The sequence below is a fragment of the Nelumbo nucifera genome, chromosome 2, assembly GCF_055504915.1.
Source record: "Nelumbo nucifera cultivar China Antique chromosome 2, China Antique-T2T, whole genome shotgun sequence".
Lineage (NCBI taxonomy): Eukaryota > Viridiplantae > Streptophyta > Magnoliopsida > Proteales > Nelumbonaceae > Nelumbo > Nelumbo nucifera.
In genome coordinates, this window is record NC_142650.1 from 103,948,265 (window position 1) to 104,524,980 (window position 576,716).

The 576,716-nt window shown below is 35.5% G+C and overlaps 11 protein-coding genes, 1 long non-coding RNA gene, 58 other non-coding genes and 1 pseudogene across 82 annotated transcripts in view; 63 read left to right on the forward strand and 8 right to left on the reverse strand.

Moving 5' to 3' along the window:
• Window positions 1-20,591: 20,591 nt before the first annotated feature.
• LOC104603552 (actin) lies at window positions 20,592-23,310 on the forward strand. Of its 2 annotated transcripts, none has more exons than XM_010267616.3 (5): window positions 20,592-20,735; window positions 21,438-21,507; window positions 21,637-22,030; window positions 22,253-22,866; window positions 22,955-23,310. In XM_010267616.3, the coding sequence occupies exons 2-5, from the start codon at window positions 21,448-21,450 to the stop codon at window positions 23,018-23,020; spliced, it is 1,134 nt and encodes a 377-aa protein (XP_010265918.1). In that variant the 5' UTR covers window positions 20,592-20,735; window positions 21,438-21,447; the 3' UTR covers window positions 23,021-23,310. The 2 variants fall into 2 exon arrangements, with proteins under 2 accessions (XP_010265918.1, XP_010265919.1); XM_010267617.3 differs by having other exon boundaries at window positions 20,606-20,735; window positions 21,435-21,507.
• Window positions 23,311-28,704: 5,394 nt separating this feature from the next.
• Window positions 28,705-37,495, reverse strand: LOC104603551 (Protein phosphatase 2C family protein). Its single transcript, XM_010267615.3, has 4 exons — window positions 36,812-37,495; window positions 33,823-34,187; window positions 29,395-29,631; window positions 28,705-29,308 (listed from the first exon to the last, which is right to left on the reverse strand). The coding sequence occupies exons 1-4, from the start codon at window positions 37,104-37,106 to the stop codon at window positions 29,060-29,062; spliced, it is 1,146 nt and encodes a 381-aa protein (XP_010265917.1). The 5' UTR covers window positions 37,107-37,495; the 3' UTR covers window positions 28,705-29,059.
• Window positions 37,496-75,551: 38,056 nt separating this feature from the next.
• On the reverse strand, window positions 75,552-122,763 carry LOC104603549 (callose synthase 3). 2 transcript variants are annotated; one of them, XM_019198773.2, is made up of 45 exons: window positions 122,653-122,763; window positions 122,444-122,524; window positions 122,277-122,320; window positions 121,838-122,061; window positions 117,738-117,838; window positions 116,551-116,675; window positions 116,362-116,455; window positions 115,959-116,069; window positions 115,709-115,825; window positions 115,455-115,547; window positions 115,261-115,352; window positions 114,982-115,108; window positions 106,281-106,418; window positions 106,088-106,164; window positions 105,907-106,006; window positions 101,097-101,219; window positions 100,903-101,020; window positions 99,288-99,622; window positions 99,117-99,169; window positions 98,931-98,991; window positions 97,954-98,035; window positions 97,823-97,872; window positions 97,643-97,729; window positions 95,506-95,643; window positions 94,918-95,012; window positions 94,675-94,759; window positions 94,441-94,601; window positions 94,211-94,334; window positions 93,690-93,784; window positions 93,476-93,605; window positions 92,610-92,761; window positions 89,570-89,679; window positions 89,345-89,470; window positions 89,125-89,193; window positions 88,824-89,013; window positions 88,591-88,741; window positions 87,537-87,656; window positions 87,338-87,456; window positions 87,097-87,180; window positions 83,569-83,681; window positions 83,238-83,467; window positions 82,357-83,154; window positions 82,184-82,234; window positions 76,296-76,481; window positions 75,552-76,162 (listed from the first exon to the last, which is right to left on the reverse strand). In XM_019198773.2, the coding sequence occupies exons 4-45, from the start codon at window positions 122,019-122,021 to the stop codon at window positions 75,914-75,916; spliced, it is 5,844 nt and encodes a 1,947-aa protein (XP_019054318.1). In that variant the 5' UTR covers window positions 122,022-122,061; window positions 122,277-122,320; window positions 122,444-122,524; window positions 122,653-122,763; the 3' UTR covers window positions 75,552-75,913. The 2 variants fall into 2 exon arrangements, with proteins under 2 accessions (XP_019054318.1, XP_010265915.1); XM_010267613.3 differs by lacking the exon at window positions 122,653-122,763 and having other exon boundaries at window positions 122,444-122,648.
• Window positions 109,015-110,281, forward strand: LOC148802647 (uncharacterized; annotated as a pseudogene).
• A 16,314-nt stretch (window positions 122,764-139,077) lies between the features above and the next one.
• Window positions 139,078-140,152, reverse strand: LOC104603548 (uncharacterized). The gene is made up of 2 exons (XR_016082268.1): window positions 139,690-140,152; window positions 139,078-139,586 (listed from the first exon to the last, which is right to left on the reverse strand). It is a non-coding gene; the product is annotated as an uncharacterized LOC104603548 (transcript).
• Window positions 140,153-165,376: 25,224 nt separating this feature from the next.
• On the reverse strand, window positions 165,377-189,777 carry LOC104603607 (putative E3 ubiquitin-protein ligase LIN-1). 4 transcript variants are annotated; one of them, XM_010267669.3, is made up of 9 exons: window positions 186,688-189,777; window positions 186,006-186,254; window positions 185,854-185,881; window positions 185,113-185,761; window positions 183,547-183,691; window positions 181,714-181,974; window positions 180,670-180,727; window positions 180,418-180,582; window positions 165,377-165,708 (listed from the first exon to the last, which is right to left on the reverse strand). In XM_010267669.3, the coding sequence occupies exons 1-9, from the start codon at window positions 188,452-188,454 to the stop codon at window positions 165,584-165,586; spliced, it is 3,447 nt and encodes a 1,148-aa protein (XP_010265971.1). In that variant the 5' UTR covers window positions 188,455-189,777; the 3' UTR covers window positions 165,377-165,583. The 4 variants fall into 4 exon arrangements, with proteins under 4 accessions (XP_010265971.1, XP_088755342.1, XP_088755343.1 ...); XM_088899216.1 differs by having other exon boundaries at window positions 180,481-180,727; XM_088899217.1 differs by having other exon boundaries at window positions 165,377-165,701; window positions 180,418-180,727.
• Window positions 165,704-174,097, forward strand: LOC148802648 (uncharacterized). The gene is made up of 2 exons (XR_016083027.1): window positions 165,704-170,879; window positions 171,117-174,097. It is a non-coding gene; the product is annotated as an uncharacterized LOC148802648 (long non-coding RNA).
• A 131-nt stretch (window positions 189,778-189,908) lies between the features above and the next one.
• Window positions 189,909-212,736, reverse strand: LOC104603547 (uncharacterized). Its single transcript, XM_010267611.3, has 3 exons — window positions 212,423-212,736; window positions 190,401-190,508; window positions 189,909-190,280 (listed from the first exon to the last, which is right to left on the reverse strand). Exons 1-3 carry the CDS (start codon window positions 212,483-212,485, stop codon window positions 190,056-190,058), a joined length of 396 nt encoding a protein of 131 aa, XP_010265913.1. The 5' UTR covers window positions 212,486-212,736; the 3' UTR covers window positions 189,909-190,055.
• A 3,704-nt stretch (window positions 212,737-216,440) lies between these two features.
• On the forward strand, window positions 216,441-216,513 carry TRNAA-AGC (transfer RNA alanine (anticodon AGC)). The gene has a single exon. It is a non-coding gene; the product is annotated as a tRNA-Ala (tRNA).
• A 5,336-nt stretch (window positions 216,514-221,849) lies between these two features.
• TRNAA-AGC (transfer RNA alanine (anticodon AGC)) lies at window positions 221,850-221,922 on the forward strand. The gene has a single exon. It is a non-coding gene; the product is annotated as a tRNA-Ala (tRNA).
• A 131-nt stretch (window positions 221,923-222,053) lies between these two features.
• On the forward strand, window positions 222,054-222,126 carry TRNAA-UGC (transfer RNA alanine (anticodon UGC)). The gene has a single exon. It is a non-coding gene; the product is annotated as a tRNA-Ala (tRNA).
• A 10,430-nt stretch (window positions 222,127-232,556) lies between these two features.
• On the forward strand, window positions 232,557-232,629 carry TRNAA-UGC (transfer RNA alanine (anticodon UGC)). The gene has a single exon. It is a non-coding gene; the product is annotated as a tRNA-Ala (tRNA).
• Window positions 232,630-240,682: 8,053 nt separating this feature from the next.
• TRNAA-AGC (transfer RNA alanine (anticodon AGC)) lies at window positions 240,683-240,755 on the forward strand. The gene has a single exon. It is a non-coding gene; the product is annotated as a tRNA-Ala (tRNA).
• A 5,706-nt stretch (window positions 240,756-246,461) lies between these two features.
• TRNAA-UGC (transfer RNA alanine (anticodon UGC)) lies at window positions 246,462-246,534 on the forward strand. The gene has a single exon. It is a non-coding gene; the product is annotated as a tRNA-Ala (tRNA).
• A 4,678-nt stretch (window positions 246,535-251,212) lies between these two features.
• TRNAA-UGC (transfer RNA alanine (anticodon UGC)) lies at window positions 251,213-251,285 on the forward strand. Its single transcript has one exon. It is a non-coding gene; the product is annotated as a tRNA-Ala (tRNA).
• Window positions 251,286-254,002: 2,717 nt separating this feature from the next.
• On the forward strand, window positions 254,003-254,075 carry TRNAA-UGC (transfer RNA alanine (anticodon UGC)). Its single transcript has one exon. It is a non-coding gene; the product is annotated as a tRNA-Ala (tRNA).
• A 4,212-nt stretch (window positions 254,076-258,287) lies between these two features.
• TRNAA-AGC (transfer RNA alanine (anticodon AGC)) lies at window positions 258,288-258,360 on the forward strand. The gene has a single exon. It is a non-coding gene; the product is annotated as a tRNA-Ala (tRNA).
• A 131-nt stretch (window positions 258,361-258,491) lies between these two features.
• Window positions 258,492-258,564, forward strand: TRNAA-UGC (transfer RNA alanine (anticodon UGC)). Its single transcript has one exon. It is a non-coding gene; the product is annotated as a tRNA-Ala (tRNA).
• A 2,510-nt stretch (window positions 258,565-261,074) lies between these two features.
• Window positions 261,075-261,147, forward strand: TRNAA-AGC (transfer RNA alanine (anticodon AGC)). The gene has a single exon. It is a non-coding gene; the product is annotated as a tRNA-Ala (tRNA).
• A 131-nt stretch (window positions 261,148-261,278) lies between these two features.
• TRNAA-UGC (transfer RNA alanine (anticodon UGC)) lies at window positions 261,279-261,351 on the forward strand. The gene has a single exon. It is a non-coding gene; the product is annotated as a tRNA-Ala (tRNA).
• A 2,510-nt stretch (window positions 261,352-263,861) lies between these two features.
• On the forward strand, window positions 263,862-263,934 carry TRNAA-AGC (transfer RNA alanine (anticodon AGC)). The gene has a single exon. It is a non-coding gene; the product is annotated as a tRNA-Ala (tRNA).
• A 131-nt stretch (window positions 263,935-264,065) lies between these two features.
• TRNAA-UGC (transfer RNA alanine (anticodon UGC)) lies at window positions 264,066-264,138 on the forward strand. Its single transcript has one exon. It is a non-coding gene; the product is annotated as a tRNA-Ala (tRNA).
• Window positions 264,139-266,647: 2,509 nt separating this feature from the next.
• Window positions 266,648-266,720, forward strand: TRNAA-AGC (transfer RNA alanine (anticodon AGC)). Its single transcript has one exon. It is a non-coding gene; the product is annotated as a tRNA-Ala (tRNA).
• Window positions 266,721-266,851: 131 nt separating this feature from the next.
• TRNAA-UGC (transfer RNA alanine (anticodon UGC)) lies at window positions 266,852-266,924 on the forward strand. The gene has a single exon. It is a non-coding gene; the product is annotated as a tRNA-Ala (tRNA).
• Window positions 266,925-269,433: 2,509 nt separating this feature from the next.
• TRNAA-AGC (transfer RNA alanine (anticodon AGC)) lies at window positions 269,434-269,506 on the forward strand. The gene has a single exon. It is a non-coding gene; the product is annotated as a tRNA-Ala (tRNA).
• Window positions 269,507-269,637: 131 nt separating this feature from the next.
• TRNAA-UGC (transfer RNA alanine (anticodon UGC)) lies at window positions 269,638-269,710 on the forward strand. The gene has a single exon. It is a non-coding gene; the product is annotated as a tRNA-Ala (tRNA).
• Window positions 269,711-272,219: 2,509 nt separating this feature from the next.
• TRNAA-AGC (transfer RNA alanine (anticodon AGC)) lies at window positions 272,220-272,292 on the forward strand. Its single transcript has one exon. It is a non-coding gene; the product is annotated as a tRNA-Ala (tRNA).
• A 131-nt stretch (window positions 272,293-272,423) lies between these two features.
• On the forward strand, window positions 272,424-272,496 carry TRNAA-UGC (transfer RNA alanine (anticodon UGC)). The gene has a single exon. It is a non-coding gene; the product is annotated as a tRNA-Ala (tRNA).
• Window positions 272,497-275,005: 2,509 nt separating this feature from the next.
• On the forward strand, window positions 275,006-275,078 carry TRNAA-AGC (transfer RNA alanine (anticodon AGC)). The gene has a single exon. It is a non-coding gene; the product is annotated as a tRNA-Ala (tRNA).
• A 131-nt stretch (window positions 275,079-275,209) lies between these two features.
• Window positions 275,210-275,282, forward strand: TRNAA-UGC (transfer RNA alanine (anticodon UGC)). Its single transcript has one exon. It is a non-coding gene; the product is annotated as a tRNA-Ala (tRNA).
• A 2,510-nt stretch (window positions 275,283-277,792) lies between these two features.
• TRNAA-AGC (transfer RNA alanine (anticodon AGC)) lies at window positions 277,793-277,865 on the forward strand. Its single transcript has one exon. It is a non-coding gene; the product is annotated as a tRNA-Ala (tRNA).
• Window positions 277,866-277,996: 131 nt separating this feature from the next.
• TRNAA-UGC (transfer RNA alanine (anticodon UGC)) lies at window positions 277,997-278,069 on the forward strand. The gene has a single exon. It is a non-coding gene; the product is annotated as a tRNA-Ala (tRNA).
• Window positions 278,070-280,578: 2,509 nt separating this feature from the next.
• Window positions 280,579-280,651, forward strand: TRNAA-AGC (transfer RNA alanine (anticodon AGC)). The gene has a single exon. It is a non-coding gene; the product is annotated as a tRNA-Ala (tRNA).
• A 131-nt stretch (window positions 280,652-280,782) lies between these two features.
• Window positions 280,783-280,855, forward strand: TRNAA-UGC (transfer RNA alanine (anticodon UGC)). The gene has a single exon. It is a non-coding gene; the product is annotated as a tRNA-Ala (tRNA).
• Window positions 280,856-283,364: 2,509 nt separating this feature from the next.
• Window positions 283,365-283,437, forward strand: TRNAA-AGC (transfer RNA alanine (anticodon AGC)). The gene has a single exon. It is a non-coding gene; the product is annotated as a tRNA-Ala (tRNA).
• A 131-nt stretch (window positions 283,438-283,568) lies between these two features.
• Window positions 283,569-283,641, forward strand: TRNAA-UGC (transfer RNA alanine (anticodon UGC)). Its single transcript has one exon. It is a non-coding gene; the product is annotated as a tRNA-Ala (tRNA).
• Window positions 283,642-286,355: 2,714 nt separating this feature from the next.
• On the forward strand, window positions 286,356-286,428 carry TRNAA-UGC (transfer RNA alanine (anticodon UGC)). Its single transcript has one exon. It is a non-coding gene; the product is annotated as a tRNA-Ala (tRNA).
• A 2,509-nt stretch (window positions 286,429-288,937) lies between these two features.
• On the forward strand, window positions 288,938-289,010 carry TRNAA-AGC (transfer RNA alanine (anticodon AGC)). Its single transcript has one exon. It is a non-coding gene; the product is annotated as a tRNA-Ala (tRNA).
• Window positions 289,011-289,141: 131 nt separating this feature from the next.
• TRNAA-UGC (transfer RNA alanine (anticodon UGC)) lies at window positions 289,142-289,214 on the forward strand. Its single transcript has one exon. It is a non-coding gene; the product is annotated as a tRNA-Ala (tRNA).
• A 2,714-nt stretch (window positions 289,215-291,928) lies between these two features.
• Window positions 291,929-292,001, forward strand: TRNAA-UGC (transfer RNA alanine (anticodon UGC)). The gene has a single exon. It is a non-coding gene; the product is annotated as a tRNA-Ala (tRNA).
• A 2,509-nt stretch (window positions 292,002-294,510) lies between these two features.
• TRNAA-AGC (transfer RNA alanine (anticodon AGC)) lies at window positions 294,511-294,583 on the forward strand. The gene has a single exon. It is a non-coding gene; the product is annotated as a tRNA-Ala (tRNA).
• Window positions 294,584-294,714: 131 nt separating this feature from the next.
• On the forward strand, window positions 294,715-294,787 carry TRNAA-UGC (transfer RNA alanine (anticodon UGC)). Its single transcript has one exon. It is a non-coding gene; the product is annotated as a tRNA-Ala (tRNA).
• Window positions 294,788-297,297: 2,510 nt separating this feature from the next.
• TRNAA-AGC (transfer RNA alanine (anticodon AGC)) lies at window positions 297,298-297,370 on the forward strand. Its single transcript has one exon. It is a non-coding gene; the product is annotated as a tRNA-Ala (tRNA).
• Window positions 297,371-297,501: 131 nt separating this feature from the next.
• Window positions 297,502-297,574, forward strand: TRNAA-UGC (transfer RNA alanine (anticodon UGC)). The gene has a single exon. It is a non-coding gene; the product is annotated as a tRNA-Ala (tRNA).
• A 2,510-nt stretch (window positions 297,575-300,084) lies between these two features.
• On the forward strand, window positions 300,085-300,157 carry TRNAA-AGC (transfer RNA alanine (anticodon AGC)). The gene has a single exon. It is a non-coding gene; the product is annotated as a tRNA-Ala (tRNA).
• Window positions 300,158-300,288: 131 nt separating this feature from the next.
• Window positions 300,289-300,361, forward strand: TRNAA-UGC (transfer RNA alanine (anticodon UGC)). The gene has a single exon. It is a non-coding gene; the product is annotated as a tRNA-Ala (tRNA).
• A 3,764-nt stretch (window positions 300,362-304,125) lies between these two features.
• On the forward strand, window positions 304,126-304,198 carry TRNAA-AGC (transfer RNA alanine (anticodon AGC)). Its single transcript has one exon. It is a non-coding gene; the product is annotated as a tRNA-Ala (tRNA).
• Window positions 304,199-304,329: 131 nt separating this feature from the next.
• On the forward strand, window positions 304,330-304,402 carry TRNAA-UGC (transfer RNA alanine (anticodon UGC)). Its single transcript has one exon. It is a non-coding gene; the product is annotated as a tRNA-Ala (tRNA).
• Window positions 304,403-306,911: 2,509 nt separating this feature from the next.
• On the forward strand, window positions 306,912-306,984 carry TRNAA-AGC (transfer RNA alanine (anticodon AGC)). The gene has a single exon. It is a non-coding gene; the product is annotated as a tRNA-Ala (tRNA).
• Window positions 306,985-307,115: 131 nt separating this feature from the next.
• On the forward strand, window positions 307,116-307,188 carry TRNAA-UGC (transfer RNA alanine (anticodon UGC)). The gene has a single exon. It is a non-coding gene; the product is annotated as a tRNA-Ala (tRNA).
• Window positions 307,189-314,952: 7,764 nt separating this feature from the next.
• TRNAA-AGC (transfer RNA alanine (anticodon AGC)) lies at window positions 314,953-315,025 on the forward strand. Its single transcript has one exon. It is a non-coding gene; the product is annotated as a tRNA-Ala (tRNA).
• Window positions 315,026-315,156: 131 nt separating this feature from the next.
• Window positions 315,157-315,229, forward strand: TRNAA-UGC (transfer RNA alanine (anticodon UGC)). The gene has a single exon. It is a non-coding gene; the product is annotated as a tRNA-Ala (tRNA).
• A 2,709-nt stretch (window positions 315,230-317,938) lies between these two features.
• TRNAA-UGC (transfer RNA alanine (anticodon UGC)) lies at window positions 317,939-318,011 on the forward strand. Its single transcript has one exon. It is a non-coding gene; the product is annotated as a tRNA-Ala (tRNA).
• Window positions 318,012-320,454: 2,443 nt separating this feature from the next.
• TRNAA-AGC (transfer RNA alanine (anticodon AGC)) lies at window positions 320,455-320,527 on the forward strand. The gene has a single exon. It is a non-coding gene; the product is annotated as a tRNA-Ala (tRNA).
• A 2,684-nt stretch (window positions 320,528-323,211) lies between these two features.
• On the forward strand, window positions 323,212-323,284 carry TRNAA-AGC (transfer RNA alanine (anticodon AGC)). The gene has a single exon. It is a non-coding gene; the product is annotated as a tRNA-Ala (tRNA).
• A 131-nt stretch (window positions 323,285-323,415) lies between these two features.
• TRNAA-UGC (transfer RNA alanine (anticodon UGC)) lies at window positions 323,416-323,488 on the forward strand. Its single transcript has one exon. It is a non-coding gene; the product is annotated as a tRNA-Ala (tRNA).
• Window positions 323,489-326,185: 2,697 nt separating this feature from the next.
• On the forward strand, window positions 326,186-326,258 carry TRNAA-AGC (transfer RNA alanine (anticodon AGC)). Its single transcript has one exon. It is a non-coding gene; the product is annotated as a tRNA-Ala (tRNA).
• A 131-nt stretch (window positions 326,259-326,389) lies between these two features.
• Window positions 326,390-326,462, forward strand: TRNAA-UGC (transfer RNA alanine (anticodon UGC)). Its single transcript has one exon. It is a non-coding gene; the product is annotated as a tRNA-Ala (tRNA).
• A 2,018-nt stretch (window positions 326,463-328,480) lies between these two features.
• On the forward strand, window positions 328,481-328,553 carry TRNAA-UGC (transfer RNA alanine (anticodon UGC)). Its single transcript has one exon. It is a non-coding gene; the product is annotated as a tRNA-Ala (tRNA).
• Window positions 328,554-332,154: 3,601 nt separating this feature from the next.
• Window positions 332,155-332,227, forward strand: TRNAA-AGC (transfer RNA alanine (anticodon AGC)). Its single transcript has one exon. It is a non-coding gene; the product is annotated as a tRNA-Ala (tRNA).
• A 6,123-nt stretch (window positions 332,228-338,350) lies between these two features.
• TRNAA-AGC (transfer RNA alanine (anticodon AGC)) lies at window positions 338,351-338,423 on the forward strand. Its single transcript has one exon. It is a non-coding gene; the product is annotated as a tRNA-Ala (tRNA).
• Window positions 338,424-338,554: 131 nt separating this feature from the next.
• Window positions 338,555-338,627, forward strand: TRNAA-UGC (transfer RNA alanine (anticodon UGC)). Its single transcript has one exon. It is a non-coding gene; the product is annotated as a tRNA-Ala (tRNA).
• Window positions 338,628-343,479: 4,852 nt separating this feature from the next.
• Window positions 343,480-343,552, forward strand: TRNAA-UGC (transfer RNA alanine (anticodon UGC)). The gene has a single exon. It is a non-coding gene; the product is annotated as a tRNA-Ala (tRNA).
• An 8,486-nt stretch (window positions 343,553-352,038) lies between these two features.
• On the forward strand, window positions 352,039-352,111 carry TRNAA-CGC (transfer RNA alanine (anticodon CGC)). Its single transcript has one exon. It is a non-coding gene; the product is annotated as a tRNA-Ala (tRNA).
• Window positions 352,112-361,610: 9,499 nt separating this feature from the next.
• Window positions 361,611-361,683, forward strand: TRNAA-CGC (transfer RNA alanine (anticodon CGC)). Its single transcript has one exon. It is a non-coding gene; the product is annotated as a tRNA-Ala (tRNA).
• A 48,864-nt stretch (window positions 361,684-410,547) lies between these two features.
• ATCS (Citrate synthase family protein) lies at window positions 410,548-466,884 on the reverse strand. Of its 2 annotated transcripts, none has more exons than XM_010267609.3 (20): window positions 466,298-466,884; window positions 465,908-465,974; window positions 465,647-465,703; window positions 464,434-464,475; window positions 463,844-463,909; window positions 463,593-463,658; window positions 463,338-463,451; window positions 456,982-457,045; window positions 425,728-425,810; window positions 424,971-425,020; window positions 424,807-424,884; window positions 421,068-421,196; window positions 420,896-420,938; window positions 420,555-420,641; window positions 418,474-418,575; window positions 415,441-415,548; window positions 415,278-415,328; window positions 414,725-414,798; window positions 411,012-411,063; window positions 410,548-410,932 (listed from the first exon to the last, which is right to left on the reverse strand). In XM_010267609.3, the coding sequence occupies exons 2-20, from the start codon at window positions 465,956-465,958 to the stop codon at window positions 410,840-410,842; spliced, it is 1,410 nt and encodes a 469-aa protein (XP_010265911.1). In that variant the 5' UTR covers window positions 465,959-465,974; window positions 466,298-466,884; the 3' UTR covers window positions 410,548-410,839. The 2 variants fall into 2 exon arrangements, with proteins under 2 accessions (XP_010265911.1, XP_088753516.1); XM_088897390.1 differs by lacking the exon at window positions 466,298-466,884 and adding an exon at window positions 466,158-466,192.
• A 3,997-nt stretch (window positions 466,885-470,881) lies between these two features.
• On the forward strand, window positions 470,882-471,562 carry LOC148802700 (uncharacterized). Its single transcript, XM_088897957.1, has 3 exons — window positions 470,882-471,067; window positions 471,169-471,210; window positions 471,293-471,562. Exons 1-3 carry the CDS (start codon window positions 470,882-470,884, stop codon window positions 471,560-471,562), a joined length of 498 nt encoding a protein of 165 aa, XP_088754083.1.
• A 22,343-nt stretch (window positions 471,563-493,905) lies between these two features.
• Window positions 493,906-513,923, forward strand: CNX2 (cofactor of nitrate reductase and xanthine dehydrogenase 2). Of its 6 annotated transcripts, none has more exons than XR_002023007.2 (8): window positions 493,906-494,065; window positions 494,323-494,396; window positions 495,886-496,524; window positions 496,728-496,895; window positions 496,998-497,189; window positions 498,567-498,635; window positions 499,018-499,123; window positions 513,649-513,923. XR_002023007.2 is itself a non-coding variant. In XM_010267605.2 (8 exons), the coding sequence occupies exons 2-7, from the start codon at window positions 494,331-494,333 to the stop codon at window positions 499,115-499,117; spliced, it is 1,218 nt and encodes a 405-aa protein (XP_010265907.1). In that variant the 5' UTR covers window positions 493,906-494,065; window positions 494,323-494,330; the 3' UTR covers window positions 499,118-499,123; window positions 513,649-513,923. The 6 variants fall into 6 exon arrangements, 4 of the variants coding, with proteins under 4 accessions (XP_010265907.1, XP_088755203.1, XP_010265909.1 ...); XR_002023008.2 differs by lacking the exon at window positions 513,649-513,923 and adding an exon at window positions 497,506-497,570 and having other exon boundaries at window positions 499,034-499,102; XM_010267605.2 differs by having other exon boundaries at window positions 499,034-499,123.
• A 3,777-nt stretch (window positions 513,924-517,700) lies between these two features.
• On the forward strand, window positions 517,701-536,136 carry LOC104603543 (putative plastid-lipid-associated protein 13, chloroplastic). 2 transcript variants are annotated; one of them, XM_010267604.3, is made up of 7 exons: window positions 517,701-518,155; window positions 518,661-518,782; window positions 518,877-518,960; window positions 519,105-519,201; window positions 519,338-519,554; window positions 534,358-534,410; window positions 535,890-536,136. In XM_010267604.3, the coding sequence occupies exons 1-7, from the start codon at window positions 517,901-517,903 to the stop codon at window positions 535,983-535,985; spliced, it is 924 nt and encodes a 307-aa protein (XP_010265906.1). In that variant the 5' UTR covers window positions 517,701-517,900; the 3' UTR covers window positions 535,986-536,136. The 2 variants fall into 2 exon arrangements, with proteins under 2 accessions (XP_010265906.1, XP_088755583.1); XM_088899457.1 differs by lacking the exon at window positions 535,890-536,136 and adding an exon at window positions 534,485-534,562.
• Window positions 536,137-543,089: 6,953 nt separating this feature from the next.
• Window positions 543,090-544,040, reverse strand: LOC104603542 (VQ motif-containing protein 25-like). Its single transcript, XM_010267603.3, has one exon. The coding sequence runs from the start codon at window positions 543,966-543,968 to the stop codon at window positions 543,471-543,473; it is 498 nt and encodes a 165-aa protein (XP_010265905.1). The 5' UTR covers window positions 543,969-544,040; the 3' UTR covers window positions 543,090-543,470.
• Window positions 544,041-571,541: 27,501 nt separating this feature from the next.
• The window catches only part of LOC104603541 (delta(12)-fatty-acid desaturase FAD2-like), a 6,297-nt gene continuing 1,122 nt past the window's right edge, over window positions 571,542-576,716 (reverse strand). The window contains exon 2 of the mRNA XM_010267602.3: window positions 571,542-572,973. Within this exon, the coding sequence (XP_010265904.1) occupies window positions 571,813-572,961 (1,149 nt within the window). The 5' untranslated portion in view covers window positions 572,962-572,973 and the 3' untranslated portion in view covers window positions 571,542-571,812. The remainder of the gene's footprint in view (window positions 572,974-576,716) is intronic.

The window sequence follows — 576,716 nt, forward strand, 5'->3', positions numbered from 1 at the left end:
ATCCGATCCAAAAATTCAAAAAAGGGATATCCAAATCTGACAAAATAGGACCGAATTTCGGATGTTGCAATCCATTTTGCACAAGCATGGCTTGAAAGTATACTTGAATCAAGTGAAACGATGACAATACTTATGGTTTTCATGTCCACAACACCGGATTTTTGTTTAGAAAGTCATCAATAACAATTTTGGAGTCTAACTTCAATCAATAAGTGCCTACGAACTAACTAGACCATGGGTAGAGCCAAGGGACCCAAGGGAGCCATAGCTCCCTTATGGTCCAGAAATTCCCATTTGTAATATACTCTTCCACGCAAATTTTCCCCCTCCCCCGCTCCCCATCCCAATGGTCTCCCCTCATGGCCCATCAATATGAACAAGATTTCCTACTCACTTTCTCTACCTACCTGTACCCTATCCATATTAAACTTACCCACACATCTCACAATTCAAGATGGCGATGTATGGCTGCAATTCAAGGTAGGTAGAGTGTGGGTAGGAAATCTAGTTTGCATCAATATTTGTTCTCCCCCCTCCCCCCAACAATCAACTTTAGGTTTTGACCCCCTCATAAAAATTCCTAGCTTTGCGTCCCTATTGGCAGAGATGACTTGGAGCTTGATTTTCCAACTAAGTAGCTGATTTGCAAGAAAGACGACGTCAGAGAGCCCAAGTGAATGTCTTGAGCAAGGGTCTCTGGCGCTCAAGTCAATATACCCCAAGCTCTTTGAGATGACAAACAAGTCTACAAGTAGGAATCAAAGTGAATAAGTGGGTATGTGTGCATATATGTGAGTGTACCTTCTGAGGGTGAAGGCTCATCTGTATATAGACCTCGAGGATCGGTTGAGACGTGCTCGACATGTTCGGGCTGCTAATGCCTATCTATTTGTTGCTTCTAGGATATGCCCACACGGCACCACGTGCGGGTGTCCTTATCCACTGCCCCACAAGGCGGGGGTGAGTGGATTTATTACTGCCAGGTAGGCATTGTGTCCATATATGTCTCAAGCCAACTATCTAGTGCAAATGGGGAAGAGAGGGAGTGTGCCATGTAGGTTAGAGGTGTGCTAAGGTCGAAGAGGTCCCTTAGGCCATAGGCTGCCCAGGTCAAGTGAGTAGGTTGGAAAGCACTGTATAGTCAAGTCGAACGTGTGCTCCAGGCTAATAGGACGATTTGCTGAGGTGTCCTTATGTGAGGTTAGATTTCAGTCGGGCTTCATAAGCTGAACTATAGAGATGCATTCAAGCGGGGTCTTACCACATGTGTCACCGAGGTGCTATAAGTGTTTCTGTCGACACATGGTGGAATATAATTGGAGGGAAAAACCAATCATCATTAAGGCCCATTTTCACCAAAACAATCTTTCTTCTAGGGTTCCTGATTATACATGATTGGTTGTAAGCATTTCCAATATCATGTATTCTCACCATCATAAATAGGCTTGTAAACGTTATTCGAAAATCCGAATTCGAATCCGAGATTCGGTTTAATCGAATCGAATAAATATTTGAACCGATTATATATATTATATTATATTATTATATATTATATTATATAAAAGTTAAAAAAATGAAAATGAAAAATAACATAGTTCAAACTCTTTCATTTTACCTCTCAAAACCCTAGAAAACCATAACCCTTCGTCTGTCACTCCCTTCGCCGTCGCCGGTTGCCGCCCGAGCAACCACCATCGGTCCATCACCGGTCACCCCCTCATCGTCTGACCAACCACCAGCCTTTCGTCAGAGTTTGAATGCCATCGTCACTCATCTTGTGTCTCGTCTTTCCTCTTAGGTTTAGAGCAACGCTCGTCGTTGATCTTTCCCCTCATCGTCTGACCAACCACCATCACTGACGACATCGCCAGTGATAGCGGTCGAGCACCGGTCACCAACCACAACTCAAGCTCAAAGCTCAAGATCAACACCGTCTCTTTCGCCTAATAGCCCGTTCGCCATTGTTCAAGCTCAAGCAACCCTCAGGCCTCAACCATCCAACATAGTGGGCTTTGTGTTGCAACCCACGATTGCTGGTGGGAATCCATCGCATTTGCACCGCTGGGAACCCACACTTTCCTCCGTCCCCTCCCTCTTTTCTCAAGGTGATTATAGTCTTATAGGTGGGAACCCAACGGCCATTGCATTCGGTCGAATTCGAATCGAATCAAATATTCGATTCAATAATTGAAATCAAATTCAAATTGATGTATTTGATATCCATCGGATATCGAATCAAATTAAAATATCAGTAGCTATAATCGGTTTCGAATTCTAGTGTAACCTGATTCAATTCGAATTCGATCTGTTTACAAGCCTAATCATAAACTTTTTTTTCTCCTTACAACTAGTCATACTTTTCTAACTTCGTTTTCTATCATTCTAATCCACCCATCCCTAAATTTCTCTTTCCTGCACTAGGATTGGGATATGGGCTTCTAGTTCTACAGCCATCCACGCCCGTCTTGCTATTTGACAATTCATTACTATGTGTAGGGGTGCCAACGGTATTCGAAAATCTGATTTCAAATTCGATATTCGACATAATCGAATCACATTTGTATAATTCGAATATCTAATTAGTCGAATTCGGATATCCTATTCTTACCGATAGTTAATTGGATTCGAATTCGGATATGACCTGATTCGATTCGATAAATATCCAAATTCGACCGATTATTTAATTCTTATATATAATATATAAAATATTTTATATAATATATATAATAATTAAGTTATATAAATAATTTATATATTTATATACTTTGTATCAATAAAATATTTATTTTATATATTTATTAATTATCTAAAATAATTAATTAATCGAATTCAAATCAAATCGAATATTTGAATATTTAATCAAATTCGAATTTAGATGTTAATTTTCAATATCATCAAATATCGAATCGAATTCAGATATCAAATTTTCTAATCGGATTCGAATTCCATCCGTTTACACCCCTAACTATGTGGCTCACAATATTTTAATTGTCAATAGAAGGGCCACTCATGGTATCAATTCATTCATCTATCAAACAATCTTTTCCTTATTGCTAGTTTTCCATAAGAGTATCCATATATAGAAAGGCAGAAAGAACTTTGACTTTTGGGGGACACTCAATAGTTGTTACTTTTCCTTAGATTTTAAGATATTTAAATCATTGATTGTCTCTCCATTTATGCTTAGAAAATAAATTTAACTAAAAACTTTCCTGAAGAATCCTTGCCACATGCCAAATTATCCATAGTGTCATTGGGATGTGAATGGCCTCAATCCCTTTAACAATGTGATCTGGTACTACGTCTTAACTGCGTTTTACTTTTTCGCTCTTGGTTTATCACTTTAGCCACTTCGGTTCCATGTTTTTAGTATTCTAATTTTTATTTTTAATTCTTTTGATAACTAGGGTATCAATGACCCACTTTTCCTTTAGGGCCTCTCCACTTCCAACATAATTCCTTGATTTAGGGCCTCTCCACGCCCATGAGGGTTATTTGGGGATTTTTGCTTTCACTAGATGTTTTTTTCACTTTAATTTGGCTATATTAGCCCCATTTATTAATTCCATTCTCCATATTCCTAACTGACCATTTGATTTGGGCATTTCTATCTTTTTCCATATAGTGTCATAGCTAGTTTATTTTGCCTCATTTAATCCACCTAAAAGAAATTCATTTGCATTTGTCAATTGAAGAGAAGGTGTCTTCTGTAAATAAGTAGTTTCCCCCTCATTGAAAGGGTTTTACTCTTTCAATCCTCGAATTTTTTTTTTTTGAATTTGATCCACGCATTCACTGAATGTGTTTTTATAAACCCTGCCTTGTATATTAATGAGGCACCGAAATATTTTATCATTTTGTTTTTCTTTATTTTTTGATGTTTAATATGGATGTTCTTAAAAAATAATATGATTGGTTTTTGGAAATTATGCGTCTGTCCCTAAGCTTTAACATATTTTCTTTTATTTTATTATGGGTAAGTATCATGATTTTCAAGAAAATCGTGCAATCATTCACAAATTGTCAAATTGGGACAATTAAGCAAATTTTTGGTGATTTTATACCCAAATTATTTTTACTCCATTTTCCATTTCAATTAAAATACGGTTGGTAAGCCTTTAAATAGCAAATAGGAGGGGGGATAGAGGGTCCTTTGTCTGAGGTTCAGAATTCCTTGTAGGGATCCATTTACAAATTTGATATTTTATTGTAGAAATGCATTCCATAACCTAGTCTATCTATTTGCTGCATAACCCGAAATTTTCAAAGCTCTTTCTTATATGGCTCCATTCAATTTTGTCATAAAATTTTTCCATATCGATTTTATATAAGCCGTGAGTCTAACGTTGTCTTTTTCTTTCTCATTGTGTTTATTGGGTCCGAATGTAATAGGCATGTTAGGTAAGCACACTGAGTGAACACATAATAGCTGTGTGACACATATCCCAGTTAATGTGCCTTTCATCCAAACGTTTTTTGCTCTGTTAGATAGAAATTATCTATTATTTTATTATTTTTGTCAAAATAATTAAAAATAAAAACAATGAAAAAGGAAAACCTATACATGTTGGGAGTTGGGACTCATTTACGTTCTCTTTTTTCATTGTTTTTTATTTTTAATTATTTTGACAAATATAATAAATTAATGAATAATTTCTGTCTAACAGAGCAAAAACGTTTGAATGATAAGCATATTAACTGTGACATGTGTCATACAGCTATTATGTGTTCACTCATTGTGTTTACCTAACATGCTTACTACATACAAACCCATGTTTATAATCTCATATGATATCAAAATGTTGTCATGTAGCCCAAAACCACCTTTTTTAGAGACATTGCATCTCTATGACTTTGTTTGTTTACAGTGTGAATTTGAACTAGATACAGTCATGCAGAGTTCAATTTTGCATCCATTTTTTTGTAACTATAATTTGTACTCCTACCTGATGCAAAATTTGTGCTTTTTGTTTCATTTAAACTAGCACTCATATACAATTTTTGTATTCAGAAAACCAATGCAAAATGTGCTCCACCTTTCCTCCTACTTTGATTTTTTTTCTTTTGAAGTAAAATTCAAAGCATCTATTAAGATGGGTGGTCTTTTACAAGAGGATCATGAACACAAAATCTGGTTCAGCAGACATAGTGTAGATACTATGAATTGTTCAATCAAACCATGCTAAGCCATGTGCTACTTCATCTGAAACTTTATTAATTAGTATGATGGAAGGAGCACTGATCGAGGAACGAGATTAAACTCTTGCAATCCTCCACTAACGAGGAGAGATTTCATGGAGGAGTAGAATCCGCTCATATATAGAAGCTTTACTAAGGAAAGACAATCACTCTCAATCTGAATGAGATTTGAAGTTCCCTTGCCAAATGGAGAGCGTGGAGAAGAGCGTAAGTTTCTGCCTCTTCAGGTGATAATGCCGGTAAACGAGGCACCGTCGGTGTTAATCTTTAGGAACCCCGTCAGCAGGGGGTAACCATCGAGACACTCTGGCTTTGGTATGAGCGGAGGAAGTGGTGTGTCCATCCACTGAAGGTAGAGTACTCGAGTTCAACCGAGGAAGAACAAGGTTGAGGTCCCATTGGGTTTATTATTGAGGAGCCGATCAGCCTTAGTCCTCCGGTCAAAGAGTTTTAGATCTCTTACCAAAGAGAGTTTTATTAGTCTTCTTAATAAAGAGAGTTATAGATCTCTTATCAAAAAGAGCTCTAGTCTTCCTACTAAAGATGGACCAGCTACTATACAAAGAGTACTTACTATAGAGACGTCAACAATCAGAATAAAATGAAAACCCTCCTCTTAAGACATTTTCCTACTAGAGTGCTTTCCTTAATTTATTGTTTCTATATTTGTAATTATTTTCCAGTTTATTCATTATTTTGTATATAATCACTCTTCTACAAACACTTAACAATCAATGAAATTCGACCCATTCCTGTAATACTACTGTTTTCATCTTTTCTAACAGGGTCTAGGCGCCTTAAAGGGATCAGTAGAAAATAACGCTCCCTTAAAACTGGGTTTTGATTTTCAGTAATAATTGAAGGTATCAAGTTTGATGGCATACCGGAAAAGTCAGGTGTGGAGGAGGTGGTAAAGCTGAGAGTAAAAGGAGTTAATCTCCGTATGGATCTCATCTTGGTTAATTAGTGGCTGTGAGGTGAAAAAATTTTGAATTTCGATCACCAGCGCTCAACCACTCCTTGGATTGAGTGCCACTAATGGCGTCTTAAAGAAATCAAGATCTGACCTGTGACCACAGTGCTCATATACATGGCTATAGAAATAACAATAATGAGCCAGACGTTCATACTGAAAAGTGAAAACCAACAATAATATAACTTTCTTACTCAACAGGGTATATTCTGTCGATTTAACCAGAGGTCGATTGGTCGAGAAAGAAACTTTAATGAAAATAAACCTGCTCCACCATGCAACTTCATCAGCTATAGCTTCATAAGGATCCCCAACCAGTGCAACGAGTTTCATTGCAACATTCCTTATTGTTGGGCCTTTGTTTGTTTCTTCTTTTCCCTCTTCTTTCTTTTTATTTTTTAATAAATTCTTTTTATTTACCTATAGAAAAAAGTTACTTAAAGCATGATAACATCAATTATACCTTCTACCTTATTCATCACAAACAAACAAAACAAGGTCAAATCTAAACAAAATAAAACCAAAATTTATATTCAACCCATATACACTCCCATGCATTTATATCAATGCAAATTAAATTCAAAGTTTCACATTACAAACAAACAAAGCCAACATGGAAAACAAATTTTAAGTTCATATTGACACTTAAATGACATTTGTGAGTATATATAGCTCACCTTCATGAAATTTATAATTGAAGTCATAGAGCAAAATGATGGACAATGCCCAAAATACCGGAATGACCAACAAACCTCTGTAGTAGCATGACAACACTCCACAAAAGTAACACAAGGCTTATGATCTTGCGATGAGTGTAAAACACCATCCAAGATCTGCGATAAGCACAAAATGCTATTTGGGACCCACGACGAGCACAGAGTACCATCCCAAACCTATGATGAGCATAAAATGACATCACAAACCTACAATGGACCTAATACACAACTAATACCCTGCTATGAGCATTAAATAGAAGTTCACACTGTGATAAACGACGAATAAAGCCAAAGCCGACAATATATATTCACAGGCGACTTATGCTTCATACCTTAATGCAATTCGCTTGATAGCTGACATGAGGATAAAGATCCCCTTTCCTAAAAAAGAACGGTCTTTTGTCCCAACCACTGATGTTTTTCAATGATCTCTCTCTCTCTCTCCTTGCGGCGAATCGCAAGGTTATCTCCCCACTTAAGGAATGACGACTCATAAACAAAGGCCCGATCTTCGCCCCAATATTTGCTACTGCATCAAGAGCGCGAAACCGATCCTTGTGACTGAAGTGCTCCATTCGCCAACTTTGCTCCTTTCATGCTCTATTGATCTCAACATGCTCCAAAGACAACAAAGAACGGCTCATCCCCAAAAGGTAACGAAAACCAACAACAACCCAAAGATGGATTACAAGATGGAGTTCTTGCCGGAAACCCTCCTAAGAATGACGCATTGGGGAAGAGAAAGGCAGGAGTGCTCCCTCTCGAGGTTGGCATGCGAGTCATGTGTCGTTGAAGAGACAGAAAATTCCACCCTATCAAGGTCATTGAATGATGCAAGATGCCTTGCAATGGCCTTTGGTTTGCACTTCGATCACAAGGAGGAATGGTGCATGGTGTCTCATCAATGGTTTTATCGGAGTAGCGACTTTTAAGCAAGCGATGGTTCTTGAACCAATGTATGCAATGCTAGAAAACCAAACATAAAGGGGAGTTACAAAAGGAAAAAGGAAGCAGTGCAGCAGTCAAGAGTCTTGAACGCAAAACCCGATCAATAAACATCACTTTTTCCTTTGAATATTATTCCATTTTGGTTTTGGTTGATATCACAACAAGGAGTTATCAATTAATGATGTCAATTGTTTTTGGTGTAGGACCTCAACATGTGTCAGCACCCGATTTTTGCTCGGTCTTTTGTCTAGACCCCAGCTTACACTTAAACACCGATCAAACCATTCCGACCTTGTCGAAACCCAGAAAATTCAAAGAACCCAAATCACTAAAATCCATCGTTGAACCCACCTAATACCCTTAGAGCCCAAAAATACCCTTTCTCTTCGAATTTCCCAGATGCCTTTGACCGAATTACCAAAATACCCTTCATGTCAAATACCTAAGACTACCCTCTTTTAAGTCATCGAAAAATGCCCCTCAATCCTTAAATTACCCGAAATATCCCTTTCTCTAAATTACCAAAATACCCTAACCAAATTATAAAAATACCCCTGACCAAATTCCCAAAATACCCTTGATTAGATTACCAAAATTACCCTACATTCCAAACTACCAAAAATACCCTCACCAAATTTACCAATAATGCCCCTCATACCCTAGATTTCCAAAAATACCTCTCATTCCCTAAATACCCTTAACCAAATTAACAAAATTACCCTCCTTGTAAATAACCAAAATACCCCCTTTGACCAATTACCTTGACCAAATAACCCTAAATACCCCTTTGACCAAATTACCCAAAATACCCCCTTGACCAAATTACCAAAATACCCCTTATTTCAAATTAGTAAAATACCTTTTTTTAGATCCCTAAAATACCCCACATACCAAATCATTGAAATGCCCTTCATTCAAAAATTACCTAAATGCCTCTTTAAGCCTACCCTTTCATACCACAAATTACCATTTTGCCCTCTGAACCAAAATTACCCAAATCACCCGAATTACATAAATTCCCCTCTACACTTGTATTATCCTCCTCCAAGCCCTAACTTACCAAATCGCCCCCTCTCTTTGATAAAAGTTTATTTGCCTCCCTTTATTCCCCTTATAAGAAGAGGCTTAGGTCAAATGAGAAGGGGGGACTCTCCCTTTATTCCCCTTACAAAGGCAATTTGTAGCCAACTTCATCACATATAGGCTAGTAGTAGAAACTTTCATTTTCATTACCTTTACCTAAATCTTAAGTAGTTTCACACTTAGAACCCAATCATTATATATACCTGCCAATTAACATGGCAACAATGTTAAAGTCGTATTGATCTAAACTGTGGGTTTGATACGGGTACCTAAAATCACCCTTCTTAACGATTGCTTTTGTGAGATCCATGGTTGAATTTGAGTATGATTTCTTTTGTTTATCTCCATGTATCTCTTATTTGGTAATTAGAATACTTGGTATTGTGTTTTCTTTGGGCAGGATAGTCGTAGAGATTAAGATATTTCTCTTAGGGCTTCTTTATAGGAATTATGATGGTTCCCTTGCTTAGGTCCTAGAGCGGCTCAATTTGGATGATTGATTTTCTTTTCATCCTCTTTAACTCCCATTGCTTTCTTTAGATGCTTACTAGTTTGATTTTCTCAATAGCGATGAGCTTATCTAAACAAGCTAATTCAAACGAGTCCCTCATCCTTCGCCTTGTTTTGCCCCTTCATTAATTTACCTTACTTTATAGAGCTACTCAGACATGCGTCTTTGTGAGTAGTTCAAGACAACTACATGTTTGGAGATCAACTTACAACCTTGCCTTGATTGAGATAATTTTCATTCCTATTGAACTCAAACCCTTATTTTCTATTTGAGTACTTAAACCACATATGCCACATTTGATTTTGGCTAAAATGTATATCGTATAATTGATTAAACCAATTTTCATTCCCGTTGTCAGCTTCAATCTGCACAACCCCTGGTCTTGGAAATGTTGCAACTTAAAGGTTTAGTCAAAACAATATGGATTACCCATGACCTCTCTAGTAATTTCATTAGGTAATAGAAAATCAACCTTCATGTTCTGAGAAGTCATGTATTTGTCAAGAGGGTGGAGCTTGGTAGCTTGCATTAAACGATGATATAGGAGTTGAATGGAAAAGGAGGTATTCTTATCTTATTTCCTTATTTCGATGCCAATTGGCTTGTATATCTACTTGGTGCTGCATTGTTTTGATTGACAATTGTCTACTTCATTAATATATGTTAAAGGAAAACATTGACAATTGTCTACTTCATTAATATATGTTAAAGGAAAACTATGTATACAAAAGTACACGTCTACAACCCTGTGCCTTAACCATTATAAACCACACTCAACTGTTACAATCCCATTCTCACCATTCACAATCCGATGTGCAAGTAGCACAAACTGTTAAAGACCCATACTCAACCTTTATATACCATCCACAACTATCATAAGCTGATACTCAAACTTGTGCAGGCCTACATATATTCAAGCATTACAAATACATGAAATTTGAGTCGACATGCTGCAGGCATCCAAATGAAAGAGAGATTCTCCTACTATCAGATTACTTGAAAATGATGAGTGCCTATGTTGGTAGTTCACACTTTACATAAACCATTAAAACATGTGTTTTTAGGTGTGAATGCATGTACTTCTAGATTAAGCTCTATTGATGTAATCTTGATGTTTTGGTCATAAGAATCTTTGAACACCATACCACCACTCCTTTGACAACTCTTTTATTTCTTTGTTTCTTTTAAAACTATAAATTTCTTTGAAAACTCAACTGAGACATTTTAAACGAGAGAGAGAGAGTTTTGAAGTCATAAATATGCTCCACACAACACTGCATAGGGAGCTATTATCCAATTGTTATAAAAGGATTTCACTGAAAAGCTGACTAGAATTCTCCCATGTCCACACTCTTCCATCTTTGAAAGGTTCACTCACAACCCTAAGATTTATTTTTGAACACGGAAGGGTGGGTTTGAATCATATTCTACAATTTAGTGTTCAAAGGAGAAAAATCTAAACCCAGGATTCAAGGTATATAAAAAACCGAAATTCATTGTAAATAAAAATTTCAAGTCTGAGTAAGTAAACAAAATAGAGAGAGAACTTGAAATTCACTTTTGAAACTAGATTTTGAAGTCCAAAATCACACTTTAAATTGAAGTTTCACTTTGATTGGATTTCTCTTTCCTTCTTGGTGGACTTGACTTACAAAGTTCATTTTGCGACTTTTCCTTATAAGTCTTGTAAGTGTAGGACACATGATTTTTTATGACAGAAATTGCTAGAGAAAATTATAGGAGGCAATTAGGCTTATATTGGTTATGTGGTTTGTCAAATTAAAACTTTACATATAAGGATGTTGCATCACTCATTTCATATGCTACTAAACTCTTCTATCAGTCAACTGTCTAGGTCAACCACACTACTTAAAAGGATAGGTTTTGAGAGGGGTAACTATTCTAGGAATATAAAAAACAAAATAAGCCCTATGAATAGTAACACATATTCTCCATAAGATATAGTTTAAAGAGCCTAATAATGCTTGGCCTGTAAATTTTATCCTTTACCCCAACAAGTTTACAATTTTAGAAATCTCCTAGTTGAAATTTGATGCACATTTGAAATAGAATAATATTTTATTGAATATCATTCTTCCTTTTTTTTCTTCTTCCAGCTTTAACTTTAAGATCACTTGACCTTGTCTTATCTTAATTAGAAATCATACCGCATTGGGGTATGAGTAACTTAGCTATAAGACTTCTTCCCCCATAGCTAAAGCCTTTTTTAGTCTTGGATTAACGTGTTTAAGTCCTAGACTAATGTGTGTTCAATCACCGAAGCGAATCAGTTTACAAGTAGGACTTAACCAGTCCTGTTTTTCATTAGGGAACTGATATTCATATATGAATCCACTTGGTGGCAGTAAACAATAGTTAGAAAACCTTCTCATTTAGTTCATCTTGGATGATAGGTATTAGGTGTTAGTCTTTTGAACCTTAGTGGGCTACCCACCTCCACCCCTTCTTTTACAATATCCTATAGATCAAGTGACCAACTTACATGTCTATAAAAGCTGGTGAAACGATGATAATAGAAAAGGTGCCCCACTAGTAGAATTCAGATGCTTGTAGTTGTCAAACAAAATAAATCGGATCAAAAAATGTTTTGAGCATGATAAAGGGAACTCAGGGGATATTATGTTGAGGTTATCAGTTAGCAAAATCTATGAGGTACCGTGTGAGAGCTATCATAACATAAATAATAACAATAATAAATAAAATTCTGGTACTCATATTCCAGATTATGTTACTTCTATACTAACTAACCCCACTTTTTGGTGCGTTTCAACTTATAGTCATTCGAATCCGAAGCTCTAGATGTGCAAGTTCGGTTCTTTGCAAGGAGGATTGTTTTTGCAAAATCAAAAATAATTTGGAAACAAGATTAGGCATTTTAGAAAACAATTATTTTTTTTTCCAAAATCATTTTCAAAACACACCATTATGGCATGATATTTCTTGCCAAACTGTTATTTTCAAAACATACTTTTAGCACTGCCTCATAATACATATCATCTCTTGATTGTAGAATCATGTTTCATCATCGTTTCTCAAAAACATGTTTTCAAAACAATAGAGTCCTCATTACTTTATGAAGAACGAATTATTCCAAATTAATGAATTTTAGAGTGGATTTTAAGAAAAAATTTACCCATTCATAACATATCCTACACCTTGCTAACATGTTTCTTGCAACATTGATCACATAGAAGTCTTAAGCTGTAGCACTAATCTACAACGCAACTTATTGATTATAGTCCTATCTACCAGACATGGGCATCACCTCCGGAATGACACCTTGGTTGTAATAAGCCATGGCAACCCCAGGAACTTGTTGCAATTTCCTGTTAACCCTAGGAAGGCCCTAACAACCCCATGAGTTTGTTGCAATTCCTTGGCAATCCCAGGAAGGCCCTAGCAACCCCAGGCGCACATATCAGTTCCCTGGAAACCCCAGGAGCGGTCTTACATACCCTGGCAACCCTAAGAAGGCCTTGACAACCCCATGAGTGATCTTACATACCTTGGCAACCCCAAGAAGGCCTTAACAACCCTAGGAGCGATCTTACATACCCTAAAAACCCTAGGAAGGCTCGAGCAACCCCAGGAGTGATCTTACATACCTTGGCAACCCCAGGAGCGATCTCACATACCCTAGAAACCCTAGAGCGATCTCACATACCCTAGCAACCCTAGGAGAGATTACATACCCTAGGAATCCTAGGAGTAGTCTTACATACCCTAGCAATCCCAAGAGGGCCTTGGAAACCCCCGGGAGCGATCTTACATACCTTGGCCACCCCAGAAGTGATCTCACATACCCTAGCAACCCCAAGAAGGCTTGGAAACCCTAGGAGTGATATCACATACCTTGGCAACCCCAGGATGGCCCTGGCAACCTCAAGTGCGATCTCTTAATTCCCTAGAAACTCTACGCACACATCTTAATTCCCTAGAAACTCCAGGTGCACATCTTAATTCCTTGGCAACCCCAGGCACACATCTTTGTTCCTTGGTAACCCTAGGAAGGCTCTAGCAACCTCAAGCGTGCATCATCATTCCCTGGTAGCCCCATGCATTGCACATTACTTATGAAGCTTTGGCACTAGCAATCTACCTTATTGCAAATAGACACAAATATAGCAGACTGCAAAACTTACTATAATCAAACAGTTACACAAGAACTCAACATTAGTGAGCTCTAATATCGTCCATCTCATGCCAAAACTAGTAGATAAAGTGTTCTTTCAGTTGATCGTTAATCTTTCAGCACATTGACCAAACTACATATCCCACGCTCAGTACAAATAAAACTACATACATGTATCATGGTTTGCAATATTATCGTTACAAGAATATCAATATGCTATAAGAAATATATCACAACAAATTTCTCAAATCACATCACAAGAGTAATATTATATTGCAAAATTTTGCACTCTAAATGGGGTGCTTCCTTATCACCTTTATGCCATATTAATTTCCCCCCACCTGATACTTCACTCACCAAAATGCAAGAGTCCTAACACTTTAAACTATCTTTGGACCTTTTCTATTTTCAAAAACCCACCAGCGACTCTGCCAACAACACATCAATTAGCTGCGCAATATATACTTATTCGACAACGATGTTCAATCATCTAGGTGCTTAAATTACTTCAGGCACATATCTATACCACTCAACAAAACATTCTCAACACAACCCAGAAGAATTTAATTGGGGGGCTGCAAACCTGACCCGACCTCTCTCCTTTCTCAAATGTTTCTAAACAGAATGCCTTCCATCAAGAAATAGGTGGTTGAAATTTCAACCTCACCTCTTACCTGCCTCGAATGTTTCTCAATAGAATGCCTTCCATTAAGAAATAGAGGGGGCTGAAATTTCGATCTAATCTCTCTCATGCTTCTTGACAAAATGTCTTATATCAAGAAGCAAGGGACAAAAAACTGAGTAGAAATTTGAAGATCACTAGATCCATTCACTAAGCACCAAGAGCAAGAATTTATAGAAAATCCATTGATTAAGCACTAAAAGTAGAAAATTACAAAATCACCAGATCCATCCATCGTAGCTCAGAGGATACATAGAAAAAAAGATAACTATTGCTTATTGACAAGAATACTCTTATTAATAAGTAGGGGGGTTAAATGTAAGTACATACAACTCACCTTCAGGGAATTTACGATTGAAGCCACGGAGCAAGATGACAGACAATGCCTAGAATACTGGAATGGCCAACAAACCTTTGTAGTAGCACGATAACACTCCACAAAAGTAACACAAGGCTTACGAACTTGAGGTGAGCATAAAACACCATCCAAGATCTGCGATAAGCACAAAATGCTATCTGGGAACTGTGATGAGCACAAAGTACTATTCCAAACCTATGATGAACATAAAATGACATTGCAAACCTACCACAGACCTAATACGCTACTAGTACCCTGTGATGAGCATAAAATAGTAGTTCATGTTGTGATAAACGACAAATAAATCCAAAGCCGACAATATATATTCACAGGTGACTCGTACTCCGTATGGCTATGGCTTGCTGCAACAAAGCATCCCAAAGATGACTTACGGAGACATTTAGACACATTAGTCGATTGAAAGTCCCAACATGTGGCCACAAGAGAACCCATGAAGGGGTGCAGCCAACATGTGTTATGCGAGAATCCTTAGGGAAACAAAACTCTACTCCTAGAAAGTCTCGCCAGGCATGCAGTGAAACCTTAATGGAATTCGCTTGGTAGCTGACATGAGGATAAAAATCCCCTTTCCTAATAAAAAATGGTATCTTTTAGGATCTTCTCCTAACAGCCTCAGGATCCCATTTATAAAAGGAGAGACAGCCCTAGAACTCTAATGCTATGGTTTCTTAGAGCATCTTTCTCTCTCCTTCTCCTCTCATGACCACTGTTGTCTTTAAAGATTCTTCTCCATCTTCTCTTCACTGCCATTCTCTCTAGACCGTTGGAGGCCAGACCAACCGACTAAAGTCCATGATAATTACAACATTCATCATATACATCAACTATTCTTTTGTGTAAATTAAGTATGGTGAAGAAGAAAATTGTTACATCATTTGCACCATCTAGTCCAAAAGACCACACACATCTCTATGGGTTGCACATCAGGGTATCCGATTTAAAGAATTTGCATTGCATTGGGTGACCCATCTCACCCAAATTGTATTCCTACTCATTGTTAGGGGTGCAAGTTGGGCTGGCTTGGCTAGGTTTAAGCTTAACCAAGGCCCAACCCAAGGAATAATTGGGCCCAAGGCCTAAGCTTAAGTCAAGTCCAAACTAAAATTTTATGCACTCGGATTGGATTCAAGCCCAGGCGAGGCTCTGGTTGGTCAATCAACCCACAATAAAATTTAATTTAAATGTATGTATGGTTTATCAGAAAAATAATACATACATAGGTGGCTTGGTCTCAAGTTAGGATAGGGTAGGCTCGAGCTATCTAAGAACTAGGCCCAATTTCAACCCAAAAAGTAAAAAAAGCCTAAACTTTTGAATCCAAACCCAATTTGAGACCTAAAATCCAAGCCCAACCCGTGAAAAATTGCAAACTGGATCGATGCGGGCTTTGGTTGTTTGCACCTCTACTCATTGTAGACCCTCCGGGCCTCGGTTGTAAAACAAATAAAGGTCGACACCTCTTTTGATACGATAAAAGTTGTAGGCCTCAATGCCCAATGCCAGCCACGAGGCTCTGCATCCGCTTTCATGATCCAACCACCCAAAATACGAGTACAAATCTTTCATTACTGAATCTCAACCACTGCACTCAAGTAGTTTTGCTTGAGCTTTTAGCCAAGAGATTGAGAAGAATTAAAATATCATAGGATATTCCTGACATGGGGGGCTGTCAAGGGGTCGGGTCTGAGTTGTGAGTCTTGTGACAGGTGGTCCCAGTTCTGAACAGGAAATCCAATTATATTGAAAATTATATTTATTTATTTAAATTTTAAATTTTGATAATATAGCCTTAATAAAATGATAGAAAATACTAATTTATTTACATATTAATAAATTAAACATTTTTAAATAATATTATCCATCAAAATTACCATTTCAAATATAAAATATGATAAAAATTATCAGAAAACTAAGAAAATACTTATATTTAATAAAATAATTTGTTTCAAGCCTGAATCGATTTCAGAAAGGCAACAAGAACTAAAATAGAAATAGAGATCTAATTATTAATTGAGACAAAATTATAGAAATAAAATCGTTATAATATATTCGGTCAGTTCGGTTCCGTCAGATAGCTAAACCTATTGACAACCCTAATTTTATCAATGTCCATAAGTCACAGAGACCACATAATGGAAAGGTTTTGAGGGTTTTGAATATTTGGGATTAGAGGTGCAACTTGGATGGAATAGGATTGCGGTTCTGTTAAAATTTTAAATGGAGCTGACCCGAAATCCCAAACAGTCTAAAATGTTAACTCAGGGCCAACCCATGAAAACTGACCACAGAGGAGCTAGGATCCAGGTTTTATATAGGCGGGCCCACTTAGCTAGCCATAAATTGATGTCTATTAAAGCCTAAATAATCATAACGGATTAAAGTGGCTGAATTAAATGGATTATTGTTTTTTGTCTTTTTGTGAATTGGGTTAATTAATTAATCCTTAAATATTTTATTATATAACTATTTTTTGTTCCTTAAAAATAGAATCTTACAAATCAACGGTTAAATATTCAATAATCTTTGCTTCTATGATATCTATTAGTGGGCTTAGGCTTAGGGCAATTTGCAGTGATAATGATGGTGTTGTTAGTGCTATAAACTGGTCCAATGGCTTATAACTTATAAACGATATAAAGTTGAGTGCAGGGATGGCAATGGGTCGGGTATGATACAGGTTTGCCTCAACCCAATCCGATCCAATTAAATAAAAAGGGGTTAGTGTCGTCAATGAATCAGGTCTATCTATAAGAGCTAATTATTTCAGTCTTGGTTTGTGGTTTTGTCCCGATTAATAATTGGCTCAATATTGGTTATTGCTAAGTAGACTAATTCATGGTCGAGTTGGACTTTGCCTTTTTATCAATAGGGAATATGCAGGCCCGAACTTGAGCCTGAGTCTGAGCCAAGCCTGACCATTGGACCTAGATCTTGAGCCCAAGCCCGACCCTTATATAAAGCCCAAAATTTAAGATCGAGCTCGAAATCCAACTTTTACACAAAATGTCTTATTTTCACTATACGTTTATAAACTAATATTATATTAATAGTATCGGGCTCAGGCCTGGGTTGGGCTTATTTGGGAAAGCCCGAGCCTGGTCCAAAAATTGATTGGGCCAAGTCTTTAAAGCATGAGCCCGAGCCCGCGGGTCTGAAGTTTTGTCCAAGCTTGAAAAATAATGGGTCAGGCCGTTAGGCAATCTGGCCCATGAATAGGTCTATTGCTAAGTGTGTCATCGTGATGAATCGAATTGAGTTTTGGGTGGTTTGAGCTCAAGTTTGACTTAGAAATTCAAAGCTTGAAACTCGAGCGAGTTTTGAGTTTCATATTTGAACTCGATTTGAGTCAATATCTGTAAGCTACTTGAGCTCGATTAGGCTAAGGCCAATAATAAATAATTTTTTTATTAAAATTTATAAATAAATTAATATTTAATATATTATAAAATTAAATATATTAAAAAACACAATTATATATTAAAAATATAAATACAAATATATTATGAAACTTGATTATAAATTTATTTGTTTATATTATAAATTAAAAATAATAATTTATTAGAAGCTTGATTAGGCTCATGAGCTATTTGAGCCATGTATTACGAAGCTCAAACTGACTAACTACTCGACTTGAGTCTAGTTTGACTTGACTCAATAATCTTCGAGCCAAGTATAAGCATTTAGCGAGCTCAGCCCGAGTAGCTCGCGAGTTGGCTCAGGTCACTTACACCCCTAGTTCTTGCTATTTTGAACCAATTAAGACCCAAACCGATTATATAATTAATAACACATAAAAAAGGGTTTGCTTTTTTTTATATAATTTTTATTATATCTTATATCTAAATGGGTAAATTTCATAGAAAGTAATAAGCTAATTTTGGTTATTAAAATTGCGCAATATATCAGTCCTATTGGCTGATCGTATTGCATCAATAAATCATTGATGCGTTAAATATGAGTTTATTGGGGTTTTTGACCCATTTAAGGGGTTAGGCACTAGGCAGGCCACCATTTTCAGTTGTCGATTGAGTCATTGGAATCATCATTTCGGTCAGGATCTTAAGGTTATAACTTTATGGTTGGATGTCTGATTGAGATGATTTTTTTTTGAGTAATTTTTTGAAATATATGCATTTCAAGGAGTAGAAAGACGCCTTGCCATGCACACACATGTGTTTATATGGCACAACCTGACCCATTCAACCCAGAGGATTGAACCAGTGACTTGCACCCCTAAGGCAAAAATGGTTCAACATCTATCTTGTTTTTAAAACATTGAGGCTAGGGATGGCACTGTCCACCTTACCTGGAAGGTACTCGCCCCAACGGGGTGGGTTGCTTGAAGGATAGGTTTTGGGTAGGGGTGTAAATTGGACTATATTTGGTCCAATCCGATCCAGTCTAATGTGAGTCTATTATAAATGGACCAAGTCCAATTCAATGAATATTTTGGACCAGTCCAATTCAATGCTTGGAGTGTCCAATTTGTTCAAATTCATTTTGATTTAGATTGATTTCAACCCAAACCCGGTCCATTGACACCTATATTCTTATCTTATATCAATTGACCAAATATTGGCTTAACCCAACCCAATCCAATATAAAATTATTACAGACGAACCAGGTCCAATCCAATTTAATAAATATTTTGGATTGGATTGATCCAATCCAATATGTCTTGTTAGTCCATCCAATCCATCCAAATTGATTTTGGACTGGATGGGGTCCAATCCAAAATTGGTCCATCGACACCCTTAGTTTTGGGATTGTACAACATGTATGAGTACTGTATTAGGCTAAACCCAACCCTCCACCACCCACATTGTTGGAAAGCATGCAAACTTTATGTATTAGGTGTTGAATTTAATAATATTTTGAATTTTATGTGAAGGATAGTTGATAGTTTATGTGTTTTTTACATGTTCTAATAGGAAATTAGATATATGGGTTCTAAATCCAACCCGTCCTACCTATTGAGGAGGAGGAGGATTCTCAAAATCCAACCTGCTAGGGGTTTTGGGGTAAGGGTGTCGATTGGACTAGATTTGGTCCAATCCGATCCAGTCCAATGTGAATCCATTACAAATGGACTAGGTCCAACCTATTCCAATGAATAATTTGGACCATTTTGGACCGATCCAATTTAATGTCCGGACCATCCAATTTGTTCAAATTCATTTTAATTTAGATTGGTTTCAACCCAAACCCGGTCCATTGACACCTATATTCTTATCTTATATCAATGGATCGGATATTGACTTAATCCAACCAAATCTAGTATAAATTTATTATGGACGGACTGAGTCTAGTCCCATCTAATAAATATTTTGGATCGGATTGGTCCAGTCCACTATATCTTTTTGGTCCGTCCAATCCATCCAAATTGATTTTGAATTGGATGGGGTCCAGTTGGTCCATTGACACTCTTATTTTGGGGTGGGTATGGATTGGGAGGTTTATGTAGGTGGATAGGATATAGAATTTACAAAACCCTCCCTAAACCTGCCATGTTGTCATCCCTAATGGACCTTATACTGCGATTGAAATATCCTAACCCGATACACCCATACAATGATTGAATAGGGTCGGCAGGAGGATTCACTAAAACCCGACCCGACTGAAAACCCTTGTCCCCAATCGAGTGAGGTGTGTGACCGATTCCTTGGGTGGATGGCTGGACAATCATGGGCGCACGTGTCAGCGGCATGATCTCCAGGCTGTTGGAAACGGATTGCTGAGTTGGCAGCCTGCCTGCTTTTGACGAGGGAGAGGGAGAGGGGCGACCCGAAATAATGAGCTCAACCCACGAAAAAGCGAAAAAGAGGCTTCCTCTATTTAGAAAAATAGCCTGTCTCATCTCTCCAACCAGCTGTTTCCACCGCTATGCTCCCGCCTCATCCTGACCGTCCATCTCTTTTCTAACTGGCCCTCTTTCCATTTTAAATACGAGGGCGTGTAGCTGAGATCAGAGACGTCGTTGTGACTTGCGCCTGCGCGAGAGACATATAGAGAGAGAGAGAGAAAAAGAGAAGAAGAAGCAGAAGGCTTCATTAGAGTCTCTCACCAACAGGAAATCCAGTCTTTCACAAAGGTAATTAATTTAATCTGGAGGGGTTTTACCGTTTTTTTAGTATTCGATCGGGATCGATCGTTAGCCGGGCTTCCTGATCGATTGCCATTGTTGATCTCTGGACTGTGTGTTGTCCTTGTCGTCATCGGAGTGGAGTCATCCATGTGGGGAGGTTAAAATGGTTTTAAAATTCATCATCTGCTCAGATGTGCCTGAATTTGTATCTTATTTTTTTTCTTTCAATGGGATATGAATGCAGGAATGTAGGGCTTTTAGTATGCTTTATCGATGATCGGCTCCTGTTTTTGATCTTCTGTTTTTAGCTGCATTGGCTCACACAATGTAACAATCAAGAAGGTTTACATTGGTTGTCGTTTTGGGTCTGCATTGGCTGATCTGTTTGTGCGTTTTCATTTCCAGTCGGCTTGTTTTCTGAAAGTGGTTTCAAGATTTTCCATTCTTCTAATTACTTATTAAATCCCAGCTAAAATTAGTTATTTTACCCCCTTTCTCGTTTACTTTTATTACCCCCGGTTTTTTTTTTTCTTTTTGAAATGACTGAACTTCGATTACTTTTATTCCCCCCTTGATCTTCTATAAGATTTTAGAAAGGCCTGGTAATTCAATCAAATATGTTGTATGGCCGTGACAGCCAAAACCCGTTGTCTTTGTCTTTAATTATTTTGGTTTGAATTTGACTGTCTTTCACTGACCGATCAGCAGGTAATAGAAGATGGCAGACAACGAGGATATTCAGCCCCTTGTTTGCGACAATGGAACAGGAATGGTCAAGGTACTGAATCAAGATTTCTTGTAAATTCAAGTATCCAGATTTAAAATTTCCACTTTGGTTTTTATTTTTTCTTTTCTGGATTTTGGAGCCAAAACCTTGGTTGTTCTAATTGATTCTGTTGATCTTCAGGCTGGGTTTGCTGGAGATGATGCCCCAAGGGCCGTGTTCCCTAGCATTGTAGGACGCCCTCGCCACACTGGTGTGATGGTTGGTATGGGCCAGAAGGATGCCTATGTTGGGGATGAGGCTCAGTCCAAGCGTGGTATTTTAACTTTGAAATACCCGATTGAGCACGGCATTGTGAACAATTGGGATGACATGGAGAAGATCTGGCATCACACCTTCTACAATGAGCTCCGTGTGGCCCCTGAAGAGCACCCAGTTCTCCTCACTGAAGCACCCCTCAACCCCAAGGCTAACCGTGAGAAGATGACCCAAATCATGTTTGAGACCTTCAACACTCCTGCAATGTATGTTGCTATTCAGGCCGTTCTTTCCCTTTATGCCAGTGGTCGTACAACTGGTAAGCAGCTCCATTGGGTTTCATTTTCTGGGCTACTGGAATTGAATTTTGGTGATCAATGAATCAATGATGTTACAGAGAATAGGATGTGGATTCTCAGAGTGACTATAACTCTGTAACAATTTGAAATCTAAACCTTTTGTTTGGTTTTTCCATCCTATCATTTTCTCCTGTGATATCTGATATGGTGACAAACATGTGAATGGTTGTTCACTTTTGTAGGTATTGTCCTGGACTCTGGGGATGGTGTCAGTCACACTGTTCCCATATACGAAGGGTATGCTCTCCCACATGCCATCCTGCGTCTTGACCTTGCAGGGCGTGATCTCACAGATGCCCTGATGAAGATCCTGACCGAGCGTGGCTACTCTTTCACCACCACTGCTGAGCGGGAAATTGTGAGGGACATGAAGGAGAAGCTTGCTTACATTGCTCTTGATTATGAGCAGGAACTAGAGACAGCCAAGACCAGCTCATCTGTGGAGAAGAGCTATGAACTGCCTGATGGGCAAGTGATCACCATCGGCGCTGAACGATTCCGATGCCCAGAAGTTCTGTTCCAGCCATCCATGATAGGAATGGAAGCTGCTGGCATTCACGAGACTACATACAACTCCATCATGAAGTGCGATGTGGACATCAGGAAGGATTTGTATGGCAACATCGTCCTCAGTGGTGGCTCAACCATGTTCCCAGGCATTGCTGACAGGATGAGCAAGGAAATAACAGCACTAGCACCCAGCAGCATGAAGATCAAGGTGGTGGCTCCTCCTGAGAGGAAGTACAGTGTGTGGATTGGGGGATCCATCTTGGCTTCTCTTAGCACTTTCCAACAGGTATTTGGCTTCTCTTAGCTGGGGCACTTTAGCAGTCAGATTGGGTAGTTAACTGATGATTTGATTATGTGTTTGTTGCTTGCTGCAGATGTGGATTGCAAAGGCGGAGTATGACGAGTCTGGGCCATCGATTGTGCACAGGAAATGCTTCTGATCATGCACGAGCGAGGGGGAGATGCTTCCCAACGTGCATGCCTGGAAATGCCTTCTTTGTTTTTCTCTTCTTTTTATTCCATTTCTTGTTTCTTTCTCTCGATTCAATGTTGGGACAGTGATCTTGAAGGGGTTTGAAATCCAATTTTTTTCCTTCTTCCATTATTATTCTTATTAGAAGTTGTGCATTAATATTGCCTTGATCTGGTTGAAGCGGAGGTCGGCTTTACTTTTTAGGTGTTTTGATTAATTAAGACCAATAAATACAATATATCTTCCATTTGTGATCAAGGATTTTTGTCCCATTTTTTCTTTAGATTCTCTTTGTTCTTGCTACCATGTGAATGTGAAATGAAATTATTTTATTTCCCATTTCTGAGTGTTCTAAATTCTACTTTTTCTTGTCAAAGAAAGAATGGGAATGCCGACATTCATTTCTTTGAATTCTGATTTCATTCCGATCTTGGAATCCTGTCCCAGTCAGTGCCTTTGCTAGGATGACACAGGTCATGAATTTAAGGGGCAGCTGCCTGAGCCTGAGAATATCAGTTAAGAAGGCATCCTGGACAGCTGAAGTGGCTGAACTGAATGGTACGTCCTTGAATCGTTAAAAAGGGCATAGATAATATGATAAATTGATAATCAACTCAACAAGTCTTCTTAATGGCTTATTCTCACCACAAGTCATTCAGTTCATCAATTCAGTCGTTATTAAATGGCCCCCTGATTAAATGCATCACTGGTACCAATGGTTTGAGATTTGGGACCTACCATGGTTTGGTTCTATTAGTAAAGCCAAAAATGTCAGCATGAACAACATAATTAGTATGGCCAATTCTTGTGGGATATTAGGTAGGTCCTGAGCCTTGAAACATGGGGCAAGTAGTAATAGCGAGTTATGGCTTATGGAGCCCTAAACCAGTTAAGGCGTCCTACAGTCCTATTCCCCCATATTGCCATGGCACACTGATACGGCTGATACAACTGGCCTACTAGGCTGACTAAGGATGGAGAATGATCTTAAGCCGACCTGTCAATTGTGAAGGAACCGAGTCAGGATCTCCTGCCAATAAAATACATTCCAACACCCTACTAACATGATCTGACACTTCACATCTTCGCAGGCATCACTTTTTTGGTGGAGTTCATTCTCATGGTGAGATGTAGTGTCAGATGATGTTGGTAGGGTGTTGAAGCGTGTTTTGTGGGCAGGAGATCCCTTGTGGTCTAGATAAGTACTGCCCACATGATAACTTTAGAAGCATTTTAGGCCAATGTTCAAAGTATCGGAAATGCTATACATATTGGAAAGGCAAATTTAAGAGACGTCTTGGATATGCATGGATACGGACGAAAAATTAAGATACACATGGAAACACATGAAAATGTTATAAATACTCTAATAAATCATAAATGAACATCAATATCACTAAATATAAGACATAAACGAGTTATTTATGCATAAAAATAACACATTTTAGTGGGTTTTATGAAAAAACATATTATAATCAATAAATAGGAAGTTGGGAATAGAAACATACTATCTAATTATGGACATAATAGATCAAGTAATTATTTTGCATGTTTTATTCTAATTTTCTAAAAACAAAATAATTATTTATTTTTATTCAAATAATTATTTTGCATGTTTTATTTTAAAAATTAAATTAAAATTAAGAAAAGTAAATATGTAACAAAAAATTGAATGGGTTTATGGACATAATAGATGAAATAATTATTTTACATATTTTATTCTAACAAAAAATATCAATGTTTTAAAACACATAGGCATTCCACTACCTAGAGGCATAAAGCATAGTTCAAAATGCAAGAGGCACAAGCTTACTTAAGAGGAGGAAGGAGGAAGGGGGGATTTCATTTTCTAACATTTTCTAACAGTCGAAGCGGTAGGGGGCAAACCACATTCTTTCCCCTTATCTTTTCTAACATTGGCTAAAAATGTAAAAGAAATTTGAAAAAACATATTTAGTTTCACTCCTTTTTTCACAACCTTTAAAAACTTATTGAATCTTGCAAATTTATAGATGTTTTGACAAATTTTTACAAGATTTGAGTCTTTAAAAATGTTAAAAAGCTTTTTGAAGGTTTTGGGAAAGAAAGAGGGCTTCTGAAATGGGTTTAGAAGCTCTCTTTCAAAGGGAGTTTTATTTGCTATTTTTGCCATAGTAAAATCGTACTGTATCGGTCGATAAGCTACCGTATCGATAGCGTATTGGCCGATATAGTGTTGAAACGCACCGATACTCAACGATACGGCCTCGATACAACAAATAGATACGCCACATTCAATTTGGTACCATGTACTGTGCCGAAAATTTGCTGGAATGATTATCGGTCGATACGTAACGAAATTTTGAACCTTGTTTCAGGGGAAGGAGTACAAATACAAATATGTAGAGTACAAAAAACCTTGTATTTTGTATTATTTTGCATTAGACATATTTATATTATTTTGTATGTATTTGCACAAAACATATTTGTATCTGTACAATTTTCCAAACTGAGCCTCAGGCTGGGGTGACTATATTAGGTCTGATTTATAACTGATGTTTCTAGGGATGCCAATGGGTCGATGCAATTCCAACCTGAATCCGACCCGACCAAGAAGAGAAAGAATATTGAACCCATCCCACATACATCACATTAGTTCTAAATCCAAACCCAAACCGGACCCAAAACTCAGGTAAGCTCAACCCGACCCTAACATGATAGGGTCAGGTCAGCGTGGATCTACTATTTAACCCGGCCCACTGAACCCAAGGTGTTTCATCTGGAAGAATAGGATCCACAAAATGTGTCATATTGAGAGCCTTTACGTTTGATTTTATTTCATTCAAGATACCAAAGTTCAGTTTGGATAAGCTTCAAGTTGTATGCTTTTAAAGCCCAAAAGCAAAAGGGCCCAATTTTTAGCTTTGTATTTTGGGCTTAAGATTATTTTAGCTTTAAATTATTATATTTTTAAAGACAATTCTTACCAAACACTCACAACAGTTTTTGGCTCATTTTTGTTTCATACAAACTCAAACCCTCAAAAGCAAAATCTAATCCAAACAAAACTTAAATTAATTTTTTTTTTGTGATTAGGAAAAACATACAATTTTATAACTACAGTGGAATTCCCACTACTGTACATACATTGATATATTTTGTTTTGAATTAAAATTTATTTACGCCCTTTTAATATTAGTTTGTAAGGCATAATCAACCTTCCATGGTGTATTGCAACTCTAACTATTAACACATAGAATATAGCAAGAAAGAAACTAATGTAGTCAGGTCTTGTACAACACAAGAATGAAATAAGGAGGTGGAGACCTGGTTTAGAAGGTAATTTTAAGTCATTTTCTCAGTTTGGAAGGAGTACAAATATAAGTATACGTAGAGTGCAAAACCTTTTATTTTGTAAGTATTTACACGATGCATATTTGTAGTTGTACTCTTTCCAAACTGAACCATAATATCAAAGTTTCTTTATTAATAGTATAAAGTATTCTGCATTTCTGATCATTTTTTAGTTTAATTTATTAATGGAATAATATGGCAATCAATATCAGAATCTGATCCAAGTCTGACCTTAATTTAATGGACACGAATATTAATATATTGGATTTGGGTCTAGAAATGTTTTGTTCAAATTCGATTCGTAATTCCCTTTACACCACCATGACCGGTTAGGGCTAACAGCTCATTTTATACCAAGGTTTTAAAAATTGATCCGGAACCAAAATCAATTTGGCCATTGGTTTTCAGGTCAGTGATTTGATTGTCTGATTGGAATGGACAGCTCATTTTAACTTAAGAATAGAAAATAATTAAAATTAAAAAAACTCAAAACTATTATCCGAGTTGAATTGATCCTGGTCAATGGGTCACTGACAAAGTAAATGGTTTTGGGCCAAAGACTGAGTTAAGGGTGAAATGGAACCAATTGCCTGGATGGTTCCTGGGCTACATGGTCCGACTGTTTGGGTCAATAACAGTTTGAAAACACTATTTTATACAATATAGGAATATGGCACGAGGTGCATAGAATTTCTTAGACTCATCAGCCATTTTATATCCATGTGATTATATTTAAAAAGCTATTTTCCATAGTGTTAAAAAAATAGGAATTTTACTGATTCTCTAGAACCAACAAAATGAGAATGTCCTTCAAAACGAGATTATGTTTCCTGCGACCATCGTAAGACAAACCCGAGACCCCTGTGATTTTTTAACATGCAAGTGTTGGTTAAAAAAGACAAAATATTACATCAGACTGGCGTAAATTTGATTAAAACACTGGACTGTTCAAAAATTACTTTTTTTTTAGGGGGGTGGGGTGTTGTTCACCGGTTTGTCGCAAGACATGTGAATCTCCTTTCAGAACACTGGCTGTGTTTGTAAGCCAGATGGAGCAGAGCACAAAATGTAACCAACCCTGAACTGAACACCCCCTTCACGGGATTCTAGAGCAGACGTGTTTCCTGCACATCCCACAGTGGTTCCCTTTAGTCTTGCCGTTCACACATGCACTCATGTCGTGCTAGTAAATAATTGCAGATGCTAGCATCTCTTCTCAGTGGTTGAGTTGAGACATCTTGTGCTTCTTGCCTCCTCGCCTCGCTCTGCAATTATTTGCTCCAAGTGAAGGCAAAGGAATATCAGCTCCAGCTCCAGGGCCAGGGGTTCAACTGGTCCAGAACGTCTCCAACTTGTGGTGATCACTTGAAGGGCGTACTACTAGATATTCCCACACATGCTGGTAGAGCACGAAATTAATGAAAACCAAGCTAATGCCACGCACAACGTTCTAGGCATTAAAAATTTAGCACGCTAGAACCTACAATTCTATTCTGTTCACACTTGCTATTTATGAATTGAATTTGTAACCCAGAAACTGGAACTTTGTCCACCAAAACCACACCCGGCCGCATTGGGCCATTTCCACGAGAGAATGAGAGGATTCAATTCACGCATGATCTGCAATTCTGAGAATTTTAACTTTATAGAATTCACTCTTTTGGTCTGTCTTACTATATGTAATAACTAGACCTGTTCATGGGCCGGCCCGGTCCCCAAACGGGCTTGAACACGCAATAAATTTGAGCCGAGCTCGAGATTTGCCAAAATAACCTGGCCCAACCTATAGATTAAAGTTAAAAAACCTTAGTCAAACCCCTCTTTCTTTCACCTCTTTCACCTCTTTCCAGCCGAACCTCTCTTCTCTTCAATCTTCACATCCTCCTCAGTCCTCAGTCCTCACACTCTCAGGCAGCCACAACCGGCAAGGCAGTGAACGTTCACCAGCGCAACAACTCCGATGATGAGTCCTCTCCTTCTCTCTCTCTCTCTCAGTCACCGCAAACTCAGCTCCAGCAAACAGTCACCGGGGGTGAATAGGGAAAAATTCCAATTATTTTTATTAGGTCAGGCTCAGGCCCAAGATGTAGGCCCGTTGGTTGGGCCGGGCTCGGGCTCGGGCCTAACAAATTTCTATTCATGGAGTAAAAGCCCGGCCTGGCCCAACCCATGAACAGGTCTAGTAATAACCATGGATCAGATATTAACCACTGGAGTATAATAGAAATTAGTCAAATATGATAGCTAACAACTATGATTTTGTTTTGTAAGCCAACAACTAGTAGGCTTTGGCGCTTTGCCAGCCATCCAACCAAAAGATGCTTAGCAAGAAATGGATTATTGAAATGAAGGATAGAAATATGAAATTCGCAGTTCAATTTACATACCAACAAGTAAACAAAAGATGGCCCACGAAAAAAAAAAAAGAAAAAAAAAACTGAACCTATTCTTGGAAGAATTGCAGTACAGCACCATGGATGAGTACAAGGATAGTCACAGGAGTGGGTACAACTTACAACAAAGGAATCCAATAAAGATCACAAGAATAACCACCAAATGTTTTGCAAAAGGTTTGTGTGCAAACTGAAAGGAGACTAGCTAAACCTGATGTGTGAAGGCATATTGGACCAGTCAAGCGACCCACCAATGTTACGTCAGATAACCGAGGTCGTATTCATGTCATCTCTTCCAAAGCAGAGAAATCGGATGGTCCAACTGCATCAATGAAGCCTCGTACAGACAGGTCTGGTATGGCTGCCCTCTTTCCTAGCAACTCATGGTCTAAGAATAAGACAACAACTGTAATATCATCATGGAAGAATCGCCTGATCCCTTTCTCAACCTTCTTAAGGTCATTGTATCTCATTTCTCTCTTCCTAGCAGCTTCACTTAAAGCTGTCTTGACAAGCCTCTTGGCTATTCCCTGCCATTTTTGGAAGAATGGATGAATGAGTATCCCTGGATAATAAAGGACAAAATAGAATAGAAGCATGGACGAAAGCTACATACTGCTCTCGGGTAATTATGTACGATTTCAGCAGCTTCCTGATTTGTCATGTGTTCCCACAGCCCATCAGATGCAAATATCACAAATTTATCTTGGGGTCTTATGGCTCTTGAATATATAGATGGTTCAGCAGTAAGAACAGGGCGATGAAGGGGTTCTGAAAGCCGAAAACGCGAGATAGATGGATCTATAGTAAACTCTGGCTTCTTCAAGTATGCATCCCCAATAGATCTAGATACCTGTATGTGGAGAGCAAACGATCAGGGATAAGAAAAAAAATGAAACAGAAGAACAGGTTTTATGGTGTTATTAACAAATAAATTCTAACAGTGGTTGAGTTGGGAAATTATACACCTACAATCACAAAAGAAAAGGTAATCATTGGAAAAAAGCACAAAGATTTAATATGATTGCATAAGAGAGTATGCATATAAAAATAAAGTGCATGAGAATCATTGCTAAGGTAACATATATGCTTTCAGGATAAAAAATGCATATAGAAATTTAACTTCAGACCCATCAACAGAGCCAGGCAATTCTAAAATCCATCTTTTTAAAATTCTTGTAAAACCACGTAGTTGAACAATGCACACATCAATTAACCCAGAAACAGGTCAACACATTTGCACAGTATGGAGGTAGTAGGTTGTTTAACCATCAGAGTTGCTTTGCTTATCAAAATAATAGAAAAAAAAAATCAGAGTTGCTTAACCACGAAAAAACAATTTTGTGTGATATCAACTTTTCAAAATTTCCACCCAAAAATGAAAACTTCTCAAAATACATATAATTCTTTAGATTCGTTAAACATGATAATCTTAAAAAGAATAAATAATACATATAGAAGTTGTTTATTTGGTGAAAATGTACAATAAATTATACAACCAGTGGAGAGCATAGAGAACTCTCTCCCCACTTTATAATCAAATTACAAAACCGCCCAGAATAATTGATTCCTAAGTCTCCCTTGATTTTCTGATGTACCATGTTGTTGGATGATATCTGAACCCATTGAACCTGCACTTGCATATCCCAGGTTATACACTGGAACCTTTTTTTTTTTTTTTGTAAATGAGCCTTTTCATTTCGGTAGGTCTATTATGTTTCCTTTCTATTCTGTAAGCATCTCACCACCATTTTTTAATTGCCCTCCAAAATCAACTTATTGATATTTAACACTTTTGCCTTTTGGACTCCAAACAATGCAGCCATGGATTCTGCTCTTAGAAAATCCCCTTTTCTGGTTGGCTCTGAAAACAATGCTCTCATAACACCTCCTTCATCCCTAAATACTTCCCCCACTCCTGAAAGCCCTAGATTGCCCATGCTACTACTCCCATCAAAATTTAATCTTACACAACCTTCTCCAGACCACCAATATTTTGGTATTGTTTCTCTCTTGAAGATCCCGTCACTTCCCTCCATTTCCTAAAAATCCCATCAGTGGAAAAGGTCCATTATTTAGATCCAGTGTCCTACCCTAACTGTAAACCAACTCAATTACTGCTCTTATTCTCAACTTCTTTCTTCTCTTTCTCTATCATCTCTTCCAAGAGATTACAGCATACATAGCCATTAAAGTCCAGGAGAAAAACTATACAAACAGCGTTAATTGAAGGTAGAAATTAAGTCCATACAACCAATCCTACCAAGCACAGCTCCTTAACTCAGTCTATCATATACTGCACCTTCAAACCTTGGGGAAGACAGGTTTTATCCAACAGACTGCCAGTAGATTTTAGGTATGAAATTGATCAAGAAATCCTGAAGCCAAATACCTTCCAAATCCAGAAAAAAAAATCTGTTTTTAGTTACTCGTGAGTCTGGTAGTGCCATCACACATGGCACACTGCATAAGAATAAGAATAATCAGAAACGGTAATGCAGCAAAAGGGAAGACAATTTGTCCATAACTTGAAACTGGTATAGGTACAAGACATCGGACTTATGAAGCTCAGAGAAATAGGATTATTGAACTTGGCAGGAAAATTTTGATTTTTACTTTTTATCTGTTATTTTATCTTTTTCTTTTATCAGTAACAGTGAAATTTTATTAATGATAAAAACAATATTACAACGGGATGGAGCTAAAAGGTCTTAACTCCAGTTACCCAACAACTTTCTGATCTTGTAGTGATTACAAAACAGCCCAGAATAATGTTTCTCTATTTACCCCTTGCCTAGCTAGACCATCAGCCAATGCATTTGCACTTCTCTTTATCCAATTACATTGAATTTCCATGTTAACCATTTATATTTCCTCTTTTCATTGCTGTATTTCCACATCATAGCACTGTCCTCTGTTAGCCATTTCACCACCGTTGCAGAATCACCTTCTATAACCACCTTTTTAATCTTCATTTCCTTGACCCTTTGAATTCCTTCAATAGCTCCAAGAATCTCCCACCCCAATCGGCCTAGAGTACATGGCTAACACGTTCCCTGTTCCATCCCTTATCACACCTCCAATTCCAGAAGGCCCTGGGTTGCCTATGCTGCTACCATCAAAATTCAGTTTGGTGAATCCAATAGGTGGAGGACTACTCCAGCAAGCTTTTAATAACTTTCTACATAGGCCTGAATCTGCAATCTCCTTCCAATTCCTTAACAACTCATCAACTGAAAACACTTTGAACAGCTCCAGTGTTCTCACCATTGTGTTATTCTAATGTGAATGCTCTCTATAATTTCTTCCATACCTCTCTCTTTACTTGAGAAGATCCTTGAGTTCCTCTCCTCCCACACTGTCCAACATACTGCAGCTCTACCACACCTCCACCTGATTTTAGCCCTTTTAGTTGGCCAATTAGGCATGGAAGAAAACAAGCTTTGAACATTCAAAGGAGGGGGGGGGGGGTCCACCTGCATCCAAACGAAAAAGTAAACCATACCCAAATAACTTTAACAAACTGACAAGAAATTAGCAAGTGATATCCGGACTCACTGTCAGACTTACAGAGAACACACCAATGAGACAAACAGCTGTTGGGTCTTTTCCTTTGGAGTAGATCCCCTGTATTAATTCTTCCCAAGAAGGCTTCCCAACAAAAACTCCCAACCTTAGGAGGTATAGGTTGACACCACACTTCTTTAACAGGAAAAGAAAAGCCAACGAGATGAGAGGGTACTAGTGCTTTGAAAAAGGAGGCACAAGTATAAGAGCTCGAGGGAGTGAGTGTCCAGATTCTGCAATCTGCTTTAGATGGATCAATAAAGACCCCTTCAAGGATAGAAAGTAAGGCTTTGGTACAGGCAATCTCTGTGTCCCTAACACCTTTTCTCAAGCTTAGGTTCCAACCAAACCTAGAGGGTGGATTAGAAGGAGCAATAAAAGAAGAAATTGGTTCATTCTTGAGGGAGGACAAAGCAAAAAGGCCTGGAAATTGATCTTTCAGAGGCAAGTCCCCAACCTAGACTTGTTCCCAGAATTTGATAAGGGTACCGGAATGCAAGTCATACCTGATCCATGGAGAGAATAAAGGCAAGATGGCATGAATGGCTCTCCAAGGAGAAGCTCTTGTGGCCCTTGCTAGGATTCCTGAATCCCAACCATTATCTGCCAGTCCATGTATACTTCCCACCACCTTAACCCACAACCTATTTTTCTCCAATGAGAATCTCCATAACCATTTTCCTAGTAGTGCCAGGTTCCTAGTCCTAATATTACCAATACCCAACCCTCCCTCATCTTTAGCTCTACGAACCACCTCCCATTTGACCCTATGGTCCCTCTTCTCTTCCCCCGACTCCCACAGGAAATCTCTCGTTAGCTTTTCCAACCTATTAGCCACCTTCACCGGTATCCTAAAAACGGACAGAAAATATACAGGAAGGTTAGCCAACGTAGACCTAATTAGGGTAATTCTCCCTCCGAGGGACAAATAATTTCTTTTCCAGTTGGCCAGCCTCTTTTCAAATCTCTCCACAACAGGGGCCCAGAAATCATCTCTCTGAAGATTTGTCTCCCAAAGGTAAACCCAGGTAGTTTAACGGCCAATTAGACACTGCACATCTCAAAATATCTGCAAACTCCCCCATCTCCCCTTCCCCCATATTGACTCCAACCATACAACTTTTTTTCAAAATTCACCTTTCAAAGAGCTATATAGAGAATTTCAAATTTTTAATCCAATTGACATCCCCACCTTCGCAAAACAGAATCATATCATTTGCAAGTTCTATTTTTCAATAAACTATTATCTATTTTACATGCTGATAAAAAATATATATTCACTATTTTACATAAGGAGTGGAACATATTTGTTGGAAAATGGATAGCATTAAACCTAGAAGCATAAATTAATACAGACAACAATAAACAATTAAAACAACACCATAATGAACTGTTAATGATAATACCACATTTGAATATACAAAGTTGGAGATTGGATACATGGAAAGACAAGAGTTGTAGCTCAAAGGGTGCAAACCTGGATAATGCCTTTGATACGCCATACTCCATGCTTCATAACTACAATATGTGAATCATCTGGATGCAAGGATTTAAGTTCCTGTCTGACCTCTTCCATGCATGCATTATGATCCGTAGTCAATTGCTCTGCAATGATGTTACTTGACCTACCTAAACAACCTACTACAGCTCTAGAATCACCCAAGTTAGCAACATATAATGTTCCTCTCCAGATAACTCCAACCAAACAACAAGATCCAATTGCAGCAATTAATGGTTTAATTTCCCATGTTCTTCGCACAAGAGTAAGAAATCCTTCCTCTGTAGCAGAAAATGCATTTCTTAGAACATCTTCAGATATAGTTCCATTTTCTCGAGCAAGCCCTGAAAAAATAGGAAAAGGATGTGTAGTATAGAACCTTTAGTACCGGCAAACACAAATTGAAAATATAATGCACAAGTGAGAATTCAATGGCAAGCAGCTTATCATAAATGGAAATCATGCAACATTGTCAATCGGGGGGAAGTTACAAAAGAAACCCAAAGTAATAGTGATGTCTGAGGAATGTCTAGATAAATGTTTTAAAACACCTCCAAGCAAGGCATTAGGAAAACACTTGGAGGCACACAATGGGAGCACAAAAATGCTTGAGGCGTATGAGCACACACCTAAATGCTCTTATAGTGTAAGCTAGTTTTTTTTTTTTTAAATAAAGATGTTATAAATAAAAATAGGGAACCATTTTATCATATTCCCCATTATATATTATACCAAGGATGAAAGCCTCCAAATTTGTTTATTGTAACATCATTAATAAAATGTTGTAAAGAGAAGTAGGGGCACCATAGCTTTGACTTCTTTTAATATGAGATAACACATTTGTTTATGTTAATGTTGTGCAATTTATGGGAATTGTTAATTCTGAAATTTTGATTTGCAACTCTGCAAGTGATATATTGATGGCGGCTGGTACTCCTATAATTATGGATGATGATAGTTAATACGGTGCTACTTCAATTCTATATTGGAATATGATGGTTATATTATTAGAAATTGCAAATAGGAAGTTTTCTAATTTCTCATAAAATTTCCAATTTTTATAGGATATTTACTATATTTTTATTTATTTCATCTTATTTTAATTATTTATTAATTAAAAAAATCCATGTTTGAGAGGCTTACACCTCTATTGCATTCTGGTTTAAGCCTCACTCCTTGGGATGGTAGAACACCTTGCATCACACGTCCACATTTTAAAGCATTGGTCTATATGCATTAAGTAGCATTAAATGTAGAACGGCTACATACTCGTATTACATTTGTTGTTTTTCCTTTCACTTTACATCATTAGTATATAGAGCATCATCTCCATCATAGTCATTATTCAACAGTTCCTGCTCTTGCTGGCTTGCTGCTGGTTTTACCCATTGAGCTACTGATGCTATTAGTAATCACCAATAAAGCACAAAAAAGGTTGAAATTACAAAGAACAAAGAAATCACAAGAAGCCACCTTCCTTGTAGGATTTCAAGTAAGAATAATTCCATAGTTACGTATAGAGAAAAATAGGAATTAACAGGTCATTTTGCAATGGAGATTAGGTGGTTTCATGGTTCAAAGTATCAATACTCCCAATACACAAAATGTGTATCAAGAGTTTCATTCAGTTGAAATTCGACCCTCTTTTTATTTATTTGTCAGTACATAATGTCTTATCATGTAATAATACATAAAGCCAACAAAATCAATTAACACTTAAGATTGAGCATATCGGTGGCCCTTAGACACGATATGAGGCACCCGTATCGGATGTATTGTATCAAATATCAATACTTTGAATCTTGGATGGTTTAGCTGTAATATTTCTCCTTATGAGACTATCAAATCCCAAAGCTCAAAACAAATGACATTGTTTAACGATATTGGGATCAGATCTATGACACAAACTACACCAATCAGGTTCAGTGAATCCCAAGTTCCCAACAGCTGGAGGGGAAATGTGAAACATGACACTCATATGCAATCCCAACAGGAGGGGGGAAATGAATTAATACACAAAAACGAAACTTCTAAGAAGTGACCCAGAAGAGTGAAAGAGAGCATGGGAAAAAAAATGTATCATAACTGACGAAAAGAAACCCTTCATACTTTATTGAAGAAAATAAAAAAGCACACACAAATTCCTAGCCTGAAGACAGGAGGAAAAAACAAAGTCAGGTCCAAAATCGCTACTATTTAATACTCTTATATCCTTCACTTCTATCACATAGGTGGACTTTGCCAAATGAGAGCCAACGTAGTAAAGAACATTTTTGCATCTTTATAAGAGAGAAGACACTCTGGTACCAAGAAGATGAACATGCTACCAAGAACCAGCTCTCTTTGTCTTGTATAAAAGCCATTTGAAAATTTGTCTCATGTGCAATATCCAATGGACAATTCCTGCAATCCCCTTAAATCCACAACATAATTGGAAAAGTACAAATGTAATCCTTTACCATATTATATTATAAAAAACTCCCAACCGTTATGATCCTACCATCTGTTCAATAAAATGGTAAAAAGAAGTTGAAACGCATCTTAGTCTTTTGTTATAATTAATAAAATTTCTCTATTATCAATCAAAAAAGGGAAAAAAAAGATGTGATCACATCTTAGATCCTGTACAACTTCCTCAAGATTCTAGAAATTCTCCATTAAGTACAAGTCAAATGGAGCATCACTATAATCAGTCTAACTGCGTCTCATTTTTTAGTATGTAATGGCAATGATGAATGACCATTTCGTGTCACAGGAAGTTGGCTTCAAGTGTCTGACCATGATTCAGATTCATGAATACAGGAGACTAATCGATCGATCAAATATGAACTAATTAAACACAACCAAAAGCCCAATTAGCAATACATACAGCTTTATGCATCAGCCATTATTATCGGATAAAAGTAAAATCGAAGCAAATCTTGATTGAGGTAATTACCGCCAAAAAAGGAAGAAGAAAGTAACTTACTCATTAGATGACGGAATAGGTGTTCGCGAACAAAACGGGAAGCTTCAGGACCACCGTGACCATCATAAACGCCGACAAATGTGGCATGCGGACCCGTCTCAACCTGGCTGTGATCCTCAATGATCTCGTTAGCTTGGACAACAGCGATCGAGAACTCGCCTAAAGAATGCCGGTCGAGGTCTCTGCACCAAAGAAGCGCATCGTCGGTCCCGTCCTCATCATCCTTGCTCATACGGGCGTACCGCCGGACCGGGCGCCAGCATGCCGACGCTAATCTTGCCAACCACGAAAACATCCCTCATTTCCTCAAAAGAAGAAACCCTAAAGTGCTTCAGAGGTCGCAAAGACCAGTGGCAGATCACACCAGGGAGAATTCAATATACTATGAACCAAGAAGGCAAAAAGGAAGAGAACCAATGACTAAGAGGTCGTTCAGTGAACAAAGGAGAATGGCGAAGGAGAGATCTCTCTGGTGAGATTCGGAGTGAATCGCAATCGGAAGAATGGCGGATTAGGGTTTCGATGATGTAGAGAAGAAGAAAAGAAGAGATTGGAATTCTGGAGTGAAAAAAGGGTAAAAAATATTAAAAAAAAAAAAAAAGGACGAAAAGAGAGAAGGTGTTGAAGCGGTTTTTATTTTGCTGCAGTGCAACTGCTGAAAATGGGAAAGTTGACGAGGCGTGTGAGCAAGTTTTCTGTGCTTCGCTTTATAGGATCCTGTTTTACAGAAATGCCAGTTTTATGGCTTATATTTACAAGATTGCCATCTCACTGTAACATTTCACATTTGTGTCAGCGACTGAGTGAGTGACGACTGCGAACTGCCGAACTCGATCGAGGTCGAAACATGCGGGAGACGCAGCACCACGTAAGCACGCAACGCAACTCAACTCAGCGTAATGTAACGTAACGTTTCGGAATCAACAATTTGGCGAGAAAAATGAAAAATATCGGCCACGAGGACGGAGGGAGCAACGGAGGCGTCTTCCGAGATTTCGCCCTAGATTCCGATCCCTCGACTGACACTCGCCCACAAAACGACCGAAAGCCATTTACAGTGTAGAGCTTTCTGACGTGAAGAGAATGATAAGCCACGTGGTAAAAGATGATACCTACACGTGTCAGTGTATTAACAGTTGGCAATACATGGTGCTCCAGTGCTATTACCGTTGTATTAGGGCTCCTATGCAAATTTCAGCAGCAGGGGACGGGACCCACCATGTGGCATGGTTGATAGTTGATGCACAGACTTGTGGTAGAGATGGCCATGTTCCACATGAGAGTGATCAGATTCAGTTTGTGGATTGTTTGATAAATATAAGGAAATTGAATTGATTGTGAGTGAGAGAGTTCAAATGGTCCCGCCTTTATTTCTTTTATTTTTTATAGATAGATTAAAAAAAAAAAAAAAAAAAAACAGGACTAGGACTAGCTAAGCAGCGTGGTGGAAGAATTCATCTATATGACTATAGGAACCCGTGCGATGTACGGAATTTATTTAACAATAGGGTAGAGTCATTTTTAGTCCAATTAAAGCCTTAATAAGGGCATTATAGTTATAAGTTAATTAAATTGATTTAGTGTGCAATATACAGAAATTTTTTTATTATATTATGTGAATAATATTCTTTTTTCGTTATTTATTATTATTTAACAAGTAGCGGGGGCTGCTTTGAAGGTGGGCTGATGAAGGGAGTTAGTTGAAGATGCCAGATAGTTTGGGATGGGAAGAATTTAAAGGAATGGATAAAATTTTCAGAATTATCCATAACAAATAAGAAAAGAACAAAATTATACCTTTTAATTAAATAAAACACATAAAGTTAAAGGTTCAAAAATAGGCATATAGAAATTTCAATTGGTGTAGAGCGTTTTTTGGTAAAAAAAGAAATTTATTGATAATTAAGGAGGATACATCATTTGGTAATCATTTCTCAGAATTTCGATTGACCAACCAACTTGGAATGGGATTCCCATGTGATTAAGGGTGTTAATGATATTCGAAAATCTGATTTTAAATTCGAGATTCAACATAATTGGATTGAATTCGGATAATTCGAATATTTAATTGGTCAAATTTGGATATCCTATTCATACCGAATAGTCAATTGGATTCGTATTTCGATATGACCTGATTCGATTCGATAAATATCTGAATTCAATCAATTATTTAATTCTTATATATAATATATAAAATATTTAAATGTCTTATACAATTTATATATATATATATAATAATTAAATTATATAAATAATTTATATATTTATATACTTTATATAAATAAAATATTTATTTTATATATTTATTAATTACCTAAAATAATTAATTAGTCGAATTTGAATCAAATCTAATATTCAAATATTTAATCGGATTTGAATTTGAATATTAATTTTTAATATTTGTCGGATATCAAATCAAATTCAGATATTGAATTTTCTAGTATTGATCTGATTTGAATTCGATCCCTTTACACCCCTACCTGTGATACAAATACAACCGATGTTAAAACATGTTGAATTAAAGAGTGGGCTACCTGGTTTTGAGTTCTCCGAAAATGCGAGACTGACAAGGACACAAAGCTTTCCTTGAGATGATATATATATAGAGAGAGAGGTGGGTTTAATCCAAACGTGGAGAGAGAGAAAGGGAGAGAACAGGCAGAAAAATGAAAACCAAACAATTGGGTTTAATCCAAACCTGCAAAACCAAAGATATAGAGAAATGAAACATTTCTCCCATAAGACAATATTTTTGAACTTAAAACAATAAATACAGATAAAAAAGCTAAAAACAACGAGAAGAGAGAGGTGGGTTAGAAAAAGAACTGTCATATTTTGAATGAATACACCTGAGTTGAGCGAAGGAAAATTGGTATACCAACCTCTTAGGGACTTTAAAAGCTAACATGCAAGACCGGATCACCTGTTTACGAGAACTCTGTTCACGCCTAACTACAATACACTACCCCGTGAATTGGGAACATCTCCCCCTGCATAATACTATGCAGAGGATGAGATGTTCTCCATGTGTTATTCCGATAAACGTGGAAAGAATTCTCGTGGGCAGGAGATTTGGACTCCTAATATGCACCCATTACTAACAAGAAAGAGAGACTAACTAAAATTGAAAAACCGACTTATTAAGAGATTTTTAAAAACTACCATTAAACCGTTACTAATACTAAGCAAAGCCTAACTAAGTAGAGTGTACCAAATGGGAAAAGAGGGGTAAAAGGAGATGCAGTGGAGAGAGCTGTGGTGAGAGGCCTATGTGTGAATGGAGATGCCTATGTGTGAGAGCTGTGGTGAGAGGATTGCACACATGCAAATGTTGAGAATGGAGATGCCTATGTGTGAGAGTTGTGGTGAGAGGCCTTGGCCCTCTACACATTCCTCTTTATATTATTGATATAGATAGATAGATGTGTTTTACAATTTACATTCCTCTGAATTCCTTCTTACTTGCAGTTACCTGGTCTCTCTCTAAGCTGTTTTTGAGTGTATGTTGAGGTTTTTGATTTTCATCAATTAATCAAGGCTCAAAAGTTTATCACGTATTAACTCGAATTTTAACATGTTTTAAAGGATACATCAAATATAAATGTTCTGGTATTTTGACCTATTTCAAGGGATAAAAGAAGCCTTAGATCGACTAAATAGGTGTGAAAACAAACTGAAAAAAAAAGCAAGAGCATGGGGTTGAAACATCCAATATGCCCCATTTGGCGTAATGGTATGTATCTATATTTTGAACCTTGCTTCACTACTTGTAATGTAAAGTTTGATGCCAATGGGCTTGGTATCGGTTTGCCCCAACTCAACAACACATACCCAAAGGGGGTGGGGTGCAGGAGGGATATCGAACCAAGGTTCAAAATTTCATCATGTATTGAAGCGTATTGGACATATCATGTTATATTGGTTTGGTCCTTGATGATGTGCGATCTGTACTCTCCTAGCTGGAAGGTAGTTTGGACGTCAGACTAACACATGGCCGGTTGAACTGCAAGAAGAACAATATTAGAGGTCCTGGGGTGCTTTACTTGGTGTGGGCACTCCAATACTTAAGTTAGCAAAGAGTGTTGTAGCGAGCTGGTTTGCTTGTAAATATGAGAGTATGAGAGTTAAATCGCACGTACCTTCTGAGGCTGGAGGTATTGCCCTTATATAGGCGAGCTGTCATAGGCCTCACGAAACATATCCGAGATCTCTAGCCCATGTAACCAGGAGTCCGTTTTGCACCTGAGATATAGACTTCATGTGAGATGATAAGGCTTAGCGAGTCCCTCTAATTGGGGCGGGATAAGGATAAGGCTCGTTGATGTGCGGTGTGATCCCGAAGAGATTGGAGACCTGTCTAGCATCTAGGTGAGGGCTATGTAGCACCTCGATAGGTCGGGACACCACAAGCTACTCGAACCTCAGCCTTAGCCGAGGTGTCCAAGCTGACCTGGCCTACTGAGGTTTTCTAATGTACAATACTTGATTTTCTTATTAACTTTTTTAAGACGAGGTTCCAAGGTTAGGTAAGATAGGAGTAGGGGTGGCCATAAGCCGAGCCTTTCATGTGCTATTCGAGCTCGGCTCAGTTTAAACCGAACTTTGAACCGAATTTGAGCCCAATATATATAGGCTTGTTTGCTAATCGAGCCAAGATCGATCCCAATGAAGCTTGGCTCATGAGGCTTATGAGCCTAGTATTAAATAAATCATTTTTATTATATATAGATACATATATACATACATACATACATACACACATACATATATATATATATATATTATAATAGTAAATAATTTTTATAATTCTTAACTTTTTTGTCTAAAAAAAATAATGTTATACATATAATTTTTAATTTACAAAAAAAACTTGGCTTATAGTTGAGCTCAAGTCTCTAGCTCGAATTGAGCTCAAGCTCGAGCCCTAATACTATCTATGCAAACTAAGCTCGAATAGCCAAATATTCGACTTGGATCAAATCCACCCCTAAATGGGAGTTCTAATGATTATATATAGAAACCCCTCTAAATTCCTTTAAATGGTGTTGGGTTCAAAGTCAATATATATATATATGATACATTGGATATGTATGAAATTCTCTTTTTCTTTTTATAAACAATTAGTTGAAATAAATTGATGATTTACGCACTTTTTATCTTTATTTTCCTTTACTAATAAGGATGCATTTGTATAAGTTAAAATATTAAAATGGGTGGATTAGGTTGGGTTGTTAGCCTTCAACCCTCATTCAACCCATCCATTTGCCTTATGCATATAGTAATTATTGTATCGCACACACCACACCCAATACAGTCTTCTTTTTTATTAGGTAAAGGATGGCCACAACACAAACACGAAATCCAAACTCCTTGAGGACCGGAATGTGGTAAGCGGTAACAATATCTAAATCAATAACAGCCAATGATAATAGCATTATGGCCAGTTATGCCTTACTTTCTTATGCCGACCAAGTGCTGATGCTATTCATGCATTGGCTCAGTTTGGAAGGAGCATAAATACAAATATGTAGAGTATAAAACCTGGTATTTTGTATCTATTTGCAATATATATTTGTATTTATACTCTATCCAAATTGAGCCTAATACAGATACAATACAAAAATTAACAATTAACATAGTGGAAAGCCCTTCAAAGTATTGTAGTTCATCTCACATACCATGCTTTACTCTTCAAAAGACACCCCATTTTGTTGTCAAATTGATCAATTAGGGTATGCTAATACAATAATATGAAGAACTTTAAGGCACAAAGGGAACCAAGGCTCCTTAGAATCCACTCCTCCCTCCACCTCTGTTAAGACCTTTGAAAATAACTTTTCACAAATCGTAAACCCCTTCCTCTACCCATTTAATTAGTTTCTTAAATGTAAAATATAATGTCACATTCAAGGTTATAATAATAAGAAACATCACCTCTGATTTGGTTTTTTTTTTTCTTTTATAAAAAAAAAAAGTTATGGTCAATTGAGCTGTTAGAACGAAGTTTCAATATATATGACACATTTATTGTCTTTGCTTATTTCCATATGACACCGCAACCATGGATAAAATGAACATGTGTTGTATGGAAAACTAAAAGAAAAATCTATGGGCAGCAACCAGGTTGAGATACCATCCATATTTGGTTCATATTTTCAATTTTAATAGGTTTGGGCATTGCCAATAAGAAGACTATAGATTTTTTTTTCGGCCACATAACTTTTGTAAATGGTTACACTCAATTTGAAAGGGATGATTTTTTGCTATTTAACAATAAAACAATGCCACGGATGTGTTTACACCACACCACGCCTTAGACTCAGTTCAGCAAGCATGTTGTGTGAAAAGGAACCTGGACCAACTAATTTGCATACTTCTCTTCTATATTAAATAGAGCCCGGATCTTCTGCCCATAATAACTTTGTTCACGTCTACCCACATAATATAACAGTCACACATGAGTAACATCTCATCCTCCTACATAGTATGTATTATGTAGTATTATGTACGGGGAGATATTCCCAATTCATGGAGGCAGTGTGTTGTGGGTAGACGTGGATAGAGTTTTTGTGGGTAGAGAGAGATTCAGAGTCCATTAAATATTGAGCATAATTTATTGAAGAAAAAAATATTTTTGAGCCATGAAATATGTATATAAAAGTTCTTTCTTCTAAGGCTAGGGAAACTATAAAGACTATTGGTCTATTATATCTATACTATGTATAGAAGTGTGAATGCTATGTGAAACATTTTTTTTGGACTAAAATTTTTCTCTATTTTTTTGTTTGAGAAAGGGTATAAAAGTTATTTATTATAGTTTTAATGCCAACTTTAATGGCTTCTATAACGGCCATACTTGTGTATTTAATTCATCTCTAGTTGTAAGGGTTGAAAATATAACTTCAATTATTACCTTCCACCTCATTTAATCTCCTCTCATTAAGTCTTATACTTAAGGTATTAAATCTCATTTTCTCTTATTAAATCTTATATTTTTTAAGTTTTTTCTCACTAATAAGTTCACTTATTAGATTTATGTCAATACTTTTAACAATATAAACTCATATATTTTAAAGCAAACTCAAAAACAAAACCATTCTTTATCCAAGTGGTGGCTAAACAATTCAACCATCCAAATCAAATTGATCAACCTATGAAGTCATATTTAGGAAATAAAACTTTTAAGTTAGAAATAAATATAGAAATTTACAAAAATGTAAAAAAATTAGACACATTTATGATACTTTTATTAATCAAATTAGAAAAAATAGGTGTAATAAACAAGAATTATTTTTATTTATAATGAAAATGAAATACATAATTTAGAGCTTGCCAAAAATTAATAATAAAAAGTTCAACTTTTGGGTCAAATGTATTAACCTTTTAATGTCATAAATAAACAATAAAAATTAATAAAATATAAAAATACATAAATTTTGCAAAAAAAAAAGCATTTAGGCACATGTATAATATCATGTATTTATCATATTAAACAAAAAGTAAGTGTGGCATATCATAATTATTTTTACACACAAAAATACAAAAAAGTATAGAAAAAATAGAACACATCTATAATTTCATATTTACACTACTATTAAAAATATGAATAAGATTGTGGAAATTTCTTTTGACTAAAATCAAGGTTTCAAAAACTGACTCAGAAACATAATCGCTTTGGCTACTGATTTTCGGGTCAGGGGTTGAACTGTTCAATTTGAGAGGGTCAAATCAATAAGATGTAAAATATAATGTAGCTTATTATTTTGACCGTTAGATTAAGATAAGGTTAAAGTCCACTGTATATATAAACTATTATGAGAGGGGAGCATAAAACTCTAAGAAGGAGGAGGCTGCTTAAAGATGAGAAGTTAAAGAAGAAGAAGAAGAAGTCGACGGCTATCAGTGTTCATCATCACTGCTACTACAACACCATTTGCCCTCTTCTTACATCTCTCTCATCTCTATCATTTGCTTCAGTGGTGATTTGGTGTATCTTAGATTTTAATATAAGACCGGTATTTAATCTCTCATCTCTTGCATCGAATTTTTGATTTTTTCATTGGAGTTGTATTTTTTTGCTATTACAACTTAAAAAGAATTATAAAAATGAGAAAACTCAAAATCAAAATAAAAAAACTTAAAGCCCTAACTACATGTATAAAAGAGCATAGGCTTGCAAATTGCCATATTACTAGTTGACCTGACTTAAACCCAGACTGAGTTGGTCCACTCCAACTTAATTGAGACAACAAGCCAAGCCACTTGGTCAAAACCTTTTGCACCAACCCAGCACTAAGAAAATTATAGAACATTAATGAAAGGATAAATAATATAAATAGGGATGCCATACTCAATTGGGAGATCCAAAACCTAAATCCTACCCCCTCTCTCTCTCTCTTAGAATTTCTCATAGAATTTCCTATGCTCTCTCTCCATCACCTGCTTATTGGGAACCATGGGAGGCCTGATCCCTTGCCGGAGAGGGAACATAGTGCAGCCCCTCTCAAGGTTTGGCCATTTCTTAATTTCCCCAGTCCTCTTCCCTCAGATTTTCAGAATGAACTATTGAACAATAAAAGAATGCCACACACATGACACATGTACACCACATGACATCACAACTCACCTCGAGTTGGCTTGGCACGAGCATGTGTGAAAAGCAACCTGGACCCAACCCCTTTACTTATATACTCACTTCGATTTGGTCTTCTGTCCAATGTAAGACAAATGCTTTTCATTACAAATAAAAGAACTTTCAAAGTTTTGGAAGGATATAAAAACATATAAAGCAAGCATTCAATAGAAGAATTGGTTCAAAAGTCAAAATATTGAATCCCAAAATACTATCATGTGTTCTTTCTTTTTACATTTGTTTCCATTTCAATCAAATATTCATATTCATTTTACTCCAAGGGTTTAACGTCATTGCCAATTAAAAGGGTCATCTATACGAAACCATGCAACAAGAAAGTTGTAGACCAATAAGATTCAATGCAAGTAGATGGCAGAAATGTTTTTTTTTTTTTTTTTTTTGTATGGAACTTGGTGGAATGTGTATTCATATTATTTATCAAAAGAAAAAGGAGTGTGAAACCTATGGTGTAAGCTATGTTTCAAGGACAGAATGAACTTTGCAGCCAACAAAGCTTAGTAGCTGGTATTTTGGCTCTGATTGCAGTTTTTTTTTTTTTTTTTTGAACTCATGATTATGCATAAAAAATAACAAAAAGAGAAGCTAGAAAATAAGAAATTGTAAAGAGGGAACCTATTTCGGGACTAGTACAAAGTATATATTAAGAGCCATTTGATAAAATAATCAATAAAATACTTGAGGGTATAATAATCGAGTCCGGATCTCCTGTTCACATCTACCCACATAACATTGCAGCCACACATGGGGAATATCTCATCCTCGACAGTTTTATGCACGGGGAGATGTTCCCAATGCACGAAGGTAGTGTTATGTTAGTAGACGTGGGCAGGAGATTCAGAGTCATAATAATCTACCAAACTTCAGTTTCAACCATTTAAACCTCCAAATCTCTTTAAAAACTAGGTTAGTTTGCTTGGAGTGCAATTTTCATTTGCATTAACAAAATTGTATGGGAGTGCAAATAGGTTTGTTCAAGTTCTAATTTATTTTTGTGCACTTCAAATTTGCCTTTGTCTTATTTGTTTGTGAGAAATAAAAATAAGAAGTAAGATGAATTGTCCTCACCTTATATGCAAGAGAATAAAGATAAGGGTGTTATTTGTTTAGGAGGTAGGTGCCGGGCTCCCGGCTTCATATGACAGAGAATTGAGGTAGGTGGAAGGTGGTGCAAATGTTAGTGCACTGTGAATGAATGTAAATGACGATTATAAATAAATAGAAGCAAAATTGAATCAGGTGAGAAATTTGTATTTGAATCATATTTGCATTGCAAACAAATAGAGCCTTATTTATTAAAGGACAAAGCAATAAGTTTATTAATTCAACCCACTTCAACTGTTATCAAACGGCCCCTAATTAGTAAGAAAAAAATAGAGGCCATTGCCCCTTAGTCATGCACATGCTTGAACGGTTCAGATGTTAATCGAGTAAAAATATGGTTTTTGAGGTCAATTAGCATTTTAACAACAAGAAGCTGAATAAATATTTCGAAAAAGTATGGATAGGCCCGATGCAAATTTCTGATTTCCATTGCAGAAATATAAACATTTAAAATGTCAACAATCCACACTCTATGCACCAACGTCTGCCTGTGAATTGGCATCAATTCTGAGCTGGCACCTGCCCCAACAGTACTTTAGGCCTACAAATTCTGACCCTGGGCTGAACCGTCATTCCCCCTAAATATTTCCATATATAACACATTATAAAATCTATGATCATGCTGGAAAGACATAATACTAGAAAAGCTTTGGTCAACTAAAACATCCTGAATTTCAATGAAAACCCATTTGATTGGTTATCACTTTTATGGTACTAGTTGATTTATTATAAGATTTTTCGGGTATCATGTATTTCCAGCATCATAGTAGAACCGTTCACAACCATCCACGAAACAACTCCCTGCATTTCTTTGATTCCTCCAAGTTTTACATGTTTTTTTACTTTTTGAAGTTAAAAACATTAAACATGTGGCCATTTAAAATGATCTACAACTGCCTCTTTATTAGAAAACTTTAGTCTAATTATAACCTACCTATCACGTTATAGAAAGAATGAAATGTGAGACTATACTTTCTTCGTCTTTTGTTTCATTGCTTTTCAAATCCTTTTTATTCCGTTTGTTTAAGTTTAACTATTGGTTGAATTTTAAGTTTTTATTAGAACTGTCCTTTATTCCATTCAATATCAGAAAACCAATAAAATTTTATGGAATAGGGCGAAGTAAAGATTTGTTTAGAAAAAAATGATGTGTTACAAGTTGAAGAATTAAAACTTAAGGGTGAATCGAAAAGGATTTAAGGGAAAGTAATAAGAAATTATTTAAGTACCCGTACTTTAATATTGAAAAGAACGAATAGAATGACAAAACAGGATTATGCTGCTGACCAGGCCCAATCCCATAAGATGATGATTATGTGTGTGTTTTGTTCTGTGGGCGTTTGGTGATAAACATTTATCAAAACACCGTTATATATGTTATTGTCAAATTAGCATTTAGCCCATCATGATGATTCATACACATAGATACTCACAAAAGTTAACATTGATTTATGTCCTCATCTATTATTGGGGGAAGTTTTATTTTAATGCTTCTCACAATGGTTAAGTGTTTATTCATTGTTCTGCTAATATAGTGCCTAGTGGCACCTACTTGTCATAAACGATTGACATTATTACTTATTCAGTTTTGAAAATAAATCAAATACAGACATTTAGTTAATAAATGGAAGCTCTACCAAACACATATTATATTGAGAGAGAGATTAATATGGTGGTGCATAGTGTGTACTTCTATGGGAAGTGAGTTCATGAATAAATAATCAAAATGATAGTTTTTTGTACCCAGTTAAGTAATTCAACCAAAATAAAGGAAAATTATCAAATTGAAGAGAGACAAGATTGTCAAATTAAAGTGTGGCAGTTGGCTATCTTTAGCCAATATCAATCCAATCAAGATTAGCCATGCCATCCACGTTTTTAGCTAAATTTTCATAGATGATGTGTCTATCATTGATTGGCCAATGTAGCTAGGCTGCAACTAAAGTTAACACTAATAGTAGTAGACCACAAAACCTGAATTCACTGTTGAATGACAAGGGGCCGTTTCATAACAGCTGAAGATCTGAATTGGAAAACTTATTGCTTATAGACTTATGGTGAATAAGTCTTTAAGGAGGTTATTGGCTCCTTAATGGCTAAAACAGAAGTTGGGTGGATCACTGTACCTTTGAAAATTTTATTATTTTATTATTTAAAAATAAAACAATAAAATTTTCAGTTTAACAACTTCAACCATTAACAGTGTTATTGGTAGAATTGCTAGAAGTATTGGCTTATTGAAGCGCTAAATACAGGGAATATATTGGAACATCAATCTGACAACTTTTAAAGGTTAATGCCCCTCCTAAAGATGTCCTGATTCAATTCTTGAGCCCTAATTAATTTTTTATTCATGTATATTGTTTATTTGAAATGCCTGATACACAATTTTTGTGTACTCTTTGAGCCATGGCAGCTAGGGCATTGTCCCAATAAATTCTATCAGTGATATGAATCAATGTTTTAAAATTTGACCTAAAACTAGAATTGCTTTGGCCATTGATTTCTGAGTTAGCAGTCCGACCATTTGTTCTAAATAAATCACCTCGTGACAATTTAAAAAATAAATAAAATAAAAACAGCCAAAAACTGTTATCCAAATCGAACAGATTGATAATTCAACTGTCCAAATCAACGGATCACTCATCAAATCGACTTTTTTTTTTCTTTTTTAATAAAAAAAATAGTTTGAGGGTGAAACAGAACTACTATCATTGGTTTTAAAATCGAACGGTCTGATCATCCGAATCAACAACAGTTCAAAAACCATGATAGAAACATCGTAATCAAATAGAAGTGACAACCGTGATCTTGGCCGCAGTTGAAGCTGTTTTTGACTTTGGAGGTCAAAAAAATTGGCTTATCGAAACACTAAATATACAGGGAATATTGAGACATCTGACCACTTCTAGATTAGAGATTAATATCCCTCCCATTGGAATGCTGATTCAATTCTTGAGCCCTAATTAATTTTTGGTCCAAGTACATTGTTCATTGAAAATGTCCCACATGCAATTTTTGACACCTTGAAGGCTTGAACCATGGCAGCTAGCGCAATAAGTGTGATCTTGGCCCCAACTGAAGCTGTTTTTTACTTTGGAGGACAAGAAAGTTGAGTGCAAGGATATATAGGTTTCTAATAATAAAAATTATATTATCAAAAGTAGGGAATGAATTAAACATGTTTCTCATGGCACTCACATAATCACATTAATGTGGAAAATGTGGAATTGAGTTAGCATTCAAGAATAAGGTTACATGTTATTTTTTTTCCTATTAATTTGTTATTGACCATAAAAGTAGGTGTCAACAATATTTGAAAATTCAATTTGGAATTCGAAATTCAACATAATCGAATCAAATTCAGATAATTTAAATATCTAATCGGTCAGATTCTGATATTTTATTCATACCAAATAGTTAATCGGATTTTAATTCGAATATGACCTGAATCGATTTGATAAATATCCAAATTTGATCTATTATTTAATTCTTATGTATAATATATAAAATTTTTAAATATTTTATATAATTTATGTATATAATAATTAAATTATATAAATAATTTATATATTTATTATACTTTATATAAATAAAATATTTATTTTATATATTTATTAATTACCTAAAATAGTTAATTAGTCGAATTCGAATTTGAATCGAATATTCGAATATTTAATCAGATTCGAATTCGGATATTGCCTAACCCGATTCAAATTCGATCTATTTACACCCCTACATAAAAGGAGACGTTGTAGACATTAGGTTGTGTTTGGTTTATGAAAAGACAATCTCTATGATGCCACAAGGGGTATAAATACTAGAAATAAGGTGCTAACTAGCTAGTTGATAAGGTCTCTTGCTAGTTGTAGTGGAGGCTTGTGATCGACTGCCATGCATAAGTAGTGTCGGGGGTTATGGGTTATCCCTGTTTTGTAGTCCTATGGAGCAAAACAAAAATGTATAAATACTAGAAGAACTTTGACTACTCAGAACCACCATCTATAAATTTTGATGAACCAATTGATTGGTTGTAGTGCACTAGTACAAATGCATGGGATTGCAAATGTAAAAAATGGAAATTCTTATTTAATTTTGTTTTGGAATTTACTTTATTCTGTTTCATGTCTTAATTTACTTCATTTGTACTGTAATCAAACAAAATAAGGTAAAGTTTGAAACATAAATAGGTCAAAATTTACACTCAAATCATTTGCGTTGCCATGGTTTGCATCAGTGTAAATTTGTTTGCATTGCAACCAAATACAGCTTAAATCTCTTATCCACTTTTTGTTTCTTTTTTTCTTGTTTTCCAATTAACCAAACAAAGCCCAAGGATTCTCCATATAAAAGATAAAAGATTTTTTTTTTCTTACACAGCCATTGTAAAAAGAGTTCAACTTTCATGCATTCACTAATTTTGGCTGCATGTTAAATCCAAATCTCCACCAATCATGTTAAAATCTGCTTACTCTTTATTGGTTCATGTTATAAAAAGTGTGATTTCATGTTTAACAAGGTGTAATTACCATTATGTTCAACCAATCTCATCTTTTACTGCACAAATGTGCCATAGATTTTTCCTTATTTTAATCAATGTTTTAAAAGGCTAAAGGCACAGTTGAGACATAATGTCCTCAAAAGGGGAGGCATGAGCCTCAAAGCATAAGAAAAAAATAATAATAACCAATTTAAAAGAAGGAAATATATGAAGAGTCATCCATATAATTGATATTAGATTTATAATCATCTAATAGTTTAGGAGAAAGGGAACAAATTAGTTGATTTGATTTATGCAACAACATCAATAAAAATAAATAAAAAAAAAACAAAAAACATTAAGAAAAGAAATGAAAAATTAATAAGTTTGAGATATTATATATATTTAGAATAATAAGAAAAAAACTCACTTTATTTATCCAAGAGATGTTAATAACTTGATTGGTTCACTTTACATTAAATCACTAATGATTTCATTTATGACAAAATATGTATTGAGGACTTGCACCTCGTGCCTCAAAGCTTAAGCCTTTTAAAATAATGATTTTAATTTTTAAAAACAAATTCATGCAAATTGACAAACAAGTTCACATTTGATGTTGACTTTTGACCCCTCAATAACACATGGACACACTAGTAAGTGTTTTAGAATTCAAAACATGGAGTGATATGTTTTTTTATTCGAATGGTGACGTGTCTAATTTCTTTTATTGGAGGTTACAAGAAAGTGATGTGACTATTGTTGCAAAAAGATGTGATTTCTAACCGATACTTATCCTACGCGTATCCATACACACCGATACGATAGAGTATTATTGATCCGATATTAGAGCTTACAAGAAACTGGATACTTATCCTGTCAGTCATGTGTATTGGTCCGATATAATTCGATACGCACCAATACAACAGAGTATCGTGCATCTGCATCCATTAGTCCAATGAGTCTATGCCTTCATCTGACAACTATAAACCGCGTCTCACTTAAAAAAATTGAGGCTAGTGATTCATAAAGACCAAGAGCATATGTCTCTTCAACCACCAAGCCACTTACCACTTTTTTATAATAAAAGAAATACATTAACCTTTATTACATTAAAGTCTAGTAGTCTACATACAACCCAAATAAATAATATGTATTAATATTCAATAACTCCAACTATAAATTAAAAAGAATAATTTTTTATATTAGTATTTTATGAACAATGGAATAAATAATTTATCAAATCTACATATATACCAAAAATTGATTTTTAATTTCAAGAAGTTTATACAAATAAAACTATTAGTAATAGAATAATTATTTTAATACTTAAAATTTATAAATTTGCACATTATATGTATATTCAAATTTTTATTAATTAATATTTTAATTTGCATTAAATAATAATATCTTTACTATTTAAAAAGTAAAAATATTATTTACAAAATATTTGAGAATATAACATAAATTGAATTGGTCAATTCCACTAATCTACATTTATATAAAAATAAAATAATTATGTATTTTAAAAATTTTATAAAATAAAATATTAATAATGGAATAATTATTTTAGTAATTAAAATTTATGAATTTTCATATGATATATATCTTTAAAATTTTAATAGATTTGATTTATTTTAAGTTGAGATTATATATTTTTATAAATTATTAATTAATACTTTATTTTACATTTTATAATAACATATTTTATTCTTTTAAAATGAAAATAACATATTTATTTGAGAATTGATTTTTTGTTAATGTTAAAAAATAAAAATAGTAAAATAGAATGATTCATATAGTAATTCAAATAGAATAGTTGCATATGTTTTATGCATTGGACTTTAATAGAAAATAAAATAATAATGGCCTTGTGCATGTATTAATTTCTAAGAATCTATATAATATGTCTTAGATTCTTGATTGATGCACTATCAATAAAATTGCATAATATCGACGCATCTCGTTATATTAGTTGTAATATATTTCTTCATATATACCATTAAAATATAAAAACTCCTATGTATTTATATATTATTTATAGTTATTTTGACATTAAACTTAATATTATTAATATATTTATGGAATTTCTGTGCATTTTCCTAGAGTATCCAAATGTTTCTATATTTTTCATCTGTATCCATGCATTTTTTAAGCGTATCCGTATCCATATTCATATTCAAATTGTTCGATACGATACCTGATACCAATACTTTAATCCTTGCCTCTAACAACAATATAAGTGCTTTTCTTTTTTCTTGTTCATGTTACGAATGTGAGTCAGGATCTGCTCCTTACACTGACCTCACAGTATGTTTCAGTCGCACATCAGGAACATCTTGCAAATTTGTATGTATTATTTAAGCCTTGTTTGATTATAATATTGAAAAGATTTGATATCTGAAAATTTCTTGACCAATCAACTAGTATCATAAACATGGTAACCAATGAGGTGTTATTTATCAAAATTCATGGATGTGAATTTTGATTGGCCAAAACTCTTATGATACCATGTCTTTCCCGCATCATAGATTTTCCCTATTATTTATGAAGATGTTCTTAATACACTATGCAATGTAGCTTTGAGGAGCATATCCCAATTCTACAGATGCATCATAGAACACATATCTGGAACACTGTGACCTCACAAGTACCATGTTCCAGATTTATGGTGTATGATGCAGCATTTGTATCCGTGCAATTTGGAACCACCTGCATTGACACGGCGAGCATGCAACAATTCCGATACTCGGGTTCCGGTATCGGACGAAATGCGTTTCAATTTCTTTTTTGTCGGGAATGAATTTAAATTACAAGAATACCCTTAAGCCATCGAGTAATTAAAAACCGCTGGGTTTTTGGTTTTTTTCGGTGCTGACGCACGCTGCCTCGAAGTCAATAACGAATACTTCCTATTGCTTGTGAAACAAGTGGGATGTGGGGCCCACCTGACACCTGCCAAAGTTTTCAAAAGTTGTTGGAATCTGCTGTTCCACTTGGGTCGGACAGGACAGTTTAGGCAGGCAGGGCAGGGACCTATTCTGACTTCTGAGTGTAAGTGAGTGAGCGAGCATCCAACGCTAGGCCAGAGGTATTACAGTAATTTTAACTTGCGATGCTCCTGAGTCGGTGAGTCCTGACGCTTCCTTCGCTAATCGCTCGGTCAATGTCGGTGGGTCGGGTTAAGGGATAATTCCGCACTGACCCAATTCCTAATCGAATTTGACCCTGGCGAATCCCGTATTAAACCCGACCCGTTGTTGGCATCCCTAGTCGAGAGTCCATGTCTCCGGCCAAAAAAACAGAAAAAAGTTCTAAATTTCCAATGATATGACAGTAAGTGCTCACGGTTCAGTTAACGATCCGTAGGCTTATTTTTCAAATCGAATTGGTATCACCTATTTTTTTAAAATATGAATTGAAATTGAATCAAAGCCAATTAGTTTGATTTATCGACTTTTTGATTTTTTATATTTAAAATATATAAATATATTATTAATGTAAAATATATATTATATTAGGCTCGGCTTGATCCCATGGCAGGCCTGCAAGGCTGCAAGGCTGCAAGCCTGCAACTACAAATTTTTAAGGTCGGGCGACGGGCCTGGGCCTAATACTTTAAGCCAAGCCCGACCCAACCCGACCCACATATTTTAAATTTATATATATGATTATATGTTATTTTATATGTGATTTAATATATATATATATAACCTAAAAGCAAATATTTACCAAAAGGATTTTTTTTTATATAATCTAAATGAAATCTTATAATCTTTCCCCTTGCTTTTGACCATTATTATTATAAATTTAATTAAGTACAATGATGCCAATGGATAAAACAAAAAAAAATCATAGTTTGTCATTTCTCTTTTTTCTCTTTCATATTTGATACTAAACATGTAATTATTTACAATGGTGTCACTACTAACTATTTACAATGATATTACTAAATTTCTACCTTTTTTTCATATTTGTTAAAAATTATCTTTATCTCTCATTTTATTTACAATCGGGTCGTGTCATACGGATCGTGCTTCCCTCCCCTGGGATATTTTAGGGGGTCGACTCAACACAATCCTCGGCCCGAGCCCACACGGCCGCATGGGCCTGTGTCATGTTGTGAGACAAGCTAGTCCACGGGCCAAGTCTTAGGCCAGGCCAGGCCACAAACCAAGCTAATCCATGTTTTTAAAAATTTTGGGAAAATAATGAAAAAGTTTACATAAACTAAAATAAATTAATTATTTAAAAAAAATCTTAAAATTTTATTTTGTGTATTTTGATGTATACAATTGTCTATATATGCAATAATAAAATGAAATAACATAGTCAAATTGAAAATAAAATTATATATTATATAATTATTGTATATAATATACAACTTGAACCCATGCAGGCCCGTGCCATGTCACAGGCCAAGTCTTAGGTTAGGCCGGACCATGAATCGGGCTAAGCCATGTTTTTCAAAAATTTTGAAAAAAATAATGAAACATTTAACATAAATTAAAACAAATAGATAAAAATTAAAAAAGATCTTAAAATTTTATTTTATATGAATTTTGATGTGTACAATTGTTTATATATGCAATAATAAAATGAAATGATATAATAAAATTGAAAAAAAATTATATAATTAATATATTATATAATTATTGTAAATAATATACGACCCGAACTTGCGCGGGCCCATGCCATGCCACAGGCTAGGCTGGTCCGCAGGCCAAGTCTTAGGCCAGGCCAGGCCACGAACATGGCTCGAGCCATGTTTTTAAAAATTTTTGAAAAAAAAAATAATGAAAATTTAACATAAATTAAAAAATAAACAATAAAATAAAAAAAGATCTTAAAATTTTATTTTGGCTTGAGCGCACATGGGCCTGTGTTGTGCCATGAGTCGGGTTGGTCCGCATGCCAAGTCTTAGACCAAGTTGGGCCATGAACCAAGCTAAGCCATGTTTTTTAAAAATTTTGAAGAAAAAATAAGGAAAATTTTAACATAAATTAAAAAATATACAACAAAGATAAAAAATATCTTAAAAGTTTATTTTAGCCCAAGCCCACATGGGCCTATGCCGTGCCGCTGGCCGGACTGGTTTGCAAGCCAAGTCTTAGGCCATGTTGGGCCAAGAACTAGGCTAAGCTTGTTCATGGGCTCGGTAGCCTGATAATTCAGCCCGACCCATTAACAATGCTAAATTAATTAATTAATTAATTTGAGATAGCCTTTACCAATCTTGTTTTGATAATACATAAAGCTTTATTTATATATTTATTTTACTAAATTATTTAATTAGTTAATAATTTAATAATCTAACAAATTATTATTGCTAGGAAAGTAAGACATAGAATCGCATATATATTTATAAATTTACTCTCTCACTTGATTGTCTATTTATCTCATTTATTTTACTAAATTTATTTATTTATTAAAGTAAATTAATTATTATTCAACTATTTACAATTATTCCACTATATAAAACAAAAATACAATGACAAAAGTCATCTCTCCCTCTTTCATTCTATTGCTCGATGGTCATGATTATTTATTTATTATTTTATTTTATTAAATTAAATATACTATTATCCATAAATTTTATTTATTTAAAATAGATCTTTTTTCCAATAAAATTTTAATTAAAAAATTACCTTTCACAAAATTTTTTTCCTATATAATAATTTACCTTTGATAAGTCACTTACCATCATGTTTTGCCCCTCCACTAGTTATTATTATTATTATTATTATTATTATTATTATTATCATCGAGGTTATTCTCAGGCAGAGCTTCAGCATTTGTGGGATGATGAGGGGACCCCTTTGAAATCTTAAAAATTGACTCTATACACTATGCTGTTGCTATCATGCCCATGATTCCTCCTGCACCGATTTCTCCACAATCCGAAACTGAAAGGCTTTCGTCACACACACCCACAGACTACTGGCTGCAGGCTGCAGGCTGCAGGCTGCTGCAGCAGCAGTAGTGACGACTGACGACATGGACTGGGGGAAGGAAGAACTAACAAGAGTGGAAGCTACGCAACCATGACGCCTTGCCTAGTTGCCTTCCTTAACAAAGACGACACAACCATCTCTGTCAGCAAAAAGAGCTAGGCCGGCCCGTGACCAGAATCTGTTTGCAGCAGCTGAGCCCTGAAAAGTTCAGCATCATTTGCAACACTCCAATTTCTCTCCTCCATCTCCATGTGGCAGAGAGTCCCACTATCGAAGGCAAATCCATGGAGCAAAATTGCATCTCTAAGACAGTCAATGCCAAAAGTGGAGACTATGTACTGGGATTGGACACCCAGATCTAATTTGGTTCAGTATTGAACCCAGTTGAAATGAACTTTGACAAAATCAGTGGATTGGTGGGTTTGTTGGCACATTACTTCCACGCATCCCCAACTGGAAGGAGAATTTCATTTCATTTGTCCCTTTGGGGAGCTTTTCTAAATGGTCTAACAAGTAACAATCTTTTGCTTCACTACTTGGGTAGTGTGTCTCACAATTTTTCGTCCTCACACAGTTCTCACAACCCTTCAAACATCTTCCCATGAATAAAAATATACATAGTAAATGTCGTGAGGACTGTGTTAGAACTAATTTTGTGAGGATAGAATCCGATCTCCGCTATTTTAGGGGTGTTAGTAGATTTCAACATTTTTATAAATTAAAATGTAATGATGCAAGACCCCAAAAAAGCAAGCCACCAAACTACTGGGATCCAATGGTTGAAACTTCTCCATATCTTTATAAAATTTCGGGCTTAGGTTGGCCCCACCTATATTATACCCCTAATATTTGACATAAACCGTGGGGTTGAACATATGGCAAATCCAATCAGATATCCCATTTTGAAAAATGGTCTGAATTGGCAACAACTTTCCTTGACATAGAATAGAAAACAAATGGCTAATTGGTTTGAAGTTGAAAGTGAAAGTGATCTCATATCTTGTCTCTATCCTCTATTAGTGGTCCAAATTTGAATATATAGAAAAGCATTCCGTGTTGTCAAAGTAAAACCTACAAAGTTTGGACACGTGTTACATATAAAATATTGAAACTTTCAATTCCATTGTTACTTGTAGAAAGCACTATCAAAAGGTGGAACACTCAACACTGGGTTGGTTACTAATTTTTGCTTGGTGGGTGGTCAGAGTTAACCATGTCATCCATTCACTTGGTAAAAATATGAGGTAGTCCATGTACCACAAGCTCTAAGTGTCTGTTTGGGAGGAATTCAGATCAGCAACATTGGTAGTGTTGTGGTTGTATTGTGGTGACTGATATTCTCAATGTATGGATGGATGAACATGGCTAGCAATGTGTTGTGATCGAAAAATTATATGTTTAATAAAACTCAGAAAATCGAAAATGGACCGCAAAATCTAATTTTTAGACAAATAACTTTTCCAAAGCGGTTCAGTCAACACATGATCAGGAACCCTCCAAAACAGACTCTAAACAACCTTTATCCCTATCAGGTCGATTCATATGCTTTTATAGATGAACTACTAGTTTTTAATCATCATTAGGATTAGGGCTAAAGAGTTCTGGAATTCCTCTGCCTAACCTTTATTCATGGAAATGGTCATGGCATGAACTTCTTTAACAGAAGCTTAAATAAAGCCTTTTCCTCTCTGATAGATGATATTTGTTTAGTTGGAGTTCTTACATTGAATTATACTTAGAAGATATAAAACTTCAAAATAAATAGGTAAATACAATTAAAGATGGTATGAACTGTGAACACTCTTAATTGTCTGTTCTGTCAAGTAATCTCTCTCTCTCTCTTTCTACACTTTTTTCCCTTCATGAATCATTTTCCATGTGCATTCACGTGCCCACCGCAGGTGTGCGTGTACAAGGTGTGGATCTAGTAGTTGGTTGTCCAGAGAAGAAGGTTGAATGACTAAAAAATCTTTAATGTGGAAAATTGGTTCGGCAGAGTGGCCCCACGTCCCGCTTAATTTAAGTCCTCGAACCCTTTTCAAGGCAAGAATCTTCATGTGGTCAGAAAGAATAAATCTCACTTTTCTGGGGCCCCACAGGTTACTCTGCCAAGAGGCCGATCCAGAGCTTGAGTTGTCAATGGGTCGGGTCTGGATCAGGGTAGGACCCTTACGCCTAGACCTGACCCAACAAATAAATTTGCAGAGCCAGTTCCAATGCAGACCTATTCTGTCATGACCCATTTGACAGCCCTATCCAAGGGTCCCCTACCTAGTGGAGGGACAATTTGGATTAGCTCATCATTCCTCCGCAAGGAAGAAAAAGGGTAGGTAGCTTTCCCATAGTTCCTAGTTTCTACCATGGGATCCCATGGTGAATCTGAACTGTCAAGCCAAATGTATAACCCATATCAACATTTTGTAGTTTTAGCCAATTGTTCATATTTCTAGCTAAGGTTTAAAGTATAATATCACAGTTTGTATTGCCCCAGCATCAGAACCGTTTTGTCTATCGGTTTTTGGGTTGATGGTTCGATTATCTGATTTGAACCGATAATCTGTTTTAACAAAAAATTAAAAATAAAAAGCAATCAAAACCATTAAACGGATCGGACAGTTCAACCACCCAAGTCAATAAATCATTTACCAAATCAACGTTTTTTGGCCAGAGACCAAATTTGAAGTAAAACAGAACCATGGACGGTACCCTTCTGATCCAGGATTTCTTATATGAACAATGTGACAGAGAGTTCCCAAGTGGAAGTTTCCTAGACTATGCAAAGAAGCACACTGAATGATCCAACCAGAAGATGCAATATAATATGTTTTAAGCCAATCTGGAGAATAGAAAAGAGGAAAGAAAGAAAGAAACAAGTCTGCATTAATATTTCTGTCATAGGTTCCCCAGAACTACAACCATGTCTCTACCTTGTAAAGACTCATCACATGCTCTAGTCCCAATCCAAAACTTTTATTTTATCGTTGAGAAAACAACTTCCAGTTCAATGTGTTAATGACTTATGAGGAGGCCTTCATGAACTTCCTGAGTACATGCGGTGACCTTTATCTAAAAGGAAAAGGATCAAGTGATAGCAGCTCTGCATTCACGAGTAACAGCAATCCAATGAGACCAGACGCATCAAAAGAGCTACTTTGGAGGCTTTTTCCATCTTTTCATTAAAGGCATTGAAGAGATGAGAACTTGAAAAGGACTATTCAATAGACTAAAGCTGGGATCCAGGGACTGTCCACCCTTCTCATGTTTTGACTTTTGAAGATCATAACTCTCTGGTTATTCAGTGTAGAGAAGCTTCTTTTCAAGTTAAAACAGAGAGGAATTTGCAAAAGATGCTCCACTTCGGTAAAAGCTTATCTGATTAAACTGATCCCTCTGAGTAGCCATTGTTATTTTACTTGTGGCCCAAATCTAGTCAGTGTTTGGTTTGGTCCCCATTCTAGAAAAATGAAAGAGGTGGACACGTTCTCTTCAAGCCCTCTACAGGATCAGATGGATCCGACAAACTCTCTAACAAAAACTTATATATTTTGGTCAACTCAGATGCATCTTTCAATCCAGACTCAAACGAAGTTGATAGGAAAATGGGGACCCAAGTGAAAAGAACTACTGAATAACAAGAACTTGAGTCAACGGAATTATTTGGGGACCCCGTTTCTTCATTAGGCCATTATTTTGAGCCGATCCCAGAAACCAAACCATCTTAAGATGTCAGTCAAATCAGACCCGTAGTTTGGGGGACGCCATTGATCTGCGAGCGGGGGAGGGTCTCACTTCTCAGCCACAATTTACTTACAACCGAGGAGCCATGAAAATGATGTAAGCCACAGGGCTGTTAATGGGACAAGAAAGTTGGCTCAGTTTGGAAGGAGTAAAAATACAAATATCTAGAGTGCAAAATCTTGCATTTTCCATTATTTTGTATGTTTTTGTACTGTATGTATCTGTACTCGTATTCCTTCCAAACTGAGCCACAAAAACAGAAAGGGTTCAACCTGCAAAGAACAAATGAACAATTATATAAAAGACGCATACCCATGGAAGGAGAAAAAGGAAACATGATCCTCTGAAAACAATTAAACAAGCAAATTATAAATTAGGAAATATTGCAGAGCACATATATGTCAAGGAATAGCTTGGAATGTTAGGGTGCAAACGGCTTGTGGGAATACCAATTCGATCCTATTAATGATTTATAATCCATCCATTTATAATTCAATCAAATTTGGATCCACCGTCATCCAATCCCAATAAAATCAAATTAGATTTTTTTAACACAAAAAATATTCGATTTAAAATATAACATTAAAGTCATTTAGTAAATCACTGATTGTAGATTTAATCAAATTTCTTGTGAAAGGAAAGAGGAGGAAGATAAAAATTTCAGTAGTAGAGAAGAAAAGAGAAGGAGAAAAGAGTAGGAAGTCAATAAGGATTCTTTAATTTACCCTAGCCGTCAACCCCTCATTATATTTATACTTAACTAAAAGGATAAGATATTACAAGCATGCCCTTAGTAGGGCGATTACTAATGTAACTGAACAGTCATAACTTAAAAGTATAAACTAATGGGCCTAAAGCCCAACAACTTCCGAACTAAATAACTTAAAATAAGAATATAAAACAACTAGGCCCAACTCAACACTCCCCCTCAAGTTGGGAGTAAATGTCACACATTCCCAATTTGCATAGATCATGCTCCAGCTTGTTCTTTGCAACACCTTTTGTGAGAACATCAGCGAGCTGCAGATCAGAAGCAATGTATGGAAGACAAACATCTCAAGAAGTTATCCTTTCTCTGATAAAACATCTATCCACTTCAATGTGCTTAGTCCGGTCATACTAGATGCTCCAACTTGTTCTTTGCAACACCTTTTGTGAGAACATCAGCAAGCTGCAGATCAGAAGCAATGTATGGAAGACAAACATCTCAAGAAGTTATCCTTTCTCTGATAAAACATCTATCCACTTCAATGTGCTTAGTCCGGCCATACTGGACTAGGTTATGGGCAATGTTAATTGCTGCCTGCTTATCACAGTATAACATCATAGGTTCTTCTGCCTCTACACCAATTTCTTCTAATAGGGAACGGATCCAAAGACGTTCTAAAACTCCATGTGCCATGGCCCTGTATTCAGTTTCAGCACTTGATCTTGCCACCACTGTTTGTTTCTTATTCTTCCACGAGACAAGGTTACCCCCAACAAGAGTGCACACTCCTAAAGTTGATCTCCTGTCATCAAGTTATCCTGCCCAATCTGCATCTATATAAGCCTCTAATTTCAACTGTCCATGATCAGTAAACAATATGCCTCTGTCCGGGTGTCTCTTCAGATAAGCAAAAATCCTGTCAACTGTCTCTCAATGCTGGACTCGTGGAGCATGCATGTATTGACTTACCACACTTACTGCATAGGAAATGTTTGGTCTTATCATACACAAGTATAGCAGCCGACCCACAAGTCTCTGATATCTCCCAATGTCCTTTACTGATTCACCTTCTGATGCATTGATTCTATGGTTCTGATCAATAGGGGTATTGATTGCCTTCGTTCCAAACTTCCCTGTCTCTTGAAGAATATCCAAGACATACTTCCATTGAGAGATAAAAATTCCATGTTTTGATCTTGCAACTTCAATGCCTAAGAAACATCTAAGTTCTCCAAGATCCTTAATTTCAAATTCTTTATGTAGATTCCTTTTCAGACAATCAATCTCACTTAGGTCATTCTGCGTGACAATAATATCATCCACGTAAACAATTAGGACTGACACCAAATATCCCATTCGCTTCACAAACAAGGTATGATCGGATTGAGTCTGAGTGTAGCAAAAAACAATCAAAGCTTTTCTAAATCTGTCAAACCATGATCTGGGAGATTGTTTCAAGCCATAAAGTGACTTCTTAAGCCCGCATACCTTTCCCTTTTCAGTATCACTGTAAAAGCTAGCAGGAAGATTCATACACATTTCCTCTTGTAGATCCCCATTTAGGAAAGCATTCTTCACATCAAGTTGAAACAATGACAAAGAGTATGAGGCAACAAGAAAAAGAAGTATTCGAACAGAGGTCATCTTTGCAACTAGTGCAAAGGTCTCTAAATAATCAATACCATAACTATGTAAGCACCATTTTGCAACAAGTCTTGCCTTGTACCTTTCTATACTTTCATTTGCCTTATATTTTACTGTGTAAACCCATTTGCATCCAACTGTCTCCTTCCCTTCTGGTAGATCCACAATGTCCCATTTTTTATTCTTAATCAAAACTGTCATCTCTTCCTGCATAGTTGTCTTCCACTCAGGTTTGGAGAGAGCCTCACTAACACTCTTGGATATAGACACTAAGTCAAGAGGGGAAAGAAAAACACGGTAAGAAAGAGAAAGTTCACTGTAGGATAAGTACTGTGAAATATAATGAGCAGTACACTTTCTCCTTCCTTTTCTGAGAGCAATAGGAAGATCAAGGTTATATGTAATAGGGTTAGTAGAATCAATGGGAACTAAAACAGTAGTGGAACCAAAAGGAAGTGATATGAGTTCATCTGCAGTGGAATCAACCTCCTTGGGAAGTCTCTGTCGTAAGTAATGCTAAGAAGCAGGACGCAAAGGAGGTGGTAAGGTAGGTGACACAGGATGGTCAAGCACAAGAGTGGACATAGGGACTGGAAATGAGAGAGGAATAGGCTGCTGACTCACTTCCCCAAAACACTCCCCCTGAGAAGGATTCTTTGAGACGAAGTATGTGGATTCAAAAAAGGTGACACCCATGGTCGCCTGACTGAACCGTACCACCTCGCACACCACTTCGGCACCAAGTCGCCTGACTGAACCGTACATGACGCCCAAAAATCCCGTACACGGAGGCAGGGCACCTGACTGATTAGGGGTCCGACACATGACAGCCGCCCCCCAATGGGCACCTGCCACCGCCATCTCAGACGTGGCAGGGATGGCCCTGACAAGGAATAGTGGAGGTTATGACACCCGAACTGGCAACTGGCAACTGGCAGTGGAGGTTATGACACCCGAACTGGCAACTGGCAATTGGCAGTGGAGGTTATGACACCCGAAATGATCCCCTGATCTGGCAGAAGAAGTGACCCGATCTGGCAGAGGTAATGACACCCGAACTGACAGGGGTTCAGATGTAAGTATACAAGGTGACTATAAAGGTCCCCATCTCATGGGGAAGAAGGTATGTGATTCTTGCGCTTCCTGGTCTTTGAATTTCTCACTTCCCTTGCCTTCTGAAGAGCACTAACTTGAGCTTCGGAGTGTTCCAACCGGGTTCCTCCCCGGAGATCTCCGTTTTCTTCCTTGTTTTAGGCACCTTCAATCTCGTCAGAAGCGAGGTAACCGGCAGCTAGGACCGACCGGATTGTGCACCATCATTTGGCGTCGTCTGTGGAAAGACTTCAAAAAGCCACCCCTAACCTTTAACTCTCTCTCTCTCTCTCTCTCAAAGAAACCTTAGCTTCCATGGCTTCTCCCAGCAGCAGCAGGCACAACGCCGACTTGAATGCTGTAGGGGAACACCCCCAACCCGCCACTGTGTGCATAGGACAGTTCACCGTCCCCCTATCGACGGACGGAATCCCTAGCCTCAACGCACCAAGCATGGTGGCACCTATGAATGTTCCCCTTCCTCTCCCTGTCGAGACAACCTTTGCCGAACCAACTGCTGTCCCCTGGCGACTAGACAAAACCAGTTCGACGACTTGATGCAGTGCATGCGGGCAATGCAAGCCCAAATGCAGCAGTTCCAGCAACATCAGCTCCATCAGTAGCAAGTTCTACACCACATCTCTCAGTATCACTAACAACAGCAGTTCCCCCAACTGCCCCTGAACCAACCACAGCTTCCACCTCGGCACCCCGCTTCGAAGCCGGTTAAGCCCTTCCCTCAGGGCGGACGCCTTCACCGAGGAGAAGCCTCCCAACTTCAGAACCCCTCCAAGAGCCAGGCCTCATCCCCGGACAGGAGGGAAAGACTAATCACCCCCGCCTTGCAGCTCGCCGGAGGATCGGGAACCTCCTTGCCAGCCAAGTCAGCACCTCGGCACTCCAATTTTGAGCTTCCGCTCACAGAGAACCGATTCGGCGTCCTAGCGGCGGACTACCAACAGTCTGGGCCCATCGAGCTCGGCAACACCGAGGCCAGCAGCACCAATACCAGACCCTCTAAGCAGCAACGAAGACGTCGGCGAAGTCGCCGAACTACCACCCGCATCCTGCCCGAGCTCCGAGGTAAGGAAGAGACAAGCTCGGACGAGGTAAAAGCTGTCCCTATTCTCTCAGTCCTTTCCCCTCCCCCTAATCAGAACTCCTTGCAGTCCCCATGCCCAGAGATTTCAAACTCCCCTCTCTAGACAAATATGATGGGTCCTTCGACCCCAACGACCACGTCAATGCCTTCCAGTCCCAAATGCACCTGGCAAGGGCCAGTGAATCTTGCATGTGCGTGGCCTTCACTACCACCTTCAGAGGGGTGGCCTGCACCTGGTACAGGAACCTGGCCCCTGGGTCAATAAGAAGTTGGACCCAATTCGTGCAGGTCTTCACCGCGCACTTTGTTACCAATAAACGGTGCCCCCGAATCGAGGAGAGCATATTCGGAGTAGTCCAGAGAGGAGAGTCCGTCCGGGGCTACATCAAGCGGTTCAATGACGCATGCTTGCAGATACCGCGCCTGGACCCCGTGGTGCAGCTCGCGGCATCCAAGAGAGGAGTGACACACAAGGATTTCAAGTGGCACATGGTAGTTAACCAGCCCGTGACCATAGCTGAATTCCTCAAGCTCGCGGACAAATTCATGAGAATAGAGGAGGAGATCAACCAAAGGACTGAAAGCGGGATCGAGAAAAGGAAGAGGGAAGGTGAGCCCTCCAACCCAGATGATAGAAGAAGGAAAGACCCAGCTCGGGAGACGAAGCCAAGCCAGCCGTTTCGAGCTCCCTTAGCAGCTCGGACGGACTACACACCCTTAAATGCGAAGCGGGCCAAGATCTTAATAACGATTAAAGACGTCCCGTATGTGAAGTGGCCACCTCGTCTGAAGGGAAACCCGAACGAGAGGAATAAAAACTTGTACTGTAGTTTCCATAGGGATCACGGTCATAGCATCGAACATCGTAATAATTTCCGCGACGAGATAGAAGAACTTATCCGTCACAGATATCTACAAAATTTTGTACAACACAATAATAATAATAATAGTAATAAGTCAGGTCAGCAGGGAGAGCACAACAAAGATGCTCCCGAGTCCAGCAGCCGGCCAGCAGAACCACAGAAGCAGCCCCCGGAGGAAAGACTAGTTCGGGGAACAATCCACGTGATCATTGGAGGATCGATCGTGGCAGGGTGCACCTCGGCAACAGCTCACGCGTCAACCCGGGAGGCCGCCAGAGAAGAACGAAATCCCCCGAAGCGGCCTAGGACGACACACTTGTCATAAAGATAAAGATCAACGACTTCGAAGCCTGACGGGTACTCATTGACTCCGGCAGTTCGGCAGACATCCTATTTAAAGCGGCCTTCGACAAGCTCCAGTTCCGAGAGAGTGACTTGAAGCCCGCGAGCACCCCACTGGTCGGCTTCAGCGGAGAAGAGGTCAGACCCCTGGGAAAGGTCACAGTACCTGTGGAAGTCGGCACGTGGCCTAGAACGGTAAGACTCAGTCACGATTTCTTGTTGGTCGCGACCCCCTCCCCCTACAATGCCATAGTAGGTCGGCCGATCACCCACGCTTTAAGAGCTGTGGTGTCCACTTACTATTTGGCCATGAAGTTCCCAATGGACTTCGGCATCGGGGTAGTGCGGGGCGACCAGCTCGAGTCCCGCAAGTGCTACGTTGCCGCCCTCAAGGGAAAGGCCAAGGTAACCAACGACCTCGAACTGGAGCGACCTACGAAACAGAACGAGGAGCGTGCTGCACCAACAGAGGAAACTGTTCCCGTCTCTGTCTCGGCAGAAGACCCCGCCAGATTACTTCAAGTCGGAGCATCCCTGGAAGAACCCCTGCGGTCCGAACTGGTATGCTTCTTACTCAGTAACTTAGATGTTTTCGCTTGGTCCGCAGCAGAAATGCCCAACATAGACCCTATGCTCATAACACACAAGCTCAATACTGACCTTGTAGTCAAACCCATTAGACAGAAGAAACGCAACTTAGCCCCAGAACGCTGGAGGGCGGTCGATGAGGAGGTCGAGAAGCTCATCGTAGCAGACTTCATAAGGGATGTTCATTACCCGAGCTGGGTAGCCAACCCAGTTCTGGTAAAAAAAGCAAACGGAAAGTGGCGCATGTGCGTCGACTACACCAACCTGAACCAAGCTTGCCCGAAAGATTGCTTCCCCCTCCCCAGGATCGACCGCCTAGTGGATGTGACCTTGGGACACGAGTTACTAAGCTTCCTGGATGCCTACTCGGGCTACAACCAAATCAGGATGGACCCGTCCGACGAGGAAAAAACCACCTTCATAACCGAGTTCGGCCTGTACTACTACAAGGTTATGCCCTTCGGACTGAAAAATGTTGGGGCAACCTTCCAAAGACTCGTGAATAAGCTGTTTCAGCCCTTAATTGGCACATAAAATGTTATGTAGACGACATGGTCGTCAAGACACAATTTTTGCATGAATTAATACAAGACTTGCATTCCGTCTTTCAAATTCTGCGTCAATTTAGCATGAAACTAAACCCAAACAAGTGTGTCTTCGGTGTCACCTCGGGCAAGTTCTTAGGGTACATCGTCAACCGGCGCGGTATTGAGGCCAACCCGGACAAAATAAGTCCATCCTAAATATGAGACCACCCCGAAAAGTAAAAGAGGTTCAGAGGCTAAACGACAGGATAGCCACTCTGAGTCGTTTCATGTCTAAATCGGCATACCGTTGCCTACCTTTCTTCAAGGCAATAAAAGGCAAAGGGTTCGAGTGGAACCCGAACTGCCAGCTTGCATTTGACGAGCTCAAGAAATACCTCGCCAGCATCCCGGTGTTGGCCAGGCCGAAGAGGGCGATGTTTTAGAACTTTACCTCTCGGCAAGCGATGAAGTGATCAGTTCAGTACTGATAAAGAAAGCAGATCGGGTCCAACGACCCATCTACTATGTTAGTAAGATATTGCAGGGAGCAGAAACTAGGTATCCAGAGATGGAAAAACTAGCCTATGTGCTGGTCATTGCGGCCCGCAAACTCCGCTCGTATTTCCAAGCTCATACCGTCAGGATCCTCACCGACAAACCCTTGAGGCAAGTATTACTCAGGCCCGAGGTCTCTAGACGATTGACGAAGTGGGCCATCGAACTCAGTGAGTACGATCTCCAGTACAAGCCCCGAACCACTATAAAAGCTCAAGCCTTGGCGGATTTTGTTGCAGAATGCACGTTCAGCTCCGAGGTCCTCAGCCCGGTTGGGCACGAGGCTGCCAGTTCAGGTGAGCTCGGTGCTCCCGAGTCGGTTGAGTCTGAGCCCCGTGAGATCGCACCCAGTTCGGTATCTCTCCTGGTTAGGCCGAGCACGAACTGGATTGAAAAGCCCTGGATCCTTCACATAGATGGCTCCTCAAATCAGCAGGGCAGCGAAGCCGGTGTAGTTCTTTGCGGACCGAGTGGCACGGAACTGGAGTAGGCGCTACGCTTCGAGTTCGTGGCATCCAATAATGAGGCGGAATACGAGGCGTTGATAGCAGGGCTAGCTCTGGCACAGGAGGTAAAGGCAAAACACATAGTTATCTGCAGCGATTCCCAGCTCGTGTTCAACCAAGTTACAGGGGAATACGAAGCCCGCAAGCCAGCTATGATCGCCTACTTGGAAAAGGTAAAAGAGACACTACTTAGCTTACAGTCACACTTCATCAAGCAAATCCCGAGGTCAGAGAACACCGAGGCCGAGGCCCTATCCCGACAGAACCGAGCTGGATTGACCCACTCACAAGCTTCCTGCTACATGGAACCCTCCCCACAGAACGCAACGCCGCCAGGAGGGTAGAGCGTCAGGCAGCCAAGTATGTCATGATAGACGGACGGCTGTACCGAAGATCCTACATGCTCCCCTACCTGCGCTGCTTGCGACCTCCCGAAGCCGAGCTCGTACTCCGCGACATTCATGAAGGCCTATGTGGCGGACACTTGGGGGGCAGGGCCGTCGCTCAAAAGGCACTACGACAGGGGGACTATTGGCCAACAATGAAAACAGACGTTGTTGGGATAATCAGGAAGTGCGAGAAGTGCCAAAAGCATGCCAATATTCACCATCAGCCCGCCGCCGACCTCAAGTACCTCACCAGCCCATGGCCCTTCGCACAATGGGGTATCGACCTACTCGGGCCATTCCCGCCAACAACAGGAGGAAGAAAGTTCCTAGTAGTGGCAGTAGACTACTTCACCAAGTGGGTTGAAGTTGAAACTCTCGTAACCATCACAGCTCGAAATGTCCAGAACTTCTTCTAGAAGAACATAGTGTGCCACTTCGGGCTACCTCGAGTGCTGATATCCGATAACGGCAAACAGTTCGAAAACATCAAATTCCAAGAGTGGTGCCAAGGTATGGGGATCCGATAAAACTTCACATCGGTCGCGCACCCACAAGAAAACGGTCAGGATGAAGTCACGAACAAAGTTATCCTCCGCGAACTAAAAGCCATGCTAGATCAAGCTAAAGGGTTATGGGCAGACGAGCTGCCCAACGTCCTATGGGCATACCGAACTACAGAGAAGACCGCCACTGGAGAAACTCCCTTCAACCTCACCTACGGCATGGAGGCAGTCATCCCAGCCGAAATCGAAGTCCCCTCACTTTGGTTGGAAGCATACATCGACAATGCTAATAACGACGAGCTACGTACCAACCTCGACCTGCTTGACGAGGTGAGGAACCTCGCATACATCAGAACCGCAGCATACCAGCAAAGGGTAGCTAGGTCCTACAACACCAGATTTAAGAAACGAAACTTTCACGTCGGTGACCTGGTTCTCCGCAAAGTCATGGTACCTGAACCCGGCGTTGGAAAACTCGGACCGAACTGGGAAGGACCCTACCGAGTGAAGAGAGTACTCGAGGGAGCATACGAGCTCGAGACCCTGGAAGGTAAACAGATACCCCAGGCATGGAACATCGTCAACTTAAGACAATTTTACCTATAAACTATCAAACTAAGGGCCAGAATCCCGAGCTAGCAAAGACCTCGGCACCCTAAGGCCTGGAATGCCTAGCTAACAAGGACCTCGGCACCGAAAGGGGCAGAATACCGAGCTAAAGATGACCTCGACACCTCATCAACGAAAGCAATCTGCACAAGTATGGAGCCCGAGGTGCATAGCCCAAGGCCCAATTCAGCCTATGTTAACTAACCCGGGCGGAGAATAGATCGGGCACATAGCCTTACTATATTAACTCGCCTCGGGGCTTAAGTCTAGCAGCTCGGGTATATAGTCACTTCGGCAAAAAGGAGAATATTTGCACAACACTTTTGAAGAGAAAAAGTACTTCATTGCTAAATGTTTGCTTTACAACGTTTAAAAAGAAAAAGAAAAAACAAACAAAAAACACAAACAAGCTCACAAGGCCAGAGGTCAATCTTCCCTGAAGGACCCGCTTCGTCTTCGGAATCTACATCGTCATCGGCTGCGGCAGCCATCTCCTGAGTGATGAGCAAAGTGGTTATGGCACTAACATCGAGCTCGGGGTATGTGTTCCTTATCATCCATCGGCTCAACTTGAAACCCCTTCTGTATGAAACCACCATCATGTCGTCAAAGCGCGGCGAAGCAATGTAATCCGCAATGACTTTCACCTTCGCCTCCTCGACGGCCTGAGAAAAGATCTGAGTCTTCTCCCTAATATCTTCCTGAAGGTACTCGACCTGATGCTCCAGGTCCAACTTCAGGTCGGCCATATATCTCACCACCATTCCTAAGGCCTCTTTGTCCCTCTGAGACCTCGATAGCGCGGTCCGCGTAGCACGGGAAGCCGCTTCGGCAGCTTCTGTTCACTTCAAGCCCCTCTCCGCCTGAATGGCCAAGGCATGAATAGAGGAGTTCACCTGCCAGAACGAGGACAAATCAGCTCGGTAAAAAAAAAAAACACTACCCCGACTTACCACCATGGCGTGAGTTGCGACACGAGCGCCTTTGAGATTTGTAGGAAGATCGGCCCACTATGCGACCTCCTCAGGGCAAATGGCCTTCTTTCTTTTTCGGAGAGCGTAGCTCGGCGTCAGCACGCTCCCAACCTCCTCGTGACTTCCCGAGCCCAAAGGCACAGCCCAGGTATAGGCAGTGTCGGCATAGGGAGCCCCGGCATAGGGAGCCTCTGCCGCTTCCCGAATTGAAGGGGGCACCTCGGGCTCCCCAGGAGGCTCCATTCTCGGTGCCTCGGGCTCCGCAACCCGGGAGGGATCAGCGCAGACCCGCTTAGCAACTCGCTTCCTTCTCTTCATGCCAGCGAACAAGTTCGCACCTCGAGTCTTCTCTACCTCCATAACACCTGCAAAAAGGAGCTCGACGTCAGAAGACGGGAATAAAAGCAAAAGCAAGTATCTTCGTCTGAGCAAGAAACCTACCCGAACTCAGACCGGCCTGAATAAGCTTGTCCTCCGTCAGGTAGACTTCGCATTTGAGCCCTTGCCGGGCCCAGTCCTGGAGGCCCTTCACCGTGTCTTTGTCTAATGCTGCACCGGGGTCAGGAGCGGCCAAACCCCACTCAGTAGGAAACGACCACCCCGTAGCACTTCGAACCACGAAGTAGTCCCACTTCCATGCCGGGACCTTGTTTGGAAGGTTGTGTAAGAGCTTAAAGCTCGGGCGAGGTGACAAGTAGTACGCTCTCCTACGCCCGGGCAGGGGACCCGCCTGTTTTTTGAGCATGAGGATAGCTGAAAAGACTTCCAAGTCTAAAGGAAGGCAATGTTCGCAGCACAGAGAGATAGTCCCAACAAGGTTACGAACAGAGTTCGGGTGAAACTGACTTATAGTAACGCCGAAGTGGTTCATGACTTCGACGATAAGAGGATGAAAGGGAAGGCGCAGCCCGTCAACAAGCTGCTTCCAGAATATCACGATCTCATCCAGACCGTGCTCCCAAGGAAAGTCGCCCGAAGGTACGAAGTAAGTATACTCCCCGGGCAGGTTGTACTGGACAATAAGGAACCAAAACCTTTCGAGCGTCATAGTGGAAGGTCCGAACTTATCTGGAAACCGACCTCGGCGGGAGGTGGATGCCAAACTACTCGAGGTGACTCGGTATACGGGCTCGAACTCGAGCTCTTCCTCGAGCTCTACATCGAGCCCCGCCTCAGACTCACTAAGGCTGTCAGGGGCAGCAGCTCAGTTCGTAGAACCAGCATCGGAACCCCCCAGGAGACTACATAAACTACCCGAGCTAGACATCGAAACAAAGAGGGCTGAGGACTCACCAGGAAAAGCTACCGGACTGCGAACGAGTGACACGAGCTCAAGGAACAAACGCTGAAGGATAACAGAGGAAAATGACTAAGGGTCCCCCCACTATTTAAAGCCACTGGACCCGCGCATCAACGACCAAGATCGAAACCATCCAATGGCTCCCTGCAAAGTCAGCTACGCACTCCCCAAAGAAAAGACACTCTGGCGCGCACGTTCGAAAAATTTGAAATTGTTTGGTGCGCACGTTCAAAAGTTTGAAAATTTGAAATCATTTGCGCGCGTGAGCTACACACAGACCAGGACTGACCCCTGGTCAAACCAAGCCAACCCCGGTTGGGCTAGGAACACAAGCGGGTCAGACCAGAGAAGTCCCAGACTGAGGCCAGAGTGTCCCAAGGCAAATCCACCTGTCATCCTGTGAACTCCCCATGCCGGGTCAAGACCCCGAGCATGGGGAGTGGGGGGCAATTGATGGAGGAAGATTTGACCCGACCCCTTAGCCATACGACACGTGGAAGCAATCGAGAGTGACCTGGCAAAAACGCCAGCTCGGCACGACAGCGGGCCCCACAACTCGAGCTCCGAGCAAAAAGTCAGCTCCCCCAAAGGGGAACCTACAACCCGAGCTCGAGCTGAAGAGCCCCGAGCTCCCCAAGGAGGAACCCGAGCTCTCCCTTCAAGGTCTTGAACCTTACAAAAAGCACAAAAGGCAAAGACCCGAACTGCCCACCCAAGGGCAGTTCAGGCCATACTTCTGTCCGTACTCAAGACCACCTCGCACACCACTTCGGCACCAAGTCGCCTAACTGAACCGTACCTGACGCCCAGAAAGCCCGTACACGGAGGCGGCGCACCTGACTGATTAGGGGTCCGACACATGACAGCCGCCCCCAACGGCCACCTGCCACCGCCATCTCAAACGTGGCAGGGACGGCCCTGACAAGGAACAATGGAGGTTATGACACCCGAACAGGCAACTGGCAGTGGAGGTTATGACACCCGATTTGGCAACTGGCAACTGGCAGTAGAGGTTATGACACCCGAAATGACCCCCGATCTAGTAGAAGAAGTGACCCGATCTGGCAGAGGTAATGACACCCGAACTGACAAGGGTTCAGAAGTAAGTATACAAGGTGACTATAAAGGCCCCCATCTCATGGGGAAGAAGGTATGCGATTCTTGCGCTTCCTGATCTTAGAATTTCTCACTTTCCTTGCCTTCTAAAGAGCACTAACTTGAGCTTCGGAGTGTTCCAACCGGGTTCCTCCCCGGAGGTCTCCATTTTCTTCCTTGTTTCAGGCACCTCCGATCTTGTCAGAAATGAGGTAACCGGCAGCTATGACCGACCGGATTGCGCACCATCATTAACCGATAAGCCCTAGTAACATTCTCCCTCTGTGAATTGGTTTCTACAACCTCATCCAATATTTCCTTACCTGTATTTGCCCATAAAAAAATTTTACTTATATGGGGCAACATGGAATTACACAACCAAGTCATCACCATATAATCCTCTAGTACCCATCGGGAGCTGCTAGTTTCGGGTTTCACTTCTTCACCAATGATATACCCTAATTTCCCACGGGCACCAATGGCCATCTTTGAAAATTGTGACCATTCTAATTAATTTGCACCATTCAACCTAACTATAGTAATGGTCCCAGTCCCGAAAAGGTCTCCAACACCTCCTTCCACTCGTCCCATTTCACTCCCAGGCTTATTTTCAACTCTGTGACCCTCCATGCTTCTCAAAAAATGTAAAAAAAAAATAACTGAAATATGCAACAAGATCAAACGAAACACTTCTGGAACCAACAACACCTTTCGGGTGCTCTAGACTATCTTCCCATAAAAGATTCATTTTCTATGGGACGAAAGAAGAGAGAGAAGAGACAACCGCTCTCTCTAGAAGCCTCCAAATCATGCAAGACTTGAACCACCCCTTACAGAAAACTCCAAGGAACCCTAAAAAATTAAGGCGCCACTTCCTAGGTCAAAATTGAAGAGTCCAACAGAAACAGAACTCTTCCTCTTTCTCTAATTTTTCCTGATTTTGATGAGAAACCCTAGACCAGCTACAGGGCACACAGATCCACCAAAAAATCCAAAAACTAGGTTTACCTAAGAACTTCGATCAGCCTCTTAAATCACCATGCAGGCAACCGATCTAGCACTGCATGAGGAAACAACTCAAGGAACCTTCGGCCTGCTCTAATACCAAGTAGAAATCACTGGTTGTAGATTTAGTCGAATTTCTTGTGAACGGAAAGAAGAGGAAGATAAAGATTTCAATAGTAGAGAAGAAAAGATAAGGAGAAAAGAATAGGAGGTCAACCAGGATTCTTTAATTTACCCTAACCGCCAACCCCTCGTTATATTTATACTTAACTTAAATGATGAAATATTACAAGGATGCCCTTAGTAGGGCGGCTACTATTGTAACTGAACAGTCACAACTTAAAAACATAAACTAATGGGCCTAAAGCCCAACAACTTCCTAACTAAATAAATTAAAATAAAAATAAAAAACAACTAGGCGCAACTCAACACATTTTTAGTCTTTTATCACAAAAAATGTCCTTTTGTCTAATTTATTTCAACAATTTAATATGGATTGCCATCCAAGACTTACCACTGAAGATCAGAGGTTTTCCTTTAATACCAAAAAGGGTCCTGTACACATTTGTATTTGCACTCTTTTTTCCCAAACTGAGCTTAATCAAAATTTGGATGTTTGATTCCCTCATATCTGACTCAACCCATTGCAGCACTACTGGAATGCACAGGCCTAAACCCTTGGCATCTCTGGAAATTGCTAGAAGAGCGAGCTATCCAAATTTTGACCATCCAAAAGCGACGTTCAAAATATCGATACTGCTTTTTGTTGTGTTCTGTTTTCCTCATCTGGGGGGCCAGTTTAGGACGACTCCACTCCCTGAACTGGTCAGACCCCGAATACACCCACTGTAGAGGAGTATTGGAAGGGTCCCAGTATGGACGATATAGGCCGATACGTGTCGATACTTTCAACCTTGTCCCAAAGTGAGACAAATACATAGAAAACATTAAGACAACACTCAATGACATGCACCAGGCATATAAATTTTGGATTTTGCCTAGAGATGCTGTTTGGAATAAATTTTAATCACATTTAATTTTCCCAAATGTAGGTCCAATACACAAGTGGAGATGCAAAATCAATACAAAGTCTACTAACCCTTGCAGATTTGAGTTTTAAATTACAATCAAAGGAAAACCAGATATTGTTAGCATCACTAGATCTGGTTTGCGTGGTTGGGGAAGCCATTCTAATTTCCGATAAACATAATACTATCCCATTTCTAATCATAATTTGTAACAAGATAAATTTACAACTTTAGATGTACAAAATCTAAATATGACTGTTAAGATCTGCTGGCTGATTTTTTTGGCAGTTGTAGGACTAACGAGAAGCCTTTCCACTCGCATGAAGAGACAATTCAGAGCATGCTTACTCTTTATTTCGTGATGAACGATCCTTCCTCTGTCCACCAAGAATACGGGATATCTGGAGACCTCTGCTGAACGCTTGGTTGAACAGCATTCGTGTTTGAAATTCTGAAACAAATGGGAACCAAGCCAGAAATGCAACAGGAATGAAAAGAAGCAAACCCATAACAATTTCATAAGCACGAGCAAGTGTTCGAACTGATCCCCAGAAACCAGCATTTTGGACAAGTGGTTTAAGAGCTTGGGCAATCTGTAAAACAATGAAGGAAAATATGTTTAACCAAAAAAGGCAAAGGACGATGAAGGACCACAAGCTTTGGTTACAAGGCAATTCCAACACACAAGCACAAAAAATAAACAGGATGCCGAAATGATTTACGTACCAGAAGCAATCCCCAACCACTTGGCATGAATGCAAGAAAGCAGACTATAATGTCCTTCACGGTCATGTGGGGAAGTGCTATCAATGTGATCAGAACAGAAACAAATGTCAAGAAAATGAGTCCCTTGATTAGCCGAAATACGAGCTGAAAATTTGCACTGAATTTACGCCTTCCAACTGAAACAGTCTGCAAAAAAGACATATCCTTCAAGACCTTGATAAGCATCCATTACATATTAGTGGATAACCATAAAATACAAGAAAAAGTTTCCGGTGCAAAACCAAGGTCATCCAACTAACAGCAACCAAGGTGCAAAGTAATGGAAATGCATAGATGCATATAGATGCATTGAGATGACTCAAGTTTCAAAAGCTTCACCAATAACACTGGACTAGGTCTAAGATCACTATAAAAGAGGTACGTAAATATTAAAAAAAATTAAAAAACACGTACTTTAACAGTTTATGTGGACTACGACCGGCAATTAGAATAACTAAGATGTATATGTGTATCTGAGTTCTGAGAAAAGCAATGTACTTATTGTTTTTGTAGAGTTGTAGAGCAATAATATATTATTTATGTTGCTGTTAGCATATTATTAGTGTCATTAAGTAGGTTATTTCAGTTAGTTTTCAGCTGCTGTTTATTTACGTTAACAGTAGGGGCAATATGTTTTTGACCCACACTCTTTTCTGAATTCTCGTCTCTCTCTCTCTCTCCTATTCCCTGAATTTTTTTCTTACTGAGTTCACATCTAGAGTAGGACTGATTACAGTCTCGACAAATTGGTATCAGAGCCAACCTAGGGTTTCTCATGTGAGTCTAATCAGGCTGATTGCATGAGAACTTCCTAGGGTACGAAATTTTAGGAAGATTGGTCCATCAGCTGATTCTTGGATATTACTGGTAGAGTGCAGCAGTTTTCAAGGAATTGTAGGGCCTTGGAAGGTGTCCGGTGATCAGGAAGAATCTGGGGGAAGGAACGAATTCAAGATTAGTAGGATTCAAACTGAGGATTGGAAGTGATCTGGAAGGAGCAGCTGGGTTTTTTTTCTGATTACTCTGGATTTTTTTAGGGTTTTCCCAAACCCACGATCAGTTCTCTAATTTAAACCCTAGTATTCTGACTGTTATTAGTCTCTGGGTAACAGTTAGATCTGTTTTAGCATTTTAGGTTGATTGATAATAATCTTTGGGAGATTATTAGGTCTGTTTCAACATTTCTGGATGTTTCCTAGACCTTTTTCAGCTTTCCAAGTGGGCTGTTTGCAATTTCTGGGTGATAATTTCTTCAGTTTCAACATAAAGGCTCAAGGGAAAGGTGTTTCGGGGGATGGAAACATGACGGAAAATACTTTTCAAATTACCACTGTCAAATTTGATAGATCAAATTACTTGGAATGGGCTGAGTCAGATATGATGGCTATTGGGGGTAGAGGGAAATTGGGCTATGTGATGGGGGATGTAAAGAAACCCCAAGGAAGACACGTTATATGCCAAATGGGTTCAGGATAAATTTTTTGTCATGACTTGGTTGTGCAATTAGATGCAGCCTCATGCCAGCCGAAATTACTTGCGGGCCAAAACCGATAAGGAAATTTGAGATATCATAAGAGAAATATACTCCCAGCCACTTAATGTTGCTAGGACCTATGAGTTGAAATCTGAAGTCAATAATCTTAAGCAAAGAGAAACCAATCTCAGATTACTTCTGTACTTTGAAATCTTTGTGGCATGAAATTGATCACTTAGAGACAATTGAGTGAGAAAGTCAGAATGATGCACAAGCATACAGAAAACAGGTTAAAACCAATAGGGTTTTTGGATTCCTAGTTGGTCTGAAATCAGAATATGATATTGTGAGGCAACAACCAATCACCAGAGAGAATGTGACCTTGTCTCGGGCCTATTCCTTGGTGCACAATGAAAAAAGCAGGAGAAAGGTTATGTTACAATATCAGCCTATGGAATCAACCCTAACAACAGTGAAACCAAAGTTTGGAGGTGATAAGCAAAGGGATATGAAGAAAGAAGATAGATCTACGGCAAATGGTGTGGGTAGGGTGTGTTGATTACAAGAGAACCACCTCTGGATATTGGGCTTTTGTAGGAGGAAATCTTGTCTCTTATATAAGTAAGAAACAAAATGTTGTTGCTCGTTCCAGTGCTGAAACTGAATATAGATCTATGGCAAATGGTGTGGCCGAAGTATTATGGTTGAAATTCCTATTCGAGGATCTAGGCATTGCTTATGAAAAACCCCCAATACTGTATTGTGATAATCAAGTTGTTATTAACATTGCCCATAATCCACTTCAACATGACAGAACTAAGCATATTGAAGTGTATTTACACTTTATCAGAGAGAGGATTGCACCTCAAGAAGTGTCTTCTATATATTGGGAATGATTGATATGCACATAGTGAATCCACTTCAATAACAGCTTGATTATCACTAAGACAGTCTGGATTGATATGTAAGCCCAAAGACCAAGTTGGAGACAAATTTACGCAAGTTGGGCTGGCTGATCTCTTCACTTAGGCAACACAGAAGCGTGCTGATCTCTTCACTAAGGCAGTCCTAAAGACAAAGTTGGAGACAAATTTACACAAGTTGGGAATGACTGATATGTACACCCAACATTGGATGGTGGCCAAAGCTTGTAAGTTGGGATGAATGATATGCACATAGTGAATTGTCCAATTCCATATAAGATTTTGACAACATTGGATGGTGGCCAAAGCTGTTCTGGATTCTGGTTGCAGATCGATTTTTAAAACATTAGAATATAGTGAGTCAATGGCATACAAGAGAAAAAGAAAGTTAATTAGAGGCAAATTTGAATGTGAATCAATGACTAAAATACAAGAGTTAATGGGAGAGGGCAGTCCAATGCACAAGGCTCCTACCAATGTGGGGTCTGGGGAGGGACAGATGTACACAGTCTTACTGCTGCACATAAAGAGATACTGTTTCCAATATATGAGCAATATTTTAGAACGCAAGAGGCATAAGCCTCCCGAACACAAGGAGGCATAAGCATCCTTAAGAGGAGGGGGGTTAGGAGCAGGATGAAGAGGAAGGGGAGATCTCATTTTATATTTACTTTTAGAAAAGAATAAAGATGCATAACATTAGTTCAAAGGGCGAAGCCCCCCAGCCGAAGGGGCAAGGGGCAAACCACTTTCTTTCCCCTTATCTTTTTCCTTCCCTTCCCTTTACTTTCCTTTTCTCTTTTTTACTTCTCTCTGTTTCTTTCCCATCCCTTTCCTTTTTTTTTGTCTTTTTATATCAGATGTGCATGAGGCGTATGCCTCTAGCACACCTCATGAAAAAAGAGCAAGAGGCGTATGCCTCAGAGGTGTCAGCGCCTCTGGCAATACGCCTCGGGGCGTTTTGGGAGCACCTCACCTGGAGGCGCCTCCAGGCACATGCCTTTTAAAATACTGTACATGAGCGAGAAACAAATTTGAATATGGCGGCCAATATACTAGTAGTATTGGCCCATATTGGCTTATATGGACTGATACAGTGACCAATTGGGTCAATGTTATAGATACGGGTAAATTGAAATGAAGCTTCATCCATTCCACCAGTCTCAAGTGCATGAAGCTCCCAGAATTGATACATATCGGTTGATATGTATAAAACCTAGACTGCAACTATATTGTTGAGTTGTAACCTCAATAGAAATGGTATTCAAAAAGCTCTCAATAGACTGTAAGCTAATTAGGAGTTCACCAAGTCATATGGAATTACATTTACAGACCAAAGAATAATAGAAGTTTGAATTTGGTTTTTAGAAGAGGCTTTGAATAAATCATGCTGCAAAAATGGTTCTGGACATTTCAAGATGAAAGAGAGCCTCTTTGGAGTGTGATAAGCCATAAGTATGGGATTGTTGATAAGATTGGAACAGCAGCAGTGTTTTAGGATTTAGCAATAAGGTGGTGAGTGCACTAGAGCCTAGAGTTCATTTTTGGGAAGGTAAACACCACAAAATTTGAAGATTTTGAGGTGCATCCAAAGCCCTTACGGGCTGAATATCAAAAATGTTAAAATCAAATAATGTCTAAAAATCAAGAACAGGAGTTGATTTTGAACATTATTTGATTTGGTGCCCAAGTATAAGACACAAGATGGTGGAAGGAATGCAATTATTTGCGTTCACATGGAGCACTCTGTTCTCGGAAATATTTGAGGTAGCCAAACTCCACTTAGTATGGAAACTTTTGCTTGGCTAGTTTCTCTTGATATTTGATCGGTGTATATTAATGTACAACAGAATTGATGAAATATGTTAAAACATTTTTTAGGAAATTCTGGAAGTTGAAATCCTTTGTGGTGAAATCTCTAAGTAAGAAAAGAAGGTAAGATTTTCTGGAAGTCTGATCCTTTTTACAGTTAGTTTGGACTTCAGAAAAGAAAGGAATTGAAGAATTTTAAATGGTAAATTTAAAGGCTGTGAAGATTATGTTCAGATAAAGGACTTGGACAAGATTCTAGTGCATCAAGAGCATTCAAGTCTCTGAAGAGCTTCTAGATCATACTTTCAGTCTACTCAATCGATATTGGTAGAATCTTAAATGTTAGATTATATCTGTGTTTTATTGCTTTACCTTTTGGCAGAATCTTGTTTCATGATTTGATTTTGCCATGTCTTCTCTTTTAGAATGCTTTTCCCCTATTCTTTTTTATCAATGTTTCCTCATATTCCGTAACACTCCCCTCTACCTCCACACTAGACCTGGCAATTGGGTTGGGTGGGTCGGGTTCGGGTTGGGTCAAGGTACTTCAGGTTGCATTTCGGGTTGGGTTGTCAAATGCTAGACCCTAACCCTAAATGTTCGGGTTAGGGTCGACCCATGGGTCAATTTGGGTCATCCAAAAAAATAATTGAAATTTAAAAAATAAAGAAAAATTACATGAAAAATGCCAAAATTAAAAGAATTAACCTTAAAATTCCAAATATAAAATAAAAAACTTGAACATTTAACAATTTAAAGAGTAAACAATAAAAAGTAAAGACTAAATAGAAAAAATTAAAGAGTGGAAACTTCTAACAATGCATAAATAATCCCAATTAGACTTGACAGTCGGGTCAGCGGGTTGACCCATGACCCAACCCAGTTTTTTCAGGTTGGGTCGGATTGGGTCATTTTTACATTCGGGTAGCTAAATATGAGACCCTAACCCTGTTTTTTCAGGTTGGGTTGGTCTGGTTTGGAGGTTCGGTCAACTTTTTGCCAGGTCTACTCCACACATTTAGTTAGGACCCTACGGAATAAATAGATTAACGGCACTGCTATGATGAGAAGAAATTAGAAGGAAGTGGCTAGTTCAGCCCCTGCCGAAACCAAGATTAGTCTCATTTGGTCTGCTCCTTGAGCTGAGATCTTGGCAAGATCTCTAATATTGGAGGAACTTTCAGACATGAGGACGGGAAAGTCATTGCTCTATTGTCTGGTACTACTGGTTTAGGTGATTCACCTTGAGCTGAGATCTTGGCAGTGATTGAAGGAATGAAGAAGGCTAAGGAGCTGAACTGTCACAAGCTTATTGTTGAAGGGGACTCAAAACTGGTTATGGGATGGCTGCAAAAAGAAGAGAACGATCTATCGAAGCTTGCTAGTAAGAAAAGAATGTTTAACCAGCTAGCACAAGGTTTAGAAATTGAGCTACAGTGGATAAAAAGAAGCACTAATTCCATTGCGGATACTCTTGCTAAACATGGGATGGGAAGAGAATAATTGTTTTCGGCTATTTTGTAATTTGAGTTATTTTTCTTTTCTAGGGGAGGGGTTAAGAGAGTTTACCCCTCCTCTAGTCTCCTTAGTACTTTATTTATTAATGAATTTTCCTGTTATTGATAAAACAAGGCACTCACCTTCATAACAATCAATATTCCAATGATCACGAGCCATGAAGCGCCATAGACCTGTAAAATTAGAAAGTAAATGAAATTATAACTATATCCCTTCAAAAATAAGAGAACAACTTTTCATTAATTCATATGATGTAACTGTTAAGGTAGCAGAAATCTGACAGAAAAAAACTTACTAATACACTTTTTGTCTTTTTTGTAATATTTAAGTGATATACAAGACCATATTGATAGATGAAAAACCGCAGTGCTAACACAATCTCAGCAATGATGCCACGCTTCCCAGAATGACGAAGATGCTCTTGCTCCTTCTCCCACCATGATTCCCAACTTTTTTCTGGAGGTACACCAATTCCTCCTCGGTTGCTTATCCATTTGTTCCAATCAGTCCAGTCATCAACAATCTTTTGCCACTCAAATCCAGATGGATTGAAGAGAAATGGAGCAAAAAGCCATGTTCCCACCATGAACCACATAGAGATAGTGATCAAGACATATGCAACAGAACTTCTATACGTATGCCCAAAGATTTGGTAAACAACAAGTAGAATTAGCAGTTCAATTCCCTTCACAAAATGGCTTCGGGAGTACAACCTATAATTGTCTGCGAATTTTGCATGAAACACCACAAACCCACGACCTGTGCCTCTATATTCTGCACCACCGTGAAGCAATGTTCTTCCATAGTAGTGGGTTTTTGTTCCAAGTGAAAATGTGAAAAATACAGGGGCCAACTGTAACTGCATTAACACAAAATCACTCAATGCTGTTCTGAATCCTCTTTCTAGTCCAATTTCCATCATCATTGGCAAGGCCATCAAAAACCCAAGTTGCACAAAAGACTGAGATGCAAGAGCCACTTGAAGAGGCTTATTATCCCGAATAGCAGGTTGTGTGCTAAGTCCTTCCTCGAGTCCACTAAGAACGAGATAGAGGCGGCCATACAGAAACACATAAACTGTGAGCACTGTTATCTGTAAGAAGAAAGTCATGAACCAGTCAGAAGGTCACATGACACCATTCTGTCAAGAAGGGAAAAGGTGGTATGTGTACATACCAGGGTGCTGAAATAGAAACCAACAGTGGTGAAATAGCATGACAACATCCGGAAAAAATCAAAGCGGTGTCCAAGCCTATATATGTCACGACTTAGTGTCTGCTCACCATTACCATTAGCAATCTTTGCCTCAAATAGTGAGATCTGGTTAAGACCCACATCTCTCCCCTTGCCAACTTGAATGTACTCATGATGAGTAACATTACCTTCACGAAGGGTAGAATTGAAACCTGCATCTCATAGCCACATGGAATAGTAAATCAATTATAAGCCCCTCTAAAGCCCTGAAAACATTAAAATTCAAACTGGGGAGGCCAGGTATTGGGCATGCCTGCAAATATGTCTTCACTTAAATTGATGATCTTTGATGCCTTACTTACACCCCCCCGCGTAAGGTGAAACAATCTATCAAAAACATCTGGATGCCCATAGTGAAACCGAACCCTTGCTCAACGAAAAGATAAAAAAAAAAATGAAATTCAGTAAAGTGAATATCAAGTAATCACTGGCATCAAAAACAACACAATACAGAGCTTGCTAATTGCCATTTTGTCCTCGAAGAAAAATGCACAATTATTACGAGATTTATGTTAACAAAGAGGTAACCACCAAGCACCCCCTCTGTTTGATGACTTGCAGTTGAGGAAGCAAGGCTACATCCATCATAATCCCATCTTGGGTATTCTTCTTTTTATTTTAACTTGGAACTGGAACATATTCAAAAAAACAAAGAGAACTTTTGGCAATGTGGACTGATAAAGATGAAATTCATCCTGCTGATGGACCGTCAGAATTAGCTATCTGTGGCATCGGTACTGTTACCTAAGCAGCTTAAGGACCTCAATCTGATAATCTTGTCATGAGAACATTCACACCACAGCACAAGGAATAACACACATAGAAGGGAAAACATGACTGGTAGACTTGGATGTATTGTCATTTACACAGTTGCACTAATAAATAAATTATCCAACCTATAGCTTTATCTTCTGAAGCACTTGAGGTGTAAAAGATGTCAATAACTGTTTTGTGGCTAGAACGGGTATTTGCAATGTTTGAGGTATGGCCATCCTATAGGTCTTTGCCATGTTTTGACTCCTATCTGCTGGACATCTGTGATTGATCCAAGCAAAGAGAAGGCGAGTTTTGGTGATTCACGTCAATTGTAGGTCATCTTACTGTTGTAGAGAATCCCAACCTCTTAGAAGAGATGGTCGTTTAACTTGTATAAAGCGAGGCACCCACTAGTTTCCTAACACACTACAAAGATATGGTTGGTGGAAGGCTTCTTATGTGAAAGCCTCCACATCAGTGTTCACAATTTTGACATGATATGTGCCATATCAGGTGTATCATACTGTCAATATGCCTTTTAAGGGTTTTATCAAATCTATCAGTTTTAAATGTTAAACATCATTTAAACTGACCCTTAATCAAAATATGGAAGAAAATAATAAGAAAAAATGGTCTTTTATGGTACCAAAACACCCAATATGCATGTCCATGTGTATTGGGTGTATTGATACTTAGAACCATGCTACGTCATGAAGCTTTCCTTGAAACAAAGGGGCAGACTGGTCTATAAGCTTTGTCAGACAGTGAGCTTGGTAACAAAACACCCAATAACTGATGTTTTCACCATTCACCCTTTCAGTAATAGCACTCCACTTTCTTTTTGAAATTCTTCCTAATTAGCAGTAAGGAAAAATGTAACCCTTTATGGAACAAGGCAACTCTAGAAAGAGAAATGCCACATGAAAATGATGTGGAGAAACAGGAGATCAACGATGGCCAGATTAGCTCCAATGCCTGACCTTCATGTCCTGAATAGCTCCATGTACATGATAAACAACTGGCCCGAGATCAGACCAGCCATAATGGCAGGGCCAATCGTCTTCAGTTCAGCCATTCCGGTCAACACCCAACTAATCAAAAGATGCCTCAGAGGGAAAATATCAAACAAATGAGGTGATGACAAGGAATACAGAATGTGCTAGACAATCAGCTCTGTTTTAATGTACCAAATGCTTTTTGAATTCCTGACACATAAGGATGGTTGGGTACAAAGAAGAAACAACATTAACCTCCATCATGACAAAGACTAGATCAGGACAGTCTACACCAAAAGGGTTTCAACCAACTTAAGATGAAACATTTCAATTTGAAAAAAAAAGCAATTAAAATTATGATGACAGAAAGATCAATTCTATGGTTCAAAAGCACTTGTAAAGCGATCAAACCAAAAAGCAGAGTGAGCCAACCAGGCAATTATTATCTGTAAACCCAGACTACCCGGTGTTTTGAAAGCACAAGGTGCAAGAAAAACACAAGGGATTTTTTTTCTGCCCAAAGAGCAAGGTGCAAAAGAACTGCGAGTCCTTTAGAAGAAAGACATAAATTTGAATAAAAAAATAAACGTAAAAAAACCGTATGGATGAAAAAATGAACTTATATTATATAAGAAATAAAATGTTCTAAAAATCCTATTGGTCAAATTAAGAATTCAAACAGAGAAGGATCATATCTAAGCACTTAAGAATTCAAGACTGAAACTTTCAATATCTCTGTTTTATTGCATTTGCATGACTACTAGTGGTTAATGTGACATTAAACATTTTCCATTCTTAATTCTTTAAGCTGTCTCTATACCAAGCTCCTTGAGGCAATCCCAAACAAAGTCCATAAACCACCTCTAATACCAAGCTCCTTGAGGCCAGCCGAAACAAGCTCCTTGTGTTGTGCCAAATTCAGAAAGCTGATCCTAGGAGTTTTGATCTCCATAGTGGCAACGTATTGGAGAAACACCACACAGGTGAGCAAGGAGGAAAGATCAAGGAACGAAGGGTTTTGAGGAGAGGAGAAGAAAGAAGTAATATAAGGGACGGAGTTTTGATCTCCACCCTTATTCTTATTTCTATATAGCTTTCCATCTTGACTTATGAAATTTAATGTTATTAATATATTTAAAAGAAATCAATATATTTATAAGATTTTTGTGCTTTAGATTGATGATTTGCCACATTTTGAGAGGAAATTTAATGTTATTAATAAAAAGAAATACAATTTTTCACTTAATATGCATGCTAAATGGTATATAAAACTAGGGAACTAGCAAAAAGTTAGTTCTTTACTTTATAAAATACTTGCCACCAAAAAGTCACCTAGGCGCCCAAGTGTCACCCAAAATCACTTGGGCACCTTGACAACTATGCTCTAATCATTTACCCTATTGTTTTGTTGTCAATACAACAGGAACAACACAAACACTTTCCAGTAGGCAAAACTCCTATCTCACTTTCTGTGAAATGTGAATTAAAGATGCCAGTTGCTCTTTACATTAACATAAAATTACATATTCAACTATACTCCAGTCATGTAAACACAAAATCCATATCATCCATAATTATGTAAAGTAACTATACACATTATGTATATGGTTTGCAGAGAAAATGAATAAGAAAAAGTGAAGAACTATAACAAAGGGAGAGGAAGAGCAACATGAGAGAGGAGAAAAAGAACCTGGCGATTGAGAGAAAATCATAATCCTCACAATCGGCCAGGTCATTATATATAACTTATATCATAACTGAAAGCAAAGTTAGAACCATGACCCTGTTTATGAAATTATTGAATTGCCTAAACTAACCCATTTAAGTAATAAAAAGAAACAACATATGTGTCATAATCTAAACAAGAATAATTAAAAAACAACTGAATAATGTTCTTTCAAAAGTAACCAATCAATGAAATAAAAATAGAATTATGGCATAGGATAAAGTTTTTCATGGTGTATTAAATCGTAAACATATCAACAACGACAAGAATGCTATTTCCAATCTCTGAAAACAAGAAATCTTACTTCAAAGGGTTTGCTAATAATCTTTGTCCAATTGTGACAAAACTCGTCTCTTGATTTGACATAAACCATGCTAGAGAAGAAACACTGCATTGAAAAGCAATAAAGAACAATGACACACTATTTAATAATTTAAACAAACAAAAGAATCCTTAAAAAATAAGTACTGCAGCCTAGTTTTTTTTATACATCTATTTTAGTGTAAATCCTATACCAGGTATATAACATTTATGGATGATTTTACCTGCCAGTAAATATATGCTCCCGGAGTCCAAGAATAGTTGGACATCTCACACCGTCGTGTTTCTTAAGAAATTCTTGTAGCAGATTGCGCATTTTCAAGGCTTCTTCCATGTAGTTGTCCTATATAAATAAACACTGTAAGAAGATAGCAGCAAAAAGGCATAATTCTCATGAAGATGAAGAAAATTTTAGTTATGTACCTGGTTCATATCAATGGTTTGCAAACCTTCCCCACGGGTAAAAATAATGGCATGGTTTTGATTTTCAGGCTTTCCTTCCCCCAATATAGCAGGTCCAGGAAGCTTTATCCGGTAAATAACCTATGAACAAAAATTGAAGCAATTATATATAAATCAGCAAATCCTTTGTACCAAGATAAAGTGAAGCTCTAAAATTCTAGAATCACCAAGCAATACAGAAGCAAAGTCATAAACATATGAAGAGTCAAAACAGATCTCCTAATTGCCATCATAGTTGTCGAGACGCCTGTGTCTAGGAGCTTCTTGGGGCTCACCTCACCCAAATGCCCAAATGCAATGACATTTTGATAAGGTATTATTAATAAAAAGAAATAAAAAGTATACAAGTGAATCATTCTTTTCACTTATTGATTTTTTCATAAAATAATACTTTTTTTTAGTTTCTTATTTCCTTAGGGTTCTCTGGTAGCTATTCAATGTTCAAAGACTGAAGAAACGCATGTAGTTTGACGCCTTTGGAGCAAAAACAGGGGCTCCGCCCCTTCTTTTTCTTTTTCCTTTTTTTTTTTGGAATAAAAACAGGAGCTCCTCCCCCATCTTTTTATTATTATTTTTCGAACAAAAACAAGGGTTTTTCACCTTCATTTTCCCTTTTTTTTTAAACAGGGGCTCCACGCCGCCTTCTTTTCCCCTTGAGCAAAAACAGAGGCTCGGCTCCACCCCTACCCCTTCCTTTTCTTCTTCTTCTTCTTCTAGAACAAAAACAGGGCTAAGCCCCTTCTTTTACTAATATTTCGACAACAAAAACAGGGGTTCAGCCCCTTATTTTTCTGTACATTTTTGAACATTAAGCAACGCCTAGGTGACTAGACGACTAAGCACTCTCTGGTAGCCTAGGTTCGCCTTGGCGCCTTAAAAACTACGATTGCCATCATATTCACTCTAACTTCTTGGTTACCTGTTTGAGTAAAACCACCACGATCTCATTAAAAAATGACTACAGCAAATAGCATCAGTAATCCAACCAACTTCCTAAAATATAACAAACAGATACCTGGTCCAAATTTTGAACTGGCTCTGTCGAGTTGATAGACTTTGGTAAGGCAGCCTTCACAAGAGCAGAGTAATAGACTTTTTGACCTGGCTTTTTGGATTTGCTAGTTTCTTCAACCTCATCAATGTAAGCTACACGAAGGGACGGGCATCTATAACAAAATGAAAGCACTGCCTATCACTTACTAGTCGAAACAAGAGATATATGAACAACAAATCAATTCGCGGATATACGTTGTCATAAGCCGTAGAATATCCTGTGCACGAGCATCTCCAGACCGCTTGTGAATGCCATATTGCTGGCAGGACACCACATATGTAAATTTCATATCAGCTACTGCTTGGCATTGTGCAAACAAAGACCTTTCATCCTTTGAGTGCTCATCAGTATTTAATTCAGCAGCCTTATAGCCCTGCAATAGATCTGAACAAAATATACAACAATGATTGCATGCAGAAAATAAATATACTTTTATAGGTGGAATGCCAGTTCTAAACTAAAGTCAAGTGCTTTGAGATTTGAAAGAGAAACTACCATCATCTTTGGCCATATCAAGGAACGCCTGAAGTTCCAAAGCTTTGCGGTAGTACATCATTCCTCTCACTGACATTTGAAAAAATGTCAGTCAATTGCAAACAGACAATATGGAAGGCCTGGAGTATGTTAATTTTCTATGACAAAAAGGACTGAAAGTTCAAATCAAACAGGAATTTCATTATTTAATCTATTGGAAGAAGAAGCACCAGATTTTTACCAGTTCTAGTTAAAGTTTGGCCTCTATATGATGCCCAAAGACGAAGTTCCTCCTCCAGCTCGTCATTTCTTCTAAGTTCTTCTTCACTTTCAACACCCACCCGCTCAAGAAAGTTTGTCCATTCATCTGCATATTATTTATCATTTAATACAAGAAAAAGAAGATAAGTTTTCAAAAGACACATTACTGGCGTGCTTTTATAAATGTAAGAGACCAATAACAGACCTGGAAAGATTTTCTGCAAGTAAAAAAGAATGGATACACCATCTTCGTTCTGCTTTTCCAGGCCATTTATTGAAAAGAGGACATCCTCAGAATAATATGGGGTTAACACACTACAAGGAAAAACAAAAAGTAATAGTTACCCCATACAACACTATATAAACTAAAACCAAGAAAAGGCATGTCAAATTGCAATATAGCATAAAGCCAATTATGATAAAGCCATGATTACACAATGTTGATCCCATCTATCGGGGCATGAAATAAAATTGGTACATCTCCTAAATCATATGTGTGAGCATGCACAATATAAGAACCTGAAGTAGAAAGATCTAAGCATTTAAAGAAAGATTGCCCATCATAACAATTTCACAACTCAACCACTTCAATTACTTCATCATCCAAGCAAAGAGAAACCAAGAATAAGAACCTGAAGTAGAGATATCTAAGCTTTGACAGAAGAATAAGAACAAATTGGACCAAATAACCACTAAAATCCATTCAGTGCACCATCGAAGAAGTAAAAATGCAGAGACATGATTATGTGAACAATGACCAAGATGGACAGGAGATTGGGACACGGTGAATTAAAAGGCATGGCTAGAAAGACAGACAAGGCACAATTTAGAATATGCACCTCACCTAGGTCCCAGGCGCAGCACTTTCAAAAGGCACAGACCCGATGTATCTATGTGTACGCATAGTGCACCTTGCGCTTACGCCCAGCCCAAGCCCCTCAAGGTAAGCCCAAACAAGTCTATATCAATGTCTTAAATTCTTAATCCCTATAAAAAAGGTCTTATAACTTCAAGTGTCTTTTAAAAATATCTTTTATTAGGATAAATGAATAGCAACTTTAGCAAATATGGGGTTTTCGAAGCTTTGGTGAGAAAGCAAAGTGAGCAAACTTTTTTCTTATAATGATTAAGTATTTAAGACCCTGATATGGACTGGTTTGGACTTGCCTTGAGGGGCTTGCTACCAAGGCAGCTCTTAGAATCAGGAATGCATAATGTTTAACATCACATAGGCTATTTGAAGTAATGCAATTGGAACAAAATAAATAGATTAGGAACTTACATGCCAGAATATGTTTTATATGTTATGATTCACTTTTTTTTAACTTTTCATTTTAATTATGTTTTACATGTTTATGTACTTTAATTTGAGATAATAGGTTTTTAAAGCATTTATTTTTAAATTTAAGTATATATTTTAAATTAACATTTTTTTGATAAATTATATTTTAAATTAACAATTTCTTTTGACTTTTATTGCTTTTTTTATTTTTTTGGTCTTTTTTTTACTTTTTTTTGCATTTTGCACGTTGCTTCAAAAAGGTGTGGGCCCCCATCTTGCGCTGTTAAAACACTGGACAAGATCATTCATATAAAGGGGCACAGGCATGGACAAAGTTGCACATCTATCTCCAAGAAGGCAACATCTCTCCCTTTGATTATTCAAACACTATCTCTCACCCTCATATCTCTTTTGATCTTTAGCTTGCCAACATTATCACTAATATCTAGTTATCACTTAGTTGTTTATGTATTATTTTATATCCTAGAGTAATATGATAGCACTGGACAAGATCATTCATATAAAGGGGCACAGGCATGGACAAAGTTGCACATCTATCTCCAAGAAGGCAACATCTCTCCCTTTGATTATTCAAACACTATCTCTCACCCTCATATCTCCTTTGATCTTTAGCTTGCCAACATTATCACTAATATCTAGTTATCACTTAGTTGTTTATGTATTATTTTATACCCTAGAGTAATATGATAGCACTGGACGTGCCATGTTACTTGCTTCTTTATTTTGCAATTATATAACATCTACAGGGCAGTACTGTAATTGTATATAACTATTGCTCTCTGAAATGTCACAATCACCATGACAATGTACGAGTTAGTTATTGGTGAGAATTATCTAGATTTTAAAGATGTTTAATCATAATGTGGGCAGTACTGGATCTATTTCAACTTCCAAGCGGTCACAGGGCTAACATTCACATCACCATGCCAAGGTTTTTATTGGCAACTTCCTAGAATGTCACAATCCAAAAAAGTTTTTCCCTAGAAGATGTGAAAAACTAGGATACCTTGCATGCAAGGAACAGAAACCTAAAGCTGGAACGCTTTACATAGAAATAGGGCAACAGAACTCAATAGTAATATGATTGCTAATAATCCAGTGGTAAGATGATAGTTAACATGTTTGTTTAATACTATACGTGGAAGACTTGCTGATTGTTGCTAGGTGAAGGTCAAGGAACCTTGAAGTCCTTGCTAAGTAAAACAGGAATGTCGGGAAATCGTGGGTCTCATAGAGCAAATATATATAGAAAGTGTTGGAGAGGTTCAACGAGGGTAATCAGTTGATACCCGAATTGTTGCACACTACAAATTGTCTTAAACAACAAAGTCATACTACAGAAGACAAAGAAAAGGAATATGTATTCATGATGTTGTATCCTAACACAATTGGCTACCTTATGTATGTAACAGCATATACTAGACCAAACATGCTCATGGAATATGTATGGGAAGTAAATATAAAGCAAATACAAGGAAAGAGAATTGGAACACACTTGCAGTTGTCAGGTACATAGATTCTGACTATGCAAGGGTTAAGGATAACATAAGATGAACTACAAGATTTCTTAAACTTCTAGCAGGAGGGCTCCTATGCTATAGATAAATGTTATAGTAATAATCTATAGTGGCATTACATCTAACTGAGTTATATAAAAATTTAAGGAGGGACCAAAATGAGCAATTTGAAGAAATGGTTCACTCCAATAATAAAGATTTTCTTATGCTTCTATGTTGCCACAATCAAGTTTGGAGCCCTTCATAGAGGGATTTTTTTTTAATTTCCATCTCTTCTTCCCAATGGAATTTAAACTCATTCCATACAAAAAATTACTAATAAGATAAATAATTCAACTCAATAACATGTGAACAGAACCATAAGCTAATTACAGAACTTAATTATATTAAGAATTCAATGAAATTGAAGCACAAATAGAACTTACGAAAAAGAAAGCATATTGCGAACTTTCGGGGCAGGTGGCATGTCCATAAACAATGAATTTGAGAAAAAAGAAATTCGCCTTCTAGCTTCTAAGTTGGTGGGTACATCCATTGCAGACTCCTTCACAGTAAGCAACAGATGAAGCCTCTTGATCTGCAGACATAAATAACAAAATATGTAACCACAGAATGAACATTTTTCAATGATACACCAAATTATTTTGATCCTGCTACTTTGTTTGTGTAATGTCGGGATTGATGCAGCATGCTTGTACTTTTATATAGTGTCACCATATATGGTGATACTTGAATATGCTTGTTAGTGCAAAACCTTTACTATAATTTTTCACGTAACACATTCACCCAATTAAACTAATAACTAGCCTTTTTGATATTTGGGTAATTTAGGAAATCAACTAGATGTTCCTTTAATTACATCTCTGTTAGAGGGAGAGAAAACCTCTTGATTTTGGCTTAGAAGTACAAGTAATAGACCAAACTAAGTAGAATTTTCCGGCAGAATTTTTCTTTGAAATTTGTGGTATATATTCCCTCTTTGTTTGAGAGAAAACCAACAAAAATAAATAAACAAACTTTTTTATGCATAACAAGCAAATAGGGATCATAAATAGCTAAATTTCATGAATTAGGCTGTAGATAACTTTTAAATAATGGTTTTGTGCATTATCATGGTGTAAGGAACCATAATCCCCTCAACAAAGTAATGATTTTTTAGGTTAATATGGTGTGAGGAACTTCTCACATAAATAACTGTAGGACTTAACAATGCTTTCAATAGTTGAACGAATATAACACCTTACCCCTTCACTCAAAAAAATGATGTACCAACTTTACTAATGAAACTCACCTTCTCCTTCCAGGCTTCTGTCTCTTCAACTGGAAACTTGATTGCTCCTTCTGATGCAAATAACTGATGTTCTAGGGGGGTTGACTCGTCACTTCTTCCATAAGATGCACCATGGCTCGAATCTGGCAAACTACTCAAGAAATATACTGACTTCATAAGAAGTTACCAAAGGCATTGACTCACCTAAAACAAGAATTGCACAACACCACCTTACCCAATCTGACCATCCGCAATGTCTCTGGTAGCAACCTCTAGCATGTCCTGGAAAAGAATTACAACCTTATCCCTGTCTTCTTGTTTGTTGTCCAACTGTCACAATTAAATTTATTCAGTCAGAGGAACTTTGTTAACAACCAGATAAGAAATGTAGAGGGAAAACTTTTGGACTCTTGAGCTGTAGGGCCAATAAATGGGTATGGAGCACCATAACTTGACACTTGACCTAGCACAGATCATTGGAATCCACCACTAAATGTGTTTCATTATGAAGATTATCTGGACAGATAATCAGCTTTAAACTATGTAGGAACTAGTTATTTGCAGCTTTAAACTATTTGCAATTTATAAAAGTTTTCGTTCAGGCAGTATTTAAAGCAAACTTAATGAAACAAAGATCTTGATTCTCTTGAAATGCAAGAGGTCACAAGTTATGTGAGCCCCAGAAAGCAAATACAGCTCCTACATCCAGACCAAAGCCATCCCCAATAAACTATATATCAAAAGTTTAGTGTTTACCAAACATTTGATCAGCTCAACAAATTTATCATAAAGGCTAGGAAGAGCACTCATTTTAAATTCAGTGATAAGCGTCTCCTCACTTATATGCTTGTCAACTTCCTCAAATATATTATTTATAATCCTGGAAATAACAGACAGTAAATAAGCAACACAAGGACATCATAAAGCACAGCAAAAAATAATACTTTCCAGATAAAGCACTACAAAAAAAGAGAAGTATCACTTACTCTTTCTCAGTGTTCCCCTGGACTAAGTAACAAATAATATTTTTAAAAGAAGCATAGCACTCACGAACAGCACAAGACATATAATCATCTGATCTTATTCTCTTCTTCAGTTCACGATCTTTACCATTGGAATCTTTAGCCATATCCAGTGCTATTGGAATCTGCTCAGCAAAAAAAATGACTAAATTAGAATGTTGTTTTCTGTGGTGTCTACGTCAGATAAAAGAAACCAACCTTGCTAGCAAGTAAGAATGGAGGCCACTGGATAAGCTGCAACTCACGATCAGCCCAATAAGGAACAAGCAACAAGTCCTTTTCCCTGATATTTAAACATATTGTTCACAATAAAAATATGTTAGAGAAAGGGGGAAACAGAAATTTTGAAAGCATTTAGCAAGATTACATGAATAAACAATTCAAACGCTGCAACAGCAAGACACTGAATAAACATTTTCCCATTACAATAAAGTTAAATACCTGTTGCTTATTAGATCCTCCTCTCTGAAACTTTCTATTATTTGATTCCATAGCTGAGCAAATTTTGCTCTTTCCTTTTTTCTATCAGGAGGTAACTGAAGAAAAAAAAAAAAAAACATGTCAATGTAAATTTATGGTAAATACTCAATCCATAATGAGGGCAAAAACAAGGGTTCCGAGCTACAAAACTTTTAAATAATCAGACAATCATAACCTTCTATTTGTCCCATAGAAAGAACATTGAAACCCACATTAAAAAGTGTCTCTAAGGTCAAATCATATTAATGGAACATCAAAATCATAAAGCTTGATAGAATTCTCTTGAATCACAGAAAAAAGCACAAGCAAATCTAAAATATCATGCTAAGGCAATTGAAATCATCTTTTTTGCATATTGCTATATCTTAGGTAGGACTCATTTGGGGGTAGCCAGGAGTCTTTGACATGTAGGACATCATTGCCAAAAACATGCAAGAGGTCCTTTGCCAGAGAAACTACTTTCATTAAGAAAAATTCCCAGAGAAAAAGAAAAAAATAAAAAGCAACAAAGAAACTATAACACAAATGGACAAACAAACGAAACTGAACCTGAGAGAACTTTCGAGACAAAGAGGCCTTCAGACCCCTCTTTTTCGTTTCCTCACTTTTCTCCACTGGAATCAAGCAATGATTAAAAGCACCGGGCAATGACTGAAATCTGGACCTTAGCATTCCTAGTGTCCGAATCTGGAAGAAGCAGGACAAGTGGATCAGAAAATCAAAAAGCAAAAGTAACACCGTCTCCCCTAATGATCTATTGTATCGCTAAGCACTGATACCATATATGGAATTACACAATGTAATGCAAAGGGTCAAATGCACATTTGCTTAGGAGCAATTTGGCCACTTTAAAGTGGCCAACCCAGGTGCAGGTGGGATTCGATTCCAAGTCTCTGCTACAACCAGCAGGAGACTTTACCAACCAGCCGATTGGCACCTTGTTATCTTCTCCAATCCTTCTCCAACATTTCTCTTCTATCTTTCTTATTCAGTCATTCATCAACAACTTGAAGCATCTCACTAAGTGTTGACATCAACATACATACAGTCAGCACAGGATCCTCGGATTTAAAAAAACCTGGATTTCCACAGCTTTCATTTTAAATGCTTTCTGATTTCAACAGTTCTCCCATTTGAGCATCATTAGCATTTTTTTTGAATTTCAAATAAAATACCAGAAAAAGACAATTTTCAATTTTTTATAGCAAGTTTACATTTTCTGGACTGTATAGCTGAATGAATTAAGTTTAGCATGATTGGTTTGAAGTGTTTGATTTGTATCAAGTTTCTTGACATACAGGAAGTTGTCCCATGTTTTTGATGGGATAGAAAATTTATAATTTTTTGTTCTACAAAATATTACCACCAGCCTAGATGTTCCTCCTTGGGGGATTTTGTTTAGAAGAGGAAAACTGTGATTCTTTTTTGTAAGACAGTCACTACTCACTAGCAAAGGCTTTACAGGTCATCCAGAGTGTATGTGTGGACAACTGTGTTACTGATTCTTACACTGGCTATATAAGAAACCCTTTGGAAGGCAGTGGCCACCTCTTGGGATTTGTAGGAGCAATATTTGATTCAAATAATGAAGCCAAGGCTTCGGATTTTGAGTCTGAGAAGAAGAGATCCCCATGAGGTGCACCATGAAAAAACAAAACATTCATATTACAAAATAAGGTTGAATGGAGAGGGCTTTCTTTAGTTGTCTCAATGAGCAAAGATGCAACTTATCCAAAGTGGGAGTGGGAGAATCTTATGGTAATATCTAGGTTAGTTCCATAGAACCCTGCATCAGTTATCAGCAGCTCAAGAAATTTGAGTCACAAAAACCTACCCCCAAGGGGTATCAAGGGGAGACCTGTTTTGTGCTATACCTTATAATTGTAATTCAGGCTAGTGTGTATTTATTTGCATAACACTCGGCTCCACAGGGAGGTAACACCTCATGCCTCCTCTTAGTCTGAATATACACCCTTCCATTGATTAATAAAATAGCACTTATTTATCAAAAAAACTACCCAGAATATAGAATACCAGAAGTATTAGTTGAGAAGAACTTTCAGAAACAAGAAAATTTTGCTTCAGCATATTTTTCATCTCTATAAGCTTTTTGGGAGAAAATAGACTATTATAAAGTTCTGGAATGAAAAGACATGGATGACACCATGCAGTATTGTAATCTTATTAACAAGAATTAGGATTTTGACAGCAGATTTCGAGTTGAGATGAAACGTATCTATCTAAAACCTATGCTCTGGAGCAGAGGGTAGAGAGTAAAAGTGACACATTTCACATCTCTTATAGGGAAAAGTTGTAGTGGATGAAAGAGGAAAGATGTCACTATTATCAAAAGCCAACCAAAATTTCTGCATTTTTTCTGTAACTTATTATATTTTACTCTATTTTAAAATAATATTTAATTATGATATCGAAGGTTGAGCATTTGACCTGGACAATTGAATCACAGGACCACCATACAGGCGGAAAAGCACTATAACGGTTTTACAAATACTGCTTGGGAAGGGTGGACTGGATGCAGACATAATATATCAGAGCATAGGTTCACTAATCACTACAAATATGTAGATCTACAGCTTAATTTAATAAGCACAACAGGGCTAACAACATTGTTGATAGTTTGGAATACAAGTGTAGCCACCAGAGGAAAAATGAAAATTCCACTAACCTCCCCAAGACGTCGAAATGCCCCATAGATGCCACCAAATAATGTAGAGAAAATAGCATACCAGATCTGAGCATCCATGAAATATACCTGGACAGAATTGATATATTTATATTAAATGGCTGAGACTTCAATGTAAAGAAGATTAGCAATTCAAGCAATAAAGACAAGAATGGTACATACAAGAATAATAGGAGCCCAGAGTGCAATGACAACACCAATATTGTTCTTGGCTGCAGGTAATATTGACACAGAATACATGAATCTGCAACTTCCTGAGGGATAAAAAGCTAGCTCACAAAGTTTCATGTTACCTCGAGGGAAAAACTCATGCCATTGAAAAGTTCTTATCTGGACATTCATGATGGCTTTTGTTGGACCAACAAGAGGCTTTATCTGCAACCACACCAAGGGGTAAAGAAAGAAAGTTAGACCTCAATGACCAAAGACGAAGAAAGTTGGACAGAACTCACAAAAGGGGTAGCAAAGGCTATAAGATGTACTTATCCTTTTCTTTTAATAAATGAAGTTTCTGCGGTAGATCAATAAGAAAAACTCTACATTGGCTTTAAAACAATACATTTAGCACTACAACAAAAAATCTATCACCTCAAAACTGACAAATCACCCAAAAAAAAGACAACCGGAACAAAGTCATACAAATCTACACCATCGCCAAATCATGGAGACATATCATGTATTTAATGCAGTGAGAGAGTGGTTATCTAGCTGTATACTACAAGGAGAGAATTTTATGCACAGTTATTTATATCCCCTATTAGGTTGAAAACTTTAAATTAGGATGGAGAAAATAAAATTATATTTTTTCAGAATCTAGCAAAGGAAGCACTGTTGCATTTTTCCAATTGACAATAAAATGAAATTTCACTGGGTATATATCCAAGGACGAAACAAACATTGCTTAATTATGCTAAATATCATATTTTCTATTTTTGCTTAATTTGCTTAGTAGATTCCAAACTTTTTGTTTAACATGAGTCTACAAATTCTTAAGTTCACGACACCTTTACCCAACTGGGTCCAAGACATTCCTAAAATCTAGGGATGTCTGATTTATATACAAATAGCTTTTAATATAGATTACACAGGGTGTCTGTTCCTTGCTTCCCTCTACTTTAGACTAGAAGATGAAACTTGTATTCTTTGGGTTTCCTACATGCCATCTCTTGCTATTTTCACCCCTGGCTGGGTTGAATGTGGACGATAAATGCTACACCCTAAATATATATGTCTAAACATAAGCATTTAGGAAGAAATCTAGAAATAATACCTCTATATAATAACTGAAAGCCAACTTCGTAATTATAAGAAGAACCCAGAACATAGTATACCTGAGTGGCAAAGGAATAACAAGCTTGCATGTTAATATATATAGAAGTGATGAAGAGAAAGAGAGATAGTTAAGAAAGAACAGCCAATCTGGTCATTCACTAAACCCCAAAGACAATGTACTGACTTGAAAAGAGAGAACGAACTCTCATGCATTCCCCTTCCAACATAGAGCCGAGGCTGTGAGAAATAGTGGAGATTAAACAGAAAGATGAAGAAAAGCGAAGTAATTACATAACCAAATATAGAAGAACCATAATCACCACTAACAAAGTGGCAAGGACATGTATTTACAAACCTGTGACCACCACATCATAAGCATCACAACTGAATTGTTGGACCTTTCTAGAAACCGCCGAATAAAAGGGAAGAGAAAGAACAATGTGGCAAGCATATTTGGAGACAAATATATAACAACAGCCAAAATATACAAAGAGGGAGAATTTCCACCATTGCCAAACCAACTCTTGATAGTTTTTGCAAACCCAGGAGGATGCTCCCATGTATAAGCATATGTCACAGGTAAAACAATCACCCATGCAGCAGCTGAAACAACCTTTAGGATATATCTTAGCTTAACATGTAATGACATGCTCCGCCTTGCTTTCCAACTCATGATTACATCAAGGATTGCTGCAAAAATGAAGATGTACAATTAACTTATAATAACTTTCATGAACAATGAGATAAAGTCTTAAATATAAGTATATAACTTTCAGAACTTACAAAAGCATTTGAGATTAAATGTAACATCATGTTCATCCATTGCCATAGACAAGGTAAAGTGAAAGCTCAAGTAAAAAATGACAAAAGCTAACAATAAAAAGGACATAACATGATTAAAAGATATGTTTTACAGCAACTAAAATTTGTTAAATGTCAAAAAGTACAAATCATAGGAAAATACAAGGATACAAGGTAATACAACAAAATTGGAAAGCCTAAGGCCACTTCATTTTGAAGGATACTTACTATAATGTATAGTAAGTATCATTGATATTTTCAATGAGTTCTCAGGTCTTTCATTTCAATGGATTTATCATTATTCCTATTTCCAGCATTGAGCAATAAAGCTTTGACTTCTCTATTATTCTCTCTATAGTCATCCAGTACATGGTAGTTTATTTATCTGCTCTGTAAATTCCTCTATTCTTCATTTATATCTTGTATATTGTTCTATAGCTTGCTTGTTAATTCCTCTTATTCTACTTGTTCAGTCTTTGGAAAAATCTTGTAGCATATATTCTCCCCACACACAAATAAAAATTGGATGAAGCAAATATTGAGGATATTTTACATCAAACTCCATCTTGCAAGGCAGTGATTGAAAATGTATTTTAAGTCTAGCGCAAGGCACAAAAAAGGTACAAGGGCCAATTTGCGCCTGAGGCGAGAGGCACAAGGCGAGGCGTGCACCTTTTTGAAGCAAGGTAAAAAATACAAAAAATGTCAGAAAAATCAAAAAATGCAAAAAAAAATTAAAAAAGTATTACACGTAATATTAATAAGAAATATAAACTTAAATTTTAAAATCAGTGGTTTAAAAAACCCATCATCTAAAATTAAAATACATAAACATAACATGTAAAGCATATTCAAATGAAAATTTAAAAATAAAATCAAACATATAAAGCATTTTCAAGCACGTAAAGCCCACAATCTCTTTTTTCACCAATTGCATTACTTCAAGTAGCTAATGTGATGTAAAACATATTACACTCCTGGGCCAAGGTGCAAGGCGCATCAGGCGTGCACCTCTTGAAAGTGCTGCACCTAGGACCTGGACGAGGCGCCTACCCTTTTAAATTACTGAACATGAATAGTAAACAAACATACAAAACTGAAACTCGGGTATATATAAAATAACAATAATAAAGAGAGTACCAACACTGTGATCAGGCATTTCAACTTACCTTGACCAAGCTTCAAGATTGCAGCAGTTATGAAGATACTTAGCACTTTTTTAAAAACATCATTCTCGAATATGCCACTTGGTTGCCCCGATCCATTCCAAGCAACAATAATCATTGCCTAAAGAATTTACATAACGTCAAACATGTAATAATAAAACCAGAGAGAACAACAATATGAAAAGAAAAGCAATTACCTGTAAACACAATATAAAAAAGCTCCACATTCTATCAAAACTTCTAAATACATGCCAGAAAGAACGAATCTCAACAAAATTAATCTTCCCCACCCACCGATCACGGCTGACTACCCTGCTTTCCTATACAACAAAAAAGAAAATGACAACAAGAAAATCCATCAGAAATGACCAATTTTTTTCTCAATCACATTCTTAAGAAACTATCTTGCATATTTCCTTCCAGGCAGAGAACCTATATACACAAAAAAAAAACAGTACCACCAATAGCTAGAAAAGCATCTAGAGCACCTATTAGGAAAAGTAATCTGTATCAATGTCAACAAGAAGGTGCTAGAAGGCTTAGATGATGTTGGATACTTGGATGCAAGATGTAATACTAGGATCAATGAGACATGGATAGACAGATAGTTGGCTTATCTATAGCAGTTAAATGTATCTCAAAAACAATATAGGAGCCAACAGAGGAGTGCTTTTATATCTATCAAAAAAAAAAAAACAGGGGAGTGTTTTTATAAAGTTAAGCACCCACGGAGGTCAACTACTTTTTTATAGCATATCAAAGCCTTCCTCAATTTCAAGAACTTGGCCATCAAATGTTGTTCTTTCATCATTAAATTCTGTTGAAATTATAACATGAAATGGGTGCTTAGATCAGTAAACACTTTCACTGATTTATCCGTAAAACAATGACTATATTTATGGGGTTGTAAATGAAAATGAGAAAGGTGACAGAATGCCAGCCTAAACCAGTGTTTTAATAAAAAAATAAACTTAAGTTTTCAAAACCTATTATCTAAAATTAAAATACACAAATATAATATGTAAAGCATATTCAAATGATAATTTAAAAATGAAATCAAACATATAAAACATTTTCAAGCATATAAAACCCACAATCTCTTTTTTTCTCAAATGCATCAAGTAGCTAATGTGACATATTACATTCCTAATTCTACGAGACGCCTTTGTGCCACGTCCCTCGAGGCAAGCCCAAACAAGTCCATGTTAGGGTCTTAAATTCTTAGTTTTCACATAAAAAATAATAATTTTATAGTTTTAATTGCTTTTAAGAAGATATTTTATTGGGATGAATGAATGGACAACATTACCAAATAGAGGATTCTCAAAGCAATTAAAACTGTAAATTTATTATTATTTGTGTCAGTGATTTAAAAGGCGCATGCTTGGTGCGCCTAGGCGTGTGCCTGGTGCGCCTTGCGCCTTAGCCCAGGTGAGCGCCTTTTGAAAATTTGCCGCTTTTTCCCTTTTTTTGAGTCTGGCCGCTGCCGGAGCTTCAAGAACCCCCTATTTGCTAATGTTGTCCATTCATTCATCTTAATAAAATATCTTCTTAAAAGCAATTTAAACTATAAAATCGTTATTTTTTGTGTGAAATCTAAGAATTTAAGACCCTAACATGGACTTGTTTGGGCTTGCCTCAAGGGGCGTGGCACAAAGGCAGCTCGTAGAATTAGGAATGTAATATATCACATTAGCTACTTGATGCAATTGAGAAAAAAAAAAAAAGAGATTGTGGGTTTTATATGCTTGAAATGGTTTATATGCTTGATTTCATTTTTAAATTCTCATTAGAATATGCTTTACATATTATATTTATGGATTTTAATTTTAGATAATAGGTTTTTTGAAACATTTATTTTAAAACTTAAGTTAATATCTTTATTAATATTATGTTTTATAATTTTTTGCATTTTTTTCAAATTTTTTGCATTTTCTTTAAATTGTGCGCCTTGACTCAAAAAGGTGTTTGCCTCGCCTAACACTAATTTGTGTGCAAACTAAGAATTTAAGACCCTAACATGGACTTGTTTGGGCTTACCTTGAGGGGCGTAGCACGGGGTTTGGGGCGGCGGAGCCCCCGGCCTAGCAGCCAGACTCAAAAAAAGGAAAAAAGCGGCAAAATTTCAAAAGGCGCATGCCTGGGCTAAGGCACAAGGCGCACCAGGCATGCGCCTTTTGAATGGGTTGTGCCTAGGACCTGGGTGAGGCACCTGCCCTAAAATGTGCCTTGCCTATGCGCCTAGGTGTGCCTTTTAAATCACTAGCCTAAACAAGAGTTGTATACTCTTTCTCTTTGCATGTACTCTTAACCTCTTATTACCTCAACAAAGTAATTGTTATCAATCAAAAAATAAATAATTAAATCTTTATTATTGTAAAAGGAACAGGATCAGGAAAGGTACTGCATAGTTGAGATAAGGCTTAATTAAAATGGGTCAAAAAAGCACCTCAAGTATGACAAAAGAAATATCTACATATCCAACAATGTGTTAGTATTGAAACTAGAAGTATGCAATTGATCCATAAAAAATAAGATTATAAAAAATGTGTTGTACAAGGCCACACACATAAAAGATGTGATCATCGACACTCCATGCATTTTTTTAAAGATAAATAAAGAAGAAAATTTATTCATAAAGAAAAAAAGATACAACATCAAGGTGACAAGGAATCACCCAACAACATAACAACCTAATACACCAAAATTCAGCAGCAAAATTTTCTTAACTAAGGCCTTCAAATTCTGGAAGAAGTAAAAACCAGGAGACAATCCTTGAAATTAACACAGCCCCTAACTCTTCAATGCTTTTCATTTTAACTTCGGATTCTCTAATTTTTTCATTCCACACCTCCCAGCACACAGCTAAGGGAATACAACACCAGATAATTTTCCTCTCGCTTTCTGCACTTTTTACCAGCAACCAAATATCTCATCATAATAATAAGGGACCCACCCAACCATGTTAAACAGCTTGAAGTGTAGGCCCATATACTCCTTCCACTCATTGCCGATGTTCATGCAGCTGCATGAAAGCCCTCCAATTCCTCCAACATCAGATCTTTCTTCCTAACCACATGAGGCCCATAAACATTTGGTACAAGAGGCCAACTTTGTTCAGCACCCCTGAATCCCAAATAGAGATCAACACCGCTGACATACTTTCAGAACCCAATGCCACGCAAACCCTATTCCTTGAGAGCCATATTTCACTTAAAATTCTGAAATCAGTCTCCAACCTTGTTTCTTGTAATACTAACATGTCAATTTTATAATTGTAGAAAGATTTGAAAAGAAATTGGCCTCCTGGAAAGCAAAGTTTCTTATGGAGGCAAGTTTACCCTGGTGAAAAGTCTATTATCCTCTCTCCCGATGTATCTGTCATCTTTGTACCCAATTCCGGCAGGAATGGCTGCTATCATCAAAAAAAAGATGACGGACTTCCTCTGGAAAGGCTGGAAAGAGGAGAAGTACCACTTGGTAAACTGGAACAAGGTCTGTCAGCCCAAATCTTTAGAGGGCCCTTGGGGCTTAGAAGGGTGAAAAGCATCAATTCTGCAATGCTAGGGAAGTGATTTTCGAGATTTGGGGAGAGTCAAGCTGGGCTGTGGAAAAGGGTGGTGCAGGCCAAGTATGGTGATAGAAATTTTGGATGGCATCCAAAAGTTTCAAATCGATTGATGGGTGCTCAGCTTGGAAAGGTATTGAAAAGGCCTATCACTTGTTTGCAAAAGGTGTGAAATTCATGGTAGGAAATGGACAGACAGTCAAATTTTGGAAGGATAATTTGGTGTGGGGAAAGGCCTTTGTACAAAATGTTCCCTGCTTTGTTTAAAGTTGCAGTAAACAAAGAAGCCAAGGTTGCTGAAAGCTTGCAAATCCAAGATGGTAGCTTGGTACGGATCCCACAACTGAGGAGGAATCTAAATGATTGGGATGTGGATGAGCGGATGGAACTACTGGAACTCCTTTATAGTACACAGGTGGAGTCAGTGAGGTCTGACAGTAGAACTGGAAGTGGGAGAAGTCTGGAAATTCCACAGTCAAATCTTTTTACAAGGCCTTGGACAGTGCAGAAGGGCAATCAGTCCCAACCCACATCAACAAGTGTAAAAATGTGCCTTCAAAAGTATCTTTTTTGTCTGGGCAGCCTACCACAACAGAATACTTACAAGGGACAACCTCTCTCGGAAAGGTACTGTACTGGATTCAAATAGATGTGTTCTCTGTGAAGGACAACTGGAAACAGTCAATCACCTTTTACCGCACTGCAATTACTCCTCAGAGATTTGGAACAGAATTTCACACTTGTTTGAAGTTCTAAGTTGTTGCCCAGGATCAGTAGAGAGGTTGAACTTAGTAAAGGGTTGGAGGGTGCAAGGTCTCAGTAAAAGAGGAAAATTAATTTGGTATTTAACCCAAGCAGTGTATTTTAGTGTCTATGGCAACAAAGAAACGCTTGGGCCATCAAGAGCAATATAAGTTCTGCTGACTCCACTTTTCCAAAAAATGTGGGGAAGATGTTTTCTTGGTTGTCTGGTGACAATCTGTTTAGTGGTGTAGGTTTTGAATCCTTTTTTTGTATGTGATAAGCTTCTTGTAAAGAAGGATGGGGATCAAGGTTAGAGGAAACAGTTTTTTCTTGTTTCCTTAGTGCATCATCTTGTTGTAAATTTGTTGTTCATATTTAATACAATGATGCTTTACCTTCCCTCAAAAAAAATTATAGTCCCTGACAAAATACAATTGCACCTCCCTTCTCTTTAAAGACTCGTTAATCCTCTTACATTCCAGGTACAAATTATTTGACACCTACTCAACCTCCATTACTGCCTCAATCCTTTCCTGGGCCTTTGATCTCAGTTCCTCCTTTTCCTTTTTTTTCAACCTCCCTGAATGTACTTCAACCAATAGCATGTGATTTTGTAGAGATATTAAAACAAAGAGAAAACAAACACATCCATTATAAGAAAAAATAGCATAAGAACTAATAGGAAAATGGTTTACCTCATGATTTGCACCACTTCTAACTCTACGAACTGGAGGATCACAAAAGAAATCTGCATCAGCACGCATGGGCCATCCCAGCCGGAAACAATCAACAGACCTATAGTTTGTGAAGGGAAAATTGTTGATAAAGAACTACAAGAGAATTCAAAAAATCAATCCAAATGTTAGGAAAAAATACCAAAAGTATTCATTTAAATCATCATAATTCCTCCACTGTGAATGCTTTGACTTCCCCTTTTTGCTTTGTTCGGCTTCCTAGTGCAGAACAGATCGATCAGATACATCAGAAAAACATTATTTTTGGAATTTATTACATCAGAAATGAATTAATACAAAGTTAAGACTCCTAAAGAGCAAAGCATAGGGTGCACCTTTGCAATCACTTCATAAATTGGAGTTACAACTTTTCTCAAGAAAGCCTCTTCTTCACCTCCATAGGCCGGCTTCACATTCTCACCAGTCATAGGACTCACATTCCCAGCTAGCATGCCATAAAGTTCAAAAGCCATCTAAAGACAAAACATAAGCCATAATGACAGAAGAAATCAGAAGAGGAAATACGACAGATACAAGCAATATCCAAAAAGAACGATTTCACAAAAAAAAAATGCATACTAAAAAAGATAGAGAAGAACACAAAGCAATCGCCAAAGCAACATCATTACGAATTTCAGGGGAATAACACAGCACCTAAGGGCCCCAGGATCCATTTATTTAACACCACAAGAGCATGGGGATAGGAGCAGGGATCATTTAATCTTCATTTCATTATAGACTTGTACCGGGTGCCATAAATAGTCTGTTTGATCAGTGATTTAAAAGACACCTAGGCAAACAAGGGAGGTGAATTTTAGGTTATGTGCCTCACCTAGGTCCCAGGGGCAGCACTTTCAAATGTGTTTGTGCCTGGTGCGCCTAGGTGTGTGCCTGTTGTGCTCTATGCTTCAGCCCAAGCGCGCACCTTTTGAAAACCTATGCATTTTACTCTGTTTGTTTGTGTTTGGCAGCTGGACCCCCAACATATGCTAATGGTGTTCATTCGTTCATCCTAAATTAAAGATATTTTTAAAAAACCCTGATATGCACTTCTTTGGGCCTGCCTCAAGGGGCTTCTTGGTACAAGACGGCTCGTAGAATCAAGAATGCATAATTTTTAACATCCCACTAGCCATTTGAAGTAACGCAAATGGGAAAAAAATAAAGAGATTAAGAGATTACATGCTTGAATATGTTTGAAGTATTTGCTTGATATTATATTTAAATTTTTATTTTAAATGTGTTTTACATGTTATGTTTATGTATCTTAATTTGATATAATAGGTTTTTTCAAAGCATTTATTTTAAAATTTAAGTTTATATTTTCAATTAATAATATGTTTAATGTGATTAAGATTTTACATTTTTTTATTTTTTGGCATTTTTTAGATTTTTCTTTGCAATTTCGCGCCTTGCTTCAAAAAGGTGTGTGCCTCGCCTAGCGCCTTGGGCGCAAAATGGCTCCTATGCTTTTAAAATAGTGTTCCATAACAGAAGATGTGGCTACATTGAATGACTTATTGCTTGGATTTTAAGTTGGGAGTGCTCTAAAGAGGGTTGTGTCGGCCCACGAGCAGCACATGGGCTGTCGAACACATGATAAAGTGGGCCATATCAAGCTGACATATACCAATACAGAGAAAGAACAACTCATATTGAAAACAAGTCCACATTACAAGGTTGGAGATCTAGCACACTCCATAAACTCTCTAACAAATCAGATCTGCTGACTTGGAAAATTGAAAACAAGGTTGTAGCTCCTGCCTTGCTTTCTGAAAACTAATGGATCCCAAACAATTGTTGCTCCTCCTGAGAGCCCTACCGCTTTAAGCACCCACCCACTCCCCAAATTTCATTCTTCATTCTTAAATCAACGCTCTCCAACCTTGTTTCTTGCAAGAGAACATCCTCTGATTTGTGGCTTCTAATCAAATTACTTACCAGATCCCTTCTTCTTCCCTCCCTCAGGCCCCTAACATTCCAACTGAGAACCTCCATTCCCATCACTCCACCGTCCTATACCCTCCCAACTTCAAACCCTCCTCACTCATTCTCTTCCAAACCACCCTCCTCTTCCCCCTTCTTCATCCCACCCTTTATTTTTTTTCTAAACTCTCCTTTTTTTCTCTTCTCCCTTCCTTTGTTAAAACTTCTCAAAGATTATCTCTGCAAATCCTTCCCCTACCCAAAATAACAGACCGAGAGAATTTCCTATCCCAACTTCCCTCTCAACCAACTTATTAATTTCCACTTCCTTATTTCGAAATAAATCTATATCCCTATGACCTACCTTTCTTTTTTCTTCAAAATTCTTCTCGTCCTTTATCATTTCCCCTGCTTCTTCCGTTTATTGCTCTCCCCTTCCCTTACCCACTTAGAAATAATTTCTCATCCCCTCCCTCCCACTCAACCCAACCAATGGGATGGTCTCCAAAGAAATAAATGAACTTACCTCTTTGATTCCAAGAACAGATTTTTGGGTGTTATTGTTCACACATTCTTCTAAGCCATCTTTTTTTTCCTCAAGCATAGTTGGCTCTACCTCTACTCATCTGAGACCTGAATGTCTTGAAATTGGTTCAATGCAAGATCTAACTATGGAACACCGAGAGCTAACCGTTGCACCCTCAATCAGATACCCTTCCACCTCAAGCACTTTGTCATTGTCACCTAAGATAGCATCATCCTCCAATCATTTTGTCTTCACTGCACTATCAATCCCCACTTGATTTTCAACCTTTAGGGCTCTCAAAGGAGAAGAAGCAGAACCTTCAAGATGAACCTTGGATCAGTTTCAATCTCGAACCAAAGTCTCATTTGCCACCACCAATTCAAAGATTGGCTCCTTTCCTTCCACAATAAATACTTATTGAAGCACCTTGTGCTTCCTTACTTCAAAAACACCAATCTTCCTTCTGCTCTAGTACTTGGTTATCACCCAAATCCAATCATCTTCCTCATTTTTATCACTTTGTGTCGTCCGCCTAGAAGACATTGAGCCAAAGCCCTCCTTGTTCTTCTCAACATGGGAGTTGTATGGATCCTAATCCTAGATTTGAGGAGTCTATTGTGGGAAGTGGAAGTGGAAGCCAGAGTGAAGTGGGACTCCAGTCACTCCACAATCATTTTCACCACAACCAGTAGGCCCAATGGATCAATTTGTTTCATCTAAGACACGGCAACAGACTTTAAATTCAAAATGGAAAAAAGATCAAAAAAACAAGTTGTTGATAGGGCTATTGGAAGATGCTTTATGCCAATGCATTGTCTTTTAATTTGGAAAATAATCCTTATTTCAAGAGTATGTGTGAGGCAATTGCAAATTTTGGTCCAGGTTATAAGCCCATCCATGCATGATCTTCGCACTAGGATCTTGAAAGAAGAAGTGGAGAGTATAGATAAATTGATGGAGGAGTACAGAAAATCATGGAAGGACAATGGTTGCACAATTATGTCTGATGGATGGACTGATGGAAAAAATAGGTCCATTATCAATTTTCTGGTTAATAGTCCAAGTGGGACAATGTTTTTGAAATCTATTGATGCATCTGATTCAACTAAAGATGGTGAGCTTCTTTTTAAATGTCATGATGATGTTGTTGAGGAAGTGGGAGAGGATAATGCGGTTCAAGTAATCACAGATAATCATTCAAGTTATGTGCTTGTTGGAAAAAAGTTGATGGAAAGGAGGACAAAATTGTATTGGACTCCTTGTGTTGCACATTGTATAGATTTAATGTTAGAGTCCATTGGGAAAATGAAAGTTTTTAATGAAACAATTGAGAAGGCAAAGCAGGTCACAAAATTTATTTACCACCATGGATAGGTTTTAAACTTGATGAGGAGTTTTACAAAAAACGAGAGCTTTTACGTCCAGCAATTACTCGCTTTGCCACTACTTACTTGACATTGCAAAGCATTTATAAACAGAAGCAACCTCTTCAATCGATGTTTGCTTCTGAAAAGTGGAATGAGAGACATTGGAGTAAGCATCCTAAGGCTGTCAAGGCAAAACAAACTATAATGTTTGATAGCAGATTTTGGCCTCATGTGGCATTTTGTGTAAAGACCACTTTGTCAATAGTTGCAATGTTGAGAGAAGTCTATTCTAAAGTAAGACCCTCAATGCCTTATTTATATGAAATGATGGATTCGGCAAAGGAGCAAATTGCATTTGCTTGTGGTGGAATAGAGAAAATACATGCCTATTTAGAATAAGATTGATGAAAGATGGACCCCTCAACTTCATGTCCCTCTTCATGCAGCAAGCTATTATTTAAACCCACAACTACGCTATGAGCCAAATTTTTCGAATGATCGTGAAGTAAGAGAGGGATTATTTGAATTCATGAAAAGGATGATTCCTGATAGGCATGAGTGTGCCCTAGCAAATTGCTAGTTGGATATGTATGATAAAGCACTAGGAGATTTTGGTTGGCATGCCAAACGATACGAGGAAGAGGCAATCTCCTGGTAAGTGATTTATTTGTTTGATAATTAGTATGCAACTATGCATAATTCTTTTTTTTTCTTTGGATATTTTAAAGCTTTACTACTAATGTCTTGTTAAATGATATTTTTGTAGTTGATTGGTGGGCACAGTTTGGAACCCAAACACTAGAGTTAACAAAATTTGCTATTCGAGTTTTGAGTCTTACATGGAGTGTTTCTGGTTGTTAAAGAAACTGGAGCACCTTCGAGCAGGTAATTATTTATTTTCTTATTTACTTTTAAGGTTTTTATGAAATAGTCGTGTTTTTCTTGTTAACGTTTTTAATAATATATATTTTGTCTTTCTACTAGATACACACAAAAAAGATAAACAAATTGGAGCAACAAAGGTTAAATGCTTTAGTTTTTGTGATGTATAATGTGAAGCTGAGGGAAAGAAACATGAAGAGGAGGGCAAGTGCAAGTACTGATCCCAATTTGACACAACATGTGGAGGAGGATGATGAATGGATTACTAAAATTGAGGATCCAGTTCTTCCAACTAATCCTTCTTGGGTGGATAATGATTCTTTGGGCCTTGAAATTGCCGCAGTTGAGGTGGTTCAAGATGCGGATACAAATTTAGTAGAGCCAACAGCCCCTACCAACAAAGAAGGATTAAGTGGAAGAAAGAGGGGCTCAAGTGATGGTGGCAACAATACATTTGACCATAGAAATCAAAAGGCTCAAGCTACTAAATCTCAAAGTAAGTAATAATTAGTGTATATTGATTCTATTCATCTAGTGTCCAATTAATTTTTTAGTTGATGATTATTGAGTGAGGTGATAATTGCAATTGGATTTTGTTTGTAGGGACAAGGAAAGGGAAGAGTGTTGAATTAAATTTGATTGATGAGGATGAAGATGATGAAATAGGGAAAAATGAACCATGTGATGTGGATGCAACTCTTGAAGCAGATGATGATGCCTTTGTTATTCTAGATGAAGATGATTTAGAGTCTTTTGATTGAGTTACAGTCCTTAGAGTTTTGTTTTTTTGTGATCTATGTTTCAACTTTCAAGAATTGTATTTCACATTTTCACTATGCTATATTGCTAGTTGGAGTTGAAACCTTGAGATTTAGAACTGAAATATTGATTGAAATTAAGTCATTTTAGCATTATATATGTTTTTATGCTTAAAATATCTATTTTTTATTAGTATACCCACTGTAATTATAAAAAAGAAAACATACTTGAGGCTTACGCCTTCCTGTGCTTGGGAGGCTTACGCCTCCCGCGTTCTGAACTACGCCTCACGCCTCTAGGTAGTGGAATGCCTCGCGTCACGCCTTCGCATTTTAAAACAATGGTTCAAAGAAAGTAAGGTTCTCCCATATTACACCTCACGCCCTTAGCCTTTTTCCTCTTTTCTGTTTTTTTTCAAATTTATCAATTACCAGTTAAAACGGTGGTCTCCATCCCTTTTATTTTGTAATTCCAAACCAGCTAATGCATGTTCCCCTCCTCTTTTACTCTTCCCCCCAATTGACTCTCGATCTCCCCTAAGTCCAAAATTCTTTCCCTTCACTTGTCTCTTCTCAATTTGAATCTTCAAATCCCCCGTGTTCACATTTGCCTTACTACTCGCAAGGATCCAACTCAGTATTTTCTTCCTCCACTCGTCCTTCCAACTTCCTCTTCTCTTTCGTCTCCTCTCATGCTCTAAATCCCGACCTACCCTCATCTCTCGAATTCCCTGGTTCTTCATCCTTCCTCTGCTCCACTCCAGAAATTTTACCGTCCACCGAAGATGACTCCTCCCACCGAAAAGAGTCATCAGCTCCTATTATTATTCTCAACTAATATCTCCTCCCCGTGTTCACATTTGCCTTACTACTCGCAAAAGGATCCAACTCAGCATTTTCTTCCTCCACTCGTCCTTCCAACTTCCTCTTCTCTTTCGTCTCCTCTCATGCTCTAAATCCCGACCTACCCTCATCTCTCGAATTCCCTGGTTCTTCATCCTTCCTCTGCTCCACTCCAGAAATTTTACCATCCACCGAAGATGACTCCTCCCACCGAAAAGAGTCATCAGCTCCTATTATTATTCTCAACTAATATCTCCTGCAAATTCTAAATTTATCTTTTTTAGAACATCAGCTGGTCTTTAACTTCAACGAGAATCCTTTCCATGTCAAACTTCTCCTAGGATCTGTTTTTGTTGTCCAACCTCAGAAGCCTGCCACATGAAGAAGCAACCTCAAATGTGAGGATACTCCAAGCATGCAGAGGAATCCCCACAACTAAGTGTTTTAAAAGCAAAAGGCGTAAAAAAATGCAAGGGCCATTTTGTTCCCAAGGCGCAAGGCAAGGCACACACCTTTTCGAAAGGAAAGGCGTAAAGCATAACATATAAAGCATATTCAAGCATATAAACTCTTAATCTCTTTATTTTTTTCCCAATTGCATTATTAATGTTAAACATTTTGCATCCCCTCAATGCAAGCCCAAACAAGTCCTTATTAGGCCATTAAGGTCTTAAATTCTTAATCCCTTTACAAAAGAAAGCTTTTATAACTTTAGGTGTCTCTCAAAGAACCATTCAACCTAAAAGCTTAAGCTGTTAAGTGAGGTCCTTGAATAGGTTTTATTCACTAGCATGCCCCCTCACACAAAAGCCCATTGGGCTTGAAGCGTGGATAGCACAAGCCCACACATACCCTGTGCTGAAACTTAATTAATTATAATGGGGTGACGAGAATCAAACACTAGACAACTTGGTCAAAGTGGCTCTGATACCATCTCAAAGAGAACCCTTCAACCTAAAAGCGTAAGCTGTTAAGTGAGGTCCTTGAATTGGTTTTATTCACTAACAGTGTCCTTTAAAGATAACTTTTACTAGGATGAATGAATAAGCAACATTAGCGAATTCGGAGCTTTGGTGAGCAAGCGAATACATAGACTTCCAAAAAAACAGAAAAATGCACAGATTTTCGAAAGGCACACACCTGGGCTGAAGCTCAAGGGCACTAGGTGTGCACCTTTTGAAGATACTCTACTTGGGACCTAAAATGTGCCTCGCCAATGCACCTAGGCTCACCTTTTAAATCACTACCACAACCCCAATCCACATTGTGTATTTCACTCTCCCCGCCTTTTGCTCTCCAGCCACTAGAAACATCAACCCCCACGACTCCAATCTCATGTCAAAATTCCCTCTACTTTGTTTGCTCCACTTCCAATGCCTATTCTGCAAACTCTTTGCTTTGAAACATGAATAGCAACAGCTCCGCATTCAGCTTCCTCACTCCCATCACCTTTTCTCTTCCCCATTCTACCATCGCCCAAGTTTCGAACTCTTTTGTCTCCACCTCTCTATCTACTACTCTTCCCACTAAGCTTGTGTGAAGGGCTTTCATCCTCTCTTCCATCTTACTTGCCTTCCTCACATCCACCACAATTTTCTTCACTTTCATCTTACCTACCTTCTATGTATATATACTCAATAATATTTTATTTTGATCAATTAATAAGATTTTATTAAAGAGAGATCAAGATGACAAGTCAATGCAGGCTACCCGTGGAGAGGCGCGAGTTGCTACCTCCTAAACAACAAAACAGTATTACATCAGACAAAAAAGCAAAAATTGCAAAGCTGCCTAAAATAATTGTTCCCTTAAGGCCCCTTCTTGCTTAGCTAATCCATCCGCTATGGTATTAGTTGTTCTACTCACCCAATGTGAGGTACCAGGCATATTCCTTGGAAACCAATTAACTTTCTTCAAAAGGTCCATGTATCACCAAATAACTGAACTTGGATTTGTCAGCCATACCACAACAACTTAGGAATCTCTACAATCTGAATACCTTGTACAGCCACTAAAAGCTCAGCTCTATCAATGGGGCCTGAGAACAAGGCTAAAATGTTGTTGTCTTTATCCCTCAGCACCCCTTTAGAAGGAGGCACCCACACTGCTAGTGCCCTATTCTTCCCGGTACGGTTGTTAACCACAACTATCCAGTTCCTCCGAATATCATTAAAAGGAGTCCAGAGATCTTAACCAATGGATCGCCCTAGTCAAAATGCATTCCTATACGCATATAGAAATGTATGTATATAAATATATACACACACACATATATATAGATACTTCCATATATAGACTGCATTTACATTCAAACACACATATATGTATATATAGATACTTCCATTACCATATATAGACTGCACTTGCCAAGTCAATAATTTAACCATGCAAGATAAGGAGTTATATAAGCTGTATAAAGAGAATAGGTGAATTAGTGCTACACAATTTTATAAGGTGTAACACACTCCTTACTCCAAAGAATTGAAAGGAACTGTCTAAATAAGGGCAGCCCAGGGCATGAGGCCCCTGCCAATGCAGGGTCTGGGACTGACTGTCTACTTATACAAAATACAACTTCCCATTCAAAGATATTCCTCCACACAAGGGTACATGAAAGGGAGTTCTCACCACTTTCAAGAGACAAAACCGTTATCACATAAGTTCAGCAAAAAGGTACCTTAACCAAACATCTAACAACAACTCAACATCAAGGAAAGTGCTATTGAAGACATACATGATGGTAGATGTAGCAAAGACACTCTGGCATGAATCTCAAGTTTGCAGCTTCTCCCCATATAAGAAGGTAAAGACCCATATATAATAGTTTACGCTGCTGTACTTCCTGTTGTATAGTCGGCAACCTGAAAGGGTACAGGAATTACAAAATGAATAAGAGGAAGCAAAGGAAGAGTAATCAAATCAGGATAAGCAAGTCAACAAGAGAAACAAAAAAGGTACAGCAAAAATTATTCGTAAATGAACACAATAAGCTATAGAACATATGAAGACTCACCAAAGACTACTCTTCCTATTCAAATACTTGCACCACTTCTTATAGTTCTTAAAAAGCTTTTTCATGACATCCGTCAGTGCACGCTCATCCAACTAAGATGAAAAATAAAATCATAACTTGGCAAATGCGAATAAACAGTATTAAAGTAAAAAAAAAGAAAGGACCGTGAGAATATTAATTAGAAAAATAAAAACCTTGGGTTGTTGATCAGGTTTTGGGAACTGCCGTATGTGCACATTCGCAAGCAACAAAATTAGGTGCTCCCTTTGATTAGCCACATTATCCTTCTGCAATAATGAATTGAAGCAAATGAAACAAGCCAAAAGACAAGACATTTAAGTGGCTATTATCAGCCACTCACTACAGAACGGATTTCAAATCCCACAAGCTAACAGGAATCAAATGTTTTGAGGAAGGGTGAGATGACTTCAATACTTGGTAAACTCACCTGGAATCCAAACATTGACTGAAGCCAATCAAGAATGTCCTCATCTACTTTTTTCTTGTAATCCCTAGGCCAAGGCAGGCCCCTGGTGTTACGGAGTGCAAAAACAGCAGCTCGAATCTTCAATTGAAGCAAGGAAACATATTACTTCAACCATACGGGGAAGAAAAGGTGAGATCTAAAGTAACGCATAACAATAACCAGAAAATACAAAAAATGGAAAATAAACAAAACAGGACAGCTGAAAACAAACCTCAGGATATTTCATAATAGCCTGATTTGCACTATCAGGATCAAGAGGAAGAATGTTATAGGGGACATATATCTCAGTTTTTTCAGCAACCTTATTATGAGCTTCCAAAATCTACATAAAAGGTCAACTAATAATTAGCAATCATATATTTGTGATAACAACAACCAACACAGTAGTCTTCACTAAAAGTATATTGTACATACAAGTTAAACCAAGAAGAAAATCAAGCTGAACAAGGTTTGTTTGGCAGGCAAAAGGGCTAGACAATAGGGGGAGGGGGTAGCTCTCCCCCAATTCCTCATGAACGTGGTATTCAATCCCAAGTCTCCACTACAACCAGTTAGAGGCCCTACCAAAAGGACCTTCAAGTCTTCACAAGTCAATAATTATAATCCCACTTTACCTCGTGATCAACTTCAACAGATTGTGTAAGATTAACAGCTTTCAGAACTTCGAAAAGGACAGCAGCAGTTTGGTATGCCTTGGTAAGTTGTGCACTGAGAAAATTAAAAATTAAATATCAACTACAATATCAAAAAGTGCCACACTTTCAAGAGAATCACTAGAGCAGAATCAAAATATGTGAACTCACCGATCAGCTTTATCAGCAGCATTTTGCAATGCCTGGATGTATTTTTTGTAGTAGTGCTGATAAAAGCTCTGCATTTCACGTGCATCACTTTTCTTTACCCTTCCCATTAGAGTTGGATCATTCTCCTGATATTATTAAAGGAACCAATCAAGGAAAGGAAAAAAAAGGTTAACAAAGCAAACAATTACATGATGGAAGGATCTACTTTCAATAAACATCAAGGATCCATTTTAAAGATTGTGGAACTCAACAAAAAAAAAAAAAAAAAATCTATTGGATCTATCAAAAGCGCATGGTGTGATTCAAAGCGTTGGTTGCCACATGCATGGTGGAGAAAAAAGGTAAATTATTTTTAGAATAAGGGGATTGTACAGGTGATAACTACTTGGACAACTGTCAACATCAACAGCCCATGGATACTGCTGTCTGCCAGATGATAAGAGAAAGAAAACAAAAGAAGAGAAGAGAAAAATAATAATATAAGCCAATAATGAGTATGCAGGCACCCCACACTCTTCCTATATCAGTGTTCTAAAAGAGGGATGAAAAGAAAGAAATACCACTGCACCCTGCAACTCAAATTTACAACACTCCTAAAGTGGGCTCAAAAATGCCATACAAGCATTCCAACTAGACAATACTCATTGTAGCATTGTCCTTTCTCTTCCTTATCAAGAATGAAACATAATTAAAAGATAATGATTCCCCCATCCACAGAATTTTTGTGAAGATAAATAAAATATATATATATTAAAAGAAAGAAGAAATATATAGAAAGGTGATAAGCAATCTCCTGGAGAGAATACATCCCAACTACAAAACCCAATACAAACAAACTCCCAATAGTACCCCCTTCATAAACACAAAAAACTGGCCCTTCATCCAAATTACCCTCACAAAAGCAGCCAAACTAGAACAACAAAAACTCAAATGAGAAGGAAAAAAGAAGAAATATCTCCAAAACAGGAAACCAAACAGTTGTCAGTTGTGACAAAAATTGTAATATAGATCAGATTGATTGATGGCACTATTTTTAACTATTTTTCATCAATACATCAAAAATATAAGGGATGAAATTAGCTTGAAAACAAACATACAGACAACCAACCAAAGGACAGATGAGGAACCATAAAGACAAAAGTATATCTAATCAGCAAGCTATCATGTCAAGAAAATTTAAGACTTACCCTTTCTAGACGTTGAAGAAGAGCAGTTTTAAATTGACGAACACCACGCCCACTAGATGTTGGATCCAACCTGTGGGCCTTCTCAAAGGCATAAAACCGACCTATCACAAGTTGCACGATAGACATACTTTAGATTCCACATAACCAGAAAGAATGTTGAAGGATGTAGAAGGTACTACAACATAAGAATCACAGCAAATTAAATAACTAATAAAGCAATAAATAGAACAAAAAACAATAATGCAACTTAACAAGCAAAGGGAACAAATAGAAAAAACACTTCTCTAAGGATTATAGATAAAATCCTATGATACGTAGAGAGAGTCAAAATAATCAAAATCAATCCATCCATCTAGCTTCACGTTCAACTAATTATACACCTCCCCCAATTAATTTTCTTTTTATTCATTTTTTCCTTTTACCCTACTCACCCTTCTGTGTAAGTCAAAAATCCCCTTCTATTCAAAACAACCACCCTCCCATCTTGCGACTCTACCACAAATACTCAAACCACTGCACAGGCATCTGCATATCCAGGAACTTCAAGACCCTCACCACCTACCACCCCTTCAGAATTTTCAGCCACCCCTAAGCTTTGTAACACAAAAAGTGTTTCTTGCAAATTTTCCTTCTAAAAAACACATGCCCAGGAACTTATTAACAAACACTTCTCTTTTCACTTTTTTTGGAAAAAATAATATAATATAGGTCTCATTTAAGTATCTAACAAGTTTTTCTCATTTCCATCTTCTTAGCAAATTCCTCTTTTCCAGAAATCAAATCTTCCAAGTCATCTCCAGGAATAGAGGATACCAACAATGATCTGGTCCTATGTTTTCCTCCTCTTATAAACTTATATATTTTCTGACCAAAATATTTTCAGCCACCATTGAATCCAAACACTGAATTCCTGCCTCCCAATGAACATCAATATGTAAAGGTTTAGACAGAGCCTGTCTAGAACTCGATGATTCATTAAATCATCTCAAGGCTGATCAACCAACCATCAATTCTCAACTAAGAAACCATTTATAACAGGTAAAGTGACTGACCTGAATGACTTATTGATTTGTCTTGTAGGAAGATTAAAGGAGGTTGTCAGCTCCTTAATGGCTCAAGCTGAATTTGGATTAATTACCATGGCCTCTAATATTTTATTATTTAAACATATTATCCATTAAAAAACAAAATAACAAGTCATTCACTTCAGCCATTATCAAACAGCCACTAACATGTCGTCTTCTGACAGATGACAGGGCTTCCTCAACAACTTTCCTACCATATCTTTCAAAATTCAAACCAAGAAATGCCATCCTGCATAAACCCCATGTGAATAAAAACCTTATTTGCAATAACATCTTGATCGTAACTTGCTCAGTCACTACTTAGACACCTGTAACAGTAGCCACCTTATCAACAACAACCAACCCTTGATAGAAATGAGCCTCACAAACCTCATCACAATGAGAAAAACACCCCCTCCATCACCTCACCCAATCTTGTATCTTCCTCAACCAAAATAACATACTTCTCTTCATCAGGCTCACCTTGGAATGGAACCTTTGTTTCTAACATCAATGCATGCACTTCTTAACTGTACAGCTTCGCAAACAAAAAGTTCTCCTTTTAAAAGGATTCTCTTTTTCTACAAAAATTAGATCATTTGATTCTTTAGATGATTGGTGCGATACACTTTGCTCACATCTGTGGTAGAAGACTCCCATCCACCAAATCAATCATCCTCCTAAAAGCTGGCACCTTATCACTATGTAGATGAAGTGTTTGCTGTTAAACTGAGAGAACATAATTGAGACAAAAAAGAAAACAAAACTAAATAATAGCTAGTCAACCTGCAGTAAGTAAGAACACCACCTGGCCATTCAGGATAAAAAACAATAGAATTCCACCCATTACAAATATTGTGAAATTGAAACCACCTATCAAATTCCCCAAAGGTGGATATCCTGTCAATAATGTTTTAAATATGTCAATCAAAACCTTATTCACACACTATGTGCTCTCAAAGATCATGCCATTCTGTTATTTTCAAATGTTCAAGCAAGTGGTGTAGAGAGTTAAAGCCCATAAGATCCCCCCACCCCCATCTTAAAAAAGCCTTTAGAGGGCTAGTGCTCCACCAGATTCCAGATCAAGAGGAATGACTCATTGGTAACCAAAAACCCAGAAGAAATGCCACCAAAATTGACAGAGAGGGGAAAGAGAGAGAGAGAGAGAGAGAGAGAGAGAGAGAGAGAGAGAGAGAGACTGAATAATCAGGTGATAGATAGATTCAAAAAAAATATTAAAAATAACCATGGCCCCTATCACCAGGATATAAAGGGTGTGTACCAAAACCATAGGAAATAGGATAGTCACCCATTAAAGCATCATAAAAGGGGATATCCTCAAAAACAGGCCCCTGGGATGAAAAAAATACAAACTCTATTTTTTATAAATCTGCTATAACTTGCTTATCAGCATTTTTTTTTTTTTGAGTAAAGCTATGAACACATCATATTTCCACTCATCCAGGTTCCTCTGAAACAAAAAAAAAAAAAAAAAAAAAACCAAACAGCCTTACCAGCCACCATACATGGCCAAAAATTTACTGATAAATATAATGTAGCCAAAAGTAGTTGCCCTCTTGTCACTAGCTAGCAAAAAATAGTTGCCCCCCCTCCCAGGAAAAAAAAAAAACAAAAAACAAAACAAAACTTGTGTGGAGTTACTGGATTATGATTCTGTTAACTATAGTTTCTTCTCTTGTGCTTCTTTTTTCAGGTCCTTGCTTCGTTCTATACCACTTCTCCTCCTTTCCCTTTTTTAGTTTGGTGTTAGTTTGTTGCCACAAAAATTGAGGCTTTTTGCTTAGTTTCTCTCTCAGGGATAAGGAAGGTCATATCTTAGCACTGTTTTCAGGCCCTATAGGTTTTGAGGAATCAACAAGGGCCAAACTCCTTGGTGTTCTACACTGAGCACAGAAAGCAAAAGAAATGAACTTGGAGAAGGTAATCATTGAAGGTGATTCTCAGGTGGCAGTGGGTTGGTTAGAAGACAAGAAGAAAGCAGTTTGGACTTTGGACACATAGAGAAGTTACAAAAAATATTAAATTGTTAACAAGAAAAAATTTGGCAAGAGCACAATGGGTACCAAGAGCTGCAAATGGGTTAGCTGATACTTGGAGTAACCAAGGGATTAATAGGGATCAGTTGTATTGCACTCAATTGTTATTAGTTGTATTGGGGAGAGTCCATGGGAAGCTGAAATTGTACATATATTTTTGTTCATATTAATAAAATGTTGTTACTGGTCAAAAAAATAAAAAGAAAAACGTCTGGTGGAAAATATCAACTAATAGTGATAATATTAGTTTCTAATTTGTTAATAGTTCTAAGTAGTTGTTCTATGATGATGGAATGGTCGCTTCTGCATCCTGAAATTGAAAACATGCATTATGCAACTTTTGGTGCTGATTTTTACATATCAGTGTGTTGCTGGATCTTGTATAGTTATGTTTGAAAATAATTAGTGCTCTTGTTATTTCTATTAATTAAACTTTCATCTATTATTATCACATAAAATCGTGCAACCATCATCACTTGTAGAATTTCGATACCATCTTGGAAAAATATAATTTTTTATTAATGAATTCTGGATTGAACAAAATAGGCCTTACCATATGTACCACACTAGGAAAACGTTATATTTAAATGCATGTTAACAGCCTTACTACAAGCACTTTTAAAAATGAGTAACCACAAAGAAGAAATCAGAAAGTCGGGCCTCCTCTTGATTACAACAGGTATTCAGTAACACCAAGACTATTACACAGAACTATGACATTTTAAGATTAAATAACTTGGAACCAAAAAGGGAACTTCGAAGATTAAAGAAACCTGCACAAACAGATGCTAATGTGCACTACAGAAGAAGATTATTCTGCCCAAAAGCATCAATGTAGAATATAAAAATATAAGTTTTGAGAAAAAAATGGCAAACAAAAAGGGTGAGAAGAAAACGAATAACAGCACCAACGAAAAACAACACCTTGACAAAAGAATAACAAAAGTGAAAGTCCACAAATGCAAATGGGACTTACAGAGATAAGCAACCCTGGGATTAGTGGATTCAACCTCGTTGGCAACCCGAAGGATCGGCGCAATCTCAACAAGAGATGATGGTACAATTTCACTATCAAAGGCCGTCTCACCTAGATTTCCAGCGGTCTGAGTCCGCATAATCCGCCTTTGCGGCTGCTGCTCAGACCCCCTTCTAGAAGACATTTTGGAACCCTAAACAACACACCAAAGCGCTCTGTTTTCCCTGTAAGCAGTCCAAGCAAAACAAATAAGAACCTCTTTGAAACCCTAAGCACAACACAGCTATAAAAAAAGAAAAAAAATATAGAACAGAAGAAAGTGAAGCCAAAGCAACACGAAAACACTTCCGCTTCATTTCTCAGAGGAAACAAAATAAAGCAGAGCTGAAGTAGATTTTAAGCTGGAAAACGAGGATAAAGAAGAGATGAAGTAGATTACCAGTAGATGGACTAACTTATCAAGTAAAGCTTTCGAACCCGCATCTTGAACATGCAAGAAGAAAACAATGGTTCGATGATAAATCAGCACAAAATAAGTTCAAATCTCCATTAACGAGATGTTCACAGATCGCTGGCTAAAAAAATAAAGAGGAAAGGGCAACATACCAGTGAAAACAAACTCCCCAACTAAGCACAAGGAGTCAAGGAGAAAGAGAGAGATTGGCTGAAACTTTAAGCTACCTCTGACTACAGAGCAAAGCAATGTACATGCGTAAACCACACCAAATATACCTTGCATACCAGTGTTACCGAAACTCGAGTAGCATCAGACGACATTAGAACTAGGGTTAAAAGTTAAAACTTCAAACACAAACCTCAATCATCCATCAGGCCTTCTCTTTGTTATTGATCGGATTGGACCCCGCCTACTATACAGTGTTGATACTCGAGTTTCTTTATCATTCCTCTGTTATTCATCCGATACGTCGGTAAAGTTACGTGGATCTTGGCGTTCAAAAAGAGACAGTTGTGCTCCAAAATTACGAATGCACCACTGACCCAAAAACGAATGTCGTGTGTTAAACAATTACTAGAATACCCTTCCCGACGTACAAATGTACAATTTCCCTCTAGCCACGGTTACAAATTTACAATTCAGCCTCAGCCGTGCCCGTGACCGACTGAATCCGGTTCTCCTGTCAACAAAATACGTCTCAACCAGTAAAGATCTGCTCCCAACGAACACTCCTAATACTATCCCAAAAGCTGTTGTGGTCGCACATTGGAAACTAGTGAGATGGGGAAGAGAAAGAAAGAATATTCTTTTTACATTTTTCTTTTTCCGCATTTGATCTAGGAGAAATAGTGAGACCTGATGAGAAATTGATTCACAAAAATAGGGATATGGGGTTTCACCAAATAAATGTGACCTTATTGAGAAACGAAAACAGTGAGAACCAAGTGGGAAAACTTTATCGAAGGCGGGCAGTTACTCACCTTCTCAATCAAGCTTCAAACACCCCAACGGTCACAATTCCATCGTCTTCGTCATCATTTCCAACAAATGTAGGTCATTAACACTTTTTTTCTTCTCCTTTCTCTTCTCTTTATGCTTTCTTTTTGTATTTTTTCTTGTCTTGTAATCATTTTTGTTCTTCCCCATTCAAGCTTCACACCTTCAATGGTCATAGCTCTGGCCATCACCTTTTTCGTCACTATAGAAGGTTATACCATTTTACGCCGCCATTTTTTCCATCGGATGAATTTAGTGATGTAGATCTAACATGTTTGTGTTTTTCATATCTGACTCTCAGATCTCATCATCGTAGAGACAGATAAGAGAAAAATAGAAGGCATGGCCACCGGAGGCGACGCTCATTGTCTGTTATTCCTCTTCTTTCTTATTTTCCTCTCCTTCGCCATTATCGCCCAATCGTCTGATGATTGTGTGTACATGGTGTACGTCAGAACAAGATCAATCGTGTTTTTCAGATCTACAACCCCTTGTGCCAGATCTACTAAATTGCAGTGATGTTTTTCATTTTTTAGACTCTTCAAAGCATTATCAGGTATTCCTTCCATCTTGCTTCTTATTTTTTTAGATTTGATAGACCCTTATGTAGATCCATTTGTTGAATTAGTTTTCAACAAATCTATATTTTTTGTATTTTTTGTAAATTGTAATTAAATAGAAGAGTGCACTTTTTGTAATTTTTAATCTGTAATTTCTATAAATGTTCTCATCAACCAAACACTAGGTAGCATATTTGGTAGGATGACCAATCAAAACAACCAAACATAGGGTGACGTGAATGAAAAAATAAATTTTATCTTCTCATCCCATCCTTTCTCATTGCATCCCTTATCATCACATCTTTTCTCAGCAACCAAATGGACTATTAAAGTGTGGTTGTAGTGGCAAGTTGGGAGAGTTTTGTTGAGAGCAGATCCTATGCAACCTCTCTTGTTCTTTTATGGCAAATTGATTCCGATGTATAGCTGCAATGATTGTTGGGACCATGTTGTTGAGACCATATCAGACTACATTTCAACACCCTTGCAACATGATCCAACATCGTTAAATCTCGTACATGGTGGTAAGGTTTTAAAAACTAGATATGACACAAAACCATTTTGAGGACCGTTTATGAGGTTGAACAGTTTGATTAGCTAGTTCGAATGGATGCCCCACCCATTCTAATTAAAAATAATTAAAAACACAAAACAGCCAAAAACCATTGTCCATAGATCAACAGTTCAATTGCCTGGTTAGTGGGTCACTAACTAAATCAATAGTTTTTGGCCCAATAGCGATATTAGGGTGAAACATAATCGATTGCCTAACCAATTCCCAAGTCAACTGGTCCTACTGTCCAATCCAACTCGGCTTTTTCAAAACCATGCATGGTGGTACTCAATTTTATGGTGGATCCCAACCAAGGTTCGAAGTGTTGATACACCTGATATGTTGGTAGGAGTATCAAAGTGTATCGATTTTTTTTTAAATATGGTTTAAAAAGGTCGGTTTAAGGTTCGTTCACCCCCCTTAACTGACTTAGACCCCGAAACACTCCCCATAGGGACATATAAAAAGCCCTTGATACAATATGTATCAACCGATAGGTATTGATACTTTGAACCTTAGTCCCAGGTGCTAATAACATATTTTGTTGGAGCTCAAATTACTTGCAAACAATATATGTTCCCCCCCCCCCCTAAAAAAATGCCATTTTGGTTCACGGGAATAGGGATCTGGAATCAAAATCATAATGGGCTATTCCGATTCCAATTGTTTGATTGGGTGGAATCAGGATTCCATTTCCATTCCTACTAAAATGGCATTCCCCCATTTGAGGAAATGGCCATTCCTTGCCCTTCCCTTAGGAATGAAATCCTATTTCCACTGATTCCAATTTCCATTCCCATTCCTGTCTGAACCAAACATGCTATGGGAATGGACCATTATAATTCTAATTCCAGAGGATTCGAATTTTGATTCCAAATCTGACTACGAACCAAACAGACCCATAGTTTTAAACCGCACATGTCATATTTATACACTGAGGGTACCAATCGAGATGTACATGCATTGACATCAACAAACCGCGCCTAACACTGTCCCAACAAACTATGGCGGCATTTTATTGAGATATTAATAGATGTTCTCAATGTGTGGCTTCAGTGAAACATATAGAGAACGTATTGTTGATAGCATATGTTGATAGTAGATCTGATCTCATGGGTAACGGATCATGGAACTTGCTTTGTTGGCAATAGGGGTGTAAACGGATCGAATTCGAATTGGATAAGGTAATATCCGAATTCGAATCCAATTAAATATTCGAATATTCGATTTGGTTCAAATTTGATTAATTAATTATTTTCGATAATTAATAAATATATAAAATAAATATTTTATTGATATAAAGTATATAAATTAATTATTATATAAAATATTTTATATATTATATAAGAATTAAATAATCGGTCAAATTTGAATATTTATCGAATCGAATTAGGTCATATCCGAATTCGATTAACTATTTGGCAAGAACAAGATATCCGAATTCAACCGATTAGATATTCGAATATCCGAATTCGATTCGATTACGTTAAATATCGAATTTAAAATCAGATTTTCGAATACCATTGACACCCCTAATTAGCAGAGATTCCAACTATGATAAAACAACATCAGTGGTTATCTACATAACTTCATATAGAAATTGACTCGGTGTGATCATTCACGCCATCATAAAGTATGTAAATTTTTGTATCATTACATCAGGATCGTTGATTTGTTTTTTGTATGGAAGCATGAGATTCCAACTTTTTGTCGGATCACAGGAGGGGTACAATACGTGAGATTTGAAAAAAAAAAAATCTATTGTACTTCGCCTTTAGTGAAAATTTAGTCTCCGAATTTTAAAAGATAACAATTTAATACTTGAATTTTCAAAAGGGATAATCCGGTGCCTGCCGTTAACAGACTGTCAACCAGAATAGAAAAAGACATAATTACCCCAAGTATTTTTGAAAATTGAATGATATAATATTTTAAAATGATAAAAATAACCTCAACCATAATAGTTTTTCTTTGCAAGTGAGAACCACTATTTACCACTCTGTGAAACTGTGCCCTAACAGTCCGAAGAGACCAATTCTTCCTTTCGGTGTTGATAAGTAGAATACAACGTTGGAAAAGCTGAAATACCGAAAATTATATCGAAGAGTGTCGTACGAAGTCTTCTCCACTTATTTGGGAAAATATCGTCGGAATATAACGCAGTTGCTACTGTTAGAAGTGTTTTTAATCATATCGTTGCTAGAGAAGACGACCGCTTGTTGCCGGCGCGGGAGAAGACAATCAAGGTTGTCAATGTTTGTAGCGCATTTGCCACTGATCGAATGAAAACTACAATACGGGAGACCGAACCATAATTGAAAAAAAAAACACCCAGGGAAGGAGGCATTTAGTACTCACTCAAGTGTTGTCGATATGTAATTGTAAAAAAAAAAAAACCCAGATTCAAGATTGTGGGTAGTGTCTAGGCCAAGGGTTTTAGGTCGATGGGTTGGGTCGGCACGGCATAAAGTACAACCCATATATATTATTTACATATTATATAAATTATGATTATATAATAATATATAGTATATAATATATTAATAAAATAAATAATTATTTTTAATTTTATTATATTAATTAATTTAATTATTGTATATATAAGCAATTGTATATATCAAAATTCATATAAATAAAATTTTAAGTTTTTTTTTCATTTTTTTTGAATATATAACTTTGGCCTAGCCCAAAATTTGACTCACAGATTAGCCAACATGGCATGGTATGGGCCCGCACCCCAAATTATCTCAAGGAAAGTTGACATGGCTCAATTTACACCTCTAATTATTGCCACCCAACTTCTTCAGAGGGTATATTTTTATTTAAACATTTTATGATCTTTTATTTGTTTAAAAAAGAAGATAAATTGGTCAAAAATATATAAAAGGCAATATTAATATTTTTAATTATTTAATTCGTATATGATATCACATAATGAGGCTGACTGATGATTTGTTTATGGCGTTTTAAAATTTTGGATACTGAATTATCACATTTTTTAAGTTTTAAGCAAAAAATGCAAAGTACCGGTCAATTAAAGACAAAATCCAGTACTCTATGATTGACGGTGTTTAATACCCACTGTTTTTCTGGCTCTTGATGCAATTATTAATACACCACGTCAGCCTGTTAGGTGGGTCCCAAGTGCGTACAGATGACGCGAGTGACGAGTAGGAATGGAGAGCAGGAGAGGATTTAAAGCTTTACCAACCCATTGGCTGACACCTTTTAGCACACCACACCGTGTGCATGGTTATGCTACAAAGGAACAGAATCTGCTCTTCACACGGGGGCGCCTCACAAGCACATCCATTTTAGAATATCTCTGATGAATAATAATTTATAAGTATGAAAGATATTTTCAATGCATGATAGGATGTGACTGCTACAAATCACCTATATGGCAAAAGTAATTTATCTTTTCATGGGTCCCACTTGCCCATATAAAAAGGGTCCAACCCAAGGGTCCCACCTAATTATGGGCCAATTAAGCTAAATGGTCGTGCAGTATAACATAAAAAGCCTGATTCCTTCCGTTACAGGCTGGATTTCGCTTTCTTTTACTCCGTTTCGAATGAAAATCGAATTAGTACATTCATTCTTGCCCTGGTAAAAATGAATTCTAAATACGCTTTGGCCAGGCTAAGGGTATCAAGGTCATTTGGCTAGGATAAAGTAATCGAGGTACTCAATGTAAAAACCATGGCAAATAGATGGGCATTGTTGTTAAATGGTTCAAATTTCAAAAATGCGGAATGTACGGATACATGCGCCCTGCGCCCATATTTATCGGTAACCGGAGACATGTAACCGTTCCCGCCTGTGGAAAATTATGCTAGTGAATAGACAATTTTACCCACCTATGAAAATAATGGGCGTTTGTCTGAAGAAACCATGGGATGCTATTGTCATTTCATCATTCACAAAGTTCCCTCAAGGATCCCCCACTGATGGCAGTTTAGGTAATTTAATCGAATAAACGATGGTAACAGTTCTCACCCCCTGATGTGCAATACTACAGTTGTCGTTTTTGTTTTGTCCAAACCTACTTTTTATCTTTTCTTTTTGCCTTTCCACCCGTGGGGCCCACGCTGCAGTCGACACCAGTCCACAGGATCAAGATCAACGAGCTTTTGACGAGAAAATATGTAAGAAACAGTAGAGAGCTAAGAGCTTTCCCTTTCTGGTCTATCATACTTTTGTTGGGTGGGCGTATTAAATCCGAACCGTCCAAATGTTTTGATTTATCGTTTTACATGCCATAAATCAGGATCCGTTTGGCTTGCAGTGGAATCGGAATCAAAATCTCTTACTTTCACGGAGTTTAAATCATCATTTATAGGACCTGGTCTCTTCAGTTTGGAAGGTGTCGTAAATATAGATATATAGTTATGCACATTGTAAATACAAGGCTTTGCATATTTGTAGTCTGAGTCTTAGCTGCATTTGTCTGTATTTGATTTTAATGTAAATATATAATATAGATCGGTGTAAAACTTCACTTTTAATCTATTTTTCACACATTTGATGTAAACCTCCCTATAAGTTGAGTTTTATACCGATTATTACATTTTAAAAAAGTTCCAACCCTTCACTAATTTTAAATCTATCGGCATTGAATTCTATCAATGTACATTTAAACTAATAAAATTTACATAAAAAACAAACACAATTATAAAAATAGAAATAGAAATAGAATTAGAATTGAAATAAGCTAAACAAGGGTTTCATTCCCATTGAAGGGGATGGAATGAACAGTTACCATTCTAATTCTTATTCTAGACCCTTATTCCCGTGAACCAAATAAGTTTTCAATAACCATTTGACAAAAATTCATGATGCTAGTATTTGACGAGTTCAAATCAACCCCCCACAATGTGTGTAAAGTTCATTTGTAACATTAATGTGAGTTCATTTTTGCTAAAATGTCGCAGCGGAGGGTTAAAATCCAAAATCATGGCCTTCCATGTGGAGCCACTATGATACATAAAAGGTTTTGATTTATTTTTATTTTATATTTTCTTTTGTTGTTGTTTAAACACATCGCTGCAACACTATCCTAGCAAATTGTGCTTTGTACTGATGTGCTCACGTAGGACTAGATTGAAAGGGAATATCTGGATTATTAGTTTAACATCTCCAAACTCATTAAAATGATTAAGTGTCTGTTTGGAATGACTGAAACTTTGATTCAGCTACTTTCATTTAGCCCCTTTTAAGAAACTAATAAATCAAACTTTACAAGCAAGCCAAAAAATTTGATTGAATGACAATGGAACCCACTACGTCGAGCTTATATTTTAAATCCAAAATACACAGCATGAAAGTTCTACTAAATAAGGGATTGTTTGGTAAATATTTTTTTAAAAGATCTTATGCAAGTTCTAACAGTTAAAAGACGATTTGAGCTTTTACATTAATATCTTAATAGCTTGAAGATCGTTTGATTAAGATGTGTTTGTCCGTACGTTTTTTTGTGCGAATATGAGTTGAAAAAATGCGAAAAGCTTCATTTGAAATTTTTCGAAAATAGTCTAAAATTGGCTTCCCATATATTTTCAGAACTACTTTCAATGTCTAAATCTTTTCTCAATCAAATAGAAAAAAGCTAAAACGCGAACAGCCGAATTTCTAAAATACCAACAACCCACACGAAAAAACACACTAAACAAGGACTAAGTCTAATAAGTTTGTATCATACATGCAACTCCACTTACCAAAAAAACTCCGGGGTTAGTGAGATAACTATTATTTTGTGATGAGGGTTACTATAATATGCAAAAATCTAGAACATATGGTTTTTTATATGTTTTTAGTGATCAAATTTTAATGGCTATAGGTGGTTATCTTTCTATATTGGATGGTTGTGAAGGAGCCAAATTTTTGTCAATTTTGCAGTGTTCTCTGCATTTCCCAAAACTTCAATGATAGAAGGTTGGGGCTTTATGCTCGGACTCCTTGAAATTTGGCCTTTAATGGACGAGGGATTAGCATCCTTTGGACTAATTATGTTACTTTGGGTATGATTAGTCGAATTTTGCAAGATTTTAGATGAAAATGTTTTGTAATACCTAAATCCAAAACTATGATTTTCAAAATTGGACTGGATCAGACAATCGGAGTAGAAAAACCTAAAAATTGAACACCTGATTTTGTTTTACCCAAAACTATTTTTTAGGCAAAAAAACGTTGATTTAATTAGCGAACTATTGACCTAGGTGATTAAATCATCGAATTGTTAATCCAAATAACAGTTTTTTGGCCTTATTTATTTATTTTTATTTATGTTCAAGTCAAAATGACCATTTATTCAAATCAATCAATTGGATTGTTAAATCCAAAAAACAGTCTCATAATAATTCCCTATCCGGTCAAGTTTTAAAAACATTGCCCCAAACAATATACAATCAAACGTGAAGTCTGGCTCATAGATATGACCATCAAAGGCACCAGGATTTGATCACAGGTCTCCAACCGACCTAATTGTTTGTTTTCCTAATTTTTAAAAGAAAAGCCCCACTAAACATGCAGGGGAAAGAGAAAAGCAAATTGATGACGGGGATTTACCCCAAAGAAATAAGAAGGGTTTTTTACCTTAGACACGTGGCAAGGTGATGGTTTGAAACTTGCTCAATGGGGATAAACAAAAGTATTATTAGCTGGAATCCATTCAATGGTTGGTACTGTTTCTTAAAAAATGGGACAAGTAACATCGTGGGACATCAGATCATGGTACACATGTCCAATACACTCCAAAACATTTAATATATAAAACTAGCCCCACGTCTTTCAACAAGTATCATTTACCATTAGCTACTGTCCTTGTGTTTTTAGGTTGCAAATGGTATACAACCCCTACATTTTTTAGGCAGTACTTGCTATTGTGGCTTTTACCTTTCGAGAAACATATTTTGTTAAATGAATTTGATTTAGAATAAAGATTTGATTAACTGAATCTAATTGCTATTTTTCTTGGCGGGAACCAATCATATTACTCCATACTAGTCATAACTCGTAACTGCATCAAACCCACAAGTTGATCGGTCCATGGCAGTAGGCATGGTTTTCAAAATCAGGACGGATAGTCGGACTGGAAAAATCGGGAATTGGACTGTTTTTTCTTAAAATTGGATTTTTGCAAAAAAATATTGATTTGATCAATAAATTATTAATTTGAACAGTTGAACCATTCTAATCGTTTAAAGGTTTTGATTATTTTTACAAAACGAGCTGATTGACCGAAAAATCAAACCACTGCTCGATTCATTATCCGGGTCAATTTTAAAAACCTTGACAGTGGAACAGCTATCCTATTCAGCTAATACTTCAATGGAGTGTTGAAGTAATTGTGATGACTAAGATAGTGAGGTGTAACATGCACTTTATCGCCTGTCGGTAAAAAAGTTATCAAATTCAGCTAATCCAATCCCAATTTATGGATTGGGATGTTTAACTAATTGTGAGCATGTTAGGTACTGTGGTGTTTTAACTTACAACTGTAGATTTAAATTATAATATTAAGAATCAAGAAACTGAGATGTTTTGGCACAAAATATATTATAAAATAGTTTATTGTATTCTAAAACATGTAAATTGTCTTTGAATTGGGGAAAAATCAAGACAAAACTATACATATTAGGAAAAAAACTCTTCAATTCACCGTACCAACTTAGAAATAAGTGTTTATTTGAATAAACACTATTTGCATTTGGGACATGAAACAGATAATTCTGTCAATTTAGGTGAATTGAGGTAGAAGTACAAAGTTGGTGTATTGGACAAAACATGAAACCAAAGTGAGAAGGCATATGGGTGATGAGATTGTCAGGCTGAGCTGTTGAGGATGAATTGGTTTGAGTCCAGGAAAGGGGTATGAAAGCAAAAAGGCTAGAGAGCCAGAGAGGGTGGAGAGAGCCAAATAGAACAAACCTTGGGGGAGATGATTTTAAATAGAACTAGGACACATCCCTTGTATGACTTAAGGGAGGAGACCGCCCACCGAGGCCTTCAGATGGCTCCGCTTTCCCTGGTGGGGACATTTATCTATGAGATAAATTACACTTCCTACGAGGTTCTCGTTTGTAGGATTGTCTGTTGACCATGGTGTGTGGTATGCTGATCCGATGATATAGCCCAAATAGGTCAATTGGGCCAGGGACATGGTAGCGTCATGACCCTAACATTTCCTTTCTAACATTTGATAACACCTTTATTATCCCTGTTTGAAATAAGTGCTTTTTTACCAAATGCTCATGAGTGCTTATTAGAATGAACACTTATTTTATCAAATAAGCACTCCCAAACTCCATAGTAATAAATATTTGCATTACTTTTTATTTCTAAAATAATGCCCATGAACATGAAGTTTGGAAGTAAAATAGTGTGGCCCTACCCTATATTCAAGAGACAAATGGAAGTAGGAAGAGGGTTATTTGTTTGGGATGGGGTAGGAAGTATGATGATGTAGTACTGATCCCACTTTATATAAGTAGGAGGAAGGTGGTGTAAATTTTGCATTAGTGAGGTGCAAAATTTATATTGCCAATGAGTACAAATGAAACAAAAAAAAAAAAAATCAAATTTATACTCCATAAAAATGCAAATAACCAATACAAACAAATAAATGAAAAATAGAACCAGGTGCAAAATTTATATCTGGCTCAAATTTGCACCGCAACCAAACGCAGTATAAGGAGTTTCACCAGACCAAACATAAACTAATTATGATTAAAAATTTAGAAGTAGGTGTACCTATACCATTAAACTTTCCTTATTTTCTTTTGAAAATTCGTTATATATACATATATATATATATATATATATATATACATGACAGGTTTGAATTAAAGATGAAGACATATTACTGATTTTAGCTTATCATTTGATTTTTTGATTCGATTTTGATGCCAAAAATACATGATATCGGGAAAACTTACAACCAAACCAACATCATGAAAGTAATAACCAATTAGGTGAATTTTCATCAAAATTCACTTGGGATTGTGATTGGTCAAAACCTTTATGGTATCATGCCTTTCCGGCATTATAGATTTTTTCCTCACTCAAATCCAGACGAAAATATTCTTTCTTTTATTTCAGAAAGAGATTGCCATTGAATCCATATGTGCATGTGATAGATGATTTCTTACTCATGCATGCTCCAACCAGAACCTCGTCCTGATCTATCTAATAAATGCTTGATGAAGAGTGGAAAAGAACAGAAGACCATGCATTAGCCTTATTTCCTTCCATCGCCATTGTATATCATTCATTCATTGGTATATATTATCCGTTTATTATGACTGTTTTCTCAAACCAATAATTGGACTGAAATGTTATTTCATGATCATAAATCCGAAGCAAAATAAGTGGCAGGGATCAAATGAGTTGGAAGTTGTCATTATTCTATATTCCTTTACTTTTCCACAACTAAGGAGGAGAAAACTGATTTTTCATTGGAAGGTGCAAAAAAATAATGTAATTCTTGAATTATAAATGAAACATCTATAGGTCACTTTGTTGGTGGTATCTATAATGCCAGAGTTCAGAAAGTTATGATACCATAAAAACTATGACCTTTCAGATTTCAGACCTCCCTATTTTGATGAATACCTACTGATTGTTTATCACATTTATGAGTGTTTGTTTGGTTATGAGTTTTTATTTTTATCAGAAAAATCCATAATGCCCAAAAGACATGATACTGAAAAGGATTTTGATCAATCAAAACCACCATTTTGATTAAAACCCACATGATTGATTATGAATTTTAGGTACTATGCCTTTTTGGTATTCTTTTCCTTTTTCTTTCTTTCTGGACAAACAATGAGGACCCCACCCCCTCGTTCAGCATATACCCACATGAAGATGTGGCTGTAGGTGCAGGTTCTCTGTTCCAATCCCTGTATCCATACTGACTTCTTATCCACTAATAGGGGTGTGAATGAACCGATTATGGATTGGATCTCTTCTAAACTAAAATCAATTTGGATGGATTGAACGGACTAAGATATATTGAATTGGACCAGTTCAGACTTAATAATCCAAAATATTGATTGGATTGGATTGGAGCTAGTCCATCTATAATGAAATTATATTGGATTAGATTGGATTGAACCAATATCCGATTCATTGATAGATGATACAAATATAGGTATCAATGGAACAGATTTGGGTTAGAAATTAAAAACAAATTTGAACAGATTAAATGGTCCGAACATTTAATTAGACTAACCCAAAATGGTCCATTTGTAATAACTCCTAAGGACCACTAATCCCACTATTCAGATAAAAAAGTTAATAGAAACTGCAATCATACCGAAGATTACCATGACACAAGTCTTTTAATATTCTATAAACTAAATACGCATACAAGTCAAAGAAGAAAGGTTGAAAGGTGAGAAAACGAGAGAGAGAAAGAGAAAAGAAAAAGAAAAGCACCAAATGAATCGGTCACAACTCACAACCATGCATGACCGAAAGTTGTATGAAGAACCGTGTTGCTAACACGCATTTATGGAAGATTCCAATTACGTAGGCTTTAGACAAACGACACATCTCCTACTTTTTGGATGCTTACCTCTTACACAACCTGCCTAGGATCCCATTTTACCCATGAAGATTAAGCCTCACCAACTTTATGGATTAAAAGTTTGGTGGATTCAATTATGAAAAGTACTTTTGAAAAAAAATTATATGTTGTCAACTATGAAAACTACTTTGATAAAGGTTTTTTTTTTTAAGTATTTTTTGCTACAATTATATTATAATTGTACATTAGGAATATAATATTTTAACACTGAAGATATTCCCAATATACAGCTGTAATGTCCTGTGGTAGGTGTGGATAAGAATATCCAAGTTCTAAGTATCACTACACTCTAGGGGTCTGTTTGGTATGTGGATAGAATTGTAATCAGAATTACCTATTCCTCTTACATGGTTCAAATTGGAATCAGAATGAGAATTGAGAAGTGGTTGGAATGTATTCTAATTCCCAGGAGAAGGGGAGGGAATGGTCATTCTTTCATATAGGAAAATGCCATTCTATCAGGAATAAGAATGTAATTCTGATTTCATCTGACCAAACAATTGGAAACGAACTCTGATGAAGGTAGATTTGGCCCTCCATTGACATCATGACACGTGGCATCTTAAAACAATTGGACAACATCCCAACACCACAAGGGTGATGACTTGCCTTAGCCAAAATGATGGAAACCCTTGTCTTGGGCCGACCTGTGGTACTTCATCGTAACCGGTCCAAGGGACTCGACATGAGGAGTGGCCTCCCTCGAGGACTTGTTGACTCGACTAAGGTCCAGGTGGTGTGACCTGCAAGACATGCTTGTCGACCTCTTCTGTGTGTGCATCCCGTCACTCCTGGGTCTTCCGGAAGTCAGCTCCTACATTGAATGTTTCAAAGGAAACCAAATAAGACACAAAGTCTGGTCTACGTGCACCACTACCTCTAAGGACTTCAGACCAGCCAGCCATGTCTTCCCAGAGATCTTGGACGCGTTACATGAATCCTACACCAAGCAATGCCTATATAAATGTCTCATCTCTTCCTTGAGAGAAAAACTCGACCCAGGGGCGGAGCTTGGGGGACCTAGGGGAGCTATGGCGGATCCCCCTATGGTTTAGAAAATCTCCACTTCCTATGTAAATTTTCCCCTCCCCCCACTATCTACATCAATGGTTGGCCCCCCATATGGGTCCATCCATACTTCATTTAGGTTTTAGCCCCCCTTATAAAAAATTTCTGGCTCCGCCCTTGGCTTGAGCTATCCTCTAGCAGGGATCACCAAATCGCACATCATCAAACTATATTACGACAAACCAAATAGACCAGTTTATAATTTATTTAAAATAGAAACATATAATGGTGGCAGCCATATGCTAAAAATGGAATGGTCCAATTAAAATGTGCCACATGGTAGTGGATCACCGTCTTACCTTTATACAATATTTATTTTTCTTTTATTAGGATCTTTAAAATAGGATAGGTTGTTTTTCTAAGGTGGTAGTACCTTTATACAATATTTTTTTTTCTTTTATTAGGATCTTTAAAATAAGATAGATTGTTTTTTAAGTGACAAGCCCCATAGCTTGTCACTTGTCTATTTTCTTTTCAATAATTAATACTAATCATCAAATGGGCTAAATCAATTTGATCATAGGGCCTTTGTATTAAAGTCAACAAAAAAATAAAGACACACCATCCAAAATTTTAACCAACTTTTCCAATACGATTAGTGAGTAATATTGTAACATGTTATTGGAATTTCAATTGTCATTTATTTACACAAAAATCGTAAAATCAAGACTTAGAACCTGGCTTTAACTTTTTCCCTTTTTTTTTGTTTCTTTCTGTGATGCAGTCATTGTGTGCACTTCATTCAGTTGTTATGAGTAATATTGTAACATGTTGTTGGAATTTCAATTGTCATTTATTTACACAAAAATCGTAAAATCAAGACTTAGAACCTGGCTTTAACTTTTTCCTTTTTTTTTTTGTTTCTTTCTGTGATGCAGTCATTGTGTGCACTTCATTCAGTTGTTATGAGGAGGGGTGTTTATAGTTCGGTTCAGTTCAATTTGGACAATATTTAAAATCAAACTAAGAAATTACGGTCCGAGCAATTCATAGAATAAATCAAACTGTTTTAATATAGAAATCAATACAATTTAGTCCACCACTATCACTGACTTAACCCAATTAGAAAATTCAAATAACAGTATAAATAAACAAATATAATTTAAATATCAAATTGAAATATTAATAAGTGCCATATATTAATGTCATACAAATTACATTCACATTTTGAGTACATAAAATTTTGATTTAGGGTTTGGTTTGGTTTCTAAAATTAAAAAGCTGAACCAAAACCATAAATCAAAATTTGATATTATCCCAAACCAAAATGAACCATTTCTAAATCCAAACTAATACAAATCACCAATTTCAGTTTGATTCGATTGGATTTGGTGGTCTGGACCTAACTCATAAATGAACACCCCAACCATGGGTGCACCATTAGACGTGTATAAAAAAACTCACTCATATCAGATCACACATGATTTTTCCCCCTTTTTTTTGGTAATCGATCACACATGAATGAAATGAAAAGAAAGCTCGCTCGTGGACTTGGAGTGCAGGACTATAAATACTAACATAGCAATGACTAATAAGTTGGAAGGTTAACATAAAGGGCATAAGTTCGGTTGCCCGATTTGAGAAACTTCAACCATATCCAGCCCATGTTCGGATTTGAGCCCATTGAAAACTTAACAAATTTTCATCCCAACCCAAGTTGCACAGGTTTCGGCGCCCACAGCCCATCCGAAGCCATGTTTCGAATGCATGCTGAGAGGTGCATGTGGGGCGTGTTCTGTGGGGTGTCAATCTGAATTCGAGATCTCTCCATGGAATATCCGTTTCAACAATTTTTACAGCCTTGCATTGGGAATATCTCTGTACTTGTGTGCTTTATTTCATGGGGAGATATTTCTAATACAAGGCTGTTCAAAGGTTGTGAGCATGAACTTGCATTGAGTGAAGCCAAACTCGCTCAGTGTACCTTAATATAAAGTTAGGTCCTTCCACCAATGTCTCAACCCTATTCATCATATGCAAGGTTTTAAAGCCAGACTAGACACGAAACCATTTTGGTCACTGGTTTCCGCCAGGTTGAATGGTCTGATCATCTGGTTTGAATGGATGGCCTGTTTTGATTTTAAAAAATAAAAATAAAATAAAAAAGGCTAAAAACCGCTATCTGAGTTGAAGGGTGGACGGTTCGACTGCTCGGGTTGGCAAATTGCTAACCAAATCAACAGTTTTTGTCCAAAAACACTTTAGGGTGAAACGAAACTGATTATCTGACTGATTCCTAGGTCAACTGGTCCAATCGTCCGATCTGATCCAGGTTTTTCAAAACCATGATCAGATGTTATCTTTGCAATCCCAATCCCAACCTTCTCACTAGACCTGGCCAATCGGGTTGGGTGGGTTGGGTTCGGGTTGGGGGGTCAAGGTATTTTGGGTCGGGTTGGATTGTCAAATGCTATACCCTAACCCTAAATGTTCGGGTTAGGGTTGACCCATGGGTCAATTCGAATCATCCCAAAAAAATAATTGAAATTAAAAAAAATAAAGAAAAATGTCAAAATTAAAAGAGTTAACCTTAAAATTCCAAATATAAAATAAAAACTTGAACATTTAACAATTCAAAGAGTAAACAATAAAAAGTAAAGACTAAATAGAAAAAATTAAAGAGTAGAAACTTCTAACAATGCATAAATAATCCCAATTAGACTTAACAATCGGGTCAACGGGTTGACCCGTAACCCAACCACCCAACCCAACCCAGTTTTTTTGGATTGGATGGGGTTGGGTCATTTTCACATTCGGGTTGCTAAATATGAGACCCTAACCTTATTTTTTTGGGTTGGGTTGGGTAGGATTCGCGGATTGAGTCAACTTTTTGCCAGGTCTACTTCTCACAATCCCCGTCCCCAAAATCCTCAAAGCAACGGTTGCCAAATAGCATCATTTCCGTTCTAAGGGGTATAGAGAACTCTCCTATGCAACCCAGAAGAATTCCCCTTATCGACTATTATTGCAGTAGGGTACCCAATATAATTAATATCTGATTCAAAACACCAAAAATTGCATCTCTAAATTGACCCACTTCACAGTTTATTTTCGTTTCCTTCAAAGAATACATCATAGGAAAAAAATATAGACGAATGAAAAGAATAACAAATTGACATATCAAAATCAAGCAGAATTAAGGATCCGTTTGGTTTACAGGAATATGGGTGTAGAATCTGAATCAAAATATTGATTGGGCGGAATTGGAATCCCATTCTCATCTTAAATGGAATGGTATTCCTCGTTTGAGGGAATGGCCATTTCTTTCCTCTTCTATTGGAAATAAGAGTCAATTCCAATTCATTCCAATTCTTATATAAATCAAACTGGCCAATGAAATAGACCATTCCAATTCCAATTCCCGTAGATTTTGATTTTAACCGCGAACCAAACAGACCCTACGTAAGAATAGTTCACAAACCAGCGAAGCTGAGCTAAACCATATCGTTTATGAGACGCTTGTGCCGGTTGTAATGCTTCTCTATGAACACCTTCGAAGCACCTTCTATTGTTTTGCGCCATGTCTGCAAATTACATATACAGCTTCCATCCGGTCAGACCCATAACCCGTTTTGCGTCTAATTGATAGTAATCAGTGTAAGAAACAAACAGTCCAAGTTTAGTTACCTTCTCGACTGCTCTCAACAAGGCTTTGTTTCTGATTTCCCTCGCTCTGAGATGCATTCTCCCGATCCCGAGCTGCCGAAGCAGCGCCGGCCTCCGGGTTGCAGCTCGGGGAAGAAGAGATTTGCGTTCCACCAAGCTTGAACTGCTCTTCGATGGGCTGTCACAGCTTGCTCTGTCGCCACTCGCCGGACATGTCTTGCGGCGTTTCGGCACTCGCAATCGCAACTCTTTCTTTCGCGAAGCCTCGTCGTCCAAGTCCGCAAACTTCCTGAGCAATTCGTCCGAAGATGCTTTCTTTACGTGCTGGACTGTCACAGCTTCCATGAGAGCTCGCTTTGCCGCTGCGTGGTTAACCCAGATTAGTGAGAGAAATAAACGCGAACAGATTTGGGACAGTTGGCTGGGTGGTCGATTGGAAGGGATGGACCGCAGAAGAAAGAGACTGTTGATTGATTACGGGGATGTAATGGGGATTGATGCATGAGTTGCCTTATTGAGTGGGAGATGACCGTTGGGAGGTGTGGTCAGTGGTGGGGATTATTTGAATAATTGAGAGTTGAAGGGAAGAAATATAGCCGTTAAGAGGGTGGAAGCGGGCGATAAGTCGGTTTGAGGTCTGAAGACTCTGAAGAGATCCTTGTGATGTGCGTACCTTACGAAATTAAATCGAGATTATTCTGAACTTCTATTTTATTTTTTCTAATTGGCGGGGTGGTCAGAACAGAAAATGCGCTCCCTCACGTTCTTCTCTGGCAAAAGCCGCGAAACGCAGAGTGAGAGTGCTCTGACATCTGGTAGCAGTGCTTGTGCTTTTGCTCCGAATACGTGGGTCCGGTTCCCAACATTTGACCGAGCGTAATTTTCCAACAGGAGAGACCCGTTGGTGTTAAAAAAGAGAGTTGACATCTTCTGCCAACAATACACGTTCCAAGTACCAACCCTCTACCAACTTATATAGCATCGCACGTCTCTCTCGCTATGACCTATGAGAGTGGAATCCATCGTAACCGCTATGTATGAGATTGAGATGTGCAGTGTGAGATTATGTTGGTGGAGGGTTGGAACGTGTTTGGTTGTCATGTAATCTAGACTCTATGACATTATCATCTTATATTATTTTAACTTTGTCTCATATTTAATTTTTGATTTTTTAAAAATTTAAAAAATTATAAAATTTTAAAGGATTCCAATAGAACCTATTAATAATTAGTTCGAGACCGATTTGCATTGTTTGGTTAAAAGCGGAAAATCAAATAAAAAAATTGGTTTCATTTTTGGTTTTCTGAATTAGAAATTCAATTAACTGAAATAAAATTAAATTTAATTATATAGTATAATATAATATAATATAATATAATATATTAATGTATAATATATAATATATGGTATAGTATGTAATATTATAAATTTATACATATATGTATATATATTAATGAAATTTGGTTTTAACCAAAAAATAAAGTGAACATTTCAGTTTTCCTATAATGTGGTTTCAGTTTGTTTTTTTCATCTTTAGTTTCAGATTTTAAAATTTTGGTTTATTTGGTTGGATTTTTAACCAAATAAACCAAATGCTCACCCCTAATTGTAGTTGATAATATATAAAGGTCTCTTGATTTTATTGTAATTTTTGTTATATTTTATATCTAAAAGGATATATTTCATAAACAATGTATAAGACAATTTTGATTAAGAACACTTGTTTTGTAATCATATAAATATTTTATTATTTATTGTTATTTTTATTAAGTTTATACTATCAAAAAATGAAGTTAGGGATGGGGATTGATTTGGCGGAGTGGGGACGAAGATGGGGAATGAAGTCCCCGCCCTGCCCTGACCCCAATTATATATATATTGAATATTATTCATATTAACTATACTATTATATATGATATTATTTATATATCAAAATATATTTAAAATATTATTTATATTTTAAAAGTTTCCTTTATTTAAAGTAAATATATTTTTTCAAACAATATTGTCAATTAAAAAATTTTGGGGATTTGAGTCCTTGCAAGGAACCCATCTTCGTCAAGGATCGGGGATGGAGGATAACTTTTATCCCCGATAGGGATTAAGGTCGAGGATGAGGATTTATTTCAAAATCGGGATTGGAGATGGGGAATATGACCCCCGCCCCGAACCCACCTTGTTGTCATTCCTAGTTCCCAAGTTGTTATTATAGATTAAGTCAAATCAGACCCAATTATCATGAATTCATGATTGACAATTGTCTTTATTAGGTGTGAGTTACTCAAACTCTCAAAGCAACCCTTTTACAAAGGGGACCTCAATGCAATTCTACGCCTAGTTGAAAAGGGAAAAGGCAACCAATTGCTTTCCAGAAGCACCAAAGACTTTCTTGCTCTCATTGAAGATTGCTTGCTAGTTGATCTAGGAGCTCATGGTGTTTACTTCACTTGGTCTAACAGTCGGAGAATGATTCTAATTAGTGAGAGATTGGATTTTCCTTGCTTTTATCAATTGGCATGAGAAATATCCAATGGCTTTGTGTTGAATGAAATCATCTTTGGTTTAGATCACAACCCAATTGTCTTGTCCACAACCCTTGATCCTATCAACAACTACTAATCGGATCAAGCATAGTTGTGCTTTTGAGAGTGTAGAGATGGTGGGCTGATTGGGCATTAGTAGGTAGTGGGCCTATTTTTTTTATTGTCTTTTATTGTTGTCTTTAGTGATGGACGCCCTATGAAGGGCGATAATATAATTGTCCTTATTTTTTATAACAAAAGAATTAAAAGATTATTGGGGACTGAAGAAAGGTTTGAACTCTCTCTCTTCCATCTTCTTCCTCATTTACTTTACTCATTCCCATCTTCTTCTTTTCTTCTATTTTTTCTTTTCTTTATTTTAGATTATTGCAGGTGGGATCTACAACTTAGTATCAAAGTGGCAATCCAACCTTCTCTTCTCTTCTTCTTAATCCCATACATAGGTTGTATGGAGAGTCGATTGGTTAATTGATTAACAAGTATTCAACCTAGTCAGTTGTATATTATGTTATGTCATTAACGTTTGGGTTATATTTCTTTTTCTTCCTTAAGTCTTTTGTTTCGAGATTTGTTTAAGGAAACTAAGGTGTCAAGTTTACATTATGAGTCATTTGAGTTGTCAAAGCAATGTAGAAGTTTTTATTATACAAGTAATAAAAGATCTATAATTCATTTTCATATTATACACTCTAATGTGTGTGTGTGTGTGGGGGGGGGGGGGGGGGGGGGGGCATAACATTTACCTTGCATGGGTGATTATAAAGACTTTGTTCTGTTTATTAATGTGCTTTTCTGTTACACATAGCTTTCCCTTATGCGATTTCATGTTGAAGTGCCCAAACTTGTGAAGTAGTTTCATGAATTTGTGCTTACCCAATTTGATACTCACATCAAGATATTACAATCAAATAATGCTAATGAATATTTTGAGAATGATCTTGTTCATACTTTGAGAGGTTAGGGGTTATACATCAAAGTTCTTGTCTACCTATTCCAAAGCATAATGGGGTTGTAGAGAGAAAGAATTGACATGTTGTTGAAGTAGTCAAGATCATCCCTTTTGTCTCCCATGTTTTGGTGAGATTTTTCTCGAGTCTTAGGGTTTAGACTCCCTTTGTTGTTCTATTCCCTGAGAGTGAAATGTTCCTTATTGCCATGCATGTCTTTGGTTGCACATGTTATGTTCATGTTCCTAGGTCTTAAAGGTATAAGTTTAAACCCAAAGACCCAGGATTGCATTTTCTTAAGGTATGCATCCACACAAAAGTGTTATTTCTGTTTTGATCCTACTAATGGAACTTGTTTTGTCTCCATGGGTGTTATCTTCACGGAGTCACTTCCTTTTTATGGTCATTCTCCTCAAGGGGAGCAATTCATTGAGTTGTTTGCTTTACCACCACTTCCTTTGCTTTCTCTTGTTGATCTTGGGGTTGAGTCATCTATGGTCCTTCTATTTCAGTGGCAGAGCCTTTGTCCCTTAGATCTTTCATTCCCGTTCCTCTTCCTCCTACTAGTCCTCTAGTTTTTACTACTTGTCCTATTCTTCAGATGTGGTACTGGAGACAAAAACTACATCATGAATATGTTGTTCCCTCATCTATAACTAATCCTCAAACACTCTCAACGCCTGAAGAGGGGACAAGTCCCTCATCACTTGCTCCAGATCCTATCTTCCCAGACTTGGACCTACATATTGTTATAAGAAAATGTAAGAGGAATTGCACAACACATTGTATTTCCAAACACTTATCTTACAACTTGTTGTCCTCATCTTATTATTATTTCTTAGCCTTCATTTCTTCTCAGCCTATACCCAAGTTAATTCTAGAGGCTTTGTCTAATCCAAAATGGGGGAGGCTATGAAAACTGGAAAATAAGCACTTTACAAAAATAATACTTGGGATAATATGGATTTGCCTCATAAGAAGGAAACGATGGAATGTAAGTGGGTATTCACTATTAAGTACCACACAAGGTTTTAAAAGGCTAAAGGCGGAGGCAAGGTGGTTGGGTGTGGTAGGGGTGGGCCTAATCCTCAAAGGCGTTTTGAGGCCTAAGCCTCGAACAAAAAAAAGATTAAATTTTATGGATATAATCTATAGGCAATAAGGACATGAGAAAACATAAAATTAAGATTTTATATAATATTGTGTGACTTATTTGATATATTATACATGGATTTGAATCCTACCTGAGTATTTTTGTTTTTTAAAATCTAAACACTATAAGAATTAAGAAAAATACTATATAAATCATGCTTATATATCATTTATAAAGCAAAGAAATATTCTCTTATAGAAATCAAAAGAATGATCTAGATAATGTACCTTAACATTTGGATGTTGTAGAAGGAATTCTATTTTAGTTGAAGGGAACTCCAAGATATGGTATCCTCTTCTTTAGGCAAGGACACATGAAGTTAGAGGCTTATGTAGATGCTGATTGGCTTGATGATAGGAGACCTACATCGGGTTACCATGCCTTGGTTGTAGGGGAACATTGTCTCCTGGAGGAGTAAGAAACAGTCAGTTTTAGTCAGGTCTTTGACTAAGGTAGAGTGCAGGGCAACGACACATGAGATTTCATAGTTGTTATAGCTCAGGTCACTTCTAGAGGAGATGGGCATTATACATGATAAGCCTTTAATGTTTTACTGTGATAATCTGGCTACGATCAACATAGCTCACAACACAATTCAACATGATAGGTCAAAACATATTGAAGATGACTGATATTTTATAAAAGAAAGGGTAATTTCTAGAGAAATGTGCCTTCCTTTTATTGCCTCAAAGCAACAATTATCAAATGACAAAGCAATTAACCATTCAGTTCGGCCATTTAAGCTCTTATCAATTTCGGCAACTTAAAAATTATGAAAAAATAAATAATTGAAATTTCGGCAACTTAAGCTCTTATCAATTTGATAAATTATTCAATGACAAAGCAATAAAACATTCAGTTCGGCCACTTAAGCATTAATCTCTTATCAATTTTGGGAATTGACAAATTAATTCAACACTAAGCTCTTATCAATATGTTTTTAACAAATTATGTATGTTTTTAATTCAGGATTTAGGAATCAGGAATACATTTTAGACTTTCAATTTAAGAATGCCAAATGCATTTCTATTTTCTTGTGTGTACGTACACATGTACACATGTATATACGTACATACGAGAGAGAGAGAGAGAGTGAGAGGGAGTGAGGGAGGGAAGAGCCAACCGCTTCACCAAATGGTTATGATTTATGAATTATGAAAGCAATTAGCAATTCAACACCTCCACAAATCTGCCGCTCCACCCAGCTGAGAGCCTAAGTAAAAAATAAGACAAAAGTGAACAACTAAAACAAAAAAAAATGAGAAGTGACCTGTAGGTCCTATACATACGATTTCGTGAGAACTGAGAAATAAGATAAAAGTGAAGACTGAAGAGGCTAACCTCTATGTGCAGATTTCATAAGAATTGAGAACTGAAAAAGTGAAAAATTCCTTGAGCTACCGATGTGAATTGAGATATGAGAAAAGTTAGAACTTAGAACTGAGATTGAGAGCTTCTTGAGTTCAGTTGATGGAAAGAGATTTGGTTGATGACTCAATGAAACCCTATATTTTGGGGCTTTTACTTTTTTTTTTCCAAAATTATCCATGTTGAAACCACTTTTTTCCCACCCAAAACCCTGTTTACTTAAGGATACTGCATCACAAAATTTGAGGTGCAAGGATAAAGACCTACACCTCTCTAAACCCGAGGCTTGCGCCCCTTGACCTAAAACAAGGGCTACCGAGGCCAGGCAAAATTTGGCCGCATCACCTTGAGGTGTACGCCTCTAGCCTCGCCTTAGACGTCTTTTAAAACTATAGGCATGATTGATATCTATACTCAACTTGAAGGAGAGTGCAGAGATGATGGGCCAAGTGAACCTAGTCGGCATGATTGATATTTTGTGTAAACAAGTTAGGCATGATTGACATTATGTATGCAAGCTGGGCATGATTGATATCTTAGATTATAAGACTTTCCATGCATTGAAAACAATAACCAAGGGGAAGCATTATTACATGAAAGTCAAAATTGATTTGAGTAAGGTGTATGATTGCCTTGAATAATAGCAGTCTTGATCCAACTGGGGTTGAAGTAACACTAATTAGATCTTCTTTAATGTAAGGCCTTAATGGAACTTACCTTCAGAGAGGCCACATAAAAACTGTAGGGTATTTATCAAGGGATCCCCTAGCCCCTTACATCTTCATTTTGGCTGCCCAAGCACTTTCTTGTGCAATCAATAAGGTTATTGATCGAAGTGATATCCAACCTCTTAAAATTCGAAGGTTAATTATGCATATCTCATAACTTTTATTTATATGTGATTGTTTAATTTTTTGAGGTTGATATTCAAAATGCTCTTAATCTTAGAAGAATTCTTGCAGATTACAGTGAAGCCTTAGGTCAACCGATTAATATGGCAAAATCATACTTGATTTTAGTAGCAATACTCTCTCTCACTTCTACTAAGTTATATTCTAAAGTCTTGGTATTAAAGAATCATTTGGAATCTCTAAGTACCTCATGCTCCCTACTCAAATTGGTTGGTGTAAAAAGCAAGACTTTTCTGCCTTGGTGGATTGCACGTATTCGAGTCTAAATGAGTTATGATAGTTGCTGTTGTAATACAATAAATTAAAAATTAAAAATAATAAATAAAAATGAAAGAAAATAAAAATTCCTGAAAAGTTCTAAACACCCTAAAATATTTTGGTGAGTTGTGAGGATTAAAATAATTTGGAAATGCGGTGTATCGATCCCCGTACCCCTTGAATGCAAAGTAAGTGCTCTACCGTACGAGCTACATCCCCATTTGTTAATAATGATAGTAATTGTTGTAATAAATTAAAATTAAAAATTAAAAATAATAAATAAATATTAAAGAAAAAAATAATTTCCAGAAAAAATCAAAACACCTTAACATATACTGGTGAATTGTGAAGATAAAAATAATTTGGAGATGCGGGGTATCGGTCGCTGTACCTCTCGCATGCATAGCGAGCATTCTACCGTTTGAGCTACATCCCCATTTGTTAATAATGAGAGTAATTGTTGTAATAAGTTAAAAATAGTAAATACGTATGAAAGAAAATAAGAAAATCTTGAAAAGATCAAAACACCCTGAAATATATTGATGAGTTGTGAGGATAAAAATAATTCGGAAATGCGGGGTATCGAACTCCGTACCATTAACATGCAAAGCGGGCACTCTACCGTTTGTGCTACATACCCATTTGTTAGCTATGATAGTAATTGTTACAATACAATAAAATTAAAATTAAAAATAATAAATAAATATGAAAGAAAATAAGAAATTCTTGAAAATTATTAAAACACCCTAAATTATATTGCTGAGTTGTGAGGTAAAAATAATTTAGAGATGCGGGGTATTGAACCTCGTACATCTCGCATGCTAAGTGAGCGCTCTACCATTTGAGCTACATCCCCATTTGTTAATTAAGATAGTAATTGTTGTAATAAATTAAAATTTGATAAATTCAAAATAATAAATAAAAATGAAAGAAAATAAGAAATTTCTGAAAATATCAAATCACCCTAAAATATATTGTTCATTTGTGAGGATAAAAATAATTTGGAGATGTGGTGTATTGAAACCCATACCTCTCGCATGCAAAACAAGCGCTCTACCATTTAAGCTATTTCCCCATTTGTAAATTATGATAGTAATTGTTATAATAAATTAAAACTAAAAATAATAAAAATAATAAAGAAAAATAAAAGAAAATAAAAAATTCTTAAAAAGATCAAAACACTGTAAAATATATTGGTGAGTTGGGAGGATAAAAATAACTTTGAGATGCGGGGTATCGAAGATTGAAACTCTCGCATGCAAAGCGAGCGGTCTACTATATGAGCTACGTCCCCAATCGTTAATTATGATAGTGATATTTGTAATAAATTAAAATAAAAAATTAAAAATAATAAAAAAAATGAAAGAAAATAAGAAATTCTTGAAAAGATCAAAACACCCTAAAATATATTGGTGAGTTGAGAGTATAAAAATAATTTTCAGATGTGGGGTAACGAACCTCAAACCTCTTGCATGCAAAGCTAGAGCTCTACTATTTTAGCTACATCCCCAATCGTTAATTATGATTGTAATTTTTGTAATAAATTAAAATTAGAAATTAAAAATAATAAATGAATAAGTAAGAAAATAAGAAATTCCAAAAAAGATCAAAACACCATAAAATATATTGGCGAGTTGTGAGGACAAAAATGATTTGGAAATGCATGTATCGAACCACGTACCTCTAACATGCAAAGCGAGAACTCTACCATTTGAGCTACATCCCCATTTCTTAACTATGATAGTAATCGTTATAATAAACTAAACCTAAAAAAATTAAAAATCAAAAATAAAAATGAAAGAAAATAAGAAATTCCTGAAAAGACCAAAACCCCCTAAAATATATTGGTGACTTGTGAGGATAAAAATAATTTGGAAATACGGTGTATGGATCCCCGTACCTCTTGCAAGCAAAGCAAGCACTCTACCGTTTCATCTATGTCCCCATTTGTTAATTATGATGGTAATTGTTGTAACAAATTAAACCAAAAAAAATTTAAAATAATAAATGTATATGAAAGAAAATAAGAAATTCCTGAAAAGATCAAAACACCTTAAAACAAACTGGTTAGTTGTGAAGATAAAAATAATTTGGAGATATGGGGTATCGATCCACGTACCTCTTGCATGCAGAGCGAGCATTCTACCGTTTGAGCAAAATGCCCATTTGTTAATTGTGATAGAAATTGTTGTAATAAATTAAAAATAATAAATAAATATGAAAGAAAATAAAAAATTCCTGAAAAGATCAAAATACCCTAAAATATATTGATGGCTTATGAGGATAAAAGTAATTTGGAGATGCGGGGTATCGAACCCCGTACCTCTCGCATGCAAAGGGAGCGCTCTACCATTTGAGCTACATCCCCATTTGATTATTATAATAGTAAATGTTGTAAGACATTAAAAATAATAAATAAAAATGAAAGAAAATAAAAAATTCCAGAAAATATCAAAACACCCTAAAATATATTAGTGAGTTGTGAGGATAAAAATAAGTTGGAGATGCGGGGTATTGAACCCCGTACCTCTCGCATGCTAAGCGAGCACTCTACCGTTTGAGCTGCATCCCCATTTGTTAATTAAGATAGTAATTATTGTAATAAATTAAACTTAAAAATTAAAAGTAATAAATAAATATGAAAGAAAATTAGAAATTCCTAAAAAGATCTAACCACTCTAAAATATATTGGTGAGTTGTGAGGATAAAAATAATTTGGAAATGCGGTGTATCAATCCCCGTACCTCTTGCATGCAAAGCAAGTGCTCTACCGTTTGAGCAACATCCCCAATTGTTAATTATGAAAGTAATCGTTAATAATAAATCAAACATAAAACATTAAAATAATAAATAAAAATGAAAGAAAATTAGGATTTCCTGAAATGATCAAAACACCCTAAAATATATTGGTCATTTGTGAAGATAAAAATAATTTGGAGATGCGGTTTATCCATCCCCGTACCTCTTGCATGCAAAGCAAGCGCTATACCGTTTGAGCTACGTCCCCGTTTGTTAATTATGAAAGTAATTGTTTTATTAAATTAAAATTAAAAATTAAAAATAATAAATGAATATGAAAGAAAATAAGAAATTCCTGAAAAGATAAAAACACCTTAAAATATATTGGTGAGTTGTGAGGATAAGATTAATTTGGATCTGAGGTTTATCGAACCCTGTACCTCTAACATGCAAAGCGGGCCCACTTTTGTTTTGCTACATCCCCATTTGTTAGTTATGATAGTTGCTGTTGTAATACAATAAATTAAAAATTAAAAATAATAAATAAAAACGAAAGAAAATAAGAAATTCCTGAAAAGTTCAAAAACGCCCAAAAATATATTGGTGAGTTGTGAGGATAAAAATAATTTGGAAATGCGGTGTATCGATCCCCGTACCCCTTGAATGCAAAATATGCGCTCTACCGTTCGAGCTACATCCCCATTTGTTAATTATGATAGTAATTGTTGTAATAAATTAAAAATAATAAATAAATATTAAAGAAAATAAGAAATTCCAGAAAAGATCAAAAGACTTAACATATATTGGTGAATTGTGAAGATAAAAATAATTTGGAGATGCGGGGTATCGGTCGCTTTACCTCTCGCATGCATAGCGAGCATTCTATCGTTTGAGCTACATCCCCATTTGTTAATAATGAGAGTAATTGTTGTAATAAGTTAAAAATAGTAAATACGTATGAAAGAAAATAAGAAGTTCCTGAAAAGATCAAAACACCCTGAAATATATTGATGAGTTGTGAGGATAAAATTAATTTGGAAAGGCGGGGTATCGAACCCCGTACCATTAACATGCAAAGCGGGCACTCTACCGTTTGTGCTACATACCCATTTGTTAGCTATGATAGTAATTGTTGCAATACAATAAAATTAAAAATTAAAAATAATAAATAAATATGAAAGAAAATAAGAAATTCTTGAAAATTATTAAAACACCCTAAATTATATTGCTGAGTTGTGAGGTAAAAATAATTTAGAGATGCAGGGTATTGAACCTCGTACACCTCGCATGCTAAGCGAGTGCTCTACCATTTGCGCTACATCCCCATTTGTTAATTAAGATAGTAATTGTTGTAATAAATTAAAATTTGATAAATTCAAAATAATAAATAAAAATGAAAGAAAACAAGAAATACCTAAAAATATCAAATCACCCTAAAATATATTATGACATATATTGGTGAATTGTGAAGATAAAAATAATTTGGAGATGCGGGGTATCGGTCGTTGTACCTCTCTCATGCATAGCGAGCATTCTACCGTTTGAGCTACATCCCCATTTGTTAATAATGAGAGTAATTGTTGTAATAAGTTAAAAATAGTAAATACGTATGAAAGAAAATAAGAAATTCCTGAAAAGATCAAAACACCCTGAAATATATTGATGAGTTGTGAGGATAAAATTAATTTGGAAATGCGGGGTATCGAACCTCGTACCATTAACATGCAAAGTGGGCACTCTACCGTTTGTACTACATACCCATTTGTTAGCTATGATAGTAATTGTTGCAATACAATAAAATTAAAAATTAAAAATAATAAATAAATATGAATGAAAATAATAAATTCTTGAAAATTATTAAAACACCCTAAATTATATTGCTGAGTTGTGAGGTAAAAATAATTTAGAGATGCAAGGTATTGAACCTTGTACATCTCGCATGCTAAGCGAGTGCTCTACCATTTGTGCTACATCCCCATTTGTTAATTAAGATAGTAATTGTTGTAATAAATTAAAATTTGATAAATTCAAAATAATAAATAAAAATGAAAGAAAATAAGAAATTCCTGAAAATATCAAATCACCCTAAAATATATTGTTCATTTGAGAGGATAAAAATAATTTGGAGATGCGGTGTACTGAAACCCATACCTCTCGCATGCAAAACAAGCGCTCTACCATTTAATCTACTTCCCCATTTGTTAATTATGATAGTAATTGTTATAATAAATTAAAACTAAAAAAAAAATAAAAAAAAATCAAAGAAAATAAGAAATTCTTAAAAAGATCAAAATACTCTAAAATATATTGGTGAGTTGGGAGGATAAAAATAACTTTGAGATGCGGGGTGTCAAAGATCGAAACTCTCGCATGCAAAGCGAACGGTCTACTATATGAGCTACGCCCCCATTCGTTAATTATGATAGTGATATTTGTAATACATAAAAATTAAAAATAATAAATAAAAATGAAAGAAAATAAGAGATTCCTCAAAAGATCAAAACACCCTAAAATATATTGGTGAGTTGAGAGTATAAAAATAATTTTCAGATGTGGGGTAACGAACCTCGAACCTCTTGCATGCAAAGCTAGAGATCTACTATTTTAGCTACGTCCCCAATCGTTAATTATGATAGTAATTTTTGTAATAAATTAAAATTAAAAATTAAAAATAATAAATGAATAAGTAAGAAAATAAGAAATTCCTGAAAATATCAAAACACCAAAAAATATATTGGCGAGTTGTGAGGACAAAAATGATTTGGAAATGCATGTATCGAACCACATACTTCTTACATGCAAAGCGAGAAGTCTACCATTTGAGCTACATCCCCATTTCTTAACTATGATAATAATCATTATAATAAATTAAACCTAAAAAATATAAAAATAAAAAATAAAAAAGAAAGAAAATAAGAAATTCTTGAAAAGACCAAAACACCCTAAAATTGGTGAGTTGTGAGGATAAAAATAATTTGGAAATGCGGTGTATGGATCCCCGTACCTCTTGCAAGAAAAGCAAGCACTGTACCATTTCAGCAACATCTCGTCATTAGTAATGGCCTTCCGGCTCCTCCGGTGAGCCACGAGATAATCATTTACTCCTTCCCAGTTTTCCACTGGGAACCGGGGGTAAGGACGGGGCTAATGGGGATTGCAGGGAGCCTCCCCCGGCTGAGGGAGCTCGTCTCCCCTAGGGTTAATCCCACTAGCCCCCTCAGGAGGGGGTATCGGAACCTCGGGCGGAGGAGAGGGTAGGACCGGCTCGGCAGTCCCAAACTCAGTGCTTCCCGAAGGAGGGGTCCGGTCGGGGCGTGTCCTCTTCGCATGGCGCCTCTGATTGCTCGAGAGAGGGCGACGTGAATTAGCGCTGGACATGATGGCTGGCAAAAGACCACAAGATATTCGTCCGACAAGAAACAAAATAGATGTGTACACAATATTGTCACAAGGCACCACGCGACCTAAAAGGCCGACCTACCCGGGCTAAAGCCTGCCTGCACGAGCTTCTCCTCGGTCAAGTAGTCCGAGCAAAGGAAGCCCACCGACGCCCAAGACAACATCGTTTTCCGAATTTCAGGGTCCAGCTCGGCCCCGGGGTCTTGGATGGCGCCCCTCCAAGCAGTGGGGAAGGGCCACCCCTCGGGGTTACGGACCATAAAGTAATCCCGCTTCCAGGCGGGAATCTTTTTCGGCAGCTCGTACAAGAGCTTATAGCCGCGGCGGGGAGAGAGGTAATAAAAGCGCCTCTCCGAAGGAACCCCAGGAGCAGCGTTCTTTATACAAAGAATAGAGACAAAAATATCAAGGTCCAAAGGAAGGCAGTACTCGTGACACAGGGATATAGTCCCAACCATGTTTCGAATGGCGTTGGGATGAAGCTGATCGATAGTGACGTTGAAGTGATTTAACACCTCCACTATCAAGGGGTGTAGGGGGAGACGCAAACCAGCATCGAGTTGTTCCTGAAAGATTACTATGTCATTGGGACCATGCTCCCAAGGGAAGTTGCCAGTAGGGAGACTGTAAACCAGGTCCCCAGGGAGGCGAAAGTAGCGGATCAGAGACCTAAGTCTCTCCGCTGTCATTAAGGAAGGGCCAAAGGTATCGGGCTCCCTCCCCCTAGAAGTAGACGCCACGTCGCCAGAGGCCTCCCGAGCCTCCAGGATCTGCTCCCAGGCTCCCCCCGAGCTCGAGGGAGCATCATCATCCTGGCTATTGCCCCTGTGATAGGTATGGTATGGGTAACCAGACATGGCTGACAACGATTGGGACTCACCAGAGTAAACGGAATGGAGCAGACTGAGGAACTCGGGTAGACTAGGTGAAGTGCGTGACTTCAGAATCCAAAGACAACAAGATGGCGTGGAAGAAAATAGGGCCCGAGGGGGCCTCCTATTTATAGTCTCCACCCTCTCAAATTGATGGCCTGGATCAAAACAAAATCCAACGGTCCGCGGGCCCCCTGACCGCACGACTTCTGAAAACCGAAGGCGATTGGCGGGCACATCTTCCATAATTAAGGTAGTCGCCGCCGCACGACGTTCGGAGTTAAAAGCCACCTCGGCACATTTTCGAAATCCGAAAAGTTAGGAAAGTCAGAAAATCTCTTGATTCCCGCAAATGCCTTTAATGAGGGCAGTCAATCAAGTTTGAATTTCGGTCAAATCAGTCCATTGCACTTCATAAACTCCTCGCGCTAAGGCGGTACTCTTAACTCGAGGAGTGGGGGGAAATTGATGAAGGATGATTTGACCCGACCTATGAAACGGCGACACGTGGACACTGGCTCAGCGTGAATGACATCTCTGCATTGTGGCCCAGTACAACCAAGTAACGGGCCCATAAAGTAGCTCGCTACATCGTAGCATGCAAAGGGAGGATCTCGCCACAACGCGAGATCCGAATTCCCCGAGCTACCTCTAAGGAGATATTCCGAGACAACTTTAGCTTGTGAGCAAAGAAGACCAGCTCGCCCGAGCTCCCTAGCAGACGAGTCATTCCGAGGACCAATTCTACTAAGGGTACTCCTGAAGTATTCCGAGCTCGTTGCAAAGTAGCTCTCGAATGGGCCACACGAGCCATTCCTCAGGAAGCTTCTATCTGACTGGCCGTACCGATCAGACTACGCCACGTCCCTTACTAACGGCGCAGTGCCTGTCCTTTCGACAGTCTGCACCCACGTCCCTCAGTAGGTGGAGGCGTGCCTGTCACTTTGGAGACGTGTCGCTCACCCGGGCGAGGAGTACGCCACAACGGCCACCTGAGCAGCCCTGGCAGGTGACGGCTGTGGCAGGGGCCCAGTGGCGGTTATGCCTGATCTCACAAGAACGCCTCTATAAAAGCCCTCAGGGCAGAAGAGATTCTTCTTTTTGAGACTTCTAATCTCTCGAGTTTGGTGATAAAGCGTGACCTACAGTCTTAGCCTTCGTTTTCCCTTTGCTTTCTGTACGCAATACTAACTTAGGCATCGGAGTATTCCCATCGGGTAAAATCCCTGGGAGTCCTTCTTTTCATATTCTCAGGTGCCGTCTGTTGCCGACAAGGAGCCAGTCAGCAGCCAGCTAGGAGTGACCGGATTGCGTTACATCACGGGGTATCGCACCCCGTACCTCTCGCATGCAAAGCGAGCGCTCTACCATTTGAGCTACATCCCCATTTGATTATTATAATAGTAAATGTTGTAATACATTAAAAATAATAAATAAAAATGAAAGAAAATAACAAATTTCAGAAAAGATCAAAACACCCTAAAATATATTAGTGAGTTGTGAGGATAAAAATAAGTTGGAGATGCGGGGAATCGAACCTCGTACCAGTTGCATGCTAAGCGAGCACTTTACCGTTTGAGCTACATCCCCATTTGTTAATTAACATAGTAATTGTTGTAATAAATTAAACTTAAAAATTAAAAATAATAAATAAATATGAAAGAAAATTAGCTATTCCAAAAAAGATCGAAACACTAAAATATATTGGTGAGTTGTGAGGATAAGAATAATTTGGAAATGCGGTGTATCGATCCCCGCACCTCTTGCATGCAAAGCAAGTGCTCTACCATTTGAGCAATATCCCCATTTGTTAATTATGATAGTAATCGTTATAATAAATTAAACCGATAAAAATTTAAAATAATAAATAAAAATGAATGAAAATTAGAATTTCCGGAAAAGATCAAAACACCCTAAAATATATTGGTCAGTTGTGAAGATAAAAATAATTTGGAGATGCGGTTTATCCATCCCCATACCTCTTGCATGCAAAGCAAGCGCTCTACCGTTTGAGCTACGTCCCCGTATGATAATTATGAAAGTAATTGTTTTAATAAATTAAAATTAAAAATTAAAAATAATAAATGAATATGAAAGAAAATAATAAATTCCTGAAAAGATAAAAACAACTTAAAATATATTGGTGAGTTCTGAGGATAAAAATAGTTTGGAAATAGGTTTATCGAACCCCGTACCTCTAACATGCATAGCGAGCCCTCTTCTGTTTTGCTAAATCCCCATTTGTTAGTTATGATAGTTGTTGTTGTAATGCAATAAATTAAAAACTAAAAATAATAAATAAAAATGAAAGAAAATAAGAAATTCCTTAAAAGTTCAAAAACATCCTAAAATATATTGGTGAGTTGTGAGGATAAAAATAATTTGGAAATGCGGTGTATTGATCCCCGTACCCGTTGAATGCAAAGTAAGCGCTCTACCATTCGAGCTACATCCCCATTTGTTAATTATGATAGTAATTGTTGTAATAAATTAAAATTAAAAATTAAAAATATTAAAGAAAATAAGAAAATCTAGAAAATATCAAAACACCTTAACATATATTGTTGAATTGTAAAGATAAAAACAATTTGGAGATGCACGGTATCGGTCGCTGTACCTCTCGCATGCATAGCGAGCATTCTACCGTTTGAGCTACATCCCCATTTGTTAATAATGAGAGTAATTGTTGTAATAAGTTGAAAATAGTAAATACATATGAAAGAAAATAAGAAAATCTTGAAAAGATCAAAACACCCTGAAATATATTGATGAGTTGTGGGGATAAAAATAATTTGGAAATGCGGGGTATCAAACCCCGTACCATTAACATGCAAAGCGGGCACTCTACCGTTTGTGCTACATACCCATTTGTTAGCTATGATAGTAATTGTTGCAATACAATAGAATTAAAAATTAAAAATAATAAATAAATATGAAAGAAAATAAGAAATTCTTGAAAATTATTAAAACACCCTAAATTATATTGCTGAGTTGTGAGGTAAAAATAATTTAGAGATGCAGGGTATTGAACCTCGTACATCTCGCATGCTAAGCGAGCGTTCTACCATTTGAGCTACATCCCCATTTGTTAATTAAGATAGTAATTGTTGTAATAAATTAAAATTTGACAAATTCAAAATCATAAATAAAAATGAAAGAAAATAAGAAATTCCGAAAAATATCAAATCACCCTAAAATATATTGTTCATATGTGAGGATAAAAATAATTTAGAGATGCGGTGTACTGAAACCCATACCTCGTGCATGCAAAACAGGCGCTCTAGCATTTAAGCTACTTCCCCATTTGTTAGTTATGATAGTAATTGTTATAATAAATTAAAACAAAAAAAATAAAAATAATAAAGAAAAATCAAAGAAAATAAAAAATTCTTAAAAAGATCAAAACACTCTAAAATATATTGGTGAGTTGGGAGCATAAAAATAACTTGGAGATGCGGTGTATCGAACCCCGAAGCTCTCACATGCAAAGCGAGTGCTCTATCATTTGAGCTACATCCCCATATGTTAATTAAGATAGCAATTGTTGTAATAAACTAAAATTCAAAATACTAAATAAATATGAGCGAAAATAAGAAATTCTTGAAAAGATCAAAATACCCTAAAATATATAGGTGAGTTCTCAGGATAAAAATAATTTGGTTATGCGGGTACCGATCCCCGTACTTCTCACATGCAAAGCGAGCACTCTACCGTTTGAGCTACATCCCCATTTGTTAATTATGATATTAATTGTTATAATAAATTAAAATAAAAAATTAAAAATAATATATAAAATGAAAGAAAGTAAGAAATTCCTCAAAAGATTAAATCACCCTAAAATATATTGGTGAGTTGTGAGGATAAAAATAATTTTGAGATGCGGGGTATCGAACCCCATACCTCTTGCATGCAAAGCGAGCGTTTTATCATTTGAGCTACATCCCCATTTGTTAATTATTATAGTAATTGTTGTAATAAATTAAAACCAAAAAAATTATATATAATAAATAAAAATGAAAGAAAATAAGAAATTCTTGAAAAGATCAATATACCCTAAAATATCTTGGTGAGCTGAGAGGATACAAATAATTTTGACATGCGGGGCATCGAACCTCGAACCTCTTGCATGCAAAGCAAGCGTTCTACTATTTCAACTACGTCCCCTTTCGTTAATTATGATAGTAATAGTTGTAATAAATTAAAATTAAAAATTAAAAAAATAAATAAAAGGAAAGAAAATAAGAAATTCCTAAAATGATCAAAACACCCTAAAATAAATTAGTGAGTTGTGAGGATAAAAATAAATTGGAGATATGGGGTATCGAAGCTCGTGCCTCTCGCTTGCAAAGTGAGCGCTCTACCATTTGAGATACATCCCTATTTGTTAATTATAATACTAATTGTTGTAATAAATGAATATTAAAAATTAAAAATAATAAATAATAAATAAATAAGAAACTCCTGAAAATATCAAAACACCCTAAAATATGTTGGTGAGTTGTGAGGATAAAAAAAAAATTGGAAATGCATGTATCGAACCTCGTTCCTCTATCATGCAAATCGAGCACTCTACCGTTTGATCTACATCACTATTTGTTAGATTTGATATTAATTTTTGTAATAAATTAAACTTAAAAATTAAAAATAATTAATAAATATGAAAGAAAATAAGAAATTTTTGAAAAGTTTAAAACACCCTAAAATATATTGGTGAGTTGTGAGGATAAAAATAATTTGGTGGGGTATGGAACCCCATACCTCTTGCATACAATGCAAGCACTCTACCATTTGAACTACATCCCCATTTGTTAATTATGATTGTAATCGTTATAACAAATTAAACCTCAAAAAATTAAAAATAATAAATAAAAATGAAAGAAAATAAGAATTTCCTGAAAAGATCAAAACACCCTAAAATATATTGGTGAGTTGTGAGGATAAAAATAATTTGGAAATCCGGTGTATCGATCCCCATACCTCTTGCATTCAATGCAATCACTATACTGTTTGAGATACGTCCCCATTTGTTAATTATGATAGTAATTGTTGTAATAAATTAAAAATTACAAATAAATATGAAAAAATAAGAAATTCCTAAAAAGATCAAAACCCCATAAAATATATTGGTGAGTTGTGAGGATAAAAATAATTTGGATATGCGGTGTATTGTTCCCCGTACCTCTCGCATGCAAAGCGAGCACTCTACTATTTGAGCTACATCTCCATTCATTAATTATGATAGTAATTGTTGCAATAAATTAAAAATAATAAATAAAAATAAAAGAAAATATGAAATTCCTAAGAAGATCAATACACCCTAAAATATATTGGTGAGTTGTGAGGATAAAAATAAATTAGAGATGTGGGGTATCGAACCCTATACCTCTCGCATGCAAAGCGAGCACTCTACCATTTGAGATACATCCCCATTTGTTAATTATAATAGTAATTGTTGTAATAAATTAAAATAAAAAATAAAAAATAATAAATGCATATGAATGAAAATAGGAAATTCCTGAAAAGTTCAAAACACCCTAAAATATATTGGTGAGTTGTGAGGATAAAAATAATTTGGAAATGCATGTATCAAACCCTGTACCTCTAACATGCAAAGCGAGCACAGTATCGTTTGAATTACATCCCCAATTGGTTATTATGATAGTAATTGTTGTAATAAATTAAAAATAATAAATAATACAAAAGAAAATAAGAAATTCCTGACAAGAGCAAAACACCCTAAAATATATTGGTGAGTTGTGAGGATAAAAATAATTTGCAGATGCAGGGTATCGAACCTCGTACATCTTGTTTGCATAGCGAGCGCTCTACCATTTGAGCTACATCCCCATTTCTTAATTATGATAGTAATTGTTGTAATATATTAAAAATAGTAAATAAATATTAAAGAAAATAAGAAATTCCTGAAAAGATCAAAACACCGTAATATATATAGGTGAGTTGGGAGGATAAAAATAATTTGGAGATGCGGGATATGAACCCCGTACGTCTCGCATGCAAAGCAAGCGCTCTACCATTTGAGCTACATCCCCATTTGTTAATTATGATAGTAATTGTTGTAATAAATTCAAATTAATAAATAAATATGATGAAAAATAAGAAATGCTTGAAAAGATCAAAACACCCTAAAATATATTTGTGATTTGTGAGTATAAAAATAATTTGGAGATGTAGGGTATCAAATCTCATACGTCTCGCATACAAAGCGAACTCTCTACCATTTGAGCTACGTCCCCATTTGCTAATTATGATAGTAATTGTTGTAATAAATTAAAAATAATATATATATATATATATATTTATATATGAAAGAAAATAAGAAGTTCTTGAAAAGATCAAAATACCATAAAATATATTGGTGAGTTTTGAGGATAAAAATAATTTGGAGATGCAGGGTATCGAACCCCGTACATCTTGCTTGCAAAGTGAGCGCTCTACCGTTTGAGCTATAGCCCCATTTGTTAATTATGATAGTAATTGTTGTAATAAATTAAAATTAAAAATTAAAAATAAGAAACAAAAATGAAAAAAAATAAGAAATTTCTAAAAAGATCAAAACACCCTAAAATATATTGGTGTGTTGTGAGGATAAAAATAATTTGGAGATGCGGGGTATCAAACCCCGTACCTCTCGCATGCAAAGCGAGCGTTCTACCATTTGAGCTATGTCCCCATTTGTTAATTATGATAGTAATTGTTGTAATAAATGAAAAATAATATATAAATATTAAGGAAAATAAGAAATTCCTAAAAAGATGAAAACACCTAAAAATATATTGGTGAGTTATGACGATAAAAATAAATTGGAAAAGCCGGGTATCAAACCCCATAGCTCTAACTTACAAAGCGAGCACTCTACCGTTTGTGCTACATCCCATTTGTTAGTGATGATAATAACTGTTGGAATACAATAGAATTAAAAATTAAAAATAATAAATAAATATGAAAGAAAATAAGAAATTCCTGAAAATATCAAAACACCCTAAAATATATTGGTGAGTTGTGAGGATAAAAATAATTTGGAGATGCTGGGTATCGAACCCCGTACCTCTCGCATGCTAAGCGAGCGCTCTACCGTTTGAACTACATCTCCATTTCTTCATTATAATAGTAATTATCGTAATAAATTAAAAATAATAAATAATAAAAAAATATGAAGGCAAATTAGAAATTCCTGAAAACATCAAAATACCCTAAAATATATTGGTGAGTTTTGGGGGTAAAATAATTTGGAGATGCGGGGTATCAAACCCCGTACCTCTCGCATGCAAAGTGAACGCTCTACCATTTGATCTTCATCCTCATTTGTTAATTATGATAGTAATTGTTATAATAAATGTAATTAAAAATTTTAAAATAATAAATAAAAATGAAAGAAAATAAGAAATTCCTAGAAAGATCAAAACACCTTAAAATATATTGATGAGTTGTGAGGATAAAAATAATTTAGAGATGCGGGGTATCGGTCCCCATACCTGTCACATGCAAAACAAGCGCTCTACCGTTTGAGCTACATCCCCATTTCTTAATTATGATAGTAATTGTTATAATAAATTAAAACAAAAAATTAAAAATAATAAATAAAAATGAAAGAAAATAAGAAATTCTTGAAACGATCAAAACACCCTAAAATATATTGGTGAGTTGTGAGGATAAAAATAATTTGGCGATGCGGGGTATCGAACCCCGTACCTCTCGCATGCAAAGCAAGCACTTTACCGTTTGATCTACATCCCCATTTGTTAATTATGATAGTAATTGTTATAATAAATTTAAATTAAAAAAATTAAAAGATAATATATAAATATGGAAGAAAATAAGAAATACCTGAAAAGATCAAAACACCCTAAAATATATTGGTGAGTTGTGAGGATAAAAATAATTTGGAGATGCAGGGTATCGAACCCCGTACCTCTTGCTTGCAAAGCGATCGCTCTACCGTGTGAGCTAAATCCCCATTTGTTTATTATGATAGTATTTGTTGTAGTAAATTAAAATTAAAAATAATAAATAAATATGACAAAAATAAGAAATTCCTAAAAAGATCAAAACACCCTAAAATATATTGGTGATTTGGGAAAATAAAAATAATTTTGAGATCTAGGGTATCGAAGCCCGTACCTCTCACACGCAAAGCGAGCGCTCTTCCGTTTGAGCTACATCCCCATTTGTTAATTATGATAGTAATTATTATAATAAAATAAAATTAAAAAAATTAAAAATAACATATAAATATGAAAGAAAATAAGAAATTCCTGAAAAGATCAAAACACCCTAAAATATATTGGTTAGTTGTGAGGATAAAAATAATTTGGAGATGTGGGGTATCAAACCCCATACCTCTCGCATGCAAAGCAAGCATTCTATTGTTTGAGCTACATCCCCATTTATTAGTTATGATAGTAATTGTTATAATAAATTAAAACAGAAAAATTAAAAATTAAAAAAAATGAAAAATGAAAAAAAAAAGAAATTCCTGAAAAGATCAAAACACCCTAAAGTATATTGGTGAGTTGTGAGGATAAAGATAATTTGGAGATGCGGGGTATCGAACCCCGTACCTCTTGCAATCAAAGCGAGCGCTCTACTATTTTAGCTACATCCCCATTTGTTAATTATGATATTAATTGTTATAATAAATTAAAATAAAAAATTAAAAATAATATATAAATATGAAAGAAAATAAGAAATTCCTGAAAAGATCAAAACACTCTATAATATGTTGGTGAGTTGTGAGGATAAAAATAATTTGGAGATGCGGGGTATTGAACCCCATACCTTTTGCATGCAAAGCAAGCGTTCTACCGTTTGAGCTACATCCCCATTTGTTAGTTATGATAGTAATTGTTATAATAAATTAAAACAAAAAAAATAAAAATAATAAATAAAAAATGAAAGAAAATAAGAAATTTCAGAAAAGATCAAAACACCCTAAAATATATTGGTTAGTTGTGAGGATAAAAATAATTTGGAGATGCAGGGTATCAAACCCCGTACAGCTTGCTTGCAAAGTGAGTGCTCTACCATTTGAGCTACGCCCCCATTTGTTAATTATGATAGTAATTGTTGTAATAAATTAAAATTAAAAATTAAAATTAGTAAATAAATATGAAAGAAATTAAGAAATTCCTGAAAAGAGATCAAAACACCCTAAAATATATTGGTGAGTTGTGATTATAAAAATAATTTGAAGATGTGGGGTATCGAACCCTGTAGCTCTCACATGCAAAGCGAGCGCTCTATCGTTTGAGCTACATCCCCATTTGTTATGATAGTAATTGTTGTAATAAATTAAAATTAAAAATTAAAAATTAAAAATAATAAATAAAAATTAAAGAAAATAAGAAATTCCTAAAAAGATCAAAACACCCTAAAATATGTTGGTGAGTTGTGAGGATAAAAATAATTTGGAGATGCCGTGTATCGAACCCCGTACTTCTCGCATGCAAAGCAAAAGCTCTACCGTTTGAGCTACATCCCCATTTGTTAATTATGATAGTAATTGTTATGATAAATTAAAATTAAAAAATTAAAAATAATATATAAAATGAAAGAAAGTAAGAAATTCCTAAAAAGGTCAAATCACCCTAAAATATATTGGTGAGTTGTGAGGATAAAAATAATTTGGAGATGCGGGGTGTCAAACCCCATACCTCTCGCATGCAAAGCGAGCGCTTTATCATTTGAACTACATCCCCATTTGTTAATTATGATAGTAATTGTTGTAACAAATTAAAATTAAAAATAGTAAATAATAAATAAATATGAATGAAAATAAGAAATTCCTAAAAAGGTCAAATACCCTATAATATATTGGTGAATTGTGAGGATAAAAATAATTTGGAGATGCGAGATATCGAACCCCGTACCTCTCACATGCAAAGCCAGCGCTCTACCATTTGATCTACATCCCCTTTTGTTAATTATGATAGTAGCTAGTATAATAAATTAAAATTAAAAATTAAAAATAATAAATAAATGTGAAAGAAAATAAGAAATTCCTGAAAATATCAAAACACCCTAAAATATATTGGTGAGTTGTGAGGATAGAAATAATTTGGAGTTGCAAGGTATCAAAGCCCATATGTCTTGTTTGCAAAGTCAGCGCTCTAACGTTTAAGCTACATCATCATTCGTTAATTATGATATAATTGTTGTTATAAATTTAATTTAAAAATTAAAAGTAATAAGTAAATATGAAAGAAAATAAGAAATTCCTGAAAAGATCAATACACCCTAAAATATATTGGTGAGTTGTGAGGATAAAAATAATTTAGAGATGCAGGGTATTGAACTCCATACCTCTCGCATGAAAAGCGAGTACTCTACCGTTTAAGGTACATCCCCATTTGTTAATTATGATAGTAATTGTTGTAATAAATTAAAAATAATAAATAAATATGAAAGAAAATTTGAAATTACTGAAATGATCAAAACACCCTAAAATATATAGGTGAATTTTGAGGATAAAAATAATTTGGAGATGTGGGTATCGAACCCCATACCTTTCACATGCAAAGCGAGTGCTCTATCGTTTGAGGTACATCCCCATTTGTTAATTATGATATTAATTATTATAATAGATTAAAATAATAAAAAATAGAAATTCCTAAAAAAATCAAACACGCTGAATTGTAAGGATAAAAATAATTTGAAGATGCGGAATATCAAACCCCATACCTCTCAAATGCAAAGCCACCACTATATCATTTGAGTTACATCCCCATTTGTTAATTATAATAGTAATTGCTATATTAATAAAATAATATCTTTTTCTGCCACAGTAACTGGCGCAGAAATTCGAGACGGTAAGAATTTCGTGTATCGGAGCATTTGCTGTTAATTGTTATTATATGATTTCTTTCTGAAAAAAGTCAAAAACACTTCACATAGTGAGAAATTCAAGATTCAGAAAATGTATGGAGAGGCCAACAATACAGTCAGTCACATTTACTTCATTCTTCTCCAAGACATGAGTAAAATCTTCTTGGTTCCCTCGTCGAGAAATGGAAACCCCGTGACTCTGTACCCAAATCATGTCAATTCTTACTCCATGAGAAAACTGTAGAGATACAATATATACTACAGTAGATCAGTATTAATTTTGTTATTTGAGTGTGGTCCCATGTGGTTCTTATTTGTGTTTATTGCTGTTTTTGTTATTTTCTTTTTTTTTCCTACTGCACAAACTAGTGGCCTGGCACCCTTTCCCTTTTCTCTCTTCTCTCACAGCCTTGTACAACTTCACCAAAGCAACCACCACTTGAAGCCATTTGCACTGTTGTCCGAGTGCAATTACCATAACCATTTTTCTTCCATGATGAGAGATGTTCACTGTTGTTTGGTTGTTTTTATAATGCTTAATTTCTAAATTCTTTGCTAAAATCAATAAATCATTGTTTCCTTGTTCTCTATACTATGCTATTGCTATTACTAAATACAAATGGAGAATTGGTGGCATGCCAGATTAGGATGCCTTCAGGGGACTGAGGCATTATTTTCTTGGCGACTGATCTATCCCACTTTTATAAAGACAAATGGCAACAAATTCTGAATACTGTGTAATTTACATGAAGTCTTAATTATAATATACATCACTTGGGAAATACCAATACATGCAATTTTTTATAATAAATAAAAAAGAAAATTTATAAGATGAAGAAGAAGAAGAAGAATACAGGTAAAAAAAAAAAACATTTCTTTCTTATTAGGTGGTAAGATCTTCCCCAGAAAGAATTTTGTGGAGTTGTTTTGCTGTCCATGTTACCTCTACAAGGCTTCGTAGGGGAATCACAATCTCATCAGCAATCTTCATTAGCAGAACCCTGCATTCTACAACAGAAAAAGGGGAATGAGAGTTTTAGTTGTCAATCTATAGATGCCGATGCCTTTCAAGTAGGCACTTGGAGGAGATTGAAATTGGATATGCAGACTTGCATCCAACCTTAAACAAGCAGGTACATTCATTGAATGGATATACATATATCCATATATCATCATGCACACAAATGCCCTTTTTAGATGTGTCTACATAAATACAAGCTCTGGTGTGCTGTGCACGTTCTTATGCACACCAGTCAGCAATGGACTGCTGTCCATCCCATGTGTTATGCACCTGGGCTTGTGTAAAAGTCAAGTGAGAGCTGTAAGGCCTCTCTATACGAGTCTAGAGCCATAAAATGCAGGAAGGAAGTTGTTCGTCACTGTATGCATATTGATGTGCACAGCACCTTTTGTACGGAAGATCCAAACTCCATAAATTCATAGATAAATATATTCACAGCCTATATGCACGAGTGTGCTTTCCAATCTACCTATTTATTATCCTTCAGTTCTCAGGGTTCCAGCTATAGTTGCAGATGAGATTGAGAGGATTCAGAAAGAGTTTTTATGGAATTTCAATTCAGAAGTTGAAAAGTTCCATCTTGTTAAATGGTCGGGTCTGCAGGGAAAAGAAGGATGGGGGGATGGGCATTAGGAATGTGAGGGTGATGAACAAGGCATTACTGGGAAAGTGGGAGTGGAGGTTTGGGACTGAGAGAGAAGCGGTTTTAGAGATGGGTGATGGAGAGTAAATTTGGGGTTATTAACTTTGGGTGGGATTTGAGGGAGGTGGCTTCATCTTATAGTGTGGGGGCTTGGAAGGGTATTATGAAATTTCATTATTTGATGGCCAATTTGACAGGACGGAGGGTAAGTTTGGGTAACACCATTAGGTATTGGGAGGATGATTGTTTGGAAATTGGGAAAGCTCAGTGAGATATGTCCAAGACTTTATGATCTAAGTGAAAAGAATATTGTTAGACAACACTCAAAGGTGGATTCGGATGCTAAGGCTAACTTGGATTTGGTCGAGCCTCTTATTACTACCCCAAAGTTGGTTAACAAGGGAGGTTTGGCCTCTGACCCGCTCCCCCCTTCTAGTCCTCCAGCATTACTGGTTGTTCCTCGAACAAACTCAGGTATGTCTGTCTTTTTGGTTTATGGTACTGATGTGGGTGTTGTGTCTGGTGCAGGTACTCTAGCACCTCAATCGGAAGGAGTGGCCTTGGAAAGGAAGGTTTTGGAGGAGGATAGTGAGGGTAAAAGATAGGAGGAGGATATGAGGAAAAGAAAGAATCAAGAGGAGTTGTTGAATATTTGGGATCAAATATGCGCGTATCTTGAGGAGTATAAGCAAAAAGAAGAACTGTTGGAGGGAAATATAGAGACTTACAATCTACTGCAAGGGGTAGCAGAGAAGGTGACTGAAGGCTGCAAAAATGCAAGAGGAGATCTGGCTTTTGGGAAAATGAGGAGGAATTAGAGAGAATTTGGGGACAAATTTGTGCTCTCCTTGAGGAGTATCAAAATGTCGAAGAATCTTTAGAAGAAAGCCCAAGAAATGTGGAGATCTCAAAATTCTCAAGAGTGAACTCAATTAATTCTGGTTTAATACAAAGCCGAAGGAAGAAGAAAAGATCAGAGGTGGAGAGATTGATTTTTGACATAGAGGGAGACTTAGAATTTAGTGGAAGGGGGGAGAGAAGAAAGATTCTTAAATAGGGGCTTGTAACTTGAGGCAGGTGTAGAGAAGATGGGCCGAATGGCCCATAGGCTGTTTATCCTTTTTTTATCTTTTATGTTCTTTGCTGTAATGGGCCTTAATCTGGGCTTATTCTTTCTTATGTTATGTCTTTTTAATTTTCTGCCCAACTAGGGGCTTCTCTGTAAATTACCAAAGTTTAACTTAATAAAAATAGAATTAAGGGTGTAAGAAAAGAGATTATGTTTGAAAATCTCTCTCTCTGAACCCAAGTTGCCGCCACCTTCTTCTTCATCTTCTCTCCTCTTGAACTCTGACTTCTGCTACTTCCTTTTGATTTTTTGCATCTTTCTAAACAGTCATTTCTTCTCAAAATGTTGTTTTTCTACTTGATATTAGAACATGCTCGTTTTTCCTCTCTTTTTTTTTTTTTACCTTTTTTTCCCATACACAGTGTGTATGGAGAACTGAATCGTATGAATAGTTAAAGACACCTATTTCAGCCTAGTTGTTAGTGGTTTCTGGAGAGAAGAGGATTGGCTTTGTCGCCCCCTTGACAGATTAAAGTGTGTTGCCCGAAACCCTAATTTTCTGGAGAAATCTGATTGCGGGCCCCACAAGGAGTTTGACCTGGGCGCTCAGTGACTGAAGGCTTTCTCATTCTCCTTCTTGAAGATCGAATTAAGTGGATTGATGTTCTGTGAAGTCTACAAGGAGCGGCTGAATTTTCTCCGTTTCTCCCAGCTTCCGGGTGTGACGCAGATTACTGGTATGGCTGCATAGAGGTTGGCTCACAACACAGTTTTGTTCTGTCTTCATCTGGTGTTTTTCGAAGTTGTTTGAAGTCATTTTTGAAGTGTTTAAGAAGATGAACTCCTCAGACTTTGAAAACAAGCATGTTGCTGAATCCTGATAGGTTCCGGAAGCCTTTGTAGACTCTCTATTGGCTGTGACCACAGTTAAGCTGGATGGAACTAATTATCTGGCTTGGTCACAATCAGTAAAGATTAATATTTGTAGTAGAGGCAAGTGGGGTTTTATCTCCGGGAGCAAAAAGGCTCCTCCGGAAGATGATCCATCATATGAAAAATGGATGCAAGAAAATTATATTGTTATTGGGTGGCTTGTGAACTCAATGCAACCACAGATTAGTCAGCACTATTTGTGGATGAATTCAGCAAAGGAAATTTGGGATAGTGTTGCTGAAACCTATTCCCAAAAATTAAATGTGGCCAGAGCTTATAAGTTGAGAAGTGATCTGAAGAATTTGAGACAGGGGGAGAAACCATTAGCTGTATACTTCTCAACACTAAAGTCTTTATGGCAAGAAATAGACTTGATAGAAGCTGTAACCTGGGAAACCACTAACGATGTTGAGACCTACAGAAAACTGGTTGAGAGAAACAGGGTGTTTGAGTTCTTGACAGGACTAAATCCAGAGTATGATATTACAAAGCAAAATATTTTATCCAAGGTTAGTGTCTCATTGTCTCAGGCATATGCCTTGGTAAGTAGTGAAGAAAGCAGAAGACTTGTCCATGTTCAAGGGGCTGGTCTAAATGATCACTTTGCTAATATGGGAGTGAAACCCAAGGGGGTTGCAGGGACCCCTTTTATTTATGGTCGCTCTATACATAATAACATAAGTTGGCGCCGCCAGACAAATTAAAACTCTCCAAACCTTTCTCTTCTCTCTCTCCTCTTCTTCTTCCTTATTTCTTCTCTTTTCTTCTGCTAATATGGTAGCAGAGTGGTTCTACTGTGTCTGAGAGCAGATCAAACTAGTTCTTTCTTCTTTACCTTGTTGTCTTCTTTACAAGTTTTCTTTACCTTTTTTTCCTTTCCCTTGATTGTGTACAAAGAAAAATCCTATGAAACAAGACTGCTCAATGCAGTCAGAGGAATTGTGAGGTTCAGACCTCTTTTCTATGGATTGTGTGATCCTGTACCTGAGAATGGGTTACTTGTAGGTCACGAATGACCTGTTTTTGCCAAGTTTTGGTGTGACTTAACTGCTTTGTGATCTCTCCTAGCAGTTGGTGTGTTTAGGTGATTTGGAAAATTGGTGGATTGGGACTGTTAAACTTGTGCAGTGCTGAAATCAACCTGAAATATTTTTTAAGAGAATTGGAGCTGGTCTGTGTTCAGATTGTATCCAGATCAGAGTGTGTGCATGTGGACTGCATCTCTAGTGTGTTTTTTGGACCTTTTTGGGTATTAGGACTTTAGGAGAGATCTTAAGGTGTGTGTTGAAACTGAAAAGTGTTCTCTTGAATCATGTCCTCTGAGAATTCTGCAACTTCTGGGATTTCAGGAGGTCAAAACGAAATGAGTGTGGGGGATGGATATGAGTTTCCCCATGGCTGTAATTCCCTTTCATGGACTAAACTACCATGAATGGTCTAGGGGAATTAAACTTTACATTACTGCTAGGGGGAAAATAGGGTATATCAATGGTAAAGTAAAGGAACCAAAGTCTGGAAGTGTTGAACATGACAGGTGGGACCAAGAAAATAGTATGGTGATGTCATAGCTCTTGGTTTCTATGCTGCCACAAGTAAGGAAGACATTTATGTGGGCTGAAACAGCTTGTGAAATATGGGAACAAGCAAAATCTACCTATTCAGAGCATAGGCACTATGCAAGGATATACCAATTACAAGTTGAATCCTCCACCTGCAAGTAGGGAGAGAGGAGTCTCTCGGTGTACTACTCAGATCTGACATCAATCTGGAAGGAACTGGATCATTATCAAAATGTGAATTGGAAGTGTGGTGAAGATGCAAAGGCCTACAAGTCACTTGTCTACCAACAACGAGTATTTGCTTTTCTTTTGGGGCTGAATCCTATATATGAGTTCATGAGGGTACAAATCTTAGGAAGTAAGAACTTACCTTCAGTTTAGGAAGTTTATGCCTTAGTTCAGTCTAAAGAGAGTAGAAGAAGTGTGATGAATTGTACAGAGGGGGAGCCGGTTGCACTAGCAGTCTGAGGAGGTACAAATTAAAATGTCAAAGGCCCTTTTAAGAAGGGTGATTCACAGAAGAGAGTGGATGACAAAGACAAGCTTTGGTGCACCCACTATTAGAAGTCCAGGCACACTAGAGATACATGTTGGGAACTCCATCGCAAGCCAAAATGGGCTCAAGAATTGGGTAAGAAATCAACATCTAATCAGAGTAAGAAGCTAACCCAGTAGAGCCAGAAGAAATATAACTTAACAAATGTGGCATCTCCGAGACTAGCCCCATGGTACCCCAGGAACGACACTCTGGTTCTGACCCCAAGGAAGAAATTATCAACTCCTTTCGTGACCACTTGGAATTATATGGTAGGACTCTTCGTTAGATGGATTCTGGCCCTACTCCTACCTCCTTTGCGTCTACATCAAGTAATACTACCACTGCTTTTCATGTGTCATCTCATACATTTGATTCCCCTTGGATAATGGACTCTGGAGACTCAAACCACATGACTAGTAAGTCAACTTTATTTCAGGCATATAACCTCCTCTCTAGGAGAGATAAGGTGAGACTAGCTGATGGATCATTCTCCACCATAGCCGGTCAAGGAACCATCTCCCTTCCTTTCGGTCATACCCTCTCTAATGTGTTGCATGTTCCTAAGTTACCTATCAATTTACTTTCCATTAGCAGTATTACTCACTCCTTGAATTGTTCAGTGACATTTCTTTCTTTCTTCGTGTGTGTTTCAGGATTTGGCCTCGGGGAAGATGATTGGTAGAGGAAGCATGGTGGATGGTCTTCACGTGTTAGAGAATAAAGCCGATCTTGTGGCTACAGAGTCCTTAAGTTCATCTACTGAGAGTCATGCCTACTTATGGCATAGTCGTCTTGGTCATCTTTCGTTTGAGTCTTTAAAACTTATGTTTCCTAAGTTATTTAAGTCTTTGTTAGTTAGTGAGTTACAATGTCAGACATGTCAAGTGAGCAAACATTGTAGAAATTTGTCTCCTTTAAGAAATAAAATATCTGAATTTTCGTTTCGTATTGTCTATTCTGATGTTTAGGGCCCTGTTACTCTACCTTCTAAGGTTGTATATAAGTACTTCATTACTTTGATTGATGACTACTCTATAATACATGGGTTTATCCTATGCAATCTAAAGATGAAGTGCCAAAGATTGTGAAAGATTTTCAACGCATGATTTTTACTCAATTCCAAACCGAGATTCATATTTTCCAGTCAGACAACAGAAAGGAGTACTTCCATAGTGATCTCACAAAGTTCTTTTCTTTGTGTGGATCTCTTCATCAAAGCTTTTGTGCTAGGACACCCCAACAAAATGGTGTCACTGAAAGAAAAAATCGTCATCTTCTCGAAGTATCTCATGGTTTATTTTTCCACATGAATGTCCCAAAACGCTTTTAGATGGATGTTGTTATGTGTGTTGCATATCTCATCAATCGTATGCCATCTCGTTTACTAGAGTATAAGGCCCCACATCAACTTTTGTTTCCTACAACTCCTCTGTCCCCTATTCCAATGTGTGTCTTTGGATGTCATTGCTTTGTTCATTACTTGTCCTCTTCTCATGGTAAACTCGATCTTCGTGCCATTCCTTGTGTTTTTCTTGGTTACCCTTTATCTCAAAAGGGTTATCGTTGCTATGACCCTGCCTCACACAAGTACTATGTCTTCATGGATGTATCATTCTTTGAGAGTCAACCTTTTTTCTCGGTTTCTCCTCAGGGAGAGAGTAGGGTTGAGGAGGAGAAACACACCCAGACTCAGACTCAATTACCTCATCTTCCTAATCCTCCTCCATTTCGTGTCTTCCTTCACCGCCATAAGATCTAGCATATTTCAAGAGCCATGGAACCTAAAACTATGCAACCAATATCATCAGACTCTCCAGAGGCAGATCCTCCTCATCAGCCAAGTACACTTGTTCCCATTGATATGCCTGAACCTCTTGATATTGATTCCCATGTTATTAATGATCTTGATGTTCCTATTGCTAAGAGAAAGGGTGTTCGATCTTGTATTACTAATCATCCTATCTCTCACTTTGTGTCCTATGATCATATTTCACCTTCATATCGTGTGTTCTTTTCTTTTATTGACAGTGTTTCTATTCCTAAGAATGTGGCAGAAGCTTTATCCAAACCTAAATGGATAGATGCAATGAAGAAAGAAATTAATGCCTTACACAAAAGTAGCACCTGGGAGTTGGTGGATCTTCTTGAAGGAAAGGAACCAGTGGGATGCAAGTGGGTGTTCATAGTGAAGCATAGGGTTGATGGTACAATAGAAAGGTACAAAGCCAGATTGGTGGCCAAAGGGTTTACACAAGTATATGGAGTAGACTATGCAGAGACCTTTGCTCTAGTAGCCAAGATGAGTTTTATCAGAATCCTCCTTTCATTGGCAACCAATCTTGACTGGGAACTTCACTAGTTGGATATTAAAAATACATTCTTGAATGGTGACCTAGAGAAGAAGGTGTACATGACTCAACCTCTAGGTTTTTGTGCCAAAGGTAGTGAGTAGAAGGTGTGCAAGTTAAAAAATCATTATATGGGTTGAAACAATCACCTCAGGCCTGGTTTAGTAAGTTTCACTTAGATGTACACTAGATGGGGTTCAAACAATGCCAGTCAGATCATACTCTATTTGTGAAGAAAGGTGAAGGGAAAATTGCAGCTTTAATTGTGTATGTTGATGACATAGTGGTTACAGGAGACTGGAAGACTGAAATACAGAAGATGAAGAAATTCTTAGCCACTCGGTTCAAGGTTAAAGATCTAGGCCCCTTATGTTATTTCCTTGGGGTTGAAGTCACCCGCTCTCAAAAGGGCATCCTTATTTCCCAAAGGAAATATGTACTAGATCTATTAGAGGATGCAAGCAAGTTGGGGGTGAAGCCAATTGATTCACCCATTGAGCCTAACTATCAGTTGGGAGACAGTCAGGGGAGTTTTTGAAAGATGTGAAGAAGTTCCAAAGACTTGTAGGGAGACTCTTATACTTGTCTATGACCAAGCCTGGTATTGCCTATGTAGTGGGTGTCCTTGGCCAGTTCATGCATAATCCTAGAACAACTCATTTTGAAGCTGTAGAAAGGATCCTTAGATACCTCAAGAAGTTCCCAGGAGCTAGTTTGCTATTCCAAAAACATGGGCTTTTGAAGGTTGAAGTGTATACAAATGTTGATTGGGCAGGGGCAATTGATGACAGAAAATCTACTAGTGGGTATTGTACTTTTGTGGGAGGAAACTTAGTCACCTGGAGGAGTAAGAAGCAAAGTGTGATGGGGTCCAATGCTGAAACAGATTACAGAGTTGTCTCATGGAGTTGTTGAAATCATGTGGATAAAAAACCTGTTAGGTGAACTGGGTTTTGTAGTTAACAAACCTATGTCACTCTATTGTGACAATAAAGCTGCTATCATCATTGCTACTAACCTAGTCCTCCATTTTTTTTTTGATCAATAACAAAAACTTTTATTAAGAGGAAAAGAAGATAGAAATATACAACAGGGAGGGGTAAAAACTCTTAACCCTCCCTAAAAGTAGAGATCAAATTACAACAATGCCCAAAAGAAATTTGCTCTTCCCACCCCTTGTTTGGCCAAAGTGTCTTCTAGAGAATTAGCACTCCTCTTCAATCATTGAACTTGAATTTGCATGTTTCGAGTTAGCTGGTTAATTTTCTTTTTTTTTCATTTGAGAACTTCCACAGACTGAAATCTTCCTTCTACAACCAGCTAACAACCAACCTAGAGTCACCTTCCACCAGCTAGGGTTGTTCATAACAAGACCCAAACCGACCAACCCGGTCTGATCCAACCCGAGTTGGCCGGTTTTCTTCAGCACCAGTCGGTTTTGGGTTACAGAAAAACATAAACCGATGGTTCGGTTCGGTTTCGGTTTTCGTGTGTGAAAACCGAAACCGAACCGACCTTAGATATATTATATATACCTGATATATTTCAGTTTTAATATATATCTGATATATATATTTCAGATATATATTTGTGGAAATATATATATATATATATTTATTTCAGCTTTATTTTGGAAATATACATATTATATATAGAATTTCTGATATATAAAATTTCAGCTTTAATCCATCAAATCATTTTTAATTTCCAGGCATCCAGCCTTCGCTTCTTAGACTTGAATCCTTCACCGTTCACACCAGGAGAATCATTCACAAAACCGATCCAAACCGACTCAAACCGACCAAGTCGGTTTTACTTAGTATTGGGTCAGTTTCGGTTTCATTTCTAGGTAAACCGACCAGGTTGGGTCGGTTGGAAAAACGCCAATAAACCGACCCAACCCGACCCGTGAACAGCCCTACCACCAGCAATTTTCTAATATTCAGCTACTAGACTCTTAATCCCTTCCAGGACAGCCAAAATTTCAGCTCTCAGAGAATCCCCCTAACCTATAGGGCCTGAAAACATGGCAATAATTTGACCTTCTTCATCCCTAAACACTCCACCTATACCTGAAGGGCTTGGGTTTCCGTCGCTGCTGCCATCAAAGTTCAATTTAGTGAACCCCAAAGTTGGAGGAGTCCAAGCTAGAATAGGGGACGTAATCAAGGGAGCAGACCAAGCCACTTCTTTCCAATTTCTAATGATATCTCCTGCTGAATAACCTTCAAAGAGCTTCATAGTCTTGACCCAATGAACCACCCTAACATAGATTAATTCAATAATTGCTTGTTTTTTTTTTTCTTTTTCATGGAAAGTTCTTTGATTTCTTTCCTCCCACACTGTCCAGCATACAACTGATCTAACAAATCTCCACAAAATTTTACCTCTCTTTTTTAAACCACTCACTGATGTAGAGTTAAACAAGCTCTGCACACTTGAAGGGGAGGGCCACCTGCAACCAAAAAGAGAGAAAAACCAACACCAGATTTCTAAAACAAAGGGACAGCAAACTAATAAGTGATAGCAGCTCTCACCATTCTTCTTACATAAGATGCACCAGTGTGAGGATAAACACTAATAAGGCTTTTTCTTTTGAAGTCACAAGTGTTACACTTTTCTAGGATAACTTCCCAGCAGAAAACACCTACTCTAAGAGGAATCGGTCCAACCTAGTCCTCCATGATAGAACAAAACACATTGAAGTGGACAAGCATTTTATTAGAGAAAAACTTGTGAGTGGAGAAGTGTGCACTCCATATGTCAGTTCAAAAGAACAACTTGTAGACATCTTCACCAAGGGCCTTCATCATGTGCGACATAGTAAATTGTGTGACAAGTTGGGCATAATTGACATCTATATCCCAACTTGAGGGGGAGTGTTGGAATGTTTTTCTTTATATTTATGATTGTATTCTGCTTAGTTAGGGCCTGTTTGGTCTGGTTAAAATAGTCTTTTTTTCCTTTGTTTATGTACTTTGACTATAGTAGGGGCATAAGGGTCTTTTCCCTTTTATTTATGGTTACCCTATATATAATAACATAAGCCGGCACCAGTAGACAGATTAGAGCTCTCCAAACCTTTCTCTCTTCTCTCTCTCTTCTCTTCTTCTTCCTTATTTCTTCTCTTTTCTTCTGCTAATAACCTTTAGGTGTGGATCCCGACCATTCAGATTTGAAAACATGTGGTTAACACACCCCAGATTTTTTGAAGAATATTGAAGATTGGTGGAGGGTAGAAATAAGTGGGGTGAAGTTTCACAAAAAATTAGAAAGCTTGAGATCAAAATTAAAAGAATGGAATAGGGATCATTTTGGGAATAGAAGTGAAATCTTCTTTGATGGTTCAGATAGAGGAATTGGATCTGAAAGAGTCCCAAAGAACAATGAACCTACAAGAAAGGGAGTTGAGATGGAAGTTAAAGAGAGATTTAGAAGAGGTCCTTTTGCGAGAGAAAATTTCATGGAGGCAAAAATCCAAATGTAAATGGATCAAGGAAGGTGACGGAAACACCAAATTTTTTCATGAATTAACTAATGGAAGGAGGAGGAAAAATCTTGTGTCTAAACTTGAAGTAGATGGTTCAGTTTTTGAGTCCCAAGAAGAGATAGCCAATTGTTTTGTGACTCACTTTAAATCTATCTTGAGGAGGCCATTAGGCATTAGAGAGGAGTTAGGAGAAGTGAGTTGGCCGAGACTTTAAGAAGAGGAAAAAGTTTGGCTGGGAAATTTTGAGGAGGAGGAGGTTAGGCAAGCAATTTTCTCAATGGATAGATCCAAGGCACCAGGGCTGGATGGTTTCACCATGGGTTTTTATCAAGATTGTTGGAACATAATTAAAGAGGACTTGTTTGAGGTTATTAGAGAGTTTGAGGATAAGGGTGTTATTAGTTGCGGAGTTAATGCTACTTTCCTAGCCCTGATTCCAAAGAAAAAAGAGGCTAAACATCCAAAGATTTTAGACCTATTAGTTTGGTGAATAGCATTTACAAGATCTTGGCTAAGGTCCTTTCATTGAGGATCAAAAAGGTGTTCTCCTCTATCATCAGCCAAGCCCAAGGTGCCTTTGTATAGGGAAGACAAATAATAGAACAAATCTTAATAGCAAATGAGTGTGTAGAGGAGATGAGAAGATCGGATAATAAAGACTTTGTTTGCAAATTGGATCTTGAAAAGGCCTATGATCTAGTGGATTGGAGCTTCTTGTTAGAGGTGCTAAGAAAGTGTGAATTTGGGGTTAGATGGTGTAATTGGATCAATGATTGTCTTACCTCATGCCATTACTCGGTTCTAGTTAATGGGGTTGTCAATGATTTCTTCCCAGCTTGTAGGGACCTAAGACAAGGTTATCCACTATCCCCTTTTCTTTTTACACTAGTTGTAGATACTCTAAGCAGACTGATATCAGAAGCGGACATGGTTGGGTCAATATAAGAGGTTGGAGAATAGGTAGAGATAGAATTCCGGTAACACACCTTCGATTTGCATATGACATCATAATTTTTTGTGAGGGTTTTGACTTGATGAAGGTAAGAAATTTGAAAGATGTGATAATTCATTTTGAAAGTGCCTCTAACTTGAAAATCAATTTTGAAAAAAGTTGTATGGTAGGGTTAAACCTAACTGGGGAGGTGATGGAATCTATAGTTGCCTGTTTAGAGTGTACCTGGTCTGAGTGGCTTTTGACTTATTTAGGACTTCCCCTAGGTGCTAACCCAAAGGAAAGCCATTTTTGGAACCCTGTGGTGGAAAATTTTGAAAAGAGGTTGGCAACCTGGAAAAAGAATTACATTTCTTTGGGGGGTAGAGAAACTTTAATTGGAGCAACACTTGTCAACCTACCAGTCTATTTTTTGTCAGTCTTGAGGATACCAAAAAGGGAAGCAAAAAGGATAGAAAAATTGATGAGGGATTTTTATGGGAGCCAGGGGAAGAGAAAAATGACCATTTAGTTAGGTGGGATATAGTGACCAAAGCAAGAAAGAAGGGGGTTTATGATTAGGGAATGTAGTTAGCAAGAATGAAGCTCTACTAGGCAAATGGCTTTGGAGGTGGCCTTTGGAGAGAGAGAGAGATTATGGCATGCGGTGGTGGCTAGTATCCATGGATGCTCCAAAACTGGTTGGGTTGTTGGGGTATCTCAACAGGCTTTGCTCACAACTCCATGGAAGGCAATTTTTGGCACACTCCCTAGTTTCCTCAAGTTTGTAAGGTATGATGTCTGCTCTAGAAATTCTGTCTCTTTTGGGAGGATGTTTGGGTGGGTAATCAACCTCTAAAAGACCGCTTTCCCTCTCTCTATTCCATTTCCCTTTTTAAAAAGAAGCCTATTTCAAGGTTCCTTTCCCCTCCAATTCTTCCTTTGACTTTAAATTGGCATTTTCGGTTTCGTAGAGGTATAAGGGATGAAGAATCAACCTGTGTCTCTGAGCTTCTACTTCTTTTAGACTGTGTGTTTAGATCCTCTCAAACCTGATAGAAGGAATCTGGACTTTGACCTCGAGTGGTTCCTTCACTTGTGCTTCTTTTTTCAAATCCCTTTGCTCTTCTTCCTCATCTGGGGTTTTCCCTATCAAAGAGTTTTGGTCAAGGCCTATACCTTCTAAAGTTGCTATCGTCTATTGGGAAGCTTATTATGGTAAGATCAATACCTTGGATAACCTACAAAATAAGAGACCTTATTTGTGTTTATCCCCAAATTGGTGTATTTTGTGTAAAGTAAAGAGTGAGGACTGTCACCACTTGGGAGCTATTTTGTGGAAGTGCATAAGGGCAGCTATTTTGTGGACCATTTGGGAGGAGAGGAATGCCAGAATTTTCCAAGAAAAGGAAAGAAGTTTAGTTGAAGTAAAGGAGTGTATCTTGAAAAGAACAATTTTTTGGTTGAAAACTTCAGATCTTTTTATGAATTATTCCTTTGATGATCTTTGGAAAAGCTGGGCAGAGGTCGCCTCCACAACCTCTAAAAAGAAGTGTAAAAGCTGAATGGAAACCTCCTCTGGAAGGAATGGTAATCCAGGGCCTTCAGGCATAGGAGGGGTTTTGAGAGATAATGATAGCAACATCTTATCCCTATACTCTAGATCAGTGGGTGTTGGTGACTCTACAAGGGCTGAGATGTTGGCTGCAGTACAAGGAATACAGGTTGCAAACCAACTTGGAGTGGAACACTTGATAGTTGAGGGGGACTCTAAGGTGGTAGTAGGTTGGCTGTCAGATCCAGACACGGTTTTCTGGGGTTATAAGGATCTTCTCAAGAAATTTAAGTGGCTGACAAGAAACATGACTGTAAACTTTCAGTGGGTTAGCAGATCAGCAAATGTTATGGCTGATTCCTTGGCTAAACAAGCGGCTTTGAGGGGTGATTTGTTCTGGGCGACTTTATAAGTGTATTTCTGTTAAGAGTGTGTTTATATTCTCTTTCCTAAGGGGAGGTAACATGTCGTGCCTCCTCCTAGGATGTCAATACACCTTTTTTTATCTAATTAATAAAATTATCTTTCATTTATCAAAAAAAATGTTATGAAGTTAGGCAGGGTTTGGTGGTTTGGTTTCCAAAGTTTAGGAGGCCTTTGCTGAATTGGGAGGTGGAAGAATGCATACAGTTTCTGTTCAGATTACAAGAAGCAGAGATCAATGTCGAAAGGCCTGATGAGAGATGGTGGAAAGAGTGCAGAAATGGAAGATTTACAGTGAAATCTTTCTACAAAGCTCTTGTGAGAGAAGTCAGGTTGGAAGGTCAGAGATTAAAGGCGTTTAGGGAAATCCAGTCCCTCCAAGAGTAGAGACTTTTGCATGGCTGATGTCTTTAGAAAGCATCCTGACGCAAAATAACATATCAAACGGAGAGGTATTCATCTAGCAAGCAGGTGTGCTCTCTGATTGAAAGAAGAGGCAGTGTTTCACCTTTTCTATAGCTGCAAGTTCTCTTTCTTTGTTCGGGGCTTCTTCTTCCGTCTCTTTAACAAAGAAATTTGGTCACTGGGTTTACCAAGTTTGCACACTGGCCTAACATACAAGGAAGTAAAAAAGCTAAAATTTTGTGGAGCCGTATTCCTTTTGCAGTCTTCTGGGAAATATGGAAAGAGAGAAATAAAAGGATTTTTGAAGGAAAAGCGTGTAACAGGATGAAGACATGCATGCGGATTGGCTCAAGACTAATGTTTGGGTTCTAATTTTACCAGAATTCAGAGAAGATTCAAGAAGTTCCTTTGAGGCAAACTTTTGGGAAACAATTGGATGGGGAAGGGTTTCGGGGTAGCTTGCTCTTTTTGATAAAATGAAGTAATCTGTCTCTACTATATGGGTGATTTCTCATTACCTTTTTTTATTTTTTATTTTTCTCTTTCTTATATTGTAATCTGTTGTACTCTCTAGCTTTCCTCCCTTCAATGAAATTTTATTTTTTATTTACTACCAAAAAAACAACACGGGAGTGATCAATGTGGCTTGAACAACATTCATAACATGATACCAGTTCTTTCCCTACTCTAGATAATGGAATCCATAAAAACTGACCTCATTCAAAACGTCAAATAATTAAATCAGGTGTTATTCAAGGCTAACTTTTTAGTTAAACTAGGTTCACGTGAATCAACTTAATACCTGAAATCTTGCTGAAATTGAGCAGAGACATGGAGGAAAGAACCCTGTTCTCAATCCGCTCACCTTTCTCCAAGTTTTCCTTCAGCCGAGGGACAATAGTTGAGAATACAGAAAGCTGGAATTCTGTGTTTGAGAATGAAGCCAGTGCATGGCTCAACCACGCCACTGTGATCAGGCAAACACCCACCAAATTCGAGTTTTCAGAGCCTAGACATTTAGAAATGGTTTCCATAAAAGGTTTCTTTCTGTTACCAAGCAGTGCTGCTGCCAAGTGCCTCAACCAAATTTCCTTTGCTTCTTCTTCTTCTTCCTGAAATTGGTAATTGCAACCTTAGAAATGAGTAGATTGGTGCTCAATGTAAACTGCAAAATACTAGTAGAGTCAGGCTAGTTGCAAGGGGTGATTGCATGGTGCAATGGTAATATTCCAAGTTGACAAGCATAAAAACACAAGTTCTGTCTGAGAGCAGACACTACAAAAAAATAAAAAAAAACCCAAATCTGTACCTAGTCCACCCATCTTAATATCCCAGATAGCTCAAACTTACATTGGGTAATGACCTCTTTTGGCCTTTACAGTCAGGTTAGTTGCTATTGAAACAATTGCATAATTTAAGTACTTCAGATGCTTGAAAAAAAATTGTTGATCTATAGAAAAATAATATTTTATGAGTCAATTAAAATTTTAGATTCTACTCAGAAAAACTAAAGTTTTAGATTCAAGTCTCAATCTCTAAAAACCATTACAGGGCACAATGAAATCATCTGATGGAGAAAGAAAAAGACAACAGAAAAAGGAAAGAGCTAATCCAGTAATTCACCTATGTGCTTAGAGTTCAGATTACTCTTTGTAACAAATTGTAGTAGTAGTAGTAATAAGAGTACACTGTTTAAGTCAGCTAAAAAGATTGTCTAGGTGAATGAAGCAGTATCCATGCATACACTTGGAATATAGTGCTGAATTAGAAAGATGGAAGTCGGATGTTTCATTTTACACAATTGAGGAATATTCTTATATCTAGATGAGAAGTCAAAGCACCAACTCCATTATGAGTCCTTAGGCTTTTGTTAATTTTTAGATAAATGGTTTTCACAATATGCAAAGCAAAGACTTCTGAATAGAAAGCACATCAGAATGTTACAAATTTAAACTTTAAGAAAGAACTCTGGTGGATTACTCAAAATACTTAATGATCTCAAATAAGAAAATGTGGAAAAACATTAGTTGCATTTTCTAACACGTCACAAAGAAAGAAAAAATAAAGGGGATACGGTATTTCAAAATATAAAACCCACCCATGGAATATCTTCATCAATTTGCACACTCTCTACATCCTTGTCAAGGGAGCCAGCTTCACACCAATCACAAAATCCTGATTGTCTTAGGAGCCAATTCTCTATTGATACCTCTCCTGAGAAAGAAAAACGCCCTCCCAAGATGAGAAGAGCTTTGCAGCACTCTTCCTGGCCCTTTCTATCAGTTAAACAGTGGTCCAAAGCCATTGTAATTGTATCAATAGCCTCTTCTCTATATATACTACATTTCCGGGGCTCTACCTGCAACAGGATGGTCTCAGAAGTCAGATCCATTGTTGACACATTTTTCAAGAATTAAACTAATATTCTGACTCCATGTAGTCCAAGCAAGAAAATATTTAGTCATGCCTTCTTTTAGGAATCTAAAATCCACCAAAAGCAGACAAGTTTTGAAAAATATTAGGATGCCAATCATTCACTTTGTCCTTGTAGGAAAATAATGGAGCCAGTCCAGCCATGATACCTTCATCTGAAAATATTTTAGCCTTTCATTTCAATGTGTTAAACATTAGAAATAACAAAGAGACTTCATTCATTATCATCATCATCATCCATGCCATATCCCAACTATATGGGGTCAGCTACATGAACCCTGTTTCGCTAATCCATTCTATTTAATATCATATCCACTGTTAAATTGCTAGTGTTTAAATCATTTCTTACTACTTCTACCCATGTCCATATAAAAATAAAATAAAATAGCTGTTAACTGCACCAATTAGAAGTGATCTGGTGCAAGTAGAGAACTCTAAAAGAGTAAGGGGGAAGCCAAAGAAATGAATATAAGTAACAATAAACAGTCCAAGGATTCATGTTGTTTATCCATAATAGTTGGGATTAAGTCCTTGTTGAGATGAGTATACCATCTCTACTTCAATCAGATTTTATGGTTTCTTTGTTAGTGTCAGTACCACCAAAAACACCAAAGTTTAATCAAGTTGCAGCAAAGAAAATAATTTTCTATGATGTAATTTGGTAAATATACTTTTTTTTATAGGTAACGAGTAAATGACAACATATAATGCTGCTCTTGGCTATCCAAGGTCTTGGGAGGAGTGTACTGGTTACAAACCCAGCCTCCAATATTTTATCACAAATTGACTACTCTCAGACTTAAACCTGCATTTTCACACTTTGTCATCCCATGTTGTTAACATGATACCAAGAAATTTCCTTTACTTCATTAATACTATAGAAATTTAACTGCAAGAGCTTTTAAAAGAGCCAAAGAGAAGGATCCTACCTGCCATTCCTAGGATAAAAAATATGAGGATATATACATCAAGTATCAAATAACCCAAATCCCATATTTCCATCAAAACAAAAGGAATATCAGTTTGTCACAATCTCATCCCATTGGTTCTTGATGTTAATTTAGTGTCCAAAATAAGAAAGCTGATGTCCCTACAAATTCTTGGTAGTGATTTTTACTTGTTTTCAGAGGTAAATCTACCTCATCTTCAATAAAAATAATGGTTGTGGTGTTACTAGATGGTGATTCTAAGTCAATTTGCTTCATCAAGCCACAAACCAGAAACAGTTAGGAGATCCAATTCAGTCATGGTTGAGAAACATTAGAATTGAAATTTGTTAAACAAGTTAGAAAATATAACTAATATATAATCAAGTTATCTTCCTAGGCATTTCTAATGTGCAGTGGTTTAAAGCATTGCAGTGGGAAGCATGGCACTGAAAAGCTAATGATACAAGGGCCTAATAATGTGATGAATGTTGGAAGGATTGCCCAAAGATAACCAAAATATGAATAATGCCAAAATATTAAAATACGGAATACTTATTAAAGTAGCACACCAGAAGATCAAAGTGTAATAGAAGAACCGCAACCAGAGGTTTCTGCTCAGAAGGAGAGCTTTGGAGATACACTAGCAAAACATGCATTGTGTACATTATGCCCTCTTTCAGCAAGTCATTTAAGAATGCTGTAATTTCTGTCCTCCTGTGCAACAACCAAAGAAGATAAAATCATAAAATCAAACTCATGCAGGAAACAACTATTGAATATCATTCTAGATACATAAATTTCTGCATTTTCAGATCATGGAAAAATGGTATACTCTAGAAGCCTATTTTCATGCCACATGAAATGAAATGATTTCATTGTGGTGTTGTTTGCATTTTAAAGCAACAATATAGTCTGAAATAGATCCTTCCTAATTAATAAATTGGAAGGTCTTTTCAAGTTTCTCTGAAAATGAATTCATTTGCAGCATTTCTCCAAAACCTGAAATAAATACATTTCACCTCCAATAGTGGTCTCAAATACCATGTCAAACTAGAATGGCATGATTTTCATGTGGCATCCAAGCAGGCAATTGCTTTTTAAGAAGAAGCATATTACAGTGACCTCCCCATGCGCAGATAAAAGATTATAAACTAGTTATAATAAGTCTAATGTCAAAGGAAAAAAAGGAGGGAAGAACATGACAATTAGAAATAGATTTCTCTGGAACATTGCCAGTACTTCCCAACCATGAATCATGATGTCTACCTTCACAAGTATTGTAGAAGACAACTGGAATTCACAAGCATTACCAATGATAAAAAGAAAATTTTCAGATGCACTCTTCTTTTTTTTTTTTTTTTTTGATAAATCAGATGCACTCTTCTTTTCCACAAAAGAATACTGTTGCAAACTTTAATTTCTGTCATTATATTAGAAATCAAGAATTTTTATAATTTCATCTCTGATGATCCCCGAGACACTTTCAGTGACAGGTTTGTCATTTTATCAATGAAAATCTTCTGTGATCATTCCTTTTTCTAGTCTCAGTCCAATTTGTTCATATTAACTTGGTTCCAACAGAATCTTCTGACAATGGCAATAATATACATAAGCAACATGCAGTATTGCATGGATAGAGACGGGTTTGATTCTGACGCATGACAAGGAGAGACTTGGTTAGGTGAAAACAATGGATTCAGGAACTTTAGTGAAAAAAAAAATGTATTTTTGCAATGGTATTTTGCGTCGTTCACGTATCTAGGCAAAAGGGCATAGTTACGTCAATATTTATCTTCAATGAACTAAAGGGTATCTCAGATGTTCATTTATGTAGAATGAGGGAAGTTCTTAAAGAATGCTGTGGAATTCCTTATGAACTTTCCCTAAACTTTCTGTTACTTTCTTATTTTCTGTTAAACCAAAGACAGCCTAAAGGTGTCATTCAAGAAGTTATTTGGAGTATGGATGGTGAATGCATGTCAAATAGACAAATACAGAACCTATATCCCACTTAGAAGAGCAGATGCAACACTATCGGCACAAGCTTCTGGATGCATTATGAGAATTTTAGTTACAAGAAAAAAGAGATCTCACACTCAATGCCACAAAAACTATGTAGTTTAAATATCACAAACCTTCCTAGGCAAATTAGTTCAGTCAGCAACAGCACTGCATTTGTTTGTGATTTAACTTGTTTGCTATGAAGGAGCTCAAGGAGAGATGACTTTTTAATATTTCTAGCTATGTAATTTCTCGAGCTCCCATCTGCCTTAATACAACAGCGTAGAAGTGCAACAACACGTGTCTTTTCTTCCAGGTTTCCTGATTCTAACCTGCGAATAAGAAACTGCAAGCCCCCAAGAGAGATAAGGTGTGTAGTATTTGTCATTTTTTCCTCCTTGTTTAAACAATTGAGAAGGTTCTCCAATATGAAAATAGCTGCTTCACCCTTGGATTTAAACCCATGTTCTACTGATCCTGCTGCTATTTGGGAAGCCAAAGCCAAGAGAATTTTACAATTTTCTGATTTCCAGCTATCAACAACACGTTTCAAAACAAAGTTGGCACTAGGAACAAGCAGGCAGTCCAATTTTCTTCCAGTCACTGGACATACTCTTTTTCCCTGTTTGAACCATTCCTTAATGGCCTCTCGCTCAAAGGTTTGACCAGTCTCTAGTGTCACTGGATCTTCAAACAAGCACCCAGTCAAAGGGCATAGAAATTCCTTGCGGATACTTGAGAAAAAGGAGGTTTCATTAAAATATTCGTAAAATCCATCTGACCCTGCACTGAGGAAATCTATGTGAACAACTTGCTATAACTTCACAGAGACTAGATATATGCACACACACACACACACAGACCATGGTTTTCACCTTCAGAATGGGATCTCATGTTGCTTATCTGCAACCAAAAAGAATATAGTAAATATTAGAATGGTCAGAAAACAACGATGAATATGGAGAAAAAAAACAAAAGAAGAAAAAGATTTCTTGTGCATTTGAAATGGAATTTTTACTAGTATGACCTTTGAATGCGATATATGAGTTGTAGCAGTGAAATCAATGGAATTATGCTGCAGTGGGAAAACAGACATTGCTAGCTTCTCGAGAATAAGCTCATTCGCTTTTGTATGTGGAAGCATAAGCAGCTCATGGGTGCTCCTCGGGGTTGTATGCCACAAAGAAATGTCTGTGATGTCATATTCTCCTACTTCTAGAAGAGTAACCATATCTAATCTCCTTGTTTCGCCATCTCTCATTAACAATCCATTTGGCTGCAGGGTGTTGAAATTTTAAGAGTAACAAAAGTTTATAACACCATCTTATTTGGTAAAACTAGAGGACAATTTTATGTTGACTGATCTACTTATAAACATTTAATTGTGACAAGAAAGAGAAGGGGAAAGATGGGCTTCAACTTCACTATGTTGCACAGAACTAATGAAGTCACAGTCCACAGTATAAGGAATCGTAAGTAAATCTTAAACCATGTGTGATATGAGATATGTTGGCACCTATTAATAGCTAAAACCTAAAAAGACTGTTGCATAGATAGAAAGAACACTAGTAAGATGTCACAATCATACATTTACATTAATGATGAGCTCCCAAATCTGTTTGATACCCTATGATACCTAGGTAATACAAACTAGCAAGTAGTAACCATGGTATGGAATAACATGAGGAAAAAGAAAAAGAACTACTTACAGCATGAGATGCATCAACTTGTAAAGTCTTGGGAGAATTTTCTTTAATATGCTGCCCTATGCATGTTCCTGGCTCAGGAGAGAAAATTACTCTTTGTCTGTCTTTTTCCACGGTAAAATCAAAGTTTCTCGCACAGATATCAAACTCTGCTTCTCCCTCTCCATCTTCAACTTCATCCAAGCCATCTAATTTATTTGACTGGCCAAAAACAGCAGTGTGCAACTTTTTGCTTATCATCATCTTAGGTAAAGCAGGGTCAACTTGGCCAGGTCCTAGCTCTGGAGAATTTCCATCTGAATCTCCATCCACTACAAGTTTAACTGACACTGAAGGGAATTGAATAGAAGGAAGTGCAGGACCTTCAACTCCCTCTGTGAGCCAGTCCTTGTAATAAACTGCAAACTGGTGAGTACCAGTATTTAGTACTTCATTATATGCTTTTTCAAGAAGCTTGAGTTTCTTCTGTCTACTTGATGTATCTGGTATAGAATCAGCTTCTTGATTGTACCACACCCTCAAATGTGTAAGATGAGGAAGGAAAAGGTAGTCCCACAGTTCTGGTAGCAAACTTGTCCGTGCTAGAAAGGGTGAATCACAGAAGACCTGCAAAAGATGTTTTGCAGATACTCTATCTTTCTTCTGGAGCTTATAGATCACACCAAGGTAGAGGTGTGCACAGGCTGATAAATGAGAATTGGGAACTCCAGATGTAAACCCATCCTTCAATTCTTTTGAATTCAAACCTGCAATCGCATTCAGCTGCAAAGAAGCTTTCTTCAGCTTCTTTGCATTTGCAGACTTCTCAGCAACTCGTTCTACCATATCCATTGCCTGTTCAAGATGGGCTATGACCTTGCTTTCAGCATGATGGCCTTCTTCCAGTTCATTAAAACTTAGGCAACAGGAACAGTTGCGGCGAAGTGATATTCGGAAGTACTCATCTTTGAGATAGTGTCTTATATGACCACTTAGAATAGAAATCAGGGCCTTTATTGCAACTTCATCAAGTGCAGGTACAAAAACTCTTTCCTCAGTATCAAGATGCCTTGTACTCTGAATATCTTCAAAATTTTTGCTGTTATGTGAAATATTATTTGATTTTCCATAAGATATATCTGGTCTCTGCAAACTTTGTCTCGAAATATCGGAGAAATGCAGTTGCCCAAGCAGATGGTTGTCAGCATTATTTTTGGTCCTCTTATCTTCTAGTATATCCTTATTATTCCTTTCTTCATATCTCCCCTTGTCCTTATCCCCCAAACCTTTAGAATATCTATTCCTCCCTATTTCAATTTCCCTCACTTCCTTCACTGACCTGTCTGCGAATCTCTCACTTCCCAGTGCATCCTTGAATCTTTGGTCAACTCTCTTACTTTGTATGGCATCTTCACGATACCTATTAGCGGAACTCCCAATCTCTTGCAAGTAATCACTAGAATTTCTTCCTTCTAATCTCTCAATTTCCTTGAAGTTCCTACTCGATCCTTCTAAAGTCCTATCATTCCCAATTAAACTGCCTCTCCATCTCCTACACCTAACTCTGTCTCTCGGCGGCAGTTCACTTTTCAACCCGTATTGAGAGCAGTCAGATCTGCCCCTCTCTCTCCCAATTCCAAAAGCACTGGATGAAGAACCTAAATGATGTTTCTCCTCAGATAGATAAGGTGGCACACTCACAGCTATGGATCCAAGAGCAGCTCTAGACCATGCTTTACTCTTTCCTTTGAACCCTTCCTCTGCAAAAAGTTTCTCCAAAGATGATGCCATTTCTGCTCCTTATGATTAATTTCCTTAGCTTCAAACTAGATAATTTGATCTAGCTTCTGTCCTTGGGGAAAGAAGTATATGCAAAATCAAGGATAACTACCTCTATATTTGAATCTACTGCATGAACACCATTGCCCTTGAATGAATATCTGGCAGTCCATGAAGAGGCAACAATGATTTCATTCTCCACTCGAGCTAGCTCAGGTTCAGGCATTTCATTAAAATATTCTGGGGTTCCTGATTGAGTAAAGCAATCTGGGGTGATTTGCTATGCCAAAAGATGCTTCCAGAGGGAAAGCATCTTGGACTAAATGATGCTTCCAGAGGAGGAAAAGACGACCATGCTGACATTAATTGACCAAGCACCATTTACTGCTAACTGCTAAGCAACAAAAGGAAAAACAGAAGAAGAAAGAGAGCGAGAGAGGAAGGCAACAACAGGCAGAAGGCAAAGGGAAGACGATGAGACAACCAATAGCAGACAAATGGAGAGGTTGGCTAGCAAAATCAATCTTTTTATGGGCAAAGCTTGATATTGCTGGCGGTCCCGCGTTTCACATTTCAACCGTTTCAACTGCCACCCTCTTCTCACTCTCAGTCCTCTCTAGGACTACATTATTTATTGGCCCAAAGCTTTAATTGGGGGCCCACATAATTTGCCCAAGATGAATTTAGAAGATAAAGGCCCACGACCACGAATGCTGTCCCCTTCTCCCGTCTGCAACCTTGCTTTGACCTTATAAAATACCTAAATTTGGAGTTGGCCACTAGATCTTTCTTACCATATTCATGTGGTGTTGCATTTCTTAACGTGTAGTGGTTGGCCGCCTTTCAATCAATAAAAATAAATAAATAAAAGATGCTTAGTGGACGACCAAGATTAAAGGGGGGCATGTAGAGACTTTAAGTAAGGTTTGATAGATCGAATGGCTAAAACTGAACATGTTCGATGCCTATGCCCCTACTATCTTTTCTGTTGGAGGTCCCATGAATGAAACTCTGTACTTTGGCTGTAACTGAGGACAGGGGCACAGAGAGCCTAGTCCAAAACACGCCCATACAACATACAAAACTTAACCAGGGGCCCATGGGGATGGGGCCCCAACGTCCAAACTATTTGACATTCGAAAAATGCCCAAGGATACAAATATTCTTATACCCCCTTGCACATGCATCTTGGACCAAACATCTAGAATATCATGATGTGGAGCCGTTGGACAGATGGGCGACCAACCTGAGAAGACACAATTGTTCTAGATGCATGGTATTCCCTGCACGGCAAGAGATGGGTGGAAACGGTAAGAAATAATGATGAAACAGGATTTCATGAAACAGATCATCAAGGGAACAGAGAGATCATCCCATCCCTTTAAAGTTCATCTGCATAATTATTCCTCTCATCAGTTGAGAACAATACTGTTGCGACAAATGAACATGGAAGATATATACAAAAGTTGCTGGAAAATATAATACTTTAATTCTTGATTAAAACAAAGCATCCTTTTTTTCCTTTCTTGACTCTTGAGAGTTGAAATAAATTACATTGGGGAGAAAATAAATAGTTTTATTTAGAGAATACACAAGGAGTGCATAAAAATCACTCAGGAATCAGGATTTTTCTCCTCCTTTCCATTATTACCATCTCCAGTGGGTGCTGTAAAATTTCGCCTTTCATCAGAAGAAGCTGTAATGACTGGCATCCATACATCAGCAGTGCTACTCAAAAGAGACTGCACCTGTGGGTCTGAAGCCATGGTTGAGGATATCTTCTCGTCTAGATCATCTAACTTTTCCGACAATTTGTCCAGCTCCTTTGCTATTTGCATCTAAAATAATGAATTCAACAAGAAGAAACCTGCTATGTGAAGATACTCATCTTTCAGATTGGAAGGAATAAGATAAACACTTCAGTAGATTAAATGGCTCTAGATGAACCTTAGAAGTACCTCGTCAAGATGCACCGATGGCTTTGGTGGCACTTTGGTAACCTCTAACCCAAGTGCTTCAATTTTAGCACGTAATTCCACTTCTTCTTGATTAGTTAATGTTTCTACCTACACAAACAAATATCCATTAGAGACAGTCATATTGAGCATCAGAGCATGCCCATCATCAAAACAAGAAAAGGGGCAATGCTGGTCTACTACAGCATAGCAATCACAACATTTACATGATTTTTTATTGGTAAAAATTTACATGATTGGATGAGGAATATGCTACCCCATGAGAATGGCAAATACATGCACCATACTCAAGTATATGAGCTGGAACTATCTGCATGATCCACAGAGAAGCTTCCAAATATGAAGAGTCCAAAAAAAGTGTAGGAATTATTCATAAGGACTTGTATTATGAAAAAAGCATCCTCCAAGGAAAAAACGTGGTTATCTATGTTCTCCTATCAGACTCCCCAACTCATCAAAAAGCAGATCAAAAATGAAATCTTATATCAATATTTGGTGGGGAATGAAAAATAAATTGCATTTTCTAGGTTGTCAAGCCTAATATTCATTCATTTGTTATTTTCATAAGTAATCCATATTACCACATGGGCAGTCTGTATGTTTCCATCAACAGAAACACTAATAAATGCATTATCGGTAAAATAATTTTTGTTGGACCATCTCAGGCTTCAAATTTTGTGACATCAGAAGGATTAGGACAAATCCCCTTTACACCAACCATAAGCACCTTTGGTATATTGCAAGTAAAATTTTCACTCATGTAAACTCAACTCAATTAATACTTGAACCAGTTACCTCCCTTGGACAGACAAACCTTGCCCACACATTCTGATCTGTCTACAGCCAAATCATTTGTAAAATCTATAGAGGTCTTCAAGTTTTTACACTAGATTAGCCCATACCTGTTTTGCAACAACTCATCTTCTAGGAACCTACAAGCAGCAGTAAGTTGGTGCTTTGTTTGGTCTTTGATAAATAGACTTCATCAAATGTCTGATGGTATCACCTACTACAACTAATTTATTTTCTATAAATAGACTTTCTTTAGTTTTGCATTTTCTAGCCTTTCCATTTGTCCATATGTCCTCGTATCAACTATGTTCACTGTACAAGCATGTAGCTTTTGAATTCCATCAGTTTATCTCATGGAGCATGGCTTGTCCTATAGTTGTCTGCTGGCACCTTTGATTTTCCCTTTATCTGATGGTATACCGTATACATATATCATCTACCATATAATACAGTAGAAATCACTAATTGCTGATTCAGTCAAGTTTCTTGTGAAAGGAAAGAGGGGGAAAATGAAGATTTCAGCAGTAGAGAATGAAGGAGAAGAAGAAAAGAGTAGGAGGTCAACCAGGATTGTGAAATTAACCCTAGCCGCCTACCTCTCATTATATTTATATTTAACTTAAAGATGAGATATTACAAGGATGCCCTTAGTAGGGCGGCTACTAAAAGCTAAACAGTCACAACTTAAAAAAAAACATAAACTAATGGACCTAAAGCCCAACAACTTCCTAACTAAATAAAAAACAAACCGGACCACTCAACACTCCCCCTCAAGTTGGGAGTAAATGTCACACATTCCCAACTTGCGTAGATCATGCTCTAGCTTGTTCTTTGCAACACCTTTTGTGAGAACACCAGCGAGCTGCAGATCAGAAGCAATGTATGGAAGACAAACTTTTCCAGAAGTTACCCTTTCTCTGATAAAATGTCTATCCACTTCAATGTGCTTAGTTTGGTCATGCTGGACTGGGTTATGGGCAATGTTAATTGCTGTCTGGTTATCATAGTATAGCATCATGGGTTCTTCTGCCTGTACACCAATTTCTTCTAACAGAGAACGGATCCAGAGAAGTTCTGAAACTCCATGTGCCATAGCTCTGTATTCGGCTTCAGCACTTGATCTTGCCACCACTGTTTGTTTCTTACTCTTCCATGAGACTAGGTTACCCCCAACTAGGGTGCACACTCCTGAAGTTGATCTCCTGTCATCAAGGCACCTTGCCCAATCTGCATCTGTATAAGCCTCTAGTTTCAACTGTTCATGATCAGTAAACAATATGCCTCTGGCCGGGTGTCCCTTCAGATAAGCAAGAATCCTGTCAACTGCCTCCCAATGCTGGACTCGTGGAACATGCATGTATTGACTTACTACACTCACTGCATAGGAGATGTCTGGTCTTGTCATACACAAGTATAGCAGCCGACCCACAAGTCTCTGATATCTCCCAATGTCCTTTACTGGTTCACCTTCTGATGCATTGATTTTGTGGTTCTGATCAATAGGGGTGCTGATTGCCTTTGTTCCAAGCTTCCCTGTCTCTTGAAGAAGGTCCAAGACACTTCATTTGAGAGATAAAAATTCCATGTTTCGATCTTGCAACTTCAATGCCTAAGAAGTATCTCAGTTCTCCAAGATCCTTAATTTCAAATTCTTTATGTAGGTTCCTTTTCAGACTATCAATCTCACTCAGATCATTCCCGGTGACAACAATATCATCCACATAAACAATTAGGACTGACACCAAAGATCCCATGCGCTTTACAAACAAAGTGTGATCGGATTGAGTCTGAGTGTAGACAAAAGCAATCAAGACCTTTCTGAATCTGTCAAACTATGCTCTGGGAGATTGTTTCAAGCCATAGAGTAACTTCTTAAGCCTGCATACCTTTCCCTTTTCAGTATCATTGTAAAAACAAGAAGGAAGATCCATATACACTTCTTCTTGTAGATCCCCATTTAGGAAAGCATTCTTCACATCAAGTTGAAACAAGGGCCAAGAGTATGAGGTAGCAAGAGAAAGAAGTATCCGAACGGAGGTCATCTTTGCAATTGGCGCAAAGGTCTCTAAGTAATCAATGCCATAGGTCTGTGTGTACCCTTTTGCAACAAGTCTTGCCTTGTACCTTTCTATACTTCCATCTACTTTATATTTTACTGTGTAAACCCATCTACATCCAACTGTTTCTTTGTCTTCTGATAGGTCCACAAAGTCCCATGTCTGATTCTTAATCAAAGCTTCCATCTCTTCCTGCATAACTGTCTTTCACTCAGGTTTGGAAAGAGCCACACTAACACCCTTGGGTATAGACACTGAATCAAGAGAGGAGAAAAAAACACGGTAGGAAGGAGAAAGTCCACTATAGGATAAGTACTGTGAAATACAATGAGCAATACACTTTCTCTTCCCTTTTCTGAGAGCAATAGGGAGATCAAGAGGAATACCTGAATCCATGTCAGCCGAATCTGGAGTCTCCAAGGAATCGACAGGAAGTGGTGTGAGTTCTGCTGTAGTGGAATCAACTGCCTTGTGAAGTCTCTGTCGTGAGTAATGCTGAGAAACAAAACGCAAAGGAGGTGGCAAGGTAGGTGTCATAGGGTGGTAGTCAAGCACAGGAGTAGACACAGGGACTAGAACTGGGTGAGGAATAGATTGCTGACTCACTTCCCCAAAACACTCCCCCTGAGAAGGATTCTTTGAGAAGAAGTACGTGGATTCAAAAAAGGTGACATCCATGGTAACATATCAGCTCCTAGAGACTGGATCATAGCAGCAGTACCCTTTCTGATTCTCTGCATATCCAAGGAAGACACACTTCTTTGCCTTGGGATCAAGCTTCGAGCAATGAGGACCAAGGATATGTGCAAAGCAGACACACCCAAACACCATGAGAGGAATATGAAACATCTCCCCCTGAGGAAAAAGAAGACTGCATGGGGTGCTGAATCCAAGTATACGAGAGGGCACGCTGTTAATCAGATATACTGCTATGAGAACTGCATCACCCCAAAACCGAACCAGAATTGTAGATGTGATCGTCATGCTTCTTGCAGTCTCAACAATGTGTCTGTTCTTCCTTTTTGCAATACCATTTTGCTGTGGACTGTAGGGGCAACTGCTCTGATGGACAACACCATATTCTAACAGATATGAGGCAAGGTGTCTTTCAAAATATTCCCTGGCATTGTCAGATCTGAACACCTTTATTCTTGTTCCAAACTGTGTTAGTACCATCTGATGAAATTGCCTCACCAAGGATGGTACCTCATCGTGGGATTTCATCAGGTAAATCCAAGAGTATCGTGAGAAATCATCCACAAATAAGAGAAAATAGTGATAGCCTCCCATAGAAGGAACATGGTAAGGGCCCCACACATCCGAATGAATAACATCAAAAGAAGAAGAACATCTTTTATTACTAGGTTTAAATGAATGTCTACAATGCTTTCCAAGTTGACAACTTTCACACTCCAGACTTGATAGACTAATAGACTCAAAAAGTTTTGGAAACAAAAAACTCAAAAAGAAAAAGGTAAATGACCCAAACGATTATGCCAAAGCATAATTTGACTCACAAATTATCCCTACTGACATGATGACTCTGATGAGGAGGAAATACATCCAGGAGGTAGATTCCATTCACTTCACGACCACTCCCAATCGTCCTCTTTGAATCCAAATCCTGCAAAATACAACGACCAGGAGAAAAAATTACTGAGCAGTTCAGGTTCTTAGTCAAACTACTAATAGATAACAAATTAGTGTTCAATCTGGGAACATGAAAGACAGAGGGTAGACAAATAGAATCACTAATCTTGACAGATCCCTTCCCAGCAATAGGAACATGGGATCCATCAGCTGTGGAGACCCTATCTCTGCCAGAACAGAACTGGTAAGAAGAAAAAATAGTGGAGCTATGGGTCATGTGCTCTGAGGCTCCACAATCTATAATCCAAGGAGGTCTCTCCTTACCTGAAGTGGAAACATAATTTGCAGTGACGTGTGAACTACCTGTGTGAGCAAAGGAGGTAAAGTGGACTCCACCAGTGCCACCTGTACCTTGCTGTCCGCTTGCGGCTGAACTGGAACTGGCTGTATCTCGCTGGTTCAGAAGTAGCCCATACCTCTCAAGTTCGGCCCTTACTGCAGCAGCTGCAACAGACTCCAGAGCAGTTGTAGTAGGAGGGGCCGGAGTGTCACCAGTAACTGCCATGTGCGCATTTCCCTTTTATCTTCCTTCTTGATTTCACTGCCACTTTGTTTAGGTTTCACAGCACTTACCATGGCAGACTGATCAGAAATAAGGTTTTTCATCATCACATCCCTCCTGCACTCCTCCCCTGACACAAAGGCATATGCTTGGGAGAGAGTGACACTGTCCCTGGAAAGAATAGGTTTCTGCAACCCCATTCCATATCTCCTTAGTTGTATTTGCCCATAAAAAGATTGTACTTATATGTGGCAACTTGGAATTACACAACCAAGTCATCACCATATAATTCTCCTGTACCCACCGGGAGTTGCTAGTTTCGGGTTTCACCTCTTCACCAGTGATATACCCTAATTTCCCACGAGCACCAATGGCCATCTTTGCAGATTGTGACCATTCCAAGTAATTTGCACCATCCAACCTAACTGTAGTAATGGTCCCAACCCCAAAGGGGTCTCCAGCACCTCCTCCCACTGGTCCCATTTCACTCCTGGGCTTATTTTCAACTCCGTGGCCCTCCATGCTTCTCAAAAATGGTAAAGAAAATAACTAAAATTTGCAGCAAGATCAAACAAAACACCTTTTGGAACCAACAACACCTTCCTGGTGTCCTGGACTTTCTTCCCACAAAAGATTCCTTTTCTGTGGGATGGGAGAAGAGAGAGAAGAGGCAGCCGTCCTCTCTAGAAGCCTCCAAACCAGGCAGGACTTGAATCACCCCTTACAAAAAACTCCAAGGAATCCTAAAAGATTAGGGCGCCACTTCATAGGTCAAAAATGAAGAGTCCAACAAAAACGAGACTCTTCCCCTTTCTCCAATTTTTACTGATTTTGATGAGAAACCCTAGATCAGCTACATGGCACACAGATCCATCAAAAAATCCAAAAACTGGGCTTACCTGAGAGCTTCGATCAGCCTCTTAAATCACCATGCAGTCAGCCGATCTAGGGCTGCATGAGATAACAACTTCAAGAACCTTCGGCCTGCTCTGATACCAAGTAGAAATCACTAATTGCTGATTTAGTCAAGTTTCTTGTGAAAGGAAAGAGGGGGAAAATGAAGATTTCAGCAATAGAGAAGGAAGGAGAAGAAGAAAAGAGTAGGAGGTCAACCAGGATTGTGAAATTAACCCTAGCCGCCTACCTCTCATTATATTTATATTTAACTTAAAGATGAGATATTACAAGGATGCCCTTAGTAGGGCGGCTACTAAAAGCTGAACAATCACAACTTAAAAAAACATAAACTAATGGGCCTAAGGCCCAACAACTTCCTAATTAAATAAAAAACAAACCGGACCACTCAACAAATACCTTTGGAAGCACATCTTCACTTCACCACCCTACTCAAATTCTATTGGCAAATACCACTTGGAACAACTTCCAGACATTTCACCTTTCCATCTCAACCTCTATAGGTTGAAACCAAATACAGAAAAGGGTTACCTTAAACAACATCCAAACAGTTCACTCTTCTATTGGCAAATACCACTTGGAACAACTTCCAGACATTTCACTTTTCCATCTCAACCTCTATAGGTTGAAACTAAATACAGAAAAGGTTACCTTAAACAACATCCAAACAGTTCACTCTTCTATCTCAACACCTATAATTCGAATCTTAAGTACAAAAATGGTCATTTTGGTATCTCAACCTCCTGTCATGCTCATGTTTTCACTTTTCACTACAATCACATTTTACATTAGTGTCCTAGACTCACTTATCTTGAGATCTTTTGAATCTAGAGCATCTCCTGTTATTAAGGCTATGTCATTAACAAACCATGTACATGGCCTGACTTCCTTTTCTAAAGGCCCATACGTTAGGGCTCCATATCAATGGCCAGTGCAAACCTACAACAACTAGAAATTCTCTTCTATCTCCCTCAGTTGGAAAAATAAAAAGGAAAAAAAAGGACCCCATGCTCAATTACGACAAATGAGTAGGGGTGGAAACGAATCGAGCTTTTCATGAGCTATTCGAGCTTGGCTTGTGAAAAGCTCAATTCAGCTTGGTTTAAATCGAGCTTCGAGCCAAGCTCGAGCCCGATATATAGGCCCGTTTGCTAATCAAGTTGAGCTTGAGCCTAGTGAAGCTCGGATCATGAGGCTCGCGATATATATATATATATATATATATATATATATGTGTGTGTGTGTGTGTGTGTGTATACATATATATACACACATATATATACATACATATATATATATATATATATATAGATAGATAGATAGATAGATAGATAGATAGATAGATACACACACATATATAATTTTTATTGTAATATATAATAATATTTTATAAATATAATATTTTTATTTTTATGTAAAATAATAACTATTATATATAATATTTTTATATTTTATATGTATGATAAAATAATTTTTATAATTCTTAATTTTTTGTGTATAAAATAAAAATATTATTTTTTATATGTATAATTTTTATTTTTATAGGAAGCTTGGCTTGCAATCAAGCTCGAGCTGAGATGAGCTCGAACTTGCTAGCTTTTGAGCCAAGCCAAATTCGAGCTCAAGTCTCTAGCTCGAATCGAGCTCGAGCCTAGCATTGTTTTGACAAGCCACACTCAAATTGCCAAGTATTCGGCTCGACCCGGTTCAAATCCACCCCTACAGAAGAGTATAATCCCTGGAACTTAGGGGTGCAAATGGATCAGATCATGATCCAATCTGATCCTATTTGGTTGAGTTCGGATCACCCCTCTTTGGATCTTCAAATCGGATCAGGTCGAATAAGAGGATCTGATCAGAAATCGGATCGGATTCGGATCACCCACCCACCCACCCCCTATCCAATCCAATATATATTATATATTTATATATATAATACATATATATGTTATTTATTTATAAATATATATTTTTATTAATTTGTTATATCATTTATTTTTTATAAAAAACATGTATATATATGATGAAAATAATTAAAAATTATTTACTTTATTTAAATTAGTATGTTTTATTTTTCTTTTAATAATTTATTAATTTTTAAAGAAAACAAGTTGGATCGGATAAGATCCGAAGATCCAACTTACCAATAGGATTCAAATTCAAATTGAGTCCTACCAAATCCGATTGGGTCTTCAGATCCGATCGGATCCAACATGAACAGTGTCGGATTGGATTCGAATACAACCTGATTCGAATCCGATCCGATCCATTTGCATCCCTACTGGAACTGGCCCCTCTTCCAAGTACCTTCTCTAGCAAGTTCCATCAGCTATAAAATTGGCCATGTTATGTGTCCATGTGAACAAGGTATCAGAAGAAAAACAAAAGCTCTAGCCTCTAATGAAGTTCATCAACTTCCATGGCCCACCAAAGTGATGTCTCATCCACTCATTGAATACATAAATGTCTCCTTCCACCACCAGCCTCTTGATCCTAGGTAACTAGCTTATGCATTCTCCAAGTCAATAAATCATGTGAAGTGTTTTCTCTTCTCTCTTAACTTTTCCATCAATCACCTAATAAACACAATATCTCAACAATCACCTTGCCAGCATAAAGCCAAACCAATATTTGATAGACCAGTTTCAAGAACTAGTTTGTTCAATGAAACCCTACCAAAATTTCATAATTGAACCCATAGAATTGACATTGTGAGTATTGATGTAGCCCATATGTCTAATCCAATGTCTTTTTTTTAATAAGTGATCCAATACCATATTATCTGGCACTAATTCCTTTCCTGATGCCCATCGTTCTTCTTCTCCATAACAAAATTATTTAAAAGAATTAGAAGAGTGAAGAAAGATAAATTGTTAAAGAAGAGAAAGAACGATAATTTTAAGGACTAAACTACCATAGAGCTAGAAGGAATGAACCCAAATACCAACTACCACTTCTAACCCCCCACTCCCCAAGAACACCTAGGAGTGAAGTTGCTGACTTTGGGATTCAATTGAAAAAATGTTGAGTTTGGGGCCTTTCATGTCCTTGTCATTCTTGGACATTCTTAAATTTCAAGAAATTAAAAAAAAAAAAAGAAAGATTTAAGATTTAGCAATCTTTTGTTTCTCAAACAACCAACCTTTAGTCTTTTGATAACAAACATGGCACTACGAACCTCAAACCTTCATAGCCATTTCCTTCTAGTGATTTTTTTTTTTTGGGTGGGGGGGGAGGAAGATTGGTCAGCTTAGTTGTTTATTTTCTTTTTTTTTTCTTTATAAGTAAAAATACCTGTTTTTTTCTTTACAAAGTTTCACCCCCACCCCGCCCAAAAATACCATCCCAATTCCTACCACAATCTACCCTAAACCCCTCAACTTTTGTTAGAATAAGCAAAGATCCAAGATCCAGAAAGCCCTTTCCATCAATCTACCCTCACCTTCAAGAACCTTTCTATTTTAATCTATCCAAAGACCCCATTAAATAACAAACTCATTCCCCAATGCAACTGAACTGCATAGCCCAAATGAAAAGAAGGCAAAGACAACATCAACCCAAAACAGTTCAGTGGGCACACCAAATCCATCAGAAAGGTGAATAGAATCAGTTAAATATCAACTACTAATATTGCTAAGAGAAAATAGGTGAGAACAACATTTTTCCTTGGTTTTGCACACCTCAGACAAGTTAGCCATCTTCATATCTCTCATCTTCATCCAGTCCACCATAAGCAAGTAGGGAGTTGTTTTTTTCCTAATAATGAAAGAAAGCACTCTAATCACAGGTCTTGCTCAAAATATTTTATCTTTTGATCTAATACATTTAGTATCAGTAAGTAATTTAAGTTTTTGGACTTTCGGCAATTGCTTTGGGCCTTATTTATTTAAAATATCTATTCCCAACTAAATGCTAATACATAAACAATCAGTTCTTTTTTGTTGCTTCTTAACAGATTCTAAGGCTGCTTTAGGCTATATGGCCTCGATAGGTTTCTTGAGCTAAATGTATTGAACTTCACTCAAAAGTATCTGTTGTTTTGATTTTCTTGACAATTTTTTTTCAATAAATATTTTTTTATCAATAACAATTTCATTAATTCACCAAAAAAGTTATAAAAAGAAGACAAACACACTTATCTTCCAAGTACAACAAAGGCCTTCAAGAAAAACAAGGAATAGGAAGAGACAATAAAGTTACAACTTAACCCAAAACATTGAATCCCTTTCTGCCCCTTGTTTAGCTAAACCATCAGCTAGAGAATTGGCTGCTCTTTTAACCCAGCACATCTTAACTTCCATCTCCCGCACCAACCACTTAAATTTCCTCCTCTGATTGTTGTACTTTCATAAACCATTGTTGTCTGCATTCAACCACCCTATCACCACCTCCTTCCATAACTGCAAAGATCTTAGCTCTAAGGGAGTCACCCACCCCAATTGGACCTGAGAACATGGCAAAAATGACCCCATTCTCATCCCTAAAGACACCCCTAATCCCTGATTATCTAGGGTTCCCCTACTACTCCCATCGAAGTTTAATTTCATGAATCCAGCAGGTGGAGGGGTCCAAGACACGCTCATTACTGACTTGGTCTGTGTGCATTTTGCTATTTCACCCCACTTCCTCAACATGTCATCCACCGTGTAATCTGTGAATAGTTCCAAAGATTTCAGCCACTGTACAACCCTAATATGAATTATAGCCTTTAGTTCTTCCACCCCTCTAAATATTTTTTTTTTCAATAAATATTTTCTTGACAATTCTTGTGGACCCAAAGTTATTAAACTTGTTAGAAGTTTATTTTAGTAGGTTTGGAGGTATTTAAGAATTTTCTTATATGCTAATAAGGGTATTAGAGTCCATTCCAATTAGACCTGTTCATGGGCCGGGCTTCGGGCTTGGCTTAATGCTATTTTGGCTCGGGCTTTGGGCCAGGCCCATTCAAATTTTGGCAAAAGGCAAGCCCGAGCCCAGCCCATGAACAGGTCTAAATCTAATATATTTTTAGTAGAAATTTGCTAAATTAAAAATTTTGAAAGAAAAGTAGTTTCTTGAAGAGAGAATGAGAAGAAGAGAAGAAGAGAAGTTGAAAAGAAAGAGAGCAATAATCTGGTCACCCCCTTCACTTATTATTTCTACTAAAAATAATAGAACAGTACAAAGACAACTATGCCCTTATAGGGCGGCGGCAAAACATAAAATAGCATATATAACACTGAAAAACATAATAAAATTTGGACTCACATAACTATTGTGGTCTCCACCTCATATCTAACAACTAACATAAAAAATCTACTCAGAAAAACATCATAAAACTGATTAATCTTCAACACTCCCCCTCAAGTTGGGAGTAAATGTCACACATTCTCTACTTGAGTAGATCATGTTCAAGCTTGTTCTTTGCCATTCCTTTAGTGAGAACATCAACCAGCTGCAACTCTGAAGAGACATAAGGCAAACAAACTTCTCCGGTTGTTACCCTTTCTCTTATAAAGTGTCTATAAACTTCAATGTGTTTTGTCCTATCATGCTGAATTGGATTGTGGGCAATATTGATTGTAGCCTGATTGCCACAGTATAACATCATAGGTTCCTCTGCTTTCACCCCAATCTCACTCAAAAGAGATCCAACTCAAAGAAGTTCTGAGACGCCATGAGCCATGGATCTATACTCAGCCTCTACACTTGACCTTGCCACAACCGCTTGCTTCTTACTCTTCTAGGAGATCAAGTTTCCACCTACAAAGGTACACACTCTTGATGTATACCTCCTGTCATCTAAGCATCCTGTCCAGTTTGCATTTGTATAGGATTCTAGCTTCAGATTCTCATGATTTGAGAAAAGAATGCCTCTGCCAGGGTGCTTTTTTAGATATGCAAGTATTCTCTCAATAGCTTCCCAGTGTTGAACCCGAGGTGCATGCATGTACAAACTCACAACACTGACAGCATGAGAAATATCTAGTCGTGTCATACACAAATACAGCAGTCGGCCCACCATTCTTTGATATCTCCCCACATCCTTTACCAACTCACCATCCACACCATTAATTCTGTGATTTGGATCAATAGGAGTGTCTGCTAGTTTGGTCCCCAACTTCCCAGTCTCCCGTAGTAGGTCAAGTACATACTTTTTCTGTGAAATGAAGATCCCATGCTTGGATCTTGCAACTTCAATCCCCAAGAAGTATTTGAGCTCACCAAGATCTTTGATCTCAAATTCTTGTTGCAATGATTTTTTGAGATCATCAATCTCCTCCAGATCATTTCTTGTCACCACTATATCATACACATACACAATCAGAATTGACACCAGAGCATCTCTCATTTTCGCAAAGAAAGTGTGATCAGATTGTGTCTGTGTATATCCAAAACAGATGAGTGCCCCTCTGAACCTGTCAAACCAAGCCCTAGGTGATTGTTTCAATCCATACAGAGATTTTTTGAGTCTGCACACCTTTCCTTTACCAACATTTTCATAAAAGCCTGCTAGAATGTCCATATATACCTCCTCCTGTAAATTACCATTGAGGAAGGCATTTTTGACATCAAACTGGAACAAGGGCCATGAATAGGTGGCTGCTAAAGATAAAAGGATACGAACTGAACTCATCTTAGCTACTGGTGCAAAGGTTTCCAGATAATCAACACCATAGGTCTGAGTATACCCTTTTGCTACCAACTTTGCCTTGCACCTCTCTATCTTGCCGTCAGCCTTATACTTCACTGTGAATACCCATCTACATCCGACTGTCTCCTTGTCTGGGGGGAGATCAACTATTTCCCAAGTTTGGTTTTTGACCAAAGCATCCATCTCATCTTGCATGGTTGTTTTCCACTCAGGTTTGGAGAGAGCCTCAGTAACATTCCTGGGTATAGACACAGAATCCAAGGAAGAAAGAAAAGCACGGTAAGAGGGTGATAAGGCACTATAGGAAAGATGGTGTGAAATGCAATGGGCTATACACTTTCTCTTCCCCTTACGAAGTGCAATCAAGGTCAGTGGAATCAGTTGCAACAATGGTGTTAGGGACAATCTGGAACTGTATCTGCCGAATCTGGAGTTTCAGAAGGACTGACAGAGAGTGGTGTGGGTTGAGGATGTGTGGAGCCAACCATCATCTGCCGGCACTGATATTTCTGTGAGGCTGCCCATAGTGGCTCAGGTAATGAAACTGGAAGTGCAGGTGTTGGCTGAACTGATGGAGGTTCTAGCTGAACTGATGGAGGCACCAAAGAAATAGGAAGAGGAACAGATTGTGAGTTCTCCTCCCCAAAACTCTCCCCCTGAGGAGAACCACTTGAGAAGAAAAAGGTGGATTCAAAAAAGGTAACATCCATAGTGACAAATCTGCTCCTCGACACTGGGTCATAACAGCAATACCCCTTTTGGTTCTGAGCATACCCAAGAAAAACACATTTCTTGGCCTTAGGATCCAATTTCTTACGATGAGGGACAAGAATGTTAACAAAGGAAGCACAACCAAAAACCCTCAGAGGTATATGAAATATCTCCCCATCTGGAAAAAGAAGACTAAACGGCACCTTAAACCCCAAAGTCCGTGAAGAAACACGGTTAATCAAATGCACGGTTGTAAGAACTGCATCTCCCCAGAACTACACAGGAACTGAAACACACACCATAAGACTCCTTGCCACCTTCACAATGTGTCTGTTTTTTCCTCTCAGCAACTCCATTCTGTTGTGGTGTATATGCACAACTGCTCTGATGAACTACACCATGTTCTAAGAGATACGTAGTCAGGTCCTTCTCAAAGTAATCTCTGGCATTATCTGATCTAAAAGCCTTAGTTCTCACTCTAAATTGTGTAAGAACCATCTGGTGGAACTGTCATACCAAGTTAGGAACCTCATCACGTGATCTCATCAAATATATCCAAGAATATTGTGTATAATCATCCACAAACAAGAGAAAGTAACAGAATCCTCCCATGGAAGGGATATGATATGGCCCCCATACATCAGTGTGAACAATATTAAAAGCAGAAGTATTTCTTTTATTACTTGGTATAAAAGATTGTCTACAATGCTTTCCTAACTGACAACTCTCACACCCCAAAGTAGATAACTAAACAGACTCAAACAACTTTGGGAAAAGGCATTTCAAAGAACTAAAAGAAAGATGTCCCAAGCGATTGTGCCAAAGTATAATCTGGTTCACTGACTCTGACCCACAACTACTGCTGTTGCTAACATGAGGGCCTTGATGTCTCAGAATCTCATCCAGAAAGTAGACTCCATTCACCTCACGACCACTCTAAATCATCTTCCTTGACTCCAGATCCTGCAAAACACAATTACTAGGAAGAAAGGTCACGGAACAATTCAAATTTTTTGTTAAAGAACTAATAGACAATAGGTTGGTATGAAGTCTAAGGACATGTAAAACAAAAGATAGAGTTATATCATTGATCACTCTAACTGTCCCCTTCCCAGCAATGGGCATATGTAAACCATCTGTTGTAGAGGTCTCTACCAGAGCACAACTGCTAAGAACTGAAAATGGTAGGGGCATTAGTCATGTGCTCAGATGCTCCTGAGTCTATAATCCAAGGAGGTCCCTCCTTACCTGAAGTGGATGCAAAATTTGTAGTTGCATATGAACTACCTGTATGTGCAAAGGAAGTGGAGTAGTTGGCTCCTGCATTCTGCTGTCCATCTGGAAAGCTAGAGCTAGGTGAACCTTTCTTACTCATAAGCTGTCCAAACCTCTCCAATTCTGTTATCACTGTTGCTGCAATGGATTCCCAATCAGTTTGGGAAAAAGGGACTGAAGAGTCTCTTATAGTGGCTACATTTACATTTCCCTTCTTGTTTCTTATCCGAGCAAGCATAAGATTTGGATGAAGCTTTCAACAAGTGTCCCTGGTATGCTTAGGCTTCTTGCAATAATCACACACCAAGTCCTTCTTATCTTCCCTTCTAGTTTCACTACCCATCTCCATTCGACTTAGGTTTTGTTGTACCAACCATAGCCAACTGGTCAATCCTAGGCTGTCTCAGCATTACATTCCTCCTATTCTCCTCTCCAGAGACAAAGGCATAGGCCTAAGAAAGTGTCACACCCACCCTAGAAAGAATATGTTGCCTAGCAATGTCAAATTAAGGGTTCAACCCTGCCAAAAACTCAAAAACCCTATTCCTCTCTACCAGTCTGTGATAAGTTGCTGCATCATTTACACTTTTCCATACCACAGTTTCTAAGTGATCTATTTCCTGCCATAGGGTTTTCAGCATGGAGAAATACACAACAAGAGGTTTTTCTCCCTGTTTCATACTTATCACCTGATTTCTTAAATAATAGACTCTGATTTCATTTTGCTTCTGAGAGTAGGTTTCAGTCACTCCATCCCAAATCTCCTTAGCAGTATTAGCCCATACGAAATTTTTTGCAATATAAGGTAACATAGAATTACACAACCAGGACATTACCATGTAATTCTCCTGCACCCATCGGGAAGAGTTTGTATCAGGTTTCTTCTCCTCCCCAGTGAAATACCCTAATTTTCCATGGGCACCAATAGCCATCTTAGTTGATTGTGCCCACTCCAAATAATTTGTACCATCAAGTTTTACTGTAGTAATGATCTCAAATCCAAAAATATCACTACTACCTCCAACACCCAGCCCCACAGTATCGGTAGATTTCATCTCGATATTCCAACTCTCCATCTTACTTCAAACAGTTCAACAGTAAGAAAAAATAGATTGGAGACCTTCAAAAAATAATTTAATATCACACACAGAAACCAACCCTTCCGAAAGAAAAAAACCCTAGCTGGAGGGAAATCTCTCTCCTCCTCATGCCTCCCAACAGAGAGAAGAGTGAACTAATCACTCCGGGAGGCTCAGAAAATTCCAAAAACCAAACCACCCTCTTCAGAAAATCAAAAGAAAACTAACAATACCTGGGTGCCCAAGATCAGATCAAAAACAAAGAGTCCAACTTTTCTGAGACTCTTCCCCGTACTCCAGTTCTTCTTGATTTTGATGTTGAACAGTAGATCACCTTCCTGATGACTAGATCCCACCAAAAAATCCAAGAACTGGGCAATCTATAGCAGATCGATCAGCCCTTTACTACTTCATGCAGTCGGCTGATCTAGAGTTGCATGAGAATGCTTCAAGAAACCCTGGCCGATGCTCTGATACCAAGTAGAAATCTGCTGAATTAAAAAATATGAAAGAAAAGTAGTTTCTTGAAGATAGAATGAAGAGAGAAGGAGAAGAAGAGAAGTTGAAAAGAAAAGAGAGCAATAATCTAACCGCCCCTTCACTTATTATTTGTACTAAAAATAATAGAACAGTACAAAGACAACTATGCCCTTATAGAGCGGCAAAACATAAAACAACATATATAACACTCAAAAACATAATAAAATTTGGACTTACATAACTATTGTGGTCCTCACCTCCTATGTAACAACTAACATAAAACATCTAATTCATTCTAATATATTACTTAAGTAGGTGCAGTTTGGTAATTGTTGCATATTTAACATTGGATATAGCACTGAAAAGAACAAAATGGCAGAACATGATTTACATAGCCAACCCCATATAGCCAGGAGTCTTGGAACAAGGCTTAGATGATGATATCAACGAACCCACAGGATGGGACAACTTTTCTCCCCCATTGATTGCTCTTTTCTGTTCTTCCTTTTCTCCCTTTGTTCCTTCTCTATTCGCTCCTAAATTATTCTGGTTACAAACTGATTCTGATACATGATAAAACTCAAAATTTCCCAAATCCCAACACCTTTTGCCTTGTGATGTTTGCCAAAAATTATTTGGCACAATAGTTTTGCTATCCAAATGAACCAGCCATAGAGCTTGGAAAAAAACAATTTTCAGTTGGAGATCCATGAAGCAAAGATGGTATTCTTAAAATACCAGACTAGTAGGAAGCTTTCCTGTTAATGTCTAAACCAAAGTCTTCTTTTTTTTATCAATTAAGCCATAGTCTTTTTACTTCAGCATTATGCAATCTCTTTCAATTCCAATTGTATTGAAATCGATGTCGGCATTTGTATTACCTTTATCACATTAAACAGACTCTAAGAGATTATTTTGAATTAAGATTCACCTTCATGTTACTCAATTTTTACTTTCACATCTACCCTTCCATCTTTTTATTGGGGTAAGATGCAAATAGGTACCTTGTACTTTGGGGGTAGTGACACAGAAGGGCCTGAACTTTTAAGTGGGACATTTTAGCACACTGAACTTTTAGAAATATATACTTAAGTCCAACTCTGTTAAAACTAACATTACAATGAGAGCAAAAATACAAATATGACCATGTTTAGATTCTCTTTTTCTCACTGAACTTTTATTTTACTCTTTTTTCCATTTGTATCTCTATACTTCTTTTCAATAAAGAATAAAAGCATTTGAATGGAACAATGAAGAGCATTTAAAAAAAAAAAAAAAGAAAATCCAAATATGAGTATTTTTATAATTTTATCCTCACTGTAATGTTAATTTTAACAGAGTTGGACTTAAGTGTATATTTTTAAAAGTTCAGGATACTAAAATGTCGCACTTGAAAGTTCAGGCCCTTAAGTGTCACTACCCCCAAAGTACAGGGTACCTATATGTAATTTACCATTTTTTCCAATCAGAAACAGATCAATGCATAATCTTATCAAATTAGATAAAAGATAAGTACAAGAAGAATCAGTTACCAGGATAAGAGCAAGCAATAACCCCCAATAAAGAATGAACCAATATGTAGAAGATCATCTACACCCTACACCCTTGGACAGGAACCTGATACAACTCATCCCTATTCACCAATACCACTTCTGGGGAAAAAATCATTGCACAATGCTGGTCACAATTATCCAGGATCTTGAGAGGGGTGAACTCAATATGGACCTGACCTTGGGCATCTATTGCACAAAGTCGCCGCTCTCAGACCCAAACATGCATTTTCACATTTGTCAACCCAAGATTTTACAATTGCACCAAGCAATGGCTCGCACAAATAATTAATAATATCAATTTTACATGAGATATCAGCTATGTGCTTGTGGTGAAATTGAATCTCTCATCCATCTACTGGCCAGACTCGATTCAATCTTTTTGGATCAAAATGTAGAGGAGACTAGGGTTTAGTCAATTTCTCTAGTTGGCTTTTTTACCTGTTCTTCATTCTTTAATTCCTTAATATAGCCTACTAACTTGGGGGTGAAATTCCTAGTGAAAGATTAACACCTGTGATGTGCTGCATAAAAGAAGGCCAAATAAGTGCCTTTCCCCTCACATGTGCATCCTCTGTAAAGACAATGGTGAAACTATTTACCATATCTTTTTATCTTGTCATTTTTTGCTTTGTATTTGGGGGCATCTTTGTTCTCTCTTTGGGTGCATGGGGACTCCACCTTAGGATGTGGTGGGTCTCTTTGACCCAAACTTCTTGAGACAGCCAAAGAAAAGGAGAAGGTTATTGTGGAAAACAATGAAGGTGGCTATGATATGGATTGTATGGAAAGAAAGAAATGGGAGAATTTTCAACAAAAAGAGTAGGCCAAAGGTGGAAATCATAGACAGTAAAAATTAAAGTCACACACTGGATGAAGACTCTAGAAGCCTTCCAAGTTTTCTCACTGAATGGCATTCTGAGAACTTGGAAAGAAGTCGAACTTTCGACCCAAGAAAAGGAAAGAACCAATCATGGACTGGAGAACCCCAGCAACCAACTTTATAAAACTTAACTTTGATGGAAGTTTTATTGATAATCAAGCTGTGGCTGGGTTAGGAGGTCTATTTCGAGATTCAGAAGGAAAGGTTCCGCTTTGTATTCAGAACCATTAGAGCACGGAAATGCATTCACAGAACTATTTGGATTACTACATGTATTAAAATTTGCTAAGCAATTTGGATTCCACAACTTGGATGTGAAAGGGGATTCTCAGGTGGTCATTTCTTGGACAATATGCAGTACCCAAACCCCATGGATCTATAGGCACACAGTTCGGGAAATTGAAAGTATTATAAGGGAGTTGACTGTTCCTTTTAAATGGATGAGAAGACCAGAAAATGGGATGGCGGATATTCTACATAAACAAGGAGATGTTAGACATCAAATGTTTTGGACAAAGCTGTGAATTTGTTGTTTGGGGTGGAGAATAATCCACCTCATTGTACTCTTCAAGTTTGGCTTTAATTAGATCTTCTTTTATTTATTGATCAGAAAAAAAAAAAGAGTGGTTAGTTCAGGACTGTAGAAGAGAATAAATCTTTATATTTGTAAAATTGAGATTGACATGATTACTTTTCACAATATATTCTAGTTAGTTTAATTTTTCACTTATGGTTTTTAAACTTACAATAATCTAGAAAAGGTTACTTAGGTGGAGTTTGGCATGCTTCCATAGAATCAATGCCAGTGAACTTTTGGATTTCTAAGAAACAGTTTTTAAGCTTGGAGGTGTTGGTATTCAGCCTTTAAAAATATGGGGAGGCAGGCTAGGAGAAAGCTAAATTGCAAAAAAATATGGGGAGGCAGGCTTGGGCTGGGAAACTAATCCCGTTGACAGCTCTTATGGTTTGGGCCTGTGGTCAGGAATTATGAAAAATAGAGAGCTAATTGTTTATTTGGTCTCCTTCAAATTAGGACATGGAGAGCGCATTTACTTTTGGAAGGACAAGTGGTATGGTGAAGCACCTCTGGAATTAGTTTTTCCTCATATCTTTGCTATTGCTCAGGACAAGTTGCAACTGTTAAGGATTGCTATGAGGTGATTGGTGGTCAAATAGTTTGGAGCCCACAGTTGAAAAGAAATGTGGACAACTTGTTGTTTGACCCTGTAGCTTTGTTATTGGGTAATTTAAATCAGATTCAACTTCAGCTGTCTAATCAGGATCCTTTGTGGTGGAAAGGTACCAATTCTGGAACTTTCACTGTCAAATCTTTAGCTCTTAATCTGAGTCCAGATGATGGAGTGAGAGTTCACTGGTTTTGGATTTGGGGGCAAAAAGTTCCATCTAAGGCTATCTTCTTCTTATGGACCACCCTCAAAGGAAGAATTTCGACCATTGACAGCTTAAAATCCAAAGGGATGTAAGTTATATACAGATGCTGCTTGTGTCAAGAAGTTAAGGAGTCTATAAATCACCTTTTGATCCATTGCAGTTTCACCTATAAGGCGTGAGGGCACATGTTGTCTCTGTTTGGTGTTCAGTGGGCCACTCCCCCAGGCATTGTGAACCTAGTGGCCTCTTGGCAAGCAATCCCTTTCAGTGCTAGGGGGAACTGGGGAAGTTCCTTTAGCATATGGTTCCTATAGCCTTATGTTGGTGTGTATAGAGGGAGAAGAATGACAGTCCTTTCAGCGGAATGTTCAGTGCAAAACCTTGCATATGGTATTTCTAAATCTTGTATTTTCACTGTGCATACTTCTATTTGCATTCTTCCCAAACTGAGCCTTCTCAGTTTGGAAGGAGTACAAATACAAATATGTAAAGTGTAAAGCCTTGTATTTTGTATTTATTTGCACTGTACATATTTGTATCTGTACTCTTTCTCAGTTTGGAAGGAGTACAAATACAAATATGTAGAGTGCAAAGCCTTGTATTTTGTATGTATTTGCACTGTACATATTTGCATCTGGTACTCTTTCCAAACTAAGCCTTCAGGAAAAATCAGCTTCAATTGAGGAGGTTTTTGGAAAGATGGAGAGGCTTCTGGTGCATTGGGCAACTGTATCGTAGAAATTTAAAGGTCTTATATTTGCTGATTTTTGTAGACAATGGGGGGGGAGATTGTATGAGGCAATAATTTTGCCATGTAATGCTCTGACTATCTCTTCAGGGATTTAGTTCCCCTTTTATCTCCTCATTACCCTGGGTAGGAACCTCTCCCCCTTGCTCTTCCCTTATTAATAAAATTATCATTTACCTTTCAAAAAAAAAAAAAAAGAGTTTGGATATGTGAAATTCCAATATCTAATTCCTTTTATCAGTTCAAAGTCATTTTCAGAAGTGATTTAGAAAACCTAGTGCTTTATTGATAAAAAGGGATCATTTTCAACTCAAAAAGATCCTTTGAATAGCGATTCTGCTGAGCAGCATTCTATCCAAATGCAGCCTTAGTTTTCTCATTTATTTTTAACTGTGTATTCTTTATGGAGCAATACAGCCTTCACTTGAACTAAGAGATTCTAACATCAATTCTCATCCCCATATCATAATAAATTGGTCCATGATGCTAATGTATGACCAAATGAACACCATCTAAGACAATGCCACTACAACAAGAATGATAAGGATATTCAAAAAGCATGTTATTCATTTCATCCACCCCAAGACTCTCGACGTCTCAAACCAGCAGAGAATTAATCATGATCCTACTCAATCCCTACAGAACTCCCTAATTGTCCATTGGAATGAATAGAGTTAAAAAGAAACCGCATCCCATTGATTGCCAGTAGTCCATTCCATGCCCCCAATTACGTGTCTGGCTATGCGTGGTTTGGTTCTGCAGTAGTTATGTCACCGCATTTAAGTTTTAACCCCGATTATGAAAGCAATATAGTCTTAACAGATCTAATTTAATATAGAGAAGCACGCATAGATTTCAGACTTTATCTCTTGGAGCAACAATCTAAAAGACTAATCAAGGACAAAATGAAGTCCGAACGAGCAATTCAACAATCAAGGAAAATATAACGTTCTCCTGAATTTACCAAAAAAAAAAACAAATATAACGTTGAATGTAGTCGAACCATTCAATTCCCTCTGAAAAACCTCTGGCTGCATCTTGTTTGGGATACCCAGAACAGAACTTTTGCCAAAAATAACAAAAGTAGATCTCCCCGCTCTGACGCAAAACTCATCACTTCAATTTCTATTTAAACACACAAACCACATACCCAAAACGAGAGAGAGAGAGAGAGAGAGAGAGAGAGATCCGGAATGGTCATCTCAGAAATGAAAAATGTCAGTGTTATTTTTGGGGGAAAATTCAGGGTCTAAAGGACTAATCGCTAATTGCAACTAGAAGAGGCAAAGAAAAACAGGAAAAATAAATAGAAGGATATGCATAATGATCCAGGTACCTGTTGAAGGAGATTGGAGAGAAGCCCAAAGAGCTGAGCGTCTGCTCTTCCTTCTTCGGCCATGGTTGCTTGCTGAGATATTCCTTGTGTTACGGAACAACAGCGGTTTTCTTGTTTTTAAGCAGCGGATATTTTCCTTCACGTCAGGTAACGTTGGCTGTTTGGAAAACACAGCCTCTCCTGTTTTAAAGGAGCTTAGGCTGTTGTAAATCTTCCTGCACATGACACGTTATCCCATTAACGCTATGTTCATCTTTTAATTGAAAAGATATTGATTGCAATTACAATTTTACCCCATACCATGCCAACTGTCATGTACAGCCCAGCCTGTTTTCTCGAAGCAGGCAAACTTCTTGCTTGTTTTGAATTCGATTAAATATTCAAAGATTCTTGCTCAATTCGATTTTACCATATTAATTATTTTAGGTAATTAATATATATCTTATAAATATTTTATTTATATAAAGTATATAAGTTTGAATGTTATATATAAATTACTGAAAATGCTTAAATATTTTATATATTGTCTATGTGAATTATATAATCAATCAGATTTGAATATTTAACCAATTGAATTAGGTCACATCCGAATTCAATTTTAATAGTTAAGCATCATTAATAAAATTTGACCAATTATAATTTTTGAATTATCTTAATTCAATTTGATTATGTCAAATCTCAATTTTAAAATTGGATTTTGGACACCATTCAGAACCCTATACAAAAATAGTTGTTTTTGACACATCTAATATATATTAAGAGACCGTTTGTTTTACGGTCAGAATCGAAATCAAAATCCTTTGGAATTGAAATCGAAATGTTTGTTTGGTTCAGACAGAAATGGGAATGAGAAATGGAATCAATAACAAAGGGATTTCATTCCCAAGGGAGGGGCAAGGAATGGCAATTCCCTCAAATGGGGGAATGTCAGTCTAGTAGGAATGGGAATAAGATTCCGATTCTGCCCAACCAAACAATTGGAATGGGAATAGCCCATTCTGATTCCGATTCCAGACCTCTATTGTGAACCAAACGGGGCCTAAAGGGTTATGATCAAACTAGAGCCCTTCTACTCAAACACGTGGCTTCCTATTAATTCAAGAAATAAAATCTTAGAAGTGGTTGTTCCCATTCTTAGAAAAAAGTGTAAATACAAAACTCCACTTTCCAAAAAAATTGCACATTTTTACACATCTATTAGTCTAGCAGGAATGGGAATAAGATTCCGATTCTGCCCAACCAAACAATTGGAATGGGAATAGCCCATTCTGATTCCGATTCCAGACCTCTATTATGAATCAAACAGGGCCTAAAGGGTTATGATCAAACTAGAGCCCTTCTACTCAAACATGTGGCTTCCTATTAATTCAAGAAATAAAATCTTAGAAGTGGTTGTTCCCATTCTTAGAAAAAAGTGTAAATACAAAACTCCACTTCCAAAGAAATTGCACATTTTTACACATACCCATCAAATAAATATTTGTTACTTTTAAAAACGTGGCTATCTATGAAAAAACATGGAACCCATAACTAACTTCGCTAATCCAACTTCCTAACTGAAATAAAATACTCAATTTAAATGTTATGCATTCCATTTATACATATGACCGGTACAAAACCCTCTCTTAAAGCTCCATTTGGAAGGAGAGTACAAATACAAATATGTAGAGCGAAAAACTTTATATTTTGGATTATTTTGTATAAATTTGTACTGTACATTTTTGTATTTATACTCCTTCCAAATTAAGTCTAATGGTGACCCCATGTGCTATATTTAGTATGGTAATTTAAAACCGGGACAAATTGTCAAATCCTTGCAAATTGTTTGCAATAAATATGTTTACATATAAATAGTATTTTTAAGGAAAATTTACATATGAATAGGGATTTTTATAAACAGAATTGTCAAATATATTTGCTTTCAAATAAGATTGAATGTGAAAAACAAACTTCATATTCCCCAAATTATTTCAAAAGAAGTTGGATCATAAAGTAAGGTATTATTTAGAAATAAAACTTTATTTAATATCTTAAATTAAATAACAAATATATACATAAAAACTAAATAATATGCATGTTAACCTAAATTTAGAACATTTTCTTTAATATTTATTTAATATTTTTAATTTTTAATCTTAATTTATTACAAATATCACTATCTTAATTAACGAATGGGGACGTAGCTCATATAGTAGACCGCTCGCTTTGCATGCGAGAGTTTCGATCTTCGATACCCCGCATCTCAAAGTTATTTTTATCCTCCCAATTCACCAATATATTTTAGAGTGTTTTGATCTTTTTAAAAATTTCTTATTTTCTTTGATTTTTCTTTATTATTTTTAATTTTTTTAGTTTTAATTTATTATAACAATTACTATCATAATTAACAAATAGGGAAGTAGCTTAAATGGTAGAGCGCTTGTTTTGCATGCGAGAGGTATGGGTTTCAGTACACCGCATCTCGAAATTATTTTTATCCTCACAAATTAACAATATATTTTAGGGTGATTTGATATTTTCAGGAATTTCTTATTTTCTTTCATTTTTATTTATTATTTTGAATTTATCAAATTTTAATTTATTACAACAATTACTATCTTAATTAGAAAATGGGGATGTAGCTCAAATGGAACAACGCTCGCTTGGCATGCGAGATGTACGAGGTTCAATAGCCAACATCTCTAAATTACTTTTACCTCACAACTCAACAATATAATTTAGGGTGTTTTAATAATTTTCAAGAATTTCTTATTTTCTTTCATATTTGTTTATTATTAATAACTTTTAATTTTATTGTATTGCAACAATTACTATCATAACTAACAAATGGGTATGTAACACAAACGGTAGAGTGCCCGCTTTGCATGTTAAAGGTACGGGGTTCGATACCCCGCATTTCCAAATTATTTTTATCCTCACAACTCATCAATATATTTCAGGGTGTTTTGATCTTTTCAGGAATTTCTTATTTTCTTTCATATGTATTTACTATTTTTAACTTATTACAACAATTACTCTCATTATTAACAAATGGGGATATAGCTCAAATGGTAGAATGCTCGCTATGCATGCGAGAGGTACAACGACCGATACCGCAAATCTCGAAATTATTTTTATCCTCACAAATGAACAATATATTTTAGGGTGATTTGATATTTTCAGGAATTTCTTATTTTCTTTCATTTTTATTTATTATTTTGTATTTATCAAATTTGAATTTATTACAACAATTACTATCTTAATTAACAAATGGGGATGTAGCTCAAATGGTACAGCGCTTGCTTAGCTTGCGAGAAGTACGAGGTTCAATACCCCGCGTCTCTAAATTATTCTTACCTCACAACTCAGCAATATAATGTAGGGTGTTTTAATAATTTTTCATAAATTTCTTATTTTCTTTCATATTTATTTATTATTTTTAATTTTTTAATTTTATTGTATTGCAACAAATACTATCATGACTAACAAATGGGTATGTAGCACAAACGGTAGAGTGCCCTCTTTGCATGTTAATGGTACGGGGTTCGATACCCCGCATTTCCAAATTATTTTTATCCTCACAACTCATCAATATATTTGAGGGTGTTTTGATCTTTTCAGCAATTTCTTATTTTCTTTCATACGTATTTACTATTTATAACTTATTATAATAATTACTCTCATTATTAACAAATGGGGATGTAGCTCAAACGGTATAATGCTCGCTATGCATGCGAGAGGTACAGCAACCGATACCCCGCATAACCAAATTATTTTTATCTTCACAATTCACCATATGTTAAGGTGTTCTGAACTTTTCTAGAATTTCTTATTTTCTTTAATATTTATTTATTATTTTTAATTTTTAATTTTAATTTATTACAACAATTACTATCATACTTAACAAACGGGGACGTAGCTCAAACAGTAGAGCGCTTGCTTTGCATGTTAGGAATTTCTAATTTTCTTTCATATTTATTTATTATTTTTAATTTTTAAGATTAATTTATTACAACAATTGCTATCTTAATAAACAAATGGGGATGTAGCTCAAACGGTAGAGTGCTCGCTTAGCATGCGAGAGGTACAGGGTTCGATACCCTGCATCTCCAACTTAATTTTATCCTCACCACTCACTAATATATTTTAGGGTGTTTTGATATTTTCTGGAATTTTTTATTTTCTTTCATTTTTATTTATTATTTTAAATGTCTACAACATTTATTATTATAATAATCAAATGGGGATGTAGGTCAAATGGTAGAGCGCTCGCTTTGCATGCTAGAGGTACGGGGTTTGATACCCCGCATCTCCAAATTACTTTTATCCTCATAATCCATCAATATATTTTAGGGTATTTTGATCTTTTTTCCGGAATTTCTTATTTTCTTCCATATTTATTTATTATTTTTAATTTACTACAACAATTTCCATCACAATTAACATATGGGCATTTTCCTCAAATGGTAGAATGCCCACTCTGCATGCAAGAGGTACGAGGATTTATACCCCGTATCTGCAAATTATTTTTATCTTCACGACTCACCAATATTTTTTAAGGTGTTTTGATCTTTTCAGGAATTTCTTGTTTTCTATCATATACATTTATTATTTTAAATTTTTGTCGGTTAAATTTATTACAACAATTACCATCATAATTTACAAATGGGGACGTAACTGAAAAGGTAGAGTGCTTGCTTTGCTTGCAAGAGGTACGAGGATCGATACACCGCATTTCCAAATTATTTTTATTCTCACAACTCACCAATATATTTTAGGGTGTTTTGGCCTTTTCAGGAATTTCCGACTTTGTTTCATTTTTATTTTTTATTTTTAATTGTTTTAGGTTTAATTTATTATAACGATTACTATCATAGTTAAGAAATGGGGATGTATATCAAATAGTAGAGTTCCCGCTTTGCATGTTAGAGGTACGTGGTTCGATACATGCATTTCCAAATCATTTTTGTCCTCACAACTCGCCAATATATTTTATGGTGTTTTGCTCTTTTCAGGAATTTCTTATTTTCTTACTTATTCATTTATTATTTTTAATTTTTAATTTTAATTTATTACAAAAATTACGATCATAATTAACGATTGGGGATGTAACTCTAATAGTAGAGCTCTAGCTTTGCATGCAAGAGGTTCGAGGTTCGCTACCCCGCATTTGAAAATTATTCTTATACTCTCAACTGACCAATATATTTTAGGGTGTTTTGATCTTTTGTGGAATTTCTTATTTGCTTTCATTTTTATTTATTAATTTTAATTTTAATTTTAATTTATTACAAATATCTCTATCACAATTAACGAATGGGGACGTAGCTCATATAGTAGACCGCCCGCTTTGCATGCGAGAGTTTCGATCTTCGATACCCCGCATCTCAAAGTTTTTTTTATCCTCCCAACTCACCAATATATTTAAGAGTGTTTTGATCTTTTTAAGAATTTCTTTTTTTCTTTGATTTTTCTTTATTATTTTTATATTTTTTAGTTTTAATTTATTATAACAATTACTATCATAATTAACAAATGGGGAAGTAGATTAAATGGTAGAGCGCTTGTTTTGCATGGGAGAGGTCTGGGTTTCAGTACACCGCATCTCCAAATTTTTTTTATCCTCACAAATGAACAATATATTCTAGGGTGATTTGATATTTTATGGAATTTCTTATTTTCTTTCATTTTTATTTATTATTTTGTATTTATCAAATTTGAATTTCTTACAACAATTACTATCTTAATTAACAAATGGGGATGTAGCTCAAATGGTAGAGCGCTTGCTTAGCTTGCGAGAAGTACGAGGTTCAATACCCTGCATCTCTAAATTATTCTTACCTCACAACTCAGCAATATAATGTAGGGTGTTTTAATAATTTTTCATAAATTTCTTATTTTCTTTCATGTTTATTTATTATTTTTAATTTTTTAATTTTATTGTATTGCAACAATTACTATCTTGACTAACAAATGGGTATGTAGCACAAACGGTAGAGTGCCCTCTTTGCGTGTTAATGGTACGAGGTTCGATACTCCACATTTCCAAATTATTTTTATCCTCACAACTCATCAATATATTTGAGGGTGTTTTGATCTTTTCAGTAATTTTTATTTTCTTTCATACGTATTTACTATTTTTAACTTATTATAACAATTACTCTCATTATTAACAAATGGGGATGTAGCTGAAACGGTAGAATGCTCGCTATGCATGCGAGAGGTACAGCAACCGATACCCCGCATCTCCAAATTATTTTTATCTTCACAATTCACCAATATATGTTAAGGTGTTTTTGATATTTTCTAGAATTTCTTATTTTCTTTATTATTTATTTATTATTTTTAATTTTTAATTTTAATTTATTACAACAATTACTATCATAATTAACAAACGGAGACGTAGTTCCCACGGTAAAGCGCTTGCTTTGCATGCAAGAGGTACGGGGATGGATAAACCGCATCTCCAAATTTTTTTTATCATCACAACTGACCAATATATTTAAGGGTGTTTTGATCAATTCAGAAAATTCTAATTTTCTTTATTTTTATTTATTAATTTAAATTCTTTTCGATTTAATTTTTTATAACGATTACTATCATAATTAACAAATGAGGATGTTGCTCAAATGGTAGAGCACTTGCTTTGCATGCAACAGGTATGGGGATCATTACACCGCATTTCCAAATTACTTTTATCCTCACAACTCACCAATATATTTTAGAGTGTTTAGATGTTTTTAGGAATTTCTAATTTTCTTTCATATTTATTTATTATTTTTAATTTTTAATATTAATTTATTACAACAATTGTTATCTTAATTAACAAATGGGGATGTAGCAAAAATGGTAGAGTGCTCGCTTAGCATGCGAGAGGTACGGGGTTCGATACCCCGCATCTCCAACTTATTTTTATTCTCACAACTCACTAATATATTTTAGGGTGTTTTGATATTTTCTGGAATTTTTTATTTTCTATCATTTTTATTTATTATTTTTAATGTCTTACAACATTTACTGTTATAATAATCAAATGGGGATGGAGCTCAAATGGTACCCCGCATCTCCAAATAACTCTTATTCTCATAAGCCATCATTATATTTTAGGGTATTTTGATCTTTTTTCAGGAATTTCTTATTTTCTTCCATATTTATTTATTATTTTTAATTTACTAAAACAATTTCCATCACAATTAACAAATGGGCATTTTGCTCAAATGGTAGAATGCCCGCTCTGCATGCAAGAGGTACGGGGATCGATACCCCGTATCTCCAAATTATTTTTATCTTCACAACTCACCAATATTTTTTAAGGTGTTTTGATCTTTTCAGGAATTTCTTATTTTCTTTAATATACATTTATTATTTTAGATTTTTGTCGGCTTAATTTTATTACAACAACTACCATCATAATTAACAAATGGGGACGTAACTGAAATGGTAGAGTGCTTGTTGTGCTTGCAGGAGGTACGGGTATCGATACACCGCATTTCCAAATTATTTTTATCCTCACAACGCACGAATATATTTTAGGGTGCTTCGGTCTTTGCATGTTAGAGGTAGGTGGTTCGATACATGCATTTCCAAATTATTTTTGTCCTCACAACTCGCCAATATATTTTATGGTGTTTTGCTCTTTTCAGGAATTTCTTATTTTCTTACTTATTCATTTATTATTTTTAATTTATAATTTTAATTTATTACAAAAATTACGATCATATTTAACGATTGGGGACGTAACTCAAATAGTAGAGCTCTAGCTTTGCATGCAAGAGGTTCGAGGTTTGTTACCCCGCATCTGAAAATTATTTTATACTCTCAACTAACCAATATATTTTAGGGTGTTTTGATCTTTTGAGGAATTTCATATTTGCTTTCATTTTTATTTAATTATTTTAATTTTAATTTTAATTTTATTACAAATATCACTATCATAATTAACGAATGGGGACGTTGCTCATATAGTAGACCGCTCGCTTTGCATGCGAGAGTTTCGATCTTCGATACCCCGCATCTCAAAGTTTTTTTTATCCTCCCAACTCACCAATATATTTAAGAGTGTTTTGATCTTTTTAAGAATTTCTTATTTTCTTTGATTTTTCTTTATTATTTTTAAATTTTTTAGTTTTAATTTATTATTATCATAATTAACAAATGGGGAAGTAGATTAAATGGTAGAGCGCTTGTTTTGCATGCGAGAGGTCTGGTTTAAGTACACCGCATCTCCAAATTATTTTTATCCTCACAAATGAACAATATATTTCAGGGTGATTTGATATTTTCAGGAATTTCTTATTTTCTTTCATTTTTATTTATTATTTTGTATTTATCAAATTTGAATTTATTACAACAATTACTATCCTAATTAACAACTGGGGATGTAGCTCAAATGGTAGAGCGCTTGCTTAGCTTTCGAGAAGTACGAGGTTCAATACCCCGCATCTTTAAATTATTCTTACCTCACAACTCAGCAATATAATGTAGGTTGTTTTTATAATTTTTCATAAATTTCTTATTTTCTTTCATATTTTTTTATTATTTTTAATTTTTTAATTTTATTGTATTGCAACAATTACTATCATGACTAACAAATGGGTATGTAGCACAAACGGTAGAGTGCCCTCTTTGCGTGTTAATGGTACGGGGTTCGATAGCCCGCATTTCCAAATTATTTTTATCCTCATAACTCATCAATATATTTGAGGGTGTTTTGATCTTTTCAGTAATTTCTTATTTTCTTTCATACGTATTTACTATTTTTAACTTATTATAACAATTGCTCTCATTATTAACAAATGGGGATGTAGTTCAAACGGTAGAATGCTCGCTATGCATGCGAGTGGTACAGCAACCGATACCCCGCATCTCCAAATTATTTTTATCTTCACAATTCACCAATATATGTTAAGGTGTTTTGATATTTTCTAGAATTTCTTATTTTCTTTAATATTTATTTATTATTTTTAATTTTTAATTTTAATTTATTACAACAATTACTATCATAATTAACAAACGGAGACGTAGCTCCAACGGTAGAGCTTGCCTTGCATGCAAGAGGTACGGGGATGGATAAACCGCATCTCCAAATTTTTTTTATCATCACAACTGACCAATATATTTAAGGGTGTTTTGATCATTTCAGGAAATTCTAATTTTCTTTCATTTTTATTTATTAATTTAAATTCTTTTCGGTTTAATTTATTATAACGATTACTATCATAATTAACAAATGGGGATGTTGCTCAAACGGTAGAGCACTTGCTTTGCATGCAACAGGTACGGGGATCGTTACACCGCATTTCCAAATTATTTTTATCCTCACAACTCACCAATATATTTTAGAGTGTTTAGATCGTTTTTGGAATTTCTAATTTTCTTTCATATTTATTCATTATTTTTAATTTGTAAGATTAATTTATTACAACAATTGCTATCTTAATTAACAAATGGGGATGTAGCTCAAACGGTAGAGTGCTCGCTTAGCATGCGAGAGGTACGGGGTTCGATACCCCGCATCTACAACTTATTTTTATCCTCACAACTCACTAATATATTTTAGGGAGTTTTGATATTTTCTGGAATTTTTTATTTTCTTTCATTTTAATTTATTATTTTTAATGTCTTACAACATTTACTGTTATAATAATCAAATGGTGATGTAGCTCAAATGGTAGAGCGCTCGCTTTGCATGTGAGAGGTACGGGGTTCGATACCCCGCATCTCCAAATTACTTTTATCCTCATAAGCCATCAATATATTTTAGGGTATTTTGATATTTTTTGAGGAATTTCTTATTTTCTTCCATATTTATTTATTATTTTTAATTTACTACAACAATTTCCATCACAATTAACAAATGGGCATTTTGCTCAAATGGTAGAATGCCCGCTCTGCATGCAAGAGGTACGGGGTTCGATACCCCATATCTCCAAATTATTTTTATCTTCATAACTCACCAATATTTTTTAAGGTGTTTTGATCTTTTTTGGAATTTCTTATTTTCTTTCATACATATTTATTATTTTAAATTTTTGTCGGTTTAATATATTACAACAATTACCATCATAATTAGCAAATGGGAACGAAACTGAATTGGTAGAGTGCTTGCTTTGCTTGCAAGAGGTACAGGGATCGATACACCGCATTTCCAAATTATTTTTATCCTCACAACTCACCAATATATTATAGGGTGTTTTGGTCTTTTCAGGAATTTCCTATTTTGTTTCATTTTTATTTTTTATTTTTAATTTTTAATTTTTTTAAGTTTAATTTATTAAAACGATTACTATCATAGTTAAGAAATGGTGATGTATCTCAAATGGTAGAGTTCCCGCTTTGCATGTTAGAGGTACGTGGTTCGATAATTGTATTTCCAAATCATTTTTGTCCTCACAACTCGCCAATATATTTTATGGTGTTTTGCTCATTTCAGGAATTTCTTATTTTCTTACTTATTCATTTATTATTTTTAATTTCTAATTTTAATTTATTACAAAAATTACGATCATAATTAACGATTGGGGACGTAGCTCAAATAGTAGAGCTCTAGCTTTGCATGCAAGAGGTTCGAGGCTCGTTACCCCGCATCTGAAAATTATTTTTATACGCTCAACTGACCAATATATTTTAGGGTGTTTTGATCTTTTGAGGAATTTCCTATTTGCTTTCATTTTTATTTATTAATTTTAATTTATTACGAATATCTCTATCATAATTAACGAATGGGGACGTAGCTCATATAGTAGACCGCTCGCTTTGCATGCGAGAGTTTCGATCTTCGATACCCCGCATCTCAAAGTTTTTTTTATCCTCCCAACTCACAAATATATTTAAGAGTATTTTGATCTTTTTAAGAATTTCTTTTTTTCTTTGATTTTTTTTTATTATTTTTATATTTTTTAGTTTTAATTTATTATAACAATTACTATCATAATTAACAAATGGGGAAGTAGATTAAATGGTATAGGGCTTGTTTTGCATGCGAGAGGTCTAGGTTTCAGTACACCGCATCTCCAAATTATTTTTATCCTCACAAATGAACAATATATTTTAGGGTGATTTGATATTTTCAGGAATTTCTTATTTTCTTTCATTTTTATTTATTATTTTGTATTTATCAAATTTGAATTTATTACAACAATTACTATCTTAATTAACAAATGGGGATGTAGCACAAATGGTACAGCGCTTGCTTAGCTTGCGAGAAGTACGAGGTTCAATACCCCGCATCTCTAAATTATTCTTACCTCACAACTCAGCAATATAATGTAGGTTGTTTTAATAATTTTTCATAAATTTCTTATTTTCTTTCATATTTTTTTATTATTTTTAATTTTTTAATTTTATTGTATTGCAACAATTACTATCATGACTAACAAATGGGTATGTAGCACAAACAGTAGAGTGCCCTCTTTGCGTGTTAATGGTACGGGGTTCGATACCCCGCATTTCCAAATTATTTTTATCTTCACAACTCATCAATATATTTGAGGGTGTTTTGATCTTTTCAGTAATTTCTTATTTTCTTGCATACGTATTTACTATTTTTAACTTATTGTAACAATTGCTCTCATTATTAACAATTGGGGATGTAGCTCAAACGTTAGAATGCTCGCTATGCATGCGAGTGGTACAGCAACCGATACCCCGCATCTCAAAATTATTTTTATCTTCACAATTCACCAATATATGCTAAGGTGTTTCGATATTTTCTATAATTTCTTATTTTCTTTAATATTTATTTATTATTTTTAATTTTTAATTTTAATTTATTACAACAATTACTATCATAATTAACAAACGGAGACGTAGCTCCAACGGTAGAGCGCTTGCTTTGCATGCAAGAGGTACGGGGATGGATACACCGCATCTCCAAATTTTTTTTATCATCACAACTGACCAATATATTTAAGGGTGTTTTGAGCATTTCAGGAAATTCTAATTTTCTTTCATTTTTAATTATTAATTTAAATTCCTTTCGGTTTAATTTATTCTAACGATTACTGTCAAAATTAACAAATGGGGATGTTGCTCAAACGGTAGAGCACTTGCTTTGCATGCAAGAGGTACGGGGATCGTTACACCGCATTTCCAAATTATTTTTATCCTCACAACTCACCAATATATTTTAGAGTGTTTAGATCTTTTTCGGAATTTCTAATTTTCTTTCATATTTATTTATTATTTTTAATTTTTAAGATTAATTTATTACAACAATTGCTATCTTAATTAACAAATGGGGATGTAGCAAAAACGGTAGAGTGCTCGCTTAGCATGCGAGAGGTACGGGGTTCGATACCCCGCATCTCCAACTTATTTTTATCCTCACAACTCACTAATATATTTTAGGGTGTTTTGATATTTTCTGGAATTTTTTATTTTCTTTCATTTTTATTTATCATTGTTAATGTCTTACAACATTTACTATTTTAATAATCAAATGGGGATGTAGCTCAAATGGTAAAGCACTCGCTTTGCATGTGAGAGGTACGGGGTTCGATACCCCGCATCTCCAAATTACTTTTATCCTCAAATGCCATCAATATATTTTAGGGTATTTTGATATTTTTTCAAGAATTTCTTATTTTCTTCCATATTTATTTATTATTCTTAATTTACTACAACAATTTCCATCACAATTAACAAATGGGCTTTTTGCTCAAATGGTAGAGTGCCCGCTCTGCATGCAAGAGGTACGGGGATCGATACCCCGTATCTCCAAATTATTTTTATCTTCACAACTCACCAATATTTTTTAAGCAGTTTTGATCTTTTTAAGGAATTTCTTATTTTCTTTCATACACATTTATTATTTTAAATTTTTGTCGGTTTATTATATTATAACAATTACCATCATAATTAACAAAAGGGGACGTAATTGAATTGGTAGAGTGCTTGGTTTGCTTGCAAGATGTACGTGGATCGATACACCGTATTTCCAAATTATTTTTTTCCTCACAACTCACCAATATATTTTAGGGTGTTTTGGTCTTTTCAGGAATATCCTATTTTGTTTCATTTTTATTTTTTATTTTTAATTTTTTTAGGTTTAATTTATTATAACGATTATTATCATAGTTAAGAAATGGGGATCTATCTCAAATGGTAGAGTTCCCGCATTGCATGTTAGACGTACGTGGTTCGATACATGCATTTCCAAATCATTTTTGTCCTCACAACTCGCCAATATATTTTATGGTGTTTTGATCTTTTCAGGAATTTCTTATTTTCTTACTTATTCATTTATTATTTTTTATTTTTAATTTTAATTTATTACAAAAATTACGATCATAATTAACGATTGGGGACGTAGCTCAAATAGTAGAGCTCTAGCTTTGCATGCAAGAGGTTCGAGGTTTGTTACCCCGCATCTGAAAATTATTTTTATACTCTCAACTGACCAATATATTTTAGGGTGTTTTGATCTTTTGAGGAATTTCCTATTTGCTTTCATTTTTATTGATTAATTTTAATTTATTACGAATATCTCTATCATAATTAACGAATGGGGACGTAGCTCATATAGTAGACCGCTCGCTTTGCATGTGAGAGTTTCGATTTTCGATACCCCGCATCTCAAAGTTTTTTTTATCCTCCCAACTCACCAATATATTTAAAAGTGTTTTGATCTTTTTAAGAATTTCTTATTTTCTTTGATTTTTCTTTCTTATTTTTATATTTTTTAGTTTTAATTTATTATAACAATTACTATCATAATTAACAAATGGGGATGTAGATTAAATGGTAGAGCGCTTGTTTTGCATGCGAGAGGTCTGGGTTTCAGTACACCGCATCTCCAAATTATTTTTATCCTCACAAATGAACAATATATTTTAGGGTGATTTGATATTTTCAGGAATTTCTTATTTTCTTTCATTTTTATTTATTATTTTATATTTATCAAATTTGAATTTATTACAACAAATACTATCTTAATTAACAAATGGGGATGTAGCTCAAACGGTAGAGCGCTTGCTTAGCTTGCGAGAAGTACGAGGTTCAATACCCCGCATCTTTAAATTATTCTTACCTCACAACTCAGCAATATAATGTAGGTTGTTTTAATAATTTTTCATAAATTTCTTATTTTCTTTCATATTTTTTTGTTATTTTTAATTTTTTAATTTTATTGTATTGCAACAATTACTATCATGACTAACAAATGGGTATGTAGCACAAACGGTAGAGTGCCCTCTTTGTGTGTTAATGGTACGGGGTTCGATACCCCGCATTTCCAAATTATTTTTATCCTCACAACTCATCAATATATTTGAGGGTGTTTTGATCTTTCCAGTAATTTCTTATTTTCTTTCTTACGTATTTACTATTTTTAACTTATTATAACAATTGCTCTCATTATTAACAAATGGGGAGGTAACTCAAACGGTAGAATGCTCGCTATGCATGCGAGTGGTACAGCAACCGATACCCCACATCTCCAAATTATTTTTATCTTCACAATTCACCAATATATGTTAAGGTGTTTTGATATTTTCTAGAATTTCTTATTTTCTTTAATTTTATTTATTATTTTTGATTTTTAATTTTAATTTATTACAACAATTACAATCATAATTAACAAACGGAGACGTAGCTCCAATGGAAGAGCGCTTGCTTTGTTTGCATGAGGTACAGGGATGGATAAACCGCATCTCCAAATTTTTTTTATCATCACAACTAACCAATATATTTAAGGGTGTTTTGATCATTTCAGGAAATTCTAATTTTCTTTCATTTTTATTTATTAATTTAAATTCTTTTCGGTTTAATTTATTATAACGATTACTATCATAATTAACAAATGGGGATGTTGCTCAAACGGTAGAGCACTTGCTTTGCATGCAAGAGGTACGGGGATCGTTACACCGCATTTCCAAATTATTTTTATCCTCACAACTCACCGATATATTTTAAAGTGTTTAGATATTTTTTGGAATTTCTAATTTTCTTTCATATTTATTTATTATTTTTAATTTTTAAGATTAATTTATTACAACAATTGCTATCTTAATTAACAAATGGGGATGTAGCAAAAACGGTAGAGTGCTCGCTTAGCATGCGAGAGGTACGGGGTTCCATACCCCGCATCTCCAACTTATTTTTATCCTCACAACTCACTAATATATTTTAGGGTGTTTTGATATTTTCTGGAATTTTTTATTTTCTTTCATTTTTATTTATTATTTTTAATCTTACAACATTTACTATTATAATAATCAAATGGGGATGTAGCTCAAATGGTAGAGCGCTAGCTTTGCATGCGAGAGGTATGGGGTTCGATACCCCGCATCTCCAAATTACTTTTATCCTCATAAGCCATCAATATATTTTAGGGTATTTTGATCTTTTTTCAAGAATTTCTTATTTTCTTCCATATTTATTTATTATTTTTAATTTACTACAACAATTTCCATCACAATTAACAAATGGGCATTTTGCTCAAATGGTAGAATGCCCGCTCTGCATGCAAGAGGTCCGGGGATCGATACCCCACATCTCCAAATTATTTTTATCTTCACAACTCACCAATATTTTTTAAGGTGTTTTGATTTTTTCAGGAATTTCTTATTTTCTTTAATATACATTTATTATTTTAGATTTTTGTCGGCTTAATTTTATTACAACAATTACCATCATAATTAACAAATGGGGACGTAACTGAAATGGTAGAGTGCTTGTTTTACTTTGAAGAGGTACGGGGATCGATACACTGCATTTCCAAATTATTTTTATCCTCACAACTCACGAATATATTTTAGGGTGCTTTGGTCTTTTCAGGAATTTCCTATTTTGTTTTATTTTCATTTTTTATTTTTAATTTTTTTAGGTTTAATTTATTATAACGATTACTATCATAGTTAAGAAATGGGGATGTATCTCAAATGGTAGAGTTCTCGCTTTGCATGTTAGAGTCACGTGGTTCGATACATGCATTTCCAAATCATTTTTCTCCTCACAACTCGCCAATATATTTTATGGTGCTTTGCTCTTTTCAGGAATTTCTTATTTTCTTACTTATTCATTTATTATTTTTAATTTCTAATTTTAATTTATTACAAAAATTACAATCGTAATTAACGATTGGGGACATAGCTCAAATAGTAGAGCTCTAGCTTTGCATGCAAGAGGTTCGAGGTTCGTTACCCCGCATCTGAAAATTATTTTTATACTCTCAACTGACCAATATATTTTAGGGTGTTTTGATCTTTTGAGGAATTTCCTATTTGCTTTCATTTTTATTTATTAATTTTAATTTATTACAAATATCTCTATCATAATTAACGAATGGGGACGTAGCTCATATAGTAGACCGCTCGCTTTGCATGTGAGAGTTTCGATTTTCGATACCCCGCATCTCAAAGTTTTTTTTATCCTCCCAACTCACCAATATATTTAAGAGTGTTTTGATCTTTTTAAGAATTTCTTATTTTCTTTGATTTTTCTTTATTATTTTTATATTTTTTAGTTTTAATTTATTATAGCAATTAGTATCATAATTAACAAATGGGGATGTAGATTAAATGGTAGAGCGCTTGTTTTGCATGCGAGAGGTCTGGGTTTCTATACACCGCATCTCCAAATTTTTTTTATCCTCACAAATGAACAATATATTTTAGGGTGATTTGATATTTTCAGGAATTTCTTATTTTCTTTCATTTTTATTTATTATTTTGTATTTATCAAATTTGAATTTATTACAACAATTACTATCTTAATTAACAAATGGGGATGTAGCTCAAATGGTAGAGCGTTTGCTTATCTTGCGAGAAGTACGAGGTTCAATACCCCGCATCTCTAAATTATTCTTACCCCACAACTCAGCAATATAATGTAGGTTGTTTTAATAATTTTTCATAAATTTCTTATTTTCTTTCATATTTTTTTATTATTTTTTATTTTTTAATTTTATTGTATTGCAACAATTAGTATCATGACTAACAAATGGGTATGTAGCACAAACGGTAGAGTGCCCTCTTTGCGTGTTAATGGTACGGGGTTCGATACCCCGCATTTCCAAATTATTTTTATCCTCACAACTCATCAATATATTTGAGGGTGTTTTGATCTTCTCAGCAATTTCTTATTTTCTTTCATACGTATTTACTATTTTTAACTTATTATAACAATTACTCTCATTATTAACAAATGGGGATGTAACTCAAACGGTAGAATGCTCGCTATGCATGCGAGTGGTACAGCAACCGATACCCCACATCTCCAAATTATTTTTATCTTCACAATTCACCAATATATGTTATGGTGTTTCGATATTTTCTAGAATTTCTTATTTTCTTTAATATTTATTTATTATTTTTAATTTTTAATTTTAATTTATTACAACAATTACAATCATAATTAACAAACAGAGACGTAGCTCCAACGGTAGAGCGCTTGCTTTGCATGCAAGAGGTACGGGGATGGATAAACCGCATCTCGAAATTTTTTTTATCATCACAACTGACCAATATATTTAAGGGTGTTTTGATCATTTCAGGAAATTTAATTTTCTTTCATTTTTATTTATTAATTTAAATTCTTTTCGGTTTAATTTATTATAATGATTACTATCATAATTAACAAATGGGGATGTTGCTCAAACGGTAGAGCACTTGCGTTGCATGCAAGAGGTATGGGGATTGTCACACCGCATTTCCAAATTATTTTTATCCTCACAACTCACCAATATATTTTAGAGTGTTTAGATCTTTTTTGGAATTTCTAATTTTCTTTCATATTTATTTATTATTTTTAATTTTTAAGATTAATTTATTACAACAATTGCTATCTTAATTAACAAATGGGGATGTAGCAAAAACGGTAGAGTGCCCGCTTAGCATGCAAGAGGTACGGGGTTCGATACCCCGCATCTCCAACTTATTTTTCTTCTCACAACTCACTAATATATTTTAGGGTGTTTTGATATTTTCTGGAATTTTTTATTTTCTTTCATTTTTATTTATTATTTTTAATCTTACAACATTTACTATTATAGTAATCAAATGGGGATGTAGCTCAAATGGTTGAGCGCTCGCTTTGCATGCGAGAGGTACGGGGTTCGATACCCTGCATCTCCAAATTACTTTTATCCTCACAAGCCATCAATATATTTTAGGGTATTTTGATATTTTTTCAAGAATTTCTTATTTTCTTCCATATTTATTTATTATTTTTAATTTACTACAACAATTTCCATCACAATTAACAAATGGGCATTTTGCTCAAATGGTAGAATGCCCGCTCTGCATGCAAGAGGTACGGGGATCGATACCCCGTATCTCCAAATTATTTTTATCTTCAGAACTCACCAATATATTTTAAGGTGTTTTGATTTTTTCAGGAATTTCTTATTTTCTTTCATACACATTTATTATTTTAAATTTTTGTCGGTTTAATATATTACAACAATTACCATCATAATTAACAAATGGGGACGTAACTAAATTGGTAGAGTGCTTGCTTTGCTTGCAAGAGGTACGTGGATCGATACACCGCATTTCCAAATTATTTTTATCCTCACAACTCACCAATATATTTTAGGGTGTTTTGGTCTTTTCAAGAATTTCCTATTTTGTTTCATTTTTATTTTTTATTTTTATTTTTTTTAGGTTTAATTTATTATAACGATTACTTTCATAGTTTAGAAATGGGGATCTATCTCAAATGGTAGAGTTCCCGCATTGCATGTTAGAGGTACGTGGTTCGATACATGCATTTCCAAATCATTTTTGTCCTCACAACTCGCCAATATATTTTATGGTGTTTTGATCTTTTCAGGAATTTCTTATTTTCTTACTTATTCATTTATTATTTTTAATTTTTAATTTTAATTTATGTCAAAAATTACGATCATAATTAACGATTGGGGACGTAGCTCAAATAGTAGAGCTCTAGCTTTGCATGCAAGAGGTTCGAGGTTTGTTACCCCGCATCTGAAAATTATTTTTATACTCTCAACAGACTATTATATTTTAGGGTGTTTTGATCTTTTGTGGAATTTCTTATTTGCTTTCATTTTTATTTATTAATTTTAATTTTAATTTTAATTTATTACAAATATCTCTATCACAATTAACGAATGGGGACGTAGCACATATAGTAGACCGCTCGCTTTGCATGCGAGAGTTTCGTTCTTCGATACCCCGCATCTCAAAGTTTTTTTTATCCTCCCAACTCACCAATATATTTAAGAGTGTTTTGATCTTTTTAAGAATTTCTTATTTTCTTTCATTTTTATTTATTATTTTGTATTTATCAAATTTGAATTTATTACAACAATTACTATCTTAATTAACAAATGGGGATGTAGCTCAAATGGTAGAGCGCTTGCTTAGCTTGCGAGAAGTACGAGGTTCAATACCCCGCATCTCTAAATTATTCTTACCTCACAACTCAGCAATATAATTTAGGTTGTTTTAATAATTTTTCATAAATTTCTTATTTTCTTTCATATTTTTTTATTATTTTTAATTTTTTAATTTTATTGTATTACAACAATTACTATCATAATTAACAAACGGAGACGTAGCTCCAACGGTAGAGCGCTTGCTTTGCATGCAAGAGGTACGGGGATGGATAAACCGCATCTCCAAATTTTTTTTATCATCCCAACTGACCAATATATTTAAGGGTGTTTTGATCATTTCAGGAAATTCTAATTTTCTTTCATTTTTAATTATTAATTTAAATTCTTTTCGGTTTAATTTATTATAACGATTACTATCATAATTAACAAATGGGGATGTTGCTCAAACGGTAGAGCACTTGCTTTGCATGCAAGAGGTACGGGGATCGTTACACCGCATTTCCAAATTATTTTTATCCTCACAACTCACCAATATATTTTAGAGTGTTTAGATCTTTTTCAGAATTTCTAATTTTCTTTCATATTTATTTATTATTTTTAATTTTTAAGATTAATTTATTACAACAATTGCTATCTTAATTAACAAATGGGGATGTAGCAAAAACGGTAGAGTGCTCGCTTAGCATGCGAGAGGTACGGGGTTCAATACCCCGCATCTCCGACTTATTTTTATCCTCACAACTCACTAATATATTTTAGGGTGTTTTGATATTTTCTGGAATTTTTTATTTTCTTTCATTTTTATTTATCATTGTTAATGTCTTACAACATTTACTATTATAATAATCAAATGGGGATGTAGCTCAAATGGTAAAGCACTCGCTTTGCATGCGAGAGGTACGGGGTTCGATACCCCGCATCTCCAAATTACTTTTATCCTCATATGCCATCAATATATTTTAGGGTATTTTGATATTTTTTCAAGAATTTCTTTTTTTCTTCCATATTTATTTATTATTCTTAATTTACTACAACAATTTCCATCACAATTAACAAATGGGCATTTTGCTCAAATGGTAGAATGCCCGCTCTGCATGCAAGAGGTCCGGGGATCGATACCCCACATCTCCAAATTATTTTTATCTTCACAACTCACCAATATTTTTTAAGGTGTTTTGATCTTTTCAGGAATTTCTTATTTTCTTTAATATACATTTATTATTTTAGATTTTTGTCGGCTTAATTTTATTACAACAATTACCATCATAATTAACAAATGGGGACGTAACTGAAATGGTAGAGTGCTTGTTTTGCTTTGAAGAGGTACGGGGATCGATACACCGCATTTCCAAATTATTTTTATCCTCACAACTCACGAATATATTTTAGTGTGCTTTGGTCTTTTCAGGAATTTCCTATTTTGTTTCATTTTCATTTTTTATTTTCAATTTTTTTAGGTTTAATTTATTATAATGATTACTATCATAGTTAAGAAATGGGGATGTATCTCAAATGGTAGAGTTCTCGCTTTGCATGTTAGAGGTACGTGGTTCGATACATGCATTTCCAAATCATTTTTCTCCTCACAACTCGCCAATATATTTTATGGTGTTTTGCTCTTTTCAGGAATTTCTTATTTTCTTACTTATTCATTTATTATTTTTAATTTCTAATTTTAATTTATTACAAAAATTACGATCGTAATTAACGATTGGGGACGTAGCTCAAATAGTAGAGCTCTAGCTTTGCATGCAAGAGGTTCGAGGTTCGTTACCCCGCATCTGAAAATTATTTTTACACTCTCAACTGACCAATATATTTTAGGGTGTTTTGATCTTTTGAGGAATTTCCTATTTGCTTTCATTTTTATTTATTAATTTTAATTTATTACAAATATCTCTATCATAATTAACGAATGGGGACTTTGCTCATATAGTAGACCGCTCGCTTTGCATGTGAGAGTTTCGATCTTCGACACCCCGCATCTCAAAGTTTTTTTTATCCTCCCAACTCACCAATATATTTAAGAGTGTTTTGATCTTTTTAAGAATTTCTTATTTTCTTTATTATTTTTATATTTTTTAGTTTTAATTTATTATAGCAATTAGTATCATAATTAACAAATGGGGAAGTAGATTTAATGGTAGAGCGCTTGTTTTGCATGCGAGAGGTCTGGGTTTCAGTACACCGCATCTCCAAATTTTTTTTTATCCTCACAAATGAACAATATATTTTAGGGTGATTTGATATTTTCAGGAATTTCTTATTTTCTTTCATTTTTATTTATTATTTTGTATTTATCAAATTTGAATTTATTAGAACAACTACTATTTTAATTAACAAATGGGCATGTAACTCAATGGTACAGCGTTTGCTTAGCTTGCGAGAAGTACGAGGTTCAATACCCCGCATCTCTAAATTATTCTTACCTCACAACTCAGCAATATAATGTAGGTTGTTTTAATAATTTTTCATAAATTTCTTATTTTCTTTCATATTTTTTTATTATTTTTAATTTTTTAATTTTATTGTATTGCAACAATTACTATCATGACTAACAAATGGGTATGTAGCACAAACGGTAGAGTGCCCTCTCTGTGTGTTAATGGTACGGGGTTCGATACCCCGCATTTCCAAATTATTTTTATCCTCACAACTCATCAATATATTTGAGGGTGTTTTGATCTTTCCAGTAATTTCTTATTTTCTTTCTTACGTATTTACTATTTTTAACTTATTATAACAATTGCTCTCATTATTAACAAATGGGGAGGTAACTCAAACGGTAGAATGCTCGCTATGCATGCGAGTGGTACAGCAACCGATACCCCACATCTCCAAATTATTTTTATCTTCACAATTCACCAATATATGTTAAGGTGTTTTGATATTTTCTAGAATTTCTTATTTTCTTTAATTTTATTTATTATTTTTGATTTTTAATTTTAATTTATTACAACAATTACAATCATAATTAACAAACGGAGACGTAGCTCCAATGGAAGAGCGCTTGCTTTGTTTGCATGAGGTACAGGGATGGATAAACCGCATCTCCAAATTTTTTTTATCATCACAACTAACCAATATATTTAAGGGTGTTTTGATCATTTCAGGAAATTCTAATTTTCTTTCATTTTTATTTATTAATTTAAATTCTTTTCGGTTTAATTTATTATAACGATTACTATCATAATTAACAAATGGGGATGTTGCTCAAACGGTAGAGCACTTGCTTTGCATGCAAGAGGTACGGGGATCGTTACACCGCATTTCCAAATTATTTTTATCCTCACAACTCACCGATATATTTTAAAGTGTTTAGATATTTTTTGGAATTTCTAATTTTCTTTCATATTTATTTATTATTTTTAATTTTTAAGATTAATTTATTACAACAATTGCTATCTTAATTAACAAATGGGGATGTAGCAAAAACGGTAGAGTGCTCGCTTAGCATGCGAGAGGTACGGGGTTCCATACCCCGCATCTCCAACTTATTTTTATCCTCACAACTCACTAATATATTTTAGGGTGTTTTGATATTTTCTGGAATTTTTTATTTTCTTTCATTTTTATTTATTATTTTTAATCTTACAACATTTACTATTATAATAATCAAATGGGGATGTAGCTCAAATGGTAGAGCGCTAGCTTTGCATGCGAGAGGTATGGGGTTCGATACCCCGCATCTCCAAATTACTTTTATCCTCATAAGCCATCAATATATTTTAGGGTATTTTGATCTTTTTTCAAGAATTTCTTATTTTCTTCCATATTTATTTATTATTTTTAATTTACTACAACAATTTCCATCACAATTAACAAATGGGCATTTTGCTCAAATGGTAGAATGCTCGCTCTGCATGCAAGAGGTCCGGGGATCGATGCCCCGTATCTCCAAATTATTTTTATCTTCACAACTCACCAATATTTTTTAAGGTGTTTTGATCTTTTTAGGAATTTCTTATTTTCTTTCAAACACATTTATTATTTTAAATTTTTGTCGGTTTAATATATTACAACAATTACCATCATAATTAACAAATGGGGACGTAACTGAATTGGTAGAGTGCTTGCTTTGCTTGCAAGAGGTACGGGGATCGATACACTGCATTTCCAAATTATTTTTATCCTCACAACTCACCAATATATTTTAGGGTGTTTTGGTCTTTTCAGGAATTTCCTATTTTGTTTCATTTTTATTTTTATTTTTAATTTTTTTAGGTTTAATTTATTATAACGATTACTATCATAGTTAAGAAATGGGGATGTATCTCAAATGGTAGAGTTCCCGCTTTGCATGTTAGAGGTACGTGGTTCGATACATGCATTTCCAAATCATTTTTGTCCTCACAACTCGCCAATATATTTTATGGTGTTTTGCTCTTTTCAGGAATTTCTTATTTTCTTACTTATTCATTTATTGTTTTTAATTTCTAATTTTAATTTATTACAAAAATTACAATCATAATTAACGATTGGGGACGTAGCTAAAATAGTAGAGCTCTAGCTTTGCATGCAAGAGGTTCGAGGTTCGTTACCCCGCATCTGAAAATTATTTTTATACTCTCAACTGACCAATATATTTTAAGGTGTTTTGATCTTTTGAGGAATTTCTTATTTGCTTTCATTTTTATTTATTATTTTTAATTTATTAAAAATATCTCAATCATAATTATTGAATGGGGACGTTGATCATATAGTAGACCGCCTTCTTTGCATGCGAGAGTTTCGATCTTCGATACCCCGCATCTCAAAGTTTTTTTTATCCTCCCAACTCACCAATATATTTAAGAGTGTTTTGATCTTTTTAAGAATTTCTTTTTTTCTTTGATTTTTCTTTACTATTTTTATATTTTTTAGTTTTAATTTATTATAACAATTACTAACATAATTAACAAACGGGGAAGTAGATTAAATGGTAGAGCGCTTGTTTTGCACGGGAGAGGTCTGGGTTTCAGTACACCCCATCTCCAAATAATTTTTATCCTCACAAATGAACAATATATTTTAGGGTGATTTGATATTTTCAGGAATTTCTTATTTTCTTTCATTTTTTTTTATTATTTTGTATTTTTCAAATTTGAATTTATTACAACAATTACTATCTTAATTAACAAATGGGGATGTAGCTCAAATGGTAGAGCGCTTGCTTAGCTTGCGAGAAGTACGAGGTTCAATACCCCACCTCTCTAAATTATTCTTACCTCACAACTCAGCAATATAATGTAGGGTGTTTTATTAATTTTTCATAAATTTCTTATTTTCTTTCATGTTTATTTATTATTTTTAATTTTTTAATTTTATTGTAAGGCAACAATTACTATCTTGACTAACAAATGGGTATGTAGCACAAACGGTAGAGTGCCCTCTTTGCATGTTAACGGTACGAGGTTCAATACCCCGCATTTCCAAATTATTTTTATCCTCACTACTCATCAATATATTTGAGGGTGTTTTGATCTTTTCAGTAATTTTTATTTTCTTTCATACGTATTTACTATTTTTAACTTATTATAACAATTACTCTCATTATTTACAAATGGGGATGTAGCTCAAACGGTAGAATGCTCGCTATCCATGCGAGAGGTACAGCAACCGACACCCCCCATCTCCAAATTATTTTTATCTTCACAATTCACCAATATATGTTAAGGTGTTTTGATATTTTCTAGAATTTCTTATTTTCTTTAATATTTATTTATTATTTTTAATTTTTAATTTTAATTTATTACAACAATTACTATCATAATTAACAAAGGGAGACGTATGTCCAACGGTAGAGCGCTTGCTTTGCATGCAAGAGGTACGGGGATGGATAAACCGCATCTCCAAATTTTTTTTATCATCACAACTGACCAATATATTTAAGGGTGTTTTGATCATTTCAGAAAATTCTAATTTTCCTTCATTTTTTTTATTAATTTAAATTCTTTTCGGTTTAATTTATTATAACGATTACTATCATAATTAACAAATGGGGATGTTGCTCAAACGGTAGAGCACTTGCTTTGCATGCAAGTGGTATGGGGATCGTTACACCGCATTTCCAAATTATTTTTATCCTCACAACTCACCAATATATTTTAGAGTGTTTAGATGTTTTTAAGAATTTCTAATTTTCTTTCATATTTATTTATTATTTTTAATTTGTAAGATTATTTTATTTCAACAATTGCTATCTTAATTAACAAATGGGTATGTAGCTCAAACGGTAGAGTGCTCGCTCAGCATGCGAGAGGTACGGGGTTCGATACCCCGCATCTCCAACTTATTTTTATCCTCACAACTCACTTATATATTTTAGGGTGTTTTGATATTTTCTGGAATTTTTTATTTTCTTTCATTTGTATTTATTATTTTTAATGTCTTACAACATTTACTATTATAATAATCAAATGGGGATGTAGTTCAAATGGTAGAGCGCTCGCTTTGCAGGCGAGAGGTACGGGGTTCGATACCCCGCATCTCCAAATTACTTTTATCCACATAAGCCATCAATATATTTTAGGGTATTTTGATATTTTTTCAAGAATTTCTTGTTTTCTTCCATATTTATTTATTATTTTTAATTTACTACAACAATTTCCATCACAATTAACAAATGGGCATTTTGCTCAAATGCTAGAATGCCCGCTCTGCATGCAAGAGGTACGGTGATCGATACCCCGTATCTCCAAATTATTTTTATCTTCACAACTTACCAATATTTTTGAAGGTGTTTTGATCTTTTCAGGATATTCTTATTTTCTTTCATATACATTTATTATTTTAAATTTTTGTCGGCTTAATTTTATTACAACAATTACCCTCATAATTAACAAATGGGGACGTAAGTGAAATGGTAGAGTGCTTGCTTTGCTTGCAAGAGGTACGGGGATCGATACACCGCATTTCCAAATTCTTTCTATCCTCACAACTCACCCATATATTTTTGGGTGTTTTGGTCTTTTTAGGAATTTCCTATTTTCTTTCATTTTTATTTTTTATTTTTTATTTTTTTAGGTTTAATTTATTACAACGATTACTATCATAGTTTAGAAATAGGGATGTATCTCAAATGGTAGAGTTCTCGCTTTGCATGTTAGAGGTACGTGGTTCGATACATGTATTTCCAAATCATTTTTGTCCTCACAACTCGCCAATATATTTTATGGTGTTTTGCTCTTTTCAGGAATTTCTCATTTTCTTACTTATTCATTTATTATTTTTAATTTCTAATTTTAATTTATCACAAAAATTATGATCATAATTAACGATTGGGGACGTAGCTCAAAAAGTAGAGCTCTAGCTTTGCATGCAAGAGGTTCGAGGTTCGTTACCCCGCATCAGAAAATTATTTTTATACTCTCAACTGACCAATATATTTTAGGGTGTTTTGATCTTTTGAGGAATTACCTATTTGCTTTCATTTTTATTTATTAATTTTAATTTATTACAAATATCTCTATCATAATTAACGAATGGGGACGTAGCTCATATAGTAGACTGCTCGCTTTGCATGCGAGAGTTTCGATCTTCGATACCCCGCATCTCAAAGTTTTTTTTATCCTCCCAACTCTCCAATATATTTAAGTGTGTTTTGATCTTTTTAAGAAATTCTTATTTTCTTTGATTTTTCTTTATTATTTTTATATCTTTTAGTTTTAATTTATTATAACAATTACTAACATAATTAACAAATGGGGAAGTAGATTAAATGGTAGAGCGCTTGTTTTGCACGGGAGAGGTCTGGGTTTCAGTACACCCCATCTCCAAATAATTTTTATCCTCACAAATGAACAATATATTTTAGGGTGATTTGATATTTTCAGGAATTTCTTATTTTCTTTCATTTTTTTTTATTATTTTGTATTTATCAAATTTGAATTTATTACAACAATTACTATCTTAATTAACAAATGGGGATGTAGCTCAAATGGTAGAGCGCTTGCTTAGCTTGCGAGAAGTACGAGGTTCAATATCCCGCATCTCTAAATTATTCTTACCTCACAACTCAGCAATATAATGTAGGGTGTTTTAATAATTTTTCATAAATTTCTTATTTTCTTTCATATTTATTTATTATTTTTAATTTTTTAATTTTATTGTATTGCAACAATTACTATCATGACTAACAAATGGGTATGTAGCACAAACGGTAGAGTGCCCTCTTTGCGTGTTAATGGTACGAGGTTCGATACCCTGCATTTCCAAATTATTTTTATCCTCACAACTCATCAATATATTTGAGGGTGTTTTGATCTTTTCGTAATTTCTTATTTTCTTTCATACGTATTTACTATTTTTAACTTATTATAAGAATTACTCTCATTATTAACAAATGGGGATGTAGCTCAAACGGTAGAATGCTCGCTATGCATGCGAGAGGTACAGTGACCGATACCCCGCATCTCCAAATTATTTTTATCTTCACAATTCACCAATATATGTTATGGTGTTTTGATTTTTTCTGGAATTTCTTATTTTCTTTAATATTTATTTATTATTTTTATTTTTTAATTTTAATTTATAACAACAATTACTATCATAATTAACAAACGGGGGCGTAGCTCGAACGGTAGAGCGCTTGTTTTGCATGCAAGAGGTACGGGGATGGATAAACCGCATCTCCAAATTTTTTTTATCATCACAACTGACCAATATATTTATGGGTGTTTTGATCATTTCAGGAAATTCTAATTTTCTTTCATTTTTATTTATTAATTTAAATTCTTTTCGGTTTAATTTATTATAATAATTATTATCATAATTAACAAATGGGGATGTTGCTCAAACGGTAGAGCACTTGCTTTGCATGCAACAGGTACAGGGATCGTTACACCGCATTTCCAAATTATTTTTATCCTCACAACTCACCATTATATTTTAGAGTGTTTAGATCTTTTTTGGAATTTCTAATTTTCTTTCATTTTTATTTATTATTTTTAATATTTAAGATTAATTTATTACAACAATTGCTATCTTAATTAACAAATGGGGATGTAGCTCAAACGGTAGAGTGCTCGTTTAGCATGCGAGAGGTACGGGGTTCGATACCCCGCATCTCCAACTTATTTTTATCCTCACAACTCACTAATATATTTTAGGGAGTTTTGATATTTTCTGGAATTTTTTATTTTCTTTCATTTTTATTTGTTATTTTTAATGTCTTACAACATTTACTATTATAATAATCAAATGGGGATGTAGCTCAAATGGTAGAGCGCTTCCTTTTGCATGCGAGATGTACGGGGTTCGATACCCCGCATCTCCAAATTACTTTTATCCTCACAAGCCATCAATATATTTTAGGGTATTTTGATGTTTTTTCAAGAATTTCTTATTTTCTTCCATATTTATTTATTATTTTTAATTTTCTACAACAATTTCCATCACAATTAACAAATGGGCATTTTAATCATATGGTAGAATGCCCGCTCTGCATGCAAGAGGTACGGGGATCGATACCTCGTATCTCCAAATTATTTTTATCTTCACAATTCACCAATATTTTTTAAGGTGTTTTGATCTTTTCAGGAATTTCTTATTTTCTTTCAAACACATTTATTATTTTAAATTTTTGTCGGTTTAATATATTACAACAATTACCATCATAATTAACAAATGGGGACGTAACTGAATTGGTAGAGTGCTTGCTTTGCTTGCAAGAGGTACGGGGATCGATACACCGCATTTCCAAATTATTTTAATCCTCACAACTCACCAATATATTTTAGGGTGTTTTGGTCTTTTCAGGAATTTCCTATTTTGTTTCATTTTTATTTTTATTTTTATTTTTTTTAGGTTTAATTTATTATAACGATTACTATCATAGTTAAGAAATGGGGATGTATCTCAAATTGTAGAGTTCCCGCTTTGCATGTTAGAGGTACGTGGTTCGATACATGCATTTCCAAATCATTTTTGTCCTCACAACTCGCCAATATATTTTATGGTGTTTTGCTCTTTTCAGGAATTTCTTATTTTCTTACTTATTCATTTATTATTTTTAATTTCTAATTTTAATTTTTTACAAAAATTACGATCATAATTAACGATTGGGGACGTAGCTAAAATAGTAGAGCTCTAGCTTTGCATGCAAGAGGTTCGAGGTTCGTTACCCCGCATCTGAAAATTATTTTTATACTCTCAACTGACCAATATATTTTAAGGTGTTTTGATCTTTTGAGGAATTTCTTATTTGCTTTCATTTTTATTTATTATTTTTAATTTATTAAAAATATCTCAATCATAATTATTGAATGGGGACGTTGATCATATAGTAGACCGCCTTCTTTGCATGCGAGAGTTTCGATCTTCGATACCCCGCATCTCAAAGTTTTTTTTATCCTCCCAACTCACCAATATATTTAAGAGTGTTTTGATCTTTTTAAGAATTTCTTTTTTTCTTTGATTTTTCTTTACTATTTTTATATTTTTTAGTTTTAATTTATTATAACAATTACTAACATAATTTACAAATGGGGAAGTAGATTAAATGGTAGAGCGCTTGTTTTGCACGGGAGAGGTCTGGGTTTCAGTACACCGCGTCTCCAAATAATTTTTATCCTCACAAATGAACAATATATTTTAGGGTGATTTGATATTTTCAGGAATTTCTTATTTTCTTTCATTTTTATTTATTATTTTGTATTTATCAAATTTGAATTTATTACAACAATTACTATCTTAATTAACAAATGAGGATGTAGCTCAAATGGTAGAGCGCTTACTTAGCTTGCGAGAAGTACGAGGTTCAATACCCCACCTCTCTAAATTATTCTTACCTCACAACTCAGCAATATAATGTAGGGTGTTTTATTAATTTTTCATAAATTTCTTATTTTCTTTCATGTTTATTTATTATTTTTAATTTTTTAATTTTATTGTAAGGCAACAATTACTATCTTGACTAACAAATGGGTATGTAGCACAAACGGTAGAGTGCCCTCTTTGCATGTTAACGGTACGAGGTTCAATACCCCGCATTTCCAAATTATTTTTATCCTCACTACTCATCAATATATTTGAGGGTGATTTGATCTTTTCAGTAATTTTTATTTTCTTTCATACGTATTTACTATTTTTAACTTATTATAACAATTACTCTCATTATTTACAAATGGGGATGTAGCTCAAACGGTAGAATGCTCGCTATCCATGCGAGAGGTACAGCAACCAACACCCCCCATCTCCAAATTATTTTTATCTTCACAATTCACCAATATATGTTAAGATGTTTTGATATTTTCTAAAATTTCTGATTTTCTTTAATATTTATTTATTATTTTTAATTTTTAATTTTAATTTATTACAACAATTACTATCATAATTAACAAAGGGAGACGTATCTCCAACGGTAGAGCGCTTGCTTTGCATGCAAGAGGTACGGGGATGGATAAACCGCATCTCCAAATTTTTTTTATCATCACAACTGACCAATATATTTAAGGGTGTTTTGATCATTTCAGAAAATTCTAATTTTCCTTCATTTTTTTTATTAATTTAAATTCTTTTCGGTTTAATTTATTATAACGATTACTATCATAATTAACAAATGGGGATGTTGCTCAAACGGTAGAGCACTTGCTTTGCATGCAAGAGGTACGGGGATCGTTACACCGCATTTCCAAATTATTTTTATCCTCACAACACACCAATATATTTTAGAGTGTTTAGATGTTTTTAGGAATTTCTAATTTTCTTTCATATTTATTTATTATTTTTAATTTGTAAGATTATTTTATTTCAACAATTGCTATCTTAATTAACAAATGGGTATGTAGCTCAAACGGTAGAGTGCTCGCTCAGCATGTGAGAGGTACGGGGTTCGATACCCCGCATCTCCAACTTATTTTTATCCTCACAACTCACTTATATATTTTAGGGTGTTTTGATATTTTCTGGAATTTTTTATTTTCTTTCATTTGTTTTTATTATTTTTAATGTCTTACATCATTTACTATTATAATAATCAAATGGGGATGTAGCTCAAATGGTAGAGCGCTCGCTTTGCACGCGAGAGGTACGGGGTTCGATACCCCACATCTCCAAATTACTTTTCTCCACATAAGCCATCAATATATTTTAGGGTATTTTGATATTTTTTCAAGAATTTCTTATTTTCTTCCATATTTATTTATTATTTTTAATTTACTGCAACAATTTCCATCACAATTAACAAATGGGCATTTTGCTCAAATGCTAGAATGCCCGCTCTGCATGCAAGAGGTACGGCGATCGATACCCCGTATCTCCAAATTATTTTTATCTTCACAACTTACCAATATTTTTTAAGGTGTTTTGATCTTTTCAGGATATTCTTATTTTCTTTCATATACATTTATTATTTTAAATTTTTGTCGGCTTAATTTTGTTACAACAATTACCCTCATAATTAACAAATGGGGACGTAAGTGAAATGGTAGAGTGCTTGCTTTGCTTGCAAGAGGTACGGGGATCGATACACCGCATTTCCAAATTCTTTTTATCCTCACAACTCACCAATATATTTTTGGGTGTTTTGGTCTTTTCAGGAATTTCCTATTTTCTTTCATTTTTATTTTTATTTTTTTTATTTTTTTAGGTTTAATTTATTACAACGATTACTATCATAGTTTAGAAGTAGGGATGTATCTCAAATGGTAGAGTTCTCGCTTTGCATGTTAGAGGTACGTGGTTCGATACATCTATTTCCAAATCATTTTTGTCCTCACAACTCGCCAATATATTTTATGGTGTTTTGCTCTTTTCAGGAATTTCTTATTTTCTTACTTATTCATTTATTATTTTTAATTTCTAACTTTAATTTATTACAAAAAGTATGATCATAATTAACGATTGGGGACGTAGCTCAAATAGTAGAGCTCTAGCTTTGCATGCAAGAGGTTCGAGGTTCGTTACCTCGCATCTGAAATTTATTTTTATACTCTCAACTGACCAATATATTTTAGGGTGTTTTGATCTTTTGAGGAATTTCCTATTTGCTTTCATTTTTATTTATTAATTTTAATTTTAATTTTAATTTATTACAAATATCACTATCATAATTAACGAATGGGGACGTAGCTCATATAGTAGACCGCTCGCTTTGCATGCGAGAGTTTCGATCTTCGATACCCCGCATCTCAAAGTTTTTTTTATCCTCCCAACTCACCAATAAATTTAAGAGTGTTTTGATCTTTTTAAGAATTTCTTATTTTCTTTGATTTTTCTTTATTATTTTTATATTTTTTAGTTTTAATTTATTATAACAATTACTATCATAATTAACAAATGGGGAAGTAGATTAAATGGTAGAGCGCTTGTTTTGCATGCGAGAGGTCTGGGTTTCAGTACACCGCATCTCCAAATTATTTTTATCCTCACAAATGAACAATATATTTTAGGGTGATTTGATCTTTTCAGGAATTTTTTATTTTCTTTCATTTTTATTTATTATTTTGTATTTATCAAATTTGAATTTATTACAACAAATACTATCTTAATTAACAAATGGGGATGTAGCTCAAATGGTAGAGCGCTTGCTTAGCTTGCGAGAAGTACGAGGTTCAATACCCCGCATCTCTAAATTATTCTTAACTCACAACTCAGCAATATAATGTAGGGTGTTTTAATAATTTTTCATAAATTTCTTATTTTCTTTCATGTTTATTTATTATTTTTAATTTTTTAATTTTATTGTATTGCAACAATTACTATCATGACTAACAAATGGGTATGTAGCACAAACGGTAGAGTGCCCTCTTTGCATGTTAACGGTACGAGGTTCAATACCCCGCATTTCCAAATTATTTTTATCCTCACTACTCATCAATATATTTGAGGGTGATTTGATCTTTTCAGTAATTTTTATTTTCTTTCATACGTATTTACTATTTTTAACTTATTATAACAATTACTCTCATTATTTACAAATGGGGATGTAGCTCAAACGGTAGAATGCTCGCTATCCATGCGAGAGGTACAGCAACCAACACCCCCCATCTCCAAATTATTTTTATCTTCACAATTCACCAATATATGTTAAGATGTTTTGATATTTTCTAAAATTTCTGATTTTCTTTAATATTTATTTATTATTTTTAATTTTTAATTTTAATTTATTACAACAATTACTATCATAATTAACAAAGGGAGACGTATCTCCAACGGTAGAGCGCTTGCTTTGCATGCAAGAGGTACGGGGATGGATAAACCGCATCTCCAAATTTTTTTTATCATCACAACTGACCAATATATTTAAGGGTGTTTTGATCATTTCAGGAAATTCTAATTTTCTTTCATTTTTATTTATTATTTTAATTTTTTCTGGTTTAATTTATTATAACGGTTACTATCATAATTAACAAATGGGGATGTTGCTCAAACGGTAGAGCACTTGCTTTGCATGCAACAGGTACGGGGATCGTTACACCGCATTTCCAAATTATTTTTATCCTCACAACTCACCAATATATTTTAGAGTGTTTAGATCTTTTTTAGGAATTTCTAATTATCTTTCATATTTATTTATTATTTTTAAATTTTAAGATTAATTTATTACAACAATTGCTATCTTAATTAACAAATGGGGATGTTGCTCAAATGGTAGAGTGCTCACTTAGCATGCGAGAGGTACGGGGTTCGAGACCCCGCATCTCCAACTTATTTTTATCCTCACAACTCACTAATATATTTTAGGGTGTTTTGATATTTTCTGGAATTTTTTATTTTCTTTCATTTTTATTTATTATTTTTAATGTCTTACAACATTTACTATTATAATAATCAAATGGGGATGTAGCTCAAATGGTAGAGCGCTCGCTTTGCATGCGAGAGGTACGGGGTTCGATACCCCGCATCTCCAAATTACTTTTACCCTGATAAGCCATCAATATATTTTAGGGTATTTTGATATTTTTTCAAGAATTTCTTATTTTCTTCCATATTTATTTATTATTTTTAATTTACTACAACAATTTCCATCACAATAAAGAAATGGGCATTTTGCTCAAATGGTAGAATGCCCGCTCTGCATGCAAGGGGTACGGGGATCGATACCCCGTATCTCCAAATTATTTTTATCTTCACAACTCACCAATATTTTTTAAGGTGTTTTGATCTTTTCAGGAATTTCTTATTTTCTTACATAAACATTTATTATTTTCTTACATACACATTTATTATTTTAAATTTTTGTCGGTTTAATATATTACAACAATTACCATCATAATTAACAAATGGGGACATAACTGAATTGGTAGAGTGCTTGCTTTGCTTGCAAGAGGTACAGGGATCGATACACCGCATTTCGAAATTATTTTTATCCTCACAACTCACCAATATATTATAGGGTGTTTTGGTCTTTTCAGGAATTTCCAATTTTGTTTCATTTTTATTTTTTATTTTTAATTTTTTTAGGTTTAATTTATTATAACGATTACTATCATAGTTAAGAAATGGGGATGTATCTCAAATGGTAGAGTTCCTACTTTGCATGTTAGAGGTACGTGGTTCGATACATGCATTTCCAAATCTTTTTTGTCCTCACAACTCGCCAATATAGTTTATGGTGTTTTGCTCTTTTCAGGAATTTCATATTTTCTTACTTATTGATTTATTATTTTTAATTTCTAATTTTAATTTATTACAAAAATTACGATCATAATTAACGATTGGGGACGTAGCTCAAATAGTAGAGCTCTAGCTTTGCATGCAAGAGGTTCGAGGTTCGTTACCCCGGATCTGAAAATTATTTTTATACTCTCAACTGACCAATATATTTTAGGGTGTTTTGATCTTTTGAGGAATTTCTTATTTGCTTTCATTTTTATTTATTAATTTTAATTTTAATTTTAATTTATTACAAATATCTCTATCATAATTAACGAATGGGGACGTAGCTCATATAGTAGACCGCCCGCTTTGCATGCGAGAGTTTCGATCTTCGATACCCCGCATCTCAAAGTTTTTAATATCCTCCCAACTCACCAATATATTTAAGAGTGTTTTGATCTTTTTAAGAATTTCTTTTTTTCTTTGATTTTTCTTTATTAATTTTATATTTTTTAGTTTTAATTTATTATAACAATTACTATCATAATTAACTAATGGGGATGTAGATTAAATGGTAGAGCACTTGTTTTGCATGGGAGAGGTCTGGTTTTGTGTACCCCATCTCCAAATTATTTTTATCCTCACAAATGAACAATATTTTTTAGGGTGATTTGATATTTTCAGGAATTTCTTATTTTCTTTCATTTTTATTTATTATTTTGTATTTATCAAATTTTAATTTCTTACAACAATTACTATCTTAATTAAAAAATGGGGATGTAGTTCAAATGGTAGAGTGCTTGCTTATTTTGCGAGAAGTACGAGGTTCAATACCCCGCATCTCTAAATTATTCTTACCTCACAACTCAGCAATATAATGTAGGGTGTTTTAATAATTTTTCATAAATTTCTTATTATCTTTCATGTTTATTTATTATTTTTAATTTTTTAATTTTATTGTGTTGCAACAATTACTATCTTGACTAACAAATGGGTATGTAGCACAAACGGTAGAGTGCCCTCTTTGCGTGTTAACGGTACGAGGTTCGATACCCCGCATTTCCAAATTATTTTTATCCTCATAACTCTTCAATATATTTGAGGGTGTTTTGATCTTTTCAGTAATTTTAATTTTCTTTCATACGTATTTACTATTTTTAACTTATTATAACAATTACTCTCATTATTAACAAATGGGGATGTAGCTGAAACGGTAGAATGCTCGCTATGCATGCGAGAGGTACAGCAACCGACACCCCGCATCTCCAAATTATTTTAATCTTCACAATTCACCAATATATGTTAAGGTGTTTTGATATTTTCTAGAATTTCTAATTTTCTTTAATATTTATTTATTATTTTTAATTTTTAATTTTAATTTATTACAACAATTAACAAATGGGCATTTTGCTCAAATGCTAGAATGCCCGCTCTGCATGCAAGAGGTACGGCGATCGATACCCCGTATCTCCAAATTATTTTTATCTTCACAACTTACCAATATTTTTTAAGGTGTTTTGATCTTTTCAGGATATTCTTATTTTCTTTCATATACATTTATTATTTTAAATTTTTGTCGGCTTAATTTTGTTACAACAATTACCCTCATAATTAACAAATGGGGACGTAAGTGAAATGGTAGAGTGCTTGCTTTGCTTGCAAGAGGTACGGGGATCGATACACCGCATTTCCAAATTCTTTTTATCCTCACAACTCACCAATATATTTTTGGGTGTTATGGTCTTTTCAGGAATTTCCTATTTTCTTTCATTTTTATTTTTATTTTTTTATTTTTTTAGGTTTAATTTATTACAACGATTACTATCATAGTTTAGAAATAGGGATGTATCTCAAATGGTAGAGTTCTCGCTTTGCATGTTAGAGGTACGTGGTTCGATACATCTATTTCCAAATCATTTTTGTCCTCACAACTCGCCAATATATTTTATGGTGTTTTGCTCTTTTCAGGAATTTCTTATTTTCTTACTTATTCATTTATTATTTTTAATTTCTAACTTTAATTTATTACAAAAAGTATGATCATAATTAACGATTGGGGACGTAGCTCAAATAGTAGAGCTCTAGCTTTGCATGCAAGAGGTTCGAGGTTCGTTACCCCGCATCTGAAAATTATTTTTATACTCTCAACTGACCAATATATTTTAGGGTGTTTTGATCTTTTGAGGAATTTCCTATTTGCTTTCATTTTTATTTATTAATTTTAATTTTAATTTTTATTTATTACAAATATCTCTATCATAATTAACGAATGGGGACGTAGCTCATATAGTAGACCGCTCGCTTTGCATGCGAGAGTTTCGATCTTCGATACCCCGCATCTCAAAGTTTTTTTTATCCTCCCAACTCACCAATAAATTTTAGAGTGTTTTGATCTTTTTAAGAATTTCTTATTTTCTTTGATTTTTCTTTATTATTTTTATATTTTTTAGTTTTAATTTATTATAACAATTACTATCATAATTAACAAATGGGGAAGTAGATTAAATGGTAGAGCGCTTGTTTTGCATGCGAGAGGTCTGGGTTTCAGTACACCGCATCTCCAAATTATTTTTATCCTCACAAATGAACAATATATTTTAGGGTGATTTGATCTTTTCAGGAATTTCTTATTTTCTTTCATTTTTATTTATTATTTTGTATTTATCAAATTTGAATTTATTACAACAAATACTATCTTAATTAACAAATGGGGATGTAGCTCAAATGGTAGAGCGCTTGCTTAGCTTGCGAGAAGTACGAGGTTCAATACCTCGCATCTCTAAATTATTCTTAACTCACAACTCAGCAATATAATGTAGGGTGTTTTAATAATTTTTCATAAATTTCTTATTTTCTTTCATGTTTATTTATTATTTTTAATTTTTCAATTTTATTGTATTGCAACAATTACTATCATGACTAACAAATGGGTATGTAGCACAAATGGTAGACTGTCCTCTTTGCGAGTTAATGGTACGAGGTTCGATACCCCGCATTTCCAAATTATTTTTATCTTCACAACTCATCAATATATTTGAGGGTGTTTTGATTTTTTCAGTAATTTCTTATTTTCTTTCATACGTATTTACTATTTTTAACTTATTATAACAATTACTCTCATTATTAACAAATGGGGATGTAGCTCAAACGGTAGAATGCTCACTGTGCATGCGAGAGGTATAGTGACCGATACCCCGCATCTCCAAATTATTTTTATCTTCACAATTCACCAATATATGTTAAGGTGTTTTGATTTTTTCTGTAATTTCTTATTTTCATTAATATTTATTTATTATTTTTAATTTTTAATTTTAATTTATTACAACAATTACTATCATAATTAACAAACGGGGACGTAGCTCGAACGGTAGAGCGCTTGCTTTGCATGCAAGAGGTACGGGGATGGATAAACCGCATCTCCAAATTTTTTTTATCATCACAACTGACCAATATATTTAAGGGTGTTTTGATCATTTCAGGAAATTCTAATTTTCTTTCATTTTTATTTATTATTTTAATTTTTTTTGGTTTAATTTTTTATAACGGTTACTATCATAATTAACAAATGGGGATGTTGCTCAAACGGTAGAGCACTTGCTTTGCATGCAACAGGTACGGGGATCGTTACACCGCATTTCCAAATTATTTTTATCCTCACAACTCACCAATATATTTTAGAGTGCTTAGATCTTTTTTAGGAATTTCTAATTATCTTTCATATTTATTTATTATTTTTAATTTTTAAGATTAATTTATTACAACAATTGCTATCTTAATTAACAAATGGGGATGTAGCTCAAACGGTAGAGTGCTCACTTAGCATGCGAGAGGTACGGGGTTCGAGACCCCGCATCTCCAACTTATTTTTATCCTCACAACTCACTAATATATTTTAGGGTGTTTTGATATTTTCTGGAATTTTTTATTTTCTTTCATTTTTATTTATTATTTTTAATGTCTTACAACATTTACTATTATAATAATCAAATGGGGATGTAGCTCAAATGGTAGAGCGCTCGCTTTGCATGCGAGAGGTACGGGGTTCGATACCCCGCATCTCCAAATTACTTTTACCCTTATAAGCCATCAATATATTTTAGGGTATTTTGATATTTTTTCAAGAATTTCTTATTTTCTTCCATATTTATTTATTATTTTTAATTTACTACAACAATTTCCATCACAATTAACAAATGGGCATTTTGCTCATATGGTAGAATGCCCGCTTTGCATGCAAGAGGTACGGGGATCGATACCCCGTGTCTCCAAATTATTTTTATCTTCACAACTCACCAATATTTTTTAAGGTGTTTTGATCTTTTCCGGAATTTCTTACTTTCTTTGAAACACATTTATTATTTTAAATTTTTGTCGGTTTAATATATTACAACAATTACCATCATAATTAACTAATGGGGATGTAACTGAATTGGTAGAGTGCTTGCTTTGCTTGCAAGAGGTACGGGGATCGATACACCGCATTTCCAAATTATTTTTATCCTCACAACTCACCAATATATTTTAGGGTGTTTTGGTCTTTTCAGGAATTTTCTATTTAATTTATTTTTATTTTCATTTTTAATTTTTTTAGGTTTAATTTATTATAATGATTACTATCATCGTTAAGAAATGGGGATGTATCTCAAATGGTAGAGTTCCCGCTTTGCATGTAAGAGGTACGTGGTTCGATACATGCATTTCCAAATCATTTTTGTCCTCACAACTCGCCAATATATTTTATGGTGTTTTGCTCTTTTCAGGAATTTCTTATTTTCTTACTTATTCTTTTATTATTTTTAATTTCTAATTTTAATTTATTACAAAAATTACGATCATAATTAACGATTGGGGACGTAGCTCAAATAGTAGAGCTCTAGCTTTGCATGCAAGAGGTTCGAGGTTCGTTACCCCGCATCTGAAAATTATTTTTATACTCTCAACTGACCAATATATTTTAGGGTGTTTTGATCTTTTGAGGAATTTCTTATTTGCTTTCATTTTTATTTATTAATTTTAATTTTAAGTTTAATTTATTACAAATATCGCTATCATAATTAACGTATGGGGACGTAGCTCATATAGTAGACCGCTCGCTTTGCATGCGAGAGTTTCGATCTTCGATACCCCGCATCTCAAAGTTTTTTTTATCCTCCCAACTCACCAATATATTTAAGAGTGTTTTGATCTTTTTAAGAATTTCTTATTTTCTTTGATTTTTCTTTATTAATTTTATATTTTTTAGTTTTAATTTATTATAACAATTACTATCATAATTGACAAATGGGGAAGTAGATTAAATGGTACAGCGCTTGTTTTGCATGCGAGAGGTCTGGGTTTCAGTACACCGCATCTCCAAATTATTTTTATCCTCACAAATGAGCAATATATTTTAGGGTGATTTGATATTTTCAGGAATTTCTTATTTTCTTTCATTTTTATTTATTATTTTGTATTTATCAAATTTGAATTTATTACAACAACTACTATCTTAATTAACAAATGGGGATGTAGCTCAAATGGTAGAGCGCTTGCTTAGCTTGCGATAAGTACGAGGTTCAATACCCCGCATCTCTAAATTATTCTTACCTCACAACCCAACAATATAACGTAGGTTGTTTTAATAATTTTTCATAAATTTCTTATTTTCTTTCATATTTTTTTATTATTTTTAATTTTTTAATTTTATTGTATTGCAACAATTACTATCATGACTAACAAATGGGTATGTAGCACAAACAGTAGAGTGCCCCCTTTGCGTGTTAATGGTACGGGGTTCGATACCCCGCATTTCCAAATTATTTTTATCCTCACAACTCATCAATATATTTGAGGGTGTTTTGATCTTTTCAGTAATTTCTTATTTTCTTTCATACGTATTTACTATTTTTAACTTATTATAACAATTACTCTCATTATTAACAAATGGGGATGTAGCTCAAACGGTAGAATGCTCGCTATGCATGCGAGTGGTACAGCAACCGATACCCCACATCTCCAAATTATTTTTATCTTCACAATTCACCAATATATGTTAAGGTGTTTTGATATTTTCTAGAATTTCTTATTTTCTTTAATATTTATTTATTATTTTTAATTTTAAATTTTAATTTATTACAACAATTACTATCATAATTAACAAACGGAGACGTAGCTCCAACGGTAGAGCGCTTGCTTTGCATGCAAGAGTTACGGGGATGGATAAACCGCATCTCGAAATTTTTTTATCATCACAACTGACCAATATATTTAAGGGTGTTTTGATCATTTCTGGAAATTCTAATTTTCTTTCATTTTTATTTATTAGTTTAAATTCTTTTCGGTTTAATTTATTATAACGATTACTATCATAATTAACAAATGGGGATGTTGCTCAAACGGTAGAGCACTTGCTTTGCATGCAAGAGGTACGGGGATCGTTACACCGCATTTCCAAATTATTTTTATCCTCACAACTCACCAATATATTTTAGAGTGTTTAGATCTTTTTTGGAATTTCTAATTTTCTTTCATATTTATTTATTATTTTTAATTTTTAAGATTAATTTATTACAACAATTGCTATCTTAATTAACAAATGGGGATGTAGCAAAAACGGTAGAGTGCTCGCTTATCATGCGAGAGGTACGGGGTTCGAAACCCCGCATCTCCAACTTATTTTTATCCTCACAACTCACTAATATATTTTAGGGTGTTTTGATATTTTCTGGAATCTTTTATTTTCTTTCATTTTTATTTAATATTTTAATGTCGTACAACATTTACTATTATAATAATCAAATGGGGATGTAGCTCAAATGGTAGAGCGCTCGCTTTGCATGCGAGAGGAATGGGGTTCGATACCCCGCATCTCCAAATTACTTTTATCCTCATAAGCCATCAATATATTTTAGGGTATTTTGATAGTTTTTCAAGTATTTCTTATTTTCTTCCATATTTATTTATTATTTTTAATTTACTACAACAATTTCCATCACAATTAAGAAATGGGCATTTTGCTCAAATGGTAGAATGCCCGCTCTGCATGCAAGGGGTACGGGGATCGATACCCCGTATCTCCAAATTATTTTTATCTTCACAACTCACCAATATTTTTTAAGGTGTTTTGATCTTTTCAGGAATTTCTTATTTTCTTACATAAACATTTATTATTTTCTTACATACACATTTATTATTTTAAATTTTTGTCGGTTTAATATATTACAACAATTACCATCATAATTAACAAATGGGGACGTAACTGAATTGGTAGAGTGCTTGCTTTGCTTGCAAGAGGTACAGGGATCGATACACCGCATTTCGAAATTATTTTTCTCCTCACAACTCACCAATATATTTTAGGGTGTTTTGGTCTTTTCAGGAATTTCCAATTTTGTTTCATTTTTATTTTTTATTTTTAATTTTTTTAGGTTTAATTTATTATAACGATTACTATCATAGTTAAGAAATGGGGATGTATCTCAAATGGTAGAGTTCCTACTTTGCATGTTAGAGGTACGTGGTTCGATACATGCATTTCCAAATCTTTTTTGTCCTCACAACTCGCCAATATAGTTTATGGTGTTTTGCTCTTTTCAGGAATTTCATATTTTCTTACTTATTGATTTATTATTTTTAATTTCTAATTTTAATTTATTACAAAAATTACGATCATAATTAACGATTGGGGACGTAGCTCAAATAGTAGAGCTCTAGTTTTGCATGCAAGAGATTCGAGGTTCGTTACCCCGCATCTGAAAATTATTTTTATACTCTCAACTGACCAATATATTTTAGGGTGTTTTGATATTTTGAGAAATTTCTTATTTGCTTTCATTTTTATTTTAATTTTAATTTATTTCAAATATCTCTATCATAATTAACTAATGGGGACGTAGCTCATATAGTAGACCGCTCGCTTTGCATGCGAGAGTTTCGATCTTCGATACCCCGCATCTCAAAGTTTTTTTTATCCTCCCAACTCACCAATATATTTAAGAGTGTTTTGATCTTTTTAAGAATTTCTTTTTTTCTTTGATTTTTCTTTACTATTTTTATATTTTTTAGTTTTAATTTATTATAACAATTACTAACATAATTAACAAATGGGGAAGTAGATTAAATGGTAGAGCGCTTGTTTTGCACGGGAGAGGTCTGGGTTTCAGTACACCGCGTCTCCAAATAATTTTTATCCTCACAAATGAACAATATATTTTAGGGTGATTTGATATTTTCAGGAATTTCTTATTTTCTTTCATTTTTATTTATTATTTTGTATTTATCAAATTTGAATTTATTACAACAATTACTATCTTAATTAACAAATGGGGATGTAGCTCAAATGGTAGAGCGCTTACTTAGCTTGCGAGAAGTACGAGGTTCAATACCCCACCTCTCTAAATTATTCTTACCTCACAACTCAGCAATATAATGTAGGGTGTTTTATTAATTTTTCATAAATTTCTTATTTTCTTTCATATTTAATTATTATTTTTAATTTTTTAATTTTATTGTATTGCAACAATTACTATCATGACTAACAAATGGGTATGTAGCACAAACGGTAGAGTGCCCTCTTTGCGTGTTACTGGTACGAGGTACGATACCCCGCATCTCCAAATTACTTTTATCCTCATAAGCCATCAATATATTTTAGGGTATTTTGATCTTTTTTCAAGAATTTCTTATTTTCTTCGATATTTATTTATTATTTTTAATTTACTACAACAATTTCCATCACAATTAACAAATGGAGATTTTGCTCAAATGGTAAAATGCCCGCTCTGCATGCAAGAGGTACGGGGATCGATACCCCGTATCTCCAAATTATTTTTATCTTCACAACTCACCAATAATTTTTAAGGTGTTTTGATCTTTTCAGGAATTTCTTATTTTCTTTCATACACATTTATTATTTTAAATTTTTGTCGGTTTAATTTATTACAACAATTACCATCATAATTATCAAATGGGGACGTAACTGAAATGGTAGGGTGCTTGCTTTGCTTGCAAGAGGTACGGGGATCTTGCAAGAGGTACGGGGATCGATACACCGCATTTCCTATTTTCTTTCATTTTTATTTTTTATTTTTAATTTTTTTAGGTTTAATTTCTTATAACGATTACTATCATAGTTAAGAAATGGGGATGTATCTCAAATGCTAGAGTTCTCGCTTTGCATGTTAGAGGTACATTGTTCGATACATGCATTTCCAAATCATTTTTGTCCTCACAACTCGCCAATATATTTTATGGTGTTTTGCTCCTTTCAAGAATTTCATTTTTTCTTACTTATTCATTTATTATTTTTAATTTCTAATTTTAATTTATTACAAAAATTACGATCATAATTAACGATTGGGGACGTAGCTCAAATTGTAGTGCTCTAGCTTTGCATGCAAGAGGTTCGAGGTTCGTTACCCCGCATCTGAAAATTATTTTTATACTCTCAACGGACCAATATATTTTAGGGTGTTTTGATCTTTTGAGGAATTTCATATTTGCTTTCATTTTTGTTTATTAATTTTAATTATAATTTTAATTTATTACAGATATCACTACCATAATTAACGAATGGGGATGTAGCTCAAATAGTAGACCGCTCGCTTTGCATGCAAGTGTTTCGATTTCGATACCCCGCATCTCAAAAGTTTTTTTTATCCTCCCAACTCACCAATATATTTAAGAGTGTTTTGATCTTTTTAAGAATTTCTTATTTTCTTTGATTTTTCTTTATTATTTTTATATTTTTTAGTTTTAATTTATTATAACAATTATTATCATAATTAAGAAATGGGGAAGTAGATTAAATGGTAGAGCGATTGTTTTGCATGCGAGAGGTCTGGGTTTCAGTACACCGCATCTCCAAATTATTTTTATCCTCACAAATGAACAATATATTTTAGGGTGATTTGATATTTTCAGGAATTTCTTATTTTCTTTCATTTTTATTTATTATTTTGTATTTATCAAATTTGAATTTCCTACCACAATTACTATCTTAATTAACAAATGGGGATGTAGCTCAAATGGGAGAGCGTTTGCTTATCTTGCGAGAAGTACGAGGTTCAATACCCCGCATCTCTAAATTATTCTTACCTCACAACGCAGCAATATAATGTAGGGTGTTTTAATAATTTTTCATAAATTTCTTATTTTCTTTCATATTTTTTTATTATTTTTAATTTTTTAATTTTATAGTATTGCAACAATTACTATCATGACTAACAAATGGGTATGTAGCACAAGCGGTAGAGTGCCCTCTTTGCGTGTTAATGGTACGGGGTTCGATACCCCGCTTTTCCAAATTATTTTTTTCCTCACAACTCATCAATATATTTGAGGGTGTTTTGATCTTTTCAGTAATTTCTTTTTTTCTTTCATACGTATTTACTATTTTTAACTTAGTATAACAATTACTCTCATTATTAACAAATGGGGATGTAGCTCAAACGGTAGAATGCTCGCTATGCATGCGAGAGGTACAGCAACCGATACCCCGCATCTCCAAATTATTTTTATCCTCACAATTCACCAATATATGTAAAGGTGTTTTGATATTTTCTAGAATTTATTATTTTCTTTAATATTTATTTATTATTTTTAATTTTTAATTTTAATTTATTACAACAATTACTCTCATAATTAACAAACGGAGACGTAGCTCCAACGGTAGAGCGCTTACTTTGCATGCAAGAGGTACGGGGATTGATAAACCGCATCTCCAAATTTTTTTTATCATTGCAACTGACCAATATATTTAAGGGTGTTTTGAGCATTTCAGGAAATTCTAATTTTCTTTCATTTTTATTTATTCATTTAAATTCTTTTCGGTTTAATTTATTATAACGATTACTATCATAGTTAACAAATGGGGATGTTGCTCAATCGGTAGAGCACTTGCTTTGCATGCAAGAGGTACGGGGATCGTTACACCGCATTTCCAAATTATTTTTATCCTCACAACTCACTGATATATTTTAGAGTATTGAGATCTTTTTAGGAATTACTAATTTTCTTTCATATTTTTTTATTATTTTTAATTTTAAGATTAATTTATTACAACAATTGCTATCTTAATTTACAAATGGGGATGTAGCTCAAACGGTAGAGTGCTCGCTTAGCATGCGAGAGGTACGGGGTTCGATACCCCGCATCTCCAACTTATTTTTATCCTCACAACTCACTAATATATTTTAGGGTGTTTTGATATTTTCTGGAATTTTTTATTTTCTTTCATTTTTATTTATTATTTTTAATGTCTTACAACATTTACTATTATAATAATCAAGTGGGGATGTAGCTCAAATGGTAGAGCGTTCGCTTTGCATGCGAGAGGTACGGGGTTCGATACCCCGCATCTCCAAATTACTTTTATCCTCATAAGCCATCAATATATTTTAGGGTATTTTGATCTTTTTTCAGGAATTTCTTATTTTCTTCCATTTTTATTTATTATTTTTAATTTACTACAACAATTTCCATCACAATTAACAAATTGGCATTTTCCTCAAATGGTAGAATGCCCGCTCTGCATGCAAGAGGTACGGAGATCGATACCCCGTATCTCCAAATTAATTTTATCTTCACAACTCACCAATATTTTTTAAGGTGTTTTGATCTTTTCAGGAATTTCTTATTTTCTTTCATATACATTTATTATTTTAAATTTTTGTCGATTTAATTTTATTACAACAATTACCATCATAATTAACAAATGGGGACGTAACTGAAATGGTAGAGTGCTTGGTTTGCTTGCAAGAGGTACGTGGATCGATACACCGCATTTCCAAATTATTTTTATCCTCACAACTCACCAATATATTTTAGGGTGTTTTGGTCTTTTCAGGAATTTCCTATTTTCTTTCATTTTTATTTTTTATTTTTTTAGGTTTAATTTGTTATAACGATTACTATCATAGTTAAGAAATGGGGATGTATCTCAAATGGTAGAGTTCTCGCTTTGCATGTTAGAGGTACGTGGTTCGATACATGTATTTCCAAATCATTTTTGTCCTCACAACTCGCCAATATATTTTATGGTGTTTTGCTCCTTTCAGGAATTTCATTTTTTCTTACTTATTCATTTATTATTTTTAATTTCTAATTTTAATTTATTACAAAAATTACGATCATAATTAACGATTGGGGACGTAGCTCAAATAGTAGAGCTCTAGCTTTGCATGCAAGAGGTTCGAGGTTCGTTACCCCGCATCTGAAAATTATTTTTATACTCTCAACGGACCAATATATTTTAGGGTGTTTTGATCTTTTGAGGAATTTCATATTTGCTTTCATTTTTGTTTATTAATTTTAATTATAATTTTAATTTATTACAGATATCACTATCATAATTAACGAATGGGGACGTAGCTCAAATAGTAGACCGCTCGCTTTGCATGCAAGTGTTTCGATTTCGATACCCCGCATCTCAAAAGTTTTTTTTATCCTCCCAACTCACCAATATATTTAAGAGTGTTTTGATCTTTTTAAGAATTTCTTATTTTCTTTGATTTTTCTTTATTATTTTTATATTTTTTAGTTTTAATTTATTATAACAATTATTATCATAATTAAGAAATGGGGAAGTAGATTAAATGGTAGAGCGATTGTTTTGCATGCGAGAGGTCTGGGTTTCAGTACACCGCATCTCCAAATTATTTTTATCCTCACAAATGAACAATATATTTTAGGGTGATTTGATATTTTCAGGAATTTCTTATTTTCTTTCATTTTTATTTATTATTTTGTATTTATCAAATTTGAATTTCTTACCACAATTACTATCTTAATTAACAAATGGGGATGTAGCTCAAATGGTAGAGCGTTTGCTTATCTTGCGAGAAGTACGAGGTTCAATACCCCGCATCTCTAAATTATTCTTACCTCACAACTCAGCAATATAATGTAGGGTGTTTTAATAATTTTTCATAAATTTCTTACTTTCTTTCATATTTTTTTATTATTTTTAATTTTTTAATTTTATTGTATTGCAACAATTACTATCATGACTAACAAATGGGTATGTAGCACAAGCGGTAGAGTGCCCTCTTTGCGTGTTAATGGTACGGGGTTCGATACCCCGCTTTTCCAAATTATTTTTTTCCTCACAACTCATCAATATATTTGAGGGTGTTTTGATCTTTTCAGTAATTTCTTTTTTTCTTTCATACGTATTTACTATTTTTAACTTAGTATAACAATTACTCTCATTATTAACAAATGGGGATGTAGCTCAAACGGTAGAATGCTCGCTATGCATGCGAGAGGTACAGCAACCGATACCCCGCATCTCCAAATTATTTTTATCCTCACAATTCACCAATATATGTAAAGGTGTTTTGATATTTTCTAGAATTTATTATTTTCTTTAATATTTATTTATTATTTTTAATTTTTAATTTTAATTTATTACAACAATTACTCTCATAATTAACAAACGGAGACGTAGCTCCAACGGTAGAGCGCTTACTTTGCATGCAAGAGGTACGGGGATTGATAAACCGCATCTCCAAATTTTTTTTATCATTGCAACTGACCAATATATTTAAGGGTGTTTTGAGCATTTCAGGAAATTCTAATTTTCTTTCATTTTTATTTATTCATTTAAATTCTTTTCGGTTTAATTTATTATAACGATTACTATCATAGTTAACAAATGGGGATGTTGCTCAATCGGTAGAGCACTTGCTTTGCATGCAAGAGGTACGGGGATCGTTACACCGCATTTCCAAATTATTTTTATCCTCACAACTCACTGATATATTTTAGAGTATTGAGATCTTTTTAGGAATTACTAATTTTCTTTCATATTTTTTTATTATTTTTAATTTTAAGATTAATTTATTACAACAATTGCTATCTTAATTTACAAATGGGGATGTAGCTCAAACGGTAGAGTGCTCGCTTAGCATGCGAGAGGTACGGGGTTCGATACCCCGCATCTCCAACTTATTTTTATCCTCACAACTCACTAATATATTTTAGGGTGTTTTGATATTTTCTGGAATTTTTTATTTTCTTTCATTTTTATTTATTATTTTTAATGTCTTACAACATTTACTATTATAATAATCAAGTGGGGATGTAGCTCAAATGGTAGAGCGTTCGCTTTGCATGCGAGAGGTACGGGGTTCGATACCCCGCATCTCCAAATTACTTTTATCCTCATAAGCCATCAATATATTTTAGGGTATTTTGATCTTTTTTCAGGAATTTCTTATTTTCTTCCATTTTTATTTATTATTTTTAATTTACTACAACAATTTCCATCACAATTAACAAATTGGCATTTTCCTCAAATGGTAGAATGCCCGCTCTGCATGCAAGAGGTACGGAGATCGATACCCCGTATCTCCAAATTAATTTTATCTTCACAACTCACCAATATTTTTTAAGGTGTTTTGATCTTTTCAGGAATTTCTTATTTTCTTTCATATACATTTATTATTTTAAATTTTTGTCGATTTAATTTTATTACAACAATTACCATCATAATTAACAAATGGGGACGTAACTGAAATGGTAGAGTGCTTGGTTTGCTTGCAAGAGGTACGTGGATCGATACACCGCATTTCCAAATTATTTTTATCCTCACAACTCACCAATATATTTTAGGGTGTTTTGGTCTTTTCAGGAATTTCCTATTTTCTTTCATTTTTATTTTTTATTTTTTTAGGTTTAATTTGTTATAACGATTACTATCATAGTTAAGAAATGGGGATGTATCTCAAATGGTAGAGTTCTCGCTTTGCATGTTAGAGGTACGTGGTTCGATACATGTATTTCCAAATCATTTTTGTCCTCACAACTCGCCAATATATTTTATGGTGTTTTGCTCCTTTCAGGAATTTCATTTTTTCTTACTTATTCATTTATTATTTTTAATTTCTAATTTTAATTTATTACAAAAATTACGATCATAATTAACGATTGGGGACGTAGCTCAAATAGTAGAGCTCTAGCTTTGCATGCAAGAGGTTCGAGGTTCGTTACCCCGCATCTGAAAATTATTTTTATACTCTCAACGGACCAATATATTTTAGGGTGTTTTGATCTTTTGAGGAATTTCATATTTGCTTTCATTTTTGTTTATTAATTTTAATTATAATTTTAATTTATTACAGATATCACTATCATAATTAACGAATGGGGACGTAGCTCAAATAGTAGACCGCTCGCTTTGCATGCAAGTGTTTCGATTTCGATACCCCGCATCTCAAAAGTTTTTTTTATCCTCCCAACTCACCAATATATTTAAGAGTGTTTTGATCTTTTTAACAATTTCTTATTTTCTTTGATTTTTCTTTATTATTTTTATATTTTTTAGTTTTAATTTATTATAACAATTATTATCATAATTAAGAAATGGGGAAGTAGATTAAATGGTAGAGCGATTGTTTTGCATGCGAGAGGTCTGGGTTTCAGTACACCGCATCTCCAAATTATTTTTATCCTCACAAATGAACAATATATTTTAGGGTGATTTGATATTTTCAGGAATTTCTTATTTTCTTTCATTTTTATTTATTATTTTGTATTTATCAAATTTGAATTTCTTACCACAATTACTATCTTAATTAACAAATGGGGATGTAGCTCAAATGGTAGAGCGTTTGCTTATCTTGCGAGAAGTACGAGGTTCAATACCCCGCATCTCTAAATTATTCTTACCTCACAACTCAGCAATATAATGTAGGGTGTTTTAATAATTTTTCATAAATTTCTTACTTTCTTTCATATTTTTTTATTATTTTTAATTTTTTAATTTTATTGTATTGCAACAATTACTATCATGACTAACAAATGGGTATGTAGCACAAGCGGTAGAGTGCCCTCTTTGCGTGTTAATGGTACGGGGTTCGATACCCCGCTTTTCCAAATTATTTTTTTCCTCACAACTCATCAATATATTTGAGGGTGTTTTGATCTTTTCAGTAATTTCTTTTTTTCTTTCATACGTATTTACTATTTTTAACTTAGTATAACAATTACTCTCATTATTAACAAATGGGGATGTAGCTCAAACGGTAGAATGCTCGCTATGCATGCGAGAGGTACAGCAACCGATACCCCGCATCTCCAAATTATTTTTATCCTCACAATTCACCAATATATGTAAAGGTGTTTTGATATTTTCTAGAATTTATTATTTTCTTTAATATTTATTTATTATTTTTAATTTTTAATTTTAATTTATTACAACAATTACTCTCATAATTAACAAACGGAGACGTAGCTCCAACGGTAGAGCGCTTACTTTGCATGCAAGAGGTACGGGGATTGATAAACCGCATCTCCAAATTTTTTTTATCATTGCAACTGACCAATATATTTAAGGGTGTTTTGAGCATTTCAGGAAATTCTAATTTTCTTTCATTTTTATTTATTCATTTAAATTCTTTTCGGTTTAATTTATTATAACGATTACTATCATAGTTAACAAATGGGGATGTTGCTCAATCGGTAGAGCACTTGCTTTGCATGCAAGAGGTACGGGGATCGTTACACCGCATTTCCAAATTATTTTTATCCTCACAACTCACTGATATATTTTAGAGTATTGAGATCTTTTTAGGAATTACTAATTTTCTTTCATATTTTTTTATTATTTTTAATTTTAAGATTAATTTATTACAACAATTGCTATCTTAATTTACAAATGGGGATGTAGCTCAAACGGTAGAGTGCTCGCTTAGCATGCGAGAGGTACGGGGTTCGATACCCCGCATCTCCAACTTATTTTTATCCTCACAACTCACTAATATATTTTAGGGTGTTTTGATATTTTCTGGAATTTTTTATTTTCTTTCATTTTTATTTATTATTTTTAATGTCTTACAACATTTACTATTATAATAATCAAGTGGGGATGTAGCTCAAATGGTAGAGCGTTCGCTTTGCATGCGAGAGGTACGGGGTTCGATACCCCGCATCTCCAAATTACTTTTATCCTCATAAGCCATCAATATATTTTAGGGTATTTTGATCTTTTTTCAGGAATTTCTTATTTTCTTCCATTTTTATTTATTATTTTTAATTTACTACAACAATTTCCATCACAATTAACAAATTGGCATTTTCCTCAAATGGTAGAATGCCCGCTCTGCATGCAAGAGGTACGGAGATCGATACCCCGTATCTCCAAATTAATTTTATCTTCACAACTCACCAATATTTTTTAAGGTGTTTTGATCTTTTCAGGAATTTCTTATTTTCTTTCATATACATTTATTATTTTAAATTTTTGTCGATTTAATTTTATTACAACAATTACCATCATAATTAACAAATGGGGACGTAACTGAAATGGTAGAGTGCTTGGTTTGCTTGCAAGAGGTACGTGGATCGATACACCGCATTTCCAAATTATTTTTATCCTCACAACTCACCAATATATTTTAGGGTGTTTTGGTCTTTTCAGGAATTTCCTATTTTCTTTCATTTTTATTTTTTATTTTTTTAGGTTTAATTTGTTATAACGATTACTATCATAGTTAAGAAATGGGGATGTATCTCAAATGGTAGAGTTCTCGCTTTGCATGTTAGAGGTACGTGGTTCGATACATGTATTTCCAAATCATTTTTGTCCTCACAACTCGCCAATATATTTTATGGTGTTTTGCTCCTTTCAGGAATTTCATTTTTTCTTACTTATTCATTTATTATTTTTAATTTCTAATTTTAATTTATTACAAAAATTACGATCATAATTAACGATTGGGGACGTAGCTCAAATAGTAGAGCTCTAGCTTTGCATGCAAGAGGTTCGAGGTTCGTTACCCCGCATCTGAAAATTATTTTTATACTCTCAACGGACCAATATATTTTAGGGTGTTTTGATCTTTTGAGGAATTTCATATTTGCTTTCATTTTTGTTTATTAATTTTAATTATAATTTTAATTTATTACAGATATCACTATCATAATTAACGAATGGGGACGTAGCTCAAATAGTAGACCGCTCGCTTTGCATGCAAGTGTTTCGATTTCGATACCCCGCATCTCAAAAGTTTTTTTTATCCTCCCAACTCACCAATATATTTAAGAGTGTTTTGATCTTTTTAACAATTTCTTATTTTCTTTGATTTTTCTTTATTATTTTTATATTTTTTAGTTTTAATTTATTATAACAATTATTATCATAATTAAGAAATGGGGAAGTAGATTAAATGGTAGAGCGATTGTTTTGCATGCGAGAGGTCTGGGTTTCAGTACACCGCATCTCCAAATTATTTTTATCCTCACAAATGAACAATATATTTTAGGGTGATTTGATATTTTCAGGAATTTCTTATTTTCTTTCATTTTTATTTATTATTTTGTATTTATCAAATTTGAATTTCTTACCACAATTACTATCTTAATTAACAAATGGGGATGTAGCTCAAATGGTAGAGCGTTTGCTTATCTTGCGAGAAGTACGAGGTTCAATACCCCGCATCTCTAAATTATTCTTACCTCACAACTCAGCAATATAATGTAGGGTGTTTTAATAATTTTTCATAAATTTCTTACTTTCTTTCATATTTTTTTATTATTTTTAATTTTTTAATTTTATTGTATTGCAACAATTACTATCATGACTAACAAATGGGTATGTAGCACAAGCGGTAGAGTGCCCTCTTTGCGTGTTAATGGTACGGGGTTCGATACCCCGCTTTTCCAAATTATTTTTATCCTCACAACTCATCAATATATTTGAGGGTGTTTTGATCTTTTCAGTAATTTTTTTTTTCTTTCATACGTATTTACTATTTTTAACTTAGTATAACAATTACTCTCATTATTAACAAATGGGGATGTAGCTCAAACGGTAGAATGCTCGCTATGCATGCGAGAGGTACAGCAACCGATACCCCGCATCTCCAAATTATTTTTATCCTCACAATTCACCAATATATGTAAAGGTGTTTTGATATTTTCTAGAATTTATTATTTTCTTTAATATTTATTTATTATTTTTAATTTTTAATTTTAATTTATTACAACAATTACTCTCATAATTAACAAACGGAGACGTAGCTCCAACGGTAGAGCGCTTACTTTGCATGCAAGAGGTACGGGGATTGATAAACCGCATCTCCAAATTTTTTTTATCATTGCAACTGACCAATATATTTATGGGTGTTTTGAGCATTTCAGGAAATTCTAATTTTCTTTCATTTTTATTTATTCATTTAAATTCTTTTCGGTTTAATTTATTATAACGATTACTATCATAGTTAACAAATGGGGATGTTGCTCAATCGGTAGAGCACTTGCTTTGCATGCAAGAGGTACGGGGATCGTTACACCGCATTTCCAAATTATTTTTATCCTCACAACTCACTGATATATTTTAGAGTATTGAGATCTTTTTAGGAATTACTAATTTTCTTTCATATTTTTTTATTATTTTTAATTTTAAGATTAATTTATTACAACAATTGCTATCTTAATTTACAAATGGGGATGTAGCTCAAACGGTAGAGTGCTCGCTTAGCATGCGAGAGGTACGGGGTTCGATACCCCGCATCTCCAACTTATTTTTATCCTCACAACTCACTAATATATTTTAGGGTGTTTTGATATTTTCTGGAATTTTTTATTTTCTTTCATTTTTATTTATTATTTTTAATGTCTTACAACATTTACTATTATAATAATCAAGTGGGGATGTAGCTCAAATGGTAGAGCGTTCGCTTTGCATGCGAGAGGTACGGGGTTCGATACCCCGCATCTCCAAATTACTTTTATCCTCATAAGCCATCAATATATTTTAGGGTATTTTGATCTTTTTTTAGGAATTTCTTATTTTCTTCCATTTTTATTTATTATTTTTAATTTACTACAACAATTTCCATCACAATTAACAAATTGGCATTTTCCTCAAATGGTAGAATGCCCGCTCTGCATGCAAGAGGTACGGAGATCGATACCCCGTATCTCCAAATTAATTTTATCTTCACAACTCACCAATATTTTTTAAGGTGTTTTGATCTTTTCAGGAATTTCTTATTTTCTTTCATATACATTTATTATTTTAAATTTTTGTCGATTTAATTTTATTACAACAATTACCATCATAATTAACAAATGGGGACGTAACTGAAATGGTAGAGTGCTTGGTTTGCTTGCAAGAGGTACGTGGATCGATACACCGCATTTCCAAATTATTTTTATCCTCACAACTCACCAATATATTTTAGGGTGTTTTGGTCTTTTCAGGAATTTCCTATTTTCTTTCATTTTTATTTTTTATTTTTTTAGGTTTAATTTGTTATAACGATTACTATCATAGTTAAGAAATGGGGATGTATCTCAAATGGTAGAGTTCTCGCTTTGCATGTTAGAGGTACGTGGTTCGATACATGTATTTCCAAATCATTTTTGTCCTCACAACTCGCCAATATATTTTATGGTGTTTTGCTCCTTTCAGGAATTTCATTTTTTCTTACTTATTCATTTATTATTTTTAATTTCTAATTTTAATTTATTACAAAAATTACGATCATAATTAACGATTGGGGACGTAGCTCAAATAGTAGAGCTCTAGCTTTGCATGCAAGAGGTTCGAGGTTCGTTACCCCGCATCTGAAAATTATTTTTATACTCTCAACGGACCAATATATTTTAGGGTGTTTTGATCTTTTGAGGAATTTCATATTTGCTTTCATTTTTGTTTATTAATTTTAATTATAATTTTAATTTATTACAGATATCACTATCATAATTAACGAATGGGGACGTAGCTCAAATAGTAGACCGCTCGCTTTGCATGCAAGTGTTTCGATTTCGATACCCCGCATCTCAAAAGTTTTTTTTATCCTCCCAACTCACCAATATATTTAAGAGTGTTTTGATCTTTTTAACAATTTCTTATTTTCTTTGATTTTTCTTTATTATTTTTATATTTTTTAGTTTTAATTTATTATAACAATTATTATCATAATTAAGAAATGGGGAAGTAGATTAAATGGTAGAGCGATTGTTTTGCATGCGAGAGGTCTGGGTTTCAGTACACCGCATCTCCAAATTATTTTTATCCTCACAAATGAACAATATATTTTAGGGTGATTTGATATTTTCAGGAATTTCTTATTTTCTTTCATTTTTATTTATTATTTTGTATTTATCAAATTTGAATTTCTTACCACAATTACTATCTTAATTAACAAATGGGGATGTAGCTCAAATGGTAGAGCGTTTGCTTATCTTGCGAGAAGTACGAGGTTCAATACCCCGCATCTCTAAATTATTCTTACCTCACAACTCAGCAATATAATGTAGGGTGTTTTAATAATTTTTCATAAATTTCTTACTTTCTTTCATATTTTTTTATTATTTTTAATTTTTTAATTTTATTGTATTGCAACAATTACTATCATGACTAACAAATGGGTATGTAGCACGAGCGGTAGAGTGCCCTCTTTGCGTGTTAATGGTACGGGGTTCGATACCCCGCTTTTCCAAATTATTTTTATCCTCACAACTCATCAATATATTTGAGGGTGTTTTGATCTTTTCAGTAATTTTTTTTTTCTTTCATACGTATTTACTATTTTTAACTTAGTATAACAATTACTCTCATTATTAACAAATGGGGATGTAGCTCAAACGGTAGAATGCTCGCTATGCATGCGAGAGGTACAGCAACCGATACCCCGCATCTCCAAATTATTTTTATCCTCACAATTCACCAATATATGTAAAGGTGTTTTGATATTTTCTAGAATTTATTATTTTCTTTAATATTTATTTATTATTTTTAATTTTTAATTTTAATTTATTACAACAATTACTCTCATAATTAACAAACGGAGACGTAGCTCCAACGGTAGAGCGCTTACTTTGCATGCAAGAGGTACGGGGATTGATAAACCGCATCTCCAAATTTTTTTTATCATTGCAACTGACCAATATATTTATGGGTGTTTTGAGCATTTCAGGAAATTCTAATTTTCTTTCATTTTTATTTATTCATTTAAATTCTTTTCGGTTTAATTTATTATAACGATTACTATCATAGTTAACAAATGGGGATGTTGCTCAATCGGTAGAGCACTTGCTTTGCATGCAAGAGGTACGGGGATCGTTACACCGCATTTCCAAATTATTTTTATCCTCACAACTCACCGATATATTTTAGAGTATTGAGATCTTTTTTGGAATTTCTAATTTTCTTTCATATTTTTTTATTATTTTTAATTTTAAGATTAATTTATTACAACAATTGCTATCTTAATTTACAAATGGGGATGTAGCTCAAACGGTAGAGTGCTCGCTTAGCATGCGAGAGGTACGGGGTTCGATACCCCGCATCTCCAACTTATTTTTATCCTCACAACTCACTAATATATTTTAGGGTGTTTTGATATTTTCTGGAATTTTTTATTTTCTTTCATTTTTATTTATTATTTTTAATGTCTTACAACATTTACTATTATAATAATCAAGTGGGGATGTAGCTCAAATGGTAGAGCGTTCGCTTTGCATGCGAGAGGTACGGGGTTCGATACCCCGCATCTCCAAATTACTTTTATCCTCATAAGCCATCAATATATTTTAGGGTATTTTGATCTTTTTTCAGGAATTTCTTATTTTCTTCCATTTTTATTTATTATTTTTAATTTACTACAACAATTTCCATCACAATTAACAAATTGGCATTTTCCTCAAATGGTAGAATGCCCGCTCTGCATGCAAGAGGTACGGAGATCGATACCCCGTATCTCCAAATTATTTTTATCTTCACAAGTCACCAATATTTTTTAAGGTGTTTTGATCTTTTCAGGAATTTCTTATTTTCTTTCATATACATTTATTATTTTAAATTTTTGTCGATTTAATTTTATTACAACAATTACCATCATAATTATCAAATGGGGACGTAACTGAAATGGTAGAGTGCTTGGTTTGCTTGCAAGAGGTACGTGGATCGATACACCGCATTTCCAAATTATTTTTATCCTCACAACTCACCAATATATTTTAGGGTGTTTTGGTCTTTTCAGGAATTTCCTATTTTCTTTCATTTTTATTTTTTATTTTTTTAGGTTTAATTTGTTATAACGATTACTATCATAGTTAAGAAATGGGGATGTATCTCAAATGGTAGAGTTCTCGCTTTGCATGTTAGAGGTACGTGGTTCGATACATGTATTTCCAAATCATTTTTGTCCTCACAACTCGCCAATATATTTTATGGTGTTTTGCTCCTTTCAGGAATTTCATTTTTTCTTACTTATTCATTTATTATTTTTAATTTCTAATTTTAATTTATTACAAAAATTACGATCATAATTAACGATTGGGGACGTAGCTCAAATAGTAGAGCTCTAGCTTTGCATGCAAGAGGTTCGAGGTTCGTTACCCCGCATCTGAAAATTATTTTTATACTCTCAACGGACCAATATATTTTAGGGTGTTTTGATCTTTTGAGGAATTTCATATTTGCTTTCATTTTTGTTTATTAATTTTAATTATAATTTTAATTTATTACAGATATCACTATCATAATTAACGAATGGGGACGTAGCTCAAATAGTAGACCGCTCGCTTTGCATGCAAGTGTTTCGATTTCGATACCCCGCATCTCAAAAGTTTTTTTTATCCTCCCAACTCACCAATATATTTAAGAGTGTTTTGATCTTTTTAACAATTTCTTATTTTCTTTGATTTTTCTTTATTATTTTTATATTTTTTAGTTTTAATTTATTATAACAATTATTATCATAATTAAGAAATGGGGAAGTAGATTAAATGGTAGAGCGATTGTTTTGCATGCGAGAGGTCTGGGTTTCAGTACACCGCATCTCCAAATTATTTTTATCCTCACAAATGAACAATATATTTTAGGGTGATTTGATATTTTCAGGAATTTCTTATTTTCTTTCATTTTTATTTATTATTTTGTATTTATCAAATTTGAATTTCTTACCACAATTACTATCTTAATTAACAAATGGGGATGTAGCTCAAATGGTAGAGCGTTTGCTTATCTTGCGAGAAGTACGAGGTTCAATACCCCGCATCTCTAAATTATTCTTACCTCACAACTCAGCAATATAATGTAGGGTGTTTTAATAATTTTTCATAAATTTCTTACTTTCTTTCATATTTTTTTATTATTTTTAATTTTTTAATTTTATTGTATTGCAACAATTACTATCATGACTAACAAATGGGTATGTAGCACAAGCGGTAGAGTGCCCTCTTTGCGTGTTAATGGTACGGGGTTCGATACCCCGCTTTTCCAAATTATTTTTATCCTCACAACTCATCAATATATTTGAGGGTGTTTTGATCTTTTCAGTAATTTTTTTTTTCTTTCATACGTATTTACTATTTTTAACTTAGTATAACAATTACTCTCATTATTAACAAATGGGGATGTAGCTCAAACGGTAGAATGCTCGCTATGCATGCGAGAGGTACAGCAACCGATACCCCGCATCTCCAAATTATTTTTATCCTCACAATTCACCAATATATGTAAAGGTGTTTTGATATTTTCTAGAATTTATTATTTTCTTTAATATTTATTTATTATTTTTAATTTTTAATTTTAATTTATTACAACAATTACTCTCATAATTAACAAACGGAGACGTAGCTCCAACGGTAGAGCGCTTACTTTGCATGCAAGAGGTACGGGGATTGATAAACCGCATCTCCAAATTTTTTTTATCATTGCAACTGACCAATATATTTATGGGTGTTTTGAGCATTTCAGGAAATTCTAATTTTCTTTCATTTTTATTTATTCATTTAAATTCTTTTCGGTTTAATTTATTATAACGATTACTATCATAGTTAACAAATGGGGATGTTGCTCAATCGGTAGAGCACTTGCTTTGCATGCAAGAGGTACGGGGATCGTTACACCGCATTTCCAAATTATTTTTATCCTCACAACTCACCGATATATTTTAGAGTATTGAGATCTTTTTTGGAATTTCTAATTTTCTTTCATATTTTTTTATTATTTTTAATTTTAAGATTAATTTATTACAACAATTGCTATCTTAATTTACAAATGGGGATGTAGCTCAAACGGTAGAGTGCTCGCTTAGCATGCGAGAGGTACGGGGTTCGATACCCCGCATCTCCAACTTATTTTTATCCTCACAACTCACTAATATATTTTAGGGTGTTTTGATATTTTCTGGAATTTTTTATTTTCTTTCATTTTTATTTATTATTTTTAATGTCTTACAACATTTACTATTATAATAATCAAGTGGGGATGTAGCTCAAATGGTAGAGCGTTCGCTTTGCATGCGAGAGGTACGGGGTTCGATACCCCGCATCTCCAAATTACTTTTATCCTCATAAGCCATCAATATATTTTAGGGTATTTTGATCTTTTTTCAGGAATTTCTTATTTTCTTCCATTTTTATTTATTATTTTTAATTTACTACAACAATTTCCATCACAATTAACAAATTGGCATTTTCCTCAAATGGTAGAATGCCCGCTCTGCATGCAAGAGGTACGGAGATCGATACCCCGTATCTCCAAATTATTTTTATCTTCACAAGTCACCAATATTTTTTAAGGTGTTTTGATCTTTTCAGGAATTTCTTATTTTCTTTCATATACATTTATTATTTTAAATTTTTGTCGATTTAATTTTATTACAACAATTACCATCATAATTATCAAATGGGGACGTAACTGAAATGGTAGAGTGCTTGGTTTGCTTGCAAGAGGTACGTGGATCGATACACCGCATTTCCAAATTATTTTTATCCTCACAACTCACCAATATATTTTAGGGTGTTTTGGTCTTTTCAGGAATTTCCTATTTTCTTTCATTTTTATTTTTTATTTTTTTAGGTTTAATTTGTTATAACGATTACTATCATAGTTAAGAAATGGGGATGTATCTCAAATGGTAGAGTTCTCGCTTTGCATGTTAGAGGTACGTGGTTCGATACATGTATTTCCAAATCATTTTTGTCCTCACAACTCGCCAATATATTTTATGGTGTTTTGCTCCTTTCAGGAATTTCATTTTTTCTTACTTATTCATTTATTATTTTTAATTTCTAATTTTAATTTATTACAAAAATTACGATCATAATTAACGATTGGGGACGTAGCTCAAATAGTAGAGCTCTAGCTTTGCATGCAAGAGGTTCGAGGTTCGTTACCCCGCATCTGAAAATTATTTTTATACTCTCAACGGACCAATATATTTTAGGGTGTTTTGATCTTTTGAGGAATTTCATATTTGCTTTCATTTTTGTTTATTAATTTTAATTATAATTTTAATTTATTACAGATATCACTATCATAATTAACGAATGGGGACGTAGCTCAAATAGTAGACCGCTCGCTTTGCATGCAAGTGTTTCGATTTCGATACCCCGCATCTCAAAAGTTTTTTTTATCCTCCCAACTCACCAATATATTTAAGAGTGTTTTGATCTTTTTAACAATTTCTTATTTTCTTTGATTTTTCTTTATTATTTTTATATTTTTTAGTTTTAATTTATTATAACAATTATTATCATAATTAAGAAATGGGGAAGTAGATTAAATGGTAGAGCGATTGTTTTGCATGCGAGAGGTCTGGGTTTCAGTACACCGCATCTCCAAATTATTTTTATCCTCACAAATGAACAATATATTTTAGGGTGATTTGATATTTTCAGGAATTTCTTATTTTCTTTCATTTTTATTTATTATTTTGTATTTATCAAATTTGAATTTCTTACCACAATTACTATCTTAATTAACAAATGGGGATGTAGCTCAAATGGTAGAGCGTTTGCTTATCTTGCGAGAAGTACGAGGTTCAATACCCCGCATCTCTAAATTATTCTTACCTCACAACTCAGCAATATAATGTAGGGTGTTTTAATAATTTTTCATAAATTTCTTACTTTCTTTCATATTTTTTTATTATTTTTAATTTTTTAATTTTATTGTATTGCAACAATTACTATCATGACTAACAAATGGGTATGTAGCACAAGCGGTAGAGTGCCCTCTTTGCGTGTTAATGGTACGGGGTTCGATACCCCGCTTTTCCAAATTATTTTTATCCTCACAACTCATCAATATATTTGAGGGTGTTTTGATCTTTTCAGTAATTTTTTTTTTCTTTCATACGTATTTACTATTTTTAACTTAGTATAACAATTACTCTCATTATTAACAAATGGGGATGTAGCTCAAACGGTAGAATGCTCGCTATGCATGCGAGAGGTACAGCAACCGATACCCCGCATCTCCAAATTATTTTTATCCTCACAATTCACCAATATATGTAAAGGTGTTTTGATATTTTCTAGAATTTATTATTTTCTTTAATATTTATTTATTATTTTTAATTTTTAATTTTAATTTATTACAACAATTACTCTCATAATTAACAAACGGAGACGTAGCTCCAACGGTAGAGCGCTTACTTTGCATGCAAGAGGTACGGGGATTGATAAACCGCATCTCCAAATTTTTTTTATCATTGCAACTGACCAATATATTTATGGGTGTTTTGAGCATTTCAGGAAATTCTAATTTTCTTTCATTTTTATTTATTCATTTAAATTCTTTTCGGTTTAATTTATTATAACGATTACTATCATAGTTAACAAATGGGGATGTTGCTCAATCGGTAGAGCACTTGCTTTGCATGCAAGAGGTACGGGGATCGTTACACCGCATTTCCAAATTATTTTTATCCTCACAACTCACTGATATATTTTAGAGTATTGAGATCTTTTTAGGAATTACTAATTTTCTTTCATATTTTTTTATTATTTTTAATTTTAAGATTAATTTATTACAACAATTGCTATCTTAATTTACAAATGGGGATGTAGCTCAAACGGTAGAGTGCTCGCTTAGCATGCGAGAGGTACGGGGTTCGATACCCCGCATCTCCAACTTATTTTTATCCTCACAACTCACTAATATATTTTAGGGTGTTTTGATATTTTCTGGAATTTTTTATTTTCTTTCATTTTTATTTATTATTTTTAATGTCTTACAACATTTACTATTATAATAATCAAGTGGGGATGTAGCTCAAATGGTAGAGCGCTCGCTTTGCATGCGAGAGGTACGGGGTTCGATACCCCGCATCTCCAAATTACTTTTATCCTCATAAGCCATCAATATATTTTAGGGTATTTTGATCTTTTTTCAGGAATTTCTTATTTTCTTCCATTTTTATTTATTATTTTTAATTTACTACAACAATTTCCATCACAATTAACAAATTGGCATTTTCCTCAAATGGTAGAATGCCCGCTCTGCATGCAAGAGGTACGGAGATCGATACCCCGTATCTCCAAATTAATTTTATCTTCACAACTCACCAATATTTTTTAAGGTGTTTTGATCTTTTCAGGAATTTCTTATTTTCTTTCATATACATTTATTATTTTAAATTTTTGTCGATTTAATTTTATTACAACAATTACCATCATAATTAACAAATGGGGACGTAACTGAAATGGTAGAGTGCTTGGTTTGCTTGCAAGAGGTACGTGGATCGATACACCGCATTTCCAAATTATTTTTATCCTCACAACTCACCAATATATTTTAGGGTGTTTTGGTCTTTTCAGGAATTTCCTATTTTCTTTCATTTTTATTTTTTATTTTTTTAGGTTTAATTTGTTATAACGATTCCTATCATAGTTAAGAAATGGGGATGTATCTCAAATGGTAGAGTTCTCGCTTTGCATGTTAGAGGTACGTGGTTCGATACATGTATTTCCAAATCATTTTTGTCCTCACAACTCGCCAATATATTTTATGGTGTTTTGCTCCTTTCAGGAATTTCATTTTTTCTTACTTATTCATTTATTATTTTTAATTTCTAATTTTAATTTATTACAAAAATTACGATCATAATTAACGATTGGGGACGTAGCACAAATAGTAGAGCTCTAGCTTTGCATGCAAGAGGTTCGAGGTTCGTTACCCCGCATCTGAAAATTATTTTTATACTCTCAACGGACCAATATATTTTAGGGTGTTTTGATCTTTTGAGGAATTTCATATTTGCTTTCATTTTTGTTTATTAATTTTAATTATAATTTTAATTTATTACAGATATCACTATCATAATTAACGAATGGGGACGTAGCTCAAATAGTAGACCGCTCGCTTTGCATGCAAGTGTTTCGATTTCGATACCCCGCATCTCAAAAGTTTTTTTTATCCTCCCAACTCACCAATATATTTAAGAGTGTTTTGATCTTTTTAAGAATTTCTAATTTTCTTTGATTTTTCTTTATTATTTTTATATTTTTTAGTTTTAATTTATTATAACAATTATTATCATAATTAAGAAATGGGGAAGTAGATTAAATGGTAGAGCGATTGTTTTGCATGCGAGAGGTCTGGGTTTCAGTACACCGCATCTCCAAATTATTTTTATCCTCACAAATGAACAATATATTTTAGGGTGATTTGATATTTTCAGGAATTTCTTATTTTCTTTAATTTTTATTTATTATTTTGTATTTATCAAATTTGAATTTCTTACCACAATTACTATCTTAATTAACAAATGGGGATGTAGCTCAAATGGTAGAGCGTTTGCTTATCTTGCGAGAAGTACGAGGTTCAATACCCCGCATCTCTAAATTATTCTTACCTCACAACTCAGCAATATACTGTAGGGTGTTTTAATAATTTTTCATAAATTTCTTACTTTCTTTCATATTTTTTTATTATTTTTAATTTTTTAATTTTATTGTATTGCAACAATTACTATCATGACTAACAAATGGGTATGTAGCACATGCGGTAGAGTGCCCTCTTTGCGTGTTAATGGTACGGGGTTCGATACCCCGCTTTTCCAAATTATTTTTATCCTCACAACTCATCAATATATTTGAGGGTGTTTTGATCTTTTCAGTAATTTCTTTTTTTCTTTCATACGTATTTACTATTTTTAACTTAGTATAACAATTACTCTCATTATTAACAAATGGGGATGTAGCTCAAACGGTAGAATGCTCGCTATGCATGCGAGAGGTACAGCAACCGATACCCCGCATCTCCAAATTATTTTTATCCTCACAAGTCACCAATATATGTTAAGGTGTTTTGATATTTTCTAGAATTTATTATTTTCTTTAATATTTATTTATTATTTTTAATTTTTAATTTTAATTTATTACAACAATTACTCTCATAATTAACAAACGGAGACGTAGCTCCAACGGTAGAGCGCTTACTTTGCATGCAAGAGGTACGGGGATTGATAAACCGCATCTCCAAATTTTTTTTATCATTGCAACTGACCAATATATTTAAGGGTGTTTTGAGCATTTCAGGAAATTCTAACTTTCTTTCATTTTTATTTATTCATTTAAATTCTTTTCGGTTTAATTTATTATAACGATTACTATCACAGTTAACAAATGGCGATGTTGCTCAATCGGTAGAGCACTTGCTTTGCATGCAAGAGGTACGGGGATCGTTACACCGCATTTCCAAATTATTTTTATCCTCACTACTCACCGATATATTTTAGGGTATTGAGATCTTTTTAGGAATTTCTAATTTTCTTTCATATTTTTTTATTATTTTTAATTTTAAGATTAATTTATTACAACAATTGCTATCTTAATTTACAAATGGGGATGTAGTTCAAACGGTAGAGTGCTCGCTTAGCATGCGAGAGGTACGGGGTTCGATACCCCGCATCTCCAACTTATTTTTATCCTCACAACTCACTAATATATTTTAGGGTGTTTTGATATTTTCTGGAATTTTTTATTTTCTTTCATTTTTATTTATTATTTTTAATGTCTTACAACATTTACTATTATAATAATCAAGTGGGGATGTAGCTCAAATGGTAGAGCGTTCGCTTTGCATGCGAGAGGTACGGGGTTCGATACCCCGCATCTCCAAATTACTTTTATCCTCATAAGCCATCAATATATTTTAGGGTATTTTGATCTTTTTTCAGGAATTTCTTATTTTCTTCCATTTTTATTTATTATTTTTAATTTACTACAACAATTTCCATCACAATTAACAAATTGGCATTTTCCTCAAATGGTAGAATGCCCGCTCTGCATGCAAGAGGTACGGAGATCGATACCCCGTATCTCCAAATTAATTTTATCTTCACAACTCACCAATATTTTTTAAGGTGTTTTGATCTTTTCAGGAATTTCTTATTTTCTTTCATATACATTTATTATTTTAAATTTTTGTCGATTTAATTTTATTAGAACAATTACCATCATAATTAACAAATGGGGACGTAACTGAAATGGTAGAGTGCTTGGTTTGCTTGCAAGAGGTACGTGGATCGATACACCGCATTTCCAAATTATTTTTATCCTCACAACTCACCAATATATTTTAGGGTGTTTTGGTCTTTTCAGGAATTTCCTATTTTCTTTCATTTTTATTTTTTATTTTTTTAGGTTTAATTTGTTATAACGATTACTATCATAGTTAAGAAATGGGGATGTATCTCAAATGGTAGAGTTCTCGCTTTGCATGTTAGAGGTACGTGGTTCGATACATGTATTTCCAAATCATTTTTGTCCTCACAACTCGCCAATATATTTTATGGTGTTTTGCTCCTTTCAGGAATTTCATTTTTTCTTACTTATTCATTTATTATTTTTAATTTCTAATTTTAATTTATTACAAAAATTACGATCATAATTAACGATTGGGGACGTAGCTCAAATAGTAGAGCTCTAGCTTTGCATGCAAGAGGTTCGAGGTTCGTTACCCCGCATCTGAAAATTATTTTTATACTCTCAACGGACCAATATATTTTAGGGTGTTTTGATCTTTTGAGGAATTTCATATTTGCTTTCATTTTTGTTTATTAATTTTAATTATAATTTTAATTTATTACAGATATCACTATCATAATTAACGAATGGGGACGTAGCTCAAATAGTAGACCGCTCGCTTTGCATGCAAGTGTTTCGATTTCGATACCCCGCATCTCAAAAGTTTTTTTTATCCTCCCAACTCACCAATATATTTAAGAGTGTTTTGATCTTTTTAACAATTTCTTATTTTCTTTGATTTTTCTTTATTATTTTTATATTTTTTAGTTTTAATTTATTATAACAATTATTATCATAATTAAGAAATGGGGAAGTAGATTAAATGGTAGAGCGATTGTTTTGCATGCGAGAGGTCTGGGTTTCAGTACACCGCATCTCCAAATTATTTTTATCCTCACAAATGAACAATATATTTTAGGGTGATTTGATATTTTCAGGAATTTCTTATTTTCTTTCATTTTTATTTATTATTTTGTATTTATCAAATTTGAATTTCTTACCACAATTACTATCTTAATTAACAAATGGGGATGTAGCTCAAATGGTAGAGCGTTTGCTTATCTTGCGAGAAGTACGAGGTTCAATACCCCGCATCTCTAAATTATTCTTACCTCACAACTCAGCAATATAATGTAGGGTGTTTTAATAATTTTTCATAAATTTCTTACTTTCTTTCATATTTTTTTATTATTTTTAATTTTTTAATTTTATTGTATTGCAACAATTACTATCATGACTAACAAATGGGTATGTAGCACAAGCGGTAGAGTGCCCTCTTTGCGTGTTAATGGTACGGGGTTCGATACCCCGCTTTTCCAAATTATTTTTATCCTCACAACTCATCAATATATTTGAGGGTGTTTTGATCTTTTCAGTAATTTTTTTTTTCTTTCATACGTATTTACTATTTTTAACTTAGTATAACAATTACTCTCATTATTAACAAATGGGGATGTAGCTCAAACGGTAGAATGCTCGCTATGCATGCGAGAGGTACAGCAACCGATACCCCGCATCTCCAAATTATTTTTATCCTCACAATTCACCAATATATGTAAAGGTGTTTTGATATTTTCTAGAATTTATTATTTTCTTTAATATTTATTTATTATTTTTAATTTTTAATTTTAATTTATTACAACAATTACTCTCATAATTAACAAACGGAGACGTAGCTCCAACGGTAGAGCGCTTACTTTGCATGCAAGAGGTACGGGGATTGATAAACCGCATCTCCAAATTTTTTTTATCATTGCAACTGACCAATATATTTATGGGTGTTTTGAGCATTTCAGGAAATTCTAATTTTCTTTCATTTTTATTTATTCATTTAAATTCTTTTCGGTTTAATTTATTATAACGATTACTATCATAGTTAACAAATGGGGATGTTGCTCAATCGGTAGAGCACTTGCTTTGCATGCAAGAGGTACGGGGATCGTTACACCGCATTTCCAAATTATTTTTATCCTCACAACTCACCGATATATTTTAGAGTATTGAGATCTTTTTTGGAATTTCTAATTTTCTTTCATATTTTTTTATTATTTTTAATTTTAAGATTAATTTATTACAACAATTGCTATCTTAATTTACAAATGGGGATGTAGCTCAAACGGTAGAGTGCTCGCTTAGCATGCGAGAGGTACGGGGTTCGATACCCCGCATCTCCAACTTATTTTTATCCTCACAACTCACTAATATATTTTAGGGTGTTTTGATATTTTCTGGAATTTTTTATTTTCTTTCATTTTTATTTATTATTTTTAATGTCTTACAACATTTACTATTATAATAATCAAGTGGGGATGTAGCTCAAATGGTAGAGCGCTCGCTTTGCATGCGAGAGGTACGGGGTTCGATACCCCGCATCTCCAAATTACTTTTATCCTCATAAGCCATCAATATATTTTAGGGTATTTTGATCTTTTTTCAGGAATTTCTTATTTTCTTCCATTTTTATTTATTATTTTTAATTTACTACAACAATTTCCATCACAATTAACAAATTGGCATTTTCCTCAAATGGTAGAATGCTCGCTCTGCATGCAAGAGGTACGGAGATCGATACCCCGTATCTCCAAATTATTTTTATCTTCACAAGTCACCAATATTTTTTAAGGTGTTTTGATCTTTTCAGGAATTTCTTATTTTCTTTCATATACATTTATTATTTTAAATTTTTGTCGATTTAATTTTATTACAACAATTACCATCATAATTATCAAATGGGGACGTAACTGAAATGGTAGAGTGCTTGGTTTGCTTGCAAGAGGTACGTGGATCGATACACCGCATTTCCAAATTATTTTTATCCTCACAACTCACCAATATATTTTAGGGTGTTTTGGTCTTTTCAGGAATTTCCTATTTTCTTTCATTTTTATTTTTTATTTTTTTAGGTTTAATTTGTTATAACGATTACTATCATAGTTAAGAAATGGGGATGTATCTCAAATGGTAGAGTTCTCGCTTTGCATGTTAGAGGTACGTGGTTCGATACATGTATTTCCAAATCATTTTTGTCCTCACAACTCGCCAATATATTTTATGGTGTTTTGCTCCTTTCAGGAATTTCATTTTTTCTTACTTATTCATTTATTATTTTTAATTTCTAATTTTAATTTATTACAAAAATTACGATCATAATTAACGATTGGGGACGTAGCTCAAATAGTAGAGCTCTAGCTTTGCATGCAAGAGGTTCGAGGTTCGTTACCCCGCATCTGAAAATTATTTTTATACTCTCAACGGACCAATATATTTTAGGGTGTTTTGATCTTTTGAGGAATTTCATATTTGCTTTCATTTTTGTTTATTAATTTTAATTATAATTTTAATTTATTACAGATATCACTATCATAATTAACGAATGGGGACGTAGCTCAAATAGTAGACCGCTCGCTTTGCATGCAAGTGTTTCGATTTCGATACCCCGCATCTCAAAAGTATTTTTTATCCTCCCAACTCACCAATATATTTAAGAGTGTTTTGATCTTTTTAACAATTTCTTATTTTCTTTGATTTTACTTTATTATTTTTATATTTTTTAGTTTTAATTTATTATAACAATTATTATCATAATTAAGAAATGGGGAAGTAGATTAAATGGTAGAGCGATTGTTTTGCATGCGAGAGGTCTGGGTTTCAGTACACCGCATCTCCAAATTATTTTTATCCTCACAAATGAACAATATATTTTAGGGTGATTTGATATTTTCAGGAATTTATTATTTTCTTTCATTTTTATTTATTATTTTGTATTTATCAAATTTGAATTTCTTACCACAATTACTATCTTAATTAACAAATGGGGATGTAGCTCAAATGGTAGAGCGTTTGCTTATCTTGCGAGAAGTACGAGGTTCAATACCCTGCATCTCTAAATTATTCTTACCTCACAACTCAGCAATATACTGTAGGGTGTTTTAATAATTTTTCATAAATTTCTTACTTTCTTTCATATTTTTTTATTATTTTTAATTTTTTAATTTTATTGTATTGCAACAATTACTATCATGACTAACAAATGGGTATGTAGCACAAGCGGTAGAGTGCCCTCTTTGCGTGTTAATGGTACGGGGTTCGATACCCCGCTTTTCCAAATTATTTTTATCCTCACAACTCATCAATATATTTGAGGGTGTTTTGATCTTTTCAGTAATTTTTTTTTTCTTTCATACGTATTTACTATTTTTAACTTAGTATAACAATTACTCTCATTATTAACAAATGGGGATGTAGCTCAAACGGTAGAATGCTCGCTATGCATGCGAGAGGTACAGCAACCGATACCCCGCATCTCCAAATTATTTTTATCCTCACAATTCACCAATATATGTAAAGGTGTTTTGATATTTTCTAGAATTTATTATTTTCTTTAATATTTATTTATTATTTTTAATTTTTAATTTTAATTTATTACAACAATTACTCTCATAATTAACAAACGGAGACGTAGCTCCAACGGTAGAGCGCTTACTTTGCATGCAAGAGGTACGGGGATTGATAAACCGCATCTCCAAATTTTTTTTATCATTGCAACTGACCAATATATTTATGGGTGTTTTGAGCATTTCAGGAAATTCTAATTTTCTTTCATTTTTATTTATTCATTTAAATTCTTTTCGGTTTAATTTATTATAACGATTACTATCATAGTTAACAAATGGGGATGTTGCTCAATCGGTAGAGCACTTGCTTTGCATGCAAGAGGTACGGGGATCGTTACACCGCATTTCCAAATTATTTTTATCCTCACAACTCACCGATATATTTTAGAGTATTGAGATCTTTTTTGGAATTTCTAATTTTCTTTCATATTTTTTTATTATTTTTAATTTTAAGATTAATTTATTACAACAATTGCTATCTTAATTTACAAATGGGGATGTAGCTCAAACGGTAGAGTGCTCGCTTAGCATGCGAGAGGTACGGGGTTCGATACCCCGCATCTCCAACTTATTTTTATCCTCACAACTCACTAATATATTTTAGGGTGTTTTGATATTTTCTGGAATTTTTTATTTTCTTTCATTTTTATTTATTATTTTTAATGTCTTACAACATTTACTATTATAATAATCAAGTGGGGATGTAGCTCAAATGGTAGAGCGCTCGCTTTGCATGCGAGAGGTACGGGGTTCGATACCCCGCATCTCCAAATTACTTTTATCCTCATAAGCCATCAATATATTTTAGGGTATTTTGATCTTTTTTCAGGAATTTCTTATTTTCTTCCATTTTTATTTATTATTTTTAATTTACTACAACAATTTCCATCACAATTAACAAATTGGCATTTTCCTCAAATGGTAGAATGCCCGCTCTGCATGCAAGAGGTACGGAGATCGATACCCCGTATCTCCAAATTACTTTTATCTTCACAAGTCACCAATATTTTTTAAGGTGTTTTGATCTTTTCAGGAATTTCTTATTTTCTTTCATATACATTTATTATTTTAAATTTTTGTCGATTTAATTTTATTACAACAATTACCATCATAATTATCAAATGGGGACGTAACTGAAATGGTAGAGTGCTTGGTTTGCTTGCAAGAGGTACGTGGATCGATACACCGCATTTCCAAATTATTTTTATCCTCACAACTCACCAATATATTTTAGGGTGTTTTGGTCTTTTCAGGAATTTCCTATTTTCTTTCATTTTTATTTTTTATTTTTTTAGGTTTAATTTGTTATAACGATTACTATCATAGTTAAGAAATGGGGATGTATCTCAAATGGTAGAGTTCTCGCTTTGCATGTTAGAGGTACGTGGTTCGATACATGTATTTCCAAATCATTTTTGTCCTCACAACTCGCCAATATATTTTATGGTGTTTTGCTCCTTTCAGGAATTTCATTTTTTCTTACTTATTCATTTATTATTTTTAATTTCTAATTTTAATTTATTACAAAAATTACGATCATAATTAACGATTGGGGACGTAGCTCAAATAGTAGAGCTCTAGCTTTGCATGCAAGAGGTTCGAGGTTCGTTACCCCGCATCTGAAAATTATTTTTATACTCTCAACGGACCAATATATTTTAGGGTGTTTTGATCTTTTGAGGAATTTCATATTTGCTTTCATTTTTGTTTATTAATTTTAATTATAATTTTAATTTATTACAGATATCACTATCATAATTAACGAATGGGGACGTAGCTCAAATAGTAGACCGCTCGCTTTGCATGCAAGTGTTTCGATTTCGATACCCCGCATCTCAAAAGTATTTTTTATCCTCCCAACTCACCAATATATTTAAGAGTGTTTTGATCTTTTTAACAATTTCTTATTTTCTTTGATTTTACTTTATTATTTTTATATTTTTTAGTTTTAATTTATTATAACAATTATTATCATAATTAAGAAATGGGGAAGTAGATTAAATGGTAGAGCGATTGTTTTGCATGCGAGAGGTCTGGGTTTCAGTACACCGCATCTCCAAATTATTTTTATCCTCACAAATGAACAATATATTTTAGGGTGATTTGATATTTTCAGGAATTTATTATTTTCTTTCATTTTTATTTATTATTTTGTATTTATCAAATTTGAATTTCTTACCACAATTACTATCTTAATTAACAAATGGGGATGTAGCTCAAATGGTAGAGCGTTTGCTTATCTTGCGAGAAGTACGAGGTTCAATACCCCGCATCTCTAAATTATTCTTACCTCACAACTCAGCAATATACTGTAGGGTGTTTTAATAATTTTTCATAAATTTCTTACTTTCCTTCATATTTTTTTATTATTTTTAATTTTTTAATTTTATTGTATTGCAACAATTACTATCATGACTAACAAATGGGTATGTAGCACAAGCGGTAGAGTGCCCTCTTTGCGTGTTAATGGTACGGGGTTCGATACCCCGCTTTTCCAAATTATTTTTATCCTCACAACTCATCAATATATTTGAGGGTGTTTTGATCTTTTCAGTAATTTCTTTTTTTCTTTCATACGTATTTACTATTTTTAACTTAGTATAACAATTACTCTCATTATTAACAAATGGGGATGTAGCTCAAACGGTAGAATGCTCGCTATGCATGCGAGAGGTACAGCAACCGATACCCCGCATCTCCAAATTATTTTTATCCTCACAATTCACCAATATATGTAAAGGTGTTTTGATATTTTCTAGAATTTATTATTTTCTTTAATATTTATTTATTATTTTTAATTTTTAATTTTAATTTATTACAACAATTACTCTCATAATTAACAAACGGAGACGTAGCTCCAACGGTAGAGCGCTTACTTTGCATGCAAGAGGTACGGGGATTGATAAACCGCATCTCCAAATTTTTTTTATCATTGCAACTGACCAATATATTTATGGGTGTTTTGAGCATTTCAGGAAATTCTAATTTTCTTTCATTTTTATTTATTCATTTAAATTCTTTTCGGTTTAATTTATTATAACGATTACTATCATAGTTAACAAATGGGGATGTTGCTCAATCGGTAGAGCACTTGCTTTGCATGCAAGAGGTACGGGGATCGTTACACCGCATTTCCAAATTATTTTTATCCTCACAACTCACCGATATATTTTAGAGTATTGAGATCTTTTTTGGAATTTCTAATTTTCTTTCATATTTTTTTATTATTTTTAATTTTAAGATTAATTTATTACAACAATTGCTATCTTAATTTACAAATGGGGATGTATCTCAAACGGTAGAGTGCTCGCTTAGCATGCGAGAGGTACGGGGTTCGATACCCCGCATCTCCAACTTATTTTTATCCTCACAACTCACTAATATATTTTAGGGTGTTTTGATATTTTCTGGAATTTTTTATTTTCTTTCATTTTTATTTATTATTTTTAATGTCTTACAACATTTACTATTATAATAATCAAGTGGGGATGTAGCTCAAATGGTAGAGCGCTCGCTTTGCATGCGAGAGGTACGGGGTTCGATACCCCGCATCTCCAAATTACTTTTATCCTCATAAGCCATCAATATATTTTAGGGTATTTTGATCTTTTTTCAGGAATTTCTTATTTTCTTCCATTTTTATTTATTATTTTTAATTTACTACAACAATTTCCATCACAATTAACAAATTGGCATTTTCCTCAAATGGTAGAATGCCCGCTCTGCATGCAAGAGGTACGGAGATCGATACCCCGTATCTCCAAATTAATTTTATCTTCACAACTCACCAATATTTTTTAAGGTGTTTTGATCTTTTCAGGAATTTCTTATTTTCTTTCATATACATTTATTATTTTAAATTTTTGTCGATTTAATTTTATTACAACAATTACCATCATAATTAACAAATGGGGACGTAACTGAAATGGTAGAGTGCTTGGTTTGCTTGCAAGAGGTACGTGGATCGATACACCGCATTTCCAAATTATTTTTATCCTCACAACTCACCAATATATTTTAGGGTGTTTTGGTCTTTTCAGGAATTTCCTATTTTCTTTCATTTTTATTTTTTATTTTTTTAGGTTTAATTTGTTATAACGATTCCTATCATAGTTAAGAAATGGGGATGTATCTCAAATGGTAGAGTTCTCGCTTTGCATGTTAGAGGTACGTGGTTCGATACATGTATTTCCAAATCATTTTTGTCCTCACAACTCGCCAATATATTTTATGGTGTTTTGCTCCTTTCAGGAATTTCATTTTTTCTTACTTATTCATTTATTATTTTTAATTTCTAATTTTAATTTATTACAAAAATTACGATCATAATTAACGATTGGGGACGTAGCACAAATAGTAGAGCTCTAGCTTTGCATGCAAGAGGTTCGAGGTTCGTTACCCCGCATCTGAAAATTATTTTTATACTCTCAACGGACCAATATATTTTAGGGTGTTTTGATCTTTTGAGGAATTTCATATTTGCTTTCATTTTTGTTTATTAATTTTAATTATAATTTTAATTTATTACAGATATCACTATCATAATTAACGAATGGGGACGTAGCTCAAATAGTAGACCGCTCGCTTTGCATGCAAGTGTTTCGATTTCGATACCCCGCATCTCAAAAGTTTTTTTTATCCTCCCAACTCACCAATATATTTAAGAGTGTTTTGATCTTTTTAAGAATTTCTTATTTTCTTTGATTTTTCTTTATTATTTTTATATTTTTTAGTTTTAATTTATTATAACAATTATTATCATAATTAAGAAATGGGGAAGTAGATTAAATGGTAGAGCGATTGTTTTGCATGCGAGAGGTCTGGGTTTCAGTACACCGCATCTCCAAATTATTTTTATCCTCACAAATGAACAATATATTTTAGGGTGATTTGATATTTTCAGGAATTTCTTATTTTCTTTCATTTTTATTTATTATTTTGTATTTATCAAATTTGAATTTCTTACCACAATTACTATCTTAATTAACAAATGGGGATGTAGCTCAAATGGTAGAGCGTTTGCTTATCTTGCGAGAAGTACGAGGTTCAATACCCCGCATCTCTAAATTATTCTTACCTCACAACTCAGCAATATAATGTAGGGTGTTTTAATAATTTTTCATAAATTTCTTACTTTCCTTCATATTTTTTTATTATTTTTAATTTTTTAATTTTATTGTATTGCAACAATTACTATCATGACTAACAAATGGGTATGTAGCACAAGCGGTAGAGTGCCCTCTTTGCGTGTTAATGGTACGGGGTTCGATACCCCGCTTTTCCAAATTATTTTTATCCTCACAACTCATCAATATATTTGAGGGTGTTTTGATCTTTTCAGTAATTTTTTTTTTCTTTCATACGTATTTACTATTTTTAACTTAGTATAACAATTACTCTCATTATTAACAAATGGGGATGTAGCTCAAACGGTAGAATGCTCGCTATGCATGCGAGAGGTACAGCAACCGATACCCCGCATCTCCAAATTATTTTTATCCTCACAATTCACCAATATATGTAAAGGTGTTTTGATATTTTCTAGAATTTATTATTTTCTTTAATATTTATTTATTATTTTTAATTTTTAATTTTAATTTATTACAACAATTACTCTCATAATTAACAAACGGAGACGTAGCTCCAACGGTAGAGCGCTTACTTTGCATGCAAGAGGTACGGGGATTGATAAACCGCATCTCCAAATTTTTTTTATCATTGCAACTGACCAATATATTTATGGGTGTTTTGAGCATTTCAGGAAATTCTAATTTTCTTTCATTTTTATTTATTCATTTAAATTCTTTTCGGTTTAATTTATTATAACGATTACTATCATAGTTAACAAATGGGGATGTTGCTCAATCGGTAGAGCACTTGCTTTGCATGCAAGAGGTACGGGGATCGTTACACCGCATTTCCAAATTATTTTTATCCTCACAACTCACCGATATATTTTAGAGTATTGAGATCTTTTTTGGAATTTCTAATTTTCTTTCATATTTTTTTATTATTTTTAATTTTAAGATTAATTTATTACAACAATTGCTATCTTAATTTACAAATGGGGATGTAGCTCAAACGGTAGAGTGCTCGCTTAGCATGCGAGAGGTACGGGGTTCGATACCCCGCATCTCCAACTTATTTTTATCCTCACAACTCACTAATATATTTTAGGGTGTTTTGATATTTTCTGGAATTTTTTATTTTCTTTCATTTTTATTTATTATTTTTAATGTCTTACAACATTTACTATTATAATAATCAAGTGGGGATGTAGCTCAAATGGTAGAGCGTTCGCTTTGCATGCGAGAGGTACGGGGTTCGATACCCCGCATCTCCAAATTACTTTTATCCTCATAAGCCATCAATATATTTTAGGGTATTTTGATCTTTTTTCAGGAATTTTTTATTTTCTTCCATTTTTATTTATTATTTTTAATTTACTACAACAATTTCCATCACAATTAACAAATTGGCATTTTCCTCAAATGGTAGAATGCCCGCTCTGCATGCAAGAGGTACGGAGATCGATACCCCGTATCTCCAAATTATTTTTATCTTCACAAGTCACCAATATTTTTTAAGGTGTTTTGATCTTTTCAGGAATTTCTTATTTTCTTTCATATACATTTATTATTTTAAATTTTTGTCGATTTAATTTTATTACAACAATTACCATCATAATTATCAAATGGGGACGTAACTGAAATGGTAGAGTGCTTGGTTTGCTTGCAAGAGGTACGTGGATCGATACACCGCATTTCCAAATTATTTTTATCCTCACAACTCACCAATATATTTTAGGGTGTTTTGGTCTTTTCAGGAATTTCCTATTTTCTTTCATTTTTATTTTTTATTTTTTTAGGTTTAATTTGTTATAACGATTACTATCATAGTTAAGAAATGGGGATGTATCTCAAATGGTAGAGTTCTCGCTTTGCATGTTAGAGGTACGTGGTTCGATACATGTATTTCCAAATCATTTTTGTCCTCACAACTCGCCAATATATTTTATGGTGTTTTGCTCCTTTCAGGAATTTCATTTTTTCTTACTTATTCATTTATTATTTTTAATTTCTAATTTTAATTTATTACAAAAATTACGATCATAATTAACGATTGGGGACGTAGCTCAAATAGTAGAGCTCTAGCTTTGCATGCAAGAGGTTCGAGGTTCGTTACCCCGCATCTGAAAATTATTTTTATACTCTCAACGGACCAATATATTTTAGGGTGTTTTGATCTTTTGAGGAATTTCATATTTGCTTTCATTTTTGTTTATTAATTTTAATTATAATTTTAATTTATTACAGATATCACTATCATAATTAACGAATGGGGACGTAGCTCAAATAGTAGACCGCTCGCTTTGCATGCAAGTGTTTCGATTTCGATACCCCGCATCTCAAAAGTATTTTTTATCCTCCCAACTCACCAATATATTTAAGAGTGTTTTGATCTTTTTAAGAATTTCTTATTTTCTTTGATTTTACTTTATTATTTTTATATTTTTTAGTTTTAATTTATTATAACAATTATTATCATAATTAAGAAATGGGGAAGTAGATTAAATGGTAGAGCGATTGTTTTGCATGCGAGAGGTCTGGGTTTCAGTACACCGCATCTCCAAATTATTTTTATCCTCACAAATGAACAATATATTTTAGGGTGATTTGATATTTTCAGGAATTTATTATTTTCTTTCATTTTTATTTATTATTTTGTATTTATCAAATTTGAATTTCTTACCACAATTACTATCTTAATTAACAAATGGGGATGTAGCTCAAATGGTAGAGCGTTTGCTTATCTTGCGAGAAGTACGAGGTTCAATACCCCGCATCTCTAAATTATTCTTACCTCACAACTCAGCAATATACTGTAGGGTGTTTTAATAATTTTTCATAAATTTCTTACTTTCTTTCATATTTTTTTATTATTTTTAATTTTTTAATTTTATTGTATTGCAACAATTACTATCATGACTAACAAATGGGTATGTAGCACAAGCGGTAGAGTGCCCTCTTTGCGTGTTAATGGTACGGGGTTCGATACCCCGCTTTTCCAAATTATTTTTATCCTCACAACTCATCAATATATTTGAGGGTGTTTTGATCTTTTCAGTAATTTCTTTTTTTCTTTCATACGTATTTACTATTTTTAACTTAGTATAACAATTACTCTCATTATTAACAAATGGGGATGTAGCTCAAACGGTAGAATGCTCGCTATGCATGCGAGAGGTACAGCAACCGATACCCCGCATCTCCAAATTATTTTTATCCTCACAATTCACCAATATATGTAAAGGTGTTTTGATATTTTCTAGAATTTATTATTTTCTTTAATATTTATTTATTATTTTTAATTTTTAATTTTAATTTATTACAACAATTACTCTCATAATTAACAAACGGAGACGTAGCTCCAACGGTAGAGCGCTTACTTTGCATGCAAGAGGTACGGGGATTGATAAACCGCATCTCCAAATTTTTTTTATCATTGCAACTGACCAATATATTTATGGGTGTTTTGAGCATTTCAGGAAATTCTAATTTTCTTTCATTTTTATTTATTCATTTAAATTCTTTTCGGTTTAATTTATTATAACGATTACTATCATAGTTAACAAATGGGGATGTTGCTCAATCGGTAGAGCACTTGCTTTGCATGCAAGAGGTACGGGGATCGTTACACCGCATTTCCAAATTATTTTTATCCTCACAACTCACCGATATATTTTAGAGTATTGAGATCTTTTTTGGAATTTCTAATTTTCTTTCATATTTTTTTATTATTTTTAATTTTAAGATTAATTTATTACAACAATTGCTATCTTAATTTACAAATGGGGATGTATCTCAAACGGTAGAGTGCTCGCTTAGCATGCGAGAGGTACGGGGTTCGATACCCCGCATCTCCAACTTATTTTTATCCTCACAACTCACTAATATATTTTAGGGTGTTTTGATATTTTCTGGAATTTTTTATTTTCTTTCATTTTTATTTATTATTTTTAATGTCTTACAACATTTACTATTATAATAATCAAGTGGGGATGTAGCTCAAATGGTAGAGCGCTCGCTTTGCATGCGAGAGGTACGGGGTTCGATACCCCGCATCTCCAAATTACTTTTATCCTCATAAGCCATCAATATATTTTAGGGTATTTTGATCTTTTTTCAAGAATTTCTTATTTTCTTCCATTTTTATTTATTATTTTTAATTTACTACAACAATTTCCATCACAATTAACAAATTGGCATTTTCCTCAAATGGTAGAATGCCCGCTCTGCATGCAAGAGGTACGGAGATCGATACCCCGTATCTCCAAATTAATTTTATCTTCACAACTCACCAATATTTTTTAAGGTGTTTTGATCTTTTCAGGAATTTCTTATTTTCTTTCATATACATTTATTATTTTAAATTTTTGTCGATTTAATTTTATTACAACAATTACCATCATAATTAACAAATGGGGACGTAACTGAAATGGTAGAGTGCTTGGTTTGCTTGCAAGAGGTACGTGGATCGATACACCGCATTTCCAAATTATTTTTATCCTCACAACTCACCAATATATTTTAGGGTGTTTTGGTCTTTTCAGGAATTTCCTATTTTCTTTCATTTTTATTTTTTATTTTTTTAGGTTTAATTTGTTATAACGATTCCTATCATAGTTAAGAAATGGGGATGTATCTCAAATGGTAGAGTTCTCGCTTTGCATGTTAGAGGTACGTGGTTCGATACATGTATTTCCAAATCATTTTTGTCCTCACAACTCGCCAATATATTTTATGGTGTTTTGCTCCTTTCAGGAATTTCATTTTTTCTTACTTATTCATTTATTATTTTTAATTTCTAATTTTAATTTATTACAAAAATTACGATCATAATTAACGATTGGGGACGTAGCACAAATAGTAGAGCTCTAGCTTTGCATGCAAGAGGTTCGAGGTTCGTTACCCCGCATCTGAAAATTATTTTTATACTCTCAACGGACCAATATATTTTAGGGTGTTTTGATCTTTTGAGGAATTTCATATTTGCTTTCATTTTTGTTTATTAATTTTAATTATAATTTTAATTTATTACAGATATCACTATCATAATTAACGAATGGGGACGTAGCTCAAATAGTAGACCGCTCGCTTTGCATGCAAGTGTTTCGATTTCGATACCCCGCATCTCAAAAGTATTTTTTATCCTCCCAACTCACCAATATATTTAAGAGTGTTTTGATCTTTTTAAGAATTTCTTATTTTCTTTGATTTTACTTTATTATTTTTATATTTTTTAGTTTTAATTTATTATAACAATTATTATCATAATTAAGAAATGGGGAAGTAGATTAAATGGTAGAGCGATTGTTTTGCATGCGAGAGGTCTGGGTTTCAGTACACCGCATCTCCAAATTATTTTTATCCTCACAAATGAACAATATATTTTAGGGTGATTTGATATTTTCAGGAATTTATTATTTTCTTTCATTTTTATTTATTATTTTGTATTTATCAAATTTGAATTTCTTACCACAATTACTATCTTAATTAACAAATGGGGATGTAGCTCAAATGGTAGAGCGTTTGCTTATCTTGCGAGAAGTACGAGGTTCAATACCCCGCATCTCTAAATTATTCTTACCTCACAACTCAGCAATATACTGTAGGGTGTTTTAATAATTTTTCATAAATTTCTTACTTTCTTTCATATTTTTTTATTATTTTTAATTTTTTAATTTTATTGTATTGCAACAATTACTATCATGACTAACAAATGGGTATGTAGCACATGCGGTAGAGTGCCCTCTTTGCGTGTTAATGGTACGGGGTTCGATACCCCGCTTTTCCAAATTATTTTTATCCTCACAACTCATCAATATATTTGAGGGTGTTTTGATCTTTTCAGTAATTTCTTTTTTTCTTTCATACGTATTTACTATTTTTAACTTAGTATAACAATTACTCTCATTATTAACAAATGGGGATGTAGCTCAAACGGTAGAATGCTCGCTATGCATGCGAGAGGTACAGCAACCGATACCCCGCATCTCCAAATTATTTTTATCCTCACAAGTCACCAATATATGTAAAGGTGTTTTGATATTTTCTAGAATTTATTATTTTCTTTAATATTTATTTATTATTTTTAATTTTAATTTTAATTTATTACAACAATTACTCTCATAATTAACAAACGGAGACGTAGCTCCAACGGTAGAGCGCTTACTTTGCATGCAAGAGGTACGGGGATTGATAAACCGCATCTCCAAATTTTTTTTATCATTGCAACTGACCAATATATTTAAGGGTGTTTTGAGCATTTCAGGAAATTCTAACTTTCTTTCATTTTTATTTATTCATTTAAATTCTTTTCGGTTTAATTTATTATAACGATTACTATCACAGTTAACAAATGGCGATGTTGCTCAATCGGTAGAGCACTTGCTTTGCATGCAAGAGGTACGGGGATCGTTACACCGCATTTCCAAATTATTTTTATCCTCACTACTCACCGATATATTTTAGGGTATTGAGATCTTTTTAGGAATTTCTAATTTTCTTTCATATTTTTTTATTATTTTTAATTTTAAGATTAATTTATTACAACAATTGCTATCTTAATTTACAAATGGGGATGTAGTTCAAACGGTAGAGTGCTCGCTTAGCATGCGAGAGGTACGGGGTTCGATACCCCGCATCTCCAACTTATTTTTATCCTCACAACTCACTAATATATTTTAGGGTGTTTTGATATTTTCTGGAATTTTTTATTTTCTTTCATTTTTATTTATTATTTTTAATGTCTTACAACATTTACTATTATAATAATCAAGTGGGGATGTAGCTCAAATGGTAGAGCGTTCGCTTTGCATGCGAGAGGTACGGGGTTCGATACCCCGCATCTCCAAATTACTTTTATCCTCATAAGCCATCAATATATTTTAGGGTATTTTGATCTTTTTTCAGGAATTTCTTATTTTCTTCCATTTTTATTTATTATTTTTAATTTACTACAACAATTTCCATCACAATTAACAAATTGGCATTTTCCTCAAATGGTAGAATGCCCGCTCTGCATGCAAGAGGTACGGAGATCGATACCCCGTATCTCCAAATTAATTTTATCTTCACAACTCACCAATATTTTTTAAGGTGTTTTGATCTTTTCAGGAATTTCTTATTTTCTTTCATATACATTTATTATTTTAAATTTTTGTCGATTTAATTTTATTACAACAATTACCATCATAATTAACAAATGGGGACGTAACTGAAATGGTAGAGTGCTTGGTTTGCTTGCAAGAGGTACGTGGATCGATACACCGCATTTCCAAATTATTTTTATCCTCACAACTCACCAATATATTTTAGGGTGTTTTGGTCTTTTCAGGAATTTCCTATTTTCTTTCATTTTTATTTTTTATTTTTTTAGGTTTAATTTGTTATAACGATTCCTATCATAGTTAAGAAATGGGGATGTATCTCAAATGGTAGAGTTCTCGCTTTGCATGTTAGAGGTACGTGGTTCGATACATGTATTTCCAAATCATTTTTGTCCTCACAACTCGCCAATATATTTTATGGTGTTTTGCTCCTTTCAGGAATTTCATTTTTTCTTACTTATTCATTTATTATTTTTAATTTCTAATTTTAATTTATTACAAAAATTACGATCATAATTAACGATTGGGGACGTAGCACAAATAGTAGAGCTCTAGCTTTGCATGCAAGAGGTTCGAGGTTCGTTACCCCGCATCTGAAAATTATTTTTATACTCTCAACGGACCAATATATTTTAGGGTGTTTTGATCTTTTGAGGAATTTCATATTTGCTTTCATTTTTGTTTATTAATTTTAATTATAATTTTAATTTATTACAGATATCACTATCATAATTAACGAATGGGGACGTAGCTCAAATAGTAGACCGCTCGCTTTGCATGCAAGTGTTTCGATTTCGATACCCCGCATCTCAAAAGTTTTTTTTATCCTCCCAACTCACCAATATATTTAAGAGTGTTTTGATCTTTTTAAGAATTTCTAATTTTCTTTGATTTTTCTTTATTATTTTTATATTTTTTAGTTTTAATTTATTATAACAATTATTATCATAATTAAGAAATGGGGAAGTAGATTAAATGGTAGAGCGATTGTTTTGCATGCGAGAGGTCTGGGTTTCAGTACACCGCATCTCCAAATTATTTTTATCCTCACAAATGAACAATATATTTTAGGGTGATTTGATATTTTCAGGAATTTCTTATTTTCTTTCATTTTTATTTATTATTTTGTATTTATCAAATTTGAATTTCTTACCACAATTACTATCTTAATTAACAAATGGGGATGTAGCTCAAATGGTAGAGCGTTTGCTTATCTTGCGAGAAGTACGAGGTTCAATACCCCGCATCTCTAAATTATTCTTACCTCACAACTCAGCAATATACTGTAGGGTGTTTTAATAATTTTTCATAAATTTCTTACTTTCTTTCATATTTTTTTATTATTTTTAATTTTTTAATTTTATTGTATTGCAACAATTACTATCATGACTAACAAATGGGTATGTAGCACATGCGGTAGAGTGCCCTCTTTGCGTGTTAATGGTACGGGGTTCGATACCCCGCTTTTCCAAATTATTTTTATCCTCACAACTCATCAATATATTTGAGGGTGTTTTGATCTTTTCAGTAATTTCTTTTTTTCTTTCATACGTATTTACTATTTTTAACTTAGTATAACAATTACTCTCATTATTAACAAATGGGGATGTAGCTCAAACGGTAGAATGCTCGCTATGCATGCGAGAGGTACAGCAACCGATACCCCGCATCTCCAAATTATTTTTATCCTCACAAGTCACCAATATATGTTAAGGTGTTTTGATATTTTCTAGAATTTATTATTTTCTTTAATATTTATTTATTATTTTTAATTTTTAATTTTAATTTATTACAACAATTACTCTCATAATTAACAAACGGAGACGTAGCTCCAACGGTAGAGCGCTTACTTTGCATGCAAGAGGTACGGGGATTGATAAACCGCATCTCCAAATTTTTTTTATCATTGCAACTGACCAATATATTTAAGGGTGTTTTGAGCATTTCAGGAAATTCTAACTTTCTTTCATTTTTATTTATTCATTTAAATTCTTTTCGGTTTAATTTATTATAACGATTACTATCACAGTTAACAAATGGCGATGTTGCTCAATCGGTAGAGCACTTGCTTTGCATGCAAGAGGTACGGGGATCGTTACACCGCATTTCCAAATTATTTTTATCCTCACTACTCACCGATATATTTTAGGGTATTGAGATCTTTTTAGGAATTTCTAATTTTCTTTCATATTTTTTTATTATTTTTAATTTTAAGATTAATTTATTACAACAATTGCTATCTTAATTTACAAATGGGGATGTAGTTCAAACGGTAGAGTGCTCGCTTAGCATGCGAGAGGTACGGGGTTCGATACCCCGCATCTCCAACTTATTTTTATCCTCACAACTCACTAATATATTTTAGGGTGTTTTGATATTTTCTGGAATTTTTTATTTTCTTTCATTTTTATTTATTATTTTTAATGTCTTACAACATTTACTATTATAATAATCAAGTGGGGATGTAGCTCAAATGGTAGAGCGTTCGCTTTGCATGCGAGAGGTACGGGGTTCGATACCCCGCATCTCCAAATTACTTTTATCCTCATAAGCCATCAATATATTTTAGGGTATTTTGATCTTTTTTCAGGAATTTCTTATTTTCTTCCATTTTTATTTATTATTTTTAATTTACTACAACAATTTCCATCACAATTAACAAATTGGCATTTTCCTCAAATGGTAGAATGCCCGCTCTGCATGCAAGAGGTACGGAGATCGATACCCCGTATCTCCAAATTAATTTTATCTTCACAACTCACCAATATTTTTTAAGGTGTTTTGATCTTTTCAGGAATTTCTTATTTTCTTTCATATACATTTATTATTTTAAATTTTTGTCGATTTAATTTTATTACAACAATTACCATCATAATTAACAAATGGGGACGTAACTGAAATGGTAGAGTGCTTGGTTTGCTTGCAAGAGGTACGTGGATCGATACACCGCATTTCCAAATTATTTTTATCCTCACAACTCACCAATATATTTTAGGGTGTTTTGGTCTTTTCAGGAATTTCCTATTTTCTTTCATTTTTATTTTTTATTTTTTTAGGTTTAATTTGTTATAACGATTACTATCATAGTTAAGAAATGGGGATGTATCTCAAATGGTAGAGTTCTCGCTTTGCATGTTAGAGGTACGTGGTTCGATACATGTATTTCCAAATCATTTTTGTCCTCACAACTCGCCAATATATTTTATGGTGTTTTGCTCCTTTCAGGAATTTCATTTTTTCTTACTTATTCATTTATTATTTTTAATTTCTAATTTTAATTTATTACAAAAATTACGATCATAATTAACGATTGGGGACGTAGCTCAAATAGTAGAGCTCTAGCTTTGCATGCAAGAGGTTCGAGGTTCGTTACCCCGCATCTGAAAATTATTTTTATACTCTCAACGGACCAATATATTTTAGGGTGTTTTGATCTTTTGAGGAATTTCATATTTGCTTTCATTTTTGTTTATTAATTTTAATTATAATTTTAATTTATTACAGATATCACTATCATAATTAACGAATGGGGACGTAGCTCAAATAGTAGACCGCTCGCTTTGCATGCAAGTGTTTCGATTTCGATACCCCGCATCTCAAAAGTTTTTTTTATCCTCCCAACTCACCAATATATTTAAGAGTGTTTTGATCTTTTTAACAATTTCTTATTTTCTTTGATTTTTCTTTATTATTTTTATATTTTTTAGTTTTAATTTATTATAACAATTATTATCATAATTAAGAAATGGGGAAGTAGATTAAATGGTAGAGCGATTGTTTTGCATGCGAGAGGTCTGGGTTTCAGTACACCGCATCTCCAAATTATTTTTATCCTCACAAATGAACAATATATTTTAGGGTGATTTGATATTTTCAGGAATTTCTTATTTTCTTTCATTTTTATTTATTATTTTGTATTTATCAAATTTGAATTTCTTACCACAATTACTATCTTAATTAACAAATGGGGATGTAGCTCAAATGGTAGAGCGTTTGCTTATCTTGCGAGAAGTACGAGGTTCAATACCCCGCATCTCTAAATTATTCTTACCTCACAACTCAGCAATATAATGTAGGGTGTTTTAATAATTTTTCATAAATTTCTTACTTTCTTTCATATTTTTTTATTATTTTTAATTTTTTAATTTTATTGTATTGCAACAATTACTATCATGACTAACAAATGGGTATGTAGCACATGCGGTAGAGTGCCCTCTTTGCGTGTTAATGGTACGGGGTTCGATACCCCGCTTTTCCAAATTATTTTTATCCTCACAACTCATCAATATATTTGAGGGTGTTTTGATCTTTTCAGTAATTTCTTTTTTTCTTTCATACGTATTTACTATTTTTAACTTAGTATAACAATTACTCTCATTATTAACAAATGGGGATGTAGCTCAAACGGTAGAATGCTCGCTATGCATGCGAGAGGTACAGCAACCGATACCCCGCATCTCCAAATTATTTTTATCCTCACAATTCACCAATATATGTAAAGGTGTTTTGATATTTTCTAGAATTTATTATTTTCTTTAATATTTATTTATTATTTTTAATTTTTAATTTTAATTTATTACAACAATTACTCTCATAATTAACAAACGGAGACGTAGCTCCAACGGTAGAGCGCTTACTTTGCATGCAAGAGGTACGGGGATTGATAAACCGCATCTCCAAATTTTTTTTATCATTGCAACTGACCAATATATTTAAGGGTGTTTTGAGCATTTCAGGAAATTCTAACTTTCTTTCATTTTTATTTATTCATTTAAATTCTTTTCGGTTTAATTTATTATAACGATTACTATCACAGTTAACAAATGGCGATGTTGCTCAATCGGTAGAGCACTTGCTTTGCATGCAAGAGGTACGGGGATCGTTACACCGCATTTCCAAATTATTTTTATCCTCACTACTCACCGATATATTTTAGGGTATTGAGATCTTTTTAGGAATTTCTAATTTTCTTTCATATTTTTTTATTATTTTTAATTTTAAGATTAATTTATTACAACAATTGCTATCTTAATTTACAAATGGGGATGTAGTTCAAACGGTAGAGTGCTCGCTTAGCATGCGAGAGGTACGGGGTTCGATACCCCGCATCTCCAACTTATTTTTATCCTCACAACTCACTAATATATTTTAGGGTGTTTTGATATTTTCTGGAATTTTTTATTTTCTTTCATTTTTATTTATTATTTTTAATGTCTTACAACATTTACTATTATAATAATCAAGTGGGGATGTAGCTCAAATGGTAGAGCGTTCGCTTTGCATGCGAGAGGTACGGGGTTCGATACCCCGCATCTCCAAATTACTTTTATCCTCATAAGCCATCAATATATTTTAGGGTATTTTGATCTTTTTTCAGGAATTTCTTATTTTCTTCCATTTTTATTTATTATTTTTAATTTACTACAACAATTTCCATCACAATTAACAAATTGGCATTTTCCTCAAATGGTAGAATGCCCGCTCTGCATGCAAGAGGTACGGAGATCGATACCCCGTATCTCCAAATTAATTTTATCTTCACAACTCACCAATATTTTTTAAGGTGTTTTGATCTTTTCAGGAATTTCTTATTTTCTTTCATATACATTTATTATTTTAAATTTTTGTCGATTTAATTTTATTACAACAATTACCATCATAATTAACAAATGGGGACGTAACTGAAATGGTAGAGTGCTTGGTTTGCTTGCAAGAGGTACGTGGATCGATACACCGCATTTCCAAATTATTTTTATCCTCACAACTCACCAATATATTTTAGGGTGTTTTGGTCTTTTCAGGAATTTCCTATTTTCTTTCATTTTTATTTTTTATTTTTTTAGGTTTAATTTGTTATAACGATTACTATCATAGTTAAGAAATGGGGATGTATCTCAAATGGTAGAGTTCTCGCTTTGCATGTTAGAGGTACGTGGTTCGATACATGTATTTCCAAATCATTTTTGTCCTCACAACTCGCCAATATATTTTATGGTGTTTTGCTCCTTTCAGGAATTTCATTTTTTCTTACTTATTCATTTATTATTTTTAATTTCTAATTTTAATTTATTACAAAAATTACGATCATAATTAACGATTGGGGACGTAGCTCAAATAGTAGAGCTCTAGCTTTGCATGCAAGAGGTTCGAGGTTCGTTACCCCGCATCTGAAAATTATTTTTATACTCTCAACGGACCAATATATTTTAGGGTGTTTTGATCTTTTGAGGAATTTCATATTTGCTTTCATTTTTGTTTATTAATTTTAATTATAATTTTAATTTATTACAGATATCACTATCATAATTAACGAATGGGGACGTAGCTCAAATAGTAGATCGCTCGCTTTGCATGCAAGTGTTTCGATTTCGATACCCCGCATCTCAAAAGTTTTTTTTATCCTCCCAACTCACCAATATATTTAAGAGTGTTTTGATCTTTTTAACAATTTCTTATTTTCTTTGATTTTTCTTTATTATTTTTATATTTTTTAGTTTTAATTTATTATAACAATTATTATCATAATTAAGAAATGGGGAAGTAGATTAAATGGTAGAGCGATTGTTTTGCATGCGAGAGGTCTGGGTTTCAGTACACCGCATCTCCAAATTATTTTTATCCTCACAAATGAACAATATATTTTAGGGTGATTTGATATTTTCAGGAATTTCTTATTTTCTTTCATTTTTATTTATTATTTTGTATTTATCAAATTTGAATTTCTTACCACAATTACTATCTTAATTAACAAATGGGGATGTAGCTCAAATGGTAGAGCGTTTGCTTATCTTGCGAGAAGTACGAGGTTCAATACCCCGCATCTCTAAATTATTCTTACCTCACAACTCAGCAATATAATGTAGGGTGTTTTAATAATTTTTCATAAATTTCTTACTTTCTTTCATATTTTTTTATTATTTTTAATTTTTTAATTTTATTGTATTGCAACAATTACTATCATGACTAACAAATGGGTATGTAGCACAAGCGGTAGAGTGCCCTCTTTGCGTGGTAATGGTACGGGGTTCGATACCCCGCTTTTCCAAATTATTTTTATCCTCACAACTCATCAATATATTTGAGGGTGTTTTGATCTTTTCAGTAATTTTTTTTTTCTTTCATACGTATTTACTATTTTTAACTTAGTATAACAATTACTCTCATTATTAACAAATGGGGATGTAGCTCAAACGGTAGAATGCTCGCTATGCATGCGAGAGGTACAGCAACCGATACCCCGCATCTCCAAATTATTTTTATCCTCACAATTCACCAATATATGTTAAGGTGTTTTGATATTTTCTAGAATTTATTATTTTCTTTAATATTTATTTATTATTTTTAATTTTTAATTTTAATTTATTACAAATAGTAGAGCTCTAGCTTTGCATGCAAGAGGTTCGAGGTTCGTTACCCCGCATCTGAAAATTATTTTTATACTCTCAACGGACCAATATATTTTAGGGTGTTTTGATCTTTTGAGGAATTTCATATTTGCTTTCATTTTTGTTTATTAATTTTAATTATAATTTTAATTTATTACAGATATCACTATCATAATTAACGAATGGGGACGTAGCTCAAATAGTAGACCGCTCGCTTTGCATGCAAGTGTTTCGATTCCGATACCCCGCATCTCAAAAGTTTTTTTTATCCTCCCAACTCACCAATATATTTAAGAGTGTTTTGATCTTTTTAAGAATTTCTAATTTTCTTTGATTTTTCTTTATTATTTTTATATTTTTTAGTTTTAATTTATTATAACAATTATTATCATAATTAAGAAATGGGGAAGTAGATTAAATGGTAGAGCGATTGTTTTGCATGCGAGAGGTCTGGGTTTCAGTACACCGCATCTCCAAATTATTTTTATCCTCACAAATGAACAATATATTTTAGGGTGATTTGATATTTTCAGGAATTTCTTATTTTCTTTCATTTTTATTTATTATTTTGTATTTATCAAATTTGAATTTCTTACCACAATTACTATCTTAATTAACAAATGGGGATGTAGCTCAAATGGTAGAGCGTTTGCTTATCTTGCGAGAAGTACGAGGTTCAATACCCCGCATCTCTAAATTATTCTTACCTCACAACTCAGCAATATACTGTAGGGTGTTTTAATAATTTTTCATAAATTTCTTACTTTCTTTCATATTTTTTTATTATTTTTAATTTTTTAATTTTATTGTATTGCAACAATTACTATCATGACTAACAAATGGGTATGTAGCACATGCGGTAGAGTGCCCTCTTTGCGTGTTAATGGTACGGGGTTCGATACCCCGCTTTTCCAAATTATTTTTATCCTCACAACTCATCAATATATTTGAGGGTGTTTTGATCTTTTCAGTAATTTCTTTTTTTCTTTCATACGTATTTACTATTTTTAACTTAGTATAACAATTACTCTCATTATTAACAAATGGGGATGTAGCTCAAACGGTAGAATGCTCGCTATGCATGCGAGAGGTACAGCAACCGATACCCCGCATCTCCAAATTATTTTTATCCTCACAAGTCACCAATATATGTTAAGGTGTTTTGATATTTTCTAGAATTTATTATTTTCTTTAATATTTATTTATTATTTTTAATTTTTAATTTTAATTTATTACAACAATTACTCTCATAATTAACAAACGGAGACGTAGCTCCAACGGTAGAGCGCTTACTTTGCATGCAAGAGGTACGGGGATTGATAAACCGCATCTCCAAATTTTTTTTATCATTGCAACTGACCAATATATTTAAGGGTGTTTTGAGCATTTCAGGAAATTCTAACTTTCTTTCATTTTTATTTATTCATTTAAATTCTTTTCGGTTTAATTTATTATAACGATTACTATCACAGTTAACAAATGGCGATGTTGCTCAATCGGTAGAGCACTTGCTTTGCATGCAAGAGGTACGGGGATCGTTACACCGCATTTCCAAATTATTTTTATCCTCACTACTCACCGATATATTTTAGGGTATTGAGATCTTTTTAGGAATTTCTAATTTTCTTTCATATTTTTTTATTATTTTTAATTTTAAGATTAATTTATTACAACAATTGCTATCTTAATTTACAAATGGGGATGTAGCTCAAACGGTAGAGTGCTCGCTTAGCATGCGAGAGGTACGGGGTTCGATACCCCGCATCTCCAACTTATTTTTATCCTCACAACTCACTAATATATTTTAGGGTGTTTTGATATTTTCTGGAATTTTTTATTTTCTTTCATTTTTATTTATTATTTTTAATGTCTTACAACATTTACTATTATAATAATCAAGTGGGGATGTAGCTCAAATGGTAGAGCGTTCGCTTTGCATGCGAGAGGTACGGGGTTCGATACCCCGCATCTCCAAATTACTTTTATCCTCATAAGCCATCAATATATTTTAGGGTATTTTGATCTTTTTTCAGGAATTTCTTATTTTCTTCCATTTTTATTTATTATTTTTAATTTACTACAACAATTTCCATCACAATTAACAAATTGGCATTTTCCTCAAATGGTAGAATGCCCGCTCTGCATGCAAGAGGTACGGAGATCGATACCCCGTATCTCCAAATTAATTTTATCTTCACAACTCACCAATATTTTTTAAGGTGTTTTGATCTTTTCAGGAATTTCTTATTTTCTTTCATATACATTTATTATTTTAAATTTTTGTCGATTTAATTTTATTACAACAATTACCATCATAATTAACAAATGGGGACGTAACTGAAATGGTAGAGTGCTTGGTTTGCTTGCAAGAGGTACGTGGATCGATACACCGCATTTCCAAATTATTTTTATCCTCACAACTCACCAATATATTTTAGGGTGTTTTGGTCTTTTCAGGAATTTCCTATTTTCTTTCATTTTTATTTTTTATTTTTTTAGGTTTAATTTGTTATAACGATTACTATCATAGTTAAGAAATGGGGATGTATCTCAAATGGTAGAGTTCTCGCTTTGCATGTTAGAGGTACGTGGTTCGATACATGTATTTCCAAATCATTTTTGTCCTCACAACTCGCCAATATATTTTATGGTGTTTTGCTCCTTTCAGGAATTTCATTTTTTCTTACTTATTCATTTATTATTTTTAATTTCTAATTTTAATTTATTACAAAAATTACGATCATAATTAACGATTGGGGACGTAGCTCAAATAGTAGAGCTCTAGCTTTGCATGCAAGAGGTTCGAGGTTCGTTACCCCGCATCTGAAAATTATTTTTATACTCTCAACGGACCAATATATTTTAGGGTGTTTTGATCTTTTGAGGAATTTCATATTTGCTTTCATTTTTGTTTATTAATTTTAATTATAATTTTAATTTATTACAGATATCACTATCATAATTAACGAATGGGAACGTAGCTCAAATAGTAGACCGCTCGCTTTGCATGCAAGTGTTTCGATTTCGATACCCCGCATCTCAAAAGTTTTTTTTATCCTCCCAACTCACCAATATATTTAAGAGTGTTTTGATCTTTTTAACAATTTCTTATTTTCTTTGATTTTTCTTTATTATTTTTATATTTTTTAGTTTTAATTTATTATAACAATTATTATCATAATTAAGAAATGGGGAAGTAGATTAAATGGTAGAGCGATTGTTTTGCATGCGAGAGGTCTGGGTTTCAGTACACCGCATCTCCAAATTATTTTTATCCTCACAAATGAACAATATATTTTAGGGTGATTTGATATTTTCAGGAATTTCTTATTTTCTTTCATTTTTATTTATTATTTTGTATTTATCAAATTTGAATTTCTTACCACAATTACTATCTTAATTAACAAATGGGGATGTAGCTCAAATGGTAGAGCGTTTGCTTATCTTGCGAGAAGTACGAGGTTCAATACCCCGCATCTCTAAATTATTCTTACCTCACAACTCAGCAATATAATGTAGGGTGTTTTAATAATTTTTCATAAATTTCTTACTTTCTTTCATATTTTTTTATTATTTTTAATTTTTTAATTTTATTGTATTGCAACAATTACTATCATGACTAACAAATGGGTATGTAGCACAAGCGGTAGAGTGCCCTCTTTGCGTGTTAATGGTACGGGGTTCGATACCCCGCTTTTCCAAATTATTTTTATCCTCACAACTCATCAATATATTTGAGGGTGTTTTGATCTTTTCAGTAATTTTTTTTTTCTTTCATACGTATTTACTATTTTTAACTTAGTATAACAATTACTCTCATTATTAACAAATGGGGATGTAGCTCAAACGGTAGAATGCTCGCTATGCATGCGAGAGGTACAGCAACCGATACCCCGCATCTCCAAATTATTTTTATCCTCACAATTCACCAATATATGTAAAGGTGTTTTGATATTTTCTAGAATTTATTATTTTCTTTAATATTTATTTATTATTTTTAATTTTTAATTTTAATTTATTACAACAATTACTCTCATAATTAACAAACGGAGACGTAGCTCCAACGGTAGAGCGCTTACTTTGCATGCAAGAGGTACGGGGATTGATAAACCGCATCTCCAAATTTTTTTTATCATTGCAACTGACCAATATATTTATGGGTGTTTTGAGCATTTCAGGAAATTCTAATTTTCTTTCATTTTTATTTATTCATTTAAATTCTTTTCGGTTTAATTTATTATAACGATTACTATCATAGTTAACAAATGGGGATGTTGCTCAATCGGTAGAGCACTTGCTTTGCATGCAAGAGGTACGGGGATCGTTACACCGCATTTCCAAATTATTTTTATCCTCACAACTCTCTGATATATTTTAGAGTATTGAGATCTTTTTAGGAATTACTAATTTTCTTTCATATTTTTTTATTATTTTTAATTTTAAGATTAATTTATTACAACAATTGCTATCTTAATTTACAAATGGGGATGTAGCTCAAACGGTAGAGTGCTCGCTTAGCATGCGAGAGGTACGGGGTTCGATACCCCGCATCTCCAACTTATTTTTATCCTCACAACTCACTAATATATTTTAGGGTGTTTTGATATTTTCTGGAATTTTTTATTTTCTTTCATTTTTATTTATTATTTTTAATGTCTTACAACATTTACTATTATAATAATCAAGTGGGGATGTAGCTCAAATGGTAGAGCGTTCGCTTTGCATGCGAGAGGTACGGGGTTCGATACCCCGCATCTCCAAATTACTTTTATCCTCATAAGCCATCAATATATTTTAGGGTATTTTGATCTTTTTTCAGGAATTTCTTATTTTCTTCCATTTTTATTTATTATTTTTAATTTACTACAACAATTTCCATCACAATTAACAAATTGGCATTTTCCTCAAATGGTAGAATGCCCGCTCTGCATGCAAGAGGTACGGAGATCGATACCCCGTATCTCCAAATTAATTTTATCTTCACAACTCACCAATATTTTTTAAGGTGTTTTGATCTTTTCAGGAATTTCTTATTTTCTTTCATATACATTTATTATTTTAAATTTTTGTCGATTTAATTTTATTACAACAATTACCATCATAATTAACAAATGGGGACGTAACTGAAATGGTAGAGTGCTTGGTTTGCTTGCAAGAGGTACGTGGATCGATACACCGCATTTCCAAATTATTTTTATCCTCACAACTCACCAATATATTTTAGGGTGTTTTGGTCTTTTCAGGAATTTCCTATTTTCTTTCATTTTTATTTTTTATTTTTTTAGGTTTAATTTGTTATAACGATTACTATCATAGTTAAGAAATGGGGATGTATCTCAAATGGTAGAGTTCTCGCTTTGCATGTTAGAGGTACGTGGTTCGATACATGTATTTCCAAATCATTTTTGTCCTCACAACTCGCCAATATATTTTATGGTGTTTTGCTCCTTTCAGGAATTTCATTTTTTCTTACTTATTCATTTATTATTTTTAATTTCTAATTTTAATTTATTACAAAAATTACGATCATAATTAACGATTGGGGACGTAGCTCAAATAGTAGAGCTCTAGCTTTGCATGCAAGAGGTTCGAGGTTCGTTACCCCGCATCTGAAAATTATTTTTATACTCTCAACGGACCAATATATTTTAGGGTGTTTTGATCTTTTGAGGAATTTCATATTTGCTTTCATTTTTGTTTATTAATTTTAATTATAATTTTAATTTATTACAGATATCACTATCATAATTAACGAATGGGGACGTAGCTCAAATAGTAGACCGCTCGCTTTGCATGCAAGTGTTTCGATTTCGATACCCCGCATCTCAAAAGTTTTTTTTATCCTCCCAACTCACCAATATATTTAAGAGTGTTTTGATCTTTTTAACAATTTCTTATTTTCTTTGATTTTTCTTTATTATTTTTATATTTTTTAGTTTTAATTTATTATAACAATTATTATCATAATTAAGAAATGGGGAAGTAGATTAAATGGTAGAGCGATTGTTTTGCATGCGAGAGGTCTGGGTTTCAGTACACCGCATCTCCAAATTATTTTTATCCTCACAAATGAACAATATATTTTAGGGTGATTTGATATTTTCAGGAATTTCTTATTTTCTTTCATTTTTATTTATTATTTTGTATTTATCAAATTTGAATTTCTTACCACAATTACTATCTTAATTAACAAATGGGGATGTAGCTCAAATGGTAGAGCGTTTGCTTATCCTGCGAGAAGTACGAGGTTCAATACCCCGCATCTCTAAATTATTCTTACCTCACAACTCAGCAATATAATGTAGGGTGTTTTAATAATTTTTCATAAATTTCTTACTTTCTTTCATATTTTTTTATTATTTTTAATTTTTTAATTTTATTGTATTGCAACAATTACTATCATGACTAACAAATGGGTATGTAGCACAAGCGGTAGAGTGCCCTCTTTGCGTGTTAATGGTACGGGGTTCGATACCCCGCTTTTCCAAATTATTTTTATCCTCACAACTCATCAATATATTTGAGGGTGTTTTGATCTTTTCAGTAATTTCTTTTTTTCTTTCATACGTATTTACTATTTTTAACTTAGTATAACAATTACTCTCATTATTAACAAATGGGGATGTAGCTCAAACGGTAGAATGCTCGCTATGCATGCGAGAGGTACAGCAACCGATACCCCGCATCTCCAAATTATTTTTATCCTCACAATTCACCAATATATGTTAAGGTGTTTTGATATTTTCTAGAATTTATTATTTTCTTAATATTTATTTATTATTTTTAATTTTTAATTTTAATTTATTACAACAATTACTCTCATTATTAACAAACGGAGACGTAGCTCCAACGGTAGAGCGCTTGCTTTGCATGCAAGAGGTACGGGGATTGATAAACCGCATCTCCAAATTTTTTTTATCATTGCAACTGACCAATATATTTAAGGGTGTTTTGATCATTTCAGGAAATTCTAATTTTCTTTCATTTTTATTTATTCATTTAAATTCTTTTCGGTTTAATTTATTATAACGATTACTATCATAGTTAACAAATGGGGATGTTGCTCAATCGGTAGAGCACTTGCTTTGCATGCAAGAGGTACGGGGATCGTTACACCGCATTTCCAAATTATTTTTATCCTCACAACTCACCGATATATTTTAGAGTATTGAGATCTTTTTAGGAATTTCTAACTTTCTTTCATATTTTTTTATTATTTTTAATTTTAAGATTAATTTATTACAACAATTGCTATCTTAATTTACAAATGGGGATGTAGCTCAAACGGTAGAGTGCTCGCTTAGCATGCGAGAGGTACGGGGTTTGATACCTTGCATCTCCAACTTATTTTTATCCTCACAACTCACTAATATTTTTTAGGGTGTTTTGATATTTTCTGGAATTTTTTATTTTCTTTCATTTTTATTTATTATTTTTAATGTCTTACAACATTTACTATTATAATAATCAAATGGGGATGTAGCTATAATGGTAGAGCGCTCGCTTTGCATGCAAGAGGTACGGGGTTCGATACCCCGCATCTCCAAATTACTTTTATCCTCATAAGCCATCAATATATTTTAGGGTATTTTGATATTTTTTCAAGAATTTCTTATTTTCTTCCATATTTATTTATTATTTTTAATTTACTACAACAATTTCCATCACAATTAACAAATGGACATTTTGCTCAAATGGTAGAATGCCCGCTCTGCATGCAAGAGGTACGGGGATCGATACCCCGTATCTCCAAATTATTTTTATCTTCACAACTCACCAATATTTTTTAAGGTGTTTTGATCTTTTCAGGAATTTCTTATTTTCTTTCATACACATTTATTATTTTAAATTTTTGTCGGTTTAATTTATTACAACAATTACCATCATAATTGTCAAATGGGGACGTAACTGAAATGGTAGGGTGCTTGCTTTTCCTGCAAGAGGTACGGGGATCGATACACCGCATTTCCAAATTATTTTTATCCTCACAACTCACCAATATATTTTAGGGTGTTTTGGTCTTTTCAGGAATTTCCTATTTTCTTTCATTTTTATTTTTTATTTTTAATTTTTTTAGGTTTAATTTCTTATAACGATTACTATCATAGTTAAGAAATGGGGATGTATCTCAAATGGTAGAGTTCTCACTTTGCATGTTAGAGGTACATGGTTCGATACATGCATTTCCAAATCATTTTTGTCCTCACAACTCGCCAATATATTTTATGATGTTTTGATCTTTTCAGGAATTTCTTATTTTCTTACTTATTCATTTATTATTTTTAATTTCTAATTTTAATTTATTACAAAAATTACTATCATAATTAACGATTGGGGACGTAGCTCAAATACTAGAGCTCTAGCTTTGCATGCAAGAGGTTCGAGGTTCGTTACCCCGCATCTGAAAATTATTTTTATACTCTCAACTGACCAATATATTTTAGGGTGTTTTAGAGGAATTTTCTTATTTGCTTTCATTTTTACTTATTATTTTTAATTTTAATTTTAATTTATAACTAATATCACTATCATAATTAACGAATGGGGACGTAGCTCATATAGTAGACCGCTCGCTTTGCATGCGAGAGTTTCAATCTGCGATACCCCGCATCTCAAAGTTTTTTTTATCCTCCCAACTCACCAATATATTTAAGAGTGTTTTGATCTTTTTAAGAATTTCTTATTTTCTTTGATTTTTCTTTATTAATGTTATTTTTTTTTTAGTTTTAATTTATTATAACAATTACTATCATAATTAACAAATGGGGAAGTAGATTAAATGGTAGAGCGCTTGTTTTGCATGCGAGAGGTGTGGGTTTCAGTACACCGCATCTCCAAATTATTTTTATCCTCATAAATGAACAATATATTTTAGGGTGATTTGATATTTTCAGGAATTTCTTATTTTCTTTCATTTTTATTTATTATTTTGTATTTATCAAATTTGAATTTATTACAACAATTACTATCTTAATTAACAAATGGGGGTGTAGCTCAAATGGTAGAACGCTTGCTTAGCTTGCGAGAAGTATGTGGTTCAATACCCCACATCTCTATATTATTCTTACCTCTCAACTCACCAATATAATGTAGGGTGTTTTAATAATTTTTCATAAATTCCTTATTATCTTTCATATTTAGTTATTATTTTTAATTTTTTAATTTTATTGTATTGCAACAATTACTATCATGACTAACAAATGGGTATGTAGCACAAACGGTAGAGTGCCCTCTTTGCGTGTTAATGATACGAGGTTCGATACTCCGCATTTCCAAATTATTTTTATCCTCACAACTCATCAATATATTTGAGGGTGTTTTGATCTTTTCAGTAATTTCTTATTTTCTTTCATACGTATTTACTATTTTTAATTTATTATAACAATTACTCTCATTATTAACAAATGGGGATGTAGCTCAAACGGTAGATTGCTCGCTATGCATGCGAGAGGTACAGTGACCGATACCCCGCATCTCCAAATTATTTTTATCTTCACAATTCACCAATATATGTTAAGGTGTTTTGATTTTTTCTGGAATTTCTTATTTTCTTTAATATTTATTTATTATTTTTAATTTTTAATTTTAATTTATTACAACAATTACTATCATAATTAACAAACGGGGACGTAGCTCAAACAGTAGAGCGCTTGCTTTGCATGCAATAGGTACGGGGATGGATAAACTGCATCTCCAAATTTTTTTTATCATCACAACTGACCAATATATTTAAGGGTGTTTTGATCATTTCAGGAAATTCTAATTTTCTTTCATTTTTATTAATTATTTTAATTTTTTTTGGTTTAATTTATTATAACGATTACTCTCATTATTAACAAATGGGGATGTTGCTCAAACGGTAGAGCACTTGCTTTGCATGCAAGAGGTACGGGGATTGTTACACCGCATTTCCAAATTATTTTTGTCCTCACAACTCACCAATATATTTTAGAGTGTTTTGATCTTTTCAGGAATTTCAATTTTTTTTCATATTTATTTATTATTTTTAATTTTTAAGATTAATTTATTACAACAATTGCTATCTTAATTAACAAATGGGGATGTAGCTCAAACAATAGAGTGCTCGCTTAGCATGCGAGAGGTAAGGGGTTCGATACCCCGCATCTCCAAATTACTTTTATCCTCATAAGCCATCAATATATTTTAGGGTATTTTGATCTTTTTTCAAGAATTTCTTATTTTCTTCCATATTTATTTATTATTTTTAATTTACTACAACAATTTCCATCACAATTAACAAATGGGCATTTTGCTCAAATGGTAGAATGCCCGCTCTACATGCAAGAGGTACGGGGCGTATCTCCAAATTATTTTTATCTTCACAACTCACCAATATTTTTTAAAGTGTTTTGATCTTTTCAGGAATTTCTTATTTTCTTTAATACACATTTATTATTTTAAATTTTTGTCGGTTTAATTTATTGCAACAATTACCATCATAATTATCAAATGGGGACGTAACTCAAATGGTAGGGTGCTTGCTTTGCTTGCAAGAGGTTCATTTTTATTTTTTATTTTTAATTTTTTAAGGTTTAATTTGTTATAACGATTACTATCATAGTTAAGAAATGGGTTTGTATCTCAAATGGTAGAGTTCTTACTTTGCATGTTATAGGTATGTGGTTCGATACATGCATTTCCAAATCATTTTTGTCCTCACAACTCCCCAATATATTTTATGGCGTTTTCCTCTTTTCAGGAATTTCTTATTTTCTTACTTATTCAATTATTATTTTTAATTTCTAATTTTAATTTATTACAAAAATTATGATCATAATTAACGATTGGGGACGTAGCTCAAATAGTAGAGCTCTAGCTTTGCTTGCAAGAGGTTCGAGGTTCGTTACCCCACATCTGAAAATTATTTTTATACTCTCAACTGACCAATATATTTAACGGTGTTTTAATCTTTTGATGAATTTCTTATTTGCTTTAATTTTTATTTATTAATTTTAATTTATTACAAATATCTCTATCATAATTAACGAATGGGGACGTAGCTCATATAGTAGACCACTCGCTTTGCATGCGAGAGTTTCGATCTTCGATACCCCGCATCTCAAAGTTTTTTTTTATCCTCCCAACTCACCAATATATTTAAGAGTGTTTTGATCTTTTTACGAATTTCTTATTTTCTTTGATTTTTCTTTATTATTTATATATTTTTTAGTTTTAATTTATTATAACAATTACTGTCATAATTAACAAATGGGGAAGTTGATTAAATGGTAGAGATCTTGTTTTGCATGCGAGAGGTCTGGGTTTCAGTACACTGCATCTCCAAATTATTCTTATCCTCACAAATGAACAATATATTTTAGGGTGATTTGATATTTTCAGGAATTTCTTATTTTCTTTCATTTTTATTTATTATTTTTTATTTATCAAATTTGAATTTATTACAACAATTACTATCTTAATTAACAAATGGGGATGTAGCTCAAATGGTAGAGCGCTTGCTTAGCTTGCAAGAAGTACGAGTTTCAATACCCCGCATCTCTAAATAATTCTTACCTCACAACTCAGCAATATAATGTAGGGTGTTTTAATAATTTTTCATAAATTTCTTATTTTATTTCATATTTTTTTATTATTTTTAATTTTTTTATTTTATTGTATTGCAACAATTACTATCATGACTAACAAATGGGTATGTAGCACAAACGGTAGAGTGCCCTCTTTGCGTGTTAATGGTACGGGGTTCGATACCCCACATTTCCAAATTATTTTTATACTCACAACTCATCAATATATTTGAGGGTGTTTTGATCTTTTCAGTAATTTCTTATTTTCTTTCATACGTATTTACTATTTTTAAATTATTATAACAATTACTGTCATTATTAACAAATGGGGATGTAGCTCAAACGGAAGAATGCTCGCTATGCATGCGAGAGGTACAACAACCGATACCCCGCATCTGCAAATTATTTTTATCTTCACAATTCACCAATATATGTTAAGGTGTTTTGATATTTTCTAGAATTTCTTATTTTCTTTAATATTTATTTATTATTTTTAATTTTTAATTTTAATTTATTACAACAGTTACTATCATAATTAACAAACGGAGACGTAGCACCAACGGTAGAGCGCTTGCTTTGCATGCAAGAGGTATGGGGATGGATAAACCGCATCTCCAAATTTTTTTATCATCACAACTGACCAATATATTTAAGGGTTATTTGATCATTTCAGGAAATTCTAATTTTCTTTCATTTTTATTTATTAATTTAAATTCTTTTCGGTTTAATTTATTATAACGATTAGTATCATAATAACAAATGGGGATGTTGCTCAAATGGTAGACCACTTGCTTTACATGCAAGAGGTACGGGGATCGTTACACCGCATTTCCAAATTATTTTTGTCCTCACAACTCACCAATATATTTTAGAGTGTTTAGATCTTTTTAGGAATTTCTAATTTTCTTTCATATTTATTTATTATTTTTAATTTTTAAGATTAATTTATTACAACAATTGCTATCTTAATTAACAAATGGGGATGTAGCTCAAACGGTAGAGTGCTCGCTTAGCATGCGAGAGGTACGGGGTTCGATACCCCGCATCTCCAACTTATTTTTATCCTCACAACCCACTAATATATTTTAGGGTGTTTTGATATTTTCTGGAATTTTTTATTTTCTTTCATTTTTATTTATTATTTTTAATGTCTTACAACATTTACTATTATAATAATCAATTGGGGATGTAGCTCAAATGGTAGAGCGCTCGCTTTGCATGCGAGAGGTACGGGGTTCGATACCCCGCATCTCCAAATTACTTTTATCCTCATAAGCCATCAATATATTTTAGGGTATTTTGGTCTTTTTTCAAGAATTTCTTATTTTCTTCCATATTTTTTTATTATTTTTAATTTACTACAACAATTTCCATCACAATTAACAAATGGACATTTTGCTCAAATGGTAGAATGCCCGCTCTGCATGCAAGAGGTACGGGGATCGATACCCCGTATCTCCAAATTATTTTTATTTTCACAACTCACCAAGATTTTTTAAGGTGTTTTGATCTTTTCAGGAATTTCTTATTTTCTTTCATACACATTTATTATTTTAAATTTTTGTCGGTTTAATTTATTACAACAATTACCATCATGTTCGTCAAATGGGGACGTAACTGAAATGGTAGGGTGCTTGCTTTGCTTGCAAGAGGTACGGGGATCGATACACCGCATTTCCAAATTATTTTTATCCTCACAACTCACCAATATATTTTAGGGTGTTTTGGTCTTTTCAGGAATTTCCTATTTTCTTTCATTTTTATTTTTTATTTTTAACTTTTTTAGGTTTAATTTCTTATAACGATTACTATCATAGTTAAGAAATGGGGATGTATCTCAAATGGTAGAGTTCTCGCTTTGCATGTTAGAGGTACATGGTTCGATACATGCATTTCCAAATCATTTTTGTCCTCACAACTCGCCAATATATTTTATTGTGTTTTGATCTTTTCAGGAATTTCTTATTTTCTTACTTATTCATTTATTATATTTAATTTCTAATTTTAATTTATTACAAAAATTACTATCATAATTAACGATTGGGGACGTAGCTCAAATACTAGAGCTCTAGCTTTGCATGCAAGAGGTTCGAGGTTCGTTACCCCGCATCTGAAAATTATTTTTATACTCTCAACTGACCAATATATTTTAGGGTGTTTTGGAGGAATTTCTTATTTGCTTTCATTTTTACTTATTAATTTTAATTTTAATTTTAATTTATAACTAATATAACTATCATAATTAACGAATGGGGACGTAGCTCGTATAGTAGACCGCTCGCTTTGCATGCGAGAGTTTCAATCTTCGATACCCCGCATCTCAAAGTTTTTTTTATCCTCCCAACTCACCAATATATTTAAGAGTGTTTTGATCTTTTTAAGAATTTCTTATTTTCTTTGATTTTTCTTTATTATTGTTATTTTTTTTAGTTTTAATTTATTATAACAATTACTATCATAATTAACAAATGGGGAAGTAGATTAAATGGTAGAGCGCTTGTTTTGCATGCGAGAGGTATGGGTTTCAGTACACCGCATCTCCAAATTATTTTTATCCTCACAAATGAACAATATATTTTAGGGTGATTTGATATTTTCAGGAATTTCTTATTTTCTTTCATTTTTTTTTATAATTTTGAATTTATCAAATTTGAATTTTTACAACAATTACTATCTTAATTAACAAATGGGGATGTAACTCAAATGGTAGAGTGCTTGCTTGGCTTGCGAGAAGTACGAGGTTCAATACCCCGCATCTCTAAATTATTCTTACCTCACAACTCAGCAATATAATGTAGGGTGTTTTAATAATTTTTCATAAATTCCTTATTTTCTTTCATATTTATTTATTATTTTTAAATTTTTATTTTTATTGTATTGCAACAATTATTATCATGACTAACAAATGGGTATGTAGCACAAACGGTAGAGTGCCCTCTTCGCGTGTTAATGGTACGGGGTTCGATACCCCGCATTTCCAAATTATTTTTGTCCTCACAACTCATCAATATATTTGAGGGTGTTTTGATCTTTTCAGTAATTTCTTATTTTCTTTCATACGTATTTACTACTTTAAACTTATTATAACAATTACTCTCATTATTAACAAATGGGGATGTAGCTCAAACGGTAGAATGCTCGCTATGCATGCGAGAGGTACAGTGACCGATACTCCGCATCTCCAAATTATTTTTATCTTCACAATTCACCAATATATGTTAAGGTGTTTTGATATTTTCTAGAATTTCTTATTTTCTTTAATATTTATTTATTATTTTTAATTTTTAATTTTAATTTATTACAACAATTACTATAATAATTTACAAACGGGGACGTAGCTCCAACGGTAGAGCGCTTGGTTTGCATGCAAGAGGTACGGGAATGGATAAACCGCATATCCAATTTTTTTTTATCATTACAACTGACCAATATATTTAAGGGTGTTTTGATCATTTCAGGAAATTCTAATTTTCTTTCATTTTTATTAATTATTTTAATTTTTTTTGGTTTAATTTATTATAACGATTACTCTCATAATTAACAAATGGGGATGTTGCTCAAACGGTAGAGCACTTGCTTTGCATGCAAGAAGTACGGGGATCGTTACACCGCATTTCCAAATTATTTTTGTCCTCACAACTCACCAATATATTTTAGAGTGTTTAGATCTTTTTAGGAATTTCAATTTTTTTTCATATTTATTTATTATTTTTAATTTTTAAGATTAATTTATTACAACAATTGCTATCTTAATTAACAAATGCGGATGTAGCTCAAACGATAGAGTTCTCGATTAGCATGCGAGAGGTACGGGGTTCGATACCCCGCATCTCCAACTTATTTTTATCCTCACAACTCACTAATATATTTTAGGGTGTTTTGATATTTTCTGGAATTTTTTTTTCTTTCTTTTTTATTTATTATTTTTAATGTCTTACAACATTTACTATTATAATAATCAAATGGGGATGTAGCTCAAAAGGTAGAGCGCTCGCTTTGCATGCGAGAGGTACGGGGTTCGATACCCCGCATCTCCAAATTACTTTTATCCTCATAAGCCATCAATATATTTTACGGTATTTTGATCTTTTTTCAAGAATTTCTTATTTTCTTCCATATTTATTTATTATTTTTAATTTACTACAACAATTTCCATCAGAATTAACAAATGGGCATTTTGCTCAAATGGTAGAATGCCCGCTCTGCATGCAAGAGGTACGGGGATCGATACCCCGTATCTCCAAATTACTTTTATCTTCACAACTCACCAATATTTTTTAAGGTGTTTTGATCTTTTCAGGAATTTCTTATTTTCTTTCATACACATTTATTATATTCAATTTTTGTCGGTTTAATTTATTACAACAATTACCATCATAATTATCAAATGGGGACGTAACTGAAATGGTAGGGTGCTTGCTTTGCTTGCAAGAGGTACGGGGATCGATACACCGCATTTCCAAATTATTTTTATCCTCACAACTCACCATTATATTTTAGGGTGTTTCGGTCTTTTCAGGAATTTCCTATTTTCTTTCATTTTTATTTTTTATTTTTAATTTTTTTAGGTTTAATTTGTTATAACGATTACTATCATAGTTAAGAACTAGGGATGTATCTCAAATGGTAGAGTTCTCGCTTTGCATGTTAGAGGTACGTGGTTCGATACATGTATTTCCAAATCATTTTTGTCCTCACAACTCGCCAATATATTTTATGGTGTTTTGCTCCTTTCAGGAATTTCATTTTTTCTTACTTATTCATTTATTTTTTTTAATTTCTAATTTTAATTTATTACAAAAATTACGATCATAATTAACGATTGGGGACGTAGCTCAAATAGTAGAGCTCTAGCTTCGCATGCAAGAGGTTCGAGGTTCGTTACCCCGCATTGAAAATTATTTTTATACTCTCAACTGACCAATATATTTTAGGGTGTTTTGATATTTTGAGGAATTTCTTATTTGCTTTCATTTTTATTTTAATTTTAATTTATTTCAAATATCTCTATCATAATTAACGAATGGGGGCGTAGCTCATATAGTAGACCGCTCGGTTTGCATGCGAGAGTTTCAATCTTTGATTCCCCGCATCTCAAAGTTTTTTTTATCCTCCCAACTCACCAATATATTTAAGAGTGTTTTAATCTTTTTAAGAATTTCTTATTTTCTTTGATTTTTCTTTATTATTTTTATATTTTTTAGTTTTAAATTATTATAACAATTACTATCATAATTAACAAATGGGGAAGTAGGTTAAATGGTAGAGCGCTTGTTTTGCATGCGAGAGGTCTGGGTTTCAGTACACCACATCTCCAAATTATTTTTATCGTCACAAATGAACAATATATTTTAGGGTGATTTGATATTTTCAGGAATTTCTTACTTTCTTTCATTTTTATTTATTATTTTGTATTTATCAAATTTGAATTTATTACAACAATTACTATCATAATTAACAAATGGGGATGTAGCTCAAATGGTAGAGCGCTTGCTTAGTTTGCGAGAAGTACAAGGTTCAATACCCCACATCTCTAAATTATTCTTACCTCACAACACAGCAATATAATGTAGGGTGTTTTAATAATTTTTCATAAATTTCTTATTTTCTTTCATATTTAATTTTAATTTTAATTTTTTAATTATATTGTATTGCAACAATTACTATCATGACTAACAAATGGGTATGTAGCACAAACGGTAGAGTGCCCTCTTTGCGTGTTACTGGTACGAGGTTCGATACCCTGCATTTCCAAATTATTTTTATCCTCACAACTCATCAATATATTTGAGGGTGTTTTGATCTTTTCAGTAATTTCTTATTTTCTTCACACGTATTTACTATTTCTAACTTATTATAAGAATTACTCTCATTATTAACAAATGGGGATGAAGCTCAAACGGTAGAATGCTCGCTATGCATGCGAGAGAAACAATGACCGATACCCCGCATCTCCAAATTATTTTTATCTTCACAATTCGCCAATATATGTTAAGGTGTTTTGATCTTTTTTGGAATTTCTTATTTTCTCTAATATTTATTTATTATATTTAATTTTTAATTTTAATTTATTACAACAATTACTACCATAATTAACAAACGGGGACGTAGCTCAAACGGTAGAGCGCTTGCTTTGCATGCAAGAGGTACGGGGATGGATAAACCGCATCTCCAATTTTTTTTTATCATCACAACTGACCAATATATTTAAGGGTGTTTTGATCATTTCAGGAAATTCTAATTTTCTTTCATAATTAACAAATGGGGATGTTGCTCAAACGGTAGAGCACTTGCTTTGCATGCAAGAGGTACGGGGATCGTTACACCGCATTTCCAAATTACTTTTATCCTCACAACTCACCAATATATTTTAGAGTGTTTAGATCTTTTTAGGAATTTCTAATTTTCTTTCATTTTTATTTATTATTTTTAATTTTTAAGATTAATTTATTACAACAATTGCTATCTTAATTAACAAATGGGGATGTAGCTCAAACGGTAGAGTGCTCGCTTAGCATGCGAGAGGTACGGGGTTCGATACCCCACATCTCCAACTTATTTTTATCCTCACAACTCACTAATATATTTTAGGGTGTTTTGATATTTTCTGGAATTTTTTATTTTCATTCATTTTTATTTATTATTTTTAATGTCTTACAACATTTACTATTATAATAATCAAATGGGGATGTAGCTCAAATGGTAGAGCGCTCGCTTTGCATGCGCGAGGTATGGGGTTTGATACCCCGCATCTCCAAATTACTTTTATCCTCATAAGCCATCAATATATTTTAGGGTATTTTGATCTTTTTTCAAGAATTTCTTATTTTCTTCCACATTTATTTATTATTTATAATTTACTACAACAATTTCCGTCACAATTAACAAATGGGCATTTTGCTCAAATGGTAGAATGCCCGCTCTACATGCAAGAGGTACGGGGATCGATACCCCGTATCTCCAATTTATTTTTATCTTCACAACTCACCAATATTTTTTAAGGTGTTTTGATCTTTTCAGGAATTTCTTATTTTCTTTCATACACATTTATTATTTTAAATTTTTGTCCGTTAAATTTATTACAACAATTACCATCATAATTGTCAAATGGGGACGTAACTGAAATGGTAGGGTGCTTGCTTTTCCTGCAAGAGGTACGGGGATCGATACACCACATTTCCAAATTATTTTTATCCTCACAACTCACCAATATATTTTTGGGTGTTTTGGTCTTTTCAGGAATTTCCTATTTTCTTTCATTTTTATTTTTTATTTTTTATTTTTTTAGGTTTAGTTTGTTATAACGATTACTATCATAGTTAAGAAATGGGGATGTTTATCAAATGGTAGAGTTCTCGCTTTGCAAGTTACAGGTTCATGGTTCGATACATGCATTTCCTAATCATTTTTGTCCTCACAACTCGCCAATATATTTTATGGTGTTTCGATCTTTTCAGGAATTTCTTATTTTCTTACTTATTCATTTATTATTTTTATTTCTAATTTTAATTTATTACAAAAATTACTATCATAATTAACGATTGGGGACATAACTCAAATAGTAGAGCTCTAGCTTTGCATGCAAGAGGTTCGAGGTTCGTTACCCCGCATCTGAAAATTATTTTTATACTCTCAACGGACCAATATATTTTAGGGTGTTTTGATCTTTTGAGGAATTTCATATTTGCTTTCATTTTTATTTATTAATTTTAATTATAATTTTAATTTATTACAAATATCACTATCATAATTAACGAATGGGGACGTAGCTCAAATAGTAGACCGCTCGCTTTGCATGCAAGAGTTTCGATTTCGATACCCCGCATCTCAAAGTTTTTTTTATCCTCCCAACTCACTAATATATTTAAGAGTGTTTTGATCTTTTTAAGAATTTCTTATTTTCTTTGATTTTTCTTTATTATTTTTATATTTTTTAGTTTTAATTTATTATAACAATTATTATCATAATTAACAAATGGTGAAGTAGATTAAATGGTAGAGCGATTGTTTTGCATGCGAGAGGTCTGGGTTTCAGTACACCGCATCTCCAAATTATTTTTATCCTCACAAATGAACAATATATTTTAGGGTGATTTGATATTTTCAGGAATTTCTTATTTTCTTTCATTTTTATTTATTATTTTGTATTTATCAAATTTGAATTTCTTACCACAATTACTATCTTAATTAACAAATGGGGATGTAGCTCAAATGGTAGAGCGCTTGCTTAGCTTGCGAGGAGTACGAGGTTCAATACCCCGCATCTCTAAATTATTCTTACCTCACAACTCAGCAATATAATGTAGGGTGTTTTAATAATTTTTCATAAATTTCTTATTTTCTTTCATATTTTTTTATTATTTTTAATTTTTTAATTTTATTGTATTGCAACAATTACTATCATGACTAACAAATGGGTATGTAGCACAAACGGTAGAGTGCCCTCTTTGCGTGTTAATGGTACGGGGTTCGATACCCCACATTTCCAAATTATTTTTATCCTCACAACTCATCAATATATTTGAGGGTGTTTTGATCTTTTCAGTAATTTCTTTTTTTCTTTCATACGTATTTACTATTTTTAACTTATTATAACAATTACTCTCGTTATTAACAAATGGGGATGTAGCTGAAACGGTAGAATGCTCGTTATGCATGCGAGAGGTACAGCAACCGATACCCCGCATCTCCAAATTTTTTTTATCCTCACAATTCACCAATATATGTTAAGGTGTTTTGATATTTTCTAGAATTTATTATTTTCTTTAATATTTACAACAATTACTCTCATAATTAACAAACAGAGACGTAGCTCCAACGGTAGAGCGCTTGCTTTGCATGCAAGAGGTATGGGGATTGATAAACCGCATCTCCAAAGTTTTTTTATCATCACAACTGACCCATATATTTAAGGGTGTTTTGATCATTTCAGGAAATTCTAATTTTCTTTCATTTTTATTTATTCATTTAAATTCTTTTCGGTTTAATTTATTATAACGATTACTATCATAGTTAACAAATGGGGATGTTGCTCAAACGGTAGAGCACTTGCTTTGCATGCAAGAGGTACGGGGATCGTTACACCGCATTTCCAAATTATTTTTATCCTCACAACTCTCCGATATATTTTAGAGTATTGAGATCTTTTTAGGAATTTCTAATTTTCTTTCATATTTTTTTATTATTTTTAATTTTAAGATTAATTTATTACAACAATTGCTATCTTAATTAACAAATGGGGATGTAGCTCAAACGGTAGAGTGCTCGCTTAGCATGCGAGAGGTACGGGGTTCGATACCCCGCATCTCCAACTTATTTTTATCCTCACAACTCACTAATATATTTTAGGGTGTTTTGATATTTTCTGGAATTTTTTATTTTCATTCATTTTTATTTATTATTTTTAATGTCTTACAACATTTACTATTATAATAATCAAATGGGGATGTAGCTCAAATGGTAGAGCGCTCGCTTTGCATGCGAGAGGTACGGGGTTCGATACCCCGCATCTCCAAATTACTTTTATCCTCATAAGCCATCAATATATTTTAGTGTATTTTGATCTTTTTTCAGGAATTTCTTATTTTCTTCCATTTTTATTTATTATTTTTAATTTACTACAACAATTTCCATCACAATTAACAAATGGGCATTTTCCTCAAATGGTAGAATGCCTGCTCTACATGCAAGAGGTACGGAGATCGATACCCCGTATCTCCAAATTAATTTTATCTTCACAACTCACCAATATTTTTTAAGGTGTTTTGATCTTTTCAGGAATTTCTTATTTTCTTTCATATACATTTATTATTTTAATTTTTTGTCGATTTAATTTTATTACAACAATTACCATCATAATTAACCAATGGGGACGTAACTGAAATGGTAGAGTGCTTGGTTTGCGTGCAAGAGGTACGTGGATCGATACACCGCATTTCCAAATTATTTTTATCCTCACAACTCACCATTATATTTTAGGGTGTTTTGGTCTTTTTAGGAATTTCCTATTTTCTTTATTTTTATTTTTTATTTTTAATTTTTTTAAGTTTAATTTGTTATAACGATTACAATCATAGTTAAGAACTGGGGATGTATCTCAAATGGTAGAGTTCTCGCTTTGCATGTTAGAGGTACGTGGTTCGATACATGTATTTCCAAATCATTTTTGTCCTCACAACTCGCCAATATATTTTATGGTGTTTTGCTCCTTTCAGGAATTTCATTTTTTAGGTTTAATTTATTATAACGATTACTATCATAGTTAAGAAATGGGGATGTATCTCAAATGGTAGAGTTCTCGCTTTGCATGTTAGAGGTACGTGGTTCGATACATGCATTTCCAAATCATTTTTGTCCTCACAACTCGCCAATATATTTTATGGTTTTGCTCTTTTAAGGAATTTCTTATTTTCTTACTTATTCATTTATTATTTTTAATTTTTAATTTTAATTTATTACAAAAATTACGATCATAATTAACGATTGGGGACGTAGCTCAAATAGTAGAGCTCTAGCTTTGCATGCAAGAGGTTCGAGGTTCGTTACCCCGCATCTGAAAATTATTTTTATACTCTCAATTGACCAATATATTTTAAGATGTTTTGATCTTTTGAGGAATTTCTTATTTGCTTTCATTTTTATTTATTAATTTTAATTTTAATTTTAATTTGTTACAAATATCACTATCATAATTAACAAATGGGGAAGTAGATTAAATGGTAGAGCGCTTGTTTTGCATGCGAGAGGTATGGGTTTCAGTATACCGCATCTCCAAATTATTTTTATCCTCACAAATGAACAATATATTTTAGGGTGATTTGATATTTTCAGGAAATTCTTATTTTCTTTGATTTTTCTTTATTATTTTTATATTTTTTAGTTTTAATTTATTATAACAATTACTATCATAATTAACAAGTGGGGAAGTAGATTAAATGGTAGTGCGATTGTTTTGCATGCGAGAGGCCTGGGTTTCATTACACCGCATCTCCAAATTATTTTTATCCCCACAAATGAACACTATTTTTGGGTGATTTGATATTTTCAGGATTTTCGTATTTTCTTTCGTTTTTATTTATTATTTTGTATTTATCAAATTTGAATTTCTTACCACAATTATTATCTTAATTAACAAATGGGGATGTAGCTCAAATGGTAGAGCGCTTGCTTAGCTTGCGAGAAGTACGAGGTTCAATACCCCGCATCTCTAAATTATTCTTACCTCACAACTCAGCAATATATTGTAGGGTGTTTTAATAATTTTTCATAAATTTCTTATTTTCTTTCATATTTTTTTATTATTTTTAGTTTTTTAATTTTATTGTATTGCAACAATTACTATCATGACTAACAAATGGGTATGTAGCACAAACGGTAGAGTGCCCTCTTTGCGTGTTAATGGTACGGGGTTCGATCCCCCGCATTTCCAAATTATTTTTATCCTCACAACTCATCAATATATTTGAGGGTGTTTTGATCTTTTCAGTAATTTCTTATTTTCTTTCATACATATTTACTATTTTTAACTTATTATAACAATTACTCTCATTATTAACAAATGGGGATGTAGCTGAAACGGTAGAATGCTCGCTATGCATGCAAGAGGTACAGCAACCGATACCCCGCATCACCAAATTATTTTTATCCTCACAATTCACCAATATTTGTTAAGGTGTTTTGATATTTTCTAGAATTTCTTATTTTCTTTAATATTTATTTATTATTTTTAATTTTTAATTTTAATTTATTACAACAATTTCTATCATAATTAACAAACGGAGACGTAGCTCCAACGGTAGAGCGCTTGCTTTGCATGCAAGAGGTACGGGGATGGATAAACTGCATCTCCAAATTTTTTTTATCATCACAACTGACCAATATATTTAAGGGTGTTTTGATCATTTCAGGAAATTCTAATTTTCTTTCATTTTTATTTATTAATTTAAATTCTTTTCGGTTTAATTTATTATGACGATTAGTATCATAATAACAAATGGGGATGTTGCTCAAATGGTAGACCACTTGCTTTACATGCAAGAGGTACGGGGATCGTTACACCGCATTTCCAAATTATTTTTATCCTCACAACTCACCAATATATTTTAGAGTGTTTAGATCATTTTAGGAATTTCTAATTTTCTTTCATATTTATTTATTATTTTTAATTTTTAAGATTAATTTATTACAACAATTGCTATCTTAATTAACAAATGGGGATGTAGCTCAAACGGTAGAGTGCTCGCTTAGCATGCGAGAGGTATGGGGTTCGATACCCCGCATCTCCAACTTATTTTTATCCTCACAACTCACTAATATATTTTAGGGTGTTTTGATATTTTCTGAAATTTTTTATTTTCTTTCATTTTTATTTATTATTTTTAATGTCTTACAACATTTACTATTATAATAATCAAATGGAGATGTAGCTCAAATGGTAGAGCGCTCGCTTTGCATGCGAGAGGTACGGGGTTCGATACCCCGCATCTCCAAATTACTTTTATCCTCATAATTCATCAATATATTTTAGGGTATTTTGATATTTTTTCAGGAATTTCTTATTTTCTTCCATATTTATTTATTATTTTTAATTTACTACAACAATTTCCATCACAATTAACAAATGGGCATTTTACTCAAATGGTAGAATGCCCGCTCTGCATGCAAGAGGTACGGAGATCGATACCCCGTATCTCCAAATTATTTTTATCTTCACAACTCACCTATATTTTTTAAGGTGTTTTGATCTTTTCAGGAATTTCTTATTTTCTTTCATATACATTTATTATTTTAAAATTTTGTCGATTTAATTTTATTACAACAATTACCATCATAATTATCAAATGGGGACGTAACTGAAATGGTAGAGTGCTTGCTTTGCTTGCAAGAGGTACGGGGATCGATACACCGCATTTCCAAATTATTTTTATCCTCACAACTCACTGATATATTTTAGAGTGTTTAGATCTTTTTAGGAATTTCTAATTTTCTTTCATATTTATTTATTATTTTAAATTTTTAAGATTAATTTATTACAACAATTTATATCTTAATTAACAAATGGGGATGTAGTGCAACCGGTAGAGTGCTCGCTTAGCATGCGAGAGGTACGGGGTTCGATACCCCGCATCTCCAACTTATTTTTATCCTCACAACTCACTAATATATTTTAGGGTGTTTTGATATTTTCTGGAATTTTTTATTTTCTTTCATTTTTATTTATTATTTTTAATGTTTTACAACATTTACTATTATAATAATCAAATGGGGATGTAGCTCAAATGGTAGAGCGCTCGCTTTGCATGCGAGAGTTTCGATCTTCGATACCCCGCATCTCAAAGTTTCTTTCTTCCTCCCAACTCACCCATATATTTAAGAGTGTTTTGATCTTTTTAGGAATTTCTTATTTTCTTTGATTTTTCTTTATTATTTTTATTTTTTTTAGTTTTAATTTATTATAACAATTACTATCATAATTAACAAATGGGGAAGTAGATTAAATGGTGGAGCGCTTATCTTGCATGCGAGAGGTATGGGTTTCAGTACACCACATCTCCAAATTATTTTTATCCTCACAAATGAAATATATTTAAGGGTGATTTGATATTTTCAGGAATTTCTTTTTTTCTTTCATTTTTATTTATTATTTTGAAATTATCAAATTTGAATTTCTTACAACAATTACTATCTTAATTAACAAATGGGGATGTAGCTCAAATGGTAGAGCGCTTGCTTAGCTTGCGAGAGGTACGAGGTTCAATACCCCGCATCTCTAAATTATTCTTACCTCACAACTCAGCAATATAATGTAGGGTGTTTTAATAATTTTTCATAAACTTTTTATTTTCTTTCATATTTATTTATTATTTTTAACTTTTTAATTTTAGTGCTCTACCGTTTGAGCAACATCCCCATTTGTTAATTATGATAGTAATCGTTATAATAAATTAAACCGAAAAAATTTTAAAATAATAAATAAAAATGAAAGAAATTTAGAATTTACTGAAACAATAAAAATACCCTTAAATATATTGGTCAGTTGTGATGATAAAAATAATTTGGAGATGCTGTTTATCCATCCCCGTACCTCTTGCATGCAAAGCAAGCGCTCTACCGTTTGTGCTACGTCCCCGTTTGGTAATTATGATAGTAATTGTTGTAATAAATTATAATTAAAAATTAAAAATAATAATTAAATATTAAAGAAAATAAGAAATTCCAGAAAAGATCGAAACACCTTAACATATATTGGTGAATTGTGAAGATAAAAATATATCGGTCGCTGTACCTCTCGCATGCATAGCGAGCATTCTACCGTTTGAGCTACATCCCCATTTGTTAATAATGAGAGTAATTGTTATAATAATTTAAAAATAGTAAATATGTATGAAAGAAAATAAGAAATTACAGAAAAGATCAAAACACCCTCAAATATAGATGAGTTGTGAGGATAAAAATAATTATTTATTTTTTTAGTGTCTTACAATATTTACTATTATAATAATCAAATGGGGATGTAGCTCAAATGGTAGAGCGCTCGCTTTGCATGCGAGAGGTACGGGGTTCGATACCCCGCATCTCCAAATTACTTTTATCGACATAAGCCATCAATATATTTTAGGGTATTTTGATCTTCTTTCTGGAATTTCTTATTTTCTTCCATAATTATTTAGTATTTTTAATTTACTACAACAATTTCTATCACAATTAACAAATGGGCATTTTGCTCAAATGGTAGAATGCTTGCTCTGCATGCAAGAGGTACGGGGATCGATACCCCGTATCTCCAAATTATTTTTATCTTCACAACACACCAATATGTTTTAAGGTGTTTTGATCTTTTCAGGAATTTCTTATTTTCTTTCATATACATTTATTATTTTCAAATTTTGTCGGTTTAATTTATTACTACAATTACCATTGTAATTAACAAATGGGGACGTAGCTGAAATGGTAGAGTGCTTGCTTTGCTTGCAAGAGGTAGGGGATCGATACACCGCATTTCCAAATTATTTTTATCCTCACAACTCACCAATATATTTTAGGGTGTTTTGGTCTTTTCAGGAATTTCCTATTTTCTTTGATTTTTATTTTTTATTTTTTATTTTTTTAAGTTTAATTTCATATAACGATTACTATCATAGTTAAGAAATGGGGATGTATCTCAAATGGTAAAGTTCTCGCTTTGCATGTTATAGGTACGTGGTTCGATACATGCATTTCCAAATCATTTTTGTCCTCACAACTCGCCAATATATTTTATGGTGTTTTGATCTTTTCAGGAACTTCTTATTTTCTTACTTATTCATTTAGTATTTTTAATTTCTAATATTAATATATTGCAAAAATTACTATCATAATAAACGATTAGGGACGCAGCTCAAATAGTAGAGCGCTAGCTTTACATGCAAGAGGTTCGGGGATCGTTACCCCGCATCTGAAAATTATTTTTATACTCTCAACTCACCAATATATTTTAGGGTGTTTTTATCTTTTGAGGAATTTCATATTTTCTTTCATTTTTATTTATTAATTTTAATTTTAATTTTAATTTATTACAAATATCACTATCATAATTAACGAATGGGGACGTAGCTCATATAGTAGACCGCTCGTATTGCATGCGAGAGTTTCGATCTTCGATACCCCCCATGTCAAAGTTATTTTTATCCTCCCAACTCACCAATATATTTAAGAGTGCTTTGATCTTTTAAGAATTTCTTATTTTCTTTGTTTTTTCTTTAATAATTTTTATTTTTTTTAGTTTTAATTTATTATAAGAATTACTATCATAACAAACAAATGGGGAAGTAAATTAAATGGTAGAGTGCTTGTTTTGCATGCGTGAGGTAAGGGTTTCAGTACACCGCATCTCGAAATTATTTTTATCCTCACAAATGAACAATATATTTTAGGGTGATTTGATATTTTCTAGAATTTCTTCTTTTCTTTCATTTTTATTTATTATTTTGACTTTATCAAATTTTAATTTATTAAACAATTACTATCTTAATTAACAAATGGGGATGTAGCTCAAATGGAAGAGCGCTTGCTTAGCTTGCGAGAAGTATGAGGTTCAATACCCCGCATCTCTAAATTATTCTTACCTCACAACTCAGCAATATAATGTAGGTTGTTTTAATAATTTTCATAAATTTCTTATTTTCATTCATATTTATTTATTATTTATTTTTTTTTAAATTTATTGTATTGCAACAATTACTATCATGACTAACAAATTGGTATGAAGCACAAATGGTAGAGTGCCCTCTTTGCATGTTAATGGTACGGGGTTCGATACCCCGCATTTCCAAATTATTTTTATCCTCACAACTCATCAATATATTTGAGGGTGTTTCGATCTTTTCAGTAATTTCTGATTTTCTTTCATACGTATGTACTATTTTTAACTTATTACAACAATTACTCTCATTATCAACAAATGGGGATGTAGCTCAAACGGTAGAATGCTCGCTATGCATGCGAGAGGTACAGCGACCGAATACCCCGCATCTCCAAATTTTTTTTATCTTCACAATTCACCAATATATGTTAAGGTGTTTTGATCTTTTCTGGAATTTCTTATTTTCTTTAATATTTATTTATTATTTATTATTTTTAATTTTAATTTATTACAACAATTACTATCATAATTAACAAATGGGGATGTAGCTCGAATGGTAGAGCGCATACTTTGCATTCAAGGGGTACGGGGATCGTTACACCGCATTTCCAAATTATTTTTATCCTCACAACTCACCAATATATTTTTGGGTGTTTTTGAACTTTTCAGGAATTTCTTATTTTCTTTCGTTTTAATTTATTATTTTTAATTTTTTATTTATTGTATTACAACAGCAACCATCATAACTAACAAATGGGAATGTAGAAAAACAGAAGAGGGCACGCTTTGCATGTTAGAGGTACGGGGTTCGATAAACCACATCTCCAAATTATTTTTATCCTCACAACTCACCAATATATTTTAAGGTGTTTTGATCTTTTCCGGAATTTCTTATTTTCTTTCATATTCATATATAATTTATTAGTTTTAATTTTAATTTATTAAAACAATTATTTTCATAATTAGCAAACGGGGACGTAGCTCAAATGGTAGAGCGCTTGCTTTGCTTGCAAGAGGTACGGGGATGGATAAACTGCATCTCCAAATTATTTTTACCATCACAACTGACCAATATATTTTAGGGAGTTTTGATCATTTCAGGAAAATCTAATTTTCTTTCATTTTTATTTATTATTTTAAATTTTTTTCGGTTTAATTTATTATAACGATTACTATCATAATTAACAAATGGGGATGTTGCTCAAACGGTAGAGCACTTGCTTTGCATGGAAGAGGTACAGGGTTCGATACACCGCATTGCCAAATTATTTTTATCCTCACAACTCACCAATATATTTTAGAGTGTTTAGATCTTTTTAGGAAATTCTTGTTTTATATCATATTTATTTATTATTTTTAATTTTTAAGTTTAATTTATTACAACAATTACTATCTTAATTAACAAATGGGGATGTAGCTCAAACGGTAGAGTGCTCGCTTAGCATGCGAGAGGTACGGGGTTCGGTACCCCGCATCTCCAACTTATTTTTATCCTCACAACTCACTAATATATTTTAAGGTGTTTTGATCTTTTCAGGAATTTCTTATTTTCTTTCATATTCATTTATTATTTATTAGTTTTAATTTTAATATATTAAAACAATTACTTTCATAATTAACAAACGGGGACGTAGCTCAAACGTTAGAGCGCTTGCTTTGCATGCAAGAGGTACGGGGATGGATAAACCGCATCTCCAAATTATTTTTATCATCACAACTGACCAATATATTTTAGGGTGTTTTGATCATTTCAGGAAATTTTAATTTTCTTTCATTTTTATTTATTATTTTAATTTTTTTTTGGTTTACTTTATTATAACAATTTCTATCATAATTAACAAATGGGCATGTTGCTCAAACGGTAGAGCACTTGCTTTGCTTGCAAGAGGTACGGGGATCGATACACCACATTTCCAAAATATTTTTATCCTCACAACTCACCAATATATTTTAGAGTGTTTAGATCTTTTTAGGAATTTCTTATTTTCTTTCATATGTATTTATTATTTTTAATTTTTAAGTTTAATTTATTACAACAATTACTATCTTAATTAACAAATGGGGATGTAGCTCAAATGGTAGAGTGCTCGCTTAGCATGCGAGAGGTACGGGGTTCGATACCTCGCATCTCCAACTTATTTTTCTCCTCACAACTCACTAATATATTTTAGGGTGTTTTGATCTTTTCTGGAATTTTTTAGTTTCTTTCATTTTTATTTATTATTTTTATTGTCTTACAACATTTACTATTATAATAATCAAATGAGGATGTAGCTCAAATGGTAGAGCGCTCGCTTTGCATGCGAGAGGTACGGGGTTCGATACCCCGCATCTCCAAATTACTTTTATCCTCATAAGCCATCAATATATTTTAGGGTATTTTGATCTTTTCTGGAATTTCTTATTTTCTTTCATATTTATTTATTATTTTTAATTTGTTCCAACAATTTCTATCAAAATTAACAAATGGACATTTTGCTCAAATGGTAGAATGCCCGCTCTGCATGCAAGAGGTACGGGGATCGATACCCCGTATCTCCAAATTATTTTTATCTTCACAACTCACCAATATCTTTTAGGGTGTTTTGGTCTTTTCTAGAATTTCCTATTTTCTTTCATTTTTATTTTTTTTTTAATTTTTTTAGGTTTAATTTATTATAATGATTACTATCATAGTTAAGAAATGGGGATGTATCTCATATGGTAGAGTCTCGCTTTGCATGTTAGAGGTACGTGGTTCGATACATGCATTTCCAAATCATTTTTGTCCTCACAACTCGCCAATATATTATATGGTGTATTGATCTTTTCAGGAATTTCTTATTTTCTTACTTATTCATTTATTATTTTTAATTTCTAATATTAATATATTGCAAAAATTACTATCATAATTAACGATTGGGGATGCAGCTCAAATAGTAGAGCTCTAGCTTTGCGTGCAAGAGGTTCGAGGTTCGTTACCCCGCATCTGAAAATTATTTTTATACTCTCAACTCACCAATATATTTTAGGGTGTTTTGATCTTTTTAGGAATTTCTTATTTTCTTTCATTTTTATTTATTATTTTTAATATTAATTTTAATTTATTACAAATATCACTATCATAATTAACGAATGGGGACGTAGCTCATATAATAGACCTCTCGCTTTGCATGCCTGAGTTTCGATCTTCGATACCCCGCATGTCAAAGTTATTTTTATCCTCCCAACTCACCAATATATTTAAGAGGGTTTTGATATTTTTGAGAATTTCTTATTTTCTTTGATTTTTCTTTATTTTTTTTTATTTTTTTACTTTTAATTTATTATAACAATTATTATCATAATTAACAAATGGGGAAGTAGATTATATGGTAGAGCGTTTGTTTTGCATGCGAGAGGTATGGATTTCAGTACACCACATCTCGAAATTAGTTTTATCCTCACAAATGAACAATATATTTTAGGGTGATTTGATATTTTCTGGAATTTCTTATTTTCTTTCATTTTTATTTATTATTTTGAATTTATCAAATTTTAATTTATTATACAATTACTATCTTAATTAACAAATGGGGATGTAGCTCAAATGGAAGAGCGCTTGCTTAGCTTGCGAGAAGTACGAGGTTCAATACCCCGCATCTCTAAATTATTCTTACCTCACAACTCAGCAATATAATGTAGGTTGTTTTAATAATTTTCCTAAATTTCTTATTTTCTTTCGTATTTATTTATTATTTATTATTTTTAATTTTATTGTATTGCAACAATTACTATCATGACTAACAAATGGGTATGTAGCACAAATGGTAGAGTGCCCTCTTTGCATGTTAATGGTACGGGGTTCGATACCCCGCATTTCCAAATTATTTTTATCCTCACAACTCATCAATATATTTGAGGGTGTTTTGATCTTTTCAGTAATTTCTTATTTTCTTTCATATGTATCTACTATTTTTAACTTATTACAACAATTACTCTCATTATTAACAAATGGGGATGTAGCTCAAACGGTAGAATTCTCGCTATGCATGCGAGAGGTACAGCGACCGTTACCCCGCATCTCCAAATTATTTTTATCTTCACAATTCACCAATATATGTAAGGTGTTTTGATCTTTTCTGGAATTTCTTATTTTCTTTAATATTTATTTATTATTTATTATTTTTAATTTTAATTTATTACAACAATTACTATCATAATTAACAAATGGGGATGTAGCTCGAATGGTAGAGCGCATACTTTGCATTCAAGGGGTACGGGGATCGTTACACCGCATTTCCGAATTATTTTTATCTTCACAACTCACTAATATATTTTTGGGTGTTTTTGAACTTTTCAGGAATTTCTTATTTTCTTTCATTTTTATTTATTGATTTTAATTTTTAATTTATTGTATTACAACAGCAACTATCATAACTAACAAATGGGGATGTAGCTAAACAGAAGAGGGCTCGCTTTGCATGTTAGTGGTACGGGGTTCGATAAACCACATTTCCAAATTATTTTTATCCTCACAACTCACCAATATATTTTAAGGTGTTTTGATCTTTTCTGGAATTTCTTATTTTCTTTCATATTCATATATAATTTATTAGTTTTAATTTTAATTTATTAAAACAATTATTTTCATAATTAGCAAACGGGGACGTAGCTCAAATGGTAGAGCGCTTGCTTTGCTTGCAAGAGGTACGGGGATGGATAAACTGCATCTCCAAATTATTTTTACCATCACAACTGACCAATATATTTTAGGGAGTTTTGATCATTTCAGGAAAATCTAATTTTCTTTCATTTTTATTTATTATTTTAAATTTTTTTCGGTTTAATTTATTATAACGATTACTATCATAATTAACAAATGGGGATGTTGCTCAAACGGTAGAGCACTTGCTTTGCATGCAAGAGGAACGGGGTTTGATACACCGCATTGCCAAATTATTTTTATCCTCACAACTCACCAATATTTTTTAGAGTGTTTAGATCTTTTTAGGAAATTCTTGTTTTATATCATATTTATTTATTATTTTTAATTTTTAAGTTTAATTTATTACAACAATTACTATCTTAATTAACAAATGGGGATGTAGCTCAAACGGTAGAGTGCTCGCTTAGCATGCGAGAGGTACGGGGTTCGATACCCGCATCTCCAACTTATTTTTATCCTCACAACTCACTAATATATTTTACGGTGTTTTGATCTTTTCTGTAATTTTTTATTTTCTTTCATTTTTATTTGTTACTTTTAATGTCTTACAACATTTACTATTCTAATAATCAAATGGGGATGTAGCTCAAAAGGTTGAGCGCTCGCTTTGCATACGAGAGGTACGGGGTCCGATACCCCGCATCTCCAAATTACTTTTATCCTCATAAGCCATCAATATATTTTAGCGTATTTTGATCTTTTCTGGAATTTCTTATTTTCTTTCATATTTATTTATTATTTTTAATTTGTGACAACAATTTCTATCACAATTAACAAATGGGCATTTTGCTCAAATGGTAGAATGCTTGCTCTGCATGCAAGAGGTACGGGGATCGATACCCCATATCTCCAAATTATTTTTATCTTCACAACTCACCAATATTTTTTAAGGTATTTTGATCTTTTCAGGAATTTCTTATTTTCTTTCATATACATTTATTATTCTAAATTTTTGTCGGTTTAATTTATTACAACAATTACCATCGTAATTAACCAATGGGGACGTAACTGAAATAGTAGAGTGCTTGCTTTGCTTGCAAGAGGTACAGGGATCGATACACCGCATTTCCAAATTATTTTTATCCTCACAACCCACCAATATATTTTAGGGTGTTTTGGTCTTTTCAGGAATTTCCTATTTTCTTTCATTTTTATTTTTTATTTTTAATTTTATTAGGTTTAATTTCTTATAGCGATTACTATCATAGTTAAGAAATGGGGATGTATCTCAAATGGTAGAGTCCTTGCTTTGCATGTTAGAGGTACGTGGTTCGATACATGCATTTCCAAATCATTTTTGTCCTCACAACTCGCCAATATATTTTATGGTGTTTTGATCTTTTCAGGAATTTCTTATTTTCTTACTTATTCATTTATTATTTTTTATTTCTAATATTAATATATTGCAAAAATTACTATCATAATTAACGATTGGGGACGCAGCTCAAACAGTAGAGCTCTAGCTTTGCATGCAAGAGGTTTGAGGTTCGTTACCCCGCATCTGAAAATTATTTTTATACGCTCAACTCACCAATATATTTTAGGGTGTTTTGATCTTTCGAGGAATTTCTTATTTTCTTTCATTTTTATTTATTATTTTTAATTTTAATTTTAATTTATTACAAATATCACTATCATAATTAACGAATGGGGACATAGCTCATATATTAGACCGCTCGCTTTGCATGCGAGAGTTTCGATCTTCAATACCCCGCATGTCAAAGTTATTTTTATCCTCCCAACTCACCAATATATTGAAGAGTGTTTTGATCTTTCTAAGAATTTTTTATTTTCTTTGATTTTTCTTTATTATTTTTATTTTTTTTTGTTTTAATTTATTATAACAAATACTATCATAATTAACAAATGGGGAAGTAGATTAAATGGTAGAGCGCTTGTTTTGCATGCGAGAGGTATGGGTTTCAGTACATCGCATCTCGAAATTATTTTTATCCTCACAAATGAACAATATATTTTATGGTGATTTGATATTTTCTTTCATTTTTATTTAATATTTTGAATTTATCAAATTTTAATTTATTAAACAATTACTATCTTAATTAACAAATGAGGATGTAGCTCAAATGGAAGGGTGCTTGCTTAGCTTGCGTGAAGTACGAGGTTCAATACCCCGCATTTCTAAATTATTCTTACCTCACAACTCAGCAATATAATGTAGGTTGTTTTAATAATCTTCCTTAATTTCTTATTTTCTTTCGTATTTATTTATTATTTTTATTTTTTTTATATTGCAACAATTACTATCATGACTAACAAATGGGTATGTAACTCAATTGGTAGAGTGCCCTCTTTGCATGTTAATGGTACGGGGTTCGATACCCCGCATTCCCAAATTATTTTTGTCCTCACAACTCATCAATATATTTGAGGGTGTTTTGATCTTTTCAGTAATTTCTTATTTTCTTTCATACGTATTTACTATTTTTAACTTATTACAACTATTACTGTCATTATTAACAAATGGGGATGTAGCTCAAACGGTAGCATGCTCGCGATGCATGCGAGAGGTACAATGACCGATACCCCGCATATCCAAATTATTTTTATCTTCATAATTGACCAATATATGTTAAGGTGTTTTGATCTTTTCTGGAATTTCTTATTTTCTTTAATATTTATTTATTATTTATTATTTTTAATTTTAATTTATTACAACAATTACTGTCATAATTAACAAAGGGGGATGTAGCTCGAACGGTAGAGCGCATACTTTGCATTCAAGGGGTACGGGGATCGTTACACCGCATTTCCAAATTATTTTTATCCTCACAACTCACCAATATACTTTTGGGTGTTTTTGAACTTTTCAGTAATTTCTTATTTTCTTTCATTTTTATTTATTATTTTTAATTTTTAATTTATTGTATTACAACAGCAACTATCATAACTAACAAATGGGGATGTAGCAAAACAGAAGAGGGCTCGCTTTGCATGTTAGAGGTACGGGGTTCGATAAACCACATTTCCAAATTATTTTTATCCTCACAACTCACCAATATATTTTAAGGTGTTTTGATCTTTTCAGGAATTTCTTATTTTCTTTCATATTCATTTATTACTTATTACTTTTAATTTTAATTTATTAAAACAATTACTTTCATAATTAACAAACGGGGACGTAGCTCAAATGGTAGAGCGCTTGCTCTGCATGCAAGAGGTACGGGGATGGATAAACCGCATCTCCAAATTATTTTTATCATCAGAACTGACCAATATATTTTAGGGTGTTTTGATCATTTCAGGAAATTCTAATTTTCTTTCATTTTTATTTATTATTTTAATTTTTTTTCGGTTTAATTTATTATAATGATTAATATCATAATTAACAAATGGTGATGTTGCTCAAACGGTAGAGCACTTGCTTTGCATGCAAGAGGTATGGGGATCGATACACCGCATTTCCAAATTATTTTTATCCTCACAACTCACCAATATATTTTAGAGTGTTTTGATCTTTTTAGGAATTTCTAATTTTCTTTCATATTTGTTTATTATTTTTAAATTTTAAGTTTAATTTAGTACATCAATTACTATCTTAACTAACAAATGGGGATGTAGCTCAAACGGTAGAGTGTTTGCTTAGCATGCGAGAGGTACGGGGTTCGATACCCCGCATCTCCAACTTATTTTTATCCTCACAACTCACTAATATATTTCAGGGTGTTTTGATCTTTTCTGGAATTTTTTGTTTTCTTTCATTTTTATTTATTATTTTTAATGTCTTACAACATTTACTATTATAATAATCAAATGGGGATGTAGCTCAAATGGTAGAGCGCTCGCTTTGCATGCGAGAGGTACAGGGTTCGATACCCCGCATCTCCAAATTACTTTTATCATCATAAGCCATCAATATATTTTAGGGTATTTTGAAAATTTTCAGGATTTTCTTATTTTCTTACATATTTATTTATTATTTTTAATTTGTTACAACAATTTCTATCACAATTAACAAATGGGTATTTTGCTAAAATGGTAGAATGCCCGCTCTGCATGCAAGAGGTATGGGGATCGATACCCCGTATCTTCAAATTATTTTTATCTTCACAACTCACCAATATGTTTTTAGGTGTTTTGATCTTTTCAGGAATTTCTTATTTTCTTTCATATACATTTATTATTTTAATTTTTTGTCGGTTTAATTTATTACAACAATTACCATCATAATTAACAAATGGGGATGTAACTGGAATGGTAGAGTGCTTGCTTTGCTTGCAAGAGGTACGGGGATCGACACACCGCATTTCCAAATTATTTTTATCCTCACAACTCACCAATATATTTTATGGTGTTTTGGTCTTTTCAGGAATTTCCTATTTTCTTTCATTTTTATTTTTTATTTTTTATTTTTTTAGGTTTAATTTATTATAACGATTACTATCATAGTTAAGAAATGGGGATGTATCTCAAATGGTAGAGTTCTCGCTTTGCATGTTAGAGGTACGTGGTTCGATACATGCATTTCCAAATCATTTTTGTCCTCACAACTCGCCAATATATTTTATGGTGATTCGATCTTTTTAGGAATTTCTTATTTTCTTACTTATTCATTTATTATTTTTAATTTCTAATATTAATTTATTACCAAAATTACTATCATAATTAACGATTGGGGACGCAGCTCAAATAGTAGAGCTCTAGCTTTGCATGCAAGATGTTCGAGGTTCGTTACCCCGCATCTGAAAATTATTTTTATACTCTCAACTCACCAATATATTTTAGGGTGTTTTGATCTTTCGAGGAATTTCTTATTTTCTTTCATTTTTATTTATTATTTTTAATTTTGATTTTAATTTATTTCAAATATCACTATCATATTTAACGAATGGGGATGTAGCTCATATAGTAGACCGCTCGCTTTGCATGCGAGAGTTTCGATCTTCGATACCCCGCATCTCAAAGTTATTTTTATCCTCCCAACTTACCAATATATTTAAGAGTGTTTTGATATTTTTAAGAATTTCTTATTTTCTTCGATTTTTCTTTATTATTTTTATTTTTTTTAGTTTTAATTTATTATAACAATTACTATCATAATTAACAAATGGGGAAGTAGATTAAATGGTAGAGTGCTTGTTTTGCATGCGAGAGGTATGGGTTTTAGTACACCACATCTCGAAATTATTTTTATCCTCACAAATGAACAATATATTTTAGGGTGATTTGATATTTTCAGGAATTTCTTATTTTCTTTCATTTTTATTTATTATTTTGAATTTATCAAATTTTAATTTATTAAACAATTACTATCTTAATTAACAAATGGGGATGTAGCTCAAATGGAAGAGCGCTTGCTTAGCTTGTGAGAAGTACGAGGTTCAATACCCCACATCTCTAAATTATTCTTACCTCACAACTCAGCTATATAATGTAGGGTGTTTTAATAATTTTCATAAATTTCTTATTTTCTTTCATATTTATTTATTATTTATTATTTTTAATTTTATTGTTTTGCAACAATTACTATCACGACTAACAAATGGGTATGTAGCACAAACGGTAGAGTGCCCTCTTTGCATGTTAGTGGTCCGGGGTTCGATACCCCGCATTTCCAAATTATTTTTATCCTCACAACTCATCAATATATTTGAGGGTGTTTTGATCCTTTCAGTAATTTCTAATTTTCTTTCATACATATTTACTATTTTTAAATTTTTACAACAATTACTCTCATTATAAACAAATGGGGATGTAGCTCAAATGGTAGCATGCTCGCTATGCATGCTAGAGGTACAGCGACCAATACCCCACATATCCAAACTATTTTTATCTTCACAATTCACCAATATATGTTAAGCTGTTTTGATCTTTTCGGGAATTTCTTATTTTCTTTTATATTTATTTATTATTTATTATTTTGAATTTTAATTTATTACAACAATTACTATCATAATTAACAAATGGGGATGTAGCTCGAATGGTAGAGTGCATACTTTGCATTCAAGGGGTACGGGGATCGTTACACCGCATTTCCAAATTATTTTTATCCTCACAACTCACCAATATATTTTTGTGTGTTTTTGAACTTTTCAGGAATTTCTTATTTTCTTTCTTTTTTATTTATTCTTTTTAATTTTTAATTTATTATATTACAACAGCAACTATCACAACTAACAAATGGGGATGTAGCAAAACAGAAGAGGGCTCGCTTTGCATGTCAAAGGTACGGGGTTCGATAAACCACATTTCCAAATTATTTTTATCCTCACAACTCACCAATATATTTTAAGGTGTTTTGATCTTTTCAGGAATTTCTTATTTTCTTTCATATTCATTTATTATTTATTATTTTTAATTTTAATTTATTAAAACAATTACTTTCATAATTAACAAACGGGGATGTAGCACAAACGGTAGAGAGCTTGCATTGCACGCAAGAGGTACGGGGATGGATAAACCGCATCTCCAAATTATTTTTCTCATCACAACTGACCAATATATTTTAGGGTGTTTTGATCTTTTGAGGAATTTCTTATTTTCTTTCATTTTTATTTTAATTTATTACAAATATCACTATCATAATTAACGAATGGGGACGTAGCTCATATAGTAGACCGCTCGCTTTGCATGCGAGAGTTTCGATCTTCAATACCCCACATGTCAAAGTTATTTTTATTCTCCCAACTCAACAATATTTTTAAGAGTGTTTTGATCTTTTTAAGAATTTCTTATTCTTTGATTTTTCTTTATTATTTTTATTTTTTTTAGTTTTAATTTATTATAACAATTACTGTCATAATTAACAAATGGGGAAGTAGATTAAATGGTAGAGCGCTTGTTTTGCATGCGAGAGGTATGGGTTTTAGTACACCGCATCTCGAAATTATTTTTATCCTCACAAATGAACAATATATTTTAGGGTGATTTGATATTTTCTGGAATTTCTTATTTTCTTTCATTTTTATTTATTATTTTGAATTTATCAAATTTTAACTTATTAAACAATTACTCTCTTAATTAACAAAGGGGGATGTAGCTCAAATGGAAGAGCAATTGCTTAGCTTGCGAGAAGTACGAGGTTCAATACCCCGCATCTCTAAATTATTCTTACCTCACAACTCAGCAATATAATGTAGGTTATTTTAATAATCTTCCTAAATTTCTTATTTTCTTTCTTATTTATTTATTATTTATTATTTTTAATTTTATTGTATTGCAACAATTACTATCATGACTAACAAATGGGAATGTAGCACAAATGGTAGAGTGCCCTCTTTGCATGTCAATGGTACGGGGTTCGATACCCCGCATTTCCAAATTATTTTTATCCTCACAACTCATCAATATATTTGAGGGTGTTTTGATCTTTTCAGTAACTTCTTATTTTCTTTCATACGTATTTACTATTTTTAAATTTGTACAACAATTACTCTCATTATAAACAAATGGGGATGTAGCTCAAATGGTAGCATGCTCGCTATGCATGCTAGAGGTACAGCGACCAATACCCCACATATCCAAACTATTTTTATCTTCACAATTCACCAATATATGTTAAGGTGTTTTGATCTTTTCTGGAATTTCTTATTTTCTTTAATATTTATTTATTATTTATTATTTATTATTTTAATTTATTACAACAATTACTATCATAATTAACAAATGGGGATGTAGCCCGAATGGTAGAGTGCATACTTTGCATTCAAGGGGTACGGGGATCGTTACACCGCATTTCCAAATTATTTTTATCCTCACAACTCACCAATATATTTTTGTGTGTTTTTGAACTTTTCAGGAATTTCTTATTTTCTTTCTTTTTTATTTATTATTTATTATTTTTAATTTATTGTATTACAACAGCAACTATCATAACTAACAAATGGGGATGTAGCAAAACAGAAGAGGGCTCGCTTTGCATGTTAAAGGTACAGGGTTCGATAAACCACATTTCCAAATTATTTTTATCCTCACAACTCACCAATATATTTTAAGGTGTTTTGATCTTTTCAGGAATTTCTTATTTTCTTTCATATTCATTTTCTATTTATTATTTTTATTTTTAATTTATTAAAACAATTAGTTTCATAAATAACAAACGGGGATGTAGCTCAAACGGTAGAGAGCTTGCTTTGCACGCAAGAGGTACAGGGATGGATAAACCGCATCTCCAAATTATTTTTATCATCACAACTGACCAATATATTTTAGGGTGTTTTGATCATTTCAGGAAATTCTAATTTTCTTTCATTTTTATTTATTATTTTAATTTTTTTTCGGTTTAATTTATTATAACGATTACTATCATAATTAACAAATGAGGATGTTGCTCAAACGGTGGAGCACTTGCTTTGCATGCAAGAGGTACGGGGATCGAAACACTGCATTTCCAAATTATTTTTTTCCTCACAACTCACCAATATATTTTAGAGTGTTTAGATCTTTTTAGGAATTTCTAATTTTCTTTCATATTTATTTATTATTTTTAAATTTTAAGTTTAATTTATTACAACAATTACTATCTTAATTAACAAATGGGGATGTAGCTCAAACGGTAGAGTGCTTGCTTAGCATGCGAGAGGTACGGGGTTCGATACCCTGCATCTCCAACTTATTTTTATCCTCACAACTCACTAATGTATTTTAGGGTGTTTTGATCTTTTCTGGAATTTTTTATTTTCTTCCATTTTTATTTATTATTTTTAATTTCATACAACATTCACTATTATAATAATCAAATGGGGATGTAGCTCAAATGGTAGAGCGCTCGCTTTGCATGCGAGAGGTACGGGGTTCGATACCCCGCATCTCCAAATTACTTTTATCCTCATAAGCCATCAATATATTTTAGGGTATTTTGATCTTTTCAGGAAATTCTTATTTTCTTTCTTATTTATTTATTATTTTTAATTTATTACAACAATTTCTATCACAATTAACAAATGGGCATTTTGCTGAAATGGTAGAATGCCCGCTCTACATGCAAGAGGTACGGGGATCGATACCCTGTATCTCCAAATTATTTTTATCTTCACAACTCACCAATATGTTTTAAGGTGTTTTGATCTTTTCAGGAATTTGTTATTTTCTTTCATATACATTTTTTATTTTAAATTTTTGTCGGTTTAATTTTATTACAACAATTACCATCATAATTAACAAATGGGGACGAAGCTTAAAAGGTAGAGTGCTTGCTTTGCTTGCAAGAGGTACGGGGCTCGATACACCGCATTTCCAAATTATTTTTATCCTCACAACTCGCCAATATATTTTATGGTGTTTTGATCTTTTCAGGAATTTCTTATTTTCTTACTTATTCATTTATTATTTTTAATTTATTACAAAAATTACTATCATAATTAACGATTGGGGACGTAGCTCAAATAGTAGAGCTCTACCTTTGCATGCAAGAGGTTCGAGGTTCGTTACCCCGCATCTGAAAATTATTTTTATACTCTCACCAATATATCATAGGGTGTTTTGATCTTTTGAGGAATTTCTTATTTTCTTTCATTTTTATTTATTAATCTTAATTTTAATTTTAATTTATTACAATTATCCCTATCAAAATTAACGAATGGGGACGTAGCTCATATAGTTGACCGCTCGCTTTGCATGCGAGAGTTTCGATCTTCAATACCCCGCATCTCAAAGTTATTTTTATCCTCCCAACTCACCAATATATTTAAGAGTGTTTTGATCTTTTTAAGAATTTCTTATTTTCTTAGATTTTTCTTTATTATTTTTATTTTCTTAGTTTTAATTTATTATAACAATTACTATAATAATTAACAAATGGGGAAGTAGATTAAATGGTAGAGCGCTTGTTTTGCATGCGAGAGGTATGGGTTTCAGTACACCGCATCTCCAAATTATTTTTATCCTCACAAATGAACAATATATTTTAGGGTGATTTAATATTTTCAGGAATTTCTTATTTTCTTTCATTTTTATTTATTATTTTAAATTTATCAAATTTGAATTTATTACAACAATTACTATCTTAATTAACAAATGGGGATGTAGCTCAAATGGTAGAGCGCTTGCTTAGCTTGCGAGAAGTACGAGGTTCAATACCCCGCATCTCTAAATTATTCTTACCTCACAACTCAGCAATATAATGTAGGGTGTTTTAATAATTTTTCATTAATTTCTTATTTTTTTCATATTTATTTATTATTTTTAATTTTTAATTTTATTGTTTTGCAACAATTACTATCATGACTAACAAATGGGTATGTAGCACAAACGGTAGAGTGCCCTCCTTGCATGTTGATGGTACGGGGTTTGATACCCCGGATTTCCAAATTATTTTTATCCTCACAACTCGTCAATATATTTGAGGGTGTTTTAATCTTTTCGGTAATTTCTTATTTTCTTTCATACGTATTTACTATTTTTAACTTATTACAACAATTACTCTCATTATTAACAAATGGGGATGTAGCTCAAACGGTAGAATGCTCGCTATGCATGCGAGAGGTACAGTGACCGATACCCCACATCTCCAAATTATTTTTATCTTTACAATTCACCAATATATGTTAAGGTGTTTTGATCTTTTCTGGAATTTCTTTTTTTCATTAATATTTAATTATTATTTATTTATTTTTAATTTTAATTTATTACAACAATTACTATCATAATTAACAAATGGGGATGTAGCTCGACCGGTAGAGCGCATACTTTGCATTCAAGGGGTACGGGGATCGTTACACCGCTTTTCCAATTATTTTTATCCTCACAACTCACCAATATATTTTTGGGTGTTTTTGAACTTTTCAGGAATTTCTTATTTTCTTTTGTTTTTATTTATTATTTTTAATTTTTAATTTATTGTATTACAACAGCAACTATCATAACTAACAAATGGGGATGTAGCAAAATTGAAGAGGGCTCGCTTTGCATGTTAGAGGTACGGGGTTCGATAAACCGCATTTCCAAATTAATTTTATCCTCACAACTCACCAATATATTTTCAAGGGTTTTGATCTTTCAGGAATTTCTTATTTTAATTCATATTCATTATTATTTATTATTTTTAATTTTATTTTATTAAAACAATTACTTTCGTAATTAACAAACGGGGATGTAGCTTAAATGGTAGAGCGCTTGCTTTGCATGCAAGAGGTACGGGGATGGATAAACCGCATCTCCAAATTATTTTTATCATCACAACTGACCAATATATTTTAGTGTGTTTTGATCATTTCAGGAAATTCTAATTTTCTTTCATTTTTATTTATTATTTTAAATTTTTTTTTGGTTTAATTTATTATAACGATTACTATCATAATTAGCAAATGGGGATGTTGCTTAAACGATAGAGCACTTGCTTTGCTTGCAAGAGGTATGGGGATCGATACACCGCATTTCCAAATTATTTTTGTCCTTCCAACTCACCAATATATTTTAGAGTGTTTAGATCTTTTCAGGAATTTCTAATTTTCTTTAATATTTATATATTATTTTTAATTTTTAAGTTTAATTTATTACAACAATTACTATCTTAATTAACAAATGGGGATGTAGCTCAAACGGTAGAGTGCTCGCTTAGCATGCGAGAAGTATGGGGTTCAATTCCCCTCATCTCCAACTTATTTTTATCCTCACTACTCACTAATATATTTTAGGGTGTTTTGATCTTTTCTGGAATTTTTTATTTTCTTTCACTTTTATTTATTATTTTTAATGTCTTACAATATTTACTATTATAATAATCAAATGGGGATGTAGCTCAAATGGTAGAGCGCTCGCTTTGCATGTGAGAGGTACGGGGTTCGATACCCCGCATATCCAAATTACTTTTATCCTCATTAGCCATCAATATATTTTAGGGTATTTTGATATTTTCAGGAAATTCTTATTTTCTTTCATATTTATTTATTATTTTTAATTTATTACAACAATTTCTATCACAATTAACAAATGGGCATTTTGCTGAAATGGTAGAATGCCCGCTCTGCATGCAAGAGGTACGGGGATCGATACCCCGTATCTCCAAATTAATTTTATCTTCACAACTCACCAATATGTTTTAAGGTGTTTTGATCTTTTGAGGAATTTCTTATTTTCTTTCATATATATTTATCATTTTAAATTTTTGTCGGTTTCATTTATTACAACAATTACCATCATAATTAACAAATGGGGACGAAGCTTAAAAGGTAGAGTGCTTGCTTTGCTTGCAAGTGGTACGGGGATCGATACACCGCATTTCCAAATTATTTTTATCCTCACAACTCACCATTATATTTTAGGGTGTTTTGGTCTTTTCAGGATACCCCGTATCTCCAAATTATTTTTATCTTCACAACTCACCAAAATATTTTAAGGTGTTTTGATCTTTTCAGGAATTTCTTATTTTCTTTCATATACATTTATTATTTTTTATTTTTTATTTTAATTTATTACAACAATTACCATCATACTTAACAAATGGGGACGTAGCTGAAACGGTAGAGCGCTTGCTTTGCATGCAAGAGGTACGGGGATCCATACACCGCATTTCCAAATTATTTTTATCTTCACAACTCACCTATATGTTTTAAGGTATTTTGATCTTTTCAGGAATTTCTTATTTTCTTTCATATACATTTTTTTTAACTTTTAATTTTAATTTCTTACCACAACTACCATCGTAATAAACAAATGGGGACGTAGCTGAAAAGGTTGAGAGCTTGCTTTGCATGTAAGAGGTATGGGGATCGATACACCACATTTCAAAATTATTTTTATCCTCACAAGTCACCAATATATTTTAAGGTCTTTTGATCTTTTCAGGAATTTCTTATTTTCGTTCATTTTTATTTTTTTATTTTTTATTTTTTTAAGTTTAATTTATGACAATGATTACTATCATTATTAAGAAATGGGGATGTAGCTCAAATGGTAGACTGCGCGCTTTGCCTGTTAGAGGTACGGGTTTCGATACATACATTTTCAAATTATTTTTGTCCTCACAACTCACCAATATATTTTAGGGTGTTTTGATCTTTTCAGGAATTTCTTATTTTCTTACTTTTTCATTTATTATTTTTAATTTTTAATTTTACTTTATTACAAAAATCACTATCATAATTAACGAATAGGGACGTAGCTCAAAAAGTAGAGCTCTAGCTTTGCATGCAAGAGTTCGAGGTTCGTTACCCCGCATCTGAAAATTATTTTTATACTCGCATCTCACCAATATATTTTAGGGTGTCTGGATCTTTTGAGGAATTTTTTATTTTCTTTCATTTTAATTTATTATTTTTATTTTTATTTTTCATTTATTACAACAATCACTATCATAGTTAACGAATGGGGACGTAGCTCATATAATAGACCCATCGCTTTAAATGTGAGAGTTTCGATCTTCAATACCCCGCATGTCAAAGTTATTTTTATCCTCCCAACTCACCAATATATTTTAGACTGTTTTGATCTTTTTAAGAATTTCTTATTTCTTTGATTTTTTTTATTATTTTTAATTTATTTAGTTTTAATTTATTATAACAATTATTATCATAATTAACAAATGGGGAAGTATCTTAAATGGTAGAGTGCTTGTTTTGCATGCGAGAGGAATGGGGTTCAGTACACTTCATCTCCAAATTATTTTTATCCTCACAAATGAGCAATATATTTTAGGGTGATTTGATATTTTCAGAAATCTCTTATTTTTTTTTCATTTTTATTTATTATTTTGAATTTATCAAATTATAATTCATTACAACAATTACTATCTTAATTAACAAATGGGGATGTAGCTCAAATGGTAGAGTGCTCGCTTAGCATGCGAGACGTACGCGGTTCGATACCCCGCATCTCCAACTTATTTTTATCCTCACAACTCACTAATATATTTTATGGTGTTTTGATCTTTTCAGGAATTTCTTATATTCTTTCATATTTATTTATTATTTTTAATGTATTACAACATTTACAATTATAATAATCAATTGGGGAAGTAACTCAAGTGGTAGAGCGCTCGCTTTGCAAGCAAGAGGTACTGGGTTCGATACCCCGCATCTCCAAATTTCTATTATCCTCATAACTCATCAATACATTTTAGGGTATTTTGATCTTTTCAGGAATTTCTTATTTTCTTTCATATTTATTTATTATTTTTATTTTATTACAACAATTTCTATGACAATTAACAAATGGGGATTTTGCTCAAACGGTACAATGCTCGCTCTGCATGCAAGAGGTACGAGGATAGATACACCGCATTTCAAAATTATTTTTATCTTCACAACTCACCAATATGTTTTAAGGTGTTTTGATCTTTTCAGGAATTGCTTATTTTCTTTCATATACATTTGTTATTTTTAACTTTTAATTTTAATTTGTTACAACAATTACCATCATAATTAACAAATGGGGAGTTAGCTGAAATGGTAGAGAGCTTGCTTTGCATGTAAGAGGTACGGGGATCGATACACCGCATTTCCTAATCATTTTTATCCTCACAAGTGACCAATATATTTTAGGGTGTTTAATTTCTTCAGGAATTTCTTATTATCTTTCATTTTAATTGTTTATTTTTTATTTTTAATTTTTTTAAGTTTAATTTATGATAATGATTACTATTATAATTAAGAAATGGAGATGAAGCTGAAATGGTAGAGTGCTCGCTTTGCCTATTAGAGGTACAGGGTTCGATACATTCATTTCCAAATTATTTTTGTCCTCACAACTCCCCAAGATATTTTAGGGTGTTTTGATCTTTTAAGGAATTTCTTATTTTCTTACTTATTATTTATTATTTATTATTTATTATTTTTATTTGTTACAAAAATTACTATCATAATTAACCAATGGGGACGTAGCTCAATCGTTACCCCGCATATGAAAATTATTTTTATACTCGCAACTCACCAATATATTTTAGGGTGTCTTGATCTTTTGAGGAATTTCTTATTATCTTTCATCTTTATTTATTATTTTTAATTTGTAATTTTCATTTATTACAACAATCGCTATCATAATTAATGAATGGGGATGTAGCTCATATAGTAGACACCTCGCTTTGCATGTGAGCGTATCGAGCATCGATACCCAGCATGTCAAAGTTATTTTTATCCTCCCAACTCACCAATATATTTTTTAGGGTTTTAATCTTTTATAGAATTTCTAACTTCTTTGATTTTTTATTGTTATTTTTAATTTATTATAACAGTAACTATCATAATTAACAAATGGGAAAGTAGCTTAAATGGTAGAGTGCTTGTTTTGCATGCGAGAGGAATGGGGTTCAGAACACCGCATCTCCAAATTATTTTTATCCCCACAAATGAGCAATATATTTTAGGGTGATTTAATATTTTCAGAAATTTATTATTTTTTCATTTTTAATTATTAATTTGAAATTATCAAATTTTAATTTATTACAACAATTACTATCTTAATTAACAAATGGGGATGTAGCTAAAACGCTAAAGTGCTCGCTTATCTTGCTAGAGGAGCGGGGTTCGATACCCCGCATCTCCAACTTAATTTTATCCTCACAACTCACTAATTTATTTTAGGGTGTTTTGATCTTTTCCGGAATTTCTTATATTCTTTCATTTTTATTTATTATTTTTAATGTCCTAAAACATTTACTATTATAATAATCAACTGGGGATGTAGCACAAATTGTAGAGCGCTCGCTTCGCATGCGAAAGGTATGGGGTTCGATACCCCGCATCTCCAAATTACTTTTATCCTCATGAGTCATCAATATATTTTAGGGTATTTGATCTTTTCAGGAATTTCTTACTTTCTTTCATATTTATTTATTATTTTTAATTTATTACAACAATTTCTATGACAATTAACAAATGGAGATTTTGGTCAAACGGTAGAATGCTCGCTCTGCATGCAAGAGGTATGGGGATCGATACCCCGTATCTCCAAATTATTTTTATCTTCACAACTCACCAAAATATTTTAAGGTGTTTTGATCTGTTCAGGAATTTCTTATTTTCTTTCATATATATTTATTATTTTTAATTTTTAATTTTAATTTATTACCACAACTACCATCGTAATAAACAAATGGGGACGCAGCTGAAATGGTAGAGAGCTTGCTTTGCATGTAAGAGGTACGGGGATTGATACACCGCATTTCCAAATTATTTTTATCCTCACAAGTCACCAATATATTTTAAGGTCTTTTGATCTCTTCAGGAATTTCTTATTTTCTTTCATTTTCATTTTTTTATTTTTTATTTTTTTACGTTTAATTTATGATAACGATTACTATCATAGTTAAGAAATGGGGGTGTATCTCAAATGGTATAGTGCGCGCATTGCCTGTTAGAGGTACGGGGTTCGATACATACATTTCCAAATCCTCACAACTCACCAATATATTTTAGGGTGTTTTGATCTTTTCAAGAATTTCTTATTTTCTTACTTATTCATTTATTATTTTTAATTTCTAATTTTAATTTATTACAAAAATCACTATCATAATTAACGAATGGGGACGTAGCTCAAATAGTAGAGCTTTAGCTTCGCATGCAAGAGTTCGAGGTTCGTTACCCCGCATCTGAAAATTATTTTTATACTCTCAACTCACCAATATATTTTAGGGTGTTTTGATCTTTTGAGAAATTTCTTATTTTCTTTCATTTTTATTTATTATTTTAATTTAGTACAACAATCACTATCATAATTAACCAATGGGGACGTTGCTCATATAGTAGACCCCTCGCTTTGCATGTGAGTGTTTCGAGTTTCGATACCCCGCATCTCAAAGTAAGTTTTATCCTCCCAACTCACCAATATATTTTAGAGTGTTTTGATCGTTTTAAGAATTTCTTATTTTCTTTGATTTTTCTTTATTATTTTTAATTTATTTAGCTTTAATTTATTATAACAATTACTATCATAATTAACAAATGGGGAAGTATTTCAAACGGTAGAGTGCTTGTTTTGCGTGCGAGAGGAATGGGGTTCAGTACACCGCATCTCCAAATTACTTTTATCCTTACAAATGAGCATTATATTTTAGGGTGATTTGATATTTTCAGAAATTTCTTATTTTTATTCATGTTTATTTATTATTTTGAATTTATCAAATTTAAATTTATTAGAACAATTATTATCTTAATTAACAAATGGGGATGTAGCTCAAACGGTAGAGTGCTCGCTTAGCATGCGAGAGGTACGAGGTTCGATACCCCTTATCTCCAACTTATTTTTATCCTCACAACTCACTAATATATTTTTGGGTGTTTTGATCTTTTCAGGAATTTCTTATATTATTTCATTTTTATTTATTATTTTTAATGTCTTTCAACTTTTACTATTATAAAAATCAAATGGGGATGTAGCACAAATGGTAGAGCGCTCGCCTCGCATGCGAGAGGTACGGGGTTCAATACCCCGCATCTCCAAATTACTTTTCTCCTCATGTGTCATCAATATATTTTAGGGTATTTTGATGTTTTCAGGAATTTCTTATTTTTTCCATATTTATTTTTTATTTTTAATTTATTACAACAATTTCTATCACAATTAACAAATGGCGATTTTGCTCAAATGGTGGAATGCTCGCTTTGCATGCAAGAGGTATGGGGATCGATACCTCGTATCTCCAAATTATTTTTATCTTCACAACTCACAAATATGTTTTAAGTTGTTTTGATCTTTTCAGGAATTTTTTATTTTCTTTCATATACATTTATTATTTTTAATTTATTACAACAATTTCTATCACAATTAACAAATGGGGATTTTGCTCAAACGGTAGAATGCTCGCTCTGCATGCAAGAGGTACGGGGATCGATACCCCGTATCTCCAAATATTTTTATCTTCACAAATCACCAATATGTTTTAAGGTGTTTTGATCTTTTCAGGAATTTCTTATTTTCATTTATATACATTTATTATTTTTAATTTTTAATTTTAATTTATTACAACAATTACCATTATAATTAACAAATGGGGACTTAGCTGAAATGGTTGAGAGCTTGCTTTGCATGTAAGAGGTACGGGGATGGATACACCGCATTTCCAAATTATTTTTATCCTCACAAGTCGCCAATATATTTTAGGGTGTTTAGATCTTTTCAGGAATTTCATATTATCTTTTATTTTTATTTATTATTTTTTATTTCTAATTATTTTAAGTTTAAATTATGATAATGATTACTATTATAATTAAGAAATGGAGACGTAGCTCAAATGGTAGAGTCCTCGCTTTGCCTGTTAGAGGTATAGGGTTCGATACATGCATTTCCAAATTATTTTTGTCCTTACAACTCACCAATATATTTTAAGGTGTTTTGATCTTTTCAGGAATTTCTTATTTTCCTATTCATTTATAAAATTTTAATTTTAATTTTAATTTATTACAAAAATTACTATCATAATTAACAAATGGGGACGTAGCTCAAATAGTAGAGCTCTAGCTTCGCATGCAAGTGGTTCGAGGTTCATTACCACGCATCGGAAAATTATTTTCATACTCTCAACTCACCAATATATTTTAGGGTGTCTTGATCTTCTGAGGAATTTCTTATTTTCTTTAATTTTAATTTATTATTTTTAATTTTTAATTTTCATTTATTACAACAATCACTATCATAATTAATGGATGGGGACGTAGCTCATTTAGTAGACCCCTCGCTTTACATGTGAGAGTTTTGACCTTCGATACTCCGCATGTCCAAATTATTTTTGTCCTCACAAATGAGCAATATATTTTAGGGTGATTTGATATTTTCAAAAATTTCTTATTTTTTTCATTTTCATTTATTATTTTGAATTTATATAATTTTAATTTATTACAACAATTACTATCTTAATTAACAAATGGGGATGTATGTCAAACGATAGAGTGCTCGCTTAGCATCTAAGAGGTACGAGGTTCGATACCCCGCATCAAAAACTTATTTTTATCCTCACAAGTCACTAATATATTTTAGGGTGTTTTGATCTTTTCAGGAATTTCTTAAATTCTTTCATTTTCATTTATTATTTTTAATGTCTTACAACTTTTACAATTATAATAATCAACTGGGGATGTAACTCAAGTGGTAGAGCGCTCCCTTTGCATGCGAGAGGTACGGGGTTCAGTACCCCGCATCTCCAAATTACTTTTATCTTCATAAGTCATCAATATATTTTAGGGTATTTTGATCTTTTCAGGAATTTCTTATTTTCTTTCATATTTATTTAGTATTTTTAATTTATTACAACAATTTCTATGACAATTAACAAAAGGGTATTTTGCTCAAACGGTAGAATGCTCGCTCTGCATGCAAGAGGTACGGGGATTGATACCACGTATGTCCAAATATTTTTATCTTCACAACACACCAATATGTTTTAAGGTGTTATGATCTTTTCAGGAATTTCTTATTTTCATTCATATACATTTATTATTTTTAATTTTTAATTTTAATTTATTACAACAATTACCATCATAATTAACAAATGGCGACGTAGCTGAAACGATACAGCGCTTTGTTTTGCATGCAAGAGGTACGGGGATCGATACACCGCATTTCCAAATTTTTTTTATCTTCACAACTCACCAATATGTTTTAAGGTGTTTTGATCTTTTCCGGAATTTCTTATTTTCTTCCATATACATTTATTATTTTTAGCTTTTTTTAATTTATTACAACAATTACCATCATAATTAACAAATGGGGACCAAGCTGAAATGGTAGAGAGTTTGCTTTGCATGTAAGAGGTACGGGGATCGATACACCGCATTTCCAAATTATTTTTATCTTCACAAGTCACCAATATATTTTAGGGTGTTTTGATCTTTTCAAGAATTTCTTATTATCTTTCATTTTTATTTTTTATTTTTTATTTTTTTTAAGTTTAATTTATGATAAGGATTACTATTATAATTAAGAAATGGAGATGTAGCTCAAATGGTAGAGTGCTCGCTTTGCCTGTTAGAGGTACGAGGTTCGACACATGCATTTCCAAATTATTTTTGTCCTCACAACTCACCAAGATATTTTAGGGTGTTTTGATCTTTTCAGGAATTTCATATTTTCTTACTTATTTGTTTTTTATTTTTTATTTTTAATTTTAATTTATTACAAAAATTACTATCATAATTAAAGAATAGGGACGTAGCTCAAATAGTAGAGCTCTAGCTTTGCATGCAAGAGGTTCGAGGTTCGTTACCCCGCAATTGAAAATTATTTTTATACTCTCAACTCACCAATATATTTTAGGGTGTCTTGATCTTTTGAGGAATTTCTTGTTTTCTTTCATTTTTATTTATTATTTTTAATTTTTAATTTTCATTTATTACAACAATCACTATCATAATTAACGAATGGGGATGTAGCTCATATAGTAGACCCCTCGCTTTGCATGTGAGAGTTTCGAGCATCGATACCCCGCATGTCAAAGTTATTTTTATCCTCCCAACTCACCAATATATTTTAGAGTGTTTTGATCTTTTGTAGAATTTCTTATTTCTTTGATTTTTCTTTATTATTTTTAATTTATTTAGTTTTAATTTATTATAACAATTACTATGATAATTAACAAATGGGGAAGTAGTTTAAATGGTAGAGTGCTTGTTTTGCATGCGAGAGGAATGGGGTTTAGTACACCGCATTTCCAAATTATTTTTATCCTCACAAATGAGCAATATACTTTAGGGTGATTTGATATTTTCAGAAATCTCTTATTTTATTCTTTTATATTTATTATTTTGAATTTATCAAATTTTAATTTATTACAACAATTACTATCTTAATTAACAAATGGGGATGTAGCTCAAACGGTAGAGTGCTCGCTTAGCATGCGAGAGGTACGAGGTTCGATACCCCGCATCTCCAACTTTATTTTATCCTCACAACTCACAAATATATTTTAGGGTGTTTTGATCTTTTCAGGAATTTCTTTTATTCTTTCATTTTTATTTATTATTTTTAATTTCTTACAACATTTACAATTATAATAATCAACTGAGGATGTAACTCAAGTGGTAGAATGCTCGCTTTGCATGCATGAGGTACTGGGTTCGATACCCCGCATCTCCAAATTACTTTTATCCTCATAAGTCATCAATATATTTTAGGGTATTTTGATCTTTTCAGGAATTTCTTATTTTCTTTCATATTTATTTAGTATTTTTAATTTATTACAACAATTTCTATCACAATTAACAAATGGGGATTTTTCTCAAACGGTAGAATGCTCGCCCTGCATGCAAGAGGTATGGGGATCGATACCCCGTATCTCCAAATTATTTTTATCTTCACAACTCACCAATATGTTTTAAGGTGTTTTGATCTTTTCAGGAATTTCTTATTTTCTTTCATATACATTTATTATTTTTAACTTTTAATTTTAATTTATTACAACAATTACCATCATAATTAACAAATGGGGACGAAGCTGAAATGGTAGAGAGTTTGCTTTGCATGTAAGAGGTACGGGGATCGATACATCGCATTTCCAAATTATTTTTATCTTCACATGTCACTAATATATTTTAGGGTGTTTTGATCTTTACAGGAATTTCTTATTAACTTTCATTTTTTTTATTTTTTATTTTTAGATTTTTTAAGTTTAATCTATGATAACGATTACTATTATAATTAAGAAATGGAGATGTTGCACAAATGGTAGAGTGCTCGCTTTGCCTGTTAGAGGTATGGGGTTTGATACATGCATTTCCAAATTATTTTTATCCTCACAACTCACCAAGATATTTTAGGGTGTTTTGATCTTTTCAGGAATTTCTTATTTTCTTAATTTTTCATTTATTATTTATTATTTTTAATTTTAATTTAATACAAAAATTACTATCATAATTAATGAATGGGGACGTAGCTCAAATAGTAGAGCTCTAGCTTCGCATACAAGGGGTTCGAGGTTCGTTACCCCGCATCTGAAAATTATTTTTATACTCTCAACTCACCAATATATTTTAGGGTGTCTTGATCTATTGAGGAATTTCTTGTTTTCTTTCATTTTTATTTATTATTTTTAATTTTTAATTTTCATTTATTACAACAATCACTATCATAATTAACGAATGGGGGTGTAGCTCATATAGTAGACCCCTCGCTTTGCATGTGAGAGTTTTGAGCATCGATACCCCGCATGTCAAAGTTATTTTTATCCTCCCAACTCACCAATATATTTTAGAGTGTTTTGATCTTTTATAGAATTTCTTATTTCTTTGATTTTGCTTTATTATTTTTAATTTATTTAGCTTTAATTTATTATAACAATTACTATCATAATTAACAAATGGGGAAGTAGCTTAAAAGGTAGAGTGCTTGTTTGCATGCGAGAGGAATGGGGTTCAGTACACCGCATCTCCAAATTACTTTTATCCTCACAAATGAGCAATATATTTTAGGGTGATTTGATATTTTCAGAAATTTCTTATTTTTTTCATTTTCATTTATTACTTTGAATTTATCAAATTTTAATTTATTACAACAATTATTATCTTAATTAACAAATGGGGATGTAGTTCAAACGGTAGAGTGCTTGCTTAGCATGCAAGAGGTACAGGGTTCGATACCCCGCATCTCCAACCTTTTTTTATCCTCACAACTCACAAATATATTTTAGGGTGTTTTGATCTTTTGAGGAATTTCTTTTATTCTTTCATTTTTATTTATTATTTTTAATGTCTTACAACATTTACAATTATAATAATCAACTGGGGATGTAACTCAAGTGGTAGAGCGCTTGCTTTGCATGCGAGAGGTACTGGGTTCGATACCCCGCATCTCCAAATTACTTTTATCCTCATAAGTCATCAATATATTTTAGGGTAATTTGATCTTTTCAGGAATTTCTTATTTTCTTTCATATTTATTTAGTATTTTTAATTTATTACAACAATTTCTATCAGAATTAACAAATGGGGATTTTTCTCAAACGGTAGAATGCTTGCTCTGCATGCAAGAGGTACGGGTAACGATACCCCGTATCTCTAAATTATTTTTATCTTCACAACTCACCAATATATTTGAAGGTGTTTTGATCTTTTCAGAAATTTCTTATTTTCTTTCATATACATTTATTATTTTTATTTTTAATTTTAATTTATTACAACAATTACCATCATAATTAACAAATGGCGACGTAGCTGAAACGATAGAGTGCTTGCTTTGCATGCAAGAGGTATGGGGATCCATACACCGCATTTCCAAATTATTTTTATCTTCACAACTCACCAATATATTTTAAGGTGTTTTGATCTTTTTAGGAATTTCCTATTTTCTTACTTATTCATTTATCATTTTTAATTTTTAATTTTAATTTATTACAAAAATTATTATCATAATTAACGAATGGGGACGTAGCTCAAATAGTAGAGCTCTAGCTTCACATGCAAGGCGTTCGAGGTTCGTTAACCCACCGGAAAATTATTTTTATACTCTCAACTCACCAATATATTTTAGGGTGTCTTGATCTTTTGAGGAATTTCTAATATTCTTTCATTTTAATTTATTATTTTTAATTTTTAATTTTCATTTATTACAACAATCACTATTATAATTAACGAATGGGGACGTAGCTCATATAGTAGACCCCTCACTTTGCATGTGAGAGTTTCGACCTTCGATACCCTGCATGTCAAAGTTATTTTTATCCTCCCAACTCACCAATATATTTTAGAGTGTTTTGATGATTTTAAGAATTTCTTATTTCTTTGATTTTTCTTTATTATTTTTAATTTATTATAAAAACTATTATCATAATTAACAAATAGGGAAGTAGCTTAGATGGTAGAGTGCTTGTTTTGCATGCAAGAGGAATGGGGTTCAGTACACTGCATCCCCAAATTATTTTTATCCTCACAAATGAGCAATATATTTTAGGCTCATTTGATATTTTCAGAAATCTCTTATTTTTGTCAATTTTATTTATTATTTTGAATTTATCAAATTTTAATTTATTGCAACATTTACTATCTTAATTAACAAATGGGGATGTAGCTCAAACGGTAGAGTACTCGCTTAGCATGCGAGAGGTACGGGGTTCGATACCTCGCATCTTGAACTTATTTTTATCCTCACAACTCACTAATATATTTTTGGGTGTTTTGATCTTTTCAGGAATTTCTTATATTCTTTCATTTTTATTATTATTTTTAATGTCTTGCAACATTTACAATTATAATAATCAACTGGGGAAGTAACTCAAGTGGTAAAGCGCTCGCTTTGCATGCAAGAGGTACTGGGTTCGATACCCCGCATCTCCAAATTACTTTTATCCTCATAAGTCAACAATATATTTTAGAGTATTTTGATCTTTTCAGGAATTTCTTATTTTCTTTCATATTTCTTTAGTATTTTTAATTTATTACAACAATTTCTGTCACAATTAACAAATGGGGATTTTGCTCAAACGGTAGAATGCTCGCTCTGCATGCAAGAGGTACGGGGATAGATACACCGCATTTCCAAATTATTTTTATCTTCACAACTCACCAATATGTTTTAAGGTGTTTTGATCTTTTCCGGAATTTCTTATTTTCTTTCATATACATTTGTTAATTTTAACTTTTAATTTTAATTTATTACAACAATTACCATCATAATTAACAAATGGGGACTTAGCTGAAATGGTAGAGAGCTTGCTTTGCATGTAAGAGGTACAGGGATCGATACACCGCATTTCCAAATTATTTTTATCCTCACAAATGAGCAATATATTTTAGGGTGATTTGATTTTTTTAGAAATTTCTTATTTTTTCATTTTTATTTATTATTTTGAATTTATCAAATTTTAATTTATTACAACAATTAGTATCTTAATTAACAAATGGGGATGTAGCTTAAATGGTAGAGTGCTCACTTAGCATGTGAGGGGTATGGGGTTCGATACCCCGCATCTCCTACTTATTTTAATCCTCACAACTCACTAATATATTTTAGGGTGTTTTGATCTTTTCAAGAATTTCTTATATTCTTTCATTTTTATTTATTATTTTTAATGTCTTACAACATTTACAATTATAATAATCAATTGGGGATGTAACTCAAGTGGTAGAGCACTCGCTTTGCATGCGAGAGGTACGGGGTTCGATATCTCGCATCTCCAAATTACTTTTATCCTCATAAGTCAACTATATATTTTAGGGTATTTTGATCGTTTCAGGAATTTCTTATTTTCTTTCATATTTATTTAGTATTTTTAATTTATTACAACAATTTCTATCACAATTAACAAACGGGTATTTTGCTCAAACGGTAGAATGCTCGCTCTGCATGCAAGAGGTACGGGGATCGATACCCCTTATCTCCAAATTTTATCTTCACAACACACCAATATGTTTTAAGGAGTCTTGATCTTTTCAGGAATTTCTTATTTTCTTTCATATACATTTATTATTTTTAATTTTTAATTTTAATTTATTACAACAATTACCATCATAATTAACAAATGAGGACGTAGCTGAAACGGTATAGCACTTGCTTTGCATGCAAGAGGTACGGGGATTGATACACCGCATTTCCAAATTATTTTTATCTTCACAATTCACCAATATGTTTTAAGGTGTTTTGATCTTTTCCGGAATTTCTTATTTTCTTTCATATACATTTATTATTTTTAACTTTTAATTTTAATTTATTACAACAATTACCATCATAATTAAAAAATGGGGACTTAGCTGAAATGGTAGAGAGGTTGCATTTGAATGTAAGAGGTACGGGGATCGATACACCGCATTTCCAAATTATTTTTATCCTCACAAGTCACCAATATATTTTAGGGTCTTTTGATCTTTTCAAGAATTTCTTATTTTCTTTCATTTTTATTTTTATTTTTTTTTTTAAGTTTAATTTATGATAACGATTACTATCATAATTAAGAAATGGGGATGTAGCTCAAATGGTAGAGTGCTTGCTTTGCCTGTTAGAGGTACGGGGTTCGATACATGCATTTCCCAATTATTTTTGTCCTCACAACTCACCAATATATTTTAGGGTGTTTTGATCTTTTCAGGAATTTCTTATTTTCATACTTATTCATTTATTATTTTTAATTTCTAATTTTAATTTATTACAAATATTACTATCATAATTAACGAATGGGGACGTAGCTCAAATAGTAGAGCTCTAGCTTTGCATGGAAGAGGTTCGAGGTTCATTTCCCCGCATCTGAAAAATATTTTTATACACTCAACTCACCAATATATTTTAGGGTGTTTTGATCTTTTGAGGAATTTCTTATTTTCTTTCATTTTTCTTTATTATTTTTAATTTTTAATTTTAATTTATTACAACAATCACTATCATAATTAACGAATGGGGACGTAGCTCATATAGTAGAACCCTCGCTTTGCATGTGAGAGTTTCGAGCTTCGATACCCCGCATCTCAAAGTTGTTTTTATCCTTCCAACTCACCAATATATTTTAGAGTGTTTTGATCTTTTTAAGAATTTCTTATTTTATTTGATTTTATTTTATTATTTTTAATTTATATACTTTTAATTTATTATAACAATTACTATCATAATTAACAAATGGGGAAGTAGCTTAAATGGTACAGTGCTTGTTTTGCATGCGAGAGGAATGGGGTTCAATACACCGCATCTCCAAATTATTTTTATCCTCACAAATGAGAAATATATTTTAGGGTGATTTGATATTTTCAGAGATTTCTTATTTTTTTCATTTTTATTTATTATTTTGAATTTATCAAATTTTAATTTATTACAACAATTACTATCTTAATTAACAAATGGGGATGTAGCTCAAACGGCAGAGTGCTTGCTTAGCATGTGAGAGGTACGGGGTTCGATACCCCGCATCTCCAACTTATTTTTATCCTCACAACTCACTAATATATTTTTGGGTGCTTTGATCTTTTCAGGAATATGTTATATTCTTCCATTTTTAATGTCTTACAACATTTACTATTATAATAATCAATTGGGGATGTAGCTCAAATGGTAGAGCGCTCGCTTCGCATGCGAGAGGTATGGGGTTCGATACCCCACATCTCCAAATTACTTTTATCCTCATAAGCCATCAATATATTTTAGGGTATTTTGATATTTTCAGGAATTTCTTATTTTCTTTCATATTTTTTTATTATTTTAACTTATTACAACAATTTCTATCACAATTAACAAATGGGGATTTTGCTCAAACGGTAGAATGTTCGCTCTACATGCAAGAGGTACGGGGATCGATACCCCGTTTCTCCAAATTATTTTTATCTTCACAACTCACCAGTATGTTTTATGGTGTTTTGATCTTTTCAGGAATTTCTTATTTTAATTATGATTTTTAATTTTTGTAGTTTTAGATTATTATAACAATTACTGTTATAATTAACAAATGGGGAAGTAGCTCAAATGGTAGAGTGCTTTCTTTGCATGCAAGAGGTATGGGGTTCGATACCCTGTATCTTCAATTTATTTTTATCCTCAGAACTCACCAATATATTTTAGGGTGTTTTGATTTTTCAGGAATTTCTTATTTTCTTTCATAATTATTTATTATTTTTAATTTTTAAGTTTCGTTTCTTACAACAATTACTTTCATTATTTTCTAATGGGGATGTATCTCAAATGGTAGAGTGCTTGCTTTGCATGTTAGAGGTATGGGGTGAGATACATGCATTTCCAAATTATTTTTATCCTCACAACTCACCAATATATTTTAGGGTGTTTTAATTTTTTCAGTAATTTCTTATATTCTTTCATTTTTATTTATTATTTTTAATTTTTAATTTTTATTTATTGCAACAATTACTATCATAATTTACAAATGGGTATGTATCTCAAACGGTTGACCGCTCGCTTTGCATGTGAGAGGTACGAGGTTCGATACCCCACATCTCCAATTTATTTTTTTCTTCACCACTCACCAATATATTTTAGGGTGTTTTAAAATTTTCAAGAATTTCTTATTTTCTTTCATTTTTATTTATTATTTTTAATTTTTTTATGTTTAATTTATTATAACAATTACTGTCATAATTAAAAAATGGGGATGTAGCTCAAATAGTAGAGTGCTTGCTTTGCATGCGAAAGGTATGGGGTTTGATACCCTGCATCTCCTAATTATTTTTGTCCTCACAACTCACCAATATATTGTTGGGAGTATTGATCTTTTCAGGAATTTCTTATTTTCTTTCCTTTTTATTTATTATTTATATTTTTTATTGTCAATTGTTTACTACAATTACTATCATAATTAACAAACGGTGGAGCGCTTGCTTTGCATGCGAGAGGTATGGGGTTCGATACCCCACATCTCCAAATTATTTTTGTCCTCAAAACCCAACAATTACTATCAAAATTTACAAATGGGGAGGTAGCACAAATGGTAGAGTTCCCGCTTTGCATATCAGAGGTACGGGATTCGATACCCAGCATTTCCAAATTTTTTTTATCCTCACAACTCACCAATATATTTTAGGGTGTTTTGATCTTTTCGGGAATTTCTTATTTTCTTTCATTTTTATTTATTATTTTTAATTTTTGATTTTAATTTATTATAACAATTACTAGCATAACTAACAAACGGGGATGTAGCACAAATGGTAGGGTGCTCGCTTTGCATGCGAGAGGTATGGGGTTCGATAAACCGCATCTCCAAAATATTTTTGTCCTCATAACTCATCAATATATTTTAGGGTGTTTTAATACTTTTAGTAATTTCTTATTTTTTTATTCTTTATTTACTATTATTAATTTATTACAACAATTATAATCATAATTAACAAATGGGGATGTAGCTCAAATGGTAGAATGTCCTGTCTACATGCAAGAGGTGCAGTGATCGATACCCCGAATCTCCAAATTATTTTTATCCTCACACCAATATATTTTAAGGTGTTTAGATGTTTTCTGGAATTTCTTATTTTCTTTCATATTTATTTATTAATTTTAATTTTTAATTTTAATTTATAACAATAATTTCTATGATAATTAACAAATGGGGATATTGCTTAAACGGTAGAGAGTTCGCTTTGCATGTAAGAGGTATGGGGTTCGATATCCCACATTTCCCAATTATTTTTATCCTCACAACTCACCAATATATTTTAGAGTCTTTTGATATTTTCAGGGATTTCTTATTTTCATTCATTTTTATTTTCCGTTTTTAATGTTTTAGGTTTAATATATTGTAACAATTACTACCATAATTAACAAATGGGGATGTAGCTCAAATGGTAAAGTGCTTGCTTTGCATGTTGGAGGTAAGGGGTTCGATACATGCATTTTCAAATTATTTTTATCCTCACAACTCACTAATATATTTTAGGGTGTTTTGATCTTTTCAAGAATTTCTTATTTTCTTTAATTTTTATTTATTATTTCTAATTTTTAATTTTAATTTATTACAACAATTGCTATGATAACTAACAAATGGGGGATGTATCTCATACAGTAGAGCGCTCGCTTTGCGTGCGAGAGGTACGAGGTTCGATACCCCACATCTCCAATTTATTTTTATACTCACAACTCTCAAATATATTTTAGGGTTCTTTGATCTTTTTTTAGAATTTCTTATTTTCTTTCATTTTTTTTATTAATTTTTAATTTATTACAACAATTACTATCATAATTATCCAATGGGGACGAAGTTCAAGTAGTAGAGCACTTGCTTTGCGTGTGAGTGGTTTGTGGTTCGATACCCCGCATCTCAAAATTATTTTTATCCTCACAACTCCCCAATATATTTTAGGGTGTTTTATCTTTTTAAGAATTTCTTATTTTCTTTCATTTTTATTTATTATTTTTAATTTTTTAGTTTTAATTTATTATAACAATTACTATCATAATTAACAAATAGGGATGTAGCTCAAAAGGATGAGTGCTTTCTTTGCATGCGAGAGGTATGTGGTTCGATACTCCGTATCTCCTAAGTATTTTTATCCTCAAAACTCACCAATATATTTTAGGGGGTTTTGATCTTTTCAGAAATTTCTTCTTCTCTTTCATACTTATTTATTATTTTTAATTTTTTAGTCTAATTTATTACAACAATTACTTTCATAATTTTCAAAAGGGGATGTAGCTCAAATGGTAAAGCACTTGCTTTTCATTTAAGAGCTACTGGGATCGATACACCGCATTTCCAAATTATGGTAAAGCACTTGCTTTTCATTCAAAAGGGGATGTAGCTCAAATGGTAAAGCACTTGCTTTTCATTTAAGAGCTACTGGGATCGATACACCGCATTTCCAAATTATGTGAGAGGTATGAGGTTTGATACCCCGCATCTCCAAATTATTTTTCTCCTCACAACTCACCAATATATTGTAGTGAGTTTTGACCTTTTCAGGAATTTCAAATTTTCTTTCCTTTTTACTTATTATTTTATATTTTTTAATGTCATTTCTTTACAACAATAACTATCATAATTAACAAACGATGGAGCGCTTGCTTTGCATGCGAGAGGTATGGGGTTTGATACCTCACATCTCCAAATTATTTTTATCATCAAAACCCAACAATATATTTTAGGGTGTTTTTATATTTTCTGGAATTTCTTATTTTCTTTCATATTTACTTATTATTTGTAATTTTTAATTTTATTTTATTACAAAAATTACTATTATAACTAACAAATGGGCATGTAACACAAAAGGTAGAGTGCCCGCTTTGCATGTTAGAGGTACGGGATTTGATACCCTGCATTTCAAAATTATTTTTATCCTCACAACTCACCAATATATTTTAGGGTGTTTTGATCTTTTCAAGAATTTCTTATTTTCTTTCATTTTATTTTATTTTATTACAACAATTACTAGCATAATTAACAAATGAGGATGTAGCTTAAACGGTAGAGCGCTCGCTTTGCTTGCGAGAGGTACATGTTTCGATACCCCGCATCTCCAAATTATTTTTATCCTCACAACTCACTAATATATTCTTGGGTGTTTTGATCTTTTCAGGAATTTCTTGTTTTCTTTCATATTTATTTATTATTTTTAATGTATTGCAACATTTACTATCATAATAAACAATAGGGGATGTAGCACAAATGGTAGAGCAGTCGCTTTGCATGCGAGAGGTAAGGGGTTGGATACCCTCCATCTCCAAATTATTTCTATCCTCATAACTCATCAATATATTTTAGGGTGTTTTGATATTTTCAGGAATTTCTTATTTTCTTTAATATTTATTTATTATTTTTAATTTATTACAACAAATACTATCATAATTGACAAATGGGGATGTAGCTCAAATGGTTGAATGTTTTCTCTGCATGAGAGAGGTACGGTGATGAATACCCCTTATCTCCAAATTATTTTTATCCTCACAACTAACCAATATATTTTAAGGTATTTTGATGTTTTCAGGAATTTCTTATATTCTTTCATATTTATTTATTATTTATTATTTTTAATTTTAATTTATAACAACAATTTCTATGATAATTAACAAATGGGGATATAGCTCAAACGGTAGTTCATTCGCTTTGCATGTAAGAGGTACGGGGTTCGATATCCCACATTTCCAAATTATTTTTTTTCGTCACAACTCACCAATATATTTTAGGGTGTTTTCATCTTTTTAGGAATTTCTTATTTTCATTCATTTTTATTTAATATTTTTAATTTTTTAGGATTAATTTATTAACAAATGGGGATGTAGCTCGAACGGTAAAGTGCATGCTTTGCATGTTGGAGGTACGGGGTTCGATACATGCATTTGCAAATTATTTTTATTCTCACAACTCACCAATATATTTTAGGGTGTTTTGATCTTTTCAAGAATTTCTTATTTTCTTTCATTTTAATTTATTATTTTTAATTTTTAATTTTGATTTATTACAACAATGGCCAGGATAATTAACAAATGGGGATGTATCTCAAACGGTAGAGCGCTCGCAACTCACCAATATATTTTAGGGTGCTTTCATCTTTTTAAGAATTTCTTTTTTCTTTCATTTTCGTTATTAATTTTAAATTTTTAATTGTAATTTATTACAAAATTTACTATCATAATTTCTTTTTGCTTTGCGTGCGAGAGGTTTGTTGTTCGACGCCCTACAGCTCAAAATTATTTTTATCCTCACAACTCACCAATATATTTTAGGGTCTTTTATCTTTTTAAAAATTTCTTATTTTCTTTCATTTTTATTTATTATTTTTAATTTTTTTAGTTTTAATTTATTATAACAATTACTATCATATTTAACAATTGGAGATGTAGCTGAAATGGTCGAGCGCTCACTTTGCATGCGAGAGGTACGAAGTATGATACCCCGCATCTCCAAATTATTTTTATCCTCACCACTCTGCAATATAATTTAGGTGTTTTGATATTTTCAGGAATTTCTATTTTCTTTCATATTTATTTATTATTTTTAATTTTTAGTTTTTTTTTTTGTATTAGAACAACTACTATCATAACTAACAAATGGGTATGTAGCACAAACGGTAGAGTCCCCGCTTTGCATGTTCAAGGTAAGGTGTTCGATACCCCGCATTTCCAAATTATTTTTATCCTCACAATTCATCAATATATTTCAGGGTGTTTTGATCTTTTTTGGAATTTCTTATTTTCTTTAATATTTATTTACTATTTTTAATTTGTTACAACAATTAATATCATAATTAATAAATGGGGATGTAGCTCAAACGGTAAAAGGCTCGCTATGCATGTGAGACGTGCGGGGATCGATACCCCGCAACTCCAAAATATTTTTATCTTAACAACTCACCAATATATTTTACCGTGTTTTGATCTTTTCAGGATTTTCTTATTTTCTTTCATATTTATTTATGATTTATTATTTTTAATTTTAAATTATTACAACAATTACTATCATAATTAACAAATGGGGAAGTAGCTCAAACGGTAGAGCACTTGCCTTTCAATCATGAGATACGGGGAATCACACACCGCATTTCCAAATTATGTTTATCCTCACAACTCACCAATATATTTTAGGTGTTTTAAAATTTTCAGGAATTTCTTATTTTCTTTAATTTTTATTTATTATTTTTAATTAATTAAGTTTTACTTTATTATAACAATTACTGTCATAATTAACAAATGGGGATGTAGCTTAAACGGTAGAGTGCTTGCTTTGCATGCGAGAGGTATGGGGTTCAATACCCTGCATCTCCAAATTATTTTTTTCCTCACAACTCACCAATATATTGTAGGGAGTTTTGATCTTATCAGGAAATTCATATTTTCTTTACTTTTTATTTATTATTTTATATTTTTTAATGCCAATTCTTTACAACAATTACTATCATAGTTAACAAACGTTGGAGCGCTTGCTTTGCATGCGAGAGGTATGGGGTTCGATACCCCACATCTCCAAATTTTTTTTATCCTCAAAACCCAGCAATATATTTAGGGTGTTTTTATAGTTTCTGGAATTTGTTATTTTCTTTCATATTTACTTATTATTTGTAATTTGTAATTTTATTTTATTACAACAATTACTATCATAACTAACAAATGGGGAGGTAGCACAAATGGTAGAGTGCCCTCTTTGTGTGTCAGAGGTACGGGATTCGATACTCCGCATTTCCAAATTATTTTTATCCTCCCAACTCACCAATATATTTTAGGGTCTTTTGATCTTTTCAGGAATTTGTAATTTTCTTTCATTTTTATTTATTATTTTTAATATTTAATTTTAATTAATTACAACAATTACTAGCATAACTAATGAATGGGGATGTAGCACAAATGGTAGGGCACTCGGTTTGCATGCGAGAGGTATGGGTTCGATACCCTGAATCTCCAAATTACTTCTATCCTCATAACTCCTCAATATATTTTAGGGTGTTTTGATATTTTCAAGAATTTCTTATTCTCTTTATTATTTATTTACTATTTTTAATTTATTACAACAATTATTATCATTATTAACAAATGGGGATGTAGCTCAAACGGTAGAATGTTCGCTCTGCATGCGAGAGGTACGGCGTTCGATACCCTCCATCTCCAAATTATTCCTATCCTCATAATTCATCAATAAATTTTAGGGTGTTTTGTTATTTACAGGAATTTCTTATTTTCTTTAATATTTATTTATTATTTTTAATTTATTACAACAATTACTATCATAATTAACAAATGGGGATGTAGCTCAAATGGTAGAAGGTTTGCTCTACGTGTGAGAGGTACGGTGATCAATACCCCGCATCTCCAAATTATTTTTATCCTTACAACTATCCAATATATTTTAATGTATTTTGATGTTTTCAGGAATTTATTATTTTCTTTCATATTTATTTATTATTTTTAATTTTTAATTTTATTTTATAACAACAATTTCTATGATAATTAACAAATTGGGATATAGCTCAAACGGTAAAGCGTTCGCTTTCCATGTAAGAGGTACGTGGTTCGATATCCCGCATTTCCAAATTATTTTTTTCGTCACAACTCACCAATATATTTTAGGATGTTTTGATCTTTTCAAGAATTTCTTATTTTTATTTACTATTTTTAATTTTTTTAGCTTTAATTTATTATAACAATAACTATCATAATTAACAAATGGGGATGTAGCTCGAATGGTAAAGTGCTTGCTTTGCATGTTGGAGGTACGAGGTTTTGATACATGCATTTCCAAATTATTTTTACTCTCACAACTCACCAATATATTTTAGGGTGTTTTGATCTTTTCAGGAATTTCTTATTTTCTTTCATTTTAATTTATTATTTTTAATTTTTAATTTTACTTTATTACAACAATTGCTATGATAATTCACAAATGGGGATGTTTCTCAAACGGTAGAGCACTCGCAACTCACCAATATATTTTAGGGTGCTTTCATCTTTTTAAGAATTTCTTTAATCTTTCATTTTTATTTATTAATTTTTAATTTTTAATTGTAATTTATTACATCATTTACTATCATAATTAACCAATGGGGACGTAGCTCAAATAGTAGGGCACTCACTTTGCGTGCGAGAGGTTTGTGGTTCGACGCCCCGCATCTCAAAATTTATTCTATCCTCACAACTCACCAATATATTTTAGGGTCTTTTATCTTTTTACAAACTTCTTATTTTCTTTCATTTTTATTTATTATTTTTAATTTTTTTAGTTTTAATTTATTATAACAATTACTATCATAATTAACAAATGGGGATGTAGCTGAAATGGTAGAGCGCTCACTTTGCATGCGAGAGGTACGAAGTTTGATACCCAGCATCTCCAAATTATTTTTATCCTCACCACTATGTAATATAATTTAGGGTGTTTTTATATTTTCCGGAATTTCTATTTTCTTTCATATTTATTTATTATTTTTAATTTTTAGTTTTTTTGTATTAGAACAATTACTATCATAACTAACCAATGGGTATGTAGCAAAAACGATAGAGTCCCTGCTTTGCATGTTAAAGGTACGGTGTTCGATGATCTTTTTAGGCATTTCTTATTTTTCTTATATTTATTTATAAATTTTAATTTATTACAACACTTGCTATCATAATTAACAAATGGCGATGTAGCTCAAATGGTAGAGCACTCACTGTGCATGCGAGAGGTACGGAGTTTAATACCCTGCATCTCCAAATTATTTCTATCCCCACAACTCACCAATATATTATAAGGTGTTTTAATTGTAATTTATTACAACAATTACTATCAAAATTAACAAACGGGGATGTAGCTCAAATGGTAGAGTGTTCAGTTTGCATGCATGAGGTATGGGGTTCGTTACCCTGCATCTGCAATCTATTTTTATGCTAACAACTCACCAATATATATTAGGGTGTTTTGATATTTTAATTTATTACGACAATTTCTATCATAAATAAAAAATGGGGATTTAGCTCAAACGGAAGACGTTCGCTTTGCATGCGAGAGGTACGGGGTTTGATTCCCCGCATCTCCAAATTATTTTTATCCTCACAACTGCCCAATATATTTTAGGTTGTTTTGATCTTTTCGGAAAATTCATATTTACTTTCACATTTATTTATCATTTTTAATTTCTAATTTTAATATATTATACCAGTTACTATCATAATTAACGAAATGGGATATAGCTACAATGGTAAAGCGTTAGATTTGCATGTGAGAGGTAAGGGGTTCGGTACCTCGCATCTCCAAATTATTTTTATCCTCACAACTCACCAATATATTTTAGGGTGTTTTGATTTTTCAGGAACTTCTTATTTTAATTCATATTTACTTATTATTTATAATTTTAATTTTAACTTATTACAACAATTACTATCATAAGTATCAAACGGGGATGTAGCTCAAATTGTAAAGTGCCCGCTTTGCATGTGAGAGGTACGGTGTTCAATACCCCGCATCTCCAAATTATTTTTATCCTCACAAGTCACCAATATATTTTAGGGTGTTTTAATCTTTTCAGGAATTTCTTATTTTCTTTCATATTTTTTTATTTGTTAATTTTAATTTAGTACAACAATTACTGTCATAATTAATATATGGGGATGTTGCTCAAATGGTAGATCGCTCGCTTTGCTTGCAAAAGGTACAGGATTTGATAACCCGCATCTCTAAATTTTTTTTATCCTCATAACTCACCAATATATTTTAAGGTGCTTTGATCTTTTTAGGAATTTCTTAATTTCTCTCATTTTTAATTATTATTTTTAATTTTAATTTATTATACCAATTGCTATCATAATTAAGAGATGGGGATGTAGCTCAAACGGTACAGCGCTCACTTTGCATGTGAGAGGCACGTGATTCGATACCCCACATCTCCGAATAACTTTTACCCTCAAAACTCACCAATATATTTTAAGGTGTTTTGATCTTTTCAGGAACTTCTTATTTTCTTTCATATTTATTTATTATTTATTATTTTTATTTTTACTTTATTACAATAATATTATCATAATTAATAAATGAGGATGTAGTTCAAACAGTAAAGCGCTCGCTTTGCATGCGAGAGGTACAGGGTTCAGCACCCCGCATCACCAAATTATTTTTTTCTCACAACCCACCAATATATTGCAGGGTGTTTTGATCTTTTCAGGAATTTCTTATTTTCTTTCATATTTATATATAATCTTTTATTTTTTAATTTTAATTTATTATGACAATTACTATCATAATTAACAAATGGGGATGTAGCTCAAACGGTAGAGCACTCGCTTTGCATGTGAGACGTACGGGGTTTGATACCCCACATCTCCAAATTATTTTTATCCTCACAACTCACCAATATATGTTAAGATGTTTTGACCTTTTTAGGAATTTCTTAATTTCATTCATTCTTATTTATTATTTTTAATTTTAATTTTAATTTATTACAACAATTACTATCATAATTAACAAATGGGGATGTAGCCCAAATGGTAGAATGCTCGCTTTGTATGCGAGAGGTACAGGGTTCGATACTCCTCTTCCCCAAATTAGTTTTATCCTCATAGCTCACCAATATATGTTAAGGTGTTTTGACCTTTTCAGGAATTTCTTATTTTCATTCATTCTTATTTATTATTTTAATTTTTAATTTTAATTTATTACAACAACTACTATCCTAGTAAACAAATGGGGATGTAGATCAAATGGTAGAGCACTTGCTTTGCATGCAAGAGGTACGGGATTTGATTCACCGCATCTACAAATTATTTTTATCCTCACAACTCACCAATATATTTTAGAGTGTTTTGATCTTTTCAAGAATTTCTTATTGACTTTCATATTTATATATTATTTTTTATTTTAAATTTAAATTTATTATAACAATTACTATCATAATTAACAAATTGGGATGTACCTCAAACGGTACAGTGCTCGCTTTGCATGCGAGAGGTATGGGGTTCAATACCCCGCATCTCCAAATTATTTTTATCCTCACGACCCACCATTATATTATAGGGTGTTTTGATCTTTTCAAGAATTTCTTATTTTCTTTCATTTTTATTTATTAATTTTAATTTTTTTAGTTTTAATTTATTATAACAATTACTATCATAATTAACAAATGGGGATGTAGCACAAACGGTAGAGCACTGGCTTTGCATGCGAGAGGTATGGGTTTGATACCTCGCATCTCCAAATTATTTTTATCCCCACAACTCACCAATTTATTTTAGGGTGTTTTGATCTTTTCAGGAATTTCTTATTTTCTTTCATTTTTATTTATTATTTTTAATTTTATAATTTTAATTTATTATAACAATTACTATCATAATTAACAAATGGGGATGAAGCTCAAACGGTAAAGCGCTCGCTTTGCATGTGAGAGGTATGGGGTTCGATGCCCTGCATCTCGAAATTATATTTATCCTTACAACTCACCAATATATTTTACGGTGTTTTGATCTTTTCAAGACTTTCTTATTTTCTTTCATTTTTATATATTATATTTAATTTTTTAGTTTTACTTTATTATAACAATTACTATCTTAATTAACAAATGCAGATGTAGCTTAAACTATAGAGCGCTCGCTTTGCATGCGAGAGGTATGGTGTTCGACACCCTACATCTCCAAATTATTTTTATCCTCACAATTCACCAATTTGTTCAAGGGTGTTTGATTTTTTCAGGAATTTCTTATTTTCTTTCATATTTTTTTTTATTATTTTTAATTTATTACAACAATTACAACCATAATTACAAATGGGGATGTAGCTCAAACGCTAGAGTGTTCACTTTGCATGCATGAGGTACGGGGTTCGTTACCCTGCATCTGCAATCTATTTTTATGCTAACAACTCACCAATATATTTTATGGTGTTTTGATCTTTTCAGTAATTTCTTATTTTCTTTCAAATTTATTTATTACTTTTAATTTATTATAATGATTACTATCATAGTTAACAAGTGGGGATGTAGCTCAAACGGTAGAGTGTTTGTTTTGCGTGCGACAAGTACGGGGTTCGATTCACCTAATCTCAAAATTAATTTTATCCTCACAGCTCACCAATATATTTTACGGTATTTTGATCTTTTCAGGAATTTCTTATTTTCTTTAATTTTTATTTATTATTTTAATTTTTAATTTTTTTGTATTATAACAATTCCTACCATAACTAATTAATGGGGATGTAGCACAAATAGTAGTGTGCTCTCTTTGCATGTTAGAGGTATGAGGTTCGATACCCCGCATTTCCAAATTATTTTTATCCTCACAACACATCAATATATTTTAGGGTGTTTTGATCTTTTTCAGGCATTTCTTATTTTTGTTCATTCTTATTTATTAATTTTAATTTATTACAACAATTATTATCATAATTATCAAATGGGGATGTAGCTTAAATGGTAGAGCGCTCGCATTGCAAGCGAGAGGTACGGTGTTCAATACCCTGCATCTCTAAATTATTTTTATCCTCACAGCTCACCAATATATATTAGGGTGTTTTAATCTTTTCAGGAATTTCTTATTTTTTTTCATATTAATTTATTATTTTTAATTTTTCTTTAAATTTATTACAACAATTACTATCATAATTAACAAATGGGGCTGTAGCTCCAACGGTAGAGCGCTCGCTTTGCATGTGAGAGGTTTGGGGTTCAATACCCCATATCTCCAAATTATTCTTATCCCCACAACTCACCAATATATTTTAGGGTGTTTTGATCTTTTCAGGAATTTCTTACTTTCTTTCATATTTATTTATTGTTTTGAATTTTGAATTTAAATTTATTACAGCAATTACTATCATAATTAACAAATGGTGATGTAGATCAAACAGTAGAGCCCTCACTTTGCAAGCAAGATGTACGGGATTTGATACCCTGCATCTCCAAATTATTTCTATCTTCACAACTCACCAATATATTTTTGGGTATTTTGATCTTTTTAGGAATTTCTTCTTTTCTTTATTTTTTACTTATTATTTTTAATTTTTAATTTTATTGTATTATAACAATTCCTATCATAACTAACTAAGGGGGATGTAGCAAAAACTGTAGTGTGCTCTCTTTGCCTGTTAGAGGTACGGGGCTCGATACCCCACATTTCCAAATAATTTTTATCCTCACAACACACCAATATATTTTAGGGTGTTTTGATCTTTTTCAGGCTTTTCTTATTTTTCTTCACATTTTTTTATTAATTTTAATTTATTACAACAATTACAATCGTAATTAACAAATGGGGATGTAGCTCAAATGGTAGAGTGCTCGCTTTGCATGTGAGAGGTACGGGGTTCAATACCCTGCATCTCCAAATTATTTTTATCGTCACAACTCTCCAATATATTTTAGGGTGTTTTGATCTTTTCAGTAATTTCTTTTTTTTTCTCTCATTTTTATTTTTTATTTTTAATTTTAATTTATTATACCAATTGCTTTCAAAATTAACAGATGGGGATGTAGCTCAAACGATAGAGCGCTCGCTTTGCATGTGGGAGGTACGAGATTCGATACCCTGCATCTCCAAATTATTTTTACCCTTACAACTCACCAATATATTTTAGGGTGTTTTTATCTTTTTAGGAATTTCTTATTTTATTTCATATTTATATATAATTTTAAATTTTTTAATTTTAATTTATTATAAAAATTACTATCATAATTAACATATAGGGATGCTGCTCATAACTCACCAATATATTTTAGGGTGCTTTGATATTTTGAGGAATTTCTTATTTTCTCTCATTTTTATTTATTGTTTTAATTTTTAATTTATTTTACCAATTGTTGTCATAATTAACAAATGGGGATGTAGCTCAAACCGTAGAGTGCTAGCTTTGCATGTGAGAGGCACAGGATTTGATACCACGCATCTCCAAATTATTTTTACCCTCACAACTCACCAACATATTTTAGGGTGCTTTGAACTTTTCAGGAGTTTCTTATTTTCTTTCATATATATTTATTATTTTTAATGTACTACAACAATTACTATCATAATTAACAATTGGGGATGTAGCTCAAATGGTAGAACGCTTGCTTTGCATGCGAGAAGTATGGGGTTCGATACCCCGCATCTCCAAATTATTTTTTCCTCACAACCCACCATTATATTTTTGGGTGTATTGATCTTTTCAAAAGTTTCTTATTTTCTTTCATCTTTTTAATTTTTTTAGTTTTATTTTATTATAACAATTAGTATCATAATTAACAAATGGGGATGTAGCTCAAACAGTAGAGCGATGGCTTTGCATACGAGTGGTATGGTTTCGATACCCCACATCTGCAAATTATTTTTATCCCCACATCTCACCAAAATATTCTAAGGTGTTTTGATCTTTTTAGGAATTTCTTATTTTCTTTCATTTTTATTTAATACTTTAATTCAATAATTTTAATTTATTATAACAATCACTATCATAATTAACAAATTGGGATGTAGCTCAAACGGTAGAGCGATCGCTTTCAATGCAAGAGGTACGAGGTTTGATACCCCGCATCTCCAAATTATTTTTACCCTCAGAACTCACCAATATATTTTAGGGTATTTTTAATTTTAACTTATTACAACAATTACTATCATAATTAACAAATGGGGATGTAGCTCAAATGGTAGAGCGCTCGCTAAGCATGCGAGAGGTAAGAGGTTCAACACCCCGCATCTCCAAATTATTTTTATCCTCAGAACTCACCAATATATTTTAGGGTGATTTGATCTTTTCAGGAATTTCTTATTTTCTTTCATTTTTATTTATTTTTTTTTAATTTTCAATTTTATTGTATTACAAAAATTACTATCATAACTAACAAATGGGGATGTTGGACAAACGGTAGACTGCTTGCTTTGCATGTTAGAGGTACGGGGTTCGATACCCCGCTTTTCAAAATTATTTTTATCCTCACAACTCACCTATGTATTTTAGGGTGCTTTGATAGTTTTAGGAATTTCTTATTTTCTTTCATATTTATTTATTAATTTTAATTTACTACAACAATTACTATCATAATCAACAAATGGGGATGTGACTCAAATGGTAGAGCGCTCGCCTTCCTTGAAAGGGGAACGAGGTTTTATACCCCGCATCTCCAAATTATTTTTATCCTCACAACTCACCAATATATTTTAGGGTGTATTGATCTTTTTAGGAATTTATTTTTATTTCATATTTATTTATTATTTTTATTTTTAATTTATTATACCAATTTCTATCATAATTAACAAATGGGGATGTAGCTCAAACGGTAGAGCGCTCGCTTTGCATGTTAGAGGTACGGGATTCGATACCCCTCATCTCCAATTTATTTTTACCCTCACAACTCACTAATATATTTTAGGGTGTTTTAAGATTTTTAGGAATTTTTTATTTTCTTTCATATTTATTTATTATTTATTATTTTTAATTTTAATTTATTACAACAATTACTATCATAATTAAGAAAAGGAGATGTAGCTCAAATGGTAGAGTGCTTGCTTTGCATACGAGAGTTATGGGGTTCGATACCCCGCATGTCCAAATTTTTTTTATCCTCGCAACTCACCAATATATTTTAGGGTGTTTTGATCTTTTCAAGAATTTCTTATTTTCTTTCATATTTATTTATTATTTTTAATGAATTACAACATTTTCTCTCATAATAAACAAATGGGGATGTTGCTCAAATGGTAGATCGTTTGCTTTGCATGCAAGAGGTACGGCGTTCGATACCTTGCATCTTCAAATTATTTTTATCCTCCTAACCCATCTATATATTGAAGGGTGTTTTGTTCTTTTCAGGAATTTCTTATTTTCTTTCATATTTATTTATTATTCTTAATTTGTTACAACAATTACTATCATAATTAACAAATGAGGATGTATATCAAATGATAGAATGGTTGCTTTGCATGCGGGAGGTACGAGGATCAATACCCTGCATTTCCAAATTATTTTTATCCTCACAACTCACCAATATATTTTAGGTTGTTTTGATCTTTTCAGGAATTTCTTATTTTCATTCATTTTGATTTATTATTTTTAATTTTTAATTTTAATTTATTACAACAATTACTATCATAATTAACAAATGGGGATCTAGCTCAAGCGGTAGAGCGTTCGCTTTGCATGCAAGAGGTACGGGGATTGATACCCCGCATCTCCAAATTATTTTTATCCTCACAGCTTACCAATATTTTTTAGGGTGTGTTGATATTTTCAAGAATTTCTTATTTTCTTTCATTTTTATTTATTATTTTATATTTTTTAATTTTTTACAACAATTACTATCATAATTAACAAATGGGGATGTAACTCAAATGGTGGAGCGCTCGCTTTGCATGCGAGAGGTATGGGGTTCGATACCCTGCATCTCCAAATTATTTTTATCCTCAAAACTAACCAAAATATTTTAGGGTGTTTTGATCTTTTCAGGAATTTCTTATTTTGTTTCATATTTATTTATTATTTTTAATTTTTAATTTTAATTTATTACAAGAATTACTATCATAATTAACAAATGGGGATATTACTCAAACGGTAGAGTGCTCGCTTTGCATGTTAGAGGTATGGGTTTCGATACACGCATTTCCAAATTATTTTTGTCCTCACAACTCATCATTATATTTTAGGGTGGTTTGATCTTTTCAGGAATTTCTTATTTTCTTTCATATTTATTTATTATTTATTATCTTTAATTTTAATTCATTACAACAATTACTTTCATAATTAACAAATGGGGATGTAGCTCAAATGGTAGAGCGCTTGCTTTGCATGTGAGAGGTGCACGGTTTGACACCCTGCATCTCCAAATTATTTTTATCCTCAGAACTCACCAAAATATTTTAGGGTATTTTGATCTTTTCTAGGATTTGTTATTTTCTTTCTTATTTATTTATTATTTTTAATTTTTAATTTTAAATTATTACAACAATTACTATTATAATTAACGAATGGGGACGTAGCTCAAATAACTGAGTGCTTGCTTTGCATGCGAGAGGACGAGGTTCGATACCCCGCATCTCAAAATTATTTTTATCCTCACAACTTACCAATATATTGTAGGGTGTTTTGATCTTTTCAATAATTTGTTATTTTCTTTCTTTTTTAATTATTTTAATTTTAGTTTATTATAAAAATTACTATCATAATTTCCAAATGTTGATGTAGCTGAAATGGTTGAGTGCTTGTTTTGCATGCTAGAGGTATGGGGTTCAATACCCCGCATCTCCGAATTATTTTTATCCTCACAACTAACTAATATATTTTAGGGTGTTTTGATATTTTCTGAAATTTCTTATGTTAACAATTACTTTCATAATTAACAAATGGGGATGTAGCTCAAACGGTAGAGCGCTCACTTTGCATGCGTGACGTGCGGGGTTTGATACCCCGCATCTCCAAATTATTTTTATCCTTAGAGCTCACCAATATATTTTAGGGTGTTTTGATCTTTTCAGGAATTTCTTATTTTCATTCAATTTTATTTATTATTTTTAATTTTTAATTTTATTATATTACAACAATTACTATCATAACTAACAAATGGGGATGTAGTAGAAACGGTAGAGTGCCACTTTGCATGTTAGAGGTACGAGGTTCGATACCCCGCATTTCCAAATTATTTTTATCCTCACAACTCACCAATATATTTTACGGTGTTTTGATCTTTTCAGGAATTTCTTATTTTCTTTCATTTTCATTTATAATTTTTAGTTTTTTTAGTTTTAATTTATTATAACAATTACTATCATAATAAACAAATGGGGATGTAGCTCGAATAGTAGAGTGCTTGCTTTGCATGCGAGAGGTATGGGGTTCGATACCTTGCATCTCCAAATTATTTTTATCCTCACAACTACCAGTATATTTTAGGGTGTTTTGATCTTTTCAAGAATTTCTTATTTTCTTTCATTTTTATTTATTATTTTAAATTTTTTAATTTTAATTTATTATAACAATTACTTTCATAATTAACAAATGGGGATGTAGCTCAAACAGTAGAGCGCTTGCTTTGCATGTGAGAGGTGCGGGGTTCGACACCCCGCATCTCCAAATTATTTTTATCCTCAGAACTCACTAATATATTTTAGGGTATTTTGATCTTTTCTAGGATTTCTTATTTTCTTTCTTATTTATTTATTATTTTTAATCTTTAATTTTAATTTATTACAACAATTACTATCATAATTAACAAATGGGGATGTAACTTAAATGGTATAGCGATCGCTTTGCATGCAAGAGGTACGGGGTTCGATACCTCGCATCTTCAAATTATTTTTATCCTCACAACTCACCAATATATTTTTGGGTGTTTTGATCTTTTCATGAATTTCTTATTTTCTTTCATATTTATTTATTATTTTTAATTTTTAGTTTTAATTTATTACAATAATTACTATCGTTATTAACAAATGGGGATGTAGCTCAAACGGTAGAGCACTCGCTTTGCATGCGAGAGGTATGGGATTTTATACCCGGCATCTCCAAATTATTTTTACCCTCAGAACTCACTAGTATATTTTAGGGTGTTTTGATCTTTTCAGGAATTTCTTATTTTCTTTCATTTTTATTTGTTATTTTTAATTTTTTTAATTTTAATTTATTATAACAATTACTATCATAATTAACAAATGGGGATGTAGATCAAATGGTGGAGCGCTCTCTTTGCATGTGAGAGGTATGGGGTTCGATAGCCCGCATCTCCAAATTATTTTTATCCTCACAACTCACAAATATATTTTAGGGTGTTTTGATCTTTTTAGGAATTTCTTATTTTCTTTCATTTTTATTTATTATTTTTAATTTTTATTTATTATAACAATTACTATCATAATTAACAAATGGGGATGTAGATGAAGTGGTAGAGCACTCACTTTGCATGCGAGAGGTAAGAGGTTTGATACCCTGCATCTCCAAATTATTTTTATCCTCACAACTCACCAATATATTTTAGGGTGTTTTGATCTTTTCAGTAATTTCTTATTTTCTTTTATTTTTTTATTATTTTTTTAATTTTAATCCTTCCATCTCTAGCACTCGAGATATTCTACTCGCATCAGTGTGTCATGGGCTACATAACGAATCACATGTGAACATTCCAGTGTTGGGTAGACATGGGGTTCACATGCCGGTTTATGGAGTGCTAGTATGTTCACTGGTGATTTATTACTTGAGATCGATTTCAATCAAGGCAAGCCCGTTCTTACACTGTCCCATCAGCCTCTTGCAACCTTGCATTGGGAATATCTCCTCACGAAATAAAGCACATGAGTGTGGAGATCTTCCTAATGCAAGATTATATGGGCTGCTAGAACGTGTGTTGCCCTGATGGAAACTGAACTCTGATTACATAGCCCATGATAGACAACTGATGACAGTAGATGATTTTGTTTGAATTGAGTAAAACCTGCACAAGAGTCAATCTTTTGAGTTTGGATATGCTACCCAAAAGCACAACAGCCACACATCGGGAACATTTCACTTGTCATTCATGGGAAGATGTTAAAAACGTGTCGTTATATCATGTTTTGTAGTCTTGTGGGTAGTAGATCTAATCTCATCCAATCTTAATAAAATTACTTTTCCTTTCTTTTTTCTTTGGCTTGACAAATGGGCTAATACAACAATGGTAATCCTCCCCTTTGGCCTATCGGACAATTGAGCTTGTTTATGCTTAGGGCTGACAATCTTGACCCTAACCCATTTGACCCATCTAATTTGGAATCCACCTAATTTATTGGTGGGTCAATATGGGTCGAGTAACCCATTAGGGTCAATGGAAAAGGTTCAGGGTGGGTTGGGTCATGGGTACGGGTCAGGATGGGTTGGGTCGCGTGGGTCAAGATGGGCTGGGTCAAAGTCATCTCTATTTATACTCGCCAAATATCAAAAATTAGAAGTTGCAAACTTGCAGTAATTCGAACTCATGCCTCCTAGCGTGGCCACTTCTCATTGGACTTCCAAACCACTATGCCACATTTCATTTTGAGATTAAAAGTGAAATAAAATAGATTTTATTAACTTTCATGTTCACATGCAATTTTATACAAAAGCACTTTCACAAAAGCAAATTTATGAAAGGACTTTTACGAAAGCACTTTTACAAAAGTACTTTTACACAAAATTACTTTTATAAAAGTACTTTTACAAAAGCAATTTTACACAAAAGCACATTATGAAAGTACTTTTCCAAAAACACTTTTGTGAAAGCATACAAATACTTTTATAAAAGTACTTTTACACAAAAGCATGTTTATTAATGTACTTTTACGAAAACACTTATATGAAAGCATAGAATCACTTTTATAAAAAGTACTTTTATAAAAGCACTTTTACAAAAGTACTTTTATGAAAGCACTTTATGAAAGCATAAAATTAAGTACTTTTATGAAAGCACTTTTATAGAAATACTTTCATAAAAGTACTTTTGTGAAAGAACTATTACAAAAGCTTTGCATTTTTTTGCATTTTTGTTATTTTTTTATATTTTTTGGTATTTTCTGCAATTTTTAGGTACTTTTCTACATTTTCTAAAATTTTCTGGTATTTTTTTCTGCATTTTCTACTATTTTTTGTGCTTTTCTGCATAATTTTTGCATTTTTTTTGGTGTTTTCATACATTTCCTACAATTTTCTGGTATTTTTTGCATATTTTTTTATTTTTTCTGCAAAAGTTATGAATTTTCTGTAACTTTTTAGTTTTGTTTTGTATTTTTCGTTTTTTTTGGTATTTTTTATAATTTTTTGGTTTTTTTTTTGCATTTTCTGCATTTGTCTACATTTTTTGCATTTTCGGGTATACGGGTTGACTTGACTCATTTTTGTCATATGGCAATCTTAAGAGATTATTTTCTCGAAATTTATTATTTTGGGTATATGGGTCATCATATGGGTCATCCCGACCCATTGGGTAGGTGGGTTAGTATGGGTGAGGGTGGTTAAGGGTCAATATGAATGGGTCAAGTGGGTTAGGGTGGGTTATGACCCTTTAACAAGGATTGATGATAGGTCATGGTGGGTTGGTGGGTCAATATGGGTGGATTGGTATTCAACCCTTACCCAACCCAACCCAACCCACCCATTTGCCACCCCTAATGCTCTAACCATGGTCTCATCCGACCCAAGAAGAAAAATGAACATAGCGGCATTTGAAAGAAAAAAATGAAACATCAAGGCCTTTTTTTAAATATTGGTGTTTAAAAAAATATGATGCAACAATGGTATTTGAAGTTTTAAAATTCTTTATAATACCAAATTTAGAGAAAATAAATAATAAAATGGTCATGGAAAAATCTACAATGTAGAAATTGCATTATGAAAGAAAAAATGACCCAATGATAAAGTAAAACACTTTAGCATTGTTAAAGTATATACATACATACATACATACATACATATATATATATATATATAGATAGATAGATAGATAGATAGATAGATAGATAGACAAGGAATTCTCCACATTTTCCAACTTTACACTTAACTCCCTAGTCCACGCTAGCCCTATATATCGCACTAATTAATATATATTGGACTTTTCCCAACTAATGACTAGTATCTTCTTGCTTCTTAATCAATAGGTTTGTTGGGGAATTTGGGCAGACCCTTGGCTCTCACTAAGTGTTGTTGCACCTAAATTATTGGAGGACCCTTGGCCCTCCAACCCAACCCTAATTAACATTATCTCTTGAATTCATTTAGGCTCAGTTTGGAAGGAGTACAAATACAAATTTGTAGAGTATAAAACTTTGAATTTTGTATTATTTTGTATGTATTTGCACTATACATGTTTGTATTTGTACTCTTTCCAAACTGAGCCTTAAGAAAAAGTCCATAAATGGGTTTTTTGCTATGTGCATAAATATATTAGTGTCAAGATTTATCCAATGAAATAAAGGTTAGAGAGAGAGACCCAAGAATATATATGGTGGTTTTAGGCCACAAAAGAAGCTCTTAGGGGTACCTAGGTTGACCACACTATACCATATCAAATAATATATAAAATGGATACTTAACTTAGTTCCATTCAGGTCATAAAAGTTTAATCTAAATAATATATATCATATATGGTTAATATTTATTTGCAACTGCATAGCACATGCTCTCACATGCACAAGTGTGTAAAAGATTTTGAGCCTAATGATCTTACCACATGTTCAAAATGAAGCCTCCTTTATATGGGCAACTTATAAATTAAAAAAAAAAAAAAAAAAAAAAAAAAAAAAAAAAAAAAAACTTAATAAAATATATGGATGCATGGCTATCATTGATCTATTGCCTGAAACTATAATACGGGATTTGATATAGGGCTTATATATATGGATTGTAGGAATAACATGTGGCTAATCCATTGGGTTCCCTACCAGTTGATGGATAGTCTACATGACAAACCATAGGATCTCTCCTTGAGACAGAAGAAATAGGCTCCGGATTTCCTACCCACCTCGGCCTCCCCACATCTCTCCCCACGATCCACAAAGAGGACACTTGTCCTATGACATGGGCCTAAAGTTCCCATGTGTGAGCATAAGCCCCACTTACATGTGTGTCCAAGCTGCTGTCCTTAATTGTCCCGTTATTAAGCAAAAGTTTTTGGTTCTCTTCTATTTCCCATTCCCAATCGAACAATAGCCTGAACCCTAACATATCGTCTTCTCCCTCTACTCTGTTTCTCGCATAGCTCACGACATTCTGGCTCTATCATGTTCCTCCCGTTAGACGTAAATAAACCCAAAATTTTTTGGCTTCCTTTTCCCTAACCTATCCTCTTCTCCCTCCACCCTGTTCCTCCTATGGCTTACGGTGGTGAGCTCCTCTTCTTAGTCGAACGCTACATGGAATTTCACTGAGTTTGAAAGAAGTAGTGAGCTTCAGTTGGTTTTTCAAACTGTTCTCTGGTGGCCCTATTTGAAATGCAGGTATTGTTTGATTCAAGAGAACAATGAACTAGAGAGAGGAAGCTATTGTTCTATTACAAAAGAAATCCACCGTTCTATTCATGCCCTGTTCGTTTTTCGGTAAGTCACTTACCCAGGTAAATGCACTTACTTGGGTAAGTGCATTTACCCATGTTCTTTTATTTCCCATGTAAATAAGGCAATGACCATCTTAACCATAAAAATTCCATTATCAAAAGGGGCATTTTTGTCCCATCCAATACAACTTTTCTCTGAATGGGAAAGTTAATTTACCCACCTAGGAGATGGGTATCACTTACCAGGTAAATGATACCCAAGAAAATAAATTTTCACTGGTCCCCACATAAATCTGAGAAATGAACATGGGTTTCTTTGTCAATGGGAATCAAAATCCCATTGACCAACTTTTCCCCTCTCAAGATCCAAGAAAGGAACGCCCCTCAATGGAAAAGACCATTTTGGTTCAAGAGAAATGGCAAACTGAAGAGGATGTTGCCATTCTACTACAAGAGAAACCCTCTTTTCTTTTCAATGGAAAAGAATATTAGATGCAGGTTCAAAACAACAGCGAACTGGAGAGAGGATGCAGTCGTTCTGATACAAGAAGTCCACCGTTCTATTCAATGAGAGAGAAGAGACTCAAAGTTCAGAAACGTACATTCAATTGTTTAATGGGATTTTCTTATTTTTTAATACTATTGAATCATTTAATAGAATGGATTTGACATCCCTTCTCTTATGCTCGCACTTGAGAACTTTGGACCCATGTCATAGGATAATATGGATTAACTTGAGTACATGCACAAGATGGATTAATTGTAGTGATGATGTGAACTAGTAGAGTAGATATCTATTTGCCTAATTTAGAAGATCCCTCATCCAATGGATGCTTTGGATCACCAACACATATAAATGGTGCATATAGTAGAAATAGGTTGTTCATTCAGCAAAATTCCCCATACTTGTAGTTCATGGCAAAACACCCTGGAGCAAAAAAATGAACTAATGGCACATTATAATTGACATTTTTAACCTTGTTAAAGTCTTGATGGTAGATATGTACTATGAAACCGGAATCAATGAAAAGTAAGTAAACCATTGTAACGCCTTTAATGTAATTGGTTGAAATCTTAATTTACTATGTAGCAAATAATTGTAAATATTGGTAGTTATATTTACCTTCAAACAATTACAAAACTACTAGAGATCAGTCTACAAAAACCACAACTACAAAATACAATCTAAAAGGTGTCCGATAAAAACCCATGAAGCAAAATTATAAGTCTTAAAAGCTCAAATGCATGAAACAATCTCCATCTCCAACCAACCGGGGAAAATAGGAAATAGGAAACCTATAAAAGAACTCAAAGACAAACTTAGCAGGAATGTCTTTCTTAGTTTCTTAATAAATTCCTCATGGAGAGAAACTTCTAGGCTAGCTTAGTTAGTCATTTCAATTATTTCCATTATTCCATGGGTTGGTTGCTTTTCCTTCATTTCTGCACTAGGGTTAGGGTTTACCTTTCTGGAGCCCGAATCGCATTATGGGGTTGTTGATGATCAATAACTGCTATAGCTTCTTGCCGAGTAGAAATCCCGAAGTCCGCTTTTTCTTCATCCATTTCAATTATTTCTTTCCCACGGATTGCTGCTTAATTTGCTTTCAGTAATTCTGCATTAGGGTTTACCTTCTCCGCAACCATATCTGCATTATGGGGTTCTTCATCTATAACTACGTCTTGTAAAGGAGTACTGGAACTCCCAGCATCTGCTTCGTCTTCATCCATTTCATCATTTATTTCCACCCTAAGGATTGGCTTCTTTGCTTTCCTTTCAGCATTAGGGCTTGCCTTCTCTACAGCCATATCTGCATTATTACGAGGTTCTTCATCTGTAACTGCATCTTGTGAAAGACTAGAAGTACTCCCAACGTCTGCTGCTTTGTCTTCGTCCATCTCCTCATTTATTTCTGTTTCTATCCCACTGGTTGGCTGCTTTGCTTTCATTTCTGAATTAGGGTTTATCTTCTCTTTAGCCATATCTGCACTACGGGATTCTTGATCTGTAGCCACGTCATATGAAGGACTAGAATTCCCAATGTACGCTTTGTCTTCATCCATTTCATCAATTGGCTGCTTTCCCTTCATTTCTTCATTAGGGTTGACCTCCGCAGACGTATCTGCATTATGAGATTCTTGATCAGTAACTGCGTCTTCTGAAGGAACTTCATCGTCTTCATCATCTATCTCAATTATTTCCACCCTATGGGTTGGCCGCTCTGCCCTCATTTCTGCATTAGGGTTTGCCTCCTCCGCATCATGGGACACGTGATCAGTAACTGCGTTATCTGAAGGAGTACTATAGCTACTAGAACTCCCACCTGCTGGAGCTTGCAGAAAGCTCTCTTCTTCGATCAGCCTGCTTGGACCACCAAACCAGAAGTCACTCGTGGAAACCATAGGTTCTGATGAACTGTTGCTAGACAAAAGACGCAAAAGGTGACTGTTGAATCCGGTTGGTCGCCTTATTACTCTTCCTAGTTCCTTCTTACCACCAACGTAATGGCGCCTCGAGTGACCTGCAACGCTCTGAGAAGTCGGAAAAACCTCACGACAGATGCTGCAGGTGTAGGGACCATGTGGCGTCCTACCGTCGTTAACGTTACTTCCTCCTGGTGCAGTAGTCGTGTGGGGTTCGTGACGTCGTTCGTCCAGTTCGAGACCCAACTGGTTTTCCAAGGGAGTTAGGTTCAGATCAGGAAAACGGGAACGGCGTGGAATGGCGTCAAGGACTTCATCAGTAGTGATTCTCGGCGGGTTCAGAAGGGAATAACTTCTCCGTCGTCGTCGTCGGATTGGCGAGGGGATATGGTCATTCGGGCTACGTAAAGGTATACCCTTTGTTTTTGAAGCGGCATGGAGCTGGTTCATGCTGGGTAGCTTTTCTGGGTCAGGAAACCGTACACCGATTGGGTTAGGGGAAAGTACAGGATTGCTTCTTAACTCCGCTTGGGCAACAGGTTGAGCCTTGTGACTGTGAGGACCTAAGTGGCCTTGCCAATGGATGTTGAAACGAATTGGGGTGCCATGAATCACTACTTGATTGATTCTTGAATCAGTGGGTCTGTACTCTCCTACTTGATTCATTCTTGATTCAGTGGAACCTATTTGCCTTTGTAAATTTGGACTACCTATACCGATTTGACTGGGAGTAGAATCAGGATTATTCCATAACAACCCAGATGGGCGGAGTTGGCCTGGAAGTGATGAACTCGGTTGGTTTAGTGAAGGGATGTGATTTCTAAGGTGTACATGGATTGGGAGAGAAGCAGGAAAGTGGTTGTTTCTTAAGTCTGTTCTCATCAACTCCACTCCCTGGAGTTGGTTCAGATTCAAATCTATTGGGTCTTGCAGTAGGATGTGGTCAGTTGGGCCGAGATGATGGAGACTGGTAGGGAGAGGGAGAGTAGGGAAGGATGCTGGATTGGTTCTGAATTCAGTTGCATTATTAAGTTGGTCTGGGCTGCTGGGAAGTAATTGGGTCTGTGGGGAGAAATGGTCATTGGGGTTGGAAATACGTATCCTGATTGGGATGGTAACATAGATAACTCTTTCCATCTGGCTAGAAACAAAAAAAGGAGAGAGAGAGAGAGATGGGCAGAAAGGCAGATATATTGAGTTGAAGGAGATGATGAGTTTGAGAGGAAATGGGTTTAATGGGGTCTCTTAATATAGGGCTCGGAAGTCCTAACTCCTAAACACGTTGACTCTCCAGTACTGTGAACGTGAAGTTATTGCAAAGCAAATGCTTTTAGCTATTTTAGGGGGGATGTCATTTGTCATTAGATTCATATCTTGGCTAGATAAGCGAAAACATCTACAATCCAGGGAAGAAAGTAACTTTCCTATTTAATTTACGAGCTGTAAATTTAATTCCATGGTATGTTATAGTTTGTGTGTGAGAGAAGATAACAAGGTGTTATATTAATTGATAACCAAAAATCAGGGCCGTGTATACTGGGAAATATTTCATGATGGGTTATAGATGAAATACCGAAGGCAGAATATATACTGGCATATGATTATTAATAACAAGTTCAGAAACAGGAAAATCCTGGCTTCCAATGGGTTGGTTAGGGAGCTTGTATTTTATTCTTTTGTTTGTATATCCTTTGATGTATTATTACCTACATGCTGTGCTTGTGGTTGCACGCCTGAATGCTCCTGTATACAGTAAATGTGCATTTAATGATAAAATCAGTAGTCTTTTCCTTTAAATACCTTATGATGTAATCGTTTTTGGTCACGTACCATTTTTTGGGATGTGTAAAATTTTTTTGGCTAAGTACCTCGTGTTTGACCTGGTGGTGACGTGCCTTGGTGATGAGCTACTTGGTGGCGAACTTCCCGGGGGAGAACTGCCTGGTGGCGAACTGCCTGGTGATGCTCCTTGGTGGCGAACTGCCTAGTGGCGAACTGCTTGGTGGCGAACTGCCTGGTGGCGAACTGCCTGGTGGCGAACTGCCTGATGGCGAACTGCCTGGTGGCGAACTGCCTGATGGCGAACTGCCTGGTGGCGCTGCCTGATGGCGAACTGCCTGGTGACGAACTGCCTGATGGCGAACTACCTGGTGGCGAACTGCCCGGCAGTGCTCCCTGGTGGCGAACTGCCCGGCAGTGCTCCCTGGTGGCGAACTAACTGATGGCGAACTGCCTGGTGGCAAACTACCTGGTAGTGCTCCCTGATGGCGAACTCGTCACTTGACTTGCTCCTAGGCGGTCTGCAACTCAGAGGATGGTGGAGCTCCCTGGTGCAGCGCTACCCGACTACCCCCCGCGTGAGGTGATTTTCCCTCCTTTGTAGACGGCGGGAGCTGGGGGACCTGCGGGAACTGAATCAGAGGACCCGGGGGTATTTTCCCGGCGGGGACTCTCCGATGCCTAAGTTAGCATTCTGATTACAGAGGGCTTGGAGAGAAATGAGAGAGCTAGAGAACGGGGGTTACCATACTCTTTTTTCTCCTCTCCTTGGTTTTGGGGGTCGGAGTCCTTATATAGTGGTGCCCTCGCGGGTTAGGTGGGTGAAAAGCCTTCAAATGGTAAGACGTCATATCCCGTCAGAACCGGGGTACGGTGATTAACTCCTCGAGGTTGTCAGGCTGGCGCTTGTGCCAAGCGTCCAGGTCGGCACCTGGGCCAGGTCGTCAGGTCGGCGCCTGTAAGTCGACGGGTCGATGTCCGGGCCAGGTTGCCAGGCCGGCGCCTGTCTGTCGGCGGGTCGGTGTCCGGGCCAAGTTGCCAGGTCGGCGCCTGTGTCAGTCGGCGGGTCGGTGTCCGGGCCAGGTTGCCAGGTCGGCGCCTGTCAGTCGGCGGGTCGGTGTCCGGCCAGGTTGCGAGGTCGGCGCCTGTGTCCGGGTCAGGTCATCAGGTCGGCGCCTGTGTCCGGGTCATGTTGTCAGGTCGGCGCCTGTGTCCGGGTCATGTTGTCAGGTCGGCGCCTGTGTCCGGGCCAGATTGCCAGGTCGGCGCCTGTGTCCGGGCCATGTTGCCAGGTCGGTGCCTGTGTCCGGGCCATGTTGCCAGGTCGGTGCCTGTGTCCGGGCCAGGTTGCCAGGTCGCCGCATGTGGCAGGCTGATCCGGCCAGGTCGCGCAGGTCGCGCGACAGTTCGCGCGCAAGCCGCACGCAGTTCGCGCGCAGGCCGCGCCAGGTCGCGCGCAGGTCGCGCTAGGTCGCACCAGGTCGCGCGCAGGTCGCGCTAGGTCGCGAGGTGCCACGTGTCGCAATTTCACTGGAGGGCCAAATCTGCCCTCATCAATTGCCCCCCACTCCCGAGCTGAGAGTAACTCAGCGAAGGGAGTAGATTTCTTTTGGCCCGTAAGTCGACGAGCTAGTAAGTTTTGATCCAATTCCTTAGGCTTTGGGAGCTGCCTGTATGTGGCGAGCTGCCAGTAAGACAAGGGGGTCTCCGCCGGTTTCAGTAGTGTAGCCCTTAGGCTCTGGGGCAACTTATAGTTCACTTTTGCTAATTTTGTTCCTGCTGAGAAAGCGATTGGATATTTAGCAATAGTGTGGCCCGCAGGCTTTGGGAGTGACTCATAGTCTACTCTTTTTGATTTTCGCCCGTGCCGGAGAGGCGACTGGGTCTTAAGCAGTAATGTGGCCCGTAGGCTTTTGGGAGTGACTCGTAGTCTACTCTTTTTTGACTTTTGCCCGTGCCGGAGGGGCGACCGGGTCTTAAGCAGTAATGTGGCCCGTAGGCTTTTGGGAGTGACTCGTGGTCTACTCTTTTTTGACTTTGCCCGTGCCGGAGAGGCGACCGGGTCTTAAGTAGTAATGTGGCCCGTAGGCTTTTGGGAGTGACCCGTGGTCTACTCTTTTTTGACTTTGCCCGTGCCGGAGAGGGCGACCGGGTCTTAAGCAGTAATGTGGCCCGTAGGCTTTGCCTGTGAGGTGTCGAGCTATGATTGTGCTGCATCAGCTTCGTAATGCCGGTCACCCACTCCTACAAGAAGCTACTAGGGGCTCGACCTTCGGGGGCCTTGGAAGGCTCGACCGGTAAGGGCGCCTATGTTGTCTGTTGGCCGTCAACTCCCGCGGAAGCCACGAAGAGCTCATCTTTGTAGGGGGACCTTGCGGAGAGGACTGATGAGGCATCATCTGAATCGAAAGTAAGGTTGGTAGAGCTACTTAGTCTGTTAGCCCCCTGCATAGTTTTTGAGTTCATAAAAAATGTAAACTATAAAGTGATATCTTCAAAAAAGTGAGGACTTAGCTTTGGTAGGATGAGAACTTAGCTTTTGTAGGATGAGAACTTAGCTTTTGTAGGATGAGAACTTAGCTTTTCGTAGCGTATTCCCACAGACGGCGCCAATTGATGTAACCGTTTTTGGTCACGTACCATTTTTTGGGATGTGTAAAATTTTTTTGGCTAAGTACCTCGTGTTTGACCTAGTGGTGACGTGCCTTGGTGATGAGCTACTTGGTGGCGAACTTCCCAGGGGAGAACTGCCTGGTGGCGAACTGCCTGGTGATGCTCCCTGGTGGCGAACTGCCTAGTGATGCTCCCTGGTGGCGAACTGCCTAGTGGCGAACTGCCTGGTGGCGAACTGCCCGGTGGCGAACTGCCTGGTGGCGAACTGCCCGGTGGCGAACTGCCCGGTGGCGAACTGCCCGGTGGCGAACTGCCTGATGGCGAACTGCCTGGTGGCGCTGCTTGATGGCGAACTGCCTGGTGACGAACTGCCTGATGGCGAACTACCTGGTGGCGAACTGCCCGGCAGTGCTCCCTAGTGGCGAACTGCCTGATGGCGAACTGCCTGGTGACGAACTGTCTGATGGCGAACTGCCTGGTGGCGAACTGCCCGGCAGTGCTCCCTGGTGGCGAACTACCTGATGGCGAACTGCCTGGTGGCGAACTACCTGGTAGTGCTCCCTGATGGCGAACTCGTCACTTGACTTGCTCCTAGGCGGTCTGCAACTCAGAGGATGGTGGAGCTCCCTGGTGCAGCGCTACCCGACTACCCCCCGCGTGAGGTGATTTTCCCTCCTTTGTAGACGGCGGGAGCTGAGGGGCCTGCGGGAACTGAATCAGAGGACCCGGGGGTATTTTCCCGGCGAGGACTCTCCGATGCCTAAGTTAGCATTCTGATTACAGAGGGCTTGGAGAGAAATGAGAGAGCTAGAGAGCGGGGGTTACCATACTCTTTTTTCTCCTCTCCTTGGTTTTGGGGGTCGGAGTCCTTATATAGTGGTGCCCTCGCGGGTTAGGTGGGTGAAAAGCCTTCAAATGGTAAGACGTCATATCCCGTCAGAACCGGGGTACGGTGATGAACTCCTCGAGGTTGTCAGGCTGGCGCTTGTGCCAGGCGTCCAGGTCGGCGCCTGGGCCAGGTCGTCAGGTCGGCGCCTGTCAGTCGACGGGTCGGTGTCCGGGCCAGGTTGCCAGGCCGGCACCTATCTGTCGGCGGGTCGGTGTCCGGGCCAGGTTGCAAGGTCGGCGCCTGTGTCAGTCGGCGGGTCGGTGTCCGGGCCAGGTTGCCAGGTCGGCGCCTATCAGTCGGCGGGTCGGTGTCCAACCAGGTTGCCAGGTCGACGCCTGTGTCCGGGTCAGGTCATCAGGTCAGCGCCTGTGTCCGGGTCATGTTGTCAGGTCGGCGCCTGTGTCCAGGTCATGTTGTCAGGTCGGCGCCTGTGTCCGGGCCAGATTGCCAGGTCGGCACCTGTGTCCCGGCCATGTTGCCAGGTCGGTGCCTGTGTCCGAGCCATGTTGCCAGGTTGGTGCCTGTGTCTGTGCCAGGTTGCCAGGTCGCGCAGGTCGCGCGCCAGTTCGCGTGCAGGCCGCGCTCAGGTCGCGCCAGGTCGTGCGCAGGTTGCGCGCAGGCCACGCCAGGTCGCGCCCAGGTCGCGCGCAGGTCACGCCAGGTCGCGAGGTGCCACGTGTCACAATTTCACTGGAGGGCCAAATCTGCCCTCATCACCTTACTTTTGACTAAGGGAAGCTCTTCAGTCTTCAAATCAACCATGGAGTTTTTTTTTTCTTTTTTTTTTTCCTTTTGATCTCAGAATAAGAAACAGCGCATACTTTATACTTTATATAGTTATACATATATTTATTAACAATGGACATGACTTTAAATAGAACAGACTGACGAAACTGGATTCATGTAGCTGATCACCCCATATAGTTGGGATAGGACTTGGTTGATGATATACTTTTTAAATTTAAATTATATTAATTTAGGCAAATTAATAGATATAACCATATTTTCTCTCCATCCACAAATCCCAAATTCATGATTAATGGTGTTAAATATCAAGCAGGAAATTGCTTCTTCATCTTGACAAAAAATTAAATATATATATGTATGTAGTATATACATGGCTTAGCTAGTCTTACTTGTCCGTGAAGAGTTCAAGCATCTATGTTTTTCAAAGAGTGCTAGTTGAGTTGAGACACTCAATTCAATTAAGCTTAAAAAACAATAAGTTGAGACACCACTACCTAGTTTAACCAACCCCAAATAGTTAGGTGAAGGCTTAATATTGGAAATAAGTTATTTTATTGTTTCTCCACTGAGAGAAAGGTCCAATGAGAAAATAAGAATATGAAAATAATTAAAAGATTTAGGATAGGTAAGTCTTGTAATTAAGCTGTTACAATTCGATAAGGAGCATTATAAACATATTCAAAAATATTTCTTAACTACTAATGTTTAAGCATGTTGGTTTTTCTCTCTTCGGTTGTGTTTGGTACCATTACCACTTGCAACCTTTTAAGTAGGTCAATACAAATTTTTATGAGAATATATTATTTTTCAATCACAAATGTTTTAAATTATCAATACAACATTTGGTACCATTGTTGTTTTCTCAGAATCAAATTTGATGTTTCTACTATAAATGCCAACACCCAATCCAATGCCTATATAATTTTAGTGGAAGTGATTATCTGATATATATATATATATATATATATATATATATATATATATGTGTGTGTGTGTGTGTGTGTGTGTGTGACAAGACAATTTTTCAAAAATTTGTATTGACCAACCTGAAATGTTGCAAATAGAAGTGGCAATGGGACCAAACACAACCTTAATCATTTATGAGGTTGAACAAAGTAAGACCAGGCACTAATACGAAACTGAACAAGGGGAATATAAACAATGCATATATACTATCCAAACAATTAGTGAGTGTTCATAAGCAAATAAAATAGACAATGCATAGAACACAATAGAATAATCTATGATTTACCTATATTACGAGCATGGTATTGAAGGTTGTTTCATAGAAATGAACTCTGAAAGTGTGAGCTTGTTTTACATTATAGGAGGAGGGTTGCATGAGCTTGTTTTACATTATAGGAGGAGGGTTGCATGAGGTTGCATGAGCTTGTTCAATTTATCTTTCTGTGCTTAAGTTAGGGTGTACGTAATACATCCAGAAATGACTCATTCTACGTTGACTGTAGTATTAAGTGGGCCAGGGTTTGCTGGAATGAACCCCCAAGTCATTCACCATATCAACAGCCAAATATGGTGTTAAATAGGCAAAGGTTCCAACATTATTTTCTCGTTACTGATTTTATTTGTTGAATTATTTTCTATGTCTAGCTCTTTCTTTGTTTACTGTAGTGGACTTGTATGAAGAAAAATATTATGATGCAAACATGACTATTATCATAATCGGCCAAGCTGTTGCAATTATTGAGATGTCAGACCCAGCTAAATATGAAGCAGAATTTATGTGACAATTATCCTAAAAACCTTTTAAAAGCGTCATAAGATAAATTTCATGTTTTTATTTATGGAAATCAGTTACACAAAAAAACATTTTCCTTTCTCTATTCCACCACGTAGCCCATGAAAATTATCTGAGAATGCTCTTGGTGGGGGTGGGGGGACCTCTCTCTCCTCCTCCTTTTCCTCTCAATTATAATTAATCTCCGAAGTTGAAGAGGTGAAATGGGAAACCTTTTTAGTTCTAAAAAGCCTCTATACCCATGTTCTTCCAACAGTTTCCTCCATCAAATTCTTCTCCCATGGAGGACCAACATGACCATGTTTCGACTCCACTTAGTGAAGATTGGTTTGACATGATCATCCCATTTATATCAGAACTTGAACTTCCGAATGTCTCAAACCCAATGAACCCATCACCTTGGCTTAACGATGATGCCTCATTTATCCCAAAACTTGATACTGTTCTGAGTCCAGTTCATGCATCTGCATATGTTATGCAAGGATCATTTGGTGTGGATCCCCAAATTCACACTTCATCTACCTCTGCAAATGATTCTTCTACTTCCAATGACCCTCCCATGACTGACCAGCAAACCCTTGTTCCTGGCTCTACTGAGACACCTTCATTTGTCTCCGATGACAGCACACCTTGGCTTGGCTCAAATGGTCCATTTCCCATGAGAAGTCATATGGAAGATCCTGCATGTACTAACACTTCTTGTTTCAATTCAGCTAGCACTCTTCCAGCAAGAGAACAACAGGTTGGTGTTCTTAACCCTACCAATAAGTCATCTTTCTTGTGCTCAAACAATTCCACCCTTCAGAGAAACCAACAAAACCATGCTTTACCTTCCTCTGGCTCAAATTACCCTTCCAATGCACCTAGATATGACTTCAACAACCCCTTGAACAACCAACAATCTAATGTTAATCCAATCTTGCCTCATACATCTTTGTCTGGCTCAGACGGCTCCTTTTCCATGAGAAACCAACAAAATCATGTTCTTGAGCCATCCAATTTCTTTGGGTCTGATGATTCTCTCCCTATGAGACACCAATTAACTCATATTACCAGCTCTGAAAATGCATATTGGTATGACTCAAGTGGATCCCACTCCATACAAGGCAATTTATCAAGTCATGTTCCTTGTTCCACCTTTACATCTTCTCTTGACTCAAACAGCTCCATCCCACTATGCAAACACCACGGGCTTGCTCCAACCCTAAACGATTCATCTCATCTAAGTCATGGTGGTTCACTATTGATGGGCTATTCATCTCAGTCATCAAGTTCCATAGAAAACCAACATCCACCAAGCCAAATCCCAGCCACTGAATCTTGGCCTGATTACAGTAGAATCCATGTATGTCCTATATGTGACAAAATATTCCCTAGTAGCAATGCTTTAGGGGGGCATATGAGTGCCCACGCCAGAGCAAGGAAAAGGGAAGCAATGTTGGCCGGTTGGCCGTACAAGTCCAACAATAAGATCACCTTTGTACATTCTTCTATTGGATCCATGGTTACATCTGGGTCTGCACATGGTTTAGATTATTCCCCCATGAATCTGTCCACTACAACAAATTACTTCTTGCAGCTTCCACAGGAGAATCTCAAAGTACCTCTTATAGAGACAAGAAATAGTTCGTACAAGGCTCCTCCATCTGAGATTGGCAAGGAAGAATCTTCCTCATCATATAAGGTGGCTAAGAAAATGAAAGGATTCTCACTACATGGTGAAATCAATGAGAATGAATTCACCCAGGTGAAAAATGTTTCTCAGAAAGAAGGATCTCTGGATATCACCGCTCAGCTAGAACACCAACCATAAAGACATAAATGATATTGAGAAAGACTACTGTCGGGTTGAAGCTAACATAAGGTGAAGATGCCATTTAAAAAGGTTGTCTACTCTTGATGGAGCTAAATGCAGAGTTGGAAGAAAGGGAGTAGAAAATCAGTGGAACAGCTAGTAATGAATGGAATAATAAAGGAATGAGAAACCTTGCTAAAACTGGCCGGTTAGTAACGTAAAGATCTGTTTTCTTTCCTTATATTGTCAGTTTTTTTTTTTTTTTTTTCTTTCTTTCTTGAAGAGTTCTAGCATAGACAGTATATACGATGCGCAATAAGGGTACTTCAAAAAATTTGCCCTATTTTTTATTTTGGCAAGCTTTTGTCAAATTTCATAAAGTTTTGGCTAACTTAGTCATAATCTGTTTTTGATTACCATGTAAACCCTACATATGGGTTTCTCCATTGTGATCAGGGTTGACCAAGCTTTAAATATTGAAAACAAGCTTTATATATAGGGGTAAGGCAGCATACATCTATCCCTCCCCAAACTCCACATTGGTGGAAGCCTTGTGCACTGGGCTGCCCTTTTATGTAAACCCTACATTTGGCTAGAAACTTTTAGCAACTCATCAAAATGTAGTTTTCTTGCTACTTGTGCACGTCATACTATACCCGACTCACTAATTAGGGATTTTGAAACTCTATTTATTGCCTACAAAATGAAAGTTTTGACATTTTAATTTTTGAGCAAAAGCTAAAGGTGCAAGATGTATTTTTCATAATTCAGATTTTGGCTTGTAACCGTTCATAACATATCAAGAAAAGGTTGAGTTGATGCCTTCATTTCAACCTCTACTAATTGCACAAAAGTTTAGTTGGTCTATGGTGGTTGGCCCTGGTGGGTGCAAGTATATAGAAGGCAGGTATTAAATATTATTGGATGTTGACAATTACAAGGAAGAAATCTGTTAGCTACAAGAAAGGCAAGCATTTACTTTATTATAAGCCATGGTTCAAAGTATTGATATTCTTGATACATGACTAATTGTGTGATAGAGTTTTGAACAATCAAACTCTAACTGAATTTTACTTTTTTTGTTTTGACCGTTTGACATTGAATTAGGTACGGAATGAAATAATGACTAACATTTAAAAAGCCTCAACTCATAACAATTCATGTATCAGTAATGACCTGAAAGTTAATATCTACCAACATGTTGCAATATTTTGAACCTTGTTATAAGTCAAAAATTGTTTCTATCAATCATAGAAACCAGGGAGAATGATCAATCAGCCCAGATCAAAATTTTATAGCCCTAAAGTACAGGGGAATGCATCCTGACCGTGAATTGATACCAAATTCACGGGTAGGATGTGGTTTATAGGGGGGAAGGGCTAGTAGTAGGGGGGGCTGGAATTCAGAATTCTGCATCGTGTGTATCCGTACTTCTCCGTAGAAACAATCCTAAAGAGCTAGAGAGAGATAGAAGAGGGGGGAGAGGCAGAAGAGGAAGAGGTGGAGCCAAACTTGGCTCTAGATCTTAGTTTTTTTTCCTGAGAGAGTTTAGGGTGAGGCTTGTTTTTGGTTTGCAGGAGGTTTGACTTCTTTTGGAGCCATGATAGAGGTTTAGATTAGTTTTGGAGTTTTGTTGTATAGGTTTCCTTTGAGTTTTGTTGTATAGGCTTGTTTTTGGTTTTTTCCTCTTCTTTTTCTTTATTTTTAATTTTATTTATCAAAAAAATGTTCTGATAAGAACTCGTATAACAAAAACAAATGATTGAAGCATGGTGCATTAGTGAATTTGTTGCCACTAAACATAAAGATCTAGCTTTAAATCTTCTATATATATCAATGTTTTCAACTTGCAGTTGAGCCATATGATGAGGCTGGTTAACATGTCACTCAAACAAATTTACCTATTTGACCAGGTCAATTTCCAATGGGTAATACAATAATTCTAATTTTTCAATCATACTTTTGTTTAATATGAAGAATATAAAATATTAAAGACATGAAAAAATTTTCTATCAATTTATAAAATTTACTATATTTTTATTTTTATTACTTAATTTATCACATTAAAGAGTTTATTTGTTTGACCGGCATTTAGGGAGGAAATGCAATTCTAATCGATTTTTAGAACATTAGTTTTTATCTTGTCATCAAATCAACTAGTCAAATTAGATGATCCATTACTTGACTAGAATTCATTCATTTACCACCAAACCACTTATTTGCAAGAAACCATTGACTTTGACTAACTACACGGTGACTTAGCTAATTAAACAATTCAACCATTTGATTTTGTTAGTGGAGTCATGGTTAAACAATAACTATCTTTTTTCTAATTTTTACATTCCATTTTATAATTAAATCACACTAATTATTTTTAATATGATGAATATAAAATTTATAATATCGGAGATGTGCCTAAATCTTTCTATAATTTTTTATATTTTCCATAACTTTATGCATTTTTATTATTTAATTATGACATACTGGGTTCACCCATTTGACCCAGAAGATTGGACCATTGGCCTACCACCTAGATACAAAAACGGTTCTGTTTTCATATCAATTTTAAATTTTGTATTTCATTAACATCACTAATAAAAATAATTCTCATTTATCAAATTTTTATATGATTAATATATAATATTAGATATGTGACTAAAACCAACTATATTCAATATTAAGATGTAACACCAATAGAAAACCTTACTGATAAGCCTTTGCTTCAATTACTTCTAAAATATCCTTTAGCAAGGGCTACCCCTTCCTACAAAGAACTACTATATTTCTCCTTATTCAATTCCCTCTAATTAAGTCATATATTTAGGGTATTAACTCTCATTTTTCATTGAATCCTATATTAATTAATCATATTAAAGAAACATAAGTGTGACAAAAAATAATTGTCTTTATTGAAGATAGAAATAAAATACAAATTTAAAACCAACACAAAATGGGGTTATTTTCCTATTTGGTGGTGGGTCAACAATTCAACCTTTATGGATCAAATGTATTGTTGATGTCATTATTAGATATTAATTAATAATAAAAATGGAACATGAAAGATAAAAACACACAAAAGTATAAAAAAATACAAAAAAAAATAATTATAGAAACATTTGGCTACATCTCTAATATCATATATTCATCATATTAGACAAAAATAAGTGTGACAAATAAGAATAATTTTAAACATAGAAATGTAAAAAATTGTAGAAAATTTTGGAAACATATAATTTACTATCATCATAAAAAATTGACACATGCAAAGCACATGCACACTTAATAGTATTAAAAAGGTCATTACCTAATATTGGTTCTAGCCATCCAATGTATTATTAGGGTGGACTAGATACAAACCTAACTGATGCGACACAATCTGGCTGCTCCTAGCTGGAGATGACTTGGCTTCTAGTAGACGATGGAGTTGGCTAATCTGCACAGAGAGAATCAGAGAACCCGGGGGTGCTTACCCAGCGAGGTTGCTCCGATGCTTAAGTCAGTAATTCACGAGCTGAAGGTAGTTTAGAAAGCAAGAGAGCTAGTGAGCAGTGATTATGCGTACCTTTGCCCCCAAAGGGCTGGAGCCTTTATATACTGGAGTCCTCGCGGGTTTTTCAAAGTGGTTCCAGGATTCTTGCCATGATGAGGCCCGTTACCATGTTAATAGGAGATAACGTCGCCAGCCGATAAGGGCATATCGCTGCCGTCTGAATCGGTCGGAGGAGATAAGGTTGGCTGTTACGAGGCGTGATCCCGTAAAATGTGGAATCAAGTGGCGAGATCTTCGGGGTTATTATGTGGAAGTCGGTCAATATTACCCGAACTAGTGCCCCTTGGATCCATCCTGGTACAAATGCCAAGGTGCCTTTGAACAGAGGTGGTCCTGATGGAACCGTGTTCCGAAGTGAACTTGTCCCGAGGTGGACTTGCCCTGAGGTGGTTCGGTTATCCGAGCTCAGTCTGTCGCAGACTTGGGTACGTCGGGATGAGCTGTCGGCCTAGTCAGCTCGGCACCTAGTCCACTCCCAGCTCGGCCTGGTAAGCTCGGCAACCAGGTACTCACCCAGCAAAATTCTCCACTTCGGCCTCTTAGTCATCGGCCACTTGGAAGCAGACCGAATGACGAGGTACTTAGCACAAAAAATTGATTCATCACTAACCTTATTATTAGGGTGGCCTTTGGCAAAATTTTCTACATAATTATTTTTTTACTTTCAATAATAATAATAGGGTCTATTTGATTTATTTAATTAAATAGAAGGTATCAAGGTAATATTGCTTATATGTGATTTTTTTTGTTAATACTTGAAAAAAAATGAAACCGTATAGGGTCTGTTTGGTCTACAGTTGAGATAAGAATTGGAATTGGAATGGTATATTCTAAACTATGTTTGGTTCAAACAGGAATTGGAATCACAATATTATAATTGGAACAAGCTGGAATGGGATTTCATTCCCAAGGAAGGGGGAGGGAATGGCCATTCCCTCAAATGGGGGAATGTCATTCTAGAAGGAATGGGAATGGGATTTCAATTCCGCCTAGCTAGTCAAATAGATGGAATCAAAATGGATCATTTTGATTCCGATTCCAGACCCCTATTCCCGCAAACCAAACATGCTTATTGTACTGACTTGGAAATGAGGTCCTTGATCTAAAATCCAAAAGAATTAGGAAAAATTCTCGATTAGTACCATGTACTTTGGGTCTAGTGCCACTTTGGTCCCCGAACTTTAAAATGTGACAATTCAGTACCCAAACTTTCAAAACATAACAATTCATTACCTGACGTTACTAGCTGTTAACCAGCTGCCAAATTCTTACTTCTTCCATTCAAGAAAGTTGGAGTTACGTTTGAGTGGACATTCTGGTGACCCCAACGGCTGATTAACGATAGGTACTGGATTGTTTTATATTTAATATTATATAAATTGAATCAATTCAATTCGGATATTGAATGTGTAAATGAGTTGAATATGCATGGGCATTACTTTGGTTCCTACCATGGTCAAACGAAAGCATCCAATCACCTGTTGATTTTCACATTTAAACCATAAGCCCTAAATCTAAATTTTAAACACCTAACCCCTAACCTTAAAACCTAAAATTAACATATAAAATATTTTTGATGGAACACGTGTCCTCCAACTAGGTAGAAGTCAAATATTTCTCAATATAAATATGTATTTTACATATCCATAGATCGAGTCTCAATATAAATATGCATTTTACATATCCATTGGATATAGATCGAATTTCGATCTGTTTGATTCTTATTAGATATAACCCAATTCAAATTCAACCCGGTTCATTTGTATCCCCATTTGACATTTGCTGAATGTTTGCTTTCCTTCAGAAATTTTTATTGGTTTTTTTTTAATATATTGTTTCAAGCCTCCACCTATCCTATAATATTTATCCTTATATTGTGATATATTCTTCCTAAGGTTCAAAGTATCAACACGATACGTAAGGCATATTGTATTGTATTTTTGGGCCCCGATACACCTATTTACAAGTTTTTTTACAAATTTATTTTTTATTAAATTATATATAAGAAATATTGGTTAAAGTATTAATACACCTCTACTGATACAAAAAAGAAATTGATACTTTGAATCATGATTCCAACCCGTCACTGTTTCCAACTATATATTCCTATTTTATTGAATAGTCAGAACAAAGCACTAGAACTGTGGTCACAATAGATGTAAACTCAAATATTTTTAACATTAGGTGATTCAATTTATCCCAAAAGCTTTGAAGGAAAAGAATTGGGTAAAATATGCCTTTCATGTGTTAATTACCTAAAAGATAATGCTCTATAAAGATCTTAGCTCCGGTAGAGGTGTAAAATGGGCCATGCCGTACCTTGCCGCCCTCCCCAAGGATAATTTGGGGGGCCGGCCCAGCATGGCCCATGGCCCAAGCCTATGCAGGCACATGCCGTGCCGTGGGCCTAGGCCGGGCGAGCTGTAGGCCGTGTCGGGCTGGGCCACAAGCTAGGGCCTTGGGCATAAGCTGAATCGGGCCAAACTGGGTTTTTTTTACATTTTTTTTATTTCTTTGCTAAGTAAAACTAAAATATTTCTTTCCTTTGGGAACTATTTGAAAAAATAAGAAATCTAACAAAGAAATGAAAAAAATACTTAACCAAATAAGAAGTAAAGAGACAAAGACGTGAAGTGAATAATAAATTGGAAGAAAAATAGGAATTTTATTTCATTTAAATTTGAATAATACAAAGCATACAATGGTTAGATGAATGAAATATGAAAATTGGAAAATGGAATAAATTAATAAAATATAAAAAATACAATATAGTTACAAATTGAAAATAAAAATTTATGTTATTAAAAAATATCAAATAAATTAAATAAAATTAAAAAAAAATTACAATAATTTGAAAAAATGCTATACAACTATTGAGTAAACAAAAAATATTGACTTCATCATTTTCTCCTATTGTTCTTGACTTTGATCATCTACTTCACGTGAAATATCAGGTGTAGTGTCATGCTCTCCTTTGTCTTGTAATCTATCTTCAACATCTAGCCAATCTTCAAAGCAGATGCACATCTCTAGACTTTCATCATTCATATTTTTTTTTTTTTTGTCGTCCAGCACCCTAGTACTTGCACTAAAACAAGACTCCAATGAAACTGTAGACATCGGAGGGGTTAGTAGATCACGTGCCATGGCGGCGAGAACTGGATAAGTTTTTGCATGTCCACTCCACCAAGCTAAAATATCAAAATTATTTGTTCCTTCTAAGGTGAAGGAAGAATCACCTAAAGTAGAAAAAATACTTGTAAATAAAAATTAAGTTCAGTAAATGAGCGTGTTGTCGAAGCAGTAGATTTTTGCCTCTTACTTATTAAATAAAAAAGTTTTTCTCTTCCACTACTGGACTCAAGTTCAGAAGTGAAAGATGTAATTGTACACGTTATAGAATTTTTATTATTCCCTGTTACTTCAAATTCATATAAACTATACATTTCAAATAATGAACTATTAATTTCTTCTTTTTTTTATTTCCAATTTCAATATTCATATTTTCACAATATGTTTCAAGTAAAATATCTAAACCATCTTTCCTAATCCTAGGATCTAATATTGTAACTAAGCAATAAATAGGAGAAATGTTCTCACAATATTTTTTAAATTTATTTTCCATTATTTCAACAATACGTTTAAATTGTGGATTCTCTCTATATTTTGTAAAACAATCACTAATAATCATTAATTGATAAGCTAAATTACAACTATTTGGATAATAAATACCCGATAATTCATTAGTTGCATCATAAAAATGTTTTCAAAAATCTCTTATACAAATTGTCATTTCCTAGTCTTCCTCAAGTATAATATCAATAGGAATTTTTGAATTATAAAATTCACTAAGAATTTGTTTGTGAGAAATACAACTTTCTAACATAACATAGCTAGAATTCCATTTATGTTTAACATCTAATATAAAATGTTTATATTTTAAACCACAATTTTGACATAAATATTTAAATTCCTGTTTACTTGCTCCAGAACTTTTAATATATATAATACAATTTCTAATTTTAGAAATATGAGTAGAAATGATATTTAAATCATCTTAAATACATAAATTTAAGATGTGACATGCACATCTGATATGAAATAATTTACCATTTAAACATGGTTTTAATTGAAATTTTAAAATATTTATTGTTGAATTATTATTACTAGCATTATCAAAACTAATAAAAAATAATTTATTATCAATTTCATAAGCATGTGAAGTATTTAAAATACTTGCAGCAATAGCTAGGCCAGTATGTTGCCATTCAAGCTTAGTAAAACTTAAAATTCTTTTATTTAAAAGCCAATTTTCATCAATAAAATCATCGGTAACACAAATATAACTTATGTTAAATTTAGAAGTCCAAATATCAAAAGTAATTGCAACTTTAGAATTAAGATTTGATAACATATAAATTAAAATTTGTTTATATGAATAAAATTTTTTTAAAGCATCTGATCTAATAGTATTCCTAGAAACTTTTTTAAATTGTGGATTTATAGAATTACGTAACCATTTTTCAAGTTTAGTAGTTTCAACTAACAAAAATGGTTGTTCAGCATGTACAATGTATTTTGCTAATTCTTGCCACATTTTTTCTTGAGAATATTTAAAAGAACCAAACCCCCCGGCCAATTTGTGTTTGTGTTGTTTCTCTCCCTTCTTCTTCTTCTTTCTCATGGGTGAGCAAATGTCTACCCAAATGGCCAATATCACCCTTGCTACAATAGCTAAAGTATTTCCTACATTTTTTACAAACAACTCTTTTTCCCTTCTCCTTAACCTCCTCTACTTTAAATATTTTCCAAACCGGGCTAATCAACTTAATGGCCTTCTTTTTCTTTTCCTTAGTATCAGTATTAGGGGTGGAAGTTCTATCAATATCAATAGCATCCATATCAGTGATAACACTACCATGCTACGATTAAATATCGTCGACATTGAACATGTTGGGGAATTGGTTTTGGGAGGAGCCAGCCTTTTTTTAAATTCTAAAAAAATAAAAAATAATTTAATTGCACTTACTCGGATTGCCAGTTTAGAATCCCAACTTGATTTCAACGGTTGAAGCCTTTCAACTCCAAGAGTCCAAGCCTTCCAAATTGCTAACTTGAGATACTTGAGCTGTTGAGCAAGCCTTCTTCTTGTTGAAACTTCAATAAAGTTGAAAATTGGAAAACTAGAGAATGTACGAGAGGTTGAGAAATTGAGACTTGAGAGAGTATGAGAACTAAAGAAGAGATTAAGAAATTGTTGAATTGATGTGATGAGAATGGTGGAGGATAGGGCTATTTATAGGAATTGAAAATAATTCAATTATCCAAAATACCCTAAAAACTAGTCATTTTTTTAGTTATTAGGAGGGATATTTTGGTCATTGTAAAGTTATTTATCACTTTACCCAAAATTCCCCCCAAACTAGTTGTTATATAGTTGTTGAGGGGGCACTTATGTCATTCTTTCTCCCCCCAAAACCAAAATACATAAATACCCCCTATATAGTTGTTTGGGGGGGGGGGGTATTTCTATAAAAAAACACCCAAAAAGATGAAACTAGCCATGTCGTGCCACGGGCTGTGCTGTGTTGGCCCATGGACTTGGAATGGACCCAATACGGCCCTGGCAATCATGTCGGGCCTAGCACAACCCATGTTCCATCATGTCTTACCGTGCTGGACCAATCCAAATTTGGGCCAAGCCGTGCCAGGCCACGAGTGGTACAACCCGATTTACACCTCTAAGCTCTAGTAAACATATAGGAAGAAAGAATCCAAAATTAAAAAAAAAAAAAGAGTAAATTATAGATTACTACCCTATACTTTTGGGGTAGTGACACTTAGCATCCCAAACTCCCAAACTTTCCTTTGAGAGAAAGATGGAAAGACCCTCTGAATTTTCAAATTCCAACACTCTGCCTCCTTCATTATCTTTCTGTCACTTACCTTTGAAAAAGATTTTAATTTAATTGTCATGTGGTTGTTAAATATTTCCAAATTCCCAAACTATCCTTTTCCTAATTTGCGGGACCATTTTTCCCTTTCTCGTACCTAAATCCTCTATACTTATGTTTCCTTCTTCTTTCTTCCCGTGAGTGTTTCATTCAATTAGGCTACGTTTGGTTTGTGGGATGGGGATGAGAAAAAGAGAATATTTCAAAAATATTCCCTTTTCTCTTATTTGGTTTGAGGGAAATAGAGGGATGGGATGAGAAAAATGTGGAATGTCAGATCCTAGAATTGTGGATTTGGGGTCGCATCAAAACCATGCGGCCCCGGTAGAAAAAGTTAAGAAAGCATTGTTACCATCGAACTAAAGAGAGAAAGAACTGAGAAAGAGAGGGAGAAAATCTGAGAGAGAGAGAGAGAGAGAGAGAGAGAGAGAGAGAGAGATTGAGATAGAAAGGGAGAAAGTCCAAAGAGAGAGAGCATAAGAGGGGGAGGGCTCCGGTGGTTTCCTTTTGAAAGGTTGTGCTGGGAGTAGAGAGAGACTCTCAGGTAGGGACTAGGGTCTCTCAGTTCAGGCGAGAGAAGAGACGATTAGAGAGAGAAAGAGGGATTGTGCTAAAGGGAGGTTTTCATTGTCTTCAACCTGGCAGCAACCGCAGAGTCCGACGGAGGGTGGTGAGATCGGATTTCCTAGACCGCACTTCAAGCCTCTCTCTCGTTGCTGCAGCTAGTTGTAATGGCAAAGACAATCAACAGAGGATTAACGAACTGTTGCAGCTAGTTCAAGCCTCTCTCTCATTGTTTCACCAAAGGCTCTGGGACTCTGGTGTATTTCTTCCCTCGCTGCTGACAGAGACATTCGATAGAGGACTAACGAACGGAGAAGAAGATGGAGGGAGATGATGAACAGTGCTACCTGTTAGTCCTACTGTCTCCAGCGGCACTGTCCGAAGGTAGGAGACGATGAACAGAGTTTTTCCCATTATTTTCCCATATATAAAATCAAACAATGGAAATGTAAATTTTTACACTTTCCCATCCCATCTCATCCCACCCAAATTTTCCCACAAACCAAGTGGAGCGTTAAAATTTAAAAGCAAAGTGGGTGCCACCCCAAAGTAAATGGTGGCTATTTATAATTTACGCAAAAAAATCCAAAATTTATTATATTCTAGTACTAAAATATAATAGGTCAAATATCAGATCAAATTTATTGAGGATGCCAAGGTAGTAATAAATGTAAGTATCTTGTAATACATGAAAACCTTCAAAAAGGTAAACCCAACTATCTAGTGAATCATTAATGAGGAAGTTTTTGGTGAAAGCTTAGCATAGAAATCTCCATCTTCACATGGCACACGTGAAGGGAGCGAACGCCATAGAGCTGTTGCATTAAGTTAGACTACAGGACTGTGCTGCTGTATTATGTATAGCTCTATACTGTTCCTAGCAAATGTGAGCTCATGCATACTAGCCTGTCAGGTTATTAGGTGTGAGCTGATGAATCTTTTTTTTTCCTTTATTTTATTGTTTATTTGAACTCCTCTAATTAAGCTTGCACCAAGTGGAGAGGATCCACCTTAAGGGCCTGTTTGAGAAGGAGTGGAAGATTCTGCTAAACTGGTTCAACTACTTTGAAGTGCTTCAAAAAAAGACTGAAATGGGAATTCCTTCAAATTGACTCACTGACATCCAAAGTGTAAGGCCCACCTTGGAAAGATAGAAGTCACTGAGTTTCAGCCCTCCAGGGCACTAAGGGTCTGTTTGGTTCGTGGGACTAGAGGTTTGGAATAGAATTCCAATGTTTGATTGGGTGGAATCAGAATCCCATTTCATTCCTAGTGGAATGGCATTTCCCTCATTTGAGGGAATGACCATTCTCTCTCCATCCCTTGAGAATAAACTCATTTCAGTTGATTTCAATTTCGATTCTGATTTCTATTTGAACCAAACAGACTATTAAAATAGACCATTCGGATTTTGATTCCCATTCCAATTCCCATTATAAACCGAACAGACTCTAAAATTTTATCGAAATAATCTCAAAAACTTATTACATCTAAGTGGGGATGCATGGAGATAGAATAGCCAAAGCCCCACTAACCCAAATGATAAGAAGATACAAAACCTCTCTCTAGGGTTAGAGATGTCCTATCATCGTCATGTTGCCTCTGGCTGCCCTTGCTAGTTCCATTTCGGGGAAATATATTTTTTCTGATGCTGCATATCCGGACAAGGTTGCTAGAGCCTGTGATCTTGTTTCTTTCTCCACCTCATGCATAATTCAGATGCTTATTGGGGGCCCTCACCTACTTCAAGATGTTTGGAGAGTTGCATAAAAACAAGCTTCTAAATATCGATAGTCCGATACACTGGTTGGGGCATATCGGACTGTGGGTCACTGTGTATTGGTGACCCACCGATACGATACATATGGACCTGTCTAATTCCCAAAAGAGGTCAAAATCTGATTATTTCGTGTAATGGTGACCCACCGACACAATACATATGGACCGGTGGTTCTTCCCACCCGTGTTATCATGATTTGCTTTCACACCTCCCATGTTTCAAAACCTTACTCCATGATAACACCGGTGATGTTGTTCTGACATCCAATGAGTAAAGAAACATCTGACTCTATAGCCTTTCATGATAACTGATAGCACCTCCCATGTTTCAAAACCTTAATCACTTGTTGGAGGATAACTTTACCCCTCCATGGAGTATTTATACTCTTCTTATGTAGAAGTAAGGGAATCCTTGCCCACCTTTCTGACTACTCAGTGAGTCGAGATCTTCTATCAACAAAACACCTTCTAACCCCCTACCAACTTGATCTAACACCGTACATTTCACTATAAGATTGGGACCCATCATAAAAGTGTGACCCACCATGTATGAGATGTACGGTGTGAGATCATATTGGTAGAGGGTTGGAACGTGTTTTGTTGGCAGGTGATCCGGATTCCCTCAATGTTTCTGTCAATAAAGTAAAATAAAATAAAAAGTAGCACAATAGGTTTGTCATATTAAAATATACCTGGTCAATGGAAGTTGTTCCCCTTGAGGGACGATAGGGTCAACCTCAACCTGGCCGGCCCAGACCCAACCCAATGTTGAAACGCTTATCTCTAGATAATCCAGGCTTTTTCACTGTGCTTATTCAGGAGTAAGGACAGGAACGATGAGAAATACTATAGGTATAAATGTATAATCTAAAGTCTTAACCAGTAAGGACAGGAACCATGAGGAGAAATACTACAGGTATAATCTAAAATCTAAACCAGTTGGATGGAGGGATTCTCAGACAGTGACCAACTGCTTGAGAGAGTGGGAGTTACCCTTAGAGGAAAAAATCGTACTCCGCTGAATCAAAATTCAAGAATTTACAAGTGAATCAGTGATCCCTGACGCTTACAGAAGTGGGTCTGTGGACTGCTTTATCTTGTGGCTTTGCTCTGCCAACAGCCAAGCCATAATTATTTTCTGTAAAGTCGGAATTACAAGGAAGTGGTGTTATCAACCCTATTTATCTAGGGATGTTTGGAAGTGTGACTTTTTTCTTTAAAATGGTACCACGTTGGATCCACGTAGGCAATTCAACAAACACCCACATGCATGATTATTTAGTTCAAGCGTTTTTTGAAAAAATGCTGAAAAACAGGTATGCCTCATAAATCAGGACGCAACCGTTGCCCCCAACGGTTGACTGATATGGCAAATACGTGGCAGAAAAACGGTGATGAAAATCACCTTACCAAACAGAATAATGTTGCTCACTGCCTACGTGGCAGTGAAAAAACGGGTCTAACAAGCATTGACCTTTTTTTGTTTTTTTTTTTTTTTTTGAAAATCAATCCCAAAAAGTGGCCACGCTTCCAAACACCATACTAATTAATAAAACTCCTTGGTTGTTGGTGATACAAGGGCTACAGGGCCACAGCACATGATTCTCATACCAGATCAAACCAAAAAGTCTGTTTCTCTGTTTATACTGCTTCTGTTTCCTGGGTTCTGTTCAATGTTGCTACTGCTTTCCGAGTCAGTCATTTCATTTTGTAATTTCACTCCAAGCCCCAAGGCTACAAACCTTAGGCTGTGTTTGTTTGCAATGCAAATTTGAATTAAATACAAATTTTGCACTAGGTTCAGTTTTGCATTCGAGTTGTGGACTTGTGGCTATGATTTGTACTCTTACTTGATGTGAATGTTTGCAATGCAACATTTACACTTCATCCTACCTTAATTATCTCTTCTCATGTTGAGTGAGGACTACATCAATTTGCCTCCTACCTTACTACCCCCATACTAATAACCTTTCGCCTCATTCCTCTTTCATATAAATTGGGGACCACATCATTTTACTTGACAAACTGAACAAGGCCTGAACTCTGAAGCAAAAGTTAACCAGGATTTACACTCGGTCCATTTGCACTCCTATGCATTTACACCAGTGCAAATGAAATTTGCAGTGCAACCAAATGAAGCCTTATGCACGAGTAAAGGAAAATGACTACCCTGATCTGATAAAGTGTGCAAATTAGAGAAATCAATCAAGGAAGCAAAGACGGTATAGTGATTCCTATTATATCAAACCACAATTACGCACAACAAAAGCATATGAGACCTCAAAAGCCAATTTCTACTCATTCAGTTTTGATTTAACAATATGAGAGCAGATGAGTATATTGCCTTTAAAATTTGGAGAAGGCAACTCCAAAAGCTCGAAGTTTGGAGTAACCACAAGATAAAGCTCAAATTCCTGAATTACACTCCCAGCCCTACCCCAAAAACCATACAGGAAAAAAGATGAAAAGATGTAAAGGAAAGAAAGAGAATGAAAAGATGGCCATTCCCTTTCATCAATTATTACTGAGAAAAAAAAAATTCAAATACCGCTACACAACATGGAGTTATGCTGCCTTCTTGCAGTGCTTCTCAAGCCATTCCATCGTAACACTTTTTGGCCTTTCAAGCGGCAAGCCAAGGGCCCGATCCCATATAATCTGAAGCAGAAAACAACAACTCAGACAAACTCGACTAAGGAATAATAGATAATCAGGAGCGAAAGGGGAGAAGAATAACCTGAGAGCAGATTCCAATGCTTCTTGAGACACCGAAAAGAACAGTATAATACCTGCGCAAAATGTGCAAGATATCATAAACATTGATATTAAGATAGTACTCAAATAGCTTTGGGATCAGCTAGTGGTGAAAAATTAGAATTAATGCCCTCTATATATAAATAAGATACAATATACTATAAACATAACATGGGAGTAGCTTTACTAGTCAAATCATTTTTACAGCGTATGATCATGTTTCAAATAAACGCTGCTTCTTTTTCTGTTTTAGGAAGAAACAATATGATAACATGGGAGTTGCTCCATTGCAACCTGGGTGACCAGGGTTCAAATCTTGGAAACAGCCTCTCTATATGTGCAGGGTAATGCTGCGTACATCTGTCCCTCCCCAGACCTTGCATTGGAGGGAGCCTATGCAGTATGCACTGGGATGCCCCTTTAGTAGGAAACAATAGTTCAACTTCCCTAACAACATAAGAATCTTCCATGCAGCAATTTCCTTTAGGCTGCATTTGGAAACAATGCAAATGGAGTGTAAATCCCGGTTCGGAGTAAATTTGCACTCTGGTTCACTTTTGCCTGTGTTTGGCAACATGACATTTATGCATTGACAAATGACAGACCAATGCATATTTACCTTGATAATAAGATGTAAAAGTACATCAATAAAAAAGAAGTAAATTTGCATTCAAGTGGGCTTTTGATAAAAAAAAAAAGCATATGCTTTATTGGAATTCATGTTTGCATCCATTACAGCTAAAAGTCTGTTTGGTAAGAAGGTAAATCTGTCAGTGCAAAACTAACCCAACTTTGCAATTTATATGAACCGTTTTACACTCTACATATTTGCATTCACACTTATTTGCATCATTTCCAAATGCAGCCTTGAGGGCCACAAGGAGTCAACTTATTCGTTTCATCATCCTTTATTCCTAGGATAAGTTTCAGATGAAAAACCTTGCCAAGTATTCAAAAGCATATGCATCTTTTAAATTTAAAACAAAATTGAACTTCAAATGGCTAGTTTAGTCCCAAAAAAATAACAAAACAAAACTTCAATTTAAGGTAAAGGGCTCATGCAGACCACAGGATTGAATACATGGACAATCTGAAGGAGCCCTCCCTCTGATGGTGATATGGATTGACCACAGGATTACTCCATGTGGGAAAAAGATTCCCTAATTGACCCAATTAGGGAATCCTTTCCATACAATAGTGGTAATATAGTAGTATAATACAAGGGAAAAATCTAAGGTCTAAGCAACCCAGTAACCTTTCACATAGTAACTTGTCTTCTATAGTAGTATAGTACAATGCTTTAAAGAAGTCCCACAAAAACTTTTATTGGTGATATTCTTTTGCAATTGAGAAGGATGCTGAGAGAAAAATACCGATGGGTCAAGGTCTGACACTGAAGAGGTTGTGTGGCAATGCAAGAAATGATGATGTTGTTGGGGAGGTGATGAGGATCATTTTGCATGAGGTTCACCAGATTAAGAAGTCATAACTGGTAGGGTAAGTAGTAGATAGGAGAGTGTGGGTGACCAAATCATTAGGTCTGTTCTTCCCAATCAAGAATCATTTGCTAGAGAGGAATTTAGGAGGTTAGAAAAGGACGATGCAAAGTAATTGACATAGAGATCTCCTTGGAGCTCTGATTAGGAAGAACAGCATGATCTATAATGAGGTTGATAAACTCTTGGTTTGGGATGATGCAGAGCCAAGCACCAGGAGCAAAGGGTCCAAACTCCAAAGCAGGGGTAGTAAGAAACTTGAAGGGGTTATGGTGATAAGCATGAGAGGTAGAGGAATATATGGGGAAGCCAAGAAGTGCCAAGGAAGTTAGCTTAGAATTTTTTTGGTTGGCATATAGTGGTTACTTCAGTGTTGTGGTGTGTGAATTATTAGCGGTTTCTATAGCTGACACTTTTTTGTTGTTAGTTTGATATTGTCAGAGTGCTATTTCTCTCCTGAGTTTCCTGTCATTTTACAGTTGGTTTTTGTGTTGAGAGGACTTCTATTGTATAGTTGGGGCAGGGCTGGTCCATGTTGAGCTATAGCTTCTGCCTGCTGTCCTTTTTCCTTTGTTAGGGACTCTGGTGGCCTATGTATTTCTTGTACACACTTCCTTTGTTTAATGCATTTTAATTTATTATCTAAAAATTATGTGAAGATTAGGATTTAATTTATTGAATAATGCAAATGTAAAATATAATGCTGAGGTTGAAGGAATGGTGTATGGTTAAGCTATTAAACAGAAAGAAATTTTCCTCCATAGATAACTATCTATATTGAACTCTTGTTTTTGCAGATACCTGTGTGCTTGTCTTTTCTTTATCAGTAACGATATCAGAATATTATATTTGTACAAAAACAATATCACAATATTATTTTTTATTTTTGATAATTAACAATATCAGAATATTATTGTTATTAGAAACAATAACACTGTACATGGCAGAGGTGCTCTGCAACAAGAACAAATGAAGAGTAGCACCTTAGTCAACAGATAAGCCCTCTATCACTCCATATCCCCATTACAGCCCCATTGCAACAGATATATTGAATCCTTATAGACTTTGAACTGCATTAGCAGAATTAAGAACACATAGAAAGGCGCAATTGAATCTCAAAACAAAGTGTCTAGCCTCTCAAGTAGGATGTCTCAGGACCCAAGGTCCATTTCCTCTACTCATGATCACCTTACATTTACAATAACCTGCATTCCAACAGCATGGACAATCTCAGTCCTGCATGCAAGGGTTGGAGCTTAGCTCCCACTAAATTTCCCAATCCTATGTCCCCAAATATGTCAGAACAATATTTCTCTAATGGTTTTTTAATGAACCACCTCTTCCATGTTTGGTCATCTTTTCTTAGCTTCCTACTTGTATTTGTTTCTTATTGCATCAAATGTCCCAATAAAGAGATGCCAATCCTAGTTCTGGTCGATATTATTTTATGATGAATACTTCAGATTGCAACACTATTGAAGATCCTAAATAGTCAATTCCCTCGCCTTGTTGTCTAAATAACACCTAGCAATTTACTTTGAACTTTTTTATTTCTTGATGCTGAACTCTAGATGGAAGTCTTATTTGATTACCATAAAAATCATTTCCACTGAATTCATGGTTTTAGAGATTGAAGTCTTCTCTAATAGTCTTAAATCCTTTTATTTCATTTTTCTTTTTACATTTTTCCCTAAATATTCTTAGACCCGAATCTTTAGGGTAACAAAAATAGTTTGGTTTGTAGTGGATGTCTCTAGTTCCTCATTTCCAAATTGCTGGAGTTTCTTTTTGTTCTCTCTTTAGTACTTTTTTTGCATTTGTATTTATCTTTGCTTTGTTATTGCACATCCAAAATTCATATATAAATATAGAGGGGGATGGGGCAGGGGGGGTGGGGAGGGGAGAGAGAGAGAGAGAGAGAGAGAGAGAGAGAGAGAGAGAGAGAGAGGAGAGACCTACATCTTAGTCTAAGGATCTCTAAATCTCAAAAAGAAAAAAGTAAAAAAGTGGGGTTCTTCTATAATATGAAACTTTCATACACATGCTAGTTGAGTCATTCCCTTCAATTTTTGGTGTGAATTAAAGTGGGTGTCTTTTCCATAGGGATGGAAGTGGGGGTCAACAATCTGATGAAAAAAAAAATTAAAGCTAAGTACCATTTTGCAACATGTAAAAGCTAAGAAAGGATACAACTCTATACCTTGCTTCAGTTAACCCAAAATGGTTCAACAGCACACCACTGTGAGCATCAACATTGGGCCAGGGATTCTTAACCTAAAACAATTTGCAATATTCAGGACAAAATTCATGTCAGATCTATATTTGGATAGCTCACGAAATAGAGTTACAATAGAAAAATAATCTAGATGAAAACAATTACACTAAAGCAGTAAAAAGAAAAAGCTCAATGTGATACCAGAAACCAAGATACAAAAGACTAGCCCAGAAAGCTCTGCTCTAACATATAAGCTATATCAGCATTCAGCACTATGTTTGTCCAACATGGGATAGTCATCCAACATTCACTATTGTCCTTTCTCACTTTTTCTATGTTTTAGTAACAAAACAGGGGATTTAAGCTTGTATCTTTTAATTTATGAACAAAATCATATAGACCTAAATACATTCCAAGTCATGCTCTTGCCTCCTTGGTAGTAGGAATTGACAAGGCTTTAACATTCAGGAGAAAAAATTCCAAACATATGGAAAAGCACATGCTTCCCTTTGAACTGTTTTCAAAGTAAACAAATTACCTTGCCTAGCTGAGTGAGTATGGGAGGCACAACTTCATAAAGCTTGGAAACCTAAAAATATGAAAAACTCAACTTAGTTCACCAATAAATAAGATAAAACACATAGAATGGGTGCGCCTTAAAAGTTACACCCTTGTCTGGTAACGAGGAGCCAAGTAATAACCAGCTGGAACAGTGGATCATCAGGCAAGTGCTTCAATGCAAACTCCCTCTGGCATGTGTATCTTGGATCTGTTTTACGCAGAACTCCATGCCCATACCCAGGAACAACCTGCATATTAGATGCAAAGAATAAGAAAATAAAGATGAAAATGTAATAATAGGACTCAGAGAGGTCACTCCAACTTATGCCATATGTCACATGTTTTTATTGAAAAGAATAGTTTAGCTTCTTTTTAGAAAATTGTTCAAAATTCAAAGTAGGAGATAGCTCTAGAGTTCATTTTCAGGAACGTTGTAGCCAGTATTTTGAAAACCGGACTGGACCGGATGGTTGGACCGGAAAACCGGGAACTGATCACCTGATCGGTTCCGTTTCACCCCAAAACCGCTTTTTTGGCCAAAAACCGTTGATTTGGTCAGCAAACCGCTGACCCAGGTGGTCAAACCGTCAAATCGGACAATGGTTTTTGCCCTTTTTTTATTTTTTTATTTTTTTGTCAGAGCAGGCCGTCGGTTCAGTCCGAACAGTCAGACCGTTCAACCTGAGAACTGGACCCCAGAATGGTTCCTTGTCCGGTCCGGTTTTAAAAACCTTGGTTGAAACTTGCAACATGTGCATGCTTTGTGACATATGGCCTAACCTATATCTCCAAAAGACAGTACTATGAATCAATATTACAAAATCAGGAATGAGCAGGTTGTATGGTGCCCTATTTTCAGAAGAACATTTCGACAGAGATCAAAAAATGTGCTTTGGTGTTCAATGAATCGAAATCACCAAACATATTGCCTTCATCTACAAACAAAGATGGTGGAACAGATATTCTAATGGATGTTTCTTGGTGAAGCCACTTTATGATGCAACTACCATAAATCAGGTGGAAACTTCTCAGAATCAAGGTGTTTGAGGTAATCCAGTTCCACTGTGTGTTGAAGTTTTTGCATGGTTATGTCCTTGGACAGCATTCTGACCGTTGATTTGTAAATAGATGACTCAGAATTACTAGCCTTGTTTTATGTGAAACAAACATGAAAATGTTAGATAATTATTCAGCCACTGCAGGACTGCAAGTTTTTGCATGGTTATGTCCTTGGACAGCATTCTGACCATTGATTTGTAAATAGATGACTCAGAATTACTAGCCTTGTTTTATGTGAAACAAACATGAAAATGTTAGATAATTATTCAGCCACTGCAGGACTGCAGCTTTTTATTTGGGCTACCCCCCCCCCCCCCAAAGCACTTCATAGTCCACTAGGACGGGAAGAGATCCTACCAACTTAGGATCTGGTGGTGGGTTTTGTGGGGGTAAATGAGGGCTCTGGGTGATTGGAGATGAAGGATATGAATGGAGAAACAATCCGAATGCTGTTACCAAAGAATGTCATCAAATCACTCTCTTTGAACTCCAATTACAATGACTCATTTATAAGACTCAACTTACTAACTCAGCTGTCCCATTTCAGACTCCAGTTTGGACTAGGAAATTGACCCAAAAACAAATACTACTAATTGCTTTAGAACCAAGAGTAAGCCATTGCGACACGTAAATAAAGACTCCAACTCCTAAACAAATCTAATAACAATTTCCTAATCCAATTAAAACTACTTTAATTTAAAGACATCAGAAATTTCTAAAAATAGTAAACAGCGACTTCACTAAAAATAGTAATTATAAGTTTACAACAATTACTATAAATAGTAATTCCGAGAGTTACCAAAAATAGTAATTCCGAAATAGCAATAAAAATATAAAAAACAGAACCCTATTGTGTTCTTTTTTGTGTTCCTAGGTCATGCAACTTAGCAGATGGTTCAGCTAAGGCAGGACAGGAGTAATGCTAGAGCTGTAACAATTACTATTATTGGCCCTTATAAACATAAAAATGTCTTGATTCTTGAAAAATATGTTATTTTATGAAATTTGTGCGAAGGATATACACAGTTAATACATTTCTATATATTAGTTTGTATTTGAAAAAATATTATTTTATGGATTGACCATATAGATGACAAAATTCAAAGACCACTCAGAGTCCTGGTTCATATATTGCACACAGGACCTATCTTGTATGTTTCCATCTAATAAGAAATAAAAAGGAAGATAGTACATATAAAATTAATTTCTTCAAATAAAAACCCTACATGGGAAAATTATTATCAGCATCATTATCTTCCGTTGTCTATGGTAAACTAGGTTCACAGGGTCTTGGGCTGGTTGTCAGTTGCGGGGCTAGAGACACTTCAAGGTCTCCAAGCCAAGTGTGTCTCTGGATGTTAGATCCATACGCCAATAAGACACAATAATGAAATACCTATTGCAATTTGAATTGAGCACAATTATGGCCCATCCAGAACACAGTTCCAAGCACATATCGGGCTGGGCAACAGCAATATTATCACATTCACATCCCCCCAAGGGCTTGGCCAGTTAGAGCTGCCGACCAATGCTGTAGTCTGCTAACAAGATCCTTGAGAAAACCCAAATGGCTTATTTTATTACAAAACCAGCTTCTTTCTGGACTTGTCTTGAGATTAATAATTAAAGATGGAGGAACAGGATTTATCATTAATGATGACAATCATGATAATCAGTGCTGTTAGTTAAATTAATTTAACATATCCAAAGTCACATATTAAGTTGTACTTTAATTGAAGTTCATATACAACATAATTTCATCTAGAAAGAAAAAATGAATACTTGAGTGATGAATCTATTGGTGCATTATTGAGTACAAGTAACCCTCATTAGATCTGTGAGGGCTAAGTTTATAGGGTTAGTCTTTTATTTCTAATAATGAATAAATATGGATGAAAATATCTCATGATTTCAAAGATAAAAAACCATGGTCGGTTCAGTAATAGTACTCAGAAAAGGATACATTGCACATGTCCCCAAAAGAAAGAACATCAATTCATGTGTTGACTTTTTCAGAGGTGCACACTGAGGTTAGTAGCATTAATGTGCTTAGCTAAGTTTACCTTGGTAATGGATCAAATACATCTGTAGAACAGAAGTGTCATATTTCATACCTTGCCGCTATTTAATGTTTTCCAGACGTAATCCTTTAACTGGTCAGTGGTTATGTTTTCCCCACATTCATCTACAACAGATTTGATCCATAGTAAAACTTCCTGCAACCAAATTATAGTGAAGGTTTGAAACTGCTGGCTATGAAAGTCAAAATCAGAAAGGCCTGTAGAACCCAATAGCTTGGTGAAAATTATATCAGAGGGGAATGTAACATGAAACACCACATCAAACAATATAATGCCTCAGGTAGGAAGAGTCCTACTTGATTAATACTAAGGCCAAAAAGTACAGTATTTCATCACCAAACAACTACCCACAAAAAACTCATGAAGTAGCAAGCCTTCCACACTGAATCTAGCAACCAGGGGAGGAAGGATAAAGGTGTACAACTAACTTGCCAATCCAAAATTAAAACCTAGCTGTCATTTTCATACCACTAGTATAGTCCATCAATCATCAAAACATGTCCAAATTCATGTTCCTGGGCTTGTTAAATAGCTACTTAAAATGAATTCCAATGATATCAAATTATAAAAATGTTTATGTTTTGGCATAGAAAATTTAGTAACACAAGGACAAATTCAAGGTTGTCTTCAATTTTGGATGGCATTGAGGTGCACCTAACAATTTGACTATAGACTGCTTTCAGGATTACCATTCAGCATATATAATCCAGAAGCCACAAACTAGTATTACAACAGTGAAACTTTTTTGTTTACAAGAAAAAAAAAAACAGAGAATCTTATTTTGCGAACTACACAATAAACAACTATCAAACATGTTCATCAGTTTTAAAGAAAGTCACAATTAGAACACATAATAAAGGATTACAGCCTTGGGATTCTTTAAGGGAAACTAATATTGATTTTTTTGAAAGGTAACGTAATTTTATTGAAACAGAAAAAAAGATACAACAGGGCCCTCACCAAAGGAGGGCTAGTCCAGAAATAAAACAGAACACAGACTCCACACAGAGACCAACTCAAATTACAGACTCCAAAGGGACTGAGAACTAAGCAGCTGAAGCACATTCAGGTGCTTAATTTCAGGATTAGCAGCCACCCAAGAGATCAGCTTACTCACAGCCCTTGCACTAACTCATTTGTGCTTTTAAACTTGTTACAGAAGACTCTGTTGTTTCTTTCCAGAGAATAGCAGATGGAATAGTTTTCCACACCAACATTCCTTTCTCCTTAAGACCCCCCATCTTCCAACAGCACAACAAATCTTTAACCGTACTCGGCATAACCCAGCTGATTCCCACAGCTTTCAGAAAGTGCTCCCACACCTGAGAGGAGATTGGACAGTGAAGACAAAGATGATCTGTAGATTCCCGCTGAGACCCACAAAGCCCAAAAGACACTTATCTAGAGCCATTGTCCAAACCAGAAAATTAGATTTTGAAGGACTGACCAGATTCCAGATTTCAATAGATGTAGTCTTGGCAATCCAGAAGCCTCTGGCATTGGGACGCTATTAGAGATGATAATAGCAAGTTAGCAACATTCTTCTCAGTTTCTCAGGGCCAGTGTGTTTTGGCAACTCAGAGAGAGAGCAGAAATCTAGTCTTTCAAAAGGCATACAGCTAGCTTCTACACCCAGATGGAGAGAATTAATTGAAGGGGACAATCAGGTGGTCATCAGCTGGCTGGGGTCAGAGAAAGAAGTACATTGGATTTTCAAATTCTTGCTTAGAGAAACAACAATTAAGGCTGAGGAGCTGCATTAGTCAGAACAGAAGTTAAGAGGGATACTATTGTATGGGAAATGCCGGGAGGCCCGGAACTTCAGTCTGTTCATAATAGAGTAGATTTTGTTCTTCTTTCAGCATTAGTCAGCATATCACTGCTGTATTTTACACTACCAATCGGTTTTTTGTTAAGTAAATCACTTTTTCTGCAATAATATTGATATACTTTTGCTTATCAAAAAATAATAATAACACTTAACCATTTATGGAAAATTGTAAAATTTCTTCTCTAAATAGCATAAGGTTTAATCAATCCCAATAAGAAAAAAGAAGAATAAATATGGCTTAAGAAACCAAGAAAAAGAAGAGAAGTACTCCAGAATATAATACCTGATTGGCCAAGCCATGGAGAGGCCCAGCTAAACCATTTAATGCAGCTGCAAATGAAAGGTAAGGATCTGAAAGGGCACTACCAACCTACAAATTCAACAAAGCACACAAGTAAATAGAGTGATAATGTATGCAAAGGTGCTAAGAGGACTAAAATTCAAAAGATTGTCATAATGTATTCAGAATATGCAAATGGATGGACATAAACAAAGACTAGCTTCTGACTACTAATTTTCTAGCTCTTGTGGCCTAATAACATTCACAAGTGTCTACACTATGACATATTAGAAACAGAAGGATTAATTAATGGGAAGACAAAAATCAAATCAGGGACCACTTACAAGATGAGCAGTATGTGCACTAACGTTTCCACCTTCATGGTCACTGCAGCACATAGCAATTGTCTAGCATTAAATAATAAAAAATTGAAATGGTAAAACCTTTACATAGCAATTGAGAAAAAGGAAAAAAACTGTAAAAGAGGACCTTTATGTGGATATTACAGAAACCAACCTATGGATGGTGACATATAGTCTCATCAGCTCTTGCATTTTGGGATCATCAAACCCAAGCATGTGAGAAAAGTTCCCACCATAATCCAAAGAATGATCCACGGGTATAACTTTCCCATCCTTGTAAGCTCTACAAAATCACAAGAAAAAAAAATCAAAATATAGTTATGACATATTCATTTAGTATTTTTTTTTATCAATAACAATAAGCTTTATTAAAGATGTGAAGCTTTAATTACAAGAGAAGGGGAGGTAAAATGTCTTAACTCCCCACCAGCATATTACAAAGAAAGAGGAATTAGAAATTAGCCTATAACAAAGAATCCCTATTCACCCCTTGCTTGGTTAACCCATCAGCAATTGAGTTAGCAGTTCTTTTCACCAAACTGTATTTCTCCCCAATGTCCCTAGTAAGCCATTTGAATTTTTTCCTTTCATTGCTGTAGCTCCACATGCCATTGTTGTCTTCCTTTAGCCATCTAACCACCACCTCCGAGTCACCTTCAAGGACCAATCTTCTGATGTTCAACTCTCTTGCTCTTTGCATTCCTTCCAAAGCTGCAAAGCTCAGCCCTAAGAGAGTCACCTCCAATTGGGCCTGAAAACATGGCAAGAATAATCCCCTTCCTCATTCTTGAACACTCCCCCAATCCCAGAAGGCTCTGGATTCCTTATGCTACTACCATCAAAATCCAGTTTTATGAATCTGAAGGGTGGAGAGGTCCAAGAGGGCTAGGAGTCCACTTAATTTGGGCAGAGTTGGCTATCTCTATCCAATTTCTCAGCAAGTCAAACATGGAAAAATCTGTGAATAGATCCAAAGATGTCAGTCAGTGGGCCACCCTTAAATGTATCAGTTCTAATAATTTTTCAATGGTTCTTTCCTTGTCTGAAAAAATTCGTGAGTTTCATTCTTCCCATAAAGACCAACACACTGCTGCCCTAATGCTTCCCCACATAACCCTCCCTCTTTTCTTAGGCTAGATGAAATAAGGAGAACAAGATTTGCATATTCAAAGGGAGATTCCAATTACACCCAAAAAGGGAGAAAACCCACTCCCAAATAGTTTTAGCAAACAGGCAAGTAACCATAAGGTGGTAACCAGTTTCCCCATCAATTTTGTAGAGAGTACCCCTATCCCGGGATAAACAAGAATTGGGTCTCTTTCCTTGAAGCAGGTCATTTGTGTTTATTCTTTCCAGGAAAGTTTCCTAGCAAAAACTACCAACCCGAGGAGGAATGGGCTTGCCCCAAATCTCTTTAACAAGGAAGGACAACCCAGGAGAGACAGGAGGTTAAATTAGGGTTTCAAAGAACGATGCACAAGTGCCTAAGGAGAAAGGGGTCCAAATTTTGATGTCTTCCTTAATGAGGGTTCAAGATAACATTTCCAATGATGGCTAATGGAGTCAAAATGCAACCCAAATCTGTATCCTTAATGGCCCTTTTCAAGCCCAGGTTCCACCCAAAACCAAAAGTAGAGTATGAAGGAACTAGGAAAGAAGAGATGGGTTCATTTTTCAAATCTAACAGAGCATACAAAGAGGGAAACTGGTCCATCAAAGGGGAATCACCAACCCAAGTTTGCTCCCAAAACTATTTTAGGTTATCTGAGTTCAATCCATACCTGATCCAAGGAGAGAATATTGGAAGTAGATCATGGATGGCTCTCCATGGAGAAGCAACAATAGCCCTTGCCAGAATGCTAGCCACTATCTTCATCTACAATTTGTCCTTTTTCAAAGGAAACCTCCACAACCACATCCCGAGCAAATCCATGTTTCTTTTCCTAATATTCCCAATCTCAAGACCTCCTAGCTTCTTACATCTAGTTTCCACCTCTCAACTCACCCTATGGTCCCTCTTCTCTTATCCTGGCTCCCACAAGAAATCCCTTAGTAACATTTCCAAATTGCTAGAGACCTTTGTGGGGATCTAAAACACCGATAGTCTAACAGGAAGTAAACAGGTAAGTAAGCTAGGGCAGACCTTTGTGGGGATCTAACTCACCCTATGGTCCCTCCCCCTAAGGAAAGATAATTTTTCCTCCAAGAAGCATGTCTTTTCTCAAATCTTTCCACCACCGGGTTCCAAAAGCTTTCTTTCTTGGATTATCTCTGTAGAGAACACTGATGTGGGCCCCACAGCTGTGGTCCCACTCTGTCCGTAGGGTAGAATGTATCTAGTCATAGCTGATGGTCAATCTGTTATTCTGTTATTCTAGTTGTTATTTACTTTTCAGTTTTATATTATGTGTTATGATGTAAACACCAAGGGCAGATGTGTCCTTTCATGTAACTAGCATAACATATAAATATTAAATTGAAGTGGCGGCAGCAGAATATTGAGATTCTGTCCTTCCTTTCAAAGCCTGTGTTCTACTGCTCTCTCACTACTCTTTCTCCTCTTTCTTCTTCACTTTATCTTCTTTTCAACCTGAAGTTTCTTAGTGATCAAGACTGATAGCAGTCTTGAACACCTACAATCTCCTAAAGGGAGGCCTAAGTAATTCGAAGGCCAATCCAAGATTGCACAGCCTAATACACCTGCATATTCTCTTCATTCCCTCACCTCCAAGTTCACTCCCACTATACAACTCTTTTTTTTTTATCAGTAAATTGTAAGATATATTAATAGCCAAAGATGGTACATTTTAGGGAGAGGCACGAGATGCTACCTCCCCTTTAACAAAGGACAAAGAAAATTACAAAGAAGCCCAATACAAGGAGACCCGAGTAGCCGCTTGTTTAGCAAGATAATCAGGCAAGGCATTAGCCGATCTACCCAACCACTGAAATCTGACTGTCATGTCCCTCAATAGCCATTTGACCTTTTTTAAGATATCCTTAAATTCCTAAGTGCCAGTACCCGGGTCAGCCAGCCATCCTACTACCACCTTGGAATCTCCAATTATTAAGTTCTGCACTCCAAGTTGATAAGCAATCTGTATCCCTTGTGCTGCAGCTAGGAGTTCAGCCCTCACAAAGTCTCCTATTCCCACCGGTCCCGAAAAAAGGGCAATGATATTGCTGTTCTCATTTCTAAGTACACCACCAATCCCAGACGTCCCTGGGTTACCCTGGCTACTTCTGTCAAAGTTCAGCTTAACAAAACCCTCCATCAGTGGAGTCCAAGATACTTGAACTCTAGGCTTCCTAGAGGAGGTATGGGCAACTACAGATCAATTCCTCATTAAATCATCAAAGGAGTAATTATCAAAGAGCTTTAAGGACTTCTTTTTATCTCCTTAATGAAATGAAATTATGCACTTATCGATCAAAAAAATTAAGTCTTTTAGGCAGAACGTTCTCATACCTAGCCTTACATATTGATGCAATATCATCACTTTTGGAAGAAAGACGGAGGGAAAAATGAATAAAATAAAATATGAAAGGAAATTCCTGGTATCATAATAAAGGATCATATCCCATGCAGGTAGATGCTTGTTGACCAGTAAGATCATTAGAAAAGAGATAATCATTTTGTGTATCCCTTGAACCAAAGGAAGTTCATTTTGGTACATTTTTTTATTGCTAACACCCAAATTCTTTTATTGATGATAGCATTATTGCTACTCCTACACATTAGACACACTGAATGGCATGGAAAAACGTGATATTTAAGAATAGCTACTCCCAGACACAAATCACTTAGATATTAGTCCTCCCAAATGATCGTCCAATGGCATATTACTTATCTGAGGAGAATGTTCAATGAGGTAACAATAAGATTTACTGACCTTCGATAAACATAAGCAGCTATAAGTGGAACTTTAGCAATCAAATTGAGAGAGTCCTCGTAAGTAGGCTCCCAGAATCTAAAAAAAAAAAAATAACATGTAAGAATAGATGCATTACTCAAAGGAGAAGATAGAGAAAAAAAAGACCATTAGCAAAATCTTACTTTGACTTTGAAACCCCTTTCTCATATGCCTTCTGAAATTCACTGTGAACCTGAAAGCAGATATTGTTAAAGTGACTTAAACAGCAATAAAAAAGACATTTTTATTACCAAGAAATCAGAGAATTTATTTAATGGTGAGACAATGAGTACAAGCAGAATATAAAATTAAAGCCATTCAATTTTTTTATCAGAAGAAAATATATTTATTTTATTAGATTTAATTAAAGTAGTTAGTACAACTTGATGACAGGAATGTCATCCTCAACTTTCAAACCCAAGTTACATAGAAGCCCAAAATAGTCGCTGCCTCATAACCCCTTGTTTGGCAAGGGAATCAGCCAAGCCATTTGCATTACTTCTAACCCACTTAAATTCAGCCTTTATATCCTTAACAATCTTTTCCACTTCCCTTATCACATGTTTAAGAGTCTAAGGAGTATTAACATTCTACCTAGCGCTGCTTATCTGCTGAGACCCTTACAGGCTAATGAGTCAGCAAGCGTATTAGCAGACCTAGGTACCCATGAGAAAGATGCATCCAACCCAATTTGGTTTCTCAGATTCCATGGCCCAGCCATGTCACCCATCAGCCATGATGCAATAGGCTCTGAATCCCCAACTACCAATACTTCACAAAATCCACGAGTAGCAACAGCCTAACTGTAATTACAACTTCGAAAACATGCATAGAGTAAGATAATGAACAAAGCATCTCAGATAACAATACAAAAGCAGTCTTGGAAGTTTATATTTCAACCTGAAGTCCCATAACACCTGTAGCGAATTGAGTCATAGGATGAGCAGTCACAGGAAGAGCGTCAATGACCTTATATACATGATCTGCAACATGAATTGACAAATCCTCAATAACACAAAAATTTTACAATTAAACTTCTAACTAGACATCCTAATGGAAGAATAAACACATAAATTTTATAACCAAGTACTAATTGATTACAATAATGCTGCTTTTAAACCATAAGCTTAACTTCCACTTGAAAAAAATAAATAGTTAACAGCAAGGGAAGCAAATTTTCAATTAGAGCTAAACGCTAGCAATGTGTGACTATCACCTCATTTCTACCTACCCTCCAGCCTCTAAGTACCCTCTCCAGGTCAGCCTTAATAATCATCATGCTTAAAACATCTGCTACTAAAGTGATGAGGAAAGGGAATAAGAGATCTCCCTATCTCAATCCCCGTTTGGCTGGAAAGAAATCTCTAGCCACTAAATTTATTAGAATTGAATAATGCATTGAATTTAAGCAGCCTCTGATCAATTCTCTCCACCTTTCACCTACCCCAATCTTCTCTAATATTTCAAGGATGAAAGACCAATCTACAAGATCGTATGCCTTCTCTAAATCCAGTTTGCAAATTAAGCCTTTTTCTTTCATTCTCCTTCTCTACTATACACTCATTTGCCACCAAGATTTGATGAATGATCCGTCTCCCTTCAACAAAAGCTCCTTGGAATTGTGAAATTACCAAAGGCAACACTTTTTACTAGGCTTATTAGTCTAAAATCCATAGGCATGTTGACTACCCTCTTTTTGGGGATCAAAGCAATAAAGGTTGAATTTGCTCCTCAAGAGATTTCCCCTTCATGATAGAACTCATTAAACACTTCCACTATGTCAAATTTAAACTTCTCAACAATCTTGATAAAAAGCCATGGAGAAACCATTCTGGTCCCAGGGCTTTAGATCTTTCCATCGAAAATACTCTCTTTGATTTCCTTCATTTTAAACAAATTTTCCAGGTTTGTAGAGAGATCCTCTAGCACCTTTTCCCAAGACAAGTTAGGAAGGTTTAAGTTTCATACACTTGAGGTAGCAGAAAAGGCCTTAAAACGTGCACAAGAACTATGATTATCTCCTCCTCCCTTGTTATCTCTTGACCATCCACTTCTAGTTATTAGGTTCTTCTTCCACTAGCTAGAGAGTGCAAAATTTTTGTGTTGCCCTTTCCTTCTATCAACCATTTACAGCTAGATTTTTGCCTCCAAGAAATTTCCTCTTTTCTTAACAATTCTTCCAGATCAAGTAATTTCCTTGTTGTCCAACTCCACAATCCTTAAAGAAATATTCTTCTTTGTTTCCTCTACTCTCCCAAACAGATTTTTGTTCTGAGTCCAAATTTTCTCTTTCAACTTTTTTAAGCATCTAGAGAATCTTAACCCCTTCTTTGTACCATCACCCTTTTTTTATCAATAACAACAGATTTCATTAAATAGTAATAGGGTTACAAAAAAGGGGAGCTAAAGTATCTTAACTCCCCATGGAAAGGATAAGTCCCAAGCTGAAAAAGAACAAAACAATTACAACTGAGCCCAGAACCCAGAAATCCTATTCACTCCTTGCCTAGCCAGGCCATCAGCAAACAAGTTTGCACTTCTCTTAACCCAATTACACTGAACTACCATATTCCTAGACAACCATTTGAATTTTTTCTTCTCATTAATGTAACTCCAGAGCTTAGAATTGTCTTCTTTCAACCAGTTCACTACCACCACAGAATCTCCCTCTACAATCAGCTTCTTGACCTTTAGGTCTTTAGCCCTTTGTACCCCTTCCAAGGCTGCTAACACCTCGGCCCTCAACGAATCCCCCACTCCAATTGAGCTAGAGAATATAGCTGTTATATTACCATTCTCATCTCGTAAAACCCCCCAATACCCAAGGACCCTGGATTCCCCATGCTACTACCATCAAAATTTAATTTGATAAATCCAGGAGGTGGAGGATTCCATGTAGTATTCAGGGTCTTCTTAGCCGAGACTGAACTTGCAATTTCTTTCCATTTTCTTAACATATCATCTGTTGAAAAATCTGTGAACTCATCCATTGTCTTAGTAGACGTTCAGGACTGTTATCAGTCTTGAACCCTAATGGATTTCAGGTTCGAAAATAAGGAAAAAAGGGTATAGAGAAGAGAGGAGAAAGAGGGAGGAAGAGCAGTAGAACACAAGAGTTGAAAGGAGGAACAGAAGCTTAATGTTCTGCCGCCGCCACTTTATTTAATATTTATAGGTTATGCTCATTACATGGAAAGGACAGATATGTCCCTAGTCTTTACATAACAAATAGAGCAAAATAAGACTGAAACAAATAACAACTGAAACAACTAAATGACCAACAGCTGACCCTAGGAAGACTAGAACACCTTCTACCCTACGAACACAGTGGGACCGTAGATGTGGGGCCCACATCAGTGTCCTCTACACTCCCCCTCAAGTTGGGAATAAATGTTTATCATTCCCAACTTGGATAGATCTGCCTCTAGCTTCTTCCGTGATACAATTTTGGTGAAGATATCTGCCAGCTGCATGTTGGAGGTGATGTACGGGAGACACACTTCTTATGATGAGACCCTCTCTCGTACAAAATGTCGATCAACTTCAATATGTTTAGTTCTGTCGTGCTGTACCGGGTTGTGTGCTATATTAATAGCCGCTTGATTATCACAATACAGCATCAGGGGCTTCTCATACTCAACACCCAACTCCTCAAGTAGTGATCTCAGCCAAAGAATTTCAGCCACTCCGTTAGCCATTGACCTGTATTCAGCCTCAGCACTAGATCGGGAGACAACACTCTGTTTCTTACTCCTCCAAGAGACCAAGTTACCTCCCACAAGAGCACAATATCCAGAGGTAGACCTTCTGTCATCAACACTCCCAGCCCAATCGGCATCCGTATAGACCTCCACCTTCATGTGGCCATTGTTCTTGAACAGTATACCTCTACCCAGGCATCTCTTCAAGTATGCTAATATTCTTTCTGCAACTAGAAGGTGCGTGGTTCTAGGAGAATGCATGTACTGACTGACAACACTAACTGCATAACTGATATCTGGCCGAGTGAGGCATAGATATAGGAGCTTTCCCACTAATCGCTGAAACATAACCTTGTCTTCAAGAGGCTCCCCACTCTCTGCACTAATCCTGTGGTTCTGTTCAATGGGTGTATCCGCAGGTTTGACACCTAGCTTTCCAGTTTCTGCCAACAGATCTAGAACATATTTCCTCTGAGAGACAAAGATCCCCTGTTTAGATCTAGCAACCTCAATACCCAAAAAATACCGTAGTGCACCCAGATCTTTCACCTCAAACTCTTGATGAAGGAGTTGTTTGAGGGACTCAATCTCATGGTTGTCATTTCCTGTCACCACAATATCATCAACATATACTGCAAGTAATGTCAGAGAGGATTCCACCCTCTTGATGAACAGTGTATGATTTGACTGGGCCTGTACATAACCGAACTTCCCAAGGGCTAGTCTGAATCTGTCGAACCAAGCTCTAGGTGACTGCTTCAAACCATACAATGCCTTATTGAGCCGGCAGACCTTCTTACCTGCCTCTGTATCATAGAATCCAGGAGGCAACTGCATGTAAACCTCTTCCTGCAAGTCCCCATTCAGAAAAGCATTTTTAACGTCCATTTGGTACAAAGGCCAAGTGTGGCTTGCTGCAAGAGATAATAGAACTCGAATGGTGGTCATCTTGGCTACCAGGGAAAATGTCTCCAAGTAATCTATACCATAAGTCTGAGTGAACCCTTTTGCAACTAGCCGAGCTTTGTACCTCTCAATGGAACCATCCGCATTGTGCTTCACAGTAAATACCCATCTGCATCCAACTAGTTTCTTTCCTTTGGGCAAATCAACTAGCTCCCAGGTATTATTTTTCAACAGGGCATCCATTTCAACTTGCATTGCACCTCTCCACTCTGGGACTGATAGGGCTTCTTGCACTGTTCTTGGAATAGGGACATTAGCAACGGAAGTGAGATAGGACCTGTAGGAGGGAGATAGGCGATCATAGGATAAGAACTGGGAGATGCAGTGGGTTGTAGATGTGGTGCAATGCCATTTTCCTTTACGGATGGCAATGGGAAGGTCAAGGTCGTCTGCAGGGGGTGAGGTGGCAATAATGGAAGGACTCTCTGTGGGCCTTGGGACTGTAATATCTGGACTTGGAGCCGCAGAAGAGGTTGGAATTGGCCGGGACTGCTGATGACCGGGATCAACCTGCCTGCATCGCCTATGATAGACTCTCAACTCCTAATCCCCCTGCCCACCCTCGCTACTGTCGCCCTCATCACCCAATGGAATAGGTAAAGGAACAGCCCCAAAAGTATTAACCCTGCCCTCACTGCACTCCCGCTGAAAAAAAGGACCCAAATCCCCACGCTCACTACTCTCCCCCTGAGGAGAGACCCGAGAATAGTAGGGTGTCTCCTCAAAGAAAGTGACATCCATGGATACAAACTTCTTCCCTGAGATAGGATCATAGCAACAATAACCCTTTTGAGTTTGTGCATAACCAAGAAAGATGCATTTGGAGGCCTTGGGTTCGAACTTGGAGTGATGGGGACCAAGAAGCTAAACAAAACAGGTACAACCAAATGTTTTCAGGGGAATAGTAAACAACTCCTCATTGGGGTATAGAAGAGAAAAAGGGAGGTTTCATATCAAGAACCCGGGAAGGAACCCGATTAATAAGATATACCGCCGTGAGGATAGCATCACCCCAGAAGTGAATAGGGACATTGGAGGTAAACATAATACTTCTAGCCACCTCCAAGATGTGCCTATTCTTCCTTTCTGCAACCCCATTCTGCTGAGGTGTATGAGGGCAAGTGCACTGGTGTATAACCCCATGATTAAGAAGGTACGATGCCAATGGCTTAGCAAAGTATTCCTTTGCATTATCAAATCTAAGAACTTTGATCCTGGCATCAAACTGGGTTAGGATCATTTGGTGGAAGTTTTGGGTCAGGGCGGGAACCTCATCTCGTGAACGCATAAGATAAACCCAAGAAAACCGAGTATGGTCATCAACAAATAACAAAAAATATTTGTACCCACCCATAGAAGGAATGTGATATGGCCCCCAAACATCAATATGCACAATATCAAAAGAACTATTACTCCTTTTATTACTCAATGAGTAAGAGTTTCTACAATGTTTAGCAAACTCACAACTTTCACATTTCAACTGAAACGACTCAATAGACTTAAACAAAGTAGGGAACAGACTCTTTAAGGACCGAAAGACAAATGACCCAATCGGTTATGCCAAAGCATAACCGGACTCACAACCTGAGAAACAAGTAACTTCTTATCCACTGACTCTTCCCGACGAGAACTCTCCCCGAGCAGATAGATCCCATTCGTCTCTCAGCCAGTCTCAATCACCTTCTTTGTCTCCAGGTCCTAAAAAACACATCGGTCAGGGAAGAAAGTTACTAAGCAGTTCATATGTTTGGTAATACTAATAACTGAAAGAAGGTTAGTATCAAGTTGAGGAACATGCAGGACAGAAGACAAGGAGATAGTATCTGACAGTTTGATGTCACCCTTGCCAGAAATAGGGACAAGAGAGCCATCAGCAATAGATAATTTATCCCTACCAGAAGATAAGTGATAAGTAGTAAACAATGAGGGCAAGCTAGTCATATGGTCGGAGGCACCTGAATCTATTACCTAACAGGGTTCAGTAGTACCTGGAGCTGAGGCATGGTAGGCTGAGGCTCGAGTACCTGAATGTGCAAAGGTCGACGTGGCAGGGGCTGATGGTGACTGCGGTGACTGAGCTGAGTTGCCAACTTCCTTTTCCAACTGTATTAGAGCAGCCCAAACTGCAGCTAAGGTCTCTAAGGGTGTGCCTCTTGTGCTAGACAAGGATGTTGAATTAGTAGTCACGGCCACATGAGCATTACCCTTCTTGTTTCTCAACTTTGCCGGGACCAAATGTGGATGCAGCTTCCAACATGTTTTTTTTGTGTGTTTAGGTTTCTTACAATGCTCACATACCACATCCCTTTTATCTTCCTTCTTTTTGTCCCTCTCTGAATCACCCCCTGTTTTGGGTTTGACAGCTACCAAGGCAGGTGTAAGCGGCTGAGGTTGCATCATGACTTTCCCCCTGGTCTCTTCACTGTGCACTAAGGAGTATGCCTGAGAGAGGGTCACACTATCTCTGGTCAAAATCTGCTGCCTCACAATATCATATTCTGAATTCAGTCCAACTAGAAACTCAAACACCCTGTTTGTCTCGATGTGCTTTCTATGGGTCTGAGCATCTTTGGGACTCTCCCACTCAAGAGTCTCTAAGTGATCAATCTCATGCCACAGGGACTTCAAGGTAGAGAAGTAGACCGAAACCGGTTTCTCTCCTTGTTTAAGGGTATTCACCTCACATTTCAATTCATTTGCCCTGGCAACATTAAGGGGTTGGGAGTAAGTTTCTTTCATCACATCCCATATCTCCTTGGTTGTCTTTGCCCATAAGTAATTTCGGCTAATATGAGGCTGCATAGAATTACATAGCCATGTCATAACCAAGTAGTTTTCTTGGACCCATTTGGTATACATAGGGTCTCCCTTGGAAGGCTCTGTCACATCTCCCAAGAGATACCCTACTTTGCCCCTTCCCCCAATAGCCATCATGGCTGATTGGGCCCATTCCAAATAGTTTGATCCATCAAATCTTACGGTTGTAATCTGAAAACCTGTCTCAGAACCACCACCATAACTGTTATTCCCAAAACTGCCTTCTGCCTGATTCTTAAACTCCATTTCGGTCAAGAACCAGTAGTCTCAAAATTAGGGTTACTACAGTCAAAACAGCACTTGGACTATCAACCACAATCACAAAATCAGTATAGAACCAATCTGTACTCACAGTAGATGTGCATGAAACAGGTATAAAACTGATCTGAAACCAATTACCACACACAACAGCAACAGTCCATACAGTTTTCACTCCCTTAGAAGAGTTTGAAACCCCAAAAGAAAACTGAAAAACAGCTTGGAGAATAGTCTGATATGCTGAAGCAGAATTAGAGTTTTAATCAGTCCTAAAAGCAAATTCTCAGCCATACACTCCAGACAGTACCGTACGGATAAGGCTTGTAGTAGGGTTAATATGAAACCCTAAAACTGATCAATGTTGAGGAGAGAACTATTAGGGTTTGCCGCAGTGTTAGATCACAAGGTTCAGCCCAGTATTAGGGTTTGCCGCAGGGTTAAGACAAAACCCTAGAGAATAGAAAGATAAAACCCTAGAGTGGTTCGGCCGCCCTTTCTAGATAGGTCCAACCTATCTTCTCAGATAGTACTTCTCTCAGAAAATAAAAAACTTACAAGAGGATGTTGTTCGCTGCCTTCCAAGGTTACCCGAACCCTAGCCTTCCCTGATTCTTCCTTATCACCAACACGCTGCAACTGTGGCAATTCTTCAAACAGTTGCTAAACCCTCTGGAGATCTCCAAGAATCAGTCAACGAACTCTACTTTCTCAGCTTCCAGCCTTAGATGGTTCTCATGTGGTCGGCTGGACTAGACTCACATGAGAAACCCTCGCTCTGATACCAAGTAGACGTTCAGGACTGTTATCAGTCTTGAACCCTAATGGATTTCAGGTTCGAAAATAAGGAAAAAAGGGTATAGAGAAGAGAGGAGAAAGAGGGAGGAAGAGCAGTAGAACACAAGAGTTGAAAGGAGGAACAGAAGCTTAATGTTCTGCCGCCGCCACTTTATTTAATATTTATATGTTATGCTCATTACATGGAAAGGACAGATCTGCCCTTAGTCTTTTACATAACAAATAGAGCAAAATAAGACTGAAACAAATAACAACTAAAACAACTAAATGGCCAACAGCTGACCCTAGGAAGACTAGAGCACCTTCTACCCTATGAACACAGTGGGACCGTAGCTGTGGGGCCCACATCAGTGTTCTCTACAGTCTTCAACCAGTGTATTACCCTTATATGGATCACTTCCAACATATTTTCCAACCCTCCTTTTTTGAGAAAATCCTTGAATTCCTTTCTTCCCATATTGTCAAGCAAACAGCAGCTCTCACACACCTCCACATGATCATTGATCTTTTTGTTGGGCAGTTGATAGAGGAAGAGGTAAACAAGCTTTGCACATTCGTTGGGGGAGTCCACCTGCACCCAAACAAAGAAGCAAACCATTTCCAAATATTTTTTACCAAAACACATGATATTAGTAAGTGGTAACCGGACTCACCAACAGCTCTACAGAGAATACACCAGTGTGGAGATAAACAACTATTGGGTCTTTTTCTTTGAAGTAAGTCACCTATGTCAATTCTATCCAAAAGAGCTTCCCAACAGAAACTCCCAACCCTCGGAGGTATAGGTTGACACCACACATCCTTGACAAGGAATGACAAGCCAATAGGACTTTCCGGTTGCAATAAGGCTTTAAAGAAGGAGGCACAAGTAAAGGATCCAGAAGGAGACAAGGTCCAGATCCTACTATCTGTTTTTGTCGGCTCCAAGAAAACCCAATCAAGAATGGACAGGAGATTTGAGGTACAATCCAGTTCTGTGTCCCTGAGGGCTCTTCTCAATCCCAAGTTCCACCCAAACCCAGAATTTGAATTTGAAGGAACAAGGAAAGTGGCAATTGGTTCATTTTTAAAGGTGGAGTTTGCAAAAAGGGCCAGAAATTGGTCTTTCAATGGATGATCCCCAATCCACACATGTTCCCAAAACTTAATTAAGTTACCCGAGTGCAAATCATACCTGATCCAAGGACAGAATAGAGGTAGAATAGCATGGATTGATTTCCAAGGTGACGCTCTTGTTGCCATAGCCATAATCCCAGAGTCCCATCCATTCTCTGCAAGCCCGTGAATACTACCAATTATCTTAGCCCACAACTTTTCCTTTTCAAATGAGAATCTCCACAGCCATGTCCCAAGTAAAGCCAAGTTCCTCTTCCTAATATTCCCAATCCCTAGACCTCCATCCTGCTTACTTCTACACACCACCTCCCACCTAACCCTATGATCCTTTTTCTCCTCCCCAGGCTCCCACAAGAAATCTCTCATCAGCTTTTCCAACTTGCCAGCCACCCCTGCAGACACCTTAAAAACTGAAAGGTAATAAACGGGCAGGTTAGCTAAGGTACACCTAATTAGGGTGATTCTTCCTCCTAGAGATAAATAATTCTTCTTCCAAGATGCAAGTCTCTTTTCAAATGTCTCCACAACCGGAGTCCAAAAACTTCCTTTCTGAGGATTATCTCCAAAAGGAAGACCGAGGTAAGTTAGAGGCCAATTCGACACTTCACATTCCAAAATGTTTGCACATGCAAAGATCTCACTTTCCCCCATATTCACACCTACCACACAACTTTTATCAAAGTTAACTTTCATATTTGACATTTGCTCAAAAAGTTGTATAGTGTGTTTCAGATTCCTAATCCAAGTCATGTCCCCTCCCTCAGAAAAGAATCGTATCATCTGCAAATTGTAAGTGTGTAAGTGGTATGTTCTTGCTGCCTACCCTCCACCCTTTGATTAAGCTCCTAGAGTCTGCCCTAGAGATCAATCTCCCTAAGACTTCAGCAACCAAGGTGAACAAGAAAGGAGAAAGGGGGTCTCCTTGTCTTATTCGCCTCAATGCTAGGAAGAAGTCCACCACCGTTCCATTCACCAAAATAGAGTAATGGCAAGTCCTAATACACCCTAGCACCCACCTGCACCATCTATCCCCAAACCCAAAATTGTTCATCACCTCCAGCAAAAAGGACCAATCTACCAAGTCATAAGCTTTTTCCAAATCTAACTTACAAACCATACCCTTTTTCCTTGATTTCTTGAAGTCCTCCACACTCTCATTTGCTATAAGTATTTGATCAGTTATCTGCCTACCTCTCACAAAAGCTCCTTGATTATTTGGCACAATGGTAGTGAGTACCTGTCTAATTCTAAGAGACAAGACCTCCGCAATGATCTTATACAAACTATTTACTAAACTGATTGGCCTATAGTCCCTTGGGTGTGTTGCTTCTCTCTTCTTGGGAACCAAAGCAATGAAAGTAGAATTCAACCCCAGATTGATCTCTCCTCTTCTGTGAAACTCATCAAAGACCATCATTAACTCCTCTTTCAAAATCTCCCAACACTCTTGATAAAATGCCATCGTAAAACCATCGGGGTCTGATGCTTTTGATCTATCCAAAGAGAATATTGCCTTCCACTTAGATTTGGCCACTCCATCCCCTCGATCCACACCCTATTACTTAAAGGCTTTCCATAGATAGATTTAAAATGGTTTGCAAAGGCCCTAACAATCTCACCATGATTAGACATGATTGTCCCCTCCACTTCCAAGCTAGAGATGAGATTTTTTCTTCTTCTCCCACTTGCCATAGCATAAAAAAATTTGGTATTCCTATCCCCCTCCTTCAGCCATTTACACCTTGACTTTTGTTTCCAACTAATTTCCTCCTTGAGCAATTCATCCTCCAATTGTTTTCGCAATTTCCACCTTTGTTCTTTGTCCTCCTGTGTAATACAACCCCTCCCTTCCTTCACATCCAAATCTTCCAGTTGTGCAATCACAGCTTGCTTCCTTTCTTCTAGCCTCCCAAATTCTAGCTTATTCCATTCCTTAATTTTGCCCTCCAAAAATTCTAACTTCCTATGGAACCTCATCCCATACCATTCTACTGAAGGGTCACTTTCTAACCACCATTCCTTGATTTAATTAACAAAGCACGGGTGGTGTAACCACATATTTTCAAATCTGAACGGGGCACACCCTGTATTTCCCAATTCTTCCTCTCAAATCATAATAGGCCAATGATCTAAGGTTACCCTAGGAAGTGTCCTCGAGGTCAAACTACCCCAATGTTCCTCCTAATCTACTGAGAAGAGAAATCTATCCAGCCTAGAACAAATGGGATTAACTTGTAGATTGGACCATGTGAAGTTACTATGCACCATAGGAATCTCTTTAAGTTCAAAAACATCCACAAACTGATTAAACTTCCTCATACTTGTAGTCACCCTCTGCCTAGGATTATTTGTTTCTTCTGAAAACCTAACTACATTAAAATCACCTCCTATACACCAAGGTCCTTCCCACAAACCCCTTATATCCCCCAATTCTTCCTACAGAACCCTCCTCTCTCTATAATCATTAGGCCCGTAAACATTTGTTAAAACCCACTTAAATCCATCCTCCACCTGCCTAAACTTCAAAGATACTAAAAATTAGCCCATCAACTATTCCAATCCTATGCAGACCACATTCTTCCATAGTATAATTATACCCCCTGCAGACCCCCAAGAAGGTGCAGTAACCCAACTGATCCCCCTAGCTCTCCAAATGCTCCTGGCCCATCTAGCATCAAATTCTGCTCTCTTAGACTCCTATAACATAACTATATCTGGGTTTATCTTTTTAATCACCTCTTTAATTACTGCTCTTTTCTTAGCACTTCCCAACCCTCTTAACATTCCAACTGACAATTTTGATTCTGCTCTCTTGTTTTCCTCCCCCAAACCCAATAGGTCATCACTTAACCCCCTTCTTTCCCCTTTGACACCCAAAAGCTTGTCCCCCCCAGCATCCCTTATCAGTCTTTCGGCCTCACTCAGTTTCCTCTTCCTCACCTTACCTTCCTCCTTCTTTTACAAGAAAATCTTCAGATCATTTGGATCTTTCAAGCTACACCCAAGGTTCCCCACAAAAGTTGCCACGGAATCCTCACTATTCACGTCCCTCACACTTAACTTATTGGGACTTCCTTTCCTACTTACTCTCTCACCACTTCCTACACCCTTGTTCTCGTTTTCTACACCTAGCCCATCTGCCATCTCCTTCTGTAGGTTATTTTCCTCAAATTCATCCACTAGCCTCTTTAACATTTCCCAGATTCTTACATTTCTCACTATTGCCTCCTCCTCCCTTTCACCTTTTTCAATGTCATCTCCACTTCTACCACTCTCTTTTCTTCTTTCTTCTCCAACACGGGCTCCGTCCTCTGGAATGGGAAGGGAATCTGGCACAACAGACAGAGAGCAATCATTAGTAATAGAAATCGAATTGACACAGATACATGAGTTTTGCTGATTCTGGGGGGACTGCAGTGACTGGTAACAATGTCTGTTATTCCCTGTTTTGGAGTGTGAATGTTATCTATTTCCTCGGCTTGGTTCTGAATGGACAGCTTTCCTTTCTCTTGTATAACACAAGTATTATTTCCCACACCTTGTTGTTTACCCCTTACTAGCATACTTCTATTTTGTTGTTGGGAATCATCAGAAACTTCCTTACATATAGCCTGCCTTGGAATCTGGTTTGGCAATGGAACTTTTGGTTGAGAGCAAAGGTTTCCACCCCGAAGGATTTGTCTATGATCAATTGCGTCAGCCTCCTCTTCTCTATCAGGTCATGTCTCTACACCATCAATAATGTTGTTTTCTACTTCTGTAAAAAATCGTTCCAGATTTAGATTGGCTACAATCTCTTCCACCTGCAACTCCCTTTCCGCTACACTACCAAGACTGGAGGAAACTTCAGAGTCATCTTCCCCTTCAACCTCCTCCAAAATGCATGCTACCCAACCTTCATCCACGGAATCCCTCTCCGCCACACTTCCTTGTGCATACCTAGGGTTTGGACGGTCTTAATAAGAGTGAACATCAGAGTCCGAAGCCACGTCTGTGCGAGGTACCCATTGTAGGAAGCCCCTTGAACCTTGTTCAGTCCTTCGTGACTGTCCAACCAGAACTATCTTCGTTGGAGAAGATAGACGGAGGATGTTGTCTATAGTCACAAGCTACTTCCCCTGACCCACGTGATCACTTAAAACACGTGGGTCAGTCTTCACACCACTGGTTAAACCGCATCTACCCCCGGTTGGTTCAGAGCAGGCGGTTCTCATATTATATTTACTCGACCCACACCCCCTCTTAGCCACATCAGCATAGGAAACCCGACCCTCTTTTGCTCCTTATAATTCAAAATTTTTTGAATTTTTTCCTTTAATTAGCTTACTTGAACCTTGGTTTTCCTTGGTCGACTTTACAGCTTCCCCAAATAAATCTCCTTTCTCGCCAGTAACTCTCACCACTGGTTGCATGCCACATGTATACCAGCCTACCACCTCAATGTCTTCAACCATTGTTCTTCTTCCCCAAAGAGTCGCTTCCACTTCCGAAATCAGCCAAACACGATACCAGTATCCATCAGCTAACACATCAACTGATCTGGGTAGAAACTTTAGTTTCACCCTGCAATTTTAACCTCATCAGCGCGTAAATCCTGAAAGTTAAACTCCTCCATGGCTCCTCCCAACAACTTCACTATTTTCTCCAGGTTTGACACGTTCCATAGATGAAATGGAAGACCTAACAACTTGAGTATGAAACTTCCAGGGTTGAGTTCCATTTCATTATAGAGTGGCTTCCAATTCTGGAGATGGAGCAGACCCTCTTTAGAATCAAACATAGTGAAATCCCATTGCTCATCACCTACACCAAGGATTGCCTTCCTATCAGAAAAGGGCTTCAACGCAACATTGGATTGAGTCCCTACATTGCACACTACTGTATCCAACACTTTTCTCCAATCCTTCACTTCCTTATTAGTTGTTACTGTTAGACAGTATATGCCCTTAGCTCCAATCAGTTTGATGTACATTATGACATTTATTGTAAATGAATAAAGTACATATTTGATTCATGTTATATTGGTGTGTTTCTGTGTAATACCCTTAAACTGGACACTTATGAGACTCGTGTTAGTTTAGAATCTTCATAGCCGTTGGATATAGATCTGGGGAGATTTATCCTGCCAAGGCTGACACTGATGTGCCGCCAAGTTGGTTGGGGTGGCTTGTCTCAACTACCAGGGTAAGACCTGAGGTACATGCAGTGTGGGTTTTCTTGAAACCCTAAACCGAGTCAAATTCCAGCATTAATCTGGACCTTGGAGATAGATGGGCAAAACTGGAATGTTACACCTAACCCCTAGACTCGATTATGGTACTACACTAGGTGTTGGATTGGGTTGTCTTTGATATGCCAATCAATGAGATCCTTAGAGGGGGTCAAAACCTAGGTATGTTGGGGCAGTCCGAGAATTCACCTGAGTGGGTGATCATAGTGACAGAATCAGCCCCTTTGTTGGACAAAGTGAATGATCGAGGAATGCACTCTCTCTGGTGGAAACCTAAATTGTCGGAATTTGATTTCAAACTTGTTGAAATTTGTTTTGCAAAATATATTTATAAAGAGATATACATATATATTACGGTTTCACAAAATGTTTGCAAAAGGTTTCAATTCCCGAGATCCATGTGAGTAGAGCACACTGTACCTTGCAGCCGAGGGAGAGGTCCTATCTTGTCGGGTAGTGTTTGGTCATTATGTGCTGAGAGCTTAAGTGTAAGACCATTTAGGGATAATAAACCTGATGGGCTAATCTCACATATGCCCACAGTCCTTGGGCCTTCATAAGATGGCTGGACCCAAGGACCATTTAGTGTAAATGTTGGGTTAATTAAGAGCTCATACTGATGGACTCAGGGGTTCACTGTATTCAACAGTGAATTCGACCAGGCCTTGTAACAGAGGCTAGGCTGAACCCATGTGGCTTATGTGGAGATCAATGATAGGGTCCCATGCCATACAAAGAGAGCCAAGCTAGCCAACATTAAAAGGAAGTGAGCCTGAAAGCTTAATGGGCCTAAAGCCCATTTTGAACTAGGTTAATTGGATTAATTAAATAGGGGGCGAATATGGGTATGGATCAGCAGATAAGGATAAGAGGATAACTCATATCCACTTAAAGAGTCCAGATCCAAATAGAGATTTTGATCAAGAAACTTCTAATTTGATTAGGAGTAGTTGATCTTGATCTGCATATAAGATAAGGGATTATCCTTATCACTTAAAAGAGTTCAGATCCAAATAAAGATTTGGATCAAGAAACTCCTAATCAGATTAAGAGATTGACTCTTTAAGGGTTATATAAAGAAAAGGGCAAACTGGAAAAGAGATACACAGTTCTACTGCTTTCTGCTTCCAGTTCTCTCCTTCTCTCCTCTTGTCGCCCTACCCTGTTCGATCTCCACCTCTTGGAGTGATCAAGATTCAATCTTGATATTGTTTCTTGGTGGAACAAACAATTTTGAAGTTGTGCTCACTACCCTGTTCGATTCTTGCTGAAGAACCACTTGCTGATCCTGCCTCACCCTAAGTTGTGTCATCTTCAGTGGAGGAAGGATTTAGTACTCTCTTTGGGCGTGAACACCTACGTTGGGAAGAGCTTTTTGCGTGGATTCCATATCAGGTATTCCTCTCCCTAATCTTGGTTTCAGATTTGGTCCGGCTTGTTTCAAGAACGAACATTGAAAATGCAATTTTCTAAATTAGGGAATAGGATTCCCGGATGGGAGAATGAAATTTTTTAAATTTCGCCCAGCCACCTTGCATGGTTCGGCCATCCGTATGATGGATCTCCCATCCCTTCAGTTACCACCATTCTCCTCACCCAGGTATTCTTCTCCGCCTCCATCAAAAGCCTTTTCACCCCTATCGAACTAGCAAAAGTTTCTCCGCAAGTGGAAGAACTCTGCTTTGTGTTTCCTTGCTCCCCATCATCTCTGTCACCTTCTTGGATCTAAAGTTTGTGCTCTCTAGGCTCCTTTGTATTCACGTCTTGTATCTCGTTTAGATAATCTTGTAATTTATCTACAACAGCCATCCACCCTTGTGCCTCCTTCCCTTCCGAAATATAAACCATTTGTCTCCTATTGTCAAAAAAAATTGTGACAGCAATGAACCATCCTCTCTCATTTCTTCTTAGCTCAACTACAAATCTTTTCCTGTGCACTCCTATGGAGTTCCTCCAGCCTTCTTTTCTAATAGAGTAAGTCACTCCATCAATAAAGCCTTTCAACCACAACACCACTTCGTCTGTTAGGAGAACACCACTTTGTACCATCACCCTTGATTTATCTCCACCAAATCTTAACATTCTTCACAAAGGTGGGATCCTTCAGGCACACGTTTTCAAATCTAAAAGGTGAGGGGCCTCCAATAGGAAATATCCTAAGATAGGCTAATAGGACAGTGATCTGAGGTTACTCTAGGCAAAGCTCTAGAGGCTAAATTCTCCGACATCTCTTCCCAATCTAAAGAAAATAGTAATCTATCTAGTTTAGAGCAGGTCAGGGACTCCTAAAAGTTTGACCAAGTGTACTTTGCCTATAATAGTGAGAGCTCCTTCAATTCAAAGGTATCCACAAACACATTTAAATTTCTCATGCTAGGTTTGTTGGTTTGTTGGTTTATAAGGTAAATCTAATGACATTAAAATCACATCCCAAACTCCAAGGCCGCTTCCACAAACCTCTAACTACTCCCACCCCTTCCCAAAACAGATCCATGTCTCTATAGGAATTGGGACAGTTGGACCATAAACATTTGTTAGAGCCCACTCCCTTCCACCATTGGACCTTCTGATTTTTATTGAAACTAAAAATTGTCCCACCAATTCTTCCAAATATTCCAACTCCTCATTTTTCCATATAGTCAAAATTCCTTCTGAAGCTCCCAGGAGGGTGCATATGACTAGCTCAAACCCCAAATTCCCCAAATACTTCTATAATCCATCTCCTATCAGGCTATCAATCTCTGGAAGTTTTGTTTCTTGAATCAAGACCAAGTCTGGTTTCTCCTATCTAAGAACATCTCTTATTAATCTCCTCTTTGTGGCACTCCCTAATCCCCTCACATTCCAGCTAACAAACTTCATTCTTGAATAAGATTTTACCCATGTAACAAAGTGGGTTTTCAGTTAATACTAAAAAAGTAAAGTCATTATTCTCCGCAAGAAGAAGAAGAAGAAGAAGAAGAAGAAGAAGAGGGAAGGTCCTTTGAAGCTGTGCAAGGGCAGCTGCTTTATAGTCTATTTGGAAAGAGAGGAACTACAGAATTTTCAATGAGAAAAAGAGAACAAAAGAGGAGGTTACTAAGATCATCCTATTTAGGTTACTGAGGTCATCCTATTTAGGGTTTGTGAGCTGGGTGAAGGCATCGGACATGTTTAACACTTTCTTCATTTTGGACATTATAAAGGGATGGCAGGTTGTAGTGAACTCAAGTATGCACTGTCAAAGTTTTGCAAGAGAATGGAGACCTCAGATTCTAGAGCTTTTAAAATCAAATTTGTTTGGCTGAAATTTGGGCAATCCTGGAACATCATAGGTGGTAGAGGGTTATAAGAGATATGTTAGGTGTTTTCATTGCAATATACTCTGGATCACTAGGAGTGGGAGACTCAATAAATGCATAACTTCATACAGTACTTTGTGGTCTAAAATTTGCATGCATGATTTAGAAGTTAAAGGGGATTCTAAGGTAGTGACCAGCTGGTTGAGGAATAGATCAAAAGGAACTTGGCATGAGAGACACACCTTAAGGCTTTACATCTTGCAAGAGAACTGAGAAGAGTCTGGTTGACCAGTCTGGCTGACCAGTTTGCTAGACGGGGAGTAAATAGGGAAAGCTCGCACCGGGGGCTCCCTTGCAATTAAGTTGTAAATCCCCAATTCAGAATAGTTAGGTAGCATATGCTAGCCGGTAATTTTGTATTTTTACCGTACCAATTCTGGATGCATCAACTGTGTAAGACCTGAACTTAAGAGTGATCCTCAGGCTTTTGAAATGTTGGAAGGACAAAAAATCAATCTGAATAAGAGTGTGATGATTGGGCATTGGGGTGGGTGATATCCCAGAATCTCTTTTGGAGGATTGTACAACAACTTTGGGTTGTTTGGTGGGGGATTTCCCTTTTACTTATTTGGGTCTCCCCATTGGGGAAAAAGCTTCGGTCTCTTCAACTTGGCAACTGGTTCTTGACAGGATAAATCAAAGACTGGCAAGACAAAGCGAAGGTATCTATCTCTTGGTAGAAGGATTACTCTTATAAAGGGTGTGCTATCCAATCTCCTGGTATATATTACCTTTCACTTTTAAAGGATCCAGTTTCTATGACAAGTTCAATTGAAAAATTGCAAAAAGAGTTCCTATGGAGAGTTAAAGGGATTGAAAAGAAATTTCACTTAGTTAAAAAGAAAGATGGGGGGTTGGGGATAAGAAGCTTGAAGATTTTCAATAAAGCTCTTTTAGGAAAATGGTTGTGGAGATTTGGGTAGGAGAGGGAGGCGCTTTGGAGAAGGGTGGTCGCTTGCAAATATGGGGTTATTGGGTTTGGGTGGGATTCCAGAGAAGTGAAGACATCTTATGGATTAAGTGTGTGGAAAGGGATTGTGAGTTTCTAGTCAGCTTTTCTCAATCTTGTGTCCTTCGGGGTTGGTGATGGTTCAACAATCAAATTTTGGAAGATAATTGGCTAGGTAGAAAGTTGTGTGATCTTTGCCCTCGTTTGTATAAGTTGGGTATGAAAAAAAATTGAAACAGGTAATGTGACAATTTCATTAAGACAAAAAAACATGTACAAGGAGTTGTACACAGGGGTTTACAAAAACTACACCAGAAGAGCTAGACCCCCAAACCCTGATTTACAAATAGATTCCCAACCGCAAAAATGGCATTAAAATTTCTGTCCTTGAAACCTTGGCAAAGGTATTATCTTTGAGGATTGTTGAAATAATTTAGTTATTTGTGTTAGGGTCTGGCTAGTTAAAGTTTTTTTATTTCTGTTATTTCTGTTATTGTACTCACTTACAGCAGGGGCACAAGGGTCTTTTCCCTTCTTATTTCTGCCACCCTATATAATATAATAAAAGCTGGCTATTGCTCCAAACTTTTTCTTCTTCCTTTCTTCCTACTCCTTTCTCTCTTCTTTCCTTCTCTTCTCTACTTCCTCATATTCCAATCGGATTTATTGTCAAGATGGTATCAGAGCAAGGTTGTTGAATCTGGGCAACTAAGTTTTTTCTCTTCGAGTTGCTGAATCTGGGCGGAACAGAGGACTGAATCTGGGCTGATCAAATCAGATCTGCAACTGGTACAACCCTAAAGTTTTCTTTCTTCTTTTATTTCTTTCCTTGGTCGTGTACCAAGTGGAGAGAAAATAAATCCAAACCACTGAATGTCGGCAGACTTTTGTGAGGGTTATATCTTTTATTTGTTGGGTTGTGTGATCCTGTAAATGTCGGCAGACTTTTGTGAGGGTTATATCTTTTATTTGTTGGATCATGTGATCCTGTACCTATGAAAAGGTGACTGTAGGTCGTAGATGACCTGTTTTCTCTGCTCCTTAGTCTGATTTCATGTGTGTTAGGATCTCTCTTATTGATTAATGCTGTGGTGGAACTTACACATTATTGATTAATGCTATGGTGAAAATCAGTCTCATCATAGTTCTTCTTTGGAAGTTGGTGCTATTTGTTTTTGTGCTCAGATTAAGTCCAGAGCTGAATTGTTGTGTGTGGAGATTTTGTCGATATAAGGAGGGATCCTAAGTTGAGAGTTTAGATAAAAAAACTTGTGCTTACCATGTTGTCTGAGAATTCTGCTACTTCAGAGATTCCAGGGAGCCACAATGGAGTGAGTGGGGGAATGGATATGAATTTCCCCATGGCTGTTATTCCCTTTGATGGTCTGAACTACCTTGAGTGGTCTAGGGGAATAAAACTCTACATCACTGCTAAAGGGAAAATAGGATACATCAATGGGAGAGTGAAAGAACCGAAATACGGAAGTGCTGAATATGATAGGTGGAACCAAGAGAATAGTACGGTGATGTTATGGCTCTTGGTTTCCATGCTACCACAGGTAAGGAAGACTTTTATGTGGGCTGAAACTGCTTGTGAGATATGGGAACAAGCAAAGTCCACCTATTCAAAGCAGAGACACTATGCCAAAATATATTAACTGCAAGCTGAATCCTCTACTTGCAAGCAGGGGGAGAGGAGTCTCTCGATGTACTATTCTGATTTGACATCGATATGGAAAGAACTCGATCACTACCAGAATGTGAATTGGAAGTGTGATGAAGATGCAAAGGCGTATAAGTCACTTGTATCTCAGCAACGGGTCTTTGCCTTCCTCCTAGGGCTGAATCCTTCATATAAGTCCATCAGGGTGCAGATCTTGGGTAGTAAAGACTTGCCATCAATTCAGGAGGTGTATGCCTTAGTGCAGTCAGAAGAGAGTAGAAGAAGTGTGATGAATTGTGTAGAGGGGGAGTCAGTTGCCCTAGTTGTCCGAGGAAATTCAGATACAAATGTCAAAGGTGCTTTTAAGAAAGGTGACTCTCAGAAAAGAACATATGATAAGAGTAAACTTTGGTGCACTCACTACCAGAAGACAGGAGAGATACATGTTGGGATCTCCATGGAAAACCTAAATGAGCACAGGATTTGGGTAAGAAGTCAACACTTGATCAGGGCAAGAAACCAAGCCAGCAGAATCAGAAAAAGTATAACTCAGCTAATATGGCGTCGACAGAGACTAGTCCATTGGTAACTCAGGAGAGGCATCCCAGTTCTGACCCTAAGGAAGAAATTATCAACTCCTTTCGTGACCATTTGGAATTGTATGGTAGGACTCTCCGCCAGATGGATTCTGGTCCTACTCCCTCTACCTCTTTCACGTCTACATCAGGTAACGCTGCCACTGCCTTCCATGTGTCATGTCATACCACTGATTCTCCTTGGGTTATTGACTCCGGAGCCTCAAACCACATGACCGGTAAGTCAAATTTATTTCAGACATATAACCTTCTCTCTGGGAGAGATAAGGTGAGACTAGCTTATGGTTCTTTCTCTACCATAGCTGGCCAAGGTACCATACCTCTCCCACTCGGCCTTACCCTTTCTAATGTATTGCATGTTCTGAAACCACATGACCGGTAAGTCAAATTTATTTCAGACATATAACCTTCTCTCTGGGAGAGATAAGGTGAGACTAGCCGATGGTTCTTTCTCTACCATAGCTGGTCAAGGTACCATACCTCTCCCACTCGGCCTTACCCTTTCTAATGTATTGCATGTTCCGAAATTACCTATAAATTTGCTGTCCATTAGTAGTATAACTCACTCCTTGAACGGTTTAGTCACTTTTTTTCCGTCTTCATGTGTGTTTCAGGATTTGGCCTCAGGGAAGACGATTAGTAGAGGAAGCATGGTGGATGGTCTCTACGTGTTGGAAAATAAAGTTGGTCTTGTGGCTACAAAGTCCATGAGTTTGTCAAGTGAGAGTCAAGCCTATTTATGGCATAGTCGTCTAGGTCATCTTTCTTTTGAGTCATTAAAAGTTATGTTCCCAAAGTTGTTTGAGTCCTTGTCAGTGAGTCAGTTACAATGTCAAACATGTCAATTGAGTAAACATTGTAGAAGTTCTTTACCTTTGAGAAATAAAAGATCTGAATTTCCATTTTATATTGTTTATTCTAATGTTTGGGGCCCTGTTACTCTACCCACTGAGGCTGGATATAAGTACTTCATTACCTTGATTGATGATTACTCTAGATACACTTGGGTTTACCCTATGCGATCTCGAGACGAAGTGCCAAAAGTTGTGAAAGACTTTCAACGCATGGTGTTCACTCTGTTCCAAACTGAAATCCATATCTTCCAGTCGGACAATGCGAAGGAATACTTCCATAGTGATCTCACGGAGTTTTGCTTCGAGTGGGTCACTTTAGCGAAGCTCTTGTGCCAGGACACCCCAACAAAATGGTGTTGCTGAACGAAAGAACCGTCACCTTCTCGAAGTAGCTCGTGGCTTATTAATTCATATGAATGTGCCAAAACGTTTTTGGATGGATGTAGTTTTGTGTGCTACATACATCATCAACCGTATGTCATCTCGGTTACTAGAGTAGAAGACCCCACATCAGCTTTTGTTTCCTACAACTCCGTTGCCCACCATTCCGATGCGTGTTTTTGGGTGTCATTGCTTTGTCCATAACTTGTCCCCTACTCGAGGTAAGCTTGATCCTCGGGCTATTCCTTGTGTTTTCCTTGGTTACCCTTTATCTCAAAAGGGGTATCGCTGCTATGATCCCATTGCTCGCAAGTACTATGTTTCCATTGATGTCTCATTCTTTGAGAATCAACCTTTTTTCTCGGTTTCTCCTCAGGGGGAGAGTAGGATTGAGGAGAAACAGGCGACGACTCAAATTCAACTACCTCCTTTACCTGATCCTCCTCCATTTCGGGTTTTTCATCGTCGCCATAAGAGCCAGCAGAGTTCAAGAACCGTGGAGCCTGACACTATGCAACCAACATCATTGGATTCACCCGAGGCAGATCCGTCTCATCAGCCAGGTACACTTGCTCCCATTGATATATCTGCTCCTTTAAATGTTGATTCACCTGTCACCAATGATCTTAATATTCCTATTGCTAAGAGGAAGGGTGTTAGGTCTTGTACCACTAATCATCCTATTTCTAATTTTGTGTCCTATGAGCATGTTTTGCCTTCATACCGTGCCTTTCTCTCTTCTGTGGATAGTGTCCCCGTTCCTAAGATTGTGGCAGAAGCTTTGTCAAAACCTGAATGGACAGATGCAATGCAGGAAGAAATTGATGCTTTACACAAAAATGGCACTTGGGAGTTGGTAGACCTTCCTGAAGAGAAGGAACCAGTGGAGTGCAAGTGGGTGTTCACAGTGAAACACAAGGCTGATGGAACTGTTGAAAGGTACAAGGCTAGACTAGTAGCAAGAGGTTTTACATAGGTATATGGAGTGGACTATGCAGAGACTTTTGCTCCAGTAGCCAAAATGAACTCTATCAGGATCCTTCTTTCACTGGCAGCAAATCTTGACTGAGAACTTCACCAATTGGACATCAAAAATGCTTTCTTGAATGGTGACTTGGAAGAGGAAGTGTACATGACCCAACCTCCAGGTTTCTGTGCCAAAGGCAGTGAACAAAAGGTGTGTAGGTTAAAAAAATCTTTCAATGGGTTGAAATAGTCACCTCGGGCTTGGTTTAGTAAGTTCCATTTAGCAGTTCAACAGATGGGGTTCAAACAATGCCAGTCAAATCACACTCTATTTGTGAAAAGAGGTGAAGGGAAAATTGCAGTTCTTATTGTGTATGTGGATGACATAGTGGTCACAGGAGATTGGGAGGCTGAAATATGGAGACTAAAAAAATTCTTAGCCACTCAATTTGAGGTGAAAGATCTAGGCCCCTTACGTTATTTCCTTGGAATTGAAGTTGCCTGCTCTCACAAGGGCATCTTTATTTCCCAACGGAAATATGTACTAGATCTACTAGAAGATACAGGCAAGTTGGGGGTAAAACCAATTGAATCTAATCATTAGCTAGGAGACAGTCAGGGAGAGTTTTTGAAAGATGTGAAGTTCTAGAGACTCGTAGGGAGACTCTTGTATTTGTCTATGACCAGGCCTGATATTGCTTATGTAGTGGGTGTCCTTAGTCAGTTCATGCACAATCCTAGTACAACTCACTTTGAAGCAGTAGAGAGGATCCTTAGATACCTCAAGAAGTTTCCCGGAACAGGTTTGTTGTTCCAGAAACATGGTCACTTAAAGGTGGAAGTATATACTGATGTCGATTGGGCAGGAGCAATCGATGACCGAAAGTCTACCAATGGGTATTGTGCCTTTTTAAGAGGAAACCTGGTCACATGAAGAAGTAAAAAACAAAGTGTGGTGGCTAGATCTAGTGCTGAAGCAGAATATAGAGCGATGTCTCATGGGGTTGCTGAAATCATGTGGATAAGAAATCTGTTAGGTGAACTGGGTTTTGTAGTGAGCAATCCTATGTCACTCTACTGTGACAATAAAGCTGCCATCAATATTGCTGCTAATCCAATCCTGCATGATAGGACGAAACACATTGAAGTGGACAAGCATTTTATTAGAGAGAAACTTGTAAATGGAGAAGTGTGTACTCCATATGTCAGCTCAGAAGAACAACTTACAGATATCTTCACCAAAGGTCTTCATCATGTGTGGCACAATGATTTGTGTGACAAATTGGGCATGATTGACATCTATGCTTCAACTTGAGGGGGAGTATTGAAATAATTTAGTTATTTGTGTTAGGGTCTATTTGGCTACTTGAAGTTTTTTTATTTCAATTATTTTTGTTATTGTACTCACTTACAGCAAGGGCACAAGGGTCTTTTCCCTTCTTATTTCTGTCGCCAGCACTGTTCTATTGCTCCAAACTTTTTCTTCTTCCTTCTCCTTTCTCTCTTCTTTCCTTCTCTTCTCTACTTCCTCATATTCCAATCGGATTTATTGTCAAGAAGGATTAAAGAAATCCTTCCCTCCATTATTAGTCAGGCCCAAGGGGCTTTCATTCAAGGACGACAGATAATTGATCAGATCCTAGTTGCCAACGAATGTGTGGAGGAGATGAAGAGGTCTAAGCAAAGAGGCTTTGTATGTAAGCTCAATCTTGAGAAAGCCTATGATTTGGTGGACTGGCAGTTCCTAGTAGAGATTTTGAGGAAGTGTGGGTTCGAAGAAAGATGGTGTGGTTGGATGTTTGGTTGTGTCAGCTCTTGTCACTACTCCATCCTAGTAAATGGGGTGGTAAGGGATTTTTTTCTAGCTAGTAGGGGTATTAGACAAGGGGGTCCACTTTCACCTTTTATCTTTACCTTGGTAGCTTATGTTTTCAATCAAATTATCACAACGGCTGATAGAGAAGATGTGATAAAGGGATGGAGAATAGGCACAAACCAAATTCCAGTAACTCATTTGCAGTTTGCGGATGACATGATGATCTTCTGTGGTGGTGGTGGTGGTGGTTTTAGTGAGAAGGTGGAAAACTTGAAAGATTTGATTAAAGCCTTTGAAGGAGTGTCCAATTTGAAAATCTATTTAAAAAGATTTGATGTGTTCAGTCAAATTATCACAAGGGCTGATAGGGAAGATGTGATAAAGGGATGGAGAATAGGCACAAACCAAATTCTAGTAACTCATTTGCAGTTTGCAGATGACTTGATGATCTTTTGTGGTGGTGGTTTTAGTGAGGTGGGAAACTTGAAAGATTTGATTAAAGCCTTTGAAGGAGTGTCCAATTTGAAAATCGATTTAAAAAAGAGTTGTATTGCTGGAGTCAATCTGGACTTTGAGGATGTTGAGGCTATTGCAGATTGTCTTCAATGCTCCATTTCTACTTGGCCTTTGTCCTATTTAGGGCTGCCGTTAGGGGCAAACCCTAGGGAGAGTAGGTTTTGGACCCCAGTTATAGAGAAGTTTGAAAAGCTGTGTGGAAAAAAAATTACATCTCTTTGGGTGGGAGGATCACCTTGATAAGAGCTACCCTTGTAAACCTACCTACTTACTACCTCTCTATCTTTAGGATACCATCTAGGGAAGCGAAGAAACTGGAAAAATTAATGAGATTTTCTTTGGGAACCGGGAGAAGGTAAAAAAGACCACTTAATCAATTGGGAGGTTGTAGGTAGAAGAAAAGAGGAAAGAGGATTATGGCTTGGGAATGTGCTTAAGAAGAATTCAGCTTTGTTGGGGAAGTGGTTGTGAAGGTGGCCTATGGAGAGAGATAGGTTGTGGCATGAAGTGGTGAAGAGTATTCATGGATGCTCAGAGAGTGGATGGGATGTTGGTGTTTCAAGGAGGGCTAACCTAGCAACACCTTGGAAAGCAATTCATAAAATTCTTCTGTAGTTCCTCAGTTGTATAAGGCATGATGCTTGTTCTGGTAACTCTATTTGGTTTTGGGAGGACATTTGGGCTGGAGATCTTCCCCTAAAAGACCTTTTTTCGTCCTTGTACTCTATTTCTTTGTACAAAAAAGAGGTTATTTCAAAATTCCTTCCTCCAATTTTAAATTTGTTGTCTTTATCTTGGGACTTTGGTTTCCGTAGAGGGTTAAGGAAGGATGAAGTTGATTGTTTGCCTGCTCTTCTTGGTTTCCTCTATAAGGTTTGGTTGGATCCTCTGAAGCCTGATAAGAGGATTTGGGCCATTCACTCTAATGGGTCTTTTTCTTGTGGTTCCTTCTCTAATTTCCTATGCCAAACCTCCTCTCAACAAAGTTTCCCTTCCAAAGAAGTTTGGTGTAGATCGGTTCCCCCCCAAGGTTATGGCTTTGTGTTGGGAAGTGTGGCATGGTAAAGTAAGCACAATGCACTCTTTGCATATCTCATGGTGAGGATTTTTATCACTTTTTTTTATCTTGTAGTACCACTGCAGAGCTTTGGGTTTGGCTTCTATCATTGATTGGGAGAAATACATAGGAAGACCCTTCCTATGTATTTCTCCGAACTGGTGCACTCTTTGCAGATCTCATGGTGAGGATTGTTATCACTTATTTTATCTTGTAGTACCACTGCAGAGCTCTGGGTTTGGCTTCTATCATTGTTTGGGTGTAGATGGGATATGCCAACAGAAGTAAGTACAATCTTCAACCCTTCTATGTTCTATTGGCCCCATAAAAGAGGAAGGGAAATGTGGAGGTGTGCATGAGCAGCCTTGTTATGGACAGTTTGGAAGGAAAGGAATGTCAGAATCTTACAGGAAAAGAGGAGAAGCAGTCATGCCTTGAAGGACTGCATTTTGTATAGGGAAATACATTGGTTAAAGACTCTAGATTTGTTTGATCATTTCTCCTTTACTGGCTGTTGGAGGGATTGGTTATCAGTAGCAAGTTGTTCCTCCTCAAAGATAAAGGTAATGACAAGCTGGGTCCCCCCTCCTCACAGTTTTTTGAAGCTGAATTTTGATGGAAGTAGCTAGGGCAACCCGGGTCCCTCTGGTTTGGGAGATGTACTGAAGAATGAGGCTGGACCGCTGGAGAGGCTGTCTTACTATACTCTGGCACTTTAGGTGTTGGTAACTCTATTCGGGCAGAGTTGTTAGCTGCAATACAAGGAATAATTCTTGCAAAAGAAATGGGTGTGGAGCAGCTTCTGGTTGAAGGGGACTCTAAGACAGTGGTGAACTGGTTAAATAATCCAGAGAATGTCACGTGAGACTACAAGAATGAGATAAAGAAATTCAAATGGCTGACAAGGAATATGTCTTTTACAGTACAGTGGGTTGGGAGATCAGCTAATGCATTTGCTGATGTCTTGGCAAAACAAGGGACAAACAGGGAAACATTGTTCTGGGCGCAACTGTAATTTGTGTCTTTTTTAACAGTCATGCACTTTTTGATGTAGTTTTTGTGTTTTCTGTATGGAGAGGCAGCACCTCACGCCTCTTTATGGGGATTTTCATGTAACCGATCTTTGAATTAATGGAATATGACTCTTTATTCATCAAAAAAAAAAAATCTGTTCTTGAAAGCATTGTTTACTGTTAACCAGGAAAACATTTTTCCCATAACTTTCTGAAATACTGTATCTGAGGAGCTTCGTTGGTTCTTGAAAAACCTTGCATTCCTCTCCAACTCTTCACAAAATCTGCTACTGATTCAGGGCAGCAACTGTTCACCTCATATAACTTTTTGACTTTATTCCAGACCTCACAGGAGAAAACACAGTGGAGTAGCAGATGGTTTACTGACTCAGTATGGTTCTGACAAAGCACACAGACAGTTGTGTCTAACAGCAGACCCTTCTTTTCCAGATTATCCCTAGTTAAAATCCTGTTCAAGTAGGCTGTCCATACAAAAATTGCCACCTTTGTGGGCACACCCTTACACCATATAGAATTAACTGGGATTGGCTCATCCTCTGATCTGGAAAAATAGTTGTGAAAGGGCCTAACTGAGAATTCCCCCGACTTCTCCCACTTCCAAACTCTTCTATCCTCTCTCCCTAATTCCACTGGGGTGCTATACAGCAAATGCAGCAATTCCACTTCCTAATCATTCAGATTTTGCCTGAAGAAAGGTGTCCAAACAATACTTCCACTCTGCACCTGCAAATAGTCTGAAACCAGAGCATCTTTGTCCGCTGCTACTTCAAAGAGGGTAGGGTAAGAGACCCTCAAGGGTCTATTATCACACCATAAGTCTTTCCAGAAAAGAACTCGCCTCCCATTCCCAACCCTAAATATAAATCCATTTGAGAATGGACCATAAGTTTTCCCAATCCCTTTCCAGACAGAGCATCCATAGGATTGGTTTAGCTCACCCAGGACCCAACCAAAAATACCATACTTGGCTGCTAGCACCCTTCTCCACAAACCACCTTGATTCTCCCCAATTCTCCAAAACCACTTCCCCAGTAAAGCAGAATTGAGATCCTTTATTCTTCTCACACCCAGGCCCCCCTGAGATTTGGATTTGCAGCTTGGACTAGCCAACCAGCATGATTTTTTTCTTCTCATCCCGCCTTCCTTTCCACAGAAACTCCCACATCTTCCTCTCTAAAGACTTAGCCATCCCACTAGGAATTGGATATAAAGAGAGCAAATACAAGGGGAGGGAAGATAGAACACTTTTCAGCAGAGTTAATTTACCTCCATAAGATAAGTACTTGGACTTCCAAGAAGCCAAACGCTTGTCTAATCTCTCCACAATGGGCTCCCATATTGATTTGGAATTGCACCTAGCGCCTAGAGGCATCCCCAGATATTTCAAAGGAAGTTTACCTCTTTTACATCCCCACTCCTCCGCCCACCTCTCTATTTCTGGCACATCTCCCACTGCAACCAGTTCAGTTTTATGAGTGTCATCTGCAAACTGCAACAAAGAAACCTCCACCCTTTCAGCTCCCACCTGAAAACCTTCTATGAAACCCCCTGCCGTGGCCCTTTTTCTACTAGCACTCCATCTACCATGAGTCTACCCTCCTCAAAAGCACCTTGAGTTTCTGAGATTAGGGTCCCCATCACTAGTTTGAGCCTCTTGGAAAGAACCTTGGAAATTAATTTGTATATACTACCAACCAGACTAATTGGTCTGAAGTCTCCCACTTCCTCTGCCCCTTTTTTCTTTGGGATTAGAGTTATAAAAAGTAGAAATTAAACTCCTTTCCAGAGCTGCTGAGTCATGGAACTCCTTCAACACCCTTAAAACATCATTCTTTAGAAAACCCCAACAGTGTTTGTAGAAAGCCATGGTTAACCCATCCAGACCCAGAGCCTTATTGTGTCCATTGCAGAGAATTTTGAGAACGATCAAGGTAGAATAGTATGGTGTCCAAAATTTAGGAGATCTCTCTTTGATTGGAAAATTCAAGAGTGTGGATTTTCTGGCAAAACTCCAATCAACCGAAACTCAAGTGGAAAGGAAAGATTCAAGATGGTGGAAGGAATTTAGAAATAACCTATTATCAGTCAAATCTTTCTACAAGAACTCGTCAAGGTCAAATGGAGAAAGTCCAAAATCGAAAGGCATCTGGGGAAACGTTATCCCCCCAAGGGTGGAAGCTTTTGCTTGGCAAGTGGCATTGGATAGCAATTTAACATTAAACCATCTTCAAAACAAAGGTTTTCACCTAGCTAGCAGATGCTATCTTTGTGAGAATGCAGAGGAGAATGTCTATCATTTGCTTGTTGAGTGCCTTTCCTCCAGGTTCATTTGGGGCTTCTTCTTTGGGCTCTTCAAGTCTGGCGGGTGGTCTTCAATTCTGTGGAGGAGATTTTCTCCAAGTAGCCAAAGGTAAAGGGAAATGTCAAAGCAAAGATCACCTGGAGTTGCATTCCTTTTGCTGTTTGCTGGGAACTTTAGAAAGAAAGAAATAGAAGAATATTTGAAGAGAAGGCTCGAACAAAGGACCATATCACATTACTATGCAGCAAAAGAATTATGGGCTGGGTTCTCATTCTCCCAGAGTTTGAAGGAATCTCAAAAGAAGACCTTGGTTCTAGTTTTTGGAACATTCTGGAATTGGCTTAAAGTTTACCTTTTGTTTGGTTTATGTATTTCTCCTTTTTTTCTTTTCAATGTCTCCCTTATGTTTGTTCCACTCTCCTTTATAGCTTTGTTTTCTAGTGATATCTCATCACTATCAGATGTACTTCTTTCTATTATTAATAAATTTTCTTTTTATTTATTACCAAAAAAAGAAATTAGATGAGGCCCATTATGGGGTATCATATAGATAATTCCCTTAATTACATTCTTAAAATCAAGAAAGAGAAAACTCTTCAATTCTAAATTAAAAGAAATAAAACAAAAAATAAATTAAAATCATTTCGTAAGAATCTTGATCTAATACTAAATTAAAAGAAATATCTCTCAAAATTTTGAAAGACAAAAGGGAAACAGAAATCCTAGTAAACAAATACAATGCACTTGATTCTTAAATACGATAATCAGTTCTATTACTTAGGCCACGTTCGCATCTCAGTAAATGCACTTATCCGGGCAAGTGTTTCTTGGGAAACACTTATCCGGATAAGAGAAATTACCAGTGTTCTTTTATTCCCCAAGTGAAGGTGTACAATGACCAATTTATCCAAAAATGTGATGCTATTGAAGGGACAATATTGTCCCATCACATATTAGCAATTTTCAGTGCGCATGGATAAGTAATTTACTGAAGTCTAAGGAGAGTATTACTTCCCCAGGTAAATGAGCCGCATGGGAATCATTCTTTTCCATGGGACCCACTAATACTAGAAAACAAATGCAGGTTTTTTTCGTGGGACCTACCAACTTACCCGCCCCCACTTCCCAGAAAACAAACTAGGCCTTAATGGAGCTCTAGGCCTATCTGAAACTTTTTTCTTGGCAAGCTCTATGTGAAACTTTGATACATGGGAGAGGAAGAATCCAATTTTTGCAATCAGACCTGTTCAATTAGCTGATTGTAGGCAATCTCTTCCTTGAAACTTCTGTAATTAACATTGTCAAATTTGAACTAAGAATATAAGTGATCTTAACTTCCTGTTTTAGAAATAAAGGGGGCTGCTATCAGCCCTCATGAACTACATTTTAAACTTGAGTTTTTGAATACTGTAATCAGCCAGGTTGATTACAAGGCTGTATGCAGCTTTTTCTCTCTTTAATTATGTTATTTCTCAACTATGTAGAGGAATAGAAAGAAACTTTCTTAAGCACATTCTCAATCACATAACCCTAAACCTTAGAACCAACCTAAGAAAAAAATGGTTATGCTTCAGTTTCCTAACACTGGATCATACCAGTCTTGCATTACATAAAGTCAATAATGCAACAAATACAACCTTGCTATGATGAAACTACAATAACAATATGCAGAAACATGCATTTCTTAAAACATGTTCCTATCCATGACAATATGCATGTCATTGAGAACATATATCAAATCCTTCCAAAGAAATCGATTCAGGAATAGTTTAGTACGGGACAATAAGATACAAAACCTGGAACAGTAGCACGAGCTCGCAGTTCCTTGGATAGTGCAGCTACTTGATCTTTGCTTGGTACCTAGATACAAAAGGTACATGCTTAATCCTAATTAACAGTGAGAAATGAAAATGCAGCAACCATCCAAAATTAACAAAAAGAAAATCCAAAAGTACAATGTTAACTTTCATCTGCCCCTCCAATACTACAATGTCAACTTTTACAAAAATTAGCAACTTCACTAAGATTACTTAAACTAATAGTAACCTGACTCAAGCCAATATTGGTCCCAGCTACACAGGTCATCTTTTTATCAGCAATGTCAAATTTTTATTATAAAAGAATAAAAGAATGATGTACAAACAGTTTTTACCTGGCATCCCTGAAGCTGGCCTAGCCCCTGCTAGCCACCTCATTCATTTATTTCTATTACAGCTAATCATGGGGGATCTTCCCCCAGTACAGTGTGTTTTCATTTGCCCCTTATCTTGCTAATCTATCTTCCGTTCCATACCTTGGGATCCATCTATAACATTTTTTCTGATTTCTGCAGCAAATCAGCTAAAGATAACAGAAACTGTGTGTTGCAATTCCACTTTATCAAGAGTCATATGCATTATTAAATTGTGAGCCATTGAGCCCTCGAATAATTTGCATTACCTATTGTGCTGCCCCTTACCCTTCCGGATCCTTCAATTTGCCTAAGATCACTTCTTACTGCTGCAGTGGGTGCTATGCACATGTCTAAAACACTTTATTGTAGTTTGTATCATGTTATCACTTATTGGGGCTATACCTAAATTCCAATGAATAGGCTCATTTCTAATCCCATTCTTTCCGGTTTTGCCACTCATCCATTTCATTATTGTATCCCTGCCACACTCATTTTCCAACATCCCAAAACTTTGTCTCATATAACATAGCAAGCCTTATAGACAAATTATAAAATTTTCTTTTTACAAGATTGATACCAATCAACTACACAACACTCTCAATGCACCCCTCCATTTCATCCACCCCACTAAAATTTGATGGGCAACATCTTCCTCAACCACACTCTTGCTATCAATTATCAAACTAATGTAATGGAAGTCATCATTTTGAAATAACTCTTGGTCTCCAATCCTAATTGTACCCTAATGACCACTCATGTCAGTGCTAAATTTACATTGCATATACTCTGTCTTTGTCCAACACTCCCTTTTTTTTTTTTGATAATTGAAATGATTTTATAAATCAGCAATAAAATAGTACAAAGTCCTCATGGAAAGGTACGAGTTGCAACCTCTCCAGGCTAGTTAAGTACAAATTTCCGAATTAATAATAACTTACATAGAAGCACAAAAAAGATCTTCCCTATATACCCCCTATTTGGCTAGAGCATCAGCTAAAGAATTAGCAGACCTACTAACCCATTTTACCTCCACTCTCATATTGCTGGTTAACAACTTTACTTTTTTTATGAGATCTTTGTAGCCCCAAATGGTGGTATCCAAGTTTAGGAGCCACCTGGTTACCACCTGAGAGTCCCCTTCAACTAGGAGATGCTCCACCCCAAGCTGGTTGGCGATCTGAATTCCTTGTACTGCAGCAAGTATTTCTGCCCTTGTGGAATCCCCCACTCCCACTGGTCCTGAGAATAGGGAAATTATGTTGCTGTCCTTATTTCTCAGGATACCCCCTATACCTGAAGGCCCGGGATTGCCTTGGCTGCTTCCATCAAAGTTCAGCTTAATGACACTTTCCAAAGGCGGAACCCATTCTGACAGAATTCTATCCTTCTTTGTTGAAGTGTTGGCTATTACTATCCAATTTCTCCACAAATCATCAAAGGAGAAGTCATCAAAGATATCCACAGTTTTCAGCCAATGGATTGCTCTTGTTAGGATACAATCCTTCATTTCATCTAACCCTCTTTCCTTCTCTAAAAAAATTATTGCATTCCTTTCCTCCCAAAGAGTCCACAGAGTGGCTGCCCTAACACATCTCCACATGACCTTACCTCTTCTAATGTGCCAAACAAAGACAGATGGGTTGAATAACAAGCTTAAATCAGAAGGCAGAGACCACCTACCTCCAAATAGACAAAGACTCCACCTCCAAATAGTTGTAGCAAAGGAACAGGAGATCAACAAATGGACATGGTCCTCATTCTCGGCCTTACACAAGGAGCACCAATTTCGGGAAAGACAAAGTGAGGGTCACTTTTTCTGTAAGTTTTCCAAAGTATTGATCTTCCCATAGAAGACTTCCTAGCAGAATACAGCAATTTTTGGGGGAATAGGTCGCGCCCAGACTTCTTTGACAGGGAATCCTTAGGAAGAGGGGTTAGAACTGAGGGATTTTAGAAAGGAAGAGCAAGTAAAAGTACCTTTTGGAAGAGGAGCCCAAATCCGTTGATCAGAAGAAGTGGGGTCCAAGCAAACGGATTCTAGTAAATGAATTAGCACAATAACACAATTCGACTCACCATCCCTTAACCCTCTTCGAAATCCAAAGTCCCAATTTAAAGATAAGGGGTTTAACGAGCTCGGGAAAAAAGATGCAATTGGTTCATGTTTGTAAAGGGAAATGCAATAGAGCGAAGGGAAACAATCTTTGAGGGGTTGAGTACCCACCCAAATATCCTCCCAGAAAAGAATAGCATTACCAGAACAAGCATCAAACCTGATGAATCTGAGGAAGCGAGGGAGAATACCATGTATAGCCTTCCAAGGTGTAGTAAGGGTAGCTCGACGAGATATCCCGGAATCCCAACCATTTCCTGCACAACCATGAATGCTTGCCACCACCTCATGCCATAATCTCTCTCTCTCTCTCGGGGCCATCTCCATAGCCACTTCCCTAGAAGGGCTACATTCTTCAACACTATGTTCCCTATCCCTAAACCCCCTTCTTCCTTTGGTTTAGTAACTATCTCCCATTTGATCAAGTGATCCTTTTTCACCTCTCCTGGTTCCCATAGAAAGTCCCTCATTCTCTTCTCCAGTTTCTTAGCCTCCCTTAGAGGAATCCTGAACACAGAAAGGAAGTAGGTTGAAGGTTGGCAAGTGTAGCATTAATTAAGGTCAGCCTACCCCCTATTGAAATGTAATTCTTTTTCCAAGCCGCCAAGCACTTATCAAATTTCTCCACAATAGGGGCCTAGAAATTACTTTCTTTAGGGTTGGCTCCTAAGGGTAGTCCTAAGTATGTCAAAGGCCAGGAAGAAATATTACAACCTAAGCATTCTGCAATGGATTCAATCTCCCTATTCTCCAAGTTTACTCCAACCACACAACTTTTATCAAGATTTACCTTCAAGTTGGAGACCCTCTCAAAGGTACTTATTAAGATCTTAAGGTTCTCCACTTTGCTTAACTCATTCCCTTCACAGAAAACAACAATATCATCAGCAAACTGAAGGTGAGTTACTAGAATGCCCCTGCTCCCTATTCTCCATCCCTTTATTTGGCCCTCCTCATCTGCTTTGGAAATCATCCTACTAAAAACATCAACAACAAGTGTAAAGAGGAAAGGGGAGAGTGGATCCCCTTGTCTTAAGCCTCTATTGCCTGGAAAAAGGTCCTTAACCATCCCATTCACCAGCACTGAATAACGACAAGAGTGTAAGCAACCTCTTATCCACTTACACCATTTATCCCCAAAACCACGTCTTCTCAACATCTCCAGCAGGAAATTCCAATCCACTAAGTCATAGGCTTTCTCCAAGTCCAGTTTGCAAAGTCTTATAATATATATTGTGGATTTGGTCTATAATCTGTCTCCCTTCAATATAATATATATTGAAAGTAAGGAAGGAGGAAATGAGAGGGGATGGGTTTGTGGCTGCAGGACGGTGGAGGAGAATACTGAAGTTCGAAGCCAAGGAGTTTCTGCTTGAAGAGATGAAAAACAAAGGTGGGGCAAGCTTGAAGATTAGGGAAGAAAAGAAGGCCATAGTGTTGTTGCAAGGTATGGAAGTGATTAACTGGTTCAAGGAGTATGTGAATGAAGCATGCCTCAAAGGTAAACAAAGAAACTGGAAGGAATTGAGAACTCAAGAAGGGAAGAGGTATGTTGTAGAATGCAGAAGAAACTGTAAAGGGGGTTACTTAGCTCTCTCTGAATTCTATGGGAAAGGAAGGAGGCAACTAGTCTGCTTTCCTGAAGGTAGACAGGGTCTTGGATGGAAGAAAATCAATGGAATACTGGAAGAGTTTCATCACTACATGCGATTGGATATACTGAAGGAGAATGGTAAAACCATCAAACTCTCAAATGAAGATGAAGACCAGGTCCAAGAGCTACTAGCCTTTGGACAAAACAGGCTGGTTGGCTATTCCAGGAGAGAAGAGTGGGAAGATAAATATGTGGTTCAAGTTAAAAATCCGGTTAGCAACTGGAGGAGAGTTGCAGATCTGCTCGTATTACAGTTGAAGTTAAAAGGGAAGTTTATTTTAACACCTTTTGAGAACAGTAAAGTCGTGCTTGATTTGACTGAAGATAAGTTAGAGCTCTCAGCTATCAGTTTTCAATCTGATTATGGTGTGATTACAATATCTAAGTGGAACTTTTCATCTAACTCTAAAGAGTTCTTCACTGAGGATGGGGTGGTGATACGAGTTCTTGGTCTGCCCTTTCATTTGTGGAAACAAGAAGTGGCCGCATCCATTGCACTGTTATGTGGTGGTAAGCTTGCCAGAGCTTTTTGGGGGGACCTTCGATCAGCAGCTCTCCTTTTGAACGGAGTGAAACCATAAGATATTCCCAGAAAAGTGGAGATAAACGTGGAAGGTTGCTTCTACTCAATTTGGCTGGCCTCCTCCATAGAAGCTACACTATGGAGGGAGGCTCACAAGGAAGGGGATGAGAAGGTAGAAGTAGAGGCCCTACGTGGAACAAGGAGAGTGGTAATCTCAAAGGTTGATCAGTCTTTCACCGATTTGGGTAAGCAAAAACTGGAGACTTTAAAAGAGAGGGGGCAGATGGGTGGTCAAAGACGTGGAGTGCAAGCTATCAGTAAGGAGTGCAGTATTTCTTATGCACAGATAGTTAAAGGCAGTAAGACGGAGATTTTAAATTTAAGTTATGAAGGAAGATTAAAAGTTTCAGACCAGGCCGAACCAAAAAAGGGTGAACTTGAGCCTCACGTGCCAGTTAGCACACGTGGGCCTCAAAAATGTGTTGGGCCTGTTAAAAAAACCAAGAGTGGGCCGTGTCCTCTTAAGTCGGCCCAGATCAAGCCTCACTTAAAGAGGGCACGTGACTCACTTAAGTCACACGCGCTTGGGAAGGGGGAGCCTCCAATAGATGGTGAAAACCATCTATTTTCTTCTCCTTTTAGCCCCTCCTCTCATTTCCGCGCACCAGCTGCAGGTTCGGCCACTTCGTCGCTACATTGGCTTCCGACCGAGAAGGAAAACCATTTACCCTTGGATAGGCAGAATAACAGAAGCAGAAAACGGCGGGATTTAGACCTTGTTGAAGACAGTGCTTACTTAGGTGAAGAAGATAGTTCAGCGAAGGTCTCCAGCTCGTTACAGTGGAGACCCTCGAAGAAGTTGCCGATTAAGGAACAGGATCGCCGTAATCCCAGGAGTGTGAAGAGTAGTGAGGTCTTCGACTCTGATTCGGAAAGATTGACAGACGATGAAGATTTTGCTGTTTCCGGTTCAGATTTTGAAGAAACTGTTAGCTTGGGAAGTATCGATCTCCAAAAGCCAAGAGATATATTGGAAGAGGGTAGTTTAAACACCGAACTGTTATTCCTCGAGGAGGAGACAGATCTGCAAGATTCAGATTTTGAAGAAATTGTTAGCTTGGGAAGGACCATGTGGAGAAGCCTTCACACTGCATTGATTTGGATGATTTGGAAGCTTGTACTGGTTATATATATTTTGTCTTCTCTATATCTTTGACTATTAATAAAATTCTATTCACTTATCAGGAAAAAAAAACACGTAGCAGAAATTTGGAGCTTTTATCTAACCCACAAAATCTCTCATGGCAAAATTTGACCTAAGTTCCCAATCCTTGTCATTCTATTTATCATGCTTGTTTGCAAACTGGATCACAAGGAGTAATATAGTAACTGAAACAAGTAAGCTTGTAGATTGGAACGTTATAATCATTCAACCAATAGATCTCTTTGCCAAGAAAATCTCCATGATAAAACTGAACAGAGTATTATTGGAATAAATATTTGCAAACTGGATCACAAGAAGTAATATAGTAACTGAAACAAGTAAGCTTGTAGATTGGAACTTTATAATCATCCAACCAATAGATCTCTTTGCCAAGAAAATCTTCATGATAAAACTGAACAGAGTATTATTGGAATAAATATCCTTTTAAAGATGACAGAAGAGACAGGAAATCATACAAAGATTACCTTTCCAGTTAGAAGAAGCCACAGGAGGCCCTCAGGCAAAGGCTCTCCCCCAGGATTTGCAGCTGGTAATAATTTCTGGCATTCAGGAATAGATAGACCCCTAAAGCGAATTCCCTAAAACCCAAGAAAGAAAATTCAATTTTCCAACCTAAAGTACAAAAGTAAAACCAAATACAGCAAAATAATATATCAAAAAATCCCATTTCCAGTAGTAACCCAAAAACAACTTTATGAATAGCTAAATAAAAAGTATACCTCATCTGGGTCAAGTAAAGAGGTTTCCCAAAGCATTCCTGTCATTCCTCTCATTCCACCAATTACCTACCAAATTACAAGAGGCAGATAATTTAAGTTGAAGACACATAAACAAATATATGGTTCTCTAAGATTTACAACACAAACTTATTTAAAAAAAATGTGAAAACGAAGAAGCTGCACTTGTAACATTTTTCTTCCCAATAGCCACTACTGAGAAGATACAATAAAACCAACATAAGTATTTTTACCATGTCAACTGTAATGTTCCCAAGCTGAACCTTCCCACATTCTGCTTTCAGCTTTTTCAGTCGCTCCTGAAATGGAATAAAAATAGAGCTAATGAAACTCTAGAAAAATAAATTAAATTTCGGATCTTGAAAGCACTTAACTAATCAGCACAAATATTATGAGAATCCCTTAAATGTTGCAATATACATATTACCATTTAATACCCTAAAAGACTCCATGTTTAACTAGGAAAAGTCTTAAAACATTTTAAGGGAGAATGAGAACGGTTCTAGGAGAACAAATAACAAAACATAATAGTTATCATGTTGGACAATTGCATTTTAATATAATTTCAATTATCTTCCAGAAGAAAAAAAAATGAACGTGGTGCACTATATTTATATTTAATAATTGTAAAACTGCATCATGTTATATGGAAAAACAATATAGGTTATGTATGATACCAAAATCATCCAAGTTCATGATTCAAAACAAGAACTTCAAGACACACCTCTTGAAAACAAAACTTTTTTTTTAATTTTTTTGTCATGAAAAGTACAATACATAGAAGTATATAAGATGAGTTAGATACATAGAAGAACTAACAAACCTGCTGTTCTGGAATCAATTCCTTCAATTGAGAATGAAGATCCTACATGATAAAGAACAAATTTTATGATCAAATTCAGTTAAAAAAAAAAAAGAAATAAGAAAACTAAAATAGGAATACAGAAGACAAACGAACAACTAGAAATACTGGTCTTTAGCAACTTTTCCGGGTAAGCTTCAACATTAATAGAAGAAACATGGGGTGGGGGCTCATTGATCACCTATAGAGAACGCAAATGAATAACTAGAAATACTAGTATATTGCAACTTTCCAAGATAAGCTTCAAAGTTAATAGAAGAAATGGGGGTGGGGGGAAGGGGGAAGGGGGAGTCGTTGATAACCTATACGTGCTGAAAATTTACATCCTTGTAGTTATTGACCAGCTGAAAGTATCAACCTTTAAACTATAAATGCATGGCTTCTTTCTGTGAATTATCGTGGTTACCATGTAAATAATAGCAAAACAATGAGAGTACACTGAATCCTACACCCATGCAAACTAAAGAAATTTATTTCACATTCAATGTTTCTATCAATTACTCAATTTATAATTATGCCATCTCCTGAAGTATTTCCTAAGTAGCATTTCACATTTTCAAAGAGGAATCAATTTAAGAAATGGTTCAAGGAATCACCAAGACAGTGAAGCTTTTTTTGTTGCATGTTAAGGGCTGAAATTGATGGAACCATGATTTCACAAATGTCCTTCATTTCATTTTCCTTCTCTTTTTTCCTTATTTTCTTTGAGCAGGAACGGGGAATAGTGGTTAGTAAGATAGCAACCATTTCAACTAGGAGACACTTTTTGTTCTTTTTTACTTTTGTTTTTTACAGGTAAGAGACGCTTCACTATAATGACAATTTTAACACCTAATGGTCCTGCTATTGCTTGATACAAACTAAGTAAGAAAAGTAAAATAAATTGACAAAGTCCATGGATGCAAGGACATATCATCCAATTTGAGGCAGTTGAATCCCAATTTAACCACCAGAATATGAAATGACAGCAATCATTTCTCCAAAAGTCAACTTGTGCTTATAAGAAATCCATAACGAATGGTCCAAAATTTCCATTCTTTGATATATATAAAAAAAAAAAGGAGAACAACGTTGATAAATCAACTTAAATCAATGAAGCTTGTGCTTTCTTCGTTTTTTGAACCAAAAATGCACGCATTTACATCAAGGTCTATAGAGATAGATCGAATCTTACGGTCTCTGAAGAACTTTGCAGCCATCTAACAGAACCATTGAGACCAGATTGTTGAACCTGTAACAGTAACTTCAATAAGTAAATAAACAAGCATGGCAAATTCGGAAAATAGAAGAAAGGCCAGCATCGCAGTATTTAATGATCAACTCTTGATATGCACTGCCCTAACTACATAAGCGGCTCAAGATTAAAAAGGCTAATAAGAAACGCCGTAACGAATCAAAGAAAACAGCATTTCGACATCCACGTGACAGTACTTACGAGACGAGATCGGAGCCTTGAAAGAGCAGAAACGCTTCGGAGGAAAACCATTGCTCAGAAAAATTCCCTACACAAACGGAGCAAGATCCTCTTTTAGAACATTAAAGATCTCCAAAATATAAAAACGGAGAAGAAACTTCAAAAGAGTAGAGTAGCAACGGAGAACGAGACAGGGTTCTATTCAATGATAAAGAAAATCAGACTATGCAGAGTAGCTGAAAATTAAAGTTAGGGTTTCATAGAAAGCAACCTTGATTCTAGCATAAGAAGAGTGCAGAAAATAACGAAAATGAATCCAGTTTCCATAATCAATGCAGTTAAACATGACCAAAATGCCAGAAAAAGAAATCTTCTTCAATAAATGAAATTTTAGAATATAACGAAACGTACAATAAACCAACGAAGGAGAGCCCGCGAACGAATTGCAGAGAGAAAAAGCAAAAGCAGCGAACAACCTCCCCGAGAATGGCAGATACAGAAACCAAACGAATTGCAGAGGAAAATAAAAACAGGCAGAGTCAAGCGGAAAAATGTCCGTGATTAAAATGTCACTTTTACCCCTCATTCATATTTGTAATATCGAAAGTAACCTCGTATAAGGCCGGTCCCAATTAGGGTACTAGGGTTACTTACTTAAGTCTCATGTCATTCGGATACATTTAGTTTGAGGGAAATGTGAAAATTAAAACAAATAAATGGGCAAATTGGGTAGCTAATTCTGATAAGTTTCCAAATATAAACCAGCATTCCACGTGTCTTGGAAATGCAAATAAATGTAGACCGGCGACGGCTTCGCGGAATCGCCGCCGTACTTGACTTTGCCGGATCCTCAAAGCATGGTGGGAACACACATTCCCGTCTGCATTCGTGCGACTAACCTCCGCCTATCATTTTACCTTTTCTATTTATTTTCCCTTTGGCTTCGGAAGAAAGAAATACTTTTGTCGGATGGGAGTCATATAACCTCCGTCGGTAACAATCGCTGTCGGAAACTCGGAGCAGACTAAGTTGACATGATTGGTTTGGGCCGTGAAAATTCCGTTGGGCCTAGTGGGCCGTTACTGAGAAGCTCAAGCCCAATTTGGAGTCTAGACAGCCCAGACGGCCCATGAGCTTTCATCTAGTCATCTCCACCTTCTCTTCAGACTCCGGATCTCCTACCCATAATATCTTGTCCACATCTACCCACAACACACTCTCCATGTGTGACTGCGATGTCATGTGGATAGACATGGGCAAAGTTTGTATGAGCAGGAGATCAGGACTCTTCTCTTCATCCTTCACTAACCATTTCATTTTATCACCTTGTGGTCATCAGGGTACGTAACTTGGCTTCAGCCAGTATAAGGTCCGTTCGAACAGCCTTTAAGGCCTTTCATTGGAAATATCTCCCGGAAGATATGTGGGTTAGCATATTTTGCCAAGCAGCGGAAAACATTTTAGGCTTAATTTGGAAAGATTACAAACAGTGCAAATACATATAAAATATAAGGTTTTACACTCTAATATTTGCATTTGTATTCCTGCCAAACTGAGCATTAATTCATAGTGTTGCCTTTGTCCTTCTGTTATTTTTCCCATTGCTCGGTTTGGAAATAGCACAGACTCAGTTTGGAAGGAGTACAAACATAAATATATAGAGTACAAAACCTGGTATTATGTATATATTTGTACTGTACATATTTGTATTTATACTCTTTAGACTCTGTTTGAAAGGAGTACAAATGCAAATATATAGAATGCAATACATTATATTTTATAGTACTTTATATGCATTTACACTGGACATATTTATATTTGTACTCTTTCCAAATTGAGACATAAGTACAAACATCTACAGTATAAATGCATACGAATATAAAGTTTTGCCCTCTATTTGTATTTTATACTCCTAAACTAAGCCCGTGGAATCTCAAAATGGATAATTTAATGATTTTTCTTTCAACAATAATTCTGATAACTAGTCGGGGCAAGGTGGGGTCTTTGTTGCATATCAAAGTTAAGGGGGTTAACTGTTACAACCCCAAAGTACTGGTGACTATTTGCAATTTACCCTAATATTTATGTTCACGAATTTGAATCTGTCTTAAAAAAATAAATAAAAAAAAAACAATATGAACCTAAGCTCGATTAGATTGGATTGGGTTGATCGAGCCTCACCACCAAATCTGAAGTTATGTCAGGTTCATACTTTTTAATCATATCCCTGATTAATTCAAATTTCAACCCCAATCCGACATTTTTCAAGTTGGATTTGGGCTAACCCGGTCAAAGTTGTAGGCTTAACTGAGAATGCCCAACATTCCATCCCAATACTGGGCTACTGGCCCAGGCCATTCCAGATTGGACTCCAAGACCCACAATCTTATATATGGTATATATTTGACATTACAATCATAACTAATTAAACCTTATTCCAACTGGAATCAGGCTTTAATTAAATAGTTCAGGCTCAAATTTGATTAAGTTCAATACTAATTAAATTTGGATCTTAGGATAAGGTCATTTAATTTTTCAAGCTCACAAGCCTAACTTGATATATATGAAAAAAAAAATGTGAAATATAAGAATATGTTACGATGAGTTTAAGTTGGCTTGAACAATGGATTGTACTTTGAAGTTGGGTTTTGTGTTTATATATTTTGTTCAAGTTATGAAGTATTTTTAGCTTAATTTAATGAAATTTATGTTGATTGTAGGTGATTTAAATTATGACGAGTTATTGACTTAATATGCACATGAAGGCATGACTATATTATACAAGTTTTGTGTTAATAGTTATTGTTATTTTATTTTCATTTTTAATGAAAATTACCAGGGAATTTTTTAGTTCAATTTATATAGGATTTTGTATTAGAATAATTGATATTTATTGTTTATTTCCAATGTGAAAAAGCAAGGTTAATATGTCCATTTTAGGCTCACGTGCAATATCTCGGTTTCAAACTTACAAGTTTGATTGATTGTTTGAACTTTCAAGCTAAACTCAAATTTATCAAAGGGAGTGCCACACACTGTCCGAGCCTGGTGAGGGTATGATGTCACACTCTAAGGTGTGGCAACTTGACCATTATGCCCTTTTATCTCAATGCCACGTGTTAGCCTTTGATTGACGGTCAACTCTAGGAATTGGGATCTGCTCCTCAGTCCTCACAGAGTGTCTTGGAACATCTCTCCATGAATAATAAGTACAAACATGGGAGATGTTTTGAAAGTGCTAAAAAGACATTCTATGAGGTTGATGTGAAGCACACTCTGTGAGGAGAAGATCCCGACTCCAATTCTAGTTGCATCAATTCATATACCCCCACTTACGGGGTCATGAGTTCAAATCAGCCCCCTACAAGATAGTTTTCAACAACATTCTACAGCATATTCCCACTGTCTATTGAGAACATCTCCCGATGATAGTACCAAAAATGGTGAGGCATCATCGGGAGATGTTCCCACTACACGGCGGGGATGTGCTGTGGAACGTTGTGCAAAACTATCTTGTGGGGGGCTGATTTCAACTCCAAAGTCATAGTGTTTGATAATTTTTGGTTTATCATTATTAGTTCAGCTTTGCCAAAGGAAATAGTAGTGTAGGGTCATCTTTTGCATTGGCAGGCCTTTAGTGTGAACTGTGAAGTTCATTTGGTCTGATGTCTTCTAAAAGGTTCTAAGCGGCTTATGAAAGACACATCAGTTTGGCAGACAAATTTGCATAAGCATTGATCCATTGTAGCCATGCGCACGCATGTGTGATTGGACTTCGCACACTTCTCTAATGAGCAAACATGCAATGATAATGATGTGTCACCATTAATATTTAACATTTCAACTTTTAAGCCAAAAAGTACATTGAAAAAGATATTTAATTGACTTTATATGATATACAATTGAATATTAAAAAAAATATGATGTACATTTTAGTTTAAATGGTGCATTTTATATCATACTCTTAAGGCCCCGTTTGCTTTTCGAAGTTATTTATCCAGATAAGTGCATTTACCTGGGTAAGTGTTTTTCAGGTAAGTGCATTTACCCAAAAAAGACTTACCCAGATAAGTGCATTTACCCATGTAAATAAGGCAAAGACCATTTTAACCATAAAAATTCATTATTAAAAAGGCATTTTTGTCCCGTTCAAGTGTTGTGAACTTTCAACTCAGGTGGAAAAGTTATTTACCCACCTAGGAGGTAGGTATCAGTTACCTAGGCAAGTGATACCTAGCATAATAAACTTTCCCTCGTCCCCACATAAATCTGAAAAAAAGAACATGGATTTCTTGGTCCCCTCCCCTCTCAAAATCCAAAACAAAAATGCCCCCTAAAGGGTACATATGGCCAAGTGCATTTGCATAGGGCTTTTCAAAAAAAAAACTAATCTATATAAAAGACACACATCTATAAAAAATTATACATATAAAATTATTTTATTTTATATACAAAAAATAAGAATCAAAACAATTATTATTATTATTCTCTCTCTCTCTCTCTCCCTCTTTGTATATATATATATACAAATGTGATTGCACATGCTTGTTGTATCTTAAATAACCACGTGATGGGTGTGAATCCATATGACTTCATTATGAGGCAATACGATCAAGAAGCAGGAAATAGAGTATCAGAGTAAGGTAATGAAGATGGTGTTAAACCCGAGGAAGAAGATGATGAGAGACAACTAAGAAGACATTCACATCGTTTAAGTAGGAATGAGGCAATGAGACAAAGAACTCGCTTAAGAAAAGAAATAATAACAAAAATGTGGGAACATTACCAATTACAACACTCTCGAAGAAGGTGTTAATTTGAATTTTGTGATTTTTTTTATTTGAAAATGATATTATGTAAACAATGACTATTGTCACATTATCTTTGTTTGCATTTGTTAGAAAATCATTGCTTTGTGTTGATTTTTTTTTTTGACATAATTTCTATTATATTAGGTTTATTACATGTTTATTATGTGCTTGCTATATCTTAGATATGGAAGGACTGGAATCAAGTAGTCATAAGCCTAACATGACTTGGACCCTAGAAATGGACAATTGTCTAATTGAGGCACTTGTCCAACAAGTGCATCTTGGGAACAAAGTTGATAAAAGTTTCAAGGGCCCTACTTATAAAGATGCAAATAGAGCAATTGGTTCTAAATTTGGGGTTGATTGTAATGTTGATCATATTAAGAATCGCTTGAAGACTATAAAAAAAAAATTGCCACATTAAAATCTATTCTTAATCAAAGTGGCTTTAGTTGGAATGATCAAACATAGACAATAGATGTTGAACCTGAGGTTTGGAATTCTTATGTTGAGGTATGTGATTTTATATAATGCTTAGATTATGTTTCTTTTGTTATCATTGTCTAATTTGATGAATTGCCTTCTTTTTTCATAGTCTCATCCGGAGGCGAGACAATATCGTAGGAAAAAAATTGATAACTACGATGATTTGGTATTTGTTTGTGGAAATGATCAAGTTACAAGGAGTGGAGCTTTTACTGCAAAGGAATTGAACAGACGTGAAGCAACTTCAGCCTCTGTGACTCATGGTACTGATGGTCAAGTTCCCACACCCTCAGATGGCATTAATGATGAAATTGGAGATTCCTTACTACGAGAAGGAGCAATAGATCCACCATCATCATCAAAAGGAAAAGGAAACTGAAAATTGAAGAAAAACTTTGAGAGATTGTAGAAAACTTGGGAAAACTCGCAAAGGCTGTTGAACATGGATATGGCTTGTTCTATAGAGATATTCTCTTTTGAGATGCTATAAGCTTAGAGGGAATATCTACATCATTTTTGTTGAAGGAATTGGATTTTTATCGGAGGATCAGTTTTATGCCTCGATATTTTATGCGATTATACCAGAATTGAGGAAGGATTGGTTGGTCATGAAGCTAGGAGTCCCGTTTTGATGTTAGCAATCCATAATTGATATGGGCCTATGAGCTTAACAACTTTTACCTTATAGTTTGACATGATAATTTTGGTAAAAAAATTTTAAATGGTTTGAACTATGTTTTATGGGCATTTTGTTTGATTGACTAGGCATGACAATTTTGATATACTTCTATAAATATTGATATGCATTTTCTTATCCTTTTGGAATTGATATTGGTTAAAGAAATAGCTAATTATGAGCATATATTTCATTTATAATAGTTGTGGAACTCATGATTATTAATTTTCCATATGTTTTCCTTGCCTCACCAAACAAGGGAAAATTAATTTTTCCTACCTTTCCCATTGGTTAACCAAACAATGGATGGGAAAATTTTTTTCTCTTTCCTTCCTTACCTTTTCCTTCCCTTCCTTTCCTTCAAACCAAACATAGCTTAAATGGACACATTGATACGGGCCCAATCCATTACATAGGCATAGCAGCAACCAAAAAAATATTACAATAAATTAATAAATTATGAAAAAAATGTCTCATCAAAGAGAAAAGAAAAAAAGAAACTAAACAATGCATTTTTTTTTGGGTAGACAATACACCATGAAGGCAAGAGATGCAAAGGTCCATCTCTAAACTACATGAACACCATAGAAACAATACACAATACAGGGATGGGTATATGTGTTAATAAGACTGAAAATAAATCTATTGACCATGGAGATATATGGAATAAATTCTTCATAGCAACATGGTTGTGAAGAAAAGGATGTGGCATCCTATCGTTCACTACAAGAGCCACATGTAGAAGGGAAGGATTTCAGGTGGCATCTTGTCTTTCACTTCGAGAAGGTCCATGTGGTATCTTGTCTTGGATTTTTCTTTCCTGTTATTGTTGTTTTTTTTTGCTAGTGAAAGTTATACCACAATTAGTAACAACACATTTTCACTCATTCACTTTCCTGCAACTAATTTGATGTTCTGGGTCTGGCATATCTCTTGTTAAGCCCCCCTCAACACCGTCTTCATTCATGCCACTAGTGAATGCAACAGTTGCTACAAGTAGCACAGATTCAGCTTGTGTAGCTTTGAATTGTAGATCAGCTATGATCCCAACAAGATCTTCATCAAATGTTCATAATATTTGCAAGATAAGTGATTAATTGGCTCTAAAATAACATACTGTAACTGAGAGATTCTCTCTTTATTTTATTATTATTTTCTATTCATTCAATCCATAAATGTATTCAAAGGTAATGAAATCGTTTGAGCTCTTTTCCACCATTGGATCATTGCTTTCTCATTCACTTTATCTCTAACTATGAATTGAAACTTAGGCTTAGACTCAACAAATCCAATCACTTATAATCTCTCTTATGGATAACTGTTTGACAAATGAGTAAAATTAAATGTATATGACAAAGCGGTTTTTTTCTCTTATCAATTCTATATAAAAGTTGGATTAGAACTATTACATAAGGTGACCCTATCAAAACCCAAATACCAAATACTACTACTTGTAATTGTAGACCGATATGCTTTTCTATTTTTTGGGTAGTTGTTTGTTGTTGATAAAGGGAAAAGATAATTGTTGATGTAGTTGTTGCTACCAACATTGATGATGAACTAATTAGATGTAGATGTTGTGACGTGAAATCTTTATTGTGTTTAATTATGCATAAGTGTAAAAATGTCTAGTAGTTATCTAACTATGTAACTTTAATAGAATAAATTACAGAGCAAGTTATGTCTCACCAAAGCAAGAGGCGGATTGTAAAACGAAAATAGTAGGGCATATTTGCAAAATGAATTAGAGCAAGGGTGGATCCGAATAAGAAAGGGGCGGATCTGAAAAACAAACCACCATATTAGGAGGAGGAGTAAGAAGAAGGCCGATTGATTTGGAAGAAGAAGAAGAAGATGAGGAGGAGGAGGAGGAGGAAGAGGAGGAGCAGGAGGAGGAAGAAGAAGGATGGTCGACAATGGTCTTACCTCGCCGGAGATGAGATTGGTGGCAATGACGGCAATAGTTAGTATGAAGGTTGAAGGATATAAAGAGTTCTTCATTCAACAATTTTGGTCAATTAGGGTTGAAACGAAGGGGGTGTTTTTTGTTAAAATAAATAAATAAAGCTCAAAAATCAAAATGGGAATCACATTCCATGGGGGAGAGTCAGGAATTGCCATTCCCCCATATGGGGGAATCACATTCTGCATAGAATGGGAATGGGATTCTAGGCTCGTATTCCCTCGAACCAAACAAATCCTCAATTTGTTCACTCAATGAAAGCAATATTTGGGCTTTTGGGGGTTTTCATCAAACATGGCTTCTGAGCTTTCCCGTACGGGGCCCACCTTGCAAAGGTAGAAGCCATTGTGTGAAAACCCTTTGAAATGGGCATTAAATGTAAACTAAAGCCAACTAATATATTGACATCATCATAAATAATGACATATTATAAAATTAGGGTTAATTTAGTTGCAACAAGAAACAAAAATATGTTGTAAAGAACTAACAAATTAGGTTGTGTTTGGTACCATTGTTGTTTCTACCTGAAATGTTTTAGATTAATCAAAATAAATTGGCCTACAATTGTTATTTGAGGCTATTTGTGGTTGAAATATGCATACCTTAAAAATGCATGTGTCGTTTCCAAAAACATCAAATTGGTGTTTATTGGGGGTGAAGTCTAATAATTTTAATTGAATGAACTATCACGTAACATGTAACAACAAATATCTCTCACCAATCTATATTGATCAACTCAAAACATTTCAGGTAGAAACAATAATGGTACCAAACACAACCTTATTCATCCAAATCACCCCGAGCAATAATGAAAATGCAACCATATAGATTTGTCTAGGAAGGTAAGACAACTTCCTTCAATGCAACATATACCAATTTAAGATTTTGAAAACTACAAATGTCATCCTTGAGGATCCCAACAATAATGCATCCCATTCCATGTTTCTAAGATTGCAATTACTCCTCAAGTTAGAAGTCAAAAGACAAAAAGTACATGAATATCCATCCATAAATGCCATCAGATCCCAACTTATGTATTACCAATATTGCCCATAATCTTTCATGTTCAATATATGATAAAAAAAGATCATATTCAATATGTCCTATTTCAATGTTTTTTCACTTGAACCAAATGGCATACAAGCAAGTAAATTAAAGATATGGCTATTGAACCAAAGACATGAAAGGCTAAAAATGTCATGTGATAGCATGCTATTTGACAATGCGAAGATATGTGTAATCATCAAATAACTTTAGGTAATAGTGGAGTACTTATAAATCAGTATTTGTTATCAAACCCAAATTGTCATTTTACCCATTAAGATTTCGTCCTTACTCAGCTGCATTTTGTTGCAGTGCAATTTTATCTGCACTAGTACAAATGCATAGAAGTTGTAAATGAAAAGAATGCAAGATTTTGGTTTAATTTTGTGTTAGGTATTGATTTATTATGCTTCATGTCTTATTTTACTTCATTTGTATTGCAATAAAACAAAATAAGGTAAATTTTGACACATTAAAAAAAAATCAGAATTTACACCCAAATCATTTGCATTACCATAATTTTGCATCATCGGTTCAAAAGATTTACATTACAACCAAACACATATTCCCTCACAAAGTCACAATATAATGAGGGAAAATTAATAATGTGGTATTTTATTCATAAAAGACAAAGAAACATCAAATACACATTTACACATTCTAAAGGAGTATAAATATAAACAATATGCCCTGTTTCATTAATTTTCAAATTATAGAAGTTTTGTTGGCTATTTTGTTTTATATTCAATTTTTACTGTGGTTGAGAGTCTAGAAATGTAAACCTTACATTGTACTTAGTTCAACCATTTTTTTACTAGCAAATGTGCGCGTGCTTTTGCACATGGCAACTTTTAAATATGATGATGATGATACTAATAATATGTGTCTTAACTTTCCACGATTTTTTTTGTATTTATGTGTATAAAAATAATTCTTATTTATCACACTTTATTGTTTAATATGATGGATATATAATATTAGATATGTGTCCAAATATGTTATTTCTTTTACATTTTTATCTTATTTTTTTATTATTTAATTACGACATAAATGATTGATACATTTGACCCCAAAGGGTTAAACTATTAACTTATTGACACTAAACAAAAAAATAATTTCATTTATAGGTCGGTTTTAAACTTTGTGTTTCATTTGTATCATCAATAAAAAACAATTTAAAATTTTTGATATTTAACTATGGCATCATGGGTTAACCCATTTGACCTATATGGTTGATTTTTTAATCCACCACTTGGATAGGATAATAGTTTTGTTATCGGGATTATTTTAAATATAAAAATATATTTATGTTATTAATTAAAATTTTTTGGATTTAGATCCAATCAGTATAATTTATTATATACAAAAATACCTTAGATATAGGATTTAAAGAGAGAGTGAGAGTTAATACTTTAAATATAAGACTTTATGAAATTAAATTAAATGAGGTGAAAACCAGTTCAAATGCCCTTAAAATAAAGGTAAGGCCAAATTCAAAGATAAGGTCATTTTAGTAAAAAATGTACATCATTCATACTTTTAATTGTATATGTATGTACGTATGCATGTGTATATATCTATACTATATATAAAAGGGTGAATGCAATGTGAAACTTTTTTTGGACAAAAATTGCCCTATATTTCTTTGTTTGAAAAGGGTATAAACGTCATTTTATTATAACTTTAATGGCTACTGTATAAAATGCGTATATTTGTGTATTTAATCCATCTTTAATGGTAAGGGTTGAAAATGTCACTTCAATTATTACTTTCCACCTCATTTAATCCCCTCTCATTAAGTCTTATATTTAAGGTATTAAATCCCCTTTTTTCTTATTAAATCATATATCTTAAGTTATTTTTCACTAATAAATGCTACTAATTAGATGTATTTCAATATTTTAACAATATAAACCTACATATTTTAAAATTGACTGAAAAACCAAACTGATGATGTGCGACCTAGAAGCTCCTAGCTGGAGGATGATCTGGACCTTAGTCGTGTAGCGAGCTGGACCAAGCTGCAAGATAGAGGATTAGAGCACTTGGGGTGGTTAACTCGACGAGGTCGCTCCGATGCTTAAGTCAGTACTGTGTCGTAATTGCAAACTAGAATCTGAGTGCTAGAGAGCTTGGATGCAAGTAATCACGCGTACCTGGACCATGGAGGGGTTGATGCCTTTATATAGCTGAGTTATTGCGGGTTTCCCATAACAGTTATGAGATCTGCGGCCTGAATGGACGAGATCCGTTTCCGCTTTAGTCGGGGAGTAACGTATCAGCCAATGAACTTCATTATCGCCGCCCGATTCGGACGGGGAGAAGATAAGGCTTGTCGTTATGCGGTATGATCCCGCAATATCCGAACTCTGTTGGGAAGCTACTGGGATTTATTACATGTCACTTAGTTCCTGGGCCCCGAACTCGATTAGCCGCCAAGGCGGTATTACGCCGAGGTGACCTGTTGCCAAAGTGACTTTATGCCGAAGTGACTTTACGCTGAGCTCCGCATACCGCTGACTAGGCTCCCCTTACTGAGTTGTCATCCTACATGCAGAGCGTGTCCATGTGACTTTTATTTACTAGGTCATTCCAAATTACTCCTCATCAATTGCCCCCCACTCCTTGTGGTAGGGGTTCCAACCCGGCGCGAGGAGTTCATGACGAGCTTAGGTGGATTTGGCACGAAATCTAGGTGATGAGGAGAGGGAGTCACTGGTCGGACCTGTTCGACCGTTCGGTTCAACCAAGAAGTAACCCAGATTGTGTACCTAGTATGCGCGGACGTCAAGCCATTTATAAACTCCGTGGACGTCAAAACACGCGCTAATCCACCACAAGTCGGATGTCAAGCCATTTCGTAGGAGTCATCGGATCGTATTGATCTTGGCCGTTGATTCCCAGATATATTGGCTATAAATAGGGGCCAAAGGGCCCATTTTCTTCACCACAAGTCCGCAAATCCACAATCTTTGAGGTCGCGCTCAAGTTTTCGAGTTCGGTATCAGTCTTTTCTAGGCCTGAGGTCGTCTCCTTTTCTTCGGTCTTCCTTTTAGTGAGTCCACCTTCCTTCGCTTTTTTCCTTTAGATTCCGTTGTCATTTCCTTTAATATGTCTAGCCTTAGCTTAGATAGTCTTCTAGATGGGAGCGGCGAGTCTGTTGGGGCCGAGGTGGGTACCTCGTCTCAGACCGTGGATCCTCGTCCTACCGAAGTGGTCACTTCAGGACAGGACGCGGTCCTCAGTCTGCCTGAGGTGGACTCACCTCGGCGAGAGCGAGAAGCTTCTGGTAAATCAGCTTCCACCTCACATCAAGGTCGGCTACCAGACAACTTCGACACGTCGATAATGACGGCGGATAGACTCCTAGCCTTAGTAGCCCGATACAGACTCCCTGACGACCTTGTATATAGCTTCCCCTTTGACAACTTTCCTTGGGATCATGGTCACAACGAGATTGTGGTATTCGAGGAGCAGCTTGTAGCCGGTCTGCGTCTTCCACTTCACCCTCTTATAATTGAGATCGTTAAATTCTTTAGCATTACGAAAGACCAACTACACCCAAACTCTATCCGGAATATCGTAGGGACCATTTCTCTTTTCCGTGATTACAACCGCCCCCTTGACCTCAACATCTTCTCTTCGATCCTTTCCATTAAGAAAATTTTGTCCTGCGTTCTGCTCGAGCACAGGCAAAATTACTACTTGTCTCCTCTTCCTGTGTACAAACTGTTGCACGAGCTCCCTAATAAGGCCCTGGCCTTGAAGAGGCGTTACTTCATGGTCCGCAACACCAAGGGGTGGCCCTTCCCGACTCACTGGAGGGCAGCTCGATGTTAGACTGGACCTAAAGACAAAGGAGGAGGTCATATCTTGGGCAGAGCTCGGCCTGAAGTTCAAAAACTTCATGACAGAGAAGAAGCTCGTGCAGGCCAGCCTAAGTCCTCCTGCTAGGTCGCTATTTGCTATACTTCTTCTATTCATTTTACTTCGGTACTATATTTGACTTAGCTCTTTATCGCAGCTGCCATGGATGACATCCCTGCCGATGAGCTCTTCGGGAGCATGAAGAAGGGGAAGAAGAGGAAGAGAGCCTCCAAAAAGGCTTACATCGAGACTGAAGCAGCCACAACTGAGGCTGTCGTTCCTGAGCCCGAGCAGCCTCCCGTAGTCGATCTGGTCGAGGAGGACTCGAGCAAGGCCACCCCACCCCACATGCCCGAGGAGACTACGTCTTCAGAGCCCATCCCAGCAACCGCCACTTCTTCGGACAACGATGCTCCAGTTCGGAGCATTTTGACTCCGAAGTTCGGCCTTTTCAAGAGCAAGGATGCGGTATTCATTGAGGATATCACTCATTGGGCCGACTTGCCAGTTGCTCAGCTCGGGGCCCGAGCAGCCACACACTGTATGGTGGTATGCTCTTGAACTTGTCTTTCAAATTGTCTTGTACTTAGATTTTTTGTATACTGATACTTGTTTTCTTCTCTTGGCAGGTGAACTCCTCCATCCATGCCTTTGCTTATCCGTTCGAGGTGAACCTAAAGCGAGCTCTCGAAGCCGAGGAGTCTTCCCTAAATGCCCACGCCATACTGAACTTAGCTCGCAACGAAATCAACCAACTGAAGAATGATGCACGAGCTAAAAAGGAGATGCTAACTGTTGATGTCAGAGAAGAAGGATCTTGAAGAGCGTGAAACAGCATTGAAGGGGGAGGTCGAGGACCTCGAGGCCCACGTGAAGGAATGAACCGAACTACTACTTCAGGCGATGGAGGAGGCCAAGGTTAAGGTAGTTGAGGAGTACAAGTCCTTAGTGGAGCTTCGGGAAAGGTTGGCCGAGGTAGGGACAACGGGTTACCGGAAGGGGTTCAAGCTCAACAGGTGGTTGACTCAGCGTGAATTTCCCCTCCTTGACCTCAGTGCCATAACCATGTCGAAGATCACCAAGGAGATGACCATCGAAGCCGCCAAGGATCCGGACTCCGAAGTAGAGAGTGATGACGAGCAGTTTGATGATGAGGAAGAGGAAACCAGTGCTGCCGAGAATCGTATGGAGATAGATCCTCCTGTCAAAATCTCCAATAAGGATGAAGAGCCCCGAACAGAATGAAGCCTCTTTTCTTGGACCCCCCCCCCTTTGTAATGCTCAATGTTCCGAGCCTCCGAGCTCGGTTAAGTGTAATCTTTCTCTTCTTCTTTTTTTTTTTTATTTTTTGTACTTGTTCTTTATCAATGAAATACAAGTGTTTTGCAATCTTTGGGTGCAATTTTTTCTAAGTGTAGATTACTCCCGAGTTGGCGAGCTAAACTATATAGGAGTGAACTTTTTTCTAAGTATAGATTTCTCTTAATCTGGCGAACTCGACAATAGTAGGAATAATCTAATCGCATTGTATGCTAGAGTGAACAGACACTGCAGGGTACATACCTGACCTACCTATGCCTGGGTCACTTTGCTTTGCCCATGCCAAAGCGACTGGGTTTTATGCTGCCTATACCGCAGAGGTGACTAAGCTTTTATCGTGTTGAGGTCTATTATCAGCTCGACACTATAGCCCTTAGGCTTCTGGGAGTGACTTATGGTCCTCTCTCCAGCTCATCGTCTATTTGACCAGTTTGGTGATTTCATGAGTGACTTATATTTGGAGTTGTGGATTCATATATAGTACATTCTTAAGTTGTTGATGTTCCATTCTCGAGGTACTACCTTCCCTTCCAAAGTCTCGAGCTCATACGTGCCTTCCCCGTACACCCGTCTTATACGGTATGGACCTTCCTATTTCAGTCTAAGCTTACCCCACGCCGGGCTCAGGTACCATAACTTTCCATAGGACTAGATCGCCCATACAAAACTGCCGCTTCTTGACCTGGGCGTTATAGTACCGAGCTAATTTCTGCTGGTATGGCGCAATCCGAATGTAGGTCAGGCCTCGAACCTCCTCTACAAGGTCCAAGTTGGTACGGAGCTCATCATTATTTGTTTGCTCATCATAAGCCTTAAGTCGCAACATGGGCACTTCAATTTTTGCCGAGATCACCGTTTCTGTACCATATGTGAGGTTAAAGGGGGTCTCACCCATCGCTGTCTTGATTTGTAGTCCGGTAGGCCCAAAGAACGCTAGGTAGCTCGTCCACCCACAACCCTTCAGCTCGTGTAAGACGAGCTTTCAACCTGCGAAGGATGGTTCTATTCGTTACTTCGGTCTGCCTGTTTGCTTGTGGATGTGCTACCGAAGTGAAGTTCTGCTGAATCCTTATCTCAGCGTACTAGTTTTAGAATTTAATATCTTCAAATTGATTCCTTTATTTGAAATCAAGATTTTGGGGATTCCAAAATGACATACGATGTTTTTCCAAAAGAAATTTTGCACGTTCCAGGCTGTAATTCTAACTAATGGTTCGGCTTCGACCCACTTCGTGAAGTAGTCTACTGCCATGACTAAAAACTTTCTCGTTTGGTTGCCAGCAGAAATGGACCGAGGATGTTGATGGAGGATGTTGGCATGCCATTAACACCTGTCGCATTTCCTTACGAGTTCGAGTGTGTCTGCTTTCATTGTGGGCCAATAGTAGCCCTGCCTTAATGCCTTTTGGGCAAGGACTCTACCCTCCAGGTGTCCTCCACATAGACCTTCATGGACATCGCGAAATACAAGCTCAACTTCTGTGGGTCGCAGACAACGTAGGTAGGGGAGCGTGAATGATCTCCTGTATAGCCATCCATCTATGAGGACATACTTGGTTGATTGTCGCTATACCCTCCAAGATGCACTGCGTTCTTAAGGTAGGGTCCCGTGGAGCAGATAATCAATGAGTGGGTCAATCCAGCTCGGTTCTGCTTGCAACACGGGAGCGACCTCTTTTGCCCCTCTGAGATTGTTGGGCCGAGGTAGGTCCTCTATGTACACAATCCACATAATGTTGTCACTCGTACTTGCTAGTCGTGACAGGGCGTCGGCCTCAGCATTCTCGGACCTTTGGATTTGTCTGATGAAGCTGGAACGATAGCTTGGTAGGATCTCTCTGACTCTGGTTAAGTAGGCTTCCATGGTCAAGTCACAAGCTTCGTAGTCACCATTGACTTGGTTAACTACTAGCTGAGAGTCACTGCAGACGATGAGGTGCTTCGTTCTCATCTCCTTTGCTATGTTGAGCCCGATAATTACCGCCTCATACTCCGCTTCGTTGTTCGATGCCCCAAATCCGAACCAGAGAGCATACTCCAGCTTCACCTCACTCGGGCCGTACAGTATCAGTCCCGCTCCGCTTCCTCGTTGGTTAGACGATCCATCAACATGGAGGATCCAGGGCTCCTCGTCCCAAGTCGGTATTGCTATGACCGGGACCGGTGCCGCACTAGTTGATGCCTCTGAAGTGCGAGCGGGCTCAGTCAGTTCAGGGGCCGGTGCGCTGAACGTGCATTCTGCTACGAAGTCTGCCAAGACTTGGGCTTTTATCGCTGGTCGTGGCTCGAACCAGAGGTTGTATTCGTTGAGCTCGATGGACCACTTCGTCAACCTCCCGGGCACCTCGGGTTTAAGTTGGATGTGCTTCAGAGGTCTGTCCATAAGGTCAACAATGGTATGGGCTTGGAAATAGGGGCGTAATTTTCGAGCTACTACCACTAGCGTGTACGCCAACTTCTTGATGTCGGGTAGACCTGTTCATGGGCCGGGTAGCCCGATGGTCCGGCCCAGCTCGGCCCGCACCCCGGTCGGGCGTGGTCATGTAATTAGGCATGCGGGCCTAACACAGTAAGCCCGACTGTGTTTCAGGCCGGGCTCGGGATTTGTCAAAAAAGCCCGGCCCGCTCGGAATTTGTCAAAAAAACCCGGTCCGACCCGACTCAGCATTATATCTTTTATAAAATATATAATATGTATTTTATATATTATATAAAATATATAAATAATATAATATTTATTAAAATATATATTTATAATTTAATATATACATTTTTATTCTTTTCTTTATAATCTCTTTCTCTCTGTATATATATATTTAGCCGCTAACAGTATGGGCTAAATTTCGGGCTCGGGCTCGGGCCCAGGCCCGGGCTTCGGGCCCAAGTTGTAGGCCCGATGGTCGGGCCACGCTCGGGCTCGGGCCTTAGAAAATTCTGTTAACACAGAGTGAAAGCCCGACCTGAGCCCGGCCCATGAACAGGTCTAATGTCGGTGTATCTGGTCTATGCGTCTTGCAGTACGTTACTTACATAGTAGATGGGCTGTTGAAACCGGTCTACCTCACTAATTAGTACTGAGCTTACTACCTCATCACTCGCGGAGAGGTACAGCTTGAAAACCTGACCTTCCTCAGGTCGGGTTAAAACTGGGGCGGTACTTAGATACCTTTTGAGCTCGTCAAACGCGAGCTGACATTCTTGAATCCATTCGAAAGTCTCATTCTTTTTAATGGCTTTAAAGAAGGGGAGACATCGACTTGTCGACTTGGACATGAATCGGCTTAGGGCTGCTACCCGGCCAGTCAACCTCTGGACTTTCTTTTCTTTTCCGAGGTGGACTCATGTCCATAAATGCCTTTATCTTTTTCTGGGTTGGCTTCGATACCACGCTGGTTGACTATGTAGCTTAAAAAATTTCCCAAAGTGATTCCAAAGACACACTTATTCGGATTTAATTTCATATTATATTTTCTTAAAATTTGGAAAACAACATCTAAATCACTAATTAAAGATTCAAAGAACTGGGTCTTTACAACCATGTCGTCAACATAACACTCCACTTTATTTCCAATCAAAGGCTAAAAAATTTTACTTACAAGTTGCTGGAAGGTTGCTCCAATGTTTATCAAACCAAAGGGCATAACTTTATAGCAGTATAGCCCTAGTTCGGTTACAAAGGCAGTTTTGTCTTGGTCAACCGTGTCCAATCTAATTTGGTTATAGCTAGAGTAGGCGTCCATGAAACTCAGCAACTCGTGCCCTGAGGTCGCATCTACTAGGCCGTCAATTCTGGGTAGGGGGAAGCAATCCTTTGGGAAGGTTCTGTTTAGGTAGGTGTAGTCGACGCACATGCGCCACTTGCCATTGTCTTTCTTCATGAGGATCGGAATTGTGACCCAGCTCGGGTAATGGACCTCCCTGATGAAGTCTGTAGCGAGGAGCTTCTCGACCTCCACATCGACTACCCTCCACTGTTCTGGGGCGAGGTTGCATTTTCTTTGTCGGACTAACCTAACTAAAGGGTCCACATTCAGTTTGTGAGTTATGACACGAGGGTCAATTCTGGGCATTTCTGCCGCAGACTAGTAGAAAACTTACTAGTTTATTTCGTAGCGGTTCACTTATGAGTGCTCCAATCTGGAGGGTCTTAGTCAGTTCGGTCTCAGACACTGGTATATGGACCGTCTCTACATTGGGGCAGCTCGCTCCTCGCTGCAGTCTGCCGGTCGTTCCAGTTCGATGTCCTCTACTATCTTTGCTTTTCTTTTAATAGCAACCACATAACACCTCCGAGACTCAAGCTGGTCACCTCGTACTACTCCCACTTCGCAATCTGTTGGGAACTTCATCGCGAGGTAGTAGTCGACACTACTGCGCGTAAAACATGCATAATAGGCCGTCCTATGATTGCGTTGTACGGGGATGGAGTAGTGACCACCAGGAATGTGTGCTCGAACCGGACAATATTCGACCACGTGCCCGCCTCCACTAGTATTGTGACACGACCTATAGGCCTAACTTCTTCTCCGTTGAACCCTACTAGTGGGGCGTATGCCGATGTTAGGTTGCTCTGTTGTAATTGTAGCTTGTCAAAGGTTTCCTTGAAGAGAATATCTGCTGAACTACCTGAGTCCACCAAGATCCGCCTTACTTCAAAGTCATTGATGACCATCTTCACGACCAGGGCGTCGTCATGAGGGTACTAGATCCCGCGGGCATCGTCCTCGGTAAAGTAGATCGGCTCTACAATCCGAGGTCGTTTGAGTGGGTTCTCTGCTTAATGCTTTAGCTCTCGGAATGATGTTCTCCCAGCCGCCACTATGCACCCCGCTACAACAGATCCCCCGGTGATCATATAAATCACTCCGTGGATTGGTCTCTCTTCTAGTAGCGAGCGAGGTGGCTATTTGTTCTGTCTACTACTCTTTGGGGCATTTTTTTTCCGATCTCCCTGTCGGTTCCCTTGCTCATTTTCTTCGTGTAGAATGTACTTTTTCAAGTACCCACAACGGATCAGCTCTTCAATTTCATCGCGAATGTTTCTAAAGTTTTATTTGCTGTTACCATGGTCCCGATGAAAGTGACAATAGACGTTTGGGTTCCTAGTCGTTGGATCTCCGTGGAGTTTGGGTGGCCATCTGACGATAAGGGAATCCTTTATTGCCATTAAGATCTCTCCTCGCTTCGTGTTCAAGGGGGTGTAGTTCGTCCTCTCGACTGGAGGGGTCCTAGAACGCCGACCCAACCTGTAGCTTCGTGAGGGGGATTTGCTTCTCGTGGTCGGGGGTTTGCTTCTTCGCTTGGGGGACTTACTTTTCTTTCTTTTCTTGTTGCTCGTCCCCTCTTCCTCCCTTTTCCTTTTCTCTCCTGTCTAGTTGTCAGTTTTATGGTTTTTTTCCTCTTCAGTGTTGATAAACTGGTCTGCCAACTGGAGGAATTCGGTGATGTTTTTTGGTTTGTTGGCTACAACGTGCCACTTGAACTCTTTATGGGTGATGCCTTTGTGTGTTGCACTGAGACGTACTGCTGGGTCAAGGTTCGATATCTGTAGGCATGTCTCGTTTAAACGTTTGATATAGTTGCGAATTGACTCTCCCTCCCTCTGCACCATGTTCAGAAGGCTCTCCTGTGAATTCAGGCACTTCTTACTAGTGATGAAGTGGGCCATGAACATGTTTGTGAATTGCGCCCAACTTCCGATGGAACCCCGCGCCTGGTTTCTGTACCAGGTTCGAGCTACTCCTTTGAACGTGGTGGAGAAAGCCATGCACATACAAGCCTCATCGGCCCCGGCGAGGTGCATTTGGGATTGGAATGTGTCCACATGATCATTGAGATCAAAGGACCCATCGTACTTGTCTAGTGGTGGGACCTTGAAATCTTTCACATCGAGGCTGCTAGGAGCTCGGGTTTCAGGGGAGAAGGCCGGCTCAAAAGAGCAGGCATTGTTCTTCTGGCTATCAAGCTCACCTCCTCTCTTTCTTAACCTTGGTCAGCCGGATGGTTGGGCTTTGCTGCTAGATCATTTCTTGCTGATGAATGATGAGTCTTGCAACGTCGCCGCTACTGCATTTTCGGTGGAGCGACATTTGTACTGCCGGTCTCTGTGTTGTTAGGCACTTTGATCTTACTTCAAATAGTAGGGCGAGATGGTTCAGAGATTCTTCTCGCCGCCTCATCTTCATCATGTGTTCGATGCTGGCTTCTACGAGGAACCAAGGGGTCTCTCTTGGAGCCCGCACCTCGGACCTCGGATAAGTGCTTCGCATGGGAAATTTCTGGCTGGGTTCGGGTCTATTCCTCGGGCTTTCTCTTCGAGAGGTAGGGGGAGTACGTCGGTCACCTACAAAACCCCAGGGCGGGGTTCTCCCCGAATTGGGGGCCAGTACTTGCAAAGTTCTCTCCCTGCGAGGCGGAGACTGGCACTGGTTGTTCGCCGGCTGGTTTGGTTGCAATGGTGGGAAATACTGTTGATAAAAGTATTATTGCTAGAACTGATGAATCTGAATCTGCATCGTTCGGACACTTTGGACGAGGTCGCTAAACTCGGAGTGTCCAATCCCAGGGGGAATCACGGAACACTACGAGAATGTGGTGCTCACTTGGGGGAGCGGGACACTCACCTGTTGGGCAGCATGGGGTGTGGACAGTGATGGGACTCCAGATATGGTCAGAGGAATGGTGAACTGGCCGATTGTCACCGAGGGTCCTTGTGGAGCGACTATCTACTTCTCTTGCCCCCTAGTGATGTTCATGTTACCCATACCGTTGTGGCTGGAGGATGCCATTGAGGTTTAGTCTGAGTTTGAAACTATAAAGAAATTGGGGTGACCTTTCGATCATGTTCCCACAGACGGCGCCAATTGATGATGCGCGATCTGGAATCTCGTAGCTGAAGGATGATCTGGACCTTAGTCATGTAGTGAGCTGGACCAAGCTGCAAGACAAAGGATTAGAGCATCCGAGGCGGTTAACCCGACGAGGTCGCTCTGATGCTTAAGTCAGTACTGTGTCATGATTGCGAGCTAGAATCAGAGTGCTAAAGATCTTGGATGCAAGTAATCGCACGTACCTGGACCATGAAGGAGTCGATGCCTTTATATAGCTGAGTTATTGCGGGTTTTTTAGAACAGTTCTAAGATCTGCGGTCTGAATGGACGAGATTCGTTTCTGCCTTAATCGGGGAGTAACGTATCAGTCAATGAATTTCATTATCGCCGCCCGATTTGGACGAGGAGAAGATAAGGCTTGTTGTTATGCGGTATGATCCCGCAATATCTGAAGTCTGCTGGGAAGCTACTGGGATTTATTACATGTCACTTCGGTTCTTGGGCCCCAAACTTGATTAGCCGCCGATGTGGTATTACGTTGAGGTGACCTGTTGTCGAAGTGACTTTACGCCAAGCTCCGCATACCGCTTGACTAGGCTCCCCTTGCTGAGTTGTCATCCAACGTGCAGATCGTGTCCACGTGACTTTTATTTACTAGGTCGTGCCAAATTACTCCTCATCAAAAACCATTTTTTATCCAAGTAGTGGCTAAGCAATTCAACCAACTTGATCAAATTGATCAACCTATGAAGCCAAAGTTAGGTAATAAAATTTTTAAAATAGAAATAAATATAGGAAATTACGAAAAATGTGGAAAAAATAGTCACATATAATATATTTTGATTAATAAAATTTAAAAATATGTGTAGTAAACAATAACTATTTTTATTGATATTGAAAATAAAATACATAATTTGGAACTAACCAAATATGAAATATAAAAATTAATAATAAACAGTTCAACTTTTGGCTTAAATGTGCCAACTTTTAATGTCATAAATAAATAATAAAAAATAATAAAATAGAAAAATATAAAATACATAAATCTTGCAAAAAAAGCATGCAAGCACATGTATAATATCATATATCTATTTATTTGTTTGAGAAAGGGTATAAAATAATGTTATTATAACTTTAATACCAATTTTAATGGCTACTAAAATGCCTATATTTGTGTATTTAATCAATCTCTAATTCTAGGGGTTGAAAATGTAAATTTAATTATTATTTTTCATCTTATTTAATTCCCTCTCATTAAGTCTTATATTTAAGGTATTAAATTTTATCTCTCTTATTAAATCCTATATTTTTAAGTTATTTTCACTAATAAATGCTACTAATTAGATCTATGTCAATATTTTTAACATTATAAACCAATATATTTGAAAACTGACTCAAAAACAAAATCATTCTTTATCCAAATGGTGGCTAAACAATTCAACCATTTGAATCAAATTGATTAACCTATGAAGTCATAGTTAGGTAATAAAATTTTTAAAATAGAAATAAATATAAAAATTACAAAAAATAAAAAAACTAGACATCTTTATGATAATTTTATTAACCGAATTTGAATAATGAGTGTAATAAACAAGAATTATTGTTATTGATAATGAAAATAATATACATCGTTTATAACTGACCAAAAAATGAAATATAAAAAAAATAATAATAAATGGTTTAAATTTTTTTTTGGGTTAAATGTGTTAACCTTTAATGTCATAAATAAATAATAAAAAATTAAAAATACATAAATTATGAAAAAAAAACATTTAGGCACATGTATAATATCATATATTCATCATATTAAACAAAAAGTAAGTGTGGCATACCAAAATTATTTTTACACACAAAAATACAAAAATTTCAAAGAAAAAATTGAATGCATCTATAATTATATATTTACATTACAATTAAAAATATGAATAAAATTGTGGAATGCTTTAGCTTTCGGTTTTCATATGAACAATTCAATCGTCTAATTTGAATGAGTCAAACTGGTCATATGTAAAATACAATGTGACTTTTTATTTTGACTGTTAGATCCAATTACAAATAGAAAGAAAAGAACACAAACAAATAGAAAAACAAGATCCAACTACAAGACAAAAAGACTAAAAAGTTTTGTAATATGTCTACCTTCTAGTCTAGTCTAAAATATAAAAAGGCCAATATAGGGTGGCAGGCTGGCATCTAGATTGTGAGCAACCCAGTTGCCTTCTCAACGGATCCGAGGAGAGTTGAATCTGCTTCCTTTTAGTTGTGGGGTAATTGACTAACCCAGTCCAAAGTGCATCAAAATTTAGTATGGCACGGTTTTGGGCTTTGAGCCCAATTCCTATGGTTTGGGCTTGTGTTGAATTAAAACCTATCCCAGCTCACCAGACATTTCACAAGGCCAGACACAGGGCCTATTTGGTTCACAATCGGAATTGGATGGAATTGAAATCATAATGGTTTATTCCCATAATTTGTTTGGTATATACATGAACAGGCCCATGGTTCAAATTTGATAAAACCATGACACATTCTTTTAATAGTCTTGGCATCTCCATGTTGAAGAGCCAATGCAATCATATGCATCTCTCTTTAAAGTGGCCATGGGTTTTGTGTATATATCATAAAAGTTAAATTCAAATATCGTTTATACTTGTTTTACATGTGGTTTTAGACTAACTGCACAAAAAAGCGATTTAAAACAACAAGATCCTTCATGGTTTTCAAAAGGACAACCTTACCTATTCAATTTATTTATAATTATTGATTTTTTCAACAAATTTGCCGTTGAAGCAAAATATGAATTAAACAACACATTATTATTTATTGGTATAATGGTTTATTTTCTTTATAAGTATGTGCAATTTTACCCTAAGGCTCAGTTTGGAAGGAGTACAAATGCAAATATATAGAGTGCAAAACATTATGTTTTGTATTATTTTGTATGTATTTGCATTTATACTCTGGCTCAGTTTGGAAGGAGTACAAATGCAAATATGTAAAGTACAAATATATACATAATAATACAAAATATAAGGTTTTGCACTCTACAGATTTGTATTTATACTCCTTTCAAATTAAGCCTAATCCTATGTTTGGTTTGAAAAAAAAAGGTAGGGAAAGGTAGCGAAACTTGTACAAGATTTGTAAAAGTTTCCCTACCTTTCCCTACTTTTTCCTTCAAACCAAACACAGCCTAAAGGAAAATAGAACAATTAATATCTTATATATATATATATATATATATATTAAAAGGATATAGGTGCTCTCTTCACTCAGGAAATGGAATTGACTCGTGCGAGCACCCATTTCCAGTAATTAATTACTAATTAATTACTAACTAATAATAATTATTAATTAATTATAGTAATTAATAGTATAATAACACGCACCCATTTCTAGTAATTAATTACTAATTAATAACAATAATTACTAATTAATTACTGATTATTATAGTAATTTAATAAATATATAATTAGTGATTATAATTAATAATTACTGTTATTATAAATATTGTTAATAAATAGGTATTTACTTAAATTTTACTTTAATTATTAATTATTGTAATAATAATTACTGATTATTACAGTAATTTAATAAACATATAATTAGTGATTATAATTAATAATTACTGTTATTATAAATATTATTAATAAATAGATATTTACTTAAATCTTACTTTAAATTAAACTTATAAATATTATTAATAAATATAGTAATTATTGTTATATTCAAAACAATTAAACATTTTATTAAAAGTATTGTTATTGATTATTTAATAAAATATTATAATTACTGACTATTACTAATAAATATTGTTAATTTAATTTAATTTTAGTAATTATTAATTTAATGAATATTGTTAATAAATCCTATTCATAAATTTAATAATTACGGTTATATTAAAAATAACTAAATAATATTATTAAAACTATCATTAATGATTATTTAATTAAATAGTATAATTACTTACTATTATTGATAAATGTTGTTAATAACGTTCTGACAACCGATGGTTCGACCGTTCGGTTCGAACGGACTGCCCGTTCTGGCAACAAAAATTATAAGTAAAAAATTACGGAACCATTATGGCCACCGGTTTTCAGGTCGATGGTTCAATCATCCGGTTCGAACGAACAATCCGTTCTGACAACAAAAATTATAGGCAAAAAATTGAGTTTCTGAGGTCCATTAAATAGTATCATACGTGTTTTTGGATTGACAATTCGGTCATTTGGTTCGAACAGACGGCCTGTTCTGACAACAAAAAATTATAAGCAAAAATTTATGAAACCGTTTTGGCCACCGATTTTTAGGTCAGTGGTTTGATCGTCCATTTCGAACAGATAGTCCGTTCTGACAACAAATATTACAGGCAAAAAATTGAGTGTGTGAGGTCCATTGAGCAGTATCATACATGTTATGTCATTAGAGTGTGTGACTCATACGACCAAAAAATGGAATCGTTCTGGGCACCAATTTTTTAGGTCGACGATTTAACCGTCCGGTTCGAACGGACAACCCATTCTAACAACAAAAATAAAAAAAATAAATACAAAACAACCAAAAACCATTGAACGAGTCAATGGGTTGACGGTTCGACCATTCAGGTCAATGGGTCGTTGACCGATTCAATGGTTTTTGGCCAAGGACTAGGATTGGGGTAAAACGGAACTGGTTGTCTGGATAGTTTCCAATTAAGAAAAAAAAAAAAACGGACGACCCATTTTGATAACAAAAATTATATGCAAAATATTGAGTGTGTAAGGTCCATTAAGCATTACCATACGTGTTATGTCATTGGGGCGTGTGACTTATACAACCTGAAAACATAATCGTTCTGGCCACCGATTTTCGGGTCAATGGTTTGACTGTTCAGTTTGAACGGATGGCCCATTCTGATAATAAAAATTAAAAAAATAAAAAAACAACCGAAAACCATTGAATGGGTCAACGATTCGATCGCCCGAATCAATGGGTCATTGACGGATTCAATGATTTTTGGCAAAGAACCAAGATTAGGATAAACGAAATCGATTGCCTGGATGGCCGATTAAAAAAATAAAAACAGCCAAAAACTATTGAACAGGTCAACGGATCAGTGATTTGACTACTTAGGTCAATAGATCATTTACCGATTCAATAATTTTTGGCTAAGAACCGGATCGATAGATCGACGGTTCCATTCCAGCCCCTGCGAAGCAAGGCCCGTCCGCTAGTTATTAAAATTAAAATAATACAAATATTAAATCATGTAAAATACAGGGTAAATTTGTCTATTTAAAACAAATATGTTAGAGAGTGGGTTGTTTTTTTTTTTGACGGTTGACATATCCAAGAACAAAAATATGAAATAACTAATCTTTATTTAGACCTTTGTGACACAAGCTCTTACGTATTCTCCCACCTTACTCATTTTTTATCTTTGTGGCCGAATCCTATCTGCAGGTCACATGGGTGGATTGTTTGACTATGGGGTGGTGATTGGACGAAGCAACTCATATGATGCTCTCTGTAAAAACTAAAGACCGTCAGATTGCGAATAAGTAGTTTATCCGAGTATATTATAAAAAAAAAAAGTTTCTCCGAGTCAAATTAGTGAGCACACCACATCATGGCTCACACACGAAAGAGGTTGTAACCGGTCGGATTTGTATCGGATCAACTTATATCCTAATCCGATATCTGATTACCGAAAACGTTTGATTCCGATCAAAAATCCGAGACTGATATATCGGGTTCGGACCAGACTTGGATTTAGCTCGTATCCGGTATTTATGTGTCTAACCGAAAATGAATTAAATTTATTTATTTCTAACTTATATTTATACAATAGATTCATATAAATAAAATATTCAATTTATTAATTGGATCCGATTGGATTTTACTAACAATAGATGTTTAGCACTCTCGGACCAATGATAACGCCCCACACCCGTATTTCAATACATGCGGCCTATAATCATTTAACATCTTACTATGGACTCAATGTATTCCATGGTTTTCAAAAATCGGATTGAATTGGACGATGGGACTAAAAAACGGGAATTGGTTAGGTGGTTGGTTTCATTTTACCTTAGAATCGTTATTTTATCAAAAATTGTTGATTTGGTCAGTAAACTGTTGATCCGAACGATCGAATTGTTCGAATCATTTGAACTACTCAACAGTTTTGACCATTTTTTTATTTATTTTTGTCAGAACAAACCATCCATTCGATTCGAACGATCAAACATTTGACTCGAGAACTGGACCCATGACCGGTTTATCTTGTTTAGTTTTAAAAAGCTTGATGTATTCTATATTATTTTGGCTTTCCAATTGGTTTGGTTTCTCATATTATATTTTGTTGGATTAATATGGGATTTTCTCCTGTACCAAATTGATCGTGAACATCCCAAATCGGTTCTGATTATATTTTTGACAATGAATCAAATATGATTATTAATAAGATTTAAGTTTTAACACATAGGCTAGTGTTTGGAACCGATGCCATTTTCTTGAAAAACAATACCACATGTCTGAATCTATTTTCTTTCAAGATCATGCTTGATTGTTGTTTAGTTTTATGCAATTTCGTAAAACGTTATCTCAAACCACACTTTTCGGGAAAAATGTGATTTGAGAAAATGTCTTTTTTAATATTTTCTCACGTTTTTATTATTACTAACAATAATATGCTGAGATGTGGTATTGAAAAAAGCTGATGTAATAGCAAGAAATAATAATCTCAAAAGAAAAAAAAGAGAAAAAATGTTTTTTTGAGAAAACAACATAATACAATACTGTTTCTCAAAAAACACCCATCAAGAAACTGCATTGATTCTAAACATGGCATAAATCGAGGATGTGAAATCGGGTATTAGAGTTCGAACCTTTGAATCCGTTGAAAGGTGTTTTGTCATTTTGGTCCAGCAGACCAGCACTAACAAAAAATGGGATGTGCCCAAATCAATTTTCATGTTTTATCTTTTATATTCTTTCCCCGTAGATATCATTTTTATTCTTCCTATCCATGTTTGGTTTGGTATTTTCTACGGATAACACACCAAACCGCCAGCGGCAAGTCTTCACTGTTTTTAACTTGACGTTAGGTGAAGGCTCTTGAATACTCTCGCTATCTGGCTGGTGCAAAGTGCAAACGGAAGGACGAGAGGAGAGAAAAGGCTAAGTCTGTGTCCTCATGTGAGCATAAAGCTTAAAAGCTCCTTTTCTTTTTACAGGAATGGAATATTTCATGATCGTAGCACTCACCAGATTCTTTCTGTTCTTTTGATCTTTTAGTTTCCATTTTAATATTTTGTGAATCGAATATTGCTGGTGCCACTAAAACATACGGAAGTCTGAATTTTGTTTGCTTGATGGGAAGAACTGATTTATTGCTATATTATTAGCTTGTTGTTCTTATCCGTTTTCGTTTGATCGTTGTATTGGTGTTTCAGCCACAACGATGCGAAGGTACGCGTCGAGAATTTTCGGGTGGGGTTCGAGTTTCGGAAGATTGGATTTTCATTGGGTAAACTCTCTGTGTTCTGATGAAACCATCTGGTTTGTTTTCTACTCGTGATTTATATATTATAAAATTTGAAGTTGTCAATTTTTTTTTTTAGTGAAAAGGTTAAATACTAGTTACAGGTGGTTATGGTATTTCTGGTATATCAACTAATTCGTCAGATTAAATTTTCATATTCATTCCACATGGTTAATTTCTATTAGAATTTCAGTGATGCCGAAACTCAAGTTTTTTGTTCGCCAAGTAAATTGAATTTTAGTTCCGTTCACATTTAATGACTCAAAGTGGACCGTGGACATAATTATGAACTGCTTGATTCATGGTATATTTGCAATGTCAAATGGTGATGAATGCATGATTAACTTGTCATATTAGTCCTTTTCTTATTATTTTGGTTTAGCTCGAATGCTTTCCTGCTTAAAGGGAATTTTTCCCAAAAATGGTTTTCTTTTGTTAATTTAACTAAAATGAGCTTGTTCCATCATGTACATGGATAAAAAGATGGTGACTTTTGATAGCTGCATTTTGGGTTCTTCCCTTTCGGATGTATTATCATTACTTCTCAAAAAAAAAAAAAAAAAAGAAAAACAGAACGAATGAAATAAAATCATTTCATGGCCCATCTGTAGCTCAATATCCACTTTGTTATATGATTTTACATCTGGGTCTTAATTTCAGTGGGTTATGTCAGAAGATTGTCTGACCTGACACCCAGCTACTCACCTTGGTAATGAGGTATCAAAGCCTAGTTAGAACTGAGCTGCATTGTTCAGTCAAGTTTGCTTTTTAATTTTTACCCAAGCATTTTATGTATTCCATTGATGCTTTGAATATCGAAAGATAAAAAAACCGAGAACCAACTTTCTGATTGTTAGAGTCCCCTTGATCACTCATTAGGGGTGTAAACGGGTCGAATTTGAATCGAATAAGGCAATATCTGAATTCGAATCCGATTAGAAAATCTGGTACCCGAATTCAATTCGATATCTGATGGATATCGAAAATTAATATTCGAATTCAAATCCGATTAAATATTTGAATATTTGATTAATTAATTATTTTAGGTAATTGATAAATATATAAAATAAATAATTTATTTATATAAAGTATGTAAGTATATAGATTATTTATATAATTTAATTATTATATAAATTATATAAAACATTTAATTATTTTATATATTATATAAGAAATAAATAATCAGTCGAATTCGGATATTTATCGAATCAAATAAGGTCATATCCAAATTCGAATCCGATTAACTATTCGATATGAATAGGATATCCGAATTCGACCGATTAGATATTTGAATTATCTGAATTCGATTCGATTATGTCGAATATCAAATTCGAAATCAGATTTTTGAATACCGTTGACACCCCTAACACTCATACGACTTCATGAATTCTGCAAAAATTTTTCTCCATACTATATCACAAGTACTGTTTTTTCTTTCTTGTCATTGTCTAACAACATTTAATTGCATCATCAGGTCAATTTGCATTGGATGAAACATAATTGCAAGAATTCATCTTTTTTGTCCAAAAGCAGTAATACTCAAGCTATAATTAAGGATTATTCCAACAGTTTCCAGTCAAAGACATATGCGTCTTCTTGTGCTAAGATGTTAGAGGATCCATCAAAAGATAATCCAGTTTCTGATATGCTAGTTGATTCATTTGGAAGGATGCATACTTACTTGAGGATTTCCTTGACGGAGCGCTGTAACCTCCGGTGCCAATATTGTATGCCAGCAGATGGTGTGGAGCTCACGCCAAATCCTCAGATTCTTTCAGCAGATGAGATCATTCGCTTGGCAAATCTATTTGTAAGCTCAGGCGTCAATAAGATTCGGTTGACTGGTGGGGAACCAACAATTAGGAAAGACATTGAAGAGATATGCTTACAATTATCTAATTTGGAAGGGTTGAAAACACTGACTATGACAACGAATGGAATTACTCTTGCGAGAAAGCTTTCAAAATTGAAAGAATGTGGTCTGAATTCGGTAAATATCAGCTTGGACACCTTAGTCCGGGCCAAGTTTGAGTTCATGACAAGGCGTAAAGGACATGAAAGGGTTATGGAGTCGATCAATACTGCTATAGACCTTGGATGCAATCCAGTTAAAGTATGCTCCTCTTTCTGAATTAGTTTCTCATTGGATCACTGTTCAATGAGTGATGCATTTTAATATTTCAAAACTTTGGACATTCTTCAATTTGTTATGAGACAAATGTCTCTTTTGTTATTTGTTTGGGATGTGGGTCAAAGTTTTCTTAAGAATTCATACTGGACTAATGGACTTGTCCTTACTTTATTGTTGTATGCTAGGTGAATTGCGTTGTGATACGTGGCTTCAATGATGATGAAATTTGTAATTTCGTAGAGTTAACACGTGAGAAGCCAATCAATGTTCGATTCATTGAATTCATGCCTTTTGATGGGAACGTCTGGAATGTCAAAAAACTTGTACCCTATTCGGAAATGGTGGATAGAGTGGTAAGGTAGAACCCTGACAGATGGTACATTGTTTTGGTGTCCGAGATATTACTGCAAAGATATATTATACTATGGTTGAAAGTTTTTATGGTACTTGATCAGGCACAACAGTTTAAGGGGATACAGAGGCTTCAGGATCATCCCACAGATACAGCCAAGAATTTTAGGCTAGATGGGCATCAAGGTACTGTTTCTTTCATCACATCAATGACAGAGAATTTTTGTGCTGGTTGCAATAGATTGCGGCTTTTAGCTGATGGGAACTTTAAAGTATGCCTCTTCGGTCCTTCTGAGGTAGAAAAACTACTTAACCTTGCAACTTTACATTGTGGTTCCCTTTTCATGAGTGTCACTGTATCACTTATCATTCTTGGGCTGACGTCACCTTATTTGTTATACATGTTATTGAAGAATAAAAAGTAATCATTTTTATAGTTTTTTCAAGAGCTTTCTGTTTAATTGTAAAACCATCCTCAGCTGCTTTATATTTAATTGTTAAACTATCCCTACCTTCCCCCACTGAAGCATGAGTAAACCATTGTTAGTGTAATATTCCTGAGTTATGGGCTAGGGTTTGACATTCAAGTTTTTGATTGTCTTGATGATGTAGATGTAAACCTGTCAACCAACTTGAGGCTATAGAAGCAAAAATGCTTGAAGAGCCTCATTTTTTTGGTATGACAACATATTCTTTCTAAAGCTGCCAGTAGAACTGTGATACACAGCATGATTTTATGTTAAAAAGTGAGCTATATAGCAATTAAAAGAAAAAAGAGTTATCAGTTTTATCTTCTTCACTGGATATGTGAGCAAATAATGGTTTTTGATAGATAAATGAATTTCTTTTGCAAGGTCATAATGCATATTACTAGAAAAAATTTCATGTGCTTAATCCTTACACAGGCATTGAAAGAAAGATCTTTCAGTGATAGAATTAAATGTTTTTAGAAGGTAAAATATGAAGCAAGGTTTTTAAGAGACTTAGATAGAAACATATCAACATTTTACTACATTATAAATTCAATTATTCTAGAATCAAGGATGGCAGAAACTGAATACAGATGAAGTTTTTCTTAGTGGCATTAGTTTGGGATCTATTTCATCAGATGTGCATTAGTGTTGCAGGGACATGGACATGAGAATCCAAATATGATGCAGTCTGAGAGTCTGACTCGGAAATATGAAAAAACAAGGGCCCATAGAAATATTCATAAACAATTATAAACTATTAAAATACTCCATATTTTGTTGAATTTTAATATTATAAACCTATAGAAAACCTATTTAAAAGATTTGTAACTCAATTTGTAGGAAAAATGACATTCAGTGTGTACATTAACTGTTCTTTTAGCAACGGGAAAGAAAAATGTCACATAGAGGTGTCCCTCAAGAAACCATGGAGTTCTAGAGTCTGACATGTGCCCGGCATGGACACTTCATCCATTTAGGAGAGTTCATGTATCACTGATGGGCACCCCTTGGAGTTGTCCAAATTCCTTGAATACCTAGACTGGAGACTCAGATCAGTTAATGCATTGGATGTTAACATGTTGATCAGTTTTGAACTCATTATAATAAAGATATGCACGTTGGTCATACTTGTCAAATATCTTTTATTTCTTTGTGGTTTACTAAAGCTTCTAACTGAAACATGCATATGTATTGTTATAGGTTAGCTTGAGGGATCCCCTTCGTAATGGTATTAATGATGAAGGGCTGAAGGAGATAATTGGGGCTGCGGTATGTGTGATATTTATCTTCTCATTTCTTAATTTTTCAAAACTGTCTTTTTTTTTTTTTTTTTAATTTCAAGCATCTAATGTTGTAAGATATTAGTATGTTATTTATGGCTAAACTTAAATTTCTATTTGGACAAGAAAAATGATGATTGCATATAGATTGTATTTCAACAATGATGATGCATACAGAAATAGTGTTTTGATAAAAACCAAATCTTTGGTTATTACCATATTCATAGGCTTTGCTATCAGTTTTGCTACATTAGTTTGCATGACTTAGTAATGCACTATAATCACATGATCAGGACAACTATTTTTTGTGTGTTCTTACCCATTTTTTTGTTTTTCCTATATGATCTATCAGATAATGTAAGAATATTTAGTACCTGTCTGTTTTAGGTCAAGAGGAAGAAAGCTGCTCACGCTGGAATGTTTGATATTGCGAAAACTGCAAATAGACCCATGATTCATATTGGTGGCTAGGGCTTGGTATGCCGCTTATTTGGTTTCCTTTTGGTTACTTCAATCAAGATATTCAGATCAAATATTTAAGCTCATTCTTATTTTTGCTGCATAGAGAAGATGCTTTTGCCATTTTTGTTCATTGAGCTTTGAAGCCAATTTTTTGGAATTCTATTACTATATGGTTTTGATTTCTGACTTATGTCTCATGTTGGCCTGAAATTGGTGAACATGTTTCTTTCTGCCAATCTTTTTCTTGTTGTGAGTTCGGCCCAATGGTAATGTGCATTATGGCAAAAAGAATCATTATTGAAGACTGGTATATTCAAACAACTCAAGAAAATTTAGGATATTCAAAGCTATCTTTTGGTTGTTTAGTTTTCCCACAGGGACACTCTAAATGTGACTATCCAGAGGATCCCCTATAAGATGGGCAGAGGACGGTTATAGATCTTTGCCCATTAGATGGACAATTATAGATATTCCTTTTCAATCATTCATGGTGTAGAAAACCCCCTTTAGCTGGTAGTTGTGAATCCTGATAGCATAACAACAACATACACTTCACCATATGATCTACTCAACTGAAAAAACCCTTACCCAACTGATAAAAAAACCCTTATCCAAGTTATATGGGGTATCCTAAATACATTTTGTTATGTACTTTTGGAAAATCACATTTTTCATGTTTTATGGTGTTAGAGATTAAATTGTGTTTTGCTTAATACCTTTTCCTTTGTCTATCTACTTAAAGATTTTAAATCCTTCTACAAGATTAGCCAATAAAGGTGAACTTGCTTAAGGTTCATGGTTAGGTCTATGTTACAACATGCACAAATATTAGTGAATAGTTTCTCTTGAAGAAATAAAAACAATTAGTGACTTACCATTATTGGAAATAGTCTGCAACTTAAGTGCTTATGCATGACTTAATGTTATATGGTTGTTTTGGATACTCATCTATTCTATCAACTTGTGAAGACTCTAGGTGGATGGTTTAGTTGAACCCAAGGAAAAAAGGAAGTACATTTTTAAGCTTCAGGCTGCAATGACTTCATTACTTATTTGCATAAAAACGGAGGAAGAGAGAATACCAATGAAAGAGAAAAAAATATTCCTAACAATTCCTAACTTCTTATGCCAAGGGATGATAGGGTCTCTCCACCTTAAGAAGAATTGCTTCTCAGAAAGAGTCCTCCCCCCCAATTCACCACAGAGAAAAAGAAAATCATTTCTCAATTTCTCACTTTGAGAAAGAATATTGCGGTTCAATATATAGAGTGGCAAAAGCAACTCTATATTTTCCTTTAGGAAGCCTCAAGAAGGATGCTTCAGAAGATAAACGAAAATAAAATATAGAGGATACTCACTACAGAATCTATTGGGCCCTATGTTGGAAGACCTTTAGAAACCTAAGAAAACCCAACCAGTCCTTGAAGAAACCTCAAAATAGAGGCTTTGCAATGTCAATTGACAATAAAAAATAGAAAACAAACAAACGTTCTACAAAATCTAGTGATCCCTCTTCTAGCTATTTCTTACTTTCTTTTCTCCAAAATGGGCTCATGGGCTCAAATTGGGAGGTCATAGGCAAAAGTCTTTGAAAATGACCTTAATATAGAGGGCTAGTCTTATAATTGTGGTTGGACTCCTACGTTAGTTCATCTTCAAAGAACATAACACCATTTGTTTGTGGTTTGGGATATAACTCTAATATGTTTTGCTTCTTTTTTGGTTGGCAACGCCTTACCATTTGTAAGCTTGATATGTTTGTTATTAAGCATCAATATTCATTGGAGATAGTACAGTATGATCTGTTTCTTTTCCTTAATGTCCAGTTTATTGTCTCAAGTTATCCTTTTGGGAAAAACGAATTGCTGCATTTAATCTCCTTCAGTAAGGCTGCAAGGATAGCGATGGTTATGAGATTTTATTAGCAGTCATGCTATGTCAGTGACCTCTAGTTCTTATTCTTCAAGAATTTCTGTTAGTCTCCTTTCGTTGACTAGGAGGCTTACCTAGACGTTTGACTTGAAAAATTCTAAGCACCATTCTACCTAATTTTGGAATTGAGTATTTATCTTGTCCCTATCCTTGGGGAGGGAAATCAGTGTCTTATTACATGTAAGATTGTGTTGTTCCATGAGTTTCAGGTTCTATTATTTTCTAACAGTTGGGATATTCTTATTCATGTTCTCTTCCATATGGAAAGCTACTTAATGCACCAAATTTACCATTTAGTGTCCACATGGATAGCAGCAATGTTGCTTTGCATGGGATTAGCTCAAGAACTCCATAGGCATAAGTCTGTAGATATATGCCTGATTAAAGATAGCTGATTTTGTGTCAATGAACTTGTGATGTTCTAATGGGTTTTAGGCTATCCTATTTCTATGAACCTGGTGGATTTATTAGCATTGGACATTGGTGTGCTATTCATGCATGATACTTGATCTCATGAGAGAGAATTGGTTTTTAAAGAATCAAATGAGTGTCTCCTTTTCACTTGCTTGTTTGGATTTCTACAGACATGCCATTGTACAGAAAAGGACACATTACAATCCTTATGTTGATGGCTTTCTTGGGATCAAGTCAGACTCTCTTAGCCACATTGGTGGTCTTGGTGTTCCTGAGTGGTTGTTGCCTACATGGAACAAAATCCCATTCTTGACAAGCCCTAGGCCCTATCTGATGTGTCACTTGAGGTTGGCATTGACAGTTGTTAATCTAACTTTTGCATAATAGAGCTTCTCAAAAGAAAGATGGTTCAACAATAAGATACCCTATTTCTCCCATTTGTTATAATGACAAAACTTATATTTGAGGAATGGCAATTTACTGCATTATAGAAGGATGAATGTTGTTGCTTGTTGATGTGACTTTGACATCATCACTATGGTTCCTATAGGTGACACAAGAGACAAAAAATGCTCATATGTTCTATGGAGGCCTATATTTTGATAACAGTTTTCTTGGAGAATTTGCCTATAAGGAATATCATTCTAGCTGTGGCATATTATCAACTGTTAGAGGATATCGACCAATGCTCTTGGTGTTCTAAGGGAGAATAAGATATGTAAGTAGAAAGACATGCTTGGAGAAAAAATAATGTTGTCATGAGGAGCAGTATGTTTCATGAGTGGCAGTTTGTCCTTTGGCATTTGTGTCTTTGTCAGGTTGCTGATGGACTTGTGGGTGTGGTTCTCCTTGTCATCTGAAAGATTAGGTGGGTCTTGATGTGATGTAGGGAGTGGGTCTTCTCCAAGATGCCATTGTCATTGATCATGTTGAATTTAGGGCTAGGCTCTTCACCTATTACCTTGTCAGAGTTCTTTTACTGTTTTGTGGAGCATATATTTTACATCCTTCAGTTCATGCCTATTAAAGTTTGTAAACAAAGTAGGAAAAGAGGAGGAAAAAGGAAGAAAAAGGTTAGGAAACATGTTATCATCCACCCTTGAATCCAAGAATACTGACCCTAACTAATTTAGCAATTACCACAAACTCACATTTTCTATCCCTTAAACCCCTTCTAAAGCCGAATTCACAGTTTAAACCTGGAGTGGAAAGGCTTTAGAAGCAAGTGATGGTTTTCTTTTGAAGACTAGAAAGTGAATAGGGCAAAGGGAATTGGGATTTTGAAGGGGTATCACCTAACCAGACATCTTCCCAAAAAAGGACTTTACTACCATTTCCCACATCAAATTGTGTGAAATTTAAGAAGATAGGCAGTACCTCATGAATGGATTTCCAAGGTGAAGAAACTTGTAAAGAGACTGGGCCGAATGGGTCCCAGTATCTTCTCTTGTAATATCTTTTCTTTTATTGTTGGCTAATGGGCCTGTTTATTTCTTTTTGTTTAATCTCTTTATGTTATTGCCTAGCTGGTCGCCCACTTAAGGGCATACTTGTCATTACTCTAACTTTAATTCTTAATAAAAAAAGGAAGGAGAAAGGGAAGATAATTCGATTCTTCTTCTTCTTCCTTCTCTTTTCGCCATCTTCTTCTCTTGTGTTGCTGCTCTTACTTCTCTTCTTCCTTTTCTTCTAATCTTCAAATTTACACCTAATATTTGAGGACTGATTTACATCTTGGTATCAGAGCAGGTCTATTTCTTCATTTTTTTCTTTCTTCTTCTTTTCCTATACACCCTTAGATTAAGAGAGTGTGTGGAGAGATAGATTCTATATAGTTCAGAGGATCTCTGGCCTAGTTGGTAGAGGGTTTGGAGAGTTTAAATCTGGCTGGATATTGCCAAGAAGCGGTGCTGTTCTGTTGCTGCCCAAAACCCTAGCCGATTAGAGATTTTCGAAGGTACAGGTAAAGGTGAAGCTTTGGGTGTGGCACTTTGTGCTTGGGAGGTGTCTTGTGACTCCTAAAGGAGGGCGGTTCAGGTTTGGAAGAGATTGGGAAGTTTTGGTAGGAGCGACTGCATCTTCTCTCTTCCTCCCCAATAGCTGGACGGAGTAAAACCCTAGTTTTCAAGCATCTGGGTTCTGGTTTGACTTCAAGTAAGTTTATACAAACAAAATTTCTGGTTCTTTGATTATTCGTTTGATTAATGGAGCCATACAGAAGTGAGTTCAAGCAAGTGCTGGTTTCAGGCTTTGGCTCGGTAGATTCTGTTTTGACTGGTGTAACCACAATCAAGCTAGATGGGACAAATTATCTTGCTTGGGCACAGTCTATAAGAATTTATGTTTGTAGTAGAGGAAAACTCGGGTATCTCACAGGTAGTAAAGTGAAACCCGAAGAGACAGACCCTGAATTTGAGAAATGGATGCAAGAGAACTATACTGTCATAGGATGGTTGGTCAATTCTATGCAACCTCATATAAGTCTGGATATCTTCGGCTAAGGAGATATGGGACAGTGTTACTGAGACCTATTCACAGAAGTTGAATGTAGCCAGAGTCTATAAATTGAAAAGTGATGTGAAGAACCTAAGACAGGGGGAGAAGAGTGTAGCAATCTACTACTCTATACTGAAACCCCTATGGCAAGAAATTGATGTTATGGAGACAGTTGTATGGGAGAGTAAGAATGATGCTGAAATGTATAGGAAGTTGGTGGAGAGAAATAGGGTGTTTGAATTTCTCACTAGATTCAACCCTGAGTTTGACATCATTAGGCAAAATATCCTAGCCAGAGATGAGGTTACTCTTTCCCAGGCTTATGCTATGATAAGCAGTGAGGAGAGTAGGCAGCAGGTTTAGTTGCAGGGTCCACCTACAAAACACTTTGCACATGCTGGAATAAAGCCAAAGGGTCCTACTGAGAAAAAGGAGCAGATATGTGAATATTGCAAGAAACCGAGGCATACAAAGGACACTTGCTGGAAGCTTCATCTTGAGCTTCTTCCTGATAGGTTTAAGAATAACAATAGCTTTAAGAAGGGCAGTCAGGTAGGAAAGCCTAAGGCAGCTAATGTTGCTATAGTACTTGAAGGAGGAAATAAGGAGAGTGAAGAGAAATCAACCATTGAGCAGTTGGCAGCAATGAAGGCGGATTTTGAAAAGTATGGGAGGCTACTAAATCACTTGGAAGCTATTGTTTCTTCATCTCACTCTTCCAACAACAATACATCATCTTCATCAGCATTTGCTCACTTAGGTATTTGTGCTTCTGCAAATCATGCTTCAGTTTCAGGTAATCATAAAATCCCTTGGATTATTGATTCCGGTGCATCAGACCATATGACCGGCCTGTCTAATCCCTTCTGCTCATACCACCTTCTCTCTGGCAAAGAGAAAATATCCCTTGTTGATGGGTCTCTTGCTCCCATCTCTGGTAAAGGAGATATAAAGACCTCTGACACCCTTTATTTATCCTCTGTCCTTCATGCCCCTAAACTTAACACAAACCTTTTATCTGTTAGCAGCTTAACTAAATCCATGAATTGCAGCATAACCTTTTTTCCCACTCATTGTGTTTTTCAGGACCTGCAATCTCAGAGGATGATTGGGAGTGGCCATGAGGCGAATGGAATATACTTGCTGGACACATTGGATCGAGCTTTGGGACCACCTCATGGAGTTGCCTTAGAGTCTGTTAACAAAGTCTTGTTGTCACTTTCGGTTTGGTCATTTGTCATTTTCTACTTTGAGTCATTTGTTTCCAGATATGTTTAAGGGAGTGTCTTTATCGAGTCTTCATTGTGAGTCGTGTGAACTGGCAAAGCATTGTAGACATTCTTATTCAGTAAGCAATAAAAGATCTCTTTCTCCTTTTCATATTGTTCACTCTGACGTGTGGGGGCCATATCATTTGCCAACTATGGGGGGTTACAGGTACTTTATCCTTTTTATTGATGACTACTCTCGTTACACTTGGATTTATCTCATGTAATCCAGGGATGAAGTACCGGCTATTGTACAAAAATTTCATGAACTCATCCTCACCCAGTTTAACACTCGTATCAAAATATTCCGTTCTGATAGTGCTAAGGAGTATTTTGAGAGAACCCTCTCCACCTATCTTGAAACTTTTGGGGTTATTCATCAAAGTTCTTGTTCCTACACTCCACAACAAAACGGGGTGGCGGAAAGGAAGAACAAACATGTGGTTGAAGTTGCCAGATCCCTTTTGTTTGCATCCCATGTTCCTATAAAATTTTGGGGAGATGCTATTCTTACTGCTACTTTTTTGATCAACCGTATGCCCTCCCAGGTCCTTGACTTCAAAACCCCCTTTAGCCTTCTCTTCCCGGATGATGATATTTTCTCTTCCTCTCCGTGTTTTTGGGTGCACTTGCTATGTGCATATTCACAGTCATCAAAGGCACAAGTTTGAACCTAAGGCTCATAAATGTGTTTTTCTGGGATATGCTTCCACATAGAAGGGATATTGCTGTTTTGATCCAGTTCGTGGCACCTGCTTTGTATCTCGGGATGTCACCTTTGTTGAGTTGACTCCTTTCTTTAGCATTTCTCCTGAGGGGGAGAAATCTGAAGAGCCCTTTGCTATGTCTCCAGCTATTCCTCTTCCCATTCCTCTTGAGTCCTATCATGAGGTGTCTACTTCTCCCACTGGACCTACCTCCGATATTCCTATTCCTCCTCCTCCTCCACCTCATTCTCCTATAATTCCTCTTCCTCCTGTTCTCCAAAGGTGGTACCAAAGGCAGAGATTCAGACATGGGCATGTTATTTCCACTCCTACAGAAGAACCTCTTGCTCCTCCCATCATTACTGAGGTAACAGGTCAGCCTTCTTCTGACCCATCTACAGCTTTCCTAGACCTTGACCTTCCTATTGCTCTCCGCAAGGGCAAGCGGAAGTGTACAACCCATTGTATCTCCAAACACCTGTCTTACAGCCTTCTCTCTCATTCCTACTACTCTTTTCTTGCATCTGTTTCTTCCCATGTGATACCCAGGTCCGTACCGGAAGCCTTATCTCAGCCTGAATGGAGGGATGCTATGATGGCTGAACTGGATGCTTTGCATAAGAACCATACCTGGGATATTGTTGACTTGCCTGAAGGGAAGGAACCGGTGGGTTGTAAATGGGTGTTTACCATTAAATATCACTCTGATGGCTCTATTGAGAGGTTTAAGGCTAGGCTGGTTGCTAAGGGCTACACTCAAATGTATGGCATTGACTATCTTGAGACATTTGCTCCTGTTGCTAAGATGACCTCAATCAGGGTTTTGTTATCTCTAGCCGCTATTTTTGACTGGCCCCTACACCAGTTTGATGTTAAAAATGCCTTCTTGAATGGAGACTTGCATGAAGGGGTCTATATGTCTTTGCCTCCAGGGGTGTATGGGAAGGAAATGCAAGGCAATGTGTGTAAATTGCAGAAATCTATTTATGATCTCAAACAGTCTCCTCGGGCTTGGTTTGAGAGGTTTAGGGCTGCTCTTGTCTCCTTTGGCTACACACAAACTCAATCTGATCATACCCTGTTCTTGAAGAGAAATGGCTCTCTGGTGACCTTCTTGATAGTTTATATTGATGATATTATGGTCACGGTAAATGACACTCAAGAGGTCAGTAAATTAAAAAGGTTTCTCAACTCTGAATTTGAGATCAAGGATTTGAGAGATCTTCGGTATTTTTTGGGCATTGAAGTTGCTAGATCTAAGGATGGTATTTTCATTTCTCAGCGTAAATATGTCATTGACCTCCTTGCTGAGACTGGTAAACTTGGCGCTAAACCAATCTCCACTCCTATTGATCCTAATCATAAGCTTTCTGCTACAGATGGTGAGCTTTTATCTGATAAGGGGGTGTTTCAGAAACTGCTTGGGAAGTTGTTATATCTTTGCATGACTCGGCTAGATATTTCCTATGCAGTAAGTGTTATTAGTCAATTTATGCATTCTCCCAGAGATACTCATTTAGCTATTGCAGAAAGGGTTCTGTGTTACTTGAAAGGTACTCCAGGGAAAGGTATTTTGTTTGTTAAACATGGACACATGAAGCTAGAAGCTTTCACTAATGTTGATTGGGCAAGATGTATTGATGATAGGAGATCCACCCTCAGGTTATTGTGCTCTGGTCGTTGGGAACATTGTGTCATGGAGGAGTAAGAAACAGTCTGTAGTTGCTAGATCCTCAGCTGAAGCAGAATACAGGGCAATGGCACATGGTGTGTCAGAATTACTGTGGCTACGATCTCTTCTAGAAGAATTGGGGGTTGACTACGAGAAGCCAATGATGCTCTACTGTGACACCAAGCAGCTATCAACATTGCACATAATCCTGTTCAACATGACAGAACCAAGCACATTGAGGTTGATAGACATTTTTAAGGGAAAGAGTTTCCTCAGGAGAAGTTTGTTTGCCATTCATCACACCAGACGAGCAATTGACTGATATCTGACCAAGGAGTTCCAAGAGGGAAAATGACACACTATATAAGCAAGCTGGGCATGATTGACATCTATGCTCAACTTGAGGGGGAGTGTAAAGAGACTGGGCCGAATGGGTCCTAGTATCTTCTCTTGCAATATCTTTTCTTTTATTGTTGGCTAATGGGCCTGTTATTTCTTTTTGTTTAATCTCTTTATGTTACTGCCTAGATGGCCGCCCACTTAAGGGCATACTTGTCATTACTCTAACTTTAATTCTTAATAAAAAAAGGATTAGAGGAGAAAGGGAAAATAATTCGATTCTTCTTCTTCTTCCTTTTTTCGCCATCTTCTTCTCTTGTGTTGTTGCTCTTACTTCTCTTCTTCCTTTTCTTCTAATATTCAAAATTACACCTAATATTTGAGGACTGATTTACATCTAAACTGAAGCGTGAGGTGAGACCTTTGCATCCCATCCATTGCCCGAAGCACCATGGATGGTTACTACGACTTTGTGGCACAAACTCTCTTCCTGAGGCAATCACCACAACCATTTCCCAAGTAAAGTAGTGTTCGTAAGTAGTAAGTTTCCTAATCCTAATCCCCCTTGGATCTTTGGTCTATACACCATCTCCCACTTTACCAAGTGGGTCTTTCCTTTCCTCCCCCGGTTCCCAAAGGAAATCTCTCATGATTTTCTCTAACTTCCTTGCTACTTCGGTTGGGATACAAAAGATAGAGAGAAAATAGGTTGGAAGATTTTCTAGTGTTGATTTTAATCAAAGTAATCCTTCCCCCTAATGAAATATAATTTCTCTTCCAAATTGCAACCTTTTTTGCAAATTCCTCCAGGACAGGATTCTAGAAAAAATCATATTTTGGGTTTCCACTTAAGGGTAATCCTAAGTAAAATAAAGGCCAAGAGTCTAGTTAAGAACCCAAGCATTCAGCTGGTGCTTCTAACTCTTCCTCTTGTAAGTTTACCCAATCCAATAAACTCTTCCTTAGGTTTATTCTTGTAGAAAACACTGATGTGGACTCCACTGCTGTGGTCCCCACTGTGTTCGTATGGCAGCATAGCACTTGTTTTTGTTAGTTGTGTCAGTGTTAGTTGGTAGTTATTTCAGTTTGTTGTTACAGCTTGTTATTTCAGCTTTTTTATTAGTTTATTTGCCATGTAAGCAATAAGGGCAATTCAGCCCTTTTACAATTAGTCAACATATATAAATATTAAGAGTGGGTCGGCAGATCATTATGATTGACCCTCTCTCTCTTTTTTAAAAACCCTTCGTGTGCTTCTTCTTTTCTCCCTCTCTTCTTCTTCTTTTCTTCTGAAATCTTTCTTTTTGCTTTCGAATTCAAGACTGATTGTAGTCTTGATTGACTACTTGGTATCAGAGCCAGGTTAGGGTTTCTCATGTGAGTTTGATCCAGCCAACCACATGAGAGTTGCCTAGGGCTGAAAGATTAAGAGGATCCCTTTTTCGGCTGATTCTTGGAGGTTATTAGAGACTATAGCAGCTGTCCAAAGAGTGGATTGTGTTCTTGATAATCAGGAAGAATCAGAGGAAGATAAAGAGTCCAAGATCAGTTTCTTTATCAAGACTGAAGGTGGCGATCAGAATTTCTGTTCAAAACTTAAAACTGGTTGCAGAGAAGGAGGTCTTATGTTAGTCTAATTAGGTTGACTACATGAGAATTTCCTAGGTTTAGAAGTTTTTCAACAAAGAAGGAGGATCGGCTGATTCTTGGAGGCTACTGGTAGTGTGCGGCTACTACTAAGAAGATTGTAGAAGGCTGGGAGAGTTCCAGTAGTCAGGAAGAATAAGGCTTCAGATCCCCAAGATTAGGGTTCTGCATCAAACAGAAGGTGGCGGCCAGAGATTTTCTTTCATAAAGTAAGTTTTTTTTGCTTGAGAATAACCTTGAAAGAATCATCTTGGTCTATTCTGAGAGGTGCGGCTGGAAAACCTTTTTTCTTTCTAGGGTTTTGAGAGAAAACCCAAAAGTTCAGAACTGTCATTGGTTTCAGATCAGATTTGAATTGGTTTCATACAGAATTCTGTTTTTCCTTGTTTTTGGAAGACCTAGGCTGGCTGTTATCAGTTGTTTAGGTGCTGTTTTTCTATTACAGTAGCTTCAAAAGTTTTTTTATTGCTAATTCTTGACCAAGAATGGAGTTCAAGAATTAGGGGGAAGGTTTTTTTGGGACTAGCAATTCTGGTAACATGTCTGAGAATGACTTTCAGATTACAACTGTGAAGTTTGATGGATCCAACTACTTAGAATGGGCCCAATCGGCCATGATGGCATTGGGGGTAGAGGAAAACTTAGCTACCTGTTGGGAGATGTGAAAGAACCATCTAAGGAGGACCAAATGTATACCAAATGGGTTCAGGAAAACTATTTGGTTAAGACATGGCTGTGCAACTCTATGCAGCCACATATCAGCTGGAACTATTTGTGGGCAAAAACAGCCAAGGAAATCTGGGATGTCATGAAAGAGACTTACTCCCAACCCCTTAATGTTGCTAGGGCCTATGAATTGAAGTGTGAGGTTAATAACCATAAGCAAGAGAGAAACTAGTCTCCGTTTATTTCTCTACTTTGAAATCTTTGTGGCATGAAATTGACCACCTAGAAACACTTAGAGTGGGAAAGTCAGAAGGATGCAGACTCAGAGAAAGCAAGTTGAAACTAATAGGGTTTTTGAATTCCTAGCTGGTCTGAATCCTGACTATGATATTGTGAGACAGCAAATACTAACAAGGGACAGTGTTACCTTATCTCAAGCCTACTCCTTGGTGCATAGTGAAGAGAGTAACTCCAGTCACTAGACTTTCGTCTCTTTCTCCTTCCTCCTGTTGTACCTCTCAGGTTGGGTTTCTCTAGAGTTGTAGCCATCATCTTTTGCCTTGGCTTCTACTCCAGGTTAGAAGCTTTCTGAGACGAAGTGGCTGAAGTTGTATCTTTTTGATCTTTTTTCTCCCAAGTGATGCTGCTTCACCGTTTCTCCCATCGCTGCATGATTTCCTGTTCCAGGGAAAGAAGATGATGATGAACCAGAACTAAGGTCTGCTGGTCGAGTAATCAAACCACCTAAATGGTTCAAGCAAAGGTTGGTTCACTTTGGGTTCTCCATGTCAGGCCTCCAGTCACGCAAGAATTTAAAACGCCACATCATGTCAGCCTTTGCCAATAGTCACTTGATTCGGTCGAGCCCCCATGCCATTTGTCCCTTCTGACACTACTCTAGCATAAGATTTGCTCCCAACAGTTGGATTCTTCTCCAAGTTTCCTTTAATAGGCTGAAACTGTTGCTCTCTCCCTTCCAAAGTTGAGTGGCTGCTTGCTTTCCTCTTTACAGCCTTTAGTTTGAATTAATTCCTTTCTTTGTAACATCTTGCCTTCCTTTCTTCTCGATGGCTCTTCCATTTCCTTCGCATTAATTTTTACTCCACATCACCTTTGCCCTCCACTTCTTCCTTGCCACATGGTACCTGCTAAGCCAGGTCAGCTTCATCTTCTACCTTCTTCCCACAGTTTCAGATTACTACTTCCGCTTCAGTTGCTACCCACATTTTGTGCCACACTCCATCAATGAAGAGATCAATTGAATGGGGAATGTCTTCTGGCTTTGCACCTGCGATTCTTATTCTTGCTGCATGAAGGTCTACTATATGTTCATAGCTTCTTCCAAGACCCCTCACACAGGCTATCAAAATCTTCTCCCATATGGGTTCTAGCCGCAGATTGAAAAGGATGCCTAAAATCTTTAGAATGAAGCTTCCCTCCTTTGCGCTCTTTTCATTGCAAGCAGGGCACCAGTTTTCAATCATAGCTATGCCCTCACTAATCTCCACTCTGCAGATGTTAAGATTTATGCTTCCTGTTTCTAGGATGGCTTTATTTGACTCAAAAGGCTTAAGTAGTAACAAGTCTTTTATGCCTAGTGTCTTTGCAATAGCATTCAGGATCTCCGTCCAGTCTTTCACTTTGTTCTTCAACGAAACTACCATTTTTTTCTCCCAACCTTCATTCCCACCACTTACAGCAATCCTTGGAACTATCGTAAGGCAGACCAAAGGTATCCTCTGATCTGGCCTATCTTCCTTTGTTTCTTCTGTTTTTTGCCTAGTTACCTCAGTGCTTTCCTTTGGGCTTTCTCCTTCTGCCTTGAGTTCAGATTCTTTAGTTGCAAACAGCCTGCTTGTGTACTCCTGTAGCAGTCCTTCTAGGACTTTCCAGCCTGAGCTATCCCTCCCTTCTGGTATACAAATTACCTGTCTTTGTCCTCGACCATTTGTTCCATTAGCATCAGAAACCAGCCCTTTAAGTTTCTTCTTTGTTCCACCTGATAGACTTTCTTCTATCTTCAGAGTGCTTTTCCATCCTGGACATTTCACTAACTGGATTGCTCCATCTACAAAGCCTTGGAACCAGCTTAATGCATTAGTCTCCAGGAACACAGTTGCTCTTCTTCCTTTTCTAATCTTGCGGGAGTCTTTCCCTCTACTTCTAGTTTCTTCGAGCAAAAACTTTTTGGCCTCAATCCTTGCCTCCTTCCTCCATTTTGGCGCACACTTGAACTCCATCTCAGGAATCAGTTTTACATCAACTTGATTGAATGATCAAAATTTCAGAGGTTATTTCTTTTCAATGTCCCTGCTCGTTATCTGCATGTGAAGTCTCTGATTAGCCATATCAATGTTAAAGTCTCTAATCAGCTCCATGGCATGGCATTCTTCAACCACAACAGATTTTCCAATTCCCCTGATTCAGATCAAATTACCGAAAACCAAATTCTCCACCAAGAATCTCCCAAAATGGGCAAAAGGTACAACTGACATCATCCAATGGAACCCAAAAAAAAATAAAAAAAATCTTGTTTTTTTTGATAAATCAAAAACAGTAAACAGAAACAGAGCATCCAAGAACGCAGAGAAGTATCCAGCAGACGCATAGAGATGCAGGTGGGGGGGAAATTAGGGCACAGGAGAAGTAATGAAAGAAACGATCTTTCTTTTCCCTCCTTTGACTCATCCCCAGGGTATAGTATATAGCAAATCTGATATTAGAAAACAAGGTTGTAGTGATCACCATTTCAGTTGTCAAATCAGGTTTTAAGAAATGGTAACAAATATTAGTCAGAATTTTGTGTAAATGTTTGGATAAGATCCCAATAGTGGGATCTTGGAAGCACACAACACAGGGAGGCACCGATGCGCTATTGTGTAAATGTTTCCACAATTGCCTTTCTTCAGATGCACTAATGAGTTGATAATCAACTCACCGTGATTGCGTTATTTTTGTTTGAAGAGACACTTTATCTTAATTGTATAGTTCCTATAATTCCTTACTGTATAGGTGTTCAGAAGATATTTGTGTAAATTAGTTGCTACATCTTTTTAAGGAATACAAATACTACATTACTTTTTCTCAAAAAAAAAAAAGGTCCATCAAAATATGTCAGACCTCATGGGGAGATGTTAAAACTCTGGAACACGGCAAAAACTCTGCACACATGGCATCCGGCCACACATCAGGAATATCTCCCGTACATGTATGTTAAATTCACGGGGAGATATTCCCAATGTGCGGCTGGATCGCTGTTCTTTCAGAATGTGCACAGAGTTTTTGCTTTCAGGGGATCCCGTCTGCAATTTTACCATTCTGCTTCAGATTACCATTGCTATGTAACATTTTCCAAGATAACGAACAAATGTGACTTTTCACATGCATTTCTTTTTTCAGGTTCTATCGGGATCAGTCTTACCAGAAGAGAGCGGATATGGAGATGTTTGTTCCTCTCATTTGGTTGATGTCAGGAGAATAGAAAGCAAAAACACCACTGAATCTATTGCTTCGTTCACATCACAAACATCGCGTGCATCATGTAAGCTTGGAGATAGAATTAGAGATTCAGCATTGTAATTATTGGATCCATTAATTTTCGTTTTTTCAGGAAAATTAGCTTCATGTTGTATCATAAGGAAGAAATCAGTTTTTAATCCTTTTTTCCCCTTTTACTTGACAATTTCTCTACCACTGGATAATAACATGGGGGGGAGGGGGGGTGTAATGCTGATTTATCATGTGTATTATTTTGGTGGCAATTCTTTGACCGGAATCACCATCACACCATTCCTTTTCTAATATAACCAGGATTTGCCTGGATTTGCTTAAAAGAACCATAGTTACCCATGTCTACCTGGACTCCCTTTTTAATCTTCTCCAACTTGAACTGACAATTCAATTGCTTTAACTAGGGCATTTTCCAACCTTACCTGGCATGTATTCCCGTTGTAGGTCTCCAACGTCGGGGCCTTTAAATTTGGTGGGAGGGGCTCGAAGAGGATGGCATTTATGAATGCCTTTATTTAGTTGGATGAGGCAGGGCAACTGGTGGAGGCGTCACCTTGAACCTCCTTCACTTGCCGAAGCTGATCTTGAAGGGTGTTAATCTGTGGTTATCTTCGAGGCACTGGTTGATGTATGGCATCGTCGCTTTGGCCTGATCCTGGTTCTCTCTCACGTGGGACGGGCTGGCCCCATTCCTGGAGTGCTCGGATGTTGGCACGTCTTGAGCCTTGAAGGCACAACAATCATTGAAGAGGTCGTGAATGTCAGAAACTGGTGGGGGAGAGGCGTGGCACCGACCTCCTGCCCTTGGAGGGGGACTGTAGTGGCCCTAACACCCATCGTCGTCTCGATTGGTCTCCGTGTGATGGTGTTGACTGTCGAGGTTCTTGTGCTTGGCATGGGACCCCACGGGGTCGGCCCCTTAGTTGGGGAGCCGAGGGATCTTGGAACGGGGTTTGCCAGCTTGTCGATTGCTGTTGTCAGGCTCTGAGGGGTCGACTCTCTCCGAGTCGCCCAAGTGCTAGCTTAGTGGGGTACAGGTGGTTAGCACACTGTGTTGTCTATGGCTTCTGACGGGGTGGCCACCCTATGGGTGGCTTGGTGGCTTTCTACCGGATGCCCTATGTTGTCCAATCGTTGGGCTAGGTTGTCTAGCGTGTTCAGGACTAGCTCAAACTGATCAATTGGGACTAAGTTTCGGACGTTAGGGACGGGGTCTTGCTTGTCGGCCATTTCAGGGAGAGTAGTTGATTAAATTAGGTTTGCTTTTTTTTTTTTTTTTCATAAGGGAAAGTTTTGAAGACGTTTCTACAAACGACATCAATTGTTGCTGCCAAATATGAAATCGAGGGCAACAACGTAATTTCTAGCATTTGAGGCCGACGGGTCTAACTTGTTGAGAGAAAGAAGATGTTAGAGGCATCGGGAGTTATCCTAGGGGTGAAGGCTTTAACGGTCAAGTTAGTAGAGGGCTCTAAGGGGTCGAACCAAGCAAGAGAGGAGACTTAGAGCTTGAGTTCCGATGTGTGTTTACCTTAATGTGGGAGCCCCTTTTTATAATCAGAGTTGCTTGAGAGGAGTAGTTGGGAGCAAGTGGCGGTGGTTGGTAGTGGTTAGTGATGGGTGGTTAGGATGCGTTTGGTCGACACCATGTGTTAGGGTCCATAGGATGGTTGGGATGCATCCAACCGATGCCACATGCCAAGATTCAGCCAGACCCCTATATCAAAAACATATTTTTGTGACCAAATAGACAATGAGAGAATAACATGCTACATAAATATGCTGCTAGTGTGACATTAAGATGATATTAAGAGCTTGCTCAATGTAACATGGGTAAGTGTTTCCCATGAAAGACTTGCCCAGCTAAGTACATTTACACATGTTCTTTTGTTTCTCATGTAAATAAGGCAATGACCAATTTAGCCATAAAGGTCTATTATTAAAAGGGACATTTTCGTCCCATTCAAGTGTTGGCAACTTTTCCCCTAAGTTGGAAAGTTATTTATCCACCTGGGAGTAAACTTTCCCGGGTTCCCACATAAATCTGATAAAATAACATGGGTTTCTTGGTTTTATCAATTTTCCCCCATCTCAAAATCTAAAAAAAGAACACCCCCGATAGAATGGGAAAAAATAACAAGGATGCCCTTTTATGGGGTTTTGGACGTTTGAATTTGATACCAAACAAGTTTTCTTTGCATCTCAAAAGAGTTTATGTACAAGATTATGTACGAATCGGCACTCCCATGTGAATTTTGATGAATACAAGAAATCTATAAATGTATTTTTACTTTTATGTTTATTTTATTTAATTAAGCATTTAGTTATTTGGGTTTGGACAACATGATTGTAAAAGGCTTAATTTTCATATATATATATATATATATACATTCATTTATTTTAGATTTTAATATTTCACATATACTATTTTTGTTACTTAATAAAAAATAAAGTTAATGCAGAAAGTTTCTTGCACCATCCTTTGGTTTCATTAGAAGTTAGAATAAAAAAGAAATGTATTTCATTATAAAATTTTAACTTGATTTATATTTTTTATATATTTTTTTGGTATTTGATGATACAAACCACACTAATAACCAACCTCCGATTCGAATCCGCATCTATATTGGAACAAACCAACTAACATATCAATACAAATTTTTTTTTATTGAATCATTGCCTTTGCCTCCATAGGGGCTGTATTTCATTTTCTTTTCTTGGCATTGTACAATACTTTTTTTAGCAATAATCTAACAAATCTTCTCAAAGGTATGGTGGTGGGGCTCGAAACCGCATCACTTTTGGGACTATCCTATGCATCAACTGAGCCACTACTCATTTTTTTTTTTTTTCAAATATCTTTTCTTATACTAGTTCTAGTTCTTTTTTATCCCAACTTTACTAGTTCCAGTTCTAGTTCAAGAATTAAACATACCAAACCAGTGTAGATGGTGCAACATGGACTTATGCATGGCTAAAAACAGATTGTATCAGATTGAATATTGAATATAAGTAGATCCAAATTTGATTAGGATCGGATCTTATCCATTTGATTTGTGTAAGGTTGGAACGAATGCATATTAAAATTGGACATTGAATATTATTAATAAATTAAAATAAAAATCATCAAAGTATATCATTAATAAATAAATAAATTAAAATTGACTTTTATATTGTTTTTTCATCAACAAATGTATTGAAAGAGGACTTCTATGCAACTTGAACATATGACAATTTAGTAAAAACACGATACTAAAACTATCTCGGTACAATATAAATTTTAAATATATGAATATTATATATTTAAATCAAATTGAATTGAATTTTATTGAAAGAGTAGATCTATATTCTATACTTTGATTTAATTATAAATGAATCGAATTTGGATCACAAAAAACATGATACCGGAAAAATTTATAACCAATAAACCCGCATCTTTTAGTGGCAACCAATCACTGGGGATTTTATCAAAATTCCACCAATCAATGGGGTTTTTATCAAAATTCATATGGGGGTTTTGATTGGTCAAAAATCTTTTCCGGTATTAGGTCTTTCGGGCATCATAGAGCTTTCCTTTGAAGCCAGATTTGCAGGAGATAATGTTTTTCCGGTATCATAGCCGGGAGCACTTTCATGGTTTCAACTAATTGGAAAAGTAGACTGGTAGAGTGCCTTTGAGAAATGGCGCGACTCGCCTCCGGCCCTCATCTCCGATAACATGGTTCATATCGGGAGTTTTTGATAAAAACGAAGGATAAATCTGTCTTATTAACTGTTTATTTAATTATTTATTGGACAGAAAATGTTTATTTATTTTTCCCGCTATGAATTGAAAACTTTTGTCCTCACACGTTATTCGTCAGTACAGTTTATTTGGCGAAAATGCCCCTCATGAAGACAATCTGCTGTGTCCTCTTCTCCAGTACTCACCAGTCACAAACTACTGCCACATAGAACTCCAAGCAGAGCTTCATCCACACCAGAAAATTAGGGTTTATTAGAAATTAATTATTTTCTTATTATTTTTCCCGTAAGTTTGCAATGAACTGTCCTGAAAACCGTCAATCATGTCAGAATTTGTGTAAAGTTTCTCTGTCGATCTGTTTGTAATCCGTTTCTGTGGAAATTCTTTAACTTATTCATGGCTTGGGGTTTGGACTTGAGTCCTTTTGTTGGTTTTCGTTCGGGACTTCCATTTCCTCGTTCTTCCTTGTCTTCTTCTACTTCCATTTCTGTATTTCGATGGCCAGACAGTGGCTCCCGTCGTCGGAGCGAGGGCCGGAAGTCTAATTCCGGCAGTTGCAAAGCGATGGTTGAACAGACATTACAGGGAGCTTCTGCCATGTATGCGAAAGAGATGGAAAGGCTCTCTGCTAAGGAATCGCTACTTCTTGCTGTAAGCTCTCTCTCTCTCTCTCTCTCTCTCTTCTCATTTCGGTTTGGGAATTTACGTTGGAGTTTATAAATGCTTATGACGTGTTGTGGATTGCTCTTCTGTGCACGGTGTAATTATTATAAAGAACTGATTGATTTTCTGCTAACGTATTGCTTCAGTAAATAGGATTTTTACCTACCATATTGAAAGAGTTGTAGCAGTAGGACACTTACCAAAAATGAAAGAATTGTAGCAGTAGGACCATGAGAATTGCAGAAAGATCTAGCTTAATCATGTACATTGTTAGCCTTTTAGATGATTTGTGCTAGGTTTGTTTTGGTGTTGGTTTAAATATGCCAATTCTTTTTATTTTACTTATGTAATTAGATATTTATCTTTAGTTAATTAAGCACGTTTGTTAGATTATATGAACATGATTTAGTATAACGCTCACTGATCCCCCAGCTCAAATATCTTCGTTCTTCTTTTAACCTTGTAATTAGTTGTCCTTGAATCACACTTTCAGTTTAAAGACTCTGGGGGCCTTGAATCCCTGGTCTCCGGAAAGGTGACAGATATGCAGCGGATTGATGTGAATGAGAGGATCACTGGTCTTGAGCGTCTTAATCCAACACCCCGACCTACAACGTATGCTTTTTCCACTTGTTAATGAATTATATAGATGTTGATCGTGTCCTCTTTTTATTATTTAGTTTTCCATAAGATGTTGAGTTTCATCTAGGTCCCCCTTTCTGGAAGGAAGATGGAACTTTGAATGGCTTGGGGCTGGTAGCCCAGGAATATTTGCTGCAAAATTTATTTTTGAGTGAGTACTTCTTTGGATGGTCCAATTTGTCAAATATGAAATTATTTAATGCTTTGGATTTAATGATAACTGGTTCAGGATTTCACATGAGTTCTGTTGAGCTAGTGAAACTAACGGTGTCAGTGCAACCTTGGTTTCTTTCAGGAGATTTCCCTCAACTATAGCAGATTTATTAGGTATGGATGTGTTTATCAAAGATGGCTATTCAAAGACTACAGCAAACATGAAGCTCTTGAACTCGGTACTTTGGTCTTAGCATATATTTTTATCTCTTTAAGGCCAATCACTTTGTTGCATGCTTGTATACTTTATTTTTATATTCTAGAGTATCCTGATTATAACCCATTTACACCTCTGATTCTATTGTTGTCATGCAGATAGACAGCAAATTCATTCTGACGACCAAGTTATCTGTAGAAGGACCACTTCGAATGAAAGAAGAATATATTGATGGAGTTCTTGAAACACCCAAGGTTAGTGAAGAGGCGGTGCCAGAACAGCTAAAAGGTGCATTTAGCCAAGTAGTCAGCACAATGCAGCAACTTCCTGTTCCTATAAAGGATTTAGTGGCTAATGGGCTGAAAGTTCCACTGAGTAAGTGTTTCAATGCCTTTTCAACCATTATTTCTTATTATACAGACCAAGCCTCTTGGTGCTCTAAACATGGGCTATCTTTCCAGATATAGGATGCAATATAATTTCTTGTGGTTGGGATGCTGGAAAGAAAAGTGTAAAGTAAAGTAACATGTCTATGTTGTTGTTCTCTTTGTTTCTGTCTGTATGTGTGTATACTCCTGCTGCGAGAAAATTTTCAAGAATCTTACTATGTTTGAAAATCTGTGGGTTAATCTTGTGAAAACTACTACCCATTTATTTCTGTAGTGCCATTTTCAGAATCTGTGTATGATTTTTTTTGATAAGTAAAAGGAAAATTTCATTGAAAGGAAAGAGAAAATTACAAACTGAGTAGGTGTTAAGGCAATGCCTAGAATCAACTCAAACAAAAACAAAAATAAGAACAAAACTAATCATCACTAATTGTCCAAATTACAATTTTGTAATCCCAACAGCTCCCATAGACTATCCCCAAGGTCTTCTTTCTTGATTTGTGCAAATTCAGGCGCCACCAAAACCTGTTGTTAGGACTGCTGTTAGACTGTTATTAGAGTGTTATTATTATTATTATTATTATTATTATTATTATTATTATTATCTTTCCTTTGTTAATTTGTAATCAGGGGTACTATTTTAATTTTCTCTATTCTTAAACACCCTAAAAGTCAGTGAGTGTGCCGCCACTGACACTTTTTGGAAAATACTCTCTCTTTTCTCTGCTATTTCATCTTCTCTCTTCTCTTTACATCTAGATGGTATCAGAGCAGGATTGATAGAAGTTGAAGCTCGGATCTACCTTTCTTCCTTTTCTCTCACTCGGATTCTCTCTAGAATCAACTGGAGATTTCCTAATATGAAAGAGATGTGATTGAGTAAGTGTTTTCTGCTATTTTTTCCCTTTTGGTCATAGAACCAAAAGGGTTATTGTTTTGGGTCGTTATTCTCTTTGTATGATGAGCTTTTAAGTTCGTGGAGGAGTTTCCTCAGTGTTTTACTGGAGATCTGTGTTGTGGTGTGTTTGGTGCTTGAGAAGTGTTCTTTCCCTTTGAACACCAGTTGTTTGGCAGTATACAAACTGTGAGGGTTGGCTGGAGGTGTTATCTCTTTCCTTTTTTGGACTGGTGGTGATTGAAGGTGTTTCTACTGCTGCTTCTGTGTCTTCCATCCAGTAATAGGTGCTGTTATCAGATAGAACCGGTCTGGGCTTGTTATTGCTTGTGCTGTTTACTCTTTCTGGTGCAAGTTACAAGTGCAATCACTAATTATTTTGTGTAAGTGTCTAAGGGACAATGTCTATTGAAGATTCAGCCATTTCAGAAGTTACCGGAAGGCAAAATATGGCCAGTTCAGGTGCTGAAAGTTGGGGTTTCCCTGTTGCTATCATTGTTCTTGATGGATTGAATTATTAGGAGTGGTCAAAAAGTGTAAAATTATATGTGGGCTCAAGAGGTAAGCTTGGGTATTTGTTTGGTGATGTTCTTCAACCTAAGGGAGCTGGTACAACTCGTTATAAGTGGGACCAGGACAATTACATGATTATGTCTTGGGTAGTGACCTCTATTCACCCTAGTATGAGGAAGAACTTCATGTGGGCTGATACAGCAAAGGAGATTTGGGATCAAGCCAAGGCTACTTTTTCCAAGCAAAGGAACTTTGTTTGTATTTATTAACTTCAAGTAGAGTCATCCACTTATAAATTGGGGGAGAAAAATCTGTCATCATATTATTCTTCCCTCACCTCGACGTGGAAGGAGCTTGATTATTATCAAACTGTTGACTGGAAAAATGAATCAGATGCAAAGGAGTATAGAAAACTTGTAAATCAGCAACAGCTGTTTGCTTTCTTGGCTCATCTTAATCCTAGCTATGAGCCCATTTGTGCTCAGATATTAGGTAATAAGGAGCCCCCATCAATTCAGGAAGTATACTCTCTGGTTCAGTCTGAAGAGGGTAGGAGGGTAGCCATGAATCCTCCAGAGGGAGAGCAGCAGGTTGCTCTCTTGGCCAAAGGGAATGGTGGAAATAAGAAGGATAGTGATGTTATGAAGAAGACTGAGGCTGTTGATAAAGATAGCTTGAGATGTTCTCATTGTGGTAGATCCCAACATACCAAAGAAACATGTTGGGATCTTGTGGGCAAGCCGAAGAACTTCCAGTCCTTCCAGAAGATGTAACCACAACAGTATAGGAAGAAATTTAGTTCAGCCAATGTAATTTCTGGTGGCTCATCTCAGGAGAGTATCTCCACAGGTTCTAACTCTAAGGAGTGAATGCTACATACCTTACGTGGTTAGTTAGAAGAGTATGGTAGAACTCTCTGGGAACTTGAAGAGTCCTTTGTCGCTCCTTCTACCTCACATGTGTCCATTTTAGGTAACCAGGTCTTTGCATCCCATGTGTCTACTTCATCTTCCAACCCTTGGATCATTGATTATAGGGTAACCAACCACATGACTGGTAAGCCAAGTTTATTTTCAGCATATCGTTTACTTTCTGGTAAGGTAAACACCTTCAAACAAAAAACATACAAGAAATAACATCAAAAGAAACTATCAATATTACAATATTGAAACTCTGGCACTTCCTAAAGCCTCTCCCCTAAATCTTCTTTCTTGTGCAAATTCTAGAATCACCAACACCCACTTTGGGGCAGATTTGCCAATGTCTGCCACCAATTTCCAAAGTCCAAGTCTTATCTTTGAATAATCTTCTATTCCTTTCCTTCCAGATGCACCAATATAGAACAAAACGGGATGCAGCTCCAAAGCAACCTTGCCTTCTTACTGTTTTTTATTTTTGGCCAAGAAAAATATCTGAAGGAGAACTTGGGTGAAAAATTCCCACACTGAATAAAACTGAAAACAATTTCCAAATGAAACAAGTCACCTTGCAGAAAATAAACAAATGGCTAATATATTCCTCTTGTTCTTTGCATAAGTAATAAATACTAGCCAAAAATAAAAAAAAAGTAATAAATACTAGCCATGAAAAAACCTCTGATCTTCAGGGTGATAATTATTATTGGTAAGATAAGGAACTATTCACATCAATGAGCAATAAATTATATTTTTGACTAAAAGAGGATAATACTCATAGTGGTCATGTGAACTAGGGATGATCATTTTTAGTCTGGCCTGGAAATTCCTGACTCGGGCCTAGGTTTTATGTTTAGGCCTGGCCTGAGCCCAGCCTATATCAGGCTGGAAACTTTCTAGGTTGGGCTTGGGCCTAATACTCCAAACCTGCTATAGAGTCAAGGACTTTAGACTAATCAGCTTGATCTCAAGTCCCTACAAAATCATTGCTAAAGTGCTCTCTAGAAGATTAAGGTCGATCTTGCATGATGTTGTGGGCCCACCCCATGGTTTTTGTCAAAGGCAGGCAAAAATTCTTGATGGGGTGATGATTGCAAGTGAATGTGTTGAGTCTGTTGACTCAAGGGTGAAAAGTGGACAACAAGATTTAGTTTGCAAGCTTGATATTGAGAAAGCTTATGATCATGTGGATTGGAGTTTTCTGGAGGATATCTTGGCAAATATGGGATTTGGGGAAAGGTGGAGACCTGTAGCCACCTTTGTTGTTTGTCTTGATGGCAGAAGTCCTAAGCCATTTACTATGTAAAGGAGCAGAAGCTTGGATGTTTGAAGGGTTTAAAGCAAGAGGAAATGGAATTTCCATTACTCATCTTCAGTTTGCAGATGATACATTGATATTCCTGCATGCATCAATTGTGCTAGTGCTGAATTTAAGAGTGATCCTTAGATTTTATGAGATGTTGGCATGACAAAAGGTCAATCTGATGAAGAGTGTGATGATTGCGGTGGGTGATATACCGGATTCTCTTTTGTAGGATTGTGCAACAACTTGGGTTGCTTGGTGGGGGATTTCTCTTTTACGTATTTGGGCCTCCCTATTGGGGCAAAAGCTTCTGTCTCCTCAACTTGGCAACTGGTTCTTGACAGGATTGATAAAAAACTAGCAAGTTGGAAGGGAAGGTATTATCTCTTGGTGGAAGGATTACTCTTATTAAGAGTGTGCTGTTCAATCTCTCAGTTTATTACCTTTCACTTTTAAAGGCTCCTGCTACTGTGATAAATTCAATTGAAAAATTGCAAAAGGAGTTCTTATGGGGAGTTAAAGGGATTGAGAAGAAATTCCACTTAGTTAAGTGGGATAAGGTCTGCAAGGAAAAGAAAGATGGGGGATTAGGGATAAGAAGATTGAAGATCTTCAATAAAACTCTTTTAGGAAAATGGTTGTGGAGATTTGGGTTGGAGAGGGAGGTGCTTTAGAGAAGGGTGGTGGCTTGCAAATATGGGGTTATTGGATTTAGGTGAGATTCCAGAGAAGTGAAGACATCCTATGAAGTGTGTGGAAAGGGATTATGTGTTTCCAGTCAGCTTCAGGAGATCAATCAAGGTAGAGTAGTATGGTGTCCAAAATTTAGGAGATCTCTCTTTGATTGGGAAATTGAAGAGTGTGTGGATCTTCTGGCAAAACTATAGTCAACTGAACATCAGGTGGAAAGGAAAGATTCAAGATGGTAGAAAGAATCTAGAAATGGCCTATTCTCAGTCAAATCCTCCCACAAGTCTTGGTCAAGGTCAAATGGAGAAAATTCAGAATTGAAAGGCATCTGGGGAAACCTTTCCCCCCAAGGGTGGAAGCTTTTGCTTGACTAGTGGTGTTGGATAGCATTTTGACCCTAAACCATCTTCGAAATAGAGGTTTTCACTTAGCAAGCAGATGCTATCTTTGTGAGAATGCAGAGGAGAATGTCTTTCATTTGCTTGTTGAGTGCCTTTTCTCCAAGTTCATTTGGAGTTTCTTCTTTAGGCAGGTGGTCTCCTAATTCTGTGGAGAAGATTTCTCCAAATGACCAAAGATAAAAGGAAATTTCAAGGCAAAGATCGCCTGGAACTGCATTCCTTTTGCAGTTTGCTGGAAACTATGGAAAGAAAGAAATAGAAGAATATTTGAAGAGAAGGCTCAAACAAGGGAGCATATCACACTTCTATAAAAGAATTATGGACTGGGTTCCCATTCTCCTAGAGTTTGAAGGAATCACAGAGGAAGACCTTGGTTCTGGTTTTTGGAACATTCTGGAGTTGGATTAGTAGTTTCCCTTTTGTTTGATTTATGTTTTTTCTCCTTTTTTTCCTTAGTGTATCCTTTTTGTTTGCTCTGCTCTCCTTTGTAGCTTTGCTTTCTAGTGATATCTCATCACTATCAGATGTACTTCTTTCTTCTATTAATAAATATTCTTTTTTATTTACAACCAAAAACATAATATTTTATATTATATAGTGTATAAAATAAATTTATATATATTATATGAGATATAATATAAAATATTATATATTTATTATTTATGCACAAAAGTCAGGCCAGGAATCAGGTCCAGCTTGACACATTTCACCCCTACTATGGACCATCAGATTGAGAGACATGAATCTATCAAGCTTAGAGGTAGTTGATGTGGATTCTGCTAAGAGGTCTGGAAAAAAGTATAAGGCAGAATTGGAAGAAGAAGATGCTGAAGAGACTGAGCCCTCATATAGGAGGGTTTCACAGACACATGGCTAGCCTCCCACTCAGAAAAAAAGTATATAGGAGGGTTTCACCGACTGAGCCCTCATATAAGAGTGGGGTGGGACCTCATACTATTTCTCAAATTGTATTATTTCCTAATTCAAGTTATAAAGCTACTTCATATCCTTTAATAACAAATTAAATCTAATAGGTAAAATAAAAACCAGCATAAAGGCTTCCGAAATGTTACATTGCTGTGGGTCCCCTTCTTTTAGATAAGTGGATTATTTAATTTTAAATCAAACCTAATTTAATGTACTAAATCAAATAAAAAAAAACTTAGTCTAAATGCTTTGAGATTTGCCACTTGGATGGTGGGTCTCAAATGAAACATATTCCTATAGGTTTTCCTGTACTGAGTACAGGGTCATTCACTAGTATTTGAGTAAATGAAGCAGCTTAGTGTAAGGGAGCTACTTGGATTTCTAAGTAGGTATGGCAAGCATGAAACTTTAGAAGGTGGTGTGGTTATTGGAAGGGCTGAAGAAACTTTGGCTGTTTACATGAGAAGTTTTTTGGACATTCTCCTGTAGGAATAAAGCAGGTTTTTATTTTTTTATTTTTTTTGATGAGCAACAAAAATGTTATTAATTACAAACAGGATGTACAAAGGACAGGTATCCCCTGAGATTGAGATAGCCTTGTCATAATATATTACATCAGAGGGGACTCCCCTCTCCCCAAAACAGGTTCCCTCTATCTGCCAACCCATTTGCTGATCAATAGACCCAGTTCACACCAACTACTCTGTTTTTTTAGGTTCTTTTATCTCCTTCATAATGATCCTATACTGCCATGGGCTCCTTTCTTCATTCTGAATCCAACCTGCTGTCACTTTGGAATCTTCCTCAATTTGGATATTTGTATAATTAATTCTTTTTGCCAACCTTAGCCCCTGCGATGCTACTAATACTCTGATTCTGTTGAATTTCCATGTCCTATTGGTCCAGAGTAAATCATTAATATATTGTAGAGGGGTTTGTTGTTTGTTAGCTTGGGTTGTGGTCTGGGGTGATACTTGTGGTAAGTAGTGTTATTGATCCTTTTCAATGGGATTGGATGTCTCAGAGAGTGCTGGTTTGTGTGTCTATGTGTTATTTTTCTCATGCACTCATGTTTCTTTTGAATAAAGCTACCTTTTTCTAAAAAAAGAGAGTATTTTTTCTATCAGCAAGGAAATTTAAAATTGAATTAATATGTGAAACAAAAATTACAGCCGAGTGGTTATCCAACTACCCATAGACACAGTGGACAATAATTCAAAGCCCTGGATGGAGAGAACTACAATAATGCCCAAAACACCTGCTGCCTAAAGAACCATTGTTCTGCTAATGTGTCAGTATGTATGTATCCTTGGAACAATATGGAGAGGCATCAGAGTTTCCCACTGCTTTGTGGGTCGGAGGATGGTCATATTGTTGTTGAGGTTGTAGTGTTCATATACTACTTGTATACTTCTTTTTTTTTTCATTTTTAATAATTTTTATTATAAAAAATGCACCAGAGTTTCTACTTACAATGGGACCTTTCAAGGCTCAGCATTTGACCCTTGTTTGTTTGTGCTAGTCATGGATGAATTGACTTAACATATTTAGGATGAGGTCCCATGTTGTATGTTGTTTGCTGATGACATAATATTAGTTAATGAAATTAGATAGGGATTAGATGAAAAATTAGATTTATGGACAAATGTTCTAGAAATTCGTCCATGACTAAACATAAAATATCATCATCTAAGCCTTGTCCCAACTACATGGGGTTGGTTGCATGAATCATCTTTTGTCATTCCATTGGGTTAGTCAGGAAATGTAAGGGAGAGATTGAGGATGCCACCCATAGAATTATATCAGGATGGGCAAATGGAGAGATGCATCCGAAGTCCTATGTGATAGGAGAATACCACTTAAGCTAAAAGGAAAGTTTTATAAAACGGTTACAAGGCCAGCAATGTTGTATAGAGAAAAAATGTGAATGCTGAGATGAATGAGTGAGAAAACTGCAAAGGATAGGATCAGATATGAACGAACTTGATGTGATTTATCATTTATTACTAGTGAAGGGTCTTGAAAAGATAGGGGCAAACCAAAAAGGACACGGGTTGAAGTAGTGAGACATGATTTGAAGCCCCATGATTTAACAATGGATATGGTACTGAATAGAGTTTTTTTTTTTTTAAATTTTATTTTATCAGTACTGAATAGAGTGGTTGGCAGAACAGAATTCATGAAGCTAACCCCATATAGTTGGGTTAAGGCTTAGTTGTGTTGCATTCACAATTTTTTATTAGTACCTATGAGCCAATAATCAGTGAATTAAGAAAGTAAATATATTGGTTGGGTGTGGGTTTACTAGATTTTTTTGCAGACACCTGTCTCTAGTATATATCCTTATTTGAAATTGCCCTTCTAGTCAGTTAATTACCATGATAAAGCTTTGCTAAGAGGTAAGGTACAATGTGAATAGAGAAAAAGAAAGAGAAATTTGTTCTCTAGGCTCTTCAAACTTTCTGCAGAAGAACAGAATTACAAAGAATATCTCAAATCTATATTTTTGCTAACAATGTCTACCTGATTATTAGACATAGAGGGGGACTTAAGAGTTTAGTGGAAGAGGGGAGAGGAGGAAGGCTCCAAAGTGAAGGAAAGAGGGTGGTGTGAAGGGTCTCATTCTACAACCGAGTTGATGAAGATCATTAGCTGGAATGTGAGGGGTCTAGGAAGTTTGAGGAAAAGGAGGGTGATAAAGGATCTGTTAAAAAAGGAAAAGCTTGACATTGTATTGATATAGGAAACCAAACTAGCAGTTCTAGATAGAAGATGGGTTAGAAGTGTGTGGAAAGCAAGAGGAGTGAATTGGTGCTCAACTCCCTCTTGGGGAGCTTCTGGGATAATTACTCTCTGGAGGGAGGATGTGGTAGAACCTTTAGAGGAGCTGATAGGTAACTTTTCTGTATCCTTAAAGTTCAGGATGGTGGGGGATGGTTTCACGTGGGTGTCAACCAATGTGTATGGGCCGAATAATTACAGAGAACAAAATGAACTATGGGAAGAGTTCTATGGAATTCAAGGATTATGGGAAGGCCATTGGTGCTTGGGTGGAGACTTCAATGTAATAAGGTTTCTAAATGAGTCAAGCAATCCCCAACAATCTATTTTAACTAGCATGAGGAAGTTCAATGAATTTATCAATAGTTGTAATCTGAAGGAGATTCCTATTCTACAGACCAACTTCACTTGGTCCAATTTTCAGGTGAATCCATCTTGTTCAAAACTAGATAGATTCCTTTTCAATGAAAGCTGGGAAGCACACTGGAGGGGTTTGGTGGCTAAAGCTTTGACTAGAGTTACCTTAGATCACTGTCCTATAGAGCTAGGCCAAGAGACTTTTGGGCTTGGACCTAAACCCTTTAGGTTTGAGAACATGTGGTTGACACACCTAAACTTTGTGCAAAAAGTTGAGGAGTGGTGGAGAGAAGAGATTAGGGGAGTGAGCACTCATCAAAAAAAAAAAAAGAGATTAGGGGAGTGAGGTGGAAAGGGGCTAGATTCCATAAGAAATTGAAAAGTTTGAGATCCAAAATAAAAGATTGGAATAAGGAGGAATTTGGTAGATAGGAAGAGCTAAAAGCTAGATTGTCAGCCCAAATTGAGGATTTAGATTCAAAGGAGCATCAAAGGACCATGAGTGCACAAGAAAGAGAATTGAGATGGAAGCTGAAGAAAGATTTGGAAGAGGTCCTGTTGAGGGAGGAGATATCTTGGAGGCAAAAATCTAGGCATAAATGGATCAAGGAAGGTGATGGGAATACCAAGTTCTTTTATGCTATGGCTAATGGGAGAAGGAGAAAAAAATTTGTGGCCATGCTTGAGGTCAAAGGAGTGGAAATCGAGTCCCAAGAGGATATAGCCAACTGCTTTGCAACTCACTTCAAATCCATTTTGAGTAGGCCCTTGGAGAGACGGGTGAGAGTGGAAGATCTGGATTGGCCAAGTCTATCAGTTGTTGAGGTGGGTTGGCTAGAAAGGAACTTTGAAGAGGAGGAGATAAGATAAGCTGTTTTCTCTATGGACAGGTTAAAGGCTCCTGGACCAGATGGTTTTACTCTGGCTTTCTATCAAGAGTGTTGGGACACTATCAAAGAAGATTTGCTTGAGGTTTTTAAGGAGTTTGAAAACAACCATGTGATTAGTCGTGGAGTTAATGTTCTTAGCTCTCATCCTGAAGAGATTAGATGCCAAACACCTTAAAGATTTCAGGCTGATTAGCTTGGTGACTAGCATCTATAAGATTGTGGCAAAAGTGCTTTCTTTAAGGATTAAAAAGGTCCTTCCCTCTCTCACTACTCAAGCCCAAGGAGCCTTTGTTTAAGATGGGTAGATTATAGACCAGATCCTTACAGCAAATGAATGTGTGGAGGAAATGAGGAGATCAGGCAATCAAGGCTTCATCTGTAAGTTGGACATTGAGAAGGTCAATGACTCGGTGGATTGGAATTTTCTATTAGAAGTGTTAAGAAAATGTGGGTTTGGGAATAGATGGTGCAAGTGGGTGAGTGGATGCATAACCTCTTGTCATTTTTCAGTTCTAGTTAATGGAGGGGTCAAGGATTTTTTCCCAGCATGTAGAGGGCTCAGGCAAGGAGACCCCCTTTCACCTTTATTGTTCACACTTGTGGTAGATGTGTTTAGTAGCATGATTTCTAAAGCAGGCAAGGAAGGGTTGGTAAGTGGATGGAGAATAGGCAGGAATAATGTCCCAGTGACTCATCTTCAGTTCGCTGACGATATTATCATTTTTTGCGAAGGGGGAGACTTAGGGAGAGTGAGAAACCTAACAAATCTTATTAAATCATTTGAGTCTGCTTTAAACCTGACAATTAACTTTGACAAAAGTTGTGTGGTTGGAATCAATTTGGAAGCTTGGGAGATAGAGGTTGTAGCAGGTTGTCTAGAGTGTTCTATGTTTGATTGGCCTTTAACCTACTTGGGTCTTCTGTTAGGAGCTAACCCAAAAGAAAGTTGGTTTTGGTATCCAATTGTGGAAAAGTTCGAAAAGAGGTTGCTTCTTGGAAGAAAAGTTACATTTCCTTAGGGGGTAGAGTGACCTTGATTAGGGCGACTCTTGCTAGTCTTCCAGTTTATTTTCTCTTGGTGTTTAGGGTACCTTCAAGGGAAGCTAAGAAACTAGAAAAGGTGATGAGGGACTTCTTGTGGGAAGCAGGGGAAGAGAAGAAGGATCATCTGATTAGGTGGGAGATAGTCAGCAGGAGTAAGGAAGAAGGGGGATTAGGATTAGGTAACCTAGTTCTTAAGAATGAAGCTCTTCTAGGGAAGTGGCTTTGGAGATGGTCGTTGGAGAGAGAGGTTGTGGCACAAGGTGGTGAAGAGTATTTGTGGCTGTTCACAAAACGATTGGGATCCTGGGGTATCTCAACAGGCGACTCTTGCAACACCTTGGAAGGCTATACACGGAATCCTTCCCCATTTTCTCAATCTGGTAAAGTATGATGTTAATTCTGGAAACAATGTTCTTTTTTGGGAAGACATTTTGGTAGGCAACCAACCTCTTAAAGACCATTTTCCCTCTATTTACTCTCTTTCCCTTTATAAGAAAGAGCCGGTTTCTAGTTTTATTTCCTCCCCAACTTCTTCTTCTTTGGCCTTAAACTGGGATTTTGGTTTCCGAAGAGGGTTACGTGATGATGAAAGTGCTTGTGTTTCAGAACTGTTGTCTTCACTTGAGTCTATTTGCTTAGATCCCCTCAAACCTGACACAAGAATTTGGACCCCCTAACCCGAAAGGCTTTTTCACTTCTTTTTTCAAGCCCCCTTGCTCCACTTCTGCACCCCAGAACTTCCCAGTTAAAGAATTCTGGATTAGACCCATCCCCCCAAAGATTGCTGTTTTCTGTTGGGAAGTTTTTTATGGTAAGATTAGTACCTTGGAAAACCTGCAAAAGAGGAGACCAAAATGGTGCTTATCCCCTAGTCGGTGTGTTTTATGTAAAACTCAGAATGAGGACTGTCACCACTTACTGATCTCTTGCTCCTTTACTGCAGCTTTATGTAATTGGATTTTTGTGTTGTTTGAGTGTAGGTGGAACCTTCCATCTGATACTAGCTTGCTGTTTAGTCCATCTACCTTTGTATGGCATACAAAGAGAGGGAGAATTATGTGGAAGTGCATAAGAGCAGCTTTGTTGTGGACTGTTTGGGAAGAAAGGAACACCAGTGTGCTCTTAATCAAGAAGCTTCTGTGGCTGAGTACTGTTGTGTGACAGGTGGGTCTTCAACTTGGACTTCCATTTCTAGGAGGGATTTATTTGACTGGGAATTAGAAGAGATTGGGGGCCTGATGGCTCTTCTTCAAAATCAGAGGATTAATCAGCAGTTGGAAGATAGCTGGAGATGGAAATGGAATTCGAATGGTGAATTCTCTGTTAAGTTCCTTGCCTCGAAATTGGGTAGTGTGGATGCTACTGATTTTCCTGCTTCTCAGATCTGGAATACAAGTCCTTCAAAAGTCAACTTTTTGGTTTGGATGATGGCCCTGGATAAATGTCTTTCCAGAGTTAATTTGGTGAGAAGGGGCATTCAGGTTATGGATCCTTTATGTAGTCTGTGTGGGCAACATGCTGAATCTACAGATCATCTATGCATTCATTGCCCTTTTTCTTCTCAGATCTGGGTACATTTTCTCAGAGCCTTGGTATTTAGTTGGGTAATGCCTAGATCGGTTAAGGATCTCCTCGATTGTTGGAAGGTGGGAGGCCTTAGTAAGAAAGGGAACCTGGTGTGGAGGACTATTCCAGTCGCTGTTTTATGGTCCATTTGGGCTGAGAGGAACAAAAGAATCTTCAATAAGAGAGGCAAAAGTCCTGAAGACACCATTCAAAGAGCTGTGGGCAAACTGATTTCTTGGATATCTGTATCTGAAGAATTTAAAAGTATGAACTTGTCTTCTTTTTATTGTTCTGAATTCTGGAGGAAAGTGTAACTGCTGTGGTTTTCAGACTGCCCTTCTGGGTCTGATCCCAGCTTATATGTTTTTGAGTTGAATAAAATTACTTTACCTTTTCCAGAAAAAGAATTTTTTGTGAGAAGGAAAGGAGATTTGCAGAAGTTAAAGAATGTATTTTGACAAGGACAATTCAGTGGCTAAAAACTCTAAATCTCTTTGATGCATACTCTTTCGATGACCTATGAGAAACCTGTGATTTAAAAGGCATGCCTCAGGCGTGCCTAGGCACACAGGCGAGGCACATTTCAGGGTATGCGCCTCGCCTAGGTCCTAGGCACAGCCCTTTCAAAAGGCGCACGCCTGGTGTGCCTAGGCGTATGCCTTTTGAAAATTTGGCGTTTTTTTTTTGCTTTTTTTTAACATAACGGCTGACCTCGAGGGGCGTGGCACAAAGGCGGCTCGTAGAATCCGGAATGTAATATTTTTTACATTACATTAGCTATGTGAAGTACTGCAATTGAGTGAAAAAAGAGATTAGAGGTTTTACATGCTTGAAAATGTTTTATATGTTTGATTTTATTTTTAAATTCTCATTTGAATATGCTTTACATCTTATGTTTATGTATTTTAATTTTAGGTAATAGGTTTTTTAAAATATTACTTTAAAATTTAACTTTATATTTTTTAGTAATATTATGTTTAATATTTTTTGAATTTTCGGACATTTTTTTAAATTTTTTAGCATTTTTTTTTGTATTTTTGCGCCTCGCACCTTGCGCCTCAGGCACAAATTGACCCCTGCGCCTTTTTTGCGCCTTGCACTTTTAAAACACTGTGAGAAACTGGTTAGCAGTGGCTAATATTTCTACCAGGAAGGACAGATATGTAGTTGAATGGATGCCACCTGGGGAAGAGTTTATTAAGCTGATCTTTGATGGGAGTAGCCGAGGTAACCCTGGACCTTCAGGTATAGGAGGAGTGCTGAGAAATAAAGACAGTAACATTATATCTTTGTATTCAGGTCCTGTGGGTGTGGGAGACTCTATAAGGGCCGAATCACTTGCTGCTGTGCAAGGAATCCAGATTGCAAACCAGATAGGAATAGAGCATCTGATTATTGAAGGGGACTCCCAAGTGATAGTGGGTTGGTTAGAGGATCTGAACTCTGTGATCTGGGGATTTAGAGATGTTCTCAAGAAGGTTAAATGGCTAACAAGGAATATGACAATCAGAGTTCAGTGGGTAGGCAGATAGAAAACTCAATGGCTGATTCACTTGCAAAACAGGGGGTTTCTCAGGCTACTTATTTTGGGCTTCTGTGTAATTTCTTTTAAACTTATAATTCTGTAACTAGTTTTAAAGGAAAGGTTGCACCTCGTGCCTTTCCTTGGGTGCCTTAACTCTTTTTTGCTGGTTTAATAAAATCTTACTCATTTATCAAAAAAAAAAAAAATCTCATGGATAGGAGAAAATGGGGATCCTTTCTTGATGATAGTCTCTCTCTCTCTCATGGATATGTATGTAAGTATGGGTGCTTCTAGAAAATTGCCCTATGTAATTTCAAGCTTCATGCAGGGCAAATTTACCAATACTGCCTCTTCTGGAGTTTCACATTGCCTGGTGGTGGTTGGGTGGCTGAACAAAGAAGATAGTGGTTTATGGAGTTATAGTAATTTGAATAGGAAATTCAGATAGCTGGTTCGGGAAATGGAAGTTAAAATCAGTTGGGTAAAAAGATCAGCTAATTCTTTTGCTGATGGGTTAGCTAAACAAGGGGTGGGCAGGGATGTCATGTTCTGGGCACAGATGTAATTTAATTTTCTTCTTTTTCTGTTTTCTCTTTCTCTCTTGTTTCCTCTCTTGGGGCTCATGATGTAGTTGGAAGATAAGAAAGTTTGTCTTCCTCTCTGTAATTTATTGTGATAATTAATGAATTATGTTATTGATAAAAAAAAACAGCCTCAGGAATACTTATACAGTTCTCAGAAATCATTAGCCCCTTTTGACCCAGGCCATCAAAGTTTAGTTTGATAAATTCTCAAATAACCTTTTCTGAGTCCCTTTAACTTCGATAGCAACTTATCTGTTGATTCAGTTGAGGTGATTTTCCAAGATTAGAAAATATCCATATGGATAATGAAGCTACTGGTCAGGTTTAAAGGACTTGGCTTTTGTTCTTCAGAATTTTTTTCATGTATGGCTCTAAAATGTACTCTTTTATGCCTTCCAGGTGGGACTTTCCAGAGACTCTTTATGATTTCTTATCTTGATGAGGAAATACTTGTAAGTTCTCTCTGAGCACAACTCCATGGATATCAATTTGCTACAATCTTTTATAAGTTTTTACTTTGTGCTAGGGTTGGGATGGGCTAATGACCTAATGTTCTGCTGCCATGGCTTGTCTAGTCTCAGCAAGTATGTAAGCACAGATAGAATGGGTAGAATGGGCTGGGCAACATCTCAAGGCCCTTTTGGACATCCCTGGCTGTATCTATATGTTATGTAATTATATTATTTTGTCTTTTAAGTATTTATTTTATTCATGTCATTCTCTGGTTTTACATTAAGGTCCAAGCTAGCTTAGCTGGAAAAGCCAGCAAGTTAATGTAATTCTAACTGACATGGAAACAAATCCTGCCTTAACCTCCTCCGCAAGTTTGCTTGGCAAAAAAGGAAATAAAAATTCTCTGGTTTTACATCACTTTGGTTCTCTTTTGAGCAAGTATGAGAAAAGATACTATTATACTACAATGGTACAATCATAATTGATAAAAGTTGGTGGCTCATTCCAGAAGGTGTCCAGCCAACCACCCTTTAGGGCCAAGCTAGGCCTAGGTCAGGCAATGTTGGTATACCCCATGTTATGACAATCCTGGCTCAACAAACACTACCTCTAATTGTGTACCTTAACTTGTCATCTGGATGGCATTACCATACTAATATGAAATTCTGTGCTGGGATTTTTTTATTTTTTATTTATTTCTTAAGAAATCCAAAGTTAATATAGTTTGGACCATCTAAAAGGACCTATATGACCTTTGGGATCTGGAAATGACCATTGCTTGCCTTTAACACGAGGAAAATCTACCATAATTTGTGGCTGATCTACATCCTGTACAAATGGCACATCTCATGACTCTTAGGCGGAGGATAACCCTATAAATGCACCCAACTTTATAGTTCTGTTATCAAATAATTTTTTTAAGACTGTTAGCTATTAAAGCATTTTTATCAGGTTTTCGTCATTAAATTATGTTACGTACAGATATGATGCGGCATGATATGGAAGTATGGAGCTTAGTGTAGAATTTAAATGTGTGTGCTCAAGAGATTGTGAACCCATTTTGAAGTACTTGAGTAAAGTAGCCCCAATATTTTATTTTGTTCATTGTGCAAAGTTTAAAATTTTAGATATGGCAAGATAGATGCTTTTGCAATGACCTATCCAGATCGTGACCTGACAATTGAATAAGCATAGTGTTTGAGTTCATGGACAGGATGTCTTACTCATCAGTTAAGAGTCCAGTCTGGTTTTTCTCCCATTATGGATTCCCATTGAAATTATGTGCGATCATCAATCTCTCTCTCTCTCTCAATTAAAGTGTAGTCTGTCTGTAGGAGTAGCAAAAATATTTTTGATGATTCTGCAAGGATATTTAATACTACTGAATGCTATTGTTGTTATTGGTTTATTACTGCTATATTGCAGATGTTCCCTAGTAACATTCTTTTATTGGATTACTACTGCTGTCATTGTTGCAGATAATTAGAGATACAACCGGAGCACCAGATGTTCTAACAAGGTTGGAGGGGCCTCCAGCTCCCATTACAGACTCCATCTCAGAGTACGAGAGCTGATTGCAGTAAATAAAATAATCAAGATTCCTCTTATTTGTATTACAACGGAATCTTCTCTTTACTTGAGTTTCAACTTTCAAGGTGTCCTTGTATCTCTTATCTATAAAATGTCGCTTGAGCCATTAATTCATGAGATGGTTTTGTTTATTGATTTCTTTTTCTATCTGAGTTTGCCGATCGGGAAGAACTCTTCATCGCCCAACAAGTCGGTGAGTTCATTCGTTAAACCCTGAAGTCAGAATCACCATTGATAAGTGTTAGTACATCTTTTCAGGCCAGTATTCGAGCTACTCTCTAACACCAGAGGGTCATGCTGACCTTTTGGTTTTTCATTTGTTTGTCAAGACGGAACTCATCAAGCATGAAAAATGCTGTAAGGCAGCGCAGACCCTCTTAATCTATATTTTATTTTTGTTGAGTGGGGCAAGATGTGCAGGATTTAGACTTTTGAGATGTGGAAAACAGCCAAATGGTACATTAAGGGTCGCATATCATGATATCAATTCATAGGGGTGAAAATGGACTGGTCATGATCCGATCAGAATCTCCGATCCTCTTTTTGTTGGATTCCGATATTCTGTGGGAATTTCAGATTGGATTAGATAATAGGATCCGATTAAAAATTGAATCAAATTTGGATCACCCCTATCTTTTTTTTTTTTTTTTGAAAAAGGATCACCCCTATCTAATCCAAAAGAAACTGATCCGATATATGTTATTTATTTATAAATATGCTTATATTGTATTTTGTAATTTTTATATTATTTATTTATTTTTATAAAAAAGACATGTGCATATATGATGAAAATACTTGAAAACTTGCATATTTTTTGTTTTCCTTTATATAAGTTGTAATGCTTTTTTTTTTCTTTTAATAATTCATAAAATTTTCAAAAATTAAATTGGGTCAGGTCAGATTTGGATATCCAATATCCTTGGCTCAGTTTGGAAGGAGTGCAAATGCAAATACATACAAAATAATACAAAATATAAGGTTTTGCACTTTGCATATTTGCATTTGTACTTTGTCCAAACGGAGCCTAATGGATTAGAATTGATGTTTATGAGATCCAAGATTTGTGTTATTGAATTGAATTCACATATACCCTGATAACACCCATTTGCATCCCTATCAATTTAGATCTATCCCTTGATAACACCCAAAGAGCCCATCTCGTTGAAGCCATGACATGCTGAGGGCTTCCAATTGCAGTCTTTTGGTTGGAGCTTTTTAAACTAAAAAGTCGATTTGTGGTTCCTTCCCCCTCAACAACTCAACTTGTTGGAGCCTTCTATGTTTTAACGCATCAAAAGTCCACTATCCCCCTCAAAAAAAAAAAAAAAAAAAAGCATCGAAAGTCAATTTCTGATTTCGTCCTCTCAACTTGTTGGCCCCCTCTTCACCTAAGAAAGTTGGCTAAATAATCCTCGTGAGAAGAAAATGAAAGAAAATAATCTCAAGTCCACCGTCCAAACTGAACCCTGACATCATATATTCTATTTTATGCAATACTTTGCTTTCAAGTCTGCGGCAATTCTATCTTACTAGGTGGTATAGAAATGCAAAGTCTGAGAGGCTAAAGTTTGGGATGCTTAAAAATAAATATTTATTTGAATAAGTACTTATTTTGGGTTAGGGCTACACCAATAAGAACTTATTTGTATTTGAAAAATAAGCGTGAAATAAGTGCTTATTATTCTGAGAATAATACTAATTTGAGAAGCCCAAATTTTAGTTTATTTTTATGTGATTATTCAACAAGTGATTATTTCCTTTCTGACCTATCTTGACTCACAATGTTATTTTGAAAATACCTATTCTATTCCTGTTTAAAATAAGTGCTTTTTCATCAAATGCTCATAATCATTTATTAGAATAAATACTTATTTTTGAATATTTATTTTTCAAATAAGCACTCCCAAACTTGGCCTGAGCACATTAACCTTTAATGTATTGCTCAGTTTTTTCATAAGAATGAGATATATCTGTCAAATTTGAATGGTATCAGCAGGTGTGAAATGGTGGACAGATGGTTATTGACTAAAAATATTTGGACTCAGTATCTATACTTTTAGTTGCTCAATACTGATTTTTTTCAGCATCAAGACTATCCATACTTTTAATAATTTCTCCTTTATTTTTTCATCAAACCAAACATGAGCTAATGGTAGAAGTATAGAATAGAACTTGGGTGGTGTAAAACAACATTATTTGATGGTGTGCCTCATCCTAAGTTGTGGTGTCATGGCTTGAGCACTTGGGGCCTGGTTCCCTATAACACAGATTAGTCTGGGGTCTAGAACTGGCCACTGAAACCAAAATTACCGGAATCCTCGATAGTTGAACTACTGGTTGGAATTAAATAATTCAAACTATTGAGGTCAACTGAAGCCAATGATTGGGCCTGAGAATAGCACGTTGATCAAAGTCAAACCGATCTGGATCCAGATGGGTATCCGGCCTGAGCTTTACAACCTTGAATTCAATTTCAAAATCTGAATCAATTAATCGGTTGGTCACTCTCAGCTATGAGCCTATGGGTAAGGACTAGACTCCATTCAATGGCTTTAAGGCCAAGTTTGAGAGTGCTTATTTCAAACAGAGGTAATAATAATATAGATATTTTCAAAATAACACGGTGAGTTAAGATAAGTCAGAAAGAAAATAAGCAATTATTGAATAAATACTTAAAAGTAAGTCCAAATTTTAGTTTTATTTCCCAAATGCCAATAAGTAATTATTGATGTGGCCCTGATTTAAAATAAATACTTATTCTCTCAAAAATTGTATAGAAAGCAGACACCATTGCATCCAACGTAACCCTTTTAAGTTTTCTGTGAATTAATGGCTGTGGGGCTCCCTTCAACTTGGTAGGTCGGTCAGATCCGCACGCAGTTTTGATTAGATAAAACTTGTAAATTGTGAATGCAGTTGACCTCATTTGTTTCTGTACCAAAGTCAATTTATTAAATATCAATCTTTCTTTACTTTTCCCCTTGTTTCTTGGGAAAAGATATGGGCACACCCATTTAATAAAGGGTCACACCCCTAATTATTGCCCAACATGTACATGTTTAAAAGACAAAACACAGTTCACAGTTGTATATCCAGATAGGATTAAAGCTATTCCTGTGATTACTAGAGAAAATCAACTGAAGATGAGGGTGAATGGGTTTGGGGTGCTGAAAACAAAGGAATATGCTATAATCAAATCAGCCTACAATATCTAATAAGAGGAAAATGGGGTGACAACCAAGGTTTTTAGATCTCATAGCAAATTATATTGGAAAGATTGGTGTCAACCTTGAATCAAAATGTTCTTATTGGCTTCTAGCTCAGAATAATTAAATTTCCCACCAGGGATAATTAAAAAAGGAATGCAAGTTCCTCAATCATTGTGAACTTCGTGGGACTAACGTTGAAAATGCAACACATTTGTTCACGGTGTCCATTCATATGTCAAGCTTGGTCGGTCTAGATCTGCCTTAAATTTGACAGCAAGAGATCCAATGGCTCAATTTGGGAAGAGCACAAACACAATTACTGGGTTTCTAAGCATTGCATTTACACATTTATACTCTTCCCAAACTGAGCCAAATTTGGAAGGAGTACAAATATAAATAAGTATAGTGCAAAACCCTGTATTTGGATTGTGTTGTGGCCTAGGATGGGTTGAGGGTAATAAGATAAATTCGTTTGTTTACTTTGAGAGGATTGTCCTCTATTTATATTTGAGGTTGCTTGGAGGTAGGTGGGTGCGGATGGTCAGGATGTGATCCTACCTTGAGGAGCATGGCCATTGGCCCTGCGTCGCGTGCCGGCTCCAGCTCTACGCGTGCCCGCATTGGGTCCTCCCTACACGCCACTATCTGCCATACACGTGCGTGCTATTGGTCCGGGCCAACATCATATTGTTTTATATGTATTGTACTCTTTCCAAACTGAGCCAAAAGGAACAAACATTGTTCTCTAAGCTGGAGAACTGTTCAGAGAGATCAGTATGGACAATGGAAAGGAGGAGGGTTCACCATCAGAATCGGAAGAGCTTGGCAAAAAGGATACCAGAAGATCATTGTCGAAACAGACTCCCTCCCCAAAACATCTTCAGGCGGATCCTGAAGATGTTATTCATATACAGAACTGTTATAGGGAAGCCAACTCTTGTGCCGACCTTCTAGTATTCAGGCATTGTACCAGGGGGAAGAAGTTGTAGTTGTAATGGCCGATAGTCTTGGTTGCTGTTATAGTAGGTGTTGTAGTTTATAGCTCTAATTTGTTTCTATTTGAAAAAGAAGGGTAGTGCCAAAATTAAGGGAATGTTCTTGTACTGTGGATATTCTATGAATTGCTTGGTTTTGATACACATGATACTTATCAGTTTTTTTTTTTTTTTTTGGTTCAGAGTATCGATATGTATATATCGAATCAGGTCGCTAAAATGCTAAATACAAGTATGTAAGGGGTTTTATTAGGATCTCTCTTAACACATAATCTGTCGTAGATGTTGAGCATGTTGATACTTTGAACCATGGCATTCTTTTAGAAGTATGACATACTTTGAAACACAAAATATTGCAATTTCTCTTCTACCCCAAAATCTCATAGATCAATCCACGCCATTGTAAATTGAATTATATATATATATATATATATATATATATATATTTTAGATAACATAACATAATGTAATGAATGAATGAAATATTTTAGTTAAAATTTGGGAGTGTGGTGGAGTTCAAACAATGTGATTTCAACCACACGACAATGAAGCCCAATAAATTCAAAAAAACCACACCTTACAGAGACTACACTACACTGACAACATTCCCTAAATCAGTCCTTAATTTTTCTACTTTTTCGCTTTTTTTTTTTGTTTTTGTTTTTATCTAAAAAGGAGTTATATTAAGAACTAATTAACACGAGGACTTTTTCTGTTTTTGTTTTGTTGTGTGGATGATTGAGACTATTCATGAAGGAACACCATTTTGGAATCAACCCTCCTTTTAGGGTGGGCACAAGCGCCAAATAAAGGGTCAGATAAGGCAACTGATTAATAAGGTCTTTCTCTTTCTGATTTCCACAAGGCGATGATTTGGACATGTGGAGACCCGTGGAACCCCTTATAAAGCTTATACCTAGGCCACCTTGTTAGAAGAAGTGATTTACTACACATTGAAGGTATTCCAGATGAATTGGAGACAAAATTATACACACCCGACTGAACACCTATCACAGTTGAATACACTAATGCTCATTGCGGGCCCCATCTGGGACCCAGCTATACTGAACACTGGTATGTTCAACCGTGATAGGTAGTTCAGCCGGGTGTATATGTTTTTGTCTCCAGCTAATCCACTCCCATTGGAGGGGTTGGAAGAGCTTGGGGTAAATAAAAAATTATGTGGGTAGTAGTATGAAATGATTTAAGTACTGCTGAGGGGAAATTTGGCTTTCCAGTGACATCACATCATTTGGCACTTCTGAATCGTTGCACAACACATTAGCACCACGTAAGCAATGACATGTCTTTGCCAAGTTGGTCGAGTTCACCTCAAAGCCATCTTGGATGCATCTCGCACACCTTGAGAGAGCTCCCAACACCACCTCGGCTAGGGTTGAGCCATACGTGCCTCGACAGAAGTAGACTGACAATCTCGTTAGGATCGGGCTAGGGACCTTGGCATGAGGGGCGACCTCCTGCTGAGGTCCCATCGACCTGACTGAGGTTCAGGTGGCAACTAGCCTCCGCTATGTGTGACTTATCATCTCCAAGTCCTCTGGGATCACATTGCCAGACCGATAGAGTTGGCTTCCGCATTGCCTGCTCCGGAAATAACTGGACAAGTTTTATTGCTTTATGTGGAAACCACCTTCGAGCTTGGTGAGCCGATAATCCATGTTCTCCCGGAGATCTCAGATGCGCTTCATGAGGCTCATGACTACCTGTGCCTATATAAAGGCACCCCCTACAACTAGAGGAGGTACACACGATTTTGCTCTTAGGCTCTAGCTCCCTCGCTTTTTAGCATTCGCAAGCACTCTTCGCTGACTTAAGCATCGGAGTGCCCACCTTAGATAAAGCACCCCAGGTATTTTGACTGTTCTCTTGTAGCTCGACCAACTGATCTCATTAACCTGACGTTCGAATTATCCTCCACTCCATTAGGGAACTACTAGATCGCACGCCATCAAGTATTGATAATTTAATAGTGGATATGACTTTAAATAAAAAGGATTGGTGAAATAGGATTCATGTAGTCGACCCCATATAGTTGGGATAAGGCATGGATGATGACGACCTAGGTCTAGTTCACTTTGCTAGAAATAACCACAACTTTTGATGCCACATACTAGCTGACATGGCAAATCAATTGTTCTCGTATATCTTACTCTGCTCTAGAATTTGCCACCTGAGAAAAGAGGATCATGATTAAACATGCGGACCCATTCTTGGCAGCCACATCAGATATGCTGCATACAACTATATGTGTATCATCATGATTCTAAATTTCTAAGCTACACTACTGTTTTATTTAACACCGTATCTGACCCTTTTTTTATGTATAAACTAACACATACACTTACTTAAAATAGTTAGTCAGCTCATTCATTGGTACAATTTCACCCATCTCTCTCAATGTGCAATATAGCTAATACATATAATATATTATGAATTAAGATAAGTTTTGATATATATTATATGTATGCATGCGTGTATGTGGTTTTTGTGGAGAGAAGGTAGGGGACATGTATTAATTAAAACATAAAGAGAGAGAGAGGCCTCTCTGAAATTTGAGTCCGAGATATGTTTGCATCAAGTTGAAATGTGGGAATCGACTTGTCCTATTGAAAAAAAAAATATTATTGGATAATAAAACGAGGCTTACAGGAAAGGTAAGCATATATATACTGGGAAAATATCTGTGTTCTTATTTTCTTTGCTACACAATAGTCATCTTGAAGAAAAATGGGGTTTCTTCATTAATGCTTGTTTTTTCAGATGTACAGTAAATGTGAGAGGGAGAGGGGTAGAGAAGGAGAAAGAGGCCCACATAAGGGAGAAAAAGATAAGAGCTACATCTAAAACTAAAACAACACTCATCTAGAAACAAACCAAACTTCAATCACAAAACAAACAAAAGGAAAAACTAAAATACAGGAGAAAGAAACAAAAGAGGATTTTTTTTTTCTTTTCTGGGAGAGGAGAGGGTTCAACATGTAACCCAAATTTGATGTAACAAAATGCAGAAGAATGTGGGTTCTATTGCTAAACAAAGAAACCAAATACAAAGTATATGCCTCTGAGCTTCTCCCATTAATATTTACAAGGTGGAGAGAGAATAAGGAGAAATGAGAGAGAATTCAGTCTAAACATCTAATGGAGAAGGAAAGAAAGAAAGAGCTAGAACATTAAAATCCCCAGATTATAATCCCCAACTAAACCCAATTCATTGAGATGAGAGAGAGAGAGAAACAATCTTTGTCTAAGAGAGAGGTGTTTCTCCAAACACATCCACGTTAGAGGAACTCAAAGGAAGGAAAGGAAATTCACCAACATCAAATCCCTTAAAAAAGCCATCGAAATCCAGTCCACCCAAGAAGTCAGCTGTGGGAATCTGGCATCTCCACATTTCTTCTTCCTGATCCTCCTCCTCCTTGATAGAACTCCCCCCATAACTGTAGCTCGAGTTCTGGCTCTCCTCCCGCAACTCCGTGGCCGCCTGCACCGGCTGATCTTGTTTTGCTTCCATGATCCTCGACTTGTTGTCCTTCCTGCTTTTCCGGTCGGTGGGTTTCCCGGTGAGTCTTTGCACGAGCTCCCGGAAGTTTGCAGCGTCGGTCTTTATGACCTCTGGTGCAAAGATGTGAATTATTCGAATCTTGGGCTTGAATTTTGATATTACGTGCGAGTCCCTGTGCATGGCTAGTGCCGGCGTCACAGCGTTGGGCTTACATGCTTGACGCTTCATCTTCTCTTCCATGTCTCCAATTCAAATTTCAGGCTCAGAGGGAGAGAGAGAGAGATGGGGTTGGAGGGGGAGTGTTTGGTGAGAATAAAAGGAGTCGGAAAGGTTTATATAGAAAGTGAATTAATATTAAAATAATCTCATTAGAAGACAAGAGTGAAACTTATACATGTATTATACATGCATACATGACATGGAGAGAGAGAGAGATGTGCCCTAATTAATATATCTGCTATTTTCTACCAAAAAAATATAAATATCTGATATTTGACTAATGACAATAATGCCCTTCATTTGGAAAGGGCCCCACTAACTACATTAGTTTTCACTTTTCAAAATCTCAGATGCTACCATCCATTGATCCAAATATACAAAAGTCTTCTTATATGAGACTGATGAAGGAATATTCTTGGGAGGGTAGAGGAGGAAAGAGACTTGTGATCAGGTTATAGTAGAAATCAGTTGCATCGAGATTTGAACTATTCAAGTTTCCCCTCTAGATTTGGTAATTAAATCAAAGTGTCAGGGTCATAAGCGTCACTATATTTCGTACTTACCTCAATCCTCGTAATTGGAAATTTAATAAACAAATATATCATAAGTTTGTAAAACGACAGCCCAGACATACATTTCCGCGTTTCCAGAGTAGAAAATATTATACAATTACAGCAAGGGGTTTAATCTCTCATGCATATATTTGATATTTTTCTAGTCGGGTCTCCTAGAGATGGATCATTGAAAGGGTGGGAGAAATCTATTTGCTTAGATGGAAATACCTCGGAACTCAAATGAGAAAGAGCTCCATTGTTTGCCACGTCACCGTTGTGTTCACAATTAACTCATTATTTTGCTTGGCAATACAACTGAGAATGTGTTTGGTGGGAAGAAAGCAATTTCTCAATTCTGCTTTCTCATCTTGTTGCATCGATCATAGCTGTTTGGCAAATCACTCTTGGAAACAAAATCACATTTGATAAATCGGTTCCTTGAAAGTCAAGAAGAATTCAGTCACTTGGGATTTTCTTGGTTGATAATTCTAATTCTTACATGGAAGTGATTCCCTAAAAATCAATTTTGCACGTTTTTATGGAGAAAATGGTAGGTTAGCATTAATACATTAATTCTCTAAATGCTTCAAAATCAGTGATTGATCCCTAGGGCCGCGTTTGTTTGAGGTGTAAAATTGAACCGGGGTACATTTTATATCTCGGTTCGATTTTGCAAGCATTTGGATAGAGTGAATATTTACACCGTAAAACGGTGTAAAACTCCATCTTAAAATATTTTTACACCGATAATTGATGTAGAGAATACATCGAAATTATCGATGTAAAACTTACCTGTTTCTACCATCGAAGTAAAATTCCTCCCAATCTAATGTTTCTCTTTTCCATTTCTCCAACTGCTCCATCTCAACCTCCACCATTCTCGTGGTTTCTCTCTTGTTGGCACTACTCTTAGATTTCTCTCACTTGGTGGTGGCAAGGTCGGCCTTCCCGAGGGCAGCCTTGGCCACATTGATAGCAGAAGCTTTATGCTTCTTTTTAGCATACAAGGTGAAGTGACGACAATCACTAAAATAAATCCCCTGACAACTATGGTTGTCGGAGAGGGTCCGAATGTAGTAGGCATGTTAGGTAAGCACAATGAGTGAGCACATAATAGCCGTGTGACACATGTCCCGGTTAATGCGTCTTTCATTCAAATGTTTTTGCTCCGTTAGACAGAAATTGTCTATTATTTTATTATCTTTATCAAAATAATTAAAAATAAAAACAATAAAAAAGGAAAACCTAAACATGTTGGGATTTGGGACTCATTTACGTTTTTCTTTTTCATTGTTTTTTATTTTTAATTATTTTGTGAAAGACAATAAAATAATGAATAATTTTTGATAAAAGACACATTAACTAGGACATGTGTCACACAACTATTACGTGCTCACTAATTATGCTTATCTAACATACCCACTACATCCGGACGGGTCGGAGAAAAGGGTAAAAGTGCACCGTGAGCCATACCTCCTGCTTGCTGCTCGAACAACCTCCTAAACGCCCCTGCCCTGGCAGCCTTCACATCCTCCCCGTCTTATCTTGTACGCCTCTGCCATTTTCTCCTATCTTCGTTCCACTACTCTCTCTCTCTCGTTCGGTGCTTTGTAGTAGAGCGAATTGTGAAGGGAAGCATCAAGAAAAGAGCCAGAGTCTATAGGCTACAGATTAGCAGACACATCAAGTGGTGAGCAATGATGCATCTACTACAAGCTACAGGTTGTAACAGGCTAAAGCTACAAACTACAGGTTAACCTATTCGAACCATATTTGGACAAATTCATTAGCCAGTAGCTCAAGAAGCTCAAGGCTGTAGTCCAAATTCAAATAACTTGGGAACCGTTGGATCAGGATTGTTGCATCATATAAGATTGTTGTGAAGTGCATATTGGTGTGTGGTTGGAAATTTACATGACGCTATTTCAAATTTGACAAAAAAATTCATCAAAATTTACATTGGTGTAAATATTTAAAAACAACAAGTTCCAATTTTCCTCTATTACTAAACCGGTTCATATTTTCTATTGGTATAAAATTGAATTTATAGGATTTTGAGAAATCAATTGTTTCTAACAAACAATTTCAAAGAATTTAGAGAAATCAAAACCTACTAATACTAAAAGGGAAGGAGTCATAATAAATACTTGGTGATGACATGGACCGGGCCGGTGAACACATGGTCAACCCGATAATAAAACGACCCGTTCAGAAAACCTTTTAAAAATCCAATTAGGGTATTTACCAAAAAACAAAGGGAGCCAATCAAGGTGATTTATCTTACTTCACCTGATAATAGCTAGAATTCATTTAAATTAAGAGCCACCTGCTGCAACCTTTCTATTTGTCTGCTTCATTTATCTTTTTCTCCACTCTTTAGTGTCGGTTGCAGTAGAATTTCCACTGGAGCTTTCCATCATACTCTCCAAAAAAATGGGCAAAACCCTAATTAATTAAGACAGTTAATTCAGTAATCAAAGGCTTCTCTTTTGGGCTAATTTTCCATGAAAAATGCTTCCAAATAAAAGCATTTTCATGTCTGAAAGTACTTCTCTTAACCCACTTAAAAGTAAACAAACTCTCTTTGTTTTTGTAGGGTGCGTAGAGATACCCTAATTAATTTAAACATTATTAATTCAGTAATCAAAGGCTTCTCTTTTGGGCTAAGGTGGCGTTTGGCAGATGTTTTCAATGCATTTTTGGTCTGTGGAGAGTTCAAAACCCAAGAAAAGATTTTGTTTTTTTTTTTTCATTTGGTATTGCATAGACTGAAAAACCGAAAGATAAGTACAAAGAAAGACCGAAAAATCCAAAAATCAATATGCTTCAGATGAAGTTTTTGGTCTTCTCGTGCTGGAAATAGTTTTTTTGACTATTTTTAACAGCCAGGTTGACCACAATGTGAACCAAACAATCTTGATCTTTAAAGACAATACCCCGAAAACTCGATGTATCTTTTTGTCTAATGGGCTGTTGAAAGATTTATTAAAAAAGATTTGTCAAACAGCCCCTAATTTTCCATAAAAATTGATTCCAAATAAAATCACTTCCACTTCTAAAAGTACTTTCCCTTTCCCACTTAAAAAAAAAAAAGTAAAACGAATTCTCTTCAGTTTTATCCCTAAATATACTTTTCAGGGTTAAGCTGGCTAAGATGTTGTACGGTGCGTAGAGATACGTGTACATCCGTGCGGCGTAACCGTCTGATGTGCACGTGGTGGGGACGTGCATATCAGATCGCGTTGCAGGAGAGATGTAAAAGTGGAGATTTGGATTACATAAGCGAACCGAAATCAGGTAAAGGGAAGCGCACGAGACTTGTGCCGGCCAGCGGCCACCTCTGACTGACAGAGAGATTCCACCTGACACGCGATGAGAGACGTGGCGAGCCGACCACCATTCGTTCACTTTCGAGGGAACCCACTATTTCTCCAGTTTCTTTATTTTCTCTCTCCCCGTTGACGCGTTGCCATTTGCTGAAGAAGTGAAGAGAGAGATCAGAGGTTGGTTGTTGGGCCTGGGCCGCACGAGACCCACACTGCTGCAAATCTCACGTCGTCTTAATCCTCACCGTACGGCCTACCCACTCACCCACCCACATGCTCATTGATTAAATTTAGACCTGGCAATTGGGTTGGGTGGGTCGGGTTCGGATTGGGTCAAGGTACTTTCGTTTGATTTCGGGTTGGGTTATCAAAACCCATGGGTCAATTCAGGTCATCCCAAAAAATAATTGAAATTAAAAAAAATAAAGAAAAATTATAAGAAAAATGTTAAAATTAAAAGAATTAACCTTAAAATTTCAAATATAAAATAAAAAGCTTGAACATTTAACAATTTAATGAGTAAACAATAAATAGAAAAATTAAAGAGTGGAAACTTCTAACAATGCATAAATAATCCCAATTATACTTGACAATCGGATCAGTGGGTTGACCCATGACCCAACCCAACCCAATTTTTTCAGGTTGGGTCGGGTCGAGTCATTTTCACATTCAGGTAGATAAATATGAGACTCTAACCCTGTTTTTTTTTTTTTTTTTTTGTTGGGTTGGGTCAACTTTTTGCTAGGTCTAATTAAATTAAATCAAGCTTTTTAATTCTTACTAGCGGGACCCGTGCGATGCATGGAATTTGTTAAGCGAAAACTAAATGACAGAAATGATCATTTACTAAAACACCCCTTATATTTTTATGGATTTACTAAAATTTACCCTATACTTTGTATTTTACTAAAACACCACTTATAATTTACTATGGATTTAATCAATCTTCCATTAGATGACAGTGGAAAATGATAGTGTTGACCCTGATGTTTATTTAAATAAATTTTATTAAAATAAAATAAAAATAAAAATACCATTTTTGCCCCTAAAAAGACATGGGCAACCACTCTATTGACTATATTTGGTCAATTTTGTTTTCTATACAAAAAGTGAAATGGGTATTTTTGGAATAAAAAATCATGGCCCTAATGGCAAAACAAACACTCCTTAATGAAGGTTGATTAAGTAAATAAGTTATAAAATATATGAGATATTTTATTAAAATAAAAACTATAAGGTAGGTTTAAGTAAATATGTAAAACTCTAAGGTGTATTCCACTAAATGACCCTAATAGAAAATAACAATAATTAATTTTGGTTAGGTTTATTCATTAAATTGATGAAACCGACCAACCCGATCAACTTGACTTGACCATATTGAATCAGTTTTGCTTTGGCCATTTGTAAATTGACCAAAATCGGATGACTTGACCATAGATATATTAATATTTTATATTTTAAATATAATTTTAATATGAAAAGTGGAAAATTTCCCATATTTCTTAGTTTAAAATGTTTTATATCATAAATTTTATTTTTAAATTTATTTTTTAACAACTGCACTATAATTTTTAAAATTAAAATTTAATTTTCAAGTTTAAATCTTTTGAACCAACTAATCAAACCAAAAAATTGACCCAAACTAATACAACTTGAGTGGGCTGGTTTTCACAAATGGTTAGTCAGTTTCAACTGACCAGGTCAATTCGGTTGGCAAAACAGCCTACAACCGAAACGAACCAACTCAAGAACACTCATAATTTCAGATAAATTAATAATCTCATCTTTGATAAATAACAATATTTTAATCTCCAATAATTGTTGAAAATTTATAACGAAGACACACAATTATTGAAAAATATATTGAATATAAAAAAATACAATAATTGCAAAAATACAATAAGTACTAAAAATATATTAAATTAGTCAATAAATAGTATTAATCTCAAATAATAGTATAATATCTAATAAATATTAATTAATAAGTTATATAAAAAATACAATAAATATAATTACAATAAACAAAATTTAAAAATTTCAATAATATTAGTCTAATCTCCAATAATTATTGAAAGTTTTTTGATAAACAACAAAAAAAAAATAAATTTATACTTAATTATATTGAAAATACATTTATCACAAAAAGCAATAAATAATTATTGAAATACTAAATATTATTATTAGAATATATAATTATTTAATAAATATCATTTAAGAGTTTAAAACTATTATTAGTAAATATTAATTTGTATGAAAGTTACTTTCTCTAATTATTAATTGATATAAGTGAAATTAGTTACTTTAAATATTATGTAAAAATATTAAATTATTATTAAAGTTATTTAATTATTAATTTTGTAAAATATTAAATTATTATTAATTTCAATATTATATTATAATTATTTTTCTACTTTTCATATATTTTTTTTAATTTATTACATAACTTCTTTATTTTAACTAATTTAAAATCTAGTTATGTTAAATATTTTGTTATTTAAAATATTTAGTTACTTAACAACTTAAATAATATGTAAAATATTAATTAATTATTGAATTTAATAATCCATAAAATTATAATTTATACTATTATTACATAATTTTATTATTAATTTTGTAAGATATTGAATTATTATTAATTTCAATATTATGCTATAATTACTTTTCTACTTTTAAGAAATTTTTTAAATTTATTACATAATTTTGTTATTTTAACTATTTAAAATATAGCTATGTTAAATATTTTGTTATTTAAATATTTAAATAATATGTAAAATATTTAATTTTTTTTTTGTTATTCACTGAATTTAATGATCCATTAAATTATAATTTATCTATTAGTACATAATTTCATTGTTAATTTTGTAAGATATTAAATTATTATTAATTTCAAATGTATTGTATAATTATTTTTCTATTTTTTTGTTTTTTTTTAAAATTTATTACATATTTTCGTTATTTTAACTATTTAAAATCTAGTTGTGTTAAATATTTATTTAAATATTAAAATAATATGTCAAAGTTTTAATTTTTTTTGTTATTTGAATTTTATTTATTTAAAGCTATTACATATTACTAAATATTTTGTTATATAGTTAATTATATGTTTATAATATTTGTTATTTACGATATTTATTTATTGAAATATTTAAATAAGATTTTATTTTTTAATGTTAAGTTTTTATTATTTGAATAACATTTAAATTGATAATTTGTAAAAAGAAAATTTAAATTGTTACTACATACTTTCATGATATATTTTGTAAAAATATAAAATTATTTTTTTTGTATTTTTATTAAATATTTTAAAGTTATTATATAATTTTGTTAGAATATTTAAATAATTCTTAATTTTTTTAATCCAAACTTTCTTTGGATAGATATAGATAAAAAGTCGGGGAGAGGATAAACAGGAATTAGAGATAATTTAGGAGAAAAACTCTCTAATAAATTAGAGATAATTTTGAGATAAACAAGATTTAGAGATAATTTAGAAGATAAATAGGAATTAGAGATAATTTTGGAGAAAGTGAGCGATAGTGGGGGAGGTATTTAGGTTATTGGGAAAGTGCATCTCATTGGTTGTTTAAAAAATAACATGGAATAAAAAAATAAAAAATTCAAAAAAAAGAGAATTTCTTGACAGCTTTGTTTTAATATATGTATATATATAGATTTTGTGTTTTTTTTTTTTTTTTTTATATAACTGTCTTTTGGGTTTAATTACTCTATACATCTCCAACGATGGCCCACTTAAGGAACCATGGTGGGCATGGGCATGGCAACATGTCGGGTTGGGTTCAGGTTCGGGTTCAACATGGGTTGTGACCCTTTTGAACCCTCAATGCACCACGGTTTTGGAAACTTGTGTCATTGGTTTGCGGTCAGAATCTAAATTAAAATTTGTCAGAATTAGAATCAGAATGGTCTATTCCCATAATTTGGTTGGTTCGGACAGAAATCAGAATAGGAATTAAAATCAGTTGGAATGGAATTTCATTCCCAATGGAGGGGAGGGAATGGTCATTCCCTCGAATGGGAGATGCCATTTCACTAGGAATGAGAATGAGATTCCAATTGCGTCCAACTAAACAGTTGGATTTAAAATTGCCCATTCCAATTCTGATTTCAAACTACTATTCCTGCAGATCAAATAGGCCCTAAATACTTGTTTCCACCTAGTTTTCATTTCTATTGTGTTTGGATGTGAAGAAAAAAAGGAGAAAAAAAATAAAGAATTTTCTTTTGGAAGAAAATAGGGTAGGTTTTGCTTCATTTTGGCCTCTCAATGCTTTCTCAAAATTTCTCTTTCAAAAGGAAGATGGAAAAGAAAACTTATCTTTCCATTTAATTTCAACTTTCCTTTCTATTATGATATTCTCCTTTGCCAACCAACTAAAGAAAAGTCATTTTCTTTTATTAGATTTGCTTTGCAACCAAATATATACAAACAAGCAAACGGATAGGCCAGTTTTGGGCCCACAAAAATTTGGATCTTAGTATAATCAGGTTGAAATTAGATTCATAGGTTTAACTTTTAAGACCAATTGCGGGGGTCCCACCCCAAAAAGTTATTAGTGAAAAACATGATAAACCTTAAAGTAATTTATTATTGAATTTATAGGAGCTAAGAAAACAAATCTACCTTTTTCTTGGTCTGGTTTCATATTCAAATCCATCAAATTATTGGAATTAAACAGGTATGTGGAAATTGAGGATATCCCATTGAACTGAATTATACTTGAAGGTTTATCATGTGGTACTGGTGCATCCGGGTCTAGATATATGGACACCCAAACCCGATTTGCTTGATACTTGGCACCTCTATAGTAAAGTACAAACACATATAATTGTTTGTAATGAAAATTTATAAATATCCGAGTGCCCAACTTATCTGGCTTTTATGTCTACCTTTAGGGGTTATCTACTTATCTTAGTGGGGTTCGGTTGAATGAAGAAATGACAAAAAGGATAGAAGAAACAAAGGATGCTTTATGGTTTAATGGGCCCCGTGCCGGTGGAAGGTATGGATACATAATCTGTCAGGGCTGATGTATATTGAGATGTACATGTGGGGCGCGCTTCACACCCTGTGGGGCGCTGATGCATGTGGGATGAGACTAAAACGGTCTCACCCCCATAATCGTGTTCTGTTTGTTGTGGATGGTCCCTATCCACTAGTGGACAAAGAAGATCTTGTGATATTGTGATTTTATACATCGCATTACATCTAGAGGTTATGTTTCTTTTCCTCCCTTTGTGATTAAGAAAGGAATGATACATTGCTGATTAATGGAACTTATAATTTGGTGATATATCTTTTAATTTTTTAACATAAGTTTTACTATTTTTATTGGAGTTTTAAATAATTCAGTAATTATTTATTGAATTATTTAAATTTTTAATATAAAATATTTATGTTATTTCTTAATTATTTTCTCACTTATTTTTTTGTTAAAATAATTTTTTATTGGTTAATATGAATTTATCAATACTATTTTCTAAATTAATTTGGATTATTGGTCAAAATTACTTATTTATAATTGATTGTTTAGCTATTTCACAAATTATATATGAGATGTATAGAATAAAAAAGTATGGTGTGAACTAACCCACACCACATCTCACTTACTGAACACAATTGTGGGTGTGGGCTAATTTAATCCACACAGTCTATCCACAGTTTAGAGCAGTTATGGACTGTGGTGTGGTGTGGTGTGGACCAGTCCATACCCACCAATTTCTCATCCACATTATAGAACACCCTTGTCTCCCCAATCCGGATCTCCTGCTTACAAAACAGTCTCAACACCCTTTCATTATCATTTAACACCACACATCTCATACATGATGACGAGTTCACATAAGTGCCTCACATAATGTGCCCCACAAATGCCCAAGTGCACATCTCGTCGTGCATTGGGAACATCTTTCATACTTGTCATTGGCAAATGTTCATAGTACACGGTTGGGATGTGTTGTGGGGTGAATTCCATGATGATGGATTCTAGCTTTATGATGAGTCTCAATCTCATGATGAGATGTGCAGTTAGATCATGTTGGTAGGGTGTTGAAAGTGTTTCATTGATAAGGCTCAGTTTTAAAAGAGTATAAATTTGCACTATACATGTATGAATTTGTACTCCTTCCAAACTGAGCCTAAGAGATCCTAACTCAACGAACCCATTTCAAGGTGACAATTCTTCACTCTATATATCAACCAGCTTAGAACCTACTGAGTTGTTTGGTAATAGGAAGTGGCCGAATTGAATAACTTATTACTTTGCCTTTTAGGCTCAGTTTGGAAGGAGTACAAATTCAAATATGTAGGGTGCAAAACCTTGTATTTTGCATGTATTTGTATTGTACATATTTGCATTTGTACTCCTTCCAAACTAAGGAGTACAAATGCAAAAATGTACAGTGCAAATACATACAAAATAATACAAAATACAAGATTTTACACTCTACATATTTGCATTTGTACTCCTTCCAAATTGAGCCTTAGTGAATGAATAGAAGAGCCATGGGCTGGTTTTGAAGGATAACCATGTTTTATAGGGGATTGATTACAGATTTCCTAATAAAAATGAAATTGAATCTGTTCCATGAGTAGCGCAGTAGCCCATGTTTTATTTTGTAAATGAAAAACCACAGAATTCCAAAGTGGGTATGGAAGAAAGAAAGTGTAGGCTGATTTGGACAACTTCATTTTAGAATATAACTAGAAGGGACCCATGCAATGCATGAATTGGTGTTAAAAATATGCCCATGTTACATTCAATTTCTTCAAGTGAATTGGCTATGGATGAGCTTAAAGATCCATGTATTTAATTTTTTTTTAGATTTAAAAAACCCATAATTCTAAAGCGGTTGGGAAGTAATGGAGGAGTCTGATGTGATAACTGCATTTTAGAATATAGTATAGACTAGAAGAGACCCTGTACATGGAATAGTGTTAAAAGATGCCCATGTTAAACAGGAGTGATTACATTCAGTCTCCTAATAAAAAGGAAATTGAATTATATATAGCCCCTGTTTGTTTGTTTTTTTTTTTTAATAAAAAACTACAAAATTCTGATGGGGTTGGAAAGAAAAAGCGAGCAAAATGATGTGAATAACTGCATTTTTTTTATAATAAACACAAGGAATTACACAAGACGGGAGGTAGCACGTCCCCACAAAACACTATAACAAATAAATGCAAAAGGCCAAGACAACTTACAAAGATTCAGAGCAACACAACTATCACTCGGCAACTGGGCTTCATGAGCATGGTGAGCCAGTCAATTCGTAGACTGATTTGCTTCTCGAAAAACATGCTTGTGGATGATCCCCTTCCCACACCTCTCCTTGAGCTCCCTGCAGCTTTGAATAACTGCATTTTAGAATATAGTCACAGACTTAGAAGAGATGCGTGCAATGCACAGGCTGGTGTTAAAAAGATACTCATGTTACATTCAATTTTTGGACTGAATTGGTTGTGGGTGAACTTAAATAGCTAGCTCATATTTAATTTTATATTTTTAAGAATTCAAGAGAAAAAATACAAAATTGTAAAAGGGTTTAAAAGAGTCTGACGTGGACAACTGCATTTTAGAATAGTATAAATAATAGATTATCACTTGAGTTTAATCGCTTCAGCCATTTTAGAATAGTATAAATAATAAATAAAAGAGTCTGACTAAGCAATAAGTCATTCAGTTTAATCGCTTCAGCCATTGTCTTAGACTTTTTACAGGGCTGAATCGAGTAAGAACTGCCCTTGGAGGCCATTTTTTTACGAGGTCCAACTCTGAAAGAGAGGATCCGACCCATTAATATTGCTCTACCAGACTTGTATGGGTTTTCAATTTTTAATCCCTAGCTCTGGACTCTGGTTGACAAACTCATCTGGGCCCATTTCAGCTGGGCCCAACAGATCATGCTGGGCAACTCAACCTGAAAAGGGAAAGAAGGAGAAAGGGGTAACCCTAATGAGGCTGAAGTAACGAAGAAATGAGATGAGACCATAATGATACATTATTAATTTCAGGCCTATTAAGACCCAACAGCTTATACTCACGGTATTCTACCAAGAAAAAGCTTGTATCTGGGGGTTGAATCTGCTCACAACAAAATATTTTTCAAACAAATTATAATATTATTTGTATTTATACATCTTATTATGAGAGTGAGACCTATGATGATAAAATATGCAGAAACAAATGATATTGGAACTTGTTAGAAAAGTATTTTGTTGTGAACAGATCCCATATCTAAAAAACAAACTAACATATTTATTTCTGACACCTGTCATCTTTGCTAGCTGACAAATGTCATTTTCATGGATTCAAAGAAATAAATGTGAGAATTAATTACCTCCAAAGAAAAACTGAAAAGAAATAAGAAATAAATGTGAACGTCAAATTGGCGTGTAGGGATGACATAAGAAATTTTCCGTGTCATGTCATTCACAATTTTTTTTTTTTTTAATAAGTCAGTTGGTTAGTAATTGTTAGCATAAGCAAGATAATATTATATTTTATATGAGTTCAAATCAGCTCTACACAACGTCCCACAATGCATCCCGCTATGTATTAAGAACATCTTCTAATGATAATATCATTGGGAGATGTTCCTAATATACGTGGGAATGTATTGTAGGACATTGTGAAAAACAATCTTGTGGGGGGCTGATTTGATCTCACTTTATTAAAGATACGATTCATACAAATAATAATTTTTTGAATTAAATTACAGAATTCCAATTATTTTTGATGGTGTGAAAACCACCAAACTTGATTATATTAAGGGAAGAGGATGGATTGGGTACAAAATTGGAATTCTGTAATTTAGTTCACATTCTCATGCTCTGAGATTTTACCATTATAGCAAGTAATGGCCCCTATATATCTATATTCTAAATCAAATTTTGTATTTAATAAACCCATAATGTCATACAGATGAATCTTTTCTTAATATTCTATTATTTCTTTGAAACTTTATTTACAAAATCCAACCACTTTAGAGAAATAGATTCATTTTTATTTTCAATCTAAGAATAGATTACCACAAAAAAAAAATCCAAGAATAAAAATGTGTTGCATATATGACTTCTATGAACATGATAAAGAGTGGAAGTAGCAACTAGCAAAACAAGGGTAAATTTGTCTATTTGAAAAAATGAGATGGAGGTTGTTTGTCTATCTAGTTCCACCCTTTAAAGAAAATATTTTAATAGATTAAACCCTTAAGAAGAAAATATTAAAAGGGCCACCCTGACCTTTTAGGTAATTTTTCCAATAAAATATGGCAAATATTACTACTATTTAATGATAATTAACAACAATTGCTTTGGCAATATATGGTCCCTTTCATGCCATCCCACAACCTCAAATTTTATTACACAAAAAATGAAAAAAAAAAGAAGATAAGCCGCTTATTTTTTCTATTATTCATGATTAAAATGTAGATTAGTTATAACTTATTTATTTATTTTGTCCAAGAGTGTTGAACATTCTATTTTGGGAGTGGTTGGGAAAAGTGGTGATATTTTCTTTCCTAACCATTCATTAGTTCTTTCTTTTATTTTCTCTTTCCACCCAATAATCCAAACCATGCAGCCAATGAAATTCTTATTCTTTTACTCTTATTCAAGCAACACTAATTTGCACCTTCTCATTGGCTCATGCCTTCTTATTAGCATATTTAACTTGTAAGAAACAGCTTAGTTTTTCAACCAGCTACATCTAGAGCCCATTGAATCCAAAATATCTTATTATTATATTTACAATTAGCTTTCTTGGTATGTAAAATTAATTAATCCCTTGATTTATGTTAGTTTTACAAAAGTGGTTTGATTGAGTGAGGTATTGCAAGTTAGATTTCCCAACCCAAATGGCAAATGAAACATAAAATATTAGAAACAAAACATTGTTAATGGTAATTAACATAAATATATAAAGGAAATATGGTTTAGTTTGTCATGGATTAGATTTAATTAATTAAGCTTCTTTGGACCTATTTACAGTTTGATGTATGTATATAACAGTAGTTAGATACCCTTTTTAGAAATAAATATGGATTTTTTTCTATAAATAAATAGAATATAAGGGATCAAACTGGCCAACTAGCTTGATAAAACGAGAAGCACATGACATCTAACTTAAATAATAAAGTCTACTTTATCCAAGAAGTACAATTAATTAAATTTACAATATTAGTTTTATTATTTTCCAAAATTCAGCCAAAAAAGTAATATTTTTCTATTTTTTTTATTGAGAGATGGAGATAGATATGAGCTCCATTAAATTTTATGTGGTCCTTTAAGGTCTTGAGAAGTCATTCTCTTAACATTTAACAGGAAGCAACTTGCAATGAACATGTTTTAGATTGACTAATTGGTGTAAACTATGCTATCTGTCCACGTTTACCCGCTTCAACAATTCTTCTCTTTAATACATGTAAAGTGACATATGCATGAATTTCTTATATATTTTGGCAAGTGGTAAGTCATAATTGAAGGAGAGAGAGAGAACTTGCATAGTAGAGTTGAGAATTGGAAGACCTTGACTTACAAGTCGTCGGTGTTACAACTACCCTTTATTTTAAAATTGAAGAAAAACAGACTTGTATGCTTCAATTCCCGTTGTAAATTCGGCTAGCAATTGGATGGACCGGGTCGAGATTACCAATGAAGCCTACCCATATTGATCCTTGCATAAAAGTATAAACCCAATGCAGAAGTAAGGTGGGTTGAGTTTGGTTAGCCAACAACAGAGAGCTATAAGGCTGTGTTTAGGTACATTGGAAAAGGGTTTGCAAGATCTGCAGACCTCATCAGCCATTACATCCCATTTGGAAAAAAAAATAAAAAAATAATTTATATTATATATAAAAGTGTGAATGCAATGTGAAATTTCTTTTGGATTAAAATTACTTTCGATTTCTTTGTTTGAGAAAGGGTATAAAATTCATTTTATTATAATTTTAATATCGGTTTTAATGGATATTAAAATGTCTATATTTGTGTATTTAATCCATTTATAATTATAAGGGTTAAAAATGTCACTTCAATTATTACTTTCCACATCATTTAATCCCCTCTCATTAAGTCTTATACTTAAGATACTAAATCCCATTTTCTCTTATTAACTTCTATAATGTTAAGTTATTTTTCACTATTAAATGCTACTAATCAGATCTATGCCAATATTTTTAACAATATAAACCCATATATTTTAAGGCAAATTTCTTAAACTACCCTTATGGTTTAACAAATTGACAAACTATACCCCTACTGTTTTTGATAATTACCTAAAACTCCCCTTACCGTTAACTTTCTGTCACAAACCGTTCACATGTGATATCACATGATTGTTATATTTTTCAAAACCCCTAATATACCCTTTTATGATCGAAAATTCCCTTTTCAGTTTAGGTAGATGATGTAACTCTATTCTTGGGATAGACTGATTCTACTATTGAATCAACCATCGACATCAACACAACAAGGATCGGCATGTTGTTGGTAATCTCCAGCACCGGCACCGAGATAAGAAGGGGAAAAAATAAAAGGCACACCTCGCTAACCCGTCCCACAAATGACATCATGTTAGTGTTCATCTCTTGCTCCACTACCGTCACCACTCACGGCTTCTGATTCCAAACGTAACAATGCCTCCCCTTTGAGGCTAACTGAGAGGAATGAAAGAAGTATGGAAGGTAGTTTAAGGACTTTTCCTCTTCCTCTTCATTGGGAATCTTTGGGTCTATTTTTTCGTCTGCTTTGACAACCGTGGACAAAGATATTTCTCACTCTATCGTAGGAAGGGATATTTCTCACTCTAAGCTAATCTGGTCTACAACACTAAGGGTACCCCTTATAAGTTGTTGATAGATTGACAAAATCTAGCATTGCCCTAATGGGTGAGTGATGAATGGGAGAAGATGAACGGGGCTTCAAATGGCCACTCTGAGTGGAAACCCCCATTGCCATTACCTCTGCAGCCTTCCTAAATAGAGAAACTAACCTCAAAAGGCACAGAGAATATTCTTTCGACTTACTTTGATTGGGTTTCAATTCAATAGAATTGAAGACGACAAACAAACCCCCATTTCCGGTTTTTAGGGCATGAATACGTGGGTAAAACAAGGAATCTCGACAAGATTGAAAATATAGAACTAAAGGCGAGGAATAGAGAGAAATAAGGTTTCTGAGATGGTGAATGTACATTGCATGTGTAGTGATTTCAATGTGTCTACTCTAAGTGCTTAACAATATCGATTATAACATTCTTTTCACTTGTTTTTTTTCTTTCTATCTTTGTACAGATTTAGGTTTGGTATTTTGTATGATCAAACCAATTGAGGTGGAAGATAACGGATAATGGCGCAAAATCGCTACTACAATAAATTCATTATTAGAACTTAGGAGCTTGGTTTCACCATTTCAGGAGAAATCCAAACCTTTCATCGAACACCCTCTCGATACCATCTATGCCCATCTTTGTCTCTATTCTTGTCCTGCAGCTCCAACTCCACTATGAGTGTAAGTAGAAGTAGCAGCAAATCACTTATCTAATTGTGGTCATCCTCTATTTATTTGCTTTTGCATGGCAGCTTTTGTAGATGAATATGAAAATGGGTTCAGTCCTATGGAAAGAGAAAAAGCCACCGTTCGCCTTCGTCAGTGGTGGTTACTCGTTCCAAACCATTGTAAGCGTCATCACCGTCGTCAGTGGTGGCTCCTCATTCCAAACCATTAGTTAATCCTTGTGTCTATGTGAAAATTGTTCTAATTTTTCTAGATGAAATCCCTTTCTCCCAAATCCACCGGTTGTAAATGAAATCCCTTTCCCCTAAATCCAAGTTCATCTAATGTTTACCTACAACGAGTAATGAAGAGGGGAAGGGGGTGGGGAAAGAAGATACTATTGTTGCAATAGATTGGACCTAGGTGATGAAGACCAGACCAAGGAAGATGAGCTTCCAATTTGACTTAAAGGGCAAAATGGACATTTTAGCCTTTCATCAATATTTTAACGACAATGGTAATTTTCTAAAATAGTAGGATTAGCATTAGACAACAGTCAAACAGTAGGGATATACTTAGTCAATTCGCTAAAACATAAGGGTAGTTTAAGAAATTTACCCAATATTTTAAGATTGTCTCAAAAACAAAACCATTTTTTATCCAAGTGGTGGCTAAGCAATTCAACCATCTAAAGCAAATTGATCAACTTATGAAGTCATAGTTAGGTAATACAATTTTTAAAATAGAAATAAATATAGAAAATTACAAAAAAAAACTATAGAAAAAAATAGGCACATTTAAGATATTTTTAGTAATCAAATTAAAAAAATAAGTATAGTAGACAAGAATCGTTTTTATTGATAATGAAAATAAAATACATAATTTAGAATTAATCAAACATGAAATATAAAAATTAATAACAAATAGTTCAACTTTTGGGTTAAATGTGTTAACCTTTAATGTCGTAAATAAATAATAAAATTAATAAAATATAAAAATATAAAAATAAAAAATACATAAATTTTGCAAGAAAGCATGAGAGGACATGTATAATATCATATGCTTATCATATTAAATAAAAAGTAAGTGTGATATATTAGAATTTTTTTTACACAAAAAATGTAGAAAAAATTGAACACATATATAATTCTACATTTACACTACTATTAAAAATACAAACAAGATTATGGAAATTTCTTTTAACTAAAATACTCGTTTTTGAATTTAGCCTCTTAATTGCAATGTTCAAATTGTAAATTGAACTACTACTTTTCGCCTTATTCAATTCCCTCTATCTAAATCTTACATTTTTTTTTGATAAATGAATACAAGAAAAAAGATAAAACGCTACAAAAAGAATAGTATATCTAATCAGGTACGCTTGTCAATAATACTTAAAACTTCACAATTCAATCCGATTATCACATATGTGGATGATGCGTTTATGCAATCAGATTTGGATTTTTGCAATCTACATCTGATTACTAATAAAACAAAAAACAAAAAATACATAAAATTTATAAAAAAATTGGATATATTATTAGTATCATTATCACCATCTAGAATTGCCACGTACGAAGCACGTGCACGTTTACTAGTTAACTAAAAAGTGGAGAATAATGGATTATTAGTGACATTTTCTAGGGACATTGGTTGGTGCAATGGTAAAATCTTGGGCTAATAAGCATGAATCATGCTGAAAAAACGCCAAAGCTTATGGCTATATCCAGTTTGCCTCTTCCAACATTAGACATAGCCATTGGATAATGGTCTTTATTTTTCATTAGTTTGACTAATAATAGAATGATTAAGGGGTTAGTAATTCCAGTAATTGCTAATGACCCAATAGTTGATTACGGGGTCAGTGGTTCAACCGTTTGATTTGAACGAATGACCCATTTCAATTTTAAAAAATAAATAAAATCAAAATGGTCAAAACCATTGTCTAGGTCAAACAGGTCAAATGGTCTGACCCTCCAAATCAACGATAGTTTGAAAACACTAATCTAATATATTAATAAATACCCAAATAAAAGGGAAAAAGTAACTCCCATGGTCTGGAGTCCATCTTGGGGGGAAGTGGGTCGGGCACCAGATAACCCGACATAAATACCCGAATTTTATAGGGGAGTGGGGAAGATAAGTACATATAGAAAATTCTTTTTAATTACTGACTTGTTGGAGGAGGAATAGTGAAGGGTGATAGTAAATTAGTCAACCCTCGTGCAAGAGAAAGCATATGGTATTAATACTCTATTGATTATTGATTTAGAGATAAGAGTGAAAGAAAAGATAATAAACGTAATGGGGGAAAAGGGAGGGAGGCGATGAAATTTTTATTTTAACATTTGGATACAGACAATACAACAACTTCTTTATCTTTTCTCAGAGAAACAATACAACAACCTTTATAAATGCCAAATGGTCCCCTTGGCATCGTATGGTCGCTCTAGTTACAGCCAATGAGGACCGACCATGAGTCTTTTGGCAAAGCTGACGTTTAAATACGTTGTCTAAGCTGGCGTCATATATACGAGATTACCCAACCCAAACAGCAGGGATTATGTAAGCAAGCAAGGAGAGAGAGAGAGAGAGAGAAGGGGGTGTTTGGTAGGACCTTATACTCTAATTAGGTCCAGTCATTGATGGCAGGTCCCAGTAGTAGGACCAGTCCCAGTTCCTTTCATGTCTGGTCGTAGAGAAGGCAAGTCCATTGAAATCGAAGTCCTTCGAACTTTGCGGTTTAAGACCAATAAATGAAGGGGGGTGTTTAGTACAGTGGCATTTTGTTTGCTGTTGTATTTTGAGTTGTTTGTGAGAAAGATGTGTTACCACATTGAGAGGTTGACACTTATATGTTTTTTGTTCTCTAAATTATTGGCACATCTTTCTCTCTCTCTCTTCTCTTCTTTATTCTCTCTTTTTTTCCACCTCTTTTTGTCTAGAAAATTACAAGAATGCCACATATAAGATAAATTTTCCTATATAATTGCCTCTATAATATTCAAAAATTACAGTAATGCCACATATAAGATAAATCTCCTTATATAATTGATTCAATGGCATTTGAAAATTATAGTAGTGCCACATACAATTATTTACAATTATTACATCTTATAAATAAAATGCCATTCCTCTTCTTTCTCATCTCTCTCTCTCTTATTCTCTATCTCAATTTTCATTTATTCGTTTATTTGTTTTATTATTATTATTATTGAAACATTTATTTAATAAATTATTTATTTTAATAAAATAAGCTGGTAGAATAAAAAAGATGTGACATTAAGAGATAGATTTCAATAAATATTTATTTGTTTAGAAATAATTTACTAAGAAATTATTCTCTCCCCTTGAGCCCAATATTTAGTGTTGTCAACGGGTCGGATCTGGTTTGAGATAACCTATACTAGTCCCATCCCAATAGACTTTTATTTTTTTATTTAATTTATTTAAGAAAAACTAGGGCTGAACCAATGGGTTGGGTCTATCCTGATGGAGTTAAATTGATTAAACATAATTATAGCGGTTTTGGTTCCATAATTTTGTCTTGATTAATTATTGGATTGGTTCTCATTCTTACTTGTCGAATTGATTCAGGTCTGGAACCAAACATTTTATGAAGTATATAATTTTTTGTCCTTCTTGTATTTTTATCATGTTTCATGTTTGAAATAGTAAATTTGATAAATAATAAATAAGATAATATTGGTTAAAAATGTTTAACTTATTAACATAAAAATAAAATAGTATTATTTTGGCTATTGTTTTCAATATAATGAGGTTTATGATTTGATCCCAATTAAATAATTGGTTCAAGACTGGTTCTACATGATTGTTTATTATTCATAATAATATAGTTATAATTATTTTATTTTAAAAATATAACCTAATTTATTATTGTAGCTCCAAATAAGCGTAAAAAATTTATATCTCCAAATGACATTTTTAAAATTTTCCCTGTGAAGCAGGGGCTTTCCCACTAGTTTGTCTGCAACTTAATAGAATAAAATGCCCAGTTATTCAACTTTTTTCTTCCTTGATTCTGTGTTTGGTTTCTTAAAATGTTACAGAGAAATGGAAAGTTGAAGGAAAATACTTATGAAAATTTTTGAAATACTTTGAGAATTTTCCTACACATTTCTCTTCCTCAATATATATATATATATATATATATATTGATAAAACCAAACACAGCAAAAATGTGTTTTCCTAAATATAAAAATACAAAACATATGACCCGGATGGATTGGTAATGGATACAAAATAAACCAGTTGACTTTGGACTTGAAGCAATATCAAACAGTTTGCCACTCTCAATCAAGCTTGTTTTTCCAGCGCAAAAATGAAGGGAAGGACCAGTAGTTGATTACAACCATTTGGTTGAACTAAACACATATCCCCTCTTTAAAAATATAAGGTCAACAGTGAGAATTCTTGCTCATCTTATGATCAATGTCAACCCTCTCTCTCTCACCAATAATGCATTGTTTGATAGTTACAAAGTGAGACTTTTTTTGAGAGATAAAAAATGGGAAAATAAGTACTTGTTGATTTTATTTCAGCCCAGACTTATGAGAATCCAATGTCTGGTCTCATCAAGGACGACTTCCTAACTTAAAAACATGCACAATTTTTAAATTGGCCTAGGTTTTACATTAAAGTTTTGAACCTTACCGAGGTTTTAAACTGAACCTGGGCATATTCCTAGTGAAAACATAGGGGTGTTTTTGTTAATCTTATTAGGGTTGTGCCCCCTTTATAAAAAACGGGATGTTCTTAAACAATTCAACTTAATTAATTAATTTTTTATTGATAATTATATAATATTTTTTATATTAATATGTGCGGATATATATATATATATATATATACGTATTATGCATATGTACAAATAAGTATTAACCGTATACGATATATGATATTTGGATTTAACTTTTACAAATTCAACTTGAGTGGTTTAGATTGGGTTTAGGGCCAATGTAACTCAACCCTAATACTTAGATCTTGGTTTCATTTATTTCTTATTTTTTAATCCTATACTTGGAGGAGGGTCACCTTGATATTTTATTAACTAATACCAAAAGAGAGAAAAATAATTACAATGGACATAGCCTACTTTGCCCCATTCCAAATACAACCAAAAGACAGCAATAAAAAAAAAAAAAAACAAAAACAACATATGATTGTAAGGGATTCAGAGATCTTTAATCTATCTGGAGCAGAAGTATGACAATGTAGTCTTCACGCATGAATCTCTTTATGCCATCAAGAAGATTAGAACCAAGAAAGCAATCTCTCTTCTTCATCAATACCCTATTAGCCAACCGATCAGCAATTACCCTCCCTTAGAGTATGGATGAAAATAATGTTTATATTTGTAAGGATTCTTTCGATTTCCTTCAAAGTATGATAAACCAATCAAGGGTACCTAGATCTCAGGCTTGGGCCTCGCCCAACCTGATGTCAAATACCAAGTTGCCAATCTAAGCCCAATACGAGTTAAACCAGACACAACTCAGGCTGAGTTCAGGCTTGGGTAGGCTTGGTTGGGTGGGTTGGGTTTGAGGGGCTTCATTCTTATATTTTGCAAACCTACCTTCAATTTGAGCTTTAGGCTCTATTTGGGATTTTGTATCTTCTCAAAATTTGTAGTTGGAAAGAGTACAAATACAAGTTTGGGAAGAGTGCAAAAACAAGTCGGGTAAGAATACAAATACAAATATGCACCGTACAAAATCTTGTATATTATATTTCTAAATTTTGTATTTACACTGCACTAGGCTCACTTTGGAAGGAGTAAAAATATAAATATATAGAATGCAAAACCTTATACTTTGTATTATTTTGCATTTATTTGTATTGTACATATTATTGGTATTTCTATTCTTTCCAAACTGAGCCTTATGATTTATCTACTTTTCATTAATCCATCTCCAATATAGAGCAGGAGAACAACAGCCCAATTTATGCAAAATCTTGGGTTGGGCAGGTAAAAGTTGCAGCCCTAACCATATACAATTTTATGCAATAGTTCCATTACTCCCATTATACATTGAAAGGCTGGAAACTTGATATTTTTGGCCTGGCTTTACATGCTGCGGTAGCATAGTTTGGTCCCTTCTCCTTTGAAAAACTACTTTGAGGGCTTAAAGTTAGGAAAACGCAGTATACCAAATTACAAAAAGTAGCCACCTGGCTAGCCCTTTCTTAATACAAGAGTATTTTATTTTAGAGATAAAAACTAACCACGCGTCTAATTGTGGGTGCTTACTAAATCCTGGCCAGAGTTAGGAGCTTAGCTTGGCTTGCCTAATTTTATTATCAGGAAATTAAATGGGCTTGCAAGTGCACTAAGCCTTCTATATAGTGTATTTTTGTTTCCTTTCTTTCCCTTAGGTTCTGTTTGCATTTTGGGAAGTTATTTATCTGGGCAAATGCATTTACTCGAATAAGTGCTTCCTAGGAAATACTTACCCGGATAAGTGCATTTGCCTATGTTCTTTTATTTCCCAGGTAAATAAGAAAATAATCATTTTAGTCATAAAAAGTGATTATTAAAAGAGACAATTTTGTCCTATCCAAATGTTGGCAATTTTTCTCTTAAGTGAAAAAGTTGCTTATCCACTTGGATAAGTGATACCTAGAAAAAATAAATTTTTCATTAACCACACATAAATCTAAAAAAAAAAATATAGATATATTGATCAATAAGAACCAAAATCTCATTAACCAACTTCCCCCTCTTAAAATTAAAAAAAAAAAACCTTAAAATTATACCCCGACCCAAAAGAGATAAGGGGACTAAACTACCCATTGAGCACAGCCTCTCTGTACAGCAACTTCTAAGTATGATATCACCGACCCAAGTATAAACAGAAGAGATTGAAAAGAGCATATCGAGCAATGAGGTGAGCCAACTTATTCATCATATCTTGGAACATAATTCAGGCCACATACAGAAAATAAGTAAATAACATAATATGGACACAATCGACCAGAAGTTCTCATTTTAGCATATGAGTGCCTAATGAGAGCAAAAGTGGTGTAACTTCGGCCAGAAGGACATAATGCGGAGTACCGGATTAATCAATCCCAAAAATTTAGGGCCCAGATGTTTTCGGGTTTCTATAATTGAACTCCAATGGATCGGCTCGGCCATAATGACAAAAGCTGGCTCTTTTCCAAAAGTGTGGTAAGGCCCATAAATTGAATGCGATAGCTGTTTTCTGTAATAAATTCATAGGCCCTACTGAAAAAAAGTGTGGGTTCCATAAATTTTAAACCTTGTAATTGATTCCACAGTCATTCAGCTAAACTTTGCTGTCATAAACCTCGGGGTGAGTGAAGTTTGAGCCCAAAAGTTAACAGTCACTTTCGGTTGAATGGTGCTGGCCTGAAGAAAGTACTCTGTTGTTGTGATTTCTTCAGGCCCATCCTGACCATTCGATCTGACTCTACCAGGCGCATCATGCTCTGGGCCTTTCACTTGCGAATTCAGATTCAGCCCTTACAAGACCATGTTCATATTGTATTCTCAGCCACTTGCATTTATGCATTGGCTTTTCATGAATTAAAATATATAAGTACCGAGATATTTTCAATACATGATTGCAAGTGATAGTGAGTACCTTGTGAGCATGGTTTTGTGACGGGTTTGGGACCCTTGATTTGCACTCCTGAGCGAAAGTAGGAGTATAGGGATGGCAATTTCATGGGAATTTTTGGGTATTTGACCCGCCCCGACCCTAATAGGACCTGTTTATGAAAACCCTATAAGATTTGGGATTTTAGATTAAAACCCTATAAGGTTTGGGACAAGTTTGGGTTTTGACTTTAGGGTATCCGATACCCGATACCCGGGATGCATAAATATGAACATATCATATTATATATCATGCACAAATTTAAAGTAAGATTATTATTCTATTATTAATATTTTATTTGTGTAAATTTCTTGGGATTAAAATCATCATTTGATGTAAATTTGGATTTAATAGATTGTTTATTTCATTCAGTTATAAAATGTTAATTTTAAATATTATTTCTTTTAATTTTTAGTTGGAATTGTTAACCATATACCTGTATTGATTGTTTTGATGAACACAAAAGCTAATAAAATCTATTTTATTTCATTAAATAATACAAAAGGCGAGATGACTTAGTGGCTTAAAGTAGTGTTAAGAGATTTGGTGCTATCATTAATTGATTCGGGTCCAAGTCACACTATAAGCATTAAGAAACTTTTTTTTTAATAGAAAACGTTTGGTTAAGGGGTTTAATGGGTGGGATGGGTCGGGACGGGTTTAGGAAATTGAGAGGAAAAGTTAGACGAATTTGAAACGGGTTTGAAATCAAGGATACATAAACGGGTTTGGGAATGAGTAAGACAATTTGCACGGATACCCTACCCATTGCCATTCCTAAGTAGGACGAGTGAAGAGAGAACTTAAATAAGCGCCATTGGTAGGAACCCATTGAAAAAAGTTTCTCAGGAAACAACTTCTTCCTGTAAAAATCTGGTTTTTGAAACATTTCGAGCTGCTTTTCCTTGTTTTGTTCTTGACATCCATGAGACCATGCTGAGAAGTTCTCATTCACTTCTCTACCCCAGAGTGAAAAAAAAAAATGCGACACTAGGCTTCTGGTATAAGTGCAAAGATGAGAGAATATCTGAAACCAGTTTATTTCCACTCTTTTATCAGTTCTAGCTTCATTTCAGGTTTGGTTCAAGGCAACATAGGATTTATGACATGGTGAAGCACAAGAATTAAAACAAGTTCTTAAGAATGCTTTCTAAATGGGAGTGACTTTTCTTCACTCTTGTCACTGAAGAGTCTAGTTTAAGCTCTGAGTTTTTCTTCTGTTAGTGAAGATTATTCAGGCTAATTTATCTCTTTTGATTTCTCTAGCATGTTTTATAGAGGGTGATTTTTACAAGTCTGAACATTTGCAGTTAAAGAAGGGATAAATTAACATTCCAGGAAGAGAAATCAAAATTCGTTTTGAGAAATCTAATTAAGGGAGTGATTATTTTAAAAACAAGTGCTTATTCTAACAAGTTCTGATGATGAAAAATACTTATTTCAAATAAGGGTAATATAAGTATTTTGAAAATAATATGGTGAGTCAAGCCAGGACAGAAGGGAGATAACCCTAAGTTTTGGACTTTTAGGATAAACACTTATTCTCAGAAATAAGAATTTATTCAAACTTATTTTCCAAATACAAATAAGTGATTATTGATGTGTCCCAACTCCCAACCCAAAATAAATGCTTAACTAAACAAGTGCTTATTTTTAAAACTATTTATTCATATTATTTTGTATCCCACCTTCACAAGGGGCTCTTGCCTTGAGAACAATAAATGATGTCTATAGCTGTAGCTTGGGATTCATTTGTCCCGTATCTGACACATGAAATAGACAAATGTCCACAACAAAGGTGGTGACCACGTCAAACTTGCACCAATGACTCGTCACCTTTGCAACCCATACAACAGTGTTACTGAATATGCCAATTCCATTAACAAGTGGCTAACGATAATTCAAGGATGTTATCTGTAGAAAAATATGAGTGACTTTCATTTTTTTTTTACTATTATATGTTGTACATATTGCTAAAAGTTGACAAGACACTGCTCCACAAAACCACTCTTTAGTCTTTATATAAAGGTCCCGACTTTATATTGTCCACAGTATTTTTTATTTATTTTTGAGGAGAGATTGTTGTGCAGTTGAGGGTTAGAGTGTTAAAGACTGGTGCCTGAAATCCCCCGTACCATATAATTTTACTTAGGGCTCTCCCTGCCGGACAATTAAAAAAAAAAAAAAAAACGCCATTATTCAATGGTGGTCCCAAGCTAGGGTTTGTGGGGATCCATTACGGGCTATATGAGGTTTGGAGAGGTATGAATTGTATACCATAAGGCCTAACCTTTGGATTTTATTTTTTTTTCCCAAAATGGTCACTCTAAGACTTCAACCTGCATTTTCATACTTGTTAGTTTGAAAATCTCCCGTGCCCTTGAAAGTGCTCTGTATTCCACTTTCTTCCGGCAAATGGCAACCCTTCTATGATGGTTAAAGGGCATTCTTTAAAGTTTTGGTCTGTTTGGATGCTATGTGAAATATAGTAGGATTGTTTTATTTTAGGTCTGTTTGGTCTGGTTAGAGGGCATTTGAACCTTTACTGGATTTTTTTTTTGGCATCTCCTACTGTTCGGGAAAACATTTACTTGAAACCTTGAACTGACCCCATCTTAGTGGGGCATTAATTTCATTTAAAATGAGGGCTGTGGAACCAATGATCATCCCCATGCCGGTCATGAAATACATTTGGCCCCAATTACGGGTGTGTTGCATTTAGAGATGGTAATTTTTCCTATAAAACTGGGACTCAGCTCTAAAAGAGGCATATTTTCCCTGACCCTAAACAGGAACGGGGTGGAATGGGTTTTGTATATAATTCTTCGAATTTGCCCCGAATCCGAAGGTAAATTAATAAAATATTTTTAGGTTTAAAATTAATATTTAAAATATCTCTAAATTTTTTCTAAATTTTTAAAATCCTAAGATCCCATAATTTTATTTTTTTAATTACCCTTAAAGTATTATAATTCAATTCCTAAAATACCCCCAAATTCTTATATTTATGTATAAATTGTCTATAAAATAGATAATTTTTAAATAATTGCCTTAGAGAGAGAAAAATTCAAGAATTTCCCATCCCTGATGGAGAATATATACCCCACCCCAAACCTCTTCCACCACTGGGGACAAAACAGATACGAGGCAAAGTATCTTGACTTCAGGGCAAGGACGAGGAGTGGATGCCTGTCCCAATCCCACCATGTTGCCATTCCTAGTTGCATTTTGGGTTGATAAATACAAATTTGTAAAATGTTGATTAGTATCATTTCAATTAAAAAAATGTATGCATGAGAAACATTAAATTTCACTTTCAAAAGTCAAAAATTTTAAAAAGAAACAAAGTCTCACACATTTGTATTAATCAACGGCAACTCAACGCAACTGTACCAAACACTTCAATCCCTCACTATTAGCATTTATGACTACCATAGAACCTTAAAATGACTTCATTTCCCCATTTAATAACGTTCATGTTAGCAATCTGCCGTGGATGATAATTTTATGCTTTCAAGTTTCAATATGGTAAACAATACTAATCTAAACGAAACAGCTTTGCAAGCGGCTTCAAGGTGCCAGTAGATTTATTTCTACCAATCTATCGTAGCAAACAGAACTCCTACATTGGGAAGTATAGAAACGCAAGATTAGACCGACTAGCTACTAATACCATAGTCTCAATTCTCAACACAAACAGAACTCCATTCGCTTCAGTGATGGGGAAGTAAAAAGAGCTTCCTAGCTACGTTTCATTCATCACGATCTTCATTGCCTTGGCTTGCTTGTGATTTCGTTCGAACTTTGAACTTGGAAGTATCAAATGACTCAAAACATGTTCTTGTACCAGTACACCCCTTTATCCTTGGAATTCTCATCCGGCTCCACGTAAATACATTCCTTTGCTTCTCTCCACATTGCCATGTAAAATGGGGTTCCGTCAAACTGGTAGTAATCGCCAAGAATAGGCCTGATGGCTTTGGTTGCCTCCATTGCATGATAATGTGGCATCGTCGAGAACAAATGGTGGGCAACATGTGTATCTGTGATGTTATGAAAGACCTTGTTCAACACCCCGTAGTCCCTATCCATGGTTGCCAATGCTCCCCTCAGCCAGTCCCACTCGGTGGAATCGTAATGCGGCAGAGACGGGTGGGTGTGCTGCAAGTAGGTGATCATGACAAGGAATCCATTCACGATCAACAATGGGACTCCATAGACACATACAACCCAAGCGAGCCCTTTTGCAGCCACAAGCCGAAACAGACCGTATGTGACCGCAAGGACACCGGCATCGGAGATGTAGATCTGCATTCGTTCACGGTTGGAGTAAATTGGGCCGTAAGGGTCATAATGGCAGGCAAAGCGGTCGTAGTGACGGCCGGAGACGTTGAATAACAAGTAGAGTGGCCACCCAAGAGTGAGTGTGATTGTGAGTGTGAGGACACGGCCGGGTGGGTTGTTGAGGTACCTAGAGAACCATGGGATCTTGGATTTGGGTTTTGGGACGAAGACCTCATCACGCTCAAGGGACCCAGTGTTTGAGTGGTGGCGTCGATGGCTGTACTTCCAGGAGAAGTAGGGGACGAGAAGGGCAGAGTGAAGGATAAGTCCGACCGTGTCGTCTAGCCATTGGTAGTCACTGAATGCATGGTGGCCACATTCGTGGGCTATGACCCAAACACCTGTGAGGACACAGCCCTGTATGACCCAATAGATTGGCCAGGCGAGGTAGGAGAGTGAGTGAGGTAAGAGGTGGAAATAAGTGATGGCAATGTAGTAGAAGGCAAAGACCATGGCAAGGTCATAGACAACGTAGGAGAAGGATCGGAGCACGGACCGCTGGAAACAGTGAGGCGGTATGGCTTTCTTAATCTGGCTCAGGGTGAATGGAGGAGCTGAGTGTGGGGCTCGGCGGAGGGCATCGTGTTCTTGCTTCTTGGTGGTAGGGACGACCATTCGGCCACCGGCTCCCATTGTAACTTCTGCCTGTGAGACAGAAAAATGAGATTCTTTTGTCAACTTTTCAGCTAAAAATTCAGCACTAATGAATCAACAGAAAGTCAGAAACATTAATATTGTTCTATGGGTCTGGGACTCGGGGATTGGGTTCATCAACCATTGAGAGAAATTGGTGACCCAGCGCCCCAGACGACTTGCATTGCATGTGGGGATGTGGATAAAGATAAATCGGTTACCAGGATCCACACACATATATATATATATATATATATATATATATATATATTGTAGGGATCATAAATTATTCGGTACAGATAAAGATATTTGAATGGCGGTCAAGTCTTCGGAATAAAAATTGACGACGAATTTGATCTCTTTGTCGGCCTTGTTAATTTTTATTTTTTTTCATTTATTTGGTCAAATTCTTTACTCTTAAGTTAAAAAAAAAAAAGATAGGCATGGACTATTTTCTTTAAAAAAAAGGATCAAACAAAACCACCTGGGGGAAAGAAAATATCTTGAGACAGCATAATATGCCACAACCGGTGTGGACAATTTGGATTTACCAGTTCATGGGCTTGAGTCCGGATCATCTGCCAATAAAATATATTCCAACAACCTACAATATTACACCACACATCTCATATATGTGGGTTTCAATCTCATGATGAGATGTGAGGTGTTAGATCAAATTGATAAGGATTGAAACGTGTTTTGTTGGCAGAAATTCTCCAATTCGATGGAGATGCTCACGGAAAATGAATGAATTAGTTGGAAGAAATTATTATTGTATGGGGGAGAAAGTTCATCCGGTGGTTCCTTCGATGGGGCCCATAAGGTGGCTTAGCCAGAAAGGACACACAGGACTGATGCGTCGCAACTCGCAAGCATCGAGTTATGGGTCTCACGCCCACCACAAACGTGTAAATGGAGACTTGAATTATAGCAATAACAAGAACACCAAACATATACGCTATTTAACCTTGGGAAAATAACTGATCAGTGCAAGTCGGTTTTTTTAATCTTACCGTACAAGAGAGGAATCTGACCGTGAATTGATGCCAAATTCGAAGTATTTATACGGTAAGATTAAAAATACCGACTTGCACTGATCAGTTATTCTCCCAAGGTTAAATAGGGTATATGTTTGTCGCATTCTATCAGCATCTATGGGTATCTGGGTACTTTAACCCTTTAATCTTTGACACCATAATACAAGGCTTTTACTCTGCTTGAAATATCTCTTCTCTGCTTGTTCGCAGCCTTTTGTTTTCTCATTTGAAAAAGTTATTTGAGGATGGACTCTAATATCAAATATTAGTAATACTTAAATAGATATTCAAACCTTTCAAACCATTTAATCCTTACTAAAGAAAACCTTTACGACCATAACAGCACCACTGTTTATGACTTGATATAACACAACACCTAACAAAGACGGAATGTTATTAACAAGTTTCACGCAACCCTTGATTATAGACAAAGTTAGGTTGATTTTGTCTTGGTTTGAAAAAGTTTCGTTTAACTTAATATTAAGAATTTTTTTCTGTATCTGTTAGGAGGAATAAGCCTCCGGACTTGTGCAGTAGAACTTTAATTAAGAGTTTCTCTTTAGAAAAAATTCTATTTGATCATAAAAAATGCAATTCTTGATTTTTTTCCTCTGGTCAGAAGAGACTCGTGAAAGCATATATGAAAAACATATCCAACCTTATCTTGAAACGTGCCATTTCATGGTCTGTTGGAAAAGACTATAAGAAAATAAAAAATTCATCCAGATAGTGTGGAAGACAGGGAAAATATCCTCTGCTCTAGGCCGCCCCTGAATAGTTGGGGGTAGGACTTCATGACTAGTTTGATTCGTTTACATGGGGAAAACACACAGGTCCATGACTAGATAGAAAACAGTAAACTTAGGCCAGAAATACAAGGACAGAGACATTTTATAAGAATATAGAAAACTTAAAAAGAAAGCCTTATTCCTCATCGTTTATAGAACAGATAAAACTAATAGAACAAGGTAAACATGTTCAAATATAGGATCCCAACCTAACGACAGAAAATTTATTCGGTTAACCGAACCATAACACTTTTTTGTAAATTGAACTAGTGGTAGTGGTTTTTCTAATTCTCCAAACCAAAACTCGGTCCGTCAGTTTCAGTTTTTGACCGGTTCAATTCTTCAATTTTTTGATTTTTTTATATTTATAATATATATTATACAAATATATGTATAATATTTAAAAATATATATATTTATAAATAGATCATTATAAATATAATATAAGTATACATATATATATAATGAATATATTTATATATAATACATAGAAAATATGTAAGATATATTAAAAATATATATACTGGTTGGTTCGATTAACCATCAGTTTTTTTGTAGATTAACAAAAAATAGAACCAATTCTTCATTTTTTCAAAAATCTTAAACCGAAACCAAATCAATGATTCGATTAACTGCATTTTGCGATTCGATTTTTCGGTTTAATATGGATACCCCTAATTCCCACCTCCCACATTGGACCAAAGGTCAAATAACCAATGCAAAAATAGAAAACAGAGGTATCTAAGTGCCTACACAAAGCTAAGTAATGACTAATGGGGCTTCCCCATTCCATTCAAGGCTACTTAGTACTTAGTTACTACACATAGGTACAAGTACCGAAACAAGCTTCAGTACTGACCGTGCTCACAAACTTTTACAATCTTGCAAATATCTTCCTATGAAAAAAGAACACAAGAACAGAGATATTTTCAACGCAAGACTGTAAAAACTGTACAACGGTGTGAGCACCGTCATGTGAACACTGAAGCCGATCTCACAGGTAACCATCTGCCGTTGACCAAGTTAAATTGAAGCCAGAAGCCTGCACACTCTTTGGTAGACACATCAAGCACAGTCCTCGTACTGCTTGAGTGGTCACTGGCCACCAATAATAATTATCAATCTTGGTCATGTTCATGTTCCCAATAATCAATCCACTAATTTATTGTGTTCCAAACGGGAAAACACTATTCCCTGTTTGGCGTAACTGAGATTTCCCATTTAGTTGAGAGTTGAGAGTTGAGACCCAGCAAACCAACCCACCCACAAGCCCCACAGAGAGAGTCCAGCCAGGCTGCTCCATGTGCAGGTGCAGCTTCAGGCATTAAGACAAGGAGTACTGATGGGCCAGGAGTTGTACAGCCAGACTGAATACTGAACCCCGGCCCTATATAGTATGTACATCCAGACTCAACCCTGGCCCCATGTACAGCCAGAAGCGCAGAATCGCCCTTGGACTGACTTGGAAATCTTAAAAGCAAGATCCTAAGACACGATCAGACGCTGAACCGGCAGTTAATTATAAGGGTTTCTTGGGGTTCACATGGACCAAGTGGTAGGTAGGGGATCACATGGTAACAATGAGGCCGAGGAGCAAGAGAGAGGGAGAGGGGTGTCACTTAATCGCTTACAGACGGAAGATCAAAAGTTCAAAACTTAATTCTTTTAGGTGGACATGGAAATAGGGTGTGATGGTTTTTATTTTGATATATTTTCTTGTTAAAGGAAGCTTATGCTTTCTAACAAACTCCAGCCCACATTTCTTTTCTTGTTTAAGCAAGAAGAGCGTGGAATGCGGTCGTTGACGGATTCAAAGTTCAAAGTTCAAACTGAGTTGAAATAAATTCAGGCGGCTGCTTTTCAGTGGTCAGCGTTGGATGGATGGATAAGAAACCCGATCATAACAGATCCAACTGCTTAGATCAATAAC

Coding starts and splice junctions, on each gene's coding strand:
- LOC104603552 (XM_010267616.3), top strand. CDS start 21,448: ATGGCAGACAACGAGGATATTCAGCCCCTTGTTTGCGACAATGGAACA. Junction 22,031..22,252: donor TGCCAGTGGTCGTACAACTG/GTAAGCAGCTCC, acceptor TCACTTTTGTAG/GTATTGTCCTGGACTCTGGG. Junction 22,867..22,954: donor CTCTTAGCACTTTCCAACAG/GTATTTGGCTTC, acceptor TGCTTGCTGCAG/ATGTGGATTGCAAAGGCGGA.
- LOC104603551 (XM_010267615.3), bottom strand. CDS start 37,106: ATGTTTTCGTGGTTGGCAAGATTAGCGTCGGCATGCTGGCGCCCGGTC. Junction 34,188..36,811: donor CCTATTCCGTCATCTAATGA/GTAAGTTACTTT, acceptor CTATTTTTTCAG/GGCTTGCTCGAGAAAATGGA. Junction 29,309..29,394: donor TACATAATTACCCGAGAGCA/GTATGTAGCTTT, acceptor CAAAAATGGCAG/GGAATAGCCAAGAGGCTTGT.
- LOC104603549 (XM_019198773.2), bottom strand. CDS start 122,021: ATGTCTTCTAGAAGGGGGTCTGAGCAGCAGCCGCAAAGGCGGATTATG. Junction 106,419..114,981: donor TTTGCTACATCTACCATCAT/GTATGTCTTCAA, acceptor TTTTGTCTTTAG/ATGGCTTTTGAACTTTATGG. Junction 83,682..87,096: donor TTATTAGCAAACCCTTTGAA/GTAAGATTTCTT, acceptor TCGTTGAGCAAG/GGTTCGGTTTCACTATGGGC.
- LOC104603607 (XM_019198792.2), bottom strand. CDS start 188,454: ATGGCATCATCTTTGGAGAAACTTTTTGCAGAGGAAGGGTTCAAAGGA. Junction 185,882..186,005: donor CTCATATATCGCATTCAAAG/GTCATACTAGTA, acceptor TTTTGGTTGCAG/ATAAGCAACATGAGATCCCA. Junction 181,975..183,546: donor TATTACACTTTGATCTTCTG/GTGTGCTACTTT, acceptor ATCCTGTTGCAG/GTAGAGCCCCGGAAATGTAG.
- LOC104603547 (XM_010267611.3), bottom strand. CDS start 212,485: ATGGCCGAAGAAGGAAGAGCAGACGCTCAGCTCTTTGGGCTTCTCTCC. Junction 190,509..212,422: donor TCTCCAATCTCCTTCAACAG/GTACCTGGATCA, acceptor TTGTTTGTGTAG/GTAGAAACATTAACTAATCA. Junction 190,281..190,400: donor CATCGGTGCATCTTGACGAG/GTACTTCTAAGG, acceptor TCATTATTTTAG/ATGCAAATAGCAAAGGAGCT.
- ATCS (XM_010267609.3), bottom strand. CDS start 465,958: ATGGTTTTCCTCCGAAGCGTTTCTGCTCTTTCAAGGCTCCGATCTCGT. Junction 463,659..463,843: donor GGAACATTACAGTTGACATG/GTAAAAATACTT, acceptor GTAATTTGGTAG/GTAATTGGTGGAATGAGAGG. Junction 421,197..424,806: donor GCTGCTTATGTTTATCGAAG/GTCAGTAAATCT, acceptor GTGATTTTGTAG/AGCTTACAAGGATGGGAAAG.
- LOC148802700 (XM_088897957.1), top strand. CDS start 470,882: ATGGAAGGACTGGAATCAAGTAGTCATAAGCCTAACATGACTTGGACC. Junction 471,068..471,168: donor AATTTGGGGTTGATTGTAAT/GTTGATCATATT, acceptor GATCAAACATAG/ACAATAGATGTTGAACCTGA. Junction 471,211..471,292: donor TTTGGAATTCTTATGTTGAG/GTATGTGATTTT, acceptor CTTTTTTCATAG/TCTCATCCGGAGGCGAGACA.
- CNX2 (XM_010267605.2), top strand. CDS start 494,331: ATGCGAAGGTACGCGTCGAGAATTTTCGGGTGGGGTTCGAGTTTCGGA. Junction 497,190..498,566: donor GCCTCTTCGGTCCTTCTGAG/GTAGAAAAACTA, acceptor GTATTGTTATAG/GTTAGCTTGAGGGATCCCCT. Junction 498,636..499,033: donor AGGAGATAATTGGGGCTGCG/GTATGTGTGATA, acceptor TGTCTGTTTTAG/GTCAAGAGGAAGAAAGCTGC.
- LOC104603543 (XM_010267604.3), top strand. CDS start 517,901: ATGGCTTGGGGTTTGGACTTGAGTCCTTTTGTTGGTTTTCGTTCGGGA. Junction 519,202..519,337: donor ACATGAAGCTCTTGAACTCG/GTACTTTGGTCT, acceptor GTTGTCATGCAG/ATAGACAGCAAATTCATTCT. Junction 534,411..535,889: donor ATCTTGATGAGGAAATACTT/GTAAGTTCTCTC, acceptor TCATTGTTGCAG/ATAATTAGAGATACAACCGG.
- LOC104603542 (XM_010267603.3), bottom strand. CDS start 543,968: ATGGAAGAGAAGATGAAGCGTCAAGCATGTAAGCCCAACGCTGTGACG.